Source organism: Antennarius striatus, chromosome 7 (assembly GCF_040054535.1).
Source record: "Antennarius striatus isolate MH-2024 chromosome 7, ASM4005453v1, whole genome shotgun sequence".
NCBI lineage: Eukaryota > Metazoa > Chordata > Actinopteri > Lophiiformes > Antennariidae > Antennarius > Antennarius striatus.
In genome coordinates this window covers 19202174-19763308 of record NC_090782.1, presented here as the reverse complement: position 1 = coordinate 19763308, position 561135 = coordinate 19202174, and the positions used below count along the sequence as shown (strand labels likewise).

Sequence of the window (561135 nt, the reverse complement as noted above, 5' to 3'; positions counted from 1 at the left end):
TAGTCCCTCCAGCGTATCCTAGGTCGTCCTCGAGGTCTCCTCCCGGTAGGACATGCCCGGAACACCTCCCCAGGGAGGCGTCCAGGAGGCATCCGGAACAGGTGCCCGAGCCACCTCACCTGGCTCTGCTTTGGGGGAATAGCAGTGGCTCTACTCCGAGCTCCTCCCTGGTGACTGAGCTCTTCACCCTATCTCTAAGGGTGCGCCATGCCAATACGGAGGAAACTCATTTCAGCCGCTTGTATCCGGGATCTCGTCCTTTCGGTCATGACCCAAACCTCATGACCACTGGTGAGAGTAAGAACGTAGATTGATCAGTAAATCGAGAGCTTCGTCTTACGACTCAGCCCCTTCTTCACCACGGCAGACCTATACAGCGACTGCATCACTGCAGAAGCTGCACTGATCATTTCTGTCAATCTCACGTTCCATCCTTCCCTCATTTGTGAACAAGACCCCAAGATACTTAAAGTCCTCCACTTGGGGCAAGGACTCTCCACCAACCTGAAGAGGGCATACCACCCTTTTCCGGTCGAGAACCATGGCCTCGGATTTAGAGGTGCTGATCCTCTTCCCACTCGCGTCACACTCTGCTGCAAACCGTCCCAGTGCACGCTGAAGGTCCAGGTTTGATGAGGACCTGATGAGGACCAGGACCTGTTTGCCAAGGGAGACCCTGGCAGGAGCGTAAAGCCCCTGGCAACAAAGCTCCAGGGATCAAACTTCTCCACCACGATAAGATGGCAGCTCTCGGAGGAGATCATATATTTAATCTTCAATACAATTTGCAGCTACTGCAAATTGTGTTTAACAGGAAACAGAGGGATACATAGTGCACATGCATGTACTTGAACCACGTGAGCCAAAACTGTTTGACCTCAACAATTGGTTCAAATGTCAGGTCAGCCACAACTCACCACTGCTTTACAGTGACAACTGTGAACTTTGATACGTTTATTCATACTCTACCAACTTTGTGTCGACCAAATCCAAGTATGTGGAAAAAACACATTACAAATTACTTGTATGTTACCATATTTAACACAGAGGGTCAAAGTGTTTGCTTTACAAGCTCTATGGCTTTCGGAAAAACAATCCTGAATCTATATTTTGCATTTTGCATGCAAGTTCTTACAGGAACAGTCTCAAACCATGTCTTTAAATTCTCACTTATGAGTTTACTGACACCCAAAGGCCTTGAACAATGGGAATCCTTCCCATCATTTACTTCCCTTCCAGAAGACGTAAAAGCAGCATCAATATACAGTAGCTGCAAGATGAGTTTGAGGCTCTGCCAAAATAAAGGTCAAGCAACAGGGGCACTTCAGGTCCCAGGAAGATTTCAGCTGGGCCCCTCTGGCCGCACACTCAGACCCAACCATGGTGATAAACAAATAATATGATTCTGGAAGTCATTATTAGCCAGTAATGAGTGTATTAATACATACACAATATTAACAGTAATCCATTAATAATTTTTATTTCAAAGCCTTTCCTTTTACAAAGCCTAGATCATTTACTGCAACAGTGCTTTGTTAATGTCAGAAGCAGAAGACATCTTTCAAAGAATTACCCCCCCCCCCCCCAAAAAAAAAAAACCCTCACAATGAATCACAGTCGTGTTATGGTACAACAGAGCACACACTGACAAAAAAACAAAAGGATTTTGAGGTAGCCACATATCTCACTGGACAATATAGGTAATATATCTTTGAACTGACCCAATAATAATTTTAAGGCCTTTTCATGACACTCATAAATAAAAACAAGGCACAGGAAAGAGTCAGGGTTAGAGATTACATTATATGTAAACTTTAGGCTTTTCATTGTAGCAAACATTTTCGGGACAGCTCTTCTTAACTCTTCCACGTTCCAGCACTCCAAAGCCACACAGTAAAACATCAGCACCTACAAACTCAACTATAAACTGCCCATCATTTCAAACACAACCAAGACAGGTTCAATAACATATGCTGGAATAAAATTAGGGTCAGTGAAGAAATTATCTGTTAAGCTTTTTTTTCAGATGCTACTTGTTGTTACAAACTGTTGTCCTGAATGACAATTACAATTACACACACTCTGCTAAAAAACAATTAGCTGATTTTTTTTGTGCTGAGGGAAACTATTAAATCTTAAAATTTGTACAAAAACTGATGAAGCTGTGCTGCATGGCATAGGCTAAAGGAAAAACAATTAAAACAACATTCAAGTTAAGGTTTACACCAAGTAGGGGCACCATCACAGACACAGTGACAGAATCTATTCCAGTTTGTTTCACAGGTCAGACAAACCAAAACTCAGGAAAATGAAGGCATACCTCACATGCATACATCTAAAACTGGAGGGGGGCTACTTGCATGCCTGTATGTTTGGGAAGCTACATATGTTAAGTTCAAGTGGATGAAAATAAAACTATTCAAGGAATCGCTTCATCAAATCAAATCCTAAAGTAAAGCAGCTATATTTGATTCAATGAGGGAAACAACAAAAAAAGCTTTAAATTAATGTTTAATAAAAATTAAGTCTGAAACCAATGTGGAAAATAAGCAAGAATTTGGGATTCTGCAATTTGGCTTTGAATGTTGCAAAAACAAGTTAAGTTTTTTCCTACAGTATAAGATTAAAAAAACAAACAATTTGTGCATTTTTGAAAAGTTATGCTACATATAGTTGTATTAACCAACAGTAAAAAGAACTTCACTGCCCATAATTCCAGTGCGGTCTTTTCAGTTTCTTTTCACAATTCAGTGAGTAATTACTGTATTAAATTAGAAAAGCAGGAAATATCGAACAGAAAAAAATAGGATAGATTTAGAACAGGAAACTGAATTTATGTGGTAACAATCCTAAAATTCAAAGTTGTCTCAGACAAACACTTATCTAAAAAAAACCAAAACATAAGATCTGTAAAATAACATTGCACAGCTTGGGGACAGATCTCAGTCTTTTGTTTTTTTGTTTTTTGGTGGGGGACTTTATCGTCAATGGGGTGCTAAACTGGGGAAAATGAGTTGGAACCAACCCGTTCCCTGATTTAAATAACCTTTGTAAAAGAAGGCAAATTTTTAACTTCTTATAAAGAAAAAGGACTAAAGAAAAAAAATTCAACATTAGGTGTGAAACGCAGTTGGAACACGATGTAGTTAGAAAGAAAATGGTAGTTAGCAAACACAGCTTACTTCTAAACATTTCTCCTTAAAACAATGCATCACATACGTTGATCCCTTGTATAGACTGAGGTGCAAACACCTGTTTAACAAAATATAATGTGACTGAACAAAGTTAAAGAATTGAGAATGAAGCATAATAAAGGTTAAATCCTGTGGAGCACAGCTTTCCCAAATGTGACTTTTACAACCATTTCCTAACCACATAAGGTGCATAATAGCGGTCACATTTGGAGTTCCAGGTTGTAATGTGCCACATTATAGATCCTCTACATATCAACAACTAAGAGTATCACATTTCTCCTATATTTTCATGATGAACATAAGGCTTTTCATGCATTGTAATCTCCAGAGTCAGAATGTTTAATGTTCCTCAAATTTGGGACAAAATGTTATGTTACAATATCCGAGGTTTGTCTGAGACGTCAAATTTTATCTTCTCACCATCAGGATATAATAAAAGTTAAATCAATCAGTGTGAGCAAAACATCACGTGATAACCTAAAACAAAGAGGAAAAAAAAACACTTGAAAGATCCCAGACACTGAAGTTTTCATTTCGTCCAAAGAGTAGACAAAAATTTAAAAAACACAAATTTTCTCGATTTGCAGTTCCGTGCAAAACATATCTTGTGTGGTGAAGGCTGGAGAGGCTGGTTGGCAACTTGGGAGGTCACTTAGTGGAAGTGCTGCTGGCAGTGGATCTTCTCTTCTGCCTGGTCCAGCAGCTCCAACATCTCTCGGACGATGGCCTGCAGCGCACGACCCAGGTCTTCCCTGCTGTAAGGCTTTCCAAGAGGAGGCACATGAATGAAGGCAGAGCGACCGTGGCTCAGATATAAGGACGTGTAGTAGGTGAAATCGCACAGATACCTGATTGGGACGAGAACAAATAAAAAAATGAGAAAACGGCCTGGCTATATGAATATTAAAGCGCTATAGTAGAGATTTATTTAAATTTTTTGGACACAGAATAGCTTTCTCTGCCTGATTAATGGGTACATATGTGCTGACAATTTTAACAAAAGCGCTTTAAAATCATTGCGTGAATAACAACTATGAATATCATCATTAACTAACCATTCACTCATTATAATTAAAAGGAAATAAATAAATTAAATAAATACCTTCCTGCATCTTTGGACACAGACACAGCTACTCCCAGTCCTGATGCAGCCACTCGCTTGCAGACTGATTCCATGTCAATAACGGAGTCAATACAGTCTGGGCCTCCCACAATGCAACACTGTGAATCTGGTCGAAAGCTGCTGTTATCCAGGCCCTTATAGCCATGATTTCTGCCGCACTTTTCCAGAGTGACAGTGGTGGCCATACCCGAGACTCCGACATGAACTACCAGCTGTTTAAAAAAAACAGACAATGAAAGATTGCTTTAAAATAAATATGGATCATCGCTGACATTTATGCAAGCCTGCGGGCTGTGAAAGCATCTGGGCCATGAAGCCTTTCGACTGAACCACAGCAGGGGAGGAATGCTGACTTAGTAGACCTTTTGCAATTTAGTTGAATACTCTTAGATTAATAAACTGATCCCAAAGGGCCATACAACCCTCTTGAAAACATTTAATCAAAATCTATTCATAACATTTCTTGTTATTCCTGCTAACAGACTAACATTACCTCCTTGGTGGAGGTAATAATGTGGTTAGGTCATATCATTATCTCCTCTTACCAAGGGCCGATGCTGCTTCCATAATGAAGGGACCAAACTCTGGACTGTCTGATACTCGACAGGAACCTCTGATACATGCAAGTCCACTTCACTCCCCAGTCCCAGTTTCTTCAATTCCTGTCAGTACAGCGAAAAATATTAAAGCTGAAATCCATCTTTGCTATTAAAAAAAAGCATTTTCTGTTTTCTGGAAACATCTCTGACAAAAAACAAAACAAAACAATGATCTCCAACTGCTACTGATTAAGCAAAGCTTTACAGACCTGAGTGGCTACCATCATAGGGTCAGGAGGATTTAATATCAAGTTGTTCAACAAAAAAATTACGAAATTTTCGTGATTTGTAGATGACCCACAACTAATGCAATCTTTAGTTTGAAAAGGCCCAAAAAAAACAAAAAACCAGACACATATGAGACAAATTTGCTTTTAAATCATAGAGTCATAGTAAACCAACACCTCCCCCAATTTTCCTGCAGGACAAATGGCCCTGGACACTGACCCCCACTTGTATTGAAAGAGGCTTGTTTGACCACGTCTGTGACCTCGCCACAATGCGGCCTATTGTTTGTCTTCAATATCCTTATCAAGCCTGTCTAGACACCCTGACAACCCCGGTCATCCCCCACATGCAGTTTCCCCCATAGAAAGCAGACGACTGCGGACGCACTGCTGCACGGCGTGAAGCCGGTCCGCAACCATCAAAGCTCCTTATGAGCAATATGGAAAAAACAAGCCATAGAGATACAACCCATTTATAATCAATGCACCGTCTTGTATTTCAATGACGTCATTTACTATAATGATTAACAACAGTCTTCTACTGATTTAAGAACTTCATGCTGATGTCATCCACAGGAAAAAAAGAGCATGCAAACAGAAGAGGTGAATCACACCTGTACTGCAACCCAGCTTGCGTTGACAGTGTGCTCTCCAAATGGCCCAAAACCTGCAAAACATGTTACAAAGGTGAGTGAACTATGAACTATGAAGGAGTTCATGTCTCTACACGCAATGACATTACATAACAACACAAGCAGCAAACACATGGTTGCATTTCATTTTGGTTTGTGAAAGTCCTTGTAATATTACACGTTCTGCATGCTGTAATGGTTAAAAGAGATGGTTGTATGAGTTGGCGTGTTTGTTTTTAGTTGAGTTTCTGCAGTTTCAGTATTTCCATTAGTGCTTTCCTTGAAGCGTCTAATTATAATCAATGGTTCACTAAAACTCCTAACCATGTATCCCTCCATGAGACCTACAAAATGCAGCAGCAGCTTAGGGGTATTCACTCAAGCTTGTTTGGATAGGGATCTATAACTGTTCCCCTTCCACCAACACCCTTCTGAGGGTCAGCAGGTCCCTGGGGACTGAGCGGAGGGGGCATCAGTCTGTCTGACAGGCTGCTGAAAAGGAGCATAGCAAGGGGCCGGCAGCTGCCAGTCGGTCGCTATTGTGTCGGGGCAGTTCCCAAGCAAGAAACGATCCTCTATCAGCTGGGACTGCCAGCTTCAGCACCTCTTTGTGTCTGAAAACAAGTCACTAGTTGTGTTAGCTTCCACAACTCTGGAAAATAATTTGAAGAAATAAAAGAATATTAAAAGGACTTATTTATTTAGCTTGGGTTTTTTCATATTCAAGTCAAAGCAATGCAGTGTTTTTTTTCTAAAAATAAACATGTAAAGCAGCATCTAAGAGCTCAGTGGGACCCAAACCAGAAGAAAATGAAATGCCTTTCACACAAACAATTATTCAGAATACAACACACATAAATTGAAGACAGTGATTTGGTTAGCTTTAAGGTTTCTTTTAACCAGTTTGTCCAGATGTCTGGACTAAGGTCTGAGTTGAGCACAAATCCAACAAAAAAAAAACAACCTCATAATACACAGCCATGAAGAAGGAAAACTCCAGCATTTTTCTTCATACAGTTAAGATTAAGATGTTTTCAGGATTACAATAAAGTCTCTCCTTATTTTGGTTGGAAGACCAACCAAAATGCAAAATATTTTGGTCATTTTTCTAAATTAGATAATTAGACCGTCATTTGTTGTTTCAATAATCAATAATCTTTTACTGTAACTCTGCTATCATGATAACAACCAAATCAAATGCCTGAAAAAAACACTGATTATAATTCGTCACATCATTTATGAAAATAGCAGCTATTAAATCAATCGAAGCTCTGGTGATGTTCTGATCTCTGTTGATCTTGGTTCTGTTTTTACACCTAAATATTTAACTGGCTTTGTTTGTCGTGGCCTTTCAAGACAGACATAATCTGATACAACAAAAAGATAATTTGCCATTACTATATTTATCGTTAGCCTCTTGTGTCACACATACATCACGGATAAAACGAGGAGGGAAATGTTTCTGCTAACTGTCTACAAGTGTCGCTGACTCGAGCAGGAGCAGCAGACGCCATTAAAGCCAGACTAGCTGTCATCGACACAACTTTTACTCCACTTCACCTTGCTGTCCAGTTGGTCACAAGACACGACAGGAATAGTTGATAAAAGACGAACGAACCCGTAACGACTACCGTCCGTTTGCTGTTGTCCATCTCTCGCCGTGTTAAAAACGATCAGCTGCTTCTTCTGATCTTTGTAGTTGAATCCGGATCGCGGTCGGAGTCGGCAGCAGCCTCCACGGTTGACGGCTTCAACCAGACACAAATAAAGACCCCGGTAGTCCTCGAAGCGGGGTACGTCAGAAAAGTGACGTCATCACGTCACCAATAGGACGTTCGTTGTGATACGTGGATAGGAATCAGTCACAGTCAGGAGGACCTGACAAATAAAACAAGATGGAATCAGACAGAATAGATTTATTCATTTCAAAATAATCAACTGAATTAGATGAACAAACTTTCTGTTTTCATTTTCTCTTTCTCTTTAGACGGGACAGTTGTTTGAGTGGTGCTTGGTTTGATTATCAAACTTCATTAAAAAAAACCTGTCAGATTTGTTTAACTATTGTTTATGGTGTAAAAGGTATCATTAGAACAGTAATACTGTGTTATTTCAATTTACCCTGCACCTTTATTGTAACCAAACTAGCTCTTCTTGATTAATAAATAAACCTTGGGGATATTTTAACTGTTCAAGTAAATAGAAATGTTTCATTACAGATCATAATATTGTTATAATCTTTATTTATTCATGTGATCATTTAAAACAGGGATAGCGACAGGTGTAGCTAGACTCACTTCACTGGGCCCACATGATCTACTATTGATCTGTGCGGCAGTAGAGCTTCACATGCTGGTTTCAACAGCCTCCTGTAGTAGGAAGTGGTTTAGTTTGTGCATATATTAACAAAGCAGCGATAATTATCGTTGAGGAATCTTGATATTCAGGTGGCACAGTGGTGCAGAGCAAGATGATCCAGGTTTGAGTCCTACTCTGTGCAGAGTAGAGGGTTAGGGTTAGGGGTTAAGGATAGTTTAGGGTTAGTTTAGGGCTAGCATTGGGTTAGGGTTAGTTTAGGGCTAGCAAGGGGTTAGGGTTAGTTTAGGCCTGGGGTTGGGTTAGGGTTAGTTTAGTGTTAGGTTTAAGGTTAGGGTTAGGGATAGTTTAGGGTCAGTGTTAGGGCCGCGGACCAGTACAGGTCCATGGATCAATTGGTACCGGGCTTCACAGAAAGAATATAATAATAATAATAATAATAATATAATAATAATAATAGACCTTTATTGTCCCACAGTGGGGAAATTTGTGATATATAACTTATATTATTTCCATTTTAATTATTATCTGATTGTAAATGATGTTTTGTTTTGGTAAATCACCGGATTTCTCCACCACATCTGTCCATGACTCACTCTGAACGCAAAAGGCTTGCCTGCGTCACATGACTACCTTCTTAAAGGAGCCGCTCTAGCCGGTAACACAGAATACCGGGGCATTGGCGCTGAATTGAAACTCCCAAACCACAAAAATAAATAAAGAACAAACGTGGGCGCGATGTTACGAGGACGCTGCTAATTAAGTTGTATACACATGGGATTCACGTTTATTATTACATTTAGGGGGGGGGGGGCAGTTTTTATGGTGGTTGTATCATTTTAGTTAGTCATATTTATCCGTCACACCACAAAGTCTCACATTAAACCGGTCAGTGGCGCAAAAATGTTGGGGTCCACTGGTGTAAAATACTGTACAGCGCTGTACTGTATGTTGTACTGTACTGTGTATGGTTTCAAAATGTGTTGCAATGACTATTCTGAACTGTAGAGGGCAGCAACCAATATTGTGTCATTAGTTACGTGCCGCGCCGAAGCTCAGTGCACCGGAACTTCACCAGAAGTAGAAGAAGAGTAGGACGTAAAATCGTGTCTGTGCGGGTTTAGCACAGTAAATAAAACACAAAGCGAAAGATATAATATCACAATGGTAGGTATTTCACTAAATTGCTCAGATAAAACATGGCAGGTATGCTTGCTACTCAGTGGCAGCACCCTTTCACTTGCTCACTACATGATGCTCCGTACGCTAAAGCTAGCTTATCTTAGCATAAGGTGCTAAATTGAACGTTGCTCATACACAATGGTGCTTTGGATTGTATCAGTAAACAGGTACAGAAAGCTTGTTGACAGTGCTTGAAGGGTGATGGTAGTTTTTTTTTTCTATCCACAGCAATAACTATATATACTGTGATGATAGGACTAAAAACAAACAACATGTTTTGTTGAAGTATCAAAATTGTGAACACTGACGCTCACCGCTGGGTGAATTATGAATTTTCCACTGTGGCAGGTGTTGTGTATTAACAGGTATTGTTGATGGCAGCTCAGTACCTACGTGTGACGCTTCTTCTTTCTTTTTCTTTTTTTTTTAAATTTGTAGCTTCCCCTATCTCTACTGAAGACTGCCCAAAACCATCCCATGGTGAGGAGATCATCAGGCATCATTCTTAAATAGCTTTGCCTGTTATTCTAAACCCCAAATGTGTTTGCTTTTTGGCTTGGGTTTTCTTTCTGCAGCTGGTGGAGTTGAAGAATGGAGAGACATACAATGGCCACCTGGTCAGCTGTGACAACTGGATGAATATCAACTTGAGAGAAGTCATCTGCACCTCAAGGGTAAAGCTAAACCCTAATTTTGTTGCTTTGTGTGTGCTAATGAAAGTAAATCTTAACAGCCCGGGGTTAATACAGAGTTTTAGCTGTAGGTGTCAGTATTGTCTGCAAAGTAGAGATGTGCAGCATCACTACTAGCAACAGAGACAACCACTGTCTACTAAATATGTGCTGAAGCTTTTTCTTTTTTTTTTTTAATAGTTGCTACTATTGTATATAGCTTTTTTGTAGAAAAAGGCTAGAATGGGATAGCTTATCTGAATCAGAATACTTTATTGATCCCCATAGGGGGAATTGCCACAGGCAAATCAGAATAATGCTTAAGAAAATTTGGCCCCTCTGTCTAAAAGCCTCATATAGTGCCATTCATCTCTCGTGACTTTTCACATCTAGACACTTCCCCCACATTTTCTGCAAATCATTGTGGTCTGGATATGCACCAATACATTCCTTTTAGGGTTAAGATCTAGTGACTTACCAGGTCAAACTATCATAGCCTGAGAGTCTGTTGACAGATGAGGGAAACAGCTGGGTACATAAAACAGTACAATAAACAAGATAGCATGAGTTCTAAGACATGTGGACTACATTAGCAAAATGTGCCCTTGCGCATTGGCATTAACACACTCTACCTCACCTCATCCCGGATTTGTGGTAGGCAGCCATGTGATACCGCACACACATTCTATTGGCTGACGGCGTCCGGAAGTGCGCTACACTCTGAGTCTCGGACTTCCGTGAGACACAAAAGTGCTTTAAACAGTCGATAAGAGTGTCGGAAAAGGTAATACAGATAAAAGGTTGTTTAATAACAATATGGGGAGGGTTTATAAACATTTGAATTACCATAAATAATAAGATAAATCATCGCTATATCGCGAAATTTGCTATTAGCGCGTGGTTCCTGGAACGCACTAACAGCAAGTAATGAAGGCGCACTGTATATGAAATTTAGAAAGTTGTATTGTGATTAGCTTTCATTGATGCTATCACTGTCTGATAGGATGGAGACAAGTTCTGGAGGATGCCTGAGTGCTACATTAGAGGAAGCACAATCAAGTATCTTCGAATCCCAGATGAAATCATTGACATGGTGAAAGAGGAGGTTGTTTCAAAGGGCCGTGGACGTGGCGGTGCCCAGCAGAACAAACAGCAGGGCAAAGGTAGAGGAGGAGCTGGCCGAGGTGAGTGGAAACATTAACACCCGATTAGAAAGATAATGTTTGTGTAAGTGCCCTATACTCTCCAAATGTGTTGTGTTGTCAAAGAAGCTGTCACATTTTAAAAAGTTTTTTTTTTTCCTAAGTCAATGTAATGTTTTTTTGTCATGTTGACAGCTCTGATGCTTAAGGATCAGTCACCACCTTTATCAATGTTAGTAGACCAGAACACAGTCCGTAGTTCTTTGAGAACCCTACATGCTTAACAGTCTTCACTCTTAATACAGGCTGCTTTTGTACCACTGAAATGTTCACATGTAACTTTATAATATACTGTACATTTTACTCTTTCCTTTTGTTACCTTGAAGAGTTGGAGTGTTGCTGTTTTTATGAGTTAGTGGAAAAAATTACAGATGCAAAAATTACTAAATAGACATTTGTGCTTTTTCAAGTAAGCCTTTTTCCTTTTTAATGAAAACACTCAAAAGTTGAAACAAAAGCATTTTCTGAACAATGATCACAGCCAGCAAAAGTTACCACAAGTTTCTGTCATTCTTTTGAACTTATTTCTCTCTAAAGGTCTGTTTGGTGGTCGTGGGCGAGGAATGACAGGACCTGGCCGGGGCCAGCAACTGCAGCAGCAGCAGGATAAGAAACCAAGTAAACCACAGGGAATGAAGAATCAGCACTGACAAACTAGATCATACTGTTACATACACTCACACACACATGGCACACATAGTGATTACTGCTTCAGTTAAGGAAGACAGTTTGTTGTTTCCCTCTAGTGTGATGTAAGGAAAAAAACCATAGCAGAAATCATTGGAAGAAGATAAAACTGTGCTTTTGCACATTTGTTTTCAGGATCTGTAAGTTGCTTTTTTTATTATGGTCTGTGTGTCAATCACAAATGATAAGTATTTTGAAAAGGTTCATGTAAAATCAGACCGAATTAATTTTTCTTTTAAGTTCATGTTTTGGTAGCTTTCATGGTAAAGAAGCTCCCCAGCCCCAATATCTATGGCATGTTTTTATTTTCTTTAACTTGCTCTTCATTTTAATGTGGTTTACAACATTCTCTGAGGATTTTTTTCATCCTTTTTGTCTGTATGCTGCATTGAATGGTCTGATTACTGCAAGAGACTAATATTCAGTCCCTAAAAATAAAAAAAATAAAAAAATATTCTCATATTCTTCCGTCTGACATGGATAAGTCCAACCTATGTTGTGTTTGGTTGGATTGTGTTTATTTTTGTAACAAAAGACAATGTTGTAATTTATTTACATGAGACCATGAGAATTAAAAACCTTTGTTAAAGCTTTTGTGTTTATTGAGAGCACATTCTCTCCATTGAGTTTTGTGAACAGTTGGCTGCATTTGAACTGGGAAAAGTACAATGAGGACAAAAGTTAAAATGTCACAGAAAACCTCAACACAGTTCTCAATAAATACTCATACATATCTGCAGCAGAATTTAAAGGACCTACACAGAGTAGAGCTACTATTCCTTAAATAGATTTATCTATTACCAAAAAATAATATATCAAAAAATACTGACAAAGGAAAAATTAGTTATGCTTAGAGATATTTATTCCTAGTGTAAGATATAACCCAAGCAACCCCAATTCACTGTAATACAGTGAATACATGTTACATTTAACACATTATGTTAAAGCTTTTGTAAATGCTTCCCAGTCAATTTTGCTATTTTAATACAGTCCATAACAATTCTTGGCTCAACACTACCTTTCTAAATAAGGACATAACATGTTGACATGTTTTGGAAATTTGTAAGTTTTATCTAAAATTTTATTTTGAACTACCAATTTTTCATTCAATCAAAATCTAAACTTATACTCAGTCATCCAGGTCAAGATAAATCAAGAAGAGCAAAAAATATTGAGCTGGACTTGAATTAATTTGGTTAAAGGTGTTTCATCTTTCATCCAAGAGGCTTCTTCAGATCTAGCAGAGTGTTAGAGTCCAAAATTTTAATGTGTTTAAAATAGGTGCATACAATTTAGTAAACATATCAACCAGATTTTGAGTTCTCTCATCATAGAATGGACCAAAATTCAACTCATAACCATGGAGACAAAGCAAATAAAAATGTACTTCCCCCCACAGCAAACAGCACTGTGTTCGGTTGCTGTTTGCTTCAAGTTTATTTGGAAAATATTGAATAGTATTTAAGTTCCGCTCCAGAAATGAAACCCAGTGCCAGTATGAGAACAAGCCCAACATCGGAAATGTAAAAATAGAAACCACAAAAATCCCTAAAAAGCCAAAGGCTCCCGTTCTGTAAAGGCTACTTTGTTTTGAAAATCAATGTACCGGTATTCTGTTTTTAGTAATACACTATCACACATCACACATTTCTGGCAGGTCATAATTAATGATTGTGAGTATATAAATGGAATATTAAAATTGGACTTGAATGGAACTCCTGCATAGTATACTATGAAACATAATCTATGGCAGATCATGCATCAGATGTTATATACGGGCATAGAAAGTGTCAACTGCACTAAATCCTTCATCGACAGTCACTCAAATGAGCAAAAGCTTTATCACATGATGAGACAATAAATGCATGAGATGGCAATGTCAGCCAGCCAGACATTCAGCCTCTTTTTTTCTATGTAGGATGAAACCTGAGTAAACCAATGTATGTAATTGATTTGGCTCTCTGAAGTTCTCACCGTCTCTCCTGTGAAGTAAGTCTGTAGCTCACTAATGGAATCATTTGAATTGAATGATAGATGTTATTTTTTCTCCTGCCTCCAACCTCACGCATGAGTGTGAATCCATTTCCATTTCTTCCATCTACTCAGATCCTCCCATTCCCAACTCGTCCAGCAGCCGTCAGTAGAGAACTCCACTGCCTGAGCCAACAGCAATATGTCTAGTGACCTTACAGCTGTTTTCCATTCTCCCTATTGCAGCCCAGTAGAAACCCTCAGGCAGTACCTTTCCATTGCCAGTCTGTCTCACTTACCAGTGAGTTAACCATAGGTCTTTGCTATGGTTAGCCCCTTTGCTACCTGTGTGGCCTCTTAGTGCTGTGGATTCTTTCTTTTTTTTGGCTTGTCTATTGTTACCAACCGTTCACTCAACACATAACAACGATTGGAACGATTTTTCTAATCTTATTTTGCCCCCACCGCCTGCATCCAGGCTCCAAATTAACATTTTTGATTTTTTTGTTATATCCTGTTCTGCTATCAGGATGAACAACAACACCCACACCCACATGCAGTAGATGCCTAACACACATATTTAGGATGAAGTATTTTTCAAGGCAATCATATTTTTTCCCTAAAGCTCTGACTTTGTTTAATCCTCAATGATGCGCCTCATGAATCGTCTTCCTTTTCTTAGATCTATATGCATAACTGCACCGACTTTGCTTTATGAGAGCTGTCATTATGCACGGATGCAAATGTGGTATAGACATTAATGTTGACATGCTGTTGAATGAAATGGACTTATCTGTGTTTTTAGATAGCAGGACATTATGACATCATAGCTAACAATTCCTCCTGGATATGCACCTCTAGTTTGAGAGAAAAAAATTTTGCCAACAGGAAGGCTTGTAAAAGGTGTTTGGAGAGCTAGAGCAGGACAACTGCAAGAATAAACACAGCAGGCAGAATAGACTGGAGGCTAGAACAAGCTTTGAAATGTAATTAAATTCAAAACTAAACTCCCCTCTGAAGCAGCTGCATTGCCCAAAGGTCTATTTCACAGTGAAGCTAAACAGTAAGACATTTTGAGTTCATATGGGGGGGGGTAAATATGTGATTCCCCCCCACTCCCCAAAAAAAGCATGTATGCATAATAACCTAGATGGCATTTGTGAGGGAAAATAGCACAATTTCTGCTGCCTCTGAAGTCCATGCTCAAGGAGCGTGTTAAATCGTATCATCTCAATGCCAGACTGAATTATTAACCATGCTAGCAGGCTGTGTGTGTGTGTGTGTGTGTGTGTGTGTGTGTGTGTGTGTGTGTTTGTGTGCACACATGCATGCTAATCTCAGTGCTGAGCTTGAGTCCCCCTCCTCTTCGTTACCACCCACACACCTCTTCCACACACAGACACACCGCTGCAGTCGCCAGCCAATCACTACACCTCTCTTCCTTTCAACTCCCCTTACCTGCGTCACTCTGCATGTGTTGCCATGGCGATCATTGATGCCCCCCCCCACACTTTGTCTCTCTGCCTCCTCCAGTATGTGGATGAAACCGACTTGTGGCTGATGATGCAGGCAGGCTGCAGACGTCATCACTTCCCTTGGGAAGGAGGCCTATTTTTACTGCTGGGCACAGAGTATACCAAGCTGCCCGACATATTTATGGAACCGCATCTAATTCCAGCCTGCCAGGAAAAATCTCCCCCCTACGCTCTGAAACTCTCTCTGCATTAATTTAACACAAAAATGCTTTTCCTCACGAGGCATATTTTTATCTCTTGAGCTGATTTGGCAGAATGTCTGATGGCGATAGGAAATCTCATTCTATTATCCGTACTGCTTTTTCTTTAATTTCCTATTTAGATTCCACTCACACACACACACACACACACACACACACACACACACACACACACACACACACACACACACACACACACACACACACACACACACACACAAACTAACCCTCCAGGAGGTCAGAGGTGAACGGTCACCACAGAGCACCGGAGCTAGCAGAAATGTAATTGCACAAAGACTCTTGAACTGAGCAGACAACTTCATTGCCCACAGGTTTCTAACTGCTCATTTTTGGAACCGTGGAATTGTGTTAAGTTTTTGATTCAGAACTGTCACAGCCAGGTCATTCAAAAGGAAAACCGAACGGACAAATAAAAATATGCAACAAACAGCTTTAAATCTAGAATGTGGTGCAGGGGAAAAACAGGAAACACCAATCATCTGTAAGCGTATCTTATGTTAAATATGGTATACCTGCAATGAAGATCAGTGTGTCTATGACCCATTTTGTGGGGTCTGATACACACCCAGTGGGGCAAAAACAAGTTGCACCTGAATTCCATTTCATTTATATCACATTGCATTACACCTCACTTTTGTTTTGTTTTTCAAATTCTGGAAATTGTAAGGAATAATTCCACAGCAGCAAACATTTTCACAGTTGGTTCATGTTCCGACAGTTGTACAGTAGCAGTGGATATTATATACACACTGAAATAAAGGTCACACCCAGGTCCCTTTATCAACGGGTGGGTCAAGTTGTGCTGACAGTGCTTTCAGAGGTAACATGGGCGGTACCAGAGTGTTTTCATCATTGAGGGTTCTATGGCCTCTACATTCATTACATTCTGTCCCGTCCAGTTTCACCTGAACTCCTGCCAGACAAAGATGTTCTTTGGACAGTTCACACAGATTAGCACTTACAAATCACTGAGTACCAAGACAAGTGACAAGACTCTTTTTTTTTTTAAACCTAATTTAAGCAATTAATGCTTACTTTGACTGTTTCGCTATTTAAGTTTCCCCATAGCAAAATTCTGGAGAAGCAGAGAGGGGCTTCTGGTGTCATCTACTCCCAAGGTGTATGGAGAAAGTGAAAATGCCTGAAAAACTCCACCAATACTTGCAGTTCCAGGAATAAATTTATTATCAGATCAACTTATTTCTGCTTCATCTGCGTGCCATAGAAAAATAGCAAGTGTTCCTACATTCAGATGGTCAGTGAACAGTCATTAGTTAACCTGGTGAAGTATTCATGTTGTTCTAAGAACACAAATGCTCACTATGACCTATTCCCACCTGTTTCCACAGAAGCAATGTATTTTCTGTTAAACATGTACAAATTGGATGTAATAATTTGCAAATGCTTTTTTTAAACTCATGGTACAAAGACAGAATATTTCACTTCATTACTCCATTCCATAATTTTAGTAATTCAATTCCTGTTAATATATAATTGGCAGTAATTTCATTGATTTTGATTGAGGTGAAAGTGCAACCTGAAAAAGCCTCAGTCATTCACAAACACAGATGGGGTGAGGTTTGAGCTTTGTGAACGACATGATCGTAAAACTGCTCCTCCTCAAATAATTACATTCTCTATTCATTCACGTTGCACACAGAATTAGGGCTTTTCGAAATAATGCAAATGATCTGTAACAGTAGTACATTTAGTTCCTCAACCATCAACACTACAATTCAAGTTTACACACAGATATGACTATAAGGTTTGGTTAGACCTCCTCTTCATTTTATCACGCATGCCCAAACTAAGAAACATACTTGTCATTCAGGCACTGCAACTCTGCAGGCCAGGATCAAGACGTGACATTTATCTACTTTAAAGAATGTCTTGCACAGCATTTAATTACACCTGAGAGCAGTTGCCAGATTACATTCCACTGAAGCAAAACACTTCTATGACATGTTGGCCTTCATTAGCTTTCAGACATTAAGTTGGATAGTTGAGTACAAAATGTCCCCGATCGCTTTTGGGTTAAACAGAAATTGAATTGTTCCAACTGATGCCAGAAATTCCTGACATATGCTTTGACATGTAGCACACAGTTGCAGATTGAAACTGACACTGATGACCTCGAGTTACTCCTCAGCACAATTAAACCCATTTGAACATTTTTGTAGCACAGCCCATTGTAAAATTATGACACATTTAAAAGGTATTTACTAAGTGCTACATTTGTGGAAATCTAGATGGTGATATCATGTCAGGAATCCTGAAAGGGTTAGCTTCATACTGAATGATGACTATGTGTATTTTTTAATCTTTCAATCTGCTGATAATTTACAGTATAAAATACAGATTTTATCTAGTTTCCTGCCTGCAAAGAAGATAAAACTGTGTCAATGTTTGTGTAAATCAGAATATGTCTGAAGCTTTTTAAAAATACAGATTCATCTTTGACATTATGAGCTTTGGCATCTGCTAACACGCTAAATATACGCATATACTGATGCAGGATCATCTGACTTTTTTTAATGCAACACCACAAGCAGGTAAAATTTTAAATCCCTGTCTACAGAAATATTTTTTATCGAAAGTATGAGTTGTTCTATTGTTGCGGAGTTGTTTCATCTGTTGTATAATTCCTCCTTGAGCACAACAGTTCAATCTGCTATTTCTGTTTTCATTTACGTTGTGCGTCATTTCAAAAATCACTTTGGAGGTGAAAACGAAAGTCATTTTAAGTCACATTTTTACTTTATGTTGACAGTGACATAGTTTGAAATACGCAAGCTTTGGTAATCATGTCAATCAAATTTGAATTATAATGGATTCAATTGAGTTTTCCACACCTGCACTCACAAAGAAAAGTACATTTTCCTTTGTGAATTGTATGGTCTTCACTAGAATGACACAGGAGCAAAGAAAATTGAAATAATGCAATTGATTTTGCCAACTACTATCTGCTGTTTGTCAAATATGAAGATATAAAATGTTTACTTCATGAATTTGATACTTAAAAAAGAAAAACATTCTAGTCAACATTTCTAATCAACTCATGCTGACAGTGTGATTTAATTCAGATTATTCTCAGTACAGTGTTCAAAAATGTTTAAAAATGTCTTACTTTCCTCACTGAAAATATGTTTTATTCATACAATTTATTGCCGCATAATAAATTAAAGGGTCAGGAGAAATAAATAATGAATTGTGTGTGTGTGTGTGTGTGTGTGTGTGTGCGTGTGTGTGTGTGTGTGTGTGTGTGTGTGTGTTGCATCCTTTTGCGATTATTGCAAGCCCTTCTTTCTTGACTGTAACCCCACTCTCTCTATAATATTTTCGGACTAGAGTATCTCTAGAGTATCTCTCCTCTGTTGGTTTACCCTGCAAACCCCCCAACCCCACCTCCATTTCCGCCACAACACTGAGAGATGCAGCATCATGTGATCCACCCACGTAAAGCTTTGCAGTGATGGATGGCGCCTACCTGTGACGCACATATCTCCTCTGTGTAACCCTTTATTAGCCAGAACACTGTTCAATAATTAGGAAATCAAGGACCCATATCCATTCTGTGGTTGCTTTATGGGATGTATTTAGGTCATTGCTGTTTGTGTCTGTCTGTCTGTCTGTCTGGACCAAATTCAAACACCACATCAGGAAGCAAAGCAAATATTTGTCACAATATAATCTATGTTTAGTAACTTAATATGTGGCATATAAATCTTCTGACATTGCTTGTTTCTTAGTGGGTCCCTAGCAAAAGGGAGGAAATTATTCTCTCTTTTACTCTGTCCTTGAGTAACAGAATCTCTGATTATTCTGGTTGTGGATTTCTTACACTTTCTTTAACACATTTAAAATAAAAATGTATTAGTGGAGGGTCCTTGGTCTAAATGTATTATCTGAATTACATTTACACTTAGAGTGTATTAAAACTTGTAGCACAAAGTGATGATTATATTCATGTAAAATTGTGGTGGGCATACAAGACAGGAAACCTGGTAAAATTATAAAATGAAACAAAATTAATGTGTTGACTGTCGTAGGAGGGAAAATTCTGGTAAAATGTGCCAGCCATGCACAAACAAAGCTCATACTGTGTGAAGTGCTTTCATCATTCATGGAGAATAAATGTGCTGAAAAGAAAATGTCATGCCCATTTTCATTTTTCAACTAACCAGTATGCTAAATGTGTAGGGGAATGTTGCATTATTTTAATTAGAAATAGATACCACTTTCACAATATTCGTGTGACTTTTGCATTAGATTATATATGTTAGATGTGAAACCAAATCCAAAACTAAAATAATTTAAAAACCTTTCATTGATCAGATGATATGAGATCGGATTAGTGATGTGGTCTGCCTGAGGGAGGGGGGGGGGGGGTAAACGGAAGTAGGCATCAAGACAACTTTTCTCGAAACCTGATCACATTATATATGTATATTCTGTATATTCAAAATCACCATTATTACACCAGTTTATCACCTCTGAGTTTGGAGTTTCTCTTACCTTTCCATGGCAATACGACATACATCAAAGATCGTCTTGTGAGAGGAGTCCTCACTCTGTTACAACCGAAACCCCTCCCATTGGTAATGACGTTAACTTCACACCGAATAAAGACACAGAGTGGTACCTCTCTCTTATCCGCCCTTCCCCTGTTTGAACGAACATCTGGAAAACGTCATTTCTGCCTAATGCGCTTGCTCTGATGTGACGTCATGGAACGTGTGTGCCTAGAAAAGCTCGAGGCATTGCGCACGAGTTCACAAGCAGCGGACGCTTCCTGCTTGAGAACGTCCCGTAAGTCGTGGCTGCCGTGACGCGTTATAACTGTTAATTAAACGCTCTGTTATATATATATTGTTGTTATTTTTGTGACGTAATGGGAAGGAGAACAATTTGAAGGATCGCTACACTTTACGGTAGATCATTTTAACAACAAAATAATGATGAAGAAGGATATTAACTTGAGCCTGGCGGATGACGCAGACCTCAAACCGCATCTCCGCGACTCCGAGAGCATCCTCAACTCCCCGGAACTGGGGCTGCTCAAACTGGCTTCCCCGGAGCTGGAGAGGCTCATCATCCAGTCTAACGGGATGGTCACCACGTCACCCACCTCCACCCAGTTCATCTTCCCCAAGCCGGTGACGGACGAGCAAGAGTTCGCCGAGGGCTTCGTGAAAGCGTTGGAGGACCTCCACAAGCAGAACCAGCTGAGCGGAGCCGGACACCCGAGCGGGACTCTGGATCTGGGGGCCAACATCGCCTCCGTTACCGTCCAGCCGGATCTACCGGTGTACACGAACTTGAGCAGCTACGGTAGCGGCCCACTGGAGACCACCGTCAACTACTCCACGGATACGGTGCCTTTCCCGCCGCCTCCGGCGCATCCTCTGGGCGCAGCGCCGCCGCAGCAGCAGCCGGAGCTCTCCCGGGTGCAGCTGAAGGAGGAGCCCCAGACGGTTCCGGACGTCCAGAGCTTCGGGGAGAGTCCGCCTCTGTCTCCTATCGACATTGACTCACAGGAGCGAATGAAAGCCGAAAGGAAGAGGCTCAGGAACCGGATCGCAGCGTCTAAGTGCCGGATGCGCAAACTGGAGCGCATCTCCAGGCTGGAGGACAAGGTCAAATCTCTGAAAAGCCACAACACCGATCTGGCTTCGACTGCCAGCCTGCTCAGAGAGCAAGTGGCCCAGCTGAAACAGAAAGTCCTCACCCACGTCAACAGCGGCTGTCAGCTGCTGCCACACGAGGTGCAGGTGCACTAAGTCGGACGGATCTGCAGCCGCGCTACTGACCAGCTCATAAGCTCCACGGACACGCTCATGTCGGCCCCACTGTCTGTAGCGCAGCCCAGATGTGTGCTGTCACTGGTCTGATGAATGCCAGGCCACCTTAGGCCAAAACTGTACATTGTTTATCGGCTCTTGAATAACCATGGCAACTGTCGAGCTGCAACGTGCTTTATAAGACAAATTAAGGTCATACGCGCGGAGGCGTTCGTGGCTCCAATGGGCAGCCAGATATTCTGGATGAGTTCCATTTGATTTAAAAATAAATAAATAAATAAATAAAAGAACCACACGCTCCGCAGCCACCGCCTCCCTGTTAATCATTTGATTTTATTATTATTATTATTATTATTATTATTGGATTGATGCCAAGCTGAAGATCGTTTGCTTCTAGTAAATGTTTACGCGTGAATATGGTGACGCAAAACGAGGATTTCTTTGACGGAATAAGGCCATGAGCGTTTTCTAACGACAGAACGAGGAACTCATTTCAAGATTTGTTCCTGTAAAATGTTTACAGACTGTTTTTACTTAAAGTCTCAAAACTTGGACCAAATATATTCCTATTCACACAGATTAATATATAACAATTGGTTGTGCTCCACATTTAATATAAAATATTCCATCTATATATATGCTACCAACTATTTACAACACATTTTTACTGGGAGCAATTTGCATGTTGACATACTCGAATGTTGCCCAACCCAGGGTGTCAAGGGGTGCAATTAATCAGTCTTTATCGAACCTTTTTCAAACTGGCATTTCTCTCTTTTGTACTCGACTGTGTTTCTATTTCAGTGTGCTCTTGTTTCATTGTGAGGCGTTTCAATCCTTTTTGTTGCACTGACTGTCGCTGTCTCCTCCAGCCTACATTTATGCCTCTGTGATCTGAATTAAATACTGCTGGCAATAAACGCTGTTTCTTCATTTTAATACACACCACACAAATGGTTCATTTCAATGGGAAATGAGTGAGACTGGATTAGAGGATCGAATGTTTCATAATAAGAGAATTTTGGAAATTGTGCAGGAATCTGCGTCATATCGTCTCCTTGGTATCCATCGCCCCCTGCTGGTTCCTTCCAAAACTGCCATTCAGACTGGAGTATAGTTTATTTATCAATTCATTTTAGGATTTAATCTGAATAAGTAACAAAACTCAACTCAAGATCAAATGCACAGAATTTTCAAAACAATAATAAACGGATTAGTAGTTACTTTTTATTGTTTTACCATAAATTACAGATAAAAACATCCACAACATATTCTCTCATCTTTATGATCCAAACCGAAGAGGAATTGAAGAGGCAGATCAAATAAAAACGTTTTTACGTGCTAGATGATCTAAGGTCAGCAACCTCTAGCGAGCTGGGCGGCTTGACTGTTTAGATGCCGTAGTTTGTATTGCTTCATAACAGAGTGACACATTCATTCACAAGCGGGCCTAGAAATTAATGCAAATACAGTACAACATGGCTCTTTTTTTTTGGAGGGGGTGGGGGAGTTCAAGTTTTTAAATTCTACTGTTCTCTTTTTTTTCTTACTTTGTTTTTGCAAGCCTGAGTCGATTACACACCACTCACACACAAGATCGAAAGGAAGACATATTAGAAAGGATAACAGATTGGAATTTTGAATTGAACCAGTAAAGAAACAGTCACGACCAGAAATAAGTAAAGGATGAACAGGAACAAAAACCCTTTGCTGTGATTTGCTAGAACGGTTTTAATCAAGCCTTACTCTTTTTAAATCTGATGGTTATTTGTGATTTTGAGGGACTGCTCTAATGCAACAATTTCTCTGAAATAAACACTCCTTTAATTTAGAGTTGTCTGCTTTTTCAAAACGTTTATGAAATCCATAATTTTATGAAATCCATAAGTTTACTATGCTCTCCATATTTCACTTGACGACTGACCGACTGAGGTGACGTCACAACACAGCAATGCTTTAACTGATTCCAGGTGACGTCACTATGGCAGGAGACGTTCATTCAGTAATTAGTTCAAGTGCTGGAGCGTAATTTCATCATCAGAAGGAAAAAAAAGACACGTAATATTTAAATCGAGTGTTTTCGAGTCGAATGTGCGTTTTAAAACTAAACGCTTAAAATCACGAGTGGTTGAACACGTGATCACACCTACGTCACGGGTCCTGTGTACGCGCACAAGCAGTTGCGTAAAACCAGCCGAACTGCTGCTGACTGTGACCAATAATGAAGACGATTGTTTGTGTCCTACAAACCTAATCCAACATTTTAGACATTATGATTAATTATTTTTGAATGATTACTTTTTTCAGGAAAAACTGAAATTTGATTTTGAATATTTAAAGATTATGTAATGTCAATATGTAACACTGCCAGCAAACACAGCTGCATAACTGTGCTGCAGAAAATGTTATTCGAGGATCCATCAGTTTTTGAATCATCAATTTGTGACAGCAAGAAATATAAAAAGTTTGAGGCAGAGGCCGCGAGACATTTGTTCACTCTAATTAAAATGTCAGTGCCAAACCTAGATGGTGAAGAGCTGTTATGATGCTCACAGGGTTTGGTAGTTCTACAAAAACCGACTTGAAGATTCACAACAGTCACAACATGGCTTAAAATTACATTTATGACGCACAAAGTTTCTCAAACTAGCGTTCCTTTAATTTTAGAGCAATTTTAAAACGTTTTCCCTTAATGAGCAACAATGCTGGAAATGCCATTGAGCAAGTTGGGAGGAAGTTAAACAGGTGTTGTAAGTTTCCATCTCGTAATTCAGACTCTGAGAGTCATTTTATTTCATTTCTCTCTGAAGAAAGTTTGAATTTCCGACTTTGCAACATGTCATAAAGGCAGCATATGACGGAATCGACGGGGGACTGAAACACATCACCCAAACAAACCCAAATACATAGACCTCTTATTTATATTTGATACTATCCTTATAGAACTTCATTCCTTTTAAATTTTCCATAAATGCATACCTGTAGATATTACATATATTGCACAACATTTATATGTACATTTGAAATCAATGTCATTAAATTAAACGTCTCTTCTTTTTTTCCCCCCTCTCTCCATTTTGTTCTTATCTCCCCACCCAGTTGGAAATGTTTGAAAGAAATAAATGACTATAAAAAAATAAATGAAAAAACGTGAAAATGATGAAAACTACGATGAATCATGAAAAACGAAACACTTGCTAGTACCTACGAAATCCATGTTTGGATACGAGGTGTGACACCAAAATGGAACACAAATTCTGTTTGATACTGTTTGTATCCAGAATCACATGAGAAAGGCGACACATGGGCTGGACCCCCCCCCCCCCTGCATCAACTCCACGGTGGCCTTCTTGGTCAACATATCCGACGCTGACATCTTCTTAAGACATTTGACTGATATGAAACAAAGTACTGTAAACATAAGAAGGATTTAAATGGCACTCTGAGGACGGACGCCGTCAAATCCTTCTTCTAAAAACCACACGGAGGAACATGGAAACAACAGAAGAAGGATTAGGAAATTAAAAGAACCGTGGGCTGCAAAGAGTCTGAAACACTCTGCTTTGATTGTACTTGCTTTGGCGTCAGACCAACAACCATGCTGATATATAAAAAAAGAAAATCTTTTAGCTCATACATGACAGGGAACCACAAGAAAACACCTCAAGCGGTTAGACATTTAGAGCATTTCAGACACTTTTCCGTGTGGTTCTTGTGGCCCCCAGCCAATGTTCTTTACTAGGTTACAGAAAGATGCAGGAGATAGCGAAAACTGTGACGAAGAAGGGAGCGAAGGCCCTTGGATCTAGCTAAGGGAAGAGGAGGAGGAAGGGTGAGGAGGAGGTGTTGGGAGGGGTGGGGGGGGGGTCAGCTTTAACATGCACAGTCCTGGTGAGGAGGAGCAGACTGCTCTGTCAACTGGGGCCCCTGTTTGGCCCCTGTGACGGTGGGATCGCCGGCATCCAGGCTCTCAGACATCTTTTCGCAGATGATGTCGACCAGGCGCTCAAAGGTCTGCTTCACGTTGATGTTGTCTTTGGCGCTGGCCTCAAAGAACTCGAAACCTGGAGAGGAAATTGGGAGTGGGAGAGGGTCAGAGGTCATGTTGACCGGGAGCTGCAGAGTTCAGTGTAGTACGCATGATCAAATCTGTTTAACCACGATAGCTGCTGGACCCCTCAATGAAATACAACCAAAAAACAGCTCATTTTAATCAATTAGTCTTAGTATTTCCGTCTGTCTTTCAACTATCCGATGCCAAACAGTGAATTCACTGCCAAACAGTGAATCATGCTGTTTGTGTGTGTGTTTGTGCGCCTATCTGTGTTCACTCTGAACTCACCGAGGTGTTCAGAAAGCTGGCGGCCTCTATCTCCGCTCACCACTCGCTCGTCATCCATGTCACACTTGTTTCCCACCAGCAGCACCTGGGCATTGTCCCACGAGTAGGTCTTAATCTGAGTCGACCTGGAAAAAAATGCATCCAGCAGTCAGAGGACATAACCTGAAAAAGACTGCGATTGAATAGCAGCACAATGTGCCCACAAGGTTGTATTATTCCCACCATTTGTTGTCCAATCATTTCCTAATCTAATATATTTTAAAACAACTCACAGTGAATGAAAATTACATAAAATCCACATGTGACTTTTATCGTATCTACCAAATACATTAGTTTTTTCTGGCCTTTGTCTGTCTGGTTGTTTGTCTGCATTTCTGTAGGACTGCTGACCTTTATTTTGGAGGGTTCAGCAATGTCCAAGAACTAGTCCACCAGAATTTTGTAAATGACACTAATGTAAATCCAGATTCTAGGAGGAGTCACGTTATGAGGGTGAAACTGTCCATTGTTCTTATCATACTTTTTTACAGTAAAAATGAAAATGAAATGAAGAAGAATCTTCCAATCAGAGAAGTGACACTGATCTTAAGTTCGTGAAGAAAACAAGCAGGATACAAGATAATGATCCCTGCATCTGCTTTATATTCACAGAGGAAGCTGTCTGTTGTTAATACAGAAACCTGAGCCAGACGTTCTGCTATCAATCTGCAGTACATCTATTTCCAGGCCAGTGCTGCTTATCTCGACACCACTTGATCCATCACCCAGGTAAAACTCAGCCGGGTCGGTTTACACTACAGACATGAGATACCCCACCCTGCCCTCTCTGAACCAATCACACACCAGTCCTGGACAGCGTTGAAGGACTCCTCGTTGGTGATGTCATACATGAGGATGAAGCCCATGGCTCCTCTGTAGTAGGCCGTGGTGATGGTGCGGTAACGCTCCTGACCCGCCGTGTCCTTGGTTAAAAAAAACAAAACAGCAGCAGTTAGAGGAACATTTTCATTATGTCAGGTTTCATTGCTCTTCATTCACTGAAATATCAATGTCTTCTACAGGACCCAGGGAAAATATGTTTAAGGGAAAGGATCCATGATTCTGGATAAAGCCTGATATAATGAAAGGGAATTTGCATAAAAAACAATCACAACAAACACAAAACAGGCACCAGGAGATCACAAAAATCAAATTGTCCCACACTGAGCATCAACCATAGGCTGATTCAGGTTTGGATTTTAAAAAAAGTATATAAGAATAGTTCGCTTTACAGATACTTTGACCCATAATAATAATTAATAAAGTACTATTATTACTGATAATAATAATAATAATAATAATAATAATAATAATAATAATAATAATAATAATAATAAGAAGAAGAAGAAGAAGAAGAAGAAGAAGAAGAAGAAGAAGAAGAAGAAGATTTTTTTTTGATTTTTGCAAAAACACTTTAATCTCATTCAAACATTTTGCAGTTTTACATTAGATGAAAGCATTTAAGTGCCTCAAAACATCTTTTCCAAACAAACTTCAATCACATTTAACATGTAGAACATTTAGAACATTTAGAACATTTTACAAATTTTCATCAGATGAAATTTCAAAAATATGAAACACTCAAAAACATTAACCACCAAGAAACAAAGGGAAATACAATATAAGAATTAGTGCATTATAACAGGAAGTTTGCAAAAGTGAGGTGGTCATCAACTAAAGTGCATAGGACATTTTTGTAACACCAGATGTTCCTAAAGTTATTCAGGTCTTTTGTCAATTTATAGAAACCAAATTCTAGTTTTAAGCGACATCTGATGTTACAGCAAAAAACAGTAGCTGCTTCTTGAGTGGTATCGTTTTCAATTTTCCTCTTCCTGGTCACATGAATTGCAAGTTTTGCCTCCCCAGAAATAAAATTTAAAAGCTGCCACTTTCTCTGATTTGATCTATTGTACCCAGCACCGTAGATGAATTTCCTGATACTAAAGTTTTCATTGAACAAGTTAAAAACATTTGTTAGAAGAGTGAAGAGTACTGCAAGTCTCCCACACTCACTGAAAGTATGAAAGACTGTCTCCTGAAGAGGACAGAAGGGACAAGAAGAAGAAGAAGAAGAAGAAGAAGAAGAAGAATCAGCATCCTCATTTATAACCAGCATATTAAAATCCCTCTTGTGTTCTTGTGTTGTCACTATATGTAACCCTTGAATTTCACAGCTAAGCCCTAATGAATGGTCTTGGAATTAAATCATGGCATTTCTAATTTCCACCCCCCTGTGACTCCAACAGAACAGGAGTTAGAAGGAAGATTTCCTGCAATTATCAATTTATAGTATTAACCATTTTGCTTCTGTAGCTTTTTTCATCTATTCGATGTGTCCCATGACTTTTCTGATGTCACATGACCAAAGAATGACATCTATGTATTTTCAGAACGCTGTAGCTCCATATTTGTTGTTGATTTCCTCTGCAGAGTGCCCTGCTCCTCCACCCGATGGGTCATCCAGGATGAGAGCTCAGCACTAAAAAATGTAAATACCGGTAGCACCAAGTGGCATTACATAAAGAACACCCCGGGGTGCTCATCATTAATCATGAGTCCTAAAAACAGCTAAAGGTGTGAATGTTTATAATCAGAGATCAGCTTCTGTGCAAAATCCAAATGAACTTCAAGCTCATACAGATACATGAGAAAAAAAATGGACGAAAAGTCCTTCATGATAGGAAATGGTCTCTTTTCATGGGGAAAGCTTTGAACACATATATGAATATATATATATATATATATATATATATATATTTTTTTTTTTTAATTTTTTTTTTTTTTTTTTTTTTTTTTCATTTTAAGCATTTTGGCACCTCACTAGTTAGCATATCCACCAACGTAGCTTATACTTCTGAAGACAGCAGAGGGACTTGAATGACAGACGATGCTACATCGGTCACAGTTAAAGGGAAGAGCTGTGAAGCAGACGTCAGAGCTGCCGGTCACCCATTGGTGACGTGATAACACAAGTGCCTCTGTCAGTATGGGACAGGAAGCATCCCATGGTGAGACATGGTGTTGTCGTGCAGCCATGGTACACATGATGATGAAAACACATTTCTTTGTTTGCTTATCTGATTTTTTTTTTTAAATTAAAAACATTTTTTAGAGGAGGTAAAACACAAGAGAGTTTTCAGAAATAAATCTTTGTAAGCTATAAACACACTCAATCCTGACTTTGAAGCTCATGATTCAATTCCATTTTTTTTTTTTTTTACAGTACTGGAGCCTCAGTGGAGCATTGCTGGGAGATGGGGGATGGGAACAGTGTGTGAGTGTGTGCACACATGTATGCCCACACACTGGGGGCGGGGGGGGGGGGTATCTACTCAGCACTGTGTAGTAGTGAAGGAGGGGACAGCAGCACCCGGTCATCTCTTTCTCATGCTCTGATTGGTCGATCTGCTCTTTCCTACCGGAGGCAAGATCTGGTAAAGGCTGACAACAGAGGGGCGCGCATGCACATGCATCCACACACGCGCACACACACACATACAAACACACACACACACACACACGCACGCAGACACACACCCACACACGCACACACATCCACACACTGAACTCTACCCTCACACTGCCCTGCCCTCCCCCCAGCACCTGACTACCTATCTCTCTCTCCCCCCATCAACTCAGGGACTACGCACACGTCACTTCCCCTACGGGATTAAGGAGTGTGTAGAGATGTTAACCATCCCTTGTGTTTCGTCTAATACTTCATGCTGTACTGTCTGATGTACTGTCTGTGTTGTACTGCCTGTTGTCCTGCCTGTGTTGTACTGCCTGTTGTACTGTCTGTTGTACTGCCTGTTTACCGTGGGTCAGAGAGGACAGCAATTTCATCTGTGCTGTATGTCCTGCACATGTGGTACATTTGACAATAAAGCTGACTTTGACTTTTGACTTGACACACACACTGCTCTCCATCCCAGCTGTGCCACAGATCGTTTAGGTGGAAATTGCTTTACGATCTTCGATGTGATGCTGAAACATCAGTTTCACACATCACACATCTGACGCAACAAAACATCAGAAAGAAACGACCAGCCTGTTTAACACCTGAAGGAAAAAGAAGCAAACAGGCACGGCTGTGTTTGTGTTTCTTAATGTCGCTTCTCCTGCATTGTATTTATTAGACTCACCTGGATGTCCAATTTTACTGTGATCAGATTGCATCACAGAACTGCACATCAGGGTTCCACAAATAAATCCTTTGAACACCTTAAAAATAATGAAATGCTATTTGTTGTTTTGTTAAATGGCAATAAAAAAAAATAAAAAAACCATTGTCATTTCCCTAAATTTAATATTCACGTTTTGTTCCCGAGGTTGAAGACACCATCATTGGAATTCAGCATCACCTTTCTCACAAGTATCCAGACAACCTTCTAATCCTAAAGTACAACACAATTATTTATAGCCGGTCTGAATTGTCCGTGTCAGCTGAGGTTGGGCTGCAAAGTCTGCCGACATTGAGAGGGTCAAGAAACAGAAAAACACTCCAGGACAATGCTTTCTGCAAGGCAGTGTGGCACACAGTGGTAAAACAAAGGGCAAGGCCATCTCTAACGTGTGTCATAAAAGACCACAAAACCTCTGACGATTTCAGCATGTTTCCCAAAACTGGTTCATATAAACACATAAAAAGGAAAAGAACAAACAGGACATTGATGGTGGGAATACTAAGTGTTAATCACAGCCAATAAAAAAATGTCTTCTTGTGACTTTAATTTACTTCCTCTCAGGAAGCTACATTCTCTTCCCAATATCTTACCCAGATCTGTAATTTGATCCTCTTGTCATTCCTGTAGATGGTCTTCACCTTGAAGTCGATGCCCACCGTACTGACGAAGGCCGGCGTGAAGGAGTCGTCGGCGTAGCGGAACAAGAAGGAGGTTTTGCCCACGCTGCTGTTCCCAATGATTAGGATCTTGAACATGTAGTCAAAGTTCTGGTCCGAAGACTCCTTCTGCCCGTAGGTCGCTGTTGCTGAGGCCATCTTTGATAAAGAGGAAAGAGAAGAGAAGGACATAATCTAATGAGCATTTTCTTTCTGTTCAGCATAAATGAAGCTCACGTCAAAATTAAAATCTCGGTGAAGATTCCTCCCTGAACCCGCGTCCCAGATGAGCCTCCTCGAATCAGATCCTGTGTAACTGTTTTCATGTCCCTGGTCTCACATTTCAATATTGAATGAAATGAACCACTTGTGTGAATCAGTGTCTGGGGGCAGATTGCAGACTGCGTGGGCTCATCGTCTGATCCGCCGAAGACGAACCGCAAAGACTTCCCTGCTGAGTCAGCAAGAATCAAGATAAGGGATGCTCATGTAATTTGATGGATGGATGGATGGATGGATGGATGGATGGATGGATGGATGGATGGATGGATGGATGGATGGATGGATGAGCTCAAATCCAGGTCTATCAGTTTACACGGAGGAACACAGAGTTAGTTGCTGACTAATACGTAAAGAAGCAACAACCTTCACGAAAACAAATATTTGTTTTAATGCAGAAATCTGCTAAAGTCAACACAACTGAAAATCTGCAAACTGAGTTTCCAAGACAGAAATAAAGGAGAAATCACTCAAAATGCGATTTTATCACTTTGGGTAAAGAGGATTTGTGGTTTTTTTAGAAAATACTGTGTTGTGTTGTTTTGTTAGTTGATGACAAGATGTCAAGTTTGACAAGTATTATTATGTAAACTAAAGCCTATTCAATCATTGGTCAACATAATATACAAGCACAAAACACTCGATATTACAGAATCTAAACTTTGAATATTTGATGATATATAATCAATCGGTCCGACAGAACTATTGATTCCCAACAATTACCAACTGCAAATGTAAGAAAAAATGAAAATTTAAAATGAAAATTGTAAACTGAAGGTTTAAAAGTCTCAAACTATAGATTAGAATCACCTGTAAGATTGAGTTTAAAACCAAATTATGACCATGGACACAAAAAGCATAAAAACAATACAATCCAAATAACAAAAGAATTATAACTGGTAAACCAGTACTCTATCTCTCACCGATAACTAAAACATCCCACACGTAAATATCTGACAGAGACGTTTCCAGTGGAAAGGATCCCGCTGGATCACGGTCAGGGTTTGGTGTTCGATTTCTTCTCTGGCCACCCTTATTAAAAATGTATCTGCTCAGGTTACAGGTGCACCAGATATGCCAGTCCATGTGCTTTTTATGGACAGGTTTCTTTCAGCTAACTCAGCAGTATTGCAGAAACAGTATATTGGAAAATAGACCCTTAATGTAGGAAAAGACAAGCTGTGGTCTGAAGCATACTTTCCCCTCTAAACTTTTTGATCAGTTTTTATTTTTTGTAGTCAATTTCATTATGTGTGTTGAGTCTTTATTACTAACTGAAGCCTAAATGTTGCACCATTCCTATGTTTTCCTCCCCTACTAGCTGTGGTCCACCTCTCCTTTAAACATAATGTGTTTGCATTTCTCCATGAAACAAAGTACTATCTGAAAATAATCTCCCTCTTTGCAAATATTTGCCAGATCTATAAAGGTGCTACTGTTACATTTAAAATTGGGCCTCATGCGTTTCCATAGAATATGGATTTACTGAGCTGATTCTTGACAAAAAGGCCTCTTTGAGCTCTAAAAATCAAATGCAGGCCCTTGACAGTTATTCCAATCAGCGATTAGAAGAGGCGTCTGTGGAGAAGAGAGTTGGCTTAACCTTCACTAAACACTAATTTGATTCAGAAGCTTATGAAGGCATGTGTGCTTAATCTCACTGTAATTAACAAATTCCCGTTATGCAAATATATTTCAGCCTGCAGGATGTTGCTGCAGCCTTCATGTGGCCTTGATAGTAAACTGAACAAAACACCAGCCGCTGGGTTTCATATATAACATTATGCATGTTACCTCCCACGCAAACTGTCCCATTAAAAAAGACAAACCGTATTAAACTCTGACTCATGACTGTGAAAATTTTAAAAAATGTGTTGTAAATATTGTCAATGCTTTCAGGATCACCACCACCATCATTATTATTACCAATTTAATTCTCACCAGATGTCTCGAAAATAATATTTTACTGTCAGGCCAGACAATATCTGTGAATCTGAATCATTTAATAGCTTCAGACTCTGAGACAACAAACAATAGCAGCGTGTCATATTGCAGTATCAATCTATGATTTCATATGTTTAATATGGATTGATATTGACTATTTTTAAACTTGCTGGAATATGACTTTACTATGTGTTAAAGGGATTGTGATTAAAAATGCATGGAGAATTTTTAAAACTCTCTTTGTAACTCATCACTTTAGATTCAAAATTAAAATCATGGTTTTGTGTGAGGAGGGACATGATTTGAGTGTCCTACATTTAGCAGGTAGTGGAGATAGAGGACGACGAGGAGGAGGAAGAGGAGGAGGAGGAGAAGCAGGCGGAGTTCTAAATCAGGTATTGAATAATCAGATGATAATCCATATCTCTGACCTGAATAAGCTTCTGATCTATGGTTGAATCACAAACAAATTCACTATATTACAGAATGAAAAATGGTGATGTTTTTATATGAAAGATCATTTGTTAAAATCTATTTTTCATATAAAACTGAATCTATCCTCATCGATCCATCTTCACTGAAGCAGCAATCAATTCACCCTCTCCAACCAGAGAAAGTGTTTTTATGTATCATGATTCAGTCATGACTAAGAGTTGTGAGATTATGTGCTGGATGATGATTAAATGAAACGCTCCTCTGAATTTGTCACCTCAAGCCAATTGATGTCTTTCCAGGATCCTGTCTGATCTGGAGCTGCATCAGCTATCTTGTCAGGCTCATTCAATCAGTACTGGGAGAAATCCACCAGATTTACAGCTAATCCAAAAACTGAGCCTACACCTCCCAAACACCTTCCTGTGAAAAAAGGAAACTGACTGGGAGGACTTACAGAGCTGTCTGCAGCTCCAAGCAGCCTTAAAATACATTGGGCCTTTAGTAGGACATAAATTTTATTTCAAATATGTACCAATCACAATCCTGCTAATCCAGAGGGCAAACCAGCTCTGACAAAAACATCCATCAGTCAGTTATGATGTCAGAGAAGTCTATGCATTTGAACATTTATGAGTTTATGGCTGTATCATGTAAATATAGATATGAAAAATATGTCATTTTTAATTTAAATTGCACTTAAAAAAGCAAGTAAGAAAACCCATCACTTCAGCTTCAAACCTGGATCAAACAAGACTCAACAGATTGTTCAGGTTAGCATTAGCTTCGGTAGAGGAATGCACTATCAGAGCACTTTGTAGTTATTTATAGGATAGGGTCAGATAAGACTAAAATTCACAAGCTGCTCTGCAGTATACAAGAATGACTTCAATTTTAAAGGCTGCAAAATTAAAATGATGACATTAATGACGTATTCCTTTTTCTATATCTTTTATTACACTATACAACATGCATTATTCTGAAATAAACCACAGGAATTTATAATTTGGGTTTGATACAACTCTACTCTGTCACTGTTACTGACATGTATGTTTGCTAAAGCAAATTATTACGATACTTTCAATACCGATGTAAGGTTAGACTAGGAAGGTAATGCAAATGAGAATGATCAAAACCAGCAGAATTTCTTCTTATGTAAAAATCGATCCATTTACATCAATTTAATTGAGGATTCCGTCCTTTAAAGATAAAATCAGTGATCACTTGACATCTGACCCCTGACTATTCATTGAGTATTTTTGATATTTAATCATATAAAAGTAGACTATAGACTTTATTCTCATCATGGTAAAGTGGGACACCAAACCCGGAACACTGAAAGACAAACAGGTCAGTCTAATTTCTCAAACTTGCCAAGATATGTTTCACATCCTGTCAAGGTTAGTGTGCGAAACATTTATGACATAAAGCAGAAATGACAGATACCTAACAATGCAGCAGTGGTCCCACGCGACTGCTGTCCTGCTCCAAAGGTTGCCTGAGATGGCATTTTCCCTCTTCTCCTCCAATCACATGCCTCCTTTTCTAGGAAGCATGAGGACGTAGATGAGAGGAGGGGAAGCTAAAAATAGCCCTTTCTGTTTTTTTCTTTACAGCAAACGGAACGCAGCGAGGGAAGCAGCGAGGATGCTGAAGATGCTTTTGATGCTGGAGTCGGCAGGTTTATCCAGGACATTGTGGATTAAAATCAGCCCTGCATCTGTTTGGGTTCAAAAACTGGTTTACACTTAAAAATGTGATTGGATGCAGCTATTCCCTCTTCTCAAATACATACCTGTCTATTCTTTCAATTTACAAAAACATACATGAAACATGAGTTGGAGTTGAGTCCATTTTTGTTATACTTTCTCTATTTGTTAAATCTCAAAGCTCTAATGTGGCCCTTTAAGGTCCTGAAAAATGCTCATTGCTAATATATTGTGCTCATATTTCTGCATGATGATGCTCCTAAACCAACAACAGCTCCAGGTCTCCCTCTCAAAGTCTTTTAGTTTGGCTCATCAGACCACATTTGAGACAATTACGAGAGAATAAATCTTAGCAGAATCCAGTTCTTTTAGGCAGCAGGAAAAGATGTTGATCAAACGTATGAATTTAATCCTAGGTGGTACTGCAGTGTTTGTCACAGGAAACAATCTTGACATGAAGTCATAACTGTCAGCAGGGAAAGGGCAGACTCACATTCAAAGTAAGAAAACACATTTTGCAGGTAAAACCAAAAAACCGAATCATTATTTAAATTTCTTCTAACAACCAGGGTGCTGACTGAGTCGAGTCAAATGAAACACAGCTGAAGGACCAATCAGGAAGGCTGTTACTTTGAATTCTGATAGGCTCTTCTCACAGTATCCTGCCATTCACACCTCTCACACATGTTGCAGTCTTAATATTCTGCTGACATCAGCACGTCAGAGCAACACAGCCTCACCATCCTCACGCTTCACAACACGAACCTCTGCCTCCCCATCACCTGCCAAGCTTCACAGGTTCACTAACTTCATCATCTGTCTCAGCAGGGTTACCAGCCACCACCACCACCACGATACTGCCAATATGTTTAAGTCAGTGGGGGATTCTTCCAGCTGCCACTCTGCACAGATGCTTTTTGACATCTATCTGCTTTAAGCAGCAAATGGAAAAAACTTTCTGAAGGACTAATTATAATATCACCCTCTATAATTATCATTACCTCACTCACGTCTCCCTCCAGATTGATCCGCTATCATACAGGTTTCAATTCTGTGAATACCATAAGGCCTTAGCACTCCACCTTTTCAATACTCCACCCTTTATGTATCCACAAAGGAGATTTCTAAGAAAAAATATTTTCAGTGCAGACCATCAGAATTAATTCATACAGACTGTATTTGCTCGAAGCCTTTATTTATTCAATCAGTTCCCCCTGTAAATGTGGAGTTCAGTTATATTGCACTTCCAGTGTGCATTAACAGCTTCTCCGTGCTATTTGTCTTCATATGTCTTTTTCTGTATTCTGGGATGTGCTGTTGCGGTATGGAAAACACACACATGCTAATTCATGCGCTTATTTCTCTTTGGTTTTGAAATGACCATTTTGCTCGACAACAGGAAACACGACATTTCTCTACATGATTCAGCATGTTATTAATAAATTTCCAATAACACCTCGAAAATCCTTCAAGTAACGCACAGAAGGCACACCAAATATTGAGGTTATTTCACACAAAAAAAACTTAAATTGTGATTAGTAATTGCATGTGTGCCTGTCAAAATGATGTTATTATTATTTTTGTTTGATGGACAGAGTGAATTTATTATTATTGTCCGTGTTCCAGACCCATTCAGAAGCATTTTCCTGATTTAAACCATCGGACGGTGTGAAACGCCTTTTTTCTCTGTCGGACAGGCCCTGAGACAAACCACAGCAGCATCCTTCTCATCCATCCTCAAACACAATACGAACCAACATGCATTTTATACATCAGTATTGGTTTTACGGTTTTCACAATGAAAACATATGTTCTAAAGCAAGCATCTTTTGGAAAAGGTTCTTAAATATTAAATCCTTTATTTAATATTTAAACACCAGCAATCATAATTCATACAGGATCCTGTGTGTTTGAATACTAGATGCGAGTCCAACCATTAATCTAACAAAGAACGGAATCTCACCTTTATAGAATTATATCCGGCTGTTCCACCGCGTCCAGCACCCGCAATAACACCACCACTGTCAAGTTAATGATGCAAAATGACATCCGGCTATGAATTCCAAAATAAAATCCCGGAAGTGAGTCAAGAAGCGTTCAAAGCCTCAAAATAATTTTGAACTGAATCAGTAAATTTGTGTTTCCTTTCAAAAAGGAACAGCTTCTAGACTTTGCATCATCAACAACACAGAAATGGTAGATGGCCCATAAAAAAAAATAAACGTCGCGTTCTTGAGAACATAAAATTTTCAGATTTAAGAAACAAAAATTGACACAGTCATCATTTATTATTTATACAGACCCATTCTTTGCCTTTATTTGTTTGACTTTATCATTGTGTTACCCTGATTATTTTGTAGTCACCTGGAAAGAACAACTAAATCAAGAGGAATCACTCAGTTCGAGCAGAAAGAAAAAGGGTGGATTGACTTTATTATGAAAGTGAAGTGATTTCCTGTCTATTTGTAACACCGTTAACTTTACACAAACAGTGACATGAAATGAATGACAGGAGGGCGGTGTTTCGACGGCAGCGTGAAGACTGAAAGCTCACTGGACATATCCCCACAATTCTGTCTGCAACTACGAACTACTGTCCTGAACCGATCCGCCGTAAACAGTCAGTCCGTCATTTCTTATTGATGAGCGCTACCTGAGAGTCTTATTTATTGATGAGGAGTCAATAGTGACCACTGACAGAATTTCCACATAATAACATAGTGGATTTTGAAATAGTACGCCCTATGCCGCCGAGATAGGCTCCGGCTCCCCGCGACCCGCTGCAGTGGATATAGCTGTGGCAATCTGAAGATGACTGACTGTATTTGAACAATTATTTTGTCAAACCATTTAATTTTTAATTTTTAATTTTATATACTGGTTTGATCCCCGAAGGGAAATTAAGAGAGCACACTCTAGCTACTGATTACAAACGCATGCATACATATATGTGAGTACAGGCCCCTGTATCACACACACACAAGGGGGCCTGTAGGCATGCAGGGGAGGTAGAGTGGCAGGCAGCTCCTTCTTGGTGCGCCTCAAATGAGCAATTTGTAAAGGGGACGGCACCTTGCTCAAGGGTGCCTCGGCAGTGCTCCGGAGATGAGCTGACACCTCCCACTGTTAGCTCACCTCCGGGTATTTTTGGGGGGGCGGGAGCGGGAATCGAACCGCCGATCTCAAATCATAGGACGACCTGCTCTACCGCCCGCTTTACCACTGAGCCACTGCCGCCACCCATTTGGCATGTAAATCAGATATAATTAAAAATCTATATAAAATTTGGGTTTCAGCTTTAATAGTTATTTCCCAGTTTAGTGATCCTTCATAGCCGCAAAACAACACAAACATATTGCAACAGAATAAATATTTCTGGACATTATCCTACTTTAATCTAACCATGTGCTATGAGAGCATGAAGCAACGTTTTAATTGCGCTTAACATTGTTAACTTTCGTTTGCGTTTGTTTAAACATGGAATTTCAAATTCATGTTATTAAATCTGAGGATGTCAAACCGACCTGCCTGCATCTTTGTGTCAATCATGATAGGTTTTAATGATATGTAATAAAGCGGACGGCATACTCTAATAAACTGATTATACACACAGAAATGTTTTGATTCAGAGTCAAGTCTGACAGATTCGGTGTGCACGTATTGTATATTTCACATTTATCCATTCATTTTCGTCTAGATGAGACAACTGCAATCAGTTCGGCCATAGCCGCTTTTTCGCCTTGCGGTTCATTGGTCCACTGGAGGCTAGTTAAGAGGCCAGCTCATGTAGGGGCATCTTAAATACTACATGTTAATCAAAATATGATATTATCAAGAGACCGTTGAAATAGATAAATTGTTGCAAGAAATAAATCTACTCACAAAACAGAAAAAATATCTAAAAAATTTACTATCACTTTCCACAAAAATGACGTTTGTTCCTCGCGTGGTCTTCACCATTCTTCCACACCAGTAGGTGGCGCCCATACAGAAAAGGAGTCCTCAATGGTAACCCTCTTGAGTCCATCACCACAAAGATATTGCTTCAGAGAACGGTTCTTAGACCCGCCCTCTTTTGCCTTTGATTGGCTCATTCAGATAACACGTCAATGCCTCTGACCAATGACATTTGATCTGCGGTTTCCTCTTGCTTTTCGTTGCATGGGACAGATTTCGTCGTTGCGGTGTCCCCTTCACAGCTGTGGATTACACGAGCATGTTTAGAACTACAACTAAACTATTTTTTTCTAGTATTTTCATAAGAGAGGCATATGTTATGATCAGGTTAACATAGATGAAAATAAATATAGAAATATATATCGACGGGAAACAGACGAAAGCCGCACCGACTCGGAATCCACTGTCACTGGTTAGTTAGTTAGTTAGTGGTACTGTAGTTGTTTAACTGTACAGCATGTTGTAAGTGTGGTTTAACTCTGTGCACAGCGCGTTAACTGTCCCAAATGGTGACCGTGACAGTGAACGCTTTTACCCGGCGTCCTGGACAGGACTGCCGGCGGGCTTTTCCTGAACCAGAATAAAATATCCGGGCTGTTAGACTGCTAGCCAGGAGCTAACATGACCGTTACATCAGATGGTGCATGTCGGTGGTGGAGGGTGACTTTTGACCTCGAGAACCTTTAATAGAAAAAACCCCCTCAATGGACTCTCAACACTTCACTGCAATTCATTTCTACAACGATGGGATGTGTGACTATTAATTAGTCATGGGTTACATGCACTTTCTGCGTTATAACAACTAAAATCAAAATGAAAGTGGAGGGCCATGAGCTTAAATTTGTCATGTGGTGGGGTATGATTTGGGGTATGATAGCAAAATTTTGGTACCAACTAGTTGATCACCTGCAGATCAGTGAATATCCTGCACCTGACAGATGCTCATTCAACACTATAAATTACACATGTACGTCTTTAGAAGCCAATCATTTGCTTCTTTTGTTTTTGGAAAATATTATTGAGGTCAATTTTGAACCAGATACCAGCTTAAGAAATAAAAGTTTTTCCATGTGTAATAGTCATATAGTCATATGAACTGATTTCCATATTATTAACCTATTGATTTTGTTTTGGTGCATTGAAAGTGTTGTCTCTACCTCCTCTGCTTGGATAGATCTTGTAGTCTTGTAGATCACCCTGTTTTTTCCCCCCAAGACCACAGAAAGCGTTTTCCTGCAGATGATAGTGGTGTTCCAAACATCATGCTTCCCCGGGTGGGTAAAGACTTTCTGGTCAGGATACGGTTCAACTGGCGGCCACTTTTCCAGGGCCGGTACCTGCTGATAACCAACACCTTGAGTGGAGGAGTCATGCTGGCTTTAGGTGATTGCTTGCAGCAGACCCGAGAAATCTATAGGGAACCAAAAAGAGTTCGTGAGTGGAGGAGAACAGGTGAGTGATCCTCCATGGGGAATTTTTTTTTTTTTAATTATTGCATAGGGATACAGTCTTCACATTTGGACTTGTGTTGATTCAATTTTGCAGTGTGTTTTCCGAATAGGAAATTAATGGAATTATCACAGGACATTTGTTAACAATTTGATGATTGGATGAATATGAAATGATTTAGATCAATAGCAATGCTGGTAGCATTGTGTCAGAAGGGATTAAAGAGGAAGACAGGGATGGATGAATTGCAGTGCAGGGGTTGACAGAACTTGCTGCAAAGAAGAAAAAGTTGCTAAACTTGAAATATCATTTGTGAAGTGTAAATAGTGTCAATATGAATATAAACTATATGTAGAACAAATGGTTCAACTGCAGAGAGATTTAGGCTTTTTAGAAGTCTTCTTATGAGGTCAAATATTTGAGAAAAAACAGTAACTGAATATGTTTTGAACATTGCAGGTTTTCATGAAATAATTTGGATTATTTTAAATGTATGCATTTTGTTTTTCTTTTCAATAATATCATTCAATTAGTTGTAAATTACTGAAATACTCTCAGCTTCAGGGGGGCTATGAACCCCTTGCACAAACCCCCATAATTGGTTCAGCATTAATAACTGAAAAAATACTTTCCTATTGATGTTCCTGTATGCTGTGTCTTGATTTTGGCAACAAGAAATGAAGAGCTGCTGAAACACGATAAAAACAGTAATTTTCTGCTTTAATAAACTTTGGTTTGTTCTTACAGATCCTTAGATACATGTTATATTACTGTGTGTGTGTGTGTGTGTGTGTGTGTGTGTGTGTGTGTGTGTGTGTGTGTGTGTGTGTGTGTGTAAAAAACATGTGTTTAAATTTGAATGTTTCTGTAATATACCATGTTTGATTCTCAAATTATTTTGTCTACCTTCTGTTCATCTGGATGATGTTTTTGGTTGGGGGTTGATATACAAGTCAAATGACTCATTAATCTCATTAGTTACGTCTGAAAAACACATAAAAAGTTCCAAAGCTCAACAAAAACATCAAAATGTTTTTGTTGAGATCTTTTCTAAATTTTGAGTATTTTGTAACCAGCATTTCAGTCAGATTTTAACACAAATTTTCTCAGTGCAATATCCCTATATTGGAAAGGATTTTCACCATTATTCTAAATTATCAAGAATAATTTTATTGCCATTAATTCTTTTTTCCAAATTTCTTTTCCCCTTAAGGTAACATGTTTCTTGTGGGCTGCTCCTTTGGCCCAATGTTGCACTACTGGTACATATGGCTGGACAGAGTCTTTGTTGGAAAAGGGCTGAAAACAGTGGTCAAGAAGGTTCTGACAGACCAGCTGATTGCCTCGCCGGTAATCGGGGTGTGGTTTTTTGTTGGTGAGAAGATTTTTATTGTCATCAAACAGTCTGTCTACCTCTTCTAGTGTTCACATACCTCAGTAGTACAGTTTCTAATGACACAGGCTCACATGTATGGAAAACATAGGCAAAGGTGATACTTGAAGATATTGTTAATGCTAAACAAAAGCATATGACGCACATCTGATGGCTCAATCTGTTTATTGCAGTAATGGGTTTCACTCAGGGACACACTTTATCCGAGGGATTGGAGGAATTTAAGAAGATGTTCTGGGAATTTTACAAGGCAAGTCCACCTGTCTTACCTGCACAGAAATATGCACATCATATTTACTCTATGACGTCAAATGTTCTCTCTTCTGTTTCTAAAGTGTTTACTTTTGCAACTCTAACTTTGGCTGTCTCGTTTGTGCTCCTGGGCTTTGGTTTTCATAGCAAAGTGTGTTTCTTCTCAACTGAGAAGCTGCTTCCTTTCGACCACTGACCCTTTCAAATGTGATCAGTGTAGCTGCTTTGTAACAACCAATCTGATCGGATGTTAAGTAAATTCATTAATGGTTTTGAAGATGAGTTTCTTAAAATATGAAAAAACCTAAGTGGAAGTTTTTTTCTCTCTGCCAGCTTCACAAAAACAAATATTGGTTGGTTCGAGTCTGTAAGCTTCCCTCTTCCACTGGCACGGTTTGACAAATTTGTCTAATCCCTGCAAGTCTTGGTAATTTAGTGATTTAGTGAAATTGTGGGGCACGTCTACCAAGGGGGTTGTGGTAAAATGCCAGCGGGGCACATGTGACCCTCGGGAACGTTTAACACAAACCTACTGGTTGCGTTTTCATTGCTGCACTACTGTAGAATAAAGTGTTATTACACATCCACTACAGTAGGTGGCGTTAACTGTCATTATTAGAGCACGTACAGGGAGAATTAGCTTCTCTGCTATGGTGTGGTGTTTTTTGGACTGAGCACACACATTATAGCGCTTTTGTGGCTTAGGGCCGGGGGTGAAAAACGTTTTGATAAATAGGATAAAATATTCCTTTATTAGTCCCACAGTGGGGAAATTTGGGAGATTTCCTGAAATTAACAGAAAACAATTTAGAAGCACAGGATGAATCTGTGTGTCTATCTGCAGGCGGACTGGTGTGTTTGGCCTGCTGCTCAGATGATCAACTTCTACTATCTAGCTCCTAAATACCGTGTTCTGTACATCAATACTGTCACTCTGGGGTGGGACACGTACCTGTCCCACCTTAAACATAAAGTAAGTCACCCTCAGCTCTTGTTCATTATGTATGTGAGTTGCTTTGCTGTTAAAATATTGAAGTGACACTGAATTCTGCTGTGTTGACAGAACAGTCCCCCCCCTGCGGTGACAAACAGCAGTGGTGCTGATGTTCAGCAAGGAGCCAGCCCCTCATCCACACCTCTGAAGGAGAAAGCTTAGGTTCGGCGGTAATCCTCATTGGGAAGTTAGAAACAAAAGAACATTTAACATCTTGCAATCGTTGCAAGATGTTGAGGCACTATAACAGCTTAGTGCTCTTCTTTCTCTGACCAACAGGTCCTTTCTTTAACGCTTGAAAGACCGCATGTGTGCATCTGAACTCAGACGGGCTGTGGATCTTGAAGTTGAAGCGTCGGAGCACTTTTCTTTTTACGTCAGTAAAAAGTTAATGATCCTTCTGTTCATTTCAGAATAATGTGTGTGAGGTGTGCTCAGGGATGAAAAGCTGTTTTACTGCCTGTCATTTTAATACATCTGATTGTTGTCAATAACATAGAATTCATCAAGCAACTTAATGTGTCCCAGAAATTATTGACGTCATATTGCCATCTGCTGTTGTTCAGTATTTATATTGACTTGCATTAATGTGTTTATTACGTGGACCAACCTTACTTTGTTTTTTAAGCCATATAAAAATACTTTTTTTTCCCTTTATGGGATCAATAAATTTATACATAATCGGAATTGCTGTTAAATACAACGTCTTGTGTATTTTACATATCAAACTAACTTACCTATTTCATAGGTACATGGAATCCAGATAGACAGAAGATGTGTGGTTAATTTATTTTTCAATATTTATAAAATAATACGAAAGTTTCCAGCTGTAATGAATTGAGTAGACATTCTGTTTTTAATGTTTGATCATTGTCTCACCTTTTTCAGCAATAAATACAGATTTTGCTGGATGAAATAAAATCAGGAGTCTTGATTGACTTATTTTCATCTAAATGAAAGTCACATTGTCTACATCTGTTGTTATAAAGTACAGCAAGTATCTATATTGCTATTAACATGGATAAATGGGAAGTGCTATTTTGTAGGTGCCAAGCACCACGTCATTTTCCTCCATTACATACGTAGTCGGTATTTGTCAGGGTTTTTGCATATAGAGAACTGGAGTAGTTGCTAGTCGTACGCACATGTAAAACGCTCTTGATGAGGTTGAGACAAGATAAAAGATGGCATACGTAAATATCAGAGGCGCGTCAAGATCAACAGTTATCTCTGTCGGGAAAGTTTTACAAGTGTTCATAACTTGTCAACCTCTGACCTAATCTGAAAGTTTGATAAGCATATCAATGACACATCTGAGTTGTGTGTGTTACTGATGTGCGTCTCATGGCGGAACAATTTACTTTCGCTTTACTTTGGCTGAGGAATTGTAAGAAGAGTATTACGGCTGGTTCGCCTGTTTGCTATGCAGATCTGGAGCAGCAGATCATTGCACAAATACTTGTTTAATTATTTTATCACAATATTTTATTATAAAAGCAGCTTCAGGGAGAACAAGGAGGAAATCTGAATGTGAGCAGAGAAAAGTGATCCTTGATATTATGGGATCACATGAGCTGCACTGTTAACATACTAAAGCCTACCAACTGAGAGTAGATGCGTCTTCATGAATTAATTTACCAGTAATTCATTGATGAACTTCAAAGTAACTGCACGACCATATTTCTACAGCAGCTCGTAATGGACAAATCACAGGGGGCTCTAGAGGAGATTTCACATGTTTTCATTGTTAACTGCCACACAATATATTTCTCAGAATAATACCCATCTTCCCAGCTCTGCCAAGCATTTTATTTTATTATGTGTAATTTGCATAATGATCCTAACGCACACATCTCTGTTTGACCATCCCGTACTTGAATACTTGTGAACACCAGTTGTGTACTGAGCCAGGAGCCTTCAGCCTGTACTAAGCTGTGTTCACACATTGACGCACAAGCCTGTTGGATTTTATACGCGCCACACACAATGGTTTGGAACCACTCCTCAGGTATGCCACACATCCTGCTGTTAAGGATATAGTGTGCGTGTGTTTGTGTGTGTGAATGCTGTGGATATGACTGCTACCAAGTCCTCTCTTTCAACATGCCTTTAGTAATGCACCTTGCTCTACTGGTGTCTCTGCTAGCAGTGAAAGTTTGTTCAGGTAAATCAGTATTTCACACTTTCTAAATATTTTCAGACTTGTTTGAAAGTACTCCAAGTTAAAGTTTTGTTAAAATGCAAGTTTACACAACGGGGAACTTGCATTCAGTTAGACGTTGGGGGTTCAGCAGCTCTTGGAGGTGGGATGTTTCTCAATATGTAGGAAAATAACTGAGGTCAAAATAACTTCTGTAGTTTAGTGTCTGGAGTATTAAAGTAATAGTGATATATTCCTGATTGTTCTGCCTACTGCTCTTCTCAGAATTTATCTGGGCCTGAAATGCAGTTAAGTATAGCTTTGAGTATCAAAGTTTTTATTTCAGTTTTTAAAACATTGTTTTAATCATTATATTAAGTTAATAATTAACTGAAGTAAGTTTTTTTTTTTTTTACCTGTGAATGATTATTCTTCTGTCTTATAGTTTCAAGTTACGTTAATTTTGTACAGTTGCTACTTTTAACAATACAAAATTTTGAACCATAACAAAGAATATTTGAGTAATTTCTAGTCAAATATATTTTTCTTTCACATTTCAATTGTTTTAATTGATAAGTTTAAATATATTAAGGTAATCTGTTAAAGAAATCCACCAGGGTAATTATATTTTGAACACATGCAGCATCAATAGCCAGCAATATTTTAGATGGAAGTGTATTAAACCGAAAAGTTGCATCTTTACAGAAGTCTTGGTATGTTATACTTCTGTGAGCTGTTAGACATTATTAAGTTATTAACATAGGAAATCCCTAGCAACTGGGTTGCCACCTTTCATAAGTTTATTAGATGTTGAAGCTGCTTTCCAACTGAGTTGGAAAAAAGGGAAAAATCCCTTGAGAATGAAAAACGAAACCAAAAGTCCTTGACCATGAAAACCACTGGAATCGTGTCATTAATTGATTAGTAGTTATTCATTCTTTGAAAGAGGTGACTAGCTCTATGACAGCCTAATAAATAGCCTTAAGTGTTGGAAACATGCCCCTTTATTTTACTCTTACAAATTTTATCAGAATGTAAATCAAGAAAATTAAATGTGTGTGTTTACTGTTGACTGATAGGATGGTTAGGGGAAAAAAAGTGCAACAGAATTTGGTTTCAATGATGGTATTAAAGCATAAATCAACAAAATTAAAAAAAAAAAAATACAGAAGATGCTCAATAAAATTAATTCCATATAATGTGCTTATATTTTGCTTGTGTTTTATTTTAAAGCAGCATAATGTGCGTGCAGGCCTAGCTTCATTCCTTTCTTGGTTTCGCATATTTAAAGCTCAGTTGGGGGGAAAAAAGGAAGCTGGAGGGGAAAAGATCAGGAAAGGCAGTTACAAATTTTGAAACATTTTCAAATCGTTTTCAATGAACAGTGGAATTATTATTTTTTTAATCTATTGAAATAGTGAGTCTTTCAGGCGTCTGAAACTACCGTAACAATAATGCAGAGCTGGGCAGTGGCACACGTTGCTTATTTACCTTGGTGGGGCTGCCGATACTGAAATCCTGTGTAAACACAGTGTTTTCTTTTGTGTTTTTTGTTTGTGCACTAAACTTTAACCATAATAAATTGACACAGGTCTCTCTATTTCTTCATGACACTTGTCCAAAAGGAATTTAGGAAATTAATGTAGAAGTGTCATTCCAGTTTAGGTCGTCTTAGCTTCCATGGCAACAACATTTTCCCAAGCATTTCTGAAGCTCAAGCCAGCAGAGCTTCCTGTCGTGGAATCAAATAAAGTTGGTGACATCACATGTTGATCCTTGGGATTAAGAGTATATGAGTTCATTCTCCTTCCTTTTCAACTAGAGTGGGGAAGTAATTTCACTTGTCCTCTTTAAATGATCACCATGGATTTTGCGGAATTTTATAAGCTCTTGGGCCTATTTGAGTGGAGTTTGAAACAGATTTGGAAATGGATGCAGATTCTGGGTATCTTTTCTATAACATTGCAAGACATAGTCTTTGGAAACAGTTTGCTAACATATTGAGTAGGTCATTCAAAACAGGAAATACCATTATTGATGACTCATGATGTCCCGTCGCTATGCTTAAATGAATATAGATCAAAACTCATCTGGATTTCTCGATAATAAAATGTACTTTGCACTTGAAGTGGTATAATGCATATCTATGGGGTTAAGGAGGGTGGAGTGTGGGTAAGTCTGGGTAAAGTTTTGTTCTGTTCATGAGCAAAATCTCAGCTGCTTTTAACTTGTTATCTACAGAAAAGTGCTCTCTGCTGTCCTTTATCGGGTTTGAATCCATGCTTCACTATTTTTTATGTTATTTGTTCCATTCCAGACAACAGCACTGCCTTCGTAGCTGAGCAGAAGCCCATAAGTGTTACACAGTCTACAAGATTTGCTGTGACAACAAAATATGATAATGGCTCATCCACGCAGAAGAATTACAACTCAGCCACCTCAAGGAACGCTTCATTGTCCTCACAGACAATAAACAAGACAGAGGCAAAACATCCTACACCTATACCAACCAACCACTCATCCGATGAGTTGGTTTCCCGTGGATCAATGGGAAACGTTCAACTACAAACAGAATTGCCAAACGGCACGACAACCACAGACACAAACACAAGCAGCCCAGGTAGAAGGATAATATTATCTCAGTAAAATGCTAAACGTCTGGCTAATTCCATCGCAGTTAAAAAAAATGTGGATATAATTGAAAGACGATTACATCAAAAAGTACATTTGTTTAATGCTAAACCAAAGGGGTGTCAAATTTATACATCTCCTCTTGTGAACATACTGTATTTATTCCTAATGACAAACTGAAGCCATTTGACATCCATATCAAAACCTTTGACAGGATTTACAGAATCTTGTGCTTTGACGCATTTTCATTTGTTGGAGGCTAGAGTAGAGTAGATCTTTATTGATCCCTTAAGGAGGTTCCGTTAGGGAAATTAACTATTATGTGAAGGCAGTGGAGAAATGGCGTAATTGTCAAAGGATTGCCAGATGCGATTAAAACAGAGAAAATGTTAAGGTGAAAAAATTTTCAGTGTTTTCACCTCTGCAGGATCTCCATATAGAAAGCTCTACTACTAAATGCTACATGTGAAAGCTCAGAAAATCAATGACAATAAAAGTTCAAGGGAGACTAACTTATTTTTCTGCAACAGGTTAAAAATTTCCATTGTCCCGTCTCCTGTTTCGCCTTCTTTGCTTTCAGCACCCACTGTGCCAGTGTTTAGTCAGTGACCATTACAGTAGTTGTAAACTTCTTCAAAGTATTGCTATACATGTGGACATTAAATAACCTATACAGCGGCCTATATAGTTTTTAGTGGGAGTCAAAGTCAGTCATAGTAATTGTAAAATGTTTAGAATTTTATTGCTCTCTAGTGATATATTTAGAGTAATTTTTCTCTCCACTTCTACAACCCTCATTTTGGACATGAGTAAAAGTGTAGATACTGTAGTCTGATGTGTTTAGTTGTTTTGAAACTCACTGTTGTTTGTCTTTACTGCAGGTCTGTCACACAATTGGACCAAAGATGACTGGGAAGCAAATCCAGGTCTTGTGGTCGTCATTTGTATCTTCTGCATCATTGCCGCTCTTGTTCTTGTGATTGTCATCTTGAAATGTATCCAGTCACCACACTCCAATTTTGAGCGGCTTGAGGATGTGCCGATGGTAAGGTAGAAAAATAATTTGAATTTAAACATGCAATACAATGATAGATTATTGTAAAATATTTTATTCAGTCCATTCTAAAAGGTTAGTACATATTTGAGTAAGACCATCATATGTTAATCTTTTATTTTTGGATATATTTGCTTGGTTCTGACTGAAAATTTTTAACTATAAATGAGATGGATTGCTGTGAAATGTTGATCAGACATTTATTCAATCAAGTGGATTAATTCATTGAAAATCTGGCCACAATAATACAAACTAGATATTCTTTAAAAACATATTCATTTATTTTATGATAACCAATGAAAATATTATGATAGTTCAAAAAAATAATGATAAAATTTAGTGAATAGTTCATTTTGTAGACTTCAAAAAGTGTCTGATCTGCTTGCTGATGCTCTTAATTGTTAAGTGCAGCCTAAAAATGTGTGGCGCTTTTTAGAAATTTTTTTCCCAAGATCACTATGTAAACTTGTTTATCATCTGCATAGGGATGAATGCATAGTAACTGACCTTGTGATGACTGATATTTTTTCAAAGAGGGAGTTTATAAAATGAAAGCAAAATAAGGCTAATGCTTACTTTAGGAGTGTTACATTACATTACATGACAACTTAAAATGTTGCTGTCAAATACTGCTCTTCAGTTCCATGCAAGAAGCAACATTCAAGGCATCCATTGGAATCGTTAATCCATTTACAAACTTTAAGTCTCTATGATGTAGTTTGCTCAAAAAACCAGGTTGGAGCATTTCTGAAAGGCTTTCGTCAATGAACAATAAATTAATTTACTAAGGTAATGTAGATCTGATATGCTCCTTTAATTGTTGAAGTCAGTGTGATATTAGCTGGTTGGCCATTAAGAAACTTTAAACATTTTTTTTTTGTTTCTGGTACAACCTTTAGGAACAGACTTGTATTTATTTCCTCACTAAACGAGAATAAATGTGGATTTTTATCTTCAAAACATCTGTAACTCTTGAACATTTTGTCCAGTTTGGACTTCATCTTGAGGCTTGCACATATTAAACCCAGGGGCAGATTAAGACAATAAATCACTGCCATGAAACAAAGAACCAAGATGCCTACACAGGCAACAACAATGTGACAAGAATTAAGTGCGGTACCGTTTCAAATTTCCACCAGCAGGAACCAATGTGATTAAACTGTGGACAAGGTGTGACTGATGGCTGACTGTGTCTCGGTCTGCAAGGATTTAAACTGTGAACCCCGGCAGTGAATGAGGCTTCTCAGCTGCCGTGCCTCATTTTTTTCCTTTCCCCCTCAGCAGTTAACACAGTGACATTGTGGTTAGTACTCCTCCCTTGCATCAAGAAGGTCATGGGTTCAATTCCCAGCATTCTCAACCAAGCCTTTCTGCTTAGACTTTACATGTTCTCTCTATGTCTGAAAGGGTTTCCCACCACCATCAAGAAACATGTATATTAGGAACATTAAATTATGCTGGCAGCGCACTCAAGTCATCGCAACTCAGGACTTTTCTTGTGCAATTTGCATAAAGACAGTAATGAAGCTTCTTCTTCAGTGATCTGCTACCCTCTCACTACTCAGACAGGAGGTCTGACTAGGTTGTCAGTGCGTGAAAAAGTATCAAAAACAAGACTGTCTGATGTAATGAATAAGCACTTTATTCTGAGGTTGAAGCTTATTATTACACTCCATTAACGTGTCAGGAAGCATTTAGACATGCTCAGCATCTTGGATTCTTTGGACGTCATTTCAGGTACAAATGTAACCAAGTACCCACCACGAGACTACCTCAAACAAAAGCAAAACACTGTTTAGAAGACATCTATTGCCACCAGTTACCTATAATACTTTATTACTACATCACTGTTGTCGCTGTGAAGAGGCACCAGGCTGTTGCATTGGATTAAAACAGCGTTCTACCTAAAAATGCAAATACACAAAGTATAGCATTCAGTGCTTGGCCAACAAGATAAAAGTCCAAACACAAAAGCAGCTGATTATGCAAATTGTTGTTGATGAGTAGACAATTTGCTTTAATAAGAACCGGACTGTCTGGGACACAACTATAAGTGTTGTTTATTTTTCCCACATATGGCTGCAAACTCAGACTTATCTCCAGGCTGTTCTCTGTGGGTGAAAACATACTGTTTTAATTTTCAGCGATATTTTGTGGTAGCCTGCAGCTTCTCTATTGTGAATATACAACATTTTCCACTTTAATGAAACTGAACCTGATGTAACCAGTTAGTGTTGTGAGTGAGGCACTATGTGAGACCATTGTAGTGCGGACAGGGAGGTGAGGTTTTTTCGACACTCTTTATTTTTTTACAGATAGCAACAAACTCAGGCAGCCATATGGAACCCTCTAATGACAGGAAACTTACTCTGTCACCATCATAGAAAAGTAAGTTCGTAGAGTGGACATCCGGTGATTGCAGGGTAAGAGGGATTGGCTGGAATTTAGAGTGAGAAAGGAGAATAATTTAAGGGCATCTGGTGGAAGACTACAGGATGGCAGGTTTGGGATAGAAGATAAAAGTGCACTGGTGTTGACAACAGAATCCCTGAATCCCTAGTTTTTTCTGGTCAATTTACAGAAGCAACATGGCATTTTGATATTATATGCAACAAGCATATTACGAGTAACTCCAGTGTCCTTTGTGAAAACATCATCATTATTACTTCCACACACAGGTTAGGATTTGTTGCATTGTCAGCATGATTAAACAAAAACCCCTGAAGAAATTTGTATGAAACTGGGTGGACCTTTGTCCAGAAAAGGCCACATAGAACTTTGAGGCTTATCTGGGTAAAAGGGGACATTTATACGTTTTATTTATTTCCCCCCGTTTTATTTATTTATATATATATATATATATATATATATATATATATATATATATATATATATATATATATATATATATATATATATAAAATATATTTTATATATATATAAAAAATATATTTTATATATATATATAGTATATATAGTATATATATAGACACACACACACACACACACACACACACACATAAATATGTAGTACATATATTACATACATATTTACAGTTTGATGAGGAATCAAATCAAGATCCACTGCTATAAAAAACGAAAACTGTTACTTAAGTTATGGTTACAGGACTAAGAGTCAGATATAAGATAAGGTGTCACTGAATCACAGGGTAGCACTGGGTATGAGTTCTATTGAGTTCCAATTTTACAATCCCAATCTTCAAACTTTCAAACATCATTGACTTTGTGTAACTACTCTATGTTCAATTACAGTGGCAATTTAAAATAATTAGACAAACTCAATCATGTTCATCTTCTGTACTGCAATCAAATGCACCCTTAATGTAAAGTTCTCACAGCGAGGCAGACTTCTTTAATATATTCTAGAATCACTTTAGCTCAGTTGCTCAATGAGATTTTCTAAGACCACTACATCCAACAGACTTACAAAAATTTTAAAACCACGCTGGTTGTAGTTTATTATGAATTAATTTTGATCCTTTAACCCCTTTTCATTTCCTTCCTCCAGGGAAACGTGAATGAGAAGTCTCCGATTGCCCCGTACTCAAAATGACTTTTGATACTGATGGTCAGGATGAATCCATCTTGCTCTACAACTTGAACGTATCTGGACAGAAAAGGCACACCACACCGGCAGTGATGAAAAAGACAAATGAAAATGTTTTATGATATGCTTCCAAGCTAATTTTTCTTTGCATGGTAAAATCGTTGACACATTGAGTGTTTTGACCTTAGGTCTGATAGCAGACATTTTTAATTCTTCTGATTTAGGCTCTGAACCTTAATCAAGTATTACTCAACTATTGTATTATTATCTCCCTATTTCCAACCTAAAACACACAACGTCTCCTAATCTGGTGATATGTGTCCTCAGTAGCATTTGAAAATCATATTTGCACTTTTACATAATACAGATGTCGTCATAGAAAAACATCATCTTGTCAATTTTGCTCAGTGACTGAAATTTGTATGTCATCTTTTTGACTGTACTCATGTAATCCAACAGTAAATCTGAATGTCAAAGTTGGTCTGTTTCATTTAACATTTAAGACGCGATTCCTGGGAAATAACTGGTGCTGCAGTCTAGTAAGTTAATGCGCAGGAACTGCCGTAAATACAGTGTTATTACTGTTACCCGGCCTCTGAGTCCAGTTCTGGTGAAAAAAACTGACGTTGAAATGAAATAAAATGAAATTCCCTCTAATTTTGTTGTATTTTGTCAGTAAACCAACCCCCTATTGCAAAAGCTGTGACCTGTTGCTATACTAAGGACACAAACAAGTTAGATGTTGGTATTACGGTATTATTAAACTCATCCTGAGGGCTGACTTGGACTAACAACTATAGTTAGATTTCAATCATAGTACTAACAATATCTGGTCATACATACAGATTAAATTAAATATTCAAGCTACAACCATGATTTTCACACAATATCGTTTCTATGACTTTGTCATTTTCCTTCTATTTTTTAAATTCTCCTTTAATTATAAAGACCAACCCATCACTCTTTGGTTTGTTTGTTGTGATGAAAAGTTTTTAATGTGTTATATTACTTACCCTATGATGCACAATATGTATGACCAGTGTAGACTATAAATTGTAAATTGTATATCTCTAAATATCTAAGTATGTTTGAATCTTTCTTCCACTACTCTCAATACTTATTATATTTCTGTCTATCCTATAGTCCTCCATTCTCTCCGAATGCTGCTGCTGTGATCGTGAAATAATATCTTATCTTACTTATATAGTGATCTACAATAAACAATCAATAAATTATCAAGCCAGCTTTATATACGCCATTGAGTTGTTTTTTCTTTTCTTTTTTTAAAGAAACATAATTCTAAGAATAAAAAAGGGGAAAAAAACACTTCTGTGTTTTTTTAAAAGTTCTTTTTAAACTTAATTACGTACTCATATTGCATTATTTTCTATGCTATTGTTGGAAATCTGTTTTTCAAACATTTAACTTGTGTTGACAACAAACCATCAGAGCTGAGCTCGTGCTTACTGCGTGCAACTTGTTTACGTTCGGAGAGATCCACTTCCCGTCACGTGACGCGCCGTGACGTCACGGTGACGGACGCAAAGCGGTGTGCAGCGCTGCATGTTTGGGAGTTTGAAGTCTGACTAACTAACCTGCTGCAATAAAACATGGACAGCGACGAAATGTGCGGCAGCACGACTTGAGTGACACTCCCGACAGGTTGAGCGAGTTTTAAACGGCTACGGCTTGAAGCAGACAGGAGACGACTTGTCGACTGGGTGAGTTAAACTTCACTTATATTTCACTCCTCTTTATACCAACTGCTGTTTTAAATGTGTGCCTGTTTCTCAGTGAAATTGTGAGGACTGTGTGGGTTGCTGTTTGTCCCTGGAAATAGAAACTGTCAAATAAAATCACTGCTTTCATAATTTGAACACAGCCTGTGGATGTAAGTTATTTAGAAACTCAATAGCGATTTTTTTTTAGACTGTTAGACTTTATGTGTTGACATAAAATCACATCCTTATTGCATTCTCATAGCATCAAAAGTTAATTTGTGGTGTGTACAGCTTGTTTGTTTGTTTTTGTAAAAAAAAAAAAAAAAGTATTACTGTGAGGACCTGTCTTTCTGTAATATTTGTTGAATGTTCAGTCATATCAGTAGCAGTGGTTCCACTTGTGTGGCATTGTTTCTGTTGAGCTTTTGCAATAATTCAGTTCCATGAACAAACCGACGTGGAATGTATTTCCCCAAAATATTTATGCGTTCCCTCTGCGTATCGTTATCTCCTTCCTTCCTGCATATCTGCTTCCTTCATTGTGACTATAAAACCCACCACACACACGTGCACACACACACACACACACACACACACACACACACACACACACACACACACACACACACACACACACACACACACACACACACACACACACACACACACACAGAGTGGATTTTGTCAAGAGGCAAATATGATCAGAAATTTAAACCATGGCCCCTTGCTTTGTTCATTTTTTTTGGTAACTCACTTCTTCAATTCTAAAAAAGTGCGATAACATCAAATGTTTTCTTAGTTATTTTCCAATGTACTAGCTGTTTATATTAATTTTTTAGATTGTTATAAAATATATACAGTACTGTCATTTGAATATCAACACAACTCAAATGTTCTTTTCCTTTATCTAATCTCAGGTCTGGTCGGGTCCTTTCTTCTTCTTTGGTGTATCGTTTCAGTGTTTCCAGACAGTCACCGGGTTGTGATCAGCAAAGTCAACAAAATCAGCGGAAATTATTTTGATTTTACTGACCTTTAGAAGTTAGAGAAGGTTGTTTCATTATCTGTAAGATGTCTTGAAAAGTTGTCAAAGCATTTATTGATAAATTATATTTAGTTACTGACCTTGGGTGAAGGGAGAGTGTCTTATTTGATATCCAATCTAATCTAATTGAATACAATTTTAGGTGGATACTGGCGTAGATGAGATATTACACATTAAGAGACATTTAAATAGACTTCATGTTGTGTGTTAGAGGTTAGAAGCTAGAGGTAAGTCAAACTACTAGTGACAACTTCAGTGTCAAAAGCTAGGAGTCATTTTCCAGGGTCAAGAGATCAGGTGGTATCGCTTAATCTGGCATGAAGAACATCAGAGTAAAGTGATGTTATCAAGGTTGACGTCACATTTCCTGGGTTTAATGATTCATCAGTTTCTTAGTAACAGTGTTATTGCTGATGTATATGTACTGTACATATATGAGAGTGCTTCTTGTTCTTGCCTGTAACTCTTTGAGTTTTGTCCCTTTTGTTACCTGTATTCATTTATTCAAATTAATGTGACTTGAGAACGAGTTTTTTTAGCACGCTAAAAAGTTTTATTCAAAATACAGGCCTTGTTTTGTCCCATTTAAGAATTTCCAAATTAGTTTTCTCATCAGACTTTTTGAGGTGTTTCTGAAGTCTGGTCTCAGTTTGAAAGAAACATTTAAATTTGTACTTTCATGCAGTAATACTCTTTCTATGCACTCTTACCTTTAGATAATTTTGCAAAAAGACTCTAGCCATCAGAGTTAAATGTACTCCGTGAGACCTTTTCCCCCTGTCATTGGAAACTTTGGTAACACAAAAGTGTCAAATCAGCAAGAAATCCTGACATGATTGTGCGCATTGTGTCCACTAGATGGCGCTCTGCTGCAACGCTGAGCTGCATCCTTTTGCTCTTATCATTCATCACCATCTGATTGTTCTATTTTGCAATCATTTGCGGAGCCATGACCTAATGCTGCTGTTGTCCTTCTGCATGAGTCACTGATGCGTTTACAAAAAGAACTATTTGTCTTGTCATTTCTTCAGGTTTGCGGTAAGAAGAATGACTTCCAAAGAAACTTACAGGCGGTCGTTGGCAGATGGCTGAAATTTTTATTAGTCATCTTTGTTTTTTCTGCTCTGTAAAGACTGCATCTCAAAGCTTCTTTAGACTTCATGCTATGCTGACATTCGATTAAGTGAGATGTGACAAGACACTATTAACAAAATGCGGATCTGTTGGTTTGAAATTCTAGAGAAGGAAAGAGCAGCAGTGAGAGGAAACCACATTGAAATGTTACATAAATCTACATCAGGGAACAAACAGAGGAGACAACATAGAAATATAACAAAAATAAACTATTTTCAATTGATTGTAACTTTGATCACTGTCAAAAAGCAATCTATTTTTTCCTGAATATATTTTTTATACCTGACAAGTCCATTTATATCAAATGTAGTGCTACATTTTTGTGGCAGACATTAGAAGTATGATAGGTGTAAAAAGGGTAAACAATGTATTTAGGACTTAAAGTGTTTCAGAAAGCAAGACAAATTTTCCTTCTTTTAGAGTCATACATACCACTCCATTGTCTGTATGCTATCTAGAGTTCTAGAAAGCAGTTAGCTCATCTTAGCACAAAGACTATTACCAGGGGAAATCATTTAGCCCTGCTCTGTCCACAGGAAACAACATCTGTGAAATCAGCACCTCTGAAACTCACTAATTAGCTCCACACATTTGTGTAGTCACCTCTGTCTGTTGTTTCGTGTTTGGTTGGTTTAAATTCTAAAGAGGATCACTCAAAATCTTCACGATGAATTTTGATTAAAGTTCATGGAATACTAATATTAAAAGTGACATTTACTCTCAGTACGTAGGTTAAGGTACTTGGTTCCATTATGTCGCTGTGTGGATTGGGCGTGAATGTTCCCTCAAGGTAAATCTCGTGACGTTGTTGAACGTTGCACAGACACTTTAGCCTTATCAGATTAAATTTTAACAAGCCTATCTGCTGTGCGTCATCACAACGACAGCATCATAAGACACCTTGGGGGTTGACTTTATGATGGCTGATTGTAGAACGTAAGACAAGGACATTGCTGCTGACACAGTTAATAATTACAAACTGCCAGACATGGTTGGATTCACACTAGACATACTGCAAGATGTTTTTTGCGGCATAAGGTGTTGCACACTGCACCACACATAATGTTATTCATGTTTTGGGATTTGATAAAGTTAAATTGTTTTCACATTTTCATGTTACTGTTGCTCGTCTAGAATGTGAAATGATTAAACTGAATACACTTAATTAAACAGAATTCCTATTTTTGTATTCTAGTAAACTGTGGTGGCAGAAGCTATAACCTATATTTGCCTTTCAAGTCAGCCGGTCTCTAATGATCGCCAGTGGTCGACTTTTCTAATGCATTCAGCTGTAATAATGTATAAATAAGAAGACTCTTTGGTGCGTGACAGCTTGACAGGAACTAAAATAAACTTTTCACACAGCAGGTGTTATAAGGCGTCATTGCAGAAAAAGAGGGAATGTCACTCCTTTTCCTTGGAAGACAAAGTTGTCATCAGCTCCCGACAATATGAGCAAGAGGAATGAAAGATGAGAATGCATGAGGTAGAATTCCTCCAGCTGAGGTCAAATGAGCAAGGGCATCTCTTTGGTCTGTATTTTTTAGATGCAAAGTGGGAGTAGCCTTTAGTTCCATTTATTTTTCCCCATGAGAGACCATTTTACTCACAGATGTTGCTCTTTAGTGTCATAGATTTTTGTGAATCGTCAGAAAATAGTGACAGTTATGGTTAGAAAAATCTGGTTCCTTGATTTAAAAATGTTGTGTATTATTCTAATATCAAAACCTGTATTTAGTGGAGAGACACAGGGAGCACAACCAATCAGTACAAAGCAAACTGAAATAAACAAGTGCACTCCTTAAGCCCCAAAATTTAGAGAAATTACTTTTATCTTGCAAACATTATTTCTCAGACACATTATGAATATTAAAAAGTATTAGCAAACATATAAACTCATCTAATCACAGGAATGATTGACATTCACACATAATCCCCTTTATTTATTATTATATTTATTGTTATATGATGCTGAGGATATTTTTTTAGAGAACATTACGTAATGAGAATTTCAGCTGAGGAACTAGAACTAGAAGTAGTTCCGACTTCACAGCTCAATATGCAAGATACGTTTGAAGTTGTAATGACACTGAGCTAGCTAGAACTATACCTGAAACTGAAGCTGCTAAATTTACTGTAATTAATCTTTGCAAGAAAATCCAATATCATTTTGTTTTTTCCTTTGATGTGCATGTAAGGGACTGTAGGGATGCAAAATATCCCAGGCAACTTCCATAGCACAGAAGGTATTGAAAAACGAATGCCAGAAAACTAGATCAGACAGCCTTATCTCCGTGGAGGAAAAGTTCCACCCTCTTCGTTTCCAAATTGGACTTTGTAAGACACAGCAGACGACTGGCTGCTGAGTTTCATATGCAATTAAAAAGGTCAGAAATATATTCGGGAGAAGGCAATCAATAAGATCCGAAAATCAATTCCAGAACAAACAAGGATGCAAGGACAGGAAGCCATTTGTAAAATGATGGTTAGTTGCACTAAATGTCTAGCAGCTGAGGTGTTTCACAGTTTTGTGGTTCAAACAAGAGAAACAAAAACAGAAAAACTAACTTGAGTAAAGATGGATGGAGCTGAAAATGTGCAGGTGGAGCCATTAAAGCCCAGAGGCAGTTTGTGTGACTGCTCTTGTTAAAAATACATTAGATCTTGGATATATCTGTGAAGCAATTATCATACCCTCATTTTGCAAAAACAAAAGTTTAATTTGGCTTTAGATGTAGTCATGAAAGATTTTCCTATTGAGAGCTGTGATTAATTGGCTGTTGCTTTCTGGATGCAGTTTATTTCCCGCACCTTCCCATCACTTTGAGTTCGATTGTGATTGTGCAAGATTGTGCCTTTTAAACAGCAACATCCTTTGCGGCTTCAGTGTGTAATTTTGTAATTGGAATATGAAAAGCCTTGAATGTGCAGGCAGGGATTTGCCTCCAGCATATGAAAAATATGTTTACTCAAGGGTTTTTCTAACAGCAGGCTGGTTCTCTTCCTTGTTTCCTGAGTTGAAAGATGATGAGCAGTAAATGAGTATATGCTCACTGTTTATGGCAAAGTGACACATAAAAATATGTCACATAGTCTTGAGTAAAACAGTATAACTGGAGACAGAATTAAGCAGCAGTCCGATATCACTGAATCATCAAACCAAGCTCTTGGCAGGTTTTTAAGCTGTTCACAAATGGAGAAGATATTACCAAGCAAGAAGGAGGAGTTTCAAGACTAAACTTCTGCATGCATACATACATTGTGATCTTTTATTCTCTAGTGCTATGGAAAAATATAGAATGTTTCTCCATATGAATTTAGAAAGAAAGAATCAATCTGGAAGTTGTTGTTACAGACATGGACATGATGAATAGTAAGAATTAAAGGGAAAAACCCCCTAAGTCAAACAAAACAAAGTGGTTTTCTGCTTCATTCGGTTTTCAGAAAAAGTGTTAAATTGAGCATGTACAGTAATATTAGCCTGTTTGTAAGTCACTGCACTCTGAAGATTCAATCCAACAACCTTAAAATATTTCAGTTTCTGCCAAGTTTTCTCTTCCTCAACCTCCTCAGGCCTCAGGTGAAACATGCTGAGGACTCTTTACAGTTTGCAGGAAGCTCCTTTGGATGTTCTGTCAGTCTGTGGTCGTCAGCATCCTGTCGTTCGCTGTGGTGTGTTGGGGAGGGAGCGTGACCAAGGCGGATCTCTCCAGGCTGAAGAAGCTGATCAGGCGGTCCAGCGCGGTGGTTGGGATGAAGCTAGACCCTCTGGCAACAGTGGCAGAGAAGAGAACCTTGGACAAACTGTTGGACATCATGGACAATGTCAGCCACCCTCTGCACACCGTTGCTCCTCTGCACACCGTAACCAACAACCAAAAAAGCCTGAGAAGCCTGAGCAACCAGAGGCTGTGCCTTCCAACATGCAGGACCAACAGACTGAAGAACTCGTTCATCCCCCGAGTGATTAAACTGCTCAACTCCTCTGGGGGAGATGAAGAAGAAGAGAGTCCACATGAGAGCAGAGGGATGACACAGACAATACAGCAAAAACAATGCAAACACTAAAGACATTTTACTATACCCATACTTAACTAGGTCTGTTCATTTATTTATTTTTATTTCTATACCTATTTATGATTTTCTATTTGTATATTCTTGGTGGGTTATTTATTAATCTTCATATTTGGTGTTGTACTACTTTCTATGTGCTGGTGCTTTGTGTGTGCTTTTTCTGTGTTTTGTGTACTTAGTGTGCTGTGTGCAACAGAGAAATTAATTTCCCTGACGGAACCTCCTTAAGGGATAAATAAAGTTATACTCTCTACTCTACTTAAAAGAAAAAATGTGACTCCGCTACAGCTTTTTCTGTAGATCCTCATAAAACAACAGAGAATCAAACACATCGACCCAGTTATCACTCCTCCTGACACAGACACCAGGAGCAGTTGTGTTTAACCTGTAGCTGACTCCAGAGACACGCACTAAACACCACGAGTGTGTAATCAGTCTCATCTCCACTGATTTCCTCGCTGTGCATGCACAACTGGAAGCAAGAATACTAACCAGAGTGAATGATGTTTTATCAGAGAGGCCACTCTCTAGATTACTCTTGAACATCTTTTGCATCAAGCAGCAGAATGTTGTAGCATGATGTTCATTTGTCACTGCGGCACATGCACATATTGCAATTTCCTGCTGCTCTAATTCTTAGACATTCACAAAAATATTTGCTACTTGTCAAACATTTGAGCACAATCCAAAATAAAATCAAGCTGAGTCTGGGACACTTTAGAATAGGTATTACTGGTTGACACCATCCTGAGTGACACTATAAAGAAGACGGAATACATCTAACTTCATGTATTTGATAATTTGCAATTTTACAAATGAAACATTTGAAGGTTTCTTTATTTTGCTTCCATTTGTAGAGTATTTAAAGTGAATGGATGAAATGGCTTATAATGATTAACAACCTTCATTAAGTTCTGTTGGCTAAGAGCAGGAACTAGAACAATAATCACTCTGTGCTTCAGTTCCTCATACCACATCCCCTTTAGCTGCTTCAGGTTGTAACTGACAGAAGTAAAGTTTAATCCGAAGTGAAGAGGACAATATCCTCATGAGAGCTGTGACAGAATACGAAGCGTTGAAATGTCAGCGTAACAAGTACGAGGAGAAGGAGTTTGTTTGATTGCTTTGTGATTTACAAAGTTGTTCTTCTTGACTGTCGGGGGTCAATCCATCAGTTCGTTCAGTCATCAGGAATACTTTTGTTTCAAATTCAGTGAAATTACAGCAAACATAATATTTGCTATTTTATTTTCAATCAGCAGTTTAGGACAGTCAGGACAGTCAGGTTTACCTGCAGTGGTTGGTTCACAACACTCACTGGGTGGAGGCGAGGCGACGATATGGAAATATTTAATGTTCTGATACTGAGGTTCTGTAATTCTGCCTGTCATTGCTGCATTGATTGAGCTTTTTCAGTGTCACTTTGAAACAGACCACTTCATTGCAATAATAAAAATGCTTCATGATAAATTTGTTTGGCTTTTTAGCCTTTGTGATGTGGCGTCTGGCATACTAATATAATCAACAGTCATTAGAGCGCATATGGCAGCACCAGGCGGCGTGATGACACATGAATAATTTATAGGTGAGGGCTCTCTTTAATGTTTAGTTTTTAGGGACCACTTACCTTTTCATTTGTGTTATTTAAGACCTACTCTCTTACTTCCTGTAATACGTTTTGTATTTTTCTTTTCTCCAGGTGAATAAATTTGAAGTGACTGAAAATGAATGAAAATAATTTTTGTCGATGAGTGTGTCAGTTCTTCATCATCACATGCCTGTCTTGATCGTATTCTGTAGGCATTCTTCATATTGATCATCCTGCACTCATTAAAACCACCTTTTTGTTGTTTTTCTTTACTTCTGTAGCTGCTGCTTTGCTGTTGCCCCACCTAACCAGGGTCAATGTCTTGGCTTGAGGTAAATAAGATTCATGCCTCCCACTCTTACACACACACATACACACAGATATACAAACACACACTTTTATCAGCCTTATCAATTCTGTTGTTTGCTTTAGTGATAAGTCCGTTGTAATCAGAATCAGAATAATCTTTAGTGCATACACAAATATATGTACAAGGACTTTCTTTGCAGGAACTACTGATGTTGAATAACATAAATAGTAGTGTTTTTCTGTCTATTCTGCATATTGCGAATAGTAGAAGGGAAGTAGTTAAATGGATATGCTCGACGTTAACCTCCGTCTGAGCAGCTGTGCATCACATCGTCTTGCTATATCTCAGTTTGGATTACCTCACACTCATAAAGTTTTAACGTCGCCTCAAAGCTTTGTTCTCAGTTAATGAACACACATATATTCATAAAGGCACACTCTGAATGCATGACTAGTCACTGTCATTTATTATGGGAAGCTTTCTACAATGACTTTGAAGTATGTCTTAACTTGGGTGAGCATATTTCAAAGATTGTGAAACCGATCTCCGCAGGCGCTTCAGTTATTCTGAATGTATATCTTTGTTAATTCTTTAACTGTTGAAGAACCAGAGATTACAGTGAGAAGACAACTTCCTGTTTGCCCACAGGAGTCATAAACAGCCAAAAATAATGATCAGATGATTGCCTGATTGAATCGAGTTTGCAATTTTTCTCATGTTGACTGTAAAATTACTAATTTTTCATCGTAATATAAATGAAACTAGTTTTATAATTTACTTATTATTCCTGCTGCGAAGTGGGAGGGGAAATGGGAATGGTCTTTGTGTGTGTGTGTGTGTGTGTCTGTGTGTGTGTGTGTGTGTGTGTGTGTGTGTGTGTGTGTGTGTGTGTGTGTGTGTGTGTGTGTGTGTGAGACATGTTGATCTGAATGTGTTGTCTCATAAAGTGTCAGAGATAACAGGGCTTTGTCATGTACTGTCACAGACCTGAAAGTCAATTCTGCTAAGGTATTGTTGAGTTATTGTCCTTAATTTTACATTTGTACTCACTGCACAGTGTTGCAAACTGCATTAAATTACGTGAATTTTGTGTTGTTGTAAATTAAATTCATAGCTACGTACTACAGAATGCTTCACGATCTAATTTGTTGTGCTGAAGTAAAGATAACAGTGAGGTGTAATCGTTCTTCAGCATCTGTTCTTCAGCATCAGGTATTTAAGGATCACCGGCAACAATTAAACGACCAAGAATCAGGTTACCAGCTTCATTTATTAGGTACAGCTTCATTTATTCCAGATTCAAACAAATATTAATATATCCTTTAACTTCACCAGCATCTGCTCATGCACAACTTTGGATCTTTTTTTACAAAGGCATTTCCTCCCTGCCCACATGGCTTAAGTGTTAATGCCGTGTCTTTTCCTGAGTTGCAGAGAAATTCAACCACTCATGCTATCAAGAAGAGCTGACTCACTTCCCATCATTAGAGGAAGCAGCTCATCATTAATCTGAATCTATGCGTATAAAATTAGATTTCATGAAGTTTTATCACAAAATACTTCATCTATGTCATGATGCTTCCAGCTGTCATGAAAACCGGTCTCGTCCGTTTGCAGTAGTAATCACGTCACACACCTACAGAGAGCTGTAGAGGACAACTGAGAAAGACAGGGTTGATTAGAGGCTCTATTTATGGAGTGATAATAATCATAATCTTTGCTCCTCGGTGGGTCATTATGCACACAAGTGAAGGTTTTCAGCTCTGCAACAGATATCACACGTACCGCATATCACTCACTCAGTGGGAAAGCTCATCCAGCTTTTTCGCCGTCGTGTGCGAAAGAATTGATATTAATTTTCACAATTAGAAAACAGTGGCGCCTTTGATTTCTCTCGAGTTCATGAAGAATCAGTGAGTCCTGATGAAAAGCCCTTCTCATCTGATTACGTTATTGTGCCTTTTGAACTTGTCCGAGTGTGTGTGTGTGTGTGTGTGTGTGTGTGTGTGTGTGTGTGTGTGTGTGTGTGTGTGTGTGTGTGTGTGTGTGTATAGAAATTGTATATTAGTTTGTTTTTTTGACAAATATTCCTTTTTTCAGTAGTCAAACAAGAACAAATGTCTTGATCACTGTCTTCTGGGAGCATTCCTAAGGAATCTTGTCCCATTGCTCATTGGCAAAAATCTCCAGTTCTGGAATATCCCCGTGTGTACAAGCTTCAACTGCCTTCTTAAATCCAACCAGAGATTTTCTGTTGGATTCATGTCAGGTGGCTCAGACTGCCATTCTAGAATGATCCAGGACTTCTGATAGCAGGCTTTGGTGTACTTTGGGGTCTCTTGGAATATCCAGTGATGCCTCGACTTCATCTTCCTCACAGATGGTGAGATGTTTTCTTCCAGGTTTACCTGGTAGTTGATGTACACTGTTAATTCCTCTGCGTGTTGCTGGCTGACAGCACTCAAACTGCCCGAGGCCCCAGATTTTATATCTGTTTCATCGCCCTCAAGAACTGCATCTCAATACGTCTGTGGTTTATTTAGATTATTTAGATTTATGTAGATGGTTTTGAATGTAGATGGGTTTTTTTTCCGGTTGTGTCTTTAGGAGGTGAATTTGGACTTAGAGTAACAGCATACATTTTGAAACTTCACTTCTAAAGTAAGTCCATAAAGATTTACACAATATTTTCAAATCTGATTTACAAATATGTTGTAACATCTGAGATTATATTTAGTGGGTTGAATAATGTGGTGCTGTGTCACAGTAGTTATTAACAGAAGTATTTTATGTTGAATACAGAAAAAAAGTTGATCTACATTTAAACTTTTTGTGTCTTTTGTCTTGGTTGTTGCAAATAACTGATAAATTTCCCAACAAACATTAGTTAGATAAAATGGGGGTTTAATTATTCTGTTTCCAGGTTTCTAATGTTTTTATTCAAGGGCTGAGGTTCAACATGGAATGGAGAGCAGACAGAAGTCTGCTGGTTTGCAGGATAACTGTTGTTTCCTTGTTGATGAATATCGATCAGAGCAACAACATGTCTGCAGTCCAACACTAGAACACCTTAAGGTTCTTCCTTCTTGACGGCAAGTCGAAATATTAGTTTGCTGCCTCTATAAAAGGAACTTTTAGTGTAGCAGAAAGAAAATATTGGGAGCAGATTTTGTTTTTCAACCACCAAGAGCGACACTCAACCTACAAATCCTGGATATTAATCACTCAGCTCTCCTGAAACCCATCATGGTTTTTTTTTTGCATATTCTGAGCACCAGTGCTTGATTAGGAAAGCCATGCCCGTGTTTATCTCCAAGAAATTGTTAGTGGAACATGTCAATGGCCTGTTTCGAGACAGAAGAGGTTTTAATAACAGAATCGAGAGCGACTGCCACGTTGGCACAGCGGGCTAATCAATTGAGGTGCAAAAATTAGAGGGAAGAGAGAGCAGATAAAAACAGATCGGAGCAGAAAGCCATGTTGAATGATAAGACAAGTTTTAATGAAATATAAACCTTATTCTGTTGAGCTGAAATGCTAAAAAACAAAACAAACAAAAAAAATACAAAATTCAACTGTTGTGCCCTCACTGTAAATGTCACTCTTTCAAGTATGTCTCCTCCACACTAACACAGTATGAGATGATGCATGTTCATTCCAAATGGTAGATTTAAATGGACTATACTTATGTATTAATCAAGTTGTTACATCTTGTTTTATGGCTAATGGGTGACGGATGATAGTACAAAGGTTATGTTTACAAAACCTTCACCAGTAAATTCATTTGCTGTCACTTTTATCTGTCTTTTACATCTACTGTTTTTGCCATTGCTTGGGTTTTTTTTGTCTTTCTGCAGAATTACTAAAAATAGTATTGATGGATTCTGATTGCTCCTGACTGGAACTCTCATGTTGCTGAGGTTAGGTTTTGACTCCCGTTGTGTCCTGCTGACCCGTGTGAGTCAGGCATCGATGTTGACCATTAGTGTTGATTAATGGAGAGATGTGAGGTGTGCAGAGGTAGAGCACCTCCCATCTGATCACACACCAGCCGCATACTGCCTGCAGCTCATTCTCACTTCATGTGAGGTGAAGGGCAGGAGGTGAGACGTGTGATAGCGCATCATTAAATTGTCATTAAACCACAAAACATCCCAGCAACAGGTTAAAAAAAGACTTCCGTACTATTATTATGTTATTCCTGTAAAATATTGATCTCCGACTCCAACCTCCTCTAGGCTGTACAGTGTCGGCGATATATTTTCATATTTTCAAAGACTTGAGAGAACATACTGTACATGTGCACAGAAAGTCTGAGTACGTCAGCAAATAATTTGTCTTGCAAGGAAACCCGTTGGAGTCTGGGGATTTGTCCCTCTTCTAAGTGTTCACTGGATTTATGTACTTTTTTTTGGATTTCCATCAAACTAATCATGTTTTCAAATTGATTTAAAAAAAAGATAATGAGTCATATTACTGGGTCAAGCTGCGTAAGTACACAGACATAATGAGGAAACTGAGCTGCCTTGGCAAAGGTTCACCCTGCTGTCTGTTCTTGTGATTCATCTACAAAGAGCATGTTTTGATTCATTGACTCAATAACCTTTAAGAGATGAATGAGAAGTGTTGTGAGAGTTCTGCTGCACGTCATCACCCAGACGCCAACAGAGGTGGAGCAGCGATCTCAAACAGGAAGATGTAATACCCACTGACCGACACACACACTATACGGCATTAAATCAAGTAAACCACCAGTGAACAAAACCCACTCATTAGACAGCCTTCAGCACCCTGGACAGCAAGGGCTTTCCCTGGAGCTAACAACACACCCGAGAGGCTGCCCTCCTCTGCTGGAGACTCTACGTTAATAATACAGTCAACAGTTCGCCTACACCTCATTTGTTGTTGTCAGTCAGGCAGGAGAAGGATTTATTTGCTAGGAAAATATTTAATCAAATTAATTAATACGGTTGACTGTTTACGATGTCTTCTATTTGTGATTGGTATTGTGTTTCAGCATGTTTGCACTATCTATTCATTCAGTTGAACCCTTTATTCTAAGTCATATTAGCATCAAAGAAGTCTTAATGAGGAGATAAACTTTTAATTCAAGAGATAATTTTTGAGATATTTTATAAACTACAGTTACAATGAGTCATAACTGACTCATAATGGTTGGAAAACATCTCATCTATTGATTAAGTCTCTGCAGGGCCCCAAATAAAAAAGAAAATGACACACGTGGACCTGACAGCGCTGCTCGAAAGAAATCTACCTCCAAGTCTTACAGTGTCTTTGAGTAATAACAGCTTGTTGGTCTGATGAAGTAAAAAAGAATCATATACATAAGAAATCAGAAAAAGGTCAATTAATTTAGTGAATTGATCTCGCTCACGGTCTGTGTTCTTACTAGGCTACAGCTCTTACACACTCACACACACACACACACACACACACACACACACACACACACACACACACACACACACACACACACACACACACACACACACACACACACACACACACACACACACACACACACACACACTTTCAGAGGTCTGCTTGACCTGGATTCTTGGGATAACCTGGTTTTGTGAGTGCTTGCGAACATTCTGTAGTGTAGGAAGTGAATTTCCTGTGAGTGAGACTTCGCTAAACTGATTCTGTGCTGATCAACACCGCATTAGGCATCAGCACTTTTAAATTGGTTTGCTGGGTGAAACCAATGCTGGAGAAAGTAGATCAATGAAAGTGTTGAGATGCATGTCTATATCCAGTCTCAGACAGTGCAAACAAGTCCTGCCTGAGATGACAGGGGTGTATAATGGCCTGAGATGATGGCAGACCTCTGACTCCTGTTTGGGTTTTAGAGCCTGGTAGCACAAAGCAAGAAAATGAGACTTGGAGTTTCTACCTCTAGGATGGCAGATAATATCCATCACCCTTCTCTGAATTACATAGAATATGAGGCTCTGGACTGCTGGGGGCTAGGCCAGAATGGGCATGCTTTCTCTCTTTTATTGGCTTTCTTTGCTCAACCAATGTCATTACAGGCATTTTTAATGGAGAGAAGTCTTCTCGATTATATGCTTTTTGCACAAACACACAAATACAAAGTCATTCACTCTCCCTCTGATTTTTTTTTACAGCGCCTCAGTAGAAATTAAATGGATTAGCACGGAGAATACCCCAAAAAAAGTCTATTCAGAGAAGAGCAACAAAGTTCTTCTTCAGTGTCTGATGTATTAATGTCTGTCGGATGCTTGCAATGCCATTAGGAGACATCTAGCTGATGTCATATGTCTGTGAACTAATACGTGCAAATTAGTTATTGATTTAATGTCATTTGTTGAAATTGGTCCATTTATTTGCTGTGGCAGGTTTCTCATGTGGACCGGGTGTATTGTACAGTCATACTGTGTGTTATAGACAAATTGAATGATACACAACATGTTGTCAAAGGTACTGACGTACACGTCATTACATTTTGACTTAATTGTGGAACAAGAGCAAAGGTTCTCAAACCTTCTGTGGCTCAGCCTCCCACTTAAGAAGCCCAAGCTGTTAATGCTAACCACTGCACTACTTCTACTGAGTTACCATAATCAATAAAACTGGAATAATTGGGAAATAGTTTCCAAGGCTATCCTGAAGTACTATCCTTTTACAGTCTTCCCTTTGTGACGAAATGTGGTTTTTCTGTTGGTGGGTCTTGATAGATTTTTCATCCAAAAACATCTTACAGAGACATAAAATCCATTTGAGCAATCCTTATACTGCACTGCCTGCTATGCTCCAGTATGGTTTCAATGCTATGTTGAAAACTGAAAAGCTGTACATTCATGTTATTTTCCGTATCCCCTCTCGTTTGGATTGCAGGATTGTCGAGAAGCTCTGCCTGCAGTCCATCAGGCGGTGCGGCGGCGTTTCTCCGGTCAGCTGCTGCTACCTCCTCTGTGGAGGAGACACTCCTACCAGGACCACCCGTTTTCGCACCGACGAGCATCTGCCGTCCTCGCTCTGCCACTGGACCAACTGGAAGTGCTGTATAAGCAAGCATTAGTCAATCATGACGAGAACCGGTCAGTGACACAGACACTCCTCTGCTCTTTCTCACTTTCTCTCATCAGTGTTTTTGTGCTGGTTGGGAGATTCTCCCCTCGTATTGGTTCTCATTTTATTGAATACAAGTATACGTTATCCAAGAGAGTGACCTATTACAGTGAAGGACTGCAGCTGATCGGTCTCATCATATTTTATAAATGCTAACCCTTTAAAATCATGACATAGCTATTAAAGGATGGATGTTTTTTTTTATTGTAATTCATCTTGGGAGTTGTTGTCCTGGTATGTTTTGGTTTTGATTTAGAGTATCCATTGGCCTGTTCCACTCACAGTTAATGATGTGTATCTTGCAGAACCTGACGCATTTGGAAGGATATTTATCTGTGTGATAAAAAATGAAAATTGCATGCACTTCTATAAAAGCTTCCTTTGTGGGTTTGTTTGTTCTTTCCTTTCCTCTCACTGAGGTCATTGGAAAAGTTGTCGTAGCCTCTTGACTCAGAGTCTCTGTCTTGTGTGTCAGAAGCCCTTTTCACACTAAGATTGTGCAGTGGTGCTCTGAAGAAGACCCTCCACTGCGCAGCCTTTATTAACACTGAATAAAACAATCGCACCACATCTGCCAGTTTGTGTTGTTAGGTATCATGCCGTCCTTCAAGATGCCAAAGAGGCGTGACGTGCGTCCTGTGTCTGAGCCTAGTGTGATGATTTTTTGCATTAGTGCAAGGCAGCAGCAGAAATACTAATTCACTTTCTCTAATGATCATGTCCTCTGCTCAGTTAGGTAAGAAGCTCCTAGACAGACAGACAGACAGACATACACGCATGCACACACGCACGAACGCACGCAGAAAGGTATTTTGGTCACCTTTCATTCATTCTCTTGAGTCCTACCCTAACCCTTAACCTAATGACAATCTAACCCTAACCTTAACCACCAATCCAAAAGGGAGCTCTTTTCCAATTAGGGATGCTTTTGTGTTCCCATCCGTCTCCAATTAACTGGCCTCCAGTTTGAAATGTATTCCTGAAGGAAGCCCAATTTTTTGCACAGACACAAACACACTTACACACAAACACACATGAGGTTTGGAGGAAAGTGTTTTGTGGTTTCAGGTGATAATGAACGTCCTCTTCCTTCTGTGAAATACCCAGTAATTGCAACAACAGGGAGAGGGCTGTCACTGAAAGGTCAGAGGTGTGAGCTTTTGTCCTTCCTGTCTCTTTCCTCTCATATTACTGCATCTCAGTTTTCTCAGCTGACAATCTTTATGCTTTTACATTTCGAAACATCATGCATGTGTGTGCTGTCCAAACAATGTTCATGTTATATGTTGCGTTTTGTAACACAATAATTTTCTGAGATACTAATAAATCCGAATGTATGACATTTAACTAAGTGTGCCAGGAAGGAATTACTACTCATCAAATTAAAAGCATTTTCTGTGCAAAATTGCCCAGCAATTACCGGAATGTTATGATATATTACATTAATATAATATAATAATATAATACTATATATATTATAATTTAAAAACCAATATATTCATGTTTATTTTTACAATGTTAAAATTCTAATTTAAATGTGGGATTTACAACCAAAATCTACAATTATTTTAAAAAAATCACTAACAGTAAAACACAAACTATCATTTCTTTTTGTAGATAACTGCAGTGCATTAATACACAATGGTAATTGAGTAAACCCCAACTGACAGGGTAATGAAAATTACAATTATTCAGCATTCGTGTGTGCAGTGAATGGCCTGGTCTGTTGTTGTCATTGATATTGTTTTTGTACCTCTGAATGGACCTGTCTGCGGTCAACAGGATTAAAGGAAACCCTCTGGTTCATCTGATTTCAGACTCTGATAGAAAACTCCACTAATTTATTCATTGAGGGGTTTGAAGTCGGCGGTAGAGAATAGAATTCCGGTAATGTTCCTTTCTGATGAATGGCAACCGCTTCTGTGTGACATTTTCTGGTGTTTCCTAGCTTAACACAGATTGCACTTTTATTTTCCAACCAGCTCTATTTGAATGTGTTCTCAACACACTTGTCATCTTTTCAGAACAGCAATTTCATATTTTTTTACATCAGCAATCTTGCCATTTGGAAGTTTAAAACACTTAACTGACAACTGTGGGTTTCACGTTTGCCAGTTCTCCACGTTGGAGACTATTGTTCCACTTACTCCAACTGAAAGGTCAAGGCTCAGATGAACGTTTCACCGGATTACAAACAAATGGCAGCGACTTTATATTTCTAACTTCCTGCAATGTTTTGTCACTTGTACCATTCCAAGAAAGACCTATCTTAAAGTGTTGTATGTCTGTTCTACCCCATCCAAAGTGATTTCCAGATGCCTTCCTGATGTTTCACCTTTCATTTATCTAGTCTGGAAATAATTAAATATGTCATGTAATTCAAAAAGAATGAGCTAAAAAAATCAGAAAAAACAGAATATGTTACATGAAACCCAAAATAATTAATGTTTTCCTCAAAGATGTTTAATGTCTACTTCTGTGTTGTTGTTGTTGTTTTGCCGTTTTTGTAACCACAGAAAAAACAATGCATGTCAATACTCTGCCTGGATGTGATAATCCATGGCAAGCCACTTTGAAATACATTGCATTAATTTAAGTTCTAAAAGCCAAAAACTGAACACAGCCTGAAGAAAGAAATATATTAAGAAAAATACGAGGACTAATTACTTTGTATGTCTACAGAGGATTAACAGGTGTTCCCTGTTAATTCATTCCTTGCCATTATATTGTAATGCATTGCATCAAGGTGATGTTAGGTCATACTTATCTTTAGATTTTATCTGACAGATTATGCTCACATTTATTTGTTTTTTTTTGTTAAAACTATCTGTCAAAATTCCATATACATCCACACACGCTTCATAGGAGCCCTAAATGTGTGAATCTCATAATAATGTTTGCGCATGTTTCCAATCCCCAAGTGATTTCCATGTATATGATCCATCAACGCTAGCACAAATTGATTTTCACCAATACTGAGGCCATCTGTGTTCGTGGCTGCAAATGATCTCATGTGTTGGTGTTTGCTGAATACTGATGATTGGCAGGTCGCAGAGAGACGTGGATAAGGCGGACGAATGGCGCAGGAAGACACGAGTAAACTAAAGTTGAGACAGACAGATAGAGCCGTGATAGAAGGGCAGATGAACTGAAGCGAAGATAAACAGAGCAGAGGAGAGGGGAGAGAAAGAGAGCTGTGAAGGAGGGGGGAGAGAGAGAGAGAGAGAGAGGGAGAGATTGAGAGGAGAGAGTCGCTTCAGCACTCCAGCCTGTGGACAGCAGCGCGCCATCGAGCCGCGCGTCCTGCTCCGCGTCTGAACCGCGGGGTTTCCTCCGCCAACTCCGTGACATCCCAGCCGCCAGTGCTTCAAAACGTTAAAATAGAAAACTCGTTAATATATTTTTTTTTAGCCTAGATAAGAAGTGAACATAAGCAGAACATGGAGTGCTCCACGTTGAGCAGAGAGGGAGCGGGGCTCGCCAAACCGCCCAAACATCTGTGGCGGCAACCCAGGACTCACATACGGATCAAACAGCGCTTCAACTCGGACAACGAGCGCTACCTGTGCCGCAACAGGACCCTGGAGAAACTGCGACCCGGGCTGAAAAAACCACGCATGTCCTGGCCCTCTTCGCTGAAACGGTAACCTGTTTGAAGTTCCTAAAGTCTCCACACGTTAAACAGGCTGAACTCTTGAGTTAAGTTAATTTTCTACAGGTTCAAATTACTAATTAACGAATGGAGGGAAAATTCCCAAGCGTCATTGGATCAGGAGCTGGAGGAGTAGTGATTAGTGTCTGACAGCTGGTCACGCTGTAGGATCTCAAAGCAACAGGACAATTCCCATTTTAGTGTTTAGCTCATTTGCGTATTTATAAGATAAAGCATGTATGATATAAACAGGACATTAAGCTGTAGGCTTTCTCAGAGGTTTGTTTTGTGTGGCTGCTCACGCTGGAGCTGACCTCTTGTATCTGCGTGAAGGCAGCAGACACCTCATTGTTTGCCAGGGTTTTGTTGGATAATGGAAAGACGTGCAATTTAATGCAATTATACTTTAGTGCAGTGCAAGTTCAAAAACACGCAATTACAGAATTATTACTTCCCTTGATTGTTAAAAATTAATCAGTTTCCCAACATCTAACAAAATTAAACAGGCTATATTTTGAAAGGAATCAGAATTACAGCACTTTCAGAATTAAGAGCCCATGAAACGCGTCACCCAGAGAGTTCAAACCTTCACCAAGGTAGTGCAGATTACCCACTTATTGTCTTTCATCTGAACTCATAGTAATGGTTTGATTTCTCTACCATCAAAACATGCACCAAGAATTTTGATCATTCAATAGTAACAAAATGGAGCCAGTTTCAATTTCATCTTAGTGGCGTTGTTATTTGTTAACTCACATTGGTGAATTTTCCGTGATCATTGTCGATTTAAATGTGTTGGATCACCATATCCAGAATATAACATGGATCCAGATTCTTATTGAATTGTGGTAGATGTTGTGAACATGAAACTTATGTCCCAGCAATTATCTTGTGACTTCTTCTATCTCATATTTGTAAAGAACAGTAAATTTTGGAACCAGATGACAAGGATGATGATGAAAAGAGATTTGACTTTATGGTTTCTATGGTAAACTGCTTTGTAAATCTCATTACTTAAACTGCTGAGGGGGTCTTGCTATTTCAAAATGTCATTCTTTAACTGGTCGTGTCCCATCTCCCCCAGGGAAGAGGTCAATGGCCTGTGTTTGAAGACGATGGCAGTGAAAGAGAATGCCATAAAATAAATATTTTATCACTGTGACTCATTCTTGGTAATAAATGTATTTCATGCATTCAAATCATTTGCGAAGCTTTTTCAGTTTTGTGAATAGACATTTTAATAATTCAGTTCATACTCAGTCTAAAATTGACACATTAGGAGTGAAACATTGAGCAGGTTGTTAACAGCTGATGATTTGCTTTGTCGTTGTCATCGCTTTCATTTTTCCACCCTGCTAGTGCTGACTAATAATGACAGCACAACATGTTTTTGCAAAGAGACACAAGAATTCTGAGCTGACCATTTGCATTCAACCACTGCATTGCCTTGAATTATCATGCATCTATTCATGCCTCAAAGGTGCTAGAGTACCTTGGGATGAAATTTGTATTCACCAACATAGGTTTGAACAAATTTATCGTACAGTCAGAGATGTTGTGTGTAAGTATGCATAGAAAAAGTCTTAAATCTTTTCCGTAACTTGTGCATACTAAAAACTGGGTGTCGCTGCAAATGGGTACCCCTAGTTGCACTTGTATTTAGTGAGTGAGGATTGAGACTGAACAGACAGAGGGTCTTGTGTTTTTACTTCATACTTACTACAATTTGATAATTCACCGTTCATCCCAACGTCACAAATTATTCCTTTAACTCCTATGGATGGTGCCATGTTGTGACATTTTAAATTAATATTTCCAACATGGAACTGGTCCAAACAAAACAATGTCATGATTTGTGCAAAGAAAAATTCTCAGTTGATTTTTCCAGATCTTTGTTTTTTGCCCTCTATTGTGGTGACTTCTGGGCAGTCCTGTGGTAGGTGAGCGTTGGCAGACATCTCAGTAGCCATTATAGCAAAAGTTTAACAGCTCAAACCAAAACAGTCTGGTTGCACCAGAGGTGATAGAGAAATGATAAGGTTATTGTATGTGATATTATTTTTTGGGTGATTTATATTGGTGTAAATGCAGTGAAAACAAAATAAAATCAACTTATATAATTTGTTGTATTGGTCACCATGCTTTTGTGCTTCTGCAAGCTTAGAGTACATATCGTCACTGAAGAGTCAAGATTTTGCATTTTCTTTTGCTCATTTTTCATATCTCACTCTGAACAAGTAGAATGTCACCACCATCCACCAGTAAAAGAAATCATCAATTAACACTTTGCTATTTTTAGTACCCTACGTGTTGCTGAATGTGATTGCTCCTTGTTTGCGTGTCTCTATTCTATGTCATGCATGAAATCTTCTACTTCAGCATTGTGTATTTCCCACTTATTCAAAAGAAGACTTTCCTTTGCCTTCAAGGTCAGCTCATTGAATGTATGCTGCCAGTGACTTCCCAACACTTCTCCGAGTCCTCCCTGTGTGAAAGAAGTCCGTGCTGATGAACCAACTTAGTGTGATGATGGTCGAAATGCGAACGGGAGCTGTGTGTAGGAGTTAAAAAAATGAGTCAACCAGCTTTCCAGCAACAAACAACACAGCTAACAGTGCCTATATTATTCACAGAATACACGTCTCCTTTCTTTGTCCCAGAATAACTGATTGTGTATCATTGATGAGTGAGTCATAAGGAAATAAGAACCTATAAAAGCATAAATGTTATGAAGCTACCACTTCTGTGTCGCATCCGGGACACGGGGTCATGGCCAGCATACAGTACAGGCAGAGATGGTAGCTCTGTTATGAAAGACATGTTAATAGTGAAACAGAATTAGCAGACATTTATGTCAGACATTTAATCAGATTAACAAGAATGTATGGCATTAGGAATTGAATTATACTTTACAATGGACATAACCTTTGTCTTCATTGATGCTTCACGTTGGATTGCTAGTTTTCAGCTTGTTTTCAATGGAAACCAATATTTGCTCGTAATGTGCCCCACCAGTAAGCCAGAAGATGAAAGTTGCCATGTGGCAAAGAAACCTCACCACCAACTAGCATTTTGATACTTTATTTTTAAAGCTAACATGTCGTCTGTCTGTAAACAACATTTGCATCTTACAAAACATTTTTTTTTTCTACTAAAATTTTACATACATGTCAGAAATGATGCAGACATGTTCATCTGCAAATTAAAATTAATTCAAATTTTTATTTTTGAATGGTAAGTTTTCTCCCGTGACTACTGGATAAGATTGGAAAAGAGTATTTCATTTCTGGAGCATGGCAGAGCATGAGTTGCAGATTGTGTAATTTTCACAGTAATAAAATTGTCCGATGATTTAAGTATTTTGATTGTAGTCTAGGCTCCTGTAACTTGTTCTCAGGTGAACACAGTAATGGCGTGAAAGATAGACAGATGCATACAAAAAGTTAAGTGATTTTCAGCTGAATGCTGCTCTCCACTGACGTATGGTAAACAGATTCACTGTCTGTCAACGGCTTGCGTCCCCGACACTCCAGAAACACATGTTGGCCCTTGAGTGAAATGAATGGGTGGCGTTAGAGGATGTTGTCATGCGGTTTGGTTTGTGCATCGCAAGTAGATGCACTCCATGTCTTCAAGTAGGAAGAAAGGTAACTGTCATCTGGAGGCACGGTAAACTTGAAATGAGAATGACCTCCTTCAAAAGCACCTCTTATACAGGGATGTTGAAAATTTTTGACCGTTGCTATGGAACCCGTCATGTTTTTCAGCGATAATGATATTAAGGGTTCCCTACTTGGTGATCAGAGGAGTGGAGAGCAGCCGTCACGATAAGAAAATTGAATGTTATCCAACCAATCTCATGATAAAAGAAGACACAGTATTTGTCAGTTCATGAAGGGCAGGATTACTGAGAACTAATGTAGTAGTATCTGATACAAATACCTTCCTGGGCTGACCTGCAGATCTCAGTTCTTGTGCCAATTCTGCATTTATCATGATTAATTATTTAATAGAAACCAATTAATGCCTCTGTGACTACTGCAGGCGAAATGAGTTTCCATTGAAATTAAAGGCCGCTGATGGATTCTGCCACTTCAGTTCACCCCGTGTGTAACTGTCAGACAACAGCCGCTGTGTTCTCGGACCTTTTTCTTTCATTATTTACAAGGAACAAAGAAAACCAATTTTGGTACATGGATGGATATTGTCGTATTGTGGTAAGGTTTTAGCTGTGGTTATTTATGAGATAGTTCCTTACAGAAGGTAAAAAGTGGAGTAAACACAAATGCTTCAGTTTTTATTTGTCTATCCATCCAACATGACGTCATTATCACGAATGTAATTGGGCAAATAATAAATTGACAGTCATTTTTGTACCATATTCTAATTAAACATTGTCTACGTATTCCTTTCAGCCTTCTAAGATCTCATTTTACAGCAGAACATCAAGTCCTGTATGCTCAAAAAATTGTCACATAACTGAATGTAAAGGTACATCCGTTTAATAATTGTTTGCTGCTTTCTTACTTTTGTTTGCCTAAGGCTGGTAGTCGGACTTATTCACCCGTGGCAGAAACAGACCAGGCATTTCCCGGACGCTGCTGCTGCTCCCCGCTTGATTAACTTGTTTGGGATTTTTCTCTAGATGTTTTGTTAAATGGTCCATTACTCTGTAAATCATTAAAGCAATGTGAAAATGCAAATATTGTGAATAAACATTCCTCAAAGCTTTAAATTGCAAATAGGCAGAGAAAAATTATTTGAACACTGTTCTGCAGATGCCGAGTGCCACTGTTAGTTTTCAGTAATTTTTAAGAATTACTGAACAAAACAAGAGACGAGCCTTTCTTTATCCTTAATTTATACTGTATTCTAAGGTAACACATAAGACAAATACGTTTGCACAGCCTGCCTAAAACTACATCAAATCAAGCTATTTATGTTTGGTTAGTAGTTGAAGCTTTAAAAATCTAATTACTAAATGCACACCATCAAGCAGATTGGCAATTTACAGGCTCACTGTAGAATTCTTCCCTTTCAGACTGTAACAATTAATTACAGAATGCAATCAATGCCAGATAAACAGGATATTAATCATGTTAATGAGTCAACAGCCACTGTCTGTCATTTGCAGACATTTGTTATTATCTTTCCAGTGGCATCCCACTCAAAAGAAAGAATTTGAGTTGCATCCAAATGAAAAGTGTTTTGGAATCTAAAAGCTCAATTACCTCACAGCAATGTCACAGGAAAGCATTGATCTTATTAAAATTGCAAGAGGGTCAGTAAGCCAATCTCCTTTCCTCCTGAGGGTCACACTGTCCTACAAATAGGGCACATACTTTTTGCCCAACTCGAGAAACCAGTTGGGCAAAATATCATTTTTATTTGAATAAATATTGTGAGAAGTTGACAGTAGCAGAAACATGCTTTTAACACTGTTAATCTTTAACAGTATTGATATGTCTTTGAACTCCCCTAGTTTCTTCCAGCCTGTGTTGGAAGAAGGTGTAAAATTGTTGATAAAATCAAAAAAGGCAAAAGCCAGTACTAAAGCAAGGCAAAAAAGAAACACAAACAGCAATAAAAACCCGTAAATTTGTGTGAAAAAGAAATTATTTTAGGTCATATGAGCATGGTGTCCTCAGTGGAGTTTTAATAAAAGTGTGAACTGAATTTGACACTCTCCTAAGATGGAGATGCCATCTTGAGAAAGAGTTCACATATCAAAAATCACAGTAATATGCATTAACATTTATTGTATGTCTATCTAAAAATACGTTTTGTGAGATGAACGTGAGAAAAAGCATCTCTCAATCCCCAGCTTTTTTTTAAAAAAGTTTTTTTACTGGACAGTCTGTGCAATCCACTTGGAAATCCTCTTCAAAAACGTCCAACTTCCTCTGGAAACACAGCGTTTGTTTTGTCCTGTAATTTTAAGTTGAGGTTATTGACAGGTGATGTCATAAAATCAATTTTCCTTTCGTCCTTATGCCATGAACATTTTTATTTCTTATCCGAATGCCAAAAAGCACTGCAGTACAACAGTAAAATGATCTGCATTTACATCACAGTCTGAGAGGAATTCTCAAGGGAACTGGTGCTGATGAGATGAGGATGCCCTGAGAAAGGTTTAGTAATGTATGGCGCGCAAGAGTGAAGCACAGTCTGACTGATATTCATATGAAAGTTGAAGTGTTTTCTGAACGTTATTGTATTCACTCTAAAGGCGTTGTTTAAAACTTTAGATGGTCCCTTAGTGCTGTGACATTCAGTACTTCCAAAGGAATGTAGTAGTTCACCAGCATGATTCCTTTAATTTAACCTGAGATCATTGGATTATTATGACCCAAACATGTTGTTGTTATTTGGATTTTGTTTTTTATCTACAGTGCCTTGTATTATTGTAGAACAAGCAATTGAACAAAGAGGATTCTGACAGAAACAGATTAGTATCACTGTCCTTGTGCAGACCCCACTCTTGTCAGTGTCCTATTTCATTTGCTTTCCTGCCCTTTGTGTCTTTGGTAGGATGGAAAGGAATTACATGTTTCCCTGTAGATATATAAACAATCAAGGATAAAATAAATTTCAACATCACCCCATGAACCGGACTTATCTGTGTAAATAGAGCAGTGCAGACGAAGGACATTTGACTGATGGTGTTACGTCCTTGAAGAGTCCAGGACATGAGGCGGGTTCTAAAATAAGTTGGAATGCTGGGATGACACAAAAGAGGGAAACAAAGACAATGATTTTTACAAAAAAGTTTCTTCGTAAACAATTCAACAAAAATGGCTCCTTGTAAGGAAGACTGATCTGCAAAACATGCAAAGAAGAGATTTAAACTAAAAAATACAAGGACAAATGATGTTATCACCCTGTCTTTAAAACAAGCAACAAGTGAGTCATTTAATCCTGAGATTTTACCTCTTGCACAGCATGATTGCTGCCATCAACTACCGGCATGCAGGCAGACTTTTAAAGGTAAAATCCTTTCTTTAAATCTGGGAAATAGATTTAAAGGATGTAAAACTGTTGAATGAGACCATAGAAATTATGTTATCAGATTATTTTCTAATACTGTTTTTGTTTAATATGAGATTACAACGAATGAACATTTCATTAAGGAGTAAACTGATGGTCTCACCATTGATTGATGTATTATTTGGTTCATACAAGTTTCTGAAAGTAGTGACAAATGTCACAATTACTAAGAGTCCAATTAAGAATGTTTAAAGCTCATAATATAAAACTCAAAATTATTATAAATAATACTAGTATACAAGCGTGACTGTTTTTCTTTATTTGCTTATGTCTTGTTGACAACAGTTCATGACTACTGGTACCTCGCCATCTCACAGAAAAACAATAAATCTTTAATATCTGTAATTGCTTTAGTATGAGCTGTAATGAGATGCAAGAACAATAGATCCTCTCCCGAAGCAAACGTGAGACACTAGGCATAATGACTCTGATTCATCACATCGATGTAGATCTGTTGCTGTGTTAAGTCACTGGCTGGCTCTGTGGCCATTACTCAGGCACCAGCAGAGAATGGGATTTATCTTCCTATTTATACACGGAATCCTATTCATCTTGAAGGGGAACATTGCAAATTGTTGTTCCCTGCTTATTTTTTTGCTCATAAATAACAGAAGAAAGTTTGAAGCCATTCATCACATTGCTCTCGTACAGTTTTTAGAACAGTATACGGTGATCACGTGCTGTTTTTTAAGTGTTGCTCAAACACTCAGTGCAGTTACTAATGCGTTTGAAAATCTTACTTTATCATATATCTCCACACTCCGCAGCCAAATTCTATTATATCCTCAAATTCATTTCACAGTAGGTCTGCGATGTTTGCTCTAATAGTAATCACTTTTACAACCTTCACCTCAGGCCATTGTTCCAATTTGATTAAAGTAATTTGTGTTTTCATTTATTCCTAACATCATCAAAACTGAGTTAGGCAATATTTTTGTATTAAATACACCCACCTACTGTAAACAGAACAAATCATAAGCTGTTGCTGTAGACAGAAGACTGAGTCGTGTCTCCTGGTTGAGAGTCTCTTTATCTGATATAATGAAATTCAGGGCTGTTGCCACTGGGAATTCTCCTATACTCTACGTGCAGATAGAGTAATGGAGGACAAACAGAATACCTGGTGCAGCTATTAAATATAGTCTGACCTGACAGACCTGCACAGGGTCCTGCATTTACCGATGACGAGACGCATCAGCTGCAGAACAGAAAGTGTTTGGATGATGTGTGTTAGTGCTGCAGATAACCAAGCCTTCATTATGTCATTGTGTGTGTTTGTGTGTAATGCAGCAACACTTTTTTTGGAATGGGAACTCCCTCCCAAACCATAGGAAATTATCCGCTATTTTCTGACAGGGCACCGTTACATAAAATCTGTAGCTCTCTTTTCAGCTGCTACGTTTTTCTGAAAGCCACCCTGTTTTGAAAGAGCTGGACTGATCAATCCAATTAATCTTTGTCTTTCAAAAATCAAAGATACACTTCTAAGAATCCCAGACTGGCTGCATTTCTTGTCACGCTGCACACACACCAGCTTGTTTGGCCATTCTCTCTCTATTCTCTCCATTCTGTTCTGTTAACTTGGTTCATCAGTTCTCATCCTCTAAATTTTTTGGGGGATTTTTTAACTTATTTCATTTTCCAAAACATCAGGTGCATGAAGCAGGCTGGTTTGTTAAAGTCAGAGTTTACACTATGGAAACAGTTTAAACCAGTATTTTGTGAAATTGAGTTAGCATCAATCAGATGCACTTATGACAGGTAACATTAAACAGGAGGCGTCGAACCACAATCAGTGGGCATCACTGTCTAAAGCATGGGAGGGCTGTGGTGAGGGCAGCTTGTCCTCTTACTGTGGGTGGGGCCATTTTTACAGCCAACTTTTTCAAATTCTTTTAAACCAAATATATATGTACTAAATACACTTTGTCCTGCTTAAGTCAAGTCTATGGAAACACTATTTCTGTGTTTGTTGTGGGAATAAGTTAGTATTTGAAGAAATACTGACTAAATGTGTGTCTGGCAGTGTTGTTATTTTGTCAGGCTAACAGAAATTAATTAACATATGGCAAATCCTGCAAGAACGAAATGGACCCGTGGTGTGTTGACAGTCAGCCTGCGCCTCAGTGTCTGGAGCATATTTTTCGGTCACTCTTTATGAATATTGGAGCCATCTGCTGCTCCACAGGTGCTCTCCTGGAAGTCCATGCAACACTGAAATCATGTATCTACAGATATCAGTATTATCCACAATCAGCTTTCCATTGTGAAGCTCTTTGAATAACTCAGCTATCTCTATGCAGGATGTGATTTCCATCACTTGCAGATATCATCAGTCTGGTTCAACAATTCCCCAAATAAGCCTGAGCCAAGCCCTGCTTTCCCTATGAGACGCCAGTGATTTGCCAAAGCTTCATCAAGGCCTCACATTAGTCCTGCACTGGCATAAATAGATATAGATGGATAGATAGATATACTTTATTTATCCCAAACTGGGAAATTTAGGAAATGTCCTGCTGCAATCTGGGAGATTGACTGCTGCATTATGTATTATAATAAATGCTACATTAAATTCCATGTACAGCTCACAAAAACTTTTGCAAAACTGATATATTAGTAGTCTGCCTCTTCTTGACATAGGAAACATCAACCATGTCTCCAGAATTCAAATCTCATCAAACCGTCTCAATAAAATAACCTTATTAAGATATTCCTCACGTACAATTTTCTCTGTCTAACTTTAACTTGGCTAATAAATATACTACACAGTGTCTGCACCCACACTGAGACAGGGATCGCCATTATTTGAGTAGCACATAGTTACTTGACAGCCCCGTGTGAGGAGACTGATACAAGTGCTGTTAAGGAAAGTTTTGAAAATAAACAATTTTAAGTGCCAAGTCTCGCAGGTATCAAGCTGAATATCATTAGTGCTGTATCTACAACGATTAACAGGGAAACCTCATGTACTTACATTCAAAAGTATGTCAGCAAATCATTGAAGAAGAATATATCTTAAAATTTAAGTATAGATTATGAACTGCCGAAGTGAAATAAAAGTGTGAATAAATATGCTTCTGAAACTGAACATCCAACTGAAAGTAAAAAAAATGCAAAGTGGTTTTTAATTTTTGGAACCATTTTCCTGTTAAGTCTCATTCCAGTTCAGAAACTGGCTGATGAAAGCTGTGCAGTAGCATCAGCACCACTTAAAAAAAGTCTCTAATATTTGGTGCTTGATTATGGAAAATCCTGCAGTTGTGAAATTAAAAACCTTTCATTACCAGATCAGGTTACAAAACTTGTCCTTGTTTGTTTTTGATGGTTATAATGATCAGATTTGTTGCAGCTCCATTAGCATTGAGAGCACTTTGGGCACTGGCTTGATTTAGATGCATATGTCCTTCACTGCCAGGATGAAGTATGTTTCAACATCAGATGGTTAGAAAAGTCACACTAGAATGTGTTACTAAAGCTGTGGAGCGTTCATTTACACATGTCCAATCTGCATCTGTTACCATTCCTTGGCTTTCTTTCAGCTCTGACATGTTGTTGAAGGGAAAGTTTTCACAACTTTTAATCTTTACAAATCTCCTTTTGGTTCTAAATGTCATAAAATATATAGTTTAAATTACACATGAGATCTTCTTCTGCTCATATTGAAATACTGTGGTATAAATTTGAGAAACAGAAGGTCGACTGGCATAAATCTAGTGGTATATGGAAAATACCACAAGTGGAGACACTGAAAAGTAAAAACAATGAGTGTTACATAAAATTGTGTCATGGCAAATTAATGCATTGCCAATAAATTACTGAGGCAGCTTACTTTGAGTGGGCTGTGCAAGCATCTTGATTATTCAGGCTTTGTCTCAGTGTAGTCATTTATTTTATATTCAGTGCCAAATCTCTTTTTAGCAAGCCGAGCATTCTGTATTGTTCATATGAGATAAACTGCAGTAAAGGTTAAGCATCCATTCACAGATACCAAACAAAGGGGAATTCACATATCACCAAACCTTTTGACAATCCCAGGGAGAGTTGTTCATTGACGATGTTTCAGCCAGAAGGTTATGCTTCTGTTTCTCATTTGATGGAAGGTTCTGGGAAGGTCAGAACATTAGGAGCTTCTCAGCCTTTTCAGGGAACAATTTTTCTTCCATTTGCAGTTATTTTCCCCAACGTGGAAAATACAAAGACATGCGGATCTTTGTGGTAATTTTCTTCGCTTGAAAACTGTCACATTCAGTGGAGTTTTTCTTTATGTGATTGTTGCTTCTTACAGGGAGCTCGTTTATTAGCATTGTTTGTATTCAGATCACAACAGACAGAAAAACTAGAAATACTTTGTTGAAGGTTACAAACATTTTCCTTCATCTCAGTCCCCAAATGAGCATTTTTCTTCATTTTCAGTTAATTAAATTGAATTTTATTATAGAATAAAATAAAAAAATTAATCAGAATTTAAAGTAATTAATCTTAAATTAGTTGTTTTAACAGTCAAAATGCTGGTTCATGTGTCCAGTTCATGGCCACATGTTCACAGGACAACAGAAAGAAACTTACTGAATAATTCCATGATTGGTAATAAAAGCAAACATTCCAGATCATAATCAAAGCCATTTATAAGAACTTGTCTCTCTTTACTGGTGACACATTCCTGTAATGACATACTTAATACAGTTAACTTGAAATGGTTTAGTTCAAACAGCTAACAGACAAAGCTCTGCAAACCAACTTTAATCAACTGGTGATGAGTGAAAATAATCATACAACACTTTCCAATATTTAAATTCCACTCAGCAATTTGTCTGTGTTTGTCATGCAGGGATTATTCTCTCCCTAAATTAAATTTATCATCGAAAATGAATTTTTCTGGCCTGCAGAAAGAAGACAGAATGTAATTTCTGCAACAATTTTAGAGCACTTTATAGATTTTATGTCTGTCAGAACTTGTAACTTAAATTGAGAGTGTCTTGCATGATGATTAAATGAAATCCAACCCTCTTTAGACCAAACTGCAGAGTTGTCTCAACACTGAGTAGTAAATTGAGAATTCAGCTGCTTATTAATCCTCCAATCACACTATGCTAATTTTCTACCTTTATCTAACGTGACTCATGAATGTGCTACGTGCACTGATGAACTCAAGACAACTGAAACTCTGAAATTTACAATGCACATTACATAAGGACATATAGTAACTGTATGCTGTAGAGGGAGTGAGCCAACAGTCATTAATATCAACAGGCAGTTTAATATGAGTTACTCTTCAGCCAACCGTAAAGTATGTGTAGTGAGTATATATATTACAACTTCTAGTTCTCAACTTGAGATGAGGGATTTAAACATAAATAGATTCACCTACAAGCAAAATTTAACAGAAAGAAGAGCAGTCCATGACTGGCAAAGGTGACCAAATATAGTCTGTGAGGACAGAGTCAAACGGGAAATTTTGGTACAAAGTAGACAAAAGCAAAGAAAAAATGGGTTGAATCAAAAAGATATAATCAAAAACACACAAGTCTTGGGTTGTTGGCTGGGCGCTGGACTCCAGGGAAACCAGAGACTTGAAATAGGTAGACTGGAGGTGGGCCAGAAGGTTTGCCGTATCAATTCCCTTCTGGAGGCTGGTGGCGAAGGCAGATCCTGTCTGGAGTCCAGGCAAGAGGCCAGTTGGAACGATGGAGCCTGTCTGGAGGCTGCTGAAGAAGATGGAGGCCTTCTGGAGATGATTCATAATAATGATAAAGTACTTGATTTACATTGCTGACAGCACCATTTTAGTAGTAAATCCATCATTTTATGATGAATACACTATATTATCAAAGAATCTCAGGCCTTTTAAGTACTTTCCTCAAAAAGATAAAATTCAAATACTCTATCATGTGTTTTCTGTATTATTTTTCAGACATCTGTCCACACTGATATAGACTCATAAAAACAATATAAATTATTTAAGAGAAACTGCTTGGAAAAATATCTATCCCTTTCGCAAATGTAGTTGTTGCACCCTTATTATTAAATTATTCATAAAAACAATGCCTAACAAATCTGCTACTTTCAGAGAGATGAGCTTTTGTTTGAACATTTTTCCTGTCTTACAAATGTAATACAGAATGGCAAAGGCATTAACATAAGTATTTTAATTTAAATATAAATTTATGACAGGACAGGCTATTGGACAATAACGTGATTTAGAAAGCGCATGAAAATGGTAAAAAGGAATCTACCTGTCGTTCCCGTGACTCTGTCCCTGTATAAGAAAAGGGCTGAGGCAATCAAATCCCTGTTAACATTGATGAAAAGGGTTTTCAGTGCAGGCCGTCCTTGTTATTTTGGAACCCTGCTTATCTTTTCTCACCAGGTAATGTGTTTATGGATCGGCATGTCACCCAGCATCTGAGTACTAAAAGGCTGCTGGAGAGCTTTGGACCTGCTAGTAGTAGAAGTCAATCTCATGACAATGATATTGACGGCTATGCTTATTTATTTTTTGGCCTCTGACGTAGGATCTAGTCTTGGAGTCCACGCGCCAGAAAAAACACAATTCAAGATATTTAACATATGCAAAAAGTACCAAATGACATGTAAAGAACATCATCATAGTAAAGAACTAAACATCACAGCACTTCAAATTGCAGTTCATCATGGTTCGTTACTGATTTCTGTGGATTACTACCCAACCCTATTAAATTTAATCATCATTTACAGCATAGTTAATTTTCAGAAGCATGAAGTAGAACAGTTGGTACATATCAGCAGTTCTACATTATGTTAAAAAGAAAAGAGGAAGATAGGATTGAAATAACCGGGAAGGGATACAAAGTTATTTCTAAGTCTCTAGAAATTCATGTTATCTCCATCCAGAGAAGATTTGGAACAATAGTGACCCTTTCCAAAAGTGGCTGATCTTCCAAACTTCATCAAAAAGAACAGCAGAGGATTATTGAGGAAGTCACGAAACGTCTAGGACACTGCAGGCCTATCTCAACTCAGTTCAGGTCAGTGTTTGTGGATTCACTCTTAGAGGGACAAAAATAATGCTCATGAGAAGCTAGGGAAACCAAACCCACTGCTAACCCATAAGAACATTATGGTGAATATTTCCTCAACAAACATTCCTGAACCTTAGAGGTTTTGGGAGAATAAACTATAGATCCATGACTCTATTTGTTTGGAAGACAGGTGTCCAGCTATATGTGACATAATCCAAACAGTATTCAACAATTACAACATTGTACCCACAGGCAGGCATGGAGCTAGAAGTGTATTCTTGTTGGGTTGTTTTGCTTCTTCAGGGTCAGGATGACTTGCCATGTTTGAGGGCAATGGAAATTCTGCTCTCTACCAGAAAATTCTGATGGCGAATGTCAGGTAATCAGTCTGTGAGTGGAAACTCAAGCACAAAGGGACGATACGACAAGACGGCGATGTCAAGCACAAGAGTAATCCCATTTCTAAAGGACTCAAGAGGAATGAAGTCTGGGTCTAAACCCATACCTGTTTATGAAGTAGTATAGTAGATATACTGTAATTTGTGTTTATTCACGTTGCTTTTTATTAAAAAATACTAATATACAGTATGATGCAGACAAAAGTAGAAGTCCATACTTTTTTCACAGTCTCATTTAATGGTGGAGGTGGAAGGAAAGATAATGTCTATCTGAGAGGAGAGACACCAAACCACTTGTTCTCTAAGGCAACAGACTATTCCATTTACCAAGTGTGCAGCCTTGCAGACAGAATAGTTCTACAGTCTTTGGAAGAACTTTGTTGGGCAGAAATGCTGAGAGAATGACAGATCATTAGGACAGGGGGTGTCAACGTGGGTGTCATGTCTTACTGCAGTAATATCCACAATTTGAATGGAGTGTTACAGCTTTTCATAAAGACATTTTAACAAGGCTGGTGGACAAAGTTCAGTCTTATTAACAGGAACATAAGTAGCCTATAGTAGAACATTTCATTCAATGAGACAGAACTAAACGAATCTGCACGTGCAGTGGCTGATGTGTATAAAATTGAAAGAAGTACAGTGAGCCTCCACGCATTAATGGTTCCTACTCCACCTCATCATGGATTTTTGGTAGGCAGTCACATGATACCGTACGCGCATTCTATTGGCTGATGGCATCCAGAAGTGCGCTGTATTCTGTGAGTCTCGCACTTAGGTGAGACACAAAAATGCTTTAAACAGTCGATAAGAATATGGGAAAAGGGTGGTTTAATATCAGTATGGGGAGGGTTCATAAACGTTTCAATTAAATAGTCCGTCGCTCTATCGCGGAATTTGTTAATCGCGTGTAGTTCCTGGAACGCATTAATTGCGAGGAACGAGGGCGCACTGTAATGTTATAAATGTGCCAGAAAACAAAAGAAACACAGCATTTCTGTCAAGAGTGTTCATTTTTCAGATGACGTTGGAAGGGTTTGCCTTCTTCAGATAACTTGTTTGGATCATTTCTGAACGAAACATGTGGAGAGACGTTTTTAATCTTGTACTCATTGTTCTGTTTTGATTTGCAATTTTACTTTAGTGTCTTCTTTTTGTTTAATCTTCTAAGATATGAGGCAAGCTTTTGTAAATAATCATATGATCAATGACACTAAAAGTATCTTCTAAACATTTTTTCCAGATCTCATATTGTAGCTGGGATAGGCTCCATTTTAGTACTTAGTACAATCTCCATGAGTGCACATCTTAACACAATCTCTGCTGTAGCGGCCAAAGCACACGCTGGCTCAAGCTGAGGTAGAGCCTTAGCAGATGTCCTGTTTGAATAACAACATACTGTTTGTTTTTGAGGTGCTCCCAGTTGCCTAGGAGATGCAGCAGACCCTGACAGACAGCTTGACAGGATGCTGTGTGATGACAGGTGTCATTGTTGACTCTTCTGGCTTGGCATTTCATCATCAGTGTCCCCTCGCTCTGCCCAAAGTTTAATGTCTGTCAAACAGGTAGAACAGCAGCACACAATCTCACCCCTTGTTCTGAGAGATAACAATCTGGAGAAGCTGTCAAGCAGGCAGACATGTTATAAGACACATGGATGGACATGATCACTCAACATCACCTTGACTTGTTCTATATGAAAAGATTTAACGGATTCAGCTGCAATCTATAAATATCTGTACAACCTCATAAAGAAAAAAAAGTCAATGATCTGCAGTGGATAGCGTTGAAGGTTTTGCTTCCGACATCCTTCAACCTAATGTCGCAGGCAGAGTGACAGCCAGTGGGAATTACATTTCTGTGTGGAAGTCTTTTAAAAAATAAACCAAAAGTATATTTCAAGTCCTGTAATGTCAAAATACAGTACATTATAATAGAAAACTAGCTTAGTGAGACACTATTTGTGAAAACTGAGTCATTAACAAAAGGGGATGACAAAAAAATGTGGTACTAAGTTCAATAAGTGGGTTCGTTGTGATAAAAATAGGTGTTAAACAGGTGGCCCTTAAGGATCAAGGCAACTGATGCTCTATATGTGGGCTGTGCATTTTTCCTTGAAAAACAGTAAAATGGGTCATTTGGAAGAAGAGCGTTCTTTGATTAAGTTAATAAAAGAGGGTACAACCTATAAAGAAGTGCAGAAAATGATACGAAAAGAAAAATGGCTATTTGAGTGGGTCGGACAACGGACAAAATGACAAGGGCTCAGCCAATGATCGGCTCCAGCAGTATCAAAGTAGATCTCATGTTGTCTGTGAGTACCGTAACAATCAGATGATGTCTATGTGAAGCCAAGCTACCAGCAAGAAGCCCCCCGCAAAAAAGAAAGACATCTGTTGAAGCGATTACAATTTGCCAAAGAACACATCGACTGGCCGAAAAAGAAATGGCGCAGTATTTTGTGGACTGACAAGAGTCAGATTGTTCAGAATACTGGAAGTGGTCATGTTACCTTTTGCTGCAGAGGAAATGCCCTTGAAATGGGTGTTTCAACAAGACAAATAACCCCAAACTCACCAGCGAACGAGAAAAATCATGGCTCTGGACAAACAACATTTAAGTAATGGAGTGGCAAGCAAATCCCCGTATACATAACTGTATGTTATGTGGGCCCGTGACATACACAAACACACACAGGCCCCTTTTGCGTGTGAGGTAGGGCGGTGCACAGCTTCTTTATGCTGCGCTCCACTGAGCAACTTATAAAGGGGACGGTGCCTTGCTCAAGGGAACCTTAACATTGCTCAGGAGGTGAACTGGTACCTCTCCACTGCCAGTATGTGGTAAATGGCCTTTCATGGACTACTGTGGGATAAGAAGTGTTGTATTTAATTATGAAACTGCTGGATGGGAAGTCAGGAGACAAGTGACTGGTAAACACCCCATTTACAACATGAAGACTACGATAACCAGTCACACAATCCATATACAGGGTATATCTGACAAATGGGTGTCATGGGATGATGTTGGAACAAAGTTTAGAGGCTACAGGCCAAACAATCTCACTCTTGGGTAAGTCACAGGACTGTGGTCTCCTTTAATCTAAAAATAGTTTAAAAACAAATCATGGTAGAAAAATGTTCCATTTTGTACGTGTCGCCAATGGCGATTTTTGCTTAACTAATTAATATATTAATTGAAATTTTACAGCTTTCTGTGATTATTCACTAATAATTCCAGCAGTAGAATCACTGGCAACTCTTCATTTATCTCCACTAGCTTCATCTGGGCACCTCAGTTTCTTTTTGTCCAAGCGTGTTCAGTCTGTAATATAAGATTATTGTTAGCAGTATCATGAACAGCTCCTACAAGCTTATATTTTGATCATTTATACATCCATTTTGGTGTAATTTGAACTTTCTTGTTTGTTTTTTTCTTTCGATAATCTGAAATGTAACTGCTGCCAGACGCTTTGGGTTTATGTCACCTGTGACCCGTGTTGTGTTTTATATTGGTTATTTATTACCTATTATAATTGCCTGTCAACACAGAACATTGTCTGCAAATTTTGACTAATGAGATATTTTAAGTAAACACCAAATTTGAGCAGTAACTTTCCTAATTAAATAAACCATTCATCCTTAATCCTTAATCCACAGGTGATCAACCTGTGTTCATTTATGTAGCAGGTTGATCACCCATGCTTCAGAATTGTTTCTGAAGCATGGGAGTCTGGCTTTGATGGCAGCTCGCTGCCTTTTCCAGAGGAAGCTGCCCAGAATGAGTCTCTTTGTGTTCCTGGCTCTCCTTCCTCAGGAGCAGGCTGAGACTCCATGATTCCATCTGGACCAATTCACCACACTGATCTGTGCATCCTTTCTCTTTCTGTAATCTAATCCATCTGTTTATTCCCCCTACATTTGCGTCACAATTGAGACACTTTATTTTCAAGTCATTTTGAGTACTTTAAAAGCTTTTTATTTGTAAATTAGATTAAACTGGAAGTTTACAGAATCTTAAACATGACAAGCTGAAAAGCAGAGGAACAACAACTACAGACAGTCAATGGAACAACTAGTCGTTTGTCTGTGTTCTGGTTGTTCCAGTAAATAGTCCGAAGCTATTCTGTAATTGTCTTCACATTGTCTGTCAGTAAATCACATGAACAGACAGAAACCTGAATTGCTGTCGCCTATAAACGGATGGCATCCACTTTGAATGAAAGTAAACAGGTTTTGCGTAGGGAGGGTGAGGAACCATCCTGGTTCAGTGACTTTGTTTGTTCCTTTTGAAAAGCAGCTGGTAACTTACCTTAAAAAGCCCGACAGGCTGCATCCCATAATGCTGCGTCGTTTAGTGAATGTCATTGTCATTCATGCTTGACAGCCGATGTGTCTTTCATTTTAAAAATGGTTCCTAAAATGGTGAGAAATGTGAAAGATTTTCAAGAATAATATGTTCTTATTGTCAAGGTGCATAAAGCGGGTCTGGTTATTGTTTGTATGTCTTCCTATTGGATTCCAAAAAAACTGCTCAGTGGAGTTTTGTGGGACAAAAAAAAACTAACCCTAACCCTAACCCTAACCCTAACGCCCATCACGATCACACACTTAACGGTGATTATTTACAAAGGGTGATTGTTGATATGCGAGCTGCATTTGGGAGCAGATTTAATGATTTCATAAACAGAACATAACAGAACACAACAGAACATAATACATTAATATAGTAATGAAAGTTAAACTTAAAGCACCACATATTGTACAACAGAATGGTCTCATGGTGTCATTCTCTCCAGGATGCGCTGCAGAAAATAAACATTTAGTCACGAATCGTCATTATGTATTTGTATTTAGTCATTTTGATAGGAGGCTAATATAGACGCTTGCAGCCTGTGTTGCCTTCATATAAGGCTTTAATGTTTTGCAGCTCCAAACAGATTTGATTTTAGTCTTTCAGTTCTAATGTGGCCCTTTGAGCATTTTGAGTTGCGACCCCTGATCTGGGGATAGGTTAGAGGTGTATGGTATATTATTCTTTCTTTGCTATTTCTTTTTCCCGGTTCCACATATGTCCATATAAACCTAAAGCACAGAATTCTGAATATGTACTCAGAATTTATGCATTATCATTATTGGCATGCTGATTTCAACACAGGATGCCCTTCCATCGTTCTTTTTCATGTGGAAGATCATAGCTCACCATAAAGCCCTTGTGGCAGCTGAAAATACCACACATAGATGCAGACTCCATGGGAAATGGGTACATGGGATAATTCTCATTTACGTCAAAGCTACATCCATAGTCATAAACATGTTCCTCCTTCCCTTCACTATATTTGCGAGATTCACCAAAAAAAAAAACCCTGTTGATCCTCACATACTTGTGTGTGTGTGTGTGTGTGTGTGTGTGTGTGTGTGTGTGTGTGTGTGTGTGTGTGTGTGTGTGTGTGTGTGTGTGTGTGTGTTTGTGTGCGTGTGTGTGTCTCTGTGCATGTGGCTTTTTTAGATACGCTGCTGACGGAAGGTGGAGGAAAGGAATGTGACTCAGTGAATAAATGGTTCACATTTCTCAGTATTAGTCATGTTAAGAGAAGATACAGGATGCAGCTCCAAGTCTTTTCTGCCAACTGACTCAAAATGGCAATAGTTTGATTGACTGAGCCCACACTGTCTACAGTTTTTTATAGGTTTTGATCTATTTTCTCCCACCTGTCCATGAGTCACAGGATCACAGTGGAACCTGTTTATAGGTACCTCTGGTTAAATGTTGGACCAGATGCATCGAGTGAATCAGCCCAAATCCTACAAAATTATTTGACATTTAAATTTTTGAATTCAGCCTGGACATCTCCAAGTTGGGTCACTGTTTGCATCTATGTGCCTGTCAGGAGTGGTGGTGGTGGATGGAGGGGTGTCTATCTGTATATGTATCTGTGTTTGTGCGCAGGCGCCACCTGCTGGTCATTCTGTGTATGGCAGCACCTCCTGAAACAGCTGTGATCATTGAACTCTTTCCTCTGACCCATCTTGACCCCTTCTAAGATAAATCAGTGCTTTGGCTGTGTTTCACTTTGACTAGAGAGCTTTCTTATCTCACTTTACTGCTTCATCAAAATACTTTATTGACCAACTTGAGTCGTAAATGTTGAACTAATTTTCCAATTTGACGTGATGACGTCAGTGCTCTCAAATAAAGTAGGCTGATATTCATCACTGACGTCAGGCAATCATGGTCAATACTGATAACAGATAATTCATGTGCACCTGATCATGAGATGGATCCAATAATCAAATGTAGTTTATTTAGTATTCCATCACTCCATCACTATGAAAATGTATTCATTAATTTTAAACTCTTTTTTTTTAAATTTTTTTAAAATTTATTTAGGTTTCCCTTCTTCTCCAAAGGAATCTGTTTTGCTCATTACAGTTGCATTACCTTGCTGTAAAACAAACAAAACAACAACAACGCAACATTCTTGTCTTTCTTGTCGGCCAGTGTGTTCAGCCCAGGTGGAAAACGATGACAGCGTGCCTGTTCTTCATCAGCAGGTCCACAACATCTTTAAAGATGCACTCCGCCAGCTGTATTTCCAATATGCTGGTCATTACAAAACACTTTAAAGTACGAGCAGATTGTGGTTTTCTTTTGAAGTTTTTGTTTTTTGGGTAGAGGAAGTTTGGGTCACTGCCTGTCTGTAGATCAAAAAAGAACCCCTGCTTGATCTCTGTTTTCCATTATGCCTCCCCCCCATCCCCTGGGAAAGCACTTTTCACTTGAGATATAACTGAAAGTGACATTTCCGGGGTACGTGTTATCTCTTATCTCAAGCTGTTACTGTTTTTAGAGAGGGGGCCCCACTGACCAACCAAATGAAATCTATGCAGGCTGCAGCCTCTCTCTATGCAGCATGGTTCTGCCATGTGTTTCTGTGCAGGCAGAGATGTAGTTACTGGATTTCTGTGTGCTGAGGGGATGTGGCAGTAAACAGATATAAAACGGAGTGTTTGGCGGATGCCAGTTTGCTCCTACATGAAAGGGAGACCTGGGCACTGTAATTCAGGCTTGGCCATATTTAGTCAGGGCTCAGTGCTATGTAAACAGAGCTTACTGCTGAGGGGAGGGCTCACTCCAGCACTCATGTCCATGTCCATCAACAGCGCTTACTGATATCTCCAGCTGTAAAGGACATTGGATCACAAGAATACAGAGAGTCCCACAAACGTCTCTGAGAATGAAGTGCATCATCATCAGAAGACTTGTTCTATGATTTTCTTCTTTTTTTTTTCTTTCTTTTTTTTTTTTAACCAATGCTGCTGCTTTGAGATGGACAACCTGGGATTACCTGTCAGGACTGAGAAGGCTTCACGGCAGATCGGGATAACAGAGTAGAGCTTGGTGAAACACTAACGCAGCATGAGTGAAGGTCTCTCGGAAGGTTCTGGTGAGGTTTCTGCCTTTCTACTCAGCAACCAGCTGAAACCTCAGTCAGCATCACACACACCCTGTGGATCCCCAAGGGTATCCCCCTGTGGTTCGCCTCGCACCTCGCCCCGCCACTCTCCTCTGTTGTTCCGCAAGCTCCTGATGAACCGGGGCATCACCCTGCAGAGGCGCTTCACCCTGGCTCACACACCCAGGTAGTGTTGATGATTAGAGCCTGGCTGTTATTTACTGGACGTTGCGTGGATGAGATAAATTCATTTTGAAGGTTGTCTTTGAGGTTTCTTCCTGCATTACTTACTACTAAGTCTCTTAGTACTTTCACATGTTCAAGTGGCTGCTAGGTGAAAGACTGCTTTTTCATATCATCCTAATGCATGTCATGGGATTGCTTTGGTAAAATAGGCCCGTTGTCTGGAGAGAAGGTAACTGAGGGAAGAATTTCTTTATTAACGTCAGAGCCGGTGTCATCTCAATGAACCTCTTTGTTTTTGACATGTTGTTGCTGTTGTGTTCAGACCTCAAACAGGTCAAACAGGGAGGAGCAATGAACATATAGCAAACGATTAAAGCTGCACAGAATTAGAACTATGGTATCAGGGAATTCTTATTATGTTATTTTGGACATTTAAAAAAAGAATAGTATTAGAACGAGATAAAAAATAGCACTCCTGGTGTATCGTGATGCAAATCCAGGTAGTTTGAGAAAAACTTTGGGGAAAAAAATTAAAACCTGCTGTCCACAGCCCTCATTTTTTTTGGAAAGAACTCAGCGAAAACTATTTTCAAGTCATGATTATTTAATTTTACAAAACTCAACTGATGTGGACAGCTGTTACATCCAGTACAAAAAGGAATCGCTTAGAAGGTTCGGATGAATTGCAGCCATTATAAAAAAAGCACAGGGAAACAAAACACTTCCTAGAGCTGTATCAGCAGCGGTGTCCTAATTCATGTGACATTATTAACACGTTACCCTGAGACCAACGATATGCTTTTCTTGAAGCTGTTTTTGCAGCAGTATTAATATCTGAATTCTGATGAGCTGCTCATCTTCTCTGCCCTGGTGGCATCATAATGGCATTACTGCCACTGCTAGCTAATGCGGGGATGAGACATCGCCTCTTATCTGTCTCTGCAGTTTTGTCCTTGTGCTTAATGAGCAAAATGCTAATTATTAAACTAGCTGTTCTTTGGTGCACTACTTTAGTTGAATAGTTTATTCGGTCCATTAATCCGCTCTTGATGTTTTCCCTTTATCATATTATTGTTTGGCAATCCAATGTCAGGAAATGAGACGGTGATATAAATATCCTTAATTAAAACATTCACACTCTCTCCGTAGGATGTCACATGAAACGTCATCATTTACACAAACGTCTTTTCATATCTTTTATGTTGAGTTCATAATTTGAACGTTCTTTTCCACGTTTGATTTTACAGCTTTCACTTGTGGATTACAACGTCGGTACTGGGATCTGTTGTCAGACTTCAGGTGGAGGTTGTGTAGTGTGTGTGTGTGTGTGTGTGTGTGTGTGTGTGTGTGTGTGTGTGTGTGTGTGTGTGTGTGTGTGTGTGTGTGTGTGTGTGTGTGTGTGTGTGTGTAGCGGGTTGTTGACTTACCTGTCAACCAATATTCTATTGGTTGAAGCATCAACCCATGTGATAAAGGTAAATGAACATGGACACGCTGGGAAACTTTTCTTACCAACTGTCTTCTACCACCTTTCTCATGCTGGCAGACTTCAAGTTGTGAAGTTTCAGCTTTTATATCCTGGTTTCTGTTCTGTCCATGGTGTGACAAGTAGCAGGAATATACCCCTGCCCCCACCCTCTGGATGTGTCTGTTAGAATGACCTTTAAAAACTCTGTACAGGCCTTTTACAGTGTAATGTGATTGGTTGTTTTGCAGATATCTAAATCACATGTGGTTCAGTTAAACGGGTCATTTCCTGTATTTTCTGACGTGATGGTCATCAGGGATTCCCTTGTGCATATTCTGTGTCCCGCCCACATAAGTCATGTGATTGCATGATCCCTTACTTCAAGACATAGTTACCAAACTTTTCAAAAACATGTGTCTCTCCCCCCTTGTCACCGCCCCACCCAACCCACACTCTAACAATATCCCCTTGTAATTACATAGATGCAGGCCAGCAGTCGGAGAATGTCAGGTCAGGCATCCCAATGAGCTCACATGTCAATGAACACAGAGCGAAGCCCCGCCAAACACGACAGCACCAACAGCAGTGGAGTCATTCGTCTCTTCGACACACCAAAATGTTTCCCTCCTGCTGCCTAAATGTTGGAGTTGTCTAATGAAAAGCAGCAAGAATATCTGAAAATGTTGCTGATCAATCAAAGGGTATTTTGAACAAAACAAACACTTTGACAGCTCTCCACCACTTGGTGGACCGTCCACACTGACTCTGCAAGCAGAGGCAGAGGTCAGCTTGTGCTGACAATATCCTGCGATGTCACTGTTCTCTGCAACAGATCAACCCTTCCCCTTTTCTACAAAGACAGCCTGTGACTGACAGAAGTAGAGTACAGCAGCGAGTAAACACTCCTAGATTTTTGTCTTGATTTCCTGTTTTTCCTGGGCAGTTTGAAACTGTGCTACTAAACTTCATCTCAGCGTTGTAATCAATGTTATCTTGATTTGCTGTTGCTACAACAGCAACAACAAACTTGTTAGAGAAGCGGGACAACAGTGAAAAATCCTTCGGTGCTGCCGAGTCCTTAGTTACCACAGCTCGCTGTCTGCTTCCTTCTTCTGGAGAGACTAAATGAATATCACACTCCAGGCATTCTTGTTGAGGCTTGCTTGGGACCTCAGTGCATCCTGAAGCTCTTCCCTCCATCTGACAAGTTTTGTCACTCACCTGGATTCTTCCTGTGTTCTGGTTTACTGTGCTACAAAACCTCGGAGTGATTTCCGAAAAATCCCGTGGCACAAGAGAAGAGGGATTCAGCATGGTTTGTGAAATTAGAGATTTATGCAAGTAGCTCGAATCGGATGTTCAGGTTCTTCTCAGAGTGTCTCACATGAGTCAGCAGCTGAGAAAACAATGAACAAAGATCTCCGTTTGGCAAGGAAAGCGGTGCCGGCGGGCTCCGGACACGGTCGGAGACACTCCAGCCTTGGGTATGTTACCAAACTAATCATCTTTCATCTCTTGCACGCTCATATTCATGAGAGGGAGTTCTACAAGCTCTGGGGTACACGGTGTCTCACAGTTATAGTCTGGGCTGCTGTAGTAGTTAAGGCTGATGATCTCAATGCACATCCCTTTGGTAATAATGATAGTTGGTGATTACAGGTTACAGGTTGTTGTTTTTTCCCCACATTCGAGGTCTACTGTGACAGAGAGACAGAGGATAATTAATGCCATCTTCCAGATCTAACAAGAATTCCCTAATAATGTGATATGTAAATGTACAGATTGTAGCGTCACGTCTGACACAATTCTGAAAACATCCAACTGTAAATGCCAGGTTTGGTTTCAGTCCACAGAATCAAAGAGCAAGTGTGTCTTTTTTTTATTTTTTTTTATTTCAATTTTGTGTGTCACAAATCAATTTCTGCACCGTTAGTGGTGAAAAAGTGGAGCATGGCTGACTGTTTACTTGCAGTTAACGTCTTTTTTTTTTATTTCACAGTGGTGACACCAACACTGTTGTTAGAAGCTAATTAGAGGATAACTTTGTTGTTTTTAGCAAAAGGAAGAAGAAGAAAGAAGAAATATACTTTATTAATCCCTTGGAAAATTATTATTTTTTCACACGCAGGTTGTTTTTTTTGTATACTTTTTTGACACATGCAAAATAGTGTATTAAAAGGCGCATTAGGGTAAATTAAGGAGGTTATCATAAAAATAAACTGAAAGCTGTCAGTCACAGTGATGAGACCTGTCGTTTGAAGGTCTGTTGCATTCCTAACTCGTACTTTCTAAGAAAATTTATTGCTTGGGTGAGCAGAATTAATGCTACTTCATTGTTTTCATTTTGCACTGCTCCTGTATTTGCTGGCATTTGCTAGTCTTCTTTGTGGCAAGTGTTATGAAACAGACTTCCTGTTTTTGGGGGTTTTTTTGAAAGTCTTCCTGTGAAATATTTCAGCTCAGTGACCCCTAGATAAACGTTGAACACACAGAGCTGCAGTGCATGTAGGACATCTGCAGATGATTGCATCACATAGATTAAAAGCAGAATCACATGTGGCATGGTTTTATTTTCTTGTGTCAGACTTTGAATAACACAATTTCTCTTTCCGTATTTATGCGCCTCAAGCTTTTGTCTTGCATTCTATGTGAGTTCATGTGTCGTCAGTCGGCCTGCTGCATTGTTGACCGTCTGAGCAGAGGGAGGGTGGTGTTGGATGTACAGCCCTCGCCTGTTCCTGCATGGATTCCTGTTACACTGATGGCAAACATGCACAGCCTTCTGTGCACATGTGTCATGTGATCTTTTCATGCGATCCAACTTGCTTGTGTGTTCATGCCTGTGTCTGTTCTCAGTCATGGTAAGCATTAAACCAGGGTTAAGACTGGTGGGTGCCGCCCAGGTCGCCGCACTGCCATTGGATCGGTTGTTGACTCCCAATATGACCACAAACACACACCATGCCTTCGCCGTCACAAACAGGAAACACAATCCTGCAGTTTGGAGAGGGAAGAAGTGAATTACCTCTCAAAATGGAACTATTTCGCATCTACAAGCAGACTATTGTTTTAAGTGGAGTATTCTTTCGAGTCTCATCTGATCATTGTGGACATTCTTACACCACCATTCAACCGACAGGCAGCAGGATCCATCTGACAATCACCCATATGTTTTTTCTCCTTGTTGAGGTTTCATTGAAAATATGCTGATCAGGTGATAAAGATGACAACGGATAATTTAGAATTATTAGTAAAACACGTTTTGCAGGACATTACAGTCACTTCCACTGTTAAATGTCTTTTAACATCAGAGAATGAGGCACTATCCAAACCTTTTACAGCTTAAATCTGTGAAAATAAACAGGATCACGATTCTCAGAACAGCCTCGACCACCTAGGCTGGTCAGTCTTGTGTTTGTTTCGGTATTGATCCCAGTTTATCCAGTGCATTCCCAGTAGGAATCTAGTGGATGACCTAGAGCTGCCACAGCTGAGGCCAAGCGGAGCAGAAGTGATAATGGGGAGGCAACAATAATACAACAGACCACCAAAATAAAGCCCTCGAGCTTGGAATAATTCCCCAACCCCGCCAGTGTGACTGCACATGACACGTGAGTGTGACATGTGTTACTCATTACTCATGTAAACACACAAACACACCCACAGCACCCTGGCACCGTCACCCACCGCCAAATCCTTATTGATTGTTCCAATGAAGACTTGTTGCAGATATTTGTGGTCATTTCCAAGTTAAGTTTTGTGTTTTACCAGCAGGGTAGAAGTAACTGAGAGTTGTATGTGATTTCACTTTTGCGTATTCTGATTTCTAACTTTATTATTAGCATTCTGACAGCGTTGCGTGAAAACAGTCGCTGTGAGGGAATCTGCTTTTTAAGTGTATTGAAACTTCAGTTGTTTGTTATGTCAGCAGTGTGTGCCCTGCCTTGTTTCTGTGGTTGTGATCAAAGTATGTGTTTGTTTTTTTACTTGGCAAGGGAGCATTGTGTAATTTGTAGGCACAAAGCGACCTCTGCTGGATAATCAGTCGACCCAGTGGCACTAGAATCATGTAATAACTATCAACATTCTCTCACATCCTCAATACATCAGTTTGGCTTTGTTTGTGTTGCTGAACATGGTGCCGCATGCTCGATCAGCTCATCATGAAAAAATAAAGATCAAATCCAAAAGACAACAAAATGCTGCCATCAGAAATAAATGCTTTTTAACTACAGCTGCGAGTTGTGTGTTTTGTGGGAGGCACAAGTAAAGCAGCATGCACTAATTTCTGTAGGATTGTATGGGTATTAACATTCAGCTATAATAACAACAAATACTGAATGTGAGTGAAGTAAGCCAAATGAAACATCACATTTTAACAAGGTCTAACGAAAAGGATCTGACTTAGGGTCAGAATGAATGGTGTCCATAAAGTGAGCACAAATCCTGATAAGATATTCAGAGTGATTCTCTCTGATCACACTGATAATGATCAAAGACCTCACAGAAAACATGATCATGCTGTCAAACACTGTGCTTGAATGCAAATGAGAACAATAATAATCAGTGAAACCAGAGTAGGTGACAATTGACAGAACTGTTGCAGATTGCGTGCTTTGAAGTCAGTCGCTGCTCTTTGCTCCTGGACCTGTCGATTTGAAGATTTCTCCACAAGGTGGCGCTGCTGCCACAAATGAACTTAAATCGTCACATACGACAAGTAAAATAGAGGGAAACCCTGCAAGATGTTAGACTTCCACAACCACCAAACCTGTCAGATGTGCCTCAGAGGAAGAATTCAATCACTGGAACATGTCTTAAACAAAATGTTCACTACTTTAACTTTTTTCACAACGGTTAATCCTATTCTACAGCACGTCACAGAGCTCTGTGAGTGACTGCATCTCTTGCCTAATGCTTGATGATTGACTGTATCCCACTGCTACTCTGTAGAAGGGTGGAAATAGAAACACTGACCTAGGGTGGAAGCTGGAGAGCCTTATAAAGGGTGTCAGTCTACGAGAAGAACTTGGTATGTGTGTGTCTCCTGTGAGCTTCATCTCCTCCAAAACAAGACGTGTTTCCTCCTTCTGAAGCCTGGAGAACGACTCTGTGCTCAGACTAGTTCTGCTTTCTAAGAAACTTCACATAAATGCTGCAGTTTACAACGCTGTGTGGGAAGTTGTGTAAGGCTGGATGGAAAACATTACTGAAAAGAATGTATTCATCATTTCCGTTAAATTAATGAATGAACTGCACTTCATCATCAGTTGCTTTGTTATATCTAATATTTTAATGGAAGTTTAATATAATTATGAACATAATTAATGCTGTGTCAGTTTAGACTCATTACAGACACACATAAACACTACATCCACGACCCCAATCACACTCATGCACAAAGACCCACGCAATAACCTCGGCCCTGCCCTTAGATCATTCTCATTACCAGCGGTTATGTTGTCATTGGAGCCGGCAGCCAGCTGGACCGTGGAAGTCATTTGGCTGGTGGATTTGGTTACACAGTGGCCTCACAAACACCTCATTCCCTGCAAACCTCCACCCTGGCATCTGTTTCCAGTCCAAAATGTTTTCTGAAGCACGTTGCACAAGGAGGGAGGAGAGTTTCGGTGGGAGGGGTTTCATGAGAATGTGTGTATTTTTTAACTTATGTGTTTTTAAGACAAATTTAAAATGACTCCTTTGGGGCATTTTATACTTAAATTTGCATTTGTTTATGCAAAAATTGTGCCAATGTGTCTGCACATGCAGTCTGAATGTGATATGTGGATTTGCTGAATCTCTATGTACGGTGTATTCATTATCAGTGTGACTTATTTTGGGTGCTGCATGAATATTGTTGAATGTTACGTGCAACTTGTCACACCATTACTGACAGCATGCAAATCAACAGTTTATTGCTGAAGTGGTTCACGTAAGGTGAGGAAACTCCAAGTACGAGACATAGTTCTCCAACTTTAAATGTATTTGTGTCTGAAGGTATTAGTCGTGAACAATGGGTTTATTCTGCTGCACACGGTTGTTTACGTGTAAAGCAAAGTCACATGGTTTTATAAAGTTCCCCAATCTGACACAGGGAAGACACGGGCGGACGGTGTTTTCCAAGCTATTTCACCATTCAGCAACAAATTCTGTTGGAGCGTATTGGCCCCTAATTTGATTTTTACGATGGAATTTCTTTTGTTTCCACCAAATGCGGGGAAATCGTGGCCTTATAACCTTGCATTGTTTTCGTATTTTTGTGCAACTGAAACGTTAGTGTGGTGCCAGGTCTGGAGTTCAGCCTCACCCCGTGGGGAACTATTTTCTGGAAGCATCTAATATATTTGGTTGGAAAACTATCCATGGTGTAATATTGTTGTTTTAGCATGCATTTAGAAAATTTGTCATACCAAAGATTAATTTTCAACAAAATCTCTTAGGATTCATCCATTACATTGACCAAAATCACAACTTAGAGTTGGAGTTGAGCTGGTCAAAGTCCAAGCAGCACCTTTCATTTGAACCCTGTCGACCCAACATGCAGAGAAAATAGTTGAAAGGTTATTGGTGGGTCTTTAGCCCTCTCAGATTTTTAAAATAGCTCGGTCCTTCTCCTTCCCCGTGTGCCTGCAAACACGTCCGTCTCAGCTGTGTCTCAATAGACAAATATTTGCCTGCAATGTTGGTGAAATCATCAGGTCATTGAAGGCACTCCCTGTGGTGAGACAAACTGGTGCTCCTCTCCCGGAGCGCAGGATTGTCGTGCAAACTACACAAAACTGCCAATTCTATATCCAAAAGCGTGCTTTTGATAGATAATTTATAGAAAACGAACAAGTCAAACGTCATTGAGAACGAATGGACAGACTAATGGAAAGCAGTTAAATCCACACCTCTTCTTTCAGTCGGCATGTAATTCATGTTTGAGTTGTGGTGATTGTGTTTGTGTGTATGTTCAGCCCACACTTAAAGATTCTGAAAGGGTTAATACTCTACAGAGTCTCTTAAACGCACCACACACATATAGCACACAGTTACGGCACTGGCATATACATTACCACACACATGCAGACACATGCATATTCATACACGCAGACACATGTAATGCTGTTACTATTAACACAGACCTCCCCCCCATCCCTCTCACTACACACACTCTCTCTCACAACCACACACACACACACACACACACGTTTCATGCTCTTTTTAAAGCCTCCATGTGCTGACGGAGTCAAAGGGAGACCGAGGGGGAGAGGAAGGGAGGAGTGTCTCTCTAGAGAAGAGAGAGAACTCAGCTCTGAACTCCTCAATATGGATTTGAACCCAACAGCTTTCCCTCCCCACATACAGCTCTCCAAGCCACATGGAGCCAGAGTCTGCCTGAGGAAATGGCTCTTTGAAAGTCATGCTGCCTTGATCAGCCTAACTTTCCTCCACCGTCTACCTTTCCCAGAGGTATGATACTAACATACACTAAGGAGGGATTTCCTCTGTCTGTGTGCAACTCAATGGAAACCTGGTGTGCCGTGGAGGGACGAGGGCACACCGAAGCAAAGGAGTAGAGGAGTTCCTGACCGGGGAGGAAGAGAAAGATTAGTGGAGGAACGAAGCAGATGGGAGACAGAAACAACCACAAGCATGAGTTTGCCCAATAACTGCGTCTATCTGGCCCCATCGGTCCAAGATCGCTACTTCAAAGTGAAGAATGGGAGTATCTGCGGGTCGCCGTGCGCCGTCAACCGGCCCATCGACATCGTGCAGAAACGCAGGCGGTAGGCCAGATGTGTGGTTTAAATCCACACCAAGAAGCAAAACACACCATCTGTAGTGTTCATGATGGTTTCTTCTTTCTTCCTGTCCTCTTCTCTGTCTGTATTTCTTTCACACTGAATTTATGATTGCCATATTGCTGATGAATCAACAGATGGCTGTTGTTGTGACTGTAGTGTCTTCCACCAGTGTTTGTGTGAGGGTTTACATCATGTAATTAAACAATCAGTTTAATTGTTAATCTATTATTTAAATAGTAATATCTGTTTTTCGACTCCAGTATTGCTGTAGTCAGGATTATTCCGGGTGTAGCTGGTTGCCTGGTGTTTCTGTCTCTGCAACAATCTGACATACTTTTATTTTTATTTCATCTCTTAAAATCACAAAATCCTTATAGTCATTCTGTCTCTTCTTCTCTATCATGGACATGTGGAGGCCTGTTATTTATAATCGTACTCATGATGATATGTCGTCTGAGCATGTTTTCACAAACAGAAGTAATTCAGACATTCACCCAGATTGATTTGATTGATTGATCTTCTGTGTCACACTCACATTCAGATCTACAGACTGTTTTGAGTCACACATTCACTCATATTACATGTTTTGGACTGGGAGGAAGTGGGAGAAGCAGTGGGAATCCACACGGATGAGGGAAGAACTTGCAAACACACATCCCAACGTCCACAGATGGCAGCAGCGCCGCCCGCTGTGCCACCATAGCACCCAGATCTGGAACTAGATTCAATTATGTGGAGCCGCCTCTTGACATATTGACATCTATTCACCAAGTCATTCCTCTCAGTGTGTGTTCAGTGTGCTCACAACTCCCGATGTTCCACATCACCTGTTCGTCACACAAGACACACAAATGCTTTTAAGGCTGCTTCGCTCATTTTATCCACGGAAGGACACCCACACCCACACACACATATTCACATGCACATTTAATTCATACCAGATGTGTGTACCTGTACGTTTCACCAAAGGAAATGTGACTTCTTTCGTACCCAGCCTTCCATAAAGTTGTGACATCTGCGGCCGTACAGGAGGATCCTCGTGTCTTTAAAATGTCAGCCTACCAATAAACCATCTTCAAAGGGAGTTTTCTAATGAACATAGAGTCATGTGTATTTATGGCCCCCATGGATAAACTACAGCAACCACAAGCAAGCCCTTTAATCCTCCACCCTGTGTGGATGACTATAATTACTTTACAGAAACATACAGTGCCTTGCGAAAGTATTGGCCCCCCCAAAACCTCGTTGACATTTTGCCACATTTCAGGCTTCAAACTTAAAGATAACAAACTGAAAATATTTTTGAAGAATCAACAACATGTGAGACACAATCGTAAAGTGGAACCAAATTTATTCAACATTTTATATTGTGTTAACATATAAAAGAACTGAAAAGTATGATGTGCAAATGTGAGACCAAATGACACACAGGTGAACTCTGTTTGTCATTGTTGTCATTTAGGTCAACATTGGATCATTCAGAAGTCATCAGAGAACTTCTGGAGTGGTTTGGCTGAGCAGAGAAAACAGGGGGCCAATATTTTTGCACATCCTACTTTTCAGTTTTTTATTTGTCTACACAATATAAAATGTTGAATAAATTTGGTTCCACTTCACGATTGCGTTTCACATGTGGTTGGATTCTTTAAATATATTTTCAGTGTTTAATCTTTAAGTTTGAAGCCTGCAATGTGGCAAAATGTCAAAAAGTTCTTGTGGGGGGCAAATACTTTCGCAAGGCACTGCACCGCTTTCCCCATCTTCTCTTTACATTGTGAAGTTCTTGTCCATCAGAGCAGACATTTAACTGCTTTTTCCTCATAGGGTCAACCACGACTTTAAAAATTTAACTGAGAAGAAAAATATTTAAATTGCAGCCTCACGGTACTGCTTTATGTACAGTTTGAAACAATCTGATAATAATTATAATAATCTTTTAATAATAATTTTTTTTTCAGTGCTGACTTAAGTAATCATAATGGTACTGATTTTAATGATCCAGCAGTTATCACTCATCACTGATGACTCACAGATGATTGATAATATCACCTCCCATCCATCTTGTAATTATAACAACGATAATGATATGTAGCTGATCGTCTTCAATTAGCTACACAACAGGCTGTTCATAATGAATAATGCTGTGTTAAAGATTAAATGTTGTTAAACATCAACATAAGTTTAAAAAACCTTTATCTGTATTTTTCAGTTTGATTCCATTCAATAGTTTTTTATTCATCATATTGGACTTGGTGTAATGAAGTAAATGAGGGTTATTAGCCGTGATGTTTCATGAAGATGTGTGCAGACGGGGTTCAGCTGCTCAGGCCAGAGGTGTTTGCTCTCAGCATGTTGGTGGCAGTCGTGATGAAATGTCTCATGGTTATGCAGCATTATGCCTGTTGCAGCGTGTGAAACAGGACACTGAACGCAACACGGTTTTAAGTGCCTCACAGCTCATCATTGAGTCTTCGGTCAGAAAGTCACGTCTAGTTTTCATTCAGAGTAATCATAATGAAGAGAGCTATCATCTAATTCAAAAGCTTTGTTATCACAGACTTTGTGAGTAACGTAAGCCATAAGTTTCCTCTTCAGTGTCTCTGAGAAATATTAAACTTGTTTTTCAGCATTGACGTGAGCATCATGTGCCTGAGTAGCTTCAGTTGGGTATTGTTGCTGTCACACCGCAGATGTGTTTGAATATAGTCAGTGGATAAAATACAAGACAAAATGAACCCACCAGTTTGACAACATGTTGTCTCCGACTCGCCGTGTCCACAGGATGAATTAATGGATCGGCATCTGGCTGCAATATATCCTGTTGGTTTTTTTTGTCGTTTTTTTAAAACGGATTTTGAGTATGTTTTTTTTGCTGTGACTCTGTTTTCTGGGGTTTGGCCCCAGGATTCTCAGGTCCTTTGGTACATATGAAAGCCTGGCTGCGATTGCTTGCTAAGACTGTCAGTGTTTTCTTAAAAAAGTCTGTATGACTCTTTTTTTTTTTAATCCACTGAAGGGAAGTAATATACTGTGTAAGATCTAGATTGTATGTAATTGATTTGTCAACGTGATTAGAAAATATTGCCTTACATTTGCTTTCTTTTTTCTGTAATGTTGTCAGAGAGTAACCTTCATGCATCAGCAGTGATTGGTTGTCTGATACTGATTTTAAGGCCAATAACATTTGTTACCAGCCTGTCCCTCCCAAAACAAAAATGAGATTGGCGCTTCTGTGGAGTCAAATCAGGTTGGCCAACCCTCCGTGCCTCACCCCCTGTCAACACACTGCGACATGACACACAGCGAACTGTACGAGAGGTCAGCGTCACTTTGAGTCACCTGCATGATGCAGATGGACCGAGTCATCTTTTGTCCACCTCACACCAGGATCACTGTCCTCTTGCTCCCCCCTTGCTTGTTCGGGTTTCCTCCCCTACGCTGACGGTTCCATGTTTCTCCCTCTCCAGATTGCAGCTTCATCTGTTTCACATTATTTCCATGTTGTCACAGGCGTCTCCCACCCTGGATATCCCCTATCTACATGATATGCATCTGTTGAGTTCTATTAAAGTTGTGGCTGCTTTTCAGACTGAATTATGCACAACTGCCCTGACAAGAGTAATCAATATCCAGACTGCTACACGTTTTAGGATAGAAATGTTTGCTGGTATGCAATGAATTGACAACATGCTTGAATTTAAAAAAAAGGAAGAAAACAAACAAAGTCTGATATTATTGTTTTATTGGGGAATTGCCACGGGTTCCCGCTAGTACTTTAGTAATCCCCATAGGGAAATTATTAGCACACTCTAGATCATACTTTTAGTTTTAGTCACATGCATAAGTAGTGTGTACAGCCCTGTAGCACAGACACACATTCACACACACGCAAATGGCCTGTAGGCATGCAACGGCGGGCTGGGGGGGTATAGTGACGGGCATCTCCTTTGTGGTTGACCCTAATGAGCAAGTGTAAAGGAGACGGTGCCTTGCTCAAGGGCGCCTCGCTCAAGGGCGCCTCGGCAGTGCACAATTCGGAGTGTGAGCTGACACCTCTCACTGTCAGCTCACACTCAGGGTTTCAGCCACAATCTTCCTCGGAGGATAAAGTTTGTCAAGCTGTCCTCATAAATATTGAAATGGGTCTATTTGAGTCAGAGTCCTGATTTTTATATTAACATTTATTTCTATGTTTTACTGTGGAATGTAACGGCACATGGAGAATGGACTCCCTGTCCAGCTTTTGTGTGTGCCAGGTTCCTTCACAAAGACAAGGCGCTCTTTACTGAGTGTAACACCACTATGAAACACACACAAGGGGAGAGGACATACATGCAGCAATAAAAGATGCTGATCAAGTCCAGTGGTCTTTTTCACCAAAATTACAGAGACCACCACAAGGTGACCACCACAAGGTGTGCACAGGCACATCTTGTGTACAAGTAAATGACTGGCAAGCCACATGCCCCTTTCTCTCATGAAGAAAGTTCTGTTTGCATTTTTCCCCTGAAAGAGAAAGTTTTTATTCATGCTTTCTGAACATGTTAATGTTTTTTTATTTGAAGTGTAGGCCTTCAGTTCTTTAGGCTGGGATGTCTTTAATTTACGAGAAAAAGGATTATTCAGCTCTTTTTGCACTTTACTTTTTAATTCTGAGGTTTGTGTGTTCTTCAATGTAACATAAAGGCTTAAAATTTATTTGCCTGGGTCTACTTTTATGTATGGTGAGGTAGTAAAGCTAGCTGTGCACTCACTTAAACATATCCTGTATTGAAAATTGATAATAAATGATAATGTGGATATAGTGGCCGGCTATAAGACACAAACTGGACTTGGGTTCGGACCTTTTACTAAGAGGAAATTTTTCTAACAGGATCTCCGTGACTTTTAATTGAATACCCCTGATCTGCGCTCTTCCCACTAGATTCCATGATGGGGTTTGCTCTGATATTCATAAACGGTTGTTTTTTTTCCTGGATCTTTTCCATTTTGCAGATATATTAGTTTTCCCCACATCTGTGAGATGATATCATGATAACGTCATACCCCAATCAAGTTTTTACATTTTACAGAAATCTAGACCTTAGTGACGAACATTTTTAGGCACATGAGTGAAATCCTGCTAAACTTGCTTTTCCAATGTGTCTCACTTGAGCTTTTTTCCGTGGCGTCCTGTGTGTTCTAGTCGTTTATTTGGTGGAAAAACAAACCTACAGCAAAAGAGAGCTGAGAGTAATTGCAGGCCTGAGAGCTGGTCAATCTGCATTGCAGTAACAGCCGTGAAACCACAACTGACGTCAGCAGTGTTTGTGCGATTGTGTACTTTTGTCTCACTGCAAGAATAGTGTAGTGAGTGTTATTCTGACAGCTGCGTGACTCCTGGAATGATGATCAATACAGAGAAAGGGACTCTTTCATTGTTTTATTATAGGAGTAAATAATAGTGTAGTGTATGTACTGAAAAAATAAGGTGTCCACATGCAGCCTGTTGGTGCACAGTCCGGTAGACTTTAGGGCTCTACCCACACAGCAGGATGCCAGGAAGGGAAAGGCTCTGGCTTGGAGTGGACTTACAACAACTGAGAATTTAAAATATGAAGGCAGAAAAAAGCTGAAGATCTGAAACTTCGCAGGTATGGTATCTATGTGATAAGTTTTGCCAACTTATTTCTTTTTCTAAAAGCTTATAAGTGTTTTTTCTCACTGGTTTTGGATGTGATTCCTTAGCTCAATGTATCTGCTGTTAATACAATGCAATGTCAGGGCTCTTTTTATGAATTTCTACAAGCATTTTTCTATTTACTGCATGATAGGCATTCTGTACTCTTTGTGAAGTAACTTGAAACAGTAATTGCTGCAGCTCATACAACCTGGTGACCCCATTTAATATATATCAGTAAAGATTTGGGTTACATCAGATCTCAGAAAAATATTTAGCTTTTTCAATGACTATTACCCTACAGATAGTAATACTTTTTTTACTATTTTTTGTCACTTTTATGAAGTACGTTTTGTTCTTTTCAATAGTATCATTCTTCTAACCATACATAATTAGTAAATCAAGACAAAAAAAGCAACTTTCCCCCTGTTGTCTCCATCTAGTCATGTCCTACTGATCAGTGATGCGATAGGCTGCTCCTGGGTGGTCTTGGCTAATTTGAAAAGGAAGCGACACACTCCTGCCTTATGGCCAGACTGAGCCACTGTACACCGAAAGGCGCCAATTAGTACCATATGAACATGATTAGGGAGGCACTCAGCATGTCCTGTTGTTGGGCAAAGCCAGACCGTGTGTGTGTGTTTGTTCATGCTGGGGAGCTTGTGTGTTCGAGCCTTGAACCGCCCTGTGCACCTGTGTGATGTAAGGTTGATCGATTTTCAGGTCGATTCTTTAGCCAAAACTAAATTCCAACTGCTGGGTCTATAATCAGAGAGAGAGAGAGAGAGAGAGAGAGAGAGAGTGTGTGTGTGTGTGTGTGTGTGTGTGTGTGTGTGTGTGTGTGTGTGTGTGTGTGTGTGTGTGTGTGTGTGTGCGCGCGTGTGTGCGTGTGTGTCTGCGTGTGTGTGTGTGGTTCCGGGTAGTTATGTCCTTCTGTGTTATCCGTCTAACCAGTTTCTAATGATGTTAATGCTGATCAGCCGCGATGGATTTTCCCCCCCGGATGGACGGACAGAGCTAATCACTGCACATAGACTCTGGGATCAATACAAATCGGGAGGAAGATATCGAGCTGAGAGGCACCCTGCGCTTCAAAACCTGAACCATTTTAGCTCACGTTACACTCAGATGTAAATGTCAAACCTTCTGTTAGCTGCCTTACATTTGTTCCACACTCACACTGTCCTTTGACAGCAGTTCAAATACTCAACGCAGTGCAAAACTGTCCTCCATAATTATCTTTGAACAAATATTGAATGACTGTAAAACAAATATTGAATGACTGCAAACTTTTTGACCTAAAAAAGGTTAAAAAAAAAAAAAAAAAAAAAAAGGACTATTATTCCTGAATAATGCAATTCTACTTAGAAAGAACTGTTTTTAGGACCTGGTGTTTTGTGCTGAATGATTAGTGTCACATTGATCAGCAGATTGATAATAAAATTTAAAGACATACCAGTGCTGGTCCCATAGAGCCTATTAGTCTCTGTCCTGTTGTGTTATTTATGAACTGTACTGTAATCATGAAGGTAGACTCTCATTTGATGACCTTTTAGCAAAGCATTGAAGCCAGTGGCAAACACTGGTTATACAAATACAGTTATGACATACTGTAGATAAAAAAAATTGATTTCTACATTCCTCAGTCTGTAGTAATAAATATGTCCACCATGCACCTGGTATCTGCTGTGGATCAAGATGTGTTATTTATAGCCTCCCTGTTCCCCTGGTTATTTTTTCCTTTCTGTCTTCTTTGTGTCTTTTGATCGTCTGCTGTTTTCAAAGGCAAAAGTCCTTCCTTTGCCTGTCAGTCAGAGGTCACACAAAAAAATAATAAACACAGCGGCTGGCTTGACTCGACACCTTCCCCTCCCCTCGCTATAATTAGAGAGACATGAGCTGTTCTGAGATCAGACGTTGATTTTGGACACGTGCTGGCTCTCTTTGGACGGTCAGGTAGACGGAACTGCTCCTCATGGAGGTGTGGTTTTAATCCCATATGGTTTTATTGAACAGTGGAAATATTTTTTTAACAAGAAGCTCATGATAATATTTAATATTCTTTGCATTTATGAAATGTTTTCTTTTCATACAGACTTTGCAGTAGAATAGTAATAATATAATAATCCAGCTATTGTATGAGGTGCATAATAATATAGAATGCTCACTAACTGAATTCAAAATCCTTTGATAGCCACAACACAAATAAAATTAGCATTAATTTTAATGCTCTTTTACAGTACATTGTGATATGAAAAAATACAGTAAATTGGGAAAATGGGGATACACCCGGTGTCGTATTCATGTACAGATCATCAATCCTGCATCGGCCACTGTTGGTTCTGTCCTCTGCCACCCCTCCTCTCTCATGTTCATGTATGTGATTCTGACACCGGCATTGACATGTTAGGAGACGTATTGGAGCAACACGACAGAGACTCTTTTACACGTAATCGTTTCTAATGCTGTTAAGATGTCTTTGCTTGCGTAGTGGGAGACGAGAAGGTCACGTGGAAAATTAGAGCCAGGAGTATTTTCCTTTGCTATCGAACAACAACTTTTCTTGATGTATTCAGTAACCAAGAAATATTCTCTATTTTTAAAAATATTTTAAACACTGCGCTGATGAATTTGAATTTGTGTCATTTGACTTTGTGAAAGTGCTCTAGTGATTTTATTCCTCACAAATATTGAATATCAAAAATTTTATGTTCGATTGGAGAGATGAAAAACTGGAAATAATTGTTTAAAAGACATGCAGCAGAGGCTGCAGGCAGGACTCGACCATTCATGGTCATCTTTTAAAGGTGAACCTCATCTTCTATTCAACTCTAGTTCTAAATTCTTTAACCATCAAACATAATTTATTTCACTGCAAGGTGGGGGATTTAAAGTTGTAGTAAAGGAACAGACACTGCGTGTGTGTTTTTCTTCCACTCAATGTGTTGCCATGAATACACACAGTCCACAAACCACACACAGAAATGGAAAGGAAAGTGGATTGGCGAGGAGGAAACATGTTGTTTTCCTGCTGCTTTCAGATGTGATGTACAATAGGGTTGAGGTGTAAAACACACAAACGCTCTTTAATCCCTGAGTTCTCTTGCACACACGAAAACCACATGTTAACTATTCTCTTTTCTGTTTTCCTTCTCTCGTCCTCACCTCCTGTCTCCTTCCTGGGGTGATGCTTTAGGCTCCTTGGGCTTTTCCCACGCTGTGAGGGAAGAAAACAGGAGAGAGCATGTGTGTGTGCGTGTTTATGTGTGTGTATACATCTCTACATGTACATAAGAATGCATGTGGATTGACCTTTAACCCTAGGCCTGTGTTGTCACCCATCAGATAACATCTGGCTGCGATGGTTGTTTTCTGAATCCCTCTCTTGCACAGCAGAACATTCCTTAAACCTCCCGTTTCTGGTTTACCATGAGTGCATCATTAACACGGTCAGTGGAGCTGGTCGTATTGGCATTTCTCATGGCAATGGTAGTGCAGTTTGAGATGGCTAAATAATAGAAAGCTTGTTATGAATGATAAAATTAAAGGTTAAAACTGTGGCGGCCACAACTAAATGAAGATGACTCTGGGCATGGGAATAACTCAAATAATCAAGAACCAAAGCAGTAACAGACTGCAAAATCCCGGAATTCAAAATTGTACCCTGACCTACTTGTATGGGTGAAAGATCAAACCTAGTGCTCTGACCTACTGTCATTGATCAAAGCAGTAGCTTTGATCTATGGTCTTACTCACACTGGCCTTCTCCCTCGTTTTTATATGTTATCCGGTTCCTGAGTGTACAAAAGTTGAATTTTGACCTTCTTCGACCTGGTTTTCTGAGGGTTATCATCTCGTTTTCATTCCCTTTGCCGTCCGAGTAATCTGCTTTTGGTTTCATCTTTCTATCTGCAACGGTTGTGAAAGCTATTTGGTGGAGATACCAACGGACGAATGAATGGACGAACAAACAAACAAACACTGACGATTACAATACATCACCGCTTTGAAGCAGGATGTAAAAACCATTCTTGGTTCATCGTCATCTGTTTTTTAAGTAAAAAGTTCTTCCTCTTTGATATGAGAAGAGGTTCAAACTCCATCCTGGGAACGAAAACAGAGTTTAGGATGTGGGTGTTGAGGGATGTGTGTGTATGTACAGTATGTGTGTGTTTGTGTGTGTGTGTGTGTGTGGGTGTGTGTGTGTGTGTGTGTGTGTGTGTGTGTGTGTGTGTGTGTGTGCGTGTGTGTGAGAAAAGTTTAGTAAAAACAGTTAAAGAGAGTGAAGGGAGCTGTCATTTACGTCAGAGAAACAGAGAACAATGCTGGAGGCAGGAGACAGACCAAGGTCAACTTGTTGTGTATGCTGAAACTGAACCAGACGCTCGCCTGCTTGCATGTCTGCCTGCTTAAAAAGAAAATGCTCGTCTTAACAATTCCAACCTACGTGGTGTATATTGTAGTGTACATTTGTTAGTATTCATTCTTTAAACATTATTATCTATCCATTGTCTGTTACCATTTATCCTTTGGCCTATCCCAGCTATGGTTAGATGAGAGGCGGGAAGTCAGAAAACATTTTTCTTCAAATATCTGTTTTGCTCCATCTACAATATAGTTTCTAGTCTTTTAAAGCTTCTAAATATGTAAATAAGATTTTTGTCCCTGTGTTTAATGTTGTTCACATCACTGCCTGAATTTATTTTTTTCTGTCTGCAGCATTAATTTATAATACCCTCACATAGAGCTATATAATCCACTCATTGCCCAGTGTGACTACAATAAGCGAAATGGGGGAAATCAGGCAGCACATAAACAATGAAATGTTTATAATCCTATTTGTTTATTGCATCTGATGGATTTCTGAGCTGGTAATGAAAAATGCAATATCTTGATGAATATGTATGAGCTGGCACAGACCTAGACACAATTAGGATCAGATGGGGATACAACAGATATGATTTGAATATATGGTGGTGTATGTGAAGATGTTTTTATCTCAGGTTTTATTTAATCAGAAATGGGTGTTTATATGCATTTTGTTAAACCTTTTATTTAAAAACAAAAAATAAGAGCATAAAGATGAAGAGATGTGTCCAGTTCTCAGATTTTGCAGTACCATATTTAATCAGTAGTGGGCGCTGCCTCCATGTTAGAAGACTACTGTACATCCGATAAACTATAGCTGCGGATAAGCACAATACTGATCATCTGTTTGAAGAACTTAATATAAATAATTTGTGGAAATATTCTGTCAGAAAACATCAGTACGATTACTCATATGTCTCATTATTATAACTTTATCACATCTGTTTTTAGCAATCTTAGATCATCTCAGCATTCATTCATTTTCATTGTTGTGGCCAATAAATTGAGATGATTCCTGATCAAAGCCTGTGATTTCCTGGAGAGAATGGAAAAAAAATCCCAACATTTATGCAAGTATTTTCTTCACTCAGAGCAGATAGTTGATCTCTCTAATTAGAGGTGTTGGTTCACCTTGCCATAACATATTGCCAAATTTTTGAGAGATTTTTGTGGCTTTGTGGTCTAAATAATCCGTGTTTGAAGCCAGTGTCTGGTCATGCAGGTATTACACTGCAAGCACTTAAGAATCAACCAAAAATACGTGCAAAAATATTTTTAAAAATAAATATACATATTCATGTAGAGGGAAGAAATCATCTGCAAACTCTCTTGGGGGTATCTACGTCAGCTCGATCACAAATCTCCCCATACCCCTCTTTCCTGGCAGGCAGATCTATTTATAGCTTCTGACGTCACTGGTTTCCTCTCACGGAGCCTCGTCACAGCCGACTACCCTGAGCCGAGGGGAGGGTGTGGGGTAAAGTGGGGTTTGGTGAGGTTAAACGGCGGTGGGGTGGGGGTATTATCATTGAGGCAAGCCCTGCTGCAGACCTGCCCCTTTCTGCCACGTAACACCAATCAGGTATGAGATGCTGAACCACATCACGGTGTTGGATACAGCCCTCTCCACACACCCCCCCATTCCTCTCTCTCTGCTTCTGTGAATTGGGCCATTCATTCACCATCGATTGCGTAATAGTCATCTTTCATTTATCACCGTTATTGCATGAATGCTGGAGGCATGCTGGGCTAAAAATAGACACAAAAGAAAAGTGCTATTGTTGTTTTGGTGCTGGATTTGCTATTGTTATGACTAGAGATGGAGGGGCGGTAAAAAGTCATCATTAATCTAATAGAAAAATGAACCTCTTAACTAATAAAGGTTCCATTAGCATGCTGTTTTAAGATGTAGTATAAAAGGTGGAATATTTATTTAGCCTAAAGACGTGTAGAATGTCCATCCTAGAAGTTAAGAGTTCTGGGAAATTCACTGGTTTCAGAAAAAGGAGAGTGTATTTAACTCTCTGCTCTGTCAAGTCAGGAAGTCCTTGAGCAAGGCAGCATCTGGACCACTGAAGGACAAGTGACAGAATTCATAGGAGCCAACAAGACTAGCGTCACAATGATGAGCTTCAACGTTCAGAAATAGGAGGTCCTTTCATTGTGGTGGGTGGAGATAGTGTGATTGTTGGGGGAGATTGTATGGGTATGTAGCTTTACTTATCTACCATGCATGAAGTCAGCGTTGACGTCAAGCTTACGTAGTGGAGGAAAAGAGTGTGTATGTGTGTGTGTGTCAGTGTGTGCACGTGTGTGCGCGCACGTGTGTGTGTGTGTGTGTGTGTGTGTGTGTGTGCGTGCGTGTGTGTGTGTGTGTGTGTGTGGGTGTGTGTTTCTGAACAGCGGGTAATCACAAGGTCACAATGGGGGTTTGAGTGTAATCTTTAATCCTGAAAACAGCAGAGACCTTTTCTTGTTATTTTTGCAATTGAGAAGATTTTTCACACAGTTGTCACATCAACATTTACACACATCCTTCCTGGTGTGTCTTCATTGCTTGGGGGTGCTTGGGATACTGCAGTGTCACTTGTCTAATCCTTATCTGATCTTTCTCTTTCCTGTCTCCATGTGCAAGAGTCAGATTGTTTGATGTGCATCGATGATAAATCATAGTTTCTCTCAGTATCCTTGGCTACATATGTTGTTTGGTGGGTTGCCAGGTTTCAGATCGGCCAACAATGATGGCATCAAAGGAGAGAGACAGCAGTGCAGTCTGACAGCCCAGCTAAATATTAGGCAGCATTAACTTAAATAGTACTAGAGTATGTATTTGTTCATTCTCTATTTCTCTCTCTGTAGTTTTGACATGGAAAATGGAATGGCGGTGGGTCGCAGTCCGCTGGACTCTCAGACCAGCCCAGGTTCCGGTCTGGTACTTCAGGCCAACCTCCCCCACAGTCAGCGCCGGGAGTCTTTCCTTTACCGCTCTGACTCAGATTTTGACCTGTCCCCCAAAAGTATGTCCCGCAACTCATCCACCACCAGCGACCTGTGAGTATTATAGAAATACGCTTTGGATCACACCAACACAAGTTCACAATGAGGTTTCAACATGTGTGTGAAAGTGTTTATTCGTTTGTTTTTCATTTGAGTCCAGAGTACATCCTGGATACAAACAAATCTCCATGGTGTCCAAGTCTCTCAGCAGTGTGCCTTTTTTTAAACATTCAGGAGGCTTTTGGTGGCAGACTTCATTTCTGTCATCTCATCGGTGATCAGATAGAATTATAACTAGATATCCCTCCAGTTTCCTCCTGTTTACAGCTAAAAGTGTCTGTGTGTAGGTAGCAGTCTGTGTAAATGGGGCCTTTAACACCAATAGCTGTCGCTCCTTTGTTTTGAAGGGAGGAGGGATTGAAGCATTGGGAAGTCAATTGGCTACCTCGGTGAGACAAAGAGTACAGACTGCTGTGATTTTTCTGCTTGTCTTTATGTGCTCTACCCTGTAGTCATGAATTAAACCACCCCCACCCTCACCGACCACCAACCCCCCACTTGGGGAACGCATCATCACCACTTAACTCCAATGTTATCACCCTGGAAAAGTTTTGGAAGCATTTCCAGCAAACATTTGACAGTTTGGGTGTCACCCAGTTTGAAGTGAACCCAATGGAGAGCAAAGAGGATAAGTCAGAAAAAATAATCACATAATCACGTAATTAATTTCAAAATGTAGTCAAATGCTTGCTGGAGAGAAACATACAGGCTAACAAAGCTAATTGTTACTGCCATCATGGCCGTAACAGTTCTTAGATGCATGTTGTGATCCTTCCAAAAAGCACCGCCCATCCCAATGTTGGCTTTCCCAGCACCCAATGCATGATCACTGCTCCTCACCTGGACAGTCTAGTTAAACAAATATGCATCTTTGAGGCTTACCATGTTAAAGAGCATCATCAAAACTTTCTGAAGTGAGTTTAGCATCTTTTAAACACACAAGCCTAATATTGCATCATTATTTTTTTCTTCAAGGAACTCATATAGAAGGAATGTAACACATCCAGCAACATTATTAACCTATTGGCCACCCAATGAGCATCATCTAAAATTACAAGAACGAGTTAGTACATTTGTTTTTATTTATTTTTTAATTGACAACCAGAAGAATACATCGAAAGCTTGCCATTATTTAACGTAAATACAAAAAAAAAAACATTCCTAAAGATAGATGATTGTGCGTTTTAGGCTCTGCCTTTTATTTCACTGATCTTTTCTTTCTTCTTATATTTTTCTGTGACTTTCCTTTGATGGGGAAAAATTAACAGAAGACAATGAAATCATTATTACAATTATTTGTGTGACTTCAGCTTAAATTTAGTGACAGCTAGAGGAATCTCCTGCTCCTGGTTAGCCTCAGCAAACCTTCTTTTCGCTCTGATCAAAGAGTTCTATCGGGAGTTGTGGGTTATTACAAAGACAGCAGACGTCAAGAGAAGCACAGAGTGAAGCGTTAGCAGGAACCAAGCAGCAAATCACAAGTGTAAAAGCTGATTTTCTGGCTGTTTAACAGCAGCAACAAACTAAAGCGCAATCTGGAAGTTACCACATTGATGGATATTTAGTACTGTAATTTCTACCGAAACACACACTTTATCATGTCCATCGGTCTGAGGGTCCAAATACACTCTGACCTGCATCTCACAAAGGGCTTAGGGGTTTATACGTTGCAAATTAATTAACTAGAAACTTAAGTAAGGTCACAACGCATTCAGAAGGGAAATGGCTTTTGATGCTAAAGTAGGCATAATTGACCAGTTTGTAAATATTGGGAATACTTGGAAAAGTGATATAAAAACCTCAACAACAGAAAAATCAGATAATCTATATTTGCCTCTGAGATAATATTTGTATAACTAAAACAATCACTGAGCAGTATACACAGTTTGATATGTGGATTTTGGAACGGCATGAAGTTTCTGCTCTGCCTCAGAGTCTCTCACATGTTGTTTTTTAAAAAAAGATGTCTATTTGTGTTTGTGGTTTTTTATAGACACGGAGAAGACATGATAGTGACTCCATTTGCACAGGTGAGTAGTGCTGTGTTTGTGGAACTCTCAAATCAGTAGTTTATGGGTCACAGCAGCACAAGATGTTTATCGAGTCATATAGGAATGAGTTCTGTTCCTCCGTCACATATTGAAGTTGTGTCATTTACTATTTAAGGGCTTTTATTGTTTGTTCCCAAGCTGGTGCTCAATAGCAAATGTGAGCATCTCAGAAAAACAACCTGAGTTGTTAATGGCTGATTCACGGCTATCAGATAAGAAGTTCTGATACGCAATTGAATAAGGAGTTTGCTCTTTATTTTTAGAGCAAAATGTAAACCCATGTGTTCCGTCCTTCCCTAACTCTTGATAACACTCCAATACTCACCCTTATTCTTAGGTTCTTGCCAGTCTCCGAACAGTGAGAAGTAACTTTGCTGCTTTGACACATCTGCAGGATCGGGTGGGAAACAAGTAAGAACAAGATAACAGGTTGGATGACTAACTGCTCATGTTCTCCTCCTATTAACACACCTCTGCTCCTTGTTCCAGGCGTCAGGCAAACATCAACCAGCCACCCATGTGTAAGCCATGTCTTACAGGTTAGTGTTAATATCCCTGTTTGTTATCATTAAAAAAATACAAATGTGTTTTTGTTTTTTATGAAATTTGTGAAAGATTAATTTTTGTGCAGTTGGTTTGTGAATGAAAATGCAAACGAGGTTTATAACTTCTCAAAGTTCTGTTTTGAATTGCAACACGTGAACTGTGTCTCACATACAAGAGCATCTTTGAATCATCTATAGAATCTCAAATCTTGTAGTTTTTGATTAAACATGTATGTGTGACCTCCGACCTTTCAGAGGAACCCTATCAGAAGCTTGCGATGGAGACGCTAGAAGAGCTGGATTGGTGTCTGGACCAGCTTGAGACGCTGCAGACGAGACACTCCGTCAGCGAGATGGCATCCAATAAGGTGAGCTGACATTTGAATCGGTTTAATAAAGACTCTTTTTGGGTACTCAACAGGTCAGAAGTTTGACAGTTTCATTAGACGGGGCACATTACTGTGCATTAAGGTTCTAAAGGCAGACATTCATGAAGTCGAGGAGTTCTATCGTGGCACCGATTGATCATCCTGTCAGACATCCACACTCTCACATGATTTATCTATTTATGTTGCTGTTAAAATATCAATAAAACTGATGAAATTAAATATTGTCTTAACATTATACTGCTGTGCAAAGTGGCTAAAACTAATATAACATCTACTTAAAGCAGTAAATACAGCATTGAAAACTTTAACATTTCAAATGCAGATGATAAATCACCCTGAGTTGATCATTTATAATAGATATATATTCATTTTCTCTTGCCTTTTTATGAACAAGCATACAAATATGAATCAAAAGCAGGGTTCATGCTCCAGGGTCCAACATAAACAAATTAAAAATCCTCTCAGCTCTCTCCTGTTATTATTAGATCTGAGGCACACGAGGTGAAAAACAGCAGCAGTGTTTCCAAAAACACTCAGGAAAGGAAAGAGAAATCTTTATTTTGTCACTGAGCATGCAGGACGTTCATAACACACACGCACTTACACACACACAGACACACACACACACACATACACACACACACACACACACATACACCCTCACAGCAAAATTAAATGCCATTTATGAATGGCATCTCCCTCTACTGAAAGGGTTAACCAGCATTTCCTCATTTCCCTCCTTCGTGCTTCTCTCCACTGTCTGGCAGCTACACTCAGACCGCCCCCATCTCCTGCTCAGCCAATCAGATCCCTCTCTTCCACCCAGCCCCTGAAGCTGGATGTATGTAAGTGGACAGAGAAGAGGGAACTGCGTGCGGTTTAGGGAGGGGGGCTCTTTACTCGCTCTCCCTGTGAATGTTTTTCATTGACAGCGTGTGATGGTAGCTGGATAGGCAACTGCAGTCACACCCTTTCTCCCCACAACCAGAGCCCCATCCGCCCCTATCTTACCGCCCCCTCCATCGCCCCCATTACCCCACTACGCTCCGCACATGGCACTGTGGGAACTTGCATTTCCATATAGACTCCTGCTCAGGCTCCAACCCCCCCTGCAGATTGTGGAGAACGAAGTGAGCCGTTCACAGCCACTCGTCAAATTTGTCTGCTTGCTGTTTTGGATTTTAGCAACCTCTAGCAACAACATGCGTGGGTTAGCATGTCTGCGTTGGCTTTCTGCCTTTATCAGTGCTGGAGACTCAGACAGGTGAGTGATGGGGAATGCTGCCGGCTTGTCTTGTTTACATTGGGATCTACTGATCAGCAGGGCTGCCTCCACAGGGACTGAATGAGCTGAGCAAGACTTCCCATCAGATCTCACTCAGGACAGAATCTAATCAGGATGTGTGGATCTATGCATGCATAAGCTCCTGTGTATAATAAAAAAATACTGTAAAAAGCTAAGAGTATGAAAGGAAAACTGTCACGATTTCAAGTGAGAATTACTTCTGAAGAGCTGCAGCAGCAGAAGGAATATGTTGCTCATCTTTTGTAAACACATGTGTGACTGTGGGTTCATAGAATGTGTGTCCATGTCTGTTTATCATCTCATTTAGTCTTGCTGTATTTTCTCAACACACTTCCCTTAGAGCTTATGCTTCACATCAGCATGTTTGTCTTTGTGTACGTCCATATTTGTGTCACATTGCACACTGTGAAGCTGTGAAGCCACTGCAGCATCACTCTGCCTCACTCAGTTCCCCTCCCCTCTCCTGTGAGGTACCACATGCCAGACCTGTTACATAACCAGCGTGGAAACTGCCGGTCCGATCAAACCCGAGGGAAACGCTGAATACCGGTGTTTCAGAAAAACTTGTATCACAGGCTTTTCTTTTCTAGCAGCTGTGCAGATTTCTCCGTGGTGCCTGTGTGAAAATAGACAACGTGGCTACATGTTTGTGGTCATACGCTGTTTAAACCAGACTGAGTTGATATTCTTCTTGTACCTAAAGCATAACAAGTGCATTTTAAAACATTTTAAAAAACATGACATGCATGTCTTACTAATTTATATAACATTTGATGATGCCTGACCAACTTGAGTATTGTTTGCAGTGTACACCAAAACACGTTGTAATCATCTCATCGATCTTGTAATCTGTGTCCCATCAATGTGCATGAAAATATTTTTGAAACGGCGTGATAAGTTCTCACTTTACTTCCATGCTCTTGAGTGTAATGGTTTATATTTATTAATTCTGAACTGGATCACCAACAGAGCTCATTGAATTAACACTAACATTAATTACAGAAAGGTGTCACAATTAGGTGAACTGCTGCAGCCATGTGTAAATGCTTCACACGCTTGTCTGTATTTATTTTATCACGAGCATTTGCTGCCTGTTTTGTTGTCTCAATGCAGTTTAAGAGGATGCTGAATCGTGAGCTGACGCAGCTGTCAGAAACAAGCCGCTCGGGGAATCAGGTGTCAGAGTTCATCGCCAACACCTTCCTAGGTAAGTTTTATTACCTGATAAAGGAATGCTCACTTTGTGGAGGCGAGAGCTGGAGCACCGAGTGCCTCTGTGTTGAAAGTCAAAATATTTAAACCACCTTCTTTTTATGTAGTGCAGACTCACTTTTTTTAGAGCCACTTTGCTAAAATTAACACAGGCACATAAAACACACTCAATCACAAAGGTTATAATTTTCAGTTGTCTTAGATATTGACCCAACTTATCGTTTTTGAGACTGCAGTTTGTGGTGGTGTTATATTTTATACACAGATGTTCTAATATTAATTCTATTGCCTTTGATGTAAATATGATGAATAATACTGTATTTCACGGATATCTCACCGTACGTTACTGTTCAATATGTGATAGTGACACATTTCTTATATTATAAAATATTGTACAAATGAAATTAGGGAAGAAAATTAGGCTTTAAGAGGATGATAATTGTGTGTTGTAAATCAGATTTTTTATTTTTAAGAAAGCTTAAAAAAGATACTTTAAACTTTAAAAAAGAAAAGAAGGACTTTTAAAGTGGAGACAGAAAGGAGATGGATTTATGAAAGGATGAAATGGAAATGAGAACTGAAAAGAGGTAAACACAAAAGATTGAATGGTTTCTGAAGCAAGGAAGTGAAATACAATTTTTTTTAAAGAAAAAAAGTATGCTTTTAAAGGAATACAAGTAAATCTGCAAAATAAGAAAAAAAGAAAAGCAGAATTTCACTATTTCAGACCTTTTTTTTTTCTAAAGAAGAGAAAAGAGGACAGAAACATTGATAGGAATGGATGGAAAAGGGCGAGGGTTTTCCTTACCTAAAGAGAATGGGACGCAGTGACAGACAGCATTCCCGAACACATTGTGTGGCGTTGTCGTAGCAACAGGGTGCAATATTATTAGACGGCGTGCTGCATCAGTTGGAGGCTCAGTCTAGAACAGCCCTGCTGGTGCGATGAATGTCCAGCCGAAAGACGATGAAGCTGTCATTTGGATGTCGTTTTGATATCGGCGTTAAGCCCAGCTATTTGGAAATGAACACCATGGTTTTGGGATTGAGGAAGAGGAGGCACTGTGAAATAGGTGAGAGAGGCATGGCAGCGCCTTGTGTGACGCTGCCACTCTGTGGTGGTTGCTCTGCATCATTATGATGGTGTTTTGTACTGGGGCTCATATCTGCTTATCGTTTGAGCAACCGCTCCTACCATGCTATTTAAATCCATGGATGTAAAAGTCTACTGATTACATGTAGATGAGAATTAAATCAGACTGTGATTTTAGAATAGGATCATTATTTCCTTGGTTTGTACAAATAAGGATGAGTCATTTTCAAGGCTATCTCCTCTGCTGGTGCAGCACCCATCATGTACAGATTGATGATACGGAGACAAGATTTCCCTGTTTTTGCTGGAAGGATGATGAGCTGCACTGTGGGTTAAAAATGCAGAGGTGATGAAGCCTTTTCAAACTCACATTCGAAGTGCTTCGTGATGTAGATCACGACAAAGCTGAGCTTGGGAGAAAATGACAAGTTCTACCCAGAATCCTTCCCATTGGTATTCTGCACATGCTTCCATATGTCCTGTTCATATATACCTTGTTGAGCTCTGATAATGCATCTGTGGTCTGCAGTTGTTCTTAAGCACCTGTTCATATGATGCTCTTTGTCAACCCAACCTCCAGTCATTATCTATATATTTGTATTGTCCTGTTTTTATATGGCAATTTGCTTTTATGGCATAAAATACAGACACTCCTTTTAATTTTTTGGTTTTGTCTGAGTCTAATGTGTAAAGTTGCTGTTAGTTATTATTAAAGTTACTACTGTCAGTCTTTTAAATGTTCCACTGAATTGTTCATGGCATCGATTAAATTAATGAATGATTTAAGTTCTGTCACTTTGCAACTCAGTTAGTATGTGCACAGGTATGTAACAGTATGTGATGTGTGTGAAGTATTCAGTGCTTGAGAGCTGGAAATTGTGACACGACCAACTGTGGCCTACAACAACCTTCTGTCGGGTTCACATCAGTAGTAACAGCTATGCTAGCTGGAGCAACAGCAGCATGATGCTGTTGTTGTAGAGAGATACTGCAGAATAGTTGTATAGTTACATTATTGATAATATATATAGATACCCAGATATCACAAACTCAACTTTTAAAATCCGTGTCCACAGAGACTTAAAAACTGTGAGCACAGCTTCAGTGTTTATCCTCAAGGGATTTTAAAAAATGCTCACCATCTTTATCTTCGAATTGAATCTGGTTCTTTGTGCTTAATTGAAATAACAATCTGTATGTTGTCCCTTTTAAACTTTTAATTCAGACCGTAGATAATATAATTCTGTGGAGGATGTTCACGCTGTTTCTGGTTCCGTTCGGCTCCACAGGGTGTCACTGAGGCTAACAGCTCCTCAGTGGACTATCCAGAACTGTCTTGTTGCCCCAGTCCAGAACCATCTTGTTGCCCCAGCTGTGGCATTCTTGCATGATGTAATTTTTTTGTTGTCTCTTTATAGAAGTGGGTTTGTTTAACACGGATGTAATCATTTGGGGTCACTTGAATAAAGGCGCTGTAGCAATTGTGTTTTCATACGAAATTCTGCTCTTAAACAAGTCAGTCAAGTACAAACAAACCTCATATGATGAGATTTGTCTCAAAACCTGCCAGACATGTAGACACATTTAAAAAATGGAGAAAATGATTTGTATTTAGTCTACTTTTGCCTTCTTTATGTAAAAGTAAATGAACATATGGATCTCATCTTTAGACTTGATCATGTATGATTGCACACATTGCAGAGAAGCAACATGATGTGGAGATTCTATCTCCACCTCCGAAGGAGAAGGAGAAGAAAAAGAGGCCGATGTCGCAGATCAGTGGCGTGAAAAAGGCCACGCAGAGCCCCAGCTTAGCACCAGCCTGCATCCCTCGCTTTGGAGTCAACACACCTCAAGAAAGTCAACTGGCCAAGGTATGTCCATACACACACACACACACACACACACACACACACACACACACACACACACACACACACACACACACACATGCTCAGCATCTTATAGATGGCCTGTTTTATTTCTCCAGGAGATCGAAGACATTAATCGTTGGGGTCTGGACATATTCAAGATAGCAGAATTTTCTGGAAACCGACCTCTGACAGTGATCATGTTCTCTGTCTTCCAGGTAGAAGAAACACCTTTTAAAAATATAATAATAGTCACCATCCACCTAACTAGGTTTAGATAAGATTCTGCAGAGTGGTTTGATTTTCCAGATGAATTTCAATCAACAAAACAGAAGAGACAAGAAAATAGGATCTGTGTGATTTGACGAGACGAGATTTGATGTTCCTCTCTTCTTCCTCCTCACCCCTCCAGGAGCGAGACCTACTTAAAACCTTTAAGATCCCAAATGACACATTCGTCACCTTCATGATGACCTTGGAGGACCACTACCATGCAGACGTAGCTTATCACAACAACATTCATGCAGCTGATGTGGTGCAGTCCACCCACGTCCTCCTGTCCACCCCTGCTTTAGAGGCAAGCTGAGGAAGCTGCTGCTGTTGTGGCTTCATGTCATTTTTAAGATCGTTGATTTTATTTTATAGATTTTTGAGTGCAACTGGTGGTCAGAGAGTGTTTAAGATTTACCAGAATAAGTCATATAGAAGTGGACTGCATTCATTTGAAAAAATTGCTTTGTTTTTGTGAGTGAGTTAGAAAATTCATGCAAATTTCCACAATGATGTTTCAAGGAAAAATATACTATTAAATAAACATACACTATTTTCATAAAACTATTATATGTTTTTATTTAATGAAATAATGAGATACTGTATATGTCTTAAAAAGTATGGAAAAAGTTTTCATAAAAATTTTAATTCTGGCCTGTTTTACTCAATGAACAAGTCATTAATTCTGGTAATTGTTAAATTTACACATTTCTGTTTTTCGTTTATCCCAGGCCGTGTTCACAGACCTGGAAATTATGGCTGCTCTGTTTGCTAGTGCCATCCATGATGTCGACCACCCAGGAGTCACCAACCAGTTCTTAATAAACACCAGTAGGTTCCTTTCTGTACACATCTAAACATGCTTTTATGCGCCAGAAGAATTTAATATTTGTCTTTGTTTAATTAACTGTGTGCTGCAGTATTTGGATAATTTTTAGTGCGACACAAACTTACTAACATAGATAAGTATGTGTCCAGTAAACAGTTTCAACCGATGCCTATACAGGTTCAGAACTGGCGCTGATGTACAACGACGCCTCGGTGCTGGAGAATCACCACCTCGCTGTGGGCTTTAAGCTGCTCCAAGAAGAAAACTGTGACATCTTTCAAAACCTCAGCAAGAAACAGAGAGACTCCCTGCGCAAGATGGTGATCGACATGGTGAGAATTTAATATTCTAATAAATCAAAGGGTGCTGAGAAAGACATTCTAAAAAAACACTGCAAGCAAGAATTTCTGAGAGAAATGCTCATCATTTGATTCAAACTGAGTGACTGAAAATATGTTGACTCTCTCTGTGCCATCTTCATCATCATCATCGTCGTCATCATCATCATCATCAGGTGCTCGCCACAGATATGTCCAAACATATGAACTTCCTGGCGGACATGAAGACCATGGTAGAGACGAAGAAGGTGACCAGTTTGGGAGTCCTCCTGCTAGACAACTACTCAGACCGCATCCAGGTGAGAACGAATTGCTATCTGATGGGTGAGTATGTGCCAAGTGAAAAAAAAACAACAACCTGACGTCAATGTCTGACCTGCACGGCTGGACAACTCTGAGTCTGTCGACTCTCACCTGGCGTGATGAGGTGTCTCCAGTGAACTCTGGAGTCATAGGAGGCACAGATCATTCTGATTGTGATCTGACTGACTGGATCTCAAATGTAATGTCTCTTGGGTTGACTCCCATCTGTGCTTAGAGCTGTACTGTTGGGGTTGGATCACTCCAGACGGTTGTTAATATCAGATCTGAGCATGTCTGCATCTCAATGTCTCTTTTTCATTTGTGCAATTCATTCATTTGTTGTTGCATCAGTGAGAGGGTTTCAGTTTGTTTTTTCCAGAACTGTTTTAATTAAATCAGAGCAGTAAATATTAAGCAGTGCATCAGTTTTCACCATGACCTGTCCCATCATAGATAATACACTGAAGCGGTTAGTGGGGAAATACTGCTTCCTGCTGGACTCATAGTGTACTGCACCTATAAAGGGCTGAGCTGTTCTGTAATTTTATGCCACTATTCAAGTCAGAAGAGGATTAAAGTATCTGTAATACCTTTTTAGAAGCCTTTAAAATTATTTCTGGTTGCATATTTGGACGAGGTTTGCCAGTGTAAGAAAATGGATGTTTCACTGAACCCGTCTCCTGTAGGTTCTGCAAAACATGGTGCATTGTGCCGACCTGAGCAACCCAACAAAACCACTGGAGCTTTACAAGCGCTGGACGGATCGCATCATGGTGGAGTTTTTCACCCAGGGAGACCGAGAGCGGGACAAGGGTATGGAAATCAGTCCCATGTGTGACAAACACAACGCCTCCATAGAGAAGACCCAGGTGAGGGAGATGGAATCATGAATATAGGTATAACAGTAATGGGACATCATTTTAAAAACAATTCCAGGTTTGGTTTCTATCCCAAGTCCTTTGCTGCAGGTTGCCCCATCTGTTTCATCAAATTTTCCTCTCTAACCTGTGCATTCCTTAATAACAAAACACTGATGTCAAACCCTCATTGTTCTAGGCTAAAAAAAAAAAAAGAACTCTTGCATTATCAACACTTCTATCACTGATCTAATACTGCAATGCAGGCTGGATAAGGAAAGGGTAAATTCACATCCCTCCAAAAAAACAATTCAGGTAAATTTCAGTCAGGTTTTGTAGGGACTGAAGGTTTACCCTGAAGGTTTGCCCCCCGTTTATGCATCCTCATGGTGTTTCTGGGTAGAACTGACTACACACGATGTTGGTGTCAATCTGTCTTTATTCCTCTTATGGTAGATCATCCAGATCAGCACAAAGGGGGTTACCAGTTGGGCGACTTCGTCCTTGAACAGAGTTTTTCTAGTTTACTTCTAGTTTACATGGAAACCAGGGTTTTTTCAATTGAGTATGAAGGATGGTCCTCTTTTCAAGAGCATATCTGGAGAAAAACTTCATAGCTCCATGTCAGGGTTCCTCATCTGCTGAATCTGGCTGCCATGGCTACCATTTGATAGAATTTTATCTGAACTGGTATCATTTTCCACACTTGTTTATACGTTTTCCCCTCTTTTATTAACATCTATTCAAAGAACTCTCTTCTTCTGAACAATGTCTTGAACGACCCATATGACTCTATTTTTCAAGGACAAATGCACAGTCAGCACATACATCATCAGTTACCTTGATCCTTAAATAAAGGCCACACATATTTTTTTCACAATGACCTCACTAATTGAACTCAGCACTACTATTTTTTTTGAACACACCTCCTCTTTCGGTTAAAGACCCAGATTCACAGAATCAGCAGCATGCACCTCATTCCTGGTGGGTTTGTTGGTTTTCTGTACTTTCACTAAACCTCGTAGAAACTTGATTGAACTGGAGAAGTTGAAATTCTAACAAAAATAGTGATTTATCTTTGAACTTAACTGTATGTCCCAGAATACTTCATCGGATTTCTTTTGGTATTCAGGTCTGTTTTACTCATCTTTTTCCTGTGACTAGGTGGGGTTCATTGACTACATCGTCCACCCGCTGTGGGAGACGTGGGCCGACTTGGTGCACCCCGATGCCCAGGACATCCTGGATACGCTGGAAGACAACAGGGAGTGGTACCAGAGCATGATCCCTCGCAGCCCATCGCCTTCCAGCCCCGAGGAGCACCATGCTGAAGTGGGGCCAGGAGGAGAAGTTGTGGGAGGTGGTGGAGGAGGAGGAGGAGGAGGGACTGTCCCTTCAGGAGGAGGAGGAGACAAGTTTCAGTTTGAACTCACTCTGGAGGAAGAAGAGGAGGATGAGGAAGAGTTGGATTCTGACATGGAGAGCTCCCTTGAGAAGGAATCCCAATCGGGAGGGGAGCGGCACCAGGATTCCTCCTCCCCCTCTTTGTCTCCGGATCCCCGCGGCAGCAGGTACCGTCCTCCCTCGCCTCACCCGTCTCGGACCCTTAATCTGGCTGCCATGTCAGTGCGGAGCCCCCACAGGACACTGGCCTCCCCGGGGCGGGATGGCGGCGATAGGGACAGCGAACTGAGCCAGGAGGGCGACGGGGTGGCCTGCCTGCCGATGGGCACATAACAACCAGCACAACCTGCCCAGCCTTAAAGACACAAGTGCTAGAAGCGTAGAGACGGAGGCAGGGCAGGTCTTTCCTAATACAGTCTGTATAATCACTACAGTCCCTTTACACTGGAGACACCCTCTTGAGAACAGAGGGAAGTTCCCCCTCTTTTTTTTTTTTTTTTTTTGTATTTTAACAAGAAGAATGGTTTCAGCCTCCATTTGGGTGCCTACTTAGCCTTTGTGTCCTGTCCTGCTTTGTTGTAGCTTCATTTCAGAATGTCCCAGAGTAAGACTGCTGCATTTTAACTGGGAAGAGGAGTGAAGCCCAAGACGTGATATTCTTAACAAGGACGTAAGGTAAAGGAAATGTCTTCCTCTAACAAAAAAAAAAAAGAAAAAGAAAAAAAAAATCTGCTCAGACATGAGCAGCAGATGAGGATTGCTGTTGGCTGACAGGGTCCTGGAAATTATTTTGCACCATAGTTTTGATTTATTGTATTTGTTTGGAAGAGCGTATGATTTCTGTCCTTAAGAATGATGAGAGAGGTGAATTGTTTTACCAAATACAGGATGCAGATGAGCAGCATGAAACTCAATGAACCTAAACCTCAGGGTATGAAAAAACATAAATCTAATGTAGCACAGACGTAGTAGGTACTCCTGACATACTCCAATCCCAAACCGTCTTTCGTGTTTTGAGAGACAGCTGAGACTTCGTTTGACCTGCGTGATTCTACACTCAATTAAAACCCTTTAACAGAAAATTTGTCATTTGAAGCAATCCAACATAATCGGTTGAATCCAGCTCGTAGCACCACAGAGAATGGACGCTGAAGACGACTGTACCCCAGTCTCAGCTGTTTAACTTTTCTTTTCTTTTTTTAACCTGAGATTTGAAATGGTGTCATTGTTTGAGGTTTTCCAAACACTTCTGTTGTGCTTATGTTGGTCTCGTCTGTGTTTATGTGCTTGAAAAGCCTTTTTTTTAAAAGAAAAAAAGACGGTGCCTCCGTTCCGCAGTAGCACTTTACCGCCCTTCAGCTCTTCTATTCAGTCACACTAAGGGCTTCACCTGCTGTAGGCCTGCTGACCACACAAAACACAGTGTAGGACGTCTGACTCGAGGTACTGGAAGGCCAGCAGGAATCTAACTGGATGGCTGAGTCAGGTCCTTTATAGACTGACAGCACGCAAACATCACAACAAGATTGCTTCTCTTTATGTGTTGTTGTTGATTTTACATCTAATTAAGATTGTAGTATTCACACCTACTTGGTGGCAGAAGTAAAATCTAGAAAAGACCCATTCATACTGGCTCTATTAGAGTTCTTAATGCCAAACACTGGCAGTAGCACAGATCCTTTAAGCAATATTAGGAAACAGACACCTTCTTTACTTCTGCTGTTTCAAATAACAGCATATCGGTTTCACTGATTTTCTCTAAATCGATAAGGATCTTACAATTCCAAATTCCACTGAGTTTCTTTTCTGATGTGACTACCAGAAGGAATTTCAAATATTGATAGGAATCAGTTGCCTGCAGTTCAAACTAAACGGACACAACCTGTTCTTTCTGTTAGCTAACCGCTCGACTGGGATAACTGTGTGCCATAAGTGTTGAAAACACACAAACACCTGCCAGCCTATGATGCTGTACATTTTTAAACTAGAGATTTTAACCTGCTGATTGTCATTGACTTTATATAGCTAGTTTTTATGAATGATACATGTTACAAGTATTTAAAGCAGACCGTTAAATAGATTTTGTGCAACATCAGACCATCAGTCCATTCGGTCCTTTCTCAGCTGAGACTTGAGACTGTCTGTAGTTTCAAGGTTTCAGGACTCTTTCCATACCGAGTTCAGTCTAGAGCAGCGTTTGTCACCGTCAGTGGTAGAGAGACCAGGAAGCGAACAAGCACTACGCCAGATACGATGCACTTCCTGCTAAAGCTGTAGTACAGTATACTAGTTTCATTATATGTCATTAACTCGGCTTGTAAGCTTTATCAATCCGCCTTACGTGCAATGGGAATGTTTGGAGCCTATTGCTAAAGGACCATTATGCTGTTTTTAACTTGCTGAGCTTCAGACCATTTTTTGAGCTATAACTGGAAAAAATTAAGAAAATGACTTAATATTGATCAATTGGAATCAGAAGGAATCAGGATGCATGCAGACAACTATTTCTCATAAGAGTAGCAATATTCTGGTTCTGTCTTTTAAGTATTCATAAGATATTTGTGGTAATTTTAACAAAAATATACATAAAATTGGATAATTTCAACAGGATAAAACCTGGTATGATTATGTGTAACTAACCTAAAATGAAATCCCTTAAGACTCACAATGACAATGCCATGTACACTTAAGGTTTTTCTATCATTTGGAATGTGAATAATAAATATGTGTCTTATTTCCAAACTTTTCCTTTAGTGACATCAACGAGTCAAACTTTATTACGTTAATTGCCGGTATCAAATGGACAGATTACTTTCAAAGCAGATGAATCTCGTACACCGTCTTCTTTGTGCCCTCCCGCTCTAAGAATCGCAACACATTCAGAATACTATACTTTTTTTTTTTTTCCATGAAATACATTTATTTAAAAGTGTAATAATACACCTGGAGGGGTGTCAAATTTCAGTTTCTGAAAAAGAATGATGCAGGATTCATCCTATAAAGGGAACCAATCACCTTGTGCACATGGTAAAAACCTGCATCCCCAAACTGACCCAGAAATTCTGCTGTTTCGCTGTTTCAGAACCTGCTTCACTCTGGTTTAAAAGCACATTTCAGCAAGTTGGTTACAAATTTGAGTAGAACTGGAATGACAACAGCTCAGCATTTTGTCGCCAAATATGCTAAGCTGTTGTCATTCAAAATAATTATTCAAACCATCAATGTTTTCATAAAGTACAATTTTATATTAAAACTTAAAGTATGTGACAGCTACATTATCTGTTATCAATGGTTTTTCGATGTTTCCAGTTTATATGGAATACACCAGAATATTTGAAGGGAGAAACATCTCGTTCCTTGTTCAACATGGCATTTTCATCATGTGGGATTACTGTGGATTTAAATTATTTAACAACAGTCTATTTGAAATGCATCAACAGCTTTCAGTTCAATGAATGTAGTGTGTGTGGCTCAGGGATCTGAGACCTGGCATCGGCACGTTAAAGACAGATGCATGGCTCTTTACAGGCAGACATCAGTGCCATCAGTGTTAAATGTGTTGTCGAGCAGCAGGGTCTCTGCTCTCTGTGATGTGTTGCTCCAGTACTGCCATCATCGATGTTCACGCCGTCTCGTCTTCTCAGCCTGTGTGTCGTGCAAACTTCTATAAAGATATCTATTTTTCTAGCGTGTCTGTTAAAACAAAGTACTGTAACATAAGACATCTGATTTCATGTTCTGGAGCCTGAGAATCAAGTATGTATACATCTGCCACTCCAATGTTTGTCAAATGAATGACTCTATTTTTGTTTCTCATTTTATGCCAAGAGTCTTGAGGGTTCGGGGTGTTTTAAGTGGAATATGCCAATAAATTATATGGAAATTTCTCTGAGTCTTTGTTAATTCGAGTGATTCTATGACAGCTTGCAGGTAATAAGAGGTTTGTGTAAGAAGATTGATCTTTCACTTTGTCTCCAAAGTACAAGAGAAACCTGAAAACATCCATTAACTAAAGTTCTAAGTCTGATTTATGATGGTGTTATTTGGAACGGTACTGTGTGTGTCCAGGAGACCAGGTGGAAAGGTAGCAAGGCTAGAAGTTTAGGAGCAGGGTTCAAGTTGTTCTATCATGGTGTAGATGGGAAGAGAAATGGAGTAGGAGTTATCTTGAAGGAGGAGTTTGTTAGGAATGTCCTAGAGGTAAAAAGAGTGTCGGATAGAGTGATGAGTCTGAAGCTAGAAATAGAAGGTGTGATGTTCAATGTTGTTAGTGGGTATGCTCCACAGTTAGGATGTGAGCTGGAGGAGAAGGAGAAATTCTGGTTGGACTTTGATGAATTGATGCAGAGCATGTCTAGAAGTGAGAGAGCTGTCATTGGAGCAGACTTCAATGGACATGTTGGTGCAGGAAACAGAGGTGATGAGGAAATGATGGGCAGGTTTGGTATCCAGGAGAGGAACGCAGAAGGACAGATGATAGTTGACTTTGCAAAAAGAATGGAAATGGCTATAGTGAGTACTTTCTTCCAGAAGAGGCAGGAACATAGGGTAACCAATAAGAGTGGAGGTAGGAGCACACAGGTAGACTACATCTTGTGTAGACAGTGTAACCTGAAGGAGATCAGTGACTGCAAAGTAGTGGTAGGTGAGAGTGTAGCCAAACAGCATAGGATGGTGGTGTGTAGGATGGTGAGGAGGATGAAGAGGGCAAAGGCAGAGCAGAAGACGAAATTGTGGAAGCTAAAAAAGGAAGAGTGTTGCATGACTTTTAGGAAGGACTTAAGACAGGCTCTGGGTGGCAAGGAGGTGCTTCCAGATGACTGGACAACTACAGCTAATGTGATCAGGGAGACAGGTAGGAGAGTACTTGGTGTGTCATCTGGAAGGAAAGTAGATAAGGAGACTTGGTGGTGGAATGAGGAGGTAGGAGTGTATACAGAGAAAGAGGTTAGCTAAGAGGAAGTGGGACACTGAGAGGACTGAGGAGAGTAGACAGGAGTACAGGGAGATGCAGCGTATGGTGAAAGTAGAGGTAACAAAGGCCAAACAAGGGGCTTATGATGACTTATATGCTAGGTTGGACATTTAGGAGGGAGAGACTGATCTATACCGGTTGGCAAGACAGAGAGACAGAGATGGGAAGGACTTGCAGCAGGTTAGGGTGATTAAGGATAGGGACAGAAGTCTATTGACAGGTGCCAGTAGTGTGATGGGAAGATGGAAAGAGTACTTTGAAGAGTTGATGAACGTGGAAAATGAGAGAGAACAAAGACTAGAAAAGGTGACTGTTGTGGACCAGGAAGTAGCAAAGATTAGTCAGGATGAAGTCAGGAGGGCATTGAAGAGGATGAAGAGTGGAAAGGCAGTCAGGCCTGATGATATACCTGTAGAGGTTTGGAAGTGTCTAGGAGAAGTGGCAGTAGAGTTTCTGACTGGGTTGTTCAACAGGATCTTACATAGTGAGAAGATGCCTGAGGAATGGAGGAGAAGTGTGCTGGTGCCTATTTTTAAGAACAAGGGAGTTGTGCAGAGTTGTGGCAACTACAGAGGAATAAAGCTGATGAGCCATACAATGAAGTTATAGGAAAGAGTAGTGGAAGCTAGACTAAGGGCAGAAGTGAACATTTGTGAGCAGCAGTATGGTTTCATGTCAAAAAAGAGTACTACAGATGCAGTATTTGCTTTGAGGATGTTGATAGAGAAGTACAGAGAAGGCCAGAGGTAGCTGCATTGTGTTTTTGTAGATCTGGAGAAAGCTTGTGACAGGGTGCCCAGAGAGGAATTGTGGTATTGTATGAGGAAAGTCTGGAGTGTCAGAGAAGTATGTTAGAGCGGTGCAGGACATGTATGAGGACTGTGAGACAGTGGTGAGGTGTGCTGTAGGTGTGACAGAGGAGTTCAAGGTGGAGGTAGGACTGCATCAGGGATCAGCTCTGAGCCCCTTCTTGTTCGCTATGGTGATGGACAGGCTGACAGACGAGGTTAGACAGGAATCTCCATGGACTATGATGTTTGCAGATGACATTGTGATCTGCAGTGAGAGCAGGGAACAGGTGGAGGAGAAGCTAGAGAGGTGGAGGTTTGTCCTGGAAAGCAGAGGAATGAAGGTTAGCCGTAGTAAGACAAAGTACATGTGTGTGAATGAGAGGGACCCAAGTGGAAGAGTGAGGTTACAGGGAGAAGAGATCAAGAAGGTGGAGGATTTTAAGTACTTAGGGTAAACAGTCCAGAGCAATGGAGAGTGTGGAAAAGAGGTGAAGAAGCGTGTACAGGCAGGATGGAACGGGTGGAGGAAAGTGTCAGGTGTGATGTGTGATAGAAGAGTTTCAGCTAAAATGAAAGGAAAGGTGTACAAAACTGTGGTGAGACCAGCGATGTTGTTTGGTCTAGAGACAGTGTCACTGAGGAAAAGACAGGAGACAGAGCTGGAGGTAGCAGAGATGAAGATGCTGAGGTTCTCTCTGGGAGTGACCAGGAAGGATAGGATCAGGAATGAGTACATCAGAGGGACAGCACGTGTTAGAGGTTTTGGAGATAAAGTCAGAGAGGCCAGACTGAGATGGTTTGGACATGTCCAGAGGAGAGATAGTGAATATATTGGTAGAAGGATGCTGAGTTTTGAACTGCCAGGCAGGAGGCCTAGAGGAAGACCAAAGAGGAAGTTTATTGATGTAATGAGGGAGGACATGAAGGTAGTTGGTGTGAGAGAAGAGGATGCAAAGGACACGGCTAGATGGAGGCAATTGATTCGCTGTAGTGACCCCTGAAGGGAAAAGCCGAAAGGAAAAGAAGACTGTCTGAATATTACTATTTCACAATTTAAAGCTGTTCTGGTCGTCTTCAGCAGAATCCTCTGTTCAGTTTGACCGTGGCTGCAGTGCAGACTGGAGGCTTCACCCCCTGGAAGCACAACGTACATTTACAGTCACATTCTATACATTTCAGATTCACAGAAACAGAGGATATCACTAAAGACACACTTCTGTGTGTTTTTGTGATGAAACGTCAGTGATGCCAAATGAAGTTAATGCCTCTCTGAATTTTTTTTTTTAAACTTATTATTTGAGTAAATTTCCTCTCATGATTTCTTATACTGTAATGCTGTGGTACTGTAATGTAATTTCCTTGTCCTTCCCTAAAGTTTGTATGAGACTTTATATATTTGAGAGGACACGCAGCAGGGATTACCTGGTAGAGTTGGCAAACCAACTGGAAAAGGGATGACATGGCCCTGTCCTCATTCTCCTCTGTGTATTCCTGAAACAATGATGTGGTTATGGTCATATAATGAACTTTGTTTGATTTTATAATTATTAGCTCTTTTTATCTCATAGATTTAACACATTTACTTTTAAAGGAGTAGAAAAGCATTGCAGTGACTGAATTAAACAATTTGAACAGGTTAATCTAAACATTTAACCTCCTCTGACTAGTTCAGATCCATCTTTAATAATTGATCATGTTTTACCCCACTGAAGGTGACCCAGGGGACGTGAGTGTGGGTGGGGGTCAGTGCTCTGGTCAGAGCGGCGTTAGCGCGCATCAGCTGGTGTCCCAGATCTCCCTTCAAGCAGGAGTCAACACTGGACCAGGAGACAGCTGGAGCGTACAGCTGGACACACTGACACAACAGGACAGAGGATAATGGAAGATGCTGACGGGATCTCTGCAGGCTCTGCCAATGTTTCTCAACGGATTCCGTCTAACAACTCAGATGTTAGTCTTGACAAATTTATATTTTACCAGAAATTTAATGGGTTTGGCTGTCAGAAAAGCATTATACCTTAACTGTTTTTACCAAATGTCAATTTGGAATTGCCAGATTTTTTTGCAAACATACAGTAAAGAATGTTAAGTAGGTCCCTATTACCAAGACAAATATAACTGACAAGAAGTTTTTCAAATCAGCAGCAGAATAAATTTCATAACTCACTGACATAACATTAAATATGTAGTATTTGTACATGTTTTCCATACTTTCATTCATTCATTCATTCATTTTCCAACCCGCTTAATCCGCTAACGCAGGTCGCGGGGTAGCCAGTGCCTATCCCGGCAGTCTCAGGGCGTGAGGCGGGGGACACTCCGGGCACGACGCCAGTGTACCGCGGAGCCACATAGAAACAAACAAACAATCATTCACACACACTCACTCCTATGGTCAATTTGGGACCAGCCAATCAACCTGAAGCGCATGCTTTTGGAGGTGGGAGGAAGCCGGAGAACCCGGAGAGAACCCACGCAGACACGGGGAGAGCATGCGAACTCCGCACAGAGCGGGAGTCGAACCCGAGTCAGCCGTGTTGTGAGGCAGCAGCACTAACCACTGCGCCAGCGTGCCGCCTGCTTTCCATACTTTTGAATCTAAATTGAAATACAGTATTTCAATATTTAACAAACAAAATGTACCAGTACATCACATGATTTAAGCCATTTTGTGCAACTGACAAAATGAAATTAAAAAAAGTGATGATAAAGCTGAGGGGAGAAGCTTTGGGTTTGTTGTCTGTAGATACTCACAGGCTGGGCAGCGTGGAGCACATCTGCAGCCGACTCCATACAGTGGATGATCTGAAATGCTACGTGTCCAGTTAAATGGATGATACAGGCCTGAGGAAGGTCAATCAATCAATCAATCAATCAATCAATCAATCAATCAATCAATCAATCAATCAGTCAGTCAGTCAGTCAGTCAATCAATGCAAAGGCATTTGTTTTACCTGCTACCATGCAGGTCATGAGATATGCTAACCTCAATCATATTTGTGGTGCATTCAGGCTCTCCGTGCTGACAGACAAAAGGTGAGTTTGTAGTTGGGAGGTCCTGCAAGATAGATAATTAATATGATTTACAGGCAGCAATATTCCCATCTGACATTTCATAGAATATTTCATAGGATCAACACAAACATCTTCTCTCCACTCCCAGAGGGGATCGGTGTACCTTTGTATTCCCATAGGGAACTAGAGTGACAGTCATGATGTCCTGCAGCATTACCCAGGTAGGGAAGAGCTGCTGGCTGATGAAGACTCTGCTGGCTGGGCACAGACTGTCATAGTAGAGAGTGACGGACACTGGAGGAACAGACCGCACTGATCTGACAACAGTCAGCTCCATACACTGTTTCTGAACCTACACAAAAAGCAAAACATGTTCAAAAGATACAAGTTTTGGTTCTGTGGTGTTTTCATTGAGTATGTCAGTGCTCTCAAAGTTTTTACCTCCAGGACATTCTTAACCAACGTCTCCTTCAAGATAACGCCTACTCCATTTCTCTTCCTATCTACACCATGGTAGAACAACTTGAACCCTGCTCCTAAACTTCTAGCCTTGCTACCTTTCCACCTTGTCTCCTGGACACACGGTATGTCTACCTTCTTCCTCTGCATCTACCTTTTCCTGTCATAGTCCCAACATTCAATGTCCCTACTTAGTCCTATACTATTGGAGTTCCTCTTCTCTCTCTTCCTACGAACACACTCTCCTCCTCTCCTTCTTCAACCAACAGTATCCCAATTTCCACCGGAACCCTATAGGTATATAGCACCAATGGTGGTCAATGTTAACCCAGGCCACGACCGATCTGGTATGGAAGTCATAAATTTGATTGTTTGATTTGACAAAAGTTTTACATTGGGTGCTCTTCCTGTTACAACCCTCTGTATTTATCCGGGCTTGGGACCGGCACAGCACTGGCTTGTGCCCTCTTGCGGCTACATTAAAGTGTTTATGTACATGCAAGGATTACATTTTTTCAACTATAAATTAAAATATTGATTCCCAGTATTAATATCAGTAAAAGCCTGTAGCTCAAAGTAAAACAAAATGTTGTGTTCAATTGTAAACTGTTTGTTGTACTTCACCCAGACATGCTCTACCAGTCACATGAAGAACCACTAGTTTTCAATTTCTGAGGCATGACTCTAATTTAAACTCAAAGCAGGGAAAACTTTGAACTCTACATTTCTGATTTCTATGTTATAAAACACTGAATAAACATGAGTGTTTACCAAATAGTTTGAAGAATTTACTTTTTGCACAAAAGAAAAGAAAATACAGTTGAGTATTTTAGATAATGCTTTCATTGGATAAATTTCAGAAATCCCATGGACCAAACAGAGAGACAGAGAAAGAAAAACAGGTCATTAACATATTCACAAGACGCAAAATGTCAAGTAACCCAAAGTCAAATTATCCCAAACAAAACTTTTTCTACTTTAATACAAAAAGAAATACAGTACAACATTTCAAACATTTCAGCATGATCACACAAGAGGAGTCTGTCTGGCTGAATATATTTGATCTAAATAACTCTGACTGATATATTCTGTTTTTTATTGTTATTATAATATACGGTATAGTTAAGCAGATCCATCTGACAGGTAGTCCAGTTCAGAAAATCTCTTCATTTTTGACATCAAATAAAAATGGATGGCAATTTTGGGGCATTAAGTTTGTGACCAATAATAATGCCATAATTTGTCTCCATCTTCAAAATAATTAACATAGCAGTGAGAAATGTCTGACACTCTAAATAGAGTCCAGTGGGTTTTTTCAATCCAGGACCTTACCTTGCATTCTATTGCTATCCGGAGGGATCGACACCACTGGGATGGTGGGTAACGGCAGGAGGGTTTAGGATGGAACATCCCAGAACTTCTTCTGTCAGCACAGAGGAGGAAAAGCCCAAGAAACAGTCCTGACAGCTTCATGTTTGACCACAAAGTGCACAGGGTCTGCTGTCCTAGAAAAGATGACTGAACACCAGAGGTGAGAGTGACTGCTGATGCCTTCACTGACCCTCGGACACTCCCCTTTTTCCATAATAAATTATATAAAGATATTAAAAACTCTGGTCGATTAAAGCAGGAAGAACACAAATCCTGCGTTTTTGATTTTAGTGAAAAACAACTTTGTTACAATAGTAGTAAAAATGTTGATTTTATGTTGTGGATTTTATATTATGGTGATCGGTCTCCCTCTAGTGGTCGTTCGTGAGTTCTACCGATATTTCTTATAGAATCAATAACGTGTCAATTAAATTTTACTATCAAAACATTTCACAGAAATTCAAATAAAAGCTACGCCAAACCAAAAAAGAATCAGTAGTAAAAACCGTAGTGCAAATGTTTTATTATTTATTGCATTTCTGTTTTAATATCCCTTGACATACTTAAAAATTAAATGTTTGAATTAAAATGTTTTTATCTTGGTGAGTTTTATTTATTATGGTTAGCTTTGTATTTTTGGGATCTTTATGTAATGTTTTCTTGGATTTATTATTGAGAATTATATATAGCTGATCAAAACCATGGTCACAAAATCCTTTGAATAAAAATGGCAACAAAGACAAAATGAAGGGAAAAAAATTAAAACTTAACTGTGGAAGTTTGTAACCTTAAATAAAATGTGAGGCTAAAATCTGAAAGTGGGCTATAGTTGAGGAAACCCTAGCCCTTCATTGCAAACTGTCACTCTTTTTACCCTATGTTGGTCCAATAAATATTGTCTGTGTAAATATTAGACCGACACAACACTGGTTATGATCACTGACATCGCCGGGTTATCAAATAATACTCACACCAATTCATGACCAATCCATTAAACTATCGTCTCAAATTTATTTAGCGATCTGAAAGTGCATACATGAACAATGATGTTCTGAAGTGGGTTGAAGTCAAGTTTCACACTTACAAAAATGGTTGAAATGATTTTTCTGAAAGAAGATTCCTAAGGAAAACACAGGCTATTTCAAAAATACATAACCAATACAGTAAATAATCACTTACAATAATTGTATTTTCTTACAGCAATAAGAAAAAGAAAAGAAAACAACGGCAGTGAAATGTTTCATGGTATATCAGAAAGACAAATGCTAATAGTCACAATGGAAAAATTAATGGCAAAAGGATCCAAAGCAGATCTTAGCTACCGTTGCACGACGGAGAATGTGTTGCAGAGACGAGCAGAGGTATTTGATCATACGCAAATCAAAAAATCTATCTTTTCTAAACATCAGGTCAGTGGATAATGAACATCCCGTCTAACATTAGTTGAGATGGAAAACAAATCCATCTCCCAAAATGTTGTGGTGTCAGTACAGCCAAAGTAAAATTCCATATAACTAAACTATTGAATGACAGCCAATCACTATGAATGTAAATATCAACCTCCTCCTCCTTACATCAATCATAACCACATCCAGCCAATGTAATGCCAAACCCATCTATCTTTATTATATTTCACCTACACAGACACTTCTTTCACTTGACCTCATCAAACGTTGAACCCAAAACCAAACAGGTATTATGTGACAACCTTTTTTTTTTAAACAAAATATAAATCGATCAAACCAATTTTGTTAAACTATTGTCGATGTAAGAATTTTTGAGCATTCAGTGCGGACAATTTTTAATCAATTATCCCAACAATATTCATGAGAGCAATAACAATGTTATACAAAACAATACTGCTATTCCTGGTATGGTGGTTAAATATTTTAAAATTGATTGTAATTATTGGTCAAAGACAAATTCCATACTTGAAAGTTGTCCGTGCACAATCCTGTCTTTCACGCTCATAATAACCCCCGTCACCTCAAATAAGTGTTACACTAAGTCCAGTGCTACAGAATAATCTGATCTTAATCCCCATGAGGAAGCCGTGTAAAAAAATACATTCTCCGTTTAGGAATTAAACCTAGCATTAAAACCATCCTCATTTCATAAGAGCACAGAACTGACACACAAAATAATCATCGTTGACACACACATCCCTGATGTCCATCGGTCCTCCTACCCTTTAATGACAAACCCAAGTAAATTGACAAATTAAGAAGACAAACTGTCCCTCTGAAAGGAAAATTGGTCTTGTATAAAGTCAAAGAGAGGACTAAGGCTGTCAATACTTCACCACGTAACAGTTTGGGTGCACTATAAACCTTTCATCACAAAGTTTAAATCTCTGGATCCTTGTTGGACATTTCATGGAGCACATGCTGAATAATTTGCAAAACAATATGCAAAATAAAACTTGAATGTCATTTTTCCCTCACATAAACATTTATAAATTGAAAGAGTAATTAGATATCTTACCAAAATAGCTTTTACACAGATTCTTATTTAGACAGGAAAAAGTAAATCAAGACAAAAATTTTATGAAAATAAAATAATAGTCTTTTTATGTGTTTATGTGTTTATGTGTATCTCTATTTCATTTTGTTTACACAACGATAAAACAGTAAAGTTTCAAAAAGGAGAATAACAATAAAAAAAACAAATTGTGCACACCGATTCTACAGAACAAAACATAGAAGAGGTCAAAGAGACAAACTGATATTAGTGCTTCATTATTGTCATGACATATCAATCTCATTAGCAGTTTGTCCATAATTAGCACCACCACATGTCCACCAGCTTCAGTAACAGGGTGGATGTCCTGTACATCATGCCCCTCGTAGTATCTCCACTCACTCGAGATACCGGTGTGCAAATGCTATGCTTTGAATCTAGTTCCCACAACACAGTGGTGTAGTCTATTTGCGCACCAATAAACCATATAAATCTATATATATATTCTGCATTCCTTGCTACAAATATGACTGGAATATGTGAAGAGTTCACAATGTTAAATTCATTTATATTTCATGGACTTAAAAGAACACTCATTAAATTCAGAGTGCAACAGTTAAGAAAACATAGATGACAAGGGGCATGCCTACGACTTTGTCATTTATGTGCATCCATCTATATTTACCAAGGAATAATTTGCCATAAGATCATTAAGAAGTAAAGTTTGATTGTGTCTTCTTAACAGGTTTTAAATTTAAACACATACACACAGTTGTACTACCGCTGGTTCACAAACACTGGGTCATACAAAAATGGTATGAACAGCTGACGGACAATTGTGCAACATCATATCTGGGATTATGCTGTTTACGAGCACAACAGACCACACCCTACATGAAGGCTTTTCTATTAGCTTTATACAGACATCACAGTACCACTCACACTTTATGACTGAGAGCTGATCTCAAAGAGGTGCATTATGAGTGCTTAGCACCAACAGAGATGAAGAAAAATAATTATCTTCAGAGTTTCACAGAAGCGTTAAACCAAAATCAAAAAAAGAGTAAAATCTATTTTCTTGCTGGTGGTGAACTGTTGTACCGAACCTGATAAACACCAAGTAATATAGTTCATATAATACTGAGGCAATCCATTACACAACAGTGACATGCAATATCAATTTTTTTCCAGTTTGCTCCATGGCAATAAATTGATTACTTCAAGTGTATGTATGCAACAAGCATCAAGCACGTTTTACTCACATCCAGTAAGACAGTATTTGTTTTAGGTGACCCATGAAAGAGGAATAATGAATGAACAGTGCAACAAACAAAAAAAGATAATTATTTTTAAATGCTCAGAGTTCTTGACCAACCCAAAGTGACTGCTAATTCATTCATTACTGTTTAAACTAGTTTTCATGATTTCCTGTAACTCAGAAGTTCCAACAAATTCTTTTCACAGAGTACGCTGTCAATGGAGCCTCTATCCCAGTCAGGGCTGGATTAATCTGGATAAGTCTGACTTTATTTAATATAATTATTTTTTATTTTAAAAAGAGTGGTGTTTTTATCAATATAATGTACTTCATAATGTACTTCTTTGGCCCACTATAGATGGAATCATATCCTAAAAGCTATTAGGTAATGGGATAAGATTTGTTGTTATTGGACAGTTTGATAATTACTTTCGAAATTATTTCAAGATCAAATTATCAAATTAATTACTTGGTCTATAAAATGTTTTTCCCAAGTCCAAGATAAATTCTTTAGATTAATCTAGCTGTGCTTTACTCCAAACTTTATGGTATACAGGTAGTCCTTAACTTACGAACAGTCGACTAAAAACAGTCAGAGATAGGAAAAAACGCTTTCCACCATATCCGACTATTGTCCTGCAGTTCCCCTTTCTGCCACAACCTCCGCGGGGGGCAGCACCGCTGCTTTCATACATCTATAATACTCGTTTCTCCCCTCTTCTTGTTTGTTGTTGTCTGTGTGAGCATCTCAGAGCGTCAGGCTTTGAACTTTGGATCCTTTACTGTTTATCATGAACGATAAAGCAGCGGCTATTTAAGGTAGTGGTGATGACAACTCAGACTCTGACCAAAACTCCTCCTCTTCCTGTACTTTAAAGGTAAGCTACATGCTACGTGCTAAAGTAGTGGATCCATGTAATACAGAAAAACATTGCTGATTAAAGATAAGTACCCTGGATATTGAGCCTTGCTGTCAGTCACAACCCAAACCAGATGGTGTGATCCAGCTAAATAAAGAAATAAATACATAGTTAAATAAAGAGATAGATAGGTAAAATTTATTTGATGAGTTGACTGTTGTTGGATGCACTTAAAAACTGGTTGAGAGTTCCTTAAGTATCTTATCCTTCTCCTCCTCAAGGATTAAATTATAAGGAGAAAAAATTAACCATATATATAAATAATGACTCACAAACCTCCTCTTGGAACCAGTTATGTTCGTATATTGAGGACTACCTGTACGTTGAAATATGTGTGTCATATTTTCAGTTTGTGCAACCTGCCAGGGAAGGAACATAGTCAGTCAATAATTTTGTTGGTTAATTTTCTATTAAACGTGCTCTGGTGTACTTGTGCTATTGTATTCTTGTGATATTGTGCTATTGTATCCTTGTTGTTTACAACCTACGTCACACACATGCATGGTACAAAACATTTGCACTGAGAGGAACACAATGATGGCAAGAATATGAACACTTAAGGGCACTTTTCAATCAGAATTCAAAATCACACCACAGAATTAGATTGAAATACTGCAGGTATGTAAATAATGTGCTTTTCTTGGGTTTATATTCCTAAATTTGTACGTACACACAGCACACATAGGGGCTGTCAGCATTAAACTGTGATGTGACTGCCGCATCACAATACCTGCTCATGAATCATTTCTATAGTTTAACAAATGAGCTCAACGCAACACATTGATTCTGCTAAATTTACTGTGATTGTCTTTTCTTACAAAGAAAAAATAAAATTTGCCATCGTACTAATTCTAAAAATCCTATGATGATGATGATGATGCTAGTACGTACACACAAACACACGCCCCAGAGGTAGAATTCATGATTTTAAATTGCCTATCATTTATAATGTCCTTGCAAAATGTGCAGGATGAAGGCAGGACATTTACCATCGAGTTTCTGAAATAATGGGAAAAGGGACAACATCAGCATTGTCAGTAAGACGTCCTACTGCAATATACCTATAGTGCAGTGTCTGTGTGTGTTCTAGTTGTCTTCTTTTGGGTAAAGTGCATCTGTGTTGCCACATTTTCTACATTACCCATAGTGCCCATGTGCTGGGTAATGCAGTCTCATCCTGAGCTCAGTTTCCTGGAAGCACCAAAACACGGCTGCTTATATGGATTATAGTCATACTGTAACTGTGGTGGGATGGAGAAATTGTTTTTTTGGCTTAGAGACCTTTGCAGAAACTTGTACCAGGGACACCAGAAGTTTTTTTCAGTTGCTGGGGTTTTTAGAGGGGGTTTGAGAAAATACTACCTATTTTGATGTTTAAAAGTTTCCTCTCGGCTTAGGTCTAAAAAATCTGAAACTCATTCTGTCTAAATTATTCAATAAGATCAATTTCTCTCCACCACTGACAAATGAGATATTGTCTCTGAGATATTGTACTGAAAGGTCCCTCTTTCAGTACCTCAAAACTGCCGGAAAACTTTGCATTCCGTGTGGAAAGGGATGATTGATAACTATTTAATCCATATGGTGTTTTTACACTGTGCAGATGGAGATTATTTTACATTTTTAATGACTATGATAATAAAATATTTAACAAGAATATTAGAAAAGTTCATATGACTTGTTCTAGGAGCTACATATGTCACTAACTGACGAAGTTGACCATGACCTTAACACCCTTAAAACTACCATGGAAACGCTGCGTAAGAAACAGCTTGGTAAAACAATTTAAGTTACTGCTCAATCGTGTGTTTTTTATTTGTTTGTTGTGACGTCTTACCAGTGAATGATTTTTTTTTCTCTCGTATGATGACATCACAAACCCTCTCCATGTCAGAGCCTGGTTACAGTGTCCATGTTGGTGCCTCCTTAGTGCTTATACAGTGATGATTTTTTTGGGAAAGTGCCATCAGGCAGTTGCGCTGGTGTGTCTCAGCTGGGCTGGTGGTTCAGGGCGGGCCAGGCCAGGGTTACATTCAGCTGCTGGTTGTGTTGGATCAGGGATGTGTGTCGGTAGTGGAGCACCAGCTCTCTCAGGGAGGAGTGCAGGTTGTAGGGCTCGGCAAAGCCAAAGCCGGTGGCTGTCCTGTAGATCACACAGTGCTTCACATCCCCATCCACACTACACGAGAAGAAGATGTATGAACAGTCAGCATTTTCAACAAAATGTTATATCAGTAATTTGTTTAGACCCTCCAGTGCAAGGTCAGGACCTCTAAATGACGCATGGCTAAAGGGTTTGTGTAACTTCCTTTTTCTTTGAGGAGAATGTTAATGCGGTTTTCAAAGATCTGTGTATCGCTAGCATGCAACAAGCACAGTATAAAAAACACTGTTATGCAGTTCCTTAATGTTAAAAGACTAAAAGATCTAACTCACACAACAGAACAGGCAAAAGAGCCTCTCTGAGTCTGACTGTCTCTGATGAGGAAGGTCCCATCCCTCCTCCCCCTCAGCAGCTCCTCTGCCTCCTTCCGTCTCATACCACCAACATACCAGCTCCTCTCTTCCTGGTGGCTATCATCCGCAAGGGTGTATGGGCTGGGTTAGGGTTAGGGTTAGAGACAAGGGGCAAGTTAGCAAAAGATGTTCTTTATTCTAAGTATGTTTTATTTTATTTATTTTTTCAAAATGACAGGAGAAATGAGGATACTCACTCTTCTTCTTCATTTCTGATACCCAGCCAGTCATTGATCTGGCTCTGTCGCATGCCTTGTTGGGTGAGCCAGCTGAAAAATGGATGAAAAATACAGTGAAAGATCTGTTATCATGAAAAATAAACCAATAATAGAAACATTATTATGGTGCATCACAGCCTTTCAATGTGCAATATATTCAACAGTCGTAACATCAAAACCCACGGCGCTAACAGGCTACACTTACAGTAGGTATTGATCTCGGATTGTTCTCAGCTGCATGAGGTCAGGTTTCAGGCTGTTCATTTTCTCGTCAATCTCCATGTTAGACAGAGCCTTCCTCCTGAGCTCCTCCTCCAACTTCTTCTTGCCGCTGTAGATCTCTTCTACCTTTGACTGCAGCTCATCTGAATTGCTTTGAATTCTGGGAAGAGGTGGAGGCGGAAGAGAAGATTAACCTTCGTTAAATGTAATGTAAGTGTAATCTACCGTTTGTCTCAGAGTATGATAAAGGAACATGTCAGACAGAGAGAATTTCAAATTTCATGTCTTTTTACTTAAACACATGAAAAGATGAAGTTTGGTTGAGTTTGATTGGTATTTTGGATTCTTACTTGTCAGTCTCTGTCTTGCTGTCTAATGTGAGAAACATATCAATGTATTCTTTGCTGTAGCGTTCTTGAGTTTCACACTCCTCTTCAAAGATTCGAATGATTTCTGTGAAAGCCTCAATGGCTATCTGCTTGCTCTGCAGTTCCTGGAGAACAGAGGAGGCAAAGCTTTACCTTTACAGTCACGATTTTGTTGCAGTAGAACATTGAAAATATAAACAGTAACTCAAAGATATTACTCGCAACCAGTATAATCTAGTTAATGCTGTTGTACCTGAGAGGTTTGGTTAAACGTCTCATACAGTCGGTCATACTCTTTGCTCTTTTCTTTGTATTGATCCTGAAATATTCTCAGCTGATCTCCAATTGCACCAATGTCAACTTCCATCACAACGTGCTGCTGTAGAGACGAGAACATATCAGGACCAGGTCCATTTTTAGAGCTTTATTGATTTAGACTAACAGGACAGAAGGTTCAGGAGTATGATATTTAAGGAACATTATATTTCCATATGCCAAACTTTGATTTAAAAAATATAATCAAAGGCATTACAGCTATTAGTTACAGCTATTAACAGATTTTAAAGTAGACCTGCTATAATAATAAATCTATATAATGGCTATAGTTGAAAAGGTAATTTAAAGATAACATCACACATGTAATGCTCAAGGCCACCAATACCCACCTGCTGGTATTTAGATATGGGATAAAGTAGCCTTGTGTCCAGTTTGGAGTTGTAGTGGGCTAGAGACTTGTTCTGGTAATACCGGATCAGGTCCACTATAGAAGAAAACCCCAGCGGCTCAGAAAAGCCGTACTTCCCCCCTTGATGGAAGATTTTTATCAGTCTGTTGTAGCCATCTTTTCTGCAAAGATTTAAAGTATATCTATGACATGAGCTGGAATTTTACCACAAAGAAAAAAATACAGATTAATTCATTCTTTGAAACATACAAAATGATAGAAATGAGTAATATTTTCTAGATTCTATTATTTTAAATAATTTAAGTGGGAATTTTAACATTTGTGATGTGTGATCAGATCATTTAACACAAGTGTTGCTGATGCAAGATACAGTGCATTAACAGCAATGCAGGCAGTAGCAGCTGGCCAACACCAAACATGTTGGATCAATGCGGAATGAACCTCAGATGTGGAAATATGACATGCGTTTCTTATTGGGATTGGTCAACACCCAACTTCCACATAACTACCTGGATGCCAGAATATGAACAATCCAGTAATGACTCCTCTACAAAAATGAAAGATGAGACCAAAATTTTTCAGTTTTACACCTCTTTTACTGCCCAGTTTAGTGTTTTACATCCATGCACATAGCATATGGGTTTCAACTTGACTAAAAACAAAACCGGTTAAAGCAAAAATAAAAGGTTGGAGTCCCAGCTCATGTATGTAAGGAACAGTGCAGACAGCATTGGCATGTCTCTTCCTTCAGACAAATGTGAGACGGGCAACTGGAAAGATCATGACTGGAACATCTCCTCTGACAGGGTGTAACATTGCAGACAGTCTCCAACAAACACCCATCAACAAAGCTTTCTCTCTGAAATCTAGCCTGTCCTGAACAAACTGGACAGAAACCAGGAAATGTATAAAGTTACATTTTAAACTTAGTTAAACTAAAGTTAGACTTCGAGGCAATGGTACTGACCTCTGACTGCATTTATTTGACTGTGTAGTCAAGAAAACCAAAATCCAATTAATATAAGCAGTTCCCTTTGAAATCCCTGTTTTACTTGATAAATTTGAATATAGATTGATCTATTTGTGTGATGAACACATAAGCACCTACTGTATAAGCATAGCATATACAGTAGGTTTATCAATAGACTTATCAATGGACTTCAAATGCAGTTACCTTAGTGTCAGAGTGTATTCCCTCTTAACCTTACTGGAAGCATCTCGGACCAGGAATGTGCCATCAGGCGTGTTTCTCATCATCTCATTTACCTCTTCCCTGGACAACCATAAAGGATATTAATGCTCAGCAAGTAAATGCCAGACATTCAAAGTCATTTCACAGCCTGCTGTATGTAAATACTCCATACCTCGAGATATTTCCCCAGTACCACTCTACATCAGACAGATGGTTGTCATCATCGCTGGATTCACATGCTGCCATTGCTTTGGTTATGTTGTTCTTGGCTTGATGTTCTAACCACAAACACAGTGTTACGACTGTTAAAGACACAGAGTTTGAGGTCTGCAAAAATATTCAAGGGGGTTTTATGTGTTTTTGTTATGGGTACCAATTGTACTTTTTCATTTTTGTTCCAATGATAGCCTCTGGTTGTAGTTATTCTGAAGTATTTTACCTTTAATGGTAACCATGATAGTCTCCATTTTTCTATCTCATTTCATTTCATTATATAGATTTAAAGAATAGATGCTACTTTTATGGCAGCTATCCAAATATATATTAAACATAAATAACAACAATCTACTGTAAATTTCCTTGTGGATCAGCAGGTAATTTCTAGTGTTGGCTAAAATGGCTAAAACTGTTAAAGTGGTGATGTTGTGGATGAAGTTGTTATTGTTTGTGGTAAGTATTAAGACCGTAAGTCATTTCCCCCCTCTTTTTGGAACAAAGGTGATAAGGCAATCCAAAACAGATCTGTTGCTCTTCTAACAAGCAGTCATGATATGCTGAGGTTACCTCCTTCCGTGGTGGTGTCTGTTCCTAGGGCAGCAAACACATCATCGTGATCGTCAGGGGAGGAAAGGTCCTGGAGTAATGCCGTCAGGGTTTGAGACCCACGAGCTCCGTGGCCGTTTTCACCCACCTCAGGCTCCGAGAACTCTGCAACATCAAGTGAATAGTTTCCCAGTGTTACCCCTTGATGTCAGCTGAGGTCACTCTGTATGTGGCTCTGTTCAGGACACACTCCTGGCCCTCTGACAAGGGCTCCAGGGGGAGATATAGTTTTGTTGCTTAGTCTTGTGCTATGTGGGAGACCCTGTCCAGACTAGTCTGCTGACAGGTGACACTGTGACTGCCTAAAATACCAGAACTGGCACTCCTCAATATTCAGGCACCCTCAGCCAGACTAAATACTGCTTAGTGCTCGACCTTGCCTTGCATTGCCTTGCCCTGCCCTGCCTCGCCTTGCCTCGCCTAATAAACAACAGCTGTCTGCAGTGGGATGCCAGGCGGGTGAAGTGAAATTAATGAGCAAGCAAGGTATTTACAGCTGAAAGTTTGTGATGTCATGAAGGTGGATGTTTTTTTGTTGCAGCTATACCACCATGGTAACATGGTATGATGAGAGTTTCAGATTTAAAAACAGGTATTCATTTATTAATTAACTGTTTTTAACTGATTAACCCAGTATATCATCAATATGCTAAAGAATGAGGAACTCACAGCTGCTATAGAGCACTTTGGATGTTCCTGACTTTAGTTCTGGTATGCTACCATGTTTGTTTTGCGTACTTAAAAGAATTTCTTCTCGGTATTTCACTAACACACCTCTTCCATCAATAAGATTAATTTTGATCTAGCTAATAAAAATAAAACCATTTGATACTGTTTCATTCTGACACTGTTTCTTTACGAAACAGTATCAGAACTCAACACAGTCCTAGAGAGTAAAATATTAGAATGTGTTCTATCATGTTTAAGATTTGTACTTTGTGAGATATTAACTGGTAAATAAATGTTTTAACTTATTTAAGTTCAACATTCATCTGACAATATATTTGCCGCAATAGTGTTGGTTTTCCTGTGATATTTTTAGCATTTTGGCATTTTTTTCATAGCTTTCCAATGTCACAATAATTCATGTTAAATAAAGTAGGGAAATATGATCAGTCCATTTTGTGTGTAAGAAGAGCCAAGAAATGCAGCAGTGACCCCGTTAAGATTTATATGAGCTGAAGCAGAAAATCTGGGTTAACAAAAAAAGGTTGATGACCATTGTGATTCTTTTTCTCCTGAATGTTTCCAACTTGCTTTATGTTATGCTTTATGTTATTATTAATCACCCCAGTGATATACCACTATGTTCTTTTGTGTTGGTTGTATGTGTTAATGTGTCAAAATGAAAATTGGCAAAGGTGACGACCCATCCCTCTGGCATTTATGAAAAGCATCTGTGAATTTTTTTTTTGTGTCCTCCATTGTGCTGATTTATGTGTCATGAGAAGCACATCACTAGTCACTGATGTGCAACACATCATTCCTTCAGCATGTCTGGAAGTACATTACATTGCTGGCGCCGACAGAGATATGTGCATGTTGTGCATCATATCCTCTTGGAAAATTTTAAATGGTGCAAACTGAAGTTCCACAAACAATGAACATTTGTCAAAAGTATCAAGAGTTTAAAAATAGCTGCATCTAATTAATCTTGAATCTAAGGATTATTATTTAGTAGAGTTCCTGAAACATGCACCTCAAGCTGCTGCTGATTTTTAGAGTTTGTGAAGTTGTTCCCAAGCCTCAGGTTAAATGTTCAGTCAGCAAAAACCAAAGGGAATTAATAAATTGATTACAGTACTTGCCGCACTAAAAGGCGCACTGGACCATAAGGTGCTCCTTCAATGAATGACCTATTTTAAAACTTTTTTCATACAAAGGTCCACAGGATTATAAGGTGCACTGGATTATAAGGTGCGTCTGATTATAAAGCACACCTTCAGTGAATGAATGGCCCATTCTAAAACTTTTCACCAGGATAGGGTGCACCGCCTTATAAGGCGCATAGAATAGAAACTACTGTAGTGGCTGTGGTTGCATTATACATCCACTAGATTGAGCTGCACTAAAGCTATTTCATTCACAACTTTGCAAACTTTTCTCAAATTTCAAGAGCCAAGTCACTGCTAGCCAAAAGTGCCTGGCATGCTACAATTGATTTGCAAATGTGGTTGACACCTGAAACAGCAGATAACTGTGTGTGTGGAGGGGCAGCTTAGGCCCCGTCCACACGATGACGGATTTTTTAAAAAACGGAACTTTCTAAAAACGCATTGAAAACGATTTGCGTCCACACGACAGCGTTTTTAAAATAATCTTCGTCCACATGTAAACGCACCAGTGCGTTTTCGAAGACGGCTATAAGCGTGCCAAACCATGTGGTGGCAGTATTGAGTCAAAATTTATCCAATAGGAATACTCCGTGTTTTGTTATCGCAACACACGGGCCCATAAATATGATGTCACAGCAGTTTTCATCGCAGGCAAGACGTCAGCGTTTTTAAAAAGTCGCGGATACACCGTCCACACGACAACGCAGACCTAGCGTTTTTAAATAAATCCACCTCGGCCAGCGTTTTTAAAAAGTTGCGTTTTCGTTCCGGATATCTGCGTTGTCGTGTGGACGGAAGCCGTAAATGCAACAAAAAAGTTGCGTTTTTAAAATATCCGTTATCGTGTGGACGGGGCCTTAGACTTGTGTATTCTGTCTGGGGATGCTGACTAGATAGGCAAAAGAGTGGCGGTTGTTGTTACAGGTGAGAGCTGAGAACTCATCTTAGAACTCTTCTTCAATAAATGGCCTATTTTAAAACTTTTTTCATATGTAAGGCGCGCTGATGGTAAGGCGCACTGTTGGGTTTTGAGAAAATTAAAGGCTTTTAGGTGAGCCTTTTCGTGCGGGAAGTGATTTTGGTTGTCCGACATTTACTCGCTGAGCATAAATCGTTCAAAAAGGAATAACCTGAAGGATTATTAAGTAGATCAACATAATAAGAGTTTTAATCAAGTTAGATGCAGCAAACAGGTTTTTTGTGTGTCCTGTTTTTGCCATAGGGTTTTCCGTCAGTAACACAGACTGCAAGAAATGCTGATCAAGCTTGTTGTGACTGTTGCTTTGACTATGAATTCTGGATGGACAATTTAACTTCCCTTCTCTAGTTCATCACTCAGTGTGATAACAGTCAATTATCTTTCCATGCAGCAATGTTTTGATATGATATGGACTTTCAATGCTTTGCTACACAAAAAGGATTACTGTATACTGTTTAACAAAGCAAACAATTAATGTAGTATGTTTCTTGACTTTGTTCTCATTTATTAATAGTTCAAGTGCACTACAACTCTAAGGATTAATAAAATGATATGAGTTTGAGGCTTAAAATGCTCTTTGTATCACCTTTTACCTTACCTTCAATTGCTGGTGATGGATCAGGCCTAGTTGCTATGGATATGACTGTCTGCTGCTGTGACTGAGTAAGCAGTGATGACACCATCACAGGAAATACAGAGCGGGGCTCAGGATTATCCTCCATATGCTTGGTGCTCTCTTTGATGACCGCAGCTTCATCCGTGAGATGGAGGGAGGCTAGTGATGACGTCAGGAAATCAGCTGTTTGGAGCTCATCCCCGGCTCTGAGCTGGAAACCCTCTTCTGCCATGTTCACATCACAGACTGAGTAGACTAGCAGTTTTATTGAGGTGCTGAAGCAGCAGGATGGTATAGGAGACACGGTGGGTTGATTACATCATATCAGCTTATAGTTGCAGTCATGATTTCAGTTAGAGAGGGTGAGGTTGTGTGGAGTTCAAGGCTGCCCTGTGTTGTGGAGGTAGAGCATATTCCTCTGCCTCCGTTTTAACCTCATCACAGAGCACAGCAGTGACATTGCCAGTAGATCATCTACTTTTACTTTTATATATGTGTATATATACTGTATATATGTATGATGTTTATAGTCAAGCAGGTTTGGGCTTGCAGTCATTCACTTCAAGGGATTCATTCCTATGAGCTACTCTGAGCTCCCACAGCTGGGGGAGGGTGACAAACTGCAACACCACTGTTTGAGTTCGTCTTCAATGATTCCCACTGCATTTCATATCAGAAAACCTAAAACATAACAGTCACAAAGTTCCACATTCAGTACCATAGAAGGATTATCTAATCAAAGTTAGATAAACTTAAATGCTCAATACTGTCAATCAGGACCTAGAAAACTATATGTAGATCTGAAAAAACTCATATTGTATTGATTTATCCACCAACATCTGTTTCCAATTCCCAATGATAAATAAAAACATAGAATTCAAATATTCATCACAAAACATGTGTAAGCATGTTTAAATATTGTTTTCACAGATCTCAGAAAGTATAAAGTTGGTAATTTTGTAATAAAATATCTTCACGATAGACTGGAGCTGCACAAATAAGATAAGAATTGAAGAAGAGTACAGTATATAAAACAAATGGAAATTGTGTTGTTTTAGAGTGAGACCTAATTTGCACCATGAACAATGTTCAATATCCTTGAATGTGATGAAGATCTACAATAAATTCTTGCATGAGAATTTTTTTTCTTCCCAAAAACACACCTGAAACACAATATTACTTATTTTCAATTTTATGCCACACATGTTGCACCTTATTGGAAATTGACTCTGCATGTGATGTCAAATCAGGCATAGGATCTTTTTTTTTTTTAATTCTAAATTAAAATTTTTAGAATGTCTGTGTCATCCATTTTGCCGTAGTGACTCTGCAGTCATGAAACAATTGCATGGTAAAGAATTCACTAAGATGGTGGCTGAATCCTGCTTTTCTAAGGGTTTTGGATTAAATCAACAATTTCTAATCCAACCATTCCGTTTACGATATATCAGGTTGAAGGGATAAGTGTCGATATGATTTTCCACTCTTCAAAACGCATCATCCAAATTTATAGCTATTTATAATCAAAATTTTGTTTTGCAAATTTAACTGATCAAATACCATCACTTCATTTCCGTTAGAGAAAAGAAAACTTAAGTCTGTGACCAGCAAAATCCGTAACCTCATTAAACTCAGCCGGCATGTCAACAGTCGTCTATTTCAGTACAGTTGTTAAATGACAGATTTTGTAGAATCCAATTGATATATGGAACAAATGCTCATATCAAGTATTAATAAACAAAAGCATAGGATGGTGTCAAAACTTACTGCAACACTGCAGTCCAAACATTGAAGTGAAATGGCGCCATGATCAAAAACTTGGAATGGTACCTAGCCATGGAGTCTTTACGGATCAATGCTTGCGGTACATTGTGTTCGGTCCCAGTTGAGATGATGCAACATGAACATAATTTCAAACGGCGTCCTGCGATCTTTATCTCATGCGCTGATTTGGGATTTTTTGAGTCCTATATGAAATTCTGTATCCATCCACCCAGGATGGCACGCTATTATCTATTTTTTTCTCATGTCATCCTAATCATTGATACACTTTGCTATTTTACTGTGCAATTTAAAGTATATGATACAGAATCATAAGATTGTGTTTTAATGATAAACAAATCAAAACAAAGTAAATTATGTGCTTGTCTTAAGTATTGTTATAGGATTGAAAAGGAAAATACAGGAGACAAGCAAAATTGTCTCATTGCTTTCGAGTATATTATTTCTCTCAGCCGAGAGTGTAATGCAATTGAAACGGTCAATCCACCAGACGATGTTGATGGTATTACATTTGCCAGGCATAAATGTCCTCAGAATATGTTTTTGTTTTTATCAAATATTTATCCATTGGCTGTCATCGATCAGTGTTGCATCCCAAAAATGGCAAGACCAATATACGTCATATCTCCCCAACGTCTTGAAGCTCTCCATCGTCCTGTACCTAAGCTTAAAATGATGGAGAGATATGGAGACTGAACATGCACACAACTTTCAAGATGGTAACTTCTGAGGCAGATAACATCCTGACAAAACGAAGCATCATCAGGGAACTCTGGAGGATGTCGTGCACTTACCTGGGACGAGACAGAAGGGACAGGCAGGGGAAGCCAATGTTTCATCGACAGCCATGAAGTGGCAAAAAGACGTGGCTGGACGTGCACGTGGCTCCGATCAAACCAACCACAGGCCTCAGTCCTCACGCCATCCAATGTCCCCCCACCCCCAAACATCCTGTACTGCCTCTCCCCCATGTCCTCCATCTTTTTAAGATCCTCTCCATTTGGTTGTTGTCCATCCCCTGTGTGTGTCATATTTCCCAGCGATGCCATTCCTCTGTTCCTCTGTTTATTTCCTCTCCTTCACTTCGAGTATCCCTAGAAAAAAAAATCAAGCTTTTCTCCAAGACATATCCAAATTTCTGTCATACTTTTTTTTTTAAAATAACTAAAAGCGTTTGTGGGGTGCAATATATGCTATAAAAATGTATAAAAGTATGAAAAAATCAATAAAAAATATGGAGTCACTAGAGCTTCTGCATCCAAAGAAAAGGCAAAGTAAAAGAGCAGCACTGTTCTTCACACCGTTACTCTTTTTCACAGTTTGCAAGCAGAGTGTAGCGGAGCAGGGGGGGTGGGGGGCAGAAGCATGAGAATGAGTCGGTGGGAAGAAAAACTCCTATATAAATAAATAAAAGAAGGATGCCACTGTTACCATACAGAGCAGGGGGCTTAGTCATCTCCTGAAATCCTATTGGTGGATCTGTTGCCATGTGCTCTGGAGTCAGCAGAGATGATGCTAACAAATCAAGGAAATGTTCTAATATTAGACTGTATGTATCTAGGCAGCGGGAGCCCCTGACCTCTCAACTCCGCCGCCGTTACGTTCCACTTCACAGATCAGCATAATGAAGGAAGTGGTGTGGAAGTAACTGTTTCAAAAAAAATGTTACGTCGCTGTAGATAAAATGGCACACGCTGTTCCCCCACCACCACCACCAGCATCCAGCCAAACTCCCTCCATTATATCCCTGCCAGCACAGTTTCAAGCAGAGAGGAGAAACCGACTCGTCTCATTTTCGGGTCTTTTAAATGCAGATGTTGTGAATTCAATGCATTTTTGGGTCTCTGTACAGTTTCTGGAGTATATTTAGGTGAAATTTATCACATGGAAACAGCTGTACAACTCACTTGTGGTTTGACTGTTTTATGGCATCTGTGTTGCTCTCTCTTTTGATGACCACTTGATTATACATGCAGGTACGTTTATTATCAGGGCACTTAGTGTATATCCAACACATTCATCACTGTGTCTGTCAGTTATCTGTATTTATCATCAACTATGTTTGTGTTTCTTGATTTATTTATGGCGCCTCTTGGAATCAGTCATAATAAATTCCCTCATAAAACAAGTGATGAGTCCTTACAGATCCTGTGAGATGAAGCAGGTTATTATTAGGGATGTGATTTTACTGTATCTCCATTCTTGAATAGGCAGCTCTTAAAGAACCAAATTTGTGTTCATTATACATACATACATTTTCTGCCGCTTCATCCGCCGTAGCGGGTCACGGGGAGCTGGAGCCTATCTCAGCTGGCATAGGGCGTGAGGTGGGGGACACTCCAGGCACAACGCCAGTACACCGCGGAGCCACACACTCACTCCTACTGGCTATTTTTGCATCGGCCAATCAACCTGAAGCGCATGCTTTTGGAAGTGGGAGGAAGCTGGAGAACTCGGAGAGAACCCACCCAGACACGGGGAGAGCATGCAAACTCCGCACAGAGTGGGACTTGAACCCGGACCGGCCTTGTTGTGAGGCGATAACGCTACCCACTGCGCCACCGTGCCACCCTGTGTTCATTATAGTTTTATTTTTCTTTATTTAACATTTATTTAACCAGGAAAAAGTTCCATTGAGATACACACTAGAGTACACCAGAATAAAGACAGCTAAGAGTCGTTTTTTTTTTAATGTCAAGGTTAATTTTCAAAGGTTATTACAAGGTTTTTGAAAGTGTTAAGAGGAGGAGGTGATTCAAGATTTAAGGTGGCTTTATGTTCTTTCCAGACAATTGGTGAATATGATGAAAAGGCTGTTCACCCAGTGCTTTAGCAAATAAAAAATATTATTGATTATTGATTTATGATGTTTGATTCATGAATATTATTGATGTATACTATAATTTGACTATTATGACACATCAGTAAGCCCCAAAATGAAAAATTGAATTTGTCTTATCTTCCAATATTGGCTTGAAGTCTTTCTGAATGAACACAGCTGCACATAAAAAAACAACTGAAGTTAACAAATGTACACATCTAAACAAAGCAAAACATGACAAATTATAGAAAAAAAAACAAATGCTTTGCACATTATAAGATAAAATTGATACATATATGTATCCATTAGAAAAAATAAGGATTAGTTTTACTTTAAAGTTATAGAAAAATATGAAGAAACAAGTCTTGACCATTGGTTAAGAAATGTTTGCACTTAAACATGACAGAACGTCAAAGTAGTATTATCAATTTATTACATCCCGCTTCAAAGCGGTGATGTATTGTAATTGTCAGTGTTCTTGTGTTCATCCTTTAGTATGTCCACCAAATATCTTCGCAACCGTTGCAGAAAGACGAGAGAGTAGGCCAGTGTAAGACCATAGATCAAAGCTAGTGCTCTGATCTACGTATGCACTAGCTTTGTTCTTACTCTGTGGTCTCCTCCATATGCTCTAATCTATGCAGTTGTCAGTCAGGTACTACTTTCAGGGTGCTCTGACCTACTAAGTCGTGTGATGTTGTAGTGTCTGACTGCTTTGGTTCTTATTTGTTCTGTTGTTGAATCTTTTCATTTTCATATATAATGGCAAAATACCATATCTGTGAATTAAGCTCAGATGACAGATTATACAATATTAACAGATTATACATTTTGTTCTGCATTTAAAACACCTTCTGTCTCTGGTAATCTCATAAATCCTGAGTTTGTTTACAGATGATTATCTCTCTGCAGTGCTGGTCTTTCACAGCTGTGGAGTAAATACAGCCGTGCCTTTAGAACTTTAGAATTTAATGGCACAGTAAGGAGATAGGGAGGTTATAAATACTGCGTTTGTGCTTTGGGAATCATGTCATTACATTTTAATCTCATAACTCCCCTTGTATTAGACAAACTGGAGCCTACAGGTTGATGCTTCCTCTATAGGTGGAGGAGCAGCAACTCCTCTGGAGCATGGTGGCCTTTTGCAGCGTTCATTGAATGATTCTGAAGAATCCACTGAAGCCAGGCCTGTGACATAGCTTTGGCTTGGTGGACTCTGGGAGGACTTCACTTAACTTTTAGAGCCTAACACAGGCCCTCAGGCTGCATCATCAGACACACCCATGTAGGACACAATTACATGTGAGTAAAGGTCTGATTGGTGCTCTTCAGTAGGCTTGAAGCTCTCTAGTTATGTGAAACTGTGCTGCTTACGATGAAGTGCAAGATTGCACAAATATAGTAATTGATAATCCCATATTTTACAAATTTTACTGTGGTGCCTGGGGGTGACATTTAGGCCCAACAGGCCTGGACCTACTCACTCTTATGTCTGGTTCATCCTAGGTGTCTGGGAAAACACATGACATTTATTTAAAATTATTCAGATTACCTTTTAAATAAACTAAAATGTAAAATAATAGACAAAAATAGATGTTTTCCTGAGCGCTCATCATTACTCTCATATATGAAATCTGGATCAACTTTAACGGGGCTATTTTTCTGTTTATTTAAATACCAGCCTGTGCAGACATGTCATGGTATGGAGGCCATTCAGCAGTAGATGCCATCTCCAGATGCATGTAGCTGCGTACTACAAAACGTGCCCCCCCCCCCCCCCCCAGACCACCCCAGAACCATGACCAAAGCATTTTGGTGACTGGTCATTTAGATGCTGTGCTTATCATGTGTCTCTTGGCCATTGATCCTTGTTTGAAAAAGTTTTACAGATTACAACAGAGCATGGTGTTATGACCCCACGGGTCATGTACTGTACTGTGTTGTGTATGTGTTGTGCTGCAGTGTTCTCTCTCTCCTTGGTTTGTGTGTGTGTCTTCTTTTTTGTGAATGAGGGAATTAGGAGCAGGTGGTGTCCGCTAATTGGCTGGCTCGCCTGATTACTGCCGCGTGATTGGGCAGGGGGCGGGGCGGGTCCCCTGACCAATTTGAACAGCCCGCCGACTGCACTCTGCCTCCTCTCCAGCCTTCCCACCGCCAGGAAACACCAGCTTGCTGAACTGTTGCAGTAGTTATAGTAGCAATCAGATAGTTTGTGCCCCGTGGCGATTCTGTGAAGTTCTGTACTCATGTGTAAGCTAACGCATATCTTTGTAAATAGTTGTACATAATTAGTAGACCGTTTGAGCAGTTGGTAGGAGGGAGAAGCCATTTTCTTTTGACCATTTTCTCCTGTTTTAAGTTAGGTAGGTAGGTTAGGAAATTGATATTTTTTCCCTTTTCTTTTGTTAAGAAGGTAGGGTTGATTTATGATATTTTTTGTTTGTTATGTTGGCACCTGTTCTCCCTCTGAGGCAAATAAAAACTGCTCCTTTTTTGAACTTTGCTTACTGATGTCGCTGGCCTTTCTTGTGGTGAGAAGACAGGGGGAGCACACAAGCATGTTATGTCAAAGGTTCCCCTAGACCGGGGCATAACACATGGGCTTTGTGTGTGTGTGCATGTGTGTTTAACTATATGTACATATAGTATATTAAGTACTACTTAATACATCACATGCTTGGTTTTACCTGTGTTTCTACAGCCATTAGAAAGTCAGATGTAAAGTTGATATGGAAGGAAGATGAGGTGGACTCACACATGTGTCAGGTAAAATTATTGTGTCATTTGAGTTTGGATTGTGCTTCACGAACCAAAAGCAGATAAACTGTTCAAACACTTCCTATAAAAACTGGGTGTGAGTGGAGCATTGACATCGCTCCAGAAACGCATCCAGTCCAAGAACATCTAACAGAACTTTATATAAGTTCATTAGTCCTTGTGAACTTATATAAAAACATTATACTACAAAATGTTTGTGCAGAAAAAAACTACTTTCCATCAGCTTTTTATGTAAATGTTTATTGACATGAATATATATGTATATATTTATAGGAACGTACAAAGCACACAGTGTAGACCACAAAGAGGTTCACAGATCAGTTAACAAAGGCAGGACAGAATCTAAAATACAGATGGACGGTGTCCTTAGTACAGGCTGGACATACGGATTAATCAGAACATGTTCATTTACTTGGAGAAGGTGGCACATACTGTTACACACATTAGTGTATCAGGGCTTCCATGAAAAATAAAGATTGTAATGTTTTTTGGATGTGCTTGTGCCACCAGTGTCTGTTGTACCAACAGAGAATAGATCAGTAAAATATTAGGGAAGTGCAAAATGATATATGTAACATCTCATCTCCTGTCGCAGACAGAACGTACTGGAGACTTCATTTAGACATGCTAGGATTTCATATTAGTCAAGTATATAATATATATCCATTCACACATTTTATGGAAAAATATTATTCTCATATTAACAATACTTATAAATGCAGAACATCTGGCAGTATATAAATACATTTATATTTAGGTAAATTCCAGTGGAGCTAATCGCTGCTCAGATCCAGTTATAATTGTTGAGTCATCACGTTCTTGTCAGTCTGAAGGCCACGTCTTGTGGGGGCTGGGGGGGCTCCTTGGCTGAGTCTTTGGACTTCCCTTGAAGAAAGAAGAGAAGAGTTGACATAGAATCTGTGTGTGTGTTTTTATAAATACGCCTTATTGTTATACACTTATTGTTACTTTATGTTTTCTTTATTTCCATTACATTTTGAAGGATCAGTAAATTCAACAAAATATTAAAAAGATCACCTATTATGTTATATTATATTATTTTTTGCCTATTCAATTAAAAATACATATTATGTACTAACATACTTTTCTGATTAAATTCATGGATATAGTTTGTAATGGAATCAAAATAACCTTTCACAAAAACTCAACAGCAGATGCTTTATTCCACCGATAGGGGGCAGCAGAGCACCTTTAATCATTGCTGCCCACACCCTTTGTAAAGCTTGCTGTGTAGAACTGATCCTGCTTACAAATGGCACCACTCATCTTGTAGTTATGTTGTGTTTGGCATATTAAAGAAGTTTAAGTGCAAAACTGAACACAGCCATTTACAAAACAAACTCCAAATGTTGATAATTGTTCTAAACATAACAAACTGAGCCAGGGGGGTCTGATCAAAGACAGCCTACATTTTGGAACTTAACTTTAATCACCGTTTCACTTTCAATATGTCTTTAGTACACATTTCCATTAAAATTTCTAGTGCAACATAAAATGAGTAATGCGATATTTCATCCAAACATGCAGTCATGTAACCCCATCTCCATGGAGGAGAGGGAGGAGGAGGAGGAGGTGGTGGCTGGGAGAATGAACTCACCACAGCAGTCTGGCTCTTAGCATAGTTCATATGGGCGTAAAGCAGCACAGCTGTGTCATTGTGAGACGCCTCCAGTGCAATAGACAGAGCATTGCTGCCATCCTGCAGACAGAGAAGAGGGGAAGAAATGGTAAAAGTTGATTGACTATAAACAGTTCTAGTTTGAACAAAGACAAGGATGAGTTCTTCTAAAATGAAACACATCCTTTTCAGCATGGCCTTTTTATTCCACATAGTCTGTATGCAGTGCCTTAATGTCCCCATTGGGAAAACTTCAGGCTGAAACCATGAAAACACAAGTAGGAACTGATTCACTTCATATAAAAGTGTGCAACACAACATGAAACAAACTCACCCCCTTACTTCAAAGAATCCATCAGAGTAAGCTCTTAAGGCTCACCGATAGCATTGTATATTTATTTGTGCCATTTCTTACAGTCATGGTTTCATCAGGTTGTTCTGTGTGTTCTGTGGTCAGGGGATGTGGGGTTTTTTCCTAATGGGGGGGCTTTTCCTTTTTCCCCCACATCCACCTTTGGGTCCAGCTGTGCTGAACTGAAACACAATCCATGAGCTGCACAGAAATGCCGACCGATTCTGGCACAGATGTGAAAACAAAAATATCTGTCTGCCTAGCGTCTCCTCAAGCGTTCAGAATAAATCTCTGGGAAATCACTTTAAGACATGCAACTGTGCGGATTAAAAAAAAACTAAGTGATGCAATGTGAAAAGGTTTATTCCAGGGTAGGTTAAATTGTTCCTGAGGGTTTTACAATTTGAATATGGATGACCAAAATGTCTGGACCCCTCAGTGACTACATCCCAAAAGAGGCTTTCTTTTATGATGTTAACAGTTACTGTTGACTTGTGCATCGGTTATGCCGTCAACTTGGTCAGGAGCCTGCAGTGCATTGTGTCTGAAATCTGCAAGCCTACTGCTGTGAATAGAGGGGTTGTGGCTTTCTAATTCCTTCCCTTGGGGCTTGCAAGTATCCCAGTGAGTGTTTCCCGTAGACAGCACCAATGTTAGTCGAAGGCAGATGAAACTAATCTAATTGTGGCTCTTCAGCTCTCAGCCTTTCTTGCTAATGAAAAAAAACACGACAGAATAGACAGAGAAAAAGAGGTGACCTGGAAAGGAAACTGCGTGAAAGCCATTTCCTGTGAGGAGCTATTTCCTGAGCACAGACTAAGCTGAATCCCAGACAAGGAAGTGTTCAGCAGTTTGGTTCATCTGTCAAACTCAGGTTGGGTTAGAGCAAGTTTTTGTCATTACATTGGATGTATGGCTAAAACACAGAAGCCTTACATTGTCAACAATAGATATGTCACAACCGGGCTGTTCCAGGAGCAGTTTGACAATCTCAGCTCGGCCGTGTTCACTAGCGCACATCAGAGCCGTGGATCCCTCGTCATCTTGCACGTTGACGTCAGCGCCGCACTCCAGCAGCGCCCTCACCATCTCCTGACGACCGTGGCTCACAGCCAGCATCAATGCCGTCTGACCCGCCTGCAAAGATAAAGAATTATATTACATTTCTCCCTTTGAAAGCTCGTCATTTCAAGTGATGAAAAAATTGAGTTATATCCTGAGAAGTATGAAAAAGCTCATACTGATCGCTTTTCCCCCTGAACATCAACATTAACAATCATCAACTTTATCATCGACTTTAAATCAAGATTAATGACAAGAGATTAAACATTTTTTCAGCTCCTTCGTCAAAGGTTTGTCTGGATAACTTAGGTGAGCAAGCTGAGACTGTGTTAGATGAAACTTTAAACTTAATGGTAAAATATTTTCTTGAATTACATCAAAGTGTAGATATTGCATTGATGGAGGGCTGAGATCAAATCACACCGCCGGAGGAGCTCTGACCAATCATAATCTGGTGTGATGACATTTCAGTCACATGTCCTACACTCGCGTTTACAGTCGTCGATTTAGGTTGGCAGAGAAAACTACACCTTCTACGTGGTCTTAAATACGACATGGAGATGAAGAAAACATTCCTGAGAGTGGTGTAGGTTTAGATGATGCATTGTTCCAAAAACAGAAGTTAGGTCGTATAAAAGGTTACTTCTAAAAACACATTGCATACCTCGTGTAGTTACCCGCAGCAACAATAACAAGCGGCAGTAAATGAATTTATAGCCAGTGATGCTATAAAGTCAGAGTCCTATGACTTGGCAGTGTGAGAGTCTGTCAGGCGCCATGTCTAAATACATAATACTACACAACCTCACAGACGTGAAAAGATAAGATGGCTCTAAAGAAGGTATTTCCTTAACCCAATCTAATAAATGCCTGATCATTCATCTGCCCCTGAGCGTAGAATTTCAGAGTTTTCAGACCTTCCCTACTTCCTCCTTTCTTTACCACCTCTAAAACTAACACTAGGAATCAAGTCGACATTCTTTCTTCTGCTTTGACTAATCTTAAAAGATTGTCAACATCTTGGAGTGTTTGACTTCCAAACACACACACACACACACACACACACACACACACACACACACACTAGCAGGCAAAAATAAAAGCATAGTTCAGAAAGAAAATCCAAGAAAATTAACAGATCAAATAAATGACTCATTCACCTCATTAACAACTTTTCTAATTTGGCTGTTGTGTGTAGAATTAGTCCTTTGTTTGTTTTTATGTCGCATTTTCCCACTATAAAAGTTTAAGGAGTCCCAATCCCACTTAATCCATTGAACGATATCAGCTGATCCAGGATGGGCTCATTAGTGATAAACTGTTTTTGGCTGTTGAGCTTAAAGTTTCACAGAGGCTCTTTGTTTCTATTTTGGATTGACTTCACGTGAGAAATTTGTCTTTGTACATCAATTACATCATCAGCTGACACTGAGCATGACAGCAGTCTGTCTCCTGCTGTTGGTGGGGTGAACAGCCCAAAAACTGAAGGATTTCACCTCAACAAAGAGCTACGGACTACATTTTCATTTCTTTCCCTCACCTAATCCTGAACAGAGCGGCTTCACAGTGGAGGATTAGGAAACAAAATGGATGCAGACAGCAGTAGCTCTTCCTCCCAGTCTTCCAAAAAAAACAAGATCCATCCACAACAACAACAACAGAGGCTTATAGTGTTCTGGCCATTCTCAACACAAAGAATAACCTTCTCATTCCCCCTCGTGATAAAATAGTGAAGCGTTGGCCTTGGACTTGCTCACAATCACATAACCTCTGAAGATGTAAATAAACTGTATTTGCTTATTTTCACACTTAACATGGGAAGATTCTCTCCAAATCTACTGTTGAAAATGATACATGATCAAATTATTGTACAAGCAAAGCTGGCTTGCATGTTAAAACCAGAATGCACTCACACACGGCTGTATTTTTATTTTCTTGACAAACAACATGCATTCCTAAAATTACATGCAAATGACAGGAATGACCACAGTAAAAAAAAAAAAAATTCCTGTGGGAACTTGGTGGGAGACATAGAAAGTCTTAACAAGCAGTACCTCAGGAGTAAACAAGGCACCAGTGCTGCGTGGGGTACCAGAGCTCTGTCAGCTGTAAAACTGATTCAGACTTGCCTGGCTGGCCTTTGCATTGACATTGCCCTGACCGAAGAGCGTCTTGACCACCTCCATGTCCTCCTCCTCCTCTTTTACAGTAGAGAGGGCAGCAAGCATGATGGCCGTGTAGCCTGCCTTGTTCTGCTTGTCCACACTGCACACTCCTGCAGGGAAAACATTTTACTGTTGTTTGTTTATGCAAACAAATAGATGTGTGATGCGTCCCAGAACGATGTTCACTTGTTTACTGTAAATATTGAGCTTGTCACATACCCACAATGAACCACATCCACTACAGTTGGATACAGGAGAATGTTGAAAGAAAATTGAGGGCCGGCCTTGGGTTCAGGACCAGAGGGTCGCCGGCTCAAGGCCCATGTGGACCACCACTCTACCTCTCATCTGCATGCTTACAGGTCCCGTGTTTGTGTGTGTATACACATATATATATATATATGCATATGCATATGACTAACAGATTTCACTAACACTAGAGTGGACTAATAATTTCCCTACAGGGATCATTAAAGTTAATTTCATGTTATTACATTTCTTTTCGATTAAACGGCAAAAGAGAACATTATATATTTTTCTTTTATTTCACTTGAAAAAAAAAGTAATTATTTTGCTTGGGTAGAAACAAGCAAAATAAAAAAAATTAAACTTGCGTTAATTCTTTGAATACTGACCCGTGTCCAGCAGCAATGCAACCACACCAAAGTTGGAGTGAGAGACGCTGTAGTGAAGCGCTGTGTTGCCATTGCCATCTGTCATGTTGACGACGTGCTTCTGCAGCATCGGTGACACCTCAGAGAACGCCATCAGGTAGTCTGACACCCGTGACGGCTGAGCCATCTTAGCACTAGAGATGCGGAACCACTCCAGTTGGACTATGTGGGTGCTAGAGAGCTAAGGGTAAGGATGGGAAGTCATTGCTATTAGGTTTACATTCTTATTAAGGAAATAACATAGGATGCTAATGCTAATTTCAAATCCGATACAGTTTAAAGGATGTCGTAGGTGTTGACAAACCCTAAACATTAGCATACAGTTCCACATCTTGAGGTAAATGTATGTTTTGGACTCTTACACTAGATAGAAGTGGAAGCATCACATGTGTAAGTCAGTGATATAGAAGCATGCAGGAACGCACCACTTCCTTACTCTTCAGTGTTTTAATGTCATCATTCAGGTGGTTCTTCAGGATAAGACAAGCTTCACGCATTTTTGAGCTCAGTTCAAACCTGTAATAAAATAATTTATTATACCATAGTCGATGAGCGCCTGAAATGGCAATAATAAATAATCATATTGTATAACAGCGTACTTCTCTTTCACAACATCAGAGGAATAATTTGTAACTTTCAGGATTTCCTCATCAGTGTCACTTTCATCCAGGTTGATGTTTCTCTCCTCCTCTGATGTTTCTTCGTCAAGAGCTGCCTCATCTTCCTCTGTGCTGTCCAAACATTCACCTTCTCCACTCTCAGCAGAAGAACTAACATCTACCTCTTCATCCTCCCCCTCCTCCTCCTCTTCTTCATCACTGGATGTAGATTCATACCTAAGAGAAACAAATATTTAGTACAATTCTACACAACATTGATGGCTTGATTTTAAAACACTGCAGTTGTTTCTTGCCAATGTTGTGACCTGATCAAAGTATTATTTCTAATCTAAAACAGCCTGCTGCTTTTAATTTACAGTAAAACTATATTAACAGGAAAAGTTGTGTTTCATGTTACCCACCCTCCATTTAGAATGCCAACAAACTGCAGGCTCTTCTTTCCAATGGTGCGATTCTCACTGGAGTTACTCCCATCCTTCCTTTTCATGATTGATTTCAGCATGCCTATTCCCATAAGAGGAGCAGTTGAATCAACAAATGGTTCAAACAAAGAACACCAGACAGAGAAATTTATACCTCACACGAGATGATATTATCATCCATTTAGGATTTTAAAAGGGGATTGTGCAACCCCATTTAAAATCCTAAATTAGGTCTTTTTTTATGAAGTCCTGATTGTGGATTTGAACAGAGTCTAAATTTAGGATTATTTTTGCTCTCTATCAGGTCTCCCAGAATGCAGTTTCAACAATTGGTTTGCTTTGTTTGAGTGTATTTGATGTATTTTGTGAAGACCCTTCATATAACTTCCTTAAAGGGACAGGAAACGCATTGTAAAGTAATATATATTTTGTTTATCATTATGAAAAAATAAAAACATTTCCTGATGTCAGGCATCATCACTGGTGTCAGGACACCTTAAAATCTGAGCTGCAGCAGCACCATCACGTGGGGTCATAGGTCATCAACGACGCCCGTCGCCTCATCAGTCAGGACAGCCATTACAGCACAATACGATCAATGAAGTGATACATCTGATAAAATCATCGTTACCTGTGAAGTGAATGGATGTTCCAACACCACAGGAGTTAGACACAAAGATATGAACCTACCTTTCTTCAAAATACCTTCTGGAAAGATTGGAGAGCAATGGAAAGCAAGGATAAACAGGGTCAAAATGACCAAAGTTCCAAGAATCTGCCATGAGCACTTCACCCCAGATGATTTTGAAAGAGATTTGAAGATATGATAATTTTCGGAAAACCCGTAGTATTTATTCAGAATTCCCAAGGTTTAAAGTAAAAGTAATCAATATCAAAAGTGATAGACAGGTCAATTGATTAGGTTTGTTTCACCCGGGGCTTGTTACTAATTTGCAAAAATTATCTCAGATTTTAGTTATCTCCTTAATTGGTATCAAATAGGGGTATAGTTTGCAGTTATAACATCGGGTCGGAATTGTAGGGGATAATTACACGCCCAGCTGGGTTCAAGGGGAACTCCTCTTCCGAATATGATGATGATGACATGATTTGAGATGATTTCATGATTAATGTGATAATGTTGGCTTGTTATGTTGTCGCTTACTGTATATTTACCGGTATATAATGGCACTGATATGGAATCACCCCAATGTCTACGACTGCGTCACTTCCGCTGTCATGGAGCGCTTCGTAACTTACGATATATTTTGTTTGGCCATGGTCCCCATTGATCATAAAAAATAATAATGCCACCAAAACGTTTGTTTATTTCTGTACTTTCAATACTACCCCAGGTTCATTTTGACTTTCCTGTTCCTTTAATGAAGTCAGTTAGGGCAGAAAACAAATACTTCACCAGTTCTCACCTGTATTGCTGCCAGGTGCAGACTTCTCTTCTTTGTCGTTTTCTTTTTTATTGGCCTTACTGACCATTTCTTCTTCTGGTGAGATACTGTATTCTGCTATAGTCAGTTGTCTCTTCTTTGGCACTTTCTGCTCTTCCATCTTTTCTTCAAACAAGTCCTCCCATTGGCACCCAGTGCTGACCACTGCAATAGGTGCTGTTTCCACTAAAGCATCAGTCTGGCTGCCTTGGTCATTATGATCTGGTGTTAAACTCTCACCTACACATGCATCACTCACTTCAGGACAACACAGAACTTCAGTATGCTTTAACATGGGACTTAGTGTCTCTACCTCGGCATGTCTTGTGTCTGGTTTGACAAGAACCCCTTTTTCAATAGTGACTTTGGAGGTTTTCTCCTCCATCTCAGCTTTAAGGATCACTAGGTCTTTGTCAGACATACTCAACCGGTCTTCTAAAGCCACAATGGACTCCTGCTGGAATTTAATGGTGTCCTGTAAGGTGTCAATCTCCCTTTGAGCCTCGGTCGTCAGCCCAAGCAGTGACTCCATAACCCAAACCTCAGCCTCTTTTGTCTCCACTTTGGTCTGTATTCCCTCCTCGTGAACCAAAGGTGGCTCTGTTCTAGTGCCTTTGTCACAAACATTGACCCTGGTTCCCTCAGAAGCATCTTTCACACCTTGGCTGTAGTAGAAAACCACAGAGTCCATTGGGATGTTTGACCCAACAGCCACTGATTTCGTCTGAACAGCAGACACTTTCTCTTGAGTCTTTTCTAAATTTTTGGATGAAGGTTCTGTAGAATTCTCTTCTTTCACTTGATACTTCTCATTGAGCACAACAGAATTCCCAAAGTCTTTACACTCAGGTGAGGATGGTGTAGTCAGCTGACTTTGGATACCCTTCTCAATGTGGAGGGTCCTCATGGTTTGGGTGGAAGACTCTGTGGATGGTTGCTTCTGTTGGGCCATCTCCATGGCTACTTTCTTCTCCTGCAGGGCCAACATTAACATGTCCTTCTCTTCACGAAGCTTAGCTAACTCTTTCTCAAGAGCAGGAACTCCCTTCACTCTTTCTTCCATCTCCTTCAACTGTCTCAAGGCGGTGGCCATTTGCTCTCTAACTGTTTGCAGCTGGCTGGGTGGGATTGGAGTCATGGCTGTGCCAGCAGCTGGAGTGCTCAGTCCAGAGGTCTGAGGACTGGGTTTAGTCAGCAAAGGCTGAGTGGACGGAGAGGTTAGGAGCTGTTTTGGGCAATCTGCGAGCTGGAAGCGTCCACCATTCTGGTGCTGTTGGGTTTGCTCCTGTTGTAGTCGCCGGCTGGTTTCCAAAAGAGTCCTCTCAACTCTGGGGTTTCGCTGGGGTGGAGGCGGCGGCACTTTGGCTCCGACACATAGAGGAGGAACGCTTAGGACAGTCACAGGGGAATGGCAAAGCCCTTCACAGGGTGCTGACCCGAGGCGATTGCGCGGTGGCGGCGGTGGAGGAACTCTGCCATCCTCACTAGCCGGGGAAGCCAGAGACTCAGTAGAAGTCCAGCCACTGGCACGTCCTCCAACGCTTGTACTCCTCTGGGACAGTTTGACCCCTCGACTAGGGCGCCGGGAGCTGACAGGTGCCCGACGAATATTGTGCCCACTTTCAATCTCTTCTACATATTTGAGGAAATCCAGATCCAGCTGGAACCCATACGGAGTCTGGACGGAGTATGACCCAGGCTGGTCAGCTTCTTCCTGACTGGAGTACATGAATGGAGAACCAAGATCTAGAGAGAAAAGGAAATATACCAGGATAATACAACAACACACAATTAGGGCACGTACAAAAGTTTTATTTTCTGTTTTTTGTTGTTGTGTTGTGTTATGTTATATATGATAAATAATTGTTAGTATTGTCCTTTTATTTATATTTTGTTGGTTAGTATGTACAACAAATATGCATCAGTAATGAGGAACTTATTTGTTCTAGTTCAGGGGTAAAGTATGAAAGTAGTAGTATAAAGTAGTATCTTTTGCAGTAGAAAGTATAAATGTCATAAACAATTTAAAATATTTTTTTTGCTGTGGTTAACAGTGACACCATCTGTACCCCTTAAACTTTGTTATCACACTGACAGAAAACAGAAATAAAGGGTAAATATGTTCATTTTAACACTCAAAAATAAATTCAGAGGTGGTGATAAAAGAAACAACAACATATTAATCCAGTTTCTTACCAGGCAGTTTGGGTTTCATTTGCACTGAATGAGTCATTTTTCAGGACTGGAACCTTTCAGCACACACACAGCTTCAAATCAACACCTGGCTAAAGAAAACACACAGAGAATGTGTCATGACTGCACAAAGACCAAGAGGAAGGAAGGAAATGAATGTCATTCCTAAAACACAGCACAGTCCTTTGGTCAAAGCATGGACACATCATCACATGAGGCTTCAAATGTTCGTCTAAAGACGGACAGAACTTTCTCATAACCTGAATTTATTTTGTCTTTAATTGAGCACATGTTCTGAAATATTATTTTTTGGGACTTAAAATTGCTGGATTGTTGTAGTCATAATTCAAACAGGACATGAAATGTTTATGGACATGATAAAGGAGATGTCTGTGGAGATTTTCAGTCGACCAGGTCATTCTAGATCTCTGTTGAATAAAGTCAACTGGGCTCGTCGGAAAACCTTCTTCGGAAGAAGAAGCAAAATGTCTTCAAGCTTTTCTGACAAGTCCAGTTGTATATTCAACACCGAAACGATGAAAAAGACATTCCCCTCCCACATCATGTCAGAATGTGTTTATCGACCTCAAAGATAACCGCTGGCTTCATCAATGATTATCGATTGATTGTTGAAACTTTTGGCTCTTCATTACCATCTTGTGGATGTATCACAGCCGACATAACTTATGGTTAAACGTCTTTGGGGGATGCAGGCATATAGAATATTTATTTATTTTATAGCAATGGAATACAGCATAGCTGATCATAATAAATGTATGAAAGTTAAAACCTAATTATGAATAAATTTATGCAACAGGTCAAAAGACATGTAATGAGTGAGGTTTACCTCTCTTGACCACTCAGTGAGTGATTCATGCAGCTGGAGTTCAGGATGGTTCCTTTTACCCTGATCCACAGAGCCTTGAGACACAAAGACAGACAATCAGAACTGGTGTAACTACAGTAGTACTATGGAGTACATTACCCATGAGGCACCGTAGGTGCGGGTACCTCCATACGTGAAATACACAGGGGCTCACTGAATGGCTTGCTAAATTTAAGAGTCATGCATTATGGTTAATCGTTTTAGCTCAAATAATCCCAAAATGTTCTGTAATAATTTCTGCGCGAGGTCTACGTTAATCAAAGCCTATCCAGATAAACAAGCTCATCTTGGCGACGCACAAATCGGCATTAATGGTGTGTGAGCACACTGCTGTGTTTGAGGATTAACAAGGAAAATTACTGGGATTGACGACTGCGTGAGTCATAAAACAGATATAAATCTGCTCTCATGCAAATCTTTGTTTTCTCTTTGATACAACGAAAGAATGAAATATGAAAATACGATAAGTCGTACATCACATGCACACATACACTACGCCTCGTGTGTGTGCAGTTATTCAATTTGTTTGAAACCGATACAGTTTTGTAGGTTCACATCCACATACATAAAAACAGACAGATGTATTTTCCAGCAGCCTGGGGCACATTCCTGACGCATGCTGTTGCAACATGCAGACCGTCCTTATAGCTGACTAACTACTGATAACCTATAAACACACACACACACACACACACACACACACACACACACACACACACACACATCTGTCAACTCAGACAGCAGTAGACCTTTCATTGTTAAAGCAAGGACTATTCAGATAAATAGAATAATCATCCACATCTGGTTGACTGGGGACAATGTATGAATGAAATGAAACTATGCAGTGGAAGAAAATAAATAGTGTTGCCGATAAGAAGACATTGAACAGAAATGTCCTTATCAGCTCTGTTTCTCCTCAGTGCTTCTGTCAGCTTCAGGCCATGGTAACCATAATCCCGAGCACCCGAGACAATTGCTCACAAGTTTCACAAACGTTAAAAGGATTTTCAAGGATGTGACCTCATCTTGTTGGTTCACGTTGATCCCAATCAGAAAGGTAGTCCACAGTATTTAAGGGTCAAACACAACCTAACCAAACAGCAGAAATGGATCCCATCATTCAAAATGTATTGGAAAATGTTTGCGACTTATTGGGCATCGGTTCGTGTAATGCTTGCTTATTGTCTGTCCTATTCTGTGATGAGTAGGTTGGATTATAAACTTACTCTATTTTTTAAAAAGTCCTTTGTTTTCCTGAATAATGACTCAGAATCAGATGAACCACAATGGTGTTCTAAGAACAATTCCAACGAGCTCCGACCTGGTTTTTCTCACTGTCAACAAAATATGTGACTTTCAATGTAAAACAAAGAACATGTACATTTAAGGAAAATTTCAAGGTGACATCACAAATGAGCTTAAGACACAAACACGTCCTGTAGGCACTATGGAATTCATATTTTAAAAGATATGATAAAATAACATCAGGTTAAACTGTTACATTGCTCCATCCACAATGGCCTACACACAACGGGATAAACCATTTAAAAAGAGATGTGTAAAAGACCACCACAGGCATTTTCCTACCATCATCAAATGGTAAGAATTATCCAGAACTGAATGTCAGGATGCTTTGAAACATTACCCTTCTCTCTTTCTGCTGTACTTCAACTCCATGCATCTGTTATTTCTTCCATTCTCTTCTCCTGACGTGACGTTCGTCACTATCTATGCCTTTTTCTTTTCTTTCATCGATTTATTTCATTCACACTTAATATCTTAGCCAGCTGCCACCACCATGACAGGACGCCCGATACATGGAAGACCATGGATGGATGCATGACTGGATGGATAGAATGATGGATGGATTGCCAGACACTTCAAATCTTATTTCTTCTCTCTTTGTTTTTCCTCTTTCACCGCCTCCTTTCTTCTATACTCTCCTCACATGACTCATTTCTCCTTTCACCCACCACAAACACACACCCCCCCAGCTCCTCTCAAGTGTTACTGTTCTTCTCTCTGATTTGTTGACAGACAGCAAATTACAGAGAAGCTGCATTCCTTCTCTCAACAGCTCCAGTCCTGACCAGCTGAGAGCCACGCTGTCAAGTCACACACACACACACACACACACACACACACACACACACACACACACACACACACACACACACACACACACACACACACACACATGCCACTAACTCCCATTGGCCATAATTACACATTGGACAACCCAAAAAACAAAACTGCAAAAATTCCCTAAACACACACACACATGTGGTGTCACATAAACAGTACTAGAAATGCAGTGCAAAGTTGTGAACTCCGCATAAACACAAACATACACACACACACACACACACACACACACACACACACACACACACACACACACACACACACACAAACACACAAAGGTGATGTTCACAGCTATTATTTCCAGCGAACACATTGCGGTCATTCCTTTGCTCGTAAACATATAACACGGTAAACTGTGCCACATCAGCATTTTCATTGGCTGCAAACCCCGCAGATTCAGGTTAACACAACACTCAATCACAACTGCAGCAGCGCTCTGAGAGACAAGGTCATAAATTCAAGCACGAAGCTAAGATGAAAACAACACTTAGTGTAGTTTGTTCTATGGGACTCATCTGTTTCCACTGGTTTAAGGATGATTTTCTTTGCACACATTTTCAAGAGGTTTCCTGGAAAGGCTGACATACCATTTACAGAGAAACCAGTGATTAAGTCTGAAGCCTTTTAAGTGTTTTAATTAGAGCACAGTAAGGCAGCGAAATAGGCAGAGATGGGAAAATATTAGAGCAGAGAAAAAATATAGAAAATAAAATGTACAAAAGGGTCTTTCAGTTATGTTTCCATTTTCATACAAAATGAAACTGACATCATTGTGAATCTACGAACCTTTACCTTTTAGTTTGCCTTGAGAGGACAAGTTGGAAAAATGACAAAAATCTGTGAGCAAAATTACATAAAAATTGCCAAAAAATTCACCTGAAAATGTAAAAATAAGCAAAAGAAAAAAACGATTATGGGATGCACACCATCACAGTCCCTGGAAAGCATGTGTGAAACTTCACTGACTTCTATCCAAAAGTAGGGAGATGTGGGTTGACAACATCCTGTTACAGATGGTACATAGATGTATGAGTATGAGTATCTATGAGTACTATTGCATAAAATTTTAAAATGTCACTACTTCAGCATGTGCTTGATGTGAACGCACACTAGTTTTCCTAATCCCTCTCTTACATGTGTACGATGCTTTAGCCAAGTATTAAAACACTGAACGGTTGCTGAGTAATATCCTGGACAAAAAACTGCAGACAGAGAGCGATTTCAAGTTTTATTACCCTCCACTGTATACCAGGGGGAAAAAATCACCTGAGATTTAATAAAGTAGAATTAAGGTGGAGGTCTAAATATAGACCAGCCAAAGCAACTTTAGTAATAGGAGGATCAGAGGTTCAGAAGCTGGAGCCAAAAACCAAAGAAGCAGCTGGTTTTAAACTGAAAACAAAACAGTGATTTGTTTGTGTCAGCTGACATTTAGTGAATATGGTGGATCGAATTCAGGAATGAAACACACTTTTCTATATATGACTGAGACAGACTAGTACTTCAATGACAAACACAGAACAATCCATTGATTTTTCACTCCCTTTGGTTCAACAGGAACACATGACGAGTGGAGAGTTTACCACGCCGTCACAGAGCTGACACTCTGGATGTTTTAATTACACAGGAGAGGACATTGGGTTGTCCTGTTCTCTTTATGGAGGAGGAAATGTTGACCTCGCCATGTTTTTCAAACAGTGACCTCATCCCCACACCACCCTTTCCCCCCCAAGAAGAGAAGCCAGAAACTCGATTGGACGGACGAGGCAGGGGAGTGAAACACATCCTCTCTCAGCGACAGCAACTCAGTCTGTGACATCCATTTAGGAATGTGAGCAAACACATAAACATTTATACAAACATACAACACACACCACACCCATAGGTGTTCTATACTCATTAGATCAGACTTTCAGTCTCTTGTAATCACAGCTGAAACACTTCATGAGTAGAATGCAGTCATCTTTATGAGAGACAATTTTAATAAAGACATGGTATAAAAAAATGATAATTGCAAAAATATTCAGGTACAACAAGCAATGCTTAGACTCCTCTCAAATTAAACTGAAAGCAAACAAATAACAGGAAAATAAATTATAGTCAATGATAATAATTAGAATAAGTGCTAGTTGCACCTAGGAGCATGTTGATGGTTGTAACTGTCTCAATACTTAATTGAACTGTAAAGCCTTGTAAAGTCTATTAAGAAATTTAAGCTCACTTCTAGGTACGTTTAGTAACAAAATCAAAAATGAACTTTGAACCGTTTTCTTTTGTGCTTTCTTATTCCAGCTTTCATCCGTCAATCTTCAACCTAAAACCGACGGCTGATCCTGACCTAATCTCTTGTATAAGTGAGAAGATTCCTTTCACGTCTTTGTGAAGAATTTTAAGCCCAATATTGACAGAAACACACATACACACACACACACATATACACACACATACACACAGTCTCTGCTGTCGCAATGTCCTGAAGGGAAGCCCAATGCCCCTTCAATAAATCCCTCCCTGAAATAAACACTCAGGCATACAAACACACTCTACACACACCCCTTCATCCCCCTGTAGGGGACCTTCCATTGTCTCTCAATAGGAACTGGAAGGAGGTGGGGGGTGGGGGGGTTCTGCCAGGAAACCCATCGACCATCCAGAAAGATGCTTCCTGGAGCAGCAGGAAAGCGCTGGACAGAAGACAAGCAGAAACATAGAGCTGAGCAAACATAGCCAATGCGACACACACAAACACACACACACACACACACACACACACACACACACACACACACACACACACCAATATCACTCTAAAATAACGTGTTATCAATTTTGGCTAAGGACCTAAGCAACAATCTGTCACCTCTACATACAGGATTCTGCCGTCAGAGGCCACATCCCACCTCAACATAAATCACAAACTTACGTCTTGTGTGTGGTGCTGTTTCCACAGCAAAAAAATGTTTTAAATCACACTCAGGACTTCAAACATCACCAGCATCCTGCCTCCCCTCCCTCTTCCTTCCAGATCCTCCAGCAAACACAATCAGCTGCATTCAGCCTCCACAATACGGCATTATGCCTCTTCGGTGGCAAGGCTGTTTTTGACATGTTTTGTGAGGCGTCGTTGTTTCCTTCACATCAGCCCCCCACAAATGTCACAAAGTGAATTCAATAAAGTTGATGGGGAAGTCCGATGCATGAATAACGAGAGTCTGGCATCAGGACGCACAAGGCTCCTACAGTTGATTTGAAGATGCTGAGAAGCAGCTACTCAGATTAAAAGCCTGACAGAAAGTTTCTCATGAAGGATAAAAGGAGGCCCCTGGGAATGGATGCCAACATTCAGAGATAACTTTAAGGGAATATTTTAACCACACTTTGTACCTCTGTCTCTGTCAGATCATTTCAGCCTGTGCTTTTCAAGTAGTTTAAGATTAAAAATTTCCTTTTTTTTCCAACCTCAGATAAGGAGGTGAAATGATCAGTTTGGTGTGTGTTTGTTAGCAGGATCCTTCCTGAACTACTGGATGGATCTGTTTAACTCTGTGTGGGTCCATGAGTTTTCATTAACTTCTATTAATTTAGCATGAATTCAAAAATCTTTTGGGCTTGGACTCTTCGGGGAGACTTTTACTGATGGTCATCAGCGGCAGAAAGACGAAGATGAGATGCTAATGGTGGTGGTGGTGGCTGATGACTGTGTTAAAACCAATGAAGCTGATAAATGAACTGGGTGAATCTGCCTGGATAGTGATGGGGAGAGGAGTATGAAACGATAATGAGATGAATGTGTGTTTCTGTGCTAATGGAAAACCCAACAGATAATTAAGACGGAGTCTGCAGAGTGATGTTCCTGAGCCTATTGCAGAAGAAATAAACTGTGGCCAGTGCAAATGACTGTAACCTATCTGACTCAAAACGTTATATGCAGTTGTGCATGAAAATTGATCAAAGACAGGCATTCAGGGAGGGAACAGCTGATTTGATTTTCCTCGCTAAGCAGAGCATGTCGAGTCTCCTACTCTGTAACATCTGTCTTCCCCGTAAAAAAAGTTATGAATGGAGCCTAGGAGCAAATTTTCACAGTGAACGACTTTAATACAGGTGTTAAGATAAATACATATAAATACCCCGGCCCGGTGGAGGCTTCCCATCTCTGGATGCTCCTGTGTTGAATTTGATCATTGTAGTTCACTCAGTCTGACAATGTGCACCTATTTCCTCTTCAGAGATTGTTTGACTTGGCCGGTCATTGGTGACATATGAGTCTTGATGGGTCATTTAAGATTCACAACTATTGTGTTACTTCTATTATGAGTGCTGCTCTAAATGGTCAGAAGAGATGCCAGAGCTGTTCTGGAAACAGGCCTTGATCCACAAAGCAGATAATTCTCACAAATAATGCAGTAACTGTGGAAAACCCCTTGAAAGGCCAATCCAAGGCAGGATGACGGGTGCCATAGACAGTTGGGCTTTTTTTCTTGCCCAGTAGAAATTGAAACATGAACAACTGAACCAAAGACCTGACTGGACATGAATAGATTCTTGAAATAGCAGAGTTATTTGTTTTAGTCTGGAAACAAGTATGTTTCCAATATAAAAAAGCCTCTCAAATGGCGTACAATTTGTATCCGAGCTGCGGACACATCCAGTCAGCTGGGACCGTGGCTGTCCGATGCCTGATGGCTGTGCAGCCCCACCCTGAAACAAAGCAGGCCTTATAAATGGAGTTTTTGCCAGTTAGCTGGTTTCCAGCTCTAAAGTCACGTTGCCTCTTGGAAAATACAAACACACCTTGTTTTCTCTCTGGGGTGAAACACAAACTCTCAAGGCCGGTTTCCCAGGAGGAATTCCAGGAGCCTTTTTCTCTCTATCAACTGTTCTGTTTTGAAGCTTTTCAGTTATCACTTAAGTTATATAAGGTCCATCTGTATCTAAATGAATGTGACCCAGTTCAGTCTACACAACAGTAGTCTCCAGGTGTTTGATTCTCATAACTACAAAACAAGACCAGATGTCAACCAATGTTTCTTACCCAAAAAACAACTCAAATATGTGCCGAGTATCATGTTTTTCCCATCACTGGTGGAAATTATACCAGTTAAGCAGCTCTTTGATGGAGTTGCTTTGGGTAATGACAAGGCACTGGATGTACGTGGGTCTTTGAAATGCCTCCCCAACCTCCTGAGAACACACCTTCATCACCATGCCTATGGAAAATATAGATTTGTGGGCTCTAATTCAGATCCCATCGTGTACTGATTTGGTTGGCTTCTCAGGTTTGGGCCATGTAATCACACTGATTGGTGGTTTGTGAGGTATTTGAACATATCAATGTTGAAACTATCTGCAGGGTGACTGCATCCTTAAAGTTCTCCTTTGCTGTCTTGTCTGTGCCCCTTAAAGATTATATGATTATTATATTAGTGGAATTTGCTATTGCTAAATCCTTTGGAACCGACAGCTTCATTGATGACAATTTACTAACGCTTTCTTTTTGAGGTTTCATAACAAAATATAAAACGCATTTTGACTGTATTCTCTAAAATGGGACAAAGTAAATGGAAACAATCCCCCCCTATGACTATCAGAAGTTGGACATGTAAAAACAGCAGATGGCGCTAATGTCACAATTAGATTTTAAAAGAAATAGAAAAAAAGGGCACAACAAGATGTTGTCTTTCAATGCGTTAAAGGTTTGCTAAACATCGGAAACACAATATAAATACTTATCATGTACTTTTCGGAGAGATTTATGCACTGATACCTTCTCCTATAGCCAGTGTGCAAATCCTTATGAACATCATGATTTACTTGTCATGTTGCACTCCTTTTCTTCAATGCACCAACTTTTCCACGTCCTCCTTTGGGGGTTTTTTTTTGGGGTTGTTTGATTATTCTAAATTCTCTTTTCCCAGTCAATTTATTTTTATACACAGAAGAACTCGGATAGAACCTGCCAACAGATGAGTTATTACCATAACAACCACATTTAGTAACATCAGGGAACTTCTGGAGAAATACGGCGGAGTATCTAGACCAAAATATGTTCACTAATAATTAATTACTGATTAATAAATACCTTAGAAGTGAACTCCAATTGTTGACTTTGTCATTTCAGACTTTACTTTGTGTATCTGAAGGCAACACATACTCATACCAAGAGTAGTAAATAGTTTATGAACTTATTAATAGCATTATTAGTAACTGCTAATTGTCATTTTATTTATATTTATGAAGCTCTTTCCTATAAATACTTTAAAGTTCAAAAAAATTGTTTGTATACCTAAAACCAAACACGCAAAATAAGACCAACAAGATGAAAATGGAAAAGAACAATGAATTAGGTAAAATAATTTCAAAAAAGACTGAAGAAAAGTGATCAAATAGAAATAAGTGTTTTCACTCTGTGTGTCTGCAGTGAGAACTGAAATTGGCAGTGATGAAACTTTTTCACATGAGGTGCTTTTTCCAATGGCATTTCAGTGCTAACAGAAAACTTGTTCCATTATGAGCCCATGAACACATGCTCCCTGTGCCACAACTAGTTTAGAGTTTAAGGCCTCAGAGACATTTGCAAAATTCTAAAGCTGAAACATTTAGATCGAATATGCATCAGAAGATTCAAATACGACTACAAACTCAAAGATCCCTCTCTTCCATGTCGCATAAAACATTCATTGTTTAACCAAAGACGAAAACAGTTCAGCAGTTTGTGGCATCTCTGTGACATGCAATGCTATCAAAAACTTTGAGGTTCGGTTACTCCAAAGTAAAAGCTGGCGAAAGCTGGTCTTAAAGATATTCTGAGTTTTACCATTTAGTGCACAGCAGTGCACCAGCCACAACATGCACACTGTGCATGAATGTGTGGATCCAGACCGCAAGTGTGCGCTTCTAGTTGCACGTCTTTGATGTTGTGGATTTTAAAAATTTACTTTCTGCTGTCATTAACCTAAATTAATCCACTGACAAATACAAGACCTTGAATATGAGATTTTACAATGGACCAATTCTGGGCAGGAGCTGCAGTAAAATGGGTCTAGTAACACTCGTGCAACAGGGCTGTTTTCAGTCTCACTGAGCTATAAAACCTGATGGAAAAAAGTTTTTACAAAACCTTGTAATTCAATACAAAAGAATCTGAAGTGCAATCAGTAGCTTCTTCACAGCACCCTCATGTTTTATTAACCTGACTTCTACTGCAAGCCGACCAAAGAGAACACAGGAAAATCTCTACAGGTGGTGACAACGGTAGTTAAAAAAATTGATATTCACAGTAAAAACAACAGCAGCAGAAACAATCAAGAAGAAACACAAAGACACAGAACATGTAGGAGAAGAAGTCACTGATAGACTGGAGACACATTAGCTATTCAGTCCAGACACACTTGTTCTTTTGGACTGGAAACTCAAAATATTATAGAAGAACAAGCCAAATATATTTTTGACTATAGTAACATGTCAGCCAAGTGCTGGTGAGCCTCTCTCTTTCCTCACTGCATCCAGTCCCGACAGTGAGTTACTCAGTCTCAACGCACTAAAATTAAAACTACTTGTAATAGAGCTAAAAATACAAAGGCATGCATTTTATCAAGCAGCCGCACTAACAAGGACAAACAGACCCAATTTAATTCAATTTTAATATCACAAAATTCTCATGGACCACAGTGTAAACAAGGCAAGCAGATTTGAATCAGAACCAAAGTTTATATGAACAAAAAATCAGGACAGGTATCAGTGTGGCGCTGACCTCCTCTGCACCTCCAACTAACCTTACAGAGTCTATTTTTGAGGCGATAGCAGCGCGTAAGTTAAACCCCAGGGTCCTGTTGCAGGACGTCACTTTCCCCCGGAGAGCACTTCAGAAAGCTGTTAAGAGATTAACACCCATTTAAAAAGATGATTCCACAAAGTTTCTCGTCCTCATCTCATCCTTAAATGGCAGCTTGTGATGTGGTTGTAAGACTGGGAAATATTTGGGAGGTTTTCTCTAACATTGTTATTTTTCAAAACAACATTACGAAACAGCCTTTGTCTAAAAAAGGCAAAATACAGATATAAGAAGACAGCAGCCGTTTAAAATGAGCATTGATTTCCTTTCCCAGGTCGTGGCATCCTGATGTTGTCCCAAATTATTTATTGTCTCCCTTCCTGTGATTATTCCTGAAACAGTCCCTGCTTTTCTCTGTTGGTATCATTTTACATGAACATTCTCATAAAGGCGAACTTGTTCTACCAAGTGCTCCAAACATTGACCTCTGAACTTTCCAATGTGCTGATACTGACTTTCGGTGACATTTTTGGTTTTTTTTGTTTAAAACCCTAAATGGCAGCAAAGATTTTAATTTTACAACTTTTTGTTAGTGGAAGTTAAAATTCCATGAACAAATTTTTGCATAACATTTAAAAGAAAGACTTTTTTTTAAATCAAACTGTAAGTAAGCTTTGCAGATATGATCTTTTTTTGTTTGTTTTTTTACCTCCCAAGGTAACCAAGGTTATAAAACATGCTTCATTGCTTCATTCAGGGTGCTGGACAGGGACTGTAAGTGAAAGAACATTTTCACCGACTGTGACAAACACAGAATTTCTTCTTGTAAATATCTGATGCATTACTCTATCACAAGCCAGCTTCACATAAATGCAGCTGAGGCTGATACACCCCATTTGCAGAAAAACAGGACTTCAGACCAGCTGCATTAACAGTTGTTAAAGCAATTGCTTTGTATAAATACTCCATGTTTCTCCATCACTGCTCCTGCAACAGAGGTAGAAACAGCACCAGCTATGCGTCTGTGTATGAATAATGATCCAGGGGCAACGGTACGGGACTGGGGTGTGACCTGTGACGACATAATACGTTCAACCCTAACACCAACCCTAAGTTGACCCACAGCTGGGTGATTTTAAAAGCAGCTGGTCATGGGAGAGAAGAAGAAAATCAGCTGAGTGTCTTCAAATTAAGGAGACAGCCGGAGGTCCCAGAGCTCCTGACCGTTAGAGCAGGACACAAAGTCATCCGCCAAGTATAATGAGACAAGTGAATAATTGTTTTAGTGATGTTATTTCCTGCTGAACACATGTAAAAACATCACGCTTGAATACTGATACTGCTGTGCTTCAAGCTTCTTTTTGCTTGCGTTAACATTCTGTTTAAAATCACACACTGATTTGTATTGAGTGATCATTAGTGCTACTAATGATCTTCCAATTGGAACACTGTTTATTACAAGTCTTTAACACCGTCAAAGGTTGGAAATTATTCTGTGATTCCCTGAATCACATTCCATTTGTTTGATTCATCCATCAATCACTGCTTTTTGATGTTGAACATTTCATTATTAATGAAATTAACGTTTTCTGCTCTCAAACATCTAGAAATACCAGGTTTTCTTTGCAGGCTATGTCCATTAGATGACACATGACCCTCAGCAAAGACACGTCAGCTGGGGTTTACCTCAATGTGACAGACCTAACATGTAAATACCCAACACCACAGACCAAAACACTGAGATAATGCAGTGGACATACAAAAAAAGTGCAGCTTGGGGAGGGGTTCAATGCTTCTCAACAACAGAGGAGGTCCCATAACAGTATGTGAGAGAAAAAGGTATTTTGTCTACTCTTCTAGCATCTGGAATGCTAACACTTTTTATTCTAGGAGCATTTTCCTAACAGGCTAGACGAAAGAGATACAGACTAAATTGAATTATGAGTCCAAACCACAAAGTAACGGAAAACAAATTAAGAAAAAGAGGAAAGGGTGTGCACAGATTTGCATTCTTTGAGGACTTTTAGAGTCAAGAAACAACAATCACAAATAAAAGTCAATATCTGAGTTTATTGATGACGAAAGTCATCTCACCTCTATTAGACCAAATAAGGATTAAAAAAAAAAAACATTAGTTAGGCTACGCCAAATAAAAATGTAACAATATTTTTCTAAATAGGATTTAACAATATGATTACCATTTAAAATTTCTAAGAGACAATTTCTAAGAGTCACATAGAAGATGACTGAAAAGAAATTCTGAATGAGTTAAAAATAAGAGCCCAATAAAAAATGTCAACATTAAGTTTTTCAACACTAGAAAACTTCAAAGTTAAAACCCATTAAAGCACTCCAAAAGTCCGGCAAAGTTTACAACTTCAACTTCCCTCCATCACAACACAACACAGTAATTACAGAAGTATGCGTGTGGAAGGACTTCATGAGCTTTTCCAATAGCTGTTAACGTGATCTGTGATCAATTCAAAACCACAACACTTCAGAACTGCTCCAATTTAACTCGAACGAAACTATAAATAGCTTTTCATTCGTGCAGATAATCAATGTGCATCCCGATCAGCGGGTTAATCGATGCCTCGGGCTGTTCCTTACCTTCTGGCGTCTCCGTCCAGTCACACTGAGGCTTGTCATGACTTTCCCAGAAGGTATGAGAAGTTTGGGAGAAGAAAAACAAAACAAAAACTCCCATCCTCTGACTCGAGAAAAGTGGAACACATTACAAAACCTGTTCCTGTTTTGATACCAAAATAAAATAGTCGACTAGGTTGCGACATTTGTGTTTTTACGATTGTTGACACTTGGTTAGTTTTGTGTTGAATATACTGTACATTATAAAGTCTGCTAAAATATGCGTTAACAGTTATGGTGCTTTTGTATTTGTATCTTCGTTTAGGAATGTAGACATTAAAAAATAAATTAATTATAAATTAGGCTTTATACCCATTAGTTGTGTTTGTATCCGAACAATAATGTATGCCATGATCATATTATAATTTACCAATCAGAATGAAATCCCGGTATATTAAAAATGATGTACATTAATTTGAAATTGTCTGTGTTATTTTAAGTCGAATTTGATAACAGTATATTCACAAAATTTATTAATCAAGGTCAAACTACGGACCCTTTCTTTCCGGCTTGTTTTTCAACGGATTTGATGCTTTGTTCTGAAGAACACTTCCTGTGTATCAGAACTCACATGGACAATTACAACAGTGATTACGGTTTTAGGGGGAAACAATGACAGACAGCCCGATCCTCCAATGAGGAGAGAGATGTTGAACTGTCTGGCTGACGACAGAGGGTCGTAGGTTCGTCCTTTTTTAGTTGTCAAAGTGATGCAATACTGTACGTATATAGATTCATGAACACCATGCAAACGTCGACCCACATCAATTTCAATAAATAATATGAAAGATGAAACACAAATATTTCAGCTCGTATGAGCCGTTTTATCCCATATATACCGGTGGTAATTTTTCCTAGAAACCTGTAATACCGACTTACTGGCAGGTGAGGGCGGTGTTGTCTCACGTTGAGCAGCTGCCAACTCCGCCTTCCTTCCTGCAGCCAAACATTGACCAGTGTACTGTCTTGTTAGGAAAGATCAGGGTTGCGATTGAAGGGGTTGTCCAAAAGGAATAAAATATTTGTTTTCTTCAATTCAAGATTTCAAACCACAATATAGAAAATTTCAATTGAAAGGACTGTATCATTAAATTTGATTGGCATTTGGATAAAGTGATCAGAAAAATACAAACACACAATTAAGATGTCTCATGGGTATAAAGAGATGATAATTACTCAAACTGATTGCCGTGTGATCCATGATCCCCAAGGTTTGATTCTTCACAAAATATCACAAAAGGTTTTGCATAGCCATCTAGGACCAAGTCAGGGTTGGGAAAAACTTGAAGCACATCTAGATTGCGGTGCAGATTGGATAATGTTTTTCACATTATGATATAGGGCCAATATCGTGACAACGAACAATAAGACAGACATAAACATACACGGTCAGCTTATTTCAACATGATATACATTACATATCTTGATTGCTGTGATATGTATTGGGCTAACAGAGAGAAGAGACCTGGCACTGCCACCAGATAATGATTCGTTTTAGCTTCTCTTTTTTTTTTCTTCACTTTTTGCATTTCAATAACTGATCACTTGAGATGATGAACACATGATTTCAGGTGGTAATAGGCCTCTAGGATCAAGGTATTACAGTGGTATTACCTAATTCAACATGAGGAATTTCTGCATGAAGCAACATCACCAACTTCAAAATATATTTTTTAGCTAATTTGAATTTAATAGGCTGTTCTTAACCTTACTGGCCAGATAAATGTGTGTGTGTTCATCACATAAATCATTGAATTATTTCATGACTCTCTGGTCCTGAGGTGTACAACTACTGTAAAATTTACATTTGTGAGGGATGACCTAAACGTGCTTGCAGTAAATGTAGAGTTTAAGTCAAAGTCAACAGATTAAGTTTCTCTTTCCTTTTGATGCTCTCACTTCGTCAGAATAAGGAAATGATTCTAACAATAACTATGTCACTGCTGTTGTGATGTTCAGCAGCAGCTAAACAAACATTTTATTCAGAGAATTTAGACTACATGTGCTTCACTTCATACATGATGTGTGATTTCCTTTCATTTTTCCCCTTTGAAGTTTTTCTTTTTAATATAAGACTTCTTTTAATGTTTAGCAATATTTTGATAGTAAGTTCGACCAGTACTGGGTGCAAAAGTTATTGACACTTCAAACATGTGTTAGGAAACTTTCAAAATGGTTCAAGGTCCAATTTCTATTTTTTCTCCAGCATTCATCCACGTGCCATTTCAATGACCACGTAGGGTTCTCATCACATTCCTGAAACAAATAAAATAGAATTAATGTTTTACCATATTATCTTCATGGTTGTTTTGTTTTAAAGATTTCACTGCAAAACAAAATTTAGATATTTCAACTGGTGCTGGACTCTTGTTTACATCAAAATAGTCCTCAGCATGTCATCCTCAGCATGAGAAATTTAGACAATGCTTATCCAAGTGAACTGGCCTTTTAATTCTGAAGAGCTTTCCGGCAGGAGACCACTGCTCTCAAGACTGGATTTTAGTTTTCTGTTATTTAGTGAAAGTAAAAGTAATATAGTTTAAATGTTAATTAACTAAAGTGAAGTTGACAAATTGCATTATGGGTGAAAAGGGATGACTGCAGGTGAGCCTCCATCGACAGTTCACCCAGCCCGACCCTCACAACAGACGTCCGCTCGTGCAGCTTTCTGATGGAGGAAGTATAAGTTAGCTGGAGGCATTGTGTCACTTTACAGCTTCTCTTTCCTGCAGGTCGGTCCGACCTCTGGTCCAGAGGGTCACGCTTTGTGAATCAGATGAAAACAAAGAGACACAAACAGACCCTGATCCATCCAACTGCTGTTTAAAGTAAATATTCTCAGCTTAGGTGCAAGACTTTTTGAGTATGATTGAGGTAACAGAAGACATTCATCAAAAATTATTTGTAAATCACGTTATTTTTCATGATGCCAACTATTACGTGAAATAATTACAGTGCTGTACTATCTTGATATGGAGATGATGGTTGTGTCAGATCACCGGTACCTCTGTCTACTTGTAGTTTGAATCAAAGTCCAGAGACACTGGCAGCAAAACATGTTTTCAATCTGTGGGCCTCAAGGAGAGTTCAGGTGGAGTCAAACAGGAAGAAGCCATAAACATGTTTAATTTGGTTTCAAGGCCTCTAAGGAGGGAAAGCAGCTCTTTTGTTTGGACACTTCACATCCAATCAAGTTTAATGGAAATAAAATGGAGATTATCTTTATTTTCAATCAGCGATTTTTCTTATAATGCATCTATTTACCCTTTTTTTAGTAAAATTAACATAAAGCACCTTTTGGTAATAAAATTGCTTTAATAATTGACCGTTTAGTAATTGCAAAAACTTTTACAAAATCTTCTAAACAACCAAAATAGAGTAAAGATAATAACGAAAGGATATATGAAAGTTTGCTTGGCTGAGATCCCTGAAAGGAAGTTCCACACCTCAGGGGCCCGAACAGCATAGATCTGTGGAGAATTTGGAACCACTTGTTGCCAGATTATCCAGCAATTCCTCCATTTACCGCACCGCTTATTGTTTCCAAGAATCTGGATCCCATCGCGGTTGACATTAGAGAGAGGACAAGTACGCCATGGAGGCGTCATCGGTTTATCACAGAGAGGGAAAGGAATAGAATACCCTGAGGAAAGCTGTTCTTGTCAAGGATGTGGAAACTGCCCATAGATGATACCTGGATTGAAATCCAGGCTTTCAGGCTCATTAGTGGACTCAAATCCACTAGATTGGATTTTACCTTTACTTCATATGAAAGGTAGATGTGAAATGTGCTTTTGCCTTTCCTGATGTCATTAGATCTAATGAATCCCTCATCATGTTGACCTTATCTGCAGCTGGAGGAACTTGAAGGAGCTAGGTAAAGGTCACAAAGGACTCACGTCTGGTTATCATTTAAGAAACAATCTTGAAGGAGAAGCTGATACATATTTAAAGCCTATGGGAAGCTCATTAAAAAGAAATGTAGATTTCATAGATAATCAAGGGAGGAAGTAGTCTGGTGACTTTCAATTATGACTTTTTAATAATAAAGATTACATGGATGACAACATTTCCTGAATCTTTTCTCTGACTGGAATGGGCTAAAGTAAATCCTAGAAGATCTTTAAAAAAAAAATTTTTTTTTAAAAAGTAAAAGAAGCATCTCTTTTATTTCAGCTGTAAATAAATCCTTTAATAATCCTCGAAGGGAAATTACTTCTCTATTTTCTTCCAATGACTCTCCAATGTGGTTGTTAATAGAGGATTTCTTTAGGCACTAAAAATATATAATGTTTATTAGCGGTGAAGCATTGCATCAATTTGCACCTGCAGTTTACAAAAACAGAAAAGGTTCATTTTGGATATTTATTCTGTAAACACGACAAAAAGACTTGAGATTTCAAAATTTAACCATTTCAAAGTGACAAATGGGTTTTTCTTACCTGTGAGTGTAAATCTATAATCAACGAGCCGTCTTTACATGCTGTTTCAAAAATGTTTCAACATATAATTTAAGTGATTCTCAGAACCTTAGCCTTGCCTCGTGGTTTCTGGGTTGAAGGTGAACCTGGTGAGGGAGAGACTTGACCTGTCTCACAGCGGAGGCCATGCCCTGCAGAGTATTAAGTAATGTGACGGGGGGAAGCAGTGAACCAGCAGAGCCACATGTGAGTAAATCAGAGGTAATACCGGGTTAATACCATGAAAAAAAGAAAGGTCTGCTGGGACAAATTTCCTGAAATGGAACAGAGTTCAACAAGTTATTTATATTTCACGTAATACTGAGAACAGGGAGTTCGAGGATTAGTTCAGATTGTCGGTACGTCTCTTGTTGCATCTCTTCCTAGGAACATTAACAGGTTCCATACTTTAATGCTCTTCCTAATTTCATAAAAATGAGTACGTTTTAAAAGCGCAAGTTAATTTTCCTGACACGAGCATTAACAGTGGAACTGAGGACAAAACTCAGATAGTGTTCAGCAAAAACAAAGCCTGACTAAGTCCAACTCTAATACCAGTCATAGTCTGAACAGGTCTAAACATGCTTTGGGTGGTCAAAGAGCGTTGAAAATATTTTTCTCTACATACCAGTCTGATGTCTGAAGTGGGGGCTCTGCAGTCAAGCGAGAACTGATAATCAGATCGCATCCTGATTGGCTATGTGCAGAGGTCTGATAGCTGATGGGCTTTAAACTCACTAACTTGTTCAGTTATTCAGGATTTCAGCTTCCTCTCTTTGTCGGGGGGGGGGGGCTGCCGTCAGTTAAACTATTATCGATGCTTCTCTGGCTTTAAGCCTTATAATATTCTACAAGCACTTTAGCCGCTTATCAAGATGTAATATTGATTCGTAATATGAGGAAAAGTTGACATTGAATCTGAGCAACAAAATGGTCGTGGATGAAACTTCATAAATGATCATCACAGTGATTTTTTTTTTCTTTTTCTGGGGAGAACATGAATACGGAACATTTTACAGTAATACATCAATAATTACTGGGTTATTTCACTCTCAGGAATGAAAACGAAAAAGAAAAGAAAAAGTAAGATTATCACTGTGTCATTTGAAATGATCCTTTGAGGGTCTTGGTTAGAGTGGCATCCTCATCTAATTTTACCACAGAAAATATGCATATAATTTACATTAAATTTTGTTCTAAATTACTTAAAGGACAAAAAACATGACAGGTATGTGAAATGACAAATTTACTGTTGAATGATAAAAAGAAAGAAACTGATGAAAATCATTCATCCGTCTATCTCTATCCATTTTCTTATTGGCTTCGTCCGATCGGCGGGACTGATGAAAACCTTTGAATTAACAAAGTGCACAAAAGCCTTTTCCATGTGCGTGTGCCTGTTCCACTCTGATTAGGGAGTGAATGCCCTCTGGGGAAATAACTTTGTTTTCTGGGCTAAAGTGCAAGCTGAAGAATCAAACTGTAAAAAAAAAAAAAGAAAAGAAGAGGCAAACCAGTCCCAGCCGACAAGAACACAAGGATACAGATGTTGTGTGCATTTGGAATCTGGGTAAAAGGTGAAGCCCATGAAAAAGAAAATCGGCCCTTGAACAGCATCCAAGAGCTGCACTTGAGGAGTCTCCCGTGACGTCAGCACAAGAAGTTTTATCACCTTTCACACACTTTCCTTTGGTGCCAAATACAGCGAGCGACCTCCATGAGCTAAAACGTGGATGAGCCCGGTCAGACGGGTGTTTGTGGAAACCTGTATTTAGTTAGAAAGACATGAATACGCAGGCCGAAATCCATTTTAAAAAGTAAAAGATTCACACTGAATAATCCGCTGCCTCTGGCTCTCTCCCGCCTCTGGAGACATGCTTTTTAGGGGGAAATGATCAGTTTTAAATTGACTACGAGTGTGAGAGTGGTTGTTTGTGCTTCATGTTGATTTGCTGGCAACACATCCGGGGTGTACCCCGCCTCTTGCCCATTGCCAGCTGGGACCAGCTCCTGCAACACCTGTGACCTGCAAAGAGGAAATCTAATTACGATCATCTCGTCCATAAGAGGATGGATGAAACCATCCAGCAGCCATGTACCTTACCTTAGCCCACCAAGCATCTCATCCCTCAAACCGCCTGTGATTTAAAATAACTTGTAATGAAACCCTAAAGAATGAAACTTAAAATCAGATCCAGATGCAGCTCTTCTGGACTTGATCCCCGCTCATTCACATCGATGTCCAGCTGATCCTCAGCCCAGATGAAAGGTATTTTGTGGACGTGAGGGTGAAGCAACATACCAGACACGTGACAGAAGCTTTCACCTTTCACACACTAACCCACTGGTGCTGAAAAACAATCTCTACCCACAGCGACCATTCCCCACTTCGCTGCTGTGGAAGCTCACGTACTGTGCATGTGCAGATCTGATGGGACATGTTATCCTGCTGTGATCTGAACGGTGCCCTCGGGCTACTCAAACAAGTCAGGAATGTTTCTAGATGTGGTACAGAACCCTACTGATGTAAAATTATGTGTCAAGATTTACAATCAGCAGATACACATGTTTTAATCTTAAATTGAAGGACAGCGAGCTCATTTATCACCTTTCTTCCAGCCATTTTCAACTCCTGATCTTGTCTGGTTTAGTGTTACTATCATTCAGACTAATACACATCATCTGCAGCTCATGTGAACTTTACCTTAAATAACTCTGGGCAGCTCTGACTCAATAGGGAGTCACCGGCGCCCCACAGGATGAGGTCAGGAAGTGAACTTTACCTTAAATAAGGCTAATTAGAAAAAATTCCATCCGTCCTTTTTCTTGTAGACGAGATGAACCCAATCGTCTCGTCTGCAGCCGCCTTTCAGAGCTGCGGGTCATGGGTCTGCTGGAGACTATACCAACTGAGTATGGGTGAAAGTGGGTACACCCCAGATAAGAAGCCAGCTCGTCGTGGGAGATAGTTCGAAAAATTGTGTCATATTAATCCAAAGTGTTGATTTTCAAAAGGACGTTTTAAACAAATTGTGACGGACTTAAGCAACAAGAAAGTGTTTTGAAAATTACCTATTCAATGTCTACAATGAATCAAGGATTCTTTGTTTGTTTTAAAAATCCTTAAAGTGATTAAGCAAATGAAACAAAGCTTATTTTAATGTCTACAGAGGAATATTGCCATTATCGGAAATATCACTTTAAACCAGCAAACAGAAAATTCTTGATTTGTTGAGTATGACAATTTTTTACTGCACAATTTAAACAATTCAATAAATTTTTTGTCAAAAAATAATTTGCAGTGTCAGAATACATGCACACTTACAGGAAGTCAATTGTTAGTATAAGTCAGCCAAGGAGCAGAGATGCAAGTTGCACATCCATTCACGACCTCACCTATAAAATGGTACATTTTGTTCTGGTGAAATGACATCACTGGAGAGTGGCGGGCTCAGGCGTACGTACACCGGATCACACTGAACAGAAAGCACTGTGTTCACAGAAACTCACTGGGTATTCAGTGTCGTGTTTTAATCCAGATCACAATGATGTATCGTGAAGCTCTGCTAGGAACACATACAGAACATCATCATCTATAACCTCTAATCCTTTGCAGGGTCATGGGGCTGTGGTGCCTTTCCTAGCAGACAATAAGCAAGAGGCAAGGAGAGGTAGGTGATCACAGTGGTGACATACTATTTGAGGACAGAGACTCATATCCATACAGCTGCTGACATTATAATTTAGACTTGTATGACTTAGACCTGTGAGAGGAAGTTAGAGAACCTCGAGGGGAACTGCACAGACAAATGGAGAAAATGAAAACTCCACTGTTTCAGTTTGACAAACCCAGAATCTAACATGAAGTAACGGGGCTTCAAGCAGTAAGAAAAATAATGTCAATGTTTGTGAAGTTTTTATCTCACTGTTCTTTGAATGTAATGCAAATGCTAGATATTCTTGAAAGGTTAATTTGATCTGTTTCCTGAGTCAGTCTGAGAAATGAGTCATCATCTATTTAAGGACTTTCATTTCAGTATTAGGTTAAAAAAGGGAACAACTGTTGTTTTATTTGCCACCAAAACAAGCGTGTTACTCAGTGACTCAAGTCAAACATTAACCAGGCTTAAGCTTCTTTTTTTAGTGTCTAGTTACATTTCTCTATGCGAGACAGAGTCGGTCTGCCCACTATTTATTCCAGACTAAAATAAATCAGGAAATTGATTGGGGAAGACATGTGTGTAAGACCTTTCATCCTGGTCAGATAGTTTGAGAGACGAGATGGGATGAGATGAAATGAGATATATCTTTATTAAATGACCTGTTAAAAGCAACACAGTTAGAAAAAGAGACAGTATGAATTACTAACGACAAAATAGTAGATTATAAATCACTATCTGGTATCATTTATAATCCACCAATAAAATATGGATTAAAAACGTGAAATACATGAACCACTCAGTAACTGTTAGCAGCAAACTAGAGAGTGTGGTTGATATGGTCACTATAAACATGTTAGCAGGCTGAAGTTAGCCTTTAGTCAACAGTACGAGAGCCACTAAAGTGTCCTGGAAGTGTGGACTGCGAGGCAAAACAAGTTAGGAGCTGAATATCGGAATACATTCTTTAAAAACATTCATATTTATTTTGTGAGTTAATTTATTTATTATCTTAATATACCATAATCTCTTTATCAATATGCAGTTTTTCATTCTCTTAGTAGAATAGATCTTTTAAATGCTGATTTAATGTCAGAGCCGCGTTTGGACAAAACAGACTGTGTGACTGACATGTGTGCCTTTATCAGTCCAACACGTGTGTGTGTGTGTGTGTGTGTGTGTGTGTGTGTGTGTGTGTGTGTGTGTGTGTGTGTGTGTGTGTGTGTGTGTGTGTGTGTGTGTGTGTGTGTGTGTGTGTGTGTGTGTGTGTGTGTGTGTGTGATTTTTGTCATCAGTAGTGAGGCATGAGGGTTGAACTTTCCTCTACTTCTCACACCAAGCCCTCATCTATGAGTGTTTTACAGCATTCCACATTCATGATGAAAACACAGCATAACTGAAAACAGAAATAAACAACGATATTAAATCTTTAACATTTTGATTGTGAAGGACAAAACAAGTAAAAACTGTAAATTCAGAGAGCGATCACTGCCTCGGCGTTTAATCAGCCTTTATTCGGGTAATAAAAATGAAACCAGGATAAGGTTTGACACTAAGATTTGAAACTTTTTTGTTGGATTGAAGTAGAAATTTGATACACACTTCTTATTTTTAAGTTTGCATATCTTTAGAATGTAGGGATGTAGAAGTAGCAGCAGTAATATAGAGACAGTTATAGAAATAATATTAAACTTGAGTCTGATAAACAATGCACCTTATATTTGACATTATGCATTGTAATAATGTAGGTAAAATATAAACTATTTTTCACAAATCAAACAACTGATCAATTCTTTGATAAAACAATCAGACACAGGCTTATAAAGTTCTTCAGTTCATCTGCGATCAATCAGAAATTCAGAGCTTCGGTTGCATCATGGTCCCAGTCTGCAGACGGGTTACAACTGTGGAAAACTTTCCACACCCCCAACCCTTCTTCTTCCCTGCCTCCAAGCTCAAACAACCAATCAGAGCAGCCCTCTGCTGCAGTGCAGAGCAATAAAAACGCTCACAATCCCAAGCAGCAGAAGACAATAGAAGGAAACACTAGAGCCATCCTTCATACTGAAACTGATCACAGACTTCCAGCTGACTCAAAGATGAAGATGCCACAGCTCCTCATCCTCCTGCTGACTACTTTGGTGCAGGCAGGAGCTGGTTTCCCCTCTGATGTGAGAGCACTGCCTGGCCAGGGCAAGCATGCCTCCTGGGACGACGTGAATGTAGTGGCTCATGGCCTCCTGCAGCTGGGCCAGGGTCTGAAGGAGCACGTGGACAAAACCAAAGCCCAGATGAGGGACGTCAACACCAAGTTGAAGTCCTTCAACGACACAGTGGCCGAGCTGGAGAGGAAGCAGCTGGAGCACGATGAAGGTCTGAAGGCGAGAAATAAAGAGGTGGAGGATAGGGAGAGACTGGTGGCAGATCTGGCCAAGGAGGTGGCGGTGAAGGTGGAAGAGGTGAAGAAGCAGAACGAGGACATCAACTCCAGGATGGACAGACTAGAGGATGAGATGGCTGGAGCGCAATCTGTGGACACCAACTACAGCGATCGAACAGGAGTCCCTTTAATCCAGGTGAGGAGAAAACTTTTATCTCATTTAGACTTTAGACTCGTCCTTCAACTGGACAGAGACCAATGTGATTTGTGGAGTCTGCATAGATTCTATTATCTGGTTTGAGGATTGTTGCTTCATGCATTTTGTCATTTTTGCTGTTTCCAGAGGCTGATGTTGGCTCAGAACAGACGCATCGATCAGCTGGTGGAGAAAATCAGACAGCAGCAAGATAAACTAGAGAAACAGAGTCTTCACCTGCAGGCATTGCAAAACAAGGTGAGCGACACATCTGAGAAAACAAACCTGTGATCGCTCGGTCAAAATAACCTTAGCAATGAAAAACAAAATTTGAGTTTCTTGATGTTGCTTTGTGATCCATCAGGTTGCACATAAGAGGGTGAAATCACAGAGACGGAGAGATGAAGAGACGGCACTGAGAGGAGAGGCAGCAAATGATGGGAATCAATCAGGTGAGAAAAACATTTTCAGAAACGGGAAGTTAAGATGAGATCTATGAGTAATTATGTTAAAAATACTTTGATTAGTAGCTGTTCAAACATTAAACCGTCACCATCATTTCTCCTGCTATATTTTTTTAGCGTTTTTTTTCTGTAAGCTACAGACTTTACCACCACTAGTATTCACTCTGCTATTTTGAAATGAGCAAAAAAGTTCACCTTTGTACCTGAATTAACAAGATTCGACTTGCTGGCAGAACAGCTCACATAAAGTCCAAAGATCGGTGGAAACTTGGACACAGCTTTTACAGTTATGCACAAACGGGCCTCATGTACTGTCGGGTTACAGGATGCATTGAACTTGACTCTGTGTGTGCTCTCCAAAAAAAGACAAAAAACTTCTGCATGATTCATTTGCTGATCTGTTTTCTGTCTGATGGTTTTCTCAGGTTTGGCCAGAGACTGTCATGAGTTGTTCGTTCAGGGACAAAGAACCAGCGGCATCTACACAATCCAGACAGAGAACTCACAACCGTTCAACGTCTTGTGTGACATGACTTCAGGTAAGGAAAGCAGTGCCCGAGAGCAAGAATTAAAATAAATCAAAGTAACTCTCATACTTTAGCGAGAGTTTTGGGCATCTTTAGTTCAACCTTTTCTTTTTCCCTGCAGAGGGTGGATGGACCGTAATCCAAAAACGCCATGATGGATCCCAGAATTTCAATCTGCAATGGGAAAGCTATAAGCGAGGCTTCGGCAGTCTGAATGGTGAGAACAACAACAAGCAGAAAAAAAAATCAAATGAAATATCTGCATCACTAGACCTCAGTGGTGAAAATTAACCTCAACATTTTGTCACCCTTCAGGTGACTTTTGGTTGGGCCTGGAAAACATTCACTCCCTCTCCAGCCAAGGCCAGTACATCCTGCAGGTGGAGCTCATGGATTGGGCAGGACAGCAGCCACCGGCGGCGCGTTATCGATTCCAGCTAGATGGAGAAGAGAAGAAGTTCACCCTTCATCTGTTGGATGAGTCTTCAACCGGAAATAAGGAGACCATAATGTCTACCGGAGCCTCGGGACTTCCCTTCTCAACAGCCGACGCCGACAACGACCTCACTGCAGATGTCAACTGTGCTGATCTGCTCTCAGGTACGATTTTTCCCCCTGACCTCCAAAGGTCAACAAGTAAAATGAAAGCTGTCTGGAGAGCTTCATGGAAGAGCTGAGAATAAAAAAATATTTTTGTTGCAGGTGGTTGGTGGTTCAGCAGCTGCGGTGAGTCAAATCTCAATGGCAGGTATTTCAGACGACAGCGGCCCAGAAGACAGGGGATGTTCTGGACCTCCTCACAAGGACTGAAGATCTCTGTGAAGAGCACTCTGCTGAAGATTGCACCCGCCGCCATGACACAATAAAGAAGCAAAGGACCAAAGACATTATTCACGTCGATGTCAGCAATAAACAGATGTAATATGCACATGAATAATCTCTTGACTATTCAGGAGATTGATCATATTTATATGCTATGCTATACGATAATCCCTTGTCTTGTGGACACTTCAGTCATATTGACATTGTAACTTTATTCCCTTCATAAGGGTTTCTTTTGTCATGTTTACTGTATAGTTTTTGTAATAGTTTTCATTTGTATGTTTATTTTACATTTATACACTTTTTACATTTTGTTGATATGAAAGTGAATAAAAGTAAGGTTTTAAAATTGTTTAATGAAAACTGCATCTTTGTTCATGCTTTAAAGTTTAACAGAATCTTAACACAATGACCATCCATTAAATAAAAATAATTTAAAAAGACACATTTCATACTGTAAGAACAGAAAAACATATATACTATGCATGGTGGATTAAAATTAGTCGAAATCAATGCCAACACATCATTTTCCCCGCAAACTTTAAGAAAGGGTCGAGCTGGCGGGGGTACTTATGACCCCTGCTGGATAAAAGTATAAATGCAGATTCTGAACTGAAATCCAGCAAATTGAAACAAATTTAGTAAATTTCTTTGTTATACAAGCGAGTTGCGGCTTTGTTTTACATCTAATTGACTTAAGACAAAATTAAGGGAAATACTTTAAGAAGATAAAATTGTTTTGGCTCAATCTTATTAGTTGTAAAAATCGGACACAAAACAATTCAATAGAATAGAACGCCTTTAATGTCATCATACACAGGTGGTACAACGAAATTCTTTCGACATCTATGATGCAAAAAAGACTCGGGTTCAATTATAACTATTAAATATAGCTACAAAAAACAAAACACAGGTGCAAGAACAAGAAATTATGAGAAAATATTTTCAATGAGCCATCATGATTATACGATGTACTGTGCAGTATAGAGGGCTGACTTCTTGACCCTTTCCAGCCTGAGAGCAGCTGTTAAACCACACCAGCATAGTATTGGAAAGGATGCTCTCCACAGAACACCTGTAGAAGGACAGCAGCAGGTCTTCTCAGGGACCTATTTTATGTATTTATTTATGTATTTATTTGTGTATATATTTATTTATTTATTTACGGTATTTAGTCAGTTTATTTTTCTTTCCAGACATGTTATTACAGCAGATTTCTCTTTTCATCAGTTTTGGAACATCACCAACAACATCCAAAAAGAAAAAAAAAAGGGTTGACGGGAGGAATTTTGATTCCTCCATTCAGTCCAATCGGCGTGTTTGCACACGTCTTTGTCAGTTCTTGGAGTGAGTCCAATTTTATTGATCTTTCTGTAGTCCATTCCGAATGACGTTTATGGACAAGTTTATGCTGTGGGTGCCGACTGAATTTCTTGCTTTGTGTGGCTGAGATGATGTTGAATTCTGTTCCTGTCCCCATTCTTAGTCACTGGTGTCAGCATCAGTAATTTAAGAGTGTGAAAGACATTTCATGTTTTGTCAACGTTTTCCTGATAAAAACAAATAAGGTATTTATGAAGTAGATATCCACATGTTAGTGGTGTGATGCCGATCAAAAATCGAAATCTGCATCCAGATGAACTGTTTTTCTGTGGATGCATTTTGTCAGCGTTAGTCTCCTGTAGTTTGAGGTAAATGTATGATTTTAAAGCGGTTCTTTTGTGTGTGTTTTTTTTACTGCCTGTGGGTCTGAGAGGACTGCGATTTCATCTGTGCTGTTTGTCGTGAATATATTGTGCATTTGACAACAAAGTTGAACACGACATCAGGGCGGCGCAGTGGGTAGAGTCGTCGCCGCCGTGTCGCGGCTCCGGGTTCGCGTCCCGCTCTGTGCGGGTTTGGGAGTGCCTGAGCCATGACATGAACAGGACCCATCCTCTGAATACTTTCTAAAACTTTTGTCCGCCACAACAGAAAATGGTTGAAAATCAAGTGCAATCATTTCAGTCAGTTCCTCATCAATTTTTTTTCTGTCTTGCTGGAGTCAAAGACTTCTGGAAAAACTCTCATAGAGCTCTGGGTTCGCCAGCGAATCAAAGACTGGGAGTCGGTCGGGAGCTCTGAGGCCCCGTCCACATGATGACGGACTTTTTTTTAAAACGCAACTTTTTAAAAAGGCATCGAAAACGATTCGCGTCAAAACGACAGCGTTTTTTTTAAAAAAAAAAAATCTCTGTCCACACGTAAACACACCAGTGCGTTTTCGAAGATGGCTATAAGCATGCCAAACCATGTGGTGGCAGTATTGAGTCAAATTTTATCCAATAGGAATCCTCTGTTTTGTTGTCACAACACACGGGCCCATTAATATGACGTCACAGCGGTTTTCGTCGCAGGCAAGACGTCAGCGTTTTTAAAAAGCCCCGGGGATACGCCGTCCACACGACAACGCAGATCCAGCGTTTTTTTAAAAATCCACCTCAGCCAGCGTTTTGAAAAAGTCGCATTTTCGTTCCGGATATCTGCGTTGTCGTGTGGACGGAAGGCGTAAACGCAACAAAAAAGTTGCGTTTTTAAAAAAATCCGTTATCGTGTGGACGGGGCCTGAGACCGTTTCGTTCGCGAACGACTCTGAGAGCCGGCTCTTCGGGACCGGCTCTTAGACCGTTTCGTTCGCGAACGACTCTGAGAGCCGGCTCTTCGGGACCGGCTCTTAGACCGTTTCGTTCGCGAACGACTCTGAGAGCCGGCTCTTCGGGACCGGCTCTTAGACCGTTTCGTTCGCGAACGACACTGAGAGCCGGCTCTTCGGGACCGGCTCTTAGACCGTTTCGTTCGCGAACGACACTGAGAGCCGGCTCTTCGGGACCGGCTCTTAGACCGTTTCGTTCGCGAACGACACTGAGAGCCGGCTCATCGGGACCGGCTCTTAGACCGTTTCGTTCGCGAACGACTCTGAGAGCCGGCTCTTCGCGACCGGCTCTTAGATTGTTACGTTCGCGTCGCCCAGTCTAGGAGTGCTTGAGCCATAACACGAACAGGCCCCATCTTCCCCAAGTCCCAAGAAGCCACCAGGAAGCATTGTTTAAGTATGTATGGAAAATCAGAGTTTTTATTAACAAGAACTAAATATCAAATAATATGTTTAATTCACTTCAGGCTGGACTAATACCAAAATAAAAAAACAAAACGATCCTATCTGTAAAAGAATGATAATTAACCTAACAGAAAAACAAATGACAGACTCTAACCTTCCAAACTAAATTAAACAGGAGGAAAAGAATCACCAAACAAACCGGCAGCCCACCCCTACTTCTCAACCGAGACTAAGTAGTTCATACAAAACGGCATGTGGCTGGTTGGAAGATGGAGAGGTTGAGAATCCGCTGCGTGACGCCCTGCTGCCACCAGAGGACTGTGTCTTGGATCCGATACCCGATGAGGCCTTGGCGCAGCCAATCAGGAGAAGGAACAGGTGCGCTTCCCCAATCACCGTCGGGCGATGGCACAAGTCAATCTGCATATCTGTATACGACAAACTGCATACAGAAAACATGGAGCAAGGGAACAAACCCAACACACGACGCTAGTCGTCACACCCCCACACCCAAGAATTAAACGTTCCCCTATAATGTTTAATTCCAAACAAAAAGACCAAACAAACTTTTTTATGATGGTCTTAACCAGACATTGGAGAGGAGCCATCACATCGGAAAAGGTTCTGCAAAAAACCACGATAATGTAACGCACTCACTGCGCACTCAGCGCACTCAGCGCACTCAGCGCACTCAGCGCACTCAGCGCACTCAGCGCACTCAGCGCACTCAGCGCACTCAGCGCACTCAGCGCACTCAGCGCACTCAGCGCACTCAGCGCACTCAGCGCACTCAGCGCACTCAGCGCACTCAGCGCACTCAGCGCACTCAGCGCACTCAGCGCACTCAGCGCACTCAGCGCACTCAGCGCACTCAGCTGAGACACAGTCGACAACACCACACATATTGACCAAACACGTGTGGCTTCAACAGAAAAAAAAAGCGGCTCCCCTAATCAGGTGCACTCCCGCCGTTCACTCCAGAGAGCCGGCTCTCAGAGTCGGTCGTGAACGTAACGGATTCAGAGCCATTACTTTCGCGAACGACTCTGAGAGCCGGCTCTTCGGGACCGGCTCTGAGACCGTTACGTTCGCGTCGCCCAGTCTAGAAGTGCTTGAGCCATAATACGAACAGGCCCCATCTTCCCCAAGTCCCAAGAAGCCACCAGGAAGAATTGTTGAAGTATATAAGGAAATTCAGTTTTTATTAACAAGAACTAAATATCAAACAATATGTTGAGCTCACTTCAGGCTGGACTAATGCCAAAATAACAAACAAAACGATCCTATCTGTAAAAGAATGATAATTAACCTAACAGAAAAACAAAAGACAGACTCTAACCTTCCAAACTAAATTAAACAGGAGAAAATAATCACCAAACACACCGGCAGTCCAACCCTATTTCCGGTTTGTATGACTAAGTAGTTCACGGCATGTGTCTGGTTGGAAGAGGGGATGAGAGTCCGCTGCCCTGCTGCCACTGGAGGACTGACGTTTTCGATTAGCATATACCCGGTGAGGCCTTGGTGCAGCCAATCAGGAGAGGGAACAGGTGCGCTCCCCCAATCACCGTCGGGCGATGGCACAAGTCAATCTGCATATCTGTAAAGCAAAGTGAGCGTACAGAAAACAGGGACCAAGTGAACAAACCCGACACACCCACGACGCTAGCAGTCACAAGAGTTTTCATGTTCTCCCCGTGTCTGAGTGGGTTCTCTCCGGGTTCTCCGGCTTCCTCCCATCTCCAAAAACATGCAGCTGCAGGTTAATTGGCTACTCCGAATGGACTGTAGGTATGTTTGCATGCGTGGTTGCGTGTCCGCGGTGCACTGGCGTCCAGGCTCAAGCTCCCCGCGACCCGCCACAGCAGGTGAAGCGGTTGTGAGTGAATAAATGAATGAATAAGACATTAGACTTGTGGTTTTGATTGTGATTCCTATCAGTGCATGAAGATACCCGGCTTCACGACATCGCAGATTTTTAGTAGGTAGTCACGTGATACCGTACACGTACGCTATTGGCTGACAGCGTTGCGTTCCCAGACTCACTTCCGTGTATTAAAGAAACACTGAAAAGCGCTTTTAAAAAATATTATGGGAAAGGGAAATATATAGATGGTTTAATCGCAGTTTAAATTAGGGTAAATAATTAATAGTTCGTCACTATATCACGGAATTTAGGGGTTTTTAGCGGCTGGTCCTGGAACTCATTAACAGCGAGTAACGAGGGATTACTTGCGGTCAATTACTATATTATATTCTTTAACACCTATTTGTTTGCTGTATGTTCTAATTCTATCATTTTAAATTTCGATTCGTCTCATGCCCCCAAAAGGCCAACAACTGTTGTCCCTAGTTCATCAACCGACTGCCTGAAGTTTTATGCAGAAACTCAGCATTTAAAAGAAAACACATTTCATTGGATGATAAAGAATGTTCACTTCTATTTATTCCTTCCACATCTGAGAGCACTTTCAACCCCAGGTTATGACAGTTCACTTTACAGATGGTCATCAGAGATACAAGGTATATAACTCATCAGTCGCTCCTCGGATTCCCTGATACACAATATACAAGCAGGCACTCAAATTTTTTGCAAGGCACCTCAGACTTCTATGTCAATTTGTTGGCACCAATAAAAATATTATATGTGCAACAGTCCTCAGCAGAGAAAAAACAAGATACTCCAAAAATAATTGAAGCGAGTGAAACGGAAACAGGCAGCTACATATTTCAATTATGAATGCATCACAATCATAACACTATTTTCAATACACACAGATCTGGTATGTGGTTTTTTTTTTTTAGTAAGTGGTACACTGCATATAGTCATCTATAACCACAAACGTGAGATCATCCTGAAAGGCAGAAAAAGGGTATGAGCTTATAAAACACGGGGTTAAGAACCCGCTATCCTCTATAAAGCAGCTTAACCTTCACTATGTTCACTCCAGTGTTTATTCAGACACAAATGACTTCAGCCGTTGGGTGCCAAACAAACAAAATGAGTACAAAAATCAGGTTCACGTTCATTTTCGTTCTTTATGCATTGCTGACAAGTTTTTTTTAATAGTATTGTAAACACAAATTGTGATTTAAACCTTTTTTTGTTGTTGCTAACAACAGAAAGCTTCACATATATTTGGAGGAGCATCACACCACTTGTTCTGGGGCTTAAAGCAATCCAGCCGATCTCCTGTCCCTGTTTAGATACAGCGTAAAGACGACGGCCATCCTGTTATAAAATATAGTAGTCTGATTAATTCCAATGTGTGAACAGTCATTTCTGTCAATCATCACTCAATCCAGACCTGCTAAAAGTGAAAATTGGGGTCTGTATCTGTAGACGTCTGCTGTATTTTATTGTTAATTTTCTGTGTCAAGATTTTTCTGGGCGTAAGCATTTGTGCAGCGCTGAGTCGTCCTCAGCTAATAACAGCTGCAAGTCGGAGCTCTATAAAATAATAATGACACTGTGTTTGTGTCTCCATGAAGAGACACAGGGACAGGATGAACCCTATACTGCAGTCATACAAAAACTGGTTGTGCAAAGATCAGGGCCTTTTCATTTCATTTTGACTGCAGACCACATGAAATCACTTCTCTCTCTCTCTCTCTCTCTCTCTCTCTCGATCTCTCTCACTCGACCCTTGAGCCATGGACAAGTCATCCCATACTGACAATTTTGTTGCTTGCAAATAGCAACCAAAATATTCTATACATTTCCACTTTAACTGACAAACAGCTCTTGGTGTGATAAGGTTTGGAATAGACTGAAATAAACATATGAAGTGAAAGGAGAAGTGAAGCAGGTTTAAATAAGTGAACAGCAACAGCGAGACGAGGAGGGTCGGTGTGGTCAAAGGCTCATCAGAGGTTCTGTTGGAGGAAGTGCAGCAGCGTAATCTCGTAATGTTCCCCAGACTCGGGACATCGGATGCTGTGTCGCTCATTGGGGTAAACCTGGGAAAACAGACGAACCAAAAACAACTGATTCATTAGCAGTGGAAGGGCTGTTATTAAAATTCACCTCTCACTTTTAATCATAAGATGATTCATCAGGTAATCATCAGTTTGTGACAGATGATTGATGGTAAATCTTTTCATTTTAATTATAGGAAACTGAGCATATAAGGGCAATTCTCCTACCTGCAGACTGTATGGCTTCCCCGCCCGGATGAGTTGAGCCACCAGGAAGTTGGTGTGGAAAAAGTGCACATTTTCATCTAGAAACCCATGCAGGATCAGCAATCTATTGGGTCTGCACGAACAGACAGTTGTTAGTTCATCACATGTTCACCTCTTGCGTAACAGGTAACAGATATTGCAGCTATCAGAAAGAACCAGACAAGAACACTTCAATTTATCCTTGTGTTCGCTTCTAACTTGCAACTAAAACTGAACTATGATGTCATTTTCATCAAACTATAAAGATCACACTTGTTAAATTATAGACAGGTGAAAGAGAGAAGTCAGAGTCCAGTGTTGTAACTGGGGGATTGGTGGATATGGTAACTGAACAAACTCACTCATTGGGGAGTTTGTCAACATGCAAGGCCACAGAACAAGCTTCGTATCCCTTCTGGTTTTTGTCAGGCGTGTCCAGATATCGCTCTGTGTAGCCGGTGTCGTAGGCCATCCACAACGTCACCGGAGCTCCTGCTATGGCAACCTAAAAACACCCAAAACTTTTTTTATTAAAGTGAACACAATGATGTGGGAGAAGTACATAATGTAGCTCCAGCATAAACAGATTTGACCTTGAAGATGTCAGGTTTGAGGATGAGGCCCATCAGCGACAGAAAGCCTCCGTACGACCAGCCGTGGATGGCGACGCGGGTCAGGTCCACAAACTTGTACTTGTCAGCTATGTAGTGCAAACCCTGGACTTGGTCTTCAATCTCCACCTGACCCTGATTGGAGAAAAGAGAGACATCAACTCACTTGCAGTATTCATCCATGTTTACGATACCTGAAAATTGCTATTTATAACAACATAGTTAGAAAACACCAAAATCATTCAGTACATTAATGGCTTCTATAAAAGCATGACAACAGTTCTCTGTTCATCACTGCCCTCATTTTCTTTCTCAGATCTTGGAGGAGATGATTTACCATTTTGTCCTTCACAGCACCTTCAAACTTGAGCCCCCGCTGACAGGAGCCCCGCCCATCGATGACCAGCACAGCATAGCCCAGAGATGCCAGCGTGTTCAGTCGCAGGTACTTCACTCCTTTGTATGAGTTGTTAACTAACTGAACCTGAAAAACAGGCATTAGTTTGATGGCTGTTGTAAATAAATGAAGTGTAAAACATTGTTTCGATGTGACTTCGATCAGATGGAACTGGAAGGGAACAAACCTGCGGGCCACCGTAGACAAAGACAACGGTGGGATGCTTCCTGCCGGGGACCAGGTTGTGCGGTTTGTACAACAGGCCGTACAGCTCAAAGCCAGACTTCCCCGTGAAGCTGAAAATTTCTGGAGGAGTGTACTCGAATGGGAAACCTGGAAAAACAGTCACCGATAAAAAACAAGAACCAAGGGAGTCAGAGACTGAAGGGGAACTATAGTAGTCGCACATGGCGGCGCATTGTTGTTCGTATCTACGAATGTTCATAAGTCGGATGTTTGTATATTGAGGACTACCTGTACAAATTGAAGACACAGGTTTTAAACACAGGTAACCCCCCACATAAGCAGGCGAGTGACTCGTTTCACACTGCCACACTGCAGTTGGTCAGATTTTAGTCAGGTTTTCCAATGTGAACGGAGCTCTGTAAACAAAGTGTTAAAGCTGTTTTCAGTACCAGACGACTCCATCATGCTCGCCCAGAACTGAGGCTCTTTGTGCAGCGGGTCGCCGTCTGAGCTGCTCAGCTTGTAGATGTGTACGCAGGGCGTTGAGGTCAAGTTGCTATAATGGCTGACAAACATGTCAAAGGTCTGTATGGAGAAAACAAAGATTCAAAAATTACTACTAACATTTTATCTGTGGAGGACATTAAGTAGAAAAAAATGATTTTTTTGGTACAGACTTTTTGTCTGCTTGGGGTTTCCCAATGAAAATGTTCAAATATAAAGACTCATGTTGTCCAGGTAATCTATGAAACACAGTCAACCCTCGGTTTTCGAACATAATCCGTTCCAGAAGGCTGTTCGAAACGCGAGTTGTTCGAAATCCGAAACTATTTTTCCCATTATAATTAAAGTAAATAATTTTAATCCGTTCCAAGTCTAAAAAACAACTTTTTAAAGTTTTTTTTTTTTACTGTTTTACACCATAAACTGCACTGTATACTGTTGACCATAAATAAAAAGGGGTAGAAATAGACACTGTTTTATTTTAATAAAAGATATCCTATCGAACTTTGAACACAAATTCGCTACGGAGGAAGCATCCTGGGCATTCGAGTTCGCTCGGCTCCCGAGTGAGTCGCATTCAGGTACGCTCGGCTTCTTTCGGTTTGGTTCAGAAACGTAAAATTCTCAGATTTTCTGGTCGAAAACTGATTTGGTCGAGAACAGAAGCGTTCAAAAACCGAATTTGACTGTATGTTAAAATTCATTTCAATCATAAATAAAAACTATGTTTAGTGAATACAGCAATCAACAAGTTGTTATTAATGTAGATGGTGCTAATTTCAGAGAAAAAAAGGAGTAGTGTAATACCTGGCTCACAGAGCAGCTGTGGGAGAAACCAGGTTTGGTGAGTCGGATAATTTCACCTGGGGAGTCATAGCTCACAACATAGAGGTGATGCTCCAGAGGAGAGTCTTTGGTTCCCTGGAAGTAAACCAGCTTTTCTGCCTCGTCCACCCAAATCTGAGGACTGGATGATCGCTGGAAAACACCACAGCAGGAAAAACTGCTTTCATAGTTTGTTCAAATGATTAAAATTCTATTTGTTCACGTCTGCTGATATATTTTCACTTTGTGTTGTAGATTTATGACCTGCTGACCAACATATTCTGTATGCGCCTCAGGTCAGAAGTTGTGGCGCCTCAGCAAGCCTAACCAGATACGTGACTGTTACCTTTGCTCCGTGATTGGCCAGCACCTCCCACTCCCCACTGGTTACAGTCACCTCCTCTTTGATCAAACACTTGAAATCGTCTGGTTCAGAGAAGGGAGGAGAGAAGTTAGTGTATGGATATGCAGATAAGATCAATTAACAGACATTAGGGGATATTATAACTTAACCCTGATACAACTGGTTTCTTCTGGGATGACAGAACTCATTTTAAAACATTTTCCTGCAGCGCCTCGAGGAGAGTTTAAAATTCAGTGCAGTAAAGATTTACTTACAGTTAAAACTGAAAGACTTTAGCGACAAAAAAACTACAATAGATCCAGCAGATACAAATCAAAATGTTGTTGTTTTTTATGGAATAAAAACTATATAACTCAAAGCAAGTGTTTTTGGGCTGTGTTGATTTTCAATTAATCCATCTTCTTAATTAAATAAGGGATCAATAACAGTGACATCTTCTCAACGGACACACTGCACACCTCTTATTTATTGTATAGCCAGTGCTCACTGACAATGTTACCTTCAGAGTGTGTGTAGCCTTTGGCCCATTTGTAGCTGCCCCTCTGTAAGACTGAAGTGATCTTATACAGGTGGCAGAAACCTGTTTTTGATTCATTTACTGTGATGAAGGTGATCTCATCATCACTGGTTTGGATAAATGGATGGAAGATGTCATGAACCTAAAAAAAATAAAAAAAATTGATCTTTAAACATGACGTTTAAAGATCCATTAAATCGTGAAGTGGGTTCAGCTGGGCCTCACGTTGATCCAGATGTCGCTGGTCTCCTGGTAGATGATGAAGGGATGAACGGCCTCTTCGAGGGCCTCCAGGCTCTTCTGCCTGCCTGCTTCATCCTGATGCACAGGAATGAAGAGTGCTGGAGGAAGAAGCACCAACTGCAGGTTCTGCTGCCGTCGGTCCATTATGACTACCCACATGCTGAGGAAAAGGAAGAGGTTTCAACATGCACTGCACGCTGATTCATTTAACTCGTTTCTGCGTTTTAGAGGTTCGCAAAGGTTAAAATCTAAGGAAGTTTTTCCATCTTTTGAGGAAGATACTTACTATCGACCATCATTTGTCCATCCAGCTCTGGTGATGTATTCAGCAGTAGGGAACAAGCTGGTGAAGGGAACAGGTAACTCCTTTTCTTCTGTGCTGACAATCTGAGGCAGAATCAAACCAAGATGTCAGTTGAACAGCATTTCTACAGAACGTTCTGCTAAACTTGACATTTTGTGGCATTGCACATGCACTCACTTCGCCAAAACTGTCGATCTTGATTTCTGCTATTTTGAGAGTAGTATTGGGATTCTTGCTGCCTGGATAAAAACAAAACAGAGTTACTTAAAAGCATATTAATCCTTTGTGATATTAAACCAAGAGTTAGAGCTACCTGCACGTGGGTATCTGTAGACGTCTGTCTTACGATCCTCCAAAGCCGGAGATGGAACATGAATGATCTCGACTTCAGATTCGTCCACCTCCTCATAAAGAATCTGCAGAGTCTTACCTCCATCTGATTCTGAACCAGACAGACCAGTGAAACCAGTAAGAGCTTACAGGAGAAAACTTCAAGAAGGTGGGAGCAAACTACATGGGTCAACTCATTATAATTACGATTGGGTAAGTTTAATAATCTCAATTATTTGTTCTGATATGGTTATGATTATTATTAATAATGAGCACTCTTACTAGAACATGGATAAACATTTTGTTTCTACATTATTTACTCACCTTCATGGGCAACTGGTGACCACCAGTATCCAGTGAAGCGGTCAAATTCCTCCTGTGTGACAAAAGTGGCGACACCAGCTGATTTGGTGTCTTCCTTTGGGTTATCGATTCCTAAATGAATACAGAGAAAAACATGAAATGCAGAGGATGTCCACTGAAGACATACTGTACATATGTATTCTAAGCTGACACAGATAATTGGAACTCTTACGTCCTGAAACCCCTCATCTGGCACAAATCCCAATTACAGAAGAAGACAAATTTAAAACTTTAATAATGGAAACAAAAAACAAACTATTGACAAAAGTTCCTGAATAGAAAAAGATATATTTTTAGTACTCTGTTGTTGTGTATAGAAGATTTTGTGTATAGAAAATTCTGAACCGTTTTTAAGTCACAATCCCAAATTGAATTGTGACAGATAGATGGGGGAAAATGTGTGCAGGGTTTGATGAAAATAAAACGGATACCAGATTTAAAAAAATCAGAGAAGTGAGAAATCCTAACCTTTATGACAGAATGTGAGCCTCCTCTCTTCACCCGTCTGAATGCTCGTTACCCAAATATCACTGTTGCTAATGAAACCGATAAAGTTGGGATCCCCATGGCAGATCTTAGGATCCATACGTGTGCCTGAACAGTGACTCTTAATCTCAACAGGCTGAATGGGAGAATTCTGTAGAAACACACAGAGAGAGAATGGTTAGCATATCAGGTGGAGAGGTAAAATACTAGCAAATCAATTCATTTCCATTCTAGTGTTTGTCCAACAGAGGATTTCTGAGACAGGATCTCTCAGATTTGAAAAAAACTGATAACATATTGTTTTGTTTTTTGTTTTGTTTTTTAAAACCAGTGCCATCTAGAGGTGAATTCGTGAAATGCAACCATGGTTATTTTTACTCCATAAATTAAAAATAAATTGGCATCTGTACTTATCACTGCACAAAAAGCTGAGAAGAATTTCACTAAATGAATAGTCAAAAGGTAGCCAAGTGAACCAATTCACAAAAGATCCAAGATTCTCACTATGAAATTCAATAACCAGAGACAGAAAACTAATTCTGGCCTTGGGCTCGGGGCTGGTTGAAGTTTTCACTTATTAAGTGCAATCATCAACCCTTTGTAGCAGCCGGCATTAGCGATGAAAGTCTCACTTAACTCCTTTAACTCACAATAAAGCTGTTGTTTCCTCCATCACAGCAGTAGTACAGGCTGCTGTTGGCCTGGAAGATGAAGAGGCCACTGGGACGGTGGTAATCATAGGTGGTGATGCCGGACACTCCCAAACGTTTCCTCTCTCTCAGCAGCTCCTCTTCCCGGGAGAAGCCCCCATGGTGAGGGCTGGCCTGAGGTCAGGGGTGACAGGAGGACACACAACGTGACAATGCTGGCCGAGTGAGGGCAATGTGAAAGAGTTTGTTCAGGGCATGGAAAACACACAAACAGTTAAATTAAGGAGATAATCGACATGTACTGAAAAACAGAAGAGCTCTGTGAGAAAAAATTCTCTATACAGGTAGTCCCTCAAGATATAAACATCTGACTTGTGAACACCTTTACTTTATTTCATTATGTGTTGTCTTTATATCCTGTAGTAATTGTTTCTGGTAAATGTTAGGGAATAGTACTTTCTTATTTAGAGTAGTAAATGACCTCAAATGACAATTAGAGATCGAAATTTAATAAATAATGACTTACGGACAATTCAGTTTAGGATCGATCTTTCAGAACCAGTTGTGTTCGTAGGTTAAAGACTACCTTGTATATGGAATCACTAAAGGCAACTGTAACAGTAAGACAGTCAAAAATGTCAATCCCATATTACCTATAACTTTTCTGTGGCGTGAGTTCTTCAGGTTATTTTGGTTTTGAATTAAAATTACAATAGGTTTATTTTAAAAAAACTGATCCCTTTTCTCAAACCTGGTTTGTCTAGAATCAGTCAATTTTAAATATCGGAGAATGGAGGAAGAAGGCTGAACTCATTCTCACCTTAAAGTGATCCAGTAGCTGCTTCCATGACAAAACCAGCAGTCCATCTTTGCGGACCTTCTTAGGAACATCTGAGTAGAGTAATGCATTTTCCCTGCTGGCATAAGGCATTCCTGTATAAATAGAGCACAATCAAGCAAGCACTTCCTATTTTCCCTGAGAGATCTGATCAGAGTTCAGCTGCAAATAGCCTGACCTGCTTTGTGTTCTGGTCTATCTTTTATACAATGCCACAAATACTTTTGCTTTGAAGTAAAAATGGGACTCAAGTCATTTAAAGTATTTGATAATACTTTTAGCTAACATTAACCACCACACATCAAAAATCAAACTGGACCAACTGAAGATTGGGCAGCAAAATTCTCTTCTGAGTTAAAAGTGTATTTAATGTATATGAATTAAATTTGTATAAGTATCACACACTAGAACAACCTACATGTCAGCAAAGAACACCAACCACTGTGGAGAAATTGTCTGCAGTAGAACTAATGCAGAAAAAATGGCACAAACTGAGTGATGTTTCCAGATGACCGTCACTATTTCTACTGCCCATTCTAACTAGATCCACAAGTGAGATCACAAGTGAGCCTGAAAACCGATGCGCTGTGGGTGGAAACACTGACTCACCAGCTGTGTCCACAGATTCAAAGCATTCAAAGTGATGTGAAGTAACTGAATCTGCAGGTTAACAAGTCAGCACTCAGTCTGGGTATGATTTGTATTCAATCTATTTATGAAAATGCCATTATTTAGCATTGAGAATGTTTAAAATGCTGATGCTACCTGGAACTACATACTTTTACTGTGTAAGGTTTCAACTGTAGGGCTCACCTAAGTAGTAGATGCGATGGGAATGTGGACTGGACTCATCCTTCTGTATGAACTGGAAATCATGAGGTGCCTTGCTGATGACTAAGCCTGTGTTCTTGCGGCTGTTGTGGATGATCTTCCGCAGACCTTCCCATGTATGCTTCTCCACCTGGAACTGGGTGGGATTCACATCCTCCATCTCCACCACCTCTGTGCTGTCAGAGAGCTCATCCACCCCCATCATGCCTCTCAGTACCCCTCTGATGCTGTGAATAAACACTCCAACTGGTCAGGGAAGACTCATCTACAGCTAATCGTGAAGCAAAAATGATATACAGGGTATTTGTTGTCTGTTCACAAAAATCTAGGAAAAGAAAAATGTTCATAGCAGAATGTTCCACATCTTTTGGTGAAGACTGAAAACTGAAGACAATAATAATAATAATAATATTATTGTTATCATTTAAAAAATTATTAAAAACATTGTTTTTCTTCTTTTTCTTCTTCTTATTATTATTATATATAGTTAATTATTATTAGTATTACTATTATTATTGAACTATAAATAATAATAACAATGGTAATAATAATAATAATAATTTTTATTATTATTGTTAATAATAATAATAATAATTATATTATATTAATACTATTAATATTATATTAATTATTATTAATACTAATAATAATTAACTATATATAATATAAATAATAACAATGTTAATAATAATAATAATATTTTTTTAATAAAATGTAATTTCATTAAAACAAAAACATACCGAAAATATAAAAGCTGTGAGAGAAACATACCTGTCGTGTCTGTTTTCTGCTTTATCTTCAATTTTCAGCCTCTTTTCTCTGTGCATGAACCGTTCAACAACCACGGACCACACCTGACACCCTGTGGCAAACAGAACACACCCAAGTGAAGAAGTTTCTTCCATGATATAGCAGATTCAGCTGTTTACATGGCGACACCTGGTCTAACTGATTATCAAATCATTAAACAGGATGTTTTAGGTTCCAAACCTTGGCCATGCCCTAGGCTAAGCTCACAAGCTTTGCTGAGGTGACGTCCCATTCAAAGCAGACGTCTGTGCTGCTTCATCAAAGAAGTGCTGCTCTTCAGTGGAGAAATCACTACGCTTCCAGCTGCATGTCACTGCCATTTCAATGTCTGTCTCATAACTATGTCAAATGTGACACAGTTACTCCACATTTTACTGTGGCTTGTATTCTGTAAGTTGTTGCCTGGAGCCGAAATGAAGAGCAAATTCTGCACCAATTCATAACTAAAATGCAGCTGAACTACATCAATTTATGTTTTCTCCTTCATGCTTCTTGTTGGGTAACGCTTCTAGTTCATGTCCAGCAAGGCCCCTGAATTAAAGGTTTTTTTGTAATCTGGTTGACATGTGATTTTCTTTTTTCCCCCTCACAAACCACAAATTGATAAATTTCATCACAAACTCACTAAACACCCCCACCTGTCATTAAAGAAGATGCTGAGAGTGCTCTTTGTTTTGGTGTCTACAATATTTGGAACACACATCTAGCATAATCTTATTCAAATACATGAGTCCTAAAAACATGTTGTGAGTTGCTCCTTTTAAAATAAGTTAATGAAGATAAAACAGTCCACAGAGTGACCCACAGCTTCGCACCGTACAGAAAACATCTGTCTTAGCATGTCCTCTCATCCAGCCTGATCAACACTGACGACACACAAACTAGTTAGCTTCTTAGCCGCCCATTGTAGCTGCCCAGTAGTTAGCGCACAGAAACACGTTAAAATGGTAAGAATAGTTAACATTTATCTTACATTTTCAGCCAGACGACACTGAAAGCGCTTTTTAAAAATTATTTTTAGAGGAGGACACTTGACGAAAACGATCAGTCTGAATGAATCCTGCCTTCCAGAGAGCAGGTAGCTCAGCGCTAGCAATGCGGAAGTAGCTTCGGCTTCAGCTGCGGTTCACCCAGTAACCCGGATGAAGGTTTATGTTCATACGGTCATTTTACTTTTTGCTATTTAGGGTATTAGTGTCCATTTGTGCCGTGGGGATATGAAACAATATTAAGTACCAGTTAGACTCACATTTACTTTAAGTCTGGAATTGCAAATGTTATGTATTAAAGGCGAGTTCAGTTGGTAATCAATTCTACTACTTTCATGAACTTTTATGAGATCTACAAAATGTCTTGCGTCAGATGACCACATTTTTTAATACACAATGCCAATAGGTGCATGCTTTCAAAATATAGATGGTGACATCACAAATTTGCAATGTCTTCTCTGTAGATGTCTCAGAAAACGTGTTCATCACCACAGTGTGGAATATCTTCGTTTTCTTTATGTCTTGTAAAAATGTTAATAGTTTTATTTTTTTGATGGTCTGCCTTTGAATAAGTGGCGACATCTACTGGCAAAACTGTTGTGTTGTACAGAGTGGGCAGCTGCGCAACTCAAATTGATCAATCCAGTACAGTAATTGTTGGTAAGGATGTGGCAGGTTTTTTTCTGCAGATGCCACATGCAGCTGTGTGGTCAGCAGGGGTCTGCCATCGCATCTCTGTAAGGGATTTTCCTGCTATCACTCCTGCATCTGTGATTAAGGGATTGGAAAACAATTTTCTGAATGCAAACCCAAGAGAAAGGAATGTATCCCCAGAAGACATCCAGTTTCTACTGATCCTGAATCGGAAAATCCAACACAACAAGAACACAAATACATTCCATTCTCCATCAATAAAATAATACACTAATACTTGTTTGTCTACTCTGCACCTCCACTCAAACATCATCAGAATCAGAAAAAAACACAAACAGGAATTATTTCCTTAAAACATTTATTTTTGTAATAATTTGTCCTTTTTTTCTTTTTGCACCAGTGCAAAAAATGCACCCAAAAGAGCCACCTGAGGGAAGTCTACATCTTTAAATAAAAAACAAGCAAAGTGTACATTTATAGTACAAAATTCTTTTTAAAAAATTGCACAGTTTGTGTAGAATATATATATTTATATATTCAGAATCTCCATTTTCAAACAAACTTTAAAGGCTCATAAAGTAAACAAAATTCACTAAATGAAGAATAAAAACATTTTCCCTAGAATTTAAAGCTGAGGAAACTAGAGACCCTGTTTTCATTTGTGTCGACCATAAATATACATATTTATATGCAATTCTCTTTACATATAGTCTCTGTGCTAGTGTTTGACCAGACAATCAAAATTATTGCAAAGTAGTTAAGTTCTACTATAAAACATAGGGGTGGGGGATAAAAGCTTCTTTATGCTGAATGTTACTCAAGTTATGCAAAAAACTTTATTTCTTTACAACCCATTCAAATTTACTAGAATCCCTGTTTTCACCAAGAATTCCATTTCTCAAACTGTGCATTCAACATTATCTTGGTACGACTCAGAGCTCCAGTTTTGCCTTTTAGCAACACACAACTCCCTGACTTCTTTTTTTGTTTTGTTTTGAACTTTACATAGCAGCCATGCCCACAGATGGCAGTCAGCGTCGATACGGGTGGAAGCCCTGCACGTTGTGGTTCTGTCCTCTGCCAAACGCACTGGCAGCAGGCTGGGGGGCAGCGGCAGGCTGTGCCGTTGGGGCCCCATACGACGCTGTCGGCTGGCTGGGGTCTGCAAAGCTGTGGGTGAACGCCGTCAGGTCCTGCCCGTACCCTAGCGAGGACGACAGAGGGGAGAAGACATTCTTTTACTATTAGATTGAACTGAGGGTGTTCAGAAAGAAGCCCTATTGCTTTAAAATGGTTTAAAGCTTCAGTGGTGTATGGGAAAAATCCACCCCTTGCACTGATTCAGTTTTTATTTTATTGAATTTGATTATGTTGGTGAATAACTCTACTGTAATTTGAAGTCTTGGTACTTAATATCCACAATGATTGTAGTTTTTCTGATGCTGTCCCGTCTACTTTAAAGTTAAAACCTTTAATACCCATGATTTATCCCTACATTTTTTTCACTATAGATATTTTGTCTTAACTTGTAAAGATGTAATAGATTTATATATTTGTCAGGAAATTTCTCTGAAATGTGTCTGTCAAGGTGCTGCAAAAAGTATTTAACAATAAGTCCATTGGCAAATATCAAACAAAACAACTAAACACTTCATGAGCCTTGTTGAATTTAATGATTTCTAGGTGGATTTTTCCTAAAGATACAGATGCTGCATTCCTTAAATAAGCCCTCCAGTGTTGAAAATCATCATTAACAATGTTTCATGTATGGAGCTAAAAATGACAATATAAAGGTGAATTTAACAATAAATTAAAACGGGCTTACTTGAGAAAAACAGTCTCTGGATTCTACTGCTAATCAGTAACACCTCATGTTTTTGTTCTATTCAGACACTGGATGGCACCATCCCCCTGCAAAGACACAGGGTAACCAAAGTGACTACCAGGGGAGGAAACTAATCTGCCTGCTGCAACTAAATATTTAGCATCCACTGCCTCAACTGAAGGGCTTTTCAGGTTGAAAACACACGAGTGATTATGCAGTGTAAAATATAAAACCAGAGTGGTAGCCAAATCTTTCCGGTATCGATAAATTTTGACGAGAGGAACATTATAAATAACTGACATGGAAAGACAGAAGAAATAGAAAGATGACAAGAAAAGGGAGAAACGCAGTAGAAAATTCACAGTACTCAAAAGTTTGTGAACTGACCCAAAACAATATATCTAAAGAACAGTGGTCCCAGCAATACAAAGAATCAATACAGAAATTTGAGATTTACAGGCATCATGTCATTTTTGAATTTTTTTTTCCTTTCACACCATTTTAGCTACCATGCAGAGAAAGAACATGGGGAAAAAAACAACAGATGAATGGACTATTGATGTACACAGTGAACCATGAACAAAGTATTTGGTAATTAGATCATCCTTTTTATAATCAGCAAAGCAATGAGTAGAGAAAGAGACACAAGCGCAGGACATGGTTGGTCTTTGTATAGTAAGGTTACAGCCACTGACTGAACTTCCATGATTGGAATGGAAAATTTCAATGTGAATTTCTTTTGAACAGCTGTGAGACAGCTGTAGGCTGTCTGCTACTATACTGAAGTAAACACAGTCATTTGTATGTACATGCAAAATGTACATGCGAAAGACTACAGAGCAAAAAACAAACAAAAAAAACCAAACGAGCTTGTGGCTAAATAAATGCTACTTTCTGTGGTTGATGAAGACAACGCTGGCACCTACCTGCACTATATCCTCCCTGCTCATCCTGACCATAACTGTGAGAAGGACGCGTTGGTCCGTAGGCAGATGGGTCCTGAGGGTAGTTACCCAAGCCTATCAGGGAGACGAGGAGACCAGGTTGACTGAACCCAGATACTGCTGGCCAGCTAGTTTACATAGTTCCCCCTTATTGAGCTAAAAGAGCTGCGTAGTTGTAATAGTAATTAAAGTACGCACTGTTTGGAGAGGCACCACTGCTCAGCTTTAACTGGAGGTTTAAGTTAAATGGGGTGAGGAGCTACCTTCTAGCATCCCTGTCTTTTTATTTAAAATCAAGCCTGTCTGCTCTCATGGAATTTTGTAAAATGTGCATGAAATGCTAGGATTTTTCCTACCACAATGATATTAAAAACAAGGACAAGAACCATTTCAGTGGTTTTGTATGATGTAGTCTGTAAAGCATGATGTGGAGGCAAAAAATATTGTTGCCAAATATTTTCCAAAAAAGATCCTGGATTGATTTTTGTCATTTGTCTCCATTAAATTTGTGGTGTTAAATTTAACCTGAAATTAAGTCACTTTATATTATTTCTTTACTGTACTTCAGTTGTAAGCACTGATTATTTTCAGTGCTGCTGTAACTGCTGGTTACATGTCTAGCCTCAGTTTTCAATTGCATAACATTTCCTTGTAACAAATGATCTGTCAATCACTTTCAAACTTCAGCCAGTAGTTTGCTGGAAGTTGAGAATTATTAGAAATAAATTAGAAAAAAGCCATTGGCCTGGCAGAAAGCATTCAAAACCACTAACTTAGCCTTTACCAAATGTATTCATTTCCATAAAATTTTGTGTGGAATCTGCTGTCGTATGGTAGGCTTGTGGTCTGTGTTCACAACAAGAACAAATATGTTTCTTATTTTCTGGTCATTTCACAAGAAGAATTTTGAGACTGTCGATACTACTAACTTGGATAGTTGGGCTAACAGCCTGAGCAGGCAGCCAACACTAAATGCAAAAAGCTGGATGGAAGATAAGCACAAGCAAGAAAACACTGAACAAGATGAGCACTGACAGCAATCACATTACTGATTTTTAATGTGCATCCAGCCGTATGAAGGAGCTGGAAATCAAGTCAAATTAAAAATATCAGCTACTCGAAAAATTCACTGTAGATTCTGAATGAACACAACCTTTTCTGACTGCAAGTTCACGCAGGTGAATGAAGACCACACCTGTTCCTTTCCCATGATGCTGGCTGGTTTTGACAGTATTTCAGTCTGGTTTTTGGTTCATAGCTGAAAAATCTAGAGCCTCCATTGGTGCTCTCAGCACGAACAGTTAATCCTGCATGACTGAACAGCATGTCATTGAGGAAGCCGGGCTCTGAATTTTCGGTTCATAAGATACATCGAAATTGACACTGGAGTTGCTTCAGTAAAGATTTGATGAAAATCAGTCAAAAGCTAATGTAGAATTAAACTAACAGGCTAAAAGACCAGAAAGACACTCACTAGAAAGTAAAACCTACCAACACATTTGACAAAAAATGTAATATCTGCAACAATTTACACAGCAGAGCGGCCAAGTTCACATTCCAGAAATTAGCTTTCATAGACATAATACTGTTGTGCTGGTACTCATTTCCGGAATCGTTCCAAAACTAGGAAAATAAGCCAGCATAGTCTCAAATGAGAGAAAAAGGAGATATAGAAGGGGGGAATCAAAAAGTAAAAAACATTTTTATAATGTGCACTGTACAGGCTGTCTGAAGAAAAGTTGCAATCCCTTGAATTTCAAAATATTTAAGCCAAAAAAGAAGAAGAAAAAAACAAATTTGCAAGGCAGGATGATCTAATTCAACAATACCAGGACCTACCATTAATATACCAATGACAGCTGAAATACCAAGCTAAATGAAATCGATGCGGCCAATCACACAGAGACCATCGTTTTCCAATGTGGTAACGGTATAACTGCTGTGAGGTATGTCGGCTTTTGATCATGCATAAAATGATTTCACATTTCAGTGCAAGACATGGAGTCAGTCCTGTTTTTTCATTAATTGTTTGATTTCCCACTTCCACAGGCGAAGCACATTGTTTGCTGTCCTGCATTCTGATGCATATTTGAAATGTCTGCACCAATAGAGAAGAATCTCTGTGTGATCTGGGCCTCAGGGTTGTACATTTGCACTTAAATGAGCTGTAGTGGCATTCAATGAAGTAGCCAGAGACATACTGTAGGTAAGGCCAAGGGGTGTACAAAAAAGTGAGTAGGAGTGAAAAGGGCAGCAAACATCATAATGCACAATGCTATTCTTACCATATTGGCTATAAGGAAAGTCAGGTTGCCCAGTAGGAGCCTTGCTCAAGTCCTGAGTTGGTGTGGTGGCGGGGGCAAAGCCCAGAGTTGCAGTTCCTGGAGTGGTGGGCGGAGGAGGTACCTGTGGAGCATACTGGTCTGCCTGCGGTGTGCCAAAACTGTAACCTGTGGGACATAAAATCATTCCTAGGACTTTATATCATTTGTTAGAGGTACTTTATAGAAAAACAACCCTGACTCAGTTTGTGAGTCAAGAAAAAAATTTACTCCAAGATTAATTTTTAGTGAGTTGTTTTAAAGATGTTGGCACACCGCACCATCATGTTAATTTAAAAAATCATTAAATTTCTCCATCAACCCTCTTCATTTCAGGTTTTTATGCCAGTTACATGTCCACACATCTTTTAACCATTTGCCAGATAAAATTGTGACCACTTTGCCAACACATTGGCAATTCATAATGCCTGGCTCATTTCCCACTCTTAATTCAAATACTTCACCATCTGCCAACAAATTTGAAAGGTGTAAGGAAATAATCTCCCTCCAACATTATCTACATTTCATGAACTGCTGGGTGTCTGAGTCAAGCTGTCCATTTCTGATAAGGTCGACGTTCCTCCCTGACTACAGCAGGAAAGCTGTCATTTTACAGATTTAGTTATAAAATGCTGCATTGAGCAGCTACAAGCTAAAAGAAATTGTTTCCCATGTTGAGGGTCTAGATGTAGTTTTTGTAGGCCCAAAGACAAAGAGATGTATGTGAGCATTTTGACATAATTTAGATGCATCTGACTGATCAAAAATCAATTACATGCATCTGACTGATCAAAAATGAATTACATTTTCAGAAACTCATCACCACCTTATCTATATATGCTACGTTGTCTGTATGCACCCTGTGGTAAAGACAAAACAAAAAAAAAGTGTGGGTGTTACTGACCAAACTGTGGCGCTGTGCTGTAGCCTTGCTGAGGGTAGCCCTGAGGTGCAGCAAAGCCGGCTGCCGGCGTCGTCACCAGGAATGCATTGAAAGGTGAAGGAGGTTGTGCAGGAGTTCCACGACCTGCTGACAACTGAGGTCCATATCCGCCTACTCCAACACAGAAGAGGTTTTGACATACATTGATATTTTTGAGACATACACACAATGATATAATACATTATAATACATTTTTCTGGTGTATGTGTGCTACAACTTATCATTATCATAAAATACTAAAGATGGAAGAAGACAATCACAGATATGAAGTACCTGCTAAATAAATGTTTTTGTAGAACACAATGTGAAGTGGAATAAATCTAAATGAGCACAAGGCTGACACTGCAATAAGCACTGAAGGTTGACCCAGAGGTGGTGAGACTGCATGAAATAGAGCCTGACCAATAGAGAGGGAAAAAAGCAGCCTGGAATCTATTCAAGCCTGCCATCTGTCTCAAGCAGCAACTTATCTGCATCCTCAGCCATTATGGACCGGTGATAACACGTGCTGTTAACCGTCATCAGATTATTGGCCACAAAGGGAGTAAAGCCCATTCCAATGACACAAGTGCTTCATGATAAGCACAATGATCACATGGCAACAACACAAAATCTATTAGCACTTTATTTATCAAATAACCCACAGAAAACCATGATTCACTAAAATGAAAAAACAAATTATGCGTCTTATCAAGTGGAGATGAAACACATACCTATAGGTTGGCCTGTAGTCGACACCCAGACTCCTTCAGGAAGAGAAAAACATAACACTGAGGATAATACTACTGCCTTAGATGTACACCCTATAGTGTAGCAACCTACATGCACAAAGTTAACATTGAAGGAGAAGGTTCAGTGTATTTTAAAATTAGTATAACATATTCCACATAACAAACCTCAAACGCTCAACTGAGATTGATTCCCACTCACCCTGTGGCCCGTAAGCCTGCTGCCAGCCTTGGGGAGGTTGCGTTGCCCAGCCATTAGCTGTGCTTAAGATGCCCCTGGGGGCCCACTGACCAGGCCCAAGCTGGCTGGGAGCTTTACTGTCCCGAGGTTCAGCCTTCTTTACTTCCACCTGAACAAATGGACATAGAGGGCACATTTGGCAACACCAGCATAAAATTCATTAAGCCCCACACCTAGACGGACCTGTCCTCTCACTGATTTTTGACCTCAGTACTTTGGTCAAGTTTTAAATCCTTTCCTTTATTCTTAATAGAATTAAATGGGGAGTCTATGTTAACTAATATTACTGTGTACCCAGGAGAGTACAGCTATGTGTCTCAGGTACTCATTATGTTATTGGACAAGATCATAATAGAAAGAACGTCAATGATCAAACATTTTCAAAATGCATCGTCTCAAATATCTATTAAGAAGCACCTGAGAAACACAGATTTATTTTTTCTATACATGAATTGTCCTATATATCAAAATACATCTAATAGAAGGTCGTGACTTACCTATATCCAGCTAACACAAGTCTAATTTTAAGATTTTTTTCAGGAATAATAATTTTAGGGGTTATATGGATGTAGAAAGGAATTTTTATCTCACTTCTAACAGAATATGTAAATGTAAACATGCAGAGTACAAATAAATAAATGTTTCAGTCAATTTAAAATTGAATCTTCATACTGTGTCAAAGATAGGAAAAAGATTTTCCCTTCTGTAAAGGGACAGCTTGATTATATGAAGTTGCTGCTCTTTGTGCAATAAATCCTTCATGTCTGCTATGTCAGTTTGTGTACTCCATATTCAGGAGACACATTTCTGAAATCCATCCCGTTTATCCAGTACTGTACTGTAATCATGCAATATATGGTGTCAAACAATTATTGTCCCAGTAACAAGTCTCCTCCCAGTAAGTAGGCAAAGCTACCAGCAGTTAACAAGAGCACAAAAAAAAAAAAAACAGGCTGAGGCTAAGGGGAGCCAACCAGAAATAGACTGAGGGGCTGAGTTATTGGGGTCACCTTGCAGGAGGAAAACGAATCACAAATTCCTCCCTGCTTTAAGGTGTTGCCACCTTCCCCAGCCTCCCCTCTTCCTTCTCTGTCGACCTAATTACATGCACATGTTTCCGGCAGTGGTCTCACCACCGTCGGCGACTACCTGAGCACGTTCTCCCATGGGCATCACAGCTTCGAGTGATGGATACCATGACTTCTGTACAATCCCCAACAGCAGAACTGGGACTTGTTCCACAGTTTGATGTGCTCCAATTTCTAATTTTGTAACTCTATCTCTAAGCCCTCCTCAAGTCCCAGCATAAAGTAATGTCAACTCAAGAACAATGAATTAAGTCAAGCCTTGATTCCTGCTGGAAACCAGGCCAAAGTCAATGGGGGTAAATGCCATTGGAGAGTATGCATGTCGAGCAGAATAATTTACACAGGAAATGGGATTCAGATCATTATAATGTGATGATCAGTGACATTTTACTATAAATGTCTTGTGTTGCTAGTAAACGGAACAATAATATCTAGCTTAAATATAGTTCAAGCAAACCTTTTAGAAAAAAGTCTACATAGCAGCACTATTCTGGGAAAAAAAAATTTGTGTACAGAATATTTAAATTTATTCCATGGGGGTCAAGGTGGTTTGATATACTAACCAGATCTGGCAACATAATTGTTCCAGGGATCTTTTGTTGTATGTTAATTCCCATTTCCGTCTTCTGAGAGAAACAACATACATATGCCATTAAAGTTGAAATTTGATGATGTTCTTATGCCCATCGATTATTGCTGTCATCATGATGGGCCAAAAAAAGATTATCTCTTTGGCTATCTCTCTAAAGTGTTTAAATTATGTAAATGACTAAATATCTTTGTGCAAAGCTTCATACATACACTTAAAACCCAAGTGTGAGAAACAGTCCTTGCCAGTTATTCACTAAGTAGTACTTTATTACAACAGGACCACAATTACTTAATGGCCTGTTTTACTCAGTGGAGATATCGGGTTGCTGGTATCTGCTTCATGCAGCAGAACAAAGGGACTTCCAGAAACTTATGAGCAGTGCTTGAATATATAACACCACGGTGTGTTTTCCCAGAAGAAAAGCTTACCTGACACTGAATTCTGAATTGTATTTATGCAGTAAGCCCCATCCATCTGGTATACACTTAAGATTAAACAAACACCAAAAAGTGACAAGTCAATATTGTCAAACTCAATACTATGCAGCCCTTTTTTAGAGAGACCTGCCATTTGCTATTTTGAGAACTGACACAGTATGGAGATTCTTCAACTGAGGTCACTGAATTGAGTTTTTTCATTAACTTCAACGGGAACAAAAGAAAATGAAAACAAAAAAAAAACATGTTGACGTGTAAGTGACCTGTGAACAAAACATCAGAACACAAAGAAATATTTAACCAATCCTTTAGGTGTTTTATACTCATTGCAATTGTTTGAGCTTTGCAGCCTTCATCTTTTCTTTAGCTTCTGCAAAAAGAAAAAGAAAAAAATAATAATAATAATGTAATTTTAAGGGTTTAAGTATCTAATGCACTAAAGACATCCTAAAGGAGTGGTTATTTTAAACAAAGCCTTGAGCGACAACAGAAACTGTACTATAGCAGAATTGGTGAAAGGCTAGTGTCTCCCTAGAAAGTATAGAACATTATGTTATGCTTAAGGAAGCCATCGGAAAATGAGCTACAAACAATAACACAACTTAATATAACTGTCAATGTCGCCCAAGCCTCTGTTTGATCTTAAGGGTAAAATAAAACTACAACTACACACTTTTTTGCCCATGATGTCGTGAAAATGCATGTTGACAGCCTGGTCCACTGATTGTTCGGCCTCGAAAGTAATAAATCCAAAACCTAGCCAACGACCAAGAGTGAATCAAGGTAGCAGGGGGGTTGTGACAACACAAGATGAAGAACAGTATTGGGCTTCAGCAGAGTGAGGGTCCATCAAGACTGAGCAAGAGGCTCCTGGGGTTCGGCTGATGTCGCACATTAAAAAAACAAATATCTCTGGGTAAAACCAGGGAGATTGAAGAAAATGTTACTGTTTTCTGTGTAAATAGTTTAATTATCAAAACAGGGGAGCTTAACTGTCACACATCAAGTTTGTTGAGTACAGCATTTGCTTTGATGTAAAATGTGTTTTAAAATTGTCAGAGTGGTGTGAAAAAGTAATCATCTTTTGATTTCTTCCATTTTAGCCTGCATCTCAAACTAAAACTGCATTGAATCATCAAACAAAAATTACATAAAACAACCCATTTAATTTGATTACAAAAAAACTTAACAGGAATAATGTTCTTTTTGTGGAATGCTGTGTTTGGTTTACACCAGATTTAACAGGATGTTATTTTCCAAACAGCTTAATCTTCAACTCACCAGCCCATAGAATATTCTCCCAAAATCTGTAGGCATGCATACTGACCTATATTTTTTGGCCACTTCTAGCAAGGTACACTAATGTTCACTATTGAGTCATCTGTATTTGTAGATTATATTACTTGTTTCTTGTGGATTTATGGAGTTCCAGAGTCTTTTTTACTTTCCTTGAGGATTAATAAAGTAGAAGTAAATAAAAGCAAGTGAGTACCTATCCATCCATCCATCCATCTATCTTATCTATCTGTCTAAGCAACAGTTTTAGAAACCTTCACAGACTAATGTATTTCAATTGCCTCTTTCATCTCATTTGGAATTCCTTTTGATTTGGAATACTGTAGTGTGCTACTTGTGAGAGCTACTTGCCAACAACATGTATAACAAAACTTCCTATTTAAGCGATGGTTTCATTGAACACTGCTGGTAGTAACCAGGCCTTGGTAAGATATTTAGATATTTATTAGTCCCACAGTGGGTAAGTTACATCTGGTGTGTCGACTCCAGCTGTAACCACTGTCAAATGCAGTTTAGTAGTTTTTTCTGACTTAATTTCAAAGGGGGAAAATGCCTTTTCACATTTAGGTGTTTCTGATCCTTTCTGCCTTAAAACATTGTTTAAAATTTGTGATTTCTCATTTTGTACCGAATTTCCTTTGAAGCGTTTAGTATGAAATACACACCAAAAAAGAAATCAAAAGAGGGTCCAATATTTTTTCACACTATTGCCGACATTAATGTCAGTTGAATTCAATCCACTTTTGGTAAATTGATGCGATTTCATCCAAACCCCACCTTGATCTGTTCCTCGGTACATTTCTGTGGAGCACACACTCTCCGCAGCCATTGTTAATGCATTACAAAATATGGAAAAACACAAACTATAGAATGGCTAAAGCTTTCTCCAAGCTTTCCCAATTTCAGTATTTACTTTTGAGTCAGCCAGGATAAGCCTCAAATGGACAATTTAAGTATTTTTCACAATGATAACACAGAGATACAGGCCATTACTAGTTTCCCAAAGTACATTTTGCTGATTCCGATCAGAAGTTTCCTTGGGGTACCAACAAAGTTCATCAACAAGAATGCAAAGCTCAGTAAACTGTCTGTAACGGAACTTTTCAAAGAATTTGGAGGTCGTAAAAAATCGTTCTGATCTATTTTCAATTCGATTTATTTTCTGCTGTGGCAGAACTAGGTTGTGTGCGCGACTCTACTTGGGGACCTAACCTGAATCCAATTAAATGTCCTATCAGACAACTGAGATTTTTAGAGACCTCTAGTACTATGCCAACCATTCCCAAGCTTATCTATTGCTATTAATACCATCTGCCAATGACCCGTCCTTCATCTAAATTTAATGCATTACAAGATCTGACATATCTTGGGTGCAGTGACATTAATACTCTTTAATACTCCAACATGAAAGTCAGGTAACTATTTCAATGAAATGAACTCTTACAAAATGTTAAATGATGTAAAAAGAAAATAATTTTGATCAACAATTCTTATATCAGGATTTTCTTTATACTAGAATAACAACAATTAATTGCAGCCTGCTTAAGTAAATGAGGAAAATGTCTGGTTTCTTCACTGTGTAAATTGTCAATTAAAATATCATTAGGTTTTTTTAGACACCTTACATTTTGAAACCTTTTTCTTTTTACTATATTTTTTTATGGACCAAAAGACTCAAATTGTATTCATTAATTGCAGCATTAATCATTTTTTCTCTCTATAATAGTTTACTATGAAATTAGATTATTACTATTTTAATATCTTCCAGGACACAGAACTAACAAGTGATTTAAAATTATCACCTATTTACCTGATTATACTGTCTACCAAAATCATTCTTCAAAAACACCGCTAAAATGAAAGAGACTCTCTGAGAAAGTCAGAGTAGTCCAAGTGCTCATTTCCCATCAAACACAATTTATGAATACAAGCTTCACCATCACTCATCACTAAAATAACCTGTAAGCAAATCCTCAGAAAAATCTTCTTTCTAATTTCATGATAAATTAATGAGAGTTTGTGATCTGACTTTGTATACACCCCCATTCTGACCAAGTCAAATAAATTTGGAGGTTTTACATCTGGCCTGTACCTTTGTGCCATCAGTCAATGCACTGTAACCTAAAGGAGAAAAGACAAATCTTAGAGACACTGTTAATCACATTCAAACCATTCACAAGGAGAAGGGGACAGAAGAAAGAAAATTGGAAAGGGCTTACTTACAAAATCACTTAACTTTATACATACAGTATTTAAAAACATACTATGCTATTTAAGATATATATGTATATATATATTTATATATATAAGTGATATCTAAATCAAAGCAAAGAAAACTTATTCCAAAATTCTGATGGTTTTAGTATTAAAAACTGATTGTACTGTGAAAGATTATGTAATTGTTTTTACAGGTACAATACATCATGTTAAATTCCAATGACAAGCTATTCTGGGTTTCTCCCAATAGAGAATAAAAGTGGGTTTGAGGGAACCGTAGTAATACATGTTGTGGGTCATTGGCTACTGCATCATTGCTATGTAGGACAGATGAAACAGCTGTGACTGTAACTCAGTGGAGAGGGTCTGACACCAGCACTGCCAGTGGCGTGGAGTCTGACTCCTAGTGAGGCCATCCGTGCTGAAACTGTCAGCACACGTCATAAACTCATGACAGATTTATGACTAACTGAGCGAATGTTCGTGAGATTTTAAAGGCTTTCGGGGGTTTTTTGTCCAAAAATAGGTTACAGAGTTTATGATGGCGAGCCCTAGGTGACAATGCTTAATGACTCCATTTTTCTACTGGAAACAATGGAATATTCACCTCAAGTCTTTGAGGTGAAACTTGCCTCTTTGAGGACAAACTTTAGATGGTCTGTGCTCAATATGTCAGTTGCATGTTGTGTTTCAGAACAGTTTTTTTAGACCACCTATTTTCTTGCAATGCTCCAACTTTTGATTAATTTCCTTTGCCTTCCGGGACGCTTGAAGGCAAATAAATTACAAACATTTTAGGGTTATTACACATTGAATTCTGGTCTACTGAAGACTATAGTACTGTGGTTTAAAAAGCTTCACGTTTCATTTACTTGTCGATTAATGGTTACAGTCAAATTTGACAAATATGTCACTGAATTTCAGGGAAACAAGCATTTTACTATTAACACTTTTATGATCAAGCAGGTAATTGATTCTTAAAATATTAATAATAAATTCCTTACAAGTTTTCTTTTTATCTTGAGTAATTATTGAACGTGGGGTAAAATAATCTATGCAGTTGGTCAGTTATCTACAGATCTGAGGAAATAAAACAACTAAATGTTTTAGACATTGTGATCAACTGCCAATTAGTTTGAGGGAGGATTAGTCCTTTAAAGACTGAAATCACAGTTTTTAAATGGTCATGTTCCAAATGAGCGCTGCTCACTGCAATTCTTCCTCTTTTTCACTGTAAGCATTACATGATCCCATCCAACCAAGGTTTCAGTGTGAGACATGTAAATTTGGAAGAAACCAATTAAATTTGACTTACATGAGTGAAGGACCACATGTTGAGATGCAAAATGTGGTTAATAAAACACTTTTTCCCCATACGTTATCTTTACATATAAAGTATGTTTATTAAGAGTTTGAAACAAAAACATCTAAAAGATCATTAGACCAGATTTTTGTAACACCTGAAATTCTTTGTGCATTCTAAAATAAATCTTGAGAATCTTAACTGATAAAGTTAATTTATTAGTTAAGATTATCATAAAAAAACAACATTTTCACCTGTTAGTAAAGTCATAAGGGACAATGCATCAGTCAAAATCAGACCGTGCAATATTGTGAGCAATTTTTATATTTGAGCCTATGCTGACAGCTGACACATGATTTTAAAGGTCATTAATCTACACTTCAATATGTGGACAAATTATGAGTTACATTACACAAATTTATAACCATCATATAAAGTAAAGATGTTCCCTCAATGAATATTTATGAAATGTAAGTATAACTGTATAATGAGTGCATTCCGCATCAGATTGTGTTTTTAACGTAATAGCACATATTATATTTTACATATGATGAACACAGTGATGATTTGGTGTGAAGCTTATAATCCTTTCATGTTTAATTGCGTGTCATCACCATACACAAAATTCCTTTTATGGGTGATGTGTTTAAATTGAATTAAAAATATGGAGTTGAATGGACTTTTTGTCATTGGGCCAGAATAGTCTGTCATGGGATTTAAGATGGTCAAGTATGAAGAGGGGAGAAGGGAAAAAAACGGGATCAGCTTTTACCTCGGGGCCTCTGCTTCTCCGCATCATAGATCATTACCACCTCTGTGACCTTGAATGGGACAAAGGGAAACAGTGGCTCCATTTAGAAAATCACCGTCCATTCTTAGTTCAATCAAAAATTCTGCCTCAATTAGGACAAATAATTTATTTTCCTAACTCATCACATTATGTTTGAGCTTTTTTAGTAAGGTAGTACTGACCCTGTTCAATGTCAAATCTATTTAAACAGTATTAATGACGATATTAACCTATTTGCATTGTGCAAACGACAATACTCACCACTCCGAATCTATTGAAATAGTCCCTGAGTTCAGGCTCGCCGCAGTTATGGGGGATTCCACCTACAAATATCTTCTTTGATTTATTGCTATCAGCTTTGCTGCCCTTCTGAAAGAAAACAGGGAGTGTATGGATTTCAGTGTCTGTTAAAGGATCACTCTGGGAAAGGGCCAGTTAGCCATCATCTATTCAGACAGTGCAAAAGAAATTAGGTTCTCCTCTTGCCCTGGGGTATAATTCTTAACATGTCATGTCAATGCAAACACTAGTCTCCGCAGATCAGAGAGCACGCCTTCCTCCAGTTACTCTCTACCATTAGGCATTTCACTATCGCTGTGCCCTACACTCATGACGTAAAGACTAGAAAGACGCTGCTTTTAACAACGCTGATTTTTAGCAATTAAATCTTCTTCTTTGTTAGTAAAACCTTCAGCAGCTTCAACATAACTTTAAGGAAGCAAAGTGCCTCAATGACTCTACACTTGCACCAATGTGTGACTTGTAAAAAGATCTTACTAACAACAAAGGGGCAACAACCAGAATCTTCGCTGGTTAAAGGAACAAAACTACAAAAGATTTGAGGTGGCTCGGTAGATCTTTAACTGACATTAAAGTAGCAACTTTCCTGAGGGTTATTAAACCAGGTTGAAATATTCAAACTAAGAACACAAGAATTATTTTTTTTTAACTCAAAATTCTAGAAAAATTACGCAACTGTTTTGGTGTTAGTTCAAGTTATTACACAGTGATAAAAGCATTATCATATTATTATTCAGTAATTCAAATACAAAGCCTGTTTATACTGTAACAAAGCTGGAAAATCCAATATTGTTGCAGCTTCTCAATCACAAATAGAGGTCAATTCATAGATTCTTTAAATTACTGTGATTAATCAAAAGCCCAAACCGAATTTTAGCATTTCTATAGATATTAAATCTGGTTTCAGTTATCAACATGATACACTAGAGATTTTTTTAATCAGACATTGTCAAGGCTGGGACGCTTTTCTTGATAAAGCTCAATATTTCATCATGATCCATAAAAAGGAAGAGCGGATGTAGAGACTTATTCCCAGAGTTTTATTGCAGTACAAATATAAAATCTAGCCTACTCAGTAGAAGTCATATTCCTCTTACCCAGCCCTCCTTGGTTCGAGATTTTTCAGGTTGCATTCCTCTGGGAGTGCATGGCTTGGGGTCAATCTGACAGCAGAGAGACAGAAAACGTTTGGCATTGGACCCAAATAGAGGCACCTTCAAATGCTCTTCTGCACTGAATCCATTATGCTATATTGGCTTAACTCACACAACAATGCAAGGTACGTACTTGTGACACATTAATTTAAATATGTGGTTGATAAAATTTTATGCCCCTCTCAACCTCCATCAACGGAACAAAGCAGTGAATACATCAGCAATTCATGGACAGACTTATAGAAACATTGAAGCAGCAGTTTGCTCCTTTTTATACAACCCAGATGAATCCAGCTGTAACTGACGCTTTTCCTAATTTGACTTTGAACAGGTAAGTCTTGTTGAACAAATAAATGTCAGTCTTAGCAGAAGCTGTGCTTCCTCTAATGTCTGCAGGCAGAAACAGCTCAAAATTGTACTTATCCTTGAATAACTTCTAGCAACGTTCTACGATGAAATACTGGATAAAGTTTTTCACATTAATCACACAATGAGCATGCAGATTGCTTGAAAGGATTACACTATCTGCTACTTTGATCGAAAATACTCACATTTCTTCCATCTAGATTGTGTGGCTTTGTTTCCAGCACTGTCCGTACACAATTGGGGTCTTTGAATTTGACAAAGCCAAAGCCTCGTGATTGGTTTGTAGTTTTGTCCTTCATAATGACACAATCTACAACTTCCCCATACTGTGAGAAGTAATTTCTTAATGTTTCTGAGAAAAGAAAGAAAAAACACAACAGGGCTTCTTCATAAAAAACAAGCTCATACAGCAAAATTGCAACCGTGAAATCATATGAATAGTTTGCCACCTGAACACAACGTGCAGTCACAATTTATAGAACTCATACTTTTTAGTATGATAAATGATGCTGAAAAAATATCCCCAGCATTTCAACCTGCTCTAAATCTGTAACTAGTAGCAAAACAGGTGTGGAGGAGGGAAAAAACACAACTACCGTTCTATGAAATTTACACAGTACAAGTCATTTGCTGACCTTGATTTTGTCTTATGGCAGTATGTTGGGAATTGTGCTATTATTTCATTATGTAAAACATGCAAGTGCAATCAGATTAAAGTGATATACTGGCACTCGTTAGGGACAAAGCACTGACCCGTTGTCGTATTGCATCGCACTAAATATGTACACACACAAGAACTGTAATGGTGAACATGTCCACAAAAGAAAACATGCACATTTGAACAAATGAGAATTCACTTTTGAGAGTTATCATAATTGCTTTTCCCATTGCTGGGAAGCCCTCAGGCATTGCCAGGGAAACAAGCTGAGAGTTATGCTGCACTATAGTTCTGATATTAATGTTAATAGAGCTGTTAACACAAGTAAGGCCTGAATAGTGCTTCATACAACTAGACCATCTCAATGCAACTCTGAATGAGAGGACACTTTGTATGCAGACCAGATAACAATGTTATGAATAAACTCGTCCATCAATGTTTGCAACTGGCCATCAATAATGACTCCATGACTCCAGAAAATATCAAAAATCTCAGTATATTCAAGAGAGAAAAACTGCATTGATTAGGAGGCTACAAGCAGACTCTACCAACAATTTCTGGAGTACAAATCCTCTGACATTTGCATGCAAATTACAGACTCAACAAATGTGCAGAACAGTTTAAGCAACAGTGTTTTGCAGGCCAGCATATTGCATTGTAAAACATTCCTGCTATTTTTTCCACTTGGTGTTATTGTGACATAAATATACAATCCTTACTGTGATTCGATGTTAAACCATGAACAGTAACTGGTTTCTATTGTCTACACTATGCTTTACCTGAAACATTACGATCATTTTAGAAGGTGACACGTTATGTCCACCTATCAATCAAAACTTGATTGGTGTCAATTTGATTCCTATACAGTAAACACATACCAATACAAAATGCTTCTGAAGTGACACTTGGCATCGTATGATGCTTAAAATATGATGCTGTTTAAATTGATGTCTACTGGATAATAAACATGTTATAAGCGTTTTGATATAAATAAGCATCCAATTCAGCCTTAACCCAGTGTCCAAAGTATTTTGTAAGTCCTGTCAGTAAGGAAATATCTGGTCATCTTGTTTATTCAACTTTTAATCAAAGTCCCTTAAAGTTCCCACAACTACATCAGTGTCACCTCGACAAATTCCTGTAAAACAAAACAAGTGGTGCATGAAAAGACAGAGCCTTAGCAGATTAAACACTATGGCTTACCTTGTGTGGTGCTCCAGTCCAATCCGCCCACGAAAAGTTTACTGATGAGAGTAAATACATCACCATTAGGCAAGTCACCGATTGTCTCTTTGAGCAAAAAGCAAATGATAAACAGTAATATGCGCACAGTTGCCAACTCAAATACAAGACGAACACCATGCATTTTTTTTCCAAGTCCAGTTTTCTTCATTAAGTAAAAAATACAGAGGTCTTGTTGGGGGAATCAACAGGATTACATCCCTGGTGGTGAACAACATCCTATGTAGTCAATATTACACACCTGGAGGCAAAGCTGCTCCCAAAGCTTCTACAGACCAACAACAACAACAGCTACAGACCCTGTATTCACTGTGATCTGTGTGTTTGTCATTGGTTCTCAAATACTGAACACTATACCCAAGACAAAAATGGACTTGTTGTGGACCTCCTGCCACATGAGTTAGGGGCATAGCCACTGCGTTTAGCAGGCTGACGGCTAGTAACCGACTCCAGATCCTGCAGCAGTCACCATCAACCACCGAATCCACCATCATCAGTGGAACCCCCAGGATTTTCTGTTCGGAGAGCAGTGAAGGTGAGCTACTCCTCGGCTACCTGCATGCGGAACAACGAGTCCGGATACTGGTTGCAAAACTGGAAGTTTATAGGTAGTCGAAGTGCTGCTCGTACCGAAACTGTTAAACGAGTTCAGTTACGTTTGACCAAGAATGGGGGGTATGAGAAAAGTGGACGGTGAGTGCGGAGGAGAGCGCTCCATCCTCTCGCAGTGTCCGCTAAATGTCCCCTCGCTTTGGCGAAGTGAAGATGAGACTTTCGCTGCCAAACGTTTCGTAGCTATGCTAGCTCAGTTGCGTCGAGCTAACTAAAAACAGCACTCAAATAAGTATTCACACGTTCACGCATTAGCTTGACAATATCAAAGAAAATACTCCACATTACAATCGTATATTTTACTGAAGAAAATAACAATAACAAATGACCTTCTATAACTAATGTCACTTTTTGTCCGTCTTTCTCCAGGCTAGCGATGTCGCTAAGTTATAAAGCTACCTTAGCTTGCTAGCTAACGTTAGCTGTCAAATGAAGTGAGGACGCTACCATTAACTTTATATTTAAATACACTTTACGACGGCATGCGTCTGCAGCGGAAGCTTATGTTGAATAAATCTTACCCGACTTCATCTCCGACTAAGTTGTTATTCATTTCTAAGGCTAACGTGTGGGGGGAACCGTGGCAGCGGTGACCGGTTTATTGCTTCAGTGTTGCCCCTCTCTCTGACTGAGAGCGGAGGAAGGTCACTCCGCTTTTTGGTTCAAACTGTTCTGCGCAATGACGACGCTGCAGGGGGCAGCAGCCTTTAAAGGAACAATACACCCAATGCGCCGCTTTGTCAGCCAAAGGAGGACAAAACCTGTCACTATTTGTTATATTAAAAAATATCTGTTTAAAATTTATATTCCATCTTTATTCAGGAGAGGTTGTTTTTGTTTGTTTTTTACATTTTCGAGATCCTTTTAAAAAATCCTTAATCCTTTTTTTTTTTTTAAATGGCCACAATTCTTTGATCCAGCTAATCCCAAATGACAATTTCTCTATTTCAAAACGCAGAAAAACAACAACATAAGAGCTTTCAACAGCTTTGAGCTTCTGTGCCCTTCTGATTCCTCAGAATAATGCAGGAGAAAAACTCACATGTTTAGGTGGTTCGTATTTGTTAGTGTTTATAATGTGTTGTGGCTCAGATTTGACTTCACAGAAGGTGATATTCTCTCTTAATATTAGTTACAGGGATGTGATTTTGATTTGGGATAAGGCATGATTTCAATAAATGGGACTACTGGGTCACTATGAGTCAGTGGTGCACGGTCAGGGCCAGCAAGGCCTTCTCTGCTGGTCTAACATAACCAGAGATCGTGATAATATGTATGATGAAAGTTAAAGGGACAGTAAAGTTAATTTTAAGTGACATATTTGTTATTCATCATTATGAAAAATAGAAGAAAAAATAAATTTTATGTGTGTAGCATCATCCGTTTGGTCAAAAAAGCTTAAAATCTGTGCTGCAGCAGCTTCCGTATTCAGTGGTCACGTAGGCGTCATACGTCACTGGGGCCAAACATAGCTTAGCAGCCATAAAAACAATGCAACTCTAGACGCTATTAACACCAAAAATATCATGGTCACCTGTGTGGTGAACGGCTGCGTCAACAGAACAGCAAAAAGACGCGAAGACAAGGACCTGTCGTTCTTTAGAATAAGCTGCTGCGGCGCAGATTTTAAGCTTTTTTGACCAAACCGATGATGCTACACATATAAAATTTATTTTTTCTTCTATGTAATGATGAATAACATATATGTCACTTAAAGTTAACTTTACTGTCCCTTTAATTATATTTTGATGCATTTTCCTTTAATAAATTTATTCAAATATATGTATAAATATGTAATTATACATTCAGATATAATATGACATAGGCCAACACTGGGTAAGTATTCTATTTTTAGATTAGAGGGGTTTTATCCAATCAGAATTCAGCTAGCTTGTGTTGCCAGGTGGAATGAAATCTGCCCAGGACCTTCAGAATCTAGAACGCAGGTCTCCCTGCATTGTGAGTGACCGGGAACATATAGTTAATAGACAGATGCAATAGCCAATCAGATCACGAGTTGGCGACGTTAAGGCCTTCCAGCTGGCTTCACGTTCACCTGACATGTATGTGTCCTGTGACTGGATACTCACTCTGAGAAGGCGGGGCTATGCATACGATATGCAGAGCACATTTGAAGAGAAGCTCTAGACGGTTGCGATCCCTGAAGGAGCTAACCTGTTCTAGTTAACCTGTTCTAGCTAGTGGAGTGTTCTTGAGAAAAGAAAGGAGAATGTATTTTGTGTTTCTATAAGCCGTTTGAAGAGTTCTTTCGGTGAGTACAAGCATTTAATTTATCCAAGTATTCATATTTAATGTTCTTGTAATTTAATTTCATTTATATCAAATCAATTATGCTGAAATAAAATTAGAAAAACTAATAATGAAAGAAATGCTTGCTCTTGCATCTCCAAGAGCAATGTGTATAAATGATGTGGTGCACTTCGCAGCTGTGTGATTGTTGTGGAAATACACAAAGAGACTTGTTTCCCTGCTGAAATATAGCCTGTTTTATCCCTGATAGAGGTGATGCAACATCTGGTAGTGTGTTAGTGTATGTCTGTATTTCGTTTCTCTAGCTGTGGTGTCATAAATGATGGTCATTTCAGTCGGTTTTGCTCTTTGACGTAGTTGTATGACGTCTATAAAAGGTACCCTGCGGGGTTCTTCTGTGAAAGTGACAATAAAAGGAGTGGGGCTGACGCCGTTTTTTGTCCCATTTGAGAGAAGTTATAAACTTCTCAGTCCTGAACGCTATATTGGTGGCAGCGATGGGAGCTGCTCACAGCATTATGGGATGTATTTATGCAAGTTTGACTAAGGATAGAATTACTGAAGGCCTAGGTATGAAATGCACAGCCTACCACAGCTATGAGTGGTATTTTATTCTTTTTATTGTCACAGTTGCCAACATGCATTCAGTAGGAGATGCAACAAGTTTTTTTTTTCATTTACCTCCAGTAATATTAAAAGTTTAATTTCTCTACAACTTATCACCCATGCAATAAAAGAAAAGCACAACTATGGATCACTTTGGATTACTGTATCTTTTTTTTTAATTGATCCTGCTTTACAGGAAATATTCCTTTTACAGTGTTTATAATACACATTAAGCAAACATGAGGTCTAAAAAATATTTATGTAATCACTACAATTGATCATTTTTTTGTAATTAATATCTGAGAGTTCAATTTTTTTAAAATTAGGAATTGGCACAGTAAACAAAAGTTCAACCACAAAATTTGGTGGCTCTGTGTAGACAGTTTTGTTATAAAAAAGAGTTCCCACATGAAGGGGACGTCATTCACACACTCAGCAGCAACTTCTTTCAATAAATTGATATCCAAAGCATGTTCCGGACAATGAAGAAGGAGGTTAGTCCTGTAATCAATGCATATGGCATATAGGCAAATTACAGTACTGTTGGAAAATGCACACAGAGCATGCAGACTAATGCCAACAACACTGTCGCTAATCAACTGCATTGCACCCAGAACATAGCACACATTTGAAATAGACTCTTTGGATATACTGTAGATATAATTATTTCAGATACAAATCATGGTATATTTCCCAAATACATAAATCCCATTTGAATGACTCTTATTTGACTTCAGTGGATAATGACTGTCACATATTGGTGGAAATACAGTCTGATGCCATACAGTGACATCCACTGTAACTCTCCAAATAGGGATATGGATTATGATGCGGGTCTGGATCCAGTTGCCTGCAGTAGAGGAACATCATTGGCCTATGTATCTTTGAAAATAATTCAAAATTAAACAGTGAAGTCATCACTGCTGAAGAGAAGACAAAACACAAATTCAGCTGCTACTTTTCTCTTGTTGACAACAGGTTGAGCTGTTGAAGTGATGAGCATTAAGCCGTGACATTTAAATCATGAACTGCAAGTGGTGGAGGTAAGACGTGATTTAATGTGATTAGATAACACCTGTCTGGCACGACGTCTATTATTTCTTTAACACACACACACAAGTACGTGCGCACGCAACCTGTACACAAAGTGCACGCAACCTGTACACAAAGTGTGTAAAGATTTGTTCTTGCTAAAAACCCAGGAAAGCATAATGATGTGTAAAATGGAAAAGCAAATAAACTTCCACATACTGTAATAATTTTTAGCCGGCATATTATTTAACGTCCATTCAATGTAGTTTCATTGAATTTGCACCTCAACGCTTCCTGATGGTTCAACAATACCTGCTTTCAAGTCAAGCGAAGATAAGTGAAGAAATGTTCTGCCAAACAGGAAAACACTCCAGTCAGCCTCTGCTGGTACAAAGAAGAAACACATTTCTCATGCACATGTCTGCAGCTGTGGAAAAGCAGGTACAAAATCAATATTAATGTGAATTTTTGTGATCATCATCTGTTTTTATTAAGTCTCAAAATAAACCAAACTAACGGGAAGTTCCAATGAACGTTAGAAATGTTCATTCAACAATGATCTTGTTTTTCTTCCTCTTATTTCTGTAGGACATAAGGTCACACACATAGATTGAACAATGCCTCTCCATTGAGACAGAGGGACATCCGCATACTTTTTAAAATTATTATTATTATTACTAGATTGCACGTCACGTCATAATGGAGACACTAGAAGGTGGTAAAGTTACACGTTAATTACCCTTAATTAGTACCTATAAAAACATTCACATCGTTTGTTTTTGATGTGTAGCCTGGAAGTTATAATTGATCGCTAGGTTTTAATGACGATGGTGGAGACACACCTTGTGCCATTAAGACAAACAAGGCATTCAACATACTTAAACACTAGTTAGTTGTGCAAACCAGCCGTGGTATTTGATCACATAACAGCCAATAAAATTGAGAATGGTTAGACGGATGACAGCTTTGAAATGAAATCATGTCTCATTCAATCTTAGATAAGTGTCATGAAACCATGACGCCACAGATTGCAATGATTTGCTGCTCAAACTTCAGATCCTTTGCCTTAAGGAAAACAGCGCCCTCTTCCTGTTGTGTCCTGCACAGCAATGTGCTTTAAAAATGTACACAAACAGCCACCGTGGAAAACAAGCTTTCAACCTACAGAGGCTGATTTAGAACAAAAATAATGTATTTTCAGAATGAAAGCTTTGCGCTGCATGAAGGCTTTTCCTAAAATGGTTGTACTGAAATTTGTAAATAATTCAACATGTTTTAGTAACTAGAGCGAGGTACAAATATCAATGTAAACAGTAATCTATGCAATGTAGCAGGTAATGAAATATTTTACTTTCCACCGCCCACATGATCTGCACAACAATAATCTTAGATAAAATTTTATTCAACAATTGCTTCCAATCTCAAATATTGTCTTTTATATGCCATACTTTAATTTATAGATTTATGCCTGACTCATTACAGCAGTATTAACAATGATCCTGATTGAAAATGAAAATCAACACAAAGACAAGAAAATGTTCCAAGTTCACAATTATTATGAGACCTCAGAGTAAAAAAAAAAAACATTGGCGTGATTTAAAGAGCACACATTTATCCCAGAACCAGGAGTCATTTCAAGATAACTTCTGAGAACCATGTGTAAGTTGTAAATTGCAAAATAAATGTGCCATGGAAGATATATTATCCACTGCTATGTTGAACTTTGAATAGTGTAAATAGATATATGCAACAAAGAAGATGAGCAATCTGCAAAGCCAGCTTCAAATGATTGTTTTATTTGTAGAAACATGAAATACCTTCATTGAAATGCACAAATTATCATGGCTGACAGACTCTGTGTGTGTGTGTGTGGAGAGAAGTTGTGATATCCAGGTGAATGTGAATTTTAAAACAAAAGGAACCCTGAATTGACTGATAAAGAGAAGAAGAGAGGGATTATCTGTCTGACCTGTGGAGATTTGTCCTGCCCTCTACCTCAGATTATTGGACGTCACCTTTCATATGAGTGACCTGATCAAGAAATGCTGAGGACAGCAGAATGTGAACTGGAGGGGAAACAGTAAAGCCTGTGATCAAACTGGTCATGTAGTCAGTTAACTCTAAAATTAAGATAAGTGTACTTAGTGTTAAAAGTAAGATAAGATAAAAGGTATGTTACTTGTGCCCAATTAAATTTAAAAAAAAAACATGAAAAGAAAGTCTATGATCCCGTCAAAGTTTTCAAATGTTACTATGGTGAAATACTGAGATTTTGTTACGTTAAGTTTACATGCGTTATGGTCCAGAGTTTACAGAGGTTTCCAATAATTTCTGTTGTAGGAGCCATGTTAATAAATCACTTATGCAATACCGTACATCATCAATCACTCTTTTGTAAATACATTTCCTGTGCAGAGTTGCAGGGGTTTATAATTCATCCCAACTGACACTGGGTGAGAGGTGGCAAAAAGCCTGGACAACTCAGTTCAGTTCAGTTCAGTTATTTATTATCCCAATGGGAAACCTGGTACTCACACACACACACACACACACACACACACACACACACACACACACACACACACGCCCGCGCGCAGAGTTACAAAATCAGAATGAATCAGATGGTCTTACAGCGTACACCCGGCTGAGGACGGCATGCTGGGTAAATACCATGTTCACACCATCATGCACACCAAGGCCACCATCACAATACAGCTGAGGTGGTTCAGTCCTCTATGTGCAGAACAGTTTATGAATTATACTCATTTTTTGAATTACATAATTAAACAACATTTAATGTCCTTTGTGTACAAATATTCAACTAATTAATTTATCATAATCACTAAATCGAGAAATTAATGTTTTTCCAACTTTGACACCAATTGCTTTGCTGAAGGTCTGACATGGTGGGTAAGACGGTTTCCTTCATCAACCACATCAATGATCTTTGTGGCATTTATTTGACTCATCCGCAACTGGATGATGCTCAGAGTAATTTTTTATGAACAGGCTGATTACAGCATAACCAATAAAGTCCAGCACATGTTCCAGCACCTTGTAGGGGATTGTATCTGCAGTAATATAATTGTGGCATCCTCTTGATCTGGTCCTTACAAGGGTGTGGACATCCTATTCCTGATGAGTGATGGAGGAGGTTATGCATCACTCATGTTAGTTTGTCAAAAAGTTGGGTGTGCAGATGTTGATGATACTGTATGTACAGGGCTTGATTAAATGTGATAAACTTTGGGTGGGGCCTTCTTTAATGTTATCATAAGACTGGGTCTGCTTTAATTTATAACAGAATAGAAAGACAAGGCATTGACAACTCATGATGTTTCACAATGATGTATAATTGAATCCAATGTGGATCATAATCCTGATAAGGGTGACTAGAATATACAGTATATTTGGATGGAGGAAATTTGTTTTGGTCATCGTACTGTTATAGAGACAAGTAGAGACACATAGATGTCACCTATATGTAGCTGGAATAATACTGATTCAGTCATATGGATTTCCTGTATCAGTGAAAGATAAGACTTTATATCTGGAAAATACATCACAATCTGTCATAATGAAATTGTATGCTCTGGGTGCAGTGATAAACTATAAATGTAAAACACACATTATTTCACACTCACTTTAAGAGGTCTGAATGGTTAGAGAAATTGACATTTAAGTCAGCTAACTTGCATATTTATTGGTAGAGGTAATTAGATCTAATTACACCCGTAAGAGCTGCTACATGGCCTATGAACAAGTTTTCAGTTCTTCAGGTTTTAAGAAGAAAGGATGGACGCAGATAAATGTAGTCTGTGAGTGATGTCCAGTCGTATGTTATTAGATATTAATGAAGAACCTCTCTCTTATTGTAATGGAAATATTATAGCTTGCATACATTAATATGCTATAATAACACTCATAATTACAATGAAATTATCATGATTACTGTATTAACAAGTTATAACAGTTATAACTAAAACCAATGCAGTCACAGACTGCAACATCCCACGTCACCCCTGAATTCAAAATTTTACCCTGACCTATTTGCATAGGTCAAAGATCAAAGCTAGTGCTCTGACCTACTTTCATAGATCAAAGCTACTGCTTTGATCTATGGTCTTACACTGGCCTTCTCCCTCGTCCTCCTATCTTATCTGGTTCCCGAGTGTACAAAAGTTAAAATTTGACCTTGCCCTAGTTTTCTAAAGGTCAAGGTCATCATCTCATTTTCATCCCCTATGCCACCCGAGTAATGTGCTTTTTGTTTCATCTTTCTATATGCAACGGTTGCAAAGATATTTGGTGGATTAACGGACGGACGAACGAACGGACGAACGCTGACAATTACAATAAATTACTGCTTTGAAGAGGAATGTAATAACAAAGACAGCGTCCTAATGATGATGATTATGTCAGTGGCTGTCATCCATTTCCAGGCAATAGACTCAAAGGACTCAAAGGAGGAAGTCAACATTTAATGTATTTTAACAATTCTATCACTGTTATATTTCATATTTTGATATATTGGTTTCCAGCATGAACAACATTTGCAAATTTATCTACAATAATTAGTATCAGCCCGCTACTTTTCTCAGATGTAATAAATAAGAACATGATCAGCTGTTGAGATGACCAATTATCAGGTATCCATATCATTTTAGAATTTGATGAAGTGACACACATGATCTGCAGAGGTCCTTGACTTTTCTGCTGTCTAGAATGCAGAGTGGTTTTTTTGTTGTTGTGTTCTACAGTCCTGTCATGAACAGGCTAAGTAAAAGAGAATGGTGGTAAAAAGTAGTGTGGGAAGTCTCTGGAGTATTCATGCTCTATAGATGTAGATATAGATACTGTAGATTATATATATATATATATATATATATATATATATATATATATATATATATATATATATATATATATATATATATATATATATATACAGTATAAGAGGGTGGACATTGAAATGTAGATTATGTACATGAATCCTAATGTATTTTATATCATAGGAATAGTCGAGATTTTGTGGGACAGGTCACCAAGAAATATAGTGCGAATTCACGCATCAACAATTGTGACTCCACCTCATCATGGATTTTTAGTAGACAGATACCGTAGGCACATTCTATTGGCTGAAGGCATCCATCAGTCTCGGACTATCATGAGACACAAAAGTGCTTTAAACAGTCTATCAGAGTGTGGGAAAAGGTTAATACAGATAGAAGGTGCTTTAATATCAGTGTGGGGAGGGTTCACAAACATTTAAAGTACCGTAAATAATAAGCTAAATAGTTTGTCGCTATATCGCGGAATTCGTGATTCGCGCGTGGTTCCTGGAACACATTAACCGCAAAGAACGGGGGCACGCTGTCTGTATTGCTCAAAATTATTGCTCCTTTTCTGTTTGACAAGCACACAGAAAGCAAAAATGTTCAAATCAGTGGGAAGAACTAAATTTAAGCCTACCTTAAACAAATTTTTTTATTTATTTATTTATTTATTTATTTATTTATTTATTTATTTATTTTTTCGGACATGTTAATATAACAGACTTCACAACTTCATCACATTTACAACATCAACAAAAACATCCAAAAAAAAGGGCTGACAGGTAGAAGCCAATAGGCTTGTAAAATTCCCGTCCCCCAGAATCAACACACATCTCTCATTACAATATGTTGTCAACAAACTCAGACATTAAAAGTTTTCAACCAGTTTATACATTGATTTTGACAGACGTTCATACCCTTACCCACTTCCAGATATTAGTCTTTTACCCGACAGCAGTGGTACTTAACCTGGGTTCGATTGAACCCTCTGGGTTCGATGAGTCGGTCTCTGGGGTTCAGCGGAGACAGAGGTCAAGAAAAACACCCGACACGATGTGTCGGATGTTTTTGCCGAAGAGGTCTAGAAAGCATCAGGGCCACTGTCCAGGATGAGACATCAAAAATCCAAGAGTACATCAGGAAGATGGCCCCAACAGATGAACTGCTCAGTGAATGCCTTAGACAGCAGAAACCTGAGGAGGAAGAGGAGGAGGAGGAGACAACATGGAGGGACAAGCCCCTACACGGCATGTACCACCATCAGATGGAGGAAGTGGCTGATATCAAGAAGACCTACCAATGACTGAATAAAGCTGGACTGACAGACAGCACAGAGGCACTGATCATGGCAGCACAAGAACAGGCCCTAAGTACAAGAGCAATAGAGGCCAATATCTACCACAGTAGATCTGGCTCCAGCAGATTCCTGGAACAACATCTAAAGCCTCAGTCCAGAAGAGCGCAGTCCTAGGAACAGCTAAGATACTGCGCAGAACCCTCAGACTCCCAGGCCTCTGGTAGAGGACCCGAGCTTGAGGATGACAGATACCACCCCACAAGGGTGAGAGGGATTTTTTAAAAAATACATATGTATAAATTATTTTATTTTATTTATTTATTTTTTACTAAAGAAGGCTTCGGTGAGTGAGCATATGAAACCGGCAGAGTTCGGTACCTCCAACGAGGTTAAGAACCACTGCCCTTGAGCATAACCATGTTTACATTCCTCCTAGGAACAACGAGGTTTGTTAACATCATAGATAGTCAAACAAGAAGTTGATCTTGCCAGTGTTCTCCACAAGAATATAATGATCATATTAACCTCTTTCAGCAGACAGACAGTGTTTATAATTAATGAGAATTAACCAGTTTGTCGCAGACACTTAACAGTTTCATATGGTATTATATTGTCAAAAAATATCAACATGCTCTTTAAAGTGTCTGTCTGAAAGCCTATTCGCTCAGCGCTAGTATTTACGAGATGCGCTTGAACGCCCCATCACTAATGTGTTCATGCTCAGAGATGATGAAAGCAGACACGGAGAACTCTCGTTCTTAGTTTTGTGTGCGTTTTATGGACACTGAGTAAATTCATTGCTACAGTTACATATGTATCTCTTTGTATTTGTATGTAACTGTGCATTGTTTTACATCTTTATTACAGATGTTACTGTTAGTTTTATATGACTGTTATGCTCATTGTATTATCTCTTTTACTCTTTCTGTCTGAAAGACTGAAGCAAGCACTTCTCTCTCTGTCTCTCTCTCTCTCTCTCTCTCTCTCTCTCTCTCTCTCTCTCTCACACACACACACACACACACACACACACACACACACACACACACACACACACACACACACCTGTTGCTCAGAATAAAGCTGATAAAAGGATTCTCTGGCCGGAATCTGTCCTTAGTGTCCGCATTCCTAATTGAACCCTATCCATATTCTACAGTGTCAAATCACAGAAAGGAAACCTCCCAAAAAAAAAAAGTGATCCATGTTTTTCTCCTTGAGTGACACCTCCTCTCACCGGAGGACCTTTGACACCACGGTTCCATGTGAAGCGACGTTGACCTGACGTTACCCTCCAGTCAGCAACTCTCAGCCCGATATAAACCGCATCTCCTCACCTTTCCCTCTCTTCTGAGTTGAGACACAGTCCGAACAGTCCTCAGCTCAACTCCACGGCATCAGAACAGCATGGCCTCCACCGCCCAGCCCATATTCTCCAGCGGAGAGGACTGTAAGGCCGCTTGGCACGACGCAAATGCCGGCTACAACGAGACCGATACACACCTGGAGATCATGGGGAAACCTGTGATGGAGCGGTGGGAGACACCTTACATGCACTCTCTTTCGACTGTTGCAGCGTCAAAAGGTAAACGTGTGTGCGTAAATATTTGGAAACGTAAATGCGTGCATTTGAAACGTGCATTTCAAATCCAAAAATACATACAGAAATACAACAGTGGAGGTTAAAAGTAGTCGCAGAAACGTGTTGTTAATGTGCAGTTATATAAAATTGCGAGTTGATGTTTTTAACTTTTCACTTTTGACATTTTACTATTTAAAAACGAGCGTTTTAAAAGGTTTTCCTTCCGTGTTGGTGAGTGCGCTTACGGACATTTGTGAGCAGCCTGGCATCCGCAGCTCTGAATACCACAACAGCTGCTACTCACAGGGAGGCAGCCAGGAATTCTGCAGGGTGTGCTCATCTGCTCTTAGCTCTATGTGAAAATAGACCGATCCACACATGCTCGCAGACATGTAGGAAGGGACAAGCACTGAGTCTGTCTAGACAATGCTGAACCATCGCACATTTCTCCTGCACTTGCATGAATCATGTCAATCCACAGGGAATTCTGAAAGTGTGTTTTTTTTTCCCACACCATGATATAGCTGTTGGGCTTAGGTCTTTATTATTCCAGCAAGCACATGTCCATCACAATGTATGTTGATTCCTGCTTAACTGGAAGTTCAAATTGATCGCTTCTGTATGTGATCCCTCAGACCAAGGGTGAGCAATTAATTTTTACAAGCGGCCCTTTGACACACCTTAATTGTGTCAAAGGGCCGCATGGTAACTTGGAACGTAATTCTGATCAGCTTTCTTCCATTGTAAAATGCACCAAATTAAATATTTTGAAGAGTTGGTACTGCTAATCAGAAGAATAGAGCACTGTGTAAATATTTGTAGTAGGCTATGTGAAATTGCGCTGTTTAATTTATGATTGGTCTCATGCATGCCAGACAGAGACGTACAAACCAACAAACCCCACTAACATTATTAAAGAATAAAATCCATCCAACACACACACACACACACACACACACACACACACACACACACACACACACACACACACACACACACACACACACACACACACACACACAGAGTTATTCCCATTGAGTAGATATGTCTGCCTGAGGCTGTGGTTCTCTTACATGCACCTCAGATCATTCGCTAACACAATGCCGGAAACTGTTTATTTTCTTCCGACAGGAGGTCGGGTTCTGGAGATCGGTTTCGGCATGGCAATCGCTGCCACCAAACTGGAGTCTTTCCCCATTGAGGAGCACTGGATTATCGAGTGCAACGACGGTGTGTTTGCCAGGCTGGAGAACTGGGCCAAGTCTCAGCCCCATAAGGTCAGTGGACCCGGCCGATGAAACAGAAAGCATTTATAATCCACCCATTATTCTTTGTCGTGTTTGCCCAGAACCCAAACACCTGCTGCCATCTCTATTTGACTGTTATGTAGTAAAGATGTTATTTGACTGTTATGCAGTAAAGATGTTATTTGTGTTGCTGCAGATTGTCCCTCTGAAGGGCCTCTGGGAGGATGTTGTTCCCACCCTGCCAGACAACCACTTTGATGGTACGAATAACTCTCCACCTGTGGAGATACTCAGTTTAGCCTGATGCTCAATACTGAGTTTACAGTTTGATATCTTATGAGTTTCATAGCAGACATTTGATTCAGATAGAAAAATGGTTTAACCACTCCTTCTAATTAATGATTACTAGCAAGTAAAGGTGTGTCCTGAAAATGTCAACCAATCTTGTGTTTAAAAAAAAATGACATGATTTAATCTCATCTCTAGAAGCTGAAATAAATCTGGAAAAATGAACACCCTAGTTGTTGTATGCATTCACTGTGTATGCGCTAACGCAGTGTCTTCTCTCCCAGGTATTCTGTATGACACATACCCGCTTTCAGAAGAAACGTGGCACACACACCAGTTTGACTTCATTAAGGTAGGCCGTTAAATATCGGAAGGAGGAAGGATAATTGCTTAATAAACTGGTATCAGTTAAACGTGATCACTTTGTGTTTGTCTACAGGGTCACGCTCACAGAATGCTGAAGGCTGGCGGTGTCCTCACCTACTGCAACCTGACCTCCTGGGGCGAGTTGCTCAAGAGCAAATACGACAACATTGACAAGATGTTTGAGGTACATCATTATTCAATTATTCATTATTTCAAAGACATTTAGTGGAAGTGTAAATTCACTGGGTGATTAGACTGTTTCTAGGTAAACAAGACATGGTGTGTCATAGGATGTACTGCAATTATAGCATTTTTTTCCACTTAGCGTAGTATAAAACATGTGAAACAATGTATTAACATAGGGAAAGAAATATTTATTTTCCAAAAATACCACACATGGGAAGTGTGAGTATTTTCACATTTTCTGCTTAAAGCTACTATGGTAGTGTAGAATTAAGACACAGATATAGGCCATTCATGTTGTTTGAATAAACATTTTACATGGATTTAATGTATCATACAAATCTTAATGGATGTCTTTCATTATTTGAAGAAGTAGGTCTCTGTTTACCTGAGCCTAAAAATTGACTCAAAATTGAGTTGACTCAAAAAGTGTAAAGTAGAGCATTTTAGATGCATGTGTTGTAGTGAAAAACTGAGACAAACACGCCAGTAGTAAATAGATATTCTGTGTCTTGTACCTGAAAGTTTTAAAATATTTTCCAAACAGTCTCCCCTGCAAGTCGGGATTTTTTGATCTATATTTATCTCTGCGGCACAGTACGGAGTTATGTGATAATTTCCAAGGTGAATGATTAAAGGGCTAATAGGACCTCATAAAACGGTGACCTTCTTCACACCAGCCACCTCTGTCAATGATTTTTCAGGAGACCCAGGTGCCTCATTTGGTCCAAGCTGGCTTCAAGAAGGAGAATATTAGCACCACCACCATGGATATTGCACCGCCCAGTGATTGCAAATACTATTCCTTCAATAAAATGATCACACCCACGATTGTAAAGGAGTAAAGTCCAAGGGCTTTTGCTTTACTCCTGCCTCCTTAAATGACCCTCCTGACCTCATGAGTCTGTTTATTACATCAACTATTGTATTTTAAGATGTTTATGTCTATCCAAACTCCACTCACAAGGTGCCTGAATTCATTTTATTCTTGTCATATTGTTTCTACTTAGGTTTTTTTTAAACAAACGACTAAATTATGGTGCTCCTTATTGACAAGTAGCTGCTCTCTCCTAGAGGAATGGGCAGTCAGTCTAATATCAACCAAAAACATCTCAATACACCTCTAATCTTAGCCTGTCTTAACAATTATGCATTTTTAAATGCATGACTGCATGTTTAAACACCTAATTAAATGTAAACGTTGAGGATGTATAGTCGAAGATTCAGACTTCTTTCTTCTGTGAAACACTACACTCAGGTTGCTTCTGTGAAAATGTTATATACCAAATAAATGCAATTTAGCATGACATCATTTGTGTCAGAAGTGTATTATTTCTAAACTCACTATGAAGGTTTTTTTTTACGAAACACAGTAAACATGACCTTAAATGGAAAATCATGTGTGGAATGTCCACAGACATTTTTGTGGCTATCAATCAGGTGTGACATGACTTCAGTAGTTGTTTAAAGCTTTTATTACTTGAGTTGTGCAGTCCCCCAGAGATGGACAGGGTAACACACTCTGTTTTAAAGTGTGAACTTTGACACCAGTGTGACATCTGAACCCACAGGGAAAGGTCACCACCTGACATGAACGGACGGGTGATGCACTATCAGAACAGTTTCCGGCAAAGCTGTGTCACATGACAAACGTCAGATCTGAATTTGCAGCATATGATTCAGATATTAAGTCAACACTTCGAATAGGCAAAAACAGACAACCAATAAGGCTGGAGGTTACAGAAATAGGTCTTTGAGTCACTTCTCTGACAAAATAAAATCCAATGATTTTCTGGTTTCAACTTCTAAAATGTGACGAGTGAATTTCTTTGAAGTTTTGAAGCAAAAAACAGGATGGATGCCCCCTGGAGTTTAGGAAAATACATTTTCACATGTCTTATAGACAGAACACTGAAAAAGTGTTCAGCAGACTAAAAAATATAATACAGTAGTAGGTTCACATTTAGATCCAGACCCTAACCTGTAACTAACATCTACATAAACAGGTTGGCAGATACTCTGTACTTGTTAACCTGTAGGGTCAGATAGTAAAATATATTTCTACGTTGTCAGTAATATACACATGCACACACATTACTATATTAAGAAGCATATCTTATGTAAATAATATTAAATATGAAATATACTGTCCTGACTTAAACGTGATTACTTTGTGTTTGCCTACAGGGTCGCGCTCACAAGATCCTGCCGCGTGTCCATTATTATATATTTGTCTCCTGAATCCAGTAGAACACGAACAATCTACAAACTAGTAAACATGGATGATTCTCACTCCTGTCCAACCAGAGGGCACCAAATTCCCAGTTGGGGACCTAAGATTGTGTATGTTATCTTCAGCAGAGGGGATCAATAAATAACCCATGCTTACTCAACACAGGTTAACACAGTAAAAATGCTTTTCACTTCCTACCACTATCCCAGAGCTGCTGGAGCCATCTTGTAGCTAAACCTGACACTAGTGCTCACTTAAATAATAACAGGACAGAGAATCAAAAAATGTTTTCATGTGAGTCCACTTTATTCAAAATATATAACACAGGTTGACACACTTTTCTCCCCATTCTGTGTAAGTGGAAGCTTGATGTTGTAAATGAGAAAAATGAAGCAACTAAAGATAAATTATAACTTTAACATCACACACATTGGGCAACTAGCCAACATGTTTTTCGATACTTTCTCCAGGTATCACTACTGAAGATAAGAAACAAGAACAAGCCATTGCTGTGTCTGGTTGACTGACTGTAAATTCCAACAATGAATTTATTGATTTTCTGCAGCGCTCCAAATGAAACCAGTAATAACATTTACATATCACACGCATACACGAGCAAATATAACAAATTCACATGCGATACCAGATCCGTATCTTCTTCTCACGCTTGATTTTCTTCTGTAACTGTAAGGTCCCGTAGAGGAGAGCCTCTGCAGTGGGGGGACAGCCTGTGGATGGGATTGGTGAGGAAACGTAAGAAACCTCTCTGGAGTTTAATCGAAAGCTATGGTGGCACAGAGGTTAAGTCTGAGTGACAAAAAAGCAGCTGCTAAATATTTCTATTCGATAATTTCATAAACTGATCTCACCCCGCAAGATGGCTAAACAGTGACTAGAATAACTACACAGCAAAACACAAAAATATGTTCACTATTTATCAAACAACCAAATTTAATACAAAAACTAATATTACAAATACAGATTAATAAGCCAGAAATTACAGTAGTACAAATATACGACTTTTATATTACAATAAATTTAATTTATCCACTTTGGTCACCCAATGGACTTCATTGCCAAAAGTATGTGGACACCCACATACTTATATATGACTGTTCCACTTTCTTATTGAACCATGGACTTTAACCTGGAGTGATAAAACCCTCCACGATTCTGTGAAACATTTTTCATAAGACTGAAGGGATTTGCTCAGTAAGATTATCGGTGAGGTCAGTCAGCACCCCCCCCCCACCAAAAGACATTTTTTATATTTCAAATAAAGTTGGAAGTGGAAGCAAAACAATGACACAGAAATGAAGCCAGTATTTTCTTTATACAGTACAGAAAGTCTCCTAAATTATAAACATTTATCTTTGACATTTATTGAACATTTCCATGAAGTACAATAAAAATTTACCTGGGACATAAATATCTACTGGTACGATCCGGTCGCATCCTCTGACGACGGAGTAAGAGTAGTGGTAATAGCCTCCACCGTTAGCACAGCTAGAAGAAAAAGATTAGGAGGACACGGTTTCTCATAGATGCTACATGCTGAGGTTCAGGCTCTAAACATCTTTATGTAATCAGGGAATAATGGTAATAAAAATGAATATGAAAAAGTTTGAAAATGGACACTACTGCTGGCAGAGTAAATGTCTTAAGGAGTTAACTTACCTTCCCATGGAAATGACGTATCTGGGCTCAGGCATCTGGTCGTAAACCTGTTGGGATGCCGGCACAGTTAAGTCACACTTATACAATAATGTCTGACTAAGACTTAGTCTGTCCTTTCAGCTGGAGGAAGGATTCATGCCAGCCTACCGATCCATCAACAGGCTGGTCATAATCCAGCTAGTATTTAGATAGCTATACTTTTCTCAGCGCTCCCATCCTGCATATAGAGGCGTGTGAGGTGGAGCGCTGGCATCTGATAATGGTTTTTACTCAAACAGTGAATCAAAATGTCAACATTTAGTGGAATGACTAAACTAAATGTAACATGATGATGGAACCCCTGCTATTAAATCCCAAACTCACCTTCCGCAGGGCTGGAGCCATCTTATTGGTCAGTGTTCCTGCCACAATCATGACATCGGACTGTCGTGGACTCGCTCTGAACACCACTCCAAAGCGGTCCATGTCGTATCGAGGTGCTGCCATATGCATCATCTCCACAGCGCAACACGCCAATCCAAAGGTCATAGGCCACATAGAGCTCTGAGGAAATAGCAGAGAAGTTCTAGCTCAACACAGCAAAAATAAAGCTAACACATTACAACACAATACCTCCACTAATGTTCAGTTCGAGCAGGGAGCAGGTGTAGACAGAAATACATAAACATGTTCATTGGGGCGGCAGTGGCTCAGCAGTAGAGCAGATGTCTTGAAGACGGATCGCCCCAGCCATCGGTGGTTCAAATCCCGCTCCCGCCAGGACATCCCTTGGAGAGTGTGAGCTGACGGTGGGAGACGTCAGCTCACCTCCCAGCCACTGTCGAGGCGCCCTTGAGCAAGGCACCGTCCCCCCTACAAGCTGCTCGTTTGGGGCGCGACCCCCTGTGCGCGACCCGTCACTCTGCCTCCCCCCACTGTTTGTGATGTGTTACTAATAGCATGCCTACAGGCCCCCAGTGTGTTGTGTCCAGGGGCCTGTATTCAAAAACTGTGTGTATGCATGACTAACAAAAAGACTGTAACCACATGCAAAAAGAGTGAAGAGAGTGTAAAGATAATTTCCCCACGTGTGGACAATAAAGTAAGATTTAATCTTAATTTGAAAAGGTGATGTCACATTTTCTTACAATAGCTTGTTAAAAGAAAAGAGATGCCCCTGAGCACTTGGAAGTTTCAGGTGTTTTACAAGCTCACAAAAACCTGTCTACACATGATGTAAAATGGAATCGTGACAATTTGAGAAAATTGACAGATGAACTTTATTTCACGTGTTCACACTGAGATCTCAATTCAGTTGTACAAATTTAACGTGTAGGACAAAATTAAAACAAAGACTCATTCAACCACTCCACATGCATGTTTGTGTACTCACTCTGCGTGCCCAGTTAACCAATTCATCCAGTTTGGTGACGACGTACTCTCCCCTGCTGCTGGCTACAGCTGCTGGTTTGGCTGCTGCCACCGCCGTGCTTTTCTCTCTAACTGGAACCACCCTGCAATAGACAGTTTGAGGAGTGCTTATAGTGTGCCCATTCTTCACTCTGATAATCAGACAAAAGAATTCTTTTGGAATTTGAACACACATTGTGGTTGAATTCTCGCTTCCTGCACCACCGTGCAGATTCCTCTGTTGAGCAGCAAACACTGAAACGGGCCTGTTGGGCAGAAATCAGGATGGAGGGAGAAAAAACATGATAAAGAAAAGCTAGAGAGAAAACAACAACATGACTCGAGGGTCATGGGAGGACACATTGATTAATACGGTAACGATAACGTATATTTAAATAGCCATATTTACAATATATAAATATACTGTAGTTAAATAATACAGTCTAAATTTTCAAGAGCTTGAGATATTATCTTGTGGGATAACAGGATTTTGTTTAAGCTTCCTAAACTTGATGCTTGAAAGGGATAATTTTGACAGAAACTCTAAACAGCATTAAGGCTCAAGCACAGGAAACAGGAAATATTGCAGCACTTACTCTTGAGTGAAGATTGAAGATGCTTACCATGTTGAAGACAAACCAAACAAATAATTTAACCACAATTACCCAAATTAGAACATACTCTTACCTTGTTGAATAGCGGCCAAATATGGCCAGGCGAGGAGCTGCAGAACAGAACAAAAAAAAATAATTTTTACAGTCGAAAAGATTTCATGTATTTTCAGTATTTTAATGACTATATAACCTATCTAAACAAAGGGGTGGCTGCATGTAAACAGTGCATTCCAATTGTTTTAGTTCCATACAAGAATGAGAGACAACTCTGTAATGGACTTAAAAACCGAATCTCACTGTAGCCTCACTTACAGGAGAATATGCTACTTACAGCAGTATCGAAATATATAATCATCACAATCACGCTACACAGCAACTGTTTTATAAATTTTGTTGTAATTTTATATTGCATTGCAGTTAACTGCATTTAACTATACTGCTGATTTATGCTGGATTACATATTTCTTTTAATCCTTGTAAAAGATCCAGCAGGAATAGTTTTGGTCTGGGGCCTAAATCATGTTTTTAGTGAGTAGTATCAAATCTGAAAATGACAATAAACCATAATCATTTTCCATAATGTATCCCTAAAGACCCCTCCCTTGTTACTCTAGCCCACCCTATGAAGTCAAACAAAGACAGAGAAGAGAATTTCCTCTTCAGAAAAGCTTGGGCATCATGACCGACTGTGAGTGTGCCAGTTTGTAGATAAGAATGATGTCAGACTTCCATCCTGGCCATCAATGAGCTCCAAAACCAAATCCCATTAAAAACTATAGCCATGTTAACATCCTCCACACATTCAGCAGCAATTCTGACTGAAGAGCCAGCCACCAACCCACAGCAGGACACCTGGAGGTTGTATATATCTATGAGGAGGATTAAAGCTTTAATCCAACTACTAATGGTTAATACTGCTGGAGTACAGAGCGTCATTTAAAGTCCTCTATACTCCAGCTGTGCCAACTGAGAAATGTATGTTTTTTGGTGTTTATTTATGATTCTTAATTTTGGCGAATGATGAACTCTCGATGACGAATAAAAGTTAACCATGAACAAAACAAAACAATGTTATTTGGATACCGCAGCGTATCCACGTTTCTCATGCACAAGAGATACGCTTTGAATCATTTGAGAGTAAATTTAAAAAAAACCCCAATAAACTATTATCGTGGTTCAGAAATATTTTGGTGCGTTGGTTGTTGAATTTTACTGTGACTGCAAAATTATCAGACATATGTAAGCGGCTAGTATAGTTAGCTTCCATGCTAACGCAGACAGAGCAAGGTCAGCATACGCATTTATTAAAAGTTACAAATCCGAACACGGATACAGTCAAACAATGAGCAGTGCACATTTTTTCTTATTTTTCTCAATCGTCGTCTTAAAGCAAGTCTACAGACATATCTTGCCTTTCTAGTAAAATAATGGGATTTTGGTCATAACATTGCTTACCAACCAACACCGCCATCTTTGAAACTGTGATTATGTCACAGTACTTCCTGTATTTTTATGACTCTGGGCAGCAGAGGGCGCTGCTGTTCTTTTCACACCCGAATTTGTAGTGACAGCAATGAACAATTTTCTTTATTCCCCATATGGCAGTTTGCCATGTAATTGTAACCGGTGTCCAGAGAGGAATAGAGCTCTTAGTTTATTCTTCAGTGAGACACACTGTAGTTAATTTATAGTCTTTAATTCGCATATGTTTCCTGTTTTGGGATGGTGGGAGGGAGCTGGAGCACTTGACGCAGAAAGGCCGCATATCTTGATTAAAACCCACTGTGTCTAACCATTATAACACCTGATTAAAACAAGCAGGTGTGACTGGCACTGACACGTTCGTATCGTATGATATTGCATTATATGTGGTTGCACAACAGTGGAAGTGGCTGAAATGATCAATAGTTACAACTACAACAGACTTTCCATATCATGGAATTTAGTTTACAGGCTTTATTAATTATATCATCTTGGGAGTCTGTGTAAAACATAACATTTGAGCATGTATCTGACTGATGTAAGAACACAGAAAATGCATTAATGTCTATAAAAATACCCACAGAATCTACATTATGCTCACATCAATCTAAAAGCGTTCCTACTTTAAACTTAGAGGTTGGGACTTGAGTTGATCTGACCTAGATAATTAACCAGGAGCAGCAGACTGGCTCTACTGGTTGAGCTGCATTTGTATCATGCATTGTCATAATAAACACGTTCATTCAATCATTTGTATTTGTCAGAGAGTACATCTCCCATAGCAGATCAAATTGAAAATGGTTGTTTTTATTCATTCATTTCATGAAATGGTATGTATCCTTTAGAAGGATTTGATCACAAATCTGAAACAGAGGTATTGGTGTATGCTGAAAATATTTTGCACTGTAGAAGGACTGAAATGTTCAAATTCCTATTGACTGTAAAATACATTTGAAAGTTCCCAGTTCAAGTCAAAAGTGTACCCTAGGTTATTTCCTAGGTCAGGAATTTCACACAGAAACACCCATTCATTACAAAAGGTTATCCTTTGCAGGCCTACAGTCCATTGTGCCCTTCCAAAATGACCAAGATCAAGAAACGGTTCTGAAAAACTCAACCTCCAAAGCTGATGGAAAACTCTGACCTAGAGGCAATAATTCCTTTATTTTACACTACTAAAACAATAATGTCATGAAATAAAAAATATATGTGAGGGAAAGGTCAGATTTAGTTCTAGTGGGATAAAAACATTTTATCACATATGCAGCATTTTTGCCTTAGGCTTTCTCCAGGCATGCCTTACTGTGTACAGGACTTTAATATTTTCCATTCACTGAATGGGTAAAGGAGAGGAATCGTTGAGCTTCAAGTCTGAAAATGTTTATTGTGATATAATAAATGGCTTGAGTCAAATGAATTGCCTTTAATTAGAGTAGTTTTGACAGCTCTTTAATCTACTGTTGACTAAGTGGCCAAAGAGGCTATCTTTAGCAACCTGTTTTTGTTCTGACCTCAGTTTCCACCGCAAACCCAGTGAGCGAGATCAGGAACAGCGAGGATACCAGCTGGGTGGAGATGCAGAGAGAAACATGTGATCACATAATGACTGCTCCAGCACTGAAAAGACACGCTGCAAAGCATCTTCTCCATTCATAACTGCTGCAAAGGAACTAAAAACTAGAGAAGACAACAAGACATGTTTCCAAATGACTTTTATTCTGTCTTCATCATGTACAAACACTTTGAAGAGTTGAAATAATAATAAATCCATCAACTCAAGTTGCTTCGCTTGTGGTTTATAAGGACAAACCAAATTCAGCCACATATGTAGCAGAGTTTTTAAGTATGTAGAGGTCAAAACATTAAATATAAGCACTGGAATAGCTTAAAAGAACAAATGTTTATAGACCACAGAATTGTTCAAAGGCTTCCTCCACCACTAGCAGGGAAATAGCTGCATTTCAAATAATAAGCATGAATCCACAAAAAAAAAAAAAAAAGGTCCTGCACAGGAGGAACAAAAATACAAGTTAAACTGTCACAGACTTGGAGGTTATTGTTGCAGCGTGTACTCCTGCGCTGAACGGCAGACCACAGGAATGATCCATTTTTGGTATGATCTCCTCCTCTGGAAGAAGAAAGCACAGCTCGCCTCCTCACTGAGCGTTCAGGATGTCTGGTGTGCCGCTTGGGCTCTGTGATGTCTCATCTGACCAGGAAGATGGGGTGACCTGATTATAGAGGACATCCTGGGAACCAAAAAGTGGCTCTTTGAGATTCAGGGTGTAGATGAGGAACAGATTGAGAGCCACCATGGCGAGAAGGGGAAAGACAGTCAGGCCAGAGCCGAAGCCTCGCCAGGAACTGCAAGTGTTTAGGCTGACCCAGTAAACAAGCCTGCAGAGCGTTGGAAAAAATACACACAAACAGAAAATTAGATCAAGATCAAACTTCAATTAGCATTTCCCTGATGGTGATTAATAAAGTTAACACAAGACAGGAGGAAACATGCTTTTCTTCCTAGTTAAAATGTCAACACAACAATGTAAAGGTGGTCTTTTTCAATTTAAAATGAGTCAAACTCATATTTAAGTTGCAAAAATCAGCAATATCAACAGTCAGGGTTGTGATATCAGTAAAAACATAAAATTTCATACTACTCTATATTGATTAATTGGCCTTCTTTCTGTTTTGTTCCTTTTTTGGGGGGGGTGTTGCATTTTTGGCACTCTTAAAGCTTGGAGGAAAAATTCTTCCTGAGATGAAATAACCAAGTTCTCTCAAACATCTGAAGTACACAAAGCTTTACTAGGAGACCAAAAGGTCAAAACAAAGCTGGGAAGGATTAATTTAATCTTTACAGTTTACGGTAACATAAATGCTCATTGTGTTCTTTTTTATATAAAATTGGAAACATAACCTGTAACTTCATCTGCTATGAATGTAAAGGAGTAGAAATGTGAGAGCAGTAACTTGCTGGAGTCTTTGCTGTTTATCTATTGAATGGTCGCAGCCAAGAAACATTCCAGCATATATTTACAACCTTGGCATTAAAAGGTCCATCTGAAGTTATTTAAATAGAAATGTCCCTTTGTGGAGGTTGTCATCCCACTTGCACAAAGCACAAAACTGACAGACACTACAGTGATGTCATCATGATGATGTCACTACCTCGTGTGAAATTATGTAAAACCACCAAATTCCCTGACTACAGAAATCTAATCCAAGCATTAAGATTCATGTATTTATCATCAGTAGTCTATTTGTAATGAACAAAATATGAATTTCCATAATGGTAAATCTGGATCTGCTTTGGCTTTCATGGTCCCCAGAGGATAAACCTATAGGACTTTGGAAGTTCATTTATTGCCTGCAGCAGATCACCTGCTAAACAGTGTTGAAACTGTGAGCATGTTATAATATTGAATTTAGAATTTACCTCGGAGCAAAACTATGTCTGAGAACCCCATTATAAATATTCATAAAACTTTTAATGAAAACAGCACAATCATTTTGTTGCAATACACTCCCAAGTACGTACATGTCATAATGTAATTCATAGTTCACAAAGAGGTGAACTTCACCCTGCATTTGCTTGTGAATGACTTACAAGCATCTCTCTCTCTATCTTTCATACTAAATCATCATGCTTTTCCTGAATGGATTATTAATGGTTATAAATGAGCTTTTTCTTCAAACCCAAATAATAAAACCCTTACGGAAAATACCAGTTTTGCATCTGGTTGATGTTTTTATGATCCAATTCTGACAAACATTTGAGGCTCACCTTCCTAAGACGAACATGGCAACCAGTATGGGCACCAACTTCAGCTGTTCTTGAGGCAGTAAAGCAGCCATAACGACAAGGTTGAGGACATAGAGGAGTAATTGCTCCAAGGATGCCGAGACAAACAGCTTCTGAACTGCCTGTCCTCTGGAAGACACCTCCTGCAGATGGAGGGAGCCTGTGCAGAACTGCCACGCTGCATCCATGAGCATCGCTGCAAGGGATAAGAACAATAAGTCAGTAAGCATCCTGAATCTTAGCCATCTTTCCACAAAAAAGCAATTCTTCACTCTAACTGATGATGTCTAACAGTGTGCATTGTTAGTATAATATGTTAACGTGAAGACATCACCTGCCACTAGAATGGCCTCTAGCACATATTAACATTGGCTTGAAAATGGGTGAGGAGAATGGTCTAGACAGGATTTGGTTTGGATGTTGTCACCACCTACAATCTAGTTCAGGTCACCCGGTTTTGGAAACTGATTTAGTACTCGGAGATAATTTAACTACAGCTTTGGAGACAAGAGATGCATTCAATCTCTTATTGTAGTTTCCATTTAAAATCATGAGCAAGAGAAGGAAATTATGCTTCTCTCTTGAGGCCTGGGGAGACGTCTACTGCACTGAGGATGAAAGCGCATGAAATTAAAGGGGACGGCAGACTTTGAAACATTCCAAGACGAGGCGGACAGACAAACCAAATCCTCTCTTAGTCTTGAGCTTTCATTTGTGGCTGTTTTTGCATGTTAGTGTGCAGGTGTCTGAAGCGTACCGAGCAGGATGGGGACAGTTGCCACCACACAGCAGCAGAGGGTAAAGACGATACGGCTGGTTGTGTCAGAGTAGTCAGGGGGTTTAATGGGGACATAGAAATAGAGTGCATATAAGATCCCGGCTGCGCACAGTAGGGAGATCATGACTGCGAAGAAAGCATGAACCCGGCCGTTCTGGCAGCATTTACACTGGCAGCAGCATCGTCCCTGATCAGAAGCCTGCTCTGTGGCCTCGCAAGTCTCTCCTCGTCCCTCTGAGCTCCACACAGTCAGCTCCACACTCTCCGGCGGTGGACCTATCAGAGGACGACCCTCATCCATTGTGCTGTCCAGATTTGTGGATCCTGGACTCCATCGCAGTGTGTCTGTGCCATTGGGAATGTCTCCCTGCGAGGCTGGGGTTGGACGGCCGATGCAGTTTTCCGCAGCGGCATCCAAACCGTGCACTGTAATGATCGGACTGGAAAGAGTTTGATCCAGCTCCCTTTCTCCTGTCTGATCTCCCCGTGGCTCCTCTAAGGGATTGTCCCCGGACTGCTGGTGGCAGGGAGCAGAGCCTGTTCAAACCAGAGTGTATTTTAATACAGAATCCCAAACCACTAGAAGCAATCTGCTCTCTGCTTGTCAGGCCTCTCTTTTACCTGGACTAGTGTAACAGTTTTCTGAGGTAGGCACATGACTGGATTACCCATTTAGGAGGCCAGCACACCAAATATTGCTGTCTGTCCCCAACCGGCATCATACTTCAACCTTTAAGCATTCAAGTTCAAGCTGTTACATCATTCACAGAAACCTTCTAGCACGACCAGAGGTTTCTGTGGCAACTAGTTTATGATAACTGAATTAAACACATAATATAGATGTGAATGTATGCATTAGAATATGTAACATACATGATCAGAAGTCAAAGAAGACCTATGGAACAAGTTTTGGCTAAATAACAGCTGACAGTGACTGAGAGGGTTTTGGTAGTTAAGCATCTTGTTAAGCTATTAACATTTGATATTTACTTTTTGATAAGAGTGAATTATCTACTTTCTAACAGGTGCTGTTTATATAGAGGCCTAGTAAATTTATAATTTCACAGAATAATTGCAGTCATCTAAATTTGTTTCCTCTACCAACAAAGGCGTTTCCTCATTGCTGCAGGCAGCATCGTTTGGGTTGAAGCACATGCAACCATTAAGACTCACAGTAAACACATCCCTCATTGTTTGATTTAAAACTTAAAAAGGCTTTATTTGCTAGATAATGATGTGTAATGCATGTTTAAGTGCCCAGACGATATGGAGCTTAGGAGACATCAGAATTACTTTTGCATAGATGAAATGTTTATCAGAGAAGAACTTTACTTTTACACACAGTCAGAAGCTGGAAAAATCAACAGTACTAAACTTAAAGGCTCTTTAATACACTATCAAAATCCCATCATTCATGTAGGGCTGAATTTGAGGAAACTTTTTGTCGTATTAAAACAAACCTGGTTGTTTATCTAAGTTTAGGAAAAATTTACTTATTTTTATGAATAACCCTGAGATTTGACAGTTTTTAAAGGAAGAGACACAATATCTCCACAAAACTAATCCAACTCTATAAAAGCACATCTATAAGAATTGGAGAAAAATTAATCAATTAAAGCTTAAATCGAAGTACCTGTTGAATCACAATATACTTATTTCAACCTGTTATGACATGCCCTCACCAACCCAACAGCTTGGGTTATTAGCTTAAATGCAAACACATTAATACTTGACAAGAAAGTTGAGGTCATTTAAAGCAGCTTTAAACATTTAGCATAATTTTCCAAAGTGAAAAGACAATCAACACTAGGCTTTTTATTCAGGATCATGTCTGAAATCAAAATCAACTTAAGCTTTGCTGACTTGGTTGATCAGACATTTAATTTGTGGCGGTTACTTACTCCTTTGCTGATTGGTTGCTGGTGGTGGTTCAAGGGAGCGCTGAGAGCCAGAGTGGGAGTGGGAGGACGAATGTAACTCCTCCATTGACGACTCGGGACTGTCTGAAACTGGCGCCAAAGAGATTTGAGTGTCCAGGTCCAGGAAAGGGGAGAAGGAGAGCCTCGTCGGATCGATGTCCTGGAGCTGGTTGATGATGTCGCTAATGGACTCCTTCATGCTGTCCAGCTCTTTCACATTCTGCCTGTTAGTGGCCTGAAGCCCCGAGGTGCTCATAGTCACACAGCCTGAGAGGAGCAGAAGGAGGTCCAGAGAAAAAAACAGACCAAACCAGTAAAAAAACACTAATCCAAAGACACAAAGCAGTAAAACCACACCAACTTTCCAAGCCTCAGATTCGTCAAATCAGTGTGCACTTCCACAGCAAGAGCCAGTGTTTCATCTTTACTATTTATTCTCTCAATTTTTCAATGTTTTGCAAATATCTGGTGGTATTTGCTGTAAAAATGAAGCTACATCATCAAAAGCCTGACAGATTGTTTAAGGGCATTAAAGAAGATTGCAACTAAAAAGAAAAGTTATTCCCATCCTGACTTCATTTATTTACTTTACTTTTTAGCTGTGAAATGTTCCAGTCAGATGTTTTTGTACTATTTTACAATGTTCCCTGTTTTTTTTGTGTGTTTTTTTTTGCTCCTGTGTCAACTTGTTTGAAGCGTGTTGTTAAATTACATTCATAAGTATTTACAAAAGTCAAATCAGAGGATGAGTTAAAACCTGAAATATTCCCATATTACTGTTTTCAAAATAGTTGTCAAAATGGTTCATAAACATTTTTCAGGATTTCTTGAATGAATAATATACAGTAAGTATGAAGCGATGTATCTGTAAAGCTCTTTCTACCTTTGCCTCAATCCATCAATCTTTGTTTTATATTCTCTGTGTCGGGTTGCAGTAGCAGCAAACTAAGTAGGGTATTCCAAATATATTCCAATATATTTCTATATGAGAAATCAGATTAGATATTATAAATGTATGTTTTTCCATTTGCTGGGTTGAGTTCTGGTAGCTTCCCAAAATTCTAAAGTATTTTTTAAGCCGTGATTTTTGATGAAAGGCAAAATATAATATTTTCAGTGTACTGAAAGACGGTGTAATGGAGTTGTTTTTGAAGAAGAATGACAATGACTCTTCCGTCTAGAAGGGTGGGATTCCTAGAGTTCTCAGCTGTTTGGATAATAATGCAGTGGTGACAGAACTCACCAGGGAGGGCTGAGAGGACAAAGGAGGCCCGACTATGGAGACCACCTTGATATCATGCTCTCATCAAAAATCAAACATTTCATTCTGGACTACTGGTAACTTCAGGCTGAATCACTACTAGGTTGAGAACTTAGGTCAGGCACTGGCTTAAAAACAGGTAATGGGTTGTTCCATTTCAGTCATCCTTTTTGTTGTTCCCATAAACACGGCTCTCAAGTCCGCGGAGGTACAATGCAGGAGTATTTTGAGCAAAACTGGCTTGTGACAACCCTAAATATGAACTTTTACAAAATACTCAACTGTAAGGACAATATCTGTATGCACCAGGTAACAAGAGTGTTCTCCAAGGCCTGGAGAAACTCACCACCTGGGTACAGATCATATTCAGAGTCTTTGCACTAAAAAGGGACAGTTAGCAACCTGCCAAAATGCCTTGCATTGAATTTAGACTCCAGTCCCTCAAATATTTACTTCATCCAGAAAAGAAGCAGAGAGCTTGATGACTGGCTCACCTGAAGGTTCAAACCTACAAAGAAGCTCCAGGGGTCCAAAGGTGGCATCTGCTGGAATCCAAGTTTGAACAGGCAAGAAATGGAGTACAGTACAGAAAATGCTCTGAAACAAAGGAACTGCTGGGACCCACTGAATCAGTACTGGATGACTTCTGAGGATTCATTGTGCAAAGCACAAACACTATAGAGAATCACAGGGCCATCAAGGTGGAAGTCTGTCCATCTCATCATTGAGGCTGCAGAGAGAGACACTTGGTGGTTCTGGATCAGGTTCTGGATCAAACTCAGGTCTTGATCTACCTCAGCTGAGTCACTGGTGAAAGGGTGTCAATCCTCAACCCCAAACACCTGAACACTCTTATGACACTTACAAGTGAAGCACCCCAGCCCATCCATCTAGTGAATAGTTCTCCTTCTGTAGAGTGAAATGATATTGTTCTTTCAGTTTGGACAGAACCACAACAGCCAGCAGACATCAGTTATAAATGCTTGTATTTTTCTAATTTTGTGGTTTTGTTGTATCCTTAAGAGTAAAAAGTATACCCACTTATTTCCTTTTATATTTGGCCAGGGGGTAAAATTTACACCTGTATTATTTGCAGGATTTCAGGAGGACAGCTGATGGATTTCCATGAAACTTGGTGAGTATGTGATGGGAATGCACCACTTATGTTTTGGAGTAAATCTGGATAAATAGGTACAATTTTTGTTAATTTGTATTATCTGTAACAAAAAGCAATTTCTCCTTCAGGGGATTAATAAAGGATTCTGATTGTGATTTTTGGTGGGTATCCAGATTTTCAAATGTAGTACTGCTTTTCCTGAGTATGCTCTGCAATTTTATAGAGGCCTAATGAATATATCTAATGTTTAACTAAAAGTTTTAATCCTCATTTATAGTTCAAGACATGTGGAAAAAAACTCAGCCGAGGAATCTTATGTTGTATTGGGGTCATCACCAAAATCCAACTGTTCCTCAGGCTATACCTCCTGCAGAGGTAAGACTAAAGACATTTATGTAATAGATGCTTGATCCCTTTAATCATCTAGTGGCCCCTCAGAGATATCTTGGGACCCTTATGGGGAGCCTCACTCTAATAGAAAAAAGCAAACAGGACAAGAAATAATTCTGTCACCAACAGAGTTAAAACTATGCACGTTAAGAACAAACACCAAGTATATACTGTACCTTCCTCGTATTAAGTTACGCATTGCATCTCGTACTGAAATCAATTATTTGTCTATGTCTTAAACCACTTTTATTTTATATTATAAGAACTATTGCGATAGAACACCGAATAGCGAGCTGTAGTTACTTGAACAGTATGGGGGGGGGTGTATGTGAGGCTTACATTAACATCTGCAGATTGAATCTGGAGCGCTTTCTTTTTGGCGCACATTCAAAGGTGGCGCAGAGACTGCATGCGAAATGTGCAGTGAGGTTGTTTCTCCAAGCAAATGAAGACTTTACCATGTATAGACCGCGGTTCAGGCTCTTCTCTTTGGGTTTCGATGAATATCAGAGTTGGCCTGGATGTGGAACGCGTGTGTGCGTGTGTGTGTGTGTGTGTGGAGGGGGGTAATGCGCGTTAACTCCCCGCTGAAATGAAGCACTCCCCCCGCTGATAGACAACTCTCAAACAAAAAATGTATTAAATCGAAGAACGCAACATCTGCTCAAATATATAAGACTGCATTAAAGGCAATAAATTAGTTAAAACTATTAAAATTAGGGCAGCATGCGTCCGAGCTCATATTAAGATTGTGCGTAAAGTACGCACAAGTCATTCTGAGCTGTGAAACCTTAGATTAAGTGGCCATTCAGCACCATTTACTGCAGTTTACGCTTCAGATGTCAATGTGAATTATTTTAACTCCGCGAAATGCCTGTCTAACCGCTCTATTCAATGGGAATCATACCTCAAGTGAATGGACTTACCTCTGTTGAGGGTTGCAGAGTGTTTGGAGACTTTGGTCTTTTGTAGTAAAAAAACAAAACAAAACAAAAAAACCTCCGTCCGTCTCTGCCTTTCTTCCCTCCCCCTCCGTTTGCTTTTTGTCTTGCAGAATCCTGAACTTCTGAATCAAATTTCAGGACGGACAAAATACAAGGCTTTTCCTCCGCCCACACAAGTTTTTTTCCCCCCCTTCCTTCCTGGGTACCATGTCAAAACCATATGGAGCAAATAAAGCCAGGACGACGAGGAGGAGGAGGAGGAGGCACTTTCTCTCAGTTTACCTTCAAACTCAACTTTAACAATCACATCCATCACAGCCTTCAGTTTACCTAAACATGAGACTAAACATTTACTTTGAAAATAAACCCCAGCGCTTCTGTCTATTCATGCTCAGGACAGTAGTAGTGTGTAGGCTTAATGATGCACAGTATTGTCTATAATTTAAGCCTACAGAGTTGGGGGGAGGGGGTTTGTTAGGGTTAGGTGAGGGTTAGGCTAAACACAACTCTGTTGGGACACAAGCCCTCACTAAGCCAAGTTTATTTCTAGACGCCTGCTGTATGCATGCATTATACTATATGATCTAACAAAGCTTCACCCACTGACATAACAGTGCATTACAGCAGTAAAAACAAATTAAAAAACAAAAACAGATTTGATTCTCTAGGAAACTGCTAATTTCTGCAGGTTTAGTATAAATCCTCTACATATAATATACTGCAAGTATTGCTAAAAGTTATAACTCTGAATCACTTTAATTCAGCACCAACACAGCATATATGGACTCCCACGAACCTTCGCACACTTGATGGAGAGTGTAGAGCTGGTCTAGTGTTCCGCGACTGGGACGAAAACCGCATTGTTCATTTTGAATCCAAGGTTCCACTATCAGCTTAATTGTCCTCTTTAGTACCCTGGATAAAACTTATGACGAGGCTGAGGAGTGTGATTCCACACCCTCCGATCCCCTTTCTTGAAAAGGGGGATCATCACCTTGGTTTACTAGATGTACTGTCCGCGACCGCCATGCAATGTTCAGAGACGTTTCAACCAAGACAATCTCTGCATATCCAGAGACTTGAGGTACCTGAGGTAGACTTGAGTAGTCTCAAGTTTGAGTAGACTTGAGTAGACTCAAGTCTACTCAAATCTCGTCTACCCGCGGTTCCATGCCACCAAAGAGTTTGGCAACCACCTCTGTGACTTCTCCATGGCCTCCTCGAACTCCTCTCAGACCAGAGTTGTTGGCGGTGCTGTGGTACGCCTGGCCTGCTGTTACCTGTCAGCTGCCTCCGGAGTCCCACAATTCAACAAGACTCAATGAGACTCCTTCTTCACCTGGGCGGCTTCTCTACTACCAGTGTCCACCACCAGGTTTGGAGGTCGCTGCCACAACAGGCACAGGAGTTGTTGAAACCATAGCTATGATCACCTTCTTCAACAATAGATGACACGTTTGGTCCTGCCGAGTCTGTCAGAGCTCCTGGCCTGCTAACGGATGCAGCTCACCACCAGGTGGTGAACAAACAGAAGTACGAGAAGTACGAGTACAAAACACAACTCGTATTCTGATCGGGGAGGCCGTTCATCCCAAGCACCTTTCCAGGTCTCACTGTCACTGCCCACTTGACTGTTGAGGTCCGCAAGAGCTCAAACTGGAATGTTAAATTGTTCCACAAGTTTAAAGGTCAGAATGAAGAGAATCCTATCTTGTGTATCATGAATTATCTTAGAAGAAATTACAAAACTATTTTCTACAAGCTTTTATTTGTCAATGTGGTCAGTATACTCGCAGGTCACAATTAGCAGCAGTAAGCAGGGTGACATTTATGTGTGACTTCAGAGCTCATGTTATTTGATGTCAGCAGTGAGATGTTTATACTATCAAGATTTACCATGAAAATTACTTTTAAAAATCACTATTTGGGGTATTTTCAACCCAGGTTGTCATGACGTTTCCCAGACCAGCAAATACATTAACCATTGTGTTTCATCAGTCCCACCTTTCCATCCTGACACCATTGTTTGCAGCTTTTAAGTTGCCTGAGGAACAAGTTGAGCTCAAGTGTCTTCCTTTTACAAAACCAAACAACTTCCACAGATCCAAAGGGCAGAGGTGATCATATATTCAGGCTTGTTGAGTATGTATGGTTTTAGGATGACAGGATGATGTGAATTCATTGTTACCTCACTGTTGATATTTACTTCTGTTGACTACGTCACCAGATCTATTTAGCCTAAAGCAGTTCTCATGGCAGCCATAGACTATGCACCGGAAATAAAGGATGTGTATTTTTTACATTTAATATTTGGGTAATTTTATTGCATAAAAAGGCACATCTAAATATACAGAGACAACATTTGATAAGCAATAAAATCAATAAATAAGAATCAGCTTTTGTCTAGACTCTAGCATATATACACATACACTGGTAGCAATTTATTGCCTTGTGGAATGACTTAGAGAAATGGGGGTTCTGGAGACCATGTTTGAAATACCAATCTGTTGTCCTATAAAGATTGCCATGGAAGCCAGGGAGGGCGACTGAGTCCATCACAAACGAACACATATCGGTTTACATATTTCCACCTTGATTCTTCTTTTAGGCAACGCACAAAAAGAGCAAACAAAACTGTGGAACTCAAATAAAGCAGTTAAGGTAAAGGGGAGGAGGGGTGAGAAAGTCCCGTTAGTCTTCTGACAGGAGCCTGTGGAAATGATCCTTCCTCTTCTTAAGCACCTCCTGGAAGTCCTCCTGGAAAAACACAACAGGGATATTCAGACTGATGGAACAGTGAGAGGAAAGATCCACCAGATGCAGCTCCAGATAAACAGCTGTGTTATCTACAGCTGACTGGGTGGTACAACTCTGATAGTGTTTGGAAGTTGTTAGCAAAAGACTCAAACACAATGTACATCATGGGAAAATGCCTGATTAATAAGGAAGCGGTGTGTGTGAGTGTCTTAAATTATAAGGACAGGTAAATTAACCAAGCTATTGTCATCATTTGTTAATCTGATGATTACTCTCTTGATAAAGATTTATTTTCTAGAAACTTGACTACACTGCATTTGCTAGAATACTTAATGAAAGGTGTACCGCTGCAGAAAGCTTCTCCAAGGTGGGGATGAGCCTTTGGAGCTCTCTGTCCCCCATCTCTCCAGACCAACTCTTGATGTGAATCGTATTCATCAACTGCAAACACACCAAAAACACACATGAATGAAACCATCTGTTTTGATTGAGCAGCTGAAAAATTAAGACATTGTGAAATTCTAGTCAGGAAAACGAACAAAAACATTCACCTTAATATTTTTGACACTATGAAATTCCAACAAACTATTAAACACATTTGTGAGTCCAACATGGGGACTGTAGCTTTTTTTTAATTAATCCTGCAAACACTGTCCTGCTGCTCTCTTCTATTCCAGGCGACACAGCCATTATTAACTCACTGGCTGCCACTGATGTCTATAGACGAAAATTCAAATCCAAACATTCACTCACAATGACATCAATAGACGTCAGTTATGTATTTCAGCGTGAGGGCGGGGGGACAGGCAATGTCTCCCTATCAATATCATACTTCAACAGCAGTGTATGTGTGAACTAATTCCCTGTAGGTGGCAGCAGAGCTAAAAATCAAACATATCTAACAATGATTTGTTTCCCATTATTTAGTCTAAATAACAACTTAAGACTTTTAGACAGAAAAACACACATTTAATTTTAGCCTTTCCACAGCACAGAAATATAAAACCATACATTATCATCATTTCAATTAGTTAGATGTCAAATTAGCATCGAAAGATTACAATTCCACTATGCTTACATGGTAAGGGTATGTGTGGGGCGCGTTGTCCAGGACGACCGTTTTGGTGAGATCCCTCCCAAGGATGCTGAGATCTTTTACGTAGTGGCCGAGAACACACGCACAGTCATCTTGATATAAACGATGTCTAAAGGGGAAACAAGCATCAGGTTAAAAACCCTGCTGAGGCAAATCTCACCCCACGTTGGGTAACAGCTGTGAAGCAAGGCTGGGATTGTGTTAAATAAAAATGACATTTAAACAAAGTCTGTGGAAAAATTTTTTGAATTTGATTACTGATTATGAATAATTTTGGAACCTGCTTTTAAGTCATTTGAGGTGTTGGATTATTCAAAAAAAAAAAGAAAGAAAAGAATATCAAATCTAAATGTAATAATCATTCTATGCTATTCTCTGCAGCAGGCTATAAAAAATTGTAAATTCAGATTATTTATAACCAATACGAACACTTTTTATTCATTTACATGTTTTAAATGTAAGGAGTTAATACAGTTTAAGTCTGCACAGGTAATGTATGAAGGACACAACAATTTAAATCCATTATAGATTCATAAAATGTCTGAATTTAGAGCCCACATGAGTTGGGGGCCCACATATGTTGAGGGTAGGTTGCATGAAAGGATGCCAGATTACATTCTTTTTAAGTAATGTATACTAACCTTAACTTAAACGCTCACATTTTAGTTGAAGTTTTGGTTTGATAATTTAACTTTGAGGCTCAACATGGCCTCGCCCCTCACTGTTATAAATATTATGAAGCTTTTCACTTAATGTGCTCCAAGTCATGAGATCACCCTTATCCTGCTAGTGGGTCAAGGCTGGTGACAAAAGCCCTGTTGGTTACACATCAGAACCCCTCTGTAGGGTCACCAAGCTACGAGTTTATGAAACACAATGGGAGGCCGATAAAGGAGACATACCGAAACAGTTTTCTCTGCGGGTCCAGGACATTCAGAATCTTCTCTGCGTATTCCCTCTTTGCACATGTGTAAACAAACAGCTATGAAAGAACACAAAGAGCAGCTGAGTCCACACAAAACTGAAAGGCCACCAATACACAAGAAATGATAAATAAATCCTGGTGGATATTCCTTAACAGAGCTGCATTAAATTATAATAAAGACACAGGGATTATGGAAGAAGAATCTGGAAGCAGGAGAGAAAATGTGCTCTGAAAACTAGGAGCGGATGACTTGATAGTTCAATATCTAATGTTCCATGACAGGGAGCAAAAACTTACAAATAATTTCAGTTCACGTCTATATCTAGAGCCAGCTGAAGCAATAAAAAAACAAATTATTCAATTTTATTTCAAATTTAAACATTGACGAAAACAAACCTCAAAGACTTTTGCCATGGACTGCAGAAACTCTTTGACATGTGGTCGTAGGATCATGTACACCTAATAAGAGAGAAATTGAGAGAATTAAAGAATAAATATGACCACATATTCATTTTCAATAGATTATTTTTATTCAGCACCTCAAAAACCAGTTTAGAGTATAAAAGATCATCTCATCAGCCACAATATTGGCCTATTTACAACCAGGTTCTTTTGAACCTCCACAAAGAACTACTTCGAGTCTTGACAATGGTCATTGGAATATGAATAGCACTGGCCACACCTCACAGGTTTAAGAAGCTGAGGCAACACCAACCACCACTAGAACCGAAGAAGCCTCTTAGGCCCCGTCCACATGATGCCGGAACTTTTTGAAAATGCAACTTTTTTGTTGCGTTTACGCCTTCTGTCCACACAAGGACGCAGATATCCGGGACGAAAACGCAACCTTTTGAAACGCTGGCAAAGGTGAATTTTTTTGAAAAACGCTGGGTCTGCGTTGTCGTGTGGATGCTTTATGTACAAACTTTTCTATCCGGGGGGCGTCTCCCTGCGTGTTGATCAATGCACTGATGTGAATACGTGTGAACAGAGATCTTTTTGAAAATGCTGTCGTGTGGACGCAAATCTTTTTCTATGCAGCGTGAAAATAGTAGCATTTTCAAAAAGCCTTAGAAGAGAGGTGAAATATCTTTAAAAAACTTTCTTTAAGAAACTTTCTGAAAGTCAGCTAGATTGATTTAAACAGCCTTGGAGTATTCTTTGATTTCAAATTCTGTCCCTTGAACACTACCACACAATGCGATGATTACCTTGTACTGATTGTCTTGGAAAGTTGTGTAGAAGGTGTACTCTGCTTCGTCGATCACAGTTAGAGAGCTGAACATCAGGGTCTCCTCCTGGAAAGTCATACATTACTGTGACTTACTTTAATAAAAATAAACAAACAAAATTATATTCACTGTCACTACAGTTGCATTCTATGTGTCTTCATGTCATAAGCTCTTTGCTGTCAAAGTTAAACGTCCATGCTGTCAATTCAGAGGGTTGAACTCACCAGGTCGACCACCAGCGTGGCCTCTGGAGTGCTCCTGGTCTTGGGTGGAATATCTCTGAGTTGAGGCTGGGAGTACTGAGAGTGTGACGGTATGTTCTTGATGAATTTACAGCTAGAGAAGAAAACAGTGGTTTTAAAATGGTAAAAATCATTTAAGTGGGTGAGTTGTGGCATGGACATGAAACACAGAGTGGGAACAAGCTCTGGAACCAGATTGACTAATTCATACGAGCAAGAATAAAGTCACTGAAGCATTGTAGTGGGTTTCTATTCATCGTCTATTGCATTTTAAATTATCAGTATATGAAGAAGTATTGATTTATCTAGTATGGGAGTCTCTGGGAAACAAATGGTTCAACTTACTTCTAATTAAAAACTGAATAACAGAAAATCAGGCCTCAAGTTTCCCATGAAGCCTGTTCCCCTTTATAGTTTGACTGGATATTCATCCATCAGTGCAGTAGTCAAATCATTATTGTAAGAAGACTTTTCCATCATCTGTGCTAGGGTCATACTTGACCAATAAGAGAAAACTGACTTAATCAACACCTCACAACTTCAGAGTTTATTAAATCGATGGTGTGACTATGATTAGGAGCTAAATTTATATATTAAAATAGTAATAGAAAGCAATAGATAGTTGTGCAGTTCCATGAACAGCATCTACCGAATATAAAACGACCCTGATTATAAGACGACCCCCTCTTTTTCAAGACTCAAGTTTGAAAAAAGACTTTTTGAACACCAAATTTAATTATTATACAGAAAATAATTACTGTTCATCTGAAACAAATGATTATAACAATATATTCGAGAGAAAAAGCATATTATTTTGCCTCATTCAAATCATGCAAAAACTGTCTATCACATCTTAATATCTGAACATTTAAATATGTAAACTAAAGTGCAATCACATTTGTAAATGACTGGTGAGTGGCACCAACCTTGCTACCATCAGAGTACCGACCCACTTTTCTTCAGATTGTCGCTACTTTTCTCCATTTTCTGTTATCTCTTTTCTCGTTTTCTTCTCTTTTCTGTCTTACAACTATTTTTATTTTTCTTCTTCGTGACAGGGGTTCGCTATGGCCTGGGGAATTAAGTTCAGCATTCGCTTTAAAGATATCTGTCGCCATCTAGCGTTGTGAATGGGTATAATGTCTAGACCCCGAATGTAAGACGACCCCCACGTTTTCAGTCTTATTTCAATGCAAAAAACACCGTCTTATATTTGGGCCAGTACGGTAATTCAAATATGCTCTGTTATCTGTGTAGGTTCTCAGTTATCCAGGTCATGGTTATCCAAAGCTGTTTAAGTCAGTCCACTGGATTGCTCTTTTAAACATGTTAAACATGCTCTGCTAAAATTTTGATGGAAATGCTTTTTCTGACCAGGTAATGTTCTCCTGACATTCACCAAAAGCTTGCCAGGCTTGAGGGGAATATGTTCCACTACTGACAGAGTAATGTACAACGGCGAGCATCTGTAAGAGGCTTTTACTTACGGACTGAAGACATCGTCCTCCTCGTCTCCAGTCAGAAGGTCAATGGAGCCATAACCAAATACACACTGTTCTGGGCTCATCAACACGTTTCCAGTATCACTCTTCACATCTGGACAGGAAAGTCAACATACAGTGTCATAAGTTTCCAAGCAATAGGAAAAGTTTGCCAGTCAGTCAATGATTTTAATGCTAGGCTGATTCCCTTTCCATTGTTGTGTAACTGGATGCTATATTATCTAACGTAATAAAAATGCAGTACTATCAAAGAAGTTAGCAATGCATAAAATGCCAGCTTAAGTAAAGATTCATACAGTTTGTTTTGTTCTGGTCCAAAATTGCAGCAAGACATCCTGTCAGCTCACCACATTACTGTCTGCTACAGGTCACAAGGCTCCTTGATTCATCCATTTAAAAAATCCAGAAAGGAGCTTAAAGATGCTGATTAGTTTATACTGTGGATTGGTGAGTGTACAATATCACACCCTTTGGTTATACAGGAAGAAAGAGATGGGCAACAGTGATACACTGTGAGGCTCTCTGAGGGTTTGTTATTGTGTAATTCAAGTCTGTTTAAGGCCCGACTTCCCCTTTGTTAAATACAAATTCATAGAGACAGTGGTTATACTCACTTTCCTTGCTGGGTGTGAGGAAACGCACAATGGGTGAGTAGATATTTCTGGCTGTTGTGTGACGAGGAGTCACTGGGTCGATCTCTGACAATATGTTTTCACGGCGCAAGATGGACCTGACTGGAGTCTTGAAGGCCAAATCTTGACCATAAAAAACAGACACAAGTGCAGGGAAGAGTGTAAGGAATGTATATTTAGGAAAATAAATGCTAAAAATTTCAAAAGCTATGCTTGGAAAAGTGGAAGCTGCCAAACAAACCTGTTTCTCTGTCGATAACAGCAATGGCCCTATTCCTTGGCCGGCCACAGCGCAGTGGGCGTCGCTTCATGGTGGGAATTTCATCATATGAGTGGTGAGATTCGTTTTTCAAAGTCCCTTCACTCTATGTGTTTAAAGAAAGAGACCCTTAAACATGCCTTTCTATACAAAAATCAAATATTAAAAATCTTGACGATTGCTTGTGAGAGGCTATGTGACAAATGTTAGCAGATGGAGTCTTCTAATGGCATGACGGGGTTTTGATTCCAACATAGCCCTATGTATATTTATCCCTGTGTGCTATAGGAATCCATATAAGCTGCATATCAGTTCTACAGTCTACAAAGTGCATCTGTGGTGTTGTACCCTTTTTTTTATTCCGTAATTGAGACATTAAAGAGAAAACACACATGTAAGCAATAAAACCGAATAACTCAAGAGACCAAGCACGCATCAGTGGAGTTTCAAGTACGTACAGTCTGCATACTTATGTCCTGTTGACCTACTTTCCCTGGGACCCTCTCACATATACCACTGCTCTGTTTAATCCTTTGCTGCTGCATCAGTCCGGTCAGACCACACGTCACAGAGCTACACATCTAAGCCATGAAGTCCCAGACGGCTCAGAATCACAGGGGGGCAATTTCCAGTTTACACAGCATGCTGCTCTAGCCATGCTCGGCAGATCTTCTGTTTATTACAGGTGTGCAATTTAACATTTCAGACATCTCCTACATCTGAGTGAACAAATTGTGTACATGCACATACTGTATATTATCTATAACAATAACACTACAAGCCATCAAATTCTGACAGAATTAGTTTGAGATAAATCAAGCATTCATTAGCATAGAACTGTTTTTCTCTCTAAAAAATTGTCTCTGTAATATTAAGGAAAGATGTACACAATGTTTATTTGTCGAATTAGTTAGGAAATCTAATGGGAAAACAGGTCTTTGGCTGGAATGAACACTTGTAAATATTGACGCATGAGTGGATAAAGGAAGATCTGTTTGGATGTGTGATCTAATGACTGCTATTCAACTGTTCAGCTCCGACTGAAAGGCTAATGAGCACCAGTGTCCACCATTAAACCACACCATAACACACATACAAAAAACAAAACAAAAAACCCACCATAAACATAGGTGAAAAAAATCTAGGAATCGCTCCGGTGGCAGTACAAAGGGACTATTTTATTCTGTTACCGAACGTAACGCAAGATAAGGTTGTACACACAAATTCTGTCTGTAAACTGTTAACTTACTTCCTACACGTGACAAATCCAATCAAGCTCATTGGTTAAAGGCTTTCAGCTATTTCGTCACACATCGTTTCATGTTACTGTTTGTTGTGAGTGCTAACGATGATTAGCTCACTTCAAGCTAACTGTTAGCACGCTGACCAAGCTGCTGAATAAAACCTCGACTGCCGATAGTGTCCAACCACACCGTTCAGGTCCATCATACCTTCCCACAGTTACGTATCTATTATCGAGGCAAACAATAATGTGTTACCTTGGTCTGTAGCGGGCTTTCGGCCGCAGAGAGACGAGTTCGTCTCGGCGTTGCTTTGTTGGACCGTCGGTGGTTGCCACTCCGTGTCCCCGGCGAAACGGTATAGCCTTTTCGAGACCTGAGTCTCATTTTTCTTTTAATGTATGGTTTCTAAATATTCAGGTACTGGGCTCTTAACGTAGAAGCTGGTAGCATTGATTCAAAGGTTTGCTTTTTTTTCTCCCTACCTGGCTAGTTTTGTTATTTCGAAGCCCACCTCTACGGTTTCTGTGATTGGTTAAACGTAAGCTATACAGCGGAGAATACGACTAACAGCCAATCACAAAAGAGAAAAGGGCGGAACTGCACAAAATGTGGGTGGGGAAAACAGATTCCCCGCTCTGGGTATGTGTTCTCGAATCAGTTTGTGTGTTTAAATCCGCCGGGGTACGATAGGTTTACCGCCGAGGACACAGTAATTGGGCGGGACTTCAAGACACTTCAACCACAACGTGAGGGCGGTGTCACGTTGCAGAGGATGACCCACTGTCCGACTGACATTCAACGTGATGCCGTGAGCGTTTCATTCCCGAAGCTGTCACTTCAACGCCACACACACACACACACACACACACACACACACACACACACACACACACACACACACACACACACACACACACACACACACACACACACACACACACACACACACATTGATCTTTTATATTTTATTTATTAGGTTTATTGATGTTAGATTTACAGTGTGATGTAAATAATATGTACTTTTTGGCGACCCCTGAAGGGAAAAGCCGAAAGGACAAGAAAAATTTACAATAATATGTACTTTTATTAAAAGTTAAGATTTTATACTCAGTATTATTGTTGAAATAAAGACGTTATGATACTCTGCTTGGTAGGATTATGAAAAAACAAACACTTGGAACAAATTTTGATTCCACATTTTGTGAGAATGTATCTTAAACTAAGCAAATATATTACATTAAAATTAAAATTTATTCAGGAATTGTGGATTCTAAATCCCTGTCTTTAGTGGGCTAATCACTCTAGTGGAAATGATTATCTTCTACTAAAAATTGTTTTAATTTTTCCATGAATTTCCAGACTAGGATGACATAAAAATGTTAATAAAAAGCGTTAGACTGACCCAGGATGTGTGATTATAGGGCTCATGGAAAAATCATGCTTATTGTGAACTCTCAACTCAGATCAAATTGCATCTGAAACTTCTTGGTGGATTTATTGAAAAACACAAAGAATGGAGGCGCTGTGCGGTGTTAGCATCGTCAACAGCAAGACTGTTCCGGGTTTTAATCCAGTTTTGGATTAAATGTGGAGCTTTATTTCACACATTGAAACTACCATCAAAATTGCACACAATGTAAAAACCACTTAAGTTAAAACCATACTTATTTACAGTTTCCTGACTTATACAAAAAAATCCAAAGGTCTGGTGACATTTCAGAAAGGTAATATTTTATTAATTTCAGATTCAAAATAAAAGTATTCACACAAACACGTATTGAGTAAATGGGCAAAAACAGCTCTTTGCCCTTTAAAAACAAAGAAAAAAAATAACAGTTGCCTTGCCCACCGCCACTATGCTGTTGCTGTGGTTACTGGGAAACATCCCATTCATCTAAAATGTAATCATTTATCAAAAAAGGAGGAATAAGCACACATTTATAGAACAGAAGAAAAAAAAATTGACTCGCAGTACTAAAAGTGGTACTAAAAGCAGCACTTGTTGTAGTACTAGTAGTAGTTAGTTGAGCTGGAGGTTCCCTGTCGTCGATGCATAAAATAAACTTAACAGTAGAAGTGTCACAAACTTGTAACACTTAGAGAAGCGGTGGCAGCAAAGCCAGTGTCCAAAAAGAACTTATCCTTCCACCTGCAGTGTGACAAGTATATATTTCTCATGTTTTCTACAGGATTTCAACTCTCATAATCTTAATTACTGCATGTGGAAGTTCATTTGGGACCACTGTGCTCACTCTCACGCCCTCTTTGCGAAACCACTAAACTGTAACTTGAACCCTCACTGATTTAAATGCATCAAACTGGAGGTAGAGGTAGATTTTCCTGAGAAGTTGTAAAAAATAAGAGGCTTGTTTCAGTTCTGAAATTAATTTGAAGACATGTGAATCCCCCCCAAAACACACAGACATTTACACACAGACATTTACACACACACACACACACACACACACACACACACACACACACACACACACACACACACACACACACACACACACACACACACACACACACTTATCACATGCTTTCCTAAAATAATCACATTGTTATTATCATTATTATTGGTATATTAATTAATCTGATATAAATTTAATCTCTGCGTCCTGGGGTTGCTACAGCAAATCCAAGATTTAAAAAAGATGAAAGCACAAAAAAAAGCAAGAAATATAAACATGATATAATTTCACAGCCCTAAAAAGCCATATTTGAGAAATATTCTATTTAATGAATCTTAGTAATACAGGTAAATCCATACAATTGTCACAGCAGAAGGCATTTCGTTATTTCTTCTTATTTTCTTGTCCACAGTCCATCGAATGGAGATAAAGTCAGCGGTGAAGTCCAGTCTTACCCACATGCACCTTAACCCGCAAATGCAACATGTGGGTACATGTGGTAATTTTTCATGCAAGACACTCTGGATTGAGTAAGATTTGAAAAAGTTCTTAAAACTACGACTCTGGTGGGTGTGAAAGCAGCAATAAATCAAGGACTTCATGTTATGACATTTTGACATAAAGTGATCCAACCAAAGACAGAGACACATAGGGTTTCTGTTGATTTAAAGCCCCAGATTTGGGAGTCAGCCAGCACTGCATCTACTACCAGAATCATCAAAAACTAAAGCTCAGACACACAAGATGTTTTTTGCATTAAAAATGCTATAGATATTAGTCCAGATAAGTCACTGCTCCCATACAACATGAACGTGTGTGGATACCAGCAACAAGCAGAACTTTTAACCACACTGCACACAAGAATTATGTAACTCTGACATCAAAATAAACCGTAGTACCACCGACTGAAAAGCCGAAGCAAGCACCATCTGACATAACAACGAACACCGCTGTCAGGTTGTAGGCCAATAAGAGATGCAGCTGACGACATTCAGAAAAAATACCAATCCTCTTCAAAACTCAGAACAAACTATGGATTCATATTAGGTCCTAAAGTGTTAAGACTGATACAGTTTCCATAGCAACATATGCAATTGTGTGTTCAAATGCCAGATGTGGTGGAACCTGCTTGACTGTGCAGAGACTGACAAAATAAAATTCCATTTAACTAAATTACTGTTTTTTGATGTGATGATCTAAAAGCTGTTTGGAAGCAAGTATTAAAATGAAAGACATAAAAAAACACTAATTGTGTAACTGTTAGAAATTAGAAATAGCATCCGTAGTCTAGAATGATTGTGCGTTATAACAAAAGCTTCCACTAGGGAGAGCTCTTGGTGAAGATTTTAATGTGCATCCTTGACTGTCAAGACATTTCTGGTTTCCCTTGTGTTACCTAAATCAGCTGCATGCAAGTTACATTTTCAAGCCAATATATGATTGTCTGTGATCTTTACAATCTCTTTTATAGTTAAGAAACCAGTATCAACGACATTTTAATCCTGCATGAACCTTCAACAGGCTTCACTGTCATCTCTGATGTGAAGTAAATCTGATAAAAGGCTTCAATTCTTGAGGTAGAAACAGGTCTTGAGTGTGGTTAAATGGATGTAAATGTCTTTGGAGGTATGCAATGTTGTTGACATGTTTCCTGATTGTCACTACCACGCAAGTAAAAAGGTTCCCAGAAGATGCTTCTGTGCATTCACTGAAAGGATCAAGAGAAAGCTGCAGTACCTCCACTGTTCAAATGCAAATGTATCACAGAGCTTGTCGATAGCAAAATGATCAACATGGATCTACTGAAGGGGGCAGGTGCTTGAATATGCCTCAGGGACCAAAAGGTCACCGGGTCAAATCTAAAAAGGTAACGTTGATTCTTTAGATCATTATTGATTGAATTTTGCCAACTTCTTCAGCCCTCCCCCCCGCTAATGCTTTCAGACACATGTCTGTTTGATTGTCCACCATTACTAGCAACTATCACATCTGTTACCCCTGCAGACTGAAAGAAGAATGGAGACCAATGCCAGGCCTTACCAAGAAAATCATGAAAATCCAAGAAAAAAAAAAGTATATACCAAAAATTGTTGTAATCAAGCTATTTGTATCATTTAAACAAAAAATACTGGTTAATACTTTTGCAATGGAGACAAAAATGAATACCAGGTGAAGTCATGCTAACCAAAAACCCCCATCTCATAGCTTCTATGTACAGAATGAAAGATAATTCATTAAACCTAAATGTACACCATAGTCGGAGAAAATAATGCGTTGATTGTGGTTATGATTGTACATTTGTATTTCGATGTTTCTAACATTTAATGTGAGGTCTGTGACGATTCCAAACATCCAGCATAAGCGTAAGGTTCATCATTTTGAATACCAGCCACCAAATGTAAAACCATCTTCCTTTATTTCTGTTGACTGCTTTCTGATTTTCAAAAGGTAAAATACGTGAGCACTAATCCCAATAATGTTAACCCTATACATGTGAAAGTTCACTTAGTGAAGTCAAAGCAAGACATACACTAACCTAACCCAACTAACCTGGCTAGTTAAAGGAATCCTGTGGCCCAAACAACAGTAAAAGAGATTGTGATATATAAAACTAGCAATGCTTCAGATGAAGTTGTCTCATCAAACTGTATTTCTTTGTCTTTGTAACTTTTGTTTCACAGCAAGTCAAAACCACATAAATGCTATTCAAATATTAAAAGTCCAAATTACCAAAAATATCTGAATTTTTCATGTAAAAATGTAATCGCTCTCTGGTGTCTATTCTTCATTTGTTAAATGACTTCTCCAGTGACCAATGGCTGTGAATAGTGTATTAAAAGGTGGTCTTCATAAAGCTGCAATGTCGTACAGACAGGCCTTTCAGTTCCGCAAACGTTTCTCAGAAATAAGACCAACGTCATTGGTTGAGTTAAACCTTAGTGGTTGAAACTATAGAGCCTGTGATTATGAATGTAGACTGATAACCAGAAAGAGCCAGAGGAAATGAAAAAACACAAAAAAACATGAGCAGAACATGTGACCGAGGCTCACGGTGCTGTCTGCGCTTAAAAGACACACTCAGATAATCTTGCTGGTCTGCTTCTGGAGATCACAAATAAAATACAACCAAACTCCACACACAGAGAGGAGACGCTAATTAAACTGGACCTGGCGTTATCTGGTTGTAGAGATTTAACTCGTGTCACCAGCAGGAAACAACCATCACCAGGGCACTTCACTATCTGCTGTTTGTGTGTTTGAGGTTTTGCATCCATTTTTCACTGGGCATTGTTTCTAGATTTGGGCTCCTTTTCCAAATAACTAATGTATTATAAATTCTCTGTCCAGATGCCAGCAGTCTTGATCCCTTTAACTCAGTTTTCATCACTGATGGTGACGTTCATACTTCACTACATTTATCAATTGATTTTAGCTTGTTTTTGCCAAATTTGGTGTGCAAAAATACAAACGTGTATTTAAGCAGGTACATGAAAGAACTGTTAAATGTAAAAGCCATTACACACAAAATATAAGTAACTATTAACATAACCAGTAGCACCCACTTGCTGTAGCATGTGAAATCAAAATACACATACTATACTGTTACTTTGCCATGCATTTAACTGGTCTGATAACCACGTAGCTACCCCTAAAGTGATTAAATTACAAATCTTAAGGATTACATTATTATCATCCGTATTTTAAGTTATCTGCCATAATTTCGACAAGAATTCCTTCTTTGTCAGTATGGAAAAGTTGTTTTATGCTGCACTGAGATATAACTCAACCAACGGGATCCTGTGGCTGCCTCCAGAGCAGCTTTATCTGACAAACTTTATAAATTGGAACAACAGCTCCACTTTTCATTTCTAGGAAGTCATAAAACAAGTTGAACAGGCTGAACAGTTTGCTTCTTTGTATTGAGAGGTACTCTAGCTATTTTACTAAACTTCAAGATTTACATTTAATGACTGTATGTCTCTTTCAATGAATTCACTGGCTGTCTGAGCACAAAGCCTACTTTTCAAAACTGACCAGTGTGTGGCAGCTGGTGGTGATTTCCCACCGAGAAGCTAGTCCCGAATCAAAGTTACGACAGCCATCTGGTGATATTTGAGTGGAACAGTAAAAAGTGATTAGGCTGAGGTACTGCTCGTTCTCTGGTCATCTCATGCTGAGTTAAGGCCTCCAAACAGAACCCACATACAAAGCCTGATTTACTTCCTAAAGTCAGTAGGAAAGAGGCTGCTTTGCATAGCGGTGGGTTTTGGGGGTTGAGTAATCTCAGTGACCAACTGCACAGAGAGGTAACACAGGTTTAAGTTCAAAAAGTGGAATGATTGATCTAATTCAAGAAATGCAAAAGATTGATTGCTATGGTAAAACCACCTTGGCTAATTTGACATTTTTCCTAATTTAGATTCTAGTGAGTTCTCACACAAGCGCGAGTGCACAAGCCGTGTCTGCGATCACCTCTGGGCACACATTGTCAAAAGCTTGAAAAAAGTAACTTCTAAAAGCAGTCAGAGGATCACACGACATTCTGTTACATCTTTGACAGATAACGAAGCACTAAGTCATGCAAAACACAAAGCTGAAACAACAAAAAAAAAGATCTGTAATCTATGATTCAAAAAACAATATATTTGATATAAGATGAAAAAAAACCCTGATTGTACATATGAGTGTCTCAGAAATTAGTAGATAGTTTTCCTACTTCATTCCGGACAGCTTTACAAATATGCCCATGGATGTGACCTTTGGACATAGTCACTCCATTTGGGGGCCATGTAGTAGAAAAGGTTGAGCATGCAGACACCTAAAACAATTGGAAGCTACAGGGACAGTTGGTGTGGATGCTGTTAAGGCTCAGAAAGTCTGGCATGTTGAGGTGCAATGAGGGTAAAAAACAAAAAAAAACAAAACCTCATGAAAAATTAGTTAATTTTTCCACCTGCAGAATTGACCTTGATCTAAAAAGAATTAAACACACTAAGCTCAACAATCTGCCATGGATACACACTGAAATAGCCACAGATCAAGAAACAGCTGAAGATTTTACATTAAAAAAAAAAAGTCATAGGTTTCAGGAACAGGAGTCACAAAAGCTGCTAGGACGTTGCAAGCGCGCTGTAGCATTCTAGCTAATTTGTTAATTCCTATATGTTGGTCGCCATCAGCGATGGGCTTTTAACAGCAGTTCACTTACTTGCAGTTGAGATTAAAAAAAAAATCTGTGGCATTGATATGATGCACACCCAGACACACACCTGCACTGATCCAAAATGGCTGCCATGTGAATAAGGTTTTAAGGTTTTATACAAAATGAGGTCACAACGGTAAATTGTTATATGCCTTGAAAAAACAACATATACCTGTAAAGCTTTTCTGATTAAAAATAGAGGATATTCATATTTTCTTCTTTTTTTTTTTAAATAGAATTCTAAATATATAGATTTTTTTTTTCCTGCTGTGAAAGGATTGTTAAGGATTTAAATGATATAACACAATAAAGAGAATAACAATAATGATAATAAAGACAACGAGAAGATGAAATAAAAAAATTCTTCCCGAGAGGATAAAAAATTGCTGTCAATCAGTAGCTGTGTTGGTATGTGTAAACAGTGCATTACCCTTCCTAGTTATTACGTTCTCTTTTGTTCTCCGATAGTCTGTACATTTATGCAGAAATAAATAATTCACAGGTTGTGCATACATATTTGTTTAGCATATACTGGCTCTCACTTGGGGTATTTTTCTTTTTTTCCGAAATCCTTTTGGCTATGAAGAACAAAAGAGTCGAGTTGGTGGGAGAAAACCTGAGATAGTGTATTTCAAGTGATGCAAGTTTCAGTTTGTGTCTTTCTGTACAGTTTACGGTTCTTCTCTTTTTGGCATAGATTGTGTAGAAATTTAGGTTGATTTTTGGCTTTACTTAGCATGGTAAAAAAGGGATGGGGGCTGAGGGTTTGTTAAGACAATGAATTGCTGGAGGTTGAGGTAGTTGTGTCCTGCTGCGGCCGCTGCTGCGGGGTGATACGACTGCTGACCGTCTTGTTGGAGGTGCATGATCCAGACGCACCAGACAAGGCTGACCCTGCTGCTGCCTGAGCAAAAAGAATGCCTGGGAGGAAAAAAACAACAACAAAGATACAAGAATATAGAAGGTAAGAAGAGAAACTGTACGTTTTGAATTAAAACGTTTTTTAAAGGAATGATCATTTTGGTCAATATCCTGTCTTTTAAGTACAGAGCTAATAACTAACCAAGGGAAGTACATAGTTAACTTAGTTCTGTCGTAAATTATTCAATCTTTAAGCAATAATTCCTTAATTTGGAAAATTATATATGCAGTATTATATAATCATGAAATCCAACTGTGAATTTCAGGCTTAGTGAGCACAAAACAGATTGTTCTTTTACACATTTCTGTTTGACTGCACATCTGTCAAAATGTTACACAGCAAATCCCACTTTACCCTGAGAATGATGTGAAACATTAAAGGAAGTGATGGTGTTACCCACCAGTGTACATCACTCCATTCAGCTCCAATGACATGCTGATGCTGCTCGTGCCGTTGGTGGTGAGGTTCAGAGCAGAGTCCTGCCTGCCTTCTGTAATGCAACCATACAAAAGAACCATTTTAACACCTTTTTTATTCAGTATAAATGTGACAAGGTGTCATTGTGACAATGTGTGTTCAATAAAATGAACAAATGAAATGCAGTAACATAATATCATCTCAAAGCACGAGCAACTCTGAAACTGCGTTTCTCTGAAATCATCTGCATTTTCATTACCGAGAAAAGTATCGACAGTAACCGAGAAAAACTCTGCTATACAGTTAAAGAAGGGAACCCCCCATAAGGGCAAACAGACTTTCTATATGCATGCATAAATGTGTTTCTATAGGTAAAATAGGTCAATAAAGGAACCTGGCTCCTCAACATTTGGTTCTGTGGTTTGAGGTGAAATGAAAAGAATGTTTAGAGATATCAACCGCCATAAAGAAGAACAATCTAAATGCAGCTCGTATCAGCTTTGGGTTAATACAACGGATGCTCTGTAGTGATATTAGGTATTGATTTTTTTTCTTTCAGTCAAGATCCTCAGAAAACACATTTTGCTAGCATTTTCCAGTTTGATGTAACAGGTATGTGTTTCCAGTAAAACAGCTGACATCTGGATTTATTACTGTTACATTAAATACGTGTGTGTACATTTCCAATGTGTATCTCCAGGGAGTGTCTTTACAGATTCAGCGTTGATCAACATTACCTCAAGTGATATCATTCAACACTAGTCAGTATAATTTTATTTTTATCATTATGACACATATTTTGACCTCTTTTACACAAACAGCTCTGCTCTGCTGCAACCAGTGACTTTGAAAGAAACAAGTGGGAGAGCATTACTTTTACTTCAAAATAAAATATCTCACAAAATATAAGAAGAATAGTATGTGATAATTTATTACATTTTGTACGTATAATCAGCTTGAGACAGCATAAAACAATTTGCTTAATGTTGTAGGGCTGTGTTTATCTTTTTTTAATTAATCTGGAAACCCTTACATGTTTAACATTTAATGCAAACTGATCGCATGAACAAACTTCACTCAACCAATTAATTTCTGTGACAGCCGCTGTTGCAAATACTACAATAATTCAAATGCAACTTCCACCTAAACACAGCAGGTGGAAGTTCAATTTTAGACATCCAGGAAATAAAGCAACACAACAAAGTCTCACTGGGGGTGAAGCTAGAACAGGAGAGGCATCACTTCACCACACTTAACTCAGATAAATTTATCTTACCAGCAAATTTAGAGCCACTGCTGGAATCACAAAGGTGTAGTAAAATCCATACCTTCTGACAAATCTACAGCTATAATTATCATAATAGTCACTTCCTGGTTTTCACTGAGCCAATTCTCCATCTAATTATGAAATCAAGAAAACTAAGCGGAGATGGTATCAATAAACTTTGCAATCCTTATAAACATTTTGTCGTGTGTTGTTTTAATAAAACATAAAAAAAGAAGTCTATTTTTACTCAACTCAAAAGTAAATACATACACTGATCATGATTAATTACAATTAACTGCAGCTTATTATTGCGACTAAAATGAAAAAACAATTGATTTTACCTGACGAAGGTGAATGTTTTTAACTAGTAACATATTTCAAGCTTAAAGGGGGGGGGCAAGGAAAGTTTGAAAATGGTGTGGAATGCTCAAAGGAAACCTGTTTAGAACAATCCACAGATAATCTGAATGACTGGGAACAGGTGACAGTATCAGGACTGAGTTTAGAAGGGAAACACAAGCGTGGGGGGAGGTGCCGTTCACCACTTGGTTTAAATGCATGACCACATAGAGGATATTACCACATGAACTTACTACATTGGGGATGATTCTGAAAACTGTTTTCTGGTAAACACATCTGATTTGCAAAACATTGCATCACATGTTCATGTATGTTTCACAAGGTTTCAGTATTTTTTTGGATGGATGTTGTAACCAGAGATGAAACCTATTTTCATCATGACATGACAGAGATCAAAGGTTTATAAATTATTGTTTAATCTCTCAACAAATGTACCATAAACCCCACTGTGTGCTCTTTACCTTGGTTATTAATGCGGATGTTCATGGGTAGTTGGGCAGTCATGGCCAGCAGGTTGTGTTGCAGCAGCGCTCGCTGCAGCAGTCGGTGGTGCTCCTCGGCCGGCAGCGCCATCTTCTTCTCCGGAGGCTCGCCGGCCTCAAGTTTGTCCCTCAGCTGCTCCAGAGCCGCGACCTGAGCTGCTGCCTGGACAGCAGCCACCGAGTGACCTGCCAAAGCCCCCGCTGGCAAACGGGCCATACCAATTCCTGGTAGCAGCTGGCCTCCCTCTTCTTCTGATCGATCACCACAGTAAAGGAAAAAAAAATGGAGAACTTTAAGCAAGGAAATTCTAATTATTATTATTAATATGGATAAAACATGAACACTGAGATAACGGCTGTTTTAATGAATACAATAAATCGATATGTCTGACTACTCTAGACACATAAAGGGTGAAAAAACGGAATTTCAACTCAAAAATATAATTTATCCCACTTAATACACAAACCACACCTTTCTTGATCTTTTGGATGGGGGTCAACGAGGCCCCATTGGTGACCAATGGCAGGCTCACGCTGGAAGTGGAGAGCTTTGGTGATGAGAGCATGGTGGGTGTCCCGTTGGGTGAGTAGGTGAAGAGGGAACTGCCAAAGCTCTGCCGTCGGCCCTCCCGACGATTACTGTCGATGGCCGCCTGCAGCTCATTGGGGTTGCTGAGACCCCTCTTATCACATTCATAAGGGTACAGGTACTTCATGTATCTGGAAGAAACAAAATTCCAAGTTTTCGTACAAGATCAGAAACATTATCCATTGATGGATGGTAATGTATAGAGAAAGAAGGAGATACTCTTGAAACTGCAGGTCATATTCGCATGAAAACGGATCTGAGGTGCAGCTTATTAGTCACATGGTGGGCGCTAAGTGAAACCAACGACAGGATATGGCTTCAAACACAGAGGCTGATTAGTACCAAAAAAACCCAAAAACTGTCATTGACATCTGATAGCTGGCAATTCCACATGTCTGAAACACTTAGCAGAACAAAAGGATTATGGGTACAGAGTCGTGGCAACCGTAAAGTCAGTTGTTTCATTGATGTTTTTTTCAATAGTACTTAAATCGAATCAAATACATTAGCTTGTTTTGAGTGTTGAAAGACCTTGTGGGGTTTTTTTTATTTTTACTATGAATACGAATCCAAAACAAACCCAGAAAACTCCAAAATTCAGTTCAAAGAAGAAATCAAGAGTAAATTGTGGCGTGTATGTGTGTGTGAGTGTGTGTGTACTGACTGTGTGCGGAGGGTGAAGGCTGCACTGGTGATTGAGGTAGGCAGGTTGAGTCCTTTGGTGATCTCTCTCCAGAGCTTCTTGTTGATGACCTCCACCAGACCGCCCTTCTCTGTCACCAGTCTGTAGAGCATGTACAGATCCAGGACCTGCTTCGCCATGATGGGAATACGATTCACTGGGGTTCCTAGAATAACACACACACACACACACACACACACACACACACACACACACACACACACACACACACACACACACACACACACACACACACACACACACACACACACACACACACACACACACACACGCAGGTGAACAACAATCGTAGCAGTGATGCCCACACTTCCCTTTCCCCAGACACCTCTTTCAGCTCTTCTGAGGCGTTCCCAGGCCAGCAGAGAGACATAGTCTCTCCAGCGTGTCCTAGGTCTTCCCTGAGACCTCCCCCTGGTAGGGCGTGCCCGGAACACCTCCCCACAGGGAGGCGTCCAAAAAATAAAAAAGCACTATAATGGCAGGAAACATCATCTGAGATTAACGGTACAAAATTCCTTGCTGGGAAAAAAGGCACACTAAAGGTCGCCGTCTCTTAACCCTGACATGTAGAGGTCACTGTAACCTTTTTTTACCACGTGTTCTCCACTGATTGGGAGTCAGAATAATACAAACAAAGGACAGTACTCAACGCAATGAGACAAGGCCTAATCAATAGTTATTTTAACGTGAAGGCGTGATGCTACAGTGATCCTTACAACCTGCAGATGGTGCTCTCAGATCCTCGGAAAGGACTTGGCAGAGTCGCCAGTTCCTGTTGGCTCGAATATTGTAAACATTTAGTACTGCTTTTTCAGTTGTCAGCACATGTCTGCTGGTCTCTGATGTCAAACGCCGTCCTGCAGATCTGAATAAGCCATGAGCCGACTTGACAAGTGAGCGAGGCTGCTTGGTATTTATGTCAGATTGAATATCTCATATGAGCCATTTGAACATGTCAATACAACACATACAAATACATTCAACGGCCATGCGATGCTGTTTTTGTTGGTATAAACTGAATGTTTTTGACTCGGTGTTCATGTTGTGTGCAGCCCTGCATGGCGGCTGACTCAGCGGTTGCTAGAATGTGTGTGTGTGTGTGTGTGTGTGTGTGTGTGTGTGTGTGTGTGTGTGTGTGTGTGAGGGAGAGAGAGAGAGTGTGTGCATGCATTTTAGGTGTTGGCAGACATTCGTGTGGACAAGCAGTAGGATGAGAATGTAAAACAATCCACTTCTAGGCTCCGTGTGTCTCCTTTATTTATTGCCTGGGAATGATGAGGGGCTGTGCAGCCTTAAAGCAATCATCTCCAGAATGAATGAAGACCCCACCCATGTGAGCGAAAGACAAGTAGACGGTGCTGTGTCATATGTCAGAGAGAGGTGGAGTTAAGTGTCTCTGTGCAACACAACATACAGTGGGGAAAAAAAGTATTTAGTAAGCCACCAATTGTACACGTTCTCCCACTTAAGAAGATGAGAGGGACCTGTAATTGTCATCATAGGTGTACCTCAACTATGAGAGACAGAATGAGAAAAAAAATCCAGAAATTTACATTGTTGGATTTTTAAAGAATTTATTTGCAAATTATGGTGGAAAATAAGTATTTGGTCAATAACAAAACTTCATCTCAATACTTTGTTATTTACCCTTTGTTGGCAATGACAGGGGTCAAACGTTTTCTGTAAGTCTTCAAAAGGTTTTCACACACTGTTGCTGGTATTTTGGCCCATTCCTCCATGCAGATATCCTCTAGAGCAGTGATGTTTTGGGGTTGTCGTTGGGCAACAAGGACTTTCAACTCCCTCCAAAGATTTTCTATGGGGTTGAGATCTGGAGACTGGCTCGGCCACTCCAGGACCTTGAAATGCTTTTTACAAAACCTATCCTTTGTTGCCCGGGCAGTGTACTTGGGATCATTGTCATGCTGAAAGACCCAGCCATGTTTTACCTTCAATGCCCTTGCTGATGGAAGGAGGTTTTCACTCAAAATGTCACGATACATGGCCCCATTCATTCTTTCCTTCACATGGATCAGTCATCCTGGTCCCTTTGCAGAAAAACAGCCCCAAAGCATGATGTTTCCACCCCCATGCTTCACAGTGGCTATGGTGTTCTTTGGATGCAATTCAGTATTCTTTCTCCTCCAAACAAAAGAAGTTGTGTTTTTACCAAAAAGTTCTACTTTGGTTTCATCTGACCATAGGGCGTTCTCCCAGTCCTCTTCTGGATCATCCAAGTGCAAACTTCAGACGGGCTTGGACTGCCTTAAGCAGGGGGACACATCTGGCACTGCAGGATTTGAGTCCCTGGCGGCGTAGTGTGTTACTGATACTAGCATTTGTTACTTTGGTCCCAGCTCTCTGCAGGTCATTCACTAGGTCCCCCCGTGTGGTTCTGGGATGTTGCTCATCTTTTTGTGATCATTTTGGCCTCACAGGGTGAGATCTTGCATGGAGCCCCAGATCGAAGGAGATTGTCAGTGGTCTTGTACTGTATGTCTTCCATTTTCTTTCTTTTTGGTCTTGGCGGTAGTGGAGTTTAGAGTCTGACCTTTTGAGGTTGTGGACAGGTGTATTATACTGTATACTTCTAAGGAGTTAAAACAGGTGCCATTAAAACAGGTAATGGGTGGAAGACAGAGGAGCCTCTTAAAGAAGAAGTTACAGCTCTGTGAGAGCCAGAAATCTTGCTTGTTTGTAGGTGACCAAATACTTATTTTCCACCATAATTAGCAAAAAAATTCTTTAAAAATCAAACAATGTGAATTTCTGGATTTTTTTTCTCATTCTGTCCCTCATAGTTGAGGTATACCTATGATGAAAATTACAGGTCTCTCTCCTCTTTTTAAGTGGGAGAACTTGCACAATTGGTGGTTGACTAAATACTTTTTCCCCCCACTGCACACACACACACACGGAGAGATACATACCTCTTTTTTGCATGAAGCTGAAGAGATCATCAAGAAACTCTTTCCTCTTCGGATCCCTATCCAGTTCATAAAGCTGCGGGGAGGAAGAAGAACAGATGAAGGAGCAATCCATGATTTCATGTCAGATGTTGAAAATGCAACAAAAGAATGACAAGTCCGGGGTGTAACACAGTCACAAAAGAATCTGAACACACAATCATTGATAGAAATAATCATGGGTCCTCCTTTGCAGTTACTATGGCAACACATTCTGTAATGAGTGACATCAAGGTGAACCGTGTCAACACACAAAACAATATGCGGTCAATTGACAATGAAGATGCAAACATGAAGCTAGAAGGTCTGTCATGAGAACCTCTGATCACAAGAATAGATGGCAAAGAAAGAAACGGACTATGAACATGTCGGCTTGATGAGAACCTGATGTGGGTCCAGCTGCTAGCGGGGCCTCGGGCTCTGGAAAGTTCGCTGAAAGTTAGCAGTAAAAGTGGGGCACCCACTCAAAGGGAGGACAGTGAGACCATTGAGCCTGTGGTTGTTTTTTCCAGCTCCAGTTGCCACAGGGATAGTGAAATATCTTGGAGATTGGTGTCACACACACTTGAAACTAACAAGCACTACATCAAACTCGAGCGAGTCGTGGGGCAGTTTCAACAGATAAGTTGTGGATGCTTCGGTAGGTTCACGGTTAGATTTACCCGTCTAGACTAAGCACAAAGGTCTTAACAGCTTCACATCAGACAGTTAGGTAATGGAGTTTCACAAGCTCCGATTGGAAATGATAGGTTGTGAAACTCAATGTGGAAATGAGCACAATCAAACCACAACCAGGCCACATATTCTCATTACATATGACAACAAAAAGCATGCAGGACAAATCACAACCAGCCTTGGGCAGTTAATTATTCAGTCATGTCATCTTCAGATTACCACCGCTATATCCGCCGCCGGTATCGACAAACCATCAATGCTTTTGACAGCGTTACACTGGAATATCTGCAAACGGAGAGTATTTGACATCCAAAGGTTTCCAATCAAAACTCATTGATTGATTGGGGACTTGTTTCAGTGGGAAGCTTTGATGAAATTTATTCATCATGTATTTTGATGCAATCCTGTAGAAACACAGGATTGATCACGATTAATTTGAATCAACATTTGGGTAGTGAGATTAACTCTGACCTTCGAGCTGAACTTTAAGCTACTTTGCATTCAATATGTGAGGAGGACGGACAAGTCAAACTGCGCTCAAACGGTTCCTGTGTTTGCTTCACGCTCCCAACCTGAGGGAGTGAAAAGGAGCGGCTGGCCCGGCTCGCGTCTGGAATGACGGTGACACCAGTGGCCTCTAACCACTAACAGACTGTCCCACATCGTGGCCTTCAGCCCTCATTAGTGACACCAAGCTGCCATCAGATCTTATTATGCAGTGGGTGGGGTGAACTGAGGGGTGGGGACTGCTGGGGAATGAGGTGGAGGGAGCAGTGGGGGAAGGCCTGCTAATGTACAGGCCTTCTGCAGGCAAGGGGGAGTTTTAATTACAGGATGCATGCATTTTGTGAAGTGCCGCACCATAAATCTTGGAAATTACCGCTCCCATCCCCCCACGCTGCTTTATATGCTCTCGCTACCCCCTCCTCTGTCTTTGTCCCAATCACACAAACAAATGCTTCCCTAGTGGACGCTGGGAGCGCTGTCACATGGAAACAAGGGAGCAACACAGATAAGGTTCCTCCAGTGCTCCAGATGTGCTAACATGGCCGCTCACAGAAGCAGACCAATTCTGTTAGTCTGTTGAGATCACATGGGAAAAAAAAAAAGTTTACAAGAAAGTAGAAGTGGAACAGCAGAACGACACAGAGACGTACTGCGACAATTTGATTTATTGTCTCCCCGCCAGCTGAAGGAGCTGGAAGTCCACTATGAAGTGAGAACTTTGTTAAAACACTCACAGCATGCCTCCAACGACTGCATATCCAGTTTCCAGTCTCATTCAGAATTCCCTTTTAGACACAGTATCCTGCTTATATCCGTGAACACGGATACCTTCTGTATCTGTCCACCACATTTCTGGCGGAAAATTTCTATTTTTAAAGTTCCCCAATCAAAATTCGGGATCAATAACAACATTGGAGACGCAGTTTAAAAATACACACCAAAAATACAGCATCAAAATACAATATCTGGCAAGAAAACAAATCCTAAATTTGTCTTCTTTTTAATCAAATAATTTATTCATATCTGTAGCCGAGTGAAATTTCAGTGATATTTTGCGGCTCCTGTTAACATCATGAAACACAGGTTGGGTGTGGCATTAAATGCTGGCTATAATTGATGTGGCTTCACGCTTTAGGGCTGAGGCTCTCTGGTAGGTAACGGGATTATGAATGAAGCAGTTCGGCAACGGTTTGAATTTTCAGACACTGACGGATTACGTCCATGTTAACCGATAAACCGTCACATCACACAGAGGAAAATGAAAGAGAAATGCATTTATCAAGGTTTGTCTGGTGGCTGCAAACACACATTACTCTTCATAGAATATTCACTTTAAACATGCCAACCTGTGGCTTGGACAGAAGTGCATAATGGACCAGCTGCATTATGAGAGCAATGGCTGTTATTGGTCTGGGGGTTGGAGGAATCATACCTGACTAACTACCGCAATCAGGATCCCGTCCTACCGGAAAAACCGCTACCACCCCCACCCCCATTATATCCTACCATCTCTCTCCAACGCAATTTTTCCCCTATTGCATCTTTTATCTTTTAATCTCTGTCTATACATGTTTTTCTCTTTTCTTTCTCAAGTATAGCATAGAACCTTCATAAACACTGACACCACCGACACCCATGCACATATTTTTATACACTTCAAGGAAGTGGATGTGGGTGTGGTTATTGTAGGCTTACGAGGGTTTTCATGTCAATAGCATATGCGCTGGAGCAGGGGGCCCCTCCTGGATTAAAGCTCTGCTATTCAGATAAATGACAAGAAACTAGATAAAGGACTAGAGACAGGGCCAACTGGTAACGCTGGGAGCCCGTTTACACCCCTTTATCAAATTCCCCGCAGACAAAGAGCGGAGCTATCTGGTGAAGAACATTTAAAAGGCTTCTTCAACTCTAAAAGTTATGTTTACAGCGAATTAAATAAAAAGAAGCAGAGCAGTTTTTTTCTGGGGATGGTTAGACATTTAGCCGTCTGGTTATCTGCTAGAGATACATTATAATGACTATTCCATGTTTGACTGTTGTGTAATCGTTTCACAACCAGATTCTCCATGTAGGTCAAATAACATAGAAACAAGCCTTAGTCACAGAAAGCATTTCATACTGCTCATATAAAGGGCAGCCTGTTGCTACAGCTTTGTAGTCACCCGGTTGTGTTGGTTGTAGGTAATACTGTAAGGAACGGATGGGGGAGGGGGTCCATTTCACTGTTAATGCAAATAGACGTTCGCAAGCCAGCAGCATACAAGTGTCACATAGCATATAATAGAGGCTTTGCAACTGAAAACCAAAACTGAGAGGAAACCAGAGTATGGCCTATATGCTCCCTCACACCTGTCAATCACCTTGATCACAACAAAGTGACACCAATACAAACGCACAACAAACACAACTGGGGTCAGAGTTTAATGTGTTGCTCCTATCTCTATTTAAGCTATAAAAATAAATCCTCCCTTTTAGTTTTTACTACTGACTGGATATTTATCTGTCTACTAACTATACCAAAGACCTTGTTGAAATGAATGGATGCTTGGTTACAAACAATTAAAAATTAAGTTTGAGTTAAATTCGCTAAGTGAAAACCTTTTTTTTTTTTTTTTTAATGGAAGTTGTTTACAGGGGTTGTAAACAAGAGGGACCTTGTTCAGATTAAACTGCCTTGAAGAAAATGTTGGAAGATCAGTTTCACAACTTCAAATTAATATTTTCCTCTCATGCTAGAGATTAATATGAATTTGTTTTCTGCATATCCTCCCGCCTGATGGAAGGGAAAACAGTGGTTTTTTAAACTATTTATTCATTCATTTTTCTCCTTCAAGACGAGACGATCGTAAATGTCTTGCCTTCAGCTGCTTATCCAAATCCAGGTCACAGGTTGACGCTGGAGCCTATCTCAGCCCACACAGACAGAAGGCCCCAGGTGGAACTGAACCCAGGATTTCCAGCTATGAAACAACAGCGTTACCCACTGCGGCACCATGCTGCCTATTTAACAGCCATAAAAAGAGATAATGGTGAGTGGCAGACATGATATACAACACATGAATACATGGAGGAGGGAAGGGGGGGGTCTTGATACTGCGAATGAACACATGATCAGCCTTATTCAAACGCCGCATTGTTCCAAGTCAATGACCTTTGGTGAGTGTCATTAATGCGTCGAATCAAACACAACAATCAGATCAGTTGTCCCAGAAAGAAATGTTATCATAGAATGTGTCTGACTTTAATACCATAATGAAACGCCTGGCTTACGTTCCTCAGATGACAGATCTGTAATTATGGCTATGGAACATAACAATGTTTAAAAAGTTATGCGTCATCTCGCATCATAGCATTTGACTGATGTCAGAGAAGTCAGACATCAAATATCTCAAATCAAAAAGTTCATGAAGAGGTTAAGGTAAAATCCAATCCAGGTTTGTAAAAGTGGTTTATCAGCTCCCGTTTCAGTAAAGACAGTTTCTTGTGTACAGAGACATTTTATTTCTTTAGTGGGGTCAACCCATAACTCAATATAACTGAGCTGAGGTCTACATTCAGGCACATGAATCACTATCTAATTACATTCATCAATGTATGCTCTTGTTTAGGTAGATTCAGATTCCTATGTTTAAAAAAACAAAAACAAAAAAAAAACAAGCAGGTCAGAGTCAAAAAACAACTGAGGAAATGAACAACCTTTATGGAAATAATAGGTACAATAACAACCTTAAATAATGGGAGTCAGCGTGTTGTTGTTGTTTTTTTACACATTATTATCGCTTATTATTAATATATGGTATTATTCTTCATGATCCTACTTCATCTGCGATAATCCAACTTCAAGCCTGGACCAAAAAAGTTAAATTTTTTGTTTCTACAAGATTTATAACTGCAAAATTTGGGAAAGTAAATCAGAAGAAATACAAAAAATCCAAATGTTCTAAAACTAGTAGTGCAAGACAGAGTCAAGCCTGTATGTAAGCAGACTGGGAATCCAAAAAACATCACGGCATCTGATGATGTCATCTCTGTGTTCTGCATGTCCACAAAATCAAAATGAACCTGGCTTGACGTAACAAGCCAAGTTCTCCGCTGCTGTTTGCACGGCATTTTCCAATGATCACAACTTAATCAAACAATCTGTCACCGCCCGGCATGCACAGATATAAAAAAAACCAAACAGACAAGACTGTCTTGACAGACATGTAAGCAAACAATCAAATTTCTTCTGTCAAACACTACGCCCCTTTTTCACAAGCCCTAAAGATAATCAAGAAAAAAATTAGACACTACAGGCTGAAACATGAGATTAGATGCATGTGTGGGTCTGATGTTCATTCAAAATGCTGCTGGTGTTCCAGCTTGCAGCTGATGAGCCATTCAACCCGACTACTTCACATTGGCAGCACGAGAATTAAAATTAAAATCAGCCAACATCTCAAATAATCTAATCTGCAGCATTGTCAGTGGATTGAGTGAGTCTTGTCTCTATACGGCTCTGGGCATGAGATGTGTGTGGCAGCAACTAAGGATTATTTTCTCAAATATGCTGCATCCAGTGACCAATCTGTTGGAAACATGATCTGTTTATAGGAGTTCTGTAGTACAAACTTGGACATGCCAATCAGGGGTAATGGTTGTGTTTACTACGAGAAACAGGAAGTAAACCTCGTGACGATGCTTTATTTGCATTAAACTTTCACGGTGTGTTCTACACTTGATACACTGGAACTTACCCAGTTAGTAGTGGGTGTTCACTGGAGCCACATGACACAGGAAGTCATGTATAGCTTTATGGTAGAGTGTCCAAGAAACAGAAAATCCTCTGGGTCCGACAACAGCTTGGGGGGTTGAGCGATTGTACTAACTGTTTTTCAGAAATTGTGTTTAAAAAAACAAAAAAACACCCAACAATTTAAAGTTTGTTAAGTAAACAATGTGCTTGCTAGGCAAAATGTAATGTTCCTGCTGGGGTATGACATGATTGTGTAACTTATAGATAATTATAGATAATGAATTTACTTTTACATTAGCCTGAGGCAGGTTTTTTTTTTTTTAAATATTTAGGAGTTGGATTAGGCACACAGTCACTCATTACACGCTTTTATGTGGTAAGCATTAAATGATCCATAAGAGCAACAGCTTAAAAAGTACTTGTGATTTTGAGGTAGGTCTACTTACAAGAGTGTAACATATACTTTTCTGCCTCCCTGATTGACAACAGTACATGCAGCTTATTCTTTAGTTTCCTATATCGGTATTCATCCTGTAACGTAAACTGGGTCTGCTCCAACTGTCATCTTTATCTCACTCCTTCTCATTAATTGAAGCCTGCCTACAGAAAATTTTCTCTGACTCACTCGTCAAGCCGTCTCTTGCATCAACAATGTATTACTCATTAAATTGGGTCGAGGCAAAAAAAAAAAAAAAAAAGCCCCACCCTTGCTGCAGTGCGCTTGATTCGTCAAAGTGTATTAATATTGAATGTCGTACATGTCCATCTCGAGCCAGACTGACACTGCACGATGTTAGAACTCCAACGATACACCTTCTCTTGTGAGAAATAGATGGGGATGAAGGCGTCTGGGAGGACAGAGCAACCAGGCAGACACAGAATTATAATGGCCCACTACCTAAAAACTTCAGTCTATCTTCTTCAATTCAAAAATAAAGGTTTAAACAGTAATTCAATCATTTTCTTCATGTATGCAAGTCCTGATGTAGTCAAAATTTGACGATGCTCTTTACTCTGTCAGTTTGACGTGAAATAGCTTATTTGCTCATGTTCATTGGGAAAAATCACTTAATCCACACAGTTGACATCAGCATGACAGAAACTGCCCCAGCACGTCTCTAGGAACTGACAATGAATCCATCTTTGTCTCCTCTACTTCCTGGCATGTCCGTCCCATCCCCCCACATCCACACAATTAACAGCAACAATAAAGCAGTCTGATTGCAGCTGCCCCAAACTGTGTTTTATTGACAGGCAGGACCAAACACTGCATAATCCTTAATGACTGATTAACGTTGTAAAATTCGACACCAGTGAGTGCAGACGAGGAGCAAACAGTCGTTGTGATAGACTCGCTTTATGTAACGCACACCCTTAAAATAATACAAAACATTTGGTGAGCAAGAAAAAACAGGAACAATGACAGATAGTTTGCATAGCTGTTGAATTAAAAACCACATATGTGAATATTGTAATTGTGATGAAAAACAACCAGAAGTAATTTATAATATTACACATCCCACGGTCAGCCTTTCATCATTAGTCAATGTGAACGGGACTTTTTCATGGTTACAACATTAACATCTTTGATTTGAGATTAAATCTATCTCGGTTTGGTCATGAAGGCCATCAGCTGTGTTTCCAAACCCAACCCAAATGTCGCCTTTAATTTCCAGACACCCAAACTCTGTGAATTCAATGATTTTAAGGATATGGTTTCATTACAGTGTCAGAAATTCTGTGAGGCCTCAGCCTATGGGGCTTTGCCAAAGAATTTTTATGCTTGGCCTCTGTCGGATATAACCGGATATGTAATATCCCTTGTAGACATGAGGAAAAAGGTGAAAAACCAGTTGATAAAAACAGGACATGGAAGCGGGATCAGTACTATCCCGTGCTCTACATACAGTCCATTCCTACACCGTACTGTCAGTCATCATGGATTGTACATCTAGATAATAGTCAGAAATAGCAGCCAGCTTTCCCAAGGCCCTTAAGAGTTTGATGTATGACGCTGAAAGCAATCTGTTCAAACCACACTTCTAATGAGTAGTATCATGATGATGGATGCCAAAGCTGGGCAGGGCAAAGCTGTCCAGACGAAACGAGGGGAAGTGGGTGTAACAGTAATTAAAGATCATAAAACAGTGTTATTGATATTACCAGTCAGAACTTCTAGTACGGTATATGGCGTTCCCTGGTATCATCTCATTAAAACTGTGTTCATTAAAAACGAGCCTTGCTTTCCTAATCGTAAAACAGTCACGCCTTGATGACAATCTATAGAACTTTTGTGTGTAGGTTGGGGGGATTCCTTTATTCTTTTTGATAAAAAGTGAATCTTAAGAAAGATATCAAAAATTATTCAACTCCTTTTGAAACCAACAATGGGTGTAAACAAACAAGACAAAGAAATTTAAGGGGGCTGTTTACACATCAGCTGTTTTACCCAGATGCAGCACAATTTTGGGTGTTTTTTGGTGGTTTGTTTTCACAATAACAGTTTTAACAGGACCTAAAAACACACCTTTTGAAAATGGGCATTTGAGTGTCATCTTCAATGTAGAATAAATGCATATTCAATCATTCGTACAGATCAATGTATCCAGGGATACATTGCAAATGCAGAAGGTTTTTTTAAAAAACCAAAAAACCAAAACAACAACACAGGAACACACATCCATCTGTTGACACCACAAAGAGGGCAGATATCTGTCCACGTGGCTCATCAGACACCTATTGCCCTTGAAACTGTACAATTATGGACAAAAATGCACGTCAGGGAATATTAACATGTTATAGAAAGCCCTCACTCTGTGATATCATTGCGCCTTTTACTGTAAAAGATTGTTCTGTAATTACAGCGCGTGTATCTTCATTCATTGGTATGTATTTTTTATTCACATTTGCATATAAACTTTTCACAGAAACCTAAATTAGAGTCCTTTCCAACAGTAGGTGTGTTGTCTGAAGCCACACTTGCATGTTGACATGAATCCAGAGCGAAGGCACTGTAAAACTGTGCTGGAGGCAATCTGTGACCAAGTTGTTTTTAATGTGTTCATGCACAACATGCAGGTAAATGCCTTTATGCCACATCATTACCTATTATTAATTAGACATGTGGATTCTTTTGCTCTGAAGCAAAATATCTGGAGTCAAGGCAAATCCATTATCAATTCATACAGGTGGAAGTTTGAGCTAATAATCAATATTTATATCATAAGTGTGGCTACAGGATATAAACTCAGAACTCCTACCATGTTTGTGCAGGTGAGGCAGGCCAGCTAGGGGCTTGTCTAAGGAGTCAAATGTTTCTCGTAGATTATGGATCGGGTGTTTTCTGATACAGCGTGAGAGGAGAGTGCTTTGCTCTTCTCAATGTTTGAGTCTTTGACAACAAACACAAGATTCAAATCTTGAAAAAGTGCAGTTAAGTATTTTCTATCTATTTCTTCACAGAGTCACTCAAGAATGAAAGCTTTCAACACGGACCATCTTTTCAAAAGCATCTCAAGGCAACAGCGCACCAAGGTCGCCTTTGTCCAGGTGGATGCCTTCCATTCGGTCGTAGTATGAAAAGACCAAAGGCCTTTTGTTTGTCGACAACTCCGACCTTTTAGTGGCAATCTATTTTCGTTGCTTACATTGAACCACAAGGCTAAGCAAAGAGTTCCTTTTACAGTGACAAAAGGAGAAGAAAGATTAAAAAAAAACAACATAAGGGTCGCACGCAACAGTCGACAAGATAATGGAGAATTTGTGCAACTCTTTGTGGCTCAAAATAATTATTTCCTCAATCTATATAAGGGCCTCCACTAAGTGAAGCCAACGGAAGGCTGAGGAAGCATTAGTACAGAAACATTGTGAAATATTTCAATAAAATCTAATATACCGGTATATCATTTGACATAAGACAGGTGCCAAAAACCAAGACAGGTTGACAGAGCCAAGGTCTGTTTACATTCCCGTCCAACCCCCTCTCATCTAGTTATTGAGCCTCTGCCAGCATCCAATATCCTATAGCAATGCGTCGTCTGGCATCAGCCTCACGACTTCTCACAGCACGTGTCAAAACGAACATGTACTCCACACTCCACTTGGCAGTGCATCAAAAGCCAACACCAACTGACTTCCTGTTTTCTTTTCTACACCTACTTCTTCCCGCCTCTGTGCTGTTCCTCTGATTCACAAGATAAGACTTCCCATGTTGCCTCTGGCTTTAGTAAAACAAGAGGCCATTTAACCTCTGGTTGTTCTTTTGTTCAACACAGAGGAGAACACAGTGAACAAAATAAAAACTTCCTTATGATTCCTGGAATGACTCCAGATGATGCATGTCACGTGAGATTTAATTATTTACTGCTCTGACGTCACTTAGTTTGCAAAGTAATACTTAAATCCAAGTAAATTGAAGGAAAAAGTAACTCTTAAACAACAATAAAGATAAACGCAGGATCACAATTCAAAGATATATGATGTGGGTGAAATGGAATCCTAATAATTAATGATTTTGTTGTGTAGTAAATACTCCGTAGAGCTCTGAGCAGATTTAACTGTTCTTTTTAATTGGCCATGAAAAGCAACAATCGCGGATGAAATGGCAAAACAGAATGTTATACAAGTAACGCTGACCAAAAGGCTGGGATGAAACCATGCAGGTACACAAACCCAACAAGCACTTATCAGACAGCTGTATCAGCAGAAACCTGACTGGCAATCCCAATAAGTGTCGCTCCCAGTTGGCTCTCATTCGAGCTACACTTCCTGTAGCCACTAACGGCCCCCTCCCCCATCTCAAAATGAACATGTGTATGTGTGTGTGTGTGTGTGTGTGTGTGTGTGTGTGTGTGTGTGTGTGAGAGAGAGAGAGCAATTTAATGTTTAATGCCAACTCCCCTCCATTCACCCTGATCATGGTGAGTGCCATGAATTTTTAAAGACATCCCTACTTTACTGTCCATCTGGGCTCCATCTGCCCAGCCACTGGTGTTTAACACAGACACAGAGACACAAGAGAGGAGACTTCAAAGGCTTGACATGGCCTCTGGATGATTTCTGGCCCGGGGAGGATATTTATAAAAAGGGGGCAGTGAAGTGGGACAGTTATATGAATGTATACCGTAGCATTAAAGAGACTACGCATTAATGAAACCAGGTTGTAATTATACAACCATGAATATTGGTCGATAAAGACATACACTAGAGAACTCACAAAAGTGGACGACAAAAAACAGAATGAAAAAATACTAAGAAAATAGAGAATACTGATTAAAAGCCAGCCTTAAAGTTTGGGGAGTTTGTGTCTCATGTCTTTTCTGCTTTCCTACATGCGATACACTTGCAGTAAATACGTCTAACACAACCGTGCTATGACAATACTAGGATATTGGGGTTTCATTACGATGTACTTTCTATCATTTTGGCTGTTTGTAACAGAATACACAGCAGTACCTCTAAAAGGAGCGCAAAATACATAGTGCAACATGGTGAAGGAGACTGACATGGATATTTACTGGTCACCTATGAGGGAGGGTTACATCAGTATCACTGACATCATTCATGTTAGGATGAAATATTATCACAAATTCTCACTGCGCGCTGCCGCTGACAGATGCAGCACTGCCATGTCGTCTATCTTCCATGAATATCTTGGATTAATTCACTTAAAACCAGTGTCATCGGACAAATTTGCAGACAGCCCATTCTGGCTTGATTTAGTCTGACCTTTCGGGCAGGGCGTGGAGAGATGAAGGTTGGCTGGATGATCCACCAGGAATGCAGTTTGGCGTATGTGTCTATGTTGCATACAGCCGGGGGGAAGCCTCTCGTGGACGAGGAGTGAATGAATGTGTTTCCTCACCTACATACCACCTTGGACCAAGATAGGTGTGAAGAATGGAAGTTCAACTTATTCAAGAACTTTCCTTGCATTTAAATCACGGTGCATATCGCTCTGGGTTGACTCATTTTATGGCTCCTGAATGTATTACTAGCCCCTTTATGGAGAAAAAACCCACGTGATACATTTCATTGCATTTTTCCAGTCACGTTTATGACTAAAACTTCACACTCCTTATAATGGAGGGAGGGAGGGGGGGATCTTTGTTTTCAATGTATATTGTTGAGAGTTTTATTTATGGCTTTTACATAGACTGGGGCAGCAACCAGTGCTGCAGCATTACTAATATTGACACGGCTTAAACAAAAGACAGGGGCAGTTCTCCGTCTGAAGAGCTACAACTGCTACAGACCAATAGAGGCATGCAATGCTTTTGCTGAGGAACTGGGGTTCCTAGTGGCCACATTATCACCCTCCCTCAGGCGCATTCCAACAGCCTCCACCCACCTGCCCAAAAATAAACTGTACAATCTTAACCCCTTCCTTCCCACTCAGGGGCTTCCAAAACACTCTACCTACACATGATTTTACTCCACAGCACGTGGATATGTGAGTTCTAATGTCGCAAAACACAGCTCAGAGCCAGAATCCAATCACATGTCAGACATGCTGGATCCTCATGTTCTCCTGCAGGTATTGGAAGTCCATGATGACATTTATTTTTTCTGGAAATTCATGTGGTCTCTGTGTCAATAGAGCAAAACCATATGAAGAGTTGCTTTGCACGTGCTGTAATCATTGGTCCATTAAGGGGTGCTGCTTCTATAATGTTTGACCCACGCTGACGTCAACTATCCTCAATGGAACATTGATGATGAGCACAATACTGGAGGGAATGAATTACTAAATGGAGAATGATTCATGATTTCATGGTTCACCTTGACTCTTAATCGTTGTTTAAATACAAGGACAGAATTTTGCACTTCTGCCAGAGTTGTACCTGCTGCTCACTAAGCAACATTTAAGTAGGCAGTGGTTCACATTAGAGTGGTTACAACCTGACTATGAATAGCATGTACACTTATATACATATACACAAATGTGTGTGTGCCCACATGTGTATGTATATGTATGCATGTATATACATATATATATATATATATATATATATATATATATATATATATATATATATATATATATATATATATATATATATATATATATATATATATATATATATATATTACACACGTATACATATATACACCCATATATATGTATACACACACATATATATACAGTGCACCCTCGTTACTCACGGTTAATGCGTTCCAGGAACCACACACAAATCACTAATTCCACTATATAACGACAAACTTTATTTAATTATTTGCCGTAATTTAAACGTTTATGAATCCTCCCCATACTGATATTAAACCACCTTTTTCCCACACTCTTATCGACTGTTTGATGTCTCATGGAAGTGCGCTGCGTTCCGTAAACCACGGAACGTACGCACAGCCAGATGCTATCTGCCAATACAATGCGCACGCAGTATCTTGTGACTACCTGCCAAAAATCCGCGATGAGCTGAAGTCGCGCGTGTTGATGCGCGAATACACGAGGGATTACTGTATAAATATGTACACACACACACGCGCACACACACACACACGCACGCACGCACACACACGCACGCACACACATATACACACACAAACACACACAGTTTGCTTCTGGTGGTTGAGCAAAGCAGTGCATCTGTTTGCATATAGTCTTGGTAATTATTTTCAATTTCGGTGACTCATTAACTTTTATAACAGATATTATAATGTAATGTCAACATCTCGTAATTTTTAACCTCCTTATTGAACCGAGTAAACATGGGTGTTTGCACTGAAAATAAATTATAAACGGATCTTTAGATTTAACTACTGTCTGGTTTTCACATGACTACAAGAAAACAAAAATTGTGGTTTCAGTTGGAAAGAAAAAAAGGTGAAGCATAAAAAGGTACCTAGCGAATATAAATTAAAGATGAAATCATTGCGTTTGATTTGCAAGGGGTTAGAATTAATAAGGGACAGCCCGTCTTCACCATAACCGGTCTATCATTTCTGGTTTACGCGCTGCAGACACAGCACATTCACAAAAGGTAATAATTACAGCCCAGCGCTGCCATTATTGCTAATCACAGTCATCATCCAAGGTCAAAATTAGCCCTGTGTGAATAAAGACTAAAATCTCAGATTCACAATTATACAAACTCTCAGCAGCAATGAGGTTGAGAGCAGAGACTCCCCAAAACAGACGTGACCATTGCAGCTCTGTGTCATGTTAAAATACAAAAGGTTTTAAATGTCAGTCGGCAGTCTTGTCTCCACAGATGGAGCTGTTTGACGCTGCACAGGAGTGATATGTTTTAATAAAAATGGATTGGGTAACACTATCTTAACAGTCAAGACACTCGCTATCTTGTTTATGCAACCGTTGGAGACTCACTGACTTGTTATGATAAAAATGCACTCTCTGTCGTACCTGACATATGAAAACCACCAACTGTTGAGAGTATCGAGTCCTGTCATTCACACAAAGCTTTATGAAGGGAGGGGTGGGCTATTTAAAGAAGCAGAGTATAGGTTTTAAAGGAGTTTTATTCCATGAACACTGTCATTATGAGAAATAGGCCTGAAATTACAGAATCTGTGGTTGGGTGTAAAAATGAAGCACTACCGGGCTGGGTGACATGGACAGAAGTTAATTCATCTCTAACATGCTGAAAAAAAAAAAATTCCAGATCCAGTTTTCTCCTCCAAAACAGCTCCATAATCTCTGCTCAGATGAAACATGAGATGCTTCTCATAGTGAGAAAACATGTTTTATGGTTTCCAGTGCTGCTACAGGCCATGAATGTGTTTACATTTCAATAGTGGTTTCCATTATGTCATTTAAGCTTCCTTAAAATGGTGGCTGGGAACGCGTTACACGTGAATCACAGTAAATGAGTATTACAGTAGTTATGAGTTGATTACACAAAAAGCAGAAGACAGTGAAGGCTATCAGGTGTTTGTTCTTCTGGTTCTTCTTCGGTTCTTCATTTCTGCAATTGATGCAGAAATGACGACCAATTTCATAAAATATCTAATTTTGCCAAGTTGTTCACATACATATTCAAATGCCACCAATGTGCAGCAAATATATGGAAATGAAACATTAAAAATTTCTATTAATAGTCTGTCTTCACATCTTTCCCCAGACCCTCCATTTCAGTGTAGTTGTTGACAGACTTAAATCTCTTCATATAAACAGCCCATCTTATTCCAGTGGGGCCTCCCTCATAATATTTATCCCACTAGTATGTTTACAGTAAACACGAGTATGGTAAAATGCACCGCTACCCACCCCCTCCCATTCAACTGCCCTCAGTTTTGCTGCGTTTTGACAGGAAACAGACTTTTCTTTTAACCTGAGGATAAATTAGTGAGAAAGTGTCATTTCTCACTGCATTTTAAGATGCTACACCAGATTAAATGATGGATTAGGCCATAACCCATACATACGGTGGCAAAGACGAATCCTAAAGACTGTTGAGGGGTCATCAATATTTGACTGGTGTCTGGTGTTATTTTCCCACCCTGGTCAGATAACTGCATGAGCAGCTGAGAGCCTGTTCATACCTAGTATGAACATCCATCCAGGGTGATCAGATCACAGGTACACAAGTCTAAATTTGACACAGTTCACTTCGTATTATAATCTCCACACATATCTCGTGTTACCACTTGTGATCAGATGTCATTTCCCGGCACCGTATGCTAATTAACAGGTACATGACTGGGACAAGAAGATTATACAAAATAATAATTATAGTACTAAAGCACAAAAAAAGCAGGAAATGAGTAAAACAATCTTTGCAAAAAGCTTCAGACTCAAAATAGGACAAGGCAGGTATAGTGACTTTTTAAAAAATGTTATATATCCTTTCACGGTGGATTTACTAGAAGGAAGTATTGATTTTGAATTTGAAATATCTAATTATTGTATTTATTCTTCATTTAATAGTTTTCAGAAGACTCTGGGGGCTTTGTGATGACCAGTTCAGAATAACAGTGTTTATAAATGTCTGCTGCTTACTTACCTTGACAGGTAAGAGAGCCCAAATATATCATTTGCATTGCAGTGAACCAAATAGTATCAGACAGCGATTAATTCATAATGACTGAACAGAGCCTTATGCAGCTATATGATGGAACTGTCCCCCCTACCTGTCTGAACTGCTCCTCATAGGTCCACTCTCCGTGATCCTGTCCACCCAGATGGCCATGCGTGGCGTGGGGAGGCATGATTGCTATGCGCGGCTCTGGGTCAACACTTGGACGGGCCTTCAGCAGCTGGGAGTGGGGGTGGAGTTGACGGTGGGGCAGCAGGAGGATACCTTTCCCCGGAGCCACCGCGTCGTGACCCGTTGGCAGACCCTCGTCAGCCAGATCATCTTCGAAATCTTCTTCCATCTCGCCTTCGAAGTCTTCCTCATCCCATTTCCGTTTGCTGCGTGGATCATAAACAGAATATTGGTTGTGTGGCACGGATGATATGTTACGAGTCAACTTGACAACAGATACTGAGATCTTACATCTGTTCCTCCTCGTCTGACCCCATCATGTCCTTGTAAGTCTCCCCCCCCTCTCCATCGTTATCATCATCATCTTCGTCCTCGCAGCCACTGCTACGCTCTGACATGGGGCTGTCGGACACTCTCTGCAACCCAGCCGCCGCGGCACGCATGGCCGCCAGCGCCGCCATCTGGGCCTGCTCGGCCTCAGGGGCCGCGCTCAACATGGCCTCATTCCCTCCTCCGCTGGTGCGGATCTGAGTGTGGTGGCCCGTCGCTTGCTGTTGGAGCTGCTGCTCCATCAGCAACTTAGCCCTCTGCTGCCTGTGCAGGTTCTCCATGACCGCCTGAAGCTTCATCTCCGGGGAAAGCGGCACAGTGTCAGCTGCCTTCCTTCCCCCTTCCTCTCCTACTGAAGGAGCACCAATCAGTCAGTCAAGGTACAGCGTTCAAAGTTTTTCAGAACAATCACCGACTGTACCAGTAGTGGACCAATTTCTGCTGATCGAAGGCTTGAAGGTAATGTGGAAGAGTGGTTCCTTGAGGAGAAGCGGAAGGTGGAGGAGGAAGAGCAGGAGGGGGGTCGGTCAGAGGTCTAAGACATGCAGTCTGTGGTTGGCTGCAGTTCTGGAGACAGACGACTCTCTCTCGTCTCGATGGGTATTTTTCTTCCTTCGATTGGGGAGACACCAAAGCCAGAGGCAGAGTCGAGTCGACGGAGTTCAATGAGGCACCAGCGGTGAGTGTGAGGCCTGACGTGCACGAGCGTGCTGACAGACTACAAAGACCTGAGGAAAGAAAAACAAACAGTGTCAAACTGCTACTTCCACACCGTCTGTGAACATCGGTACCTTCAGTCTGAGGGAAAAACGTTTTTGTGATTTATGGAAGAAACAACAAAAACTGCAAAAGATTATCTGAAGAACATAATTTTAAGATTTATGATTATCAAGAACCCAGAGATTTGCAAAAAAAAAAAAGAGACAGAAAAATGAGACAGAAAATTAGCACAACGATTACAGAGATGTTCTTTCACATACAAAAATGCAAGAAACAAATATAACAGATTTTAGAGTTTAGTCTCTGTTGTGCAACATGTGCAGAATTACTCACATGAACCAGACAGGCTGGTCACAAAGGACAAAATGTTTTAGCCTCAACAAGAAGAGGAAGCGAAATCACAGGAAGAGCAGCCACTTTCTTCACCTGGTTGGCTCAAAAGCAGAGACGAACATCAGCAAACCACCAAAATGTATGATGTTGTCCGCAGTCTGTCAACTTACGCACAAATATTCAACCGTCTGACTTTATTCAGGTATGACACGTTTTTCCCCCACAGTGAAAAGGGACACGGTTGGGGGAGTTATTGTACATCATCTGTGGGTGGGAAAGCTTCACCTATATAACAGTTACCATAAGGTATGCAAAGCAACCTCTGTTATAAGTAACACACCTGTCAACACACCTTTATAGCATTGTTCACATTGACAATCATAAAAACACAGTGCTATAAATCCTACCTTCATTCATACCGGGTGTGAGAGTATTTTCCTACCTTGTCCTGATCAAAAAGAAATATGGCTGGAGGACACACTGGGTGAGACTGGTCACTGGTCTGGCTAAGATGTTAGCAGCAGATCAAGTCCACGCTGTGTGGGGAAATTAATTTGAAGTGCAGGTGCTGGACACGCTGAAGTATGAGTCATGCCAGGAGGCAGCAGTGACTGCACGCCATCTCTTACTCAGCTCTGCTGACTAATTCATGAACAAACCTCTACAACCTCCACCGAACCTGATCCTGTTCTTTTTTGAAACTTCAGGTTTTGCATTGATTGCAGTTTTATACTGAAAGCATGAATGACGTCAAGTTTTTAAAACATTTGTACTTCTATTACAGCCACCCTGTACTAACGATTGGGTGTAAGGTGACTCACTCCATAAAAATCCTTTCCCTCTTTGCTCCCCTGACATACAACTTTCACATGTAATTATTTTACACGAATATAAAACGTAAAATCATTTCTTGACCACCTATTTTCAAAATGCACATCTTCATTAACGTAATAAATTATAAAAATAAGCTGAGTCAGCGGTTCCCTCAAGGCAAGATGAAGACATCGCTAACCAGTCTAAAAAATGGTCACCACAGCAATCATTTCCCTCAATACGACACAGCAGCACACTGCAATAAGTGAATAACCAGAGGGGTTAGGGTTTTTTTCATATTGCATTTAACTCATGTAGCTCCTACCAGCATCTCTGGGTAAAATGGAGCAATTAGGGCTCGGGCATGCTCTGGACATAAGAGAGGAATTAACAGAAAACAGTCAGTGGAGAGAGCTGACGGCTCTCCAACAGAGTGAAATTGAGTTAAGCTGCCATTAAGAGGAAAATGGATGTTTTCCTTTACTTCTGTTGACACAGTTATGAATATGTGAAGAGAAGACAGGCAACACCCTGAAATATTCTAGTTATTGCTAAGAGCTGCATATCTCAATCACACAGTGCAACAATATGAGATCTGAATTTAACAAAAATGGACTTAACGGGGATCAAGGGGGATCAAGTGGGTGGAAAAATATATAATGTACTGTAATTGTTATCAATCTACTCATCACATAGTCTTTACCAATTCTCATTCATTCCAAATGTGTAAGAAAAGCTGAGGACCAAAACTGTCTTAATGTGTAAATGCTTCCTCACGGTATGTTTTTTTTAATGTTTTATCTTTCCTCAGTTGTTTTCCTCAGGCCTTAAATAGTAGTTATTTGGAGGAAATAATAAAAAAATGAAATAAAAAACTGAGTAATGAAATAAATGTGTAACAGTTGTCAGTTTCGTGTGTCGGCATTCATGAAGAATCAACTGTAATGGAGATGAGAGTTTATCTGGACCGGCTGAGACAAGATAAAAGGTTTGAAGCAAAGAAAAAAACGAGAGACAGAGTGAAGGACCCACCCCACAGCAGCCACTGTACCAATGACACCCTGTACCTTCTGCAGCTCGACTGATCGCACACTAAAGACACAACATGTTTTTCAAAGGACAAAAACCCTAAAAATGTGTGTGATAAAAAGCTGCATAGCAACAAAAAGTTAAAACAACACAACTGCCATCATGTAAGAGTCAAGAATGAACCACAGCATGGCCAGGAAAACTATTTCAGTCACCCAATACTGTGGCTGCATGTCAGAGAAATGTTACGCAAGGAAATAAGAGCTGTGAAACTTGTTTCTTCAGCGGGTGAAGGAAGTGACAACTGATGGAGCAGATGCAGCCACGCAGTCGACAGATATTCAATATTGATTCATTGCATTCTTTCCAAGCAATAGGGGTGCAACTGAACGGCTGCAGTTGTCAGATGGAGAATAGCACCACTATAAGTAGGATTAAAACATCTTACCTAACAGGATCTGGTTTGACAGAGAGAACTTCTCTCTTGTATTTAACGACAGAATAACCACGGAGCAGTGAGTGCAGAGGGAAAAGATTGAAGGGACGAACACCAAAAACTACTGGGAACAAACCATTTTTTTTACATTAAGTGAAAAATTCACTTCAGAAACAGCTCAGGTGTTTTTTGCATGCACTACAATATTTACAATGACCATTATGCAACATTACAAATAGTAGAGCTTAAAACCATTGAGCATATGAGCAGATTATTGAGTTGTTACTTCATGTTTGAGGGAAAAGACGTCCTGCGTCGGATACGGTCTCTCCCCGTTTGACACATGTAATTTCAAAGACAGAAGTGACAACAAAGCTGTTTTGTTGGCTCTTCGTGTGCAGAGGAAAGCAGAAGTGGCCACTTTGTTTCATATCAGCGTTCATCATAGGAAGGATGGATTTCCTATACTTTCTAGATGGTGCAAATTACATTGTGCCACATGCTTCCCCAAATGGGGGGAAGGTTTCACGCTTATATAAGACTGCAGTCGTGTCTCAGAAAGGAAGATTGTGAAGTTAATATGTCAGATGTTTTCTACATGCGTCTGGCTGAGAGTACTGATAATCACTCATATGGGCTTGACTGGTAATGAAACAGTATCTCAGGTGTGGATCCATTAGTGTGCAGTTCCTATTCCAGCAGCTGAGTTCCTTAGTCGTCCCAACCCTCAACACAAGTCCAATCAACATGATGGTGTTAAAACTGAGCAATCCACCACTTCATTGTACAAATTGGCTGTTGGTTTCTCATTTTCACACACTATAAATAACTAAATCTTGACTAGAGTGATGAGCCGTTCAATGTATAAACCATAGCTTAGTCACTTAAGATGTATCTAGGGATTGATCGCTTTTACCTATTCCCAAAGTTTCAAAGAATTCTCCACTCTAGTTTATAATATCAACCACTTTGTGCAGAATTCTGACATCATATGGAAATAAGACTTCAATGCATAGTTGATGAATTCCGTTGCAACTGTGGCTTGGAAGCAACCAGCTGATGTAAAGTCCTTTTCTGCCAGTCAAACTACATTACAGAAGCCTCTTTGCTTTATGGTTTGTCTCCATTACTCATTGTAACATTAACCATGACCGAGTAGCCTTGGTAATTGGGGGCTATTTGTCAGCCAAGGAAATACTTACAAGACTAATTCCCTCTACAATTTTATTTCCGTACCATTGTGAAAGCTTTCTAAATGGAATAGTCTGATTCAGCATCGATTGGACTCTCTGGCATCTTGTACCAAAGACCAAAGGGGAAAATGTGAATGCTGAGGGACTTTTTCTAAGTTCCCATGGCTGACCATAGGTGAGAAAGGAAAAAAAAAACACAGGAAATGGCGACATTTCCTTAAATATGCCCTCTTCCTGATCTAACTCATTACCACCTACTTGCCTCTTTGCTCTCTAACATGCTATCAATCTCACAGTCATATTTTCACTTGATTTCACATTTAAAAGCTTGAATTATCACTTAATGTAAATCCACTCATTACTTTATTGGATTTCCATTCAAGCGTCTACCTGGCCTGCATTCCAACCTGCATTCAGCCTTTCTGCATGTGCACAGTAACCTCTGACCTCATGTAGAGGGCAGAGGGTACAAGACACCAGACTGTTTACCCAATGAAGGTATCTAAATGATCACACAGTGCAATAAAAAGGGTTATGCAATTTTTATTCCGAAAGACGTGAAGGAATCATTTAACACCTTAATTGGCTAAAAGGATGCTGGATAAACCGTTGGGGATCCACGTGTGGGTAGGGAAGCGCTGTTGGGAGTGGAAACGTTGAGAGTTGGGCGAATGAAGGATAGAGGAGAAAAGACGAGAGCTTATGGGTTAATCCTCTTTTTTTAAACGCACATTTAAGAGGTGGAAGATTGCAAGGTCTGAGCAAACAGGGCAGAGTGATAAGAGCAAGAGCTAAGGGTCTAATTCCAATGAGATAAAGAGACCCATACTGCCCTGCATACATACACATATGTGCATTTCAAACTGGCTGATAGTACAGACATGAACCATGCAAACATACTCCTGATAGATTGTGAAGTCTTCTACTACCGCAGTCTGTAGTGTGGATGAATATAAAGGAATTTGTCTTGGTGACCTTCCTAAGCTTACACTCTGACAACTGCACACTTGGAGCATCCGACATGTGTGCTATAAACATGACGGCGTGTTAAAATCTGCTGAAATCCTTGTAAAACAAGAGACACAAGCAGTATTTTTGTTTTCGGGTGCCGCCCTTGGGAGAGACATGTCACGTTTCAACATTTAGAATTTACATCCTGACTTCATTGTGTATGAAACTTAAGCATCTTTTGTAACTAGATAGAGTTTTTAGAGATAAGAGTTTGAGATGAACATGGTGAAGCGTCACTTATAATGTAGAACCAGATCATTAAAATGATTACAATTCCATCTCCATCTCTGCTGCCAAGTTGCGGTGTTTCTCTATGTTAATCCGCTGAAAATGTCATTAATATCTTCCTTGTATTGTCTGTTAATGTCGTTAGAGTTCCTACCTGCTGTACTCACTACACTGTAATTTACTTATGAATCAGTTAATACGTTTAAGCCCATGATACCAATGTCTTTTGTAAAATATTGGAACCTGACTTGCAGTCTGATGATTTCTGTCATATCCACCTTCAGGCTATAGTGTATGTATGGAATGAAATGTGTTGTCAGTTTTTATTCTATTACCCCTCAGCATTGCAGTTATGCACACTCTGTCAGTATGAATTATACTGCTATGCCTGTAGTGGAACAGGCTTTGTACTGATGTTATCAACACAAGCATTCCTGGAAGAGTAAAACAATTCTCTGCTGGTTTCTGACTATACTTTAATGCCAGCGAGCTTTAATCTGCCGACAAACATTTAAATCCTTACAGACTGAAGAATTGCAAAACCATTACACCCAACAAGTTAACTGACCTTTACTTTTTGAGAGATTTTCCTTCTCAACTTTGAACTTTACTCAAAATATAGTAAGTGGCAGTATAATAAAAAACAACAGAGGACCAATCACACCCATATAGGGCTTCAAGCTTTCTATGTGGATGAGCCAGTTTCTGTTAATACCAGTTTCTGGTAAATAAAAGTATTTTCATATGTAACTGCCTTACAGCCCACACCAGTGAGAGAAAACAGTAAAGTAGGAGCTAACCTCTAGTTTGTTTACATTACATTGTTTACATTACATTACCGTACACACTTTTATTATTTATTTGCTTTAAGTTCCTCCCTACAGCTAAAATCAAGCTGTGGAAGTAGGTTTGTACCGACTTTGGCTCCAAAAAGAGGGTAACAATATGTCTAAATGGACGTCTTAAACTGTCCAAGGAATAAATGTTATAAAATCAATTACTGACATGTGTCACTAATGTTACAGTGTGGACGAAAGCATTTAGAATACATAAATGTTATGGAAGGTCCAAAGGTAGACTGGAAAATGCCTCTTAAACCACTGTGGCAAGCATAATTATATGGAAACTGAAAATAAAAAATATAATAAATTAGTCCTTCACTGTCTTAGGAAAAATAACTGCAAAAATGTAAACAAGTTCAATGTCTAAAAATAAATTAGAAGTAAGAGTACATCTATGAACGCTGTTAGATTTCATTGCAAGAATATTTTACATTAGAAATAATTTGTTATTGATAATTTTTCCATTACTTTTCTTAGTAGCTACGTTCTCAGCTTGAACTCCTCTAAATGCTGGTCAGCATTAAAAAAGGGCTCATGTTAAAGAGTAACTGCACAGGGAGTAAGCCAATAGTAGCCATTCATGATCCTTTCTACATAAAAAAGCAAAGAGTCGGTCAGTGGTGCTGGCCTTGATTACGCTTCTGACATTCCTTGCAGTATTACCTTGCAAGGCAATAACACAGGCTCCATTGAGACACTTTGCACCAACAACAAGATCATTGAGGAAGTGTTACGCGGCCTCGTCACGCACTTTCCACTGACCTCTTCCAGCGAGCTGCGGCAACATAGTGAACAAAATCTGATTAGCCCCAGCTATGCCATAAATTGAGTGGATATATAGCATGAACAATCCAGTGAGCCACATCTTAGCAGCAAAATCTGTGGCTATCTATCAAGCAACAGGAGCCAGCTGTTCAGACCACAGGCTCGGTATTCGAACCGGTGTTCCAGTACGCAACATCAGAATACCACCCTATATAGTACAGTAGTTTGAAGGGACGCTACTCCTTCTGCTAACTAGGTTGAAAATGTGAAAGCGTGCCTCTGACGATGAATCTGGATCAACTGAACACTACTGTGGCATTTAGAACTGACTTTTAAATTTGGATATTCACCCATCCATCCATGGTGGGTCACGGGGAGCTGGAGCCTATCCCAGCAGACTAAGGGCGTCAGGCGGGGGAAACTCTGGGCGCAACGCCAGTGCACTGCAAAATTTGGATATTGGCACAACCAATTTTTCAAAAACATCCATAGACGTGCTGTTTTCCCATTAAGGAATAACAGCACAGTGATATGAAAATTTACAAAGGAAAAACAGAGAAAACTAAATCGAAAATGAAGAAAGCAATTATGGGATAAACACCCTTAAAGGTGTCTGCACATTAAAAATGGCACTTTTTTAAAAACGAGATGTGGATACACCATTTAATTGCATACCAATGTAGGGATATGCAGTCATGTGCACAAGTGTAACCCTATATATCTCTGCTGAAGGGGCCATAAAATGTCAATAATAACGTAAAGAAAATATACCTTCTATTTCAACTTTGTTCTAGAGACAAATGCTACAAGCAGAACTCAAGATTTCAAAGTTGTTTTGAAAGATCAGGTGTTTCTATATTTAAGACAACAGCTATATAAAGATCAGACCACAAAAACATGCATTCAAAAACGGTTTAGTCATTAAAGCACTTCCTTTAAACACAGGAAAAGGCACCGGATGAATAATCAACATTAAAAAAAAAAGAAGTCTCAGTTGAATCAGCAAAATTTTTTTGTCCAACCACTTGGACTTAGCCTCCCCATGTTAAACCTCACCTACAGCTTCATGTGGACGCTGTGCTAGTGTGAGACAACATAAACCTCCTGATGACAGCTCAGTTGGTGAAACACGGGCCACTCTTAAAATCTGAAGGAGGGAAACACTAACTGGTGCAGTGTAATTCCACCGCCTTTTCATCTGTCAACTTTTTTTCCCCCCTGACTCCTCAACTATAGGGAAAGAGGTTTGCTTTTTCATTGAATGGAATGAACGCTACAAACTGGATTAACATGTTGGTTTCAATGGCAACTTTGAAGCCACGTCCTGACATTGTGATCTTTAACAATCAAGTCTTTTGTCTGCTGTTGGATGACGAGGATGACTCAAAATCTTAGATAAAGACCTCTGGGCATTTTACAGCAGACATTCTGAACAAAAATGTAAGTTTTAATAGTGAATCCTGTAGCTTCAGTGTAACAATAAAAATATTGACTCCCTTTTGAGTGTGTGTGTGTGCGTGTGCATGCACATGCGTGTGTCAATGACTGTCACATTTGTTCTTTTTGGGTTGTTTTTGTGCTTGTAAAATAGTTCGTAGCCAATCACATTTTTACTTTTTCACAAATTGTCAGGTTGGTTTGGATAGCTTTTCCCACCTTAATGAAATAATAATTTAGAAAGTACAATTTATATTTACTTGAGTTATTATCATATATAATAAAATGTACTTGATGATCTGAATCACATAAGCGTGATGCATATTAAAAAAAGGAAATCATACTTTTTCACAGAAATGATGTCTGTGGAGATTCTCAGTCTCAGGTACTACTGTACATGGATAGTCCTTTGGGACGTGTGGAACTGATTAGATTAGGTTGTGATTGCTTTGGCAGGTTACCAGGGCAGAAATAAAACTGCTTCAGCTGTGTGCGCAAGTATCCAGGCAGACAAATACCGGGATAGATCACTGGGGCGCTGATCCATGAGCCCATCACTGCCTGAACAGATATAGCCAACAAACGGTTCCAGTGGCTTAATGCGGGAACTGCAGGGGATCCTGAAAACCCTTCCTTGGTCTGCTGACTACCTGCGTCACCATCAGCCCTGCTAGGATTCCCCCATGGCTCAGGCCCAGGCAATGAAGTCACTTGTGAGGTTACCCCCACCCCATCCTACCCCACACCCACAACATTTTTTGGCAGAAGACAGAAAGAGTGTTCAAACGAAATGTGGCTTTTGGCACAGAAACAGCTGAAAGTCAGCCAAGACATGCTGCTTCTCATGTCGAACACACCAGGGCAGCTTGCAGCGCTGCACGCAGTCCAGCTCACGGTGCCAAAATTAATTCTGACACATACAGGTGGCCTATTACTGAAATATTCCAAAGACACAATGCAAGCACTAATTTCAAGCCACGCCTTTCTACCTCGAAGGGTGATTTGAACGCAGCAACAACATATAGAGGAGACTTCACGACACTGAAGAATTAGGGTTTGATAACGAGAAAACAGACGGCAGACCTGTTTCTCTTGTCTGTGCATGTTTGTCGTAAATGCACAGCCATTTTACATCTACGGGCCAAATGCCAATGACTGCTACTTACCCAGTCGTAATGCTCTCAGGCAAAATAACTACCCTATCTGGATATCACATTTATCACTTCCAAATGTGCTTAAAAAACACCCTCCGGCAGAGACCAGCTTGGGACTCTTTGCAGGGAGCTGTGTTGATTTGTTTACATTTGAATGACAACGCGTTCTGCCTAGAATTATAACGTGTGCATTAAACACATGAAAGGATGGATCCATCTAACATCTACCCACTGAACTGTTGTTGTGACAAACATTGCTAAAACACAGGACACTGCGTGAACCTGAGTTCACCAACTACTTGAAGCCAGAGGATTATTTTTACTTGTTATCAGAAGGAACTTGCAGAAAATTTACTCTTGGGAACCCACAATACAACTTCAAATTCATGAGAAGACTGACAGGGTTGACAGACAAGTTGACAGCTCTTTCAACCCCCATTACGAGATAATAACAAGTTTTTCATCAAAAGTCCAAGGTGAAATGTCTGACGGGGGAAAAAAAATGCAATGAATGAAAAGCTAAAACGTGTTTTCATTAACTGTCTTGTGAGTGAGCTATCTTTTTTGTTTCTTACCTGTCAGACAACAGTATTTCTTGTTCCATATGAACAATCGTCAAAAATATGAATTAAATAAACAAAGACATAAAAGAGAGGGGAAAAAAAATTCTCACATTGGAAGATTAGAAATTGGGCCCCCGGCATTTTTATAAGCAAATCTCGTCATTGTGGTCTCTTTTGTTTCATCAACATTGGAACAGTTTTTTTCTTTCATGGGAAGAATATTTTTCTCGAGGCAATACCAGCAATTTTCTTAAGATATTGACATAGTGTGTTTGCAGGACCTGTCAACTCCAGTCTAAAATAATTCACACTGATATTCTTATCATTTTCAGGGCAAACAACAATTATAAGTAATGAAAGAGACTTTGAATACTATTTACACAACTTATATAATTTCATAAACGTGTACTACACAATCAATATGGTTTATAATCCTTGAAATTTTTGTTAATCTATCAGGAAAATTTCAGGGCATCCATAAAAACCCAAACTGAGTACCTCACAAGTGTTTTAAAAAGTTAATGGCCCCACCTCAACCCATCGGCTTGTTGAAGAAGTACCGGTACTTCCTCCATTGTGAAAACACAGAAGCAGATTGGACCAAACAGATTAGTGTGGGAATTTCTGGACAAGAATCTAAGGTGATTGGAAGATTGGTTGAGTGAAGGAATTAATATGTGCCAGGTAATCCCTCTTAATAATTTCAGTGCTTAATAATCACATTGGCAAGCTGAGGTCAGGCCAAGCCAGACCTACAGCCATAGTGCCATATGTTGGTAACAAAAGACACCAGATGCAGTAAAAGCCATCTAGAGTTTGACCAGTGGTGGAGGACACTTCCTACCGCACTTCCAGATGCCGTCAGCCAATAAAATGTGCGTACAGTATCACGCCTACCAAAAATCTGTGATGAGGTGAAGTCGCGACTGTTAATCAAGACAACTGCATTTTATATGTGCCATCTCAGTTATGCAATAAAATTACACATACAGGTTAATAACTTTTGCTCTTACCACAAAAACTTAGGAGGATTATTCTTTTTTACAATGCATCTTTATGTTTTTAGACGTCATCTTGAAATATCTGAGTCTTACAAACATCTATTTAACAGTCTTGATAATATCTGGTTAGTGAAAATGTCCATTGAAACCGGGCTATTCACATCTAGAACATGTATGTTTAAGGTCATTAAGACAAAGTGCTATGTGAGGCACAAAAACAAACTAACTTCCTGTGCCTATTCTCCTCTTACCCCATTACACGGTTAAAAAAACACAATGGTACCAACCACAAACCAAGTCAGTTTTGGTTGTGGCTGTGAGGCTTGGCAGTTTCTACTGAAAATTGGACCCTTGAGCTCTTTTTGAATTCACTTTTGATGAAAAGTTTACTGCAGACGTCATTTAAAAGAAATAGAGTGTCAGTGAAACACAGCAGATTCTCCCCCACCGCCACAGCTCTGCTGTAGTGGTGAAGGCAGTTCATTGTGTCCATATCATCCCCCTGACATGTTGGATTTGACTTGATCTGCTGACAGACTCTTTTATCTGCCAGCTCCACCTTTGTTTTGCACTTCAACAGAAATAGCAAACACTTTGAGATATCCCACCTGCAAGAAACTGACACAAGCCAACCAGGAAAAGACTGAAATAACACCTGATGAACACTAATATTGCTTTGTTTCGAACATTAATAATGTAAGCAGCAAAAATGTCTATAAACAGCATCAAATTAATTCATATAGCCGCATTTTGTGAATTGCTTTCACGCAAACATTAAATTAAATCAGGCTCTACTTTCTTCAGAGACGCAGTTGTTGCTGTGTTGGATGTGGGCAGGCTTTTAACCCTTTGATGGAGGGGTGTATAGCTTTATTTTCCTAGATCAACTAGCTTCACCATTTAAATGCCTATTTTAATCTTAGTTAACTGAAATATGATGTTTAAAGTGAGTCTGAAGGTTGGCTATAACTTCCCCAAACTCAACGCTCATCTCAACCATGTTCCAAAATTGTAATAATTATATTGTTATTTCGACCTTTACATCAGTCTCATTTTGGTGCATATTTAACAAGGTTAAGATGAGTCTGAAGGGTGACCATCTGCACAATAAATTACATTCTGTTTTTTTCCAGGTTTCTACAGAAATAGTAATTTTTAAGTTATATCTCAAGACCCACACAGGATAGTCTTACCAAACTTTTACACATATATAAAATGCCAACTTATGGTATATATAATTCCCTTTTTTCCACAGCTGATGCTTTGTTTAACAATTTCTATGAACAGATCATTTTAAGGTGATTCATCTTCTCCAAAGCACACATCCAAAAGGATATGCACTATTCTGGGCTAACCAGAAGGACTGCAGCTTTGTCATAATGCTGATGAATATGTTGCACAAGATTTTGCGACATTTCAAATATCTCAAAACATTTCAAATATTGCCTAAAATATTCAGCTTGAGGGGAAATTGGAAGAACTGCAACGTCAATATTGTTTGATGGCGATGTGGAAAGATATTCAACTTAGAAATGGTGACACCAGGAGCAAAAATCATTTAAAGAAATCACTTTAATGAATCTCAAACAGCAGTCGGTTTATTTATCCGATCTTCACCCCGATCGAATCTGTAAATAATCAGCTTGTATTATTAGCTTTTAAAATGTGAAATTCTAAATACAAACCCTGGTTAATAAACTGAAGTGGTTTTTTTTTTTTTTTTAAATAATAACGTAGAAAAAAAATGTCGGTTTCCGTTTGTTTACTCTTTATATGTCGATTAAAAATCGAAGTAATCGTCGACAAATCGTGGATAAAAATGAAAGCACCAACTCTTGTGAAGGTAATAGTCTCATGTTATAACCGCAGGTTATAACACGTTCGTGGGTTGACATATGGCAGGTGAGCGAATCCGCCTACGTTACCTTCGAAATCGACTATCGATCAGTCTATTCGATAATCGATTTAAAGAAAAGAAGAAGGGGGGGGGGGGAAGCTGCGTCCTATGACTGATAAATAAAGGAAAAGCAGCAAATTAGAAGGAAGCCACGAGGACTCCATTGACCACACTGCACATCCACGAGAAAAGCAAACGGGAAATAAAGACAGATATAAACTCACCAAATCGGCTTCCGTTCCGTTTTCACGCTCTTTGGAACCGGAAGACACATTTCTGTTCTCCCCGTGTGTGAATGCGGTCTCCTCCGTCGGCAACGCACAGAGACGAAACAGGGGGGAAAGAGCGAGATGAGAGGAGATAAGTGTGTTTATCGGCTTCGATTAAATTGTTTTCATGTGACTGCATGGTATCTTCGCGTTCCGCTTTTGCGTGGGTTTGTGTTTTCAGAGTGTAAGTGTCTTTTTTCATAGCCCGCAACGTTCAGCCCGACGGAGAGGCGTGGAGAGACGCTCCGGTCTGCACCGTCACATCATTGGTTGACAAACAGTAATCAGATGCAAATTCCTAACCTCTGAATCAGCAGTGGCCTGCCCCCATACTCCCCCCCTCCACACACACACACACCCCCACACTGCCCCACTCCTCGTGGAGGGACGGGGTAAATGCCAGGGTGTGAATTTATGGGGGTGGCAAAAGACTGGACATCAACCCAAACTGCTGTCAGACTTTTGTTTTTCATCCATTACTTTAAAGAGAAATGATCTGCAGGTTAATCAGCCCTGACATTGATGTAACTGTAATGTTAATTATGAGACGTGTCTCAACGATTTCGATTTTTTTAAATTTCTGGGTACTGAGGTCTGGCTCTGAGTGAAGAGACATCCTAATGGTCAAAAAGACCTTTGGTTTCTTATACAAACCCACCAAGAAGTCTAACATTTTTTTTAGTAGTATTAGTTAACCGTGCTGGATGCTGACATGTTCACATATAATATTGTCAGACATATTTAGGTATGTATGATTTTTTTAAAAACTTTTCATTGTGTACAAGGAGGTGATACTGGAAACCTCGCAGGAATAAAAAGTCAGAGTCGTTGCAGCGACGCCTTGGCTGCCACATGCTTGGGGAGCGAGGGCCCGTTCTGGTTGTAGTTTTATTTAATGAGGGCCAGAACACTTCGGGTGCCCAGGTCTGGTGCAGTCCCCGACACCAGAACTAATTGCTAATCCTATTTCTGAAAAAAAGGAAGTTGATAATTTGAGGTGAACATTTCTATCTCATGAGTTGCAAGATCTGGCTGATGGAAAGACTCCACTATTCCTTCTAATCTTTTTTAAAGAAAGCTGCTTATTTATTTTGAATTTCAGTGTTTACATTCTATTTCATTGTTGATTTCAGCTGCTGGTCTGAAAACCATATGAAATTAAAAATGAGCTGTGTATGATCTTAACCAGCTATTGATACTTATTTACAGTTTGTATTTCTTTGTGTTTTATCTAAATAGAAATAAATTCATTCATTCGAATAAATTTAGCAAATATTCACATCACTATTTAGAAAAAAGAACCTATATTCTGCTGAATATGTGCTATAATTCAAATGGTTATTAGTAACAGAGGTTCAGCCATTAAAACTTCCACAAAATGGAATTAAATTTATTACATCATCTTTTTGCATTCCGTAGCCTCCAGCAGGAAGTATAAACTCTGAATATGTATGAAGATCACAACTGAACACTACATTTTAAAAATTTGGGTGAAGCACATTGACTAATTACACATTTGAAAGTGGGGGCATAGTTAACTAATTCAAACAAAGTGCTCATTCGTGTGGGAAAGTGAACATTTAAATTGACTGAAAATGAGATGTTCAGTCTCATTTAATTACACTTTAATATACATTTTACTGTCTTCATCACATTGTGGCTGAAATGTCCTTAAAGTCATAGGCCATGTGATCCAAAAAGGTATTTTACACTTTGAGAAAAGAAAAAGTCTGTGAATGCTGACTGGACAGTAGCTGGTTGCAGCTGCTTACTAAAATAAAAAAGCTCAACATATTTTAAAGAGAAAAGCGAGCCACCATCTGCCTCATCACATGTAATGGGATCCAGGGCAGAGGTGTATTCATTGTGCTGACACATACAGACATAAAATTAAATTCAAACAGCGCTGACGCTCTCTGCGGTGACGACAAGTAGATTAATCAGAATATCAGTGATATAACACTGATGATACACGTCAGCTGTAGTTCATCTTTGCAAGGGTGAGGTCAACACAGAAAATTACTGGGTTTATAACCCACAATGATGTGAGCATCTAATGACACAAAAAAACAAAATAACACAGGTACTAAAAACAGCTCACAAGAACTTTTTAGCTTTTTAAACACAATCAAGAGTTCAGATTAAAGATAAAGCTTTAATCACTTCAGGTTTAATATTAACAGCATCCTTCCAGTACATAGCTTTCCATTATGCTGATATGATACATTTAACAAGTGCATTATGCTGACAAAAAGTACACACTGTAAATGTGGTAATCATAAGTTTATGTAGGCGGTTGTTTCACACTGTTGTTCTTTCATATGCAAATATAACAACAGTATGTGGGTACAGAATGAAAGAATTTGACCTTTTCTTTCTGTTTCTCTTAACACTGACACACATGTTTATGTGATAAACTGATTAATTCACTTGATTAATTTGTTTTTAACATTTTGTAAGAAATTGTGGAGCTGAAATCCTTTCGACTTTAGTTGAACTCCTTTTTTAGACACAAAACTTCACAAGAAAGAGACTGTGGGGCACAGAGCATCAAAGTCGATGTCCAAATTCACTTTTAACATTTTTAGTTGATGCTTTGTACGGCCTTTCTACTTGGCTAATTAAAAATGACAGCAAAAAGTGATCAGTTTTCAATGACAAGTGTAGATAACTTATACAATTTGTTCAATTATCATGAAGGTGAACTTTGTTGATCTTTATGTGTTGTATTAGTACCCCACCTAGAGGAAGGACTCAGACCCCAGGTGTCTTCCTCAGACTCACTGCTCACATTTTTACTTGCTCGTTTTGCAATACAACAGTTGATCCACACAGCCTTAAAAGATGAACAATACCCCAACAAACTCTATATTTGAAACAAATAATTTTGGCTTCAGTTTTATTCAGGGAGACTCACCTCCACTCATCTGCAACATATTGAGATGTGCGACGGTGACACGCACAACCACACAAGACAATAATATGAATAATATGAACATGGATGTCAGACTGACGGAAATATATTTACTACACATTAATACACCATTCTAAAGTCCATTATATACATATACTGTATATATATATATATATATATATATATATATATATAGAGAGAGAGAGAGAGAGAGAGAGACAGAGACAGAGAGACAGAGAGAGCCAAGCACCAGCTACTGGTGGACAGAGCAGTACACAGAGACTTTAAGAATAGGCAGACCAACTTGTGCGCCGCCTGGATAGACTACCAGACAGCGTACAATTCAATACCACATATGTGGACACTGGAATGTCTGGAACTGTATAAGATCAACAGGACACTACGAGCCTTCGTCAGGAACTCAATGGGAATGTGGAAGACAACCCTGGAGACTAACTCTAAGCCAATTGCCCATGTTAACATCAAGTGCGGCATATACCAAGGGCATGCACTATCACCACTGCTGTTCTGCATTGGCCTGAACCCCCTTGGTCACATCATCACAAAGAGTGGCTACGGATTCCGATTCCGAAGCGGGACAACAATCAGCCATCTCCTCTACATGGATGACATCAAGCTGTATGCCAGGAGTGAGCGAGAGATCGACTCACTGATCCACACCACCAGGATCTACAGCGACGACATAGGGATGTCATTCGGATTAGACAAATGTGGCCGGATGGTATCAAGAAGAGGCAAGGTGATCAGAACTGAAGGGGTTTACCTACAAATACCTTGGAATTCCACAGGCTAATGGCAATCACAAGGAGGCAGCCAAATACCTCCAGAGAGTAAGGCAAGTCCTGAGAAGTCAGCTGAATGGCAAGAACAAGGTCCAAGCCATCAACATGTATGCACTGCCAGTCATCAAATACCCCGCTGAGATCATAAGCTGGCCAAAGGAGGAGATAGAAGCCACAGATATTAAGACTTGAAACCTCCTCACCATGCATGGAAGGTTTCACCCCAAGTCCAGCATCCTGAGGCTGTACACTGAGCGGAAAGAGGGAGGCCGAGGACTAGTGAGCATCAGGGCCACTGTCCAGGATGAAACATTGAAAATCCAAGAGTACATCAGGAAGATGACCCCAACAGATGAACTGCTCAGTGAATGCCCTAGACAGCAGAAACCTGAGGAGGAAGAGGAGGAGGAGGAGACAACATGGAGGGACAAGCCCCTACACGGCATGTACCACCATCAGATGGAGGAAGTGGCTGATATCAAGAAGACCTACCAATGGCTGAATAAAGCTGGACTGACAGACAGCACAGAGGCACTGATCATGGCAGCACAAGAACAGGCCCTAAGTACAAGAGCAATAGAGGCCAATATCTACCACAGTAGATCTGACCAAAGGTGCAGGCTATGTAAAGAAGCCCCAGAGTCAGTCCAGCATGTGGTAGCAGGGTGTAAGATGCTCGCCAGCTCAGCATACATGGAAATGCACAACCAAGTAGGTGTGATAGTTTACAGGAACATCTGTACCCAGTATGGACTAGAAGTACCCAAATCCCAATGGGACATACCACCAAAGGTGGTTGAGAACGACAAGGCTAAGATCCTGTGGGACTTTAACTCCCAGACCGAGCAAACAGCTGCTGGCTAACAAACCGGACATAGTGGTGGTGGACAAAGAGCAGAAGAGAGCAGTGGGGATAGATGTGGCGATTCCAGCTGACGCCAACATCAGGAAGAAGGAACACGAAAAGATTGAGAAGTATCAAGGGTTGAAAGAACAGCTGGAACAGATGTGGAAGATCAAGGTTAATGTGGTCCCTGTGGTAGTTGGAGCACTTGGGGCAGTGACCCCCAAACTGGAAGAGTGGCTCCAGAAGATTCCTGGAACAACATCTGAAGCCTCAGTCCAGAAGAGCGAAGTCCTAGGAACAGCTAAGATACTGCGCAGAACCCTCAGACTCCCAGGCCTCTGGTAGAGGACCCGAGCTTGAGGATGACACACAGATACCATCCCACAAGGGAGATGTATATATATATATATATATATATAAAATAGTCACAAAGCATTTTTATGTATTCTTTTTTTACTATAACAAATCTAAACTGTCTACCCTGTCCTGAAGTGGAGAGTTAATGCAGAGTTGTTTTGTATTTGTTCATCTAAACATTTCTTTTAACCATATATCTACACACGCACACATACACACACAGACAAGTTTTAAGTAAAACATACAAAGTGAAAGAAGAAATGAGAACACATTTGTTAACTCCTTTAATGGCTGCAGTGTTAATTATAAATGGGTACTGTAGCAAACATGCTATTATTTACAAAAAGATGTCTCAATGTGGATTATAAAGCTTTCAGACGGTTACGGGTTGTGTTTATTAAAATATTGGCACATTCCTTATTTACAGCACAAATATTTGTACCTGTGCTGAGAAAGTTGGTAGCACCCCTAGGTACAGATGAATATGTTGGTACAAGTTAATCTCAAGGAAAATACACAATACACAGAAAATGACACCATGTGAAATATCTACAAGACATTCAGAGTGAGGATTTGAAAGCCTGAGATACGGAGAAAAAAAAAAAAACTTTGGTTGTTGCACCAACAGGTCAAGTTCATTACAGTACACTGCCAACGACAGCATAAAAACATAACAGAATTCAGTTTTCTTAATCGTGTTTCAAAAGTCCAGTCAAGTACACATGTAAATATGTCTAAAAAGCACAAAAACCTGTGTTCATAAGGCAGATTTTTTACAGGGTTGTAGATAAGTGAGAGAAAACAATGCCGAGAGTCAAAACTTGGCAGATATTTATCAAAGCACCTCAGACGTATATCGGCTTCGATTAAATTGTTTTCATGTGACTGCATGGTATCTTCGCGTTCCGCTTTTGCGTGGGTTTGTGTTTTCAGAGTGTAAGTGTCTTTTTTCATAGCCCGCAACGTTCAGCCCGACGGAGAGGCGTGGAGAGACGCTCCGGTCTGCACCGTCACATCATTGGTTGACAAACAGTAATCAGATGCAAATTCCTAACCTCTGAATCAGCAGTGGCCTGCCCCCATACTCCCCCCCACACACACACACACACTGCCCCACTCTTCGTGGAGGGACGGGGTAAATGCCAGGGTGTGAATTTATGGGGGTGGCAAAAGACTGGACATCAACCCAAACTGCTGTCAGACTTTTGTTTTTCATCCATTACTTTAAAGAGAAATGATCTGCAGGTTAATCAGCCCTGACATTGATGTAACTGTAATGTTAATTATGAGACGTGTCTCAACGATTTCGATTTTTTTAAATTTCTGGGTACTGAGGTCTGGCTCTGAGTGAAGAGACATCCTAATGGTCAAAAAGACCTTTGGTTTCTTATACAAACCCAACAAGAAGTCTAACATTTTTTTTAGTAGTATTAGTTAACCGTGGTGGATGCTGACATGTTCACATATAATATTGTCAGACATATTTAGGTATGTATGATTTTTTTAAAAACTTTTCATTGTGTACAAGGAGGTGATAATGGAAACCTCGCAGGAATAAAAAGTCAGAGTCGTTGCAGCGACGCCTTGGCTGCCACATACTTGGAGAGCGAGGGCCCGTTCTGGTTGTAGTTTTATTTAATGAGGGCCAGAACACTTCGGGTGCCCAGGTCTGGTGCAGTCCCCGACACCAGAACTAATTGCTAATCCTATTTCTGGAAAAAAGGAAGTTGATAATTTGAACATTTCTATCTCATGAGTTGCAAGATCTGGCCGATGGAAAGACTCCACTATTCCTTCTAATCTTTTTTAAAGAAAGCTGCTTATTTATTTTGAATTTCAGTGTTTACATTCTATTTCATTGTTGATTTCAGCTGCTGGTCTGAAAACCGTATGAAGTTAAAAATGAGCTGTGTATGATCTAAACCAGCTATTGATACTTATTTACAGTTTGTATTTCTTTGTGTTTTATCTAAATAGAAATAAATTCATTCATTCGAATAAATTTAGCAAATATTCACATCACTATTTAGAAAAAAGAACCTATATTCTGCTGAATATGTGCTATAATTCAAATGGTTATTAGTAACAGAGGTTCAGCCATTAAAACTTCCACAAAATGGAATTAAATTTATTACATCATCTTTTTGCATTCCGTAGCCTCCAGCAGGAAGTATAAACTCTGAATATGTATGAAGATCACAACTGAACACTACATTTTAAAAATTTGGGTGAAGCACATTGACTAATTACACATTTGAAAGTTGGGGCATAGTTAACTAATTCAAACAAAGTGCTCATTCGTGTGGGAAAGTGAACATTTAAATTGACTGAAAATGAGATGTTCAGTCTCATTTAATTACACTTTAATATACATTTTACTGTCTTCATCACATTGTGGCTGAAATGTCCTTAAAGTCATAGGCCATGTGATCCAAAAAGGTATTTTACACTTTGAGAAAAGAAAAAGTCTGTGAATGCTGACTGGATAGTAGCTGGTTGCAGCTGCTTACTAAAATAAAAAAGCTCAACATATTTTAAAGAGAAAAGCGAGCCACCATCTGCCTCATCACATGTCATGGGATCCAGGGCAGAGGTGTATCCATTGTGCTGACACATACAGACATAAAATTAAATTCAAACAGCGCTGACGCTCTCTGCGGTGACGACAAGTAGATTAATCAGAATATCAGTGATACAACACTGATGATACACGTCAGCTGCAGTTCATCTTTGCAAGGGTGAGGTCAACACAGAAAATTACTGGGTTTATAACCCACAATGATGTGAGCATCTAATGACACAAAAAAACAAAATAACACAGGTACTAAAAACAGCTCACAAGAACTTTTTAGCTTTTTAAACACAATCAAGAGTTCAGATTAAAGATAAAGCTTTAATCACTTCAGGTTTAATATTAACAGCATCCGTCCAGTACATAGCTTTCCATTATGAATGTAGCTGCAAGAGGACACAAGCCAGTGTCTTATTGTGCCGGTCCCAAGCCCGGATAAATACAGAGGGTTGCGTCAGGAAGGGCATCCGGCGTAAAACTTTTGCCAAATCAAAGATGCGAATCAAACCTATGACTTCCATACCGGATCGGGCAAGGCCCGGGTTAACAACGACCGCCATCGGCGCTGTTGACCTACAGGGCGCCGGTGGAAATTGGATTACTGTTGGTCGAAGAAGGAGAGGAGGAAAGTGCGTTCGCTCGAAGAAAGAGAAGAGGAACACCAAGACTATAGGACTAAGAGTAGGGACGTTGAATGTTGGAACTATGACAGGAAAAGGTAGAGAGTTGGTTGACATGATGCAGAGAAGGAAGGTAGACATACTATGTGTACAGGAGACCAGGTGGAAAGGTAGCAAGGCTAGAAGTTTAGGAGCAGGGTTCAAGTTGTTCTATCATGGTGTAGATGGGAAGAGAAATGGAGTAGGAGTTATCTTGAAGGAGGAGTTTGTTAGGAATGTCCTGGAGGTAAAAAGAGTGTCGGACAGAGTGATGAGTCTTAAGCTAGACATAGAAGGTGTGATGTTCAATGTTGTTAGCGGGTATGCTCCACAGGTAGGATGTGAGCTTAAGGAGAAGGAGAAATTCTGGTCGGACTTTGATGAAGTGATGCAGAGCATGTCTAGAAGTGAGAGCTTTCCATTATGCTGATATGATACATTTAACAAGTGCATTGTGTTGACAAAAAGTACACACTGTAAATGTGGTAATCATAAGTTTATGTAGGCGGTTGTTTCACACTGTTGTTCTTTCATATGCAAATATAACAATAGTATGTGGGTACAGAATGACAGAATTTGACCTTTTCCTTCTGTTACTCTTAACACTGACACACACGTTTATGTGATAAACTGATTAATTCACTTGATTAATTTGTTTTTAACATTTTATAAGAAATTGTGGAGCTGAAATCCTTTAGAATTTGGTTGAACCCCTTTTTTAGACACAAAACTTCACAAGAAAGAGACACTGTGGGGCACAGAGCATCAAAGTCGATGTCCAAATTCACTTTTAACATTTTTAGTTGATGCTTTGTTCGGCCTTTCTACTTGGCTAATTAAAAATGACAGCAAAAAGTGATCAGTTTTCAATGACAAGTGTAGATAACTTATACAATTTGTTCAATTATCATGAAGGTGAACTTTGTTGATCTTTATGTGTTGTATTAGTACCCCACCTAGAGGAAGGACTCAGACCCCAGGTGTCTTCCTCAGACTCACTGCTCACATTTTTACTTGCTCGTTTTGCAATACAACAGTTGATCCACACAGCAATACCCCAAGAAACTCTATATTTGAAACAAATAATTTTGGCTTCAGTTTTATTCAGGGAGACTCACCTCCACTCATCTGCAACATATTGAGATGTGCGACGGTGACACGCACAACCACACAAGACAATATGAATAATATGAACATGGATGTCAGAATGACGGAAGTATATTTACTACACATTAATACACCATTCTAAAGTCCATTATATACATATATACATATATATATACATTATATATATATATTTAGCGATAAGTCGACTCACTGATCCACACCATCAGGATCTAAAGCAATGACATAGGGATGTGATTCAGATTAGACAAATGTGGCCGGATGGTATCAAGAAGAGGCAAGGTGATCAGAACTGAAGGGGTTTACCTACAAATACCTTGGAATTCCACAGGCTAATGGCAATCACGAGGAGGCAGCCAAATACCTCCAGAGAGTAAGGCAAGTCCTGAGAAGTCAGCTGAATGGCAAGAACAAGGTCCAAGCCATCAACATGTATGCACTGCCAGTCATCAAATACCCCGCTGAGATCATAAGCTGGCCAAAGGAGGAGATAGAAGCCACAGATATTAAGACTTGAAAGCTCCTCACCATGCATGGAAGGTTTCACCCCAAGTCCAGCATCCTGAGGCTGTACACTGAGCAGAAAGAGGGAGGCCGAGGACTAGTGAGCATCAGGGCCACTGTCCAGGATGAAACATCGAAAATCCAAGAGTACATCAGGAAGATGACCCCAACAGATGAACTGCTCAGTGAATGCCTTAGACAGCAGAAACCTGAGGAGGAGGAGGAGGAGACAACATGGAGGGACAAGCCCCTACACGGCATGTACCACCATCAGATGGAGGAAGTGGCTGATATCAAGAAGACCTACCAATGGCTGAATAAAGCTGGACTGACAGACAGCACAGAGGCACTGATCATGGCAGCACAAGAACAGGCCCTAAGTACAAGGGCAATAGAGGCCAATATCTACCACAGTAGATCTGACCAAAGGTGCAGGCTATGTAAAGAAGCCCCAAAGTCAGTCCAGCATGTGGTAGCAGGGTGTAAGATGCTCGCCAGCTCAGCATACATGGAAAGGCACAACCAAGTAGCTGTGATAGTGTACAGGAACATCTGTACCCAGTATGGACTAGAAGTACCCAAATCCCAATGGGACATACCACCGAAGGTGGTTGAGAACGACAAGGCTAAGATCCTGTGGGACTTCAGCTTCCAGACCGACAAACAGCTGCTGGCTAACAAACCGGACATAGTGGTGGTGGACAAAGAGCAGAAGAGAGCAGTGGGGATAGATGTGGCGATTCCAGCTGACGCCAACATCAGGAAGAAGGAACACGAAAAGATCGGGTCCTCTACCAGGCCTCTGGTAGAGGACCCGAGCTTGGGGATGACACACAGATACCGGCCCACAAGGGTGAGAGGGACATATATATATAGTCACAAAGCACTTTTATGTAGTCTTTTTTTACTATAACAAATCTAAACTGTCTACCCTGTCCTGAAGTGGAGAGTTAATGCAGAGTTGTTTTGTATTTGTTCATCTAAACATTTCTTTTAACCATATATCTACACACGCACACATACACACACACAGACAAGTTTTAAGTAAAACATACACAGTAAAAGAAGAAATGAGAACACATTTCTTAACTCCTTTAATGGCTGCAGTGTTAATTATAAATAGGTACTGTAGCAAACATGCTATTATTTACAAAAAGATGTCTCAATGTGGATTATAAAGCTTTCAGACGGTTACGGGTTGTTTCAATTCAAATATTGGCACATTCCTTATTTACAGCACAAATATTTGTACCTGTGCTGAGAAAGTTGGTAGCACCCCTAGGTACAGATGAATATGTTGGTACAAGTTAATCTCAAGGAAAATACACAATACACAGAAAATGACACCATGTGAAATATCTACAAGACATTCAGAGTGAGGATTTGAAAGCCTGAGATACGGAGAAAAAAAATAAAACTTTGGTTGTTGCACCAACAGGTCAAGTTCATTACAGTACACTGCCAACGACAGCATAAAAACATAACAGAATTCAGTTTTCTTAATCGTGTTTCAAAAGTCCAGTCAAGTACACATGTAAATATGTCTAAAAAGCACAAAAACCTGTGTTCATAAGGCAGATTTTTTTACAGGGTTGTAGATAAGTGAGAGAAAACAATGCCGAGAGTCACAAATTGGCAGATATTTATCAAAGCACCTCAGACGTACCGATGTAACACATCTACTGTACATACAGTATACCTCTTTAAACGTACACATAAAGACAGAGGCTTTAGAATTCTGTCATATGTAAACTGAGTGCATGTTGCATGTTACACAAAATCCATGATAAACCTGTGCGAGCAAAAAAGTTCCTTTTGTTTTTGATGAATGAAATAAGAAGCTGCAGTTTCCTGCATAGGAAACTGGATAAGTAGATAAAATCAGACTTAAGGTTAAAGCTTCGAATACGTTTTCAGTGTCATCTTGTATGTAGCTTGTGCTCAACCGTTATTCTGTTGATATATACAGTTTAGTTGGTGAGCAGGCAAGCAAACGCTTCAAATCATAACTTATAAATTTGGCTGATGTGGAAAAAAGTGGCAAAAAGAAATATTAAAGTATGTAACCCCCCCCCCCCATTAAAATTAGTTTCTGAAGAAACTGCCTCAGGAACTTTGTTCTCATTTGTGATTTGGGGAAAATAATCAAACAGTTACACCCCAAGCACATTCGAACATGCGAAATGATCTACCTTGATGAATCCTGTTTCTGTGTTTGCAAAGAAAGACGACTATTAATATTCATGCTCATTACCTCACTACACACACAAATCCTACAGGCTAATGCTTCAGGCATTGATCGCTTCACCTTTCACAGCATCCCTACAAAATGTCATTACCATTACAGTCATGTCAATATTGACTGATATTAATTCATATTTTATTGGTTAATATTCAATATGGGTTCACGCAGCATAATATTTGCTTTCTATTCCTGCAACTGAAAATTAATAATTTATTTTGTGTCAACTTGTCAGTTTCAATCCATTGCAGTGTGAAAGGGGACAGCAGAAAACAAATCTAATTTGCCTGTAAGATTTCATTATTGTCAATTCCGCATCAAAAGAGGGCAATGACAGAAAAAGAAAAGAATAAATTAGCCCCATTTTTTTTTAAATTAAACTTTTCACAAAAGTCTGGAAACTTTTGTGAAAATTTTAATTTAATTACAAATTCTGCATGATAAAAACAAGGTTATCAGATCAAATACACTGTGTGGCATCCGAAAATGCAACCGTAACAACTTTGATAAGAAATTATTATTACATTTTCACAAGTAGGGCAGAAACTTTTACATTTTTTGTAAAAGACCTCTTTTGCGCAGTCTATGCAAAATCTACGTGCACAGGATTAGCTACTTTTCAGACAGATGCCAACTTTAGTAACTACAATTAAAGATTTGTACGTTACAGTTTAAGATCTAGATAGAGTGAATGGAAAATTTGTCACAAGTGACCAAAGAGCAACAAAAGAGAAGCATTTTTCATCTTTTCCTTCTGAGCTTTGCAACATTAAACAGACACTATACAGACGGCGCGTCTTATCGACATCTCTTAGGCTCCTGCCTGCAGAAGAGCACTGTCGTGGAAACATGACGCGGTCCTGATCTCAACTCATTTGCTCCACGTAGACGGAGAGCAGAGGTCTGGGTGGCAGAAACTCTTCTTGTTTGTTCACCACTTCAGTCTGACGTGAACCGTTCTGGTAGGTGCCTGGGAGTCCAACAAAGACACAGTGATCGCTCTCCTTATTCAGTTATAAAGCATGGATTAGTCTGACATACTGCTCCAGAGTGTGTGTGTGTGTGTGTGTGTGTGTGTGTGTGTGTGTGTGTGTGTGTGTGTGTGTGTGTGTGTGTGTGTGTGTGCTCACTTGTAGAAACAAGGTCCATATACTGGCAGACAGCATGAAGCAGTAGTCTCTCAAAGCTGATTCACAAACAGAGACAGCAAGGTTATAAAATCTGATCAATTTCAAATTATTTGCCTTTCTTTTTTTGTTTCCTGTTGCTTCAGTACCTCCACTTCCTTGTGTGGGTCCTAGAGGTTTCACGTGATCTTTAGCTTGTACATGAGTAAAAGATTTCACGTGTATTCGGGAAGTGTGATAAAAGGCCAGACGGAACTGAACGGGTGGTGTTTTGTTGTTTCAGGCACTGGTGAGACATGAAATAAGATCCAGGAAGCTCAGCCTGAGTCATGTTTCTGTAAGCTTGAAGGTTTATCAGACACCAAAACGCCGCCCACTGTTTTATACGACCATGAGCCAGGACTGTCATCCAAACACCCACGACATGATAATCACTGACAGGTGAAGTGAAGAAATGGGTTATCTCATCACAAAGGCACCTGTCAGAGGGTGGGATGTACAGGTATGAGGCAGCTACTGAATATGTTCATGAAGTCGCTGAGTTGGAAGCAAAGATAAACGGGCGACCGCGAGGATCTGAGTAACTTTCACATGGGCCAAACTGTGATGAGGCAACAACTGGGCCAGGGCGTATCTGAAAACTACAGATTTTGTTGATCGTTCCCAGTGGAAGGATCCCCATTTAAACAGAAAGCTGTTTAGGGAAGGACAACTAGTGACAGGGTCATGCCTTGTCACCAGTTGCCAAAAATTCATTGCTGCACATTGGTGCATAGGGTTAGCCTGTCTTTCTCCTTTTCTGTCACAAATCTCTCACATTGTCTCATTTAATAGAAGTAAAACATGACACCAGAGGGGGACCACAGTGCAATGGAATGGTATCTTTAAGGAACCCAACTATAGGAGGTCAAGGTGTCCTGGACTTCATTCAAATTCCCTACTTTTCACTGTTTGGGAACATTGACACAAAGTTTTATTATAAATAATATTTAAGACTATAGGAGAAAGATTTCCAAACCTGCTGGCTAGGTTGGTTGTGTAAACTGAGCGTGGCTGAGCATTGAAGAAGCTCAAAAGTTTTTCTTCAAGTACTTCCAGAGTTCCCTGTCAGAAAATTATAAAAGAGAGGGTTACAGAAAGGGTGACAACAATACACAACAACAACAGTTCTAGAAACTCAACAGTTTGAATTTGAACAAAAACGTTCCATGGGTTGTCATGATTCCTTTGTCACTCAAACTTGTCTGTCTTCCTTTGATTTTTGCGTCAAAATATTTGGTTATGACGCTTTTACAAACAGACAAAAAATGCATATGATATATAGGTTAAACAGAGGTAAAAAAAGAGACAGGTTTAATATACGCAGCATGGAAAAACAAGAAGGTAGTAACACATTAAGTTCCATGTGCAATGATTCCCTTTCTGACTGATTTATACAACAATCATACACAGACATCACTCACCAGAGGGATTTGTTTCCGTCTCAGAGTCACTCGCAATCTGCGATCGATCCTCTGGAAGCAGTCCTGGGCAGTGAAGGCAACATTTACTGTGAAGAGACAAGTGATGGTCAGTCAAACAACCACACCTGAAAACAAGTCAGTCAATAAACAGAGACGCTCACCACTCCTCTCGTCTTTAGGGAGCCGGTTTATGATTTTTTTCTTGGCTCCCTCCCGCTCCAGCAGAGACAATAACTTCTCCTGCTCCTCACCAGAGCAGTTCATGAAGTCATTCCATGGCTAAAAGGATGAGAGAAGAATGACGACCATTTTTAATCATCAAGACTGTCTGTGATTATGTTTGGTTCACAGAGGAGACGCAGCCGCTTTATTCTTAGGTTTCTGAAAGGAGTCGAGAAAATAAAATCCATTCATCCATCCTTTTTCCTGTGGAAGTGATTGTCTAAACACTCTGAGGATTATACCTCTGCTGCAGCATATCTGGGCTGGCAACAGCATGAGGTGGGGTACACCCGGATAAGATGCCAGCTCATCACAAGCAGTAAAATCCAATTACCGTATTTTCCGCACTATAAGGCGCACCTAAAAGCCTAAAATTTTCTCATAATCCCGTAGTGCGCCTTATAATCTGGTGCATTTTATATATGGATTAATATTCATATTAATATTGGTTAAAAACATGATCGCTGAAAAAAGCCAGCAGTCTGGCCACCAGTCATGCCGCACTCCGCCACCAGGGGAGCCCCCTCACAAGGCAACCGGGCCTTCACCCCCTAACAACGGTAGTCAAGCATCACCGAAGCAGGGCGAAGCAGGGCGAACTCTTTCTCACTCTTTCTATCTATAGAGCAGGGGTCACCAAATTGCGGACCGCGGTTCTGGACCTGTGACCACTCCATGATAAATTCACGAGAGTAGATTTTCTTGGCGATTTTTCTTGGCGATTTTTCTTGGCGCATTTTTACTTGCAGTTCGTGGCTACACCCAATGCTCTTTCTTCTCTTCTTCTCCCATGTGCCTATGCTTCCTTCCTTTTATTTTAGGCTAGTCTTTTTCCTGTTGTTATAATTATGTAACAGCATGCATATAATGTAACTTATACAGGGTCTTTGGCTGTGCCATTACTTTCTGTCATTGTTGTGTGTATTTATTGTATCTCTTGCGAGCAGATGTCACCTGAATTTCCCTTGGGATCATTAAAGTATATATCTATCTATCTATCTATCTATCTATCTATCTATCTATCTATCTATCTATCTATCTATCTATCTATCTATCTACAGACGGCGGGCGCTGCTCCTCCAATTAATACGGTAATAGCTCTACTCAGCGCTGTCAGCGAACCCGGAAGTAAGACAGCCCGCTGCCGCTGTGAGTTTACCGCTAAAGCGGAGCACAGAAGGAGGGAGACAGCATAGCTCCAAACGAAGGGAGGTTAATGAGGAAAACCGCTGGTTAACAATGAGTGGACGAAATTTATATTTATTCCTCCATCAGGCAGTTCAAAACCATTTCACCTTATATAGTTTGAACACGTAGCATTAATTAAAAGTGGTAACATGAAGCTCCACTATGAAACAAAGCACAGATCATTTGCGCAGAATTATTCTCTGAAGTCTGAGCTGAGGGCAAAATGACTGAGAAAAATGCAAATGAATGTTCACTAAAGGCATGGTGGAGTTTGGAGCAACATAAAACATCTTTTAGTGATGCTTAAATATACAAAACAATCCAATAATAACCAAAATGGTTCAGTCCAGGTATTGGGCTGGCCTGACAGCGTGCCACAAAGCTTTTTAAGCCACACCCAGGTAGTGCCTCGGTTTGGCCCCTGACCCGGAGGCGGACCAATGCAGCATCCTCAGGTGAGCGTCTCTCATACAGTTTTGTGTGGATGTTGGGAAAACGCATAGGCGCCGAGTGTGCACCCTCTAACGCACTACCGCGACAGTTCGTTTGATGCGGAAACATGAGTGTGGACCTGCCGGAAACCTGTGGCTGCTCTCCTTGGCGAGGGAGAGGCTCGCGGAACGGAGATGGACGGATCGGTCTCCATCACTGCCTTGCTTTTGGGTCGGTGCTCCTAAAGTCTTTGCTGGTCCGACTAACTTCTAAATTTGGGAGCACCAGTGCTACCAAGAAAAAAAGTTAATTTCGAGCCCTGCACCGAAGTCCGGGCTCTGACTGAGCTGCTCTCAGACGGTAGAGCAGACTGTAGGAGCACCGGTGATTACGTAGCAAAACATCAGGAACTTTCAACAATTCTATTAATAAAGTTTGACTGACTGACTGATCTCAGTATTTCCTAACTATTTGGCGTCGGAAATAACCCACTTTAAACTTAATTGGTCTTAAAAAAGCCATTGTGCTGTCATCTGGAAACACACGGAGAAACTGGCATAAAGGTGAATGAAAGACCCTCAAAGCTGAAATTCCAGCCTTTTCTGAAATTTCAAGAGCAGTCACTGCTAGACAAAAGTGCCAACGGGTGTGCTGCATTGATTTACAAATGTAGATGATATCTCTGGGCGGGCGGCGGAGGGGCGCATTCAGGCTTGTGTATTCTGTCTGCAGCGACGTGCTGTGAGATTCACGGCGGTGAGCCACCAACGTTAAAGTCAGTTCTAGGAGTAAAACAGCGTCATATTTTCCAGTAAATTAGCAACCTGACATTAAAAACTAGTTAAAAAATTGTTTTGGACACACAGCAGCAAATAGCTGCACCTCACCTCCGACTGGACTACCGATCGATCGAAAAAATATTTAATTAATAAACAAAGACGAACGTCGGAGCTTAAATATCCTGCTTCAAACTTCGGATCAGGAAATAATCCGCTCTGTTCGCACTGACTGCACTCGTAATGAATTTGACCAGTTTTTAATGTCAAGTTTTTTAATATGCGTGTTGACTTCTTTCTAAGATGGCAAAGTGATCAAGTGATCAGGTTTCCTTGATGACGCTCAGAATGGCTTATTGACATAACAATAGGGGCCATTCAAAGGTAGTCAGGAAGTCATGAATGCAATCATGACTGCATGAGCAGCACGCAGCATCTAGTGGACGGATTGCGCAACTACAGCCGCTGCAGTTTATCAAATAAATTGTATTTATTTTTTATTGTGTGCGCCTTATAATCCGGTGCGCCTTATATATGAAATGCATTATAAAACAAATAAATTATTGAGGGTTTGCCTTATAGTCCAGTGCGCCTTATAGTGTGGAAAATACTGTATCTAAATATACTGTAAGTGCAGGGATTACAAAGAAGACAATTTACCTCTACGTAGTTTCCATTGGGGCAGGCCTCTGTGAAGATGGATGGAATCGCTGGGGTACTGCCAACCTCCAGATCATCCTTTGAGCACTCGTCTCTCTCAAGAAGATTAGCAAGGAAGCGTGCTTTTAGAGAAAAGAGAATAAAAGTGATAAATGACAAGAGTTATGGAATTGGCAGATTTATTAATTTTACATTTGATTCCTTGTGAATACAAAAAAAAAAAATTTTCTGGAGCAATCCAGTGCAAATGATCTTTTCCATTGTAGAAGCATAAGATATCGAGGCTCACATTATAATCTGATCTTCTGAAATGAGAGCTTACTGTTCTCCTGTCTGCGAAGGCTCTTCTTGCCTTTGGCTCGAGGAATGAGGTCAGAGTTGCGGATGGCTTGGCTGATAAAAAACTGCTTCTTTTTGGTTGGAGACACTCGCTTGGCAGGAGAGCTGGGCAGTGAGGTGCATTTCCGCTCCTCTATCAGGCTGTGAAAACAGATGACTATTAATGTAGATGGATGATAGTAAAAGAAAACGCAAAAAACACACTAAGTACACAAAGATAGAGAAGAATACTGTATTTTGTGTGACGTTTTCTTGTATTGTTCTTGCTTTAAACTGTGTATCCACTTTGTCTCTGGCTGATATTTTTAAATCTTGGGTGGATGGACACTACGCACCTCAGCAAAAACATCTGTCTGCATAATAATGGTGGTAAATTGAATATCTGCGTGGGAATTCAGTGTGAACTCATAATATATGGTCACACTTGACTGAACCTGAATCATAATTTTTAGCGAGCCTTTCTCCAGTTCATTTCAAATGATTTGCCAAACTAATTCTAAAGTAAGTTTGCATGAACATCACAGCAGGGGTATCATGTCAGTCAGGTGTCACCTGAATAGTGGACGATTTTTTGGATCTCTTGAGGCCCCGAGACTTAAACCTCACTGAAAACCTGTGGGGTCATTTGAATGGGTGACACACCTCTGACAAAGGATGACCTCTGGAGATTGTGTCAGTCTCTAAGGAGGATATTGACTGATTGCTACTATAATGTGTGCAGATGGGAAGCACAAAGGATATTATTCAGCTTCATCCAATTTGTGGTCCATGTGTTTAGATAGATTAGATAGGTTAGATATACTTTATTAATCCTGGAGGAAATTGTGTAAATCAACGAGGAACTTGTGTATAATGATGAAAAGGTATAAAAATTAATAAATATGTGTCATTATTTTCAAATCAAAACAAAAGAGAATGATGTGTTTTAAACCCCTGTCTGTGGATCCACCATCTCATCAGTAAACGGGCTACAAATGTAGGTCAGTGGGTGTTGCGTGATCAGCTGATGCCATTTTTAGCCTCAACCACTACTATAAAACATCTTACTACTATTACCCCTGATTGAGCACCTCTAGTTCTTAATAATATTACTGCATTTTTAAAAAAAAAATTTTTTTAAAAAAGGTGCAGATCTGTGGCTGATTAGTTTTAATAACATATTTTCACGTTGTTAAAATGCGAAACATTTAACACGTAGACATCGAGGCAGCGGCCTTATCACAATAAAACCACAAAGTATTGTACGAAAAGCAAATCTTATTACTGGTATTATTATTATTATTACTGTTATTGTTAATCTAGTGATAGGAACTATTATTATAAGATTATAAGACGTGAAACATCTTTAAAGTTATATTGGGATATAATGACAGCCAGCTGCTAAAAGGTCAGCGACAAAAATACAAATCAACGCGTCAAAACCTCAATATTTACAACAAAACTGATCTCTAGAAATGATATGAAAGTTATAAATTAACACGGAGGTTTAGGATGTCTTAGATAATATACAAGCCTGCATTACAATATAAGCATAACTTGTATTAAAACTCAACGAGCCATTTAATTGGAGCTAAAATTCTGGCTAATGCTAAATACCTGGCTAACATCATGTACAGGAGAGTCTAACTCACATATAATCCCGTTCCTCATGGTTGTTTGTCAAAACGACCATCTTATTCCAGCAAAATAAACGGAGGAATGTCAAGCCCGGGTCTTTAATGAACGGGTGAAAAATAAAGGACGAAGGGGTGAAATTGAAAACTCAAAGACTGTATTTGTTTGGCGGATTAGCTGGTAAGTAGCTACTAGCTAGCGCTTGATCGTGAGCTGACCCTTCAAAATAAAAGTCAGGCAAAGAATTGTCACTCTACTCTTTTTCTCTCCTCTGTCTGCGCTTAAAAGTCAATGTTCTGATAATAACAACTTCATTCAGAATTTTGGGATGTTTTGGACCGCATCAGACACGATGCTTTTAATTTGATTATGTGAGTCAAGCTAAGAGGAGAACATTTGTGGCACACTTGACCCAACATAGTGTTTTTATAATCACTTTAAGAAAATGTTTCACATTTCCACAATTAAAAAAATAAAAAATCTAAATAATCAGCACCTTTAAATGGTTTCAAACGTTGTTTACACCCGGAATAAGAAGGAATCTTCCCACGCTTGAATGGTATGTTTGCATGTTTCCATAACAACCAGTGTAACACCCTGACAGACCTCCAGTCAAATTGGTTCTTGATCATGAGAGACTGCTTTTGGCACAACTCAGTTCTGGGTAAAGTTTCTAGTTTTACAGGAAATATATATTTTTTAAAGAGATGTATGGACTACATGTGACAATATTGGTGAAGGTATTTTCATGAAAACTTCAGAATGTCGAAAGAGAAGACGAGGCCAGGACCAATGGAAGCACCAGAACCAGACACTTCCCTGATGATCGTAAAATCTATTCCGGGGACAAGAACTGTGAGGCTAAAGAAGAATAAAATTACAGCATCAAACAACAAATGTCTCACTACTAAAAATGAGACATCAGGGAACATACTGAGACTTTGTGTTAACCTCATGCCTGTTTTGGCAGCAGCCAAAGAACTTGTGGATGAAGAGGAGAGGAAAGAAGAGGACCACGTTTGGTCAAATAAAAAGAAACCGGAAACCAAGAACATAAATGATCTACTTGTCCCCAAAGTAGTTGAACAAAAACTCCATCCAAAAGCTTCCTATGCAGGATTGAATTTGGATAAGAAACAGAGTCTTCAGTTTGTGTTACCACCTGTCTCTGTACCAACATCAGCGTGTTTTGTCCAACAGAAGACCAGGTGTCGTAAACCCCTTCCTCCCATCAGCTTAACAGAGCAAATGAAGACCATCGCTCCCAACCTCAATAATGAAGGTAATGGGTTAGTTACAGGCCAGGACCCAGACTGCAGGCCCCTGACAGACAATCCCCTGTTCTCCAAAAGTGTGAGTAAAAAAGATAAACCAGCTGATATTCAAAGCAAAAGTACAAATATTTTTTTCTACAAAAGATATTTACATGAAATGAAATAATTTCCCTTTGGGATTATTAAAGTATTCTTTGTCTTTATTATCAACTTTATGAAGTACTGTACTTAATATAAGAATTCTTGTAACTAATGACGGGATCTGGATATACATTTTCTGTTCTACAAAAACTTAAAAAAAACAAAAAACAAAAAAAACCCACTACACATCGGTCTAAACCTCCTTTCTTGCTCTCTGGGTAGAGATCTGCCGAATTTGGTCTTCCTGACATCTCCTTGTCCAGCCTGGATGCCCTGCTGCAGGCGGTCTCACAGAAACTGAGGAGGAAGAAGAGCACTGTTGATGAAGGACCATGGAGGTATGTCCAGTCTGATCACCTCCTCATGACTGCTAGTGAATGTCTGATGGATGGGAGTAGGCGGCAAATCGATCATATTAATGATGATAGGAACCCAGCTGACATGTATTTTTGGCAGTTCTTGAGGGTCATTTAAATGTTATTTACTATGTTGTAAACTACTGTATACACCTCAATGGATTCATGTTTTTTGGACAAGTTTGTTTTTGATTTATCAGTCTTTTTTTTGCCAACTAGTGGCTACCGTGTCTAAATGTAAATGCTTATTTATCTGAATATCTCACCGGAAGATGATGAAATCATCCAGGAAAATGATTTTGTGTTTTCTTTTTTAAACAGTGAAGTGATGAAAGAAACTTCAGAATATGGATGGCAGCTAAACAGATGGAAGAGCCTACCTCCACTTCTTCCTGCACCAAAACCACGGCTCATTCTCACAATGACCAAGAAAAACTGTGATTTCCAGCATCCCGAGTGACTCTTTGAAATGAACAAACTGGAACAAGAAAGTTTTTTAAAAAATGATAAAGAAACTGTTTATTTTTATTTAGAACAAAACATTCACAATAGACATACAGTATACCCATTTAATTCTTTAGGAGCAGTTGGAGTATATAATCTAATCTTAAAAGTTTATGCAGATAAATGTTCAAGTAGATCTTTTCAAGCATTAATAAGAATACATTCAATAGAACAGACATCCCACCATTTTAATCCATCTTAATGTTTATATTTTGCATAATTTCTCTACATTTAACCTTTTGAAACACTAAAATTTGAATTCATTTTGATACTTAATGCTCGTCTCATGCTTATAGTTACAATTGTAACAATCTTCTGTCTATGTAACACTGCATTACAGTGTAGTAACAACATCCACTGAAAGTCAGACCTGTATCATTTTTCTGCTGTAAAAACAGTTTAATGAAAGAATCTTAAAATTTTAAAAAGCAGAAAGGCAATGTACTTTCATCTGATTTTTAAAGTATGAATTGTTCTTTTTTTAGTGCATATTTATTGTTTGATATGTTTTACCTTTCAAAATGAACTTCAAAATTGATTTTGGAGTGTGTAGTGTGATGCAGAAGTATTTTAAACTCAAACCCTAATGAGTCACATCAGTATGAATTAAAGTATTCCATGATATGTTTTGAAATTTGTAACACAAGATCTGTGCAGGAAGCTTAATGTGAGATTTGAGACAAAACACATGACTTATATTACGATGGTAAATACCAAGCACCCTCCACTTGGCCAATCACGGAATTTAAAATAACACAAAATAAAAAAAGATGGAAGGATGAACAAAAAAATTAATTTGTTTTTACAAAACCGTAACACTTTTTAAGTTGCATTATTGACATTTTACAGGTCTTTGGCTTGGAACCTGCAAAAAGTTTTGAGACACTCAACAAAATTCAGAAACAAAAACAACATATAACTTTCTTTGATATTATTATCAACTTAATGATCACATTTAACACATACTGTATGTTGGGTACTATTTGACTGATTGCAGCATTTTTTTAAAATAAAAAGTGCACTGTGAGGGGTCTAGTGACAGGGTCCTGAGGAACACCAATCCTTGTTGTTTTTTTAAAAAATAAAGCTTTGCATTATATCATTTCTTGATAGGTATACCATGACTTTGTGGTGATAAGACAAAAGAGAAGACACAGTGCAAGATTCATGAACCTGATAAAGGCTATAAAGCTTCAGATCTGTTAAAGAGGTGATAAAGGCACCAAAGCTGTATAACTTTTGGTTCGTACTTCAGATAGATCTGTCTCTAATGCCTCAGTTTCAACAAAGATGATACCTTGAAAGTGCATCTTGTCTGTTGTTCTATGTTGCACGATGAGGCTGCTCATAACACGAGCGGCATTCAAATAAATGCCGAGTGTAATTTCAACAGCTTTTGGTCCTTTAAACTCCTGCAGCCATCACAGTGTGCTTTCCCGTGTGTCGCTGTTGACCATGAAGAGTACTGTGGGGTCTTTTCTGGAGGTCTCTGACTTCTGTTTGGATCCACTGGATTGACTGAATTCTCCCATAAGCACACCATTAGTGCTGTTCGACCCACTGCTAACACATTGGCTTGCCTGATTTGTCTCTTCTTGCTGAAGTATTCTCGTCTTTGCTGTGCTGCCGCTTTTTTCTCCATCAGCTTTGGCTTCTTTAGATTTAACCTTGCTAGCTTTTGCCTTTTTTGATTTAACCTCTTTTTGATTGCTCTCAGCTGATTTCTCATGTTGCTGTGGATTCTTACTCGGCAGAGGGGGTGCAACTGATTGCTGTGGATGGATGGAGATTTTTGCGGGCAGTGGTGTCAGGTTGGTCTCTACAGGTCTGCAGCTGACAACCACCTCTGTGAGGTAGTCTTCATCAGTCTGCTCCTTGGCAAAGTTAACAAACACCTGAAAACATTAACAACCTCAGTATCACATAAATTTTTTTAATTTGTTGGCATTCAATTGTCATTGATTACGCTAACATTGAAACTATGGTAGTACCTCATGATACAAACTGCTTGACATATCGGTATGTGTTATTTCAGATACGAGCCGTCACACTGTCCATATTTTTGTGTGATATACGATTAAATTCAGACTGTCGCCACAACAGGGCACAAGCCAATGTCTTATTGTGCCGGTCCCAAGCCCAGATTAATACAGAGGGTTGCATCAGGAAGGGCATCAGGCGTATAACTGTTGCCAAATCAAACTTGCAAATCAAACCTATGACTTCCATATCAGATTGGTCGAGGCCCAGGTTAACAACGACTGCCATAGGTGCTGTTGACCTACAGGGTGCCGGTGGAAATTAGACTGCTGTTGGTCGAAGAAAGAGAAGAGGAAAGTGTGTTCGTAGGAAGAGAAGAGGAACGCCAAGAGTATAGGACTGAGAGTAGGGATGTTGAATGTCAGAACTATGACAGGAAAAGGTAGAGAGTTGGTTGACATGATGCAGAGAAGGAACGTAGACATACTTTGTGCCCAGGAGACCAGGTGGAAAGGTAGCAAGGCTAGAAGTTTGGGAGCAGGGTTCAAGTTGTTCTATCATGGTGTAGATAGGAAGAGAAATGGAGTAGGAGTTATCTTGAAGGAGGAGTTTGTTAGGAATATCCTGGAGGTAAAAAGAGTGTCAGATAGTGTGATGAGTCTGACGCTAGAAATCGAAGGTGTGATTTTCAATGTTGTTAGTGTGTATGCTCCACAGGTAGGATGTGAGCTGGAGGAGAAGGAGAAATTCTGGTTGGACATCGATGGAGTGATGCAGAGCATACCTAGAAGTGAGAGTTGTGAGGTGCAGACTTCAATGGACATGTTGGTGCAGGAAACAGAGGTGATGAGGAGGTGATGGGCAGGTTTGGTATCCAGGAGAGGACCGCAGAAGGACAGACGGTAGTTGACTTTGCAAAAAGGATGGAAATGGCTGTAGTGAATACTTTCTTCCAGAAAAGGCAGGAACATAGGGTAACCAATAAGAGTGGAGGTAGGAGCACACAGGTAGACTACATCTTGTGTAGACAGTGTAACCTGAAGGAGATCAGTGACTGTAAAGTAGTGGTAGGTGAGAGTGTAGCCAAACAGCATAGGATGGTGGTCTGTAGGATGACTCTGGTGGTGAGGAAGATGAAGAGGACAAAGGCAGAGCAGAGGACGAAATGGTGGAAGCTGAAAAAGGAAGAGTTTTGCATGACTTTTAGGAAGAAGTTCAGACAGGCTCTGGGTGGTCAGGAGGTGCTTCCAGATGACCGGATAACTACAGCTAATGTGATCAGGGAGACATGTAGGAGAGTACTTGGTGTGTCATCTGGAAAGAAAGTAGACCAAGGAGACTTAGTGGTGGAATGAGGAGGTACAGGAGTGTATACAGAGAAAGAGGTTAGCTAAGAGGAAGTGGGACACTGAGAGGACTGAGGAGAGTCAACAGGAGTACAGGGAGATGCAGTGTAAGGTGAAGGTAGAGGTAGCAAAGGTCATACAAGGGGCTTATGACTTGTATGCTAGGTTGGACATTAAGGAGGGAGAGACTGATCTATACCGGTTGGCAAGACAGAGAAACAGAGATGGGAAGGACGTGCAGCAGGTTAGGGTGCTTAAGGATAGGGATGGAAGTCTATTGACAGGTGCCAGTAGTGTGATGAGAAGATGGAAAGAGTACTTTGAAGAGTTGATGAACGTGGAAAATGAGAGAGAACAAAGACTAGAAGAGGTGACTGTTGTGGACCGGGAAGTAGCAAAGATTAGTCAGGATGAAGTCAGGAGGGCATTGAAGAGGATGAAGAGTGGAAAGGCAGTCGGTCCTGATGATATACCTCTAGAGGTTTGGAAGTGTCTAGGAGAGGTGGCAGTAGAGTTTCTGACTGGGTTGTTCAACAGGATCTTAGATAGTGAGAAGATGCCTGAGGAATGGAGGAGAAGTGTGCTGGTGCCCATTTTTAAGAACAAGGGAGACGTGCAGAGTTGTGGCAACTACAGAGGAATAAAGCTGATGAGCCATACAATGAAGTTATGGGAAAGAGTAGTGGAAGCTAGACTAAAAGCAGAAGTGAGCATTTGTCAGCAGCAGTATGGTTTAATGCCAAAAAAACCAGTACTACAGATGCAGTATTTGCTTTGAGGATGTTGATAGAGAAGTACAGAGAAGGCCAAATGGAGCTGCATTGTGTTTTTGTAGATCTGGAGAAACCTTATGACAGGGTGCCCAGAGAGGAACTGTGGTATTGCATGAGGAATTCTGGAGTGGCAGAGAAGTATGTTAGAGTGGTGCAGGATATGTATGAGGACTGTAAGACAGTGGTGAGGTGTGCTGTAGGTGTGACAGAGGAGTTCAAGGTGGAAGTGGGACTACATCAGGGATCAGCTCTGAGCCCCTTCTTGTTCGCTATGGTGATGGACAGGATGACAGACGAGGTTAGACAGGAATCTCCATGGACTATGACGTTTGCAGATGACATTGTGATCTGCAGTGAGAGCAGGGAACAGGTGGAGGAGAAGCTAGAGAGGTGGAGGTTTGTCCTGGAAAGGAGAGGAATGAAGGTTAGCCGCAGTAAGACAGAGTACATGTGTGTGAATGAGAGGGACCCAAGTGGAAGAGTGAGGTTACAGGGAGAAGAGATCAAGAAGGTGGAGGATTTTAAATACTTAGGGTCAACAGTCCAGAGCAATGGAGATTGTGGAAAAGAGGTGAAGAAGCGTGTCCAGGCAGGATGGAACGGGTGGAGGAAAGTGTCATGTGTGATGTGTGATAGAAAAGTTTCAGCTAAAATGAAAGGAAAGGTGTACAAAACTGTGGTGAGACCAGCGATGTTGTTTGGTCTAGAGACAGTGTCACTGAGGTAAAGACAGGAGACAGAGCTGGAGGTAGCAGAGATGAAGATGCTGAGGTTCTCTCTGGGAGTGACCAGGAAGGATAGGATCAGGAATGAGTACATCAGAGGGACAGCACATGTTAGAGGTTTTGGAGATAAAGTCAGAGAGGCCAGACTGAGATGGTTTGGACATGTCCAGAGGAGAGATAGTGAATATATTGGTAGAAGGATGCTGAGTTTTGAACTGCCAGGCAGGAGGCCTAGAGGAAGACCAAAGAGGAGGTGTATGGATGTAGTGAAAGAGGACATGAAGGTAGTTGGTGTGAGAGAGGAGGATGCAGAAGACAGGGTTAGATGGAGGCAATTGATTAGCTGTGGCGACCCCTGAAGGGAAAAGCCGAAAGGAGAAGAAGATACGATTAAAATCAGAGTGATGAGCCGTGCGTTGGGACACTGCCACTAGTTGGCGGATGGAAACATCATCACCTGAGACTACTTCTCTTTATTTCCCAAGTGTTCGTGGATGAATGCATCAACTGAGACCGGATTTCCTTCTGTTTCATGGACTAAAGATGTAGCTCATGCGTGCTTAAAACTTTTGTGTCTCTTTACATACTTTATCATTGACTACACAACTTATACTATATATAATTAATTGTGCAAAGGTAAAGCATGTATGTCTATTGATTGATAAAAAATGTTACTTTTTTAACAATATATCGAGTCTGGGACTTTTTTACAAGGCTGGAATGGAATAGAATGACTTCAGTTATTTTAAACAGTCAAATGTTTGATTTACAAGTTGTTTGACTTACAGGCTCAGTAACAGAACGGATTAAACCTGTATCTTGAGGTACTACTGTAGTTGAAGAGGAAAGGATGATGGGAAACTAAAATTCATGAGTGATTGCCACTTTACAATGACAAATATTTAGCTTGAAGAACTATATGAACAGGAAGACCATAGCATCACCCTTGCAGATTGTGGGCCTTGTTCTACTCACCTGGTCCAATGTGGTCTGTGAAACAGAGAAATCAATGATGCCCAGCTCCTCATAGTTGTTGGACAGCACGTCAAACACTCGAGCCAGGCAGCAGGCGTGTGAAGGCAGCTGGTACTGCAGCACATTCTGGTGGCGCTCCTTCAGCTCAATGCTGGGGAAAGAGTTCTTCATATAGGTGTTGATGGGGCATGAGCCTGGGTTAGACTTGGTGTCCAACAGGCGGAGGATGATGGTGTAGCCATCACCAAACCTAAATGATTGTGGACAGGGAAACAAAACAGTTAATCAAGATTACCTTAAAAAAAAAAACTACCTGAGGGGAACTAGATAAAATTTGCAAGAATTCTATACACATCTCATTTTAGAATTTTAGAAAGTGTGATGATTATTTTTCCTTAAATTGCCTACTGCTGATTCAATTTAAAAATCAATACAACTGAAGAACTGTGTCCGGATGTTATCTGGCATCATATGTTAAGTAGAACATGTAAAAACACTATGGTTAGCAGTGTGCTTGCCTGTTCTTCAGGTGCTGTACAGATCCAAGACACTGGAACCTGCCATTGACCATGATGGCCATTCTCGTGCAGAGGGCTTCACATTCCTCCATACTGACCAAAAATGTACAGTTTGTACATATTAAGCTTAAATCGTGCACAAATGTGTGTGTAACTTGAGTACAAAAACAAACACATGGTCTCCCCCTACCTGTGGGAGGTGAGAACTACAGCTCGTCCCTCTTTGGTGACACTAACTATACAGTTCCAAAGGAACCGTTTGGCTTTTGGATCCATTCCAGTGGTGGGCTCATCCTAACACAATTTAAAGACATTAAAGCATCGAAGAAACAGCCAAGTCACAATAATAATGAATTTCCACAAAATTAATGAACACATTTAAAGAGATATTACTTCTTATTTTCCTCACCAGGAATATAACAGGTGGAGCCCCTATAAGGGAGATAGCAGTGGAGAGTTTTCTCTTGTTGCCTCCACTGTAGCCTCCAGCCTCCCGATCAGCGTACTGGGTCAGCCCCAGCTTCTTCACTATCCACTGCGCCACCTACAGGACAACAAGGAAGGTTCATTACTAAATAATTCCGCAGTGTCACCAGACACACACACACCTGTCCCTTTCTACCACTATGATCACCTTCACTCATTTAATTCTGATATTTCATAATTCTGACCTGCTTCTTTCTGTTACCTTGGTGACAGAGACCTCTGGCACTCCACGTAGGCGGGCGTACAGCTCCAGATGTTCCCGCCCTGTCAGCAGGTCGCTGTTGGCGTCAAACTGTGGACAGTAACCCATCAGCTGATGGACTCGCTCCATCTCCGTCAGCACACTAAAAACCAAGAAAACAGTTTCACACAACTAGGAGTAGCACTGTTATCATTAGTAAAGCTCTTACTACAGCTGTTGCTATAACTATTAGTCTACCAACCGTTTTACCGCTACTACCAGTCTTATAGTGACTGTATTGGCTCTACTTCTTGTTATGCTGCTGACGCAGATATGTTTACCTCCGACATAAGGTTGTGTTTCCACGTGTGTATGTGGGTTAGTGTGTTTTCCAGCAGGACTACTCAAAAAATTAGAACTAAATTTTACAAAATTCAATGGAGTGCATAGGGCCAGAGTTAAATCCCTTGGATTTTAGAACAAATTCAGGTCAGCATAAAGATTATGGGAGCTATATTCATATCAAGAACACTTTCTATTTATTATTCTACAGTTGGAACTACAACGAATGGTGTTGACATTCTGTACCTGTGGTGATTAAGGAATGCCTCTCCATATGTGACAGTCGTGTCTCCGGTTAGCATGCGGAAGGTCGAGGTCTTCCCTGCTCCATTCACCCCTAACAAACCGAAACACTGGTGGACACACGGATAACACAACAATACCACATGTTAAATACTTCTGCACAAGAAGCAACGTTATCAGAGGTACAGCATTGGAAATATTAGTAGCAGTACGAGTTTTTGACACATTAAGCTCCAGAAATGTAATGACAATACTAACACGCACCACTAGCTTCAGCAACAGTGGTGAAATTATAATGATATGATCCAAAATAGAACGAATGGCAAACGGTGCTTATTAGAATAAAAATGTTAGTTTTCCTTTCATAATGTAGGGAATGTTTATCACTCACCTCACCACGAGGTATCCCCAGGCAGAGACGATCTACAGCCGGCTTCCTGCCCACTTTATAAATCTAAAACAAAACAAAATAAGTCTTTCATCATGTGGTTGCTCATTATCCTGACCCTCCATATGCCACAGGCCACAGAATAGCTGCAGGGCAATTACACTGCATTAGACCATGAGTTTTTACACGGGCTGGTGAAAATGAGGAAGCACACAGGAACAACAAAGCTGACATCTATGAAATACCGCTATACCTGCAATGTTGGAAGAAACCAAAGAGGACAACAAAAAAAATCACAGATTGGTCTAAACAAACAGGACACTTTACACCGACTGTGTACACTCAGTTGTACCTTGCTAAGGTCGATCATGGTGAGAATGTCTGATTGGGCTTTGCCATTCGTGACTCTCTGTCTCTCTTTAGCAACATCTTCATCCTCTGGACCAAGAGGAGGCATCTCAGGTTCAACCCACCACGGCCTGAACAGTGATGAAGAGTAGGGATGAAAGCCATCTATCTGAAATTTCATCATAGTTTTCTTTCATTTCTTTCATACACTAGTTTAACTTTTAGTCCATAACCTTCAACACAGCCTCAACAAAATTCTCTGTATTTCAGCCACATTTAAATTCCACTAACTACCCATCACTGATGCTGCTGTAAAAGATGTAAATGTAGAAAGGGTATTCTTCCACAAGATTGCAGATTCTTCTTCTGTAGACATTATATACCTGCAGTGAATGAAGAACTTATACTGCAGGAGTACGGTGAAGATGAAGAAGATAACACCTTGTACTGCCATTGCAAATAAGTTCTTTCCCACAAAGTCCCACTGAAAAGGATCCAATGTCTGTTTTGCACCTAAAGGTGAAGAAACACGAGTCAAGACAAATGCACATACCTTTGTTTTTGGTAAAGCTCATACGAACAACCAAAAAAATCAAATTATTTAAAATAAAGAACACAAATGAAAACCTCATGCATCAAACATCTAAATATATAATTAACATACATTGAGAGTCAGTGCCAGAGAGTCGCAAACAAAAGAACTGGAGTTTAGGGTGTCCCTGGGTAAAATAATTTGACATTTAAACAGTGACTATATTTTTGGTACCCAATCTTTGGAAGGCATCAGCCATGGCCTGGTTTTTGGCCATGTCGATTAGTCCTCGTCCCAGGCAGAAGTGAGGAAAAATGAGAAACACCTTCTTCAAGATCCTGTTCACCTCATTCAAATGCTGAAAAACACAAGAAAAAATATAAATTCTGTATTACTTCCACAACCAATTTGGAAAGTTTCTATTGAATTCAACTTTAGTGAATGACCTCCCACTGAAAGAAGTGTTAGAGGTGTCATGTCTCCCTACAGCTACCATTTAGTTTTATTCTTACACATGTCTGAGATGTTTACCTCATCATGGAGTCAGTAAAATAAATTATATTTCCTGCTTCTCTAAAATGCCTCAGTTTCTACCTGATCGACAAATAACTCCAGGACAAAGGTGGCAATGCTGCCGTTGATTCCGATGAAAAGGTTGATGGAGGTCAGAACAACATAAGCCGTGCTGGGAACAGTGAACACAAAGGATGCTGGGTACATCAGAGGGGTGATGGACCACCTAAAAAGTTAAATAAAATAACAAAGGTTAATACACCCTTTTAGGTACAGACTATGATCCAGCTGGGGCAAAAGAGACTGTGTTTACAGAGAAACACGAATAATTCCATCATAAACTTCATGTCCAAGGAAAGCCCTTATATTAAGGCAACACGGTTAGCAGGACTGCATTTTGATAAATGAACAACACAGAACTGGGAATTTTTTTTTGTCAATAGCGGAGAGAGAATTTTGCCTGAACACACCCATAGAGCAGGAGCAGCAAGATGAGAGCAGGGAGGTTGGTCTCTGAGACGTAGGACTGCTGCTGGAAACAGATGAAGATCAGCACCACCATGGCGGCTGGGACACTGTAATTCAACTGATGACATGAAACGCAAACTTTTGTAAAACGGATTGGAAAATCCACTCAAAAACTGAATGCTATTTTCCATTAATGCAGACGATTTAATGAAAAACAGGATTTCACACCAGAATCTCTCCCCAGTACTGACCATGTCCCAGGTGAAGTTAGCCAGCCAGTAGAGGATCGGCTTGACCCCGCTGACAAACTGAAGATGTTTGGCTTTGCTGACTCGTTCCTCAATCAGAAATAGGACAAAGCTGGCCGGCACAAAGGACATGGCAAAGATCACGCAAATGGAAAGTAGTACATCCACTGATGTGGTCATCCTGAAAGCGAGAAGAGAGAACATTAATGTGTACAATACACACGTCAAACAACACATACTTTTCCATTTGTATTTCCATTTTAAATTCAATAAATTGTGTGATTTAATGAAGGACATAAAGAGGTCTGTAATGTAGGTATATCATCTATTCCTGTTACATAAATTAATTTCATCTGTTTTGTTTTCAGTGGAGCTAAAGCTTCCCTGTTTAAAAAACAAACAAAACAAAAACCCATTCCAGTCTTTCAACATCAACATTTTGGTGCGCCCCTCGACTCAGCTACTCATTAGACAAAGGGAGTGGTAGAAAAATGCATGGCAGAGAACAGACATGGCCATTTCAGTGAGTTGTTCCTTAGTGAGGTTGATTGGGTGATTGTAGGCAGTGATGCCGTGTTTTCCCCTCTCCGGACCCGGAGGCAGATTCGCTCTCAGAAGGCCGTTGTTCATCACATTGACAAATGACACCATAGCATGCCATCCTTTGTTATTGAACCACACCTATGCACAGCAAACAAAAACATTTTTTACTGTTAACATGACTAAAGCAACTGGAAAACATCTGACCACCTTGTCCAAACAAATACGAAAGGAAAAGAAAGGGCTGAAGTGGCACAGCAGATTATGACTTGTTATATTTATCTTATATGATTCAAAATGTTTTGATGGTTCTTTTAAGAATACAATGTAAAAATAAGAAATGTACACATACCTTAACATTATTTTGATTGTTCAGTCCTTCTAGAAAGCTTGGCAGCCTGTTCAGAAGATGATCCAAAGAGCTATTCTGTGACAAACCAAAGAGCATAAGAAAACATGAAGGATAGAAAACAAGTTTCAGTGAAATGAAACTTTATTCATACCTGTGGAACACGAAAGCGTGACCTGACCGCCATGACGGAGTCTTGGACACGTTGGACCTCAGATAGAGTCTGGGTAGCATTGCCTCCGAGCGAGAAGCCTCCATACCTGCAACACAGAAGTTCAACTTTCAATTACTTTTAAAAACATGGAATATAGAGATTTTGTTACATGTAGTTCTTCAGAAGAACAGCATTTAAACTATGTACTCTAAAGGTGCAATTATTTTATTATTTAATGCTTCAAACCAGCAGCTTACCTGAATTCATTCACCCACTTCTTGGTTTTTATGCTGTTAAAATAAAGCAAACAGTGTGTGAAAAATATTTTTAACAGGAAAATAGAAGACTTTTCTGTGCACGTTGACATCAGTGTTCCAGATATGCTGTATGCTGGTATTTAGTCATAAGGTTAAGGAAATACTTTTTATTTTCACGTCACTCACATTTATATTGCATGTCACCCGACAAACAAAATACAACAAATAAAAGATAATTTAATAGATAGATAGATAGATAGATAGATAGATAGATAGATAGATAGATAGATAGATAGATAGATAGATAGATAGATAGATAGATAGATAGATAGATAGATAGATAATATACGAGGGAAAAAAGAAACAGAAATGCGGCACGTAGGCTACAAGTAAAAATTGAAGAATAAAGTTGATAAATCTAAACAAAGGCTTGGAATTGATAAATAAGAAATTTATGATTCTTTGGTGTCTTTGGCCAATTAAAACAAATTACAAATTATTATAACAAATTACCTATATAAAATTCAGACAACTCAAACTACACTAAAAAATAACAGCAAATTGTGAGACCGTTACTTCAATCCTCAGTCAAATGACGATTAAAAAATAACTGGAGAATGAATTAAAAGAATAATAAAACTAAACAGAATACAAAATAGTAATGTATGTTCTTGTATTTTGTTTAATGACGTACCTTTTCTTAAGAATCTGAGCGTAGGTTTTCACCAGGTAGTCTGAGATGTTGTACCCTGTCAGATTTTGGAGAATGTCCCCGGTTGGTCTCCTAATCTGAGAGATAATATTAAAAAAAGGACGTTTGTCCCTCCGTCCATCCATCCATCCTAAATGTGCATGCTGATCCTGATCCCCAACACCACACCGACCTGTGGAGGTGGCAGTCCACCGGCCCCCAGCGGACAGTCAGGCAGCATCCGGCGGACGTCCTCTGTGCTACACTGACAATCTGGTGAAGGTCTGTCTGTGCTCCAGTTGCCTCCGCTGAACATTTGCCAGGTGGAGTAGGAAACTTGTGGGCGCATGAACGCACCCCCCCACTCCGCTCCACACTGAGGAGAACTGCATGGAGAATGGACAGAAGACATTTACTCTGTGATTATTTTTTGCTGTTGTTGAATCATTTAAAGGCTGCTGCTGCTGCATTACTGCATTCACACATGGTTGACTTACGCACTGTTGTTGTCATTCTCTTTCTCCATGCACTTAGTTCCAAAACCTGGCTTGTCCAGCAGAGCGTCCAGCAGGTTCTTCATAGCTGGGTCGCCGGGTGCGTCATTGCTGTAAATATTTAATCAGAAATGAGGAAGTTCTTCAGTTTGTTCCAGATTAGCTGTGACAAAGATGCCAAACAGATCTTTTCTGTTCTGTGCTTAGGTAGCGGTCAATTTTTGGTTGCAAGCCTACCTGAAGAAAGTATATTGTTCTCCATACATCCAAGGGTGGAGCTGCATTGCAGGGTACTTTCCAAACGGAGGGACGATTAAGCTGAAGAGCAAAGCCACGAGCACGAACACAGCAGGCAGGACAATCTGAAGCATAAATCAAAGTTCAGGTGGATAATGCCTCAAGACCAATACAGAATAATTAATTTTCAATAAAGACATATAGAAAAGAAAATCGAGCTAAATTTAACTGATGGAGAAAGAAGGCAGCCTGTTTTCATAATGGTATCATGAACTTATATTAATGCTGCCGGTTTTTATCGTCACCTGAGCGAAGATGCCTCTGCGACTCCTGCGAGCATAAAGCCAGCGTTTGATGAAGAGCGCCCTCAGCTGCTGCCAGGTCAGCCACCAGCCGGTCACGGGGGTCCCACCTCGGCCATCGCCACTGAGAGGGTCCGTCTCGTGTGGTTCTGCAAGAACGCAAACGGAAGACTGAGATGAGTTCAGGCTTTATTTACACATTATAAAGGACATGAAATCCATTTGACACACACTTCAGGACAAATATAAGACAGGATGTCAAAAACATGTGAAGGTACCTTGTCTAAGAAGCCTTTTCCTTCCTGACAGCATTGAGGAAATAAAGAGACACATTTGGGGAAACTGGCAAATTGACAATGCAGAGAGACGCTCTATGGTGTGTACATCAATTTAGGCATTTGTGTGTGATGTGTGAGCATACATACCAGTTTCTGGTTCAGCATTTTGTCTCTCTCCCATCTGCCCGGCTGATGGTTGCTGCCCGCAGGGAGATTCGGCCTGCTGTTCTGGTTCAGCATCCACACCAGTTTCCTCTGCAACTCGCAAAAAGATCTGGAAATGAAAAGAATTGTCAGGATGAAGTAAAAACTCACAAACTCAACAAGGTACTATTTTAAAGGCTGTCTAATGATATGAATAGCATTTGTGACAACAATGTAGGCTAAAGTATCAACAGGCACATGATACTTGTTTCTGCAGCTCAGTTACCTCACTAATTCAACTTGATGTTTAAACCAAGCCTCCAGTTTCAACTTGTCCACATTTAAGCCTTCATATTTTGGAAATTTTACCATTTTTGAGACATAATTTTCACCTTTTTATCAAGGAACTCCCATTGAAATTGTTTTCAGGCCCTGACAGCAGAAGCTGCAGGCAGCAGTTGGCTGTACAAGATATTTGCAGAGCAGTGGAGAGTGATTGGATGCTGCATAACCAACATCAGGATTAATTTAATGCCAACATAACTCACTGATGAGTGAGCTACTCACAAACTACTGATTGTTTAAAATATTGCATGGACAAAAGAAATATAAAATAACACTTCTTTTTTTTTTTTACTGATTTAAACATTCATATTTAACAAATAACAAATGCAACATAATCAGAAACCATGTTGAGGTCTTACCTCCTCCAGTGTGCTGTCAGATAAACCGTAGCTACTGATGCCCAACTCAGTCATTTTCTGATCCAGTTCAGACAGGAAGACGCTCATGCTGCTGTCCTTGGCAGCCATCTGTGGCAGATTGACCACTGCCTCGCGCCCCGACTCCTCCACCAACCTGGCACCGGGGATGTGGTGCTGAGCCAGGGAAACAAGTGCAGCCAGGTCTGCCATTGAGATGATAAGCAGTCAATAAGAGCCTGGACGGGTTGAGTGTTTTTATTTAGTCATCAGTCTCCAAATGATCGTTGAAGTTGGAAGGATGGAAGAAGTGACAAGTAGACCTAATGCCACTTGATTAATAATGAACCACCTCATCTTCCACTCAGCAGGTAAACACTCACATGAGTTGCTCTCATCACTTCCCAGTCCTGTGTCTTCACTCATAGACGATTCACTGTCCTGAAACATAAAGATGACATTTATTATGTAATTTATACTGAACATACAGGTATAGTTTCACAAAAATGAAGCCTGAATGCCAATGCCTCACTGTCTATCAAGATTTTTGTGTGTATAGCATTGTATATCAATCTTTTCATATTTGAAAGCCTTTGTTTCATTTCTACATTGTTGTCATGACAATTAGCCGGTGAACATTAACATTCGGCTCAATGCTTAACCAGCGTTTTCCCCCTCATTATTTAAAGAAATACAGTTGAAAAAAAAGGACCTTGAGTGGAGGTAACTTGTTAGTACTTGTGCTGGTGCAGATGCTATAACTGCTCATGTCCAGGCCCTCTTTCTTCACCACAGTGAGGTAGTAGCCGGATCCAAGGTGGGATTTCAAGAAGAGCGGTGAGCCACAGCAGCAAAGCTTCCCCTGAGAGATGATGGCAATTCGGTCACCGAGCAGTTCTGCCTCATCCATGTAGTGGGTTGACAGGATGATGGTCCGGTCTAAAGGAAAAAGTCAATGCAGTCATGTTGACCATTTGTTTTACTGTATTTTTTAAGTCTCATATTAACATTGCAGTTTGGTTCTTATCTTAATACTTCTTTAGGATTAGGTGTAATTCTTTTCTACTTCTTCCACTATTACTTTTCTTTCTTTCATCCCTCGCTCGGGAAAGAAATAAAGAGGTGCTCAGCTCCGTAGCACCAGGCAACTGTACCTTTACGGTATTTGAGCAGCAGATCCCAGATCCCTCTGCGGGAGTAAGGGTCAACCCCAGCGGTAGGTTCATCCAGAACAACTACCTTAGAACCTCCAACAAATGCAATAGCCACAGACAGCTTCCGCTGCATGCCACCTAAAAGAGACACAGATGAAGGTTTTTGATTTTGGAGCAGAGTTGTTTATTTTTTATGACACATTTGAAACATCCCCAAAAACAAAAAAACAAAAAACAAAAAAAGTCTGTGATGGTTAAACAGGTTTACCAGAGAGATTTTTGGTCTGTTCATGGCGTTTGTGCAGCAGGCCGACATCATCCAGCAGAGTGTCCAGCTCAGCCTTCACCTCTGATTCAGACAAACCCTTCAGACACCCATAAAACCACACATGTTCTTCTACCGTTAGTCTGAGGGAAAGAGGAAGGCAGACAGAAAACATGTCAGCTGGTTTAAAACCAATTTAATGATTAACCAACATCTGAGAATTTTCTAGTGAAAGTCAGAAATACAACACTATTAAGCATTTTCCAATTCCTTTATTTAATTATTTACTTGTTTTGGCAAATTCCATCATAACCAGCTGATATAAAAAATATCAAAACAAAATATGCATTAGAAACTAAACTGATCAGGTACACAGGAGCAGCTCGTACAAGTCGAGCCTTACATGTCAAAGAGGACATTGTGTTGTGGACAAACTCCCAGCGTCCTCCTGATGGTCTCTATGTCATGGCGGATGTCCAACCCCTTGATGTACACAGTGCCTGAGGTGGGTGGGAAAAGGCCAGTCAGGACAGATCTGAAAGACATCAAACACATTAGAATAAATATTTTTCTTTCAGCAAAAAGTTCACTTTGAATTTCCTTTGTGCTGAACCACCGAGTCACTTTTTTATCTTTAATTATTTGGCCTAACATCACTCAAATGATGATTGTGCAGTGGTAGTTAATATCGGCAGATATAATAATGTAATCAAGATGTACTTAGTATAGATGTACTTAATGAATACCAATGAGAAAGACCATTCCCCTGGAATAAGGGATTCTCCAGAGCTTTACACAGCTCATGGAAATTCATTAGGTTTCCTCTGATGTTTTAATTTCATATAGAACCTGAGCTGGACAGACGTACACTTTGAACTGACATGCTGGTTTATACTGTATGCATGGATCACTGAACAATTTGATGAAACAAAATGCACCAAATCTCTGTAGAAAAAGAAAGAAACTCTGAATGACACTCATACAGAACAAAAAGAAGACGTCAGAGCTGTTCCTTACATGGTGGTGGTTTTCCCAGCTCCATTATGGCCGAGGAAAGAGGTGATCTGCCCCTCATAGAACTTCAGGTTCAGGTGATTTACGGCCAGTTTGGCTCCCTGCTTGTAAATTTTCACCAAGTTTTTGATGCTCACCCCCAGTGTCAGATCAGTGGGTTCTGGTTCAATGTGGTCTGATAACAGAAATGCATTTTTATATTTAGAAGAGGAGGAGGGGGTACAAGGATGTTAATATTGTGCAAAACTTGTAGTTATTGGATTCACTGGAACAGCTAGTTTCCTTGATTGTCAGATATCTAAAGCTAAATGGTCTTTTAACCACGATTAAGAAGAGAATATACTGATAATGTCTCCTAACAGGCATATTAAACCGAGACTTGTATTAAGACCCACAATTATCGCTATAATTGTGCTGTTAGACTATTGTAATAGAAAAAATTTAAAGAACTGAGGAGGAGGAGGAGGAGAAACAGCTTGAGTTGCGTACCTGCATCCTGTTCTGCTGGTGCCGGTGGTATCGGCATGCCAGCCTCCAGAGGAACTCCACCCCAGTAGTTGATCTGGAAGATGAAGTACCAGGGCCTGGGGATCCCATATTCACCTGGTGTAAACAAACACAGACACACACATGGTTTAAATCATCAAGTGTTTTGGTGAAAGAACCTGAACATCCATTGTTTCTGTCATTTCAATGCATTACACACTAAAAATACAACGAGTAACTTGTTAGGATAACTTACAGATATATAATATTACTCTCCAAAGTGAAAAGTTTGTCAAGACATTATCAAAAAAAGATATGGCATCACATTCTTTTAAAAGAGGTAAAACATCTACTGGATTAAATAATTAAACTCATGTTGGTCTCTAATCAAGCAATAAACTACTGATACTATTTGCTGAGGGATATTTCAATTACGGTTTGATATTTTATTGGAGATGAGACTCTGCCATCATTTTATGTTCAATAGCTGTAAACATGAACCCCATATTGTAACACAATAAAGAATAATTTGCACACCATACGTTCAACAATTGCATGCTAAAAGCTCAGATGATCATACCAGGAAACACTGCTTCAATGTACCAGGCTGAAATTGCGTAGATGAAGGCATCAACATAAAGCATGACTATAGCGATAGTGAAGCTGTAGGAGTCTCCTTCCACAGCGCTGGAGTGGAGGTTGTACCACTGGATGCCCACACCTTGCTCTTCATACTGAGCAAAATACTCACAGCCGAATCCAAAAGCAACAGGAGACAAGAAACTCTGAGGAAGGTTGAAAAGATTTATTTTTAATCGTTTGCATTTTGTCTGAGGAACACCAAATTAAAACAAATAATTAGAAGCAAACTGATATTACAAAATCATTTAACCTGTATATCTATTCTTTCTACTGATGCTTGGTCATAATCATCATTTTGTACAACTAGAGTTGGTGTAGAATTGGGCTAAAAAAAATGATTTAATCACAGACATAATAATTAACTCACAGCGAGGACTTTGTGTTTGGTGTTGAGGCGATCTCTCCAGGCCACGCACAGCACATATGGCAGGTAGAGGCCAAAGTATATAAGCCCTCCACATGCAGCAGCTAGGTTAGCTTTGGAGAAGAAGGTGCTGATGAGGAAACACTGCATGATGGTGGCGGTGGCAAATGCAGTCAGGAAGAAAAATACAACAGACGGGCTGCTGTAAGGAAGGATGTCGCCACACTGGATAGAAGACAAAATAAAAAGAGGGAGCTTCAACCGTGACTGCGGGAAACAACATTGAACAGTAACTGAAGCATTTACATATAAAGACAATCCATACTTGAATGTGTATTTTTGGTAATATATTTTGAGTAAAGTGAACGCTCATTTTGCCTTAAGAAGAGCAATTAGGAGTCCAGCAGAGATCAGGAAAGGAACTATGCTGCTGATGAACCAGCTGAGCCACAGAGTTCCTGTTCCCAGACCCATAATCCTCATGGTTTCTTTCAGCCTCGCCTCCTTCTCGTACACCACACCTTTGATAATCATGGCCACTGAGTAGATCCAGGCTAGAGTCATGAAGAGCGGCAGTGAGCGGTTCAGCACTCGAAGGAAACTGTTATACAGGTAAACAAAACAGACATCAAGATGCTATTACGAAATAATATAGTAGTAAACTGGTTTGGAAGGTTGCTCTAAATATGGCACAATTTATAACAATTATGATCTAATTGTGTGTTTCATGAATAAAGCATAATGTTGTGGCTAAAAACTAATCCTGACAAGTTGCTCATAGAAGCAGATTATAGCTCTGCTGGGACTGGGTCAACAGTGTATTAAATGATCAATATCACATGACTCACACGTCATCCACATAACAGGGGTAAGGCATTTGTTGGATGTAGATGCCAGTTGTTTGTTGAACTCCAGTCAGGATTCGGCTAACAGCTTTCTCCACTAAGTCCTGGACGTAGACAAAGCCGCCCCAAATGTAACGCATGTCATTAAATGGGTCGGCTGCTGGACCAGGATCCCAAAATCTGAAGACAAGCACACCAAAATTAGGAATTGGATTGGAGGACTAAAAAAATGTGTTTAGTGAAAATTAGTTTTTGGTTTAAAATCACTATTTTAGAAACATTGTCCATAGAGACCCCAACACAGAAGTGTAGCTTTTCTTCAAGGAGAATAACGTCCATGACGGAGTGGTTAATTATTTCAAAGCTGAGTTTGTCAAATATTAACAAATCAGGCTCTTAATCTGGTTTGTTCCGTTACCAGGTATATTTTTATACAAAGAACAAAACATTCAGTACATGTGGTTTAATCAATAAAAGGTGTTTTAAGGAAACCTTCAGGACAACATATAAAACCAAGCTGCTTCCTTGCAATTTTGATCAAAGAAATTGTAACGCTAATGTGGCTTCCTCAGCACCTGTCCTTGATCTTGTTGGTTCGGGTCACATCATCGATATCCATTCGGATTTTGTAGGTAACGTGGGGCTGCAGCTCATGAGAAGAGGAGTTGGGAAGCAGGAAAACCACACCAGCCCAAAATTGCCTGTCTTCCAGTAGCTCCAAAGCCCTGTCAATCAGCTGACCCTCAGTTCCCAGCCCCTCCAGCTTGTTCAGGGAGAAACACTGCAGGGATAATGGCAAACACAAAAGAAAGGGACGATAAATAACAGGGAGAAAAGGGTGAAGTTAACCTTCACTTTGGAATAAATCCTGTTCTTATTCTCTGAAATTTCTGGGTGACTTTAAGAGTAGCAGGCAGACAAAAAACAAGAATGTCAATGGAAGAGAACCTCCGTCACTTGTGCGAGAGTGGTGATCGTGTGGTTGAAGTCATTGTAGATGTCCTGCCAGGTACGTGCCGCTCCAGGTTGCCTCGGAGAATCCGATGAGGGCGTAGACAGGAACCGTGCAATCCGGGAAGCCGTCCAAGACGTGTTCTCCAGGCGTAGGTTGACTAGTACTGCAACCTCTGGCCGCTTTAATAAATTCTGTCTCACAAATACACAATATGAAAAAAAATATTTTGGTCAAATCTATCATAACCCAGAGACAGCAGGGGATGGGTCTGACCTGCAGAAGTCGAATCTCCACACTGTTCTCCATGTAGTCCTTTATCCGTGGTCCCACTTCCATCCAGGCGTCATTCACATTCAGAAGGATCTGGAGGTCTTCAAAAGTCTTGTTCACCTTCAGACAACATGCAGTTTGATTAAACAGATATATTTACTTTTTAAAACCCTTGGTTGTCTGAAAATCTGAAAGAAAAAGGTAGAATTTGAATAGAAAAATTAAGGCAGATAAAAGTTTGCCATTTCTGTTGATTCTGTGAATTGTTAATAAAATAAAAAGTAACAATCCTGGAGAATGCATACATTGCACACAATTCACAAAGTTGGTGAACAATCTGTTTGCCAACTTTTTCCGCTTGGACAGAAAGTTAAACAGTAAAAAACATCTGATTACATCTTAACTAACAAAGTGGACTCTGAAGTCTGACTCTGTACCTCTTTCATGACTTCTTGCACTGCAGGGGTGTCTGGTGTGTACAGCAGTTTTCCAGTAAACAAAGGTTTTATTCCTCGCCACACAATGCGAGACAAAGGATTGGATTCCAAACCCTGAATAAAACTTTTACAGAATGGAGCTGCAGGGAGTACAGAATAACAGAATAATCAAGACAAATGTTTCACAAAAACATCTGAAAAAGTAAGAAGCAGCAAACACAGACATTCATGATACAACCACAACCTGATGCATTGTGGCATTAGTTGTTAATTTCTAATGCCGCAGTTAATATTTACATTTTCCAGAAATAAAGAATTTTGAGAAATCTATTTTATATTTATTCACCATTTGCAAATAAACTGAGCACAAAGCAAATGCTTAACTCTAATCTCTAAATATATTTATCCAAACTGGAGTCCAAAAGCCTCTTACTGGTGACGTTGTCGTTGTCGAGGTCTGTCTCTTCTGTGCCATTTTTGCCCAAGAACGATTTGATGTCGTTGTCTTCATACCAATTAAGTGATGGGATGCGCTCACCGCTATCTTCAGGATGACCACACATGATCTTGGAAAAAGCACTGAAGCTCTCCCTGGGCAGAACGGAGCGGTTCTCCAAAGACAGAGAGTTAAGAGCTGTGTTCATCTCCGCAAAGCTGGAGAGAGAGGAGACCTGAGAAAACGGAGATGACAGAAAAAGGTTTGGACAAGGAAGGGGAAAGAACCTCAAACACTATATCACTGAATGAGCACTGTACTGTAATATAAATGAGTCCTAATATAAAACACAGGCAGATAGAAAATAACACAACACTCCTGCCATTCATCTGTCTTCTTATAGATGAGACGACCATAATCATTTTGTCTACAGCCGCTTCTCCACTTTGTGGGTCACGGGGTTTGCTGGAGCTTATCTCAGCTGGCTACGGGCAAGAGGCGGGGTGCACTCCGGACACGTCGCCAGTGACAAGCAACCACTCACGCACACACTCACACCTACAGACAATTTAGAGCAATCAATTTGTCTAAGCTGCATGCATTTGGAGGATGGAGGAAGCTGGAGTACCTGGAGAGAACCCATGCAGACACATAGTCTGATTTACTGTTCATATATAATAAATGGGAATGTGCAGCTCCTCCTAAGCAAATCAGTCTAATCTACAGGTTATCTTTTACACAATATACAGACGGCGAAAAGTAGTTGTATTCTTACATCATCAATGAGTGTCGCCAGCTCCTTCGAAACCGAGGTTACACCCTGACTGATGATCCGTAGGTCTGCAGCATTGGCCATCAGACGGTCTCTCTAACAGGACACAGACAGGCTCAATTTATCAAATATAAAAGTGTGTCACATTAAACCAAATCTGAATACAGTATACATAATTTGGTGAACTGGGGAAGTTGGGAAGGTTTCCTTTTCGCTATTTCATACCGTCACAAACTTGGATAGGTCGAGCTGGGACAGGAAAAGGCGTTCAGCCTCCAGCAAAGTGTCAGCTGGCAGGTTGCACAACTGACTCTGAAGATTATTCAAGGTGGCTTCTCCTCCATCAACAGTCAGAAATCTTCCCAACATGCTAGCATTACACACCAAGTCCTTCAGAGACATCTGAGCTCCAGCCATAGCAACCTAGATACAAAATTTTAGCAGCGTTAGGCTACAAGACAAATCAAACTATAAATGTCTTTAACAATTCACCTCAAGCTTTAATTTTTTTTTACTGATTTTGTTCAATAAGCTCCACAGATCACACTTCTCATTTTATTAAAGATTAGTAAATTTGACAATCTGATTTTCTAACCCTTATACATTGCAACTGATTTAATTGATTGTTTTTATGATCATTTTCCTGGGAAATTACTATTGGATTACTATTTTTACCTGCAGCTAAAGGCTGGAGCTTTAGTGGATGTTTCTTGTCCAAATATAGAACAGATACCTCACCTGTAAATTGAGACGAGCCTTCATGAGCTGCTCCACAGTCGCAGGTGACAAGCTGCCATTGGTCAGGAGGAAGGTGGAAAAAGTTTCATTGGCTCTCAGGTATTCTTCAACTGGAAGGTCTACAGTACAAACACAATAATTTAAGACGCTGCAAATATAACACACAACATGACAATTAAAAAGGTCACATTGGTATTACAGGACAAATAAAACATGGGCCCACCCATAAAAAATGACTCCAGTACTAGTAGACATCTAAATCAGTGAAATAAATTGCTTGTTGCTTTTGCGGCTAGGTTAAGATTGGAAAGTTGACTCTAATTACGTTCCTTGGTCTTGTATTTTCTTTGTTCTCTTATTTCTTTCAGGATTTTCAATTATAATCACTATCACTAGAAAATGGATCTAGACATTTTCATGGGACTTAGTTACATCCGATTTTTTTTCTCTGGGATAGTCATGTACTGTAATTTAATCTGCCCAACAACAAGAGGCTAAACAGCCACTCTGAGCTGCATTCAGAACAGCAATAATGGCCACATTGAACTGGTCATTCAACACCTGTTCAAGCCATTCATACACAGATGACCTACTGGTAACCTCAGAGAAGTCTGGGAACAGCTCTGCCTTGAAAAGGTTTGTGAAGAAAAAAAAAGGTCTTCTTACAAATCATCATTTGCACTATCATTTGCAAAACAAAATCTATCATCAGTGTCCTGTCCAGTCTTTTAACAAAGTATAGCTGTTCAATATATTTGAAAACTTTGCTAAGAGAGGCTCAGGCACTATTGTATATCTCCACATGCATTATTTATTCTGCTTCTTGGGAGGAAACCTTGGAGGTATACCTTGACATTATGTACTCATGTACTTCCCACAATCACTCATTCCCAATTTTAAAAGAAGAATCATAATAAGAATCATAATAATTATTTAAGTCATTTAAAGCAGCTGCCTGTAGGAAGTCAACTGATATGTTCAGAATCACTGTGTTGGGTTGTTAAAATATTTGTGCAAGTGGATTTTCAAATCAACTCTTATACTTGGCCAAGCTCCAGGTCTCTCTCCCAGCTTACGGACGTTGTCCATCAGCTCCTGAAAAGCAGAAAATCTCTGGCTTCCACTGAAGGAGAGAAGAGTCTGGATGTCGACAAAGAGACGAGACAGTCTGGAGGAAAACAGTAACAAGACGACACATAAGGGACACTACAGTGTGATTAAAAGAAGGAAAGGTTCAGCCGATTGTTTAGTTTACTCGTAAATACCACTCGTTGGAAAAAACTACTGAGTTTAATGAAAACAGCATGTGACTTTTGTCTTTCTCATGCAGTAAACAGGAAGTTCTGACTCTCAGTACAGTTAAGGGGCTTTCACAGTGGCAAAAAAAAAAAGCTACAGAAATGCCTCAGCTTGTTTTCTGGTAACCTAATGGAAAAAAAGTTTATGACAACACTGCCCTCAGACAAAGAAACAGTCTGACACATCCTACAATACAACAACGACTAAGTGGTTTAGTTCTTCATCTTTTGTGCAGTTTCAACATGACATGATTTGTTGAAATTAAAAGTTGCTGCAGCTCAGATTTAGTCATTGACTAGACCGAGTCAGCTTACTTCTTTAACCATGTTTATAATTTAGAAGGCTTTATGCAAAACTAAGCTGCTTGAGTGCCATCGCTTCTTCCTTGCTGCAAAGAACTAATCCACCATTCACATTTTTAAAAATTTCTACTGCACTATACTGTTCTATTATTTTTTTGAATATGTTTATGCAAAGTAGTGCTTAGTAAACTGTAAACATACTAAACATAGAAGCAGTTCAGATAGTGACTTTCTAGTTGGATTGCTTTGTATAATAGGTCAAGAACACTGGAGTGGATCCTTTTTTAAAGTGTATGCAGCAGCAGACGACATGTTTACAGTGTTACTGATTTCATCAAGTAAATAGCAAGTCAGAACTACACACAGCCTGTGATTTTAATTAAGGTCTATTTACGTTGAGTTATCAAAGTTGCCAACTTGGCCACTTGTCTCGCCTGGTGTTGGGCTGTGGAAGCAGGGGTTGTTGATGTTGCAGATAATGCCCTGAATCCATGGCAGGGTTCCTGCCGATGGCAAGGCCTTGTTTGGAAAGTGACCTACATGTGAATAAAAAGAAAATATGATCGCCTCAGCACCAGAAGATTAGTTCAAGATAGAAAACAAAGGGACTATTGTGGTAGTCACCTGAAATACAATTGAAAGACAGTGGACTGAATAATATTTCATTTATATTTCAATATATTGTAATTTCACTTAAAGATTTCAGAAGGCTAATCGACAATTAAAAGCAAAGATGCTCAAGGTCAGCTTAACAAATGATGTCCTTATCAACATTTGTTTATGAATTTGAAAAGATTACAAGATGAACAGCACAGAAAATGTACTGAATTGAACTGCATTGTTTGGTTTTGTGACTTGTCACAATGTGTTTTATTACATTACTACCTCATGGCATCTCATACTACTGCATGACCTCTTAAAGAAGTTCAAGACACAGCAGGTTAGGAAAACAAATGTGCGTGTGGAACAAGAATCACTCTTAGGGACCTGATCCTCTTTAGCTGGTGGGCACAAAGCCATTTTTTCCAGACCTTGTCACTTTGCGTGTCTGCAAACACCCTCATGCTATCACTCACATTGGCTCTGTTTGTAAGGAGGATGAGACTGACGAACAAAGATGAGGATGACAAACAGGAAAAGTGGCCAAAGGAGCTCGATGATCAGCTGGATCTACATAAGAAAAGTTACAATTCCTTCAAATAATTTGCCCATTTAATATTAAAGTTCTCCTTCAAATCACACAACCAACAATTTTACCTTGTTCCTCCTACGGTATGCAATGTTTTTCCAGAGCAGGAGGCCCAGCTGCCTGAAAAACCCCATTGCACCGAACAGCTACCTAGCCATAATGCAAAGCTGAAAAACAAAACATAGTGAGAAAACACAAGTTGTTGAGGACATACGCTGTGTGGCTGTTGTGCTCCTAAAATTACCTGAACCTTCTATCATATTGAATCACTTATCTCTGTTTGAGTTACCCGTTTGTCCTGTCTGGCTTGTCCCTCTCTAAAAGCACCCTACCAAATAAACAAAGAACTTAAACAAGTCAAGAAATTACTTTCAAATTAAATGAAACAGGATACATTACACACAGATGGATACACCTTATAACACAGATTTAAGGCTCTAAAGGTGCCTTTTGACAACATATCTGTTACTGCTTGTTTTTACACTACTGTATAAAAATGTAATTACTTCTTTGAAATGTGTTGATTGTCCCTAAGATGTCTAGCATGTATAAAGTAACACGAGTGACACTGCTCTTGATCATTCTCATGCAGACAGTACAATGATGTCTGACAGTGTCTGACAGCTTTAACCTCAGAAAAAGCATTTTATCTGTAACGTACATACAATATTTCATGCACTCACCTTGGACAGAAAAATACTTCAGAATCATTATAGTGATAATTGTACATGTTGTTTAAAATTTGACTTTACATAGAGGTTGTGTTATGTGACTTCTGTGATCTTGTAAAGACAGGCAATCCCTTGCTTCATCCTGAAATCCTCCTGATCCTAACAGCTTACATGTTAATGGTCTTCCTTCTGTTTGTGCCCGTAGTGAATAATCTGAACGTCTGACTCATGATCTTTTCCACACAGAAATTACCCTATACATTTAATTTAACCCTCTGTCATTGCTAACATTTCTACACCTCAAAACTATGTATAATTGAATACAGGCGCAGGTTAAAGGCTTGGTGGCTACTGAATTATCTTCTTGGACATTCTAACATGTTTCATGCAGGCAGGATGCTGAAAATTGATCAATGAATATGAGAAGTTACAAACATGATTATGACGACTATAAGTTATTTATAACACATAGTACCGTTCCAGTGCTACGTGTTATAACAACTTTATTATAATAAACTGTTTGGTAAAATCGGAATTACGAATCCTTGCATTTACCATTTTGAACAAAATATTTAAGATGACGTAAAAGAAAACAACCAAGAAGAAAACTCTTTGCTAGCCTTTGAATCGCTTGCTTCCTCTTCCTAGCATGTTGCAGTGATGCTGTAAGTGGTTTTAATGATGTTTTCAAATGCGATTAATAAAATTTAATGACATCCCAAGACTTGATAAACTGTTGTTTCGGATTACCTTTCTCTAATTTAGGTGTTAAAATCTCCGTTCAGGGTACGGAACACACAGAACGCCGGTCGCCCGTCATCGTCCCTCCTTTACCCCACTGTTTTGTAACTGCAGGTGGTAGCTCCTAATAGTCCCGCCCACAAGCGAAGCTGAGTGGTTCAGATCTATCCCCGGATCGGAGATATAAACACCGGTACAGAAATCTGATTGGCTCGCTCCATGTTTACCGAATGGGACAGCTGATTGGCCAGGAGCCCGTTCCATCTGCAGACTTAAATAGATTTGTTCGCTCCACAGTCACCGCCTTTCGATAGACTGACTGCCTTGCCTATACTAATGCCATTACACTGGAAAATATAAAATGTTACAACAGAAATAAAGTTTTTTTTGTCTTCCAATAAAACTCTAATGTTGAATTTTTGAATTTCAGAGTATTTCAATTAGCTTATTTAACCGGCTACAACGCAAACATTGTGGGACAGAGCAACACATTTAACAGATGCTTCCTTGACAGAATTAAAGATTTTATTGAAAATCTGTCAAATACTTGTCATTTACTAATATATCATATCATATCATATCATATTTAACTTACTGATATACAGATCGCGCCCAGAGTTTCCCCAGCCTCACGCTGAGTCAGCTGGGATAGGCTCCAGCTCCCCACCACCCACGACAGCAGATGAAGCGGTTGTGAAAATGAATGAATGACACACAGATAGTGTTAGTTTGTTTGTTTGTTTGTTTGTTTGTTTTTTTAAATCGCAAATAGGGTGACCAAAGAAAAAATATCAAAGACACAGGCTTTGTATTGGTAGCTTAGAGAAATGATGGGTGTTGACATAGCAACCAAACCAAAAACTGCAGCACAAGTATCTGCTAATGAGTAAGTCTTCAGAGGAGATACGAGGCTGCTAGTGTGTTTTTTATTAGTTTTAATTTTGAGGTATGCTAGTTTAGCCTGCGAGAGCTCCGGATTGCATTGCATGCCATCTGCAGCAATGTGGTTTTGCTTTTCTTGGCAGATGTCTCCACTTGTTTGTTGAGGCTCCGTTTCTTTCTAAAAACAGTTTTTATTTTTTATGCAGTGAGTTCTTTTTTAGTATATCCATCATTTTCACTGTTTATCGTTTTAACTGTTTAAAAAAAAATATTCCGCGGCACTAGAAGTGGCCACTGAGACTAGAGGTGTAGCATCCATCCTTGTCCATGCAGCGTTATCCATTTAAAACCATTAAAATATGTTTATCAGAATAATAAATTCTCTAAAATCTTGGTGGACAAATAGAACCTGCAATCAGATATAAGCAACAGGAATTTAAATAATGACTCTGTTGTCATGGTCTTCCAGTTGTTGCCACAACCTCAAGAGAAAAAAGTAAATTTGGACCAAAACTGGTCATTTCCTTTGGTGTGAGGGAGTCAGGCTGGCGAGCAGCTGAGAGATGGTGTGAGAAATATCGCCTGAATCCCATGCCATCTCTCCATACCAACACAGATGGAGAGAAACACAGACAGCTGACATAAAAATGTGTATCTAAGTAGGTAAACGTTCACATACTAATTTCGGTATTAGTGTTAGTTATTTGAAAACCCACAGGACAGACTATCATGTGTTCAGGCACCTTAAACATTGGTGCATTGGTTACTGGAGACACAAACACACACACAAAACAGGTGATTAGACATGTGACTCTGATGCCAGTGTCAGAGTATTGTTGATGAGAGTCAACATCTATAGAGCGTGTACTTCTCAGGGTCTTACAGGTTGTGGTGGTGCTGCAGACTACAAGGAGAATCAGGTCAAGCTGGTGCCGTCAATTGGATCTTCGTGGCACCATGAAACTTTGTCTCTTCTTGTCCTGGAAGGTGTTGGTCATCACAAGGATGTGGAAGCCTTTGGCCATTCTCATTTATTTTGCCAATGCCATGATGGCGGATGACAGACAACCAGGCCTCAAAGTCAGCCCTAACCCTAGTGTTGAAGTCCCCCATGATAAAAAGTTCTTCCTCACTGGGCACACTCTTGATGGTAGAGTTGAGGGCGTAGGAGAACTGGCCTTTCTCCTCCATGGTGGCGCATAGAGTTCTAAATGCAAAGTTGCCTACACCTGATCTACTTGTCATCTGTAAGATTTCAGCAAAAACACCTGCTTTTTTCCAAAAAACTGACAAAACAAGTTTTTTGTGCATCGAGGTATGTTTGGCACAAAGTGCCTTTGAATATTGCCTTTGAATATTTTCAGCTTTATTGACACCTAAAACATCTGAACAGCTGTTTACTTCTATAAATCAACAAAAACAACACAGAGAAAGGGCTTTTGATTGCAAAATCATTCATTTAGGAATATATAAGTGTGTTCAATATTTGACAACAATGAAAGATCTTTTTTTTTTTTCTGTTGCAGCAATGGCAAATCTGGTGAGCACCGAAGCAGCTCTCTGCAGTTTACAGGTTACAGTGAAGGGGAGCTGAATCGAAGCTCCATCCGTTCACCTCTCCATTATCTTCATCATATTTTATTTATCTTTCTCCCTTTAGTAAAATGAAATATTCTCTGTTGGAGTGTGAGCTGCCTGAATTTGTCCGACTCAATGGCATCCAGTGAGTTAACAGCAAAGCCTACGCCATGTAATCTAGGCTTGTCAATTTTTCCCCCTGCCAGAACAATTTATAATTCTGCTAAAAAAAAAGTCCCCAAGGGGATGAATAGTGTTTTTTTCCTTTTTCTTCTTTCTCTTCTTTCAGCTTGTAATGTTAAGGATCGCCACAGAATGTCATCCTTTTCTGTTTTAGATGAACGGTCATATTTGTTTGGCAAAGCTTTTCATCCCTTCCTGCATGCAACCCGCTGTATTTGTCTGGTCCTGGGACCGGCCTACAGTTGATACTACCTTCTGCACCATTGGCGCAGCAGATGCTGAGGACTGAACCCGGGGCAGCATATACTCGAAGCATGCAGTCCACCATGGAGCTACATGCCCGACCACTACCCGGTGGAATTAGAAAATTTCACCCATCATTGAGAGCAACTCCTTTTGCCCAGCTCTGCACCTATTGAGCATCGACTTGTAACTGGTAGACTACTGCTCGCTGTGTTGTGGCGATGCTGAAAGACAGTGAAATTGGAGTGTTCTTTCAATGTGCAAGCCTGGCAGATTAATATAAAGGACTAACTGTTGCCAATGCAGTAGGTCCTTCCTCTCCTTGCGGCTGATGGAGTCCAGGGGAAAATGCAAACCAGTTACGCCTGGCATCGAGGCAACACAGGAGTTGCTGGGACGATAGCAATGATGGCCCACCTAACGGACTCCACCTCCGGATTTATCCTCAGGGTTTACTCCCAAAGTCTTTCCCATGAATTGGTAGGTAGCGAGACAGCAGCGATTGAAATTGGAGTTTTCTCTCCTTTACGAGTTGCCAACCAAGGTGAACAAGCCTCAACAGCCCAAGGCAAGGGAGGCTAAGAGGTTATTTTGATTTGCCTAAGGCCACACCTCAGGACACTGGAGGGAAGGGGGTCTTACTGTCCCTATTCACGGGATGCTGGCCCAAACAGGTCCTGTGCCATACCCATATCTGTAGCACAGTGGTAAGAAACATTTCTAAAGGCATTACTTGGCTGCCTTTGCTTTAGCGGGTTTAGCCTTTGAAGCTTTGCCCCCCTTTTCTGCTTCGGACGGGGGTTCCATTGTACTTTTCAACAACTCAATTATACTGGAGTCGCCAAAGTTGTTGGCAATGTCGAGGCAGTTTTTTCCTACAGGAAAACAAAACATTTTCAGTCAAAAAGCAGATGAAGACAAAATATGTGTTGTTAAATTTGCCTCAAATGACAATAAATGCAATATTTCTTTCAAACTCAGAAAAACATGAACATGTGAATGAAAACAAAATAATCTGTTACTAGTATAAATGAAAACTTGTTCAGCACTTTGAAATCAGCTCTGATGTATTCCTAACCTGCTTTGTTCTCTGCTTCCACATCGGCACCCTCGTTGATCAGGAATTCCACACAAGAGAGCTGAGACTTCTGAATGGCATTTATGAGGGGTGTGCCTCCATTGACAGCCCAAGCATCTATGTCAGCCCCAGACTCAACCAGAAGCTTGACCAGTTGCAATTCGCCAGCGTAAGCTGCATGGTGAAGGGGTGTCCAGAAGAAATTGTCAACAGCTTTCACGTCCGCCCTATCAGGAACATGGCGTTTAAATATTAGACATCCCTTAAAACACTGTGATAATTAAAAATAAGCTGTCACCAAGTGTTTCAAAGTGCATTGAAAGTTGAAAGTGAATTCAATTAACCTCCAATATAGTGATAATTTTATCTGAAATAGTCCTCAGTTTTTTCATAGGAATTGCACAGTACAGCATTTCTATTTGTCCTTATGATTGACACCAGCTTCCCCATTTACTTTCATATTCCTACAGCCATGTCATATTGTTGTGTTACACCACAGTCAATGTGAACCTGACACTTTTTCACTGATATACCAGTTAATCCTCTGTTTCATTGGTAAATCTACCTTATGTACTCATGCAATAGCAGATACTTGGGGTCACTTGGTGAATTCAGGTGTTCATGAGATTTTAAGTTGTTATGACAAACATCCAGCTGTCACAAAGCAAAATTGTCATTAATGGACTGAAAAACATTACAAGCTCAGTAAGTACATTTCATCAGTATGAATGTACTGCTACAAGGCACGAAATCTTTTACAAATAAGTTAAACACCAAAAATGATGTGTCTTACCCTAGACTGAGGAGGTACTGAGCAATCTCATAGTTGCCGGTGGCGCAGGCAACCATCAGGGGGGTCTTGTGATATTGATCAGTAATGTCCACAGGAACGCCCTGAGCGAGAGCCTGCTCTATAGACTTTAAGTCTCCTCTCCTCACACAGTAGTTGATACTGATATATGTCTTCTCTGTCTCGTCTGTGTACCATGTTGAGTCATCTAATATGGGGTGGTGTTCAGGTCTGCGAGTGTCTGTGTCCTTCTCAATCATGAAGAGGGGTGGACCTCCATCGGGCCGGCGGGCCATAAGCTCTGGCGGGTGGTAAGGAATAGGCTCCAGGAGAACCTTACCCTTCTTACCCTTTTTCCCTTTTCCTCCCTTTTTTCCCTTGCCTCCTTTTTTCTTAGGTAAGTATGATGCGAGGAGAAATGGTTTCTTGATGTATTTCGCACCTTTGATTAAATCGTTAATACTCACACTACCCGTATGTGATTGGTCAAGGGCTGAGATGATTTTCTTGAGTTGTTCTTGTTCAACTGGAGCTTTTAGTTCCCCCAACACTGAAATTAATGTCTCTTTGGTAACTGTGTCTGACTTGTCCTCCTCAAAGGCTTGACGTAATTCAGTCTCATTCTCTACAAACCAATCATGGAGCGTCAGAACCCAAAGATCTGAGATGAAAGTACTCTCACTGGATTCTTTGCTCGATTTCTTTGCCTTCTGTGCTTTTTTCAGCACTTTGACTGCAGCTTTGTGACCAGCATCTTTTGCAATCTGATGTGGGAGCAACCCTTCCCTGTTCTTCAGGTTGGATGTGCAACCTAAAACACAGAGCAGTCTTAGGACAAAATAGAAACACAAGTGATATGGTAATTTGTTTGCAACTGGATTTTCTCACAGTTTTTTCTTGTGAAATAAAACCTATATTTTAATGTGCTGGCTCTGAATGTAGCACAAGAGAAATATAAACTGTATAGAACATAGAACTGCAAAAATGTCAAAAGAGAGTTTAACTTGACTACAGAGGTCCTGAGATCCCAAATAAACCCCAGAGGTAGGTGCATGACCTTAAATATATGTGATGTGCACTTGACAAAATCAATGACAACTTGAGATGTCTGCATAATTAAATTTTTATGGGGGCCTAAACCTGTTATTTTTGAAGATAGAGTGAATATAAAAGAATGTTAAAGAATGTAAATAACTATTTTAAGGACATTAAGGATTCTTCGATTATATGTTCCATGTATGGAGTAATTACATCCCGCTTCAAAGTGGTGATGTATTGTAATTGTCAATGTTCTTGTGTTTGTTCATTCGTCTGTCCGTTTGTTCATAGGTCCACCAAATATCTTTGCAACCATTGCAGATAGAAAGATGAAACAAAAAGCACATTGCTCGGGCAGCAAAGGGGATGAAAATGAGATGATAACCTTGACCTTGAGAAAACTAGGTCAAGATCAAATTTCAACTTTTGTACAGATAGAAAGCTACTGGTTTGATCTACCTATGCACTAGCTTTGATCTATGGTCTTACTCACGCTGGCCTTCTCCATATGCACTAGTCATGTACTACTTTCAGGGTACCCTGACCTACTTTCAAGGTAGGTCAGGGTAAGTCGCGGGATGTTGCAGTCTCTGACTGCTTTGGTTCTATTTTCTATCCTGGAAATACGATAGAATGCACCAGTTACATGTTGGATCATGGGTCTTTTATTAATTGACCCTGACCTATGGAAGTAGGTCAGGGTAAAATTTGGAATTCAAGGGTGTCGTGGGATGTTGCAGTCTGTGACTGCTTAGTTTTACATTTGTTCTGAAAGGTTTCATTTTGATAAAAAAATCCCCATTTCCAACGCTGTTGCGGAATTTTTTTGTGAACTAAGGACCACCAGATATTCCATATCTTGTGTTTGCAGTGGTCATATACTTCCATGGCTTCAGGGTGGACCCTCCCATCAAATCAGCACGCTACTGTGGTCGGTGCAACACCTATCCCATTAAACTGTTCCATATCTGGTGGTCCTGAGTCCAAGAAAACATTGTTCCGAATGTAAAAAATGGGCTAAATAATGAGTGAATCTTTTTGGGTGAACTATTCCCTTAACTACAAAGAAAAATTTTTTAAATTCAAATTACCTCTCTGTGCCAGGAACTTGCAGCTGTTAGTATTGCCGGCCGCAGCAGCATAGTGCATAGGTGTGCATGTGTCCATGTTGACCACATCCAGATCTACTGAGTAAGCAGAGAGCACCGGAATCACCTGAGGAAATAAAAAACCACAGAAAAATTAATTCACAAATCTAAGTCTGTAACTTGACTTCCAAATTACATGTTGAGGAAAACAAAGGACAACAGATGAGGGAGGAAGGTAATCAATGGTCATATCAAATAAATACAGCCATTTCCTCGAATGTGTTCTATTGCTTCATAACTTCAATATTCAATCATTTCAAATGTAAAACAGACACAAGGCAAGAAAATAAAACACCTCAAAGCAACCCCCCATGGCGGCATAGTGAGGGGCTGAGGAGCCTTTATTATCCACAGCGTTGGGGTTTCCTCCCTTCTTCAGAATAGTGCCAACGACCTCAGGAGAGCCAGCTTTGGCTGCTTCCATCAACGCTGTGACACCAGTTCTCTGAGGAGAGGGCAGAGTAGAGTCCAATTTGGATAAAAAACAATAAAAAAGACAGCTCTGAGAAAAAAAAATTAATATCACACTGTGCTAAACAAAATCTCCATATAATTGTCTCAGTTTCCATTATCCCACAATGTCTGACCTCATTGGTTGCATTGGGGTCAGCACCAGCATCCAGCATGCTGAGACACCTTGACGAAAACTCCTTGGCGTTTTCACACATCAGCCGGAAGATATGATCCCCCTCAGTTGACACATTGTTGACATCTGCCTGGTGCTTCAGCGCCACCTGCAGGCATTGTGTGTGGCACTCGGTAGGGAAAGTACAGTAGAACAACACACCTGAAGTGAGAAAGAGGATTGAAAATGGAACAAATATGACAGAATTTAAGGTTCTGAGGGAAGCAGTAATGTTTGTGTATTTCAAGCTGCTATTCTTAGGCAAATTTTAGGTTGTTTTGGTCTGTTGCATGTAACAAACGCAATTGGGGTAAAATTTAATTTAACAAAGCACTAAATTAATCAAATCTTGTCTTTTACTTCTCCATATGTTTGCAACAGCTTACCTTTACCCTCGCTATCCTGAAGCTTAAAGTTAGCATGGCTCTGAGCTAGCTGCTCCATTATCACATCATTCCCCAGCTCAGCGGCTAACATGACAGAACTGCGGCCCTTCTTGTCCTTAATGTCAGGGCTCGCTCCCTTGGAGAGAAGGAAGCTGATCATGTCTGAGAGAGTCACAGCACACACATTATCAGGGGTGAAGTGGCTTTAACATGACCCTTTGTGGTTTGAAGGACATCCATTCAATTGGTTTTGGTTTACTTTTATAAAGCTTTGAATAAAGTCAAAGAAATTCTTACTGTTGAATCAAAATATAAGACGGTATTTACCCTGATTGTTGGCTGAAATTGCTATATGAAGCAACCCTATGCCCTCCTGTGGCTCAGTGAGATTGATGATGTTATCCACGCCAAGTTTTATCATCTTCTCAATCATCTCTGTGTCCCCTTTATGGAGAAACTGAATGAGGCGGTAGATCTGCCTGATCTGCAGGGCGCTCTTTGCTACACTGCTACTCATTATGGAATCACTCAAGAAACTGATGGACGCAAGACAAAAGATAAATATAACTATGACCAATGAAGACATACACAGAAGTAATTATAAAGACTTTATCCTGGTGAGTTTTTACGGGAATGAAAAAACGATTATATGACATATTATTGGACTCAAAAGCAGTAGAGAGGCTGCATGTCTCAAAATGAGAAGATACAGTCTGGCTGTAAATTACACGGGTAGATACCCGTGTAATTTACATAGTAAGCATTTATTCTATTAAATCACTCAGTTATGTTAGGGCAGGTTTATTATGTCACCTTGCAGTCTGTCACTGTTGTAATGTTTTTTTTTTAAAAAAGGCACTTCTCTTTAAACAATCACTTTTTTGACTTTCTCTTGACCAGACGTGATGCATTCAAGAACATTTTCCTCACAACAAACACGGAAACTAATAAATCTGTGTCTTATTACTGGTACAGAGAAGTAAGTCATGCTATATTTAAGTAAGTCATGTTAACGTCCATATGAACAACATTACCCATAAGTGTCACAAACTACAGTTATGTTAAATACCTTTGATCGGTAGTGAACATTTGACCTGTTCTGAATGTATGGAATATAATAGTCTAATAGTTTTGATGTTTTGATGTGCTGATTGCTTTGATGTTGTGTGTCTAGACCACATTCCTTTGCAGTAATCCAAAAGCAAAAAACAAGTCAGCAGGACTTGCTAAAGACTTTTTGAAGCCTCTCAACCAAGAGGCTTCATTTCTGACTGACTGGTAGTGGGTCAGATACTTCTACTCCTGTTGGAGCAGAAAACAAACTATAAACTATAAACAAACTAAATTATACATACACTTCAACTGTGTGAGACAGAATCTAAAACAGAAATTTAGTAAATCATTTTGTATGATTTTTTTATTAATTAATTAGCATTTTTATTGCATGGCTTAACTATTGGGATCACCTACCAACTAGTAAGAATTCTGGCCCTCACAGACCTGTTAGTTTTTCTTAAATAGGCTCTTTTATTATTTGTACAGATAGTCCTCAAAATACGATCATCCAACTTATGAACAGTATTGACCAGTTACAGCCCCAAAACCTGAAGATTCTGGAGAAGATCTGTACGGAAGAGTGGGCCAACATCCCTGCTGCAGTGTGTGCACACCTGTTCAAGAACTTCAGGAAACATCTGACCTCTGTAATTGCAAACAAGGTTTCTGTACTAAATATCAAGTTATGTTTTTCAAGAAATTTTCACCAAACGATGAACCCTAACATAAAGAATATATAATGTATATATAGAATTACAGGTACATATTATTATTATTATTAATCAGACAGTACTACAAACAGGTAACACTGTTACTGCTGGAATAACATTTATGCTATCGCTGCAGCTGCTAAGCTCTGAGGTATTTCATGCAAGAAATCCTGAGGAAAAGTTAGTTTAAGTAACTTAAGCATTCAATTATTCATTGTTTATTCATTGTTACATGTTCATTGTTACATTTTACATGTGAAATTACATGTGGATGTCAAAGTAATGCCACTATGTATTGATTGTCACTGTTCACATGACAATCAATAAATCCTTTGAATCCTTTGATTCCTTTGAATATCACAATGTGTTGTAAAGAGATGAGTTATTATTTTATTGGATTGCTTTTTTGGTTTTAATGAAATGGAACTGTCTTCTCTTTCAGGCCCGTTTGCTCATTCAATTGTGGGTGATGATAACCTGTTCCCTGGCTCTAAAGAATACATCCACATAAGAATTCAACAGCGTAACGGCGGGAAGACACTCACCACCGTCCAGGGTCTTTCTGTTATCTATGACAAAAAGAAGCTAGTCAAGGCTTTCAAAAAGGTTATATTTGGTTAAACTTAGCTGAAAGGGGCGTTGCACTACTTGATTTTCTGAATAATTTTTGTGTGCCTTTAACAGTCGTTTGCGTGCAATGGGACAGTGATTGAGCACCCAGAGTATGGTGAAGTGATTCAGCTACAGGGTGACCAGCGCAGGAATATCTACCAGTTCATGTTGGATGTATGTTTCCTCAACTCCCAACGAGTAGGTGATCCTTTTTTACCCTGAGCTACTGAGTCAGCTGAACTAAACCCTGTCTCCGTTGTTTATAGGTTCACCTGGCAAAGGAGGAGCAGCTCAAAGTCCACGGTTTTTAAAAGCAGATAGCAGCTCCTTTCTCCTTGAAGGCTAACCCCCCATCCAGACACACCAGTGCAGCTCCACACAGCATCAGGGATTCAATTCAATTCAATAAACTTTATTTATCCCCAAGGGGCAATTGAAGTCACAGAAAGCAGAAGTATACTGTATGTGCAAAAGAAAACACTTTATCACGGGATGAGTGGTGATGATCCAACCACACACTATGTACATCCTCCTTGTTTATTTCATTTTAAATTTTTCTTCTTTTAGGTTTTTGTGCCACAATAAAAGGGCAACTTTTCTTGTAACATTTGTTTTGTACTTGGGTGTGTTCAATAAACAAAGAGTGTTTCATATGTGGAGTGGCGTCATGGTGAATAATGGGCAGGGGCAAAAACATGAGAAACAGAACAGACAGATTTTCAGCCTACGCTGTCAGCTGTATTACAAGCTCCAGCTAGGCAAACAGTTAACACATTACTTCATTGTGTGGTTACCATGTCACTTTAAAGACATTATTGTTGCAACGTCTCAGGTTTTACATTATCATAAAACATCTCTTCCATTCTCCATGCATCTATGGACCTCCCCAGACTCAGGAGGACGTTACAGCCTTCAGGTCCATGGTCGGCAGCACCAACTCAGTCACCTACAATATTTCCAACAGTTTCGTTGTTTGTAGTTTGTTTGCTGTAGTCATCATCTTTCTGAGTGACATCTCAACTGTTCTGTGATACTCGATGGATTATTTTATTGAACAGTGTTTCTGTCTATGTATCAATTTGTGTTTAGGGTTAACATCACATCAGGATAATAGAGAATAACAATATTCCAGCTTGGTGGCAACGAAAGCACGAGTTTGTTATTCTATATGTTTTGGAACATTTGAAAGCCACATTAATTTGTTTTTACTTGATTGAAATATATATAGTAATCCAATGTACTCCATTTATTTATTAAGAGGTTCCTTTAAAACAAATGAAAAAATGATAGCTGGTTTGTTTTTTATGATTGAAGATTGAATGTGCAGCAGTTTACAGTTGTCCTTGGCTGCATCATTTGGACTTTTAATTCCTTATCTGCTGTGCGAAAAGGAGGGACGATCAGTGGAGCCGTCCAGCAGGATGTTATTCTCCTATGAGTGTCATCGAAACTGAGTTTAACTTCTGTTAAACTTGTTTTAGGGAACAAAATCTTGTGAAAATAAGTCAGAGCAGAATAAGCCTGACTAATTTCGTGAACTAACGTTATGTCACAGGCCTCAGGCATTGACAGAACAATGTTACAAATAAGGTCAAAAATAACAACTTCACATAAATAAAAGGCAGTACTTTATTAGCAGATTGATTTGATTACAGTATATATTTGTGACTACTTAAAAATAGAAATTAATGGCATTACATTTGCAATTGTTACATGAAATGTCACATGATCTGTGCCATTTGTAATTTTTTTTCAAAATCATGTGTTGCAAAAAATATATGTTTTTATCTCTCCAAGTGTAACCAGTAGTTCAGACTCAGATGTAAATATGCAAGAAATTTATTTCAAAAACTAGGTAGTTTTATACATAATGTTGGAACTAGAGTATGAAAATCAACTTTGGAATTGAAATTATTCTGAAACAACGATCAATAAATACATTTTGTGCCATTTTAACACAAACTGTAATGGAAGGCAATATCTTTTGCTATCCGGCACAGAGGAGAAATCTCTCTCGAATGACTGATAGACATTTGATGATATCGGTGTGTTTGTAAGTGACTGGAATACAGCTCAATGAAATAGAGATCCTTTATCGTTTCTCCTACAAACAGGTTTAGCTCAGGCACACTGGCAGCAGACGAGGTTGGAAGACTTAAAAAACTATAGTACAGCATACTCAACGCCACATCCACCATGTAAATGGGTAAAGTCAAAAAACATCCATTTATAAATTACTTAATCTCAGCTTCTACTTGCTGAGTCAGATAAATATAGATGTAGAGCACTAATAATATAGTCTATCCATGTCAGTTGAATCATGATTTCAAAATTTTCCAATGTGCTTTACATCTTAATATTTACTGTTGTTATACTAGTTTTTTGCAATCAGTGATATAAGAGCTCATGATATGAACAGTTGCATAAGATTTTTCAAGTTTGGCAAAATTTCTTTCAGCTTAAATAGTTGGATAGTTTTTTTTCTTCTTCTTGGATGCTGCAGAACGTGCTCAAAGAAACACCGGCTGCTCTTGTCCAGTTAAGAGTCGATACGTTGAGGCTGGCATAGTTTTCAAGTGAATCTGCCCAGAAAGAAAGAAATGAAACTTTTAAATACAAGAATCTCCAATCATAATTAATTTATTTTAATGTTAAAATAAAATCCAGTTGTCCAAGCATTCAGTCCTGTCTCACCTCTCCAACAGCATTGGTCAGGATCTGGATGATCTTGTCGTGGGGCGTGGCGACGACACTCTGTCCATTGATTTCAATGATGCGGTGCCCAACACGAATGCCTCCTCTTTCCGCAATACCCCCCCGCATCAGGCTGCAGATCTGCAACAGGTAGAGTGTGAGACATTTAGCATCTCAAAACAAAGACATGTGACACAGTCAAACAAGCACAACGAATCTTCGATTCCACATTATTTTATGTTTCTCAGAAGTGATTAATATGAGTAATTGTGAAGATGCAAAAATAACTTGATAACCCTGACCTGATAGTGATACAGTAAAATGTAACTATTGACTCACAATGCCATCCTCTACACTGAAACCCAGCTGAAACATTGGGTCTGGCCTCCTGATAATTGCCATGGTGACTGGTGGGCAGTGGACTATGCTAAGCTTCACGTACTTTTGGCTTTTTAAGTCCTGAAAGAGAAACAAAAATGGGTTAAGATCATTAAAGTAACAATTTTGATGAAACCGAAAGTATAACGAAAGACTATGAAATGAAAATACTGTATAGCTGAAACTACTGACACAATTAGGTATCAAATTTGATGATTCAAGTGTTCTTCAAACGTTAGTTGGCTGAATCCGAAGAAAACCACCATTAGTGAAATATTCTACCAATGAGATTCCAGATTTATGGGATGTTTTTGAAGTAAGACTTCATGTTTAGGGAACTTTACATGCACTCATGCTGCATGGAACAGAGCCATCTAGTGGATTGGACACTTTTTGTAAATACAGTGGTACCTCTAGTTACGAATGTCTCTACATAAGAAAATTTTCTACTTACGAAACGCCTCAACAGGAAAATATTGCCTCTAGTTATGAAAGAAATTTCCAGTTACGAAAGGTAAAAATACAGTATGGGCTGCTACTCGCAGCTCCAAAACGTTCCTGAACGCAACATTCAAATAGCTGCTCTGCCGTTGGCTATTACCTAGCATCCTGGCATCCCATTGGCTAAGAGGGACCTCTGTGTGTAGCTAGATAGGCGTCTATGCAGCGTCCTCGTCATTTAGCTCTCGACCCATGACGTGTTCCGACAGTTTTACGTAAATATATTAACTTTTAGAGTATTCACTATAGACCCCAAGAAAGTGTTGGAGAAAAAAGGAAAAGAAGAAGAAAAGAGTCTTTTTGTCCATACAAAGCAAGAAATAATAGAAAAGCATGAAAAAGGGATGCGTTTGGTTGATCTCGCCAAAGAATATGGCCGTAATGCATCTACAATTGCCACGTTATTAAAACAAAAGGAAGTCTAAGGAGTTTAAGGCATCGGGTGGGTGGTTGGAGAAGTTCAAAAGGAGGTCTGGAATTCACTCTGTTGTTCGGCATGGTGAAGAGCTCATGAACCAAAGAGGGCAAAAAACAATGAGGACAGCAGTTAAAAGGTAAAAGACCATCATTTTTATTCTTTACTCTATTATTTGTTTTTTTTACATTATACACAACTCTCATTTATTGTGTAATAATCTAATTGTAACATGTATTTGTTACATGTTTTGATGGATTTTTATGCTTTATAAAACATTTCTGTTTGAATTTTGGATTTATGCTTGAATTTACATTTGCATGGTAAAACATGTCTCTACTTGTGAAATTTTCTACCTACAAAATTTCTTCCAGAACCAATTAATTTTGTAAGTAGAGGTACCACTGCATAAGCCAATATTTTTTTAGAATCTGGATCAGAAACTCCGTAAAATTTTAACAATAACAAAATTGCTATTGTTATCCAATTTTGAATTTCTGTCTTACCCGGATGATATTCTGGCAGGTAGTGATGGGAAGTCCCACCATGCTGGTATTGTTAACCGACATAATGCGATCACCAATACTGAGTTCACCACAGCGCTCAGCAGGACCACCATGAAGGAGGTTGGCCACCACCACTGTGGGTAGGATGGATCCCCACCCGGACTCCACCACCGCCAGACCCAAAATCTCTCCAGCAGCTTTGGTGATGACCACCTGAACCACAAACACAGAATGACCAATATCCGAGCACTTAAATTAACACAAATTAATTTGAATATCAAACTATGTAATTATACACAATTAGTATCGCCAAAGCAATTACACCTTGATACTAATAGATAGTCACACCTGTCTCAGTCGAGCACACATTTGTATCTTAGCTTTTAGCTGCTGAACATTAAATTAAACTACTATCAGCTAAAAGTGTGACGGACTCAGGAAGGAGAGTAAAAACAGGAACATAGAACAAAGGCAGACAGTGGAGGAATTTTTCTTGCCGTTCAAATGTAATGAAAGCACAGAAAACCTAATAGCTACAGTTTATGTTCAAATGTGTTGTTATATCTGTTCCTCTGCTTACATCTCGGATGTTCTGAGAGTCGGAGAAGTGGGCCAGGTCTCCATTGTAGAGCTCCTGACTTTCCAGGTATTCACTGTACTCTCCAGGCCTCAGATCGCTGGTCTTGATGCCGTTGGTCTGAAGGAACTGCTGGTAGGCCACGCCGAATGCCTGACCAATAGCCTGGGCTATGATCTGAGCCTGAATGGTGAGAGAAACTTGAGTGGTTTTGAGATTGTTCTTAAACTCGTGCATCCATTTCACTATATTAACAACACTCATTGGCATACATAAAACATGTCAAACCTTAAAAGATCTAAAATAAAACATTGAGTCTGAAAAGATTGTTTCCTTTGTTATAAAATATGTTTAGTTTTCCTTCTTCATCAGCGTTTTGTTAAAGTTATTAGTCAGTTGCTCACTTGTCTCCTGTAAAAGGAGATATAGGAAGAGTTAAATCTGGAAAACTAGGCACTAATCATGTGGCCTTGTGTATCCCACCGGTAATTAGTCTCCAAAAGAAACAGTTCATCCTGTTATTTACTCTTGCCAAGACTGGGCAACTGGGATAACAGCCAGTCCATTTTTACATTCAGGGGAATAGTCTAGAGGAAGGAAACCAGGCCAAGCAGAAGCTAAATCTGTAGTCCAGTTGAAAAGCAGCACATTTGATCTGAAATGGGGCATCAAGGGGAGCAAATGATACGTTCATAATTACAGGAATTGTGAACCCATTTGTGGGATTTTCAGTCAAAGACTCAAAAATATATAGAGGAACAGGCACAATAATACTATGGCCACTATAAAAAACAAAAAAACAAAAACAGGCATTGGAGCCCAACAGCTGCTGGGGTTCAAATATAAGCTCCAAAAGTTCACAGATATGAAGAATTTTCATTTGAAAAAAGCTGACTAACTCACGTCATCAGACGAGAACACGTGGCAGATCATTAAGCACTTCTTCTGAGGCCTGGCGGAAGACGACGAGGAGTTGGAGGCTGAGCCGCCATCCTGCACTTTAAGTTTCCTCCGTGCCATAAGGACCACAATGTCACCAATGTCTGCAATGTACGAAATCATCTGCAGAGCGTGATCCATCATGGCTTCCTGAGTGGAGACAAGAGGGTGATAATATATGAAACCAAGAGAAGACAGGAAAGTCTGAGTAACACTTTACTTCAGAGAAAGATTCAAGTCACCAAATGATGCTGCCACACCATTACTTTTTCATTTTTTCAGCATGAGGATCCTGCTTGGCAATTTGCTTGTGCATATTTGAAAAAGTTAAAGCTGAATTGTGAAATTAAAATAATGCCACTGAAAAATATTGAAAGATATTATATGCAACTTAAAACACTAGGTTAAAAATGTAAGTTTGCAAAACTGTGGTCATTTTACAGTATATATTACAAATGTTCCAACATTTCTGCAGAGAACGAGTTGACAAGCAGGAAACAGCCTCTGTAATAACTGTGGCACAAGATGAAGTAGCACTTCATCAAACAGGGTTCCATAAGTGAAAACACCCACATGTACTCTGTTTGGTTTTCATAAGATGAACTTCATACTTTTATTTCATATCTGAAGATCATGATTTTAAAGCCACTTTCAGCTGAAACTAGCTGTTTACACCATTGCTGTTTTCAGCATTTATTTTCCCAAGAGTTGAAAAAAACAAAAACCCTACAAAGTTCATTGGTAGCGGTACCACTTCTGTAGAGATAGTAAATTATTAGAGGTAATTTTGAAACCATTTTCTGTGTGATGGAAAATAAAAGGAGGGAATGATAAACCAGAACCCTGAAAAGAGGGTTAAAATACATTACGCTTTGTGTGCTACAAGCGTTCACATAAGTTCTTCTGATCACTTAGCAGAACCTACTTGTGTGTCAGCAGTCAGCACTTTAATTCTCTGGGTTGAGATGAACAGATCCACCTCTGTCATTGGCTGAGACTCTCCCTCTGGTGCCTGAGATCAAAAGTCAAAATAATTACACACATACTCCTATCATAATGACAACATCTGATGTATGAGAAATGTTCCTTACTTAAATAAAACCACACAGATGCAATATCACCATATTTAGCACACACTCCTGCCTCACATATCTTGAGTTCACCTTGATGCGGTCCACAGCCTCCTGAGCTTGGGTCATGCGGGCATTGGTCGAGGGGTTCTTCTCAGATTTGAGCTGAGTGGAGCCCAAATACTTGGCTCCAAATACTACTCCTTCCAGTAAATCTTCAGGGTCACATGGACCAGGAACTTCAGAATAAAACACACTGACATTAACACAATGACTGCTTGGATGGATGGACAAATGGATGAAAGGGATGAAGCAACTCACCATCTTTATATGATGGTTGATCTGTATTCTGCAATGACAACACAAACAAATCAACAAAGCAGTCAGAGATTGCAACATCACGCAACTTGCCCTGACCTACTTCAAAGGTAGAAGAAGTACACTTTATTAATCCCCGCAGGGAAATTACATAGTCACTCAGGTATTTTTACATGTTCTTTGTGTTAGTTTATGACAATCAGTGTATACACAAGCCCCGTGAAACACAGCACACAAGGGGGCCTGTAAGCATGCAGTTAGCAGTTAGTACACACATCAAGCAACACACATAGGGAGGCAGAGTGATGGGCAGCGGCTTCAGGAACGCTCCCCAATTGAGCAGCTTGTAGGGGGGACGCCTTGCTCAAGGGCGCCTCGGCAGTGGCTGGGAGGTGAACTGACACCTCCCACTGTCAGCTCACACTCCCTCCGAAGATGTCCTGGCGGGAGCTGCTGCTACTAAAGTTAACTTATTTTGTATGTTACAGCATCACTAACACCAACCTGTCAAAGTTTTCTCGTTTTATTTGAAGTACCTTGACTTGTGATGGTCATTTGATTATGTACTTTGATATTTTATAGAATGACATAAAGGAGGAATTGAAAGCAGAATAAACTGAAAAAATTAGTTTCAGTCATACCTAATTGATGACAATGAAATATCATTTATCAAACTGCACTATTTCTGATGGTGAACATGTAATTTGTCGATGGTAAACAGTTTGTGTGTATCTTCTGTCTGAGCTCACGCATATAATATTCGTTAAGGCGTTAATTACACCACGAAGAAATAGTTTGAAATGAATGTAAGTTACTGTACATGATAAATATTGGTTTTGTAGAGGATAAAATCAAAATCTTGATTTGTTTGGAGATTAGAGTTCAGCTTCCTTTTAGCACATTATATTAACGCTATCTCAACCTACCTGCTCATTCTCTCCAGCGGCCTCTTCGTCCTCTGGAGGCTCCTCACCCAGCTTCTTCCATACAGGCTCTGGATATTCATCGTCAGGTAGAGAACTGAGGGAGGTGTCTCTGTGTCGCTGCTGTTCACCATTCCCATGATTCCCCCAGAACCTTTGTGCGTCCTCCTGACTATAGGACACTGATACTACGGCATCAACCTCTCTGTGTGGCAGACATGTCTGATGTTGTGGTGCGCCTATCTCTGTGAAGTGCAGCATCCCCAGCATGTCTCTCTGGTGGCGTTCAGAAAACAGCAACCCTGTGGTTTCAGTGCTGCTGTCTGTTATTAGAGAGGGAGCACAAGCTTCCAGCTCAGACAAGCTGGAGTAATAATGCTCCTCAGGATAATGTTGTGTTTGTTGGTTGCAACAATGGTCTTCTCCCATCAGCTGGAGTTGATTGAGCAAGTGGTGGATGCGACTGTGGTCTTCATCACCTGATTTTCTGTCCGCAACCTCATGGTCCTCTTCTCTATACCTACTCTTAACCTCACATATGGTGATCTCTTCCTGGTATTCCCCAACGTCCTCTGAGTCTTCAACACTCACCAGTCCTTCCAAATCCACTTTAATATCCTGAACTGGCAATACAATATTTCCTACATGTTCCTGTTGGTTCACATCAAGTGAATCCACAGTGTCACTAGTGTTCAAAGGCAACGAGACTGGCCCACTGGGATTGGCATTATCCAGATTTTCAACAGAGGGAGGGAAGATGGGGTCATCGAGGTCATCTCCAGAGCCTGCCTCACTTGATGAGTCGGACCTCCAGTCTAATGGAGGGGGCTCAATCAAGTTGTAGGACTCTAGTTCCTCCACCTCTGATCCTGGCACAGGTGCCATAGTCTCTCTAGGGACCTCAATCTCTGAGGTTCCATCAGCGGGGATGGTGGTAAAACACGAGGAGACGGGCGGTGCAGAGGCTAGCTTATCAGTTGGACAGACATCTGAGTCCATTGTAAGAGAAAGCCTGCAGGAGGAAAGGGTCATTTTCTTGTAGAAGTTTCCTTCTAGAAGTCATATGAACTTGGTTTCAGCCAATTTTACTCAAATGATACCCTAATTTTTAAGTTTATATTACATAATTTAGTGCAAATAGAGTAAGACTGGCTTAACCTTTAGTGAATAATCACTATCTGAAACACAGTAACACAATAAAATATCCTATTTGCCCATTGACCATCAAGATAGTAGAAGGCTGCTCAAAGTACAACAAAATGTACATTGTACAATTCCCATGTGTAAAATATAGCATACCATACTTCCGAATTTGGATGATTAAGTTCATTATACAGGAAAATTTTATTGGAATCAAATGCATATTATATATTGTGTAGAAAAGCACTTTGTGGAGTTTATCAACAGCGTTATTAGGTTCAAAAATCCTCCTACCTTTAAAATTAAAAGTGACTTTACGTTGATAAAACGTGTCAGTAACTTGTGATCAAATCAAGTGTCAATGGAAACCTTACGAGTTTATTCGTTTTGCAGACAAATAAAATAACGTCACAGGCGAATTTAGCTAACAAAAGTTAGCTGTTAAAGTAGCTTAATGCTAACTAGTTAGCCAATTAGTATCCGTAGAATCACTGTAAGAGCTCGTCAACAATAAAACATTGGTTCTATGCTAACACACGGTTACAGAAGCGGACGGATAAGCCCTCACCTTCCGGTCTTCTATCCAGATAGAGACTCCTGGGGGAGCCACGACACAGAAGTTGACGTGGTTTGGGATTGGTTTCCTTTGCAAGCGTTTGAATTTGTTTTACTCGTCATGCTAACAACAGCAACTCAGTTAAATGAGATAACACATGCAATACTACTAGGTCACAGTAGTTCAGAGTGTTTCTTGTCAACGTAGCTGTAATTAACTCTATAACTATTTATTGTTCGCCGAATGTTGTTGTGCTGCATTCATGATGCCTAGAATTTTTAAAGATCGTCATCCCGGTTTTCCTATTCTTCTTTTGCGCGTCTTCAAGACTATCTACACTATATTAAGATAACACCAACAAAAATATCGTTGTTTTTTTAACCAATCATCCATTCTTGAGTTCCAAACTGCTCTGGTCTGTCGTTCATTTCTGTTATATTGTTATACAAGTGGTGCTTAATTTAATGTGTCCGTTAACCCTGAAGGCAACTGCTGTTACGTCATGTTCAGCTCTCAGACCTGATCAATCACACACCAATAAAAGGACCTGAGAAAGGAGATTAAATTGAATTAATTTTTTTTAGAAAGTAATTTTATTTACATCATCGTCAAACATTTCATTGAAATCAGTTCCATCTCAAGCATCTTCTGATCATTAGAAACAACATCCAATATTTGCATGTAAACATTTGTGTTGTCTACGTTGTCTACTGTACAGTAATATCGATCAATGTACTGTAAGCAGCTGATTTCAACAGCACAACCCAAAGACCTGAGGAAACGATAAGTAAGACCATTGGTGTAGTGAAGCTTGAAGACATTGCATCTTTTAATACCTCTATTTAATCCTGCTCATTCCAGTTTTAACAACAGTACTTGCATACTGGCCTTGTAGGGCAACTGTATTCAAATATAGTGTGTGATGCAAAAATAGTTTAAATGCTGACAGAAACAGACACAGTGTAAGTAGTCTTGTGCTCCTCTGGCTAATGTTGACCCTGAAATAGTCTGTAATTAAAAACATCCCAGAAAACAGATGAGTTTGGATGTATTATGTGATAAATACAAAAACAATAATTAGTCAATATTGTCATATATTTTGTCATGGCACAGCTGTAGAGCGGGTCGTGTAGTGTTCCAAAATCAGCGGTTCGATTTCCTCTCCTGCCCAGTCACCTCGGAGCAAGAGGCGTCAGCTCGACTCCCAGGCACTGCTGAGGCGCCCTCGAGCAAGGTGCTGTGCCCTTCACAAGTTGCCCATTGGAGGTGCACCATGAAGGAGCTGTCTGCCGCTCTGCTTCCCCCTCACCTGCATGCCCACAGGACCCTTGCGTGTGTTATGGGCCTGTACCCACTATAAAGTGTGCATGTAAACCACTTAGCTGTGTGGACTTTTCCCTTCGGGGATTAATGTAGTAAACAAATTTTTTTTTAAAAATTTAAATATAGGAATTGAATTCAAACATTTAGTAAATTTCTAGATTGCACTCATAATAATGCAAATTTTTAAATTTACTGTACATTCTAAATAGATTTTACATGCATGTGATTGCATATATTAATAGTTGATTGATGTCCCCTTCAAATCTTGCCATGCACGTTCTAATGATTGAAGGGTCAAAATAGTTTAATAAAAAATCCATTAGTCACTTTTACAAGAGGTTTTCAGTCATAGTCAACAAACACCTGGATGATTGGCTAGAAGTCTGGTACATTTCACTTGACCTGAAATAAATCTCCACTTATTTACATGGATGTATTGTGACATTAAAGTTCTGTTATTGATCAATAGACCCAACAACAGAATTCCTTCTTCAATCAAAATATTTCTCACTGAGAAGGAATATCTATAAAATGTCTGCTTGGTTCCTGCTGTCTGTATTCATCTGGACCAAACCAATAACAGATGAGACAGTACCCATCAGACCCACCAACCAGTCGGGGAATCGTCCCGCCCACAAGAAGCCGGCCGGCATCCAATGAATGGCATTACTGATGTCAGCCATGCTGCTGAGGACAGAAAGAATCTCCCTTTGCATCTGTCTGTGGAGCTGAGAGCAACTGCTGAAGAAAAACACAACACTTTACCACGTTAATCTTCAACTGGGAACGTCAGTTTCTTTCCATTGCGTGCATTTACGCCCTTTGGCATGGTTCAATATAAGTAGAAAGTATGTCTTTATTAGTATGTTCATGAAGTAATGATATTTCCCAACACGACATCCCAATATTAACTGCATACCAAATGCAGATACCACACCTGTTACCACTGCTGTCCTTCTGACATGTCTTCAGCTTCTTCTTCAGTAAGATCAGAACTCGGAGTGATCTGAGGAGTGAAACATTCACACAATACTTCATCTTAGAATGAAATTTTTTGGTAAGTATAGCCACTGACTAGGTTAGTGCTCAGTCTCACTAAGTGCTTTAGGTACTGAAAGAAAATCTTATTCTACCTCTAAAGCCTAACATTTATTGTAATAAATCTTTGTTATCACATTTGATTCATCAATATATCTACAGCATATACAGTCAGGTTATTTAATGTGATTTGCCGATAGATGATCTCAGACCTGAGTATTCCCAGTAGCAGCGATGTTCCCCAGAGCACCGTTCCAAATAGCCACCATTTATCAGATTTCACTTTAATGAGCTCAGCATCAGCAGCCCACGCAATGTGTTCACAGGGATAATACAGCTGGTCGGCCACATTGGTCAGCACTGATATCCAGCGCAAGCCTTTGTCCTCCTCCTACAAAAGACACATAAGACACATTAACGCTGTATGCACCTATGCACCATATAATTTCCATAACTAATTATTTGTTTATATGGTAACCTTTTCATTCTGACAAATACATTTTAATAAAACATTAAGAAGCCAAAGGATCTTAGCAAACACACCCACTGTAAAGGTTTAATTGTATGCTAACTGAATAGATATTGCATTAAAGCAGCTAATGTCAGATAACAAGCAGATAACTTTTGTGCCAAGTTTCAGGCTAAATCACCATAACTGATTGAAAAGAAAAAAAAGAAGTTTGACAAGACATGAGAGAAGAAAAAAGATGGAGCCAAATGTTGTTTTGCAACTCACCCCGGCCCCCATCCCATAGCTGTGGGAGTAAGCCATCATGGATAGATCATCAAACAGCCTCAGCACTGTTCGGCAGTGGCTGAGCTGTGCAGAAAACAGCAGCAGACTTCTCCCAAGTTGTTGAGATGAAACTTCTGATTCAGTCTTCCGGTTAAGAACTCCTCCAATCAGCTGAGAGCCATAACAGACTGTCCTAATCTGAAAAACAGGTTATAATAGAAAAAAAGCCTGAAGTACAACTGAAGAGACAACAGAGGGGGGCATAGGTGAGACTTTAAATTCAGCGGTGAACTAAAACTGATAATGTAATAAAGTGTGGAACAATTTCATTTATTTCAATGCTGACATAATTATAGACACAGCATGAGCATGTGTTAATATTATTATTGTTGTTAGTAGTAGTAGTAGTATTGCCATTATTAGTATAAAAATGATATCATGCGAGGAAGAGGAATTTTCTTTTTGCGATAGAGAGTAGAGTAGAACTTTATTGATCCCTTATGGAGGTTCCATCGGGGAAATTAACTAATCTTCTTTCTTTTTTATCTAATTATATATATATCATTATAATATTACTATATAGTAATAATAACAATAATAATAAATAATATAATATTATACCATAATATTACTTAGAAATATAAATATTTTGAGAATTATTTACCATCGTCTCCTGATTAAGTCTTTATGAATCATTTCTTAGTTGTGGTTAATAATTTATTTCTTAACATATTATTATCTCCACACGGACGAAGTGCCGTCCACCATCATTATTTTGTTTGTGTGTTTGCTTGTTTTATTTGTGTGTTTGTCCGTTCAGTGGATCACACAGAGGTGGATCTATGATTTTATTTTTTTTTACTTACTATGACAAATCTTGAGGATGTCCTTGCTGACGGTGCACGCCTTACTTGCGTTTGGATGAGGGGGGTTTAATTCGTTCAAGTGACGCTCAAGTGACGTCATGTATACGCAAATAATTTAAAACTAATCTGAACAAGTCTCTGCCAATGACGACTGCTACACAATCGTAAATTCCACAAACACTTACAACTTTATCTCTCCCTCTGTAGGACTCCAGCGTTCGCACAAGAGACTCCACAGACTCCTGCATGTTTGCCTGTAGTAAAAAAAAACTAGAAAACACGGGAACTGTGACGGTCCAGCGAGGACACTCTAGTGTTGTCAAATAGCTGTTCACGACTGAACTTTGAAACAGGAAGTAAAAACTAGACAAAGGTAAACGATCACATTCAATCGAACTTCTACTGACTTCCTGTCCTCTTCCACTCAGAAACTGGTTATCCGGAAAGGTTTCGGGTTTCATTAAAAAAAAAAAATCATGAATAGATAAACTTTAAAAATAAATTAATTAACATTTCAATTTTAAAGAAACTTTTTGTGGAAGTTTCACCCATGATAAAACCTGATTCGGAATTACGACTTTATTTATATACCTGTACATATGACTACTGTATAACAGTTGTACTGACATGATCAATATATCATGTCATCTGTTGGGGATTATTTTTTCATTACTAAAGGTAAACTAGCTTGTTATGGCTGATAGATATCTATTAAAAAACAACAATGGATACATTTTTTTAAATTCAAGAATAAAGTTTAATCAATTACACAACTACCAGAAAAAACACATTTATTCAATTTACATTTTCTCAGAAGTCGAGCAAAGTAAACCAGAACCATTATAGTGTATTTGATTTTTATACAAGCAGTTTGACAATGCGATTATGCAGGATTTTCATTTTAAATATATATGTGTTTTGTCAGGAAAAAAGGGATTTTACCTGTAAGAGCAAACCTGTCTGTATAGCACAGACATTAGAATTCTGCTTATAAAAAGAAAAATGGTCCCAGGTGAAGTCACTTAAGGAAACAAATCCAGATGGGTATGGATTCATAAAACTCATGGTACTACTGTATTTGCTTGGCAAAGTTGAGGGTCTACAGTTGACACTGGCTTGAGCCACATTCCTGGCTTATGGGTATGGATTTATATATCTTAGAATTACTGATTTTCTAAATGGTAGTCTTGGAAAAGTGTGTGCAGCTGTGTGTCTCTCTGTGTTCTGTCCTTTTGCTTGTGTTTGGATATACGTATATTAGTAGCTAGGATGAGGAGATTCATTGTCGTAGATGTCTGAAAAGAAAATGGCAAATATAAATTTCCACAGTTTGCATGGCATTTACACAAAGCATTTACACAAGGATGCAAATATAGCTCACCACTTGCATACTCAACATCGTCATAAATATCTCCTTCCCTGCAAAAGAGTTAATTATTATTTGTGTGCATTTTGTGGAATTTAAAGTTTTGTCAAAATTAAAATTAAGTCAAAAGTGGGGTCACAAGTATAAAAACTGGTCCAACAATTTTGTAATTTGACAGATCTGATAGCCATATTTATATAATATATTGTATGTGCATACATAAATACTAAGGTAATCTGAAGTAAGTAAATAAGTCCATGTTTAACCATTGAAGAGGAAGTTGATTTCACCATCATTTATTTGCGACATAAAGCATATAAATTAATGTTGTGATGTATTAACCTAATGAGGATTGACTTACATTTGAATGAGAAGACTTCTGGACACATAACCATCTATAGAAGTGAGACAAAAGCAACAACTTGATGTAAAATAATCCGAGTAAAGGCATAAAATGTGATTGTCACCAAATTAAAACTTAATAAATTCACTTATACTGTACTGTATATCCTACTTGTAACAATTACAAATAATTCAAGTTATATTAGTTGTTCTGTATTCCCTGTTTTATTTTTTTGTTCACTTGTCTACTTGTTTCAGACTCCTTTTAGTGAGTCATGCCTCTGAGTCTATGTGGGATTCTAGTGATCGGGTTTATCTTAATACAGGTTTCTGAAGCTGGCCAACTCCAAAAATTACATGTATTTCATATGCTGCAGAAGTGGTATACATCATACAGAGATGTGAAGTGTTAACGTACATTTTCCAAACTTGTTGCGACAGAGAGCTTCCTTTTTGTTGGTGAAATGGATGACATCCAGGATTTCTCCCTGAGTCACATGCAGATCCTTCCCTCCTGGCTTCTTTATGATGCTATTAGGATCCACCATCATGGTGTGCAGGACAGTGATGGGCCCATCATACTAAAAAACAATCATTAATTGATAAATCCTATTTGCTGGTCCTGGTCATCAGGACGTATGAAACACTCAAAAGTACTGTATGAATGTTTGATTTCATCACTATGTTGATGACACTCTATCCATTATATAAAAAAAACAAATATTCTGGAGAAAGTCTATAAAATTTATTTACCTTAAATCTTTTTCTCAGCTCGTTCACAACTTTTGGATCTATGCTGGAAGAAATCATTTCTGATTTAGTAGCTAATCAACGACCATTAAAGAAATAAGAAATTCACACACATACATTGTACGTATATACTATACACACACACACACACACACACACACACACACACACACACACACACACACACACACACACACACACACACACACACACACACACACACACACACACACACACACACACACACACACACACACACACACACACACACTGTGTATAGCATTTAGCAGCTGTCAATATCTCCAGTATCTTTTTTTCATCTTTCCTCAGTGAGCTGAATATTAATAAATACCTGACTTCAGGTGGTGGAGGGGGGAAATCCTCAGCTATGAGTTGAACGTCATCATAGCCATCTTAGGATAAAACAAAAAGTATGTTGTAAATGAAAATGCACTCGTGTTCTTGACATTGTTAATGATAACAATAGCAAAGAAAAAGAGTTTTAAAAAATTGAAAACAGTACAAATTTAAACCAAATGATTTGACACATGAGCTACGAGCAATTTCTCTTGGACAATGTTGAAGTTCAATCATTGTCTATCGGTTTTAAAATGGATTGTCATCACTTACCGTAATCTTCAAGCATGCTGGGATGAGAGGAAATGCAACATATTAGTTGGATCAGAGGAAGGAGGAACTAAGAAATGTACCTCCTGTGATTATAGTACAAGAAAAAGTAAATTAATGTGATCCACAGCACCTGTCTCTGTCAGCGGACTCCAGGTTTAACATCTGTAGAGGGTCTGGAGGTGGGGGAGGCAGCGGGAACATGTCTGTTTTGTCACAATGGGGCATTTTAGGTTTGAATGCCTCATCGTCAACATCCACGCATGTGTTGCTGATGTACCCGTCTGAAATCAGTGTGTATATTGACAAATATGAGATGATGTCATATTATCCATCTAGTACAAAGAATAACGTCATTACCAAATAAATGTAATATATTTATTCCATTTCTTATTTCAACACTTGAAAGATTTCGAAATTTATTTTTTTTATTGGCGATCAAATAAAGTGATTAGTATGTTTCCACACAACACAAACTACCCATTCAAATTTGCCGATGACACAATGGTGCATTTTTCAATCCATTTCCAAATATATAAGCAAAAACAAAAAATCATTTATCAGGTTGAACATTCCCCTTCATTAGATCAAGCCTTATCCTAGAGCAGTCAATCACATTGATAGATACCCATTAATAAAGAAAATGTCACCTCACAATGTGAAAGACGATGTTAAAAAAAAAAAATCATGCCTCTGATTCTTTATAAAAAATGGATAAAGGGGAAAACATGCCCTTCTCAGCATCAATAATAAATTATTATGAAGTCACGTCAGTACCAAAGTCTGGAATTCTCTGGAAATGAGAATACAAAAAAAAATCTTCTGAATCTCAGTGAAAATATAATTGACCCTCTGAAGCACAGGACCATAAACAACCAAAACTCTACTGGAATTACTGCTGAAATTGTGAAAGTTGCATTTTGGTTCAGTGGTTTTAAAAAACTTCCACTGCGTATCCCTCTTTTATCTCTATCGTTATAAAGTCTAAATAAAGTTCACACATTTCTCACAGTTTCCTTTCAGCGATGGAGCCAACCATTTGCCTCCTGGGTTATTCTTCACTCGGAGGATCTCCACAGTCTCACCTTGGCACACATTAAGATCCAGTTTTCCTCCGCCATGCCATCCATGCCGAACCCTGGCTGTTTGAAGAATCTCATCCTCACTGTGCAGCTAAAGATAGATGGAAATTAAGTTACTTGAAGTTGACATTCAGGGCAGCATGATGGTGCTGTTGCCTCACAACAAGTAGGTCCCAGGTTTGATTCCACCTGGGTGTTTTCTGAGTGGAGTCTGTATGTTCTGCCGATATCTGTGTGATTTCTCTCCATGTTCTCTTGCTTCTTCCAACCACCAAATACATGTAGGTTAGGTGAGTTGGTCACTCTAAATTGATCTTAATATGACTCTGAGTGTGAGTGTGTGTCTGTCTTTCTGCATGTCCCTGTGACAAACTGATGATCTGTCTAGGGTGTACCCCTCCTCAGCTGGAGGAGGGGTATGTTTTTAAATGCAATAAGAATTAGTTAGATGGCCACACTGTTACTGTGACCAACCTTAATAACTAAAGAAAATATAACTATGTAGTCTCTTTTCCAGTCTGGACAACATATATGATAAAAACAATACATACAACAATACAATAATTCTCAAATTCCTAAACTTCTGCATTAAATTGGAGTCATGTTTGGTCAGGTAATGGTCAAATGCTGCTTGTTCCTTACCTGAAAGTTCTTTCTCAATTCATTTTCTTTTTTCTGACGCGCCATCTGATCTTTCCTCTCCTGGTCTTGCCTCCTTATGTCTTTTTTGGGCTTTTTCTCAGCATTTATGAGATTCGCCTCAACTTGGTCTCTATAAAGATGTGGTTACAATGAGAAATGGCAAACAGTTTCAAGTATATACTAATGAGCAGAATATCAACATTTTAATCACAGACAAAGTAATTCGAAGAAGAAGAAGAAGAAGAATTTTTTTTTTTTTTTTTGCAAAAACACTTTAATCACATTTTAAAATTTTACATTAGATGAAAGTGCTAAAGTGCTTCAAAAATACTAAAAACCAATAAAAAGAAATACAATTTTAAAAATCAGTGTATTATATCAGGAAATTTGCAAGAGTGAGTTGATCATCAACTGAAGTGCATAGGACATTTTTGTGACACCAGATGTTCCTAAAGTTATTTAGGTCTTTTGTCATTTTGTAAAAACCAACTTCTAGTTTTAAGCAACATCTGATGTTACAGCAAAAAACAGTAGCTGCTTCTTGAACAGTATTGTTTTCAATTCTCCTCTTTCTGGTCACATAAATTGCGAGTTTTGCCTCTCCAGAGATAAGATTTAAGAGCTGCCACTTTCTTTGATTTGATTTCTTGTACCCAGCACCATAAATACATTTTCTGATATTAAAATTTTCACTGAACAGATTAAAAACATTCGTTAAAAGAGTGAAGAGCACTGCAAGTCTCATACACTCACTAAAGGCATGAAAGACTATGAAGAAGAAGAAGAAGAAGAAAAAGAAAGCCCACTTTATTAATCCCCATTGGGAAATTATTTGTCCTGAGAAAAAAATTCACCTGAAACTACATGAAGTGATTATTATGATGGCACTGGATGAACAGTGAAGATAACCAAAGTTTCCTACAACTCTCCTCTACTGACCTCTAAATGTTATGCTAAACCACCCAGTGAAATGACAGACTATTTTCATGCATAGAGCCTAACAGCTGCTTCACTAGCAGTCAGTTCAATAATAACTTGACAGAAATAACTGCAGAAATAATAGAAACACTGGCTAGTTGGCTTCATGCAGCTGCAATCACTTTATACTTTTAGCAGAACAGAGTGCTCAACAAATAGCAAAGGCAGAAAGTTTAGACTTACTCATCAATAGACTCGTATACATCTTCATCAATCTGCAAGAGAAAAGCTTTTATGTGTACTTTATATTAAGAAGGAAAATACTTTTGGGATGATTAGATCAAACAGAAATAACCCATTGGAAAAAAAATCATATTGTCAAAGAAACAATGGACATGCTTGAATGTAGAATCAATTCCACATGACATTGAAATTCAAACAAGTATGGAATTTAAACTCTATTCCAATTTTAGTTTATAGTTTTAGGGAAAAGGAGTCACCTGCTTTTGAATTCTTCAAACATTCTCACTTACATGTATTATCAATCTTCTATTCTTACCTCATCCATACCATGAGAAACGTCAGTCCAGGATTCTACAAAATATAAAAATATGTTGATGAGTCATAATTTCTTAAGGACTGTAGAGGAACTAGAACTAGAAAAAAACTGCTGTGATAAACAATAAACTGTGTCACCGTTGATATCCGGTGTCGCAATGTCATCGTGGGTTTTCTGAAAGTCCTCAATGTCCCTTTTGTGAGTGAAAAGAAACAATGGCTGTTCAATTGTATTCAGTAATGGAGAGTTGTTTGTCTTTGATCAAACAGAATAAAAATCTTCACTGACTAATGCTTTAAACAATCCATCCCCTAGGGGACTTTACATTTCTTAGATGGAACTCTGCATCCTTAAAATGTACCGGGTACTCATTTTGTATGTTCAGTTGATAATTGTTGCTGTAAAATTGTCAGTCCTCACAATTATTTCATGCCTTCCATCTTTAGTGTCCAATACGCTAAAATAAAGACAAGTTTTTCAGTATGTACATCTCTGTGATGTTACACACTTACACGGTGGCTGCTTGCCTTGGCAGCCTGCTGGGCTTGACTGATCGCTGTGGCAGCTTTGGAGGACTGATAACTGTGGGTAGAGACATGTTTCTGCCTGAACCCAGAGAACCTGCTGGGATATGAAGAGACATCACATGCAGAAAACGAGCGACCTTACACTCAATATTTTCTGTCGGTTTGATGATCTGTCATTAATCTAAATATGCCTCCTTTAACAAACTATGAACTTAATAGACATTTATTCCATCAAATATTTAAGTAAAAATTATAGTGCATCTTTTTTTAAATAAGGTACATTTTAATAAAATGGGAAGAGTAGTATGTACATATTCATGTTGTGTTTCATGTGGAAGTTATTTTAAAATTGATCTAGACTGTCTGGTTAGTTTCTATTCACCTCTCAGTTGTCGTCGTCATATATTAGGGGACTTCCGACATAATAAGACTGGGAGACTTACCATCTTGTTTTCTTGGGCTTGGAAGTGAACAAGATCTGTATGACCTTTGGAACAGCTCCAGGTTGACACTGGGTGGCCTTTTGGGTTTCAGTGGTACAGGTCCTTCTGGGGGCAGGGGCCTTCTCAGCGGGGTCACATCCCCTGTGTTCCTCTGTCGAGGCTTCTGTTGAAGCTTTTGAGGGATGGAGGCAGGGGCCGGTGCTGATGCCTGAGCTAGACTTAACGGAGGGGTCAGTTTGTGGCCTGGAAGCCGATGCTGCTTCAGCAGGAAGTTCTCCAGCATCTCCCCTGTCTGCTTTACCTTGTTGGTCATTGGTGGCTGAGAGTATAGTCTACCTTCAGGACTTTGAGGTGATTGAGGGAAAGAAGTGGATCTGGATGTGACTGAGGCTGCAACCGTCTCTGCCTTCAGGAACCTGATCGGGCCAGAGCCAGACATCGGAGCAGGAACCGTGGGGGACAGTTTGTGATGGGCTGGATCATTCTCTGTCGCTGGGAGGACTGCCCTCCCGAAACCAGGTCGAGGAGATTTTGGGGAGCCACTGTCTCTGCTGCTGACGTCTGAGTTGCTGGTCCTGTTGTTGAACCTGGCCCTCAGGGCCTTCACGTCAACACTCTCCTCTTGACAGCAACACAGTAGCACACAGTCAAACTCAGCAGCGTTGCCTCCATGACAGGAAGTTAGCAGAACACAGCAAAGCATGCCTACTGTGCACACACACACACACACACACACACACACACACACACACACAAACACACATCAAACCCCCAAACTACCTTTACAAAATGGGAATTCACGATACAACAGCGCAGTTCCCTGGTTATTTGGATCTTTATCGACACTTGTGTAGCATACAAACATTGTGAAGGCTCAACTACGGGCAATTTGGGACCGGCCAATCAACCTGAAGCGCATGCTTTTGGAGGTGGGAGGAAGCCGGAGAACCCGGAGAGAACCCACGCAGACACGGGGAAGAATCTCTGATCCAATAAGTACCAATGATAAATACATGAATCCATTAGATACCAAATAATCAAAGTGAAATACTTATTGGATATTTCCAATGCTTGGAATACATTGTTAAGGGTATTTCATTTTGTTTACACCTGTAAAAGCAAAAAGTCAAGAAACTCAAGTGCATTTAAATGGTGCTCTGCTTGTTTTTGGGTTAAACGGGATGTTTAAGGGTTTCTTGACTAACTGTTTTTTTCTTCTGCAGATTCTGTTGCCAAATATGAAGAATATGTCTTCCACACTTTCATAAAGGCAAAATCAAACAGTCTGAACACCTTGCTACTGAGTTTGTGAAGAAAGCAGGAAATGCACATAACCACACACCTCTGCACTTCTTCTAGCAACCTGCAGCTGTTACCATAGAGACGCCCTCTGCAATTCCTGCACCAGTAAGCTTCGACCTGCGCTTGCAGTCGCCTCTTGTTACAAGGAAAAAAGGAAACTGAAAAAAAACTTTTCTCCCCACCACAGAATACACGCTCACTGGGTTACACTTTCTGTAAGTAAGCGTCTGCAAAAGAAATGGAGTGTGTGTGTGTGCATCTATATGCATCTAAATGTGTGTATGTATGTCCTCTACTGAATATGACACATGACGGTAGACGTTTGCAGAGGTCCAACCACAGACTGTGGTGGTGCAGGTGAGCTACAATGTGACTAAATTATGACAAATAAAAGAGAATACAATTTCAATACAATAAAAAGTCATATCTATGGTTTTTTTTAGATCATTTTAGAGTGAATTTTGTTGTTATTTATGTTCTTTTTTAGGATTGAATCCATTGTTAATAAAAAATTGTGCTGTATTATTAGTTTGGCAGTCATCTGTGAATCTTTTTAAATTGTGCTAATGTAGACAAAATGTTCTGTGTAGGTAAAACCTTTGCCCCAAAACATATCTAATGACAGATAATGGATTTTATTTGTAGAATTTAAGTTGTAGGGTTCTGAGGTACTGAAATTACCATGATTAGAAAGAGGTGGGACTCATGAACCCTCTCATTCATTGAAACACATGGAATTTTAAATTTTAACCCTGAAGTGTTATTGGTGGATATAAGAATATATTTTTTCTATAAAATCCAGGCCAAAGAATTTATCATATAAGGGTCCTTGATTGATAAAAGGGTGTCACACACCACTAAACTTTTTCTATAACAGAAAATATTCAAAAGTGATCATTTAAACAGGAAAGTGGGGAAATAGACAGTGGGCATGACCCACATTCATCCACCAACACTTAAAGAAAAGTAGGAAAGCTCGGAGGAGTGTCTGTACTGATAAAAGTATTAAAGATTGTACTTCTAGACATCAGTATACACAATAATTTCTTACCATATTTGCCTTTGGTGATGGTTTAGTGATGGAAAAAGTACTCCATGATCAGTGAATCAGGATGCTGGCTGATGCTACTGTAGAGACTGACTACAAATGAGGAAATGCTCTAGGTATGACACGACGTGGGGTTAACAATAGAGAAACATTAACATGGTGCCAGAAAGTTTGTTTCATTTCAGTTTACTGATCATGTGTTTGAAAATGTCTAATAATAACACACAGAATACAATAAGGACTTTTGTAGAAAATAGATAGCAAAGTGTGTTTCATGTGATATCTTATCTATTAAACCCAAGGTCTGAAGGAAAATAAGACAAAGTCAAATGGCTGTATTTTATTCTGCAGGTAGAGTGTATGAGTAAACCTAATGAAGATATAATACAGGAGTTAAAGAAAGCAAAGCAGCATACAACATAAAACCTTCAAAATAAAATTAATTGGGAATTTAGAATTACAAAAATTAAAGACACATATCGACGGGAGAAACCTGAATAATCCACAAACTCATCAACCCAATCAAAAACCATCAAGCTATGGGAAATTTTCTCATCCAGCCACTTTATCACTTAAGATATTGGTCCAAGATAGGGGGAGCTGACTGATGCGGTACTGTAGGCCCAGTGGGGACATATAGGTGGTTTAGAGCGGTAGGGAACCCGTTGACAGCAGTGGGGGAAGTTGGCGTGTTTCCACCCCTCATCAGTTCTGGTTGAGAACCTGGAGCTTTGGTCTGGCTGTTTGCTGGCGACCATGTAGGCAAACCGCTGGGCACTGCAGGCCATGGCGCCACAGCGGGGCCTGCCCACTGATTCCCCTGAAGACCATGTTGAACCCAGGGCATGTTGGTGGGAGAGTATGGGGGAGATGAGTATGGAGATCCCCCAACAGGGTGTTGTGGGAACATGGAGAGAATCTGGGAGCTGGAGAGCTTTGGCTGTGGAGACTCTGAGACACAAAGATGTTAAAAGAGGGATTTTAAAATTGTTCTGGTTGTGCAAATACATTTTAATTTTTGGCCATACTCAACTAAACAAAACATTCTGTGGACATTAGATATATCAAAATTGTTTTTCCAAACCCAATGCCAAAGTTTCCTGGGTTCCCAATAGTTGGATAAGGCAATTTCATTCAAAACCACAAGGTGGCGTTTAAGTTTTCAGACTACTGTATTGCAGTAAGGGTACATCTCTCTTTTGTTTCTTTAAAATAAGAGGTGTAACTTCAAAAATTTTTAAAATTCTCAATCCCAAATTTAATTATTTTTTTGAGTTATGAATCAAGCAGAAAATACACTTGCTTAAGTTTAAATATCTTCTGCGTTTCTCAATGTATGGGGTAATGTCGATACTTTTAATAAAAAGCTGTTGTTTAGTAACATTAAAGGATCAACACAGAGATGTAAACAAGATGTAAACATTGCACATGACATCATTGTGTCCCAATAATTGACTGTGGACATTACACAGTTGACACATGCTGACATACTGTGAAAGCAAGCTTTAACAACCTGATTTTTACTCTACTAAAACCTGACTTGTTTTGTTCTTACAGATACAGGAGAAGGCTGTGAACATGCACATTGAGGAGCAGTGTGGGAACTGAACATGTGTGGAGAGAGGCTGAAGGGTGAGGTACTTGTTTCATCATTTACACACTATAAAACACTCCACATTCCTCTGTCTGCCTCTGCGTTACGGGTGGGAAACATGATCTTCAGGAGTGCATCAAACCCGTCATAAACAGGGAGATCATGGGAAGTCCTACATGTGTTTCTCGCACATAGAAGCATTAATGCTCCAATTAAACACAATACAGGAAAGATGCCAGGAGTGACTCACTTTGAATTCCAGTTTTATGATGGAATAAGTCTCCTCCTTTAATGGTATTTTATTTACATGCCTTGATATTTAATTAGATTTATACATCAATCCTCTCCTTGAGCTTTTGGTAAAAGGCCTGTAGCCAGAAACATTCTGTTTCTTAATGGATGTCCTGTCTGTTAATTCACGTTGCTTGCAAATCTCTCAACTTAATAAAAGTCTCAGGTTGTAGATGGACTGGAATAACGGTTAATTAAGTATCCAAACACATGATGTAGCTGACCTGGCTGAACAACGCAGGAGCTCTGGGTTGACATTATTGGCTCCATTACTGGGGTGGAGAAAACTTCCAGCAACTCACTGGAGGAAGATGTCTGTAAAAAAAGAGACAGCAGAAATATTAAAATCTGTGTTTAATGGGTGTAGAAAATAAGTAGTTTTTCTGAAGCAAATGTATTTCAATCAGCATTGGAATAATGTTCTGTAAAGGAGCTGGGAGACAAACGACATCCGACTAATCAATTTTAACAGGTATGCATGAAAAAAGAGTAAATACAACTACAGCAAAAATATAAATTCTCCATTGAATCATCATCTATTCTATTCTATTCTATTCTATTCTATTCTATTCTATTCTATTCTATTCTATTCTATTCTATTCTATTCATGGAGCAGTGCTGCATTTTCTAAAATTTTCTCCTCTTGGGGTTAAATTTGTGCATCTTTTTCATTTAAAAGCATTGAAATATAAATTGATTCTTGTTTTTTTTCCCAAAGTTTTTTTTTTTGGTGTTAATTTTACTTGGTTTATTTGTGGAGCTGGAGAGTCCGACTGAGAACTGAAGATGTCCTCTGCAGCTGAACCCTGAAAAGAATTTTGAGAACAGAATACATTTGAGGTTTTTTTTACATGTCAAAGTCCTTTCCAATATTTGGAAATAATTATATTTTCCACTTACTTCAGTTGGAGGGGCTGAACTGCCATTTAGAAGCAAGATGGAATCATTCTAAAATAAAAAAAAAAGGAAACAAAATTGAATAATTTTCCTGAAAAATAAGAAATATAAAATAAATAAAAAAAATAAAAAAATCTTCATTAACAGAGTAAATATTTTCTCTTACCTGTTTTGGTGTCTCTGCAGGTTCCTCTGGTGTTGTCTCTTGGCCCACAACCTGACAAACCTCCGTGATATCAGCCAGAACTGGGTCTGCCTGGTTCAGACATGGAAATTCATACACAGAAATTCAGAATTATAAATTACTGGCACAATGAACACAAATTGCACTTTTCCATTCTGTCTTATTGGTGTCCTGAAATGGAGAATATAGTGTAACAGGCCTGACCCATAACTCACCATTAAAGAGACCTTCAGACTCAAATTGAGCTTTTACTGCTCATCTTGTTTTCAATGTTTAAAAATGAACGACCATGGCTAATACAGTAACTAACATCAATACTTATTTGTATGATCTTAACATCTTATATACTATATTGCCAAAAGTATTCGCTCACTTAGATTCACATGCATATGAACTTTAATTGCATCCCATCCCTAACACAACGGATTTAACATGATGGTCCGCCTTTTGAAGCTATAACAGCGTCAACTCTTCTAGGAAGGCTGTCCACAAGGTTTAGGAGGATGTTTATGGGAATTTTTTATCATTCTTCCAGAAGAGCACTGATGTTGTGAAAGAAGGCCTGAGTCACGATCTCTTGACTAATTCATCCCAAGGGTGTTCGATTGGGTTGAGGTCAGGACTGTGTACAGATCAGTGAAGTTCTTCAACACCAAATTCGCTCATTAAATGTCTTTATGGGCCTTGCTTAGTGCACAGGTGACTTCCTTTATGTGCAACAAGTTATAAATTCACTGAGGAAGGCTGCATGCCTCGGTGCTTGATTTTTTTTTACTCCTGTAGCCATGGAAAAGATTTTAATGGCTAAATTTGAATGGTTTGGATAGCTGAGCAAATGCTTTGGTAATATCATGTCTTTCTCATACCAGGCTGGCCATCTTGATGTAGAAGAGACTGAAGGAATCATGGTGCTGGTAAACATAAGCCAGAGCTCTCGGGTCAGACTGGTCCTTCATTAAAGACGTTATCCTGCTCCGGTCATGATCTTGAAGTACAGCCTAAAAATAATCAACAAGATTTGAACTTTTTATTATTGAAATCATGCTGTTGGGGTGGGTGGGTGGGGGCATATTAGTTTAAACGACAGGGGTGAGACAGTGTTCGAATGAAACACATCTTTATTGACAAAATGCAAGACAGTTCTCTGAGTTCTCTGCAACAATATGTATGCAAGAACAGAAAATTAACCTACTGACCAAATGAATCTGTGACGTTTGTATTCACCACAAATATCACTGAACCGTAAAGCAAACCAAAACTGTGACAGACGAGGGACTAAAATGCAGATCTCCACATGCAGACTTCCACATAAAGTTAATTTCTCATGGGAAACATGGGAAACAAAACTTCCCCATTCCTTTCATCATCTCCTTCTTTTCCACCACTAACATCTAGCAGATTATTTTTGTAAAAAAAACCCCAAACATACAGAAAATGACAAATTGTGCTTTTGAGATGGAAACATGTTAAATATGAATTTTGCCTGTAAAACAGAAAGTAAACTTCTGGAATCAAGTTTTGTGACACTGATCCGTGTTCCACTTTCTGCTTCGCCTCCTGAGTGAATCTGAGAATTTTGCAGTTTGGGGAAAAATAAAACCAGGCTGGATTACAAAGGGCAATTACAACCCAACAAGGATGTTTTTGTGTTGTTTGTTGCACATCATAAACAAAAATGCTCTTAACCATTAGCATGAGAGGGAGCTAGTAGTGCACAACAACACAATGAGAAGGCACTCACCCCTGTCTTTTCGTCCACGATCTTCAGGCCACTGGAGGAAACTTTGAGCCAAATTCTCTGCTTATGTTTTCCTTGTCTTCTCACTGCTTCTTCCAACCCCTAAAGCAGATGGAGTAAAGAAAAAAGAAGAAGAATAAAAAGAAAAGTATGAGTGGTTTAAATTTGGAGCACAAACAGAGGAGTTGAGTTTACAGGGTGATCGGGCAGAGCAAAGCAGACCATCTAAACATCATCTGCTTAGAATAACCATTTTAGCATTAAATATATTTTTGCCTTCGTTCAGCCATGAATGTATAGTCTTTTGGTAAATCTGGTTTATCTTCTAGATCAGATGCACATGGTTTTAATGTTCCTGTAATGCAAACACATCCAAGTCTGAATGAGATGATCGGAGTAACTTCACCACACAGCACTGTTTACATAGTGAGAAAAACCTTTCAGTGATGGGTCACAGAAATGACCCATCACTGAAAGAGATCAAAGTTCGGGTCCCATGTGAAGCCTGACGTCACAGATCTTCTTATTACGCAGTTTTTGTGTCCTTGAACTGAATGTACAGCCCAGTTTTTGTTAACAGCATTTTAAAGGCTCTCTGGCAGGGAAAGTTTGACTGAGAGTCGGTATGTGACGTTCAAAAACTCAATCATGTCATTGAGTTAATATGTTTGCTTAAAGCGGTGTTCAAGAATGTATTGATGCACTCGTTAGCTGGTTAACCCTACAGGGATGTGTGATGCTGCTCAACTCCAAAACACTGGAGCGAAAGTACTCCACAGTGATGCTTCATCAGGCAAAAAATTTTGAGAAAATGCAATGAATTCTGGGTCATTGAAACCAGACATTTTTGTATCTGAAGTCGGTTCATGCAGCATATATCATCTCTGACCCTTTCTCATACTGTACACAAAATTTATGCTGTGTGTAGTCAAAACCCAGCACGCCTAATTTCACGTCATACTTTCTGTAGTATGTCAGTGTACAGACCTAAATTCAACACTAGTCTAGTTACAGTAAATTCAGCCACACATTTTTGGCTTGAATAGAACTCATCTCCTATTGGCCATGTTGCCACAAAATCTTGAGTATTTGAAAATATAAAACTTTTAAGCGTGGAAATATTCCTGTGTGAAAGAATTACTGTGGTAAATGAACAACAGAATACCTTGAGTTTCATCATAGAGTCCCAGCACATCTTGTCTCCGTGGGCATCGGGTACGGCGTCCACTCCGATCAACTTGGCTTTATAGCGGACCCCTTCTCCAGAGAAACGCGTCACGTCACTCGGTAGTCTGGGTGTTTCTAGGCAACATGAGGAGAGGTGATGACAGTTTAGGGCATAGGACAAACTGTGTGAAAGCAAAGCATAACATTTTTTTAAAAAAGTTCATGTGTATTTGTGTTCTTGATAATTTTGCACTCCTTCGTCTAGTTCTGTGTCACCTCTGCAGCACCTACTGTTTAAAAGCTGTTTTTTGTCTGTGTAAGAAAAATTTTTAATTTCCATTTTTTAAAATGAAAACTGTAATTTAGCAGTAAACTTGTGTGGTAACAAAGGTCCTTGCTTGAACAGCTTCATTCTCATTGTGTAACATTTATTGGTTTACAGTTACTGTTTAGTTTAATGTTCAGCACAAACACATTTTACAACACAAATCAATATTCCATTCTAAGGTCATTTTGTTTAACGATGTGGTTTTTGAGGTGTCTGGGTTGAGCTTCATTCCCCCTTTATGGTTCAATTTTCTCAGTTTATGTTCCCATTATTCCTAAAGCTGTCTCCATTTCTCTAAAGGTCGTGGGTCGTTGGATAAGGTGGTGTAAATGTTATTGTAATATGGACTCTAACACCTTTCCTGTCATTGGTACATTATAATGCACCTCTCCTGATTGTTTTTGGACCATTTTCAGTCATTTCAAAATTTTTGGATTCCAAATTTGTATTTCAAAAAATGTAATGGCAGTCAAAGTATTACTGACGCTTATGTTGAAGACAAACACAGTAAAGGAAAGCCAAGGGAAATAAAAACATCAAAATCAGCTAAAACAAAGCAACAAAAACAATATAACAATACCCCCCCCCACAACAAAACAACAGAACAACAAACAAACAAACAAAATGAGAAAAGACAAAAAAAGTGTGGATGATTGACTCCGTGGACCAGAACTGATTTCACCTCGTGGTTCAAATCACAGAAACACTTCAGTTTGGGTCAGTAAAAGATTGTGTTTTTGAGTGGTGATAAAAGAAATTGAACATTTTGAATATTCCATGATGTTGATTACAGCATCTCCCCAACCTTCACCCAGTGCTCCTGGTGATGAAACATATCCATTAAAATGTTTTGCTTGGTATGACTCATTGAGCCAGAGTGCTCCTTAACAGTCACAAATTCCTTCTTTCCAAATTTACTATCTAGTATCTACCATTTAAAAGCAGTGTTTAGCCCACGTCTTGCATTTGCTTTTGTTGGCTTGACCTAACTACAGCATCAAATTTCATGCCTTATTAAATTTTATAATGCTTGCTAAGGTGTTTTATCGTCAATGTATGACTTCTGCATGTTTTTATAGACTGAAATATGACCTCACCGGGCTAATGTTTAACATACAAGATGGAAAATTTATATTTCTTAAGAAGAAAAGTCACAGCTTTACTGACAAATCCTGTTTGCAAAGGGAAGTATTTGAAATTAGTCTACCCTGTCATTCACAACAGACTAGCAGACATTTATTTACTTGACATAAAAGCCGCTCCAATTTGGAAACCTGTTTCCAGTAAAGCTCAAATGTAACGGTAATAGTATTTGTTAAGCAGCTGGAACAACTGGACACCCTCCAGTGGTGCATGAAGGAGGAACAAGCAGTCAACTAAAAACGCTCCCATTTCCCAGCAGATTTAAACAAAACTTCCATCAAAAGTCAGAATAGAGGACGTAACGTACTAAACTTTACTGATGTTAATATTATCCATCCAGTAGCTAACAGCTATCATGTCATTCATTGTCCCCTAACTGCAATGTGTGGTTGTCATTTGTGACAGAATTCACTTTTACACTGAAAAGTGAATACCTTTAAAATACATTTTAACTGATCAGCATTGAACCTTTGAACATTTTAAGGATTTACAAGCGATGCATTTGAAAAATAAAACCGAAAATAAAAAGACAGATGGTCAAATTTTTCATGTATGCTCTGCTGAAGGCGTGTGGCATTCAAATGCAGTGGGAAAGCATGAGATGCAATGTAGGTAACGAGAACTGGCACAAGCTCCCATAGATTTAAGAAGAAAATGTTGAACTTTCTGCTGACGAAATGAATTCAGTTGGATGGACATGAAATTTCAGACAGACCACATGCTCATTGGATTAAATCCCAAAATAATTAATGCTGAATAAAAGTAAATCAAAGTAAGTCAAAACTGATTTAGGACAATTTCCTTGGATAAAGGTGAACAAGAGTTGAAGAAAATAAAATAAATCAGTTCAAAGGATAATGGCAAAGCTCAGCATTCGGGGGGATTTGAACAGTTTGCCTCAGGTCATGGGTAACAAGCTCTGTCAAAACTCCAGGCTGAGTTTTTTGCCTGTGAACTTTTCCTGACAGTCAACAGAAGCTGATCTCTCAATACCTCTTGTGCTGGAGAAAAGCCAGGTTCTGACAGCACTTTGGCCCGGAGCAGTACAACTCCCAGCATTCTGCTCTGTCTCCATCATGATGGGGTCTGTTTGGAAATCCGCGCTCGGGATGCCGAGAAAACAATGAAGCAGTCTGAGAAAGAGGACGACGCGTCAGTTCTGCACACTGATAGAAACACACATCAGCGTTAGCCTGCAAAAAAAACCCAACCCAAACAAATTAATTAAAGAATATCAGATACTTAAAAAGTACAAAATGAAGTTAAACCCGTTCTGAGTTGAATCTGTGTTTCTGTTCTCTACAGAGCAAGAGAGATCTCTTTAATCCACCTCACCTGCTGGGAGTTTGTCTCCGCTCTCACCCGTGTTCTTGGCTTGAATCACTGCTGAAACTTCTCAGAGTCAAAGGTCACGCTAGAGACTCGCTGGTGATATATTAACATCCTGAAATACATGGGAATTCTTGCTGAAGGCTGAAGAGGCTGTAATTTTGAAGATCTGTACGAGGCGCTTTCCAACTCAGTCGGAGAGTGAGAGTTCATGTGTTTCCCTCAAGGGACCCAAAATAACAACTTTGATATCTTTTGGCATCCTTAAAGGATTTTGATCGTCAGTTCAGGAACCCATCAAACAAAGAAATGATATTCTGTAATTGAAAATTGATATTGTGTAAAACCTTGTGTAATTATATTATTTAACATTTAATGGGAAGCTATTATTCTTGTTCTTGCAAAATGCAGAATTACAAGCTTTAATATTCAGGCATCATTTAATTTTGAGGGGAATGCCGGCCTAACATTTGGAAAAAGGACGTCTGGTGCCATGCTTTTAAATATTCTTCCATGTTTTGGGGGTTCTTGGAAAACACATTTATAACTTTGGAGAAAGTGTTTAGCTGCTCCTGGAATGGGATCAAAACACAAGCGATGCATACTGTTGAATAAATATTTGTAAGCCAGACCACTTAAAACCTGATATTTATAGATCTGCACAGAGGCTTAGCTGCATGTTGAAACAATTTTCTCAGATAAACACCAAAACAGGAAGTGACATTACGCACAGCTTTCCATGAAATCTGGTCTCAAAGAGAGGGCCCCCAAATAATACTCAAAACCAAATGCTGGAATCATGGAGGATTTATTCCACTTTACCAACCAATCTGGGGTGAACATTAGGGTCCCACATCCTGATTAAAAAGAACAACTGAGTGAGACAAGTCACAGCTGCATTTACCAGCAGTGACAGAAGAGAAGTCAAACAACACCTCTGTCATGTGCTGAGCCAAGGATCCACCATCCTGTGCTTTGACCATGATCCATTAACCTGCACATCTAGGTTGTTTTCAGTCAAAAAATTTAGTGTGAGTTCCTAAAGTTTGATAAAACTCACTACACAAAAGAAAATGCATGAGACAAATTCCACAGCAGGCGTTTGCTTGGTCCAATGGGAGCTCACATACCTGATTGCTGAACTCCAGCCATGATTGTGCTAGATGATCCTCAAAAATAGCCAAACCATGCCCTCAAATTAGACCGAGGACAATAAGTTCAGTCAAAATCCAATATGTTAAAAACTAAGATCGTCAGGCTTCTCTCCTCAAAATTCCGTTACATTTCAAGCTAGTGGGTGAAGATGCTGCTGCTTTCTGTTTGTATGGAGTCTCCAGTCCCTGTGTGGCAGCCATGGCTTCAATCCCAGCTCACAGCCCCTTGACCTCAAGTCACATTCTCTCCCGTTTCCTGTTGTATATCTTCAAATGTCTGATCTATTAAAGGCAAAAATGCCGCAAAAATATTGTTCAAAAGAAAAAAGAGGACGACTTTGCTGCACAAGTTGAATTGATTTACCTATTCAGTCTATTTAAGGTGTTAAATGTGTTTTGTTTTTCAAAGAAGTAGCACAAGTGCAGCATTTGTTTAGCAATTTGGCTAAAAATAAGTCATTCATTCATTTTCACCGCTTCATCCGCCGTAGCGGGTCACGGGGAGCTGGAGCCTAACTCAGCTGGCATGGGGCGTGTGGCAGGGGACACTCCGGGCACGACGCCAGTGCACCGCGGGGCTAAAAATAAATTAATTAATAAACACAGCAAGGTGGGTCCGGGTTTGAGTTCTGCTTTGTGTGGAGTTTGCATGTTCTCCCTGTGTCTGCGTGGGTTCTCTGCGGATTCTCCGGCTTTCTCCTACCTCCAAAAAACATGTGCTTCAGGTTAACTGGCCGTTCCAAATTGCCCGTACGAGTGAGTGCGTGTGTGCATATTTGTCTGTCTCTGTGTGGCTCCGCGGTGCACTGGCGTCGCGCATGGAGTTTCCCCCACCCTGTGCCCCAAGACAGCTGGGATAGGCTCCAGCTCCTTGTGACCTGCACAAGCGGATGAAGTGGTTAGAGAAAATGAATGAACGAACGAACGAACGAACGAACGAACGAACGAACGAACGAATGAATGAACAATTCATAAAAAATAAAAAAAATAAAAAAATATCTCAATGATCTGTGAACTGGGCACGAATGGTTTGTTCACACCAACAAACATTCTCTGCATCAGTGATTCTGTGATTGTGAAAAATTGGAAATGGTAAAATAGGACAGGAAATGGTAAAATATAGAGATTTAAAACTGGAGGTATAAAATAAATAGGATCGTTTACATGTACAGCAGTTTAAATATGAATAGCGAATTTTAACACCTGCATCCACAGATACATTGACATATTCAAAAGAGGGAACAGGGCTTCAATAAATATGCTATAGTTCACTAGGATTAAATATGATTTTATTAATCAAATAATAATTACATCCCGCCTCAAAGCGGTGATGTATTGTGATTGTCAGTGTTCATGTGTTTGTCCCTCCGTCCGTCCGTCCATATGTCTATCCGTCGGTTCGTTCATTTGTTCGTTTGTTTGTCCACTAAATATCTTCACAACCGTTTCAGATAGAAAGATGAAACAAAAACTCACCTTACTCAGGCGGGAAAGGGGATGAAGGTGAGATGATGACCTTGACGTTGAAAAAAAAAAAGGTCACAGTCAAATTCACTCAGGAACCAGATAGGGTAGAAAGACAAGGGAGAAGGCCAGTGTAAGACCATAGATCAAAGCTAGTGGTTTGATCTATGGTCTTACACTGACCTTCTCCATACGCACTAGTCTATGCACTACTTGGATCATGGGTCTTTTATTAAATGATCCTGACCTATGAAAGTAGGTCAGGATAAAATTTTTAATTCAGGGGTGTCGCGGGATGTTGCAGTCTGTTACTGCCTATTTTCTAGTTTGTATTTGTGAATATACACTGATTTATTTTTAGACTAGTGGGGGAAAAAAAACCTCTCCATTTGCAGGTGACTTTAAGTGCTGAGTCAAATGTTAACAAAGGTTTGTAGCCAAAATAATGCTTAATGCTGTCCTTCTAAGGTCATAAATAATAGTGGGCTGCCCTGTTTAGTCATATACTAAGATGTGCATAAAGTTTTATAGCTGCATTCCCTTGCAGAGACCACAGATAGAGATATAATACATTTTAAGTGTATTTACAATAAATAGATTACCTTTACAACACTGACAAAAACTATAAACCATGTGGAGATGACCTGTACATCTCATGATTCACTGTGAACCAAAGAACATTCCAGATGGCAGTGGAGTTTCCAGACCTTGGCATCACTTAAGTGCTTTGTTGTTTTTAGAGTCTGCCAGCTCCCCGTCTGTCTGCAGTAGAGATGAGCAACGGTGGTTTACCTCTGGAGAGGTGTTGTGTTTTGTCTTTTAAGGTCGGCTACAGACAGAGACCCTCCGCTGCTGCACCTTATTGTAAACACAAGTCATGCAGTAATGAATGTGTGATGGCTGCAGAGTGGGAACAGGCTAAGTGCAGTTACATTTCGTGTGTTCATTGTTGTCCATCAGCTTCTGTTATTCCCTACAGCCATTTCCAGTCACCTCTGTTTGGGACAAATTGGCATGCTACACTGTGGGCAATTTACAGGCATTAGAAAACAATACTGAGCGAGTCAAATGTGAGGGGCTAAAGACCACATTAGAGAAAAAGGTTGAGGGTTTGGTGTGCTTTTTCATTTGTAATATCAGAGAGACATCTGGATATGTGGTTGTACTCATATTTCTTGAATGACCAAGAAACATGAGGATGGCCAAGGTCAACAACGCAACAGATTTGTTCCTTCATCACAGTTCACTTCCAACTGTTAAACATCTCTTAGTGGCAGTCTTTCCTGAAGCACCACTATGTGTTGGACTGGAACCAGGTCAACTCTGTGACACCCGAAGAGAAGAACAATCCAATGTCAGGCAGCAATGTTGCAGCAGGTGACTGAAATAGACCATCGTGTGGCCCAGAATTATGGCTCAGATCATGTGAAGTAGGTAACTCTGTAATGGTACTCCATCCTCTAACATTCTCCGCAAAAGTTTCTGGGTATTTTGACCCAAGAGTTTGCATGTTGTCCCTCTGTTGCTTCTGAATGCTCATGCTAAACAACTGGTTGAGTGGGTGCCACAGAAAACAGTGACTCTGAGCTGGGATAGAATCCAGCACTGTGACCTTGCTAAGGACAGAGGGTCATGGATGGATGGATGGATGGATGGATGGATGGATGGATGGATGGATGGATGGATGGATGGATGGATGGATGGATGGATGGATGGATGGATGGATGGATGGATGGATGGATGGATGGATGGATGGATGGATGGATGGATGGATGGATGGAAGCCTGTCACTTTCTGGTTGTTTAAATGTCTGTCTCCATTCAGTTTGGGTGAAATGGCACAAAGGCATTGATGTCGATGAAAACTATTTTATGACAAAATCTATTTTAGTGTCTTGGAAGCTTTCTGAAATCTGATCCTTACTTGCTGTTATACTTATGTGTGTCTGCATCTAAATATGACTCATATTTAACTGGTAGACCAAAGACTGCTGAAGAGTCCCTTGTTCCTCTCTAATCGTTTTTACGCACTGCATGTCTTAACCCAGTCATCTTCCTGACAGCTACCACAGCATTTACGCAACGCGACGATGACGTCAATATGGACAAATGAGGCATGTAACTGAAGGAGACCCAAACGTGGATATTTCTGTTTGTCTCAGAGAGGATCCCGTGGCGTTCATCCCTGTTAAGTTTTTTCGGCAGTCAGTATATTAGAAGCATCTCACCTCCCAATTCCCAGATGTGCATCACGAAGTCGGTGATTAACGACATTTGGATTACAAGAAAGTACAACTGATGGCCCATCTATCTATTCCGAGGATTTGAGAAGGAAATGCATTCAGAAATCCACAACAAACCGAAGGACATGACACCTAATACAAGTTTGTGGGAGTATTTGACAGTGGAAAGCCCGAACTTTACGCACGGATCTGTTTCCGTTAACGAGACGATTATTAAGCATGCACAAACGACCAGAGTAGAAACAGCAATGGCCTTACCTATTTTTATGTTTGCTGGAGGCGCCATTGGGAATTTAATTGCAATAATTGTTCTTTCAGTATCAAAACAGGAAAGAAAATCCTCGGCTTTCTACACGCTGGTTTGTGGTCTGGCGGTGACGGATCTGCTGGGCACCTGCCTGGCCAGTCCGCTCACTATAGCAAACTATCTGGACCAGAACATTTTGGAACAACAACATGTTTGCGAGTTTCTCTCCTTTTTGTTGCTATTTTTCAGTTTAGCGGGACTGAGCATCATTTGCGCCATGGCAGCGGAGCGGTACTTGGCCATATGCTGCCCGTACACCTATCAGCGCTGCGCGGTGGACCGGCGCTTTGCGCAAAGGCTTCTTCTCTTCCTTTACACCAGTCACATTCTTTTCTGTTCCCTCCCGATGATGGGCATGGCGGGGAGTGAGCTGCAGCCATCCGGCACATGGTGCTTCATCGACTGGAGGACAAACGAGCCGATTGCCGCCGCGTACTCCATCCTGTACGGCGGCGTCAGCCTGTTGCTCATCCTGGGTACCATCATGCTCAACCTGGCGGTGTGCGGCGCGCTGCTGCTGATGCGGCAGAGGACAGTGACGCGTTCCGTCACCAGAGCCAGTGTCCGGGAGAGGTGGAGGGCTCTGTCCTCGGCCGCCGAGACGCAGATGATGGCGGTTTTAGTGATGACATCTGTGGTGGTCTTGGCTTGTTCAGCCCCGCTTGTGGTGAGTCAGAGTCAGAATAATCCTCTGATTGTGTAATTAGGATACAAACAAACAATGCTTGCCTAATTCCACCAATTGCATCATCGATTTGTAGGGATTCAATGATATTTCATGCAGACTCTGTTCTCAGCAAACAAACAAACAAACAAAACCCTGTAAACCAGTCTGTTTTTGTTTGATATGTTCTGTTATTTCTCTAAATAATGATAATTTTACAATCTCAGAACACAGTGAAAAGAGAGTCAAAAGAATTACTGTACACACAGTCAAACTCAGACAAGGGTCATGTTTTTAATATTGATAAGCCAGAGAGACTGGAACAAGAGAAGCATTTTATTACAGGGTGAATGAAGATTTTCATAATTTTGGGGAAACCACTAAAACAATGGAGCAAAATTTTTTTCTTCAGTATATAATATGCATATATGATGATACTGCAACGTTTCAAACTACTATATACAGCATGGATATCTGAACTGTAGTTTTTATTTTCTTTTAGGTCAGAGTGTTTGCCAACAGCTTCATGCTGAAAAATGACCCCGATGCTGACCTGGCTGCAATCCGGATAGCCTCTGTTAACCCCATCCTTGACCCCTGGATCTATATCCTCCTCAGGAAGTCTCTGTTTCATCGGTTACTCCGTTTATACAGGAAAGGCAGCAGGACTAGCGTTAATTTGACTACTTTGCCACAAACTAACCTGTTTTACTCTGATATGATGTCGGACAACCATGTGTTTGCCCAACTGATGGGTGATGCAAACATCATTGCTCAACTGCCCACCAGTGTCAAATTCACCCCGTATGGCACTGACAGCCAGACTTGAAGCTGACTGAAGACATGTTTTCTATTTATGGTGGTTTTCTACCTTCTCATCCTGCAGGCAGCTCAATGCAGGTCCATTGTATTTATTCTCACTGGGAAGAAAATGTTTCAGACAGCTGGACATGACGGTGGAGCTCCTGCAGGATAAATAATTAAATATCAGGGGAAGGCAGCTCAGGTTGCAAATGTGCTGAATGTTTTCTGCAGTTACACAAGACATGACCAAGTATTTATTTTGGGCTTTTCAGTTTCATCCATCCTCTTCTTATCTGTTTTTCCTCTTCCTGTTTCTGCCTTACTGTTGTTGCAGTGTCTCTTTGAAGGTTGGCTGTTGTAATTCCTGTTTCATTTGACTGTAATAACAGTATACGGACACCACCAGAACAGATTTTTTCCAAGATACTGACAATTATTTTTTTGAGATGCATTTTGTCATGCACATTTTAGCAAGACAATCATCAGAAGTTAGGACAGCATCAGTGGGGATCAATACAATCAATCAATGAGCTAAGTGAAGCACTGGCTAAATGCTACCACTACAGGTTTTTGTCAAATGTTTTGTAGCTTGAATCTCAGTTCATCTAATGTTTGACTGTTTGAACCTCATAAAATACAATTATTAAATAACGGTGATGTGCTATGTGATGTGTACTGATTGTGTCGACTACTTTGATTTGCATACGTAATTATTTTGTGCTACCTTATACATTTGACTATTGAGATTGGTATGATTTCACCTTTTATTATGCTACCTTTATTTGACAGGTTTACCCAAAACAACCCCACAAAAAACAATATAAACCAACAAAAAACAGCATATTCTGTTAAGGGAGCGGTCATGACCAATATTCAGAACACCAGAAGAGAAGTCCACATTCATCGTTTAATCATCATATTTCCTACAATAAGTTTCAGGAGAAGAGGCAAATTCCAAAGAAGTAACCAAAACTCAACAACTCCAAATAACGTGAAAGGCTGGAAGAGATGACAGTATATAGTGGTAAAAGCAGCAAGATAATTTTTTTTTAGATTTATTTATTGATCACGGAGGATAAATTATTACTTGCACTTGACCAACCTTGAGGAGCAGGGGGCAGCCCTCAGGCACCACAGAGCAAGTTGGGGTTCAGCATCTTCTTGTAAGCTATCTTCCTCTGGTGTCTGTGGAATCTTTCATGATTTATGGACCTTTTCTGCCCCCTGCTGGCCGAAAAACGCTAGAACGAGCTGACAAACCACAACACGTCTAAAAGCCACCTTGTATGACTGCAGCATTGCACTTCAGGAACCTGATTGAGACTTTCAGCCTTGGTTTTGTTTCCTGAACCTCCTGAGAAAAATGTTATTGTTCAATTTATTTCCAGTTGTTTTGAATGGAATTCTCTATATTAACTCAAATGGACCAGAAGACAATGAAAGCATGTTTAAAGCCTGGCATTGGCCAACTGTTTCAGAGAGTTGTGACTAATACCTAATTCAAGAAAGACAAGGAAGTCACAACGACTTGTGCAATATTATGCAACATTTGCAAGAGTAGACAAATCACAGAACCCCTCGAGGGCCACGGAGATGAAGACAAGGATAACAGCTGTACCAGGATATTAAATGGTGCTTTTGCAACCAGGGACAGCTAAAATTACCAACACTGTAAATACACACCTTCTATAATGAATGAGTCATACAGAAAAACCACACCTCCCTGCATAGACAAAAGTTTCTGTCCATTCCTTGGTCCAAGTGTTCTGAGAGTGTGCTTGAATCCCTCCTCCATGCGAGGAATTTTTACTTCCAGTTGAGGATTCTCAGAATGATGAAGAATACGGCCCCAGGTCTTCATGATTAAGGATGTTACCCTGTGCACACAAACTGTGTAACTCAAGAGGTTTTTGTTTGAACTTCGGTTTATTCTGAATTATCTGTATGCAAACAGAAGGCTGGCACTTGGAGGGATAATTAGATGTTTAGGTGAAGGTGTTAAACGGGGACAAAACCAGCTTTGGTTCCTTGATGTCAAGCAGAAGACAGGAAAGTCTTGCTTGAGATGAAGATAAAACTTACCAGTATCATATGAACAGCATTGTGATCCTTATATAACATCTAAAATCAAAGTGTTAATACAAATCTTGTGCTTTAGTCCACGTTTATGTTGATGTAAACAAAACCATTCAAAGTGTTCAGTATTCCATAATGCATTTATTTTTCCTCCAACACTTACAAATATCATTTACCAAACATAAGCAGACAAGATGTCTGTAAATACCTTTTGTACCTTGACACCTATAAATAAAAATCTATAAACATCATTTAAGTAAAAATTCTGTCTCAAGATCAATTAAAGATGGACAAAGTTGATAATTATACAATTTGTACAAAGTAATCATTCCCTTCTTCCTTTCATTCACATCCCCGTTAAAAGCTTTACAGGAGAGCCAACATTGATTAACAGTTCTCCCAATTTTCTCAATGTACACAAATAAAAAAACAAAGGACACAAAATAAAATAAAATAAAATAAAATAAGGAAGTTCACAGGAGATGAGACATCCTGACAATTGTAGTTCATCAATTTTTATAACCTGTACACCTGCAGACAAGGCCTCCATCTTATGGTGCATCATCACCATCATCATCATCATCAAAAGGGTTATGATTTTGGCAAGTAAAACAGGAGTGATATAAAAGGGACTGCAGCAGAGTGATTAACTGCAAACAGAAACACAGATTGCATATAAATATGGAGAACTGCAAATAAATTGTATTTTGTTTTGGAGGTTTTCTGTAGATTAACAATTATTTTGATTTCAAATTGGAATTAACATCCACTCATCTTCCTGCTCCGCTCTGGTGTCTCTCAACTCTTTCAGACAGCTGATGTTTTTGCTAAATATTAACCAGGTCATTCAAAGCTCTTCAGAGCATCAGTGTTTAATTCCTTCAGGCTCATCAGGAGTGATATCATTCACGAATCATATAAACCGTTTCAGTATCTTGCTCAAGGACACTTCAGCATGTAGACTACAAGGCCTTGGGATCTAAAACCAAATCCACCCACAATCCTCTTGGGAAGAAGTACACCTGTCCGTTTGTTACATCCCGCTTCAAAGCGGTTATTTATTGTTATTGTCACTGTGTGTGTGTTCGTCCGTCCATCTGTTAGTTAGTCCACCAAAAATCTTTGCAACGTTGCAGATAGAAATATGAAACAAAAAGCACATTACTCGGGCGACAAAGGGGATGAAAATGAGATGTTGACCTTGAGAAAACTAGGTCGAGGTCAAATTTAAACTTTTCAACATTCAGGAACCGGATAAGGTAGAAAGACCAGGGAGAAGGCCAGAGTGAGTAAGACCATAGATCAAAGCTACAGCTTTGATCTACGAAAGTGGGTCAGAGCACTAGGTTTGAACTTTGACCTATGCAAGTACAGTAGGTCAGGGTAAAATTTTGAATTCAGGGGTGTCGTGGGATGTTGCAGTCTGTGACTGCCTTGTTTGATGTTGTAGCAATAAAAATTTTTTAAAAAGCATCGGTGGTGACATTCACCACCAATGCCAAAGATGACCCACATGCCTTTTCTGAAACATTTAAAAAATGGTGCAGATGTCACCTTTGAGGTTTAAATAATTATTTTTTTTTTTCTAATACCTTAAGAATACTATTAGAAGTACAAGTACATCAACCCCTAATCACACCTTGAACAAACTACAGCAGAAGGGACAAGGCAGGCAACAACTTTCATGCCCTCAAATATTCATTCATCCTGTTTGCCCCTTCAAAATAAAAGAGCAGAATTTAAATGGGGACTTCAGATGGTGGCCATTTAAGTTGGGCACAAATAACATTTCCTATTGCCACAGTGAGATGCTCAGTTTGCATCCCAGAAAACAGGTTATCATGCAACACAAAGCATGATGTTTCTTAACTTTTTCAAGTAATTTTCCCCCTCATCAATTACCTTTTAACGCAGGGGAAGCTAACAACTCTAGGAACAATCAACAATGACAAAGCTCTTCTCTTCCTGAAACGATGATCGGCTCTTTGATTGCACAAACCAAACAGGAGCTCAAGCATGAGTCTATATAAAGAACCCCCCCCCCGACAAAAGTGCTACAAAAACACTTCAGGACTACCCAGTCACACAACACAGCAGCACATTCTTCATAACACATTAGAGTTGTTCCAGGATGTGCAAACTCAAACAGAGCCTGTTTAAAAAACATAAAACACGACAGACTGGCTTTGGTTGAGGTGAAAGAAAAAGAGCCAAATGATAAGTAAAATCTCCCTCTGCCTCAGGAGCTTTGCAGATCAACTCGTACTAATTATACGTATCAAAAACCAACAAGACGCGCATTACTCGAAGGCAGTTCATCAACCACAAACTGCGACAGTATTAGAATGAATTTTGACCTCATTTTGCAGCTGATGCAGTGCAAACTGAAGGAATTCCTTATCCTGGCAAAGCTAATGCTATGCTAACTTTTTACATTATTACTTCATGAAAACAAATTGTGTATCTCAGGTTAAAATAATGGGACTATTAGCTCACTGTGAGGTCATCGACCATTCTTGGTAACAGAACTAGTCTCACTCTTAGTTCGATGAGCACTTAATTATGGTCAATGATATGGAGACCGTGTGTGTGTGTGTGTGTGTGTGTGTGTGTGTGTGTGTGTGTGTGTGTGTGTGTGAACCGTGGCTGTAAAAATCCTTTCCTGACAAGCATATCTGAATTGAACTGTACAATAACTGCATTTTTAAGAATTTTGATATTTGGCCATTTATACTGTACCTCTCTTACACCTGCAATTTTAAACCATTTGGTAAAGCAGGTGGTGTAGTATCAAAAATAACATCTCCTGAACACACAGGATGGGACTGAAGTCACACATAGCAGCTGTGTGAGTACCACTGAGGCTGATGGGATTATCAATAGTTCTGGGGGGGGATTTAGTCCAAAGAAATTATAAAGAAAATAAAATGTATTTTGTGATAAAGCAAAATCAAATGACAACCAGTGATTACGACGTGAAAAGAAGGGGACATGAACGCTTCATGATGAGCAAACATGTTCCAACTAAGGTAGACAATATTGAGTGAGAATTTTTTCACCATACCGTAGAATCACAACCCCCCCCTTGGGAGAAAAATTCCTTGAGGACAACACCTCAAACCGACTGTCTGTCCTCAGGTACCTCAGGAAGAAAAAGGAGAACATAAAATGCTTCAAACCAAAATGTTCGATAATACCAGATGACATCCTGTCCTCTCAAAACCCAACAACCCGAGACAAATAACGACTGGTTGTAAAAACACAAGTCGAGAATTTCCCGAAAGTAAGGTGCAAATCACTTGAGTTTGTTCTACGTCCATCTGGGGTGGCACATGACATCAACTGGGCATCGTTTCTGGATCCATCATGAAAATATTTTACGTAAGTTTTGTATTTTCTCTCAGACCATCTTTTATTGTTGGTACCAAAGTAATAAATAAACAACAATATACAGTGAAGAGGGAGGAGCGTGGGAGAGGTCACGCCGCTGGCTCATCATGACTCACGTCTCATTCTTCCTTATCCAGAATCAACTGCGGCGGCCTTCAGTGATGTCTATGATAGCGACCCAGACACAGGATGAACTCCTTACACCACGTACTGGTGGTTGCCGCTGTAGTTTGACGTATAGGCGTGTCGGCTGTACTGGAAATGGTCGTTGTTCCAGCTGTGCTGCTGCTCTGATCCGTGGGAGAAAGGTCCCGATCCGTTGGCCTGGATTTTTTCTGGCATAGGATTGTCAAAGGTCATCAGGTCCTGTTTGGTGCTGGGCAGCAGCTTCTTCTCCTTATTAGCATCATACTTGGCCTGTCAAAGCAAAGGAGAAGGGTTTTCAGTCACAAAGTGTACTGGTAGTTGGACACTGGCCACTGTTTGCTCAGAAAACACCTCCAAACAATTTCAAACTGTTTTCCCAAGAGATTAAATCAAACATGGGAAGAGGATTTCTTGTATCAGAGCTGGTTTCTTTGCTCGTTTAACGTGACTTTGCTTCTCGTTTTGCTCGGAGTGACTCACTTTGTTGTAGAGGAAAACTCCAACGATGGCCGTCATCATACCCAGGACATTCGTGAGGGTGACTGGGTTGCGCAGCATGAACAGGGAGATGCTGATGACCATGATCCTCTTGGTGGCGTTGGCGACGGCGTAGCTGAGGGGGCTGATGAGATTAAGTATGCTGAAGGCGATGACGTTCTGAGCGAAGTTGCAGAAGCCGCTGATTAGGAGGAGGAGTAGAGTGCTCGACCAGGAGGATATGTCGTACTGGAAGGATAGCAAGGATGGAGCGGTTACATTTCAGATCGTTTAGGACCTGTTGGGGTTGTTATGGCCACTCACCAGGTCTCCGTTAATAAGAAACACAGACAGATCCACCAGAACCCACGTGGGCAGCATGAAGAAGACAGCATGAAAGCCCAGGATGTTGAGCAGCCTCAAGTGGTGGATCTTTATGTCTCTCAGCACCTTTAAAATGGAAATCAAACAGGTTGGGAAAATCACTGCACCACACACCGACGTCGTGGTGCCGGGTTCTGAGTCTTTCTTTGTACAGATGATTCCTTTTGTAAATTGAAGACTTATATTATCAGGAAAATAAAATGAAGTTACAAAAGAAAGTTTAAGAAAGTTTTCAAGAAACTTTCTTAAAGTCCAGTGGATTGATTTAAACAGTTTTGGATAACCATAACCTGGATAACTGAGAACCTACACAGATATACAGGGAGTCTATAGGGAGTCTTGTAGCAGACTACATATGAGTGATGACTACAGTTGTGTATTCATTCAACAGATTCTCTGTCCCTCTTTATACAAGCTGGTAACACTGACTATACCAGTCACTCAACAAAGGTTGAAACCTCTTGTACATCCTTCAGACAAGTTTTTTGGACAATAGGTTTGAACTGGACCAAAAAAAAAAAAAGACCTCTTCTAGGCAGAAATAATTACTAACCTCATGAACCTTCCAACATGACAATGATTTACCTTTTTGGAAAAGATGTTCTGCAGTGAGAAGCACAGTGTGGCGGCGAGAGCGCTGATTAGTCCCGAAACGTCAAAAGACAGCTCAGTGACGGTAGCCAGCAGCACTCCGCCAATGATGGGGATGAGCGATATGTACACCTACAGTAGTACACAGCAGGACAGGGTCAGGTCCACCTCAGGCTGCTGGCAAGTTACTAAATAATGAAAGCAGTTGCTGATATGAAATCCATAATAAATGGACCATAATAATGCAGTAATACTATTAAACTCTCAGACTGACAGGCTGAGTTAAATATGAGGAGCTCTTTATTTCAGTTGACTTCAAGAAGCCTCCGACTGCAAACATTCTGCAGCCGTGCAGGGGATGTGAGCATTTGTCCATTGTGATAAACCATTTATGCAACATCTGTTTCTCATTGACAAACTCCTTGGACTAAAGATCACTCCTTAGCAAACAGACAGCTTTCTTTGTCAGTCTTTTCAGTGTCCTGGTGTCACTGAAACCACATCTGCAAGCACACATAGAAACTAACTATTTAATCTATCGGATGACACGTCCCATGACCCGAAACAATTTATATAAATACAACTCATTTATTTGCATGCTAAAAATATCAGATAGTGAGAAATGACACAGACCTGCAGGTGTTATGAAACCCACTTATGTACCCACCCACACGGAGGCAAAGTGAGAAACTCTGCAGGAAACTTGACCGTGATTTATTTTGTACAGTTTGTCATTTGAAAAAATGCTGAGTTACATTAAGTACATTAAGTTTTTCAGCACAGTACAGATCCTTCCAGCAGGATCTGTACATATGGACATCACACATCTGCAGCTGCGCTTTCTGTGAATGCAACCCGTCCTAATAGCAAACTGTTAGCTGTCAGGCAAACATGACGAGACGATGTTGAACTCAGAGGTCTCCTTCTCCACATCAAGCAAACCCCGACTGCTAAATGTAGCAGCATCGAGATGGAAAAGTCAACTATAATCCTGAGATGTTGAGTTTTAACTTTACAGAGGCAGATATTTAGCATTTTTCTGGTGTTCTGGTTTTCCCAACATAACAGAGCTGCACAGCTCCCATTTACTACAGCAGATCACTACAATTAGTGACGCAGCATGATCTAACAGTGTTTCTTGTAATGAATTTTAAAACACAGTATTTAAATAGTAATGCATGCTGTCTTGAATAAAACATATCGCTGGATAACCAAAAAATTATTCAAGTATCATTGTAAGATTATTTTGGAGTGACGTCCAAATAATAAAGATTATTTTACATTCCAAGGTAATTCCAATTTTACACGCTGATAAAAAGAAGGGGTTTTACTTTTTGACTTCCTCCCTCCCACGGATGACCTGATCAGCGTACGGAAGCTGCAGATGACTGTAACATGAGAAGCAGTGCAGGTGCAGCTTCGTGCCACATCACCACCTCAGGCCAGGGCAGCACAGTTCTAGTGACTTGTTTGCCAAAAGTATACTTACCTTTGTGGTTTGCTTCTCCCTCATGATAATTCTTGATAAGAGAACAACCCATATTGGCATTGTCGCTTTGACTGTGGAAAATACAAAGATAGGATGGCAATGTCAGTCTAGGCATGATGACATTCAGTTTTGTTTCTTGACAAACTTGCAAAGCAATTCAACGTCAGAAGGTAGAGAACCAAACTGGTTAGCTAAGTTAGGATAAAATTTCATTGGCTGGATCAAGGTGAAAATTTTGAGTCAATGAATTTTTTAGAAAGTGCTTCTAGTATTGTGTCACTAATTGATGTACTGTCACGCACATGTCACTAGCAACGATAAAGTTTACTTGGGCATGACGCTGCCCTGGAAATAAGTTAGACGTATTTGAGAGATTAAATTGTTATTTGAGAGATTAAATTGTCACAACTTGATATCGTGTGGAACAAAATTGTCTCCAGATTATTCAGAATTAAGATTCAATTAAAAAGAAACCAAAAATTATTTGCAGTAAAAATCACGATGGAAAATATTTCAAATCAATTTTACGCTACTGCTTTTATACTAAACCTTTCAGGAAATTAATTCTTATTACTTACCCTCATGTGTTTGATAACTTGACCTACTTTAATGACTCAGATTATTAACACAAAACACACGCAAACTTGAAAATGTTTTTTAAAAGTACTGAATACATGTGCATTTAATTAATAATTTGACAAACACACATTAAAGAAATAAGAGGTCAGGAGGACTATTCATCGTTTTCACTTTGGACTCAGTGGTCTACTTATTCATACTGCAAACAATCTATTACTTATGGAGTATTCACTTTCCATATGATGAGTGTTGATTTAATTCAGCCGCACTGCTGGTATGAGACCAGTTTCTAATATTAAAATAATAAATCAGTGACTGGATGAAAATCTGAAGCCACGAAATTGTCTCATTATGAGTTTACAAGCTCAGGCATAATCACACCACTTCAAATATCAGCTTCAAACACCACCAGGATAGCAGTTTTAATGAGGTCTAAAAGTGCAGAACATGTTGATGTATTTACTTTCAGTTTCATAGAAAGAGATTAGAGATTCAGAAGAATAAGAATAAGAATTGAACTTTACTGATCCCTGTAGGGGAAATTATATTATTTTAGAGGACTACTTAGTTATTTCTTGAGACTAGAGTTTGTTTGCTTTGCGTTGTTAGATATTACATTTTGTGAGTTATCTTGAGGCGATCAGCGAAGAAAAATCCAAGAGACATAAGGTGAACAACCCAAACAACAGCTGTTCAAGTGAAATAACACAATTGTGACACAATCAGTTTGGTGTGTGTCTCATCATCCTAAACGACAGCGATAATCATAGCAGTGAGTAGATATGTCAATCCTGATTTTGTGTTAAATGTGAACAAGTGGTTTGTCGTTCCACCATCTATCTAAAGCTGACACTGACAAACTATTTTGGAATGGTGAGCATGCACCACGCAAGCAGCTCCTCTGGTTGGCTGCACCCTTCTCCAGTATGCAAATAGCTCATGTTAGATATGTCATTTCACTCCTATTTTTCATGCTATTTCGTAGGAGTGGGTAAATCAAAAAAACAAACAGAGAAGTCATGGATGGTTAGTTGATATAAAGGCTTTTAACTTAAAACAAAGTCAGTAAAGCATGTCCAAATTTCCAAACTGTTTACTGAGAATTAGCACAAAATCTCCCATCAGATCGATGTAAAAACATGTTTTAAAGCCAAGAATAGATTGTCTCTGTGACTCATAATGTGTTTATTAAATTTTCATTCCTTCTTCATTCAAAAAAAAATTTGCAAGAAACTTTCTACATACAAATACTTTTAAGGTTAAAACTTAAAAGTTGTTCCAATATTTTTTTTCTTTACACTAGATAAACTTTATCTTAAACCTACTGGAGATGTGTCCTAAAGCTTTGGACACATTTATCTATTTTTAACTTTGAACTTTGACCCTGGAGAGAGACAGATGTAGGCCAACTTAATGATTTCTTTCTCTTCATGGATCCTTAACATCCCTTGGATCCAGGTTATAATTCAACTTGATGGATCTTAGGTGGATTTATTTGTCCACATATTTTCGGTATTATCTAAAACTTGTAGCAGATTAATATGTCAAAGTTCTTCCGACGTATTAACGCAGAAAGTCACACAGAACAGGTTCAGCTGCAGGAAGTTCTCTAGCTAACACCAGCTAGCTGGACGATGTCTTGTGGATCAATTTATTTTCTAATATTTTATCATGAAACTAATGGCGTGAATCGATCTGATATCTTTTCGTGACGGAACACCACACCGATCCGGGGCCCACCACACAACTTCCATTGTCCGCGTCGATCGGGAGGTTTGATCGGCGTTAGCATCGAAGCTAACGCCGACTGACGGCACGGACACATCATCAGATGTGCTGATCGTGACTCCCGGGGGGTCACAAACACAACATACTCACCGGTGTGCGCGTACGAAACCGGGACCTTCCATATGCTGAAGTGGGCCGACACAGATGCAAAGTATTTCCCGAAAGCTAAAGGCAGGATGTACCACCGGTAGTATCTGCTCGACAGTTCTGTTTTGGGGACTCCCCATGCCCGCAACAGCGGCGGAAGAAAGACGACGATGGAGATGATGTGGAACAGAGAGACCGTCACCGGGTACGGGAATCCATTCAGGATGATTTTGTTGACGATGTTGCCCCCAGAGCTCACCGTGTACCAGCACACACACAGGAAAATGATCCGGATCCCTTCTCTGACCGGGGGCCGGTCCGCCACAGCCATCTTGCAGCGCAGAGTGATGACTCACAGGCGGGCTGTGTCGGGAGAGAGCAGCGCTGTCGAGCCTTCAGGCTGCCGGCAAAGACACGCGGAACATCCGCAGAACGTTTAAAAAAATAAAAGCCACACGGGTTTCGTTCGCTCCAGAGGTTTTTTGTGTTGCATGAAAATAACTTAATTGTGTTTGCTTGCTTCGATGATTATATCAAACCTAAAATAAATAAAATAATTAAGACAAAGATAGAGAAACAAATTTTGAACACATTTCACAGGTGATAAGAGTCAAAAAAAAATCACTGTGCCTTCCAAGGCATTGATTGCAGCAGTAATCCTCCTCCTCATGGACTGGTACAACCTCATGGAGGATATTCATGCCATCTGTCGCTCTAATTCAGGCAACTCTACCCCAAAGGTTACCAGTGGATCGGGCCTCATTGCTAGATAGTCCAGAACTGGGGATAAGTTCTTCCGACACACTGGATGTTGTCCTTTGGCTCTAAACTTGTGCAGCTGTTAGTCCAACGTGTTGTAGCTGATTTATTTTTCTACTGTTGTGGATTGGTAAAATCCCGGCTAGTGTTCTAGCTATGACATTTTCTCCCCAATCTTTTATGTCTTTGATATTTGCGCATTCGCTCATCAAGTCAGTAGTCACTTGTAGTGGGATGAAGGGATCAGGTCTGGTTCTCTAAAAAGTACACAAAGACTCAGATCTAACATGTTGTGAATTATTAATTCACAATTTTAAATGTGAGAAGACTCTGAAATTGGCACATTTTAAACACCTAGTAATTAGAACAAATAATTAATACCTTGTAAATGAAAATTGCAAAATGTACTTAATAATAAAAGATTTGGTGTGAATTTAAGACTGTTGTAATAGTACCTGTAAGGTTTTGTAGTCCAATCGATTAAGCAAAACAGCTCGAGTTCCATGCATTAAATCTGTATATCTCATATATTGTCATTCAAATTGGAATGTTGTTTCCCTTTCTCCTGGTGAAATAGTTCATTTGAAAGTGGACATGCACGCCCATCCATGATCCTCCACTATAATTAGATTAATGAATGCAAGTCAGTAATAAACACGTGAAGACAATCAAAATTTCCTGCATTTTTTTATTAACACATGACATGTCCATGTAAAAGGACGAAGTAGTAAATATGTTCTCTTCTGCGTTCCATTGAACAGAAAAGGCTATTTTCTGTACATTTACTAAGGCTGTCTAGGGAAAACACAGGTTTCCATAAGGCAAACAACATCTAAAGGAATGACATTAAGTACTTCATCCAGCATGTCAATTTATATCTCAAAAGTTCCTGACAGTACAAAGATGCAATTTAGTGACATAATCTGCTCTGCCACTAGAATTCTTATTTTACAAACTAAATACATTGGAAAGGGAAAAAGTCAAGTACGAAATAAATTAGTTCACATTATCAAAATACGTAATTTTACAGCATATTCCTGCGCAAAGTAAACTGGCTTCAACAAGAAAATTTAAGAAAGTTGCACCTTGATCACTGAAGGAATTATGAATAAAGAACTTAAAAGATATAGTCTGTCGTGTAGAAATCTTAAAAGTAATACACAACATAAACTGCATACACAATCACTTAATTACCTTATCTGTATTCACACGTAAGTCACATCTAGTCATTTTTGACAACGTTCAAACCTCACAACAAAAGTTAAATCTTCATTTATTCAGTTATGATTAAAATGAATTATGTATTACAGTGCATCTTCAAAGAATACACAGCACTTCAATTTTTCCACATTATATGGCAAATTCATTCCAAAATTCTACACACTATAATGACAATGTGAAAATTTTTTTCAAATCCCGGATACAGAAGTAATTACAGGCTTTGCTGCAAAGCTCAAAATGGAGCTCAGGAACGTCCTGTTTCCAATGATCATCCCTACTTTAAATTCAGTTTATTAGACATGATTTAGAAAGGCACACACCTGACTGACCTTATCCTGGAGATGTAAATAGTCCCGTGTTGGGGAATGTCGTAGTTTCTGTGGGTTATGTTTTATATTGTTTGTTCTAAAAAGAGAAATAAAACCCCAACTCCTTCATAATACTGCTGAAAATGACAACCAAACTGTGCTATCGGGGAGAAGGGCATTAGTGAGGGAGGTGACCAGGACCCAATGAACACTCTGTCAGTGCTCCAGCGGCCTTCAGAGAGGGGAACCTTCCATAGGATAACAATCTCTTCAGCACTTCATCAACCAGGCCTGGATGGTAGGGGGACCAGGCGGAAGACACTCCTGAGTAAAAGGCACAACAACCTCTCTGGAGTTTGCCAAAAGGCACCTGACAAAGGTTGATCTCTTTGGTGTACAGCCTGGGGTTGTGTTTTTAGGAAAACTGGTGGAGTTTGAGAGGTTTTCTAAGAGGAATGGGCAAAGCTGCCCATTGATAGGTATGCCATGCATGTGGCATAATATTCAAAAAGACTTGAGGCTGTAATGACTGCCAAATGTGCATCAACAAAGTACTGAGCAAAGGCGGTGAATATACTGATGTGCATGAAATGTCTTACAGTTTTTTGAAAAAAAAAATCAAAACTTTTTTCACATCGCCATTATGGGGTGTTATGTTGAATTTTGAGCAAAAATAAATATATTCCATTTTGGAATGAGGGCTGTAACATCATGTAGAAAAAGTGAAGCATTGTGAATTATTTCCAGAAACACTGTAAATATGAAATAGTGGAACAGAGGTTCTAAAAGGTGCAATGAAAATGTTTCTCACAGAGCACAAATAACTGATTGTTAATACCAAGGGTAATGAAAACCACTTGAAGCATTCATTTCAGCTTCATAGTTGCACAAATCTTTTCCAGACACATGAGCAAATTCACACAACATCCTAATAGACTGATGTATCTGTTGGATGATTGAATCGCTTGAAGCATAAATGTAAAATACTGAAATGAAAGAGGATGCAAAACTATTACAGGAAAGTCAAATTCCACAAAGAATGTGGATCTCAAAGTACAAATAAAATGTAGCCGTGGAGTTTTTAATGAAGTCCTCTCAGAAAACTACAGGTAGTACTCAATCTGTTACTGAACACCAACAACTAAATGATCAGATAATGCATAGCCGTTAACCTCCGTGTTGCCCCCATACAATGACAAAAAACAGAAAAAAAAAGAACAACTTTCCATCCACTGTCCTCTACACTCAGCCAGACAGCAAATTTACTTCCCACTTTCACCAATTGTGCAAAGAAGCAGCTTACCAAAAATATAGAGCCTTCACATATGCAAACTTGTTGATGTGTAAAATGGACTGCTTTAAGTTTCAATCCAGACAGACATATGGTAGTATGTTCAACCTGCTGTCATCTCCATGTGGATCTAAAGAGATGCAGTCTGTCCAATCAAACCAGTTATCCTTTGTGTCATAGCAGCCATTAACCCCAGACCAGTGCTGTGTGTGTAATTTATTCAGATCTTCACTTGTTATTTCTCTGCTAACTCCTGGTAAATCCTGGGCTGGGAGTTCTGGTGCTAAACAGTGCGTTTTCTTAACATCTTTACTTTGGTGTCCCTCTTTATTCAAGAACTCTGTCATAAAAAAGTGAGCACTGGGTGTGTGGGCACCTGACAGTGTCAGCACATTACTTTGCTGGCTAAGATATGACTGGATTATTTCACTCCTTGACAGCTCTTTCCAGTCTGTCTGCTGGAACGGACTAGGAGGCAAAGGTGGATTCTGCTTCGACTGTTCTGACCACTGAATTTCAGGTTTGTGACCCAGTCTGACCTCCCCCTCTTTATGAAAGGAAGGCTTGATCTGTCCTGTCACAGGGTCAAATGTTAGTCTCCTGTCTTTTAACCTGACTGGTTTTACACTGCCCTCTACAGTCTGTACATCTAAGTTTACTACACAGTCCTTAGACTTGTATTTCTGACCATTCCTTTTACCTGCATTGATCACAGTGCCACCATCTTCCAAACTGACCCTACTGCAGGACAAGTCATGTGAGGTGTGAATAGATGTACTGGGTGGGCTGCTTTTAAAGTCCAAGTCTGTAGACGTTGTACCATCAGTATGCAAATCCTGAGTACCAACAAAGAATGACCGAGGACACGATCCCACGCTCGAGTTGTCCACAGAAACTGGCGTCAGGGAGGAGCTTGAAAGACTCTGTGCTTTTGCTGCTTGCATGTCACCGACTTCCTGCTTTGCATTTTTAGGGCTGTGCAAAGAATCATGAGGGCTTCTGGGTCGATACTGCCCCCCAGAGGCAGCTTGCTCCTGTCTGGCTTGCTGCTGCAGGACTGATGCTTTTAGCAAATATGAAGTGCTGAGAGGCTTACTGTATCCCAGGGCACTTGGATGAGGTATTACAGCATTGACTGGGATTTTATTTAACCTGTCACTTTCCAAAGGCTCTGACATATCTCTGCTAAGAGACTGATATGCAGAAGTATCTGTAAAAATTTCCGAGCTACAGCCAATTCCATTTGTTAGCAGCTGTTTGGAGTTTTGGATTTTATCATTACGGGACACTTTAGATATCTTGGCTGGTAGTAGTTGTCCATCCTTCTGGTCACCCTTATGTTTCCTGTCGCTCAGTTTTTCCACACGTGGGGATGAACAGTTGTTGAAGTCATTTCTGTTCTTCAACTCAGGACCTGTTTTACCTGATGGGGTCAAGGCAGCTGGAGTGGAGATGCAGGGAAGAGCACCACAATTGGAAGACCATGTTGCAACGGTGTGTACTTTGGATAACACGTCCACCTTCCCTGGCTCAATTAGCTTCTGCCAGTTTCGGAGGAGCTTCTTTGCCCTCCTGGCAAGATCCTCATTCTTTGTTTTCTTCCGGACATCGTTGATGAGCTTACCAAGGCGGGTTTCCTTCAAGGAGATTGCTTTGTGTTACACAGTAAATATGACTGGACTGAATTACATGGCATTGAATTCTCACTACACATGTAGTCTGTCTGAATTCAACCTACCTCCAGTGCCTCTTTGGTTATTGGATATTTCTCCAAAAAGGAGACCACCTCCATAACGATCACCATGTTGCATATCTGCTAATATAGTCACAGGGTTATAATCACCATCATCAGTCAATGTCATTTTCAATAATATAACACCATCCAGGTATAGTTAAATGGACTGTGGTTCAGTTCCAGGACTCCCCCTTAGTCCCATGACTTACTCCTACTTCTGTTTTGCATGTTCCTATGTAAGGCTGTATGCACAGTTTCTTCAGGAGAGGGAGACAGCCTTTGACTTTGCCAAGTCAAACAGCCAAGGTACTCGATAAAGAGGAACAAAATTAACAAAAGGAATTGAGCATGTATAAAGATGTCACAAATTGTTATTCACAACCTTACATGCATAAGTTCGTATGCATTTCTCTCCCCATAGAGAGAAAAGCTGTTAGTAGGTTAAGGAATGATTTGAATAGACTTTCAAAAGTGCACCTGTGTGTCACCACTAAAACTACTCATACTGGTTTCAGCCTTAATGTGAAAATTTGAAAGATATGCAAATTTTTCATAATCAATCCCCAAAACAGTCAAACGTGCAAATACGATCCAAGATCACGACCGTTTGTCAATGAAAATCTGGGCCTAGTTTACACAAGTTAGGTTGTGCAATATGCTGGCATAAAAAACACCATTCTGCAAGATAATTTAAATTTTATTATTTGAGATTCTGCCATAGGGTTTTATAGTGTGGTGGTTATCATCAATAGGGGCAGATTATTGTTGGAAATATTTTTAAAAATCTTTTTATTCACATTAATACAACAAAATTCATTATGACATAACACAATCAAGAATTTCTTATCTATAATACATTACTGTTTTTGTTTAATGAAAAGTTATAACAGCCTATATCTAGAAGTATAGGCGGCAGTGGCTCAGTGGTAGAGCGGATCTCCAGGATCGGCGGTTCAATTCCAGCTTCCGCCCAACCATCTTCGGACTGTGAGCTGACAGTGAGAGGTGTCAGCTCACCTCCCTTGAGCAAGGGCGCCGTCCTCCTTACAAGCTGCTCAATTGGGCCCACCACAAAGTCACTGCCCCTCACTCTGCCTCTCTCATTAGTAATTGCATGCATACAATAATGTTTCAGGGGTCTGTACATAATATAATTTATATATCAAAGTCAAAGTCAACATTATTGTCAAATACTGTATATGCACGACATACAGCACAGATGAAATTACAGACCTCTCAGACCCACAGGTAGTGAAAAAAACACAAAAGAACTGCTCTAGCAGGAGAGAGATGTACACATGTCTAACATCTATGTATATGGTGTGAGTGTAAAGATACTTTATTAATCCCCCAAGGGGAAATTAAGTTTAAGTCCTAAGTTTAAGTGAATTGTTTAAGATTTGAGCTTAAAATTCAATTCAGTATACCACTAAAAGAATTATTTCTAAAATGTCCCCATTGTAACTTCACTTAGTCACGCTTAAGGCATTGTTATGGCTGTTGTGCTTTGTAGTGAATTGGAACACCAGTGGGACAGACCTACTGACCAGTATACAATGATAGTACAATGGTAGTTCCATAAACTATGCGAGGAAATAATCCAATCTGAGTTACTTTACGTTAAGCACAGAGTTTAATAAAACAACTGCTATTTCTCACTGACGGCTGCATTTACCAAGTCTTCAGTCCTAAAACACTGCAGCCAAGTGAACCCAACTGAGGTAACTTGCCTATATCAGCATGAGCTAACAGCAGCCACGGTCTCCTCATACTTACTTCAGCTAACTACTTATGTTAGCCGGCTAATTAGCAAGCAAACATTGCTCGTCATTTGTTGACTACCCCCACTTTGTCTGCCTTTAATGCGGAGTCCGAATCGGTGTGACCTTGTTGTCTGCACCTCCGCTCCTAGTATATCCTTATGAAAGTACGTTACACACTCACATTGCTCTGGGCGTCGATGGCCTGTAGCAGCCGGTCTCTCATCACCTGCGGAGTGGCTGTAGCTGCTGTCATCGCCTGGCGGTGTCGATGGTCAGGACGGACCCCCCTGCCGAAGAGATGGCGGTGGTGAAGCTACACTCACAGGGCCGACGGGAACTCTCCCCTGTGACCAAACATCATTCTTTATGATGCTTTCACCCGTTTTCATTCACCACCGTCTTAATTTCAGCCTTCACACGACAGTAAGCCACTCTCCCCAGGAGTCGGCTACCTCCTTGGCTGGTAGCCTACTCTCCCGTCTTCTCAACGGACTATTTGTGAAGCCTTAGCGCAGAGCATGACGGGAAATTTTTACGTAATCATTCGTTCACGTTAGTGACATTTCGACATGAAATAGAACGGAATTATGGGATACTGTATATAAAAATATTTTCTAATTCTTTGGACCATGTCATTTTCTATTCAGAGTAATATTGTCATTACGAAGCTAAAAACGATATTGCGGTCTATATATTTTAGTAATAAATTAGATATAGAGGCTGATCACGTTGTAAAAATTTAGACAAAGAGTAAAGAAAAATTGCAAATTATTTCCCTTAAACATAACTTTCGTTTTATACAAAGAACTTCATCACCCATATTAATGTAATTCTAAAACTGCTTGTTTTAACGTCATTAAATAATAATAATGTTTTGGTCCGACATATTTTCTCTAATTTACCTGCTCATCAATCTTTATAACATTTAAAAATTATTATTTTGCCTTTTTCTTGATAGTTAATCCATTCGATTTTAATACAAGAATTGCCCTGTTAATGCAAAAATGTCTGATAACGTTCCATTAAATCATTGAGAGTAGTGATTCCCAATACATTTAACACTAGGATCTACTTTTTCTCTTTGTCTTCAGGCCCCAGTCCACACATGGAAACGTAAATCACATGCACCTAATTCCTACTGACATGCTACCCCACCTGTTACTACAATATTCTTTTTCCACAACATGTGGTCCACTAAAGCTAACTTTTAAGTGGGGGCTGACACACTATGAGGGAATCGAGCGTGCAACCAATATTAAAACACAAATTCAATACCAGTTACGTCTTATCCATGTCCAGGCTATGCAATACTATACAATCAAGCAGGCTTGGTATATAGATAATAGGACAGAAAATGACAAATGAAAGAGCAAATGCAGTTTACAAGAGGTAAGTTAGATCAAATAGTTTTTTATTATTTTGTTCATTAACTTACACAATCAGTACAGTTTAATGTGATAGTGTGTGATAATCACCTCTGCTAAAGTTATATTTTCAATAATTTCTGATTGTTATTAGGATTATGCAAAAACTACCAAATGGATTTAATTGAAACATCATTGAAGTAATACAATTGTCCCAAAAAACTCAACAGTCATGAAGAATTATTTGGCTTTAGCAGAGACATAATTTCTACTGATAATTATGAAAAAGTGTCACAGCACCATCTTATCATGGATTAGTATATTCCATATGTCACTTGGGTCATTACCCAATCATTGTGCACATACATTAATGTCGAACATAGGTGGATAACAAATTACATTTTTAATAAGAATAAGGACACATTTACAACATAATATATACTGTACATCTCCTTTACATTGCTTATGTGCCCAAGAGTAAAGAAAATTTCCTCCCCATCATGACACTGAATTAAAATACCGTTCAGATTTCATGCACTAATCACTGAGGAAGAGGGATCATTTTAACTTGAGGGCACAGGACAGGAGATGTCTGGAAACGGCAAGTGTGATAGTGCACCTACAACTCAAAAACAAATATTGAATGAATGTAACATCTTCTATAACATAAAATAAATACAGAGATTCATCAATTCCTGTACAGTCAGCTGAAGATTTATGGGTTAGAGTAATAAGAAAATGGAGAACTATTAAAGACAATTTTACAGAATTAATCTTAGAAAATCTTCATCTCTGCAGAAGTCCAGTCATCCCACAAGGTCTGATCATGATCCAAACAATCTATGAGGATTGAAGACAAACCAGTTAAATCATCTGCTGGACTGTTTAAAAGACAAGGCATTAGAAGTAGCTTCAAGAAACCAAAACACTTAATAGGCAGGGGAAGGAAAAGTGAAGGAAACTGGGCTTGCAAATATTTGCACATATTTTACAAGTTTACATTTCTATGTAATATTTCCATATAATAATATGGAATATTTCCATATAACGTTTGTTTTATAATATTTCTGTATACAGTGCACCCTCGTTACTCGCGGTTAATGTGTTCAGGAATCACACGTGAATAACAAATTCCGCGATATAGCGGTGAACTATTTATCTTATTATTTACGGTAATTTAAAATGTTTATGAACCCTCCCCATACTGACATTAAACTACCTTCTATCTGTATTACCTTTTCCCACACTCTTACAGACTGTTCGAAGCCGTTTTGTGTCTCATGGATGTGCGTTGCTTTCCGAGACTCACAGACTTCCGGATGCCGTCAGCCAATAGAATACACGTATGGTATCACGTGACAACCTACTAAAAATCTGCGATGAGGTGAAGTCGCGAGTTTTAATGCACGAGGGCGCACTGTAATAAAAATCTGTTTTATAATATTTCTATATAAGTTTGTTTTAGCTAACAGTGTTACAGACATTACTGAGGATAATCACACTTTAACACTGTGGTTTTCATATTTTCTACAAATTCATCGAAATCAAAACAACTAATAAAAAAAATAAAACAAAACCAACAGAGCACAAGTCAATCTCTAAGTTCTTTGAGAGAAGGTCAATAATTAAAAAATGGGCAACAAGGTTTAGAATATCACTCAAATGGTACTTCAATGTCTGTTTGTCTGCCATTACTGTACTTTAAACAAAAATTTCACAAAACAGAATTTTACAGAGATCAATTGTATTAGCTACTGCAACACTGTTGAATGTAGATGTGCTCATTCTAGTTTACGTACAACAATGAAACTATGTACTATATGGCACAGATAATGTCGTTGTTGTCTTGTTTACGAAAAAAAAAAATCTTGAAGGAAGAAAAATATACCACTGGTAATTGTACCTTTGTGTGTGTTTGTATGTAATTACAATAATTCTATTCACCATTCCATCCTTAAATGAATTACTGTACATATCTACATCTACACCATCAGAAACTAAAAAAGACAGTTACTTACAAGACCATGCAGAACATCATGAATATGTTCCACAGAGCGATGAATATACGAAAGTATCGTAGGCTGAGCAGAAACTCCCTGATGTTGTCACCTGAAGAAATACTGCTCATTAATATGGAACAAACAAGCTAGCATGCAAGCACACACACACATACACACCTGTAGTTGGTCCTCTGGACTCATCCTCAAATCCTTGGGATTCCTTCTTTTTGCTGCAAAACAAATGTCATTTTGTTTGTTTCGTTTTGGAGATGTCGGTGGCATCTTAACTCTGACCTTAATTAAAGTTCATACTCACAGTTTAAAATTCAGCACCGCTCCTGCATTCACAAGCAGGGTCCTAGACAGCATAGCGACATAAGCAGGTATTAGTATAAAGACATTATTTCCTTATTGAACTAGCATTAGCTGGTGAGCTGGCACTACCGAGTTACAAGCCTGTCATGGCTTGAGGTACTACTAATTTTATTTCAATAACAAATTATGCTGGAAAAAATGTGCCGAGAGGACACGTCGATTACGTTAACGTGTTCTGTCCGTACAATACAGCAGAAAGAGAACAAATTACCCGAAAATTAATAGATCTCCAATCATTTTGATCACATCTGACACGACTCACTTCCGTGTTTTTCTGCGTAGTCAGGACACAAACCCGACTCTGCGCAGCCTTTTCCCCGCCCACATCTTCTAATTGGTTCGACGTAATGACAATTTGTCAAAGTAGGCAAGTTTTAATTCAGCCATTGGCTAAATCAAAAACGTCACAGCGACGCTAAACCAATCACGAGCCGATGGGGCGGGTCGTGTATTGGAGGAGTTAATTTGGTTATCGCGAGATGTTGGTTAGTGTAGTGACCAGGATGTAGCTGAGAGGTTGAACGTCTTCAAATCATAAATCCAGCTGTTTCTGACCCGTTGAAAATACTAAAAAATAGCTAATACACACACGTAGGAAAGCAAAGCCATTTTTAATGTATCTTAAGTTGTATTGTGATCTTCTTCCTTTCCTTTCGGCTTTTCCCTTCAGGGGTCGCCACAGCGAATCGATTGCCTCCATCTAACCCTGTCTTCTGCATCCTCTTCTCTCACACCAACTACCTACAGTACTACAGATGCAGTATTTGCTTTGAGGATGTTGATAGAGGAGTACAGAGAAGGCCAGAGGGAGCTCCATTGTGTTTTTGTAGATCTGGGAGAAAGCTGATGACAGGGTGCCCAGAGAGGAACTGTGGTATTGTATGAGGAAGTCTGGAGTGGCAGAGAAGTATGTTAGAGTGGTGCAGGACATGTATGAGGACTGTAAGACAGTGGTGAGGTGTGCTGTAGGTGTGACAGAGGAGTTCAAGGTGGAGGTGGGACTGCATGCAATTTCCTCCGGGATTAATAAAGTATCTATCTATCTATCTATCTATCAGGGATCAGCTCTGAGCCCCTTCTTGTTCGCTATGGTGATGGACAGGCTGACAGACGAGGTTAGACAGGAATCTCCATGGACTATGATGTTTGCAGATGACATTGTGATCTGCAGTGAGAGCAGGGAACAGGTGGAGGAGAAGCTAGAGAGGTGGAGGTTTGTCCTGGAAAGGAGAGGAATGAAGGTTAGCCGCAGTAAGACAGAGTACATGTGTGTGAATGAGAGGAACCCAAGTGGAAGAGTGAGGTTACAGGTAGAAGAGATCAAGAAGGTGGAGGATTTTAAGTACCTAGGGTCATCAGTCAGAGCAATGGAGAGTGTGGAAAAGAGGTGAAGAAGCGTGTACAGGCAGGATGGAACGGGTGGAGGAAAGTGTCAGGTGTGATGTGTGATAGAAGAGTTTCAGCTAAAATGAAAGGAAAGGCGTACAAAACTGTGGTGAGACCAGCGATGTTGTTTGGTCTAGAGACAGTGTCACTGAGGAAAAGACAGGAGACAGAGCTGGAGGTAGCAGAGATAAAGATACTGAGGTTCTCTCTGGGAGTGACCAGGAAGGATAGGATCAGGAATGAGTACATCAGAGGGACAGCACATGTTAGAGGTTTTGGAGATAAAGTCAGAGAGGCCAGACTGAGATGGTTTGGACATGTCCAGAGGAGAGATAGTGAATATATTGGTAGAAGGATGCTGAGTTTTGAACTGCCAGGCAGGAGGCCTAGAGGAAGACCAAAGAGGAGGTTAATGGATGTAGTGAAAGAGGTCATGAAGGTAGTTGGTGTGAGAGAAGAGGATTTAGAAGACAGGGTTAGATGGAGGCAACTGATTCGCTGTGGCGACCCCTGAAGGGAAAAGCCGAAAGGAAAAGAAAACGTATCTATCTAAGTGGCTTTCTTCATTTTTCATGTGGCTTTAGCGCCCCCTGGTGGCCAAAACTGTCATTATTCTTCTCAGTCTCCTGTACAGTATGTAAAAATAAAACGAAAATAATTAATTGGCTTTTATTTATTTAACAAACGCAACAATACCTAAACTTTAGTTAATGTATATCAACGCAAATCTAATTAAAGCGTCTCTGCATCATCTGCAGGAATGTGAACAGAGACTACCAATTCATGCAGAACTGCTGGGGATAACTCATTTGGTTGCTAGGGGGCTGAAATACAGGACCGGATCAGGATTGGATTTGTGTGACGTTTTTCCACGGGAGGGCGAATAAATATTTGCCCTTATGACGCAAGGTCACGATCGACGCTGTATTTTCAGCCTGACGTGGACTACCAAACCTCTCATGGCGTTCGCGTCAAAGAAAGACTTTCGCCGATGGAGACAGGAATACAGCAGTTGTTTTGCTTTTCAAGCAGCTGCTGCGTAAAAGCAGCTGTTCTCTGTTGCTGCGGAGCGCAGATGATGATGATGATGGTGATGATGATGATGATGATGATGATGATGATGCTGAGGCTGTGTGGATGAGTCGTATTAATAGGAAGGCTTGAGTGTCACAGACTTTCACAGTCGAGACCTGGGGGCTTGGTGGAGACTCGGTGGTCCGGGTTGCTGGGGCTCATCCAGACTGCGCAGTCGGAATTAAAATATTCACCGGTTTACCGACAGACAGCATGGAAGTGCTCTCAGTTCTTAACTTGGGCGAATTTGCCCAAATTTTCTCCAAAATTGGAATGTTTCCTGTATTTGACCTCGCTTATTACATCGTGTCCATCCTCTACCTCAAGTATGAGCCAGGTGAGTTTATTCTAAGCCTCATATTTGTTGGACAGCACGTTTTGTTTTGTTTTGTCAGATGAAATGACGCTTTACTTCTTCATAAATGCAGATGATCTCGACAGCAGGTGGGATTTATATTTACCACACTTACCATCCCCTCTATCTAAAGATAGATTATTTATTTACAACACAAAATAAATTTAAAAAATTGTGTTGAATTACCTAGCCTGTTCTAAAGTTGTATTTTTTCTTTGTCATGCTTACACATTGCAGTGGGGTCCCTTTGGGGACATTCTCTTGCTGTTATTTGCACCATAACCTTATAAAGTATGACCTGTTACATAAACTCTAGTAGGAAGCCCTTTCAACGTGCCATGGTGAAATGTGTTTTGCTGCTTCAGCCTGATCTCTTTCAGAGTAGATTAAACCCTTCATCTTTGAGTAAAGTCTGATATTTTTTCCAACATGTAATTCCTCTGAGCAACAGCCTGGAGAGGCTGAAACACGAGCACAGGTCTGTGCATACCAGAGACTGAGGCAATAAATAGAAGACCCTGAAATAGACAGTGCCAGAAGGTCTCTTAAGCTACTGCTGCTCTCATTGAATGTTAAACATTAAATATGTTCATCGAGTTTGGACTCCAGTTTGACTTGTCAGTTTCTATTGTCACTAAAGTTGAGTCACTCTGATACCAATTGAAGTTTCACTGGATGTTAGAGCACCAAATTAATCTAAACTCACTACTAATGCTAAAGTTTCCAGCAGTCTTTAGCTTTCTATGGCATCTATCAAATGTTTCCAAAACAGCCTTATAAGTATTTCATGTACCTATTTGAGTTTAACTGTTTTACATTTATTTAATCATCGTCTATATTTAATCTAAAATTATATGCTTTAGCAAATCCAGGAACAGGTAGGAGCTAGATTAATAAACTTTTGGACCCCAGAATTTATTAACTGGCTTTGTAAAAATGTGCTTTATATAGTGGGTTTAAACCCATGCTATTCTACACATCTACCAGCATTATTCTATTAAGTATGATTATTTATAGCTATGAGAGTTTCCTAAATATGGAAATAAAATAAAATGCCATATCAATTAAGTAACATTTTTCTTAAAGAAGACTTATGTATTGATAAATTAAATTATGTTGACAGTCCTTGGGAATTACTTTTACTTTTGAATGATCATTTTAGTAAGTTTTTTGGATGGATGGGTGGATGGATGAAGAGATGGACGATGGATGGATGGTGTCCAATGCTCCCTGTTTTTGCTCGAGGCTACTTTAGCTGCATTATCAAAGCTTAGCTGCACTTCAGAACATCCTCTCAGGGGTTGGGTGGCACATTTTCACAATACAAGTGAAAGAGTTCAAATGCTCAAAAGGTGCTCCTTGTTTTTAAGACGGAGAACCAGCAGAAGAAGAACTAAGAATAACTGTGTGTTTAACGATTTTACAGTCAAATATCTCATTTCTCTACACGTGACTGAGACTCCTTGTTCACAGCATGTCAGAAGAGCACATGAATGAGTCACCATAGAGAGAGGACGGCACACCAGTGTGGGGTCAAAGGTTAAGATAGGCCTGACAGTTGCAAGCAAGGAGAAGCAGTTGAGCGGAATATATTTATAGAGTGGCATTTCTCAAGATCAGATTGCTTTCAAACCGAGCGCCTGTCGCCCCACGACACCCACCTGTTGTTCAAGATTTGTACCGTTAAGCTGCTCTGTTCAGTTCAACAACTAGGCCTGCATCTCAAAGTCGTGTGATAAAGGGCAAAGTGGAGGAGCTTACGCTTCAGATGAGGATTTAATTTAAATTTGAATTACTCCAAGACATTTCAGAGGGCTTTACTGCACTAGATATATGTCAAAGCAACTGGTCATCATAAATTAACTTCAGAGGACTCCACAGTCTGTACTGTATACGACATCCCTATCCTTAGACTCCTGATTCCAGGGGTGCGCCATCAAAACAGGCAAAGCATTTCCCTCCAAAGACACTGGGAATCGAGGCTCCCTTCGTTTCCTTTCGTCCACCAGAATCTAAAAGTTCGAGAACAGGCACTGCATGATTCAGATGAGAAAAACTCCCTCACCAGAAAATAAACTGTAGTAACTTCCTGTCCACCATGGAAACCTGGAAGTAGAACAAAGCACACAAAAGCTCAACATGCAAAGCTCAAACAAATCATTCAGACAGACTGAGAGAGAAGGAAGAACAGGAGTGTGTGCAACAAGAGAAGCTGGTTCTCATGGGAACAAGAGATCCAGATCTAAAACATGTCCAGCAAAGAGAGAGAGATAGACAGTTTGGTCATATATGGTTGTGTGGATCTAAATCTAACAGAATGTAAAGGTATGAAGTGATTGGGAGAAGGGTTGAAGCTCTCTACAATACTCAGCAGCACTAACACAGCTTCATGGACTCAGTGAGACTGAATCCCTGTTCATGGTGTGATCTGTGTTGAGTCCACACTAGAAGGATGAGTGTTTTATTTGCAAAATGTCATTCATACAAAAAATAATTATATATAAAGAATAAAATAATTATAAAAGAGCTATCATTTCTGCTCAAGCCTGTAAACTTCCTGAGACTTCCTTGAGTTGATAAGTTTACATTTCATAGTCAGTGACTGCAGACGTTCTCAGTCAATATTAGGTTATGGATATCAGGGCGTCAACTGGAGCGGTGGACTGGGTGTGGACTGAGATACAGCACGCAAGGAGTCAGCTGATAAAAAGCTTTCAAAGCCATCGCCAACAGTTATTTTTTGTGCAGAAATCAAACTATCTACAGAGGCAAGCACGTGTTAGGAGGTCGTTATTTCAGCAGTTAACCATGATTATGAATGGATAAGTGTAGAAAACACACAATAGAGTGAAATGAGTATTTTGTCAAAGCGATTGTACAAATTTTCAAATCCTACACAACATCTTAAAACAAACATGAAACAATTTACTCAGTAATTTCTCTATTTATCTCAAAAACTTTATTTTCATGCTTCATCTCACTCCTGTGTTTTAGGAAAACTCCCTCTCAGCTCCTCCTCTGTGTTGCAGGTTCGGTGGAGGTTTCTCGCCGGAGTCCCGTGGCCTCCTGGCTCTGCGCCATGCTCTACTGCTTTGGAAGTTACATCCTGGCAGACATCATGCTTGGAAGCAGCCCCATCGACTATTTCCAACACAACAGTCACATCCTGCTGGCCTCAGCTGTCTGGTGAGGAAATGCTCACAGATTCTGATTACATGTTTTGAGGTCACATGACGGGAAAACGTTTGTTACTGCATCTATCTATCTATCTATCTATCTATCTATCTATCTATCTATCTATCTATCTATCTATCTATCTATCTATCTATCTATCTATCTATCTATCTATCTATCTATCTATCTATCTATCTATCTATCTATCTATCTATCTATCTATCTATCTATCTATCTATCTATCTATCTATCTATCTGACCCTCCTAACGTCATCTTTCTCTGTCACACACAAACTCAGGTACCTCATCTTTTACTGCCCACTCAACCTCTTCTATAAATGTGTGGCTTTCCTGCCCGTCAAGCTGGTGTTGGTCGCCCTGAAGGAAGTGGTTCGTACACGTAAGATCGCCGCCGGCGTTCACCACGCTCACCACGCCTACCACCACGGCTTCTTCATCATGGTCATGGTTGGATACGTCAAAGGTCAGTGAGGCTTCTCAGAAATCGGGTGCAACAGGACAGAACAATATGTTATGTTGTGTAATTGTATAGCGGGTACTTGTAGAATGACAAAACAGCCTCACCAACTAAAATAATCTAAAGTTTGGTGTAAAGAAAGGGCAATTAATTATTGTTTATGATGAAAGACGTTGGTGAGACGTACAGTAGTGCAATTATGCTCTTGTTGTTTTATTGCTTCAGAGACTACCAGCAGTAGAGAACTGCATTGGAAATCTTACTAAAGGTTTGCTCTGCTCTTACCTCAGCCTGTGTCCGCTTCAGTGGTGTGGCCCCGCAGGCGTCCATGTTGGCAGTGAATGAAAAAAAAAGAAGTCTGATAAAAACGGTCAGACTTTTTTTTTTTTCACATCTATTTTTATCTTTTCAGGTTCTGGAGTGGCACTCATATCCAATTTTGAGCAGCTGCTGCGGGGTGTGTGGAGGCCTGAGACCAACGAGATCCTCAGCATGTCATTGTAAGTCTGTGTTTCCCGCTGCCTGTGGGGAAATATACTTATTAAGTGTTTTCAACTAGAAATAAAAAGAAGGTCAGGACTGTAAAGAAGTTGCTCAAATCAAATGAGACCAGTTGCTGTGAGATAATGAAGATATTATGACATTTTTTTTATAACGCCACCTGGTGTTCATGTTAAAAAGGCCATGACTCGGACGGTAGCGCTGCAGGGTCACACAATATCACTGTAATATTCTAGCATTACTTCAGCCTCACTGTGGGGCACTGGAAAAACACTAAAGCCTAAAAAAAACAGTCAGAAAAACATTTAGTTTAAATGAAAATACAAAGGTATTTCTGGTATTCTTAATCATTTCATTGCTCTTACTGAAACATTTTATTCCTGTTGCTTCAGCCCGACCAAAGCCAGTCTGTACGGCGCCATCCTCTTCACTCTGCAGGAAGCTCGCTGGCTGCCGGTGTCCAAGAGCACCCTCATCCTCGTCTTCACCCTCTTCATGGCCATCACTAAGGTGAAATCAGATAAGAGTATTTGATTGTGGTGCAGTTCTCCAATGAGAGATGGAAGAGGCTGTGCAGTTGCTCTACAAGATATCTCATGTCCAGCTCCGTGCAACTGGATCCAGATTTGGTTGCAAATGTGAGAGATTTAAATATACTGAATATTTGGAGTGGATCAAAATGTTTCTTGTGACAGAGCAGTAACAGAGATGGCAGAGGCATGACTGCCACTGATGGGCTGAGATGATACAGAATCAGATTCATTTAAATATATTTTATTTATCTATAAAAGTTGAGAGTTTATCCCTGGATGTGAAATAAGACCAGTTCTAATGAAAGAATATATTTTCTGGATAAGTGGGTTTCCACTGTTGAGAAATTATGAATGAAGCAGATCTGAATAAAGTAAAATCATCTTGTTGTCATCACAGAGCTTGTACTATATATCCAGGATGTAGTGATACAACAGCTGATGAATTCCAGTTGTGCTTGTGAAGGTTCAGGTCCTCTGAGTGCTTTCTGGTTAGATCTGCACTGTGTGGCTAGGTTTAGGTTTGCATTCTTACGTTCACCTGCATTTACTCGGATTACTTTTCATCAAAACTACTTCTAACTCTATTAAGTGATGTTGTTTTGCTACTGAAGCTTCATGCTCTGTTATAAGATAAGATAAGATAAGATAAGATGTACTTTATTTATCCAAAACTGGGAAAATTAACCTCATTTTAGGCCATAACAAGAGTAACATCTAACAAGCAGAAAAAACACCAAGCTTAAAACTGTAGCAGAACGACCTTGAACCGCAAAAGCTCCTACTGAACAGTGACTTCTGTGATATATTATTACATTTACATGTGTTTCTTTTATTGTTATAATTATCATGAAATATGCATACAATTTTCGTGTCATGAGGGAAATTAGGGAAGAGTCAAATCTAGGGTGAAGATGCCTCTGAAGGTCTGAATTTCTCAGTAGCATCTCTCAATTAATCCGATCTATCCCCTGTTCACATTTGACAATAAATCCATGTAAAATGTTTGTAGGACAGGCTCTAACGGTAATGATGATCACAAAGTGCCCTTTTAGTTCTCACAAAATCACTCTGATCTCCCCTGACTGACACCATCTTCCTTCAGGTGGTGATGACTGCCCGACACTCTCACGGCTCCCCGTTTGCTCTCGTCGAGTCCTGGGTTTGCCACCTACTGTTTGGTTCCCCTCTGGGCGGATCTGAGGAAGACCACCATCATCATCCTGCTAGTTCCCCAACTTCACCCATCAAAACCAAGGAAGAGCTGAATGAGGGTGCTCGCAAGAGGAAAGTCAAGAAAGCAGAGTAGGCTCCAGTGAAACTGCATTTGACTGGCCTTCATCATGGTTTCCACATGATGGGAGATACCATTCCGTTCCGGGGAAGGGAGCGGTTTGATGTTTAACCAAATGAGACCCTTTCTATCAGAGCAAAACGGTGCTTCCTGAATTTTATGCAGCACAAGGATTCTGTAAATACCAGAGCAAATGTTTCACACCTCAACCCGACCTGGATTTCAAAGTCTATTCATATATATTGGTGAAAATCTGCATCTGTGCAGTGATTCATGTGTTGGACAGGCATGGGCTTCTGTTCCACATCAGTATTTTTTATTATACGTCCAATAAAAGCATATTTAAGTTCGGAAAGAAATAGAATGTGCATATATACATATCTGACTGTCAGAAATTCAGAAATTCAAATGTGAATAAAGCATTACATGAAAGGACATTGCTGCTTTTTACACTGAAATGAGGACAACTTTGTGTCTTTAAATAAAATCAATACAAACATTGTATTTTGGAACTGGAATTTGATTTATTTTTCTTGTTGACAGTTATTTCTAAACAATAGTAATAAATGGTCCTATTTGAGGAGAGTTAATCTCAACCTCAGTCTAGGCTACGTTTTGGATGAATCACTGCCTATAAACTTCAATGCTTTATACAGTGTTGTGCTGTTTAATCTGCAAAACCCATTCATTTCATAATATGCATGCATGTTGTTGATTGAGTCCCTCAAAACTTATCAAATGTAGTAAGAATATTACTGAGCATATGAATCTAAAAAAAGTAATCATTAGGTCATCATCACTTCAATGGAAACAGTCAAAATAATATATTCATTCTAGGCTGAATTATGAAAGGGAGTTGGTGAAGTGGTGAGAGAAAGTTACTACATATTTTCACTCAACAATGGATCCTGTTTTATAAGTTTATAATTTATGGTGGTTTGTAGGAAATAAATCCCCCAAAACATTTAACAACACTTGACATGACACAAGATTTTATATAGTAAAAGCTTTTTTAAAAAAAACATGCTCATTTTCTGCAAATTTAAATTTTGGATCAGTGCAGATGTTGTCCGTAGTTGTTTTAATAACTTACAATTCTGCGTTCCTGGGCAGTGTGAAGTTTCTGTGTTGTAATGCTGCCACCTGCAGGGGATTCCTCTCCGGGTCCATCCATCTGTCTTCAGGTAGACGAGACAACCGTATTTGTCCCGTCTTCAGCCACTCTTCTACTTTGCAGGTCATGGGTTTTTCAGAAGTCTATCCAAGCTGGTTATTGGTGAGAGGCGGAGTACACCCTAGGTGCAGAGCCATATGAAAGACAAACCATCACACACACACCTAAGGACAATTTGATGGTTAATTCACCTAAATTCAATGTTTTTGGAGGTGGGAGGAAGCAGGGGAAGCCAGAGAGAACCCATACAGACACAAGGACTACATTCAAACTCCACACAGAAAGAATTCGGATCTGGAATCGGCAACAGCGACAGCGCTACCCACTGCTCCACCATCACCCCTCCTGACCAGGTTGTGGAATGTATGTCTGGTCCTCCCTTTATGGCTGAAACCAGCTTTAAACAAAAAAAAAACATTCTCAGCTGTAAAAATAAGCACGAAAATTAAACTTTTAGAAAAGCAGTGTTGTGCTAATACTGCTCCAGGTACCAGTTGTAAACATGTCTTCATAAACCGTCTGTTACGTAACTCTGAGGCTGGTGGAAGGTGACAGGAAACGTCTGGGGTCAGCCTGAAGTCATGTCCTGAGAAACTTTCACTACCTCGACCGAGTTAACGCACTGTTGCAACACAGGCAATAAAGCATCACTAATGAACTTTGCAGGTTGTCGTTACCATCGACCTTTGACCTCAGCATTCCTCACAGTAGCGAAGATCAATGTGTTGTCTGTGTTCGAAGCACCATTAGAGATCCGGAACCATTTCTACAGCTCACTCCTGCTGGGTGCAATGCAAAGGTTCACTCAATCCGTGTTTGTCGACTTTGGTTTCATCTTCTTCTGAACAGCTGAGAGATAATTATAGAATATATCACAACTAAAATGAAAAAATAATTACGATAAGAAACTGATCAAAATGCGACCCATTAAGGTTAGTCAATGTAAAAGGCTCCTGTTCATTAATTGTAGTGAAAAATCAAAAATTGCTAAAGAATGTAAAGTAACATCTGTTACTCTAATCTCTCTCTCACACACACACACACACACACACACACACACACACACACACACCCACACACACACACACACACACACACACACACACACACACACACACAAACCAGTTTTTTTTGTTTGTGACAATCAGTCAGTTGTTAATGCACAACTCTGTGTGTTTAATAAAGAATATAGGATCAAATTTGTTTTCAAATTTTTTTCTAATGATTCTAAATTTGAAGTAATTTGGTGAGTCTGATGTTTCCAGTGCATGAAACTGAATATATGGAGACATAAAATCTCAAGATGTTCATATGTGAAGATAAATGTGTGAATTACATCAAAAAGACACTGTTGGATGACTTTTTATCATGTTAGAGTAGAAGTAAAATGATTCTTCATGTTCTTTATACTTTAACTATTTATTAAGTCAACGAACCAAACCCCCAATAAGGAGTGTGCATAGATTTTCCATTTCCATTCTACCTCAAACACCAATCATCAAAATAAAATCCAGTTGGTGATGAAATGAACTGTCTAAAGTGAGGACTGTTCTATCAAGTATTACCAAATTGATATTTCTTAGTTAAGGAGTTTTTAGAGTAAAGGATGGAGATGTGAGCCTGGTAAGAGGAGGTGGAAGAGAATAAAAACCAAAGTGAGGGGGGAAAAGACAGCTGGAAGGAGATTTGCAGGAGGAGCTTGAAGTCTGAGCTCAAGATAGAGGACGGGGAAAACTCAAAGTCGTTGTATTGGAGTATCTGCGACACAACTTCAACCATGCTGTGGCTTCTGGCGCTGACCTGTGTGCTGTACATGGGAGGAAACACTGCAGCAGGACAGAGAGGTGAGGACACATCTGTCAAAGTGTTTCCTTTGTCCTGTGAAGATGTGAAGCTATACAATCAAGCTTGATTGATTCTTTTGTGGGAGAATAAATGTTTCTTTAAAAGTTGCCACTTACATTCTCAATAATTCAAGTTAAATTACACTGTATGTATGCATGCTATTCTATCCAACGTACTGTATTGTAATATATAAATAATGTAGTTTAAATACACCGAGAGCAAATGTCTGTACATTGCCGTGGTCACTCTTTTCTACGTGTAGATACCAAAAATTAATTGATGCCACACAAGATTTTTTTTTAAAAATTCACCTATTGAGATTTACAGACTGTAAAAATATTGAAGATAGATAAAATAAATATGTTTTCTGTGCAAAGTATTTCAGAGTGTGCACACTGCTCTGACACACAGTGAGGAAAAATAATCACTGTGAGGTTTCTCTTCTAGAGGTTTGTTGTGTTTTTTATTAGCATTGAGGATGATATGTTTCCAGTACACACACACACACACACACACACACACACACACACACACACACACACACACACACACACACACACACACACACACACACACACACACACACACACACACACACACACACACACACACACACACACACACACACACACACACACACACACACACACACACACACTCTCTGTGCTGTGGAATCCATTCAGTAAACAGAGGTGCTGCTGATGGAAACACCACAACTCCTTCATGCTCAAGGGATTTTCATCCTCATGTGGCTCCTCCGGGGGCAGGGTTCGTGCATGGGGGGAGATGATGTTACTCTTGACATATACCTCTATGCACTGAATCCATTACCTAATGTATGGCTCCAGAGTTTCTGTTTTAGAGTGTGTGTATTGTGCATACGTTTCTAACATACATTAGGCATTGTTAGGCTATTACTGTTGTTTTGAAGTGGATGCTCTGAATGGAAAATCAAAACTCACTTTATCACGTTGTAGAAAAACAAAAGCGCCCACACTCTTTGAAAAATGTGTATTCCAGAAAATCTTATGTAGTTCCATATCTGGAAATCTATTTTCCAGCTGCAATCAAAACATCTCTGACTCCACTGAATGCTTGGGTAGAGGATAAAAGTGAGGCTTGCGGTGGCTGAGGTAGCTCAGGCAATGCATTTAATACTTGAATGGATTGTGTAACCTGGTAGAAGTACAGTAATGTATGGTACCATAATGTACTTCCACCAGGTATCAGGGGCCAGCAAAGATGCAAGAAATCTATTGTCTTTGAAAGCATGGTTTTTCTTTTTTCCACACTCAGAAACTTGGCAAACACGTTAGAAGTAGTGAACATTTTTATATTGTACAATACTTACGATTGAGTGTAGTGAAATGATTCTCCAGCACCCCCTTTGAAGAAGCAGCCCTAGGATAACATTTGACCAAAAATTCTAAGTGCTAAACACCTTAAGCATATGAAGGTTATCAAAACCTTCTTGGTGCCATGCCCTAAACAGAACTGGAAATATGTTTAATGAAAATCTTGGATACTTTTTCCCATTCAACCAGAGCAACTTCAGTCTCGTACAGTGGCAAAAACTTATCAAAAACTTCTGCATAATTTTAAAGATGTGAATTTGATGTCCATTAAACAGATGTTTTGCTTTATGCTGCATCGTGACCCTTCCCTGACATCCTAACGCCACGGCACCAATCCCAGTCACATAGTATAGTAGTATAATAGTATAATGACCCTCGTGATTGGTTTCTTTTCAGATGGAGAAATTATCAGCCAGATTAAAATGACAAACCTTGCACTGGCTGAGATTAAAGAGCTCCTGAAGCAACAGGTAAAAACACGTTAAACTTGTAGTATACGACACATATCTCGTCATACTGATGATTTAATTAAGCGTAATGACTGAGCAGTTGTTCAAGGATGATACGCTGTGACGACCCCTAACAAGACAATCTGAAAAGGGAAAAAAAAAAGAGGACTGTGCAGCTGTTGATCATGAAATAAACACCATCATTTCACTGATTCCATTTTCCAGATAAAAGAGATTGTATTCCTGAAGAACACTGTGATGGAATGTGAAGCTTGTGGTGAGTTGACATCCTGAACAGATATGCTGATCGCTCCTTTACATTCGTGATTGTGTATGCAACAACACACATTTTCTTATTCTCACATTAATATTTTAAATAAATTGACTGAAAAAATTGTTTCTCAATACAGTGTGCATGTATGCAAAAGTCAAATGCAAAAACACTACTCAAATCCAATGTCAATGAACTGCTGATAAACTGATGCATGTGCCCAGATATCCTGTCAAAATCAAAAAAATTGAAAATATTTTCCCGGATCTGGAGACTCGAATCAAGATCCACCTCAACATAAATCAACAGTGATGAAAACATAAGAGGTCATCAACAGAAAAAGTCAAGTGAGATTTTGCAAAATAGCTAAAAGGTAGCAAAAGGAGTTGAACAGAGTTGTTCTCGTCTCTCTTCAGGGATGGGAGGAATGCAGCCTCGGCCCTCCTGTGTGCCCAACCCTTGCCATCCAGGTGTGAGGTGCATGGAGACGCCTCAGGGTATCAAGTGTGGGCCATGTCCAGAAGGGATGGAAGGCAACGGAACTCACTGCTCTGATGTGGATGAGGTAGGGAGGAACATTACAAATAACGTCTAATGATGTTGTTATGATTGTGATTACATACTTCAGGTAGTATGAGTAAAATATTTTATAAGTTTGGTGTTGATATCAGTTTATTTAGTGACAAGAATGGAGAAAAACAAGCTTCAGGATTATAAATGAACTCGGCAGGGCTCCACTTCTCACTGGAAAACAATCAAATATGACCTGCCATGGTAACAATAAGAAATCATATAATGGGTTCTATTTCTGAGATACACTATGATACGTTCCTTTGAATCACATTTCAATAGGCTGACCTAAAGCTCAAAATATGCCTAAAACTACTCATCCCAGCTCACTGCTGTAACAGAACTGGTTCATAATCTTGATGCATCTTGATGTTTCTGAGACTTTGCTGTCAACAGTGTACAGTGAAGCCTTGCCATATGGGTGTGCGCTGTATCAACACCTCCCCGGGTTTCCGCTGTGGTTCCTGTCCTGCTGGATACACTGGCCACCAAGTTCAGGGTGTTGGCCGCGCCTTCGCCATCGCTAACAAACAGGTCAGCATCAGGAATACCTCATCCAGCAGAACCTCAAAACTACACTCCACATACTTTGCAACATTCTGCTGGCTGCAGTTGCTTACTGCTCGATGGTGATCTGCCCCTCGAACATGTCTGGTTTTACTCCTCACCACCACATTCATCAACACCACCCCCTCACCTTTTTCTGTACATACAGAAATTCAAGCACACAGAGTTGGTCGTTTTCAGCACCTCTTTAATCCACCAAACCTTTATCGTTTTCGCTCTGCTGCACTTCATACTTCGAGTGTATTCCAATCACACTAAATTGTGGTATTCTGTGCCTCCTTTCCCTATGAAGGTGTGTAAAGACATCAATGAGTGTGAGGGCAGCAACAACGGAGGCTGTGTGCTGAACTCCATCTGCATGAACACTCCTGTGAGTATAAACATTGTCCAAGATAAATAACTGACTGTTAAAAGAGAGCTGATGCATACCCCAAAAAAATAAATTACTCCAGCAGATGTTGAGTTTTCCAGATCATGTTAGTTTTCATGTTCTTCAAGTACTATCTCAGGGATGCAACCAGTTCAGGTATTTGGTTCTTGTAAACTTTCTAAATAGAAAAACATTGAAAATAGAATTTCAAGAAAGGTCTGAGCTTTCAGGAACAAGTGATACTAGTTGATCAAAACTGCACCTTAAACTAAATATGTGTTACTTTCAGTGAAGGAATTGTGTAGTTGGATAAAACCAGGCTTCATCCCTACTTGATCTGATCTGAGCAGAAGTTTTTTGGTGGCAAATACAGAAAAACTTGCTGGCGAAATACATCTGTATTATTGTCACTGATTACTAATTTGTTCACTCATTTTATTTTACATTCTTCCATGCTTTTGCTCCTCTTCCATATTTTACCTGTGTGTTGCTGTGTATTAACTTTAAGGTTCTGATGTTGTGTTACGTTTTCTACCGGCAAAACACAAGGACTCCTGAAAGCAGAATCAGTCAACTTGCAAAAAATATTTTAATGCTCAGGTTGAAAACACAAGGGTAACCACAAAAACTGAAGGCAGCGAAGCAAATATGAAAAATTAGCAGACGATTGGAAAAAGACCAGGCAGCTGAGAGATGACCAGGTACATGAACATGACTAAATGGAGCAATGACTGGTAAGAAATAGGGAGGAAGATGACAGATACAATTCATGTGTGTCTCATCAGCTGACTGCTCAAGATGCACCCTGCCTCCTTGTCAACGGAAATCCAAATCTTCTGCAGGCAGGGAAGCAGAAAACAGGGATGAACAGAACACAAAACACAGGATCGTAACAGTTTGATGAATCCCTGGTGAATTATTACACCAGTGTGAACAGAAACGACCAACTGGTGTCACACATCTTAGTGATGTATCACAGCCCTGCGATGTCAGCGATACATCACTAGGAGATAAAAATGAATCCAAGCTGCTTGATGTAGTGTTTCCAATTATATTACAGCAGTTAATCTGTTTCTTCCGTGTCACCAGGGCTCATTCAGGTGTGGCCCTTGTAAGGCAGGCTATGCTGGGGATCAACGGCGTGGCTGTAAGCCAGAGAGAGCCTGCGGGAATGGCCAGCCCAACCCCTGTCATTCCAGCGCTGAATGTGTTGTCCACCGAGAGGGCAAAATCGAGTGTCAGGTGAAAAAAAATTATCTTCCTAGTTCTTTTCCGAGTTCATTCAATATGTGACATCAGAAGAGTGAAGTTTTATTTTTTTAACAAAATCATTTTGAATTGAGGTTCTTGCTAATGGAAAGCAGTATTTGCAAATTTTATATTAGCATCAGCATCTTAAAAATCTTGAATGTTAATATCCATTACTTGAATAAAATAAAAAATATATACGTAATAAAGGTTATACTTAATTTATGTACTGCAGTACAGAACAGGGCCACAGAAACAGTCTGTACAGTCCATAAAACACTCCTTTCTCACAGTGTGGAGTTGGATGGGCTGGCAACGGCTATCTCTGCGGAGCTGACGTTGACATTGATGGTTTCCCTGACGAGAGATTAGACTGTCCAGAGAGGAACTGCAACAAGGTGAGCCATATAAATGATTTAGTCATCTGCAATATTCAGATGTCTTATGAAGGAATAGGGCAGTATAATCCATGTAGTCTGATGTAATATCTGGTCAGAAATCACACCTTTGTATAATGTTTGAAGTCAACTTTTGTTTCTACATGGTTAGAGAAATCATTTGACCCACAAGGACAGCAAAGTTACAGTACCTGATGTTGAATTTAGAAAAATAATTAATCAAATATGTTATCCACTGTAGAAAGAACTTACTCCCATATTTCACTGGTATTACCATGGTTACATCCCATTTCAGTTTATCCACTTGCAAAGTTAATAGTAAAAATATAAATTTTTTCAGGATAATTGTCTCACAGTGCCCAACTCCGGTCAAGAAGATGCTGATGGTGATGGAATTGGAGACGCCTGTGATGATGACGCAGATGGGGATGGGATCCTTAATGCACAGGTTCATATGGAGAAGACAGCAATGGGATACCAAAACCATAAAATTACAATAAATAAAAAAATAAATAAAAAAATTAATAGATAAGTAATGCAAAAACTGTTTGGCTACACCTAGGCTATACCTTTTTTTTTTGTATTGACTGAAACATTTCTTTGTAGGATAATTGTGTGTTGGTACCAAACGTAGACCAGAGGAACATTGATGAGGATGACTTTGGTGATGCCTGTGACAACTGCCGCGCTGTCAAAAACAATGACCAAAAAGACACAGATGTGGACAAATTTGGTGATGAGTGTGATGAAGACATTGACGGAGATGGTATGTGTGCAACATGTTTTTTTTTTTCCCCCACACACAATTGCTTCAGTGTGAGTTTGTTATCTCATTAAGCTTTGATTTTTTGAGGTTTAAGAAATTGAAAATTTGAATGTTGGACCAATATTTGTAAGAGGCCTCCTGTGTGAGTTATGATTATACTGTACATGCATCATACATGCATTAAGTCTTTGGACCAAACACCACAAAGAAACAACTGGAGTTTCAAGATGTCAGCAGCAGGCCTGAACATTCACTGATGCACACTTTGATTTCAGGAATCCCAAACCACCTGGATAACTGCAGAAGGGTTCCCAACGCTGATCAGAAAGATCGGGATGGAGACAAAGTGGGAGATGCCTGTGACAGTTGTCCTTATGTTCCAAACCCTGATCAGGTTAAAAGAGACTACATAACTGCAATAAATGAACAAGTACTCCAGGATGTGTCACACAGTCACTCCAGTTTGATGGTAACATCAATTCATTTTGTATTTTTCAGATGGACATGGACAATGACTTAATTGGAGACCCCTGTGACACCAACAAGGATAGGTATTGTGCAAACACATCACCTTTACCTCACACGGACACACACACATACACACACACACACACAACACACGCAGGTTTGATAATATACCAAGTGCCAGTAAAAGTCTCTCTTGTCCAGTGATGGCGACGGTCACCAAGACTCTCGTGACAACTGTCCAGCTGTCATCAACAGCTCGCAGCTTGACACTGATAAAGACGGCAAAGGAGACGAGTGTGATGATGATGATGATAATGACGGCATCCCAGACCTGCTGCCACCTGGTCCTGATAATTGTCGTCTGATTCCCAACCCTCTGCAAGAGGATTCTAATGGTGAGTAATGATCGTGGCTTTTGTGGTTATGTAAGTAAGTAAGTTTTCTTTTTATCGTAGTTTGTTCTTACAACAGTATATGATTCTTTCTTCTCAGGTGATGGTGTGGGCAATGTCTGTGAGAAGGATTTTGACAATGACACTGTCATTGACACCATTGATGTTTGTCCAGAAAATGCTGAAGTCACCCTCACTGACTTTAGAGAGTATCAAACCGTTGTTTTAGATCCGGAGGGAGATGCTCAGATTGACCCAAACTGGGTGGTGCTGAACCAGGTGAAGTTCCATTTAGTCTTCTTCTTTTCTGTTTAAACAAATTACAAAACACATTTTTAGATTTAATTTCTCTTCAATCCACTCTTTTTTGAGCAGGGAAGAGAGATTGTCCAAACTATGAACAGTGATCCTGGACTGGCTGTTGGTAAGGGTACTACATTTGCTATTTAAAGGAAACCTGTGGCTCAGGTCTAAATGATAGAAAATGGTATGAAATTCAAGATTTTCACGAAGTCTGTACAGGTATACCTCATCCTACGTCTTTAATTGGTTCCAAAACCACGATGTAAGCCAAGAATGACATATGTCGAATAAAAGTAAAATTATATAAACGTGATTTCTATTTTTTTATGTATTTCTTTTGAAACCCATATAATCGAGAGAGACGTAACCTCAAGATGAAGCACACCTGTATTTTACATTGAAGTGGCAACTATTGTGTAAGAGGATGACCTTTGTGTCCCAACCAGGTTACACTGCTTTCAGTGGTGTGGATTTTGAAGGGACGTTTCATGTTAACACGGTGACAGATGACGACTATGCAGGATTTATCTTTGGGTACCAGGACAGTTCCAGTTTCTATGTGGTGATGTGGAAGCAGGTGGAACAGATCTACTGGCAGGGAAACCCATTCAGGGCAGTGGCAGAACCGGGCATCCAACTGAAGGTGATCTGCCCTTCTAGACATCCACCTACATAAATCAAAAAGGACTTTGACAACAAGGCAAATGCTAACTGAGAGGCAGCCCAAAATTGCATGGTTGTAGGTACAAATCCAGACCTCTTCTGCATTTTTTATTCGTGTCCAGAGCTAACAATATTTTGTATTCTCCTTGTTGATCTCCTGGAATGAATGGGAGTCAATCAGTGGTTTGTCCTGAGACTACGAAACTTGTAATTTCCATTTATTCCAAAAGGCCGTCAAGTCGAACACAGGTCCAGGTGAAAACTTGAGGAATGCACTGTGGCACACTGGTGACACCAGTGACCAGGTAAAGCTCCTGTGGAAAGATGCTCGCAATGTTGGCTGGAAGGACAAGACTTCTTATCGCTGGTTCCTCCAACACCGACCTGCTGATGGTTACATCAGGTAGTGCACTGGAGGCCAATCGTATTTATTTTAACAATTTGGTCACATTTGACCAAGACAGCTGTATGAAAACCCATAGGAGAAGGTGTTAAGAACATTGTTTGACCCTGAAAGTCACTGATCAAATCACTGCTATGAGATTTGATCGCTCTGTTGGTGTGCAGAGTTCGTTTCTACGAGGGACCTCTGGTGGTGGCGGACACGGGCGTCATCATTGATGCCACGATGAGAGGAGGGCGACTGGGAGTGTTCTGTTTCTCACAGGAGAACATCATCTGGGCCAATCTGCGTTATCGCTGCAATGGTAAATAAACTTTCCCATTCTGTGGCCTTTACTTCTTCAACACCATCTTTTTTTACATAATTTATACAACCGTTCTTAATGCACTCAAAGGATTTACTCTTTACTCTTAACTTTCAAATTTTCTTGGGTAGTTTGTTTTAAATCTTATTTACAATCCTTATTTTTGTTTCTTATCAACTTGTAATTATTATCTTAATATGTGATCGTGCGTGGTTGTCTGTCTTTGTGTGGCTCCGCGGTGCACTGGCGTCGTGCCCGGAGTTTGCCCCACCTCACGCCCTTAGACAGCTGGGATCGGGCTCCAGCTCCCCGTGACCTGCTGCAGCGGATAAAGCAGTGATTAGATGATGGATATTTATAATAATCCAACTGGAAGAAAAACAGACACATCAACTACACACGCAAAAAGAATGAATCATGAATTAAACACATCTATTAATGATCTCCTCTGATGTGGCCGTGTCAGAACCAGTTTCTCTGGCACATGGGACAATATGTGGATCCTAATACTGGTTGATAACACATTTGACTAAGGTGACTGTGGTAACTAAAGTTCTAACAGCTCGTCTAGTATACCAACTTGCCTCCATCATCCAAATGGTGTGATCCTGAGCATGATGCACCAGACATGGAATTCTTGCAGATTACATTTTGTCCCTGATCTTCATGCTTTTTTAAGTGGTGTGTTTGTTCAAGAAGGGAGTGTTGATTTAGGATCAAAGTCATGCTTTAGCATGATAGTTATTTTCTTTGTCATGTAAACGACTGAAAATTCCCACAAGCGGTTTACAGTATAATATGCTGTAATACCTTTCAACTATCCATCATTTAAGGTGTGATACCTCAAGGTTTTCATGGTCTACATTGATGCCAAAAGTAATGCCAAAAATGCTGTCTTTGTTTATGAGTTTTTTTCCTTTGGTTGTACAAACTGAATCCTGCTGTTTCTCTCTTCAGACACTCTTCCTGAGGACTTTGACACCCACAGAAACCAGCAGGTCCGGCTGGTGGCCTAAGGACCAGTGAGCCTGGGGAGGTTCGGGAACACATTTCAACGCACAACTATGATCAGAGCTATGACTGCGTATGATCAGAAATGTAAGAACTAGGACTTCATATAATCAGATGTAACAGAACTACAGCTACATATGCAGTTAATACAACAATTATTCATTTAACTGTTAGGAATATGTCATAAATCCTTTTGTTAAGACATATTGTAATGTTAGATTGCAATCTATGTTTCTGAAAGGCATCGATTTTGGAATATGTGTAGAATGAATAAATGTGGATTTTGATCAATTCTGTGTAATAGGAAATTACAATGGCTGATTCTAATAATCAACAATGATAAATAAAATGAAACAGCGGTTCTTAATTGCAAACACATGTAGTGTGTGGAATTACTATAAATAGGACTGTGAATAATGTGCTATCTTTGAATTTAATGTGTTCATATAAAAGTTACTCTGGAAAAATATCAGACATTGAACTCTAGTAACAGAAAAGGCTTGCTTTTTTTTAAACGCAACAGCTTTTAGTGGAAATCAACACTCTGAACATTAAACAAGCATGCGCATATCCAAAATAATCTTTTAAATTTTGCATTTGGAAATACAGATTACAAAATATAAACGATAGCAAAGACAATATACAACAGGATCGAAACATCATGCATGCCCACAGCAACAAGCTGGGACTGTAAAATGACATCGGACAGTTTTTCAGATAGCATACTTTGCAAATCAAGACTAGGTACGGAGAAAAATCTGTCTTCCACATTCAATTTAATTGACATTTTTCTTTCATATTATAAACAGATGATCACATAAAGAGAATAACATGGCAACAAATAAATAGCTACAGATCTTTTACTACAACTTACAGGACAACAGTGATATAATGCTATTCTCACTATAAGCTTTAAGTAGAACTTAAACTGTCTTTCTAGCGAGAGCAGTAAAGTCATTTAGAAAACCCAGTATTATTAAAGGGAGATTTTATTCAGACCTAAAAGACTCGGAACAAGTAGTGACGACAGAGCAGCAACTCGCTCCTTTCAGCCTGGGACCTAAAGACACCTTTAAACAGAGGACTTCTGTTTGAGCCTCACGCGTACGCTCATTCAGTTTGGGACAAGATTTAGCTTCAATGCCTTCAACACAACATCACCTGTAACCACAGACATCGCAAAGAATAAAATCCACAGATGACTCAAAACTAGTTTGCAAAATATAGAAAATATATTGTGAGGTGATTTGTTCGTCTTATCTGTTAAGAAAGTGGAGCTTGCTTTCCATGTTTCATTAGGCCTCAGACTTAGCTCACATTTGAGATATTAGTATAGAGGGCAAGACTTTTTCCAAATGCCTGTCACATCCAGAAACATTAGAGAAACAAAACATGTTGTACCAGACAAGAGCAGCTGGACGTGTTCTAAAATTTTAATGGTATCCCATTCTTTATGTCCAAAACATGTAACCTACATTTCACCAGCTCAGCTCACTACATGAAATGAGACTGTGCTGCAGCACCATAGAGAACTCTGATAGTGGCACCATGTATGTCAAAGTCAAGATGTAGCATGTTTCATCTGAGTATTACTGAGGTTTTTGTCTGACTGCTAAAGCCAATCTGGAATCGCAACAAGAAGTGTGACTCGTTCAAACTCTATATTCACTTGGGGAAGAAAAGACCGACAAAAAAAAAATTACATTCTGAGTGCCGTTTCTTTCCAACATGGGAGTACGTGCTGCTCTACAGTAAGCCCTTGCTAACTTTGCATCACCAAAAATCTTCACCGATTTAAAAAACAAAACACAAGCTAAAATATAAATTACAAAGGAAACAGATTAAGTCATCTTTACTTCAACATGAAAAATAGCTCCGAAATTTACATCAGGAGTGAAACAGTCAGCATTCACATCAGGCAGAACAGTCCCTGCTCACAAGTCAGGAAGCCACAAATAAAGTGCAAAGCAACAAACGGACTAAAACACTGCACAAAAAAACAACAAAGAAAGGAAACAGAATTGCATTTCACCCAGTCCCAAACCTGGCATGATAGGCATGAACAAGATAAAACAATCATTTCTGATGTAATAGCCAGATTGAACTCCTGTATTTAACTAGGGAAAAGGGCGTTTATCATGTCACCTGGTTGACTGCGTAGTGCAGGAAGTTCACATATGCAAACAATCTGCAATCCCTGCAAGGCAGAATCGACTTCTGTTTTACGCAATAAAGTGAAATATGCTTGCGCTGAAGAAGACGAAGGACTGCGGCTTTCTATCCATGCTAGAACTGTCTGTTTACGCCTGTACACGGTTAGATGCTACGGTATGAGGAGAGAGAGAGAGAACAAGAGAGGAACAAGCAGTAGTCTGATTCCTCAGAAGTGAAGAGGGAGGAGAATCTGGTCTGACTACAACAGGACCACAGACTCAAAACATCAGGCCATGAAAAAGACAGGAAGGACAAAGAAGAACATCGCCACAGAAAATACATTCCCTTATCATTCGCCAAGTAGCATTATACAAAGATGGAGGTAACAGAGTCACTTTAACAGGATACTGAGCTAACTCGCACAGGAAAAACCCATACATGCATCCCTTTGTGATAGCGTTAACTTACACAAATTAAACCTGCAGAGCTATAGAAGGCCTTCATTTAGAGGTTTTGACTGTAAGTTAAGTCATGCATTTTCTTTCAGCTATAGCATATATGTACAAGATTAACATGTAGGACTTGTTTTCAGCTGAATGATAAAATGGAAGTGATAGAAAAACTCAAAATCACTGGCAACAGTGAAACTTGGGTCAAACAAAAAGCTTTTCTTTTAGGAATAATGATACTTTTGCTTCAGTGACTTCAAGGAAAAATCCAACTTTTTTTTTTTATTTAGATCAGTCATAAATGAAGATAGGGTGAGGGTAATTCTGGAAAAATTATTCTAAAAAAAAATGAGGTCACTTCATTTTAAAGCTGGACCTATGCTTCTGATGTAATCTATCATACCGTTTCACTCACTGATTGTCGAAGCTCCAACGCAACACTCAATGGATGTCTCGCACTCATAAACTCTAATAACTGATCAAATTGACATAAATTCATAGCAAAGTTTCTACAATTACAAATTTGTCCATCTGACTCAGTTGTACACAGTAACAACACCTGACTGCCATTTGTTTTATAAATAGCCTTGTTGGGTCACAATGGAAATTTGTCTATTAAAAAATAACAAAAAGAGCCTTTCATTCAATTCAAAGCTGTCTTCACTATCAACCACCTCTACAAGCATTACTACAATAATGAAGAAATCAAACTGACCAAAAATGTTAGCATATGCAGCTTAAAACCTAAAAAATACGTAAAGATCTGTAAATCATTGAAACCTTGTATATGATTGAAAATAGAACAGATGTTTCTAATTGTCTTGGAAAATTCCACGTTGAGAAACATTTTACGTTTGTAATTTCAGAGCGGTGAAAGTTCCCCTTTATTGATGCACTTTTTGTATAATGTGTATTTTGAAATTTTGCACCAGATGTTTTCCACGAGCATTTCACTTTTCCAGCCTTTTGTGGCAATTGTCCCAAACATTTTGGAAGGTGATGTCACAATTTGTTCATAATTTCCTCCGGGATTAATAAAGTATCCATCTAATAAAAATAGGCATATAAATTTGAAAGATTTGTCACTGCCTTATTTTCAGTAAAAAGTTGCTTCAATGTTTCACAAATCATATCCTATTTACATTTTACCCTGTGCCAACTTTTTTTTTGGAAATGTAGGTCCATTGTGGTTTATTTTGACATCCAAATTAAATTTCAGAAGAGTAAATCCAGCAAGAAAAAAACATTAGATGGATTTTTCCTTTAAAGTCTGTCTAATTTGCATAGGAATCATACATCTGTCTAGGCAAGAAAAAAAATTGGAAGGTCACAGCCGATAATAAACATTTAAAACTAATCATAGAAGTGTAGAGATGAACAGTCAACCAAAAGTGATTCCATTTCAGGAAGCAGGGGGGGTGGGGGGGAACTTACCAACAGCGCTTTGGGTGAATAAATGATTACTGCATCTGTACACCAGCATCACAATGTACCATATGTGAGCCCACAGAGCTACACAAGCCTATCAGGGAAACTCTGACAAAAGGCTAACGAAGACTGATTCTGTAATGACAGAACTGGTTTCAAACTATTTGGCAAAAACTGGCTTGTGTCAAGGATGAAGCTAAAAATGATAGCTATATAAACATTTTTAGGTACATCTTGTGTAAACATTTTATACTTCAAAGTTTTAAGTTTGGTGTAAACAATTTTAAACTCTGTTCCTGATTATTTTTGAGATGAAATCTGTTGTAATGCTGAATGAATAACTTTTCTCACAGCTGTTGAAAACTTGCAGTATATAAATAGACATTTCTTAAACAATATATTTTATGGAGTTTACTAAATAAAGCAAATATACCTTAAATAAAAAAATATCCTTATATTCTGAAACTTTTAAAAACTTTATGAAATCAAACCTTTAGAGGCTTTGATACAATCAAATATCCAACAAATGAAATGTTTAAGTACCATACTAGACGTTGTACATGTGTCAATGATTTGTGGTAAAGGTCAATAGCATTTTTGTTAGAGCTTCCCTGTCAAGGAGCAAAAAGCCTCCCCATAATTGCACTCCCTCTAAAAAATGCAAACCCTTCTTAAGATTTTTTGTCTAGCCCCACTTTAAAAAGAAACAATTTGGCTATAAACTGTACCGATACAAAATACAGTACATTGATTTTTCAAACCTTACACAACATAATCACAAATACCAATGACCAAAGGTTTCTCTGAAATACAAGAAAATGTCACAATAAGTTACTAAAATACGTTGTCACATTAGACACTTAAGTAGAACAGTAGAGTACTCATGTAAGGCAAAATCAGGTGATTTCACAGTGACCACTTTAAAAGATTTGTGTTTAAAAACACGGCTTCCTTCACCGAAAGTAAGTTTCAATCTGGATACATGTTGGCTTTTCACCGGCAGAAAATCAATTTGGCCGTGTTTTTGTTTTTTTGTTTAATAGAAATACCTGATGATTTTCTCAGAAAAAGTTAAACCAAGTGGTGTAAAACCAACCTATTTCTGGAATCACATTTCCTGGAGCTCTAAGTGTGTAAATCTTGATTTGACCGCTGGGCTGCAGCATGGCAACATTTACCGCATCTTACATCAGAGAATGGCACATCCAACACCAAACAGCAACTATGGGGAGGTTTTGCACTCATTCATTAACCAAGTAGCTTAACCAACCAACACACACATCTCTCTATATATTAATTTATACATATAGATATGTGTGTATTAGCAACAAATAAATAGACACAAATTACATCAGTGCAACTTTACACTATGCGTACCGGTAGCATTTTGGCATCAAATTCATATTATGAAATGGAATATAAAATCTAAATAAATAAAACATATAAATAATGCTTTAAAACATACAGTACGTGATGAAAATAACATTTGGTTGTAAAAAATAAAGCTTTGAGTTTAAAATAGAAAGCCATTAAAACAGGATGGGAAAAACCGATTTGATTGCACAGTACGAGCAAAACGGCTGTGGTATACATATACATATATATTATAATTTTTTTAAACATAGCCATTATAATGGGCATGGTTTAGCTTAATGTTCTAGCAGCTTCCTGCTACGACCAAATACCAACAGAGAAATATTAAAGTGGATATGAAAAAAAGTCAAATGTGCATTTTTTGGAATATATGTGGCATGTAATGGTACACTGTAAACACAGCAGGCTAGCAGAAGCGCTGAGCGACTGATCTCATTTAAAATGACAGCGAGCCATTCCCAAGCCACTGGATGTCTTTTTCCCTGTTGTCTTTTGATGGCGCACTGCTTCAAAGGAGCTTCACGGAGTTGAGGGTGAGGTCAGACAGCTGGACGGCCATGCAACGAGGGAGAGGGTTCATCCTGCCCCGTGTTTCTCTCCATTCACAAGTTAGTGTGTTTTTTTTCTCTTCTTGTTCTCAGCCAGTCAGCTTCTTGCCCTACAGCCTGTCCATTCTGAAGGTGTCCTCAGTGGCAGGGTCTGCCAGCACCATGTCGGGGTCGTTGAGCATGTGCAGTCCGTCCAGGGTGAGTGGGTCAATCTTTAGCTCGTCAAGAGGAAATTGAGAGTCTGCGTCGAAGCTGACGTCGCCTACATCAGCCAGAGAGTTGGTAAGCTCTTTGGACAGGCTCGGTGGAGACTCCCCTGTGACTGAGACATCAGAGAAAGAATTGGGTAATCTGAGTGAGCATTCAGCACCATTATGGTCTGCAGCAGATGTAAACGACAATAACTCTGACAGAATATCTAATTTTCTTGAAGTAACTCAAAAAGAGCTTTAGAGAAAGTTTAATCCCACAAAAATACATATGTCAATACCATCGGGCGACTGTACAAATGTGTATCATGCAGCAAAATTCACGATATCCACACCAACATTAATAGTATGGTGTCCCAACCTGTTAGGATGATGTTGGGGATGTTGCTGTGATTGCTGAAGCCCAGCTGCTGTGAGTCCTGCAGGCTGCTTCCTGTGAGGCCCATCATGGCTGCCTGTGTGTAGTTGAGCGTGGAGCACTGGTTGTAAAGGCTGGTGGAGCTGATGGGATTCTCGATCATGTTGAACTGTTCCAGCTGCAAAAGGTGCAGAATTAAGACTGAGCTTACCATCAGGGATGAAACATTTCAGTCGGTAATGCTTATTGAGCATCGTGTCACCTGGTGAGAAAGAGCGTTGGTCTGCCTCAACGCCAACTGCTGATCATAGAAGGAATCGCCAAATACACTGCCCACTACAGGAATGTGCTGAGGGAGAAAGCAAGGCATAAAATTCAGAGCAATTGTTAAGGAAGCAGCTACTACACAAAAAAGGGGTTAGCCAAGGGGTGAACTAGTCAGGCCACCAAGCAGACGGTTCAGACAATGGAATAAGAGGTAACAGAAGCAAAAACACAAAGCCAGACTGCTGCCAGACGGAGCTGTGGATGGTTTCTGTGACGGTTCACAAAGACACAAAGAGGCGAATGAAACAAGCAATTTAACATATATAGTATGAAAATCCAGTCTAAACATGATGAAGATGATTGTCTCATCCCTACAGACAAGACACATTACAATGAAGTGCTGTTTTGAGAATGACAGTCCTGTTTACTATGACACAAACACAGAAGAAGGAAATTCTGGTATTTGTCAACCCTGATGTAACTCTGATGTTATGACTACATTAAGGTAACTTAACTTACTCAGTTGAGCTTCAGCGAAATAGAAATGGTCTCATATACACACTACTGGCACGACTTCCTGTAAAGGATCCACTCTGATATACGGTTAACAGCCATGGCCACACTCTGTCAAAGGCAGTATTTTTGGTGGAATTGCATGAGCTCAAACCTGAATCAGCGTTTCTTAAATTTATACTTGGGATAAATTGAAGAAGTGCTGGTTTTCACATGACAAATACTAGAATTGCCTTGGAATGTTTTATTGCAGTGAGACTAGATTCCATTCAGCTGCAGAGTCGCTGTAAATGTGTCATTACTCTGATGCACCAGAGGTTAATGTTCAGTGTATGAAAACCCACATTTTTTCATTAATAAATTTGCTGGTTTTCTTTATACCCTGAATTATTTTAATAATGCAAGTCTTTTTTTAAATGAGGCCTTTTGCTGAGGTGTTTCTGCACCTTGAATAGAATGTAATTAAACATTGCCTAATGTTTTGCTAAAAATGTGATAAAGCCCCAATAGCTTTCTCTAACTAAGAAACGGATGTCTGTGTGCATGTGAGTAGCTGATCTATAATGACTTTAGCTTTCACGAGTTTCACAAAGAAACAAAAAAAAAAACTAAATCAGGCACCTTACAGGCAAAAGAGTACTGTATTACCGATCTGATTAAAAATTTAACAATTAATTAACAAATCATAATTTAGAGTTTCAGGCCCTGTAGTGTGGTCTGTTACAGTCTGAATTATGATGTCATAACTTTACTGTGATCCATTGTGCGGTAATCCAACAATGTCGTCTGCATGAAACTGGAGCTCAACCATGTAAGACAACCATCTCAAATATTTGCTATATCCTAAAAACAAAAAATAATATTGCAAGACGAAGGATTAACCACAAAAACTAACAACTTGTTAGGGTCTCAATCAATAATGCATTTGCCAAGTTGTCATGCACACAGTGAACAATGACAGTGGTGATGAAGAAAGGGGTTATGCAGCTGTTGACACCACGAGTGGTTAATTGCTGATGCTGAGTTTTAAAAGCAGCCTAACTCTTCTACAATTAGCTTTCCCCCAGGCGCAAAGACCTTCCCCAATCAGCAGCTAGCTTGGTGGGTGGGCCCTTACTTGAGGCGAGCCGCCGGGGGAGAAGCCTTGATTGGAGACTGGGGAGGTTGGAGACTGTGTGGCTGGTGAGCCAGTCTGATTGCGATACTGTTGGAGGGAAGAGGGTTAGCTCTGACTAAACTTCATTTGTTACACACAAGTCTTAAAGAATGGGAAGCAACGGCATTAAATCTACTCATTGTGTTGGATGTGTACAGGTGGGAACAACTACGCATCGTAACCAGATAAGTTGTTCGAACAACCCTTTTCAAACGTCTGGTAAATGTCATTGTAGAATAACAGGAACTGGTGCACAAATACTTTGAGCCTCAAAAGCTTTATAAACAAAGGCTGTGCAAAGATTTTCCTCTGCAAAACTGTGAACATAATATAGCAAATGAAGCCAAAAGTTCTGATTTAAAGCTAACTCCACCGACAGGTAGTCAAAGAAAAATTATTCTACTAAGTGAAAAAAAATAAAAGTCGTTTCATTGAATGAGAAAATCTCTTTCTCCACTCTTACCGAGCTGACACTGATGCTGGCCGTGGTCTGGCTCTGGCTGTCTGGAGAGGGGCTACTTGCGGTAGCCGTACCAGGCGAGTTTAAAGTTGGCAAGGTGATGAGCTGGATGCCCTGTGACAGGGCCTGCTGCTGCTTCTGGAGGTCACTGAGCAGCTGGGCCTGAGCCTGAGGTGTCAACTGGTTGAAAAGTGGATACTGGGCGAGCTGCTGCTCCAGACTCAGTGACTCTGTTGGCACAGCCTGATGAAAGGTGAACATGAACTCTGCTCAGGTTTGTCCCTATAATGCTGACATGCTGAATTTCCAGTACAATTATTAAACTTCTGTGACAACAGATACATTGCGACAGGTTCTTGACTGCAACAGCAAGCTGCACAGCAGAGCATTACCTGTATGATGTTAACAGGTGAGGAGAGGGTGGTTGAAAGCTGCTGCGCGGACTGTTGGAGATGCAGGTCGGAGGTCAGGGTGAGCGGCACCACCGGTGGTTGCCGGCGCTGTGTCGTTACTGTCATTGTGGGCTGAGAGGATATGGAGATCCCTGGTGAGGAAACAAACAAGAGGACGCTTGAAAGATAATAATAATAATAATAATCCACCTTTAATAGTCCACACAATGGGGAAATTATGTAGCCTGAGGTGTCCTACACTCTCCGCAGATATCAGCGCACTAAAGTTGTCAAATAGAAGTCACTACCATGGCTGGCAGCACTGATTCCCAGGTGGGTGAGATTTGTGGTTAGGCTGCCCGTGCTGTTGGACGAGCTGAGAGAGGGGAAGGCCACGGTGTCCTCTGGGTCCAGCGGAGTGGAGAGTGGAGGAGGGAACTGGATGTTGGTCAGATCAGGAAGCGATCCACCGGTGTTGTGTGCAGCTGGGAGCACAGGGGGGTTCAACTCCTGGTCTGGTGATGGGAATATACTAAAAAATACAGGTTGTTTCAGATCTGAGAAGATGATCCCTCATTTAATATCAGAACTGAATTTTATTTTCTTGATCACCAACTTCTGGGTTTTTAGTGGGAGGTTGGATAATGGGTACATTATACAGTCAATAATAATGAAAAGCACTCACTTGATTCCTGGGACATCACATGTGTTGGGCTTTGATGTATCATCCTAAGGAGCATACACACGCATTAAGCAGCAAATCTGAAGTGGCTGACATGCATCACAACAAGAGAAAAAGGTTTCACCCTTCCCTTTTCCCACTGGTACCTCCTTGCTATCCCATAACTGTTCCTGGGCATCTTTGTCTGTGTTTGACTCCGAATTCTCTGTCCCAGACACTGGTAAAAGATATACTAGTTAGTGAAACAGCAAGACACAGCTGCTAAAATAGATAGCATTTTAAATCAGTGCAGGCGATGAGTCATCGATATCCCAGCCAGTCAAGTAGGATATAAAGCTGTGCACTAGATTCCACAGAATCTAAAAATAGCGAGGCAAACCAGAGGACAGACAGAGTGGATTTCAGCTAATCTTGGTTTCATTATATCACAGCCTCACACATAAAAAGACATAATCCTTGGACAATTACTCGGTTATTGATCCTCCTCTCAAGATCACCCTGAGTCAGCTCCATTTGGAGATGTTACTGTCCAAACGTGCTGAAGCAGTCCTTCGCCAGCGATCGGTACAAATTTACTATAAATATTTAATCAACAAACTACTTCAACTTGTTAATGACAGCAGTCATGTCATTTAAGGTCTGATGCCTGCATTAGTCCATTGTGCATAAATAAATAAAAATGGCAATCTCCTATTACCTCGTTTAGGCTGCAGCTCCTGGGATCCCCCTACAAACACCTCCTGGGGCTTTGTATTCATGGTGCTCTGGTGTAAAGCAGAGTCTGAATTTGTCCTGTACGTGGAAGATGAGAAGTCAGCAAAATGCCTGCAAACAAAACACTGGCAGACAGCCAATTCAAGAGCAACATCCATAAAGAATCGCTTGGTGTTACACAGCTTTATTTGCAGTTGTAGAGCAAAATACATGACTGTTATGTTGTGGACAGACCATTCCTGCATAAACATTTTGGGTATGGATAATAGGAGGGTGCTTACCTCCTCCAGCTAGTGTCCGGCGGTGGGGAGAGGTAAACTGAGCTGTAAGGACAGCTGTCAATGTGAATTTAGTTAAGGCTAATAAAGTAGGAATGAAAAATGGAACTCAGCTAATCCATAGATTCACACCCCTTGGCTGAATCAACCTGACTAGCATGATGCATAATGAATGACCACATATGTATTACCGGGATGGAGTAACTCAGTAAAAGGGTTTCTTGGTGTGTCTTGACATCCAGTGAAGAAATATATTGTGAAGAATATTTTCAAGAAGAGTGGAACAATAAACTGTACTGTATAATTCATAATCAAGCTCTCGATTGTTATCATTTACAAAGTTTTCATCACCTTTTACATAAAATGTGGTGAACAGTGGAAAAATTTCCCTTGACTTATCTACCTCCATAGCTATTGGATGGAGGATTGCTGTAGATGAATTAGAAAATCTAAACTGCTCTCTTCTGAAATCTAGATTGTTATTTTTTTAAATTGATTTATTAGCGGTTTAAAATCAGCTCAGGATATAACCTGGTATCAGTATATTTCATGTAATGTTCCAATTACAACTCAATTTTAAGATGACGGTGAACTCTGTAACTTCATTTTGGGATTTTTTAACCTTTAATAAATATGTGTTATTGGCCATAACCATAGCAAATAGCATCATGTGCTTCAAACAACCAAAAAAAAGGATATCTGGCGTCCGTGTTTGTCGACAGACAGTGGCCGGCGGTGAGGAGACGTGATACGACTCCGGTCACGGTAAACGCGGTCCACCAGCCCGTGGTGCCTAGTTGTCCGACTGGTATCCAGCACTGAGTTCTAGAGTGAACACATCAGGTGAATGAAGACAGCAAAACAGCTTAGTAACACCAAACTAGGTCTTCAGATAATGTTTTGGGAATAATGGTGCAAATGTGTTCCATTTCAAAATGAATCAAGCCATGGGTCCCCCATACTGATGCTCGGGTTGGCAAATGTGTTTTAAGATGGAAAGCCATGACAAGCAATGGTAGAATTTCCAGAAACTAAATCACACTGTGGGGTAGAACTGGTATACAGCATCTTGCACTGCAACCTTTCGGCTTCCCTTCAATCTTGATCCAGAATACAACCTGGCTGGACAAAGCAGTTCTAAATGGAGGTCCTTTCTGACTATTTGACTGCCTTCATAGCCAAAATTATGCTTGTTGAGTTTCTTAAATGAATAAAGCTCAAGCGTGTGATCTAATGTTAATCAATCACCAATAAAAGAGAAAACTGCAACCTTTGGATTTAACTGTACTGTAACCAGCGTGTTGAAAATGGTTCCACCGATGCTCTGTTTCTGATCTGATCACATAGATAATAGTGCCATATCACCAGGCATGTATGAGATCCTAAGACAAGAGGTTTACCTAAGAGCCAGTAGCTAACTGTGGCTAACGTAGTGAAGACTAGAAAAACTGTGTCCAGTGATACAGATGCCCCCACTACTGGAACAGCTCTATTTTTGTTGAGGTGGACAGACTACAAACTGTATTACCAATAAATGAAAAGATAACATTGTTAAAATTGTCCGAGTTCAAATGTGATTTGGCTGAACTAAGAGGGATAAACATAGAGTGTCCCTTTAGCCGAGGCATTAAAATTTGTAAATTGAGGAGACAGTGTGAGGTTTGGAGCTTCCTTTCACTTCAAGTAGAGAACAACTTTAACATCAGGGACAGGGACAGAAAATTATTTTTGTAATTTTGTTTCCAAAGCACTGACTGATGCATACATAAGAGAACACACCAGGCTCTGATGCTGCTGTGTCACAGCGTTGTTGCTCGCAGAATTCTGACATGCTATCCAAAAAAAAAAAAAAACACACTAGGATGCTTTTATGCTGCTGTTCATTTCTTGATTGTAACTAACAAAGGGTACCACTTTTGTGTAATCGCGAACAAAAACCAATTCTGTCTGTATTCTCTGCTCAAGAACTGCTCATTCAACCCATTCACACTTTTTATTTGTATTGCTGAGGGCCTTAAAATGTTTTATGCTGATGCTGCAACAATTCTGAAATTTGATGTTTAATATTAACACATTTTGAATCAAAAAGCAAAAAACTGTTGTATGAAGAGGCACAGATGAAAGAAAACAGTGAAATAAGTAAGGGAAGGGAAACTAATTCAGAACAGAGTGTTTTAAAAGCTTGAAAGCAGACAGTAGAAAAAACAAAGCTTTCAGTAGACACTGGTCAGCATTCTCCCAGTTCGGAGAAGTAGCAGCGGCAGCAAATTACATTTTACTTATAAATGACATACTACCACATATCAGCCAACATCAGTGTAAGTGTACGGGTTTCTCTCTCAACAGCACTGGTAATAAATGACAATGCCTCACACGCTTTGAGATTTAATGTTAATGCTTTAATGGTCCTATTCAATTGGTATGGAATGTGAAGTAAATTGGATGAGAAGTTCTTGAGAAAACTGCAAGCAGCAATATCAGCGGCCAAAGCAATCGTCCTATTCTGAATAGGCATATTTTGAATGGACACTGCACTGGTGTCCAATAATATCACCAACAGTTGAGACAGGTACATTTGTTGAGAACAAACCATTGATTTACCAGCCGAAGAGGCTAAGGGCTCACCTGAAAAGGCAGGTCAATGTTGCCATTTCCAATCTGATTGACATTGGGCAGTGAGCCTCCATAGTACTGTCCACGATTCTGCCCTAGTTGCAAATACTGGGTCTTCTGTAACTGCAACTGTGCAAAGTAAAATTGCATGAAAGCATGAGTGAATGATTGATCGGAGTCACAAAAAAAAAAAGATGCTAAAAATGAATGATGCTTTCCAGTCCATAGTGGTGACATGAAAGATGGGTGAGTCCATTAACTGAGTGATGACACATGATGAGACAAGCAGATTGAGTGTTTTGTGACCACGTTAAAAACCAGACATCTTTCAGACAAACGTCACATCAGCTGATGTGAATGACACCTGACTGACAGCTGCTGTAATAACAGTCGTTCCATGTGACACACACATGGTGATTACATTAGTCGCCCGTTTTAAAATAAAACCAGTCAAAACTAATGCAAGTTAAAAAAAACATTGCAATGGAAGTTTTCTTTCACAAATTATGAACTGAAGTGAAATTGATAATGATCTGAACAAATTGCAATGATGTGTTGATAAGACAAAAAAACAAAAACTAGCAGAGACCACAAAACTGACCAATTCATTTCTTTTCCCTGTAGTGAATGACAGTATGGGTCAGGTTTCCTCTAACACATCATGTGGTAAGTGTGCATCATTTCCAGCCACAAGGCCAACAATGAGCACAAACATTCCTGGAAGAACGTGTACCTTATTTAATAAAGAGTGCAGCATTACCACCAAAATCAACGATGAAGATCATGATAATTATGTTGCTGCTTGATTCAATATTCCAATCATTTTTCCCAGGAAAGTACTTAAAACTTTCAAAATAAAAATGTTCAATATTGTTTTAGACTGTGATGTTACTTTAGTGTCTTATAAGAAAAATCATTGCATAGGTGACCACAACATTTCGTTTTGTGCATATATATATATATATATATATATATATATATATATATATACATATATATGAATGGACATATATATAATTAATATAACTTATGATTGCTTGTGTTCTTGGTCAGCAGATCAGCCCATAATAAACTTAATCATTACCTGAGATGCACCCCTGCTCTTCCTGTAAACTAATTTTCCACGGTGAGGCAAAATCGTCCATGACTTAACTTTAACGTTACACAAAATAAAATTCTTACATATGGAACTGTTACATCAAGACATAAAGTACTTTTGCTATCGTTGTTTATTTTAAAATATTTCCGAATATTTTGTTAAAAAACGAGAAATATGCAGGGAAACAGGGAAAGTTGTGCTCGTGATGGATGGAAACGGAGGAAAACAGCTGGGAAGGATGGTTAACATCGGATTGGATCGCAAATGCTAACTTAGCTCTGACACATATATTCCTGTATTTAGACTGTAGCAGCTGATCTCACGGACGTGTTGTTATAACGTGAGAGTGATTTAAAGGTCTGTCAGTACGTTTCAGTGAAATGAAAGCTGTGATCGCTCCAACTAGACACACACACAGGTGCACATTATTCACAGCTTCAGCAACCTAGCAAGATAACGCAGCACACGGAAGAGCTTGATGGATCTGAAGAACACCACCACATTTTAACAGACAAATAGTAAACAATTTGGTAGCGCTGGACCGACATGGCTAAGGATGTCAATATTAACTTTAGCTAGCATCCCAACATTCAGATTTAACTCTATCCGCAGCGTTCATTAGCTGCCAAAAAGCGATGCAACAGAAGGTAAACAGCCGGGCTGAGCGGGTCTTACCCGGGCTGCTTTGGTAACGTTGAGGTCTTTCATCACTTCTTCAAACGCAGCGGTCTCCTCCGCTTGTTTCTGATTATGCAAAGCGATTTTTTCGCTAAATTTGCGAGGATTGTTTGAGGACGCCATCTTTCCCTCTTCTTCTCAATGGAATGTTACGCTACACATTACGCCAGGGCCTTCTGTGACGTCACGACGCACGGACAGGGGCGCGAGAGCGTTTGCGAGCCGTCGGCAGTAATTTTGAAGCAGGGTCGGTTTCATATTAATTAAGCAAAGATACTTATTTTTATTTTTTTCTGCTGTGATTTATGTAAAACCTTATTTTTCTTTATTCTACGTTTAAGTGCCCTAGACTTTGCAGAAGGTTTTTATTTAATGCATAAAATTATAAGCCTACATTTATAGCATAAAGCGTTCATATTCAATCTTTTGTGAATATAGACTAAAATTATCTGCAAAAGCAAAAAAAATAATACTACACTACACTTGATCTTAGCCAAAAGGCCGAAAACAATAAATTAGGATGTCAGTCATATGTACACTAACACGAGTGCATCAAATAATGAATGTTCAGGATACTGGTTGAAATATTTCAAATTACAAGCAATGTTCTGTACAAGCAACATTATTTTTTTCCCCCACTGCTGCAATATTTGAGAAAATTACAAGTAGGAAGCAACAGGAACTCAATAAAGGACAGGGAATATATGAAGCAGAATATGTGTACTGAATTTGTTGAAATTAATGTACTGTACTAATCTGAGTCGACCCCAACGATGAGCTGGCGTCTTAATTGGGGTGTACCCCAGCTTTCACTTGTAGTCAGCTGACATTGATGGCTGAATGAATGTTCGGTCAGCTGATGTGCAGCATACTGGCCTCTAGAGGGAAGATTGTGCTGTAAGGTTCAGTTTTGATTTTTTTCTATTACTCTATTACCCTTTTCTTGAAAATACTTCTGTGTCCATCTAGACAGGCATTCATGGGTGAGATGTTTGGTAAAAGCCATCTATCACTACTTTCAAATATTTCATAAAAAAATATACAGTAAGTATTCTAATCAAGGTAAATTACATGGTAACATTCGACTTAAGTGAATGTTTCTAGAACAAGTTGGTGCTTCAGTCTGCCTCTCCCATCAGAATTAATAAATATGCAGGAATACTTTTAAAACATGACACACCTTTAATAAAGTAATGCATGTGCAGCAACACAAATGTCTACATTCCCCTTAAACCACAGTACTTTATATTGCACTTCAACAACATGTCATGTTGTCTTTACTGTTACAGGTAAAACAATACAAATACACACAAAGACAAACAGGAGACAATTTTAAAACGGACACTCAGTGTCATGTAGATGTCTACATTTAAAATGAAAATATTAACTTTGATTTCATTTCTCCACATTACATTACACACATTGACATAAGCAGCCGAATCGGTTATCCGATAAAGGCTGCTTTGAAAAGTGTACTTAAGCAGTTAAATAGAAAGCTGTTGTCAAACATGGTAAAAAATAAACAAGTTTAAATAGTTTTCTGAGATTTTACTTTTTAAAAGAATTTGTTGTTCAAATTTTGTGTGCGTTAATAAATATCACTATATCCTTGGTTATACACAAGATGTAGTGCTTGATTAAAAATGAGGAGCAGTATACATTCACATTCCAATGGACACACACTGAGGTTTCAGGTAGTTCCTATTATAAACACTAGTGCATAACATTGACTCAGGTAGTGTTAGGATTTACAAGTAACAATGGTTCTGAGTGAGTTCTGAGTGAAAACTCAGAACTCACTCAGTTCGTTCTGAGTGAAAACGACATTGACAGGTATGAACACATACAGACATGACACATTGAGGACTGGGCCACACTGTAAGAGCGCCAACTCATCTGATACCCTCTGCAAATCAACAGGAAGCCACAACAACAGACTGTCTGATTTACATGCTTGTGATGACTTATCTGCCAAGGTACTAGTAGACAGCAGATGTTGTAATCGCATTATTTTAAAGGTCTGACAACTGAACTAGTAACCCCAATATCCCAAGACTCCCTTGTTGAGGGTTACAAGATGTTGAGGATAACATACTTTAAATTTAAATTTTAACACAGTCATGCTTTCTTGTATATTCATAATTAGGTAGAGTCCAAAAATTTTCCTTCCCTGAAAAAACTGTCTAAATTGTGCCTTACAAAAGATGTGCTATTGAAGGTAAATGTGCCATATTTAAAAAATACAGGAAGGAATATACAGTAGGCTGCTACTCAGGAGGGTTCCCAATCTCATTCTGGTCTTGTGCATTTGTCAGTGCATGAAGTTGTTCCTCCTTTGACTAAAAAAGAAAAAAAGTGTTCAATTGATCAAGTTTATACACACACACACACACACACACACACACACACACACACACACACACACACACACACACACACACACACTGTATATACAGTATATTATTCCAGCAATGTATATGTTGATTTGCATATTGATTGGGCTATGAGAGCCAATCATTCAAGAGGCCTTATGATGCCAGGTTTTAAAGGTTTTAAACCTGTGATCAGATGGGCCAGTGGCAGTTCTCAGAAATCAATTAGTCTTCTGTTGGGGGCTAAGCTTGGAAAATATAAGGGAAGTACTGTAGTGTTTAAAAAATCTCCAAGACCCACATGGAAGAAAGCACACCCATTGATCATCTTCAGCTGTTCAGACATCACAGAGGATTGATGAGTTTTGTACTGACTGTAAATAGTATTAGATAAAACAACAGTTAGTCTTTTTTCAGTCTGGCTCTGTGAGTAACAAAATGGTAAATAACTAAATATTGCTTGACAAAAATAAGGAAACAAATAATAAAACATTCAAAAACACACAATCAAAATGTCAAACATTCAAAAGATTGAGAATAAAGTTGTAAAATACAACTTCAAAAATAATCGGTTTTGTTGATCACCTGTACACCTTTAGTTTCTTTGTGATTATTTCTCAACGTAGGAGTGTTGAGGATTATAGTGATGATGTCTCTCAGGCAGAAGATGAACATATTCACAATTAATGTACCAATCACTGACTGAATTCAATAGGAAATCATACAAATTAAAAACACTAGAAAATATTGGTCTAACCCTTCAATTCATACCTGGAATCAGTATCATAGACATGATTCAATATTGAGATCCTTTTCATATAAAAGAAATGCCAAACCACAATGGTTGTTTTTTTGCATACACATGCACACAAGTTTTACACTTAGGCCCCGAGCACACAATGACGGATTTTTAAAAAAATGTAACTTTTAAAAAACGCATCGAAAACGATTCGCGTCCACACGACAGCATTTTTAAAAAAAAATTCTGTCCACACGTAAACGCACCAGTGCGTTTTCAAAGACGGCTATAAGCATGCCAAACCATGTGGTGGTATTGAGTCAAATTTTATTCAATAGGAATCCTCCGTGTTTTGTTGTCACAACACACGGGCACATAAATATGACGTCACAGCGGTTTTTGTCGCAGGCAAGACGTCAGCGTTTTAAAAAAAATCCACCTCAGCTATCGTTCTTAAAAAGTTGCATTTTCGTTCCGGATATCTGCGTTGTCGTGTGGACGGAAGGCGTAAACGCAACAAAAAAGTTGCGTTTTTAAAAAATCCGTTATCGTGTGGACGGGGCCTCAATCTTAACTGACTCTTCATAAAATGTCACAGGTCAGATGTTTAGCTTTGAGTGTCAGTTTGTGGAATTATAATTGGAGTGCAAGCAATGCCAGCAAAGGATTCTGGAAAGTGCAAATCCCTCTCCCACTCATCTGTCTCTGTGTTGTACACCTGCACTATGCTTGTGACATTATTCAGGTGCCAATTGTAGCCGCCAATGATGTAGATCTTTTTGTCCAGTAAGCAGCAGCCTGCCTCAGACTGGCCTGCTCTCATTGGACTAACTGTTGTCCACTGGTCATTCTCCGGAATGTAATATTCAACTGCGAGAACATCAAAACAACGATCGATATGGTCCATGCGACCGCCCAGAGCATAAATCCTATCCCTGGTGCTGATCATTGCGTGCAATACTCTGGGCACATTCATGGGAGCTCTGAAGTCCCAGTGGTCGGACACTGGTTCATAGCAGTGGAGAGTTTTCTTGTCATCCAATGAGACGCCATAACCCCCTGAGATAAACAGCTTGTCTCTGCAAGTAGTTCCTGCATGACCCCAAAGCCTGCGTTTCAACGGTTCCACGTAAATCCACAAATTCTTCTTTGGGCAGTAACACTCTACAGATGCCAGACTGCCAGATCGACTATTCCGCCCTCCAGTGGCGTATAGCTGTCCATGTAGTACATTGAGCTGAAACTGAATACGAGCCTCTTGCATTGATTGGATGCGTAGCCACTGGTTCAGATGGGGGTCATAGCGGTAACAGCACTCTACCGCCCCTTCGCCGCTGCGGTACTGTAAGTGCTGCCCACCAATTACATAAACAAAATTATCAAGCACAGCAACACAGGCATGACTGCACCCTCCCTCCATCTCTGTCAGCTCTTTAAACTGGCGGGAGGTAATGTTGGGGAGATAGTACACTTTTGTGCTCACTGTGCGGTCATTGTCAGTGTAGGGCGTCCCACCAAATGTAATGACTGACGTGACGTCAGAACGTATGCGCGTCCGTGAGGACTGCATCTCATGCTGTCGGAAAGGAAGAATCTGGTAATTGAAGGCCTCGAGGAGATACTGGCGACACAGCACATCCTCTACCATGATGTCCACCGTCTGAACGCTGTCTACCAGCTCTGAGGAGCGCATGAGTGGAAAACGAACATGGCACAAGACACTGCTGGCTTGAGCCCGACGAGAACTATCATACCGAAGCCACCTTATAGAGGCATGGAAGAGGTCAATCTCACTACAGTTCTTTAGTTTGTTGCTTTGCAGGAAGAAGACAAGGCGCTCCATGGGAATGTGCAGAAAATCCTCCTCCTCTGAAATTTGGAGGAAGTGACGGAAGGTGAAGGCATCCACTGACTCTTTGAGGGAAGACAGGCTAAAGGTGGTGGCCATCTGGCCGATGTGCAGGCAGGTTTCCACGCTCATCGCTGACTTGAGGAACTCCTCACAGAGCTCCACAACTGGGACCATCTGGAGAAAAACAGCTGCTCCAAGGACATCCTGAATACAGTCCAGGTCTAATGTCACTTCTGAACTGTAGGCAAAATCAATAATATGTTTCAGCCCACGGGCGGACAAACCCTTCAGCTCAATGGTATCTTGATTTGACTCCCTCATGCCTCCAGTAAACATTGCTCTGTAAAATCACAAAAGACAATACTTACAGACCAGAATAATATGTTTGGACATATTTGACTCTTTTGTATATTTACTTAATCTATATTTACTAACTCATCATTTAAAAAAAAAAATTTCTAATCAGTGTGAACTCTGTAAAAATAAATAAAGTGAACAATAATGGTTCAGGTAAAACTTACAAATGAAAAAATGTGCACAAGGAAGTGCATCTTTTTGCATTTCTTTCACATTTTCCCCATTTCACCTTCCCTTCCTGACTGAATTGCTTTTAACATGGCAGAATGTATAGTGTGCACTTAGCCTAAATTGCAGTGCATAAGAGTATCTGCTAAGTGCTTCCGACCTAAATTGTAAAACAGGAAGAAGTCTTGTGTGATTCCAACTAACCTGAAGTAATCACTACAGGCGGCCAGCACAGCTCTGTGAACCTGGAAGCGCTCTTCATTGATGGCTAGCACAACATCAAGTAGTTGGCCCTGAGCCCGCAAGACTGACAAGCCCTGGAGGAGGGTGGCACTGTGACTTGGAGCCGAGAATGTACAGTGCAGGATGCTATTCTTGTTAGCCATACTGGAAAGACATAAAAAGCCTTGTCACTACCACTGAATCATGGATTCCCACATTGTTTATTCATGAAACTCGCCTTTTTTCCCCAGCACTTTAATTTTCAAATGAACTTAGAGATGCCAAGTTTGAGATGCACTCAGCAATATTGTGATGGAATTTTAATCCAATCTGATAGGCAAAACAGGGTGTGATGTACAATCTGTGGTAAATACTGTCTGCATTTGTGAGCAAGTGCATCTGCAAACATTGGAGAAGGACCACTGGCATCAACAGTACTTCAATCTGCTACAATGGGTTCTATTATCATCAGTTTGGCATTATTCAAGAAAAAGATCTCACTCAAGGGGGTTTCCTTCAGGATATAGTATAGCTCTGGGGTTTGATGGTTTTATGACACCAACCCCACTCTTCTACCAGTTTCATAGTAATCCATCAAGTATTTTAGTCGAAATGAAATTGAAATTGCTTCTTTCCAATATAATTAAAATTTAATTGAAACGGAAAAGGACAGCATGGTGGTGCAGTGGGTGAAGGTCCTTGGTTTGTTTCCACCTGAGCCTTTCTGTTGGCATGTTCTCCCCATGTCTGCATGGGTTCTTCAGCTTCCTCCCATCACCAGAAACATGTAACTTAGGGAAATTTGTCTCTCCAAATTTTAGGTTTGTCTGTGCAGCCCTGCAATGCGACTTGACTACAGCGTACCCCGACACTCGACTTGAGTCACCTGGGAAAGGCTCCAGCGTAGCCCACGATTCGTATTCGGATAAGAAGCTGAAGACGAGACGATTACAATCTGACAACTGAACCAGTTAACTTACAAGTAGTAGTAGCTGCTTCTAACTTCTAAATATTAAATTCCAACCAGTCAATAGCAGCTGTACTTTCACAAACAATTTACGAGATTATCCAACAGTCAACACAATATCATGTTTATTTTTTACGTTTTATGGAATTTCTTTACTTCTACAGATTTGAGACCTGGGTTCCACCTTGGTCTCATTATTTACATAGAAAACTGTTTGACATTACATGTTTTTCTTTAAATTCAACTCAACAATCCTGTGAGGACAAATATCTAGAATCAGAAACCTTGCAGTTTTCCTTGACAGGTTTGGTACCGAAAGCATTGGATTTGACTTTGTGTCTGTGGTAAACCCAGCCTGTCCTTACCACTAATATGTTTTGAGCCTCCGATGTTAATTATTTTTAGTTTACTATATTTAATTTATTTGTTTCAATGTATTCTATCTTCAATTAAAGTCATAATTATTTCAGTAGGTTGCTCCACATGGCTGAAGCTGAATATTTGAATGTTGCTGGGTCACCTATGAATTACAAGTGTCTTCACAGTTTGTCCCCATTTTTATTACGTTACATGTACATTTCATTTGGTTAACAAAAGACACCCAGTAACTGATTTGATCATTTATTTAAATTCCCATCAAACAAATGCACCGAATACTGTACTTACGTCCCTTTCTAGCCTCAACCTGCTAAAAGATTCAAACCTGGTTTCAGTGATCATTTTATAGGGAGATGAAAGGGACCGGAACACACCACTGTGACAGGGTTTTTTTGTTAATACGCACATGTTTTTGTTACACATGGTGAGGTGGCGGAATTTAAGCAGACTGCTTACCAGGAGTGGTGGAATTATATGTCATGTGGTTTTGTTAAATGCAACACTACTGTTTATGCATTCACGTATGTGTCACCCCTGACATTCAAACAATTGTTATTGAATTTCAGCTTGAATTTTCTCAATTTCGTGCAAAGAATTTAACATTGGTCCAACTAAGAGGCAGTGTTAGAATACGGACGTGACGTCATGGTAGGTTTGTTAGATTTTTTAAACTCGGCAAGGCGGTTCCGGGTAGGAGTCCCGCTCCATGCGGAGTTTGCATGTTCTCCCCGTGTCTGCGTGGGTTCTCTCCGGGTTCTCCAGCTTCCTCCCACCTCCAAAATACATGCGCTTCAGGTTAATTGGTCCCAAGTTGCCCGTAGAAGTCAGTGAGTGTATGTTTTTCTGTCTCTGTGTGGCCCCGCGGTGCACTGGCGTCGCCCCCGGAGTTTTCCCCGCTTCACGCCTTAAGACAGCTGGGATAGGCTGCAGCACCCCGTGACCCGCGACAGCGGCTGAAGCAGTCAGGAAAATGACTATTATATATTGATATCAGTATCAGCCTGAAAACATCAGTCATCATTCGACAGCACACAGCTGCAGCTGAGAAACCGCCATTTGTACGAGTAACTCCCAAAGTTGTGACCTTAGTTTATTGTTGACGTTCTGGCGAGCCAGCAAAAGTGTCATTAAGTAGAGCTGCGGTGGGAAATTAAAACTGACACTAAAGTTTTCATAAATATAAGGTTAAACGCTAAAATATCGTAAAATAAGGGCAAATGCTTTACAAAACATCCACCTGTTATGACACAACACGTGTTAGATGTCCAGACTTTTGCGGGAAACTGTCACGTCCTTTTTAAACAGGCAGGTCAGACGCCCGGAGGCCCGGACAGCTCCTCGGACTACCCTAGAGTAGAGCGGCGGCATCTGAAGGCAACATTGGCCGCAAATCGTCCAGAGCCACGGCGGCTTTCTGTGACGTAGCGAGGGCCCGGTCCAGCACCGCCGCTGCGCCACTTCATCACACCGCTTCACTCACCTGTTCTGTGGATGTCTCGATGCAAAATCCCCGCCATCTGTCTCTGCCATCTTCTAGTACAGAATAACTCGCGTATGTCATTTTCAAGAATGTTTACCGAAAGGTCAACGGCACGGTCTGCCTTTTCATAGTGTTTAACGGATAGTGAAGGGGTGCTACTACCTAGACGTGGGAGCGGACACCCATCTGTCTGGGATCCTGCCGCGGACAAGATGCAATGACTTCTCCAAGCCGGTGTTTGTTTCGCCCCTTCCTCTGCAGTGACGACATGCCAACACCAGGGGGCGCTACTGTATAAGGTAGACTTGTGACCAGGAAAGCAAAAGAGAAAGTTGGGATGCATGTTATAATTTTATCCAAATATTTTATAAAACACTCCGGCCGACACTACTAATCGCAATCGGACTCTCTCTCTCACACACACACACACACACACATATCAAACCTCCCATGTTTAAGACATTTAAATGCAAGATATACTGTACACCACTGCTTGTGGAAGTGATTAAATCATAAGAGAATCTTTGCAATTGCTCAGTACAAGTATTGCATTTTTTTTTCTCAAATTCAAACCAAAACACTTCTTACTACTCTCAGATTTATTCACCCTCCCAAAAGGCAAGCATTGCAAGGATATTATAGTGGACAGCTTTTTTTTACTTGACCTGTGCTGCAAAAACATGATGCATGGCCAGACATCAGCTTAAGATGCAATCTAGATGAATCATACCCCATTGTTTATGTTCAAGGGTCTCCAGTTCTGGAATATTTCTTAATTGATGGGATGTAACTTCTTCCTTCAAATTCCACCAGAAATGTTCTATGGAATTCAAGCGAAGCGACTTTGACGGCAACTCCAGAATGATTCAGAACTTAAAACCAACCCTTGGTAGTGTGTTGGCCAATGATGCCAAACTTCTTATTTCTCAGAGATTACAAGATATTTGTTTTTCAGGCTTTGTTGACACTTGGAATTTATTGCAAGCAACAGTTTTCTATTCTCCAAAAAAAGCAGCACCACCACTTCAACAAAATACAGCTGATTTTGTTTAATTTTCGTATTTTAATTTGTCAGATATTTCAGTACACGTTATTATGCAAACTGAAAATGGAACTGATCTTTAAATTAGCAAAAATAAGTCAGTTTGCTGCAAACAACCCTTTTTGTTTGCAGCAAATTTAGAGTAAATTAGAGTAAAGTATTCCTACTTAAAAGTAGGGTAAACTAGTGCCGACGTAGATATAAATATTTTACCCAGCTATAGTCTATATTGTGTCTCAAATGCTCACTATACACCAAACACATTGCTCCTACCCCTGTCCACTGCTCCTCTAAAACATGTGAACGAAAGTCAGCTTTCAAAATGAAACTAAGTGATTTCGTTTTAAAACATAACTCCTATAAAGGGAAATTGGAAAAGGATGTAAAATAAGGAACAGTTGCCAGAGAATCATCTTCAGGACCACAGTCATGAACTGAAAAGGTAGGTGTGTTCTCCTGATAAACACAGTGGTTATCAGTTTGTCTCTGTCTTCTCTGGTAATCCACTAGTGCCATGGTATTGAAACTCATATGCGGAAAAAAAAATCCATCAAAAAAATGCAAAATAACTGTGAGTTGCATACTGTGCATTTAAGTTGGACTAAAATCCATCTATCCATCCATCCATCCATCCATCCATCCATCCATCCATTTTCAACCTCTTATCCGGAGCCCAGTCATGGAGGAAACAATCTGAGCAGGGATGCCTATACTTCCACTGTATTCCTATACTTACGCTTTATGTGTGCACTTTTACACCAATCCTGCCTTATGTGCTTTCAATTGCCCCTTGGGGACTAATAAAGTTGTTTGAATTTGAATTGAATTGAATTCCCTCTCCCCAATCACCTCATCTTGCTCTTCGGATTGGGTCCTGAAGCAAGGTGACATTCCATGTTCCAAGAGGCACTCTTTGTCCAGGGATTGGTTTGTTGAACCCCAAGCTGTCAACTGCCACCCAATCCACACATTACCTGTCCCTTATGGTTCCCTTAGCAGGTGATGAGTCCACTGGAGGTTGGGTCCTTGCAAAACCATTTTCATCGGATATAGAAAGATATAAGCTTCCTTTGTTTGTTCTTTTAAAGTTAGCCTTGAGAAAGAGGGGGAAAAAAAAACATTAGGGAATTTAACTTTAAAAAGATATCAAAGTTGCTTCAAAGTTTTGTCACTTTCATTTTGTCTACGTGTCTCTACCCAATGCTACCTCCCCACCCTGACACTTCTGGTTTTTACTGCACCTCCCTTAACCTAAGAGACATGAAACATTTGTGACATTTCTCAGAAATACAACCAAGTGACATGAAGGCAGACTGAGTACATGGCCTCACACATTGAGGAAAGAGGCCTCCAGACTTTCAACTACACCACATGGAAACTTTCAAACTCTGGCACTCACTGCACGGATATATTGTTGTGTTTACCTTTTTCAAAGCATTCAGAACAGGTACGACTAAATATGAGAATTGTTAACGTTTGGTATGAATTTTAGGTTTGCATTTATCTATCCGTTGTTTGACTGCCTGCTTTCATCCTTGTATTCACAAAAGCTACTGAGTCCCGTTCAGTACTTTTCTATAAAAATCACAGATAATGGCACACAGTGCTATTGTAAAGTGCACTGTGTGCCATTATGTGTCAGATTCTAAACACCTGTATAATGTGGTTTATTTGGAACCATGAGCCCTTAGATTATCTATGAAAACATCATCATGCTCCAAAACTTTAAGGTGAACAGCTATTTCCAATCTCCTTTAGTACCTTTTAAACACATATGAACAAGGTGTCTGAGGATGCATGCATTGATGCACTTTTTTATACATGTGTTCAACAGTGGCTACATCTTTGTATTTCTTTATTTCATTCAATTGAATTGTTTCTTCTATTGTTTTTTTGCATATTTAATTTTCTTCATCTTACAGTTTGGCTGTTATAGCACTGCAAAGTATTCTCAGAAGTCTTTTTTACGTTGTTATTTGTGTTAGAAAAAATAAAACAAGGGAGATAGAAAATATATTCCTTTTTCAGTTCTTAATGTCACACGACTGACCTAATGATGTTTTAATTTTTAGTTTTTAGGTTTTTTTTTTACGTTTCTTTGGTTTAACCTCTGGCTGATCGTATCAAGCTGCAGTGCAGCAAATCTACATCTTGTGGTTTCCACTACAAGATAGCATTTGCACAGCATTGCTTTGTTCTTTCTCACTGAAATGCCAGTCCTGCCATTTTGTCCAAACTGATCTTGATGTCTAAACTAATATCTGATAGGAATTGAGTGCTTATAGACTGATAGATTGAACTTTGTCAGAAAGAAAACTTTAATCATTTGGGGATTTTATATCAAGCATTACAAAAAGTTTCACATTACAAATTAAATATAATTAGGCAAACCAAATATATAATAAGTAGGTGATTCTAGTAGTATAACAAAAAAGGTACACAAAACCTGCTGAATTTGTTGCCATTAAACACATCTAAAATATCAACGCTTGGTCATTTTGAAAATTACTTCTTTCAAGGTTCGTCATGTGAGTATCCAACAAGTCCACAATGCTTTAGAAGAAGCAGTTATGAAACATCTTACATCTGTGAATGGAGCACGAGCATGGTGGACAGAAATGTGACATATGACCTGTACATGTCGTGAGTATTGATCATAGTTTGGGTCACAATGTTTTTCAAATAGTGATATCTACACAATATAAAATAAGGTTCACTCTCTGGTTTTAGTAGTTTGTAAATGTACTGTATTTTATAACTACATTGAGAAACTGCTGTCACTCATGAGTTTGCAAATAAGGAAGAATCTCTTTCTAGTAAGCTGCAGTTCACCACTGAGTTTGTTTGAACACCAAAAGGATACTGTATTCTGTTTGTGTGTGTGTGTGTGTGTGTGTGTGTGTGTGTGTGTGTGTGTGTGTGTGTGTGTGTGTGTGTGTGTGTGTGTGTGTGTGTGTGTGTGTGTGTGTGTGTGTGTGTGTGTGTGTGTGTGTGTGTGTGTGTGTGTGTGTGTGTGTGTGTGTGTGAGACAATGTGGACAGTTAGATGGGGTTGAAGGAAGTCATTTAAGAGGGGTGAAACAGTTTAGCTCTTCAACAGTTTTGCAACACTGAATAGATGAGACCTCCGTGGTGCACTGGCATTGCGCCCGGAGTTTCCCCTGCCTCACGCCCCAAGACAGCTGGGATAGGCTCCAGCTCCCTGCTACCTGCGCAAGCGGATGAAGCAGTTAAATAAAATGAAGGAATGAATTAATCAATAGATGACACATAATTTGCTTTTGAATATCCCTGACCTTTGTTGTATATATAGGTGCAATTTGCTTATCCTATTTCTCCATAACCTGACATCAACATAAATGCATTAACACTCTAAACAAAGGGATTAGATACCGTCAGTCTACTCATGAGAATGTGAGATTTGATGTCTGCTTCTGTCATTATTTAACCTTAGTGATATAAAATGCAAGAGTATTAAGGAGACCTCATGTGAGCTCCAGGAAGAACAGCTTTTTGTCCACAAAAAAATTCCCATTTGGGTGGAAGCTCATGTCGGAAACTCCAGCTGTACTTCGACCAAAAGATTTGTTGTACTCAAACACACAGGTACTGATTCGCCTCTCATGACCTCTTAATATTTCCATAGAGGTGATACAGAAATATCTTGTAAATAAACACTGAGACATGGAAACAACTTTGCTTTTACTCAACAGTGAAGTATGATGCTCCACAAAATATTACAATGTCCTGGTTGAAAAACAACCTCACCCTAAGCTGGACAGCAGCAGAGGAATATCCAGCCTTAGCAGAGGTTGGACTCCAGCGATATGAAAACCCCAGAGAATTCTGGGAGAATGTAAGGCAAATTTTGTGACCAAATTTAAATGTGCATGTGATTGTAATTCTGTATAAATTAACATATATTACAAATTTTACTTGTATTGATTCTGCAGAGAACAATGAACACAACCAATGATGGTTTAAATTGTGAGTATAGCCTTACTTTTGTTCTTTTTAAGAAAACGTAATTCAGCCTCTTATGTTCTCTGTGAACAAATTTTCCCACACAAATTAATTCCAATATTTTTACTCCATTCAGTTCAAATGTCATATTTACATTATTGCCATCTATTTCTGAACAACACATTGATGTTTCTGCCCCGGCTATTAGTTTGGCTTACGTAAGTTCTGACTGTGATAGAAGTAAGATAGCAGTTCCATTATGTTATGTTAGTCATGTTAGTCTATCTGGCAATCTTCTTCTTCTTTTTCTTCTTCTTTTCCTTTTGGCTTTTCCCTTCAGGGGTCGCCATAGCAAATCGATTGCCCCCATCTAACCCTGTCTCCTGCATCCTCCTCTCTCACACCAACTACCTTCATGTCCTCTTTCCCTGCATCCATAAACATCCTCTTTGGTCTTCCTCTAGGCCTCCTGCCTGGCAGTTCAAAACTCAGCATCCTTCTACCAATATATTCACTATCTCTCCTCTGGACATGTCCAAACCATCTCAGTCTGGCCTCTCTGACTTTATCTCCAAGACCTCTAACATGTGCTGTCCCTCTGATGTACTCATTCCTGATCCTATCCTTCCTGGTCACTCCCAGAGAGAACCTCAGCATCTTCATCTCTGCTACCTCCAGCTCTGTCTCCTTTTCCACACTCTCCATTGCTCTGGACTGTTGACCCTAAGTACTTAAAATCCTCCACCTTCTTGATCTCCTCTATCTGTAACCTCACTCTTCCACTTGGTTCCCTCTCATTCATACACATGTACTTTGTCCTACTGCAGCTATCCTTCATTCCTCTCCTTTCCAGGACAAACCTCCACCTCTCTAGCTTCTCCTCCACCTGTTCCCTGCTCTCACTGCAGATCACAATGTCATCTGCAAACATCATAGTCCATGGAGATTCCTGTCTAACCTCATCTGTCAGCCTGTCCATCACCATAGCGAACAAGAAGGGGCTCAGAGCTGATCCCTGATGCAGTACCCCCTCTGCCTTGAACTCCTCTGTCACACCTACAGCACACCTCACCACTGTCTTACAGTCCTCATACATGTCTTGCATCATTCTAACATAATTCTCTTCCACTCCAGACTTCCTCATACAATACCACAGTTCCTCTCTGGACACCATGTCATAAGCTTTCTCCAGATCTACAAAAACACAATGCAGCTCCCTTTGGCCTTCTTTGTACTTCTCTATCAACATCCTTAAAGCAAATACTTATATATAATACTATATAAATACTGCATCTGTAGTACTCTTTTTTGGCATGAAACCATTGTGCTGCTCACAAATGCTCACTTCTGCCCTTAGTCTAGCTTCCACTACTCTCTCCCATAACTTCATTGTATGGCTCATCAGCTTTATTCCTCTGTAGTTGCTGCAACTCTGCACATCTTCCTTGTTCTTAAAAATGGGCACCAGCACTTCCAGTATGGAAGTCATAGGTTTGATTCGCAAATTGATTTGGCAAAAGTTTTACATCGGATGCCCTTCCTGACACAACCCTCTGTATTTATTCGGGCTTGGGACAATAAGACACTGAATTGTGCCCCCTTGCGGCTACATTGTTAGCCCATCTAGCAATAATATCTTGAATTTTTCACCTTTCTTAGGCTACAAGGCCCTTTATTCCTAAATGGTTTTGGTCTTGGAGATGTAAATCTTAAAAGCAGCTAAAGACTAATTTTAATTTTCAGAGACTGGGGACAAAAGAAACAAGTTAATCAGTATTTATATTAGACATACTTATTATGTCAGTTTATCTCCAGCTTAGGTCTTTATATATAATCTATTGACATTGGGAAAATCATTAAGTGAAAAAATAGCCATATGGGGGCATCTGTGAAATAAAAAAAAGCCCTGACTTTTGTCTTGTTTGTGTTTTTTTTTTTCTGAACAGACCAGATGATTATTGTGAATCTATTGAAAGACACAGCATACCAGGTTCAAATCAGACATCGGTCCAATCGGGCACATACCCCACTGTGGAGCACCTGGTCCCACGTGATTGTACCCGCAGGTGAAGCTTCTACTTTTGTGGTGTATTGCTGAGCTTCTTGTCCTTGCATTTATTTTTTTTCATTGAACAATTAGCATTAAAACGTACACATTTGTCTTAAAGCTGCACTGTGCCAGATGTAAAGTGATGTTAATTTATAAACTGAATCACGAAACATGACAGAGGACCAGGTATTGTCATCCCGTATGACTAATATCTGTAACAAATTTTTTCCTCTTTAAACTGTGATTTAAAATATCATTAATGGCCTGATATAATCCATGCACTCTGACAGAAGTCTAAATTGAAATATGGAACAGGACATGTTATATAATTTAACATACCTACTTTTTAATTCTGTAATATTAAAAGAAAGGGTCTTTCCTTTTTGTCATTGGAGATTGTAAACAATTAACAGATGCACCTTCTCAGAAAATAATTTATACACTCAACATAAATAACCTTCACAGTGTTTCTTCTTGTATTTTTAATGTAGAGTTGGAACAAAAACTCATTGTATCCACGACAACAAGACTTTTAAATGGCACTCGAAAGGTAACTCTAAGGTGGAAGGTAAGTCAGAGGAGGGTAACAACACAGAATCAATCACACTTCTAGGTTTACACTAGAGAAACACATTTAAAATTTGTTGATTTTTAGTAACATCTGTTGGCTTTCTCACATATCAAGCAGTAATTTGCTATGATGCTTAAATTACAATGGATTTTCTATTATGTGATTCTGTCCTCATCAAAATTCAGTAATCATAAAAGCACATAAGAAAAACAAAAACAAGAAATCACCAAATACTACACATAGAGATAGATACTATGACATCTTACATTACCTTCTATCCTGAATTACACAATTAGTCGTAAAATTTAGCAAAAAATGTTTTACTTCTGCTTTTGAATGCAGGTGTGTCGTTTACCTGATAGCACCATTCGTGCTGATTACAGCCACTACATTGTTCAATTTTTTTTTCAGTTGTAATAGATGCTTGTCTGAACTGAGCTCTTCTGCTCCTCAGCCGGCTCCACATGCAGCAGCCGTCACAGAGGTGATGTACAGCCTGAAGGACACACAGTCTTCTCATGGATGTCCTTGTAATAAAGCGGAAAGTCACACCAAAGAGAATGAATACACCACGTATATCTCGTACTCTGCCGCAAACATCACTATTATAGCTAGAAACGCAGCAGGATATTCTACCCCAGCAATTGTACCAATACAGGCCGAAGCTGTCGCAGGTTTAGAACGTACGTGTGTTGCTCATGTGAGTCATGTATCAGGTTTATTTATACTTAAATATGTACTAAAATCTGCTTTTTCTTTTCTCCCTTGCTAGGTTGTGACAAAACTCTACTGGATGAAAAATTAAAGAAGACGACTTGCCTTGAGTTCCATGAGGTTCAAGATACAGGCTTAAGGACAGAAAATGTTATCACTCTAATGGGAAGGAAGAAAAAGAAAGAAAGACAGAAAATGAGAAAAGGTACATTCTACTTTTATAGAAAGTTTTTTTTAAAAAAACTTCATCCTCTCTGCTCTGCAGAGGCAATAAGTAGTCATTGGCCTAATTTTGTTCCAAAGTGAATGATGGGAAACAATTTCACTGTCTTGATGTAATGAAATAGGTCACACAATATTTCAAAGCTAGACTGGAAATTCCAGGACCAAAAACACATTCGCTCGTCTCTAGCCATCGGTTGGATGTGTTATCAAAACTGAAGGCAAAATTAGAGTGGTTCTGTTCCTTTTGCAGCTGTGAAGGTCTTCACTCGCTACCTTTACTCTGAACACAACTGTAATGGTGGGAAACCACAGACGGTTAAGAAGTGCCTCTTTTATCTAAAAGAGGGTGGTAGGTGTCTTTAAGTTATATAATATATCTACTTTTTCCAATTTTCATGTCCAACAAAAAATATGTTATCACTCCCAGACAACACATTTTTCGTGCTTGTGCCAATAAATACAGTATTTTTATTGTTACGCTCATTTGCTGTTAATATGACAAAAATGCTGTACTTTTTCATCTTCTTCAGTTCCACTCAGTGCTCCTCGGGACTTCATTGCATTTGGTGAAACCTACAATTCTGTTAACCTTTCTTGGAAAGCAATTCCCACTGAGGAGCAGCAAGGTTTCCACACACACTACAGCCTCTGCAGTGTGAAAGTTAGCCCAGTGCAGGATCTGAAAAGTGATTTTTTAATGTTTTTCTTTATTATTTTCTTTCTTTCTCAACTGTTTTCTACAACTAAATAAAGAGGGAGAGTTGATTTTAATGTGTGACTATGGTATATGTACAATTTTAAGTTTACACTTGATTTTCACAGAATACATATACAGGTACACGTGTCAAATTGTGATATCCACACATCTCATGTCATCAGAATGCTACAACCTATCCACCTCACTGCTCAATCACCATCTGGAAAACTTGACTTCAGGAGCAAAATATAACATCAGCCTTGCCGCAGTGACGCGAGTGGGAGAAGGACCGAGAGCCACAGAAATTGTCAATACGCCCCAGAAGTCTTTGAATGGTAAGTTACTGAATTAACACTTTTTTGTGTGCTAAATAATGTAAAATGTGTTAATATTTGTTAACTTATTTGCATTCCCCAACAAAATTATCTGTGTCTTACTTTTCCCCCTGAAATCAGTGCTGTTATTCATTCTGAGCTTTATGTTCGTGCTCTTCTTAATCTCAACAACATGCACCTGGATCTTGAGGAGGTAACTATTCTACATTTGAGATAGAGATATGTAGCCCTATAAGGGATGTGGACCACAACCCTTAAAGTATTAATTAAGTAGCATATATGCTTCTTAAATTCAAAGTCTGCTCGGTTTTACAGAGGGGCATCTTTAAGGAATTTTTGTTATCAATCTTATTGTTTAATCTGCAGTTGTTTAATTGTCTCAACAGCTCTTTTTAAACTGTTTGTGGTATTTTTTAACAGGATCAAAACAAAAGTCTTCCCTCCTGTACCGAAACCTGTTATTCCAAATTTGAACCATGTCATACCAGAGAGTGAGGTAAGAGACTCTAGAATGGACTCACAGCTTCCCGTCCTGAAACTCTGACAGCTGGACTATTAGCTATTTACAAACTGTAAGAGTTTACGGCAATGTGTTTTGAGTTGTTTGTGAAAAAGTCTCACAGTGAATGCGATGACTGTTTTTACCAGAAGACAGTACAGGAGTGAAAGACCAAAAGCTATTGTTAAAGTTAACCTAAAGTGAATTTAATACTCAGTTCACATTTTTTCAGGGAAGTAGATGAAAATAAGGAAAGTCCCTCATGATTATGTTGAAGGAGAACCGTGCAACATTTATTTGACCAGAAGGAAGAACACAGTAAACAAACTGCACAATTTTTACAATAAGAGATTGTATAGGGGTATTTCAGATTAACGTAGCCGCAAGAGGACATATACTTTATTGATCCCCGCAAGGGGAAATTACAAAGTCACTCATTTAGTGACAAGTATACAGGCCCCCTGAACACAGCACACAAGGGGGCCTGTAAGCATGCAGTTAGTACAATCACTTTAAACTACACACATAAGGGAGGCAGAGTGACGGGCAGCGGCTTCGGAACGCGCCCCAATTTTGAGCAGCTTGTAGGGGGGACGGCGCCTTGCTCAAGGGCACCTCGGCAGTGGCTGGAAGGTGAGCTGACACCTCCCAATGTCAGCTCACACTCCTGGTGACATCATGGCGGGAGTGGGATTCGATCCGCCGATGGCTGGGGCGATCCGTCTGCTCTACTGCTGAGCCACTGCCGCTGAAGTCTATTGACAGGTAGACTACATCTTGTGTAGACGGTGTAACCTGAAGGAGATCAGTGACTCTAAAGTAGTAGTAGGTGAGAGTGTAGCCAAACAGCATAGGATGGTGGTCTGTAGGATGACTCTGGTGGTTAGGAAGATGAAGAGGACAAAGACAGAGCAGAGGACGAAATGGTGGAAGCTGAAAAAGGAAGAGTGTTGCATGACTTTTAGGAAGGACTTAAAACAGGCTCTGGGTGGTCAGGAGGTGCTTCCAGATGACCGGATAACTACAGCTAATGTGATCAGGGAGACAGGTAGGAGAGTACTTGGTGTGTAATCTGGAAGGAAAGTAGATAAGGAGACTTGGTGGTGGAATGGGAGGTACAGGAGTGTATACAGAGAAAGAGGTTAGCTAAGAAAAAGTGGGACACTGAGAGGACTGAGGAGAGTAGACAGGAGTACAGGGAGATGCAGTGTAAGGTGAAAGTAGAGGTGACAAAGGCCAAACATGGGGCTTATGACGACTTGTATGCTAGGTTGGACAGTAAGGAGGGAGAGACTGATCTATACCGGTTGGCAAGACAGAGAAACAGAGATGGGAAGGACGTGCAGCAGGTTAGGGTGATTAAGGATAGGGATGGAAGTCTATTGACAGGTGCCAGTAGTGTGATGGGAAGATGGAAAGAGTATTTTGAAGAGTTGATGAATGTGGAAAATGAGAGAGAACAAAGACTAGAAGAGGTGACTGTTGTGGACCAGGATGTAGTAAAGATTAGTCAGGATGAAGTGAGGAGGGCATTGAATAGGATGAAGAGTGGAAAGGCAGTCGGTCCTGATGATATACCTGTAGAGGTTTGGAAGTGTCTAGGAGAGGTGGCAGTAGAGTTTCTGACTGGGTTGTTCAGCAGGATCTTAGATAGTGAGAAGATGCCTGAGGAATGGAGGAGAAGTGTGCTGGTGCCCATTTTTAAGAACAAGGGTAATGTACAGAGTTGTGGCAACTACAGAGGAATAAAGCTGATGAGCCATACAATGAAGTTATGGGAAAGAGTAGTGGAAACTAGACTAAGGGCAGAAGTGAACATTTGTGAGCAGCAGTAGGGTTTCATACCAATAAAAGAGTACTACAGATGCAGTATTTGCTTTGAGGATGTTGATAGAGAAGTACAGAGAAGGCCAAACGGAGCTGCATTGTGTTTTTATAGATCTGGAGAAAGGTTATGAAAGGGTGCCCAGAGAGGAACTGTGGTATTGTATGAGGAAGTCTGGAGTGGCAGAGAAGTATGTTAGAGTGGTGCAGGACATGTATGAGGACTGTAAGACAGTGGTGAGGTGTACTGTAGGTGTGACAGAGGAGTTCAAGGTGGAGGTGGGACTGCATCAGGGATCAGCTCTGAGCCCCTTCTTGTTCGCTATGATGATGAACAGGCTGACAGACGAGGTTAGACAGGAATCTCCATGGACTATGATGTTTGCAGATGACATTGTGATCTGCGGTGAGAGCAGGGAACAGGTGGAGGAGAAGCTAGAGAGGTGGAGGTTTGTCCTGGAAAGGAGAGGAATGAAGGTTAGCCGCAGTAAGACAGAGTACATGTGTGTGAATGAGAGGAACCCAAGTGGAAGAGTGAGGTTACAGGGAGAAGAGATCAAGAAGGTGGAGGATTTTAAGTACTTAGGGTCAACAGTCCAGAGCAATGGAGAGTGTGGGAAAGAGGTGAAGAAGCGTGTACAGGCAGCATGGAACGGGTGGAGGAAAGTGTCCGTTGTGAGGGGTGATAGAAGAGTTTCAGCTAAAATGAAAGGAAAGGTGTACAAAACTGTGGTGAGACCGGCGATGTTGTTTGGTCTAGAGACAGTGTCACTGAGGAAAAGACAGGAGACAGAGCTGGAGGTAGCAGAGATGAAGATGCTGAGGTTCTCTCTGGGAGTGACCAGGAAGGATAGGATCAGGAATGAGTACATCAGAGGGACAGCACGTGTTAGAGGTTTTGGAGATAAAGTCAGAGAGGCCAGACTGAGATGGTTTGGACATGTCCAGAGGAGAGATAGTGAATATATTGGTAGAAGGATGATGAGTTTTGAACTGCCAGGCAGGAGGCTTAGAGGAAGACCAAAGAGGAGGTTAATGGATGTAGTGAGAGAGGACATGAAGGTAGTTGGTGTCAGAGAAGAGGTTGCAGAAGACAGGGTTAGATGTAGGCAATTGATTCTCTGTGGCGACCCCTGAAGGGAAAAGCGAAAGGAGAAGAAGAAGATAGGGATACTTCAGGTTGTTTAATTGAATGGATTTCCACGAAACTTTAAACAGAGATTTATGCTCCCCAAGGATGAAGCTTTTTGCCTTACTGGATTTCATGACTTTTTTCTCGATAGGTCAGATGTTCAAAAAAAATTGTTTGCCTCATGTGTCTCCAATAGCTTTTTTTGTTGTGTTTGTTTGAGTGTTCATGTTCTAGCATCATTTTTTTAACATCAAAGTAATTGTATGGTACATATGGCAGTCAAAGAGGATCACATTCAAAATTTAAGATCCCTCTGTCCTCTGCTAATCTGACATATAACAGGATGCGCTGGAGAAAAAAGAGGAGGTGGATAAGCTGACACTGCACCAGCTGCTAGAGCACAGCTCTGCCCCAGAGGACGCAGAGGAAACCACTGTTTTTGGAGGAGAGTGGGATGGTGGCACAAATGAGGATTTGTATAATCAAAGGGGTGATGCAAGGATGTCAAAAGGAACCAGTGATGAGCATTTGAGTCACGGCTATACTCACAATATACTGAGGAACTCTAGAGAAGGAGCAGTTACTGATCTGGAAGAGGTGGAAAATGAGATCACCATGATGATTTACAGGAATGGTTTGGTGTTTGATGTGAGGCCAGACTCCACTTAAAATTGATTCAAGTCACAGTTTTTCAGCTCAGATTGCACAAATAATAAAACATTCTCATCATTTTTAATAAAGAATTTTGATTTTGATTCCAATTTTCAAAGTCTTTTTTAACATGTTTTTTTTTTGTACTGTTGCACAAATAGATCAACAGAGTATCAGCAAAATATTTATCAGGTTTAATGTTCACTTCTGTCTGTGAGTCTTACAAAAGGATGTCAGGATTTGAATGCAGGGCGGCTGATGCTGCACACTGCCATTAAACTGTGGAAAGGGTTTCAGGATTTACGTGCAGTTGCAATCATATTCCTCCTTTGGTCAGTCTGTCCACCACTTTGCCCCTAATTGAATTATCTTACGCGATGCTTGATCAAGGTAGAGTCCTCAAACAAGGAATCGCTCTGAAAGTTTTACCTGCTAATCCCTAAATTGAAACAATTAGTAAAGGAAAAAACAAAGCAAAACACCAGTTCATGATTAAAATTCTTGGACTATATTTAAAATTAAAAACAAGGGAATAACAAAATGTTTTTCTCAAACTTTTTTTAAAATTATGATCAGTTGTTACCTTTACTTAACCCTTCAAAGATGAGATTTCAACAGTGATTTTCTTTCAGGCTCACATTGCTGTTAGCATCAGTATAGCAGCCCAATACAGAATAAACTTCATGAAATTCAATCAAACCAATTACACTGAAAGTGAAAAAAATATTACTCAGCTTTGAGTTACAGCAACAAAAGTTGCTACATTGCTCAACAATTACAACAGTATCATATTTAATATGAAGTCCATTGTTTCATTATTGAACATTTAAACCTGAAACTGCAAAATCAAACAAGTGTACCTGGTTTTTAAGTACCAAAGTGAAAGTCAAGAGGTGAACATGTGACAGGAAAGTTTAAAAAAAAAAAGTTGCGTAATGTCAAACGCTAGTTTATTCAAAACCAAAGACACTTCTGTGGTGTTTCAATCAACCTGGTTCAAAGTGGAACACTTCAACAACTTCTCACCACACTTCTCTTTCACAGCACTCTTTCCTCCTTTCTAAAATCATTCGGTTGTGACCTGCATGAAGAATCCATAAGAACATCAATTATGTTTGACATACGACAGATTAAGTTTGATCTCTGACCGTATCAAAATTTAAATCTTCCATCCAACCACAAACATGCAGGTTAACACCTGATAGATGAGAGATGTGTTACAGGCAACTCTATGAACAGACACCGGAGTGTTTAGTCTGTGTGTATTTTAAGTGTAGTACCTGCATTTACATACAACATGGAATTGAGTTTATGAACATTTACTTTTTCAGTTCGACCAGATGTTATTTGTATATGTCAGATTGCAAACACTAAGTCACAACAGAAGACAAAAGTGACCCATCTATAGTTACACCAGTGAATCTAACTCCTAAATTCAACTTCAATGTGCTTCTGCTTTATTTTAGCAATCAGAATTTTGGAAACTAAAAGTAAAACTGAGCAGCCAAATCTCTCCAATTTATATTGCTATGGTCACTGGTTCAGTTATTACAGTGATGGGTAGTTAACTGTCTAACATGGCATTATCCAAATTAATCAGTTTACTTGATGTTGTCACATTCGGCAATCACTTAAACTGGCCAGCTCATGTAACAATACCAAACTTAGACACAAGATGTAAACATTAGACAAAGATTTTCATAACATATGGTACAGAAATTTAAGGTAAATAGTTAATAGTAGATGTCTTCTTCATTAAATTGTGTTTTTTCTGTGGTCTTTAACACATACGATGTCAGCTGATCCTGCAGTTTATACTCACAAATATTTTTGAACATGAGGAGTTTGGGAAGTACCTCCCTGGTCTTTAAACAACAACTGCAGTGAGATGAAACATTCAGAATAATACAGCGGTAAAGTAAATCCCAATCATATTGAACAGTAAAAATCTAGTAGTAACCTCTTTGGTGCACAAAGAATACTTTTAGCTAATGATAATGATGTCAATAGCAGTATGGAATCATTAATACAGTACAGGGATTTGTACTTACTATAAATAACAACAAATAGCGTTTCATCGGCAGGCATGCAAGAACATTTATTGATCTTTGTTAAATGGATTTTAAGGGATCCCTTAAAGATTTCACCCATAATTTTTGCCATTTCATGTTTCAACTAACTTGAAAATGGTTTTTATCTGAATTCACCTTGTGGAATGATCATAACTTAGACAGTGTCAGAACATACCAAAGCACACCACACAAATATGGCATAACACATTTACACATGTCTCCGGGCAAAGTCACCAAAGTAGTTAAACAACTTCACGATGGCAAAGCCCCAGGTATTGATGAGATTCGCCCAGAAATGCTGAAGGCTCTGGGTGTTGACAGGCTGTCATGGATGACACAGCTCTTTAATATTGCGTGGAAGTCTGGGACAGTCACGAAAGAGACTGGGGTGGTGGTTCCTCTTTTCAAAAAGGGGGACCAGAGGGTGTGTGCGAACTACAGGGGCATCACACTCCTCAGCCTCCCTGGGAAAGTTTACTTCAAGGTGCTGGAAAGGAGGGTCCGGCTGATTGTCAAACCTCAGATTGAGGAGGAATAATGTGGGACCGTCCTGGTCGTGGAACAACGGACCAGCTCTTTACTCTTGCAGGAATCCTAGAAGGGACTTGGGAGTATGCCCATCCAGTCTACATGTGTTTTGTAGACTTGGAGAAGGCGTACGATCGGGTCCCCAGGGATATACTGTGGGGGATACTGCGGGAGTATGGGGTGAGGGGGCCTCTCCTCAGGGCCACCCAATCCCTGGAAGCCCAAAGTGAGAGCTGCGTTTGGATTCTTGGCAGGAAGTCTGACTTGTTTCGAGTGGCTGTTGGCCTTCGCCAGGGCTGCGCTTTGACACCAATTCTGTTCGTGATTTTTGAGGTCCTTCCACAAGTGAAGGAGTTTAAGTATTGGGGTCTTGTTCATGAGTGAGGGAACAAGAGAATGTGAGATTGGACGGAGAATTGGGGCAGCAGGAGGGGTATTGCAGTCGCTTTACCACACTGTTGCCACAAAGAGGGAGCTAAGCTAAGAGGAAAAGCCCTCCATCTACCGTTCAATCTTTGTTCCTACCCTCACCTATGGTCAAGAAGGATGGGTCATGACCGAAAGAATGAGATCGCGGATACAAGCGGTGGAAATGAGCTTTCTCAGGTGGATACCTGGTGTCTCCCTTAGAGATAAGGTGAGAAACACTGCTGTTCGCGAGGGGCTTAGAGTAGAGCCGCTGCTCCTTCGCGTGGAAAGGAGTCAGCTGAGGTGGTTTGGGCATCTGGTGCAGATGCCTCCGGGGCGCCTCCCTAGGGAGGTGTTTCTCTTACGTCCAGCTGGGAGGAGACCTCGGGGCAGACCCAGGACCAGGTGGAGGGATTACTGTATATCTCAACACTGGCATGGGAACGCCTTGGAATCCCCCAGTCGGAGCTGGTGGAGGTGGCCGGGGAAAGGGATGTTTGGGGCTCCCTGTTGAAGCTGCTGCCCCCGCGACCCAACTACGGATAAGAAGTAGAGGATGGATGGATGGATGGACATTTACACATAAAAATGCATAAATATCATGTAAGCATCAAGTGTGTGGTAGACACACTAAAAACCAAGGATATTTTTTGAAAGAGAAATACAGAAGTTGTTTTTCCCAGCATCTTTATGAATAAATACTGCAGTCTTGCTTTGTAGGGCATTAAAGAGGGAAAAGAGGTAATTAATACTAGCGAATCAATCCATTGTCTTTTTATGGTGTTTGTTAACAACTGCTAACATTTAAGATCCTGACAGCTATAAAGGTTAAAGGCCAGATGATCCAAAAGAAATGAAAAAACAGTATTCTTTTTTTACTTTAACTTTATGTCTCCACATTTCTATCTCAACAACACTGAAAGTGGCACAGACTCATGACCAATGAAGAACAATGACTCTTAACTTTTGCTTACATTACAATAAGCCTATAGGCTCAAAAGCATATGTCACCCTTCATTGAAATACATTTCGTAGACTGTAGGTTTTCTCAAACCATTCTTTAACTTAACTTGTACGTCACATAGTTTCCGTTATTTGAGATAACTGACAGCAGCATACTCTGTGTCACGCGGATTGTTCTCCAAAACAACCTGAGTTCTCTTGGGAAAGTCCAGGACACTGTACACCAGAGTGGGTGAAGACACATTTTCAGTTTCCTGTAACAATAAACTTAGTCAAGCTGAAGAAAGTACAATGTTTCATATGGGTTTTTTTTCAGGTTAACATATTCAGTGAGGGAAAAGATAAGTGTGTTCTTACTTGTACTATAGGGTTGGAGATTTGTTGCTGTGGTTGTTGCTGTTTGTCTATAAGTGAAATAAAACATGAGTCTGTTGAGTAAACACTCGACCTAATCACCATGAAACATTATTCCACAAAAAAGTAGTATCACTGCAATTCAAACAAACACAGACAAACAATGACAGTAAAAGGAGTGATGATTCACAATAAGATGTGATGTGAATGTGACACTGATGTGAATTACATATTTTTTTACAAGGTACAGTCAGAAAAAACTGATATTCATACAGAAAATCATGACGTGTGGTCTGAGGTGAGTGTGCGATTTCAAACAGGCCATCTTCCTACTCAAGTAGGCCAGAAGCCTTCATCCCTCAGGTGCTTTGAGGGTGCATTTGTTAACAACTCCAAATTTTTCCATCAGTCTAGCTGTGACAGATGACACACTTAACATTTGCATTCATGAATAGACAACCTATTTTTAAAACCGCTGAAGCTGCTTATTAAAAGGATGTAAAATGACAGTTGGTATTTTTGAACTACTCTTCTTCTTCTCCTTTCGGCTTTTCCCTTCAGGGGTCGCCACAGCGAATCAGTTGCCTCCATCAAACCCTGTCTTCTGAATCCTCTTCTCTCACACCAACTACCTTCATGTCCTCTTTCACTACATCCATTAACCTCCTCTTTGGTCTTCCTCTAGGCCTCCTGCCTGGCAGCTCAAAACTCAGCATCCATCTACCAATATATTCACTATCTCTCCTCTGGACATGTCCAAACCATCTCAGTCTGGCCTCTCTGACTTTATCTCCAAAACCTCTAACATGTGCTGTCCCTCTGATGTACTCATTCCTGATCCTATCCTTCCTGGTCACTCCCAGAGAGAACCTCAGCATCTTCATCTCTGCTACCTCCAGCTCTGTCTCCTGTCTTTTCCTCAGTGACACTGTCTCTAGACCAAACAACATTGCTGGTCTCACCACAGTTTTGTACATCTTTCCCTTCATTTTAGCTGAAACTCTTCTATCACACATCACACCTGACACTTTCCTCCACCCGTACCATCCTGCCTGTACACGCTTCTTCACCTCTTTTCCACACTCTCCATTGGTCTTGACTGTTGACCCTAAGTACTTAAAATCTTCCACCTTCTTGATCTCTTCTCCCTGTAACCTCACTCTTCCACTTGGGTTCCTCTCATTCACACACATGTACTCTGTCTTTCTGCGGCTAACCTTCATTCCTCTCCTTTCCAGGACAAACCTCCACCTCTCTAGCTCCTCCTCCACCTGTTCCCTGCTCTCACTGCAGATCACAATGTCATCTGCTAACATCATAGTCCACGGAGATTCGTTATTTATGAACTATTCATTGTTTAAAAAAAAGAAAAGAAAAATACTTTTTCACATTTACTCTGTTCATTTACAAAACTCAAAGAATATTTCTAACAATAACCTAAAACTAGAAGGGTCAGTTGGCTTAAATGAACAGTGATAACATGCATTCAGTATTGGATTATAATTTCCTGAAATAGGCCAATTGATTTTAAAAATCAATAGAACATGGCAAATGAAAATGGACCATTTATGCAGCCAATGATCAGTACAAGAGAATGTTTTAATCGAATGTAGTATAATTCTGTAATATGTCGTTACGTGTGGATTTTTTCAAATGGCAGAGGTAAAAACAAATCCATAGAAGAGCATTATTTCTCTTTGACTTTCCCCACCTTTGTTTCTCACTAGAAACCAGATTAAGAACGGAAGAACAGCTGCCAACAGCATCAAGGGTGAAACCACAGTGATTGTCACCATGTGAAAGGAAGTTTTACTATCTTCTATTACCGGGATCTTTCTCTGCAGTGGAGGAACTGTAGGAGTAAAGGAAATTAAAAAATATAGAACCACAGTTGAAATGATTATAAAAAGATACAGACTGACTGTTTATCTAAATGGAAAAATATTTTTTATTCCAGTACATTTGGACTGAGCCAAAGGAAGTAAAGCGCAGCAATAAGTCATTGGTTTTCTGTACTTACCATTTCCATGAGAAGGCTTTCAACTTTTGCATGTCTTTCCTCTTTTTATGTAACCAATTATTTTGTAACGTTACCAAACAGATACATTAAGAAAAATATCATGTCATAAATCAAATGGGTACTGTAGTATTTCTTGATGCTAACACAATGGACAATCTAACTCTTTGGTCCACATGGAAATTTCCCAGACAGGATTATATAGCTGATGTCAAAAAGTGTAAATGTTGTGGAAAACATTTTTGTCAGTTCTTTCAGAAACTTTATACAGTATATTTTAGATTAAAAAATTAACTTTAATGTTTCAAGTATTTTGAATTCTTAATTTGATAATTACGGCCTACTTCTTATAAAAATAAAAATAAAAACATCTCAATGTTGATATGCATATAATTCACTGTATCATAGTATCAGTGGTGCAGTATAAGGGTTCAAGTCCCACATGAGAGGAATGTATCTGCAGACATTAAAGCTTACAATAATAATGATGTGGTCTGAATTCACTGTCGGACTGACATATATGTACTTTTGATATGAGACAAACAATACAACAAACAGGATCTACATGCCCTCCTTATATAGGTGGTGACAATGGTGAGCTGGATGTGAGTGCAATACTGATAAGCTGTGAGATTTCTTATATTAGCTACACGTCCCTGTAAAATTATCTTTATTGACGTTAAATATATTAATAATAATAACAACAACAGTGTACCTGTGTTGCTTCCTTTCGTCTCTTGGACAACCAGCTGCACTTCACTGCTTTTTTTGGCCGGTTCAAGGTCACTGACCAAACTGGCGTAGTAGTTTCCAGTGTGTTTTAGTTTAAGGTTTGTAATGTGCCAAAACACAGATGAGTTTTTAGGGTGAACATCTAAAACATTTTCCTCATTGCCCTGTTCATACTCAGCGATCTTCTGGCCGGTTGTATTCTCATGAATAATTAAGTGGCTGCTTTCTATGAGGTTGACGTTTGGCCCAAATGTGAATTGAAGGGTGATGTTGCTGCCAGTGATCCCCGTGATTTCCACCGGATTGGAGACTGTAAGAGGTAAAATGAGAGATGTCTGTGATTAAGACATAATGCCAACAAGCTAAACACCATTTGTTAGTTAGTAGGCTCTTACAACTACCGGTACATACTGTCTGCCAAAGAGAAACATTAATGTTATTTCAAGTGTAGGCTAGCTGGCAGACTAGCAGCACTGGCTTTAGTATGTAAGAGATAGCTGTAAGTAATGTAGTAGCTAAACGGCGTCACTGGAAAGCAGATTCCATATAAATTTTATTTTGGGGTTTACTAGTGAAACTAAAAAACACCAAATGAGGCTATAAGTGTGTTTCTGTTCTGTATTTATGGTCCAGCCTGAAGTAACAACCCTCCTTGAGGACCGAACGCTGCTGTTTTCACTATGGAGGAACTGTATTACACTCAGTGTGTATGAAAAGTATGATGGATGGATGGATGGATGGATGGATGGGTAGATGATGGATGGATGGATAGATGATGGGTGGATGGTAAAGCACTTTTATGGCTTAGTGAGGGGAAAGGATACCAACCTCCATTAAGTCTTAGCTTTATAAACTAATTATGTTTCAAAATTATTGAGTGTATTTTTCTCTGCATCAAGACAAATTGATGTCAGTAGGTTTATTTACAGTTGTTTTTATTTTTTAGTTCCAACTGAATAAAACATGATGTTATGCTACAATTTTTATGTTGTTTCTTGTGTATTACTGTTGCTTAAGTCTTGTGGGTGACGGGTCTGCTGGAGTCTATAGGCTTATGGGGATACAGCTGGCTATGGGCAAGAGGTGGGGTACACCCGGATGAGACGCCATGCATGCTAACAACTCACATCTATGGGCAATTTTGCATGTTTTTGGAGGCTGGAAGCCGAAAAACCCAAAGAGATCCTGAAAAGACATGGGGAGAGCATACAAACTCCACACAGAAAGGATTCGAAAAGTGAGGCAACAGTGCACCCCACTGTGCCACCATGCTGCCTATAATTGTTTAGTATGGGTTTAATTAGATTGACTTGAATGAAAGATTTAAGGACATATGATTAACTCTTCAATAAGTCATTTGGTTTCAATCACCTGATTTTAATGTCATTCGTTGCTTTATTTTGTTTTCAAAAAAATCTATGATTATAAAGTTTCTTCCATGTCATGCTCTTAAGCAAATCCAAAGAAAGATGGCAAGCTAGTACTTGACATGTATTAAGCACATTTTCATATTTTGCACTGGCAAAACAGCAAACACCACATTAAAACATCCCATAAAAACACAACAAAAACACAAGCTGTGGAAGCTACAGAGCATCATTGAAGACAGTTAATTCATTCATCGTAGTCAGGAAAACAGTGGTATCATGTTGTTGATAGAAAGCAGTAAAAATAAAAAATCAAGAGGTAATACTCAGATCCTCAGATAGCAGCCGGCTTACCGTTTGAAACCATTTGAGCTGCGCTGATCAGAACTAAGCCAAGGAGCTTTGAGACAAAACTGTAAGCCATGGCAGTTGAACAGGTCTTGTGAGGATGTCCCTCAAGCTGCTGATCTCACTGATTCTTCTGAGCTTCCTTTGTGTGATGAGTCCTTCTGTTTGATATTTCCACTGAAGTAGCAGTTTTAGTGTCTGACTGGAGGAAACTGTGACAGGAACTTGTGTTCACACCAGTTTATCTAACGCCACCTTCACAATCCTGCAGTGGAACATTTCAAAGAGGTTGTTGGCTTGTGTCTCTCATGATATGTATAAATTCAGAAGTCATTAGATACATTTATTTCTAAAATGTTTACCTAAATATACAGCATTTAATAATTAATATTATTGTATTAATAATTACTATTATTAATACTTAATATTATTAACACAGTCAATGATTGTTCCATTTTTTTTTGTTTAAGGTTTTGTCATAACTAATTAGAAAAACCCTTTTTACGCCTAAACTTATGTGTGTTTTTACATATCAGCCACTCAGATTTTGTCATTCAAAATCAAAGTTAAACTTGTTGAGCTGCATAATTATAATTAATAATTAAAAAACATCACAAAAACAGTTGATCTCATTGCTTCGCTTAATCTACACCAATGTGTAGTATTTTTATGTGAAAACGGGTTGATGACTACTTGATAGCATGTAATATAGAGAAGAAGTAGCTTTTGCTCCTATGAATGAAGCAAAAGCTTCAAAAGTGCTTTTTCGGAAACATTATATTCGCTTTAAATTTGTGCCCGTCTACAAGAATACATGTTTGAGTGTCATGGAAGCTACTGTATAGGTTAGAATTAAAATTTTATGACTTAAAAAATGAAAGAATTGATCTTAAGCAGGGTGCCACAAATCTCATCTGAAAATGAAGACATCTTTTTAACGAAGGAATGTTGGTGACTGGAGTAGAGAGCTGCCAGGGGAAGAAGGAGATGAGCGAACAGATGTAGAAAACAAAACAAAACAAGACAAAACACATAACCCTTTACTGAAATACTTAAAATAACAAAAGGTGGAGTAGGTGTACCAAATTATTTTGTTTTGGTTTTTTGGTTCTTCACAGCATGCATTAACCAGGTGGCCCTTTGGAGGACGCTGTGCACCACAAGCTTTCAAGTCGTGCATAAACTGTAAAAGCTTTACCTTTTGGTTTCTGAGACTCTCTCAGTTGCAGTTTCCCCCTCTTTGTTTGCTATTTTAGTCCTCAGCTGACACATTTACATGGCTTTCACTCACTTTTAATTCACTTATAATTCTGTAAAGCCTATTGTAATCCTGCTGTCAGTGGAATTGGCAATTAACTTTCTTATTCCAGAGTTATATTTCATCTGAGTGCCCTTCGGCTTCATGTATTTGTTCTCAATTGGTATTTGAAAATTGAAAAAAAACAAAACAAAACAAAACAGCTGACAGGTTTTCACTTCAATTGAATGTCATTTTTAAGTAAATAAAATCGCAGTCACTTTTAACCAGGAACAGATGTCATTCAAGTCCGCAGCAAAATGAAACCGTGAGCTAATTCTCTTGTTCTTACACGTTTTCCAAAACACTTTTCTGTTAAAACAGTTTCCAGTCTTTGGTAATACCTTAGTGCTTTCATCTCTTTTAACTATATGGTTAATTCTTTCACTGCACAATTAGCGTAATTATTTCAGTGAATCGCTTTAAGTTCAACAAATGAATACAGAACCATGTATCAATAAAAAGCAGCTGCACTTCCTCACTGACAGGCAACACTGCAATCACAATATAGGATGTCTGGGGTATTTAAAAGCATGGTTTGTTGGTTTTAAGCCAAATCACTTCAGCAAAAATAACGGGGGATTCTGACGTATGAGTGTTTGGTTTCAGTGCTTGATGGATTTAGCAATTTCATCACAGTTTTGTGTGATAACATTCCCTTTCTGTCAACACAGATATACTGGAAAACGTTGAGCTTCAGGCAAAATCTGTGAACTGCTGTGTAAAAAAGGTTTATCTTGCAATGTTGAAGAAAGGGAACAAGTGATGCAGATTCCACACCTGCCCCCACATCCACCCCAAAATTGAATCATGTCATTAGCCTAAAATTCAACCCTGCACAAAAACACCCCATCAAAATGTATTTACAGCCTTGTGAGATATATTTTGCACAAGCAGAGACAGATAAACAAAGAAATGTGGGTTATTCCATAAACTCTAGCTGGTGAAGGTAATAAAACAAATCTGCAAAACCTTTTTGTTTTTCATCAGATTACTTAAATGTGTTTCTTTTTTTTAAACTTATTTATTTTTCAAACGAAGGCTACAGTTTAGATTCCTTCAGGATATACCTGCCATCTGTCACTAAGAGCCCTCATGAACAAAACCAGCAGCTTCTGTCTCTCCCAGTACATTTCATTAGAACCTGTGTTTCAGGGGATTCCACCGTTTTACTGTGTGAACTGACTGCAGCGATGCAAATCACTTGTAAAACCCTCGACATGTTATCACACACACATCTCCTGCTCTCTCATACACTTACGATACACATCCTCACGTGTACTGCCACTCGCCCCTCGCGTCTCGCTTCCCCTGTGATGTAATTTTTTCACTTCCTGCATCACGGCTTATTTAAATGAGTTTCTTTGTACATCCATTCCTTCGTCTTATGTGCTGCTGTCACTTCTGTTTTCTGCTATTTTTTGTTGTTAAATAGGTTGCCTATGCAAATCCCTTTTATTGGCTGTTAATCTTGCCTTTGTATTCTCATGCAGCAGCCATTTGCTGCTTTTGCAATCTGTTGGTCCTGTAGTTTGTGGTTTGAGCCTATAGCCCTGTATATTTTTGCTCCCCAGAACTGGCAGTTTAATGCATTACAGCAAAACCCGACACTGCAGCATTAGAGGGAGGACGAGAATATAAACTGAAAGCAAGATGCATTTTAAAAGACAAAGATTTCGTTATTGTAATATCAATAAAGATGATTTTGCAGTGTGCAGCACACTCTTCCTCCATTCCTTGGCCATCTTCTTGCCCGCTAGAAATTCTGTTGAACAACCGGGGCAAAACCTCCATAGCCACCTCTCCTAGATGCTTTCAGTCCTCCACAGGAATGTCATCTGAAATAAATGCCTTCCTGTTCTTCATCCTCTTTAGTGCCATTCTAACTTCACCTTTGCTAAGCAGCCAGTCCTCGTTAGTATAGTGGTGAGAATCCCTGCCTGTCACACGGGAGACTGGGGTTCGATTCCCTGACAGGGAGGTGCTATTTTGGGGGTAGCAGTAGCTCAGTCCATTAAGTGTTGGACTGGGGACCGGAAGTCGCCGGCATGGGCCAAAACATTGGAGAGTGCGTTGGCAGTGGGAGGCGTCAGTTCACCTCCAGACCACTGCCGAGGCCCCCTTAAGCAAGGCACCACGCCACACACACACACACAAGCTGCCCAATTGGGGCGCATCACGAAGGGACTTTACTTCCCTTCTTATGTACTCAGCCAGGTTACTGCATCTATATGTTACTGTACATCTGAGTAAATTAACTGTCATTAACCTTTTATAGGACACTCACTGAAAAACTTTATTTCTGTTGTAACGAGAATTTTCAATGTCATGTAGAAAATCAAACTACCAAAAACAGTCACTTGTCCATAAAGGGTTAAGATGCACTTCATGTTCATGGTGGTTGTGTGTGTGTGTGTGTGTGTGTGTGTGTGTGTGTGTGTGTGTGTGTGTGTGTGCGTGCGTGCGTGCGTGCGTGCGTGCGTGCGTGTGTGTGTGCAGCTGTGATGTTCATTCGTGTTGAGCTGCTGCACCTAAACTGGAAGCGTCAGCTGTATGGCACTAAGGGAGGATGCTGCCAGATGATCCTGCATATGGGTGCCAGAAACCAGTGTGACAGGTGACAGAGTAAACTGTGAGAAATAAATATGTGGACTCTTTGTGAATGTGTTCTTACAGTTGGAAATGACTGTCAGTGTCTGCTTGAGCTGTTATTATTATTTTTTACAGGAGTTACTCTCAAAAGTAAAACTTAAAAATGCAGCATCACATTGAATTTCAAGTTGGTTTGAACAACAACACATTGTTCCTTCTAAACTTCAAATTATTATCTCAACAAACAGACAAAATCAAAATAATTAAATCAGAAGTAGCACAAATAACATTTTACACCATCAGTCATCATTCTGTTCCCTAACTGCAACGATTACAGCAGTAATACTCCTCCTCATGGACTTGCACAACCACTGTTAGGGCTACATCTCTAAAATACAACTCTTCATAAAGACACAGCCTAATTTAAAATACAGAAAATTCTTTTGTAAACTGAGCCAACGAATGAGTGGTGGCTTTCAAATTCATGGAGTGTATTTGTATGTTATTATTCTTCCATGGTCGGCATTGATCATCTGATGTGTCCATGAGTTCCCAGTCATGTCCATAGCAGCAGCTTCCAGTTATACAATTTCTTATTAACCTCCTCTGTCTGCAATGGCATGAAGGGCAATCATTTTTTTAACTGTTTTTTTTTTTTTTTAACTCAGCGCAGAATTAAAGAAATTCAATAATGACTTCTTGACCATGAATGTGCTTCTATACTGGTGTTGAAGCGCCACACACTCGCTGCACTCACTGTCTCTGCAACAGTGATCGAGTCTGACAGCAGCTTCTAATGGCTATAGTAAGATCTAACTACCAGTTCTACACAACTGTCAGTGCTACGCTGTGATGATCGCTCAGAACCCCCCCCCCCCACACACACACACACACACACATATTCAATGATTCGTCGCTCACTTCTCTACTATAAAGAAGTATTTCCTTAAAGGATCATATTTCCTTATTTGGTATGAATTTTCTGAGGAACATTTGTTTAAATAGTGTCGACTTAAGCTTCTTCATATACAACAGAGATTGGAGGATGCACAAACACACACATGCACACGCACACATACAGACACACATGCGGATGGGAAGAGCAGGAATATCCTTATCTCCATGGTAACTGAGAAACTGACTCTCCTATGAAAAGCTGCTCTGACAAAACAATTACCCAGCAATCCGAACGGGAACCCCCTCACACCACCCGCCATGATACAGCATGGTGTACGACTCCCTGTCACCCAACATCAGGCACACACAGACACACACAGACCAGGTTCTTCTCCCTCTCATTAGAGCAGTTGGAGTTAGACACAAAGACATGGCTACCGCAGAGAATTTTTGGTGTTGGCATGATCTGGCAACACCATGATTGTAGTACAGGTACAATACATATCATGGGTTTTGTAAGACATCAATTAATGGCGTAAAAATAATCCATCCAATCCTTGCATTGCAGATTGGACCAAAACATTTGCACCCAACTGAATTTCTCCATGGTTCAGTCCCTACAGTGGTATCCTGCTACCTTACCAGACGGCAGCTACTTTGTTCACCAACATCCACAACTTCATTTTAATAAATTCAAATGTTTCTCATGAAGGATTACACAAACCAACTACATTTTCAGGGCTCCTACAAACAAAGTTAATGGAAAATGTGGTTGTCTGGTGATGTGAAGGGGTTAGTTTGTTTGTCTCACCATTTGTTTGTTCACAAGATATTTAGAAATGTGTATATATTTTATGTAATGGTGGATTTAGGATTTACAAATATCAAGTATAAATAAAAGTTCTGTGTCATCTTTTTGAGTTTCTTTGAATTTGCTGTTTAGACCATTTTTCATACATTTTGCTAACATTTTTACCTGCCTGACTGCTTTCTGTCATGTGTGAAGATTGATTGAAGAGGAATGCTGGTATTGGGATGTTTTCCAGGGTTTGGACTCAGCCCTTAGCCTTATTAAAGGGAATCTTTCAGAATAGTAAATTACATTACATTACAAGACTGTTTGTGCTCCAACTTTGTAGGACCGTTATGGGGATAGCCTTTTTCTGTTCCAACACGGCTGCACAAACTAAAGCAGACTTTGTTGCCCAACATTGGAGTATGACCTTGAAAAGGTATGTGTATGTTTGTGTGTATGTGTTCTCTATCTATCTATCTGTCTGTCTGTCTGTCTCGTCTGTCTGTCTGTCTATTTATTTAACCAGGTGACTCAGTTGAGAACCAGTTCTCATTTCCAATGACAACCTGGCCAACAGACAGCATAAGAAACAGATCTAGATCTAGATGGATAATCAAAAATTCACACATATTCCATCCAAACTTCTGTAGAATGCCTCCATACAAGAGTGCATCCAATATAACAATATAAACTTCCAGTTCGTGTCCCAATACTTTTGTCCAGAGCTTTATACTGGGTAGAGGGGTGGGCATATGACACAACCACCAATATAAAGCAAAGATATTGCAGATTCAGAGTCAGTCAAATGAATTTCACGTATCTGCTAATGAACATATCTATTAAACAATTTCTTATATATGATTATTATGACCTGAATGCAGTGAATCAACAATGATCTGCTTATATATAGTGTCGCACCGCCGGAATTAATGCAGGACTTTGTTTTGATACATTGGTTATTGGTATTTTTCTGTGGATGTTGTGGTTTTAGTAACAGGAGTGTTGCTGGAGGTATGTGCATTCTAAGTGCTTTCTAGTTGCTGCTGTACAGCTCATGTCCTGGCAACCAAGAAGACACTGGTGTCAGCGCTGTCACCGGTTGCGTTGGAGACAAAGGAAATCTGCAGAAACCGAGCTGAGGTAAAAAGTCGTGCGCAAACACACGCTCATACATAATTGGATGCTCACAAATTGACTCTCAAGTCTGGACTTGCATATGCATGTCTCAATTTGCTGGGAGACACTCTCACACACACACACACATATACACACACACTCACATTTCTAACATGCTGCAGAAACGTGTAAAACTCTCCTACCCACACGTGCGCACGGGGAGGAGAAGAATCGAATAAATTTGCAAATGCGCCCAAATGCTTCTCACGGCAGTTACACATGCACGATGTCTGAACGCACCGCCTACACGCACTCCCTACCTTGGGGAAATTGAAAGGTTTCTACATAACAGCAGGAGGATAAAGGCTTGGAGGCAGGTGCACATGCACGAGCACACAGCGCGTTAACGGAGTAGGAACCGCATCCAGTGTGGCAGCTGTCACGGTTTCCAGCAGAGGTATTCCCCAATCCCCCCGGCTTCATCAGCACGACATCCCATGAGTGTTCACGGCGCTGTTTCATTTTCAGTGCTTGTATGAAACAATCGGAGACTGAAATGTTATGTGAAACAAATGAAACACATAAAGCAGCTTTTATGAGACATGTGGTGTCATTTATAGCGCTTCTTTTTTTCTTCTTTTTTTTCCAGAAAACCTGAATCATCAGGTTTGACGCGAAGTTCCAAAGCCAACTTTTCCTCCGCACTCCTCCGATCCACCCTCTTTTGTCAATAACCTACCTAAATCTATTAAGCCACCCCTCTCAATTGGACTCCCCCTTCCCTGCCTCCCTCTCTTCCTCCCCCATCGATAGTCACATGTCGGTGAGTGGTGACCCGTCGCTCCTCGGCTTCGTGGCAGTCGCTCTCCTGGGCGCCTTGGCGACGGACGGTGAGCAGGACGCGCGAAACTGACGCCGCGCCTCATATTTTGAAGAGTGCTTTTTATTGTGTCTATTCCCATGGAAAATGTCTCTGGAATCCGCTGAAGTCGCTGACAAACGACACCCTGCCTATTTTTAGTCATCCACCGCAGTGATGGATGTCTGGAAGCCGTTCGTGAGGCTCAGCGGTGCTGCCCTTTGGTAAACGAGGCTCCCGCTTGGTGATCAGCAAGAATGAAGTCAAGGCGAGACAAACTAAAGATCCCTTCTCTCACTCTTGAGTAAGTTTTTTCTTAATTTTCTTCTTGAAGTTAGAATAAATAACAATGTCTATGTGTGTTTACTCGTCTAGTCGTTAAGGTACCTCAGTCCATTCAAGTTTCAACCTGCAGCTTTTGTTGACATTGTTCACAACTCATTTACTTTTAAAGCTTTGAGACCAAAAGAGCCAAAATGGAAATGCAAATAATCGTTTCTCCCTATAAAGTTTTCTTTAGGGTTCATTATTCTATCAACAGCTTCAGTCTTGTATACCATTATAGTTAAACAGATGAGAGAATCTACAGGTGTCTTAACAGTTGCTTATTACGACATCATCCCTATTCTCTTATCAGTAACGCAGGTTTAAACTGAGCAGTTCTCCCTGCCTACCTATTAATGTTTGAACATATTTATCCATAAATAAGGTAATTTTACAACCCTTAACCTAAGTGTGTTTGCATGATTCTGGATAAACTTGTATAACCAATGAACAATAAGAAACTTGTGTCAATGAGCATGTTGTGTTATGTATGTTTGAATGCCTGTAATTTTTCTGAAAATACTTCAGTTTTACTATAATCATACCAGATGCTGAATGTTTTTAAATTTCTAGCTCATGCTTTAAAATTCTTCCTCCATATCTCAGGTCTTTCTTTTACGGATGTCTCTTTTTTTAATGTGAGCCTCGCTCCATGGTTCTTGCATCAATTACATGCTCCCCTCAGAGCTTCAAGACAGACAAATGGCTCTCGGTCTTTGGGAAAACAGATATTTATTTCAGCATTTGCTAACCAATGAATCACGTCTACATCAAGGGTATGGCTGCAGTCTTATATCCGCCCACTCTTCCTCCACAGCAAATGAAGCCTTCTTGAGTGTGTGTATCTGTGTGCGTGTGCGTGTGTGTGTGTGTGTGTGTGTGTGTGCGTTGTGTGCATGTGTGCAGGGATACCTGCTGCCCATTAGATGCTGATCCATAAGGCGTGGGAGCGCCATGAATTCTGTGGTTCATCCATCTCCATCTCCCTCCTCCGTGGATCTTCTCACCGAAACATATGCTGTTTTTTTTCTGTTGTTTCTTTTTAAGACATTTCAGAGATTCAGAGGTTTCACACTGTTTGAGCAGGGAGGAGTTCGTGTTTTTTACAGGTGGCTGTTGAGCGACACATCAGACCAGTTAACAGATAGCTTTTAGGAGTGTAAAAATGGCAAGCATGGCAGGAATTTTTGTTCTCAGTCATGCTGTTGCATGTAGATTGTGCTTTGCAAGTGTTTGGGTACACAGCCTTCTAGAAAAAGAGATTTGCAAGTAATTATTCCTTGTTTGAATAATGTTATTTTTCAAAATAAGTTTCATAAATTTCCAGTAAAAAGCATCAAGTATGAGAAAATACGTTGGAAAAACAAGATTCTGAATACTGTTCATGTTGGTCATACTTGCAGTAAAGGCTGTTGTTTTCTCGTCAATAGCAGATTGTAACTGCTATTGCATGCAATTTCAGAGACTCTCGAAACATGATACTCTGAGTAAATCAGAAATTCAACGTGAATGTCACCAATGAGTCAGTATGAGATTCTCTACTCAATTTATACTCTGGAGAGGATTGTACATGAAGTGCCAACCAAAGGGAAATGCAAGATGGAAATGGCAAATGATTACTCACTCAAGCACTGTCGAGTGCTTTGGCTCAGGGGTTAGTAGGAGAGAATGTGTCGAGACAAAATACTGCATAATGAGCTGCATGTATTGTGACAACACTACAGAATGAGAAGTCTTTGTGCAAGACTTTTTTTTTTTTCTGACATCATCCTGGCATTACTATGACAACACATTCATTAGTGCTTTGGTAGTGTGTACTGTGTTTGGCACCGAGAAGCCTCAGCAGAACTAAGACAATAGCAACACTGTGAAGCACAAAGGCAGAGCTCATATCTGAGCAGAAAAAACCAGTGGCAAACCGCTTTGTTACTGGGTCAGCAACAGGAAGACGTCGACCACAGGACGGCTGAACATGCTTATTTTGAAATAAATAAGAAATGAAATTTATGAAAATTATTTCAAAATTCACACGCAGTCAAACAAAAATCATAACATTGTGTTACCCTTTGTGCTTTCCAATAAGTAGTGGGCAAACATACGACTTTCTTTATGGTTTGTTGACACCCCAGCTTTCATTTCCTGTGGTGTACCAGATTAATTAGATGCACCCAGTGTTTTATGCAGCCACCCAGTAATAAACAATGCTATCAGAGAGGCAGCAGCGTCATCCTGCAGGCCCCTGGAGAACAACTACCACAAATAGCTGTTTGCGTCCGACAATGAGAGGAAACCCTCGAAATGTAATCCTCCATCAAAATTCAGATGCTGTCGGGTGACTGATGTCTGTGTGCACGCTGGTTTGCTGAGTCAGTGCATTAATCTATGCAAACATGTCTTCCCTCACAGTTTGTCCCCCACCTGCCAAAGCCCCACTCTCCTCAGCCCGTGTAGTCCATGCAGCCCCTGCAGTCCTTTGCAAACGCTTCATCCCTGGAGGTAAGGCACTCGAACTACACAGAAATGAAGTGATCAGCAATTAACCACAGTCTTATGAGACATATAAAAACATCTTTTTAGGCTATTCATTGGTGCAAATGGTCAATTTGATACTGGTCAGGTGCTTTTTTGTGGTTTGTCAACAATTACATAACAACAGCAGCAAACTCTGCTTGCTGGAGAGGACAGCATGGTATGAGTGAATGCTCCACAACTAAACAAAACTGTGTTGACTGTTTGAGGAACTATAGCAAAACAACTGACCAAATAAACAAACAAACAAGCAAAAATAGTTTACCTAAACAATTTCAGCTGAGTAGTGATAGTAGTTTACTTAGTAGTTTATAGATTTTGTCGTTTAAGATCTTTAAAATGATGAAATATGAATGGACATATGCAACACCCCTGAGTTGTTTTTGTATATTAATGTGCCTCTGGTTCACTAGTGAAGACCTATCATTTATTAGTTGCAACTAAGACTACAGTATGTGAGTTGCTTGGCAACGGAGCTGGGTGCTGTGGAGGCAGGCAACACTGCAAACAGAAGCGGCTGCATTCAGCATGTTTCTGGATGTGTGAGCAGCACTAGGCTGTCACACTATTCTCCATACAGAAATAAATTAAATTCTCTACTTTGAAAAAGGAGCAGATACCAATGGGAATATCTCTAAAATGCAGCCGTCATAAATCCCTTAACCCAGTTCATACACACTATGGCAGATCACTCATTTTCTGACATCATGCTTCAAAGCTTTTTGCATTTCAAACATTCTGTTTTCTCTCAACACGCAGAATCATTTTCATTATATTACAATGAAAAATTAGTATGCAAGTAGATAAATGATGACTGTGTTATTTCTTCTGTTCTGTTCTGTTCTGCTCTGAAGAGAATTATAATACATACAGAGAATACATAGGGAGCTACAGTATATATAAACCTATCGATTATATTACGCAGTGGAATGTACCACTATTTAAAGTTTTTCAAACTCTCCCGCCGCTAAACTCCTCGTGGTTCAACCCAACATCTAACGCTGCTTTCAAGTACTATAGGAAATTATTAAACGATATGAACAACGGGTGGGATACACATGTGACGAGTATTCGCACTGCAATAACTGGTCATCAATAACTATTCATTCGTTCATTCATCAACAGCTTCATCCGCTGTGGCACCACGGCACCAATAATTATTTGCAATGAAAAATAACTTGTGACCAAAATTGTCTGCAGGTTTTTACTGCAACCAAATATTTCATGTTTACCACTCAGAATGCAATGCAATGACACTGAAATCTCTGAAGGCCGAGTGAAACAAGATCATCTAATGTTTAATTATTGACTGGCCTTTGGAAAAAACAAACAAACTTCACCATTAATAGTTTTATCGCTGCACCCGGGGCTTAACCCATGCTGCGGTGATGTCACCGTAATGATGGCCTCTAGATTCCAACAGTTAGTTCTGCATGCTTGGGAATAATTACATATGCTTAACCTATAATTATTATTATTTTGTTTATTAAATTAGCAAATAATGTTTTTTTCTTGAAAATGTAATTTGATATTTCTTTTTTTTTTTTTTACAAAATTCACTCGGAAAAACAAACAGTTTTTTAATTTCATATTATGTGGCACATAATTTTTGTTTACCTTTTGTGCGTAATGATTTCATTCATTTTGCAAAATTTTAGGTAATGAACCTTTTCAAAAATGCACAAGTTATCTGTCAACCAAAAAAAAGTTTAAACTTACTTGATTGAATTATTCTATATTATTTTTGCAGCAACTAAAATTACGACCAGGTTCTCGATTAAATTTACCAAAACAAATATGTGAAGCTGTCGTATTTGGTTTTGGTAGATTTGTAACCCGATTTTTCTGTTTCTAGGCTTCTACCTGTATGTCCTGACCGCTGTAGATTTTTTTTAACGGACGGGAGGTAGTGACGAAAACGAGCGGTATTTGAACGCAGCATCATTCTCATACGGAGGCACTCGCAGCCAGACTTCGACTTTAGGTCTGACCAGAGAACGCTGCTGTCGTGTGGCCGCAGTTCAGACCGAACTATCCTCCATGGGTGAGATGTTTGTGGCCGATGGCCGCGACCAGACAACCGACCGGAGGATGTAACTGCTGGGACTGCAAAGAGGCAGACAAACTCGGTGTGACTACAACAGAAACCTCCAAGGAGACGATGGTGGGGAGAGCGGCAGCAGGAGCGGCGGACTCCTCTTGGAACCCAGACTCAGTTTTCTGAACCCTCCATTAACTTTAATTCCGGAAAACCAGTTCATCATGTCGGATCCTAGTCATTGGGCTGCGATGCCGAAACAAAATCAATCCAATTTTATCCCGGAAGTGCTGCTGAAACGTTCAAAAAGGTAGCGCTCAAGACTTGTGATGTGTAGGGTAAAACTCAAGCTAACGCGGGTTTAGCGGTGTCTTTATTTATTGTTGTTGTTATGGATGTCGGGGGGCTTTAATGTGAAACACGTGGTGTTCGTATTAGCGATATAAACTCGGTCTTTGTTGACGTTAATCCCGTGTTTATGCGATACGCGCTTCAGGATGTGTTTTTAAAAAAAAATCCAATGATCAAAAATCATCTGCTGACGATGATCGATAAAAGCTATGAGATCGATATTCCTAGTATAACATGTCCACAGTATGCAGATCAACAAAACACGTAGCCGACGTTACAAGCTGGCCTTCGATGTCCTGCTGCTAAAAACTTGATCTGACAGCAAAACTATTAACGATTAAATTAAAGAAAACAAAATATCGATCCATCGATATATAGGTCGCAGTTGATTATTTGTGGTTGTTTACATCTGGGTGAAGCAGCCTGGAGCTGTTCACTATCTGATGGAGGTCACGTGGGGCCCGCTCAGTACCAGACAGGGGCTTAAAGGTTGTTGGTTCATCTGCCAAGAATAAAACCTCCCTCTGCAGCCTCTCATGTTCTGTCTCCTCATGGCTCCCAGCCAATAATTATGCTCTTCATAATTCATTTAGCATAAAAATCCCAGTGCTTTTCAAATTCCTTGTTGTTTTAGTAAATGAACCAAAACCCAGTCATGTTCAGTATTACAGACTGCAAAACAGAAGAGATATTTTATTTGAGAGTCGGAACCAACATGTCAAATATTCTTTGGCCGTTAAAACAATAATAGATCAGCGAATCAGGTATTACAGTAGAAACTGTTGAATGTTGCTGCATTGCCAGTTCTATTCAAAACCAGAGGAATACAAAACACACACACACACATAGTCTTGGACATCTGTGGCTCAAGATGGACCTGTTGTTGTTATCAGTGCACTCAGCACCTTCAGTCTTGACTGAGCTGACTAAATGATTTTTCAATATATTTAAACTGTCAGTCTTTCCTCCTTTTATGTAATGTGGTCATGCTGGTGTGTCTGCATCTCTCTGCAAATTAGACTCACAGTTACACAACCGTTTCTCAAGACAGAGCTGCTCTGAAGGCGGAAATAATCTCATCGGTTGAGTTAGATGTCAGTGGGTGGAGACAAAGCAATCTCAACCCTTCTGGTGAAGTATAATCTTAATCCGTACCAGACCATAGTTTGTGTATTTTTGTTGATGACATAAACTTTTGAGAAACTCCAGTTGTGCTTGCTGCATCATCGACTTCGTTTGATAAATGATTGGAGAAATTGCACTGTTGTACATTTAAAATTAAAATCAGCTATCAGACCCTGTATCATTCACTTAAAACAGGCAAGATAGGTAGTCAGTGTATCTCTAAGGTTGAGCGATGACATTCATATGTCCTTACAGCAGTGATCTGTCTGTACTGTTCTGTCTTCAACGGATCATGCCTTGCTTTGGTTCAGGGCTCAAACCAGCAAGTGATGAGCATGTGACCAATGGAAACTGGTTTCATCATGAAAATATGTAAATAGATATGTTTGCCAGATTGAATGAGTTCCTTACGGTTCAAATATCTGTTGCAAATGTCACTCAGTTCGTACCTCAATTAGTTTTACTTATCACAAAGGTTCTGGACTAAAGCAGATGTGTCTCACGGATCATGAGAGTCGTTGAATAAATATGTTGGATACGTACTGATCCTTTTTTTTTTTTTTTTAAATGTGCTCCAGCTGTCGCAGCAGCAACAGAAAGAATCTTGGTGTCGGGACTCCGTCTCCCACGTTGTCACGGCCGCTGTCCCCGCTCTCGCTCCACACAGGTAAGATCTGTCGATGGTAGGTGATATTTTAATCTCAGCAAGTACCAAAAGAAGAAAGGTTTGAGATATTGCTAAATTTCAGTTGAGCTGATTTAGCTTGAGCGATAATACTGGAGTTAAGATGAGATAAAGCTTGTACATTTTACAACTTGGGTTGCATTGATGTGAATGTGATGACATCATAGAAGGATGCATTACTTTAGCAGACAACTAATATTGCAAAACGTGATGTGCGATGTTTTCTATGTTATTAGAAGAGGTATTAAAAAATTTTAGTTAATTATAAAACGTCTGCAGACACTGGAGTGACCGACTGTTGTACTTCAGGTAATTAAAAAGCAAACTTTGCACCTTGTCCAGGTGACAAATCATGTTAATAAGATGCGATTAAAAGATTACTTGTTGTTTATTGACTGACACGACACGAATATGACCTGTCTGCTGTAATAATAGCCTGTTATACCAGTTCAACAACCCGTGCATCATTTGGATGAAACCTTCATGTCACCGAAGGACACCTTGTTTAGACTCCAATGTTTTGAAGTTTTGGAGACGTTGGGAAATAAATGACGTGGTAGAAAATGTGTCAGTTTTTAAGTGAATTGAGGGGCCAGTTTCTGATTGGTGTTTCTTTTCATGATTGGACAACGGGACGACCCCTTAATGTCATGAAGCATGTCTCTGAAAAAAGAGCTGTGCTTAAGAGCCCTTCGTTCCAGCGGTGTTTGGAAGTCCTCCCTTTGAACTCAGTCATGTGAAGCAGCATCTAATCACTGGGTGCAGTCAGGCTCTAATTGCCCTCCCTCTTGTGACCAAATTGGTACTTGAACCATTTGCATTTGAAGTCCCTGGTGTCCTCACACTTTCAGACAAGTGACGCTGACTAGATGAGGCTCTGGGTTGAAAATGTTTGCAGATATGTGCTGTGATGTTTTGAGAAGCGATAACGAGACAATGGTTCTGAGGTGCTGGCTAATTCCCCCGAGTTTCGTGTTGATTACCGGTTCCTTTGCAGACGTGATGTCATCCTTTTTAGAATATTTCCTCTCGTAAATGAAACCACGTGGTCGTCTCTGTTCTGTTATCATCGGGTTATTATTACTGCTCTGACCGGTACCCACAGTGACCTAGTCTTTCCTCTTTCAGCGGCCAGCAGTCCTCTGGACAGCCCCCGAAATGTGTCGACCGGCGCCTGCCTCAACTTTCCGTTTGCTCGAAGGTATGTGAACGCATCATGCATCACGGTGATATATTTCATTTAAACAGTCAATATGTGGGTAAATTTACACATCTGCAATTTTGAAACAACTTTTACAAGTTGTCCAGGAAGGGGAACTGTATTTTTTAATGAGGAGCAATTAATAGAAATGATGGGAACTTCCTGTCTGACGCCAATAGCTTTACTATGTTCACAGCCATTCAAATGACCGTCCTCCACATTGTGACTGGTTGACTGTTTTGTTAATAAGCGGTTGAACTGTTTAGATTATGTGCTTTCCTGTGGTCAAATTTATTGCACATTCATTAGACCTCCTGTGCACAGAAAACATCTAGTCTTCATTTTTGTGGTGATACAGCGGCTTTCTGCAATGATAAATTAAGAGGCGTCTCGTGTTTCTTTGCTATCAATTCCTGTTTTCCCTATGAAGACGATAAGCGTCTTTAACATGATAAAAAAGATGTCACAAGGAGCTCCATCAAGGAATTTCAGACTTTATTTTACCGTTTTATGAATGAATAAAAGATGCAAGAACTGTCAATTATTTATTCATTTTGTCTGGCATCCTTGCTAGAATAAGTTTGAAGCTATGTTAGGATCCCCAGAAGGATTTGGTGGTTGTTAAAATGACAGGAATGACTTGCTTACAAATGGATTTCGTTTATTCTCACATCTCAAGCCCAAATGAACCAAATTGTAATATAAAATCTAGTTTAATCACAAAAGCATTTCCCGTTGATAATCTGTGAGTGTGTGTGTGTTGAATCAGAGGAGGGCAGTGTGGACGCTGGAGAGAAACGGCAGTGAGATGACTCAGCCTGGAGCGTTCGCACCTCTGCTAGGTCTTCTTACAGCCAACTCCTCCCTGCCAAGATGACAGTGGAGTTAGATCCAGGGTACCCCCCAAGCCCACTTGCGTATCATTCAACCCAGTTGCCATGGTAACGTGCTCGTCTCGCTCCAGGCGGCTGTAGCCTACAATTGAGGTGGCACCTTGAGCATACGCAGGAAGAAGGCTTTAAAAAGTCTAGAGCTCTTGCTTTGTCTGGAAAAATGATTGTTAGGAGATAAAAAAAGCTCCACTTAGTGTGAGAATATATGGAAGTGAAGCACACACATCTTCTTCCAAAGATATCTGATACTTACCTTAAACCTGGTTTGACTAAAATAAAGAATTCCTGCAAAGTCTGAGATTCTAAAAAAATCAGTGCTATAAATGAGGTCTTGAAGCCTTGGAGGACAGTGCAGGGCTTTGGGTGTTTATCGGCGATTCATTTTCTTTTATATATTTTTATGTCAGTCTTAAATGAGGCTCAGAGGAACATCAAGATAAGCTAGTGAATAAAACTCAGTCAGGACAGAAACTTGATGGAGCTCTCTTTTGTTTGTGTACTTCCTCGTTGTTCCTCCTGCTTTCCCAGGTGCTCTTAAACACAACCTTCAGGTTTGGTGAGGTTTTTTTTTGTTTTTTTGTTTCTCTTTCCTGTTAAAAAATTAGAACAGACAAACAAGAGCTGTTTGTTCTAGCAGTGAAGTGAGATTTTTTTATGTTACGTAAACCATATCTTCAAATTCATTTAGCTCCCTGGCTTCTCCTTCTGTTGGGACAAAATTAAAACTGGCAAGGGAAGCAGCCTTGTCAGTACTGATCCCTCAGCTGAATGCCAGAGGTCACAGGATCGCTTCAAGATTCCTGAATTTTACTGAAACCTTACTCTTTGCCTTTGTCTTCTCTCTTTGCTGCTGTCGTGATCTCAGTCACCTGGCTCGCGCCGACAGGTAGCTCCTTTTAAAAAATATTTCCATCGTGTCTTTTAGCTTTTAAAATCTTGTATTTCTTTATTGCTTTAAATGAAGATATAGCATATAGCAGAACTATGGCAAGTGTATAGAGTCTTATTTTATATGTATGTATAAAAACAAAATATTTATTCTATGTTCTCATAGTCACAGAACTCCTCCGTCAGCTGTTATATAAGGAGTTTCAAATATAAAATGCTAACTAATTCCGATGCTGCTGAGGCTTATGTAACATGCATGTCCGTTTCTCTCAGAGCTGAGGGCCGGAGATGGTCCCTGGCATCCCTCCCCTCCTCTGGCTATGGAACCAACCCGCCGAGCTCCACTGTCTCGGTAAGTCGTTCCCAAACAACAGGCCGCCGTCCTCCCCGGTTGATGTTTGGTGACCATGAGATTCTTACACCTCACTCAGCCCAAATGGCAAAATCAAATGTTAAAATGTGAATGCCCAGACAAAGGCACAACTGTTAACTGTATTAATGTATCATCTGCTTGAATTAGTCAGTCTCTAATCACTGTGAGATGTAATAGGCACAGTAATGCATTGTAATGAAGCTATACAATGTGTGAGATGAAGAGTCGATGCTGGCAGTGATTCAATACTCCCTGGCTTGGCCAGCAAATGAATCTGTAATTTGAAGAAATAAAACTTGTTTTACTCTTTTTGTTCCGATAGTCGTCCTCGTCCTCCCAGGAACGCCTCCACCAGCTTCCCTACCAGCCGACTCAAGATGAGCTGCACTTCCTCTTCAAACACTTCCGCAGCACCGACAGCATGACCGACGAGGATGGGCGGCCCTCGACGGTCATACGACCTCGGTCACGGAGCCTCAGGTAGCTGATCTGGACTTCATCTTGTATTGACATGAGTCTCGTCATCCATTAGATTGTTTCCTTTAATAATGCTCTGTGGTACTTATACGGGAAGTCCTTACCGGGGTTGGGTTCTCTAGAGACATTATTGGATTCTGATTGCGGTGGATGCGATGCTAAATGAGAATTCTTTTGAAACTTTTCCCCCTCTGCGCCAGTCGTGCCTGGAAACAGGATGTTTTCAGGTTGTCCATCTGTCCTTCCTTCCGTCACTTCCTTGCAAATGTGGGACCAGTGGTTCCACCCTCCTCGGTTTCAGCTCTCCTGCTTGACCGTCAGTGTGTAATTCATGTATAGCCACTTCAGTCAGTTTACCCATCCCACTGAAATGATGCACTCCTCTCTACATCCCATTGTCCCTTTAGTGTTGTATCATAAATGCAGTTACACAAACATGACCTAATTCCTCCTAATATGATTAATGTGGTTTGTGTATTTAATTGTGTATTGACTTGTCTGATTGTAACTTGGTCTTTCTCAGAACAAATATTACACATACTGAATCCCAAACAGTACAGTAACGAACTAAAACGTAAATCTATGTTTTGTTCGTAAGTCTTGTTCATCAGATCCCTGTGCCACTTTATAACAGCAGACTGTCAGAAGTCAGTGTGTGTGTGTGTGTGTGTGTGCGACAGAGTGACCAATAAACCTTTACAAGCAAACACGTCTGCAGCGCCTCGTATCGATCACACATGGCCTGGTAGGCCGGTGGACAGGTGGAGATCTGACAACTTTTGTTGGTGCTCTGCGCCATTTGTGCGATGCCTAAGTGCTCTGTGTTCTAGCACCATGTCGTGCAGTTCGTGGGCGTGTTACCTAATAGAGTTCCTCAGGGATCTGGTTGCTTAACTGTAGTCAGGGTTGGAGATGGTTACAGAGAGTTTTACATTTGGAAGCATCTTTCATAATAAACAACAACAACAAAAAATCCTATGGAGCTTGTGTGCATGTGACAGGTTTTCTCACCGTCTGTTTGAAGAAGGTGTTTCAGTTGATGAATAAGCAACGCCGATGATTCACGTGGTTTGGCCACAGCAAACATCTGTTGTTTGCTGGTGTAGAAGTAAAAGACATTAAAACTGAAGTTCAGCTTTGTTTACAATTTTACCTTTGGGCAAAAATCAAACTGTAGATGCTGATTTAAAAAAAACCCCTTTATGTCAATCACATACTTTAAGAGGTGATGTGTGCATGTTTAGGTGGGCAGGACTGAATCAAACAGTAACCTCGCTGACATTTACCATCACTTGTTATTCATTTAAATTATACTAACTTATTTTTGTTCCCGATGCAGTCCTGGCCGATCGAGCGTCTCCTTTGATAATGAAATCGTCATGATGAACCACGTTTACAAAGAACGCTTTCCAAAGGTAGGCAAAGCGCAGCAAGAACATTTCACATTGCAAAATGAAATTTGACTGTTACAGCAGCTAAATAACTATTTAAGACACTGTAAAATATGTCCAGGGACTCAGAAGGATCGGTCAGTTACTTTTATTGCTTTAATAATTTACTTTCTATGCTTTGTTTGTGTGGGTGCAGGCCACAGCCCAGATGGAGGAGCGCTTGTTTGAGATCATCACCCACTGCTCTCCAGAAAGTTCGCTCCCTTTGTCTGACGGGGTGCTGGGCTTCATCCAGCACCAGCTTGTGGAGTTGGTCAGAGACTGTCTGGATAAGTCCCAAACAGGCCTGGTTACCTCCCGCTACTTTGCTGAGCTGCAGGAGAAGCTGGAGAAGCTACTTCACGAGGTGAGGGATTGATCGGCTTTTTCTGTGATGCAGCTGATTCGCTGATCAATAAGGGTTTAATGGCGGGATAAAAAAAATGGAACAGATTGACTTCATTTACTTGCATGTCTCATCTTTAAGCATCGCATGATGAGCTATTGTGTCCCAGTTCTTTGTATTCTTCATGTGATGAAGTTAACTGATAATTGATCTGTTGAAACTTTTCTGTCACAGAACTTATCTATGTTGTAATCAACTGTTTCTATAGCAACCTGTTCTGTTCCTCTCCACGAGCTGTCAGACAGAAGGCATGGCCGTCTCTCTGTACCTCCAGCTGAACTGATAAGTCTGTTCTCAGGCAGTGGAACAAATTCTGTCACAAACACAAGCCTGAAAACTCACTTTATGTCAGGGTTAAAAACCGACGTCTTAGTCATGGAAATTATATGCAGATGCTTGTTTGTTCCTTGTTTGCCGTCGGATGTACATATGTTCTAGACGTGTATTATCTTGTGCTAAGAAATCCTTCTCTGATAATGTTACTGTATATTCTAGCTTGGATATTTTAATTGTAACCTTAAGCTGTGCCATTTTTATATTTTCAATTCGGCCCTTTTTTAATTTTGTGTGGTTTCAATGTGAATTTTAGGTGATCCTATTTGGTCCGACACATACTGTCTCACACAAAGTACTGTGTTCTTAATGACGATAAATAGTGGTTACTTTTAATATGTAGACTTGTCATTGACTTAGACTGTGTGATTTGTGGGGGTTTTTTTGGGGGGGGGTTAAGGTAACTGAATACTGGTGATCTGACTTTGATGCATTTTTTATGCAATCTTTTGGAGTGGAGATGTGTCATCTTCACATGACCTCCAGCCATTGTCTACACGCCTGTGGAGTCTTCCATCTGGGAACCCGCACTGGTTTACTTGACATCAGATAACACAGAGGCAGAACTTTTATCTCTACCTACACCTCCACCTTTCTTAAACTCTTTGTTGTATAATATATTGTTATTTTAATCACTGGCGTTGTGACTTTCTGATGATAATCCTTCCTTTGTCATACTTCCACACTGTGGCCTTCACATTGGGGTATGGATCTGGCATGACCAGACGGTAGATAATTATTTCCCCAGCCATCTCTGGGAAGCTAATGTTTTGACATTTACTTTTGGATTAATCCAGGGTAGCTGTGTCTCATAGTTAAATATTAGGCCGTATTTAATTGTTGTTGTTATGGTCCAGCCTGCCCATTTGACACAAATGCATAGTCTTACCATGCAGCAATGGTTTCATTCATTAAAGCCTGTGTCTCCAGTCAGCTTCAAGAAAAGCCTGGGATGAGTCATTAACTCCACCCACCCAGTGATTATTCTAATAACTTCCCTCTTTAGGTTTTTATCTCCTCTGACGCAATTCTGTCAGACAGTGTCTGCTGTCATTTTTGTCTAAAAGCACTTTCCATCTGCTGTGACCATGCTGTCGTATATTTTTATTTCCTTTGTTAGTGTAAAGCAGCTGCTGATGTAAGATTTTTTTTTTAATGTGGTGGAGGAAGTGGTGCTTAAGATGGAAAAATGTCCATCAGTTGTTTTTCATACATCGAGGGGTTTGCATTCACATTTGGTGGTCATTTTAAAGAATGAAAAGAAATGCAAAAGTCACGAACACACATGACCCTCTGTCTTTACTCCTCGAATGAGATGCAGCATCGATATTGGTTTTCCTGATTTAAAAAATACTTTAAATCTGGACTGAAGTGTTGTTGTTTTTTTGTGTGCATTAAAGAAAGAACATGACATTCTGTTGCTCCCGTTCCTCTTCTGTCTAGGCCTACGAACGCTCTGAAAGTGAAGAGGTAGCTGTCATCATCCAGCTGGTGAGGAAGATCCTCATGATCATCTCCCGGCCCGCTCGCCTCCTGGAGTGTTTGGTAAGCTGAGGACGAAGAAGTCGTTTCCTAAGTGAAAAATAAATGACGTGCTTTGAAATAAGTAAAAGTCCGTTCAAAGACCCCCATTCTTTCTTAGAACGCAGATTTATTTCACCAGGAAATTAAAGGAGGAGAATATTACACTTTGATGAACGTATCAGCGTCACTTAGGCGACATATATTTAACTCTGATGATTTTCACAGGAGTTTGACCCTGAAGAGTTTTATCACCTACTTGAGGCAGCAGAGGGTCATGCTAAGGTTGGCCAAGGAATCAAGACGGACATCCCACGATACATCATCAGTCAGCTGGGTTTGACCCGGGATCTACTGGAAGGTAAACCTCTGAAGCCTCCCACTCGACTCATGCTGCAGTGGAATCAGCCATGAGCACAGATTTACGACAGATTTACTGGGTTCCCACCCAAGCCATGTTCAAAGCACGTGGGAGAAACCAGTTCTCACTAATAACACTATCATTCTCACTAATAACACTATCATCAGAAATCAGACCCACTGTAGTAGCCCCACCCCCCCACGTGACTCATGACTCCATCACTATAGTTAAAAGATGTGCTTGGGGAGGGGTCAAACTATCCTGAGGTACTTCAGGGGCCAATCAGACTCCAGCTGAGGCCCACTCTGGCAACACCCCAGGATCCACCCATGGTTTTGAAAGATTCACGTTGGAACATGTCTGTGTAGGTCGAAGTAAATCAATAAAAGCAAGGAAGAATCAACTGGAAGATGTTTTACCTCTCGCCCAAGAGGCTTCTTCAGTTCTGACCAACTGGCAGAGAGTCCATATTCTTATGAATACTGTTGGAGCAAAAATCCACCAAATGACCGAAACCACAGAGACAATGAGTGTCATTAGGAGGGCTAACTATTTTTGAAGGGGCTGTTGTCGCGCTCATCTCCTGAGGAGTTGGCTCTCTTGGATTTAACCATTTGCTTATGGAGCCGTTGTTTAGTCTCCCAAATGTACAGATCACTGCATACAGTACATTGCTCTGTGTGTGTTGTTTCGTCCTTAGAGTGGACCGGCTTCTGTCTCAGTGTGAAATGTATGGGAATCTTGTGTTCAGGGGTTTGAACCATCGTTTTTTTGCGTTTCCGGTTTTACATTCCACCCATTAACTGAAGTTTCTGAACTGGTTAGAACAAAAAACAAATTGTTCCCAAACTGGTTAATAACGTTCCTTGTAAACATAAAGAGGCAATTAGTTCATATACTGTAGATTTGTTCCTACAGTCAACAAAACATCACTGATCCAGTTACGGAACAGAGGATGGAGAATCAGAGGGAGACGGAGAAACTTACGATGCAACAGAGCAGAGCCTTTGCTGGGAGCGAACACGGAATTCCTGTGAATGAAGCATCATGTGATCGGTGGAGAACAGAAGGAAAACACCAAGAAAATGTCCGGAGCATCGGAGGAAGTCGGAGATTAATTGCTACAAAGCTCTGACAGTGCGGGGACACACTGCACTAAAAATGACTGGCAGCCAATGAGTTAATGTCTAAATCAAAAAATTTTTAGATTGAAAGACTGCAGTGATTATAATTGAGACGGGCTTTTCCTTGACTGCTGGTGATGTGCCTCAACTATCATCACGCATTGAGTGAATGACAGGAAAGTCAGATATTTTTTTCAAGAACAAAAAAAACCAACCCCAGTGTTAACCACTTACAATTATTTTGAATAACTGATTCTGTTCCAGAACATTAAAAAATATAAAGTTTTCGTTTTTGTTCCTGGAAAAATACCAAAAGTCTTTGGTTTTCGTTTTCGTTCCATGAACCGGTTCAAAGCCCTTCTTGTATTTGCTAAAAATTCTCTTGAGCTTTTAGTAAACACAAGATTCCCATACACTTACACACCCAACAAGGGAGAGCCAACTCCTCAGGACTAGACTCGGCAGTCTCCTTTTGAGGACAGTGATATTCAGGTTTTATCAGGGAAGACATAGGTGTTTGTGAGAGGAGATAAAGAAGCCATTTTTAATCAAACTGTAGAAACCATTTCTAACAGTGGAGGAGGATTAAAACACCATCTATCAACCACCTATAATCCAGTATTGACCTCTGTCCCCCACACAACCATTCGCACCTGGGAGCAGCTGACGATAACAACTGACTTTGAGGGCGGGCAGGACACTGACTCCCCCCTATGAAAGGTAACAACCTCTGATGAGACTCATTGTCTTGGTGGTTTCAGTCCTTTGGGTGTTTCTGCCCCAGCAGCATAAATAAGCATCTGGTCTCCCTCCCAGTCAGTTAGACATGAAGAAACGTCTTGGTGTGAAAACCCAGAACGTCTTCAACCAAATTTAAGTAAAGTATGTCCAGTTTATTCTTTTTTTCTCTTTTTGATTCAAGTTTGAAGTTGGGTTAAAAACTTAATTTTTTTACTGCCTCATTAGAAATGTAGATTTCAGATCCTGTCTGTGTACAGTTAAGTAATATTTATAATGCATAACATTCAGATTGTCTCATAGATTATCAGACTTAACTCTTGAATGAGTCAAATGTCTCTCCCTCTCTTCTATACTCTAGACATGGTGTACCTTGATCAGTACGATACCAGTCCTTCAATGTCGGTTGACCAAGATGCTAGTTTGGAGGTAAAATAAATCTTTTCTTACTACCTTTTACTACACATATGGTTTAAGATTAAACATTAATCAATATATAAATGCTGTCTGAAAACGTTTATATTATTTATTTTGTAAACTACCTCTGAGTGCTGTGTGAAATTTTCCAGAGGATCTGAATTTTTTTTTTTCTCTTTTCCATCGACCCATTTTAGTTTGACTGGGTCCCATAAATATTTTAAATATTTTTTTAATTTCATCTTGATTTTATTGCATTACAAGAACCAAAGAAAACTAAAATACTGCACATGACTGCAGTTTACAGAGAGCACTTGATGGAATATTATCCCAACAAATGCAGCAGTCAATCCAATTTTATTCATGTTGTCCCATACTCTGTATCAACAGAATAGCTTCTAGTGGGTTTAGTTTTTAACCTACTGCCACTAACATCATGTTTGTGATTCCTTTCTGCAGAATAAGACTCCTCAGACCCTGACACCAACTCGAAGGAAACCTCTTGAGAGCGACTTTGAAACAATCAAACTAATCAGTAATGGAGCTTATGGGTGAGAGGACATGGCCTTTGTTCAAACTGTCTTTTTCATATTTGTGGCATCGTTTTTGAAATGTCTTGTTTTATTCTTTTAAAACAAGAGCACCTCTATAGAAAAGCAGTCAAAAAAGAGTTTTGGTTTCTCACTGTAAAATCTGAGATAAAATCCTGAAAAATCTTTTTCTTCTATTATCTTAGTGTAAATTCAAAATCTAGTGAGCTAATTTGCTTCTTTTGATCTAGTGGCCACTGGTTAATTGTCCCAACTCCGGTCTTTATCCATGTTCCCAATGAGATAAGCTATCTGTTTCTTGAAGTGTAATCTGAACCCAAGGGTTGCTAATGAGACTCATGTGGTTTTTGAAAGGGCTGTGTATCTGGTGCGCCACAAGGAGACCCGCCAGCGGTTTGCCATGAAGAAGATTAACCGTCAGAACCTGGTCCTGAGGAACCAGATCCAGCAGGCTTTTGTGGAGCGAGACATCCTGACCTTTGCTGAGAACCCCTTTGTGGTCTCCATGTTCTGCTCTTTTGAGACGCGACGACATCTCTGCATGGTTATGGAATATGTTGAAGGTAAAATGGACACAGTGAAGGATCTCAGATGTAGTTGCAATGATCAATAAAAATTCGAGTTTGTCACAGTGTTAACGGATCTGTTTGTCATGAAGGTGGAGATTGTGCCAACCTGCTGAAGAACATGGGGCCCCTGCCTGTGGAAATGACACGATTGTACTTTGCTGAAACGATCCTGGCTCTGGAGTACCTTCACAACTATGGAATTGTGCATCGGGATCTCAAACCTGACAAGTGAGAATACAAACCTGCTCTTGATTGACTCCAGCTTTTGCGTTGAAACCAGCACCGTCTGTATAGAAGGCACTGCGAAGGACACAGTTCTGACCCAGTGCTGTTTTTCTTTAGGACTCTTGAACTCAGACATCATGTTACTCATTTGTCTTTGTGTTTTTCCACTACATAGCCTGTTGATCACGTCTATGGGACACATCAAGCTGACAGACTTCGGGCTTTCTAAAATCGGCCTGATGAACATGACCACCAACCTGTACGAGGGTCACATGGAGAAGGACACCAGAGAGTTTGTTGACAAGCAGGCGAGTGTTCTTCCAGTGCTACACCATTTGTCTTTTTAGTGCCATTTAAATGGCAATGAATAGCAACAACGGTGATTCCTATTCATTTGACCCGTGGCTGTTTGATTCTTTAGGTGTGCGGTACTCCAGAGTACATTGCCCCAGAGGTGATCCTCAGGCAAGGCTATGGGAAGCCAGTGGACTGGTGGGCGATGGGGATCATCCTGTATGAGTTCCTGGTCGGCTGTGTTCCATTCTTTGGAGACACCCCTGAAGAGCTTTTTGGACAAGTCGTCAGCGGTGAGCACTATAATTATATTCTTTTTAATTATTGTTAGTATAAATAATTTGCCGCCTTTTATCCCTTCCAAATAGTACCTGTTAGTATATATATTTTCTTTTTTAATTTTCTGCACTGGACACAGATAACACCTTGTGACTTTGCTGTTGTTGGCAGATGAAATCGTTTGGCCTGAGGGAGATGATGCCTTACCGGCTGATGCTCAGGATCTTATCACCCGCCTGCTCAGACAGAGTCCTTTGGATCGACTCGGAACCGGTAATACTGATAAGTCCGTTTTGTTTGTAGCTCACTGGTAATGAAAAATCAGGATGTTCTGTACTAAAATTTCGACGCAGCCTGAGTAGATACGTATTTTAAAAGTAATTCAATTTATTAAATGAAATACTTTTTTTGCTCCTTTACTTTTTATGTCACTCTTGAAGTGACAATTTTTAAAACTCAATCCGGAACTTGATTGGTTGGGAAACTGTTGTAGGCGGAGCCCCAGAGGTCAAACAACATCCCTTCTTCCTGGGAATAGACTGGAATGGACTCCTTAGGCAGAAAGCTGAATTCATCCCTCAGCTGGATGAGGAGGACGACACCAGCTACTTCGACAGTAGGTTCCCAGAGATTCCAGTGATCTCTGCCTTCAGTATTTACAGCTGTTTAAGACCCTTAGTAGGATGTAGAAATGTTGACCAACACAAACGACAAACGGCTTTTTCCTTTTTTTCTTGCATTTTCTATCAGTTTCCTTTGTGTGAATTTCTCTGAGTGTCTTACACCCTTTCTGTTTTCAGCACGATCAGAGCGCTACCATCATTTGGCATCTGACGAGGATGAGGAAACCAATGATGAAGAATCTTCCTTGGAAATCCGACAGTTTGCTTCCTGGTCCAATCGATTTAGCAAGGTAAAGGAGGAAGAGTTTTAGTTTAAAGAACAAGTGTTTAGTAACACCAACATTTTTTATCAGCTTGTCAAAGCTGTTTTGTGGTGGGCTGGAGAGCTGAGGTCCTGTCTTTTAAGGCCACATTATACCTCAACAGACAGAGTTTGTAAAGCTTTTCAGACCCTCTTAACTTTGTGGTGTTAACAAGTTAACAACAACAACAAAAAAGTCCAGGTAAATGTTTTACACATCAGCAACCAAGTACAACAGTCAGGTCAATCACTTCTACAGCGGTCTAGCAGCAGATTTTTTTTTTTTTCAGGAAATTTTGATTAGATGCCCAGTTTTCTCAGGTTTCGCCCTGTTGTTCATCCCTGCAGACTAGTGAGAAATCTGACCGAATTTGTAGGATCAAACACAGGAATAAAAAAAAAACAAAACACCAACCTTGTACACGTAAAATACACGTTTATTGCTCTAAACTGCATGACAGTAGTGTGGTTCTCCATTCAACCTGTTCTATCCTATTCTTAGGTTTACAGTAGCACAGAACACCTGGCGACGCCGTCCAACCTGAGCTTCTCCTCTGACCGCAGTCACAGTGAGGAAAAGGACGAGCGCATGGACGTGGGGGGTCCCTCCCCAAGCCCAGCAGAAGGCAGCATGGAGTGCAGACATGCCAGACGCATGGCCAGGTAGGCTGGGTTTAACATACCATGTCTTGATCCTTTGATTCCTGTTATATTCTGGAATTCTTTCCTTGAAGTGCAGGGTTTAACTCTGCATTGAGGATTCTTTTTTATTTGTGTTAAAGCAGCATGCAATCAAACCGCAACTTTGAGGTCTTTGTTTACCACATGTGTCTGTTTGGGGTTTTTTTTGTTTGTTTTTTTGTAGCCTTCGTCCTCGGGCCTCCTCCAGCTCCTCCCAGTCGGAAAGGAGCGCCAGTCCTCTGGTGATGAGCAGCACCCACAGTCTGGAGACCATGCCCCGCTTCGCCCTCTCGACAGACGATGAAGGTAATCCATCGGATGGTGCGATGCAATCCAACATTTCTCCTTATGGAATGCAAAAGGTACGAGGCAGTATGTCTGTGTTTCTTGTAGCTGAGGTTGTAGTTTCAAACCTCCGGAGGATCAGGATTAGAAGCAACAGCACTGGAGCCAAACACTCCTCCCCCAAAGACCCAGCTGGCCCTCGACGCTTCGGTAACCAGCTGGAGACACCAGACAGACAGAGGCTTCCCTGTGGGGGGAAGGTTCCCAAGTCGGCCTCTGTCTCGGCTCTTTCTCTCATTATCACTGCAGGTATGGAGGCTCAACTGCTACATCTCAAAATCCAGACAATTAGATCGAAAATTAGAAATAAAAAAAAAAAATTAAAAATCCCTCGTTACTCGCGGTTAATGTGTTCCAGGACCACCCTCAAAAAACAAAATTTTGCGATATGGCAACGAACTATTTATTTAATTATTTATGGTAATTTAAACGTAATTTATTTATGAACCCTCCCCATACTGACACGTAAGGAAGAAAAGGGGCTTATAGACAAGACGATAACAAAGACTAGTCAGCTCGTCTACAAGAAAATGGATAACTGCTGTAATCTGTTAATCTGGTAGAATAATTAAATGTGGATCCTCAGCCTTGTAGCGCTCCTATGTTGGACGACCAAAACTAAGCCTGTTAAGCAACATCTTTCAAGTATGGAAGTAAAGCAGAAGACATATAATAATGATAATAGCTGGACTCCACCTGAAACTCCTGAATAATATGTGTGTAAATATCGGGTGCGTATTTGTAGCTGCATTTTCTAGTAATGCATCATTTGTAGTGCAGTAACTCTATAAAAAGCATTTTCTGAATGACGAAGCTGTGAATCATCCCGTCGACGCAGTCAGAAGGAAATGCTCCCGTTTGTTTCAGATGACTTGCACGGCGGCCTCCAGCCCAGTCCCATCTCCCCTCGCTCCCTTTCTTCCAACCCTTCGTCCCGGGACTCGTCCCCAAACCGTGACCTGTCGCTCAGCCTGGGCAGCCCGAGGCCTCCCATCGTCATCCACACCTCGGGGAAGAAGTATGGCTTCTCCTTGCAGGCCATCCGCGTCTATATGGGTGACAGTGATGTCTACACTGTGCATCACATGGTGTCGGTGAGTGTACTCTGAGTCACACACACGGGTTTGACCACCCCACAGCTGTTTTGAAATGTCACGTGTCCCTTGTTATTGAATGCTCTGACGTTCCTCATCACTCATCACTGCCGTGTGTACAGAGCGTAGAGGAGGGTAGCCCGGCTCACCAGGCAGGCCTCTGCTCCGGAGACCTCATCACCCATGTGAACGGAGAGTCTGTCCAAGGCCTGGTCCACCCTGAGATGATAGAACTACTTCTGAAGGTACTCTTTCAGTTTGATGATCCATTTAAACTGCATAGTTTTTGACTTTGGCACAAATTGAACCTTATTTGCTCCTTTTAAAACATTCAGAGTTGCGGCAAAGTGACCCTTCAGACTATTGCGCTGGAGAACACTTCCATAAAAGTGGGTCCAGCGCGAAAGACCAAAAATAAAGGCAAGATGGCACGTCGCAGCAAGAAGAGCAGACGGAGAGACAATTACGACAGGTGAGAAGCAGTGGTGTGGTTTGTTGTCCCTGTGGCTCAGCTGTGTTGCTTTTGCTCATACTTTGTGAGATAAACAACAGAATCTCTTCACATTACCATCAGAACAACATCTCACATATACTGTAGATAGTTATGATATAGATGGATGGGTAGATGTGTGTGTATACACGCTCACATCTGACTCCTGTTCTCTTCTTCCAGGCGACGAAGCATCTTAAAAAAGCTTTCCAAGCAAAGCACAGTCATGCACAGCAGTCGTAGCTTCTCCTCAGGTCTTCACCACTCGGTTTCCTCCAGCGAGAGTCTCCCTGGGTCCCCAACACACAGCCTTTCCCCTGGCCCTTCCACACCCTGCCGAAGCCCCGCTCCAGACCAGCAGGCCTTTGGTGAGATAAATATGATACAAGCTTGAGGTTTCTCCAACTTGTAAAAGTCAATACAGTGGTACCTCTACTTGCGAAATTAATTTGTTCCGGAAGAAATTACGTAAGTAGAAAATTACGTAGGTAGAGACACGTTTTCCATGCAAATGCCCTAATCCATTCCAAGCCCACAAAAATTCCGACATAAATGTTTTGTAAAGCATAAAAATGCATCAAAACATGTAACAAATACATGTTACGATTAGATTATTACACATCAAATGAGAGTTGTGCATAATGTAAAAAACAAAGAATAGAGTAAAGAATAAAAATGACGGTCATTTACCTTTTAACATCTGTCCTCATTGTTTTTTGCCCTCTTTGGTTCATACGCTCCTATCTCACGATGCCAAACAACAGAGTGAATTCCAGTCCTCCTTCTGAACTTCTCCAACCACCCACGCAATGCCTGAAACTCCTTAAACTTCCTTTTGTTTTAATAACGTGGCGACTGTAGATACACTACGGCCATATTCTTTGGTGAGATCAACCAAACGCATCCCTTTTTCATGCTCTTCTATTATCTCTTGCTTTGTACGGACAAAAAAACTCTTTTCTTCGTCTTTTCCTCTTTTCTCCGTCACTTTCTTGGGGTCCATCGTGAATACGTACTCAAAAAGTTATTATATTTGCGCAAAACTATCAGACTACCTCACGGGTTGAGTGCCGAATGCCGAGACACTCCATAAGCACCGTTCTAGCTCCACACAGAGGTGGAGTGGCATCCCTCTTAGCCAATGGGATGCCAGGAAGATACGTAATAGGTAATAGCCAACGGCAGAGCAGCTATGAGAATGTCGCATTCAGGAACCTGTGGGAGATTTGAGTATCAGCCGATACTGTGTTTCTACATTACGTAAGTCGAAATTTCTTTCGTAAGTAGAGGCAATATCTTCCTGCTGAGAAATTTCGTAAGTAGAAAATTTCTTAAGCAGAGACATTCGTAATTAGAGGTATCACTGTATTTGACATTGATTTCCTTCTTCTTCCTAGAAAACAATTCCCCCCAGAGTACATCTCCATGCTCCAGTTCTCCCAGTTCCCCAGCGGCACACATCCGGCCCAGCTCTCTCCATGGCCTTGGCTCCAAACTCAGCACCCAGCGCTACACAAAGGTTGGCCGCCGGAAGTCGACCAGCAACATTCCTCCTTCACCCCTGGCCTGCAACTCCTCCACCCAGCCTCTGTCTCCGCAGCGCTCTCCCTCTCCTCTCTCAGGTTTTGCCAAAACTTTGCACACCTATCACGGCAAAACTCTGTCGCCACCCACCATTGTTAGACATATCGTCCGTCCCCGCAGCGCCGAGCCGCCTCGGTCCCCTCTGCTGAAGAGAGTGCAGTCAGCTGAGAAACTGTCTGGAATGTTTCATGGGGATAAAAAGTCTTACACCTCTTGCAGGCATACGCTGGAAGTGCCATTTTACGGCGAAGGGGATATGCTGGTGGATTCTGAGGCAGAGGGTGCTTCTGGAGGCTCATACATGGGGGCCGATCACAGCAGGCTGGGGGGATACATCAGCGGCAAAAGGATAAGGGACTCTGGGGCTGAGCAGTCGGAGCAGCTGGTGGTGATGCGAAAGCTGAACTTATCAGAGCGGCGGGATTCCTTTAAGAAACAGGAGGCGGTGCAGGAGGTGAGCTTCGACGAGCCAGACGAGAAAATCAATACCACAATCACAACCACAGCTCCAGTAACCCAAACACAACATCAGCAGCAGCACAGGACAGCATGGAATCTCTCCCGACCCCAGACAAGCAAGGAGGTTGATCCGGAAGTGCCAGTGGTGAGAAGGTTCACATTAGTGCCTCAGATTGCCGTGCAGGGCTCGACCGAGAGCGAGCAGGACGAGTGGGAACCATGTTCTGATGAAGAGGAAACCAATGACAATCCTGAAGTGGAGGTGGGACCCTCTTCGTCTCAGACGGGACCTCCATACACTGGCTGCGGTCAGGCAGCAGAAACCACTTCCACTGGTCCTCAGCTGGGGCCGTTGACAGAGCGCAGGGAGGAAACGCCACAAAAAGACGTCTGAGAAATTGACTCACCTCTACACGAATTTAGTTATGCTCATATCTTTATTATCGTGTGTGAGCTTATTCATTAACCTGTTTGTCCGAGAGCGAGTGGAGACAATTTTACTTGAATTTTGTATTTGTAAATAGTTGCTGAAAGGCAGAGGTCTTATTTATTACTCTTATAAACTACGATTGAGTTAACTACAGGGAAATGGGGAAGTTCTCATCGGTCAAAGAGTTTGACAAGTTTTTTTTTCCCGTAGAATGTAGTGTTATGTTTTTTGACTGTTTGTTTTTTAAACACATGTCTATTTTTTAAAAAGCCACAGTAGTAGATAGAAACTTTTGTGGCGTAATTGTTGAAGGACCAACAGGTATGAGAAGTCATTTTAGTAGCTGAACTTGTGGTTCTGAGTGTTATTTTAAATCTGATCATTGCAGCTTCCAGTTGTGTAATACAGTACTGCTATTATCCTGATCTCCACAAACATTACAATGACCTTTGTTTCACACTGTGAGCAACATGATTGATGTCTCCAATCAATTGTCAGCCTAACTTTTCAGCTGTAACTACAATCATTTTTGCCTTCAATAGCACTGCATCCTCCAAGCGTAAAATCTAACAAGCATCACACTGCAGGAAAGCAAACCTTGTATGAAACTTTGGAATTCTTATTTCATAAAACTTTGTGAGGACAGAAGTAGCGCTGAAGCAAGTTGTGCTGATAGAAAACAGACACACAAAAATCAGCGATTCTTTGTTTAATTTGAGGGAAAAAAATCTATAATTACTTCCACTGATTCGTTTTATGATTGTTGCAGTATGAATTTAAGGTAAAAACAGTATGGCCTCTAAATTACGGAACCAGTGCAGGGTGTTATCGCACGCTGGTCCTGGTCCTGTCAAAGTATGACCTCAAAAAAAAAAAAAAATTCTGAAATCAGTTTACACTTTGTATTATGTGCTGTGATATTAGTGCAGTTTTTGATGACAGAGGTGTCAGTTGTAATTAACTTTGTCGTTCGAGTTCTCAACAGGAACGTTTATCTTTCACCTGGTATCTTGACAACATCTTCGTGGAATAATGCCGTTTACTCGTTGGTGTGGTTTTCTCACTTGGTGTGATGCCCTGTCATCCAGGCATCATAAATTAGGTTCTTCCAGCTCACATCTGTAATCGTCTCACTCTAATCGCTTGTTCTACACAAAGCTTTCAATTTGCAGGACAAAAAACCAGGGTAGCTGAATCAGTGTTGAGTTTTCTTCACATCCTAGAGGTGTTATTTTATTGTTAAAAACATTGTGGTGTTTCTTTTTCCTTACTTACAAGAGGAGGGTGTTTTGTACCTGGGAATGAGCTGGATCCTCGTGTATTTTAAGAGGGGTTTTTTTTTCTTTTCCTCTTTTTCCACAGCATGTAAGTGACACCATGCACAAAACTGTTCCCAATTAAGTTACAGTGTAGTAATGTTTACATTGAGGAGAGAGTGCACTAATGTAATTTTCTAAGTGAATGTTGGAGGCAAACTGAAAATGGCAGAGACCCTTACATTGAATTCAACCCCAGGGCTTCCTGGAACAGCTGTTTAATGTCTTTATATTGTACAAATATTGATGTATATTTTGATTAAAAAATGCTGTTTCCAATGTATTGAATGACAAGATATGCACAATGAGGCAGAAGGAAGTTTGGTTAGTGTGGTTTGAAGGATTGTGCTGTTTTTATGACGAAGAAAAACTTACTGGGATTCATAACAGGATTTAACATCCAGACAGGATGTGCTTCCCTTTTTTTCCACTACAGAGACAAGAGTTTGTTCAATGGTCTTAGTTGTCAGTGACTGTTGCTGTCTTTTGTACAAGTTTTCTCTTGGGTCTCCTTTTTATAAAATGAGAATGTGATGTTTTAATTCAAGTTCTTCAAGTCAGTAATTTAACTTCTAGCTGAGAAGACTTTAATGTTTTACATGCATGTTACACGAACAATGTCAGCTTGAAGTCTTTTTTTCATGAATGTGAGCATTTCTGTTTTATAACTGAATTGAGGAATGAAATGGTCCTGGTTTACCGCTATGTTTTTACCAAAAATTCTCTTACTTGCCACATACACTGTATACTTGGTTTGTAATGTTATATCACATGTACACAAAAAAAGTTACAAAGGAAAAGTAAAGCAATAGTGAAGTGGTGTTACATATAAAAAATTGATTACTTCAGCTGTGTGTTGAATTGGAATACAGACTAGCAGCCAGTTTGACACTAGTTGTACAATTCACACAGTTTTTTGACAGTGCAGAACAAACTAACAGGATTCATAGTTTATCAATGCATCCACTTAGGTAGCTTGTCCATGCATGGTTTTATTCGAATACAAATGTGTCAGTTCTTGTGACACCAGTATGGTCAGACATGTCAAACACTAGAAGTTATCATTCTCAGCTGTTGTTCAACTTACTCTAGAAGAACAAACTGGCAGGTGAAATTGTTGTACATGTGCATGTGTTCTATGGACGCCTGTTCAGTGCATGCTGCATGAGATAAGCACACATCTGTAAAACTTGATTGCATGGTATACCGGCGTTGTTGCGCCTTTACTATGTTTTCTTGTGCAACAAATTAAATTTGTATTTCTCTTTGCCTCAGTCTGATTCCATTTAATTATTGTTTACCACCCAGAATTTATTTGAGCCACAAGCAGTGCTCTAACCCCACCTAATATACTAAGAAAATTAAATAATGCTTTACCAAAGTTAACTAAATGTATTTTAACATTTGTTTTTATTCATGAATTGAAATAGATAAATTACAGTTTCAAACAGGCTCCGTTGAATATTCAGTACTGTACTAGTAGAACAAACGGAGTATCAACAGTGAACAGCAGGGGGCAGCAACGCGTCCATTTAGTCTTGAGCTTGTCGAACAAATCAGGAGAAGAAGTCGCGTGTCCTTCACAACAGCAAACATGGCGACTGCTACCAAAATCATCCAAAGGCTCCGAAATTTCTTATCTGGGGTGAGCCACAAACTGAATGACAAACTCTTAACCTGAACCAGCGCGCACTGCGGTAGAAAAGTAGATTTACTAGTGGTTTTTCGTAACTAGTTATAAAATGTGACGTAACTGTAGAGCCAGTTGAGCTAGTCGGATGATAGCTTACTTAGCTATACAAATGTAGACACCGCTAATAATTGGTTTAAAATTAATAGCAAATATAACCAAAAGAATGATAATACGTTCACCTATATTTATTTTTCAGCAAAAACTGCAAGGAAAACTACAGCTGAGATATGAAGAAATTGCGAAGAGGTAAGAACGTGTACACCAGGGTAAACTTTCATCAGCTTTCTCACGATGTTACCAGGCTTAATCTAAAACAGCTTTTATTGACGTTAATGGAGAAGCTCTGGTCTTAAAAATTGCCTGACCTGACAGGTAAGGATTTGTCACATTTACCCTTATTATCAGCCTTCATGTGCATCCCTTAAACCTTAGTCGAGTTAAACTGGATCCAGGTGGACAATGGTTTGCCAGTACCTGTCAGTTCATCACATAGTTTTGGTGTTCAGTCTGCCTGCTACCTGATAGATTTCTGACAAGTGCTCATCAAATGTAGTAGAGCTTTTCTAACTGGTAGAAATCTGGTGACATTAACTATACATTTTTTTTTCCTTATAGGACACAACCACCACCTAAGTTGCCTCTAGGCCCAAGCCATAAGTTTGCTGATAACTACTACTTCACTAGAGATGGACGCAGGGAGTCCGTGCCTGCCACAATTGTTATGTCATCACAGAAGGCTCTCACTGCTGGCAGGTAACTACGTCAATCAGTGTGCTTTCACTAATGAATAAGGACAGAAAGTGGAGTGATTATACTCAATGGTCAAGGCTGGATTGATCATCCAATTTTTAGAAAAGGAGAAGGATTACAGATCATGGCATAGATGCTAATAAGTGAGAAGAGTGTGTTATTCATGCTGCTGTAGACGTCTGCTGCTTCTCATCTGACCACCTAGTTACCATCTACTACTGGAAAGGGATGTAAATAATTCCATATTTAGACCAACTCCAAATAAAAGTCTTGCCCTACAGTGAGTTGTTTTACTCACAATAAAACGTGGATTTAATCTCAAATAATAATACGTAAAGTATGAGATGTATAGTGGCAACACATCTGCTTTATCAGGAAGTTACAGAGCATACAGAGCAAGACTCTTAAAAATTTGTTTTAATATATGTTTACACAATTTAAGTGTGTACATGCTTACAGCTCAGAATGTAGATGACATTTCTGACATTTGTGACACACAAAAATTAGCTTTTGATAAATTATTATCATAACTGAAATGTCTAGTTTGTAATTAATGTTAACTATCTTTTGTTGTTTTCTGGTTCTTCTGATCTGTTCCAGTCAAGTGTCTAAGACTCTAAAGCTACCTGTGACCCCAGGTGCTGTGTATAAGGAGCCACCACTGTCCAAAGATCAGCCGCAGCTCTGAGCAGCATTAAATCCTCCAGTCTCAACACTCTGAATTCTCTCTCCAGACCTGTTGTAGAGGCCATCATCAAATCTGTACAGTTTAAATGTTAATAAAAGTGTTGTATTAATTTTTTGTCCACCTGGTTCTTCTCTAATTTACCAAATTAGTTCTTTGACAAGCTGTTTAGTTGTTGTCTTCCTTTCCAAGGTTAACTACACAATATGTAGAACCTGTACTACATTAGATGTATAAATAAATTGTATTTATGTATTTATATTATTTATAAATAAAATTTTTTAATAGTAGCTACAGCTACAGGATGTTTTATGACTTCCCATACAAAATTTACAGGCATTAAAAGACCAGTTATGTTCTTCACATCAAACCACACCTTTATTGAGCTGGAGTTCAGCTGTGGGAACGGTAAAGGGCCTTCCCCAAATTAATGCCACGAAGACGAGAGGATAGAATTACATACAGCAGATTGTGAAGTGTCGAGGAGGGAAGACATGACAATACTGTGCTTGAAGTCACTATGTTGTACACAATGACCAAATATTACGCTGGCTGTATTTGAGAGATTGAGTAGTTGTGTTCTAATATTTTTGTCGCTGGATTTTATCCACTTTGAATATGAGTACTTATTAATTGTGGATTAAACTACACACCAGTTTCTTAAATAAGAATGCTTTATTTGGAAACTGAAGAAAGTTACATACTGTACATGTATAATGAATGCAATGAAACAAACACTCAAAGCTTATATATCAATATATATCAATATATTATATATCAAAGGTTTGAAAAATACACCCACTCCTTGGCCCAATTTGGGAACCTCACTAGGCTTCCATGCATATGAATGGGATGGTTGTTAACCTGTAGGTCTGGAAACTGGATTAATCAACCAAGGAGAGTGGAAACATCCGCGTAAAGTGGGCAGACACGCACAGACTTGAAGCAAAGGTTTTTACTTTCAAAATATGTTTTGCTGTTTACGAGTAAACAGCAATATATAGGAAATATATAGGAAACATTTCAAAAATTCATCAAATGTATTTAAATACAAAAAAAACCCCCTCCAAATAGCCTAAGTGAAATAACACGATTCGGATCTGAGTCCATTTCATTTTTTGTTTAATATCGGTTTAGAAAGTTTCATTAATTTCGCATGTAAAACGTTCTGTGACGCACTAACAGAAGATGATTAACAGCGAGCAGCATATTAAGTATAACTAGTTGACCCGTAAACTGTCGCACGAAGCTATTGCGTCATAATTGTGCGCCGCGTTCAGCACAATCGTGTAGGACACAGGGCATGGGGCACTGCAGAGGACTGCTTGTTCTTGTTCCTCTAACCTGCTTGTCCATCTGGGGTAAGATGCTTCAATGAATTGTAAATATAAATGGAAGCTAGTCGTCTTAAAGTTTTTTTTTTTTCATTTGAATAATAAAAAATAATTTGCATTCGAGCAGACCGCACGTCTGAATGAAACCTAAAGTACTTTTCTTCGCAAATTACAATGAACTTGATCTTGTAATGATTTCCTGGATTTAAACTTGTTTAATAAAAATTATATTCGGTCGTTGGAAACCAGTAAATTACAGTACAAGTCCACTAAAGTCAGTTAGCTTATGTGTAATTGAAAATATGCACGACATATGTCAATAATAAAATAGAAAGTTAAGTACAATTTATGGAAGCTCATTTACGCAAAAATGTAAATGGGTCTAAAATAACATATATGACAACTTTTGAAATATTAAAAGCATTCAGTTGAACCAAAAACCACCCAAATAGCTTAAGAGGAAACCCAGGAGTAATAGTTACTGTGCATTTTTAAGAGATGAAAGTTGATTGATTTGATGGAAAAGAGCTGAGATTAGTTGATCTCTTGAAGTTAGTTCCACATACTTGGGACATGACATGAAAGCGGAGGGTCGGACACATTAGACAGCATCAGGTCAGAGATGTTTGACCATAACTGATTAAGCCTCTCAAGCCTGTCACTGGCTCATTGTAAATCCAAATGAGTAAAGGAAAGCTGTCATTTTCACCTAATTTAAAATCCACACTTTTATGATGACACTTTTGTGAAACGATGCAGTTTCAGCCCTAACTCTTGACTGGAAGCAAGACATCTGCTACAGTTTAACTTAAACACGTATTTTAACAATTTTGAAAATATAGGCTAATGTCTCTAAATATCCTAGCATTTGTGAGACAGCTTCAATGATCCCTCAAACAACAGATACTGGAACACAAAACTACGTTCTCTGTATGTTACATGGATTTCTGCAATTGTAAAACATTGTGTCAAAACGAAAAATGGCTCAGCCTTTCGTTAAAATATGCGGGGACTGAGGAAGTCCTGATGCCAGGTACATGAGAACACTTAAAGAAGCTGCTCAGAGAGAAATGCTCAGGACAGACTGAACTTTGATATCTAGTGGCCTCATTGTGTCCTGAGTTTAAAATGCCTCATAGGTGGAGATTGTTTGGAGTCCTGTCTCATTACTGCAATCTAGTGGATGCTCCCAATAATGCTCCTAATGATCACTCCGCTATAGAGTTAAGATATTAAGCCCGAGTCCAAGCCCGATCCGGCCTGAACTTTTTTAATAAATATATATTTATATATTATATATTTCAAACGATCTATGGATATTAAACTAAGGAATACCCTTATAAAATAAATAATTTAGGTAAAACAGAGAAGGCGCTATATGAGAAACATCCATCTACAATGCCTGCTCCGTTCCCTCCATGCGTCAGCTGTATCTTTTCCTGTCACTTTAACTTTTCCATCGTTGGCACTGAAAGTAGAGGTAAGATCTTAAGCCTGAGTCCAAGCCTGACCCAGCCTGAATTTTGGGCCGGGTCGGGCTCAAAATGTCAATAATTACGGTCGGGTCAGGCTTTATTAATCTCAGGGTCGGGTCGGGCTGGATTTTTTAGGCCCGATCTTACCTCTACTCAGCTATACTTTATATATGTACTGTACCCAGAAACTGTTCCAGTAAGGTCTTACATTGGCCCTGGGAACAGGTGTGTACAACTCTGACTTTATGTGTATCAATGAATCACATGCAAATTTTAAATAAATGTTCTGTTCAAACATATATTTTGTTGTGAAGCAAGACAAGGTAAAGTGTGTGTATTTTGTCCTTGCATGTGAAGAACGGTTGCCTTGTGAATACATGAGTTTTGATAGTGATTGCCAGAGTTGTCAAAATCTTCCTTTTTTCATTTTATGTTATGAGAAAGTCAGATAATACACAAAATTCCTTAGTCTCCAAGCACCAGAGTTTCCAAGCTATTCCAAAACAAAACCCTGTAACTATATCACTGTGAGAAGATCGTCAGTTATTGGATCGCTGTTCCCATGCCCTGAGCACACATTGATGTCGCTGTGATGATGTCTATAATCTGCATCTGTGCCCAGATCAGCCTCAAACTTTATTCTACTCTTCCTTCACCCACAAGCCAGCCAATTTGACCAGTCGATTTTTTAACTAACGACCGCACATTCACAGGAAGCTGTGTGTTTCCATGTACCTCAGGGGCTGCCGGTCACTCTCTGCCCGCCTCACGCCAGCAGCTGGATTTCAGGTGCAGCGATGGCTCGTGCATACCTACGCTGAAGGTGTGTGATGGACGCACAGACTGTAAAGACAGATCAGATGAACTCCACTGCGGTGAGGACAATGTCTACCATGTGATCTTATCCCAAACAACAAACACACACATGCACGCTGGTTTGGGTTTCACAAGCTTATTTTTGGCAGCTTGAACCAAACAGTCAGGACAAAATGGGCATTCCCTGACAAGGAAACACCTAGGAAACCTGTCCATCCACCTGTGTGAACACGGATGATCTATTCAGGCATTTCTGCCAAAATTGTGGAGAATAAGTAATTGTCAGTTATTCATACCATTGGCTTGTTTGATTTTTTTGTTTTTTCCTATTTTCCAACGTGTTTTTAAATTGAATTTCAGTGCTACGTCTGACTCCTGCCTTATGTGAAGAAATACCATTGCAGATTTTTGTTTTCTGCTTTGTGGAAGTCATTAGACTTTGATTTTGAATTCCTGTGGGATTGGGTTTTCAGCTTAAAATATAAGCTGCTGCAGGCTTTCATTAAAAAAAAAAATTCAGTGGGAATTATTTAAACCGGTTTACTGGTACTGCAAGACTAATTATTGTTCATGTCAATAATGGCAGCAGATGTGATTACTGTAAGTGTTGCTTTAATGTGAGAGACGTGACATTTACCATCTCTTACCTTTTGTCTCACTAAATATGTACCCATGTAATGCCAGACTGTCTAGTCATGTTTAATGTGTTTCGTCACACCACGAGCAGCTGTCAATAAGTTTCAACGCATATGGAAATATAAAATTTGTTATTATTTTGCACCTCCTGAGAGTTTTGCCTCATTACCCAGTGGCAGTTGTCACTTCTGTATCAAGTTGTCTGCTCCAATCTGACAAAAGGTCTTGATTTAATCATTGCTATAACTTTAACTTACACCCTTCACAGGTCACCCGTGTAAGAAAAAAGAATTTGTCTGCCACAGCAGGGAATGCATACCTCCACATCTCTTGTGTGACGGCGTGAACGACTGCGGTGACAGGAGTGACGAGGCTTCCTGCCAGAACTGCACTGCTTTGTCTGGTTTGCCTCGGCCACATCCGCAGAATTCTCCTGCATGTGTGTCGTCTGAGTTTCAGTGTAGAGACGGGCAGTGCATCCATCAGAGCTGGAAGTGTGACAACACACCAGACTGCTCTGATGGCAGCGACGAAGAAAATTGTGGTGAGTGAGGAGCCTTAAAGACTGTAGACAGCCAGGTGTTTTGGTTCTGAGCTCCAGTAAGGAACATTTTAGACAGTGGCTGCAGTTGGAGGCACACTTTCAAAGTACATGTAGATGTATTTTCGGATTATGGTAATCAGACTAAATGGAAAACAAATTCCTGTGAAGACTGATGTGGCAAAAAGATGATGTCAGTCATACCAGACTTCTTACTGTGTTTGAGTTTGCTGATTGTTGATGGCCACCATAGGGCAGTCTCGCGCTGCTTCTTACTGTTCTTATCACTTCGTGTTCAGCACAAAAGCGTACTAGATTACCATCAGCTGTGAGCACCATGACATACCTGGAAGCAGTTTTAACCTGCTGTTGATCAGGTAATGTTTTTCTTTCCAGCTGATGCTATCATAATTTGAAGCACAGAAAAAAACAAAAAAAAATTTGTTCCAACTGGTTCCATTGAAGAAATGAGGAGAGAAATGAAGAAAAAACACAAATTCATGCACTCCTCCCCAGAAACTTAGAGATGAGTGTGATTAACTTTATTTTGGTTTAGTCTAAAGGAAGACTGACTGTATTGCACCACACACACCGACCCAAACAGTCACCAACGTTAAACACACCAAATGGAGAGCACCCGTATCAGGTAGAGTGTATGAGCTGAGATGCTATCAGGAGACGTCAGACAGCAAAAGGTGGCATCTTAGAACTATATGGATAAAACATGTAATTACTGCTTGATTTGAAATAAATTAGAGTACATGAAAACTTTCATGAAGGCAGAGCGGCTCCTCCATTATGTCATTACACCTGAGGGCAACAGGCCCATCCTAGAGTGACCCCCATACGATTCGTTAACCATGAAAACCTCCCCTGCTCATTTAAAATCTCACTGCTATTGTAAAAAAAATTGATATTCATTAGATTCAGCACAGTTCCTGCTCCAATTCCATCATCGAACATGTCTGTAACATAGAATTTATTCATTCTGGCTCGGTAGATCTGAACCTCTCTCAGCTACAGAGTGGACTTTGAAGTGTGGTAGATATTATATAATGTCGTGGTGCAATTTTTGTAACACCAATTTTATCCATCATCCATGAGGCTAGAAGCTTTATGCTCCAATGGTAAAGAATCTGTGAAAAATATGTCTTAAGTCCAGTTGATAATCCAGACCACAAACTCCAATACAGTAGATTTTATATATTCAGAAATTCAGTCGTCCTGTTAACCGACAGAAGACACAGACACTTGGAAGTAAAAACATTTTCTTTTGTGGGGGTATTTTTTTTCTTCCAAAAATTATAGTTTTAGATTGAGACGGTCATTTTATTGTTAACAAACTGGTGGAAGTAAACATTTATGGGTCCCATAAGAACTACCCAGATTTGTACCTGTAGCTAAACACCTTCGTTTGTGCTGGTATGAAACATTTGTTCTTTCATTTTGCAGATCAGGATGAATGTAAGGTTGACAATGGAGGCTGCTCTCATGTGTGTAAGGATCAGCCCATGGGTTTCTACTGCCTCTGCCCTGACAACATGAAACTGGTCGCTGACAGTCAATGTGAAGGTGAGGCGAAGGGTCAGTGATGGAGGATTTAAGTGTTCATTTTTAGCTGTTTATTTGGAGAACATGCTACTGGGTTTCCTGTGTACTACATAGCTCTAACACAACCATGTGTTGCATCTTCATGCAACTTTTCTTTTAATGGAGACATTGACACGTGCCTGGAGAGCGACATATGCGATCAGCTTTGTGTTCACGTGAATGGGACCCTCACCTGTGATTGTCTCGAGGACTACCGGATGAATCCAACGACCAGAGAGTGTCGAGCCAAAGGTGAGAAACAAAAGACCACAGCCTCATGTACAAAGACTTGTGTGAGTTTCCCATCATCTCCTCTAAGTGTCACCAAAGGACCAAAGGCTGTGGAAACGTGCACATTTCCACGTCTGATCGCTCTGAGTTGTGGAAAAAAAAGAGCATTCCCCATGTATTTGTGCGTAGGCACGCTTTGTACATGAAGCCCTAGTCCTCTGGAAACCACCCACTGATGATCTAAAGGTTAAACGCAGTGTTGTGAGTTTTTTTCTTTTATTTTGTGAAGTAAATACCGAACACTGTAGGCACTAAATGAGTGTACTCTTATTGACTTTTGCCGTGTGCCTAAGAACTCATGTGAAATGCATATTTGCGCACAGTATTTGTGCCAAGTGAATGGATTGTGGTTGGGTTTGTCTGCAGGCCCACACTGATCTCACCTCAGTCAACTTTGACTCATTAAGCTGAAAGGCAAGAATGGATGTACAAACACATTAGCCAACGTCCATCAGTTCGGACATGAGCCACTCTCAGATAGCGGCGTATCATATTTATTGTGATTGCCATTTTATGACATCCGCTTGGTCACATCAGTAAGTTATTATCGTTAGGATGGATGTTGTTGGTTTAGTTCTTAACACGGTGATGACGTAACGCCCGAGAATTGGTTTACATTACAAAACAAACTCAGCGACCAATTCTTTAAATGTGCTTCAAAATCACTCCAAATGTTAAAACCTGATTATTATTTATTTATTTATTTGATTGAATTTTTTTTTGTTTTTGCGTCCAGGAGGTGAGGCTCAGCTAGTTTTCGCTTCTTCCAAAGGAATGAGATGGATAAACATTACTGGCACCGACTACAGGGAACCGGCTCGACATTTAGCCGGACGGGGACCAGTGGCAGCCTTGGCCTCTAACAGAACACTATACTGGGCCCGGCCAGGATGGGCCTCTATTAGCAGGTACCAAGCTGTAGCTGTAGCCTTTGCCACACACTGCTCTGTGTCACCTTACAAAAACGAAACTTTTGAGGGCTGATGACGGCTGTAGCTTCTAGAAAGACAAGAAAAATTATAATTGTGATAGATTCTGCAAGATTGTTTTTGTTTTCCTGGCTCAGGTTTGTATATTTTACAAACTAAACCAAAAAACAACAACCCGTCAAGTAAAAGGAGTTTTAGACAGGTAATTGATAAAGTTAAAATTTTGACCTGATGATGGCAGTAGATTAAAAGTTAATTAAGAGTCTTGAAGGAGACATCAATGCCTTAATTTCAAGTAACCTCAGTCAGTAGGTGTAAAAAACAGAATGAAGAATGTACTGTAGACGTGCATCGTTATCTGGATGGAGCAAAAGTTTGAATTAAGGTTTGATTTATTGATTTTTCCATGTTCGTTTCACTCTTGGATCCACTTCAGGGTCGCTATGGATGAGAACCTGCAGAAGTCAGTGTTGGCTCTGAAGGTTCAAGGCTCGGTGTCGGGCCTGGCTTTGGACTGGATCCATCATCTCCTCTATTGGACCAGTGTGGAGACGGGTTCTGTTCATGTTGGCCTTTTGGACGGTTCAGCTCAACGTCAGCTCATCACGGGGTTGGACAAACCTTCAGCAGTGGCTGTGGATCCTCTCCAAGGGTAGGGGGAGCCAGACTATTCCTATTTATCTGTGTGGAATTCCAGCTGTAATATTTATCAGTGGCTTCTGTTTTTCAGGCTGCTCTTCTGGGCCCAGAGCGGCAGCAGCGCACAGATTGAGAGGGCTCGCCTAGATGGACGGGATCGAATGTCTCTGGTTACTTACTCAATACGGCAGCCTGTCGCTCTCTCTCTGGGTATGTTTACTGAGAAATATGTACTGATATTTAGATTTACTTATTTTGTTGGTACTATTAGAGTCCTGTCTGTATAAAAGACGGGAAAGTTTCCCCTTAGGAACAAGAACGACACGCAACTGTTTGTACTTCTAGTTGAAAGCTGAGCTCCAGTTGTCCCCACAGTTCATTTGAATATGTTGACATGGTGTCTCATGGTGTTGTCTTTCATGGGATGAAATATGCTGTAATTTTGTTTTCTAGATATTCCTCGTCAGCTGCTTTACTGGATCGACCAGGGAACAAAAAGCATCTCCAGGATAAACTTCGAAGGCCGTCAGCGTAAAACTGTGGTGGAGTCTAACGGCTACCTGGACCGGCCCTTTGGACTGGCTGTATTTGAGGTAAAGGGGCCATGTTTCTGCCCTATGGGGGGGTGACCTTTTACCAGACTCTAACTACCCAATCACTTGAAAATAGATTATTAAAGAAAATGACAATAAATACATGCATCTTAGCCTAACATGCTAATCCCACAACCCTGCGTACACCACAGCAATACATCCTGTCCTGTTGCTGCTTTGTTGAATAACGTTGATTAACCCAGTAAACCATAATAACCACAAGGGTTTATTGGGATGACAGTAGCAAGAAATCTTTTGTTTTTGTTTTGTTAATAAGTTCCTTTTTAGCTTAAGTAATGAATTATTAATAAAGCGTCTTGATGAATTGTATTAAAGTTCCTGTGTTTACTACTTCATCATCATAAAAATCAAATGCCTTGAATATGTTTTGCTTTGTGGAGTAAAAGGCGTTGATAAGGAGTTTTATTGTTTTATTTCCAACCGCTTACCCGGGTTGTTATATTGCGTTTATTTCTTCTGTTCATATCCCTGCAAGCAGGTGCAATACTAAGTGAAACACATATATTTTCACATTTCTTTCCACAAATGGAACAATTTTAATAGTTAACATCTGTCATTCAGAAACTCTCCCTGAGGTTGATCTGATTTCCTGTACTGTGTCTCTCTGTAACGCTTCAGGGCTTTATGTACTGGAATGAAGAAGTGACACACACTGTCTGCAGAGCCAACAAACACGACGGCAAGAACCTGCAGATACTGTCGTCAAATGCAGCATCGCCTGGTGGTGTGGTCATCATTCATCCTGCGCTCCAGCCGAACGGTATGACCCGTCAAACACATTCAACGTGAGGGAAGGTGATTTTGCCAACATATTTTTCATGGACTGTTCACTGTTGATCAAAGGATGGTGGGGATGACTGAGTCTGGCTGATTTTTTTTTTTTTATTATTGTTACCCTCCTGGGACTAAAACATTTTTCTTCTTTCCATACATAAGGACAGTTTTTTTTTTAATTATGCAAAAATGAAGGCATTGCACCGAGTACCTCCGTAGTTGTTGAGGATAGTATTCACCCGTTTTGTTCACCTCATCCTCTTTTATAAATGACAAAAGGTTCATTTAAAGTGATGTATGAACTTTGAATCAAAGTGATGCAACGCTGTATTGTTGGTATTCAACAAATTAAACATTGATCTGATCCATAGGTCCATCTATATGTGGAAATACCGGGACTGTCTGTCAGCATGAGTGTGTCGTTGACCTGCTCGCTGAGACTCCAGAGTTTCGCTGCACTCCTCCAGAAATGGGACGAAAGAAACCCTTAGAAATTCCATCAATCTCTCGTACCATACCCGCAACAACTTTATCTGATCCAATGTTTTCTGGGATCCTCTCTCTTATCGGTAAGAACCTTCCTTGAAAAAAGTGACCAAAATAAATCCCCCTGATTCGCTTCACTTTTCTGTAAAACAACCAACAATAAAATCTTTTTCGGTAACTTGGGGCGGACCAACACGAGTATGAGTAAAGAAAACGTTTGTCATTGTCCCAGCTGCATCCTAACCAAGCGTTTCACATTTTAGACTGCATCATTGAGGACATGAATGTTATGTCAGCGCATGATGAGGTCGACAGTCACACCCAGCTTCCTTTTCTGTCATAACAGCCAACAATTTGTTTGTCCACTCAGAGGAGGGGAGTGGAAGAAAGTTGATGTCAGCCTCTTTATGTCTGTCATGTCTGCAGAGTTGCAGGAAATTATTCAGTTTGTCTTTGTATGTGTGTGTGTCTGTGCGTGTGTGTATGTGTGTGTGTGTGTGTGTTCCCAGTAATCCTCAGTGTGCTGCTGGTTGGAATAGCACTTTGTTGGTGGAGAGAGGAGTTCAGGCCCTCCAGGCCTGTTGCTGAGCAGACCTTCTCCCTCAAAGAGTCCCAGGACCCGCTCATCATTCAAGTGTCACTGATGGGTCCGGAAGCACACAAAGTCAGTGGAAGTCGGCAGACTTCATTAACATGACATTCAGTGTTTTGCAGTGAAAATCAGGTCTTTAATATGTGATTGAACTTTTACAAAAGAGTTCGATTACAACACCATGCGGAGCTGTAGAGAGATAAAGGCCCTGTCCACACGATGCCGGAACTTTTTGAAAACGCAACTTTTCTGTTGCGTTTACGCCTTCTGTCCACACGACAATGAGATATCCGGAACAAAAATGCAACTTTTCGAAAAACGCTGGCCTAGGTGGATTTTGTCGTGTGGACGGTGTATCCTCAACTTTTTAAAAACGCTGGCGTTTTGCTTGCGACGAAAACCGCTGTGACGTCATATTAATGGGCCCGTGTGTTGTGACAACAAAACACGGAGGATTCCTATTGGATAAAATTTGATTCAATACTGCCACCACATGGTTTGGCATGCTTAGAGCAGTCTTCGAAAACGCACTGATGCGTTTACGTGTGGACGGAGATTTTTTTGAAAACGCTGTCGTGTGGACGCGAATCGTTTTCGATGCGTTTTTAAATAGTTGCGTTTTCAAAAAAATCCGTCATCGTGTGGACGGAGCCAAAGAACGGTAGCTGCTGTTGACTCATTGTTGGCTGCAGCTAATCGGTGTTAAATAATAGCTTGAAGTTCTAGAGCATCTTTTTTGAGACCCAAAGATACTCAACATAGTGTAGCTATAGCTATATTATTGAGAGCAAAGCCTCTGCTGTTATGCTTTTGTGATGCAGGGATTTATACCAGTGTAGCCATTGTATTTGTCCCGGAACTGAAAAAAAGCTTTTGCTTCTGGAGTTACAGGATCCACAGGTGCTTCCTCTTCAGGAAGGCATGCTTGTCCCAAAACCTTCGGTCAGGAATTACGTCACTGAGAGCATACCGAGACTAACACATCTTTCCCAAACAGCTAAAACATGATGGGGGATTGCAGGAACACGGTCGCAACAGACCATTCAATAGAAAATCTATTCTGTCATCCAATGTAGATTCACTGATCAGTGGCAAACAGAAAGTTGAGTTTATGGATCGCTTATCTCTCTCAAACTATCAGTTTATTCCCAGTTTTCAAGCAATTACACGTGTGAGTCTGGAGTCCTCAGAATAGTCCCCTTCACAGGAATATCAACAGGTGTAATGCTCATGTTCCTTACGCTCATGGTAGTTATTATAATTTTGATCAAAACAACTCTCTGATGACCCAGTTTCATACATGCATTATTAACTTCTTGTTAAAGTCCTTTAACTATCATGGCCATAGAGAAAACTGTCTGCAGTGTTTTGGGTGTTTTATTAGTTCTCTTTGGGTGAGTCAGATTGTCTGCATCTGCGTACATGATATTGACAAGTTAGCCACACCTCCTCAACTTGATGCACAGTATTCACTGAAACTTCAGCGTGTTTTGTATGGGCCCTAACGGTATGTGTTTCATACCTTTTTTTTTTTAAACCAAAAAAATCTGTTTTAACTTGGTTATTTGATTTTTGGGGGATTTTCATGATTGATTGATCATATTCACACGAGATGGAGGCTATGGTCTGTCCACACCAGCAGAAATACAGTTTTTCTACCACAGGAAACACCTGTTGTAGGAAAAAAGTTTAAAAAAGTCAAGTCATTCTCAAACTTACAGTTTCAGTTGCTGTTGTTTTTGTCTTTCTATAACTAAAATATTACGTATCTGGGCCACCACTCCCAAAACTCAAGGGACCCTTCATGAATTAATTACACCAGGCAAATGGTGGATGAGTTACTTTGGATTTGTTAATCATAAGTATATTTTACTTCAAGAAATTCTATATTATCTTTATTATCTTAGGCTTGAAACATGTCTCTGTTCTTCTCATCAGCTTCCCAGGTTTAAAAAAAACAACAACTTTAAGCCTTTAACCTGATGGGATCTGTTTAGGTGTGCAACATGTCAACTAAGCTGTGTAATGTTTCGGCTGCCAGGAAACTATATAAGCTGGACTTGGATGGTGAATGAAGACGTGACACAGATGGCCAGCTCACTGGGTTCCACCCAGCGCCGTCTCCTCCTCCACGCTGACCTCAAGGCTGACAGGATGGCAAGACGACAATCCCAGCTGATCAGCCTTACATGATGCTTCTGTAGGTTAAAGTCGTTTAACGAGTGACTCTTTGGTGAATATTGTAGTTCAGATGGGGAAAAAGGCTTCAAAAATGACTCTAGTTTAGAAATTTGATTTTTTTCAATCATTGTTCTAAGCTTCTTAGTTGTTCATGATGATGAATTTAGGTTAACTGTGAAAGTTGAGGGCAGTGCCAGGTTAGCGGTTGTCTCACACTGTAAATGACATTCTGTGAATTATTCTCCGTTTAGGTAACAGTTTAATCACTGAGTGACTGCTCAGTTTCTTTCCTTCAGTGGTGGTACAGTAAATATATTTCAAGTTTTGACTCTTCATCAGACTGAACTTTGGTTCATGACAGACCAAATAGTTATACAATAATAATAATAATCAGGTTATTGTTGGACTACAGTTCTTATTTTATAGTTCAATTGCTTTTCAAACATAAATTTTATTCAGAGAATTCTCAAAACTTGTACTGCAATAGGATTTTTTTAAGCTTTTAAACACGGGAATTATGAATAATTGGGCTCCTTTATCTTAAACACACACAAACAGAGTTCCTCTGGGGTTTTTTTGTTCTTGACCACCTGGTTCATTTCACTCAGAGATTAATCATTACCTGGTCACATGGCCTGGATCCAACAAACAGGAGAACCAGCACAAGGTGCTCAGAGTGACCTCTAACTGGTCATTTAAAGATAGCGGTAATTCATTCATATTGTTCTTTTGTACTCATTACTTGCATTGACATTTATTTAAAGTGGCCTTTTTAACATGCAATCAATGAAAAAAAATTTTTCATTTCAGAGTATAGATATCTGCTAAACAAGTCTGGGTTCATGTAATTGTAACATCTTTTAATAACAATCCATCAAATTACTGTAAGTTACTGTAAGACAAATTTCCAGAAAGATCTAGATTCATTCATTCCTTCTAATACATTTGAATGTTCGAATAAATGACCTGAACCTGAGTTTTAGAGGTGCAGGTTGTCTTTTTTTTATTTGTTTTTTTGTCATCTGGGGGCATTTCCTCTCTGCACTCTTCATGCTAAACTATGCTAAGCTAGTCAACTCCTTGCTGTATTATAGCTGTCTTCTTGTAGATGTGGCAGTTCTTTTGTTTTCTCATCCAAGCACAAGAAAACTTACTTGCCCATTCTTGCAAAGTGCGAAAACTAAGGAAGTTAAGGTCATTTTTGTGGTGTTTTGGTGCCTTCTGATACACTGGGAACAAATGTGTTTTGTTAAATGTCTCATTGTGGCACAGGGCTATGTGGGAGTGAAATTCTTACAGACCTACTCTCTTTACATTCAGTATTTTTGTTTTTGAATGTTTTCTTTATTTCCTCAGTGCTTAACACGCAAACTGCTGATGTGTGATTGGTATTTATTTTTAGGGAGGGACTTTATTTATTTAGGATTAAATTGAGTTATTGTGCTGATGTGCATCATGAATAGAACTGAAAATTGAATACTATGAATAAATCAAAAATGAAGTATTTTGTCTTGCATGTGTTGAATCATCTTTCCTGCTTCTGAGTCTAACCAGTACTCTAAATCTTCACAAATTAATTGCCTGCATTTGTATACCTTTATTTTAAGATGACATAACAGCTGACAAATGATGTACATAGGTGTACTATTTAAAATGTCATCTGCATCAACATAGTGGGCTGTGAATTCTATATTTGTGTGTGCATTGTTAATGCTAAACAGGGAAACTTCATATAGTATTACAAAGGAGAGTGAAAAATTGAGATGTTTAGATGCACAAGGAGAAGGTACATTTAGTACATTTCCCATTTTGGAAAATTCAGTGAAATTACTCCTCATCAAAGTCTGAAGCAGGTTCGCTCAACATCATCCATCCATCCAGGGTGTGATTTCTTTTTACATCTATACCTCTGATAGATCATATCTTTACTGATGAACGCAACAGAATGAATGACTAGTCTTTTTGTTGCTGTTCAT

The 561135-nt window shown here is 39.7% G+C and overlaps 39 protein-coding genes, 2 long non-coding RNA genes and 1 pseudogene across 90 annotated transcripts; 18 read left to right on the top strand and 24 right to left on the bottom strand.

The window, feature by feature from the left end:
* Positions 1-2494: 2494 nt before the first annotated feature.
* pgpep1 (pyroglutamyl-peptidase I) lies at positions 2495-7549 on the bottom strand. Its single transcript, XM_068320290.1, has 5 exons — positions 7394-7549; positions 5758-5810; positions 4863-4979; positions 4297-4529; positions 2495-4042 (listed from the first exon to the last, which is right to left on the bottom strand). Exons 1-5 carry the CDS (start codon positions 7425-7427, stop codon positions 3847-3849), a joined length of 633 nt encoding a protein of 210 aa, XP_068176391.1. The 5' UTR covers positions 7428-7549; the 3' UTR covers positions 2495-3846.
* Positions 7550-9140: 1591 nt separating this feature from the next.
* lsm4 (LSM4 homolog, U6 small nuclear RNA and mRNA degradation associated) lies at positions 9141-12415 on the top strand. The gene is made up of 5 exons (XM_068319783.1): positions 9141-9258; positions 9712-9753; positions 9849-9947; positions 10948-11128; positions 11685-12415. The coding sequence occupies exons 1-5, from the start codon at positions 9256-9258 to the stop codon at positions 11795-11797; spliced, it is 438 nt and encodes a 145-aa protein (XP_068175884.1). The 5' UTR covers positions 9141-9255; the 3' UTR covers positions 11798-12415.
* Positions 12416-20346: 7931 nt separating this feature from the next.
* jund (JunD proto-oncogene, AP-1 transcription factor subunit) lies at positions 20347-22282 on the top strand. The gene has a single exon (XM_068319155.1). It carries the CDS (start codon positions 20517-20519, stop codon positions 21339-21341), a length of 825 nt encoding a protein of 274 aa, XP_068175256.1. The 5' UTR covers positions 20347-20516; the 3' UTR covers positions 21342-22282.
* A 138-nt stretch (positions 22283-22420) lies between these two features.
* rab3ab (RAB3A, member RAS oncogene family, b) lies at positions 22421-36963 on the bottom strand. 2 transcript variants are annotated; one of them, XM_068319156.1, is made up of 5 exons: positions 36917-36963; positions 30524-30748; positions 26548-26666; positions 25705-25829; positions 22421-25426 (listed from the first exon to the last, which is right to left on the bottom strand). In XM_068319156.1, exons 2-5 carry the CDS (start codon positions 30746-30748, stop codon positions 25236-25238), a joined length of 660 nt encoding a protein of 219 aa, XP_068175257.1. In that variant the 5' UTR covers positions 36917-36963; the 3' UTR covers positions 22421-25235. The 2 variants fall into 2 exon arrangements, with proteins under 2 accessions (XP_068175257.1, XP_068175258.1); XM_068319157.1 differs by lacking the exon at positions 36917-36963 and adding an exon at positions 34691-34772.
* Positions 36964-39124: 2161 nt separating this feature from the next.
* On the top strand, positions 39125-43897 carry mpv17l2 (MPV17 mitochondrial inner membrane protein like 2). The gene is made up of 7 exons (XM_068319691.1): positions 39125-39322; positions 40126-40362; positions 41573-41734; positions 41926-42002; positions 42849-42977; positions 43068-43160; positions 43278-43897. Exons 2-6 carry the CDS (start codon positions 40173-40175, stop codon positions 43158-43160), a joined length of 651 nt encoding a protein of 216 aa, XP_068175792.1. The 5' UTR covers positions 39125-39322; positions 40126-40172; the 3' UTR covers positions 43278-43897.
* Positions 43898-44914: 1017 nt separating this feature from the next.
* On the top strand, positions 44915-53328 carry LOC137599222 (protein CIST1-like). 2 transcript variants are annotated; one of them, XM_068320021.1, is made up of 4 exons: positions 44915-45006; positions 47456-47758; positions 48651-48814; positions 52353-53328. In XM_068320021.1, exons 1-4 carry the CDS (start codon positions 44985-44987, stop codon positions 52395-52397), a joined length of 534 nt encoding a protein of 177 aa, XP_068176122.1. In that variant the 5' UTR covers positions 44915-44984; the 3' UTR covers positions 52398-53328. The 2 variants fall into 2 exon arrangements, with proteins under 2 accessions (XP_068176122.1, XP_068176121.1); XM_068320020.1 differs by lacking the exon at positions 44915-45006 and adding an exon at positions 45013-45162 and having other exon boundaries at positions 52353-53318.
* Positions 53329-53944: 616 nt separating this feature from the next.
* On the top strand, positions 53945-133816 carry LOC137599121 (3',5'-cyclic-AMP phosphodiesterase 4C-like). 4 transcript variants are annotated; one of them, XM_068319829.1, is made up of 18 exons: positions 53945-54112; positions 62235-62285; positions 69146-69348; positions 117264-117455; positions 117809-117850; positions 119455-119491; positions 119850-119923; positions 120002-120051; positions 120313-120425; positions 122866-122959; positions 125759-125931; positions 126048-126146; positions 126341-126505; positions 126930-127029; positions 127205-127359; positions 127542-127664; positions 128355-128537; positions 129690-133816. In XM_068319829.1, the coding sequence occupies exons 2-18, from the start codon at positions 62271-62273 to the stop codon at positions 130260-130262; spliced, it is 2391 nt and encodes a 796-aa protein (XP_068175930.1). In that variant the 5' UTR covers positions 53945-54112; positions 62235-62270; the 3' UTR covers positions 130263-133816. The 4 variants fall into 4 exon arrangements, with proteins under 4 accessions (XP_068175930.1, XP_068175931.1, XP_068175932.1 ...); XM_068319830.1 differs by lacking the exon at positions 117809-117850; XM_068319831.1 differs by lacking the exons at positions 53945-54112; positions 62235-62285; positions 69146-69348 and adding an exon at positions 97524-98068.
* A 2360-nt stretch (positions 133817-136176) lies between these two features.
* Positions 136177-141012, bottom strand: LOC137599122 (gamma-interferon-inducible lysosomal thiol reductase-like). The gene is made up of 7 exons (XM_068319833.1): positions 140502-141012; positions 138874-139062; positions 138682-138753; positions 138450-138539; positions 137398-137550; positions 137118-137186; positions 136177-136829 (listed from the first exon to the last, which is right to left on the bottom strand). Exons 1-7 carry the CDS (start codon positions 140640-140642, stop codon positions 136770-136772), a joined length of 774 nt encoding a protein of 257 aa, XP_068175934.1. The 5' UTR covers positions 140643-141012; the 3' UTR covers positions 136177-136769.
* Positions 141013-144694: 3682 nt separating this feature from the next.
* LOC137598567 (uncharacterized) lies at positions 144695-178154 on the top strand. Its single transcript, XR_011036702.1, has 3 exons — positions 144695-145136; positions 177174-177447; positions 177909-178154. It is a non-coding gene; the product is annotated as an uncharacterized lncRNA (long non-coding RNA).
* On the bottom strand, positions 147105-154864 carry LOC137598731 (phosphatidylinositol 3-kinase regulatory subunit gamma-like; annotated as a pseudogene).
* kank3 (KN motif and ankyrin repeat domains 3) lies at positions 162241-186082 on the bottom strand. 2 transcript variants are annotated; one of them, XM_068318841.1, is made up of 12 exons: positions 186001-186082; positions 173433-173506; positions 172589-172677; positions 170375-172138; positions 168927-169029; positions 168505-168741; positions 168331-168421; positions 167867-168086; positions 167196-167341; positions 164941-165141; positions 163632-163733; positions 162241-162898 (listed from the first exon to the last, which is right to left on the bottom strand). In XM_068318841.1, exons 3-12 carry the CDS (start codon positions 172623-172625, stop codon positions 162836-162838), a joined length of 2964 nt encoding a protein of 987 aa, XP_068174942.1. In that variant the 5' UTR covers positions 172626-172677; positions 173433-173506; positions 186001-186082; the 3' UTR covers positions 162241-162835. The 2 variants fall into 2 exon arrangements, with proteins under 2 accessions (XP_068174942.1, XP_068174943.1); XM_068318842.1 differs by having other exon boundaries at positions 172589-172673; positions 186001-186043.
* A 10052-nt stretch (positions 186083-196134) lies between these two features.
* On the top strand, positions 196135-198833 carry LOC137599095 (angiopoietin-related protein 4-like). Its single transcript, XM_068319779.1, has 7 exons — positions 196135-196731; positions 196879-196989; positions 197096-197183; positions 197621-197734; positions 197844-197939; positions 198038-198322; positions 198425-198833. The coding sequence occupies exons 1-7, from the start codon at positions 196255-196257 to the stop codon at positions 198586-198588; spliced, it is 1335 nt and encodes a 444-aa protein (XP_068175880.1). The 5' UTR covers positions 196135-196254; the 3' UTR covers positions 198589-198833.
* Positions 198834-204578: 5745 nt separating this feature from the next.
* LOC137598606 (dipeptidyl peptidase 9-like) lies at positions 204579-215172 on the bottom strand. Its single transcript, XM_068318952.1, has 21 exons — positions 215038-215172; positions 214026-214116; positions 213237-213481; positions 212406-212518; positions 211586-211759; positions 210918-211086; positions 210411-210521; positions 210070-210198; positions 209934-209995; positions 209739-209839; positions 209435-209612; positions 209192-209351; positions 208675-208754; positions 208311-208481; positions 207449-207584; positions 207001-207146; positions 206754-206900; positions 206399-206551; positions 206168-206310; positions 205788-205899; positions 204579-205601 (listed from the first exon to the last, which is right to left on the bottom strand). Exons 2-21 carry the CDS (start codon positions 214079-214081, stop codon positions 205509-205511), a joined length of 2679 nt encoding a protein of 892 aa, XP_068175053.1. The 5' UTR covers positions 214082-214116; positions 215038-215172; the 3' UTR covers positions 204579-205508.
* Positions 215173-216425: 1253 nt separating this feature from the next.
* Positions 216426-235970, bottom strand: dazap1 (DAZ associated protein 1). Of its 4 annotated transcripts, XR_011036774.1 has the most exons (13): positions 235286-235970; positions 234114-234154; positions 232438-232604; positions 231830-231895; positions 230694-230801; positions 230415-230463; positions 225500-225582; positions 222671-222818; positions 222454-222486; positions 221702-221854; positions 220762-220926; positions 217533-217618; positions 216773-216911 (listed from the first exon to the last, which is right to left on the bottom strand). XR_011036774.1 is itself a non-coding variant. In XM_068320055.1 (12 exons), exons 1-12 carry the CDS (start codon positions 235315-235317, stop codon positions 216739-216741), a joined length of 1215 nt encoding a protein of 404 aa, XP_068176156.1. In that variant the 5' UTR covers positions 235318-235963; the 3' UTR covers positions 216426-216738. The 4 variants fall into 4 exon arrangements, 3 of the variants coding, with proteins under 3 accessions (XP_068176156.1, XP_068176154.1, XP_068176155.1); XM_068320055.1 differs by lacking the exon at positions 217533-217618 and having other exon boundaries at positions 216426-216911; positions 230694-230798; positions 235286-235963; XM_068320053.1 differs by lacking the exon at positions 217533-217618 and having other exon boundaries at positions 216426-216911; positions 235286-235961.
* A 10096-nt stretch (positions 235971-246066) lies between these two features.
* gamt (guanidinoacetate N-methyltransferase) lies at positions 246067-250876 on the top strand. The gene is made up of 6 exons (XM_068320183.1): positions 246067-246390; positions 247519-247664; positions 247831-247894; positions 248207-248274; positions 248362-248472; positions 249176-250876. The coding sequence occupies exons 1-6, from the start codon at positions 246213-246215 to the stop codon at positions 249314-249316; spliced, it is 708 nt and encodes a 235-aa protein (XP_068176284.1). The 5' UTR covers positions 246067-246212; the 3' UTR covers positions 249317-250876.
* Positions 250877-250989: 113 nt separating this feature from the next.
* ndufs7 (NADH:ubiquinone oxidoreductase core subunit S7) lies at positions 250990-255872 on the bottom strand. Its single transcript, XM_068320184.1, has 8 exons — positions 255840-255872; positions 254458-254494; positions 253965-254036; positions 253754-253874; positions 252745-252924; positions 252382-252428; positions 252122-252210; positions 250990-251432 (listed from the first exon to the last, which is right to left on the bottom strand). Exons 1-8 carry the CDS (start codon positions 255853-255855, stop codon positions 251335-251337), a joined length of 660 nt encoding a protein of 219 aa, XP_068176285.1. The 5' UTR covers positions 255856-255872; the 3' UTR covers positions 250990-251334.
* A 1689-nt stretch (positions 255873-257561) lies between these two features.
* On the bottom strand, positions 257562-266193 carry LOC137599159 (uncharacterized). Of its 4 annotated transcripts, none has more exons than XM_068319896.1 (7): positions 266063-266190; positions 264255-265217; positions 264124-264171; positions 262351-262635; positions 260429-260986; positions 259654-259867; positions 257562-258263 (listed from the first exon to the last, which is right to left on the bottom strand). In XM_068319896.1, the coding sequence occupies exons 4-7, from the start codon at positions 262622-262624 to the stop codon at positions 258023-258025; spliced, it is 1287 nt and encodes a 428-aa protein (XP_068175997.1). In that variant the 5' UTR covers positions 262625-262635; positions 264124-264171; positions 264255-265217; positions 266063-266190; the 3' UTR covers positions 257562-258022. The 4 variants fall into 4 exon arrangements, with proteins under 4 accessions (XP_068175997.1, XP_068175996.1, XP_068175998.1 ...); XM_068319895.1 differs by having other exon boundaries at positions 264124-264538; positions 264671-265217; XM_068319897.1 differs by having other exon boundaries at positions 260618-260986; positions 264124-265217.
* A 2189-nt stretch (positions 266194-268382) lies between these two features.
* ctdspl3 (CTD (carboxy-terminal domain, RNA polymerase II, polypeptide A) small phosphatase like 3) lies at positions 268383-276511 on the bottom strand. Its single transcript, XM_068319563.1, has 11 exons — positions 276225-276511; positions 274708-274831; positions 274449-274589; positions 273820-273928; positions 272315-272426; positions 272070-272156; positions 271255-271317; positions 270836-270915; positions 269916-270042; positions 269183-269278; positions 268383-268837 (listed from the first exon to the last, which is right to left on the bottom strand). The coding sequence occupies exons 1-11, from the start codon at positions 276351-276353 to the stop codon at positions 268772-268774; spliced, it is 1134 nt and encodes a 377-aa protein (XP_068175664.1). The 5' UTR covers positions 276354-276511; the 3' UTR covers positions 268383-268771.
* Positions 276512-277544: 1033 nt separating this feature from the next.
* On the bottom strand, positions 277545-322500 carry arid3a (AT-rich interactive domain 3A). Of its 2 annotated transcripts, none has more exons than XM_068320115.1 (9): positions 321373-322500; positions 307688-308454; positions 307320-307602; positions 291257-291329; positions 288288-288471; positions 287507-287754; positions 287014-287286; positions 284909-284998; positions 277545-284507 (listed from the first exon to the last, which is right to left on the bottom strand). In XM_068320115.1, exons 2-9 carry the CDS (start codon positions 308023-308025, stop codon positions 284356-284358), a joined length of 1641 nt encoding a protein of 546 aa, XP_068176216.1. In that variant the 5' UTR covers positions 308026-308454; positions 321373-322500; the 3' UTR covers positions 277545-284355. The 2 variants fall into 2 exon arrangements, with proteins under 2 accessions (XP_068176216.1, XP_068176217.1); XM_068320116.1 differs by having other exon boundaries at positions 277546-284507; positions 287014-287283.
* A 9789-nt stretch (positions 322501-332289) lies between these two features.
* Positions 332290-341486, bottom strand: r3hdm4 (R3H domain containing 4). Of its 2 annotated transcripts, XR_011036740.1 has the most exons (9): positions 341279-341486; positions 339631-339788; positions 339309-339430; positions 336192-336309; positions 336031-336116; positions 335586-335671; positions 334717-334853; positions 334571-334626; positions 334348-334410 (listed from the first exon to the last, which is right to left on the bottom strand). XR_011036740.1 is itself a non-coding variant. In XM_068319591.1 (8 exons), the coding sequence occupies exons 1-8, from the start codon at positions 341317-341319 to the stop codon at positions 334307-334309; spliced, it is 771 nt and encodes a 256-aa protein (XP_068175692.1). In that variant the 5' UTR covers positions 341320-341486; the 3' UTR covers positions 332290-334306. The 2 variants fall into 2 exon arrangements, 1 of the variants encoding a protein (XP_068175692.1); XM_068319591.1 differs by lacking the exon at positions 334717-334853 and having other exon boundaries at positions 332290-334410.
* Positions 341487-341796: 310 nt separating this feature from the next.
* Positions 341797-343492, top strand: LOC137598451 (uncharacterized). The gene is made up of 4 exons (XM_068318580.1): positions 341797-341925; positions 342023-342614; positions 342899-343014; positions 343354-343492. The coding sequence occupies exons 2-4, from the start codon at positions 342024-342026 to the stop codon at positions 343490-343492; spliced, it is 846 nt and encodes a 281-aa protein (XP_068174681.1). The 5' UTR covers positions 341797-341925; position 342023.
* A 1463-nt stretch (positions 343493-344955) lies between these two features.
* abca7 (ATP-binding cassette, sub-family A (ABC1), member 7) lies at positions 344956-370472 on the bottom strand. Of its 4 annotated transcripts, XM_068318577.1 has the most exons (51): positions 370339-370394; positions 369207-369245; positions 368986-369084; positions 368805-368898; positions 368123-368264; positions 367171-367295; positions 366128-366246; positions 365615-365812; positions 365393-365485; positions 364615-364852; positions 364182-364321; positions 363748-363864; positions 363468-363665; positions 363095-363300; positions 362523-362699; positions 362053-362275; positions 361678-361899; positions 361249-361453; positions 360672-360785; positions 360186-360357; positions 359572-359703; positions 359172-359311; positions 358904-359041; positions 358462-358688; positions 358133-358190; positions 357753-357955; positions 357052-357178; positions 356905-356928; positions 356630-356775; positions 356325-356449; positions 356091-356198; positions 355787-355979; positions 355597-355691; positions 354903-354935; positions 354646-354751; positions 354495-354569; positions 354114-354283; positions 353606-353783; positions 353357-353472; positions 352968-353112; positions 352608-352731; positions 352225-352354; positions 351846-351972; positions 351497-351559; positions 351109-351215; positions 350542-350683; positions 350263-350397; positions 350044-350147; positions 349854-349946; positions 349336-349585; positions 344956-345431 (listed from the first exon to the last, which is right to left on the bottom strand). In XM_068318577.1, the coding sequence occupies exons 3-51, from the start codon at positions 369049-369051 to the stop codon at positions 344958-344960; spliced, it is 7137 nt and encodes a 2378-aa protein (XP_068174678.1). In that variant the 5' UTR covers positions 369052-369084; positions 369207-369245; positions 370339-370394; the 3' UTR covers positions 344956-344957. The 4 variants fall into 4 exon arrangements, with proteins under 4 accessions (XP_068174678.1, XP_068174677.1, XP_068174679.1 ...); XM_068318576.1 differs by lacking the exon at positions 369207-369245 and having other exon boundaries at positions 370339-370472; XM_068318578.1 differs by lacking the exons at positions 356905-356928; positions 369207-369245 and having other exon boundaries at positions 370339-370472.
* A 2992-nt stretch (positions 370473-373464) lies between these two features.
* LOC137599405 (ankyrin repeat and EF-hand domain-containing protein 1-like) lies at positions 373465-378797 on the bottom strand. The gene is made up of 8 exons (XM_068320324.1): positions 378608-378797; positions 378281-378442; positions 377857-378056; positions 377565-377714; positions 377213-377336; positions 375087-375894; positions 374294-374520; positions 373465-374090 (listed from the first exon to the last, which is right to left on the bottom strand). The coding sequence occupies exons 1-8, from the start codon at positions 378795-378797 to the stop codon at positions 373945-373947; spliced, it is 2007 nt and encodes a 668-aa protein (XP_068176425.1). The 3' UTR covers positions 373465-373944.
* Positions 378798-379851: 1054 nt separating this feature from the next.
* On the top strand, positions 379852-380969 carry LOC137599457 (eukaryotic translation initiation factor 1b-like). Its single transcript, XM_068320410.1, has 4 exons — positions 379852-379906; positions 380489-380652; positions 380731-380832; positions 380925-380969. Exons 1-4 carry the CDS (start codon positions 379852-379854, stop codon positions 380967-380969), a joined length of 366 nt encoding a protein of 121 aa, XP_068176511.1.
* Positions 380970-382269: 1300 nt separating this feature from the next.
* On the bottom strand, positions 382270-391155 carry si:ch73-40i7.5 (amyloid-beta A4 precursor protein-binding family A member 3). Its single transcript, XM_068320323.1, has 11 exons — positions 390688-391155; positions 388983-389991; positions 388060-388087; positions 387832-387977; positions 387594-387680; positions 386633-386818; positions 385733-385912; positions 385153-385365; positions 383692-383811; positions 383353-383493; positions 382270-383240 (listed from the first exon to the last, which is right to left on the bottom strand). The coding sequence occupies exons 2-11, from the start codon at positions 389976-389978 to the stop codon at positions 383169-383171; spliced, it is 2169 nt and encodes a 722-aa protein (XP_068176424.1). The 5' UTR covers positions 389979-389991; positions 390688-391155; the 3' UTR covers positions 382270-383168.
* A 90-nt stretch (positions 391156-391245) lies between these two features.
* On the bottom strand, positions 391246-394975 carry pex11g (peroxisomal biogenesis factor 11 gamma). Of its 2 annotated transcripts, none has more exons than XM_068319766.1 (5): positions 394824-394975; positions 393773-393970; positions 393249-393427; positions 392936-393004; positions 391246-392739 (listed from the first exon to the last, which is right to left on the bottom strand). In XM_068319766.1, the coding sequence occupies exons 1-5, from the start codon at positions 394884-394886 to the stop codon at positions 392523-392525; spliced, it is 726 nt and encodes a 241-aa protein (XP_068175867.1). In that variant the 5' UTR covers positions 394887-394975; the 3' UTR covers positions 391246-392522. The 2 variants fall into 2 exon arrangements, with proteins under 2 accessions (XP_068175867.1, XP_068175868.1); XM_068319767.1 differs by having other exon boundaries at positions 391246-392736.
* A 448-nt stretch (positions 394976-395423) lies between these two features.
* Positions 395424-404340, bottom strand: si:ch73-40i7.2 (FYN-binding protein 1). Of its 9 annotated transcripts, XM_068318469.1 has the most exons (16): positions 404248-404340; positions 401895-402602; positions 401437-401548; positions 401062-401117; positions 400925-400959; positions 400609-400640; positions 399448-399577; positions 398734-398896; positions 397857-398007; positions 397727-397743; positions 397449-397509; positions 397100-397142; positions 396765-396927; positions 396366-396399; positions 396020-396057; positions 395424-395933 (listed from the first exon to the last, which is right to left on the bottom strand). In XM_068318469.1, the coding sequence occupies exons 2-16, from the start codon at positions 402595-402597 to the stop codon at positions 395896-395898; spliced, it is 1776 nt and encodes a 591-aa protein (XP_068174570.1). In that variant the 5' UTR covers positions 402598-402602; positions 404248-404340; the 3' UTR covers positions 395424-395895. The 9 variants fall into 9 exon arrangements, with proteins under 9 accessions (XP_068174570.1, XP_068174565.1, XP_068174571.1 ...); XM_068318464.1 differs by having other exon boundaries at positions 395424-396057; XM_068318470.1 differs by lacking the exon at positions 396020-396057.
* LOC137598407 (uncharacterized) lies at positions 403302-407431 on the top strand. Of its 4 annotated transcripts, none has more exons than XR_011036672.1 (3): positions 403302-403411; positions 405802-405876; positions 407213-407431. It is a non-coding gene; the product is annotated as an uncharacterized lncRNA (long non-coding RNA). The 4 variants fall into 4 exon arrangements; XR_011036673.1 differs by having other exon boundaries at positions 405802-405881; XR_011036670.1 differs by lacking the exon at positions 403302-403411 and adding an exon at positions 403416-403553.
* On the bottom strand, positions 404570-418171 carry LOC137598405 (disabled homolog 2-like). Of its 8 annotated transcripts, XM_068318475.1 has the most exons (14): positions 418034-418171; positions 416241-416391; positions 415546-415585; positions 414046-414351; positions 412922-413030; positions 412580-412779; positions 410114-410250; positions 408952-409050; positions 408077-408208; positions 407193-407282; positions 407030-407077; positions 406873-406935; positions 406354-406444; positions 404570-405195 (listed from the first exon to the last, which is right to left on the bottom strand). In XM_068318475.1, exons 6-14 carry the CDS (start codon positions 412662-412664, stop codon positions 404813-404815), a joined length of 1128 nt encoding a protein of 375 aa, XP_068174576.1. In that variant the 5' UTR covers positions 412665-412779; positions 412922-413030; positions 414046-414351; positions 415546-415585; positions 416241-416391; positions 418034-418171; the 3' UTR covers positions 404570-404812. The 8 variants fall into 8 exon arrangements, with proteins under 8 accessions (XP_068174576.1, XP_068174580.1, XP_068174578.1 ...); XM_068318479.1 differs by lacking the exons at positions 412922-413030; positions 414046-414351 and having other exon boundaries at positions 412580-412719; positions 416136-416391; XM_068318477.1 differs by lacking the exons at positions 412922-413030; positions 414046-414351 and having other exon boundaries at positions 412580-412719.
* Positions 417652-420233, top strand: LOC137598404 (prostaglandin E2 receptor EP4 subtype-like). Its single transcript, XM_068318473.1, has 2 exons — positions 417652-418749; positions 419249-420233. Exons 1-2 carry the CDS (start codon positions 417868-417870, stop codon positions 419573-419575), a joined length of 1209 nt encoding a protein of 402 aa, XP_068174574.1. The 5' UTR covers positions 417652-417867; the 3' UTR covers positions 419576-420233.
* A 251-nt stretch (positions 420234-420484) lies between these two features.
* Positions 420485-430984, bottom strand: slc35e1 (solute carrier family 35 member E1). The gene is made up of 6 exons (XM_068318483.1): positions 430562-430984; positions 428105-428175; positions 426610-426747; positions 425965-426090; positions 425644-425889; positions 420485-425433 (listed from the first exon to the last, which is right to left on the bottom strand). Exons 1-6 carry the CDS (start codon positions 430887-430889, stop codon positions 425215-425217), a joined length of 1128 nt encoding a protein of 375 aa, XP_068174584.1. The 5' UTR covers positions 430890-430984; the 3' UTR covers positions 420485-425214.
* Positions 430985-432000: 1016 nt separating this feature from the next.
* Positions 432001-438126, bottom strand: LOC137599451 (mediator of RNA polymerase II transcription subunit 26-like). 2 transcript variants are annotated; one of them, XM_068320403.1, is made up of 3 exons: positions 437817-438126; positions 435876-435953; positions 432001-435774 (listed from the first exon to the last, which is right to left on the bottom strand). In XM_068320403.1, the coding sequence occupies exons 1-3, from the start codon at positions 437886-437888 to the stop codon at positions 434212-434214; spliced, it is 1713 nt and encodes a 570-aa protein (XP_068176504.1). In that variant the 5' UTR covers positions 437889-438126; the 3' UTR covers positions 432001-434211. The 2 variants fall into 2 exon arrangements, with proteins under 2 accessions (XP_068176504.1, XP_068176505.1); XM_068320404.1 differs by having other exon boundaries at positions 435876-435950.
* A 908-nt stretch (positions 438127-439034) lies between these two features.
* Positions 439035-441670, bottom strand: smim7 (small integral membrane protein 7). The gene is made up of 5 exons (XM_068319759.1): positions 441586-441670; positions 441316-441357; positions 441177-441229; positions 441018-441108; positions 439035-439839 (listed from the first exon to the last, which is right to left on the bottom strand). Exons 1-5 carry the CDS (start codon positions 441609-441611, stop codon positions 439824-439826), a joined length of 228 nt encoding a protein of 75 aa, XP_068175860.1. The 5' UTR covers positions 441612-441670; the 3' UTR covers positions 439035-439823.
* Positions 441671-443701: 2031 nt separating this feature from the next.
* On the top strand, positions 443702-450670 carry tmem38a (transmembrane protein 38A). The gene is made up of 6 exons (XM_068320321.1): positions 443702-444171; positions 447219-447375; positions 447663-447847; positions 448254-448341; positions 448735-448852; positions 449978-450670. Exons 1-6 carry the CDS (start codon positions 444048-444050, stop codon positions 450179-450181), a joined length of 876 nt encoding a protein of 291 aa, XP_068176422.1. The 5' UTR covers positions 443702-444047; the 3' UTR covers positions 450182-450670.
* Positions 450671-453058: 2388 nt separating this feature from the next.
* comp (cartilage oligomeric matrix protein) lies at positions 453059-463091 on the top strand. Its single transcript, XM_068318919.1, has 19 exons — positions 453059-453184; positions 454937-455010; positions 455215-455266; positions 455677-455825; positions 456227-456364; positions 456690-456767; positions 457857-458009; positions 458309-458413; positions 458754-458861; positions 459020-459179; positions 459455-459573; positions 459678-459730; positions 459849-460042; positions 460140-460318; positions 460415-460463; positions 460789-460985; positions 461236-461408; positions 461573-461712; positions 462670-463091. Exons 1-19 carry the CDS (start codon positions 453118-453120, stop codon positions 462726-462728), a joined length of 2247 nt encoding a protein of 748 aa, XP_068175020.1. The 5' UTR covers positions 453059-453117; the 3' UTR covers positions 462729-463091.
* Positions 463092-463220: 129 nt separating this feature from the next.
* Positions 463221-478235, bottom strand: crtc1b (CREB regulated transcription coactivator 1b). Of its 3 annotated transcripts, XM_068320219.1 has the most exons (14): positions 478093-478235; positions 476331-476447; positions 474405-474530; positions 473709-473770; positions 473411-473505; positions 472860-472930; positions 472717-472760; positions 472340-472563; positions 472032-472183; positions 471643-471882; positions 471141-471227; positions 469506-469592; positions 469247-469421; positions 463221-468998 (listed from the first exon to the last, which is right to left on the bottom strand). In XM_068320219.1, exons 1-14 carry the CDS (start codon positions 478216-478218, stop codon positions 468787-468789), a joined length of 1818 nt encoding a protein of 605 aa, XP_068176320.1. In that variant the 5' UTR covers positions 478219-478235; the 3' UTR covers positions 463221-468786. The 3 variants fall into 3 exon arrangements, with proteins under 3 accessions (XP_068176320.1, XP_068176321.1, XP_068176322.1); XM_068320220.1 differs by lacking the exon at positions 469506-469592; XM_068320221.1 differs by lacking the exon at positions 471141-471227.
* Positions 478236-479273: 1038 nt separating this feature from the next.
* klhl26 (kelch-like family member 26) lies at positions 479274-486841 on the bottom strand. Of its 2 annotated transcripts, XM_068319713.1 has the most exons (3): positions 486631-486841; positions 483788-483970; positions 479274-483398 (listed from the first exon to the last, which is right to left on the bottom strand). In XM_068319713.1, the coding sequence occupies exons 1-3, from the start codon at positions 486678-486680 to the stop codon at positions 481814-481816; spliced, it is 1818 nt and encodes a 605-aa protein (XP_068175814.1). In that variant the 5' UTR covers positions 486681-486841; the 3' UTR covers positions 479274-481813. The 2 variants fall into 2 exon arrangements, with proteins under 2 accessions (XP_068175814.1, XP_068175815.1); XM_068319714.1 differs by lacking the exon at positions 483788-483970.
* Positions 486842-488973: 2132 nt separating this feature from the next.
* On the top strand, positions 488974-500397 carry il12rb1 (interleukin 12 receptor subunit beta 1). 3 transcript variants are annotated; one of them, XM_068319890.1, is made up of 15 exons: positions 488974-489119; positions 490192-490315; positions 491126-491277; positions 491385-491527; positions 491625-491658; positions 493581-493700; positions 494176-494252; positions 494710-494938; positions 495028-495174; positions 495445-495543; positions 495725-495880; positions 496074-496226; positions 496347-496419; positions 496647-496722; positions 500024-500397. In XM_068319890.1, the coding sequence occupies exons 1-15, from the start codon at positions 489044-489046 to the stop codon at positions 500348-500350; spliced, it is 1986 nt and encodes a 661-aa protein (XP_068175991.1). In that variant the 5' UTR covers positions 488974-489043; the 3' UTR covers positions 500351-500397. The 3 variants fall into 3 exon arrangements, with proteins under 3 accessions (XP_068175991.1, XP_068175990.1, XP_068175992.1); XM_068319889.1 differs by having other exon boundaries at positions 496017-496226; XM_068319891.1 differs by lacking the exons at positions 496347-496419; positions 496647-496722 and having other exon boundaries at positions 496017-496226; positions 500024-500193.
* Positions 500398-504270: 3873 nt separating this feature from the next.
* Positions 504271-509253, bottom strand: LOC137599505 (uncharacterized). Of its 2 annotated transcripts, XM_068320485.1 has the most exons (5): positions 509128-509253; positions 507390-507716; positions 506369-506509; positions 504661-504707; positions 504271-504557 (listed from the first exon to the last, which is right to left on the bottom strand). In XM_068320485.1, the coding sequence occupies exons 1-5, from the start codon at positions 509195-509197 to the stop codon at positions 504432-504434; spliced, it is 711 nt and encodes a 236-aa protein (XP_068176586.1). In that variant the 5' UTR covers positions 509198-509253; the 3' UTR covers positions 504271-504431. The 2 variants fall into 2 exon arrangements, with proteins under 2 accessions (XP_068176586.1, XP_068176587.1); XM_068320486.1 differs by lacking the exon at positions 506369-506509.
* Positions 509254-516710: 7457 nt separating this feature from the next.
* Positions 516711-544401, top strand: mast3b (microtubule associated serine/threonine kinase 3b). 5 transcript variants are annotated; one of them, XM_068318980.1, is made up of 28 exons: positions 516711-516982; positions 519409-519498; positions 523624-523712; positions 524859-524931; positions 526690-526710; positions 526986-527064; positions 527408-527565; positions 528902-528977; positions 529150-529359; positions 531175-531276; positions 531481-531613; positions 533837-533904; positions 534352-534443; positions 534798-535006; positions 535102-535240; positions 535413-535545; positions 535659-535824; positions 535982-536083; positions 536304-536426; positions 536611-536723; positions 537237-537397; positions 537600-537721; positions 537809-538009; positions 538628-538854; positions 538977-539099; positions 539190-539326; positions 539528-539712; positions 540742-544401. In XM_068318980.1, exons 1-28 carry the CDS (start codon positions 516936-516938, stop codon positions 541779-541781), a joined length of 4419 nt encoding a protein of 1472 aa, XP_068175081.1. In that variant the 5' UTR covers positions 516711-516935; the 3' UTR covers positions 541782-544401. The 5 variants fall into 5 exon arrangements, with proteins under 5 accessions (XP_068175081.1, XP_068175082.1, XP_068175080.1 ...); XM_068318981.1 differs by lacking the exon at positions 526690-526710; XM_068318979.1 differs by having other exon boundaries at positions 537600-538009.
* A 295-nt stretch (positions 544402-544696) lies between these two features.
* Positions 544697-546373, top strand: ndufa7 (NADH:ubiquinone oxidoreductase subunit A7). The gene is made up of 4 exons (XM_068320028.1): positions 544697-544778; positions 545023-545072; positions 545442-545579; positions 546177-546373. The coding sequence occupies exons 1-4, from the start codon at positions 544728-544730 to the stop codon at positions 546262-546264; spliced, it is 327 nt and encodes a 108-aa protein (XP_068176129.1). The 5' UTR covers positions 544697-544727; the 3' UTR covers positions 546265-546373.
* A 1167-nt stretch (positions 546374-547540) lies between these two features.
* On the top strand, positions 547541-560654 carry LOC137598882 (low-density lipoprotein receptor-like). Of its 3 annotated transcripts, none has more exons than XM_068319415.1 (13): positions 547541-547622; positions 549811-549945; positions 550791-551066; positions 552516-552635; positions 552780-552905; positions 553681-553852; positions 554310-554525; positions 554604-554722; positions 554966-555105; positions 555745-555886; positions 556272-556469; positions 556896-557050; positions 559020-560654. In XM_068319415.1, the coding sequence occupies exons 1-13, from the start codon at positions 547565-547567 to the stop codon at positions 559029-559031; spliced, it is 1869 nt and encodes a 622-aa protein (XP_068175516.1). In that variant the 5' UTR covers positions 547541-547564; the 3' UTR covers positions 559032-560654. The 3 variants fall into 3 exon arrangements, with proteins under 3 accessions (XP_068175516.1, XP_068175515.1, XP_068175517.1); XM_068319414.1 differs by having other exon boundaries at positions 558917-560654; XM_068319416.1 differs by lacking the exons at positions 556896-557050; positions 559020-560654 and having other exon boundaries at positions 555745-555921; positions 556272-556371.
* The last annotated feature ends 481 nt before the right edge of the window (positions 560655-561135 follow it).

Bases quoted from the DNA above. Each gene is read 5' to 3' on its own strand.
- rab3ab (XM_068319156.1), bottom strand. From the start codon at position 30,748: ATGGCCTCAGCAACAGCGACCTACGGGCAGAAGGAGTCTTCGGACCAG. The intron at 26,667-30,523 runs GTAAGATATTGG...TTTTTAACCAAG, and splicing joins GGATCAAATTACAGATCTGG to GACACGGCGGGTCAGGAGCG. The intron at 25,427-25,704 runs GTGAGTTCAGAG...TTTCCTCTCCAG, and splicing joins CCAGCTTTCTGAACACCTCG to GTTTCGAGTTCTTTGAGGCC.
- LOC137599451 (XM_068320403.1), bottom strand. From the start codon at position 437,888: ATGACAGCAGCTACAGCCACTCCGCAGGTGATGAGAGACCGGCTGCTA. The intron at 435,954-437,816 runs GTGAGTGTGTAA...TGACTATATTAG, and splicing joins CCATCGACGCCCAGAGCAAT to CAGATATGCAACATGGTGAT. The intron at 435,775-435,875 runs GTAGGTTGAATT...ATCTCCTTGAAG, and splicing joins TAACCAAAGAGGCACTGGAG to GAAACCCGCCTTGGTAAGCT.
- crtc1b (XM_068320219.1), bottom strand. From the start codon at position 478,218: ATGGCGTCCTCAAACAATCCTCGCAAATTTAGCGAAAAAATCGCTTTG. The intron at 473,771-474,404 runs ATATCCTTTTTT...AACTAAATTCAC, and splicing joins TCGACAAACACGGACGCCAG to ATTGACAGCTGTCCTTACAG. The intron at 469,422-469,505 runs GTGACACGATGC...CACCTTTTGCAG, and splicing joins CCAACGCTCTTTCTCACCAG to CTGGAACAGTTCAACATGAT.
- LOC137599122 (XM_068319833.1), bottom strand. From the start codon at position 140,642: ATGAAGCTGTCAGGACTGTTTCTTGGGCTTTTCCTCCTCTGTGCTGAC. The intron at 138,540-138,681 runs GTTAGCATATCT...GACCTTCCTCAG, and splicing joins GCACCACAAATATGATTGAG to GCCTGTATCATCCATTTAAC. The intron at 137,187-137,397 runs GTAAAACATGAT...TCATTGTTTCAG, and splicing joins CCTGGGTCACCTTCAGTGGG to GAATACACAGAGGAGAATGA.
- mpv17l2 (XM_068319691.1), top strand. From the start codon at position 40,173: ATGCTTCCCCGGGTGGGTAAAGACTTTCTGGTCAGGATACGGTTCAAC. The intron at 40,363-41,572 runs GTGAGTGATCCT...TTTCCCCTTAAG, and splicing joins TCGTGAGTGGAGGAGAACAG to GTAACATGTTTCTTGTGGGC. The intron at 41,735-41,925 runs GTGAGAAGATTT...TGTTTATTGCAG, and splicing joins CGGGGTGTGGTTTTTTGTTG to TAATGGGTTTCACTCAGGGA.
- ndufa7 (XM_068320028.1), top strand. From the start codon at position 544,728: ATGGCGACTGCTACCAAAATCATCCAAAGGCTCCGAAATTTCTTATCT. The intron at 545,073-545,441 runs GTAAGAACGTGT...TTTTCCTTATAG, and splicing joins TATGAAGAAATTGCGAAGAG to GACACAACCACCACCTAAGT. The intron at 545,580-546,176 runs GTAACTACGTCA...GATCTGTTCCAG, and splicing joins AAGGCTCTCACTGCTGGCAG to TCAAGTGTCTAAGACTCTAA.
- smim7 (XM_068319759.1), bottom strand. From the start codon at position 441,611: ATGATTGGAGATCTATTAATTTTCGG. The intron at 441,358-441,585 runs GTAATTTGTTCT...TATGCTGTCTAG, and splicing joins GGAGATCTATTAATTTTCGG to GACCCTGCTTGTGAATGCAG. The intron at 441,109-441,176 runs GTGTGTATGTGT...GTATTTCTTCAG, and splicing joins GTCCAGAGGACCAACTACAG to GTGACAACATCAGGGAGTTT.
- si:ch73-40i7.5 (XM_068320323.1), bottom strand. From the start codon at position 389,978: ATGGACTCAGATGTCTGTCCAACTGATAAGCTAGCCTCTGCACCGCCC. The intron at 386,819-387,593 runs GTAGGTTCTGCT...GTCTCCACTCAG, and splicing joins TGCTGACTGCTGACACACAA to GAAGCCATGATGGATCACGC. The intron at 383,812-385,152 runs GTAAGACAGAAA...TTTCTCTTTCAG, and splicing joins CCTGCCAGAATATCATCCGG to GACTTAAAAAGCCAAAAGTA.
- ctdspl3 (XM_068319563.1), bottom strand. From the start codon at position 276,353: ATGAGACTCAGGTCTCGAAAAGGCTATACCGTTTCGCCGGGGACACGG. The intron at 274,590-274,707 runs GTTTGTTTGGCA...TTTATGGTCAAG, and splicing joins TGTTATCGACAGAGAAACAG to ATTTGGCCTTCAAGACTCCA. The intron at 270,043-270,835 runs GTATGTCTCCTT...TTTCCCCTTTAG, and splicing joins CCGCAGAGAAAACTGTTTCG to ACATCGTTTATATCAAGATG.
- LOC137599457 (XM_068320410.1), top strand. From the start codon at position 379,852: ATGAACAGTATTGACCAGTTACAGCCCCAAAACCTGAAGATTCTGGAG. The intron at 379,907-380,488 runs GTACGGAAGAGT...CTTCTCTTTCAG, and splicing joins GAAGATTCTGGAGAAGATCT to GCCCGTTTGCTCATTCAATT. The intron at 380,653-380,730 runs GTTATATTTGGT...TGCCTTTAACAG, and splicing joins TAGTCAAGGCTTTCAAAAAG to TCGTTTGCGTGCAATGGGAC.
- si:ch73-40i7.2 (XM_068318464.1), bottom strand. From the start codon at position 402,597: ATGCTTTGCTGTGTTCTGCTAACTTCCTGTCATGGAGGCAACGCTGCT. The intron at 400,960-401,061 runs GTGACACAGTTT...TATATTTTGTAG, and splicing joins TGCGACACCGGATATCAACG to AATCCTGGACTGACGTTTCT. The intron at 400,641-400,924 runs GTAAGAATAGAA...TTTCTCTTGCAG, and splicing joins TTTCTCATGGTATGGATGAG to ATTGATGAAGATGTATACGA.
- ndufs7 (XM_068320184.1), bottom strand. The intron at 253,875-253,964 runs GTGTGTTCAAAT...TGTCTATTGCAG, and splicing joins AGCGAGAATTCAACCACAAT to GGTGGTTCCAGTTAGAGAGA. The intron at 252,429-252,744 runs GTGAGTTTGGGA...GCATCCCAACAG, and splicing joins TGGCTCCAGCCCTGCGGAAG to GTTTACGACCAGATGCCTGA.
- mast3b (XM_068318979.1), top strand. From the start codon at position 516,936: ATGAAGTCAAGGCGAGACAAACTAAAGATCCCTTCTCTCACTCTTGA. The intron at 516,983-519,408 runs GTAAGTTTTTTC...CTTCCCTCACAG, and splicing joins ATCCCTTCTCTCACTCTTGA to TTTGTCCCCCACCTGCCAAA. The intron at 527,065-527,407 runs GTAAGTCGTTCC...TTGTTCCGATAG, and splicing joins CGCCGAGCTCCACTGTCTCG to TCGTCCTCGTCCTCCCAGGA.
- LOC137598405 (XM_068318479.1), bottom strand. From the start codon at position 412,664: ATGATGGAGACAGAGCAGAATGCTGGGAGTTGTACTGCTCCGGGCCAA. The intron at 407,078-407,192 runs GTAAGAGAAAAT...TTTTTATTTTAG, and splicing joins CTGCAGAGACACCAAAACAG to AATGATTCCATCTTGCTTCT. The intron at 406,936-407,029 runs GTAAGTGGAAAA...AATTCTTTTCAG, and splicing joins GTTCAGCCCCTCCAACTGAA to GGTTCAGCTGCAGAGGACAT.
- klhl26 (XM_068319713.1), bottom strand. From the start codon at position 486,680: ATGGCAGAGACAGATGGCGGGGATTTTGCATCGAGACATCCACAGAAC. The intron at 483,971-486,630 runs GTGAGTGAAGCG...ATGTCTTTCCAG, and splicing joins TCGAGACATCCACAGAACAG to TATGGCTAACAAGAATAGCA. The intron at 483,399-483,787 runs GTTAGTTGGAAT...GTGATTTTACAG, and splicing joins GCCTGTAGTGATTACTTCAG to AGCAATGTTTACTGGAGGCA.
- dazap1 (XM_068320053.1), bottom strand. From the start codon at position 235,317: ATGAATAACAACTTAGTCGGAGATGAAGTCGG. The intron at 222,487-222,670 runs GTGAGTGGGAAT...CTCTTCCTGAAG, and splicing joins GCAGGCTTACGGGCCACAGG to GAGTCTGGGTGTCGACTACA. The intron at 221,855-222,453 runs GTATGTGTTTCA...TCTGTGTTGGAG, and splicing joins GACTACAGGCCAACCTATAG to TAGGCGGATATGGACCTCAG.
- LOC137599505 (XM_068320485.1), bottom strand. From the start codon at position 509,197: ATGGCTTACAGTTTTGTCTCAAAGCTCCTTGGCTTAGTTCTGATCAGC. The intron at 507,717-509,127 runs GTAAGCCGGCTG...TACCTCTTACAG, and splicing joins AGCTCAAATGGTTTCAAACG to TCTCCAATCCGGTGGAAATC. The intron at 504,708-506,368 runs GTGGGGAAAGTC...TTTCACTTATAG, and splicing joins GTTTCTAGTGAGAAACAAAG to ACAAACAGCAACAACCACAG.
- LOC137599159 (XM_068319894.1), bottom strand. From the start codon at position 262,624: ATGAGCACCTCGGGGCTTCAGGCCACTAACAGGCAGAATGTGAAAGAG. The intron at 260,987-262,350 runs GTAAGTAACCGC...TGGTTTGAACAG, and splicing joins AGCAACCAATCAGCAAAGGA to GCTCTGCTCCCTGCCACCAG. The intron at 258,264-259,653 runs GTGAGCCTCAAA...AACGCTCTGCAG, and splicing joins GCCATGTTCGTCTTAGGAAG to GCTTGTTTACTGGGTCAGCC.
- comp (XM_068318919.1), top strand. From the start codon at position 453,118: ATGCTGTGGCTTCTGGCGCTGACCTGTGTGCTGTACATGGGAGGAAAC. The intron at 458,010-458,308 runs GTGAAAAAAAAT...CCTTTCTCACAG, and splicing joins AGGGCAAAATCGAGTGTCAG to TGTGGAGTTGGATGGGCTGG. The intron at 458,414-458,753 runs GTGAGCCATATA...AAATTTTTTCAG, and splicing joins CAGAGAGGAACTGCAACAAG to GATAATTGTCTCACAGTGCC.
- LOC137598404 (XM_068318473.1), top strand. From the start codon at position 417,868: ATGCATTCAGAAATCCACAACAAACCGAAGGACATGACACCTAATACA. The intron at 418,750-419,248 runs GTGAGTCAGAGT...ATTTTCTTTTAG, and splicing joins CTTGTTCAGCCCCGCTTGTG to GTCAGAGTGTTTGCCAACAG.
- LOC137599095 (XM_068319779.1), top strand. From the start codon at position 196,255: ATGAAGATGCCACAGCTCCTCATCCTCCTGCTGACTACTTTGGTGCAG. The intron at 197,940-198,037 runs GTGAGAACAACA...GTCACCCTTCAG, and splicing joins AGGCTTCGGCAGTCTGAATG to GTGACTTTTGGTTGGGCCTG. The intron at 198,323-198,424 runs GTACGATTTTTC...TTTTTGTTGCAG, and splicing joins CTGTGCTGATCTGCTCTCAG to GTGGTTGGTGGTTCAGCAGC.
- lsm4 (XM_068319783.1), top strand. The intron at 9,754-9,848 runs GTGAGGAGATCA...TTCTTTCTGCAG, and splicing joins CTGCCCAAAACCATCCCATG to CTGGTGGAGTTGAAGAATGG. The intron at 11,129-11,684 runs GTGAGTGGAAAC...TTCTCTCTAAAG, and splicing joins TAGAGGAGGAGCTGGCCGAG to GTCTGTTTGGTGGTCGTGGG.
- arid3a (XM_068320115.1), bottom strand. From the start codon at position 308,025: ATGAAGCTTCAGGCGGTCATGGAGAACCTGCACAGGCAGCAGAGGGCT. The intron at 307,603-307,687 runs GTAAGATCTCAG...TGATCCACGCAG, and splicing joins TCAGACGAGGAGGAACAGAT to CAAACGGAAATGGGATGAGG. The intron at 288,472-291,256 runs GTATGTATCTCT...GTGTTATTCTAG, and splicing joins CAGCTTCATGCAAAAAAGAG to GAACCCCAGTGAATCGTATT.
- kank3 (XM_068318841.1), bottom strand. From the start codon at position 172,625: ATGACTCATTCAGTGCAAATGAAACCCAAACTGCCTG. The intron at 168,742-168,926 runs GTGGGTAACATG...TGTTTCTCTTAG, and splicing joins GTTGGCATTCTAAATGGAGG to GTATGAATCTACATCCAGTG. The intron at 167,342-167,866 runs GTCAGTATTCAA...TTTTCCCTGCAG, and splicing joins TGCATTGCTGCTGGACACGG to GAGTGTGCAGTGTGGACAAG.
- LOC137599121 (XM_068319829.1), top strand. The intron at 127,360-127,541 runs GTGAGAATTTAA...CATCATCATCAG, and splicing joins GCAAGATGGTGATCGACATG to GTGCTCGCCACAGATATGTC. The intron at 127,665-128,354 runs GTGAGAACGAAT...CGTCTCCTGTAG, and splicing joins ACTACTCAGACCGCATCCAG to GTTCTGCAAAACATGGTGCA.
- gamt (XM_068320183.1), top strand. From the start codon at position 246,213: ATGGCCTCCACCGCCCAGCCCATATTCTCCAGCGGAGAGGACTGTAAG. The intron at 248,275-248,361 runs GTAGGCCGTTAA...GTTTGTCTACAG, and splicing joins ACCAGTTTGACTTCATTAAG to GGTCACGCTCACAGAATGCT. The intron at 248,473-249,175 runs GTACATCATTAT...ATGATTTTTCAG, and splicing joins ACATTGACAAGATGTTTGAG to GAGACCCAGGTGCCTCATTT.
- slc35e1 (XM_068318483.1), bottom strand. From the start codon at position 430,889: ATGGCTGTGGCGGACCGGCCCCCGGTCAGAGAAGGGATCCGGATCATT. The intron at 428,176-430,561 runs GTGAGTATGTTG...TATTTTCCACAG, and splicing joins GGTTTCGTACGCGCACACCG to TCAAAGCGACAATGCCAATA. The intron at 426,748-428,104 runs GTAAGTATACTT...GTACTACTGTAG, and splicing joins GGGAGAAGCAAACCACAAAG to GTGTACATATCGCTCATCCC.
- pex11g (XM_068319766.1), bottom strand. From the start codon at position 394,886: ATGCAGGAGTCTGTGGAGTCTCTTGTGCGAACGCTGGAGTCCTACAGA. The intron at 393,971-394,823 runs GTAAGTGTTTGT...CCTGTTTTTCAG, and splicing joins ACAGAGGGAGAGATAAAGTT to ATTAGGACAGTCTGTTATGG. The intron at 393,005-393,248 runs GTCTGAGATCAT...TTCACTCCTCAG, and splicing joins CTGCTACTGGGAATACTCAG to ATCACTCCGAGTTCTGATCT.
- LOC137598606 (XM_068318952.1), bottom strand. From the start codon at position 214,081: ATGCACAGAGAAAAGAGGCTGAAAATTGAAGATAAAGCAGAAAACAGA. The intron at 209,996-210,069 runs GTAGCTCTAACT...GTTTTTATCCAG, and splicing joins CTACAGATACCCACGTGCAG to GCAGCAAGAATCCCAATACT. The intron at 208,482-208,674 runs GTAACAGTCACG...GGTGTTTTCCAG, and splicing joins TGGCCAATCACGGAGCAAAG to CGATCATCCAGTCCTCAGAT.
- LOC137598882 (XM_068319414.1), top strand. From the start codon at position 547,565: ATGGGGCACTGCAGAGGACTGCTTGTTCTTGTTCCTCTAACCTGCTTG. The intron at 555,106-555,744 runs GTAAAGGGGCCA...GTAACGCTTCAG, and splicing joins TTGGACTGGCTGTATTTGAG to GGCTTTATGTACTGGAATGA. The intron at 555,887-556,271 runs GTATGACCCGTC...TCTGATCCATAG, and splicing joins TCCTGCGCTCCAGCCGAACG to GTCCATCTATATGTGGAAAT.
- pgpep1 (XM_068320290.1), bottom strand. From the start codon at position 7,427: ATGGACAACAGCAAACGGACGGTAGTCGTTACGG. The intron at 4,980-5,757 runs GTGTGATTCACC...CTGTACTGACAG, and splicing joins CAAGCTGGGTTGCAGTACAG to GAATTGAAGAAACTGGGACT. The intron at 4,043-4,296 runs GTATTTATTTAA...CGTCCCAATCAG, and splicing joins GTGTCCAAAGATGCAGGAAG to GTATCTGTGCGATTTCACCT.
- abca7 (XM_068318576.1), bottom strand. From the start codon at position 369,051: ATGGGGTTTTTCAGGCAGCTGGGCCTCCTGCTCTGGAAAAACATTGCA. The intron at 359,042-359,171 runs GTAAACCTGTTT...TGTCTCTTTTAG, and splicing joins ACAGACCAAAAATCTCTCTG to GTGGCATGCAGCGGAAGCTG. The intron at 353,473-353,605 runs GTCAGTACTGGG...TCATGTCATCAG, and splicing joins CTAACTTCACCTGGGACATG to TTGAATTACAGTGTCCCAGC.
- jund (XM_068319155.1), top strand. From the start codon at position 20,517: ATGATGAAGAAGGATATTAACTTGAGCCTGGCGGATGACGCAGACCTC.
- r3hdm4 (XM_068319591.1), bottom strand. From the start codon at position 341,319: ATGGTCGTTTTGACAAACAACCATGAGGAACGGGATTATAT. The intron at 339,431-339,630 runs GTAAGCTCTCAT...TTTCTCTAAAAG, and splicing joins CCTTCGCAGACAGGAGAACA to CACGCTTCCTTGCTAATCTT. The intron at 334,411-334,570 runs GTGAGCACACAC...TTGGACTCCCAG, and splicing joins TATGGACCTTGTTTCTACAA to GCACCTACCAGAACGGTTCA.
- tmem38a (XM_068320321.1), top strand. From the start codon at position 444,048: ATGGAAGTGCTCTCAGTTCTTAACTTGGGCGAATTTGCCCAAATTTTC. The intron at 447,848-448,253 runs GTCAGTGAGGCT...TTATCTTTTCAG, and splicing joins CATGGTTGGATACGTCAAAG to GTTCTGGAGTGGCACTCATA. The intron at 448,853-449,977 runs GTGAAATCAGAT...ATCTTCCTTCAG, and splicing joins TCTTCATGGCCATCACTAAG to GTGGTGATGACTGCCCGACA.
- LOC137599405 (XM_068320324.1), bottom strand. From the start codon at position 378,797: ATGAGTAGCAGTGTAGCAAAGAGCGCCCTGCAGATCAGGCAGATCTAC. The intron at 374,521-375,086 runs GTAAGACACATC...TGTTCCTGATAG, and splicing joins CAGTACCTCCTCAGTCTAGG to GGCGGACGTGAAAGCTGTTG. The intron at 374,091-374,293 runs GTTAGGAATACA...GTTTTCCTGTAG, and splicing joins GGAAGCAGAGAACAAAGCAG to GAAAAAACTGCCTCGACATT.
- il12rb1 (XM_068319889.1), top strand. From the start codon at position 489,044: ATGGAAACTTTCAAACTCTGGCACTCACTGCACGGATATATTGTTGTG. The intron at 490,316-491,125 runs GTGAGTATTGAT...ATTTAACCTTAG, and splicing joins ACATATGACCTGTACATGTC to TGATATAAAATGCAAGAGTA. The intron at 495,544-495,724 runs GTAGGTGTCTTT...CATCTTCTTCAG, and splicing joins CTTTTATCTAAAAGAGGGTG to TTCCACTCAGTGCTCCTCGG.
- LOC137599222 (XM_068320020.1), top strand. From the start codon at position 45,102: ATGCCTTTAGTAATGCACCTTGCTCTACTGGTGTCTCTGCTAGCAGTG. The intron at 45,163-47,455 runs GTAAATCAGTAT...GTTCCATTCCAG, and splicing joins AGCAGTGAAAGTTTGTTCAG to ACAACAGCACTGCCTTCGTA. The intron at 48,815-52,352 runs GTAAGGTAGAAA...TCCTTCCTCCAG, and splicing joins GGCTTGAGGATGTGCCGATG to GGAAACGTGAATGAGAAGTC.
- LOC137598451 (XM_068318580.1), top strand. From the start codon at position 342,024: ATGTCGAAAGAGAAGACGAGGCCAGGACCAATGGAAGCACCAGAACCA. The intron at 342,615-342,898 runs GTGAGTAAAAAA...CTCTCTGGGTAG, and splicing joins ATCCCCTGTTCTCCAAAAGT to AGATCTGCCGAATTTGGTCT. The intron at 343,015-343,353 runs GTATGTCCAGTC...TTTTTTAAACAG, and splicing joins GTTGATGAAGGACCATGGAG to TGAAGTGATGAAAGAAACTT.